This window comes from Sus scrofa, chromosome 8 (genome assembly GCF_000003025.6).
Source record: "Sus scrofa isolate TJ Tabasco breed Duroc chromosome 8, Sscrofa11.1, whole genome shotgun sequence".
Lineage (NCBI taxonomy): Eukaryota > Metazoa > Chordata > Mammalia > Artiodactyla > Suidae > Sus > Sus scrofa.
The window spans coordinates 107,719,145-108,232,485 of NC_010450.4; the positions used below are offsets into that span (position 1 = coordinate 107,719,145).

The 513,341-nt window shown below is 35.0% G+C and overlaps 1 protein-coding gene across 1 annotated transcript; it reads left to right on the forward strand.

Moving 5' to 3' along the window:
- LOC100512003 (bifunctional heparan sulfate N-deacetylase/N-sulfotransferase 4) lies at positions 162,944-410,641 on the forward strand. Its single transcript, XM_021101659.1, is given in 15 exon segments — positions 162,944-163,549; positions 191,589-192,555; positions 192,558-192,805; positions 278,474-278,561; positions 285,471-285,625; positions 309,104-309,289; positions 311,664-311,792; positions 367,565-367,747; positions 380,607-380,703; positions 384,760-384,883; positions 386,806-386,980; positions 393,114-393,284; positions 394,188-394,297; positions 398,085-398,187; positions 400,783-410,641. Coding segments are annotated over 14 exon segments (2,616 nt in total). The 5' UTR covers positions 162,944-163,549; positions 191,589-191,828; the 3' UTR covers positions 400,903-410,641.

Here is a 513,341-nt window from a genome sequence, read left to right on the forward strand (position 1 = left end):
TATTATTCAGTTTAAAAAATATGTTCTGTGTTGTGTCTTGCTCTTTATGACAGTTTTAGGTGATATAAAATGAACTTGGGCATGGGTGGGTCAGTGCACCAACATTCCAATAGCTGCATAACTCAATTACTCATGATAAAATCTGAGGGAGAATGTGAAGTTATTGTAACTTGCCTGAGCACTCCCCTGGTGAAAGTTAAACTTATTTTGGTGGAGAAACTAATCTTTATTTTGCAGAGCTTGTGAGAATATAGTGTCTCATATCAATCATTGCCTTGCATTCAAGTATAAAGCAGCCTTGGGAAAGCTTCAGGCTTCTAGGTATTTTCCAATATTCTTGATAGAAGCAATTCTAGGAAAGCAGAAGGGATGAAAAAAGGAATTCAAGTGAAATTTATGTAGGCAACCCACTCAGATAAAGCTAGAGTATTTTTAAGCAACTGTAGATTGAATGAAATTTGCCATGATCTAAGCTTTAACCAAAGCTTTGTAAAACTTGTAAGCCTTACTTCTTATACTTCCCTCATCATCTAAATGAATAAGAGGAGATACCAGAATGGTAGTGATTGCATAGAAAAGAAAAAAATAAGAGGCTCATTGTGATATTATGTTTTATTATAGCAGTCAGACCCCACAGGTGTACAGAATAATGACATAGGAGATATTTGGTCTCCAGCACAGTACCAGCTCTCACTTAGTGTACTCTAGTTTAAATTAATATATTCATATTACAGTGGAATGTGGGGCAGTGGGCATAGTCAAAAACAATTAGTTGGGAGTGAAACTTGGTGTACTTTCTGGAGAGCAATTTGTTTCCATCTACTAACCTGCAAAATGCAAACAATTTTGACACAGCAATTCTATTGCAATTACTTTATGTGAATATACCCATAAAAGTTTTCCAAGGTGTATTATAATGTAAATTAGCTTGAAATAGCAAAATTAGGATACAATTGAAATATTAATAAATTAACTGAGTGTTAAATAAACTATAGTACATGTACATTAGGCATAACTGTCTTTATTGCTATGGAATATTTTCAAAATAGATATTCTTATACATTTATCTTGCAAATGAATTTTAGAATAATTTAGTCATTAAAATATTGCATTCACAATGTGATTAGAATTGTGCTAAATGCATAGCAGCTTTTGGAGGATGAGTATCCTTCTCTTAAGACATTCAGTCAAATTTTCATTTATGGCCTTGAATTTTTCTGACTTTTAAAATTTGTAAATCATGTATATTTCTTGTTAAATTTAGCCCTTGTTTTAGGTTTTTTGTTCTTTTGATAATAGAATGCTCATTTTTTCTTTTTTCCTTTTTACCAAACTTTTCTTAACATATCAAATAGATATTGATTTTTGTGTATTCCTTTGTCAAATCATCTTAAATTCTAAAAATTCGCAATTTTTTTCAGTCAAATTTCTGTGTCTATTTTAAAGTACAAATAGATGTGGCATATGTGATTTTTCTTTTGTCTAATAACCTACATTTAATTTTTTTAATCATTGACTAAGTAATAAATATAATTTATTTTACATATTTTATTACAATGGATAAGATAACCTTTTCACTTATATTTTAAAACATACTTATTAAACACATCTCCTGGCTAGTAGACACATTCTTGAATTAAGGATATTAACAAGAAGGTAATTTAAATATTAAATGAGGTGGTGAATGTAATGAGATTAGCAGCATGCCTGCCACATAGTAAATGTTTAATAAATAAATGCATACACACACAGAAGAAGAAAAGAAAAGAGTAAATACCACATGGAGAACTATTCTAGAACTACCCCTAAATTAAGGGGTAAAACAACATAAACATATTTATGGAATGGAAACATTACTTTAAAAACAAACCTTTTTGGAGTTCCTATTGCAGCTCAATGGGTTAAGGAGCTGGCCTTGTCTGTGAGGAGTCAGGTTAGATCTCTGGCCTCGCTCAGTGGGTTAAAGATCTGGCATTGCTACAAACTGTAGTGTAGGTCGCAGATGCTGCTCAGATGCACTGTTGCCATGACAGTGGCATGGACCTCAACTGTAGCTCTGATTCAACCCCTAGCCTAGCCTGGAAAGTGTCATATGCCACAGGTATGGCTGTAAAAATAAATAAATAATAAATAAATAAATAAATAAATAAACAAACAAACGTTTTGAGATAATTTAAGATGATTTTTGATTTGTATGAAGTTGTAAGAAATAGTGCAAAAAAGGTTCTGAGTAATCTCTACCCAATTTCCTCTAATAGTGATATGTTGCAAAACTCTGGAACAGTATCACAAAAGGTATATTGACATGGGTACAATGGAGATAACAGAAAATTTCCATCACCACAAGATCTCTCCTGTTATCTTTTTTAGCTATAAACAAATTATTCCCCACATGTCTCTCAATAATTAATTTGTTTTTCATTTCAAACTTTTGTAATTTCAATATAATTGGAATAACAAAGTGTGTGGCCTATATTAAAGCCTGGTTGACTTTTTTCACTAAACATAACTTTCCAGAGATGCATCCAAGTTGTGGCATATGTCAACAGTCTGTTCCTTTTTAATTGCAGAGTAGCATTCCATGGTATGAATGTGGCACAAGTTGTTTATTTACCCATTGGAGAACATCTAGGTTGTTGCCCGTTTTGGAGTACTATGAACAAAGCTTCCATGGATATTCACTTTTTCAGTGAATATATTTTTCATTCTCTAGGATGAGTGTCCAGAAATGCAACTCCTGAGTCACAGTAGTTGCAAGTTGGGCCTTATAAGAAACTGTCACTGTTTTCCAGAGGATTTATACCACTTGTTATTCCTATCACCAAAATATGGTTGACTTATTTTCTCCAACTCCTTTAGAACATTTGATATTGTCAATACTTTTTATTTTGGCCATTCCGATAGCTTTGTAATAATATCTAATTATGTTATCTAATATAGTACTATTCGTATTTCATTAGTGACTGAAGATATAGGACATGCTTTTATGCATTTATTTCCATCTGTGTATCTTCTTCAGGGAATGTCCAAACATTTTCTTCTATGGTTGTTACTAAAAGCTCTATAGTTTCTCATTTTGAGTCCATGATCCATTTTGAGTTAATTTTTTATAAGTTATGAGGATTAAGATTATTTTTTTTCTTCTTTTATTTTATTTCTTGACCTATAGACGTCCAATTGCTGCAGCACCATTTTTGAAAAAAAAAACAAAACCATCCTTTTTCTAATGAATAATTTTCACACATTTGTCAAAAATCTTTTGGAGGTTTTTCTTTCCATTGAACCCCTCTGAAAGTACCATGACAGCACAGCCTACCCTACCAGAGAGGGGTCACTATACTCCACCTGACAGAGGAGGAACTACATTCTCCCTCCATGGGCCATGGACCCAGCCAATTGGGGGAGTTGGTGTACTGCCTGCTTCTACCAGATAGGGGGTCAATAGCCCCCCTAGGGAAGTGTTTAGGGGGTGGTTTCCACTGATACTAGTTTGGAGAAGTATGGGTATTGGCAAAAAGCCTTTCTGTCCTTAGGCCATTGTTATCCCAGTCCTCTGTTTAAGAACAGATTTTTCATGGAGATATTTGTCTGTGCCTGTTGGTAGTACCTGATTGGGGGCCTCTGTAGCATTCTCTCTGGAATATGTGAGAGGCAATAAAGAATCTCAAAGAATCCATCACCAACATCTTCCATCCTCATCCTAGTCATTGGTGTTATTTTGTATTTTCATTGTATATTTTATAAATGTGTCTCAACTTTATTCTTTATGTATCCATTGAACTTTCTATAGTACTAATTCTGTTTATCTGGCTTCTATGCAGATAATTGTGTTTCCTCTTTTTTCCCTCCAATATTTCTTCTTGGGTCCTATTCCTACCAGTTAATTTACTTGTCTCTTTCTTGGTTCAACATATTCTATTGTTTATTCATTATTTCTTTGTTTACTAAAGATCATATCATTAGTCCCACTTGGTAATATGTAACAGATTATATATGTGTTCACATAACTTTTCTTCATTATTAAAGTGTGCTTTTCTTTTTAGCCTTCAATGTAATACTTACTTTTGAATGTCAGTATTATTTATAACACCTGTTTTTGATATTCTTAGAAGCTTAATGTTTGTCATCAGGCATGGTGCACTGCCAGGTCTTATCTATTGCATGGTTTTGGAATCCTCCCATTTGTTCTTTTATTCTGCCATCTCTAGCAGAAGATCATTAATGTAGGTCACTGGAATAAAAGGTTTTCATCAATCCTTACTGCTCTTTTCTTTCACTTTAAACAGGAAAAAAATATATATCTTCCAGTATGTCTGAAAAATCTTCATTTTTTTTTTCTTTGGGAACAGGCAGGAAAATGAAAAACACTTTTTCTTAATTAGAGCTCAGCTCCAGCCTACCCAGAACAAGAACACATTGAGCTCACTGATGGTACCTTTCAAGATACAGTGCCCTAAAATCATTCTCTTCAACTATAACAATCTGATAGCCTTAGAATTGCAATACTTGGATGGATGATAAAAATGTGCATGGCACATGGTAAGGGAAAGAAAAGAGGTGAGAAAGAAGCTTAAAAATATGATACCCTATTGGTTACTCAAAAAGATTCTGATAGAATAGGGACAGTAGGAGTTCCCGTCGTGGAGCAGTAGCTAATGAATCCGACTAGGAACCATGAGGTTGCGGCTTCTGTCCCTGCCCTTGCTCAGTGGGTTAACGATCTGGTGTTGCTGTGAGCTGTGGTGTAGGTTGCAGACACGGCTCAAATCCCACGTTGCTGTGGCTCTGGCGTAGGCTGGTGGCTGCAGCTCCGATTCGACCCCTAGCCAGGGAACCTCCATATGCCGCGGGAGCGGCCCAAGAAATAGCAAAAGAAGACAAAAAAAAAAAAAAAAAATAGGGACAGTATAACATTTTTCATTATTTCATCAAAATCTTCATCTTAATGGAGAGGAAAAATAGGTGGGACCAAAATCTTATTATATGTACTTCCTGTGTAAAAATGCTGATCTTAAACATATTATCTATCTATCTATCTACCTGTCTATCCATCCATCTCCAAATTGGTTTAACATTCAAATCCTTCATCCCTTTAACTGGTGCAGGTTTACTGCATAATCTTACTATTTCTCCATGGTAATGTTGTTTGTAGTTTTGTTGTGCTGAAGGACACTGTGATCTAGGTACAGGAGTAATGAAATCTAGGGCTGCCATTCTGGTGTTATGTTAATCCAGAACTTAATGTACATTTCAAAAGGAATATAGGAAATATGTTAGAATATTCTAAACAAATTCAGATGCAAGATTCATTGTCATTCCTGTCAAATGCAAATAGGAGCCAGATTTTACTCGCCTTAAAAAAGACTCCCTTTATTTAATAGGCCATTATGTTAGATTTGTTTTTTGCTCTGGAAAATGTCATCATTGTAGTGGAGTCAGGCAGATAAGCCAAATTAATTTAAAACCTATCATGTACTGAGAAATCATACCAATATAGGAAAAATTTAGGAGACAAGAGAAATGTAGGTTTTCATGTTGTATTGCCATGGTATCAAAAATTCAACAATAATTTAACAAACTTGGGGACTGAGGTTTAATATTAACAGTAAGGCAGTAAGGTAAAAATGTGAGAGAAGGTACAATATGTGAATGAATTCATGCATAACAGAGAAGGAGTCTGATATGAAACAAAAAATAGGAATGTAAGTGTATGTGAATCCTAGTATATGTTCAGTACAATATAGCCAAGAAACTATGTCCTTACAAGTTGCCCTTTGAGCGAAGTGAGTCAATACCATTATCATTCTATATTAATGAAAAAAATGTAAAGTGATTAGAGAAAATAGAGTTTTGGTACAAATAGTTGCCAAAGGTTTTTACGCTTTAAGCCCAATTCTTCAAATAAAACACTAATATATTGCACATTTTCATTACTGCATTATTACATAGTTTTGGCATTTTCATCTTATTCATGGACTTAGGCAGATATAGGCAGCAAAATTCATGTACTGTAGTAACTTTGAGGAATTCTTTTTCAGATTGTCTTTAGATTAAAAAAATTGAAATTGATTCAGAATGTGCATTTTGGAAAAATATTTGATAAAATATTGACATATCTGTAGGCAGCATGACATTCTTGAGCCAGCTACTGACAGCTGGAGAGTGTCATCAACCCAGTTTGCATTCCACTGTTTCAGATGACATACCTTCTCTGCAAAACTGTATAGATGTATTTATCAATTTCTGCAGACTGTGAAGTATAGATTCTGTTTAAGAATGTGTTAGGCATGCAAACTTAAAGAAATGGGTTCACAGTTGAAAACTACTATTTCTATAGTATCTAGAAAGTTAAGCCTTCCAACTTACCGTTAATTTATTCCGTGTGTCAAAGTTAATAATAACGAGGGACAGCTTTTATGATATATAAAATCTTAAAAAGTCCAATCTTATTTTACCTATTTAAGAGGTTGTAACATCTCATTCTCTATACTTTTTGTTGTCTGGCTAAATCATGAAAGGAGAATATTATGATAACCATTTTCTGTATTTTCCTCTACTAAAATCTGTATTGTGACAAAGATTGCTTAGTTTTCACCAATACCGTTTCTCTACTCTTCCCATTTAAAAAAAAAAAAATGTAGCTGGACATACTACTGATGGGCTAAAGTATCTTTCCCAGACTTCCTTATAGAAATGGTGAATCAATTTTGCTAATTGAATTTACACCAAAGTGATATCTGTTACTTTCTTGTTTGGATGTTATAAAAACAGTATGCTGATTCCTTTCCCCTCCTTGCCAGTGAAACTCAGATATAGAAGTGACCCAGCATCAATCATGCAATAACAATGGTGCCCTAGTACAGAGGTTGGCAAACTGCAGCCTACAAGCCAAATCTCTCCCTCTACTTACTTTTAGAAAACTGGAACATAGCCATGTCATATCCATTCATGACATAGAGTCTACGGTTAGTTTCCCACTACAATGGCTGCATTGAGTAGCTGCATCAGAAATCGTATACCCTGCAACACCTAAAATATTTTACACTGTGTGCCTTTACAGAAAATGTTTGCAGAGCCTGCCCTAGAGAATGGCAGAGCACGAGATGAGCACACTGATTGAGCAGAGGTGCACCACTGCCCTGATAGTCCTCATCATTCTAGGACAGTTAAGGGAGATAGTTTTTTGTTTGTTTGTTTCTTTTAAGCCACTGTATTATTGTGTCTCTTGATTACCAGCAGCTTAGTGTTTCTCTAAATCAAGTCACTCTGAAAAAGATATTAAAATGAACATAGGGGAGTTCCTGTTTGTGGCTACACAAACCCGACTAGCATCCATGAGGATGCAGGTTCAATCCCTGGGTTAAGGACCCAGTAGCTGGGTTAAGCATCCCCATTGCAGTGAGCTGCAGTGTAGGTCACAGATGCAGCTTGGATCTGGCATTGCTGAGACTGTGGTGTAGGCTGGCAGCTGCAGCCCCAATTTGACCTGTAGCCTAGGAACTTCCATATGCCATGGGTGTGGCCCTAAAAAAAAAAGACGAAAAATAAAATAAAATGAAATGAACATCAGTAAGAAAATAATAGAAGCTATCAAAATAAAAGCTAAACATCTCAGGAAAATTGTCCTAACTTTACAACATGACTCTACTTCCTTCTGGAAAAATTTTCTCTTTAATAATAAACATCATAGAGACAAATATACCATTTTACTGTAATTCATTTGCAGTTGTCTAGCTAATCAGTTTCATGGAGTGTATTCATTTTGATAACAAATGTTTAAGTGCTGTATGATAATGAATATTTTATATTTAACATCTAAAAATTTTATATGGTCAGTTTTAACACCGATCTTAAGTATGTAATCAATATCTTTCATTTGTTCAAAGAGAATATCTGACTTACCTGATGTTATCTAAACAAGTTATTATCGTCAAAATTATTCTATTGTTCTCAGATTTGAGAACCATATATCTGGAGAAGGGTCACTGATACTTTTCTAACAAGGTTTTAAAAATGATAATAACAACAGAACAAATTGTATCAATGAGATCCTATATTCTGAAAATAATGCAAAAACATGATTACTGATTATTGGAATAACTTGTATCTCTTTAGCTTTTTTAGCTATAGAATTTTCTATAATGAAAGCATGAATTCTAATTTTATTTATGTACTTTCCAGGTTTTGCTATGGGTTTGTCATTGTACTACTTATAGTAAAATGTCAGCATAATAAGAGTATCAGCAACTTTGGCAGGAGAAACATGCAATGGTACATGGAAGTTAAGATTATCTTCTTCCTAAGGTACCTGAAACAAAGAGAAGTTATACATTTGAATTTGAGCTACAAACTAAACATGAGCATTTTACATTTTAAAATAGTACAAAAATTTCCTTATAAATGGATGTAATTCACTTGATGAGCCAATAATTTGCAATCAATATAGGACTACTCTTCATTGTCCAAATTTAAAAACAATGCTGTAACTACAGACAGTTGCAACTTATTAAAAAGCCCTTTCTAAAAGGTTTCATATTACTTTGAGAAGTTTTAGGAAACTGACCTCAAGACAATCTATAGCTAATGAAATATAAAAAAGATACCTGAAGATTAGATAATGAAGTAAGAGATCTACTCTTAGTTTTGTTTAAATACAAAAGGACATTCTTCTCTTGAAGTGTGGGTGTTCTTAATCTGGAAAAAATAGATACTGAGTTCATCTAAACAATATTCCCTTTTTATGTTATTTTTTTACCTTTAAGTTATAATAATTAAAAAAATCAACTGAAAAGGGCATTTTGCTAGAATTTTTTTAGAGGTTCTACTAATTTTCCAACTATTCACAAAAAATGATGAAAACCTTCTCGACGTCATTTAAAACTAAAATGACAGATAACTAAATTTAAAGTACAGGAGCAATTAGTAGAAAAATAGCACTAGGATAAGAAAAACATACCAGTTTCCAACATAGAGCTGATTTGTTTTATAAAACAAGAATCAGGTAGGGACTCTAGAATCTCCTCAATTTCTCCCATATTTTCAAGATGTAGAACTTACCAAAAACATTACCTTATGAGGCTATAATTAAGAATTCCTCCCAATTTCTAACCACTTCATCTTCTTCTTTGACATTGTTTTCTATAACCAAGTGACTTCTACAACTCAAAAAATAAAAATGAAAAGAGTTGGTGTCAATGGAATATTTTTTAAAATTCTGTGGCTCATTTTACCAAAGATAAGCTTTGAATGCTGGGACTTTTGTGCGGGGAATGGTACTTGCACATACATTGCATTTAGAATATCAGAAAAATAAGAACTAGATACAACAGAAAAACATTACACTGCAAAGGAAGGTATAAAAGATATAATGGTATAAAAGTTTAATGACTCTAGAGGACTTCACCTTGCTTGGCTTCTAAAAATAATAATAATCACAAGTAGGCTTCCTTATTGTTTACTTCATATTCAATATCTCAACAGCACCATTATAATATCATCTCAATAACACTAAAAAAAAATGATACCATGAAAAACAAAATGTGTAATTTAGAAGACCAGAGAAGATTTCACAGATAGACAAAAGACACATCTGTAAAAATAATTTTAAAATATTGATTGAAATTAAATGGAACAAACACAGTGTCATGATATGGGTAATATGTACTCTGTACATGCTAGTATTGTTTGTTTCTTATTTGTGGACAATATAATCTGACTCTGAATGAATTAAGCAGAACATAATGTATTGATATTAATGTTGGCAGTTCACTGAATCTCTAGAAGGAATGGGAAACAGGCTCAGAAACTCAGAAGGAGGGAAAGAAAGCTGACCAGCTATTGGCACATTATGATTCACCAGTCTAGTGAAGAAACCAACTGCCAGCAATCCTACACCATGGATACCATTTGAAACAGACATTGGATGATAGCAATGGCAATCATGTTGCTGTCGCCTGTGAAAACTACATATTACTCTTTCCACTAAGGGCAGCATTTGACTCCAAATGCATTTTTCATGGTTCTGCTTCTTTACATCATTAAATCCTACATACAAGTCAGAGGTAAGAGCCTCTAGGCTAAGCAATTTTTTTGTGTGTGTATCCTGGTTGAAAGGGCAACTAGAGAAGTGAATGTTCAGTCTTCTTTTGTTTTTCTATAAGTAGAGTCAAACTCTATCCCCATGTGTATAGAGACTTCCCCAAAGAAAAGGGGTCATATGTTGTAAAGTTAAAACGAAAAAAAATGTCCTAATTCAAACTTTGACTTCACAATGTCAATATAATCCTTTCTCTCATCTTTTCACTCTCCCCAGCTATGTTCTCACTAATGTAATCCAATTATCCTCAAGCAATACAAAGTACATCTCAAGGCTCATTAATTCCACATTTATCTCCAAACTAAATACATCTGGGTGATGGCCATTCTTTCTTTAGTTCCCTAGACTCAGAAATGAAGCCAAAAAAAATTCACTGCATAGATAAATAGACATAACTTGTATCTATTATACAAGATAAAATATACACCAGAATAATATTTATAAATATTATACCTATGTATATGTGTATTATACCTGTGATATATGTATATACCTTCACCTATATATTTATATATGTGTGTATATTAATTCAAGAGGTTATATATATTATATGTATGATATACATATATATGGGATACAACAGGAAAGAGATGCTGATCTGAGACGCAGTTCTCAGTCCTCATTTCACTTCTCTAACTGGCACTGGGGGATAAATGTCATAAATTTATGGCATAAATGTCATTTATATAAATGATTTCACTCTTCCAGTATTTATTCCTTTTTCTTTATCTTCAACTATTGCTTTAATGCAATAAAAGTTTTCATCCTGAGAAACATAAAACTTTGTCTCATGGGATCTAAGTTATTGGTGACCTCCACATAAAGTTATATTAGTGGTCTTAAACTATACAGACAATATTAAACAGCCCTGCATATAGAGTTAGGATTTACCTAACGTTATGCTAGTGTGCTTGTTAATGAAGGGTGCACTGTATGTTCACATTCCTGCTCCTTTCATCCCTCTTATCCTCCAGCTAACAATACAAGTTCCTGTTTATTTTGAAAACATTACTGATTCCAATAGTCCAATGATCTGTCCCACTTTGGCATATTGGAGACAAGATATATATATTTTGGCATTGGGAAACATCATCTCCTTTATGAATCACTAACCTGAGCATATTTTGAATTCTTACTTAGTGTTGGCATCGGTTATTCATTAAGACTAGGTAGTTTGGGGTGTAGCTTACATATAGTAACACCAGCAAATCTCTTGAATAATTCTTTCATTTGCTCTCAAGTGAAAGAGTTTCTGAATGTGAAGCAGTGTGAGTAGGCTACATGATATAATCAAAGACATTCCATATAATCACAAAAGTCTTCAGTAATTCTGCAGGAAAAAAAGGCACGCATGGAAGGCAAAAATAAATTCAGAATAAGTTCATATTTTCCTGAGAAATATTGCTATGCCATACATGACAGAAAAGGTTCCAGTGTGATCAGCCACTGTAGGGGACAAGCTGATCACATGATGTCTATTGCCACATTGGGCTCATGGCTCATTTCTACTGGAGGGAAATTTGTTCATACAGAAGGAGGAATTTCATATGAGGAGAGATGTGTTAGTAAAGGCCTATAATAATTTCCATCCCTCCATTAAATCCACAAATGTATGAGCTCTGCTCAGAGTCCTTTCCTGACTATTCCTGTCCCGCATTTTAATGCCTATCTACTTACTCTGCACATGGCATTATTTGACATAATATTACATACTTGCTTACTTCATTCACTAGATTTTAAGTCAAGTATTTTGTCTGATTTGTTTACTTCTAGATTCCTTGCACTTAAAATACTCCCTGGCATATTAAAACTTCCCAATAATTCTAATATTGGCTGAAATAGTAAATATGCCCATTGAACAATCATGGTACAAGACAGAAAAAGTGTTGAATTCATCATCTATCAATTGGCATGATTTCCAAGAATCTTTTTCAGCGAATAGGCACTTTAATGATTAAGTCCTTAAACTTAAAGTGCCTTAAATTCCTAGTAACCTGCATTTTTGTGCTACAGACTATTGAAGTACTTCTTCCAAAGAATCTTGATACCAGTCCTTATATACTGCTTATTCAAAGTCCGTAATCATCTAGCAAAAAAGAAAAAAAATGACAGTTCGTAAATAAGTATAGATAATTTTCTCTAGCCTAATCTTCTAGGCAAAGAGAAAACAAAAGATATTCCTTAATCTCTGCCTACTGGAAAGATTTCCTGTGCTAACTGTCCTTCTGGACATTTTTCAGGAGATTTCAACATATTAGAAAGAGGCATCTGTGGGGTACAATAGGAATACTATTGTATTCTTTAAATAGTTTATTTACAAGTACTTTTTTTTTTTATTCTATGGTTGCCTTTGGCTTATCCTATAATAATGTTCCTTAAATTTAGAATTAGAAGACAAATGGAATAATTTTACCTAAAAATATCCTTTCCAACTCTACTACCCAACTTAGGAATTTTGGAAATAAGGCTAGGATTATTACAGGGTCTAATGAAGATTATTTAGAGTCAGACATGTATCAAAACTCCTAACAACTGCCCTGTGTAAGCCATCACAAGCAGTCTTTCAAGATCTAAAGAATTAGTCTTAGCTTCTAATAATTCTGGCAACAACTGGGTATTTCAGTTTTCTTAGTGCAATTGTAGCCTGGAAATTATTTACAGAACCATGATAAAGGCTATAGAGAATATTCACAACATAATGTAATGATGTTATTGCAGGATCCTTCCTTGTACTAAGATTTTTCTCCATTAAAGTTTTCCAAAGTATGTTTACTGGCATCCGCTTTGCTTGTGTTTCTAAGTATCCATTTTGGCCTTTACCATCTGAGTATCCTAAGGACATTTTGACATATGTCACAAAAATATCTCCTGGCTATAGGGAACATCTACAAAGAAACCTTTTCAAATATCTGGAAGTCCTTTTAATTTTTTAGAGTAGTTTTAATTTATAGCAAAATTGATTGAAAAGTAGATAGAGTTCCCATATATCCTCCATTCCTACACATGCATAATCTTCCCCACTACTGACATCTGGAATCACAGTGGTACGTTTGTTACAGGTGATGAACCTACAGTGACCCATCGTTCACCCAAAGTTCATAGTTTATATCATGATTTACTCTTGCTGTGGTACATTCTGTGGGTTTTGACAAATTATAATGATGTATCCATCATTGTAGTATTTTACAGAATAGTTTCACTGCACTAAAAAGCCTCTGTGCTCTAGTTATCCCCACCCCTCCCCAATCACTGACAGCCACTGACCATTTTCCACTTCCAAAATGTCATATAGTTGGAATCATATAGTATGCATCCTTGTCTTATTGGCTTTTTCAATTAGTAAGATGCACTTATGTTTCCTAGATGTGTTTTTGTGGTTTTATAGCTCATTTCTTTTTAACATTGAGTAACATTTCATTGTCTGGATGGACCACAGTTTTATTTATCCATTTATCTACTGGACAACAGTTTATTTATCCATTATCTACTGGAAGAATCTTGACTGCTTCCAAATTTTGGCAATTATTATTATTATTATTATTTTGTCTTCTTGCCTTTTTTTTTTTTTTTTCTAGGGCCGCTCCGGCGGCATATGGAGATTCCCAGGCTAGGGGTCGAATCGGAGCTGTAGCCGCCGGCCTACGCCAGAGCCACAGCAACGCGGGATCCCAGCCGCGTCTGCAAGCTACACCACAGCTCACGGCAACGCCAGATCGTTAACCCACTGAGCAAGGGCAGGGACCGAAGCCGCAACCGCATGGTTAACCGCTGCGCCACGACGGGAACTCCCAAATTTTGGCAATTATGAATAAAGTTGTTATAAACCTCATTGGGAAGGTTTTTGTGTAGACATAAATTTTCAACTTTTTAAGGTAAGTATCAAGGACTGTAATTGCTGGGTCATAGTTAAGAGTATGCATAGTTTTGTAAGAAATCACCAAACTGTTTTCCAAAGAGGTTGTACCATTTGCATTTCCTTCAACAATGAATGAGAGTTCCTGTTGTTCCACATTCTCTTCAGAATTTGTTGTCAGTGTTTTGGATTTTGACCATTCTAATAGGTGTATAGAGGTATATCATTATTTTTAATTTGCAGTTACCTAATAATACGTAATATTGAGAATAACTTTACATGCTTGTCATTTGTAGAGTCTTTTTGGTGAGGTTTATGTTCAGGTGTTTGCCCATTTTTTATTGTGTTATGTTTTTTATTATTGAATTTTAAGATTTTATTGGAGGGTAGTCCTTTGAATAACTTTCTTTTATCAAATATGTGCTTGAAAATATTTTATCCCTCTGTTGTTTGTCTTCTATGCTCTTGACAGAATGTTTTGCAGAGAAGTTTTTGAATATTAATGAAGAACAGATTATCAATTATTTCTTTCATGGATAGTGCCTCTGGTATTGCATCTAGAAAGTAAATGCCATACTCAAGGTCACCTAAGTTTTCTAGGTTATCTTTTAGGAGTTTATAGATTTGCATCTTACGTTTACATTTATGATCCATTTGAGCTAATTTCTGTGCTATATATAAGATGTTTCTAAATTCTTTTTTTTTTTTTTTTTTTTTTTTAGCATGTAGTGGTCTAGTTGTTCCAACAACATGTATGGAATAAATAATCTTTGCTCCATGGCATTGCCTTTCCTCCTTTGCCAAAGATCAGTTGACCGTGTTTATGTGAGTATATTACTGGATTTTCTATTTTTTTTCCCATTGAACTATTTTTTTTTTTGCCAATACTATGCTGTTTTGATTACTATAACTTTATATAGTAATCCTTGAAGTTGGATACTGTCAGTGTTTGACTTTGCTGCTCCATATAAACTTTCGAATCAATTTGTCAATATTATCAAAATAACTTGCTGGAATTTTGCTTAAGAATCGTTGAATTAATAGGTCAACTTTGGGAAAACTTACATGTTCACAGTTTTCCTATTCATGAACATGGACTATCTCTTTATTTATTTTATGCTTCTTTGATTTTGTTCCTCAGAGTTTAATGGTTTTTCTCATACATATCTTCTAAATACTTAGTTAAAATCATATCTAAGTATTTCTATTTTGGGAGTGCTGATGTAAATGGTATTGAGTATTTAGTTTCAGATCCACCTGTTTGTTGCTGATATATAAGAAAATGACCTTGCATCCTCCAGAATTGCTATAATTGCTTTTGATTTACAGGAACTTTTCTGTTGATTTTTTTCAGAGTCTCTACACATATGATCCTATCATCTGTGAACAAAAAGTTTTATTTATTCATTCCCAATGTGTTTATTCATTTATTTTTCTTTTTAGGGCCATACCTGTGGCATATGGAAATTCCCAGGCAAGCGGTTGAATCGAGCTGCAGTTGCCAGCCTACTCCACCATCACTGGGAGTAGGCTGGCAAAATGGGATCCTAGCCATGTCTGGGACCTATACTGTAGCTCAGGGCAATGCCAGAGCCTTAACCCACTGAGTGAGGCCAGGGATTGTACCCTTATCCTCCTGGATACTAGTCGGGTTCGTAACTCCCTGAAACACAACAGGAACTCCTCAGTGTGTTTGTTTTTTTATCCTTGTCTTATTTTCTTGCATTAGTTAATACTTCCTGTATGATATTGAAAAGGAGTAATGAGACATCCTTGCCTTGTTTCTGATCTTAGCAGGAAAGCTTCTAGTTTCTCCCCCTTAAGTAGATATTCGCTATGGTTTTATTTGAAATATTAACCAAAAGAGGAAGTTCCCTTCTATTCCTGGTTTACTGAGAGTTTTTATCATGAATAGGTATTGAATTTTGTCACATGATTTTTCTGTACCTATTGTTATGATCATTTGATTTTCTTCTTTAGCCTGCTGATGTGATTAATTTATTGATTTTCAAATGTTGAATCTGCATACTTGAGATAAATTCTACTTGGTTGTGGTGTACATTCTTTTTATACTTTTCTGCATTGGTTTTGAAAACATTTTGTTGATAATTTTTGCATCTATATTCATGAGATATTGGTTTGTAGTTTTCTTTCCTTGTAATGTTTTTGTCTGATGTGTGTGTGTGTGTGTGTGTGTGTGTGTGTGTGTGTGTTGGGATAATGCCAACCTCGTAGAATGAGTTGGGAAGTCTCTATTTTCTAAAAGAGATTTTACAAAATTTGTATTTTTTCCTTAAATGTCTGGTGGAATTTACCAGTGACTCCATCTGGGCTGGAACTCATTTTTATCAGTATCTGATAAAGATAATTTTGTAGATCTTTTCAAGAAAACTTAAGTTAGTGCTTGAAAAAGATTGTACATATTAAACATACTCCCAACAGCTACATTTCCTTATATCATGTGATTTTTTTTTTTCCTCTGTATTATATAAAGTAATGTCTGGAACTTTAGGTTCATCACCATTCTGTCACTGTTGAATCAAAATTTCAATCAGTAAAGCAAATAACCTCTAGATCATCCCTGTCTACTAGAACTTTCTGTGATGAAAGAAATATTTTATATCTGGGAAGCCTGCAGAGAAGAAGCAAAATAAAGTATCAATGACCTCTAGAAAATCAAATGTATCAGAGACTAAGGTCATAGTATTCAATATGCTCCAGGTGAAATAAAATCATTCAACATTAAAAACAAATAGACAAAAAAAACCCAAAACCCAAAAATCAAAAACAACCTCCTAAACAAACAGGAAAATTTAAGAGTCTGAATGCAGGCCACATCCTATGGGTGATTTTTCAAGCCCAACTGTATTCAATTACAAAGGCGTTACGAGAGGCTTGCTGGGGAAAACTGCCCTCCCTACACCAGGGTGTACACTGGAATCTCTGAAAGGAGTTTCCATCAAAGACTTAGGAGCTAACAGTCCATGGTCTGGCACAAGGCTGTATTCTGAACCTGGGTATTTCCATTTTAAGGCCTGTTCATGAGTCCATTGTAGGTAAGGAATTCCTGAACCAAGACCTTTCCCAATTGTCCTTATCTGGAGGAGGAAAACAGCTTTGAAGATATCTTTATCTCTGACTTAGTACTTTTCCACTCCTATGCTTCTCCTCTCCCTTCCCTCAGGCCCAGAAAAGGGCGTGAGCTTTTGTTTGGGAATATCTCAGCAGGGATAGAATCTCCAGGTCTTAGCTGGTCTACCTGCCCCTTACCAGTGCTATTCTGTCAGGGGAAATGTGGCACTGGAGAAACATTGCTTTTTCTAGTTTGACCTCTTGTTTATACCTTCATAGTTAGTTTTTAAAGGCTTGGCTTAACCTTCATTTTGCTTATTATTTTAATTGATCACCTACATACCTGGCAGCTCATTCTTCCCAGTTCAGCCCCTGACAATTCTCTAAGGAAAATATAACCAACAAATGTCAGTTTTATGATGGCAAGGACTTTAAAGTAATTATTATAATCAAGAAGTGTGAGGTAAATGTAAACATCCTGAAATAAATGAAAAGATCTAAGTTCTCTGCAGAGAAATAGAAACTATAGAAAAGGAACATGATGGAAATTTTTGAACTGAAAATACTATATCCAAAATATTATATCCAAAAATACTATATCCAAAATAAATAAATAAAAGACTATCTAATAGAATGGAGATGATGGAGGAAAGCAATGATTAACTTCAAGGCAGGTGAATATAAAGTATCCAATCTCATGAAAAGAGAGGAGTAAAAGTGAAAAGACAAAAAAGAAGAAAAATAGAACATCAGAATACATTATGGAATAATAATATCAAAAGATCTAATATTTGCATGTCAGAATCCCAGCCAGAGGGAAAAAGGAAATTAATGCAGAAAAAAATTTGGGAAATAATGACTCAAAACTTCCCAAATTTGGGGAGAAAAAAAAAGTGCATTCAAATATTGAAAAATTCCAAACAGAATAAAGTTACACTTAGATACATCATAAACAAACTGCTGAAAATCAAAAATAAAGGGAAAAATGAAGGGAGTCAGAAAAAAAATGATTCAGTTCATATAGAGAGCAAATGTTAGAAGGATTGCAGTTTCCTATTAGAAACTGTGAAGAATGATATCTTTAACTGGTTGAAAAAAAAAAATAAGTGGTGACCAATAATTCTATATCCTTCAGACATGAAGGGTTAGAAAAAGGACATTTTGAAAAGCATAAAACTAGAGGAATTTGTCAGTAGCAGACCTGCTCTGAGAGAAACATAATTTAAGTTCTTTAGGCTAAAAAGAAACAATCAGAGGGAAATTTGGAAGTTCCGGAATGAAAAGCAAAATAAATGGCAAATATCTAGGTAAATACTATACACCATTATCCTGCTCTTAAAAATTAATATATATTACTAGTGAAACAAAATTATATTTTCTATTGATATTTTCAGTGTATGTAGATGTAGTACGTATGTCAACTAAAACATAATGTGGGGTGGGCAATGGGATTATATGGTTGTAAGGTTTGTGTACACACACACACACACATATATATATATATATATATGAATATATATATTTAAGTTTTATTGAAGTATAGTTGATTTACAAAGTTGTGATAATTTCTGGTAAATGACAGTGTGATTCAGTTATACATATAAACATATGCATTATCTTTCAACATAGTTTTGGAAGTCTTAGGCACAGTAATCAGAGAAGAAATAGAATAAAGGAGTCCAAATTGGAAAGGAAGAAGTAAAATTATACTGTTTGCAGATGACATGATACTCTACATAGAAAATCCTAAAGATGCTACCAAATCCTGTTAGAGCTCATCAATGAATTTGGTGAAGTTGCAAAATACAAAATTAATACACAGAAACCTGTTGCATTTCTATATACTAACAACGAAAGAGCAGAAGGAGAAATTAGGGAAACTATCCCATTTGTAATTGCATCAAAAAGAATAAATTACCTGGGAATAAACCTACCTGAAGAGTCAAAAGACATGTATTCTGAAAACTATGATGCTGATGAAAGAAATCAAAGGTTTATATATTTTTTTGAAGTGTTAAATATAAACTCTAGGTAAACAGTTAAGGATTAGATGCAACAATCTACACAATCACACAAAAAAAGAAAAATACAAAGATCTTGAAATCCAAGAGAGAAATTAAAATGGAATACTAAAAAAAATTAAATAGTCCAAACATGACAAGTGGAGCAGAGAGAAAAAAAGGAGGGCAAACAACAAATAACTTATAAAATTAAAGACTTAAATCCAGCCATATCAGTAATTGCATTAACTGGAAAACAGTTCTACTTCTTATTAAGCATATATTTAGAAAATGATGTAGAAATTCCACTCCTAAGTATTTCATTAAGAAAAAAAAAAAGAATGTTTACAAAAATCTGCATGTAACCGTTTTATTCATAACTGTCAAAACCTGGAAACAATTCAAATGTCCTTCAACTAGTGAAGACATTTTTTAAAAATCTGGTAACCCATATAGTGGAATACTGTTCAGAATTAAAAGGAACTCAGTATTGATAAACACAACAACATACTTCATTATGCTACATGAAAAAAAGCAGTCTAAAAAGGTTATACATTGGATTATCACATTTATCTGATGTTCTGAAAAGGCAAAACTATGGAACCATTGGGTAGTTACTGTGGATTAGGAGAGAGGAGATAGGTTGACTACAAAAGGGAATCATGACGGACTTTTATAAGATATTAAAATTGATCTATATCTTGAAGGTCTTGGTATTTATAGTATTTTGTATTTGTCAAAGCTAAATGAACTATATACCAAAATAAGTGAATTTTCCATCATGTAAAATAAAAACAGTAACTTGTTTTAAAAGTGCCATACAGAAATAGTCAATAATGTGTTAGTACATTTGAATATAGAATGGCATGTAAGTCCAACCATATCTCTAAATTTATTTCCACCTAAAATTACATTCTTCTTTCCTTTGTCTATACTTCCAAACTCCATTCCCACATATATTTGTCCAAATGTGATGTACATAAAAGAGAAAGGCCTTGAAATACTTTTGTGAGGCAAGCCTTCTACTTCCACTTTTGGCTTTATAATTTGCTCCTCAGAGAGCTTTTAGATCCTGACTCCAGTTGTGTGTACAGAGGCAATGACAGCCTTGGAAAAGGAAGGTTAGAAAGAGAAATTTGGGGGAGAAGGAATATTGGCTTTCCCTCGTGTGTAATTTGCTTAAGTTATTGCACAAACCTCGAGGAATACAAGAAACCATTCCCGAGTAGTTTGGAATCAGCTATTCAGGTGGAAAACCTTGAACACCTAATTCCTGTTTGGGGTTTTGGGAGATGAATTTACTGAGAGCCCCCTTCCAATTCTTAGTATCCCCTTCTATCTTATCAACTACCATCAATTTCCTTTTTTAAAATCTTATGAGATAATAAATCCACTAAGAATTACAAAGTGGCAAACAACCAATTCAGAATTTGCATATGGATTTTGACAACTCTGTCCCAGTGGCTACATGAATTAAAATAATTCTAGGAAGTCCCTGGGATTCAGTCTGTTTTGAGATTAAATTGTAGATGTTTTAGGTTGTCTTTCATTTCTTCCGGTTATCTATAAATATTAGAGGCATCCAATCTACCCCCAATCCTCCTGTAAAACAGGTGTATTATACTATTATTTTATTGTTTATTAATCAATGTCTTCTTGATTTTTCAAAGCAGTTCGTTAATGTGTCCTTCAATTCCAGATGATCATATATTATTATTTAATTAGTTGCTTTACTGCTGCATGCTATATGCTGCCAAATTCCAATTTTGCAATATCTGCTGGATTTTTAATTGCTCTCAGCTCCAACTGGGGCCAAATAATCAGTATCATATTACCACGTTAAAAAAAAAAAAAAGTCTGTCTGCAGTTAGCAGCTATTCCTGGTACTTAAATCTCTATATCAGTTTTGGTAATGTCAAGAAATTCAAGCTGATTCTGATTTGAAGTAAAAAAATAATTCAGTGAATGTCTAGGAAATCTGGAGAAGCAGGCTGTGTATTTTCTGGAGTTCAGGAGAATTTTGGAAAATATGTACTAAATACATAAGATGTACAGAATACAGACAAAGATAATGGAGAAGAGAACAAATATAAAAAGATATCCATGTGCAAATTTGGTCAAATTTGCACTTTTGATCAAAGTCAAGGAAATATTTTTAGTCCTGATTTTTCTACTACTGACTCTCTAATGATAAAAGGACAGCAATCTACAGTTTTCAGACTTTTTACCTAATAATGCTTTTTAAGCAATTTAATCTGCCTTTATTTATATTTCATTTTATTTAGTCAGATTTTATAAAGGTTTTTTATTTAGAGATACTAATGAGGTAAAAGTATTTCTGGAGAAAATGGGGGGAAGTTCCTCAAGAAGTCTTTCAAATTTTAAATGCTGCTGATACTTGATTTTTATGAAAGAGGTAAATAATAATTGACTGATGTATTTCATATATCCAGTTATTATAATGAAATCCCAATTATAGAAATAGAATTTTAACACTTATAAGCACTTCAGTGAAAGGAAAAGTATTTTTGACTGTAAGGAGTTAGGATCCTACCTAAAAAGGTATTCTTAAACTGGGGCTGGTATTTTGAAATGCAGTGGTAGGTAAGAGTATAGATTCTGGAAGCTTATTGTTTGAGTACAAATATTAGTTCTTCCACTGTTATGAACTGAATGTTTGTGTCCCTCCAAAATTTATGTGGCTATTCTCAGCCCAGGTATTGTAGTATTTGGAGGTGTGGCCTTTGGGGAGTGATTGGTCATGAGAATAGAGCTCTCATTAGCAGGATTAACTTCCTTTTAGAAAAGGCCCCAAAGAGTTCACTTGTCCTTTCTGCCATGTGAGGGCATAAGGAGAAGTTGGCCATCTATGAATAGAATTTGTCTGGTGAAATCTTGAACCCCCCAGCCTCCAAAACTGTGTGAAATAAATGTTGTTTAAGCCACTTAGTCTATGGTAATTTTTTTTTGCAGCAGCATCCCAATCAGACTAAAACTACCACTAACCATCTGAGGTGACCATCAGCTCTTATTTAATTAACTTCACTGTGCCTCAGTGTCCCCATATAGAAAATGAAGGTGGGAGTGATAGCTATTTCATCCGTTTCTTTGTGGGTTAAGTGACTTAACATAAAGCACTGAGAGCAGTGCCTGGCACTGAGTAAGGAGCAAATAGTTATTATGATAAAGTAGAACAAGAACTTGTGTTTTGGCTTGGGGACAATGGAAGAAGGGATACTGTGAAAGCAGGACAGTTTGGAGAATAAGGATCATGGAGTCATTGCTATTTTGCTGTGATGAAGTACGGAGAGGTAGTGATAAACGGACCTGGAAATACAGGGGCTCCAGGGAGGATGTTGAACATCATGAGTAACACCGTACAGGTGTCATGGGAAGCCAGCAAAAGAATTTAGGCCTGGAAATCGCAAAATATTAGCTGGGATTGTTCTAAGGCTTTTAATGTCATTTTAAAAATGTAGTAATTTCAAAATAATTCTTTTCCAGTCACACAGTTTAATATAAACTGATTTTCTTATTTGTGTATACAAAACTATCCAAAACATAGGGTACCTTGCAAATCAAACTACAGAGTAACAAATAGGAGTAAACTGTAAATTTTTATTAGTATTAAAATATCTAGCTGAGAAAGAAGTAATTCAGCTTTCTCACAATACAAAATGCAAATATGGCCAATGTAAATATATATAAAACACCTTAAGGCATATAATGTGTAAAATCCTAAATTTAAAAGATATCAAAAAAATAAATAAAAAATGATAAGATTTCAAGGAACATGAAAGAACTAGCCTTTAGAAAACCTCAAATTTATAGGTGATTATACAAGGAGTTATTCGAGACAAACGTAGACAAACACATTAGAAAATAATAGTTTTTTAACAATAGATTTTCTAAGATTCACTGATTAAACCTAAAAGACTGTTTATTTCTTGAATGTCATTTTAAAATTAATAATTGAATATTTTTCCATATCCTGAAGGAAGCCTAGGTCCACATTAACCATAGTCAATAGGAACATCTATTATTTATTAGGTGTATTGGATGTTCCAATCACTTGGCAGCCTTCAGGCATATTTCTGATGGAAAGAAGGATACTATAGGGTTTCGAAAGAGTCTTAATTTGCAGATTTCAGTACAGAAATGCAAAGGCTAACTTGCCTACAAAGACAACATTTTATTTACATATACATCTACATAAACATCATACTTAAAGTGGAACTTGCAAAAAAATACACTTATTTCTGTGTTAGTCTGTTCATATAGCCACATTTAAAAATAATATGAGCTCAGAAAATTCAGTGACCAATTACATCCTGAATGTCACTCACCTGGGAAAGCTGAAAGTTATAGGCCTGCAGGGTAAATGTCAAGTGAATGTGTTTGGAACATAGCCATATCTTATTAGCAAAGCTGTTTTCAGCATATTCAGTTGCCAGGCATGTGTAATTTTCTCTACGTTCCTGAAACATAATGGGAAAAAATAGGGTATTCTGCAATCTCTGGACAATTAAGGGAGTAGGGTAGGGGATTCAATTTCAATTAATAAGCATTTATTGAATCCCTAAAATTGTAAAATCCTTTTATAAAATATCCTTCATGTTGCTTCCTCTCTCTACTTAAATATTTGAAATTTTTATATATATTGACTATATTTATGATCAGATACTTGACATATTGAGTTAGGTACAAGTTTTATTGATATATGACTTCTTCCTGTGGTCTTCCTAGAGTCTTAACATATTTCCTTTTGCCTGTGCAGTGTAGCATGTAAAGCAGACGCTAAAGTAATTCTTCATTAAATGAATTAATAGAGTAATAGATTTCTTCCTGTTTCTAAGTATGAAACATCATTTGCATAATAGATAACATCAAGAAAAATATCTAGAAATTTTTCTGGACTCAGAAAAGGAGAGTAGGATTTGGATGTATTGAAGGAATGCATATTAATAAGTTTTCAAATGAACCAAGGTGAGGCCCACGAATAAGATTGCTGTTATCCAAAAGTGACATTGTTAATTTGGCTGAGAAAGTTTGATAGGCTTGAATTACGCAGTAAATGATTGATTCTCACTGACAGTGAAAATGAGAATTATTAACTCTAGGAGTCAAGACTCAACTCTTAATATGCTATATTTCAGAATGAGCTTTGATGAAGTATCTTTGGGCACATGTTAGAAATGTAGAGTCTGCTGTCAGTTCATGAAAATACCCTGTGGAGGGCAGTCTAGTTACCTATGCAGGATTAATCTAAACTGAATCACAAATGGTAATCTTATCCCTGATATTAAACTCTCTAATGAATGATGTTCAGTTTTATAACTTCTTAAAAAGATGGTGAATTTGTATTCTGATACTTATGACTCAGGAAAAAATAGAATTATGCACAAAATGTACTTAGTATGACCATAATATGCGTTGATACTGAAACATTTCCATTATTTTTCTGTCACGTAAATCATCCATAAATACATTTTATCAGTTTTTCCATAGAAGGAAAAGAAGGAAGGGAAAGAAGAAGAAATGCAATACAAGTGACATTTCTAATACTTCATTTTTCAATGTCCACTGAAAGATTAGCTCCTGTCCTGAAGTCATAGTTGGGCCAGTCAATACATGCCTATCTTGCAACGTAAAGCATACCCTAGAATGTATAAATCATGCTTTATCTCTATTGTACTTTCCTCATTTCCCCTTTGTTTTAGTGAAAGGCAGTTTAATTTGGGTAGTCTTCTGTTTACCCTAAGTGAAAATATATTTTTGAAATAAAATATATTTAAAATTTTATAGTTTTCTTTAAACAATCCATGCCTTAATCATTTCGAAGTAATGCAGCCCGTCCCTACGACTATCAGTAGTTTCTTTGCGATAGCAGAAGCCACTTGCCAGTTGTAAATGAGGGCAGCTACTCCTAATGTACAGTGGAATACATTTGCTTGGCATATCCATATTATCAATACAATTTCCTAAAATATATACAAAAACTGTCAAATAAGAATGTTCACAGAAGAAATACTAAGCTAAATATAATGAGTATGATCAGTTGATAAGTTAGGAATAATCTAATTCAACCTTAGCAAGCCTATTCATGACTCTTTTCAGGTCTTACAGGTAATAATTGTAAATTTTGCCAAGACAGGAAGAACTATACAGTTTTACTTAGAAATACATATACATAGAAGCATTGACTTTTTTTAAAAAGAAGAATTATTCAAAGGACCAAGAAAAACAAATTAAAACTGAGTAAAAACATTCTATTCATACTTTTAAATAGAGAAAAAAAGGTTTTAAAAAGCAGAAAAGAACCTCATAAATTATCCTATCTTTCTCTTATGAGTAGACCTAGCGTAGTCACAAATAAGTCATTTTAAAAAGATGAAACAGGGCCTAATTTCTTATTAAAAAAAAGAGGAATAAGAAATTCACCAGAAAAATCTCATTATATATTTAATCAAACTTTTTGAAGCTATTTGGATATGATTTCATATATCATGAAATCACCTTCATCATGTACGATTTACAAAATCATATATAATAATATTTATGATATCATTTAAAAACTAAAGAAATGAACATAGCTCTCTCCTTTTTTCTCCACAGAACTAAATGATGTATGCAACATTTCCACCGATTATGCACAACTAACATTTTCTAGAATTCCCTTGAATTTTCTGTGTCCTAGGTGCTGTGTAAAGGGGATTTTCTAGAACAGTGATCTCCTAACTTTAAAACTGGTTAAAAATTAACTTACATATAAATATATATTTATTTATTTATAAATTATATGCCTATAGTATTATATCAACATATGATATACATATTGCATGTGTTTGATAATTGAAAGAATAACAGGATGAGACAAAATAAATGTGATCAAAGTTCTATTTTCTTCTCACACAAATTTTCAAACTCCTCTTGGGTGCACATAGATATTGTGAACTTACAAAAGTACTGAAATTCATTTAAATCACATTATTATCTTTGGTTCTTTTTCTTTAATTGATGATGCCACGCGATGCAGAAATTAAATTTCAAAATGAAGACATCATTATTACCCTCCTTCAAATGTGACCAATTATCTGTAAATCTTAGGTTGCTCAGTCCCAGAACTAACAGTAATATTCTAAATCGCATCTTATCAATGGTCAGAATAGTTTAACAAAATTAAAATGTATCTCGGTCAATTTTAACAATCAACATTTAAAAAATTTTAACATATATACAGACCTGAACTATATGTAACACAAAGTCTTTTTAACAGCTAGATTTCCTTTTTTTACATCTTTATCCATTAACAATCACATTTATAATGGAAATAGTTTTAATGTTCTTTTACATTCACAATGAACTCTATATAGATTTTTATTTTTGGAAACGGGATAAATTTTTTTTAGTGGTTAAATGTTAATGACATCTCTAATTATTAAAAATATATGTATATAAAGGTAAACAAAAGCAGAGTGAAAAGTATTCCCAAATGTATGTTCCCCATCTACTCAGTGTATCTTAAACAGTTTGCTTTATATGGATATTATTTATTTATGTATTATGTTAAGTACATATGTTATGTTTTAAAATCAAAGTACTTTTTTGGCCAGAATTCTAGGCTACTTGGATTGACAATACTTCCCTCGTAAATGACTGTGGTTTTTTTGTTGTTATTGTTTTGTTTTTTGATTTTTTTAAAGTTAAGAATGTAAAGTTCCAAACTTACCCATATTCAGTTTTAAAATATATATAAATGGCATTTCTAGTCTGTGACTCAAAACTGTTAAAGTAGATAATGATTAATTAGCAGAGCCCGAGGACAAATGAAGTATGAGACAAATATTATTAACACATTGTACAGATGAGTAAGCCAGGCCTAAGTGTAACTGTTGATAATCAATATGAATCCTCATTTGTAAGAAATTATGTTTCTGATTTTCAGACCTATAAATTCTAGAGTGAAAAGTGGGAGAAATTAAGATCACTTATTCCAAGTAAACTGACAAGTAAATATTCTAAAATTGACCCAATTACTACTAATCTTCTGCTCAGGATTAAAATAACAATGAAAACCAATTATTTAATGATTAACCTCTGCCCCAATGGCTTTGCCCTCTATAGTTTCCCATTATTGCCTTGCAACAATAAATAAAATACAAAATGTGTATTTAGCCCTTACACATAGCATGCTAGTAAGCAAAGACTGCAGAAGAACTAATGTCAGGATTCAGAAGACACTTGGGATGGAATAATTGTAGAACAAAAGCGGTGCATGGAAGTGGGGAAATGATGCAGCAACAACTGTTCCTTTTAATTACAATCCTGAATTTCTTAAGAAAATGTCTCTTAAAATATTTAAGAATGTGTGTGTGTGGATCAAGTTGTACAAGCAAATAGAAAAGTGAATGACTAAGGCGAGTAAGTGAAAGTCACTGTGTTAGGTCTTTTTATTTCATTACAAATTTTATAAAATGTAAATTTGGGAATTAATTATAAGCTAGGATTTTACCTACATGGGAAGTATTTTCAAAGTGCACTTTTACAATCTTGTTTCTATTGTTTCACTTAACGAAGCCTGTGGACAAATAATTTTAATTTATACTAGCATATCTATTAACAATTTACTCCCCTCAGTCTTTATGAATTCTTGACCCCACCATTACCCCTGCTTGAACTATCCTCTTTTAGCCCCAGTGTTGCCATTAAAAATACTAACATACTTTTGAATCACAGATTCTATAGTATTCGGCCCATGATAATCTCTTCTTCCTTAAAACTTTTACATCTTTTATTTCTATACCAGAAAAATACAGTAAAATGTCTTAAATCCTTATTTTAAGTTTTTAACTAATTTTTGTTAACTTTTTTCTTCAAGTGGAATTGAAGTCCTCTTAAGATAAAACCGCTGTTATGTGTTTAACTCATATATATACCAAAGAGCACCAGAGCTATAATTTGCTAAATTAAATTTTAATTTTATTTTATTGTTTATTAGTTTTTGATAAGTAATTTCACATCTCTGAGCTCCAGTTTTCTCATCTATATTTATTTATTTATTTTGTGTTTTGTTCTTTTTAAGGCCACACCCCCAACATATGGAGGTTCCCAGGTTAGGGGTCTAATCCGAGCTGTTGCTGCCAGCCTATACCACAGCCACAGCAATGCCAGATCTGAGCCACATCTGTGACCTACACCACAGCTCATGGCAACACCAGATCCTTAACCCACTGAGCAAGGCCAGGGATCGAACCCGCAACCTCATGGTTCCTAGTCGGATTTGTTTCCACTTTGCCATGACAGGAACTTCTCTCATCTATATTTAGTGACTTTGTGACTCACTGGTTATTCAGAGGGTTAAGCAACAGGGTAATGAGTTAGGGTAGCACTTTTGGTATTTAGCTGATTTCAATAAATATTGCATAAACCAAAAGCCCCATCCTATAGTATATCTAGAACATGGTAGATAGTTTATATATGTATGGATAATATATAAATAAAAACATTGATAATATATCATTGGTATTTTATAACTGGGATTATATAAGATATTTTATTTAATGTTCAAGCATCCTAAGAAAGATGAGACAACTATTTTTTTCCCATTCTGCATATTACAGCTGAGAATTCTGTGTGTTGAAGTGATTTCCTCACACACTTTAGTAGATTCTGAACTCGATTCCAGGTCTTTTGATTCTTAACTCTGGCATTTTCTTACTTCGATGTTGAATTAAAGAATAAATAGGTTTCATGTAAAAATTTCCCATTTTTTATAAAAGGAAGAGCGGAGCATTGTTCACATTCACCTACTGTGAGTAAACAGCACACCTTACAGCACATTTACTCAGCAGTCCCCGGCCCACATGTGGCTCCAAGTTGGAAATACTTGCATACTGTTAATTGGTTTAAAATGAAAGGGTGAAAGAAGCTATATTCCCTTATTTACATGTATTAACAGAGAAAGAAAAATATTTATTAAAGTAAAAACTTATCTAAATGCCATGTTCTCAATTAAAATATGCTGCTTTGATCACCCCTCTATGAATCATATACATTTAGCCATTTTGCTTGTGATTTAAATATATAAATGAAACTGCCTTTTTGCTTAGTCAAATGGGATAAGAAGCTGGGGTAAGGAACTGTCTTCCCTGTCCTGAATGTGGCATTGGTTTCTTGTGTGTAGCAATTATTATGCTCAAACATTTTTGCTTCTCTCCCTGAGCTGACAGGAACACTATGTAAAAATATGCTTGCTTCTAACCTGCAATGTTCCTCAGTGTTAATATCCAAAATATTCAGTCATAGTTAACATGGAAATGAGTTATGCAAGAAAGTGTAGAGACTAACGTGTTTTTAAAACAGTGTAAAGATTATTTTTCATACATTGAATTATTAATGTGAATAATTATAGGAGTTGATGAGAATAAGATTATGAAGAGATTCATGAGGTGAAATTATGCCTTTTTTATTTAATTTAAAGATGGTATTATGTCTTCAAAAATGTAATGAGATGGTGGTTATTAAATTATACATGGTTAAAAAAACAAAAATATTTCTAATGAGTTAGAACTAGTCAAGTCCATAATAATTATGCTTTAATCACACCTAAGTTGTCAAGAATATAGCTTGGTTTCCATGAATGTGTATGTACACAATTCCAATTTTGCTCTAAGAAAAAGTCAAAGCATTCTTCCAAGTGATGGACCTTCAAATACTGAGGGAACATACTATATCCTCTTTGATACTTTCCTGTTTCATTGTAAGCCTTCATATGTCCTTATATAACTATTTATGTTTTGTCATGTGTTTAGGACACTGCAGCTTTTACTTTCTTCATAGGGGAGAAATCTTATCCCCTAATTAATCAGTGTAAACTTGAAAATGGATTCTCAAGAAATGAATATGGTAATTCAAATGTGTGAACCCAGTCCAGAATACATAGAAATTATCACTGTTTTGGCCGCTGTACTATAGTATCAGACACTGTTCACTGACTATTTAACATTCATTAACCCTTTTAAACTGCTAAAAACCCTAACTTCTACTAATAAGACTCCTCACATATAACTCACAGCTAAGGGATAAATCTTAACGTGTCTCAACCCATTCTGTGGTATGCTGATAAATATTCAGCATCATCTTTATAGATTAAGGAGAGAGAAAGAGAGAGAGAGCCTCACTTGTAGTGTGTATTGATTATTTTGGTGTAAATATTAACATAGAGTATGCTAACGTGATGTCACTGAAGAAGGGTTTAGAAACTGATGGCCACAACCATGAACTGGTTTAAGCCATCCACCAGCTGATCTCATCTCTCATGCTGGAAATGTTTCCATGAGGAAACTTGGTTTTGACTTACCTGTGTTTTCCAGTTCTGGCTAATGAAATGTGTAGTGGGGTTCTCCTTAAGCACCTTGCAATCCTATTCATCTTCTCAGAAATGTCCAGAATGAACTGTTTACTGTTTACTCATCCTGAACATAAAGATAGATAGATAGATAGATAGATAGATAGATAGATAGGTAGATGATACATAAATTTGAATTTGAAACATGCATACTTATAATTGTGCAGGCTTTTATAAATAAGATCTATTCATATTTACTAAGAGTTATTAATATTGTCCTACAAATTTGATTTTTTTATCAACATGTCTTATTATTGAATATCCATCCATAGTTGGCAATCTGATGTTTAAAATGCCTTATATTTTAAAATGTGCTTGACTTCAAACATTTTATTTTTATTTTTATTGCTCATAAATCTTCATTTATCATTCTCCTTCTGCAAAAAAATTAATTATGCATATTTGTTTCTTATTTGCTATAGGGTTCCTGCTTTTTCTTAGAATGTCTCCTGAGTTTGTACTTGCATTTTTTCCATCTTGAGTTGTCCTTCACATCTGACACCTCATATTAGCTGTATAAAGCCATCTGTGACAATTTTTTTTATTCAAGTGTATAGCACCTAGGGGCATTTAAAATTACCCAGAAGAGCCTGGAGACCTTAGAAATCAATTCCACCTTCTTCAGAGTTTTTGCATAAGTTTAATCTTGAATTGTAGTTTTAGATGGACACTCTCCAATAATGATTGTTTTCTCCATGGAAAGGTGATCTTTTTTCTGTCTATTTAAAGACATTATCCTTGCCGTTTCTCCCACTTAGTCAGCACATGCCATTTATTTGTAGTATTAGAGGTTGGGAAAGAGCCTAAAACCCACTCTGCTAACCTCAGGCTGACTTTATGCTTTTACTCCAAATTAAACCACCGCATCTACTTATTGCACAAAAGCATAATCAGCTAAGCCTGCTGCTTCTCCAACAATGTCATGGTTATATGTTCCAAAATAAAATTTCTACCTTTTCTTTGGCTTTCAGCTGTCCCCATTGTTTGAGTTTATTGGTTCTTCTTCAGTTGTTCACACAAAGTGCTGTTTTGGCATAATGCCTACTGATTAAATTGCCATATTAACTCTTCAGTCCCCTCTCTTAGTTTTTCTTCTTGACACATTTACTTGCAAACAAAGACAAGGAAAAGGGAACTTCTGAGAATATCTGCATACTTTTCTATAACTACTCTTGGCTTGAAGTAAAAACATTCAGGATGAAGAATTGCCATAAAAATACAATTAAGTGTATACATTTTTTTTCATGTCAGTAGCTCTTTTGCTGTCTTTTAGAATACTGTACCTTTTTAATGCCCCAGCTTCAGGAAGACTCGAGTCTTTCTTCTTAAAGAATAAATGGATGTGATTTTTTTAAATTACATTAGGGTGCTATATATATATATATATATATATATATATATGCATGTTTTATTGTCTTCAAATAAGTATATTCATTAAAATGGCTATGGCAGATATTTTCTCTTGCATCGGTTCATATCTGTGCTTAAAATAATCTCTAAATGCTAAGTTAAATATCCTTTTGCCCCATCATGTATTTGTTTCTATCTTCATTTAAAATAAAGTTTCCTCCAATAGGCCCTTCAGACTGATTCAGTGAACAACAGTGTTCTAAGCTCTGATGAATTCAATGAACAACAGTGTTCTAAATTCTGATGATATTCAAAAATCAGTCAACACAACATAATACTTTTAGAGCATTTGCTCTTGTTTTTTATTTATTTATTTTTTTTGTCTTTTGTCTACTTAGGACCATACCCACAGCATATGGAGGTTCCCAGGCTAGGGGTCTACTCAGAGCCATTGCTGCCAGCCTACGCCAGAGCCACAGCAATGCCAGATCCAAGCCACGTCTGCGACCTACACCACAGCTCACAGCAATGCTGGATCCTTAACCCACTGAGCAAGGCCAGGGATCGAACCTGCAACCTCGTGGTTCCTAGTCAGATTCATTTCTACTGCGCCATGATGGGAACTCCTAGAGCATTTGCTCTTTTTAGACACACCCCTAGGCACTAGATCACAGGTGTAGATGGACATAGATCACAGACCTACCCTTCACACCACTTGCTGATTTGTGCCTTTTTTCAAAACTTATGCAATCTTAAGGTTTATTTTTTCTCTTTGGGAATATCCAGTTCCCTAAGGAGGCTATGACTGCCCTATGACTATCCTATGACTGCTCATTCTTCTTGGATTTTAGAAAGACACCAAAGAGGTTGGTGTTCCCAAAGCAGAGACAGTATCTATCCTTCTTAATTTCCTAACACCTAGCACAGCGTTTAGTATATAGATAAACATTCAGTAAATGTTAGTAAAAGTGAATTAACATAGGTTTGCTTGTATGCTATAAATGTTCCAACCTTAGCCACATAAAAGAATACCAATTTGTGCAAGTCTTTATAAGACTGTCTTCGGAGATCTTTTAAATAAAGCTTCAGTGGATTTACAACAGGAAAAAATGATCAAACCAGCAAATAGATAGGACAATGGGAAATCGGTGTGCTCTAAAGATAACAGATGAAAGTGAAGTCAATAGCGTGAAAGATCAAACCAAAGAATAAAGAACACAATGTACCAAAATAAATGGGAAAATGTATGTTTTGAGACGACAAGAACTGGAGGCAAAATACCATTCAGACTTATCAGCAGGAGGAGCAGGTCCTAACAGAGACTTAAATTAATGAGAATTATAAGTATCACCCTGTACTCAGTTCTACCTACCTTGATTCTGACACGTCTGTCTCGGACTCTTCCTTCCAAGTACCTATTTACTCAAAATAGATCAAATGGGATAGAGAAAGACAATTTGAAGAGATTTAATTAAAATGTAGTATTTCCATTTAGATTTCTTCCAAAGTTTAAGGAAGTTTTCATGAGGAAATCAGTGTTTATTTCTCCAATTCACTGCTTCATATTACTATACAGAACTAGTCCTAGAAACAAACTTGACATGACATTGTAAATGGAGTGAGAGGTTAACTCAGGGAGAGCTGAAAAAGGTAGGGAAGTGCATACTTGGTGTTACCCATCACCTCCAGCAGAAAGGAGTTGGGCTCTACTTATTTCATTTAATGTTTTCTGCCCTGGCACAGAACACATATTATTAGTTTACCTATAAATGTATTATTCTCTTAATATGAGAACCAAGGTATATAAAAAAGATTTAGAATAATGGTTCTGCTGAGGACCTTACTGATATTTTCTCTCTGCCTCCAGCTCTGAAAAGCAATGAATGTCCTTAAAGCCTCTGCTAGGCTCTGCTGTCAGCTGTGGTATTGATTCTAAAAGAAGGAGGAAAAATAAACCTGCTAGGTTGTGTGCATGTACTATGCTGTCTGGAAGGAGTTATCTATGGAAAATGTTTTTATTAATATTATTTACAAACCTAATGGCAGAGGGAAAATATGTGAATGAGTATATTACACAGCATATAGCATACATGCAGGTAACAATATATGATAAACATAATTTATCCATCATTTCCTATGTTTAATAAAGCTAACTAATCTTCTTATGTATTGAATAGCCTGCTTGCATCTTTCCTTAAAGGAGACAATTGCAAGAGTTATGAGCAAATATTGATAAAACACCTTTTTTAACATTAAAGGTATGTAAACATAAAGAATAAAACTAGAGACTGTCATACTAAACAATCAATTCAGATATATCTAGATATTTTAATTCCAGATTCAAAAACATCAACCAGGTATGATAGATATACAGATGTATAGATATATTGATACATAAATATATAGATATGCAGTTGCCCTAATTTAAATTCTTTTTGTTTTTGTTTTCTTCTTAGGGCCTCACCCATGGCATATGGAAGTTCCCAGGCTAGGGTTCAAAGTGGAACTGTAGCTGCTGGCCTATGCCACAGGCACAGCAATGTGGGATCCAAGCTGCATTTGTGACATACACCACAGCTCACTACAGCAACACCAGATCCCTGATCCCAGGGATCAAACTCCCATCCTCATAGATGCCAATCCGGTTCTTTACTGCTGAGACACAATGGGAACTCCAGCTCTAATTTAAATTCTTGAAAGTCTTACCTAGATGGTATGTTAGGCAAGATATTTAATCAGTCTGGTCCTTGTCTCCATCCACCTATGAAGAAATAGAAGCCTTTGAACCAAACTGTCTCAAAGACTTCTTCCAGCTCCACAGTCCTAGCATTTGAACCCATTCTTCATTTTTTACTACTTTTATGTCAATTTCCCAACATGTCAGGGTGCTGTTATATAGAAGAGGTCATCTCATATAGTAGTTAGGAGAGCAAGATGACCCAGCTCTGTCAACTCTAGAATGGAATAATGGCATTAAAAATAGTTACACAAGACTATTTTTTTATAACAAAATACAAGACATTCTTAAGTGAAGGCAAGAATTTATCAGATATCATACCACTATGACTCCAGTTCTGCAGGGCACAGGGAGAAAGGGGAGAATAAATATCCCCTAAACGATGGTGCATAATAGGTAATTTTTATTTTTCTTCCTTTTGCTTATTTTTTAACATATATTCTTTATTCTTGTAATGTCAAAGTGATTGTTTTAGTGCTGGTTCCTCTGAAAGATTTGAGAAGCTAAGCAAATTAGTCTTTTCTGAAAGGATTGCTTACTTTGGCTAAAGTCTTTTCAGCCAGTGGGAAATAGACACTTAATTTTCACTATAGGTGGGTAGATAGGGAATAGCCAGTTATTAGAAGAATGATTCACATGACTGAAATTATTACTCTTTTACCTCATTTTTTTTGGTTTGTGTTTGCTGTGTTTTTAAAGTGTGATTTTTACCTTTAGAAAAGTCATTTATATTGAGGCTTCCATAAATTATCCAATAATACATTACAATTTGAATTTTTTTCTCAGAATTCCAATAAGCCAAAATTCTGCAACTTGACTGAAGATATCAAAAATCCTGGCACATGCTGAATATTTCTTTCATCCATATTTCAAACACTCAACATCAAAATTCCTGCATTGATATTTCAGATACTAATTTCTTTTAAATCCCCCCCAATAGATCAGTTTTCTGGGTTAGTTTTTAATGCTAAGTGGTTGAACAAACCACTTAGCATTTTATTTAGATATCAAAGACCTTAAGTCAACATATCTGTTTCACCTGTTATAGCTGTTTCAAACCCAGGAAAGCTGTGATGATATTAAATCACTTCTAATTATGACTTCAAATTCTCTGATATATTCATTTAAAAGCAAGGATGGGTGCCTACAAAACTCCTGAAATCACACCTAGAAAAAAATTCCATATAACTAAGAACAGAGTGGATTTTTACACCATGTGCTCTTGTCCTTGCAAAATTTCCTCTCACCCAGATTACGGACAGATGGATAAGTAAAATACAAGTGTCTAAATACACGTTAAGGTTATGGAGAACTCACTCAGTACTGGGAGAGGCAAAGTTCAACAAAAGTTCTGTCTAAAGGCTTAACCATTTTATGTATCACTGAAGTTTTTGAGAGTTCTCATTGTGGCTCAGCAGTAACAAGTACAACTAGTATCCATGAGGATGCATGTTTCATCCCTGGCCTCATTCAGTGGGTTAAGTTGCCCTTAGCTTACTGCGGATTCTGTGTTGCTGTGGTTGTGGTACAGGTGAGCAACGCGCATTCGACCCCTAGCCTGGAAACTTCCATGTGCTGTGAGTACGTCCCTAAAAAAGCAAAATAAACAAATAAATAAATGAGTGTTCTACTAAAATAGGCAGCTTATCTCCACTCTGCTATTGGTAACTGTCTACAAACCCTATTCATTGGTACATTATTTATTCACTGATGTGGCTTGTATTCTGCAGGCTACCACATGTAAGAAAGCAAATTCTTGTTCAGGTTTTAAAATGCAGAGGATTATATGCCACAGACAGACATTCTGATTCAAAGGTCTGAAACAGATGGTCAAAGATTTTTAAAAAACAAGAACAAAACATAAACAAAATTTCAAAGAAAAGTGGTTCATAAAACAGGGGATTTGAAACCACAAAGACTTAAATCGACTTGATAGCAAATACGACTTTGGCCTAGTTAATCTTTTTAAACCTCAGACTTCTTATTTTTACATGGGTATCTATATCACCTGGTAGTTACAAAGATTAACTAAAGGACTGAATGATAATCACTTAAAGAGTGATTATCTACCACATAACAGTATAATTGCTCAAAAGTATATCCTTACTTTATTGTTGTTGTTATTCATAAATGAAGCACTTCTAAACAGTAAAATCCTCTTCATTTACCCTTTAATGTTTTGGCTGTATTTTGATATGCATTATTCTAAATTCAAGGTTAAATTCTGATTCAGATAATGATAAATAAAGATCACATTTATAAGCTAAAGTTCACTTAGAAATGCTAGTTTCTGGAGTTCCCGTCGTGGCGCAGTGGTTAACGAATCCGACTAGGAACCATGAGGTTGCGGGTTCGGTCCCTGCCCTTGCTCAGTGGGTTAAAGATCCGGCGTTGCCGTGAGCTGTGGTGTAGGTCGCAGACGCGGCTCGGATCCCGCGTTGCTGTGGCTCTGGCGTAGGCCGGTGGCTACAGCTCTGATTCAACCCCTAGCCTGGGAACCTCCATGTGCCGCGGGAGCGGCCCAAGAAATAGCAACAACAACAACAACAACAAAAAAGACAAAAGACAAAAAAAAAAAAAAAAAAAAGAAATGCTAGTTTCTAACCCTGTAATAAATTTTATGCTTTTTCCTCATGTGCAGTAAGAAACTTTTGTACAAGGACAGTTCTGCTCCTAATTTTTTTCTATCTAGAAATATGCATTTTAACTTAGTAAAATCAATCAATCAATCAATCTAGGAAAATTTGCCTATTTAAAAGATAATCCTGAGGACAAAAACATTAGGCAAATACTAATGCAAGAGTTATAAGAAAGACAACAAAATCCTTCACTTATAAACAGCAAGCATACACAAGTAACTCTGCATTGAATATAGTAGATATAAACTTTATTGTAAATCAAAGACTAGCATTATAACTTTGCCTAGTAAAGATATGTCTTAAATGCTAGAAGTATGAAATCTATAAAATGAAGGCAGAATCGTAGCAGATCAGAATGGCAAAGAGAAAAATCATCATCCTGAACCATAACTAGTTATGATTTCTCATTATACAAATGTGCCTTGAATTTCCCCATTACCAGAGGGTTATTACACCCAATAACTATTGACCTCTAGGTCACAAATTAAAATCAACCAGATCTACAACTCCATTTAAATTATAATGTACCTCTTATTTCCTGGAAGAATCTCATCATGGAGATCATAATTGCAAATTGGCCAATATACACATTAGAAGTACTTAGTTTTATTTTAAATTAAAAAAGTAGCATCTAGGGTATTCCATCAACATGGTAGAAGGCTGTTTATAACACATTTTAACATTTTAAAAAATAAGTTTGAGCATTTACTTACCTACCATTTAAAGAATATAAGGTGCATATGTAAATTAAAAGATGCCTATCTTTCAATTGAAAGTGTATAGAAAACAGGTATTGTACCAAGTACAATTCACCTTTATTCTCTTTCCATAGACTCTTAAATAAAAAATCATAAATATAATAGACTTACTTTCTGTAAAATCTGTCTTTGACCGAAAGAAAATTAAAAGGTCTAGACAAATTTGATTAAAAATAATCATAATAATAAATGAGGCCTTATCATGCCCCTACTTGCTATTGAAATTGCATGTGAATAACTTTCTTTAATAATAACATGTCATTTTAAATCCAAAATAGTTGCTTTTTATAACAAGCAAATAAAGGGATTAGACTCATAGTAATATTCTAGAAACGTAATTTCCAGATGGGGAATTGAAGTGGCCAAATGACTTCAAGAGAGTAGAAAGAGCCATTTACGCTGGTCACCAGCTTTACAAGAATTCCACAAAACACTTATAATGAGGACAATTATCTGCTGCTATCTGAAGTATCTTCAAAATAGAGACCTTTTATCTATCATAATTTTAATCTGGACCTCATAGTCAGCATGAAGTAGTAATTCCTAACATAAGTCATTTTGTGAGAATGTAAATTTGGGGGGTTTTACCATAATCTTATTGGGAATATAAATTGATGATTTTGTACACTACCCAACCTAACCCAGGCTATTTACATTTCTCAGTTGCCCTTTAGAATAAGACTGGGATATCACCACAGTTCCTAATGTGTCCAAATTTTTAGTGAATTTAATATCAATTAAAGGTGTCAGAGTCACATGGAGAGCTTGATAAATAAAATGTTAGTGTTTGTTTTTATATAAAGATTAAGATAAGGATAAAGATAAATCCAAAACAACTTTTACAGCAAAATTAAATTGTACTTTCAGTAGTATATTACTTTGCTTACATAAAGAACTTAAAATGATTTACAGATCAAAGGAAAAAACACTTAATGCCAAGATTACTATTTAAAATCATGTTAATTGTTCTTAAGTTTTTAAATTCCTCTTTTTGAACACTTTAGAGTCTTATAGAGTCTTTTTTTTGGGGGGGAAATATCATTTCTTTTGTGATTTCTTTGACAAAATAGCAATATTTATTAATGTTATTACTGTTAAGTCTAAGTCATTTCTTATTTGTAAGTTACATAATTAAAAATGAGTGTTGGCATTCCCACTGTGTTATAGTGGGTTAAGAATCTGACTTCAGTAGTTTATGTCATTGAGGAGGTGGATTTGATCCATGGCATGGTGCAGTGGGTTAAAGGATCCAGTGTTGCAGCTGAAGTGTAGGTTACAGCTGGGGCTTGGATTCAATTCCTAGCCTTGGGAACTTTCATATGTCATGGGTAAGGCCATTAAATTAAAAAAAAAAGGACTGTTAACTTTTTTTTTATTATTATTATTATTTTCCCACTGTACAGCAAGGGAGTCAGGTCATCCTTAGATGTATACATTGCAGTTACAGTTTTTTTCCCCCACCCTTTCTTCTGTTGCGACATGAGTATCTAGACATAGTTCTCAATGCTATTCAGCAGGATCTCCTTATAAATCTATTCTAGGTTGTGTCTGATAAGCCCAAGCTCCCGATCCCTCCCACTCCCTCCCCCTCCCATCAGGCAACCACAAGTCTCTTCTCCAAGTCCATGATTTTCTTTTCTGAGGAGATGTTCATTTGTGCTGGATATTAGATTCCAGTTATAAGTGATATCATATGGTATTTGTCTTTGTCTTTCTGGCTCATTTCACTCAATATGAGATTCTCTAGTTCCATCCATGTTGCTGCAAATGGCATTATGTCATCATTTTTTATGGCTGAGTAGTATTCCATTGTGTATATATACCACATCTTCCGAATCCAATCCTCTGTCGATGGACATTTGGATTGTTTCCATATCGTGGCTATTGTGAATAGGGCTGCAATGAACATGCGGGTGCATGTGTCTCTTTTAAGTAGAGCTTTGTCCGGATATATGCCCAAGAGTGGGATTGCAGGGTCATATGGAAGTTCTATGTATAGATTTCTAAGGTATCTCCAAACTGTTCTCCATAGTGGCTGTACCAGTTTACATTCCCACCAGCAGTGCAGGAGGGTTCCCTTTTCTCCACAGCCCCTCCAGCACTTGTTAACGTTTTTAGTTTGCATCACTACAATTCACTCTTTACTATTGGTTCTTTTTATAAGTATTTAAACATACTTTATTTTTTCTCTTTTTAGATTAAATACATATATGAACAAAACCACTTTCTAAGCCCTAACCCACCCTCTGCCCCTGCATCTATGATTCCATGCATTCACTCCTCTACATATTTTTTTCTTACATATTTTAACTTCTTGAAAATGTTGTATATTGGTATATAATCAACTTAAGCCAATCAAGAAAATTAAAAACTATCTTTGAGAAAAAGTAGAACCAAAATCCTGAACTCCATCAGGACTATCTTACTGTTTCTCTTATGCCTTTCTGTTTGCTATGTTCTTTTCCTTTGTTGTCTTGCTCTCTCTATTCAGAGCTGCTTCAAAGATTATGTACTCACAGTTCACAACAGCAGAAAAAAAATATTTTTGTAAATATTTTTTCCAACTCCAGTTAAAGCTTCGATTACCCTCATTTGGGTCACACACCTACTCCTTATATCAATTACTGTAACCAAGAGACTAGAGTACTATTTAATGATTGGTCTAATTTTGGCCAAGTACACATTCTTGGGGTAGAAGAATAAAAGAATAGAAACTGGGAAGACTAAAATAATATTTACTATGAACTATCCTTCAAGTCTTTTTCTTTTCTGCACATTTTTCATGACAGTTTGTTTTAAATATCACTATATTAATGATCTCAAATCTGCATCGCTAGTTCAGATTTCTCTATTGATCTTCAAATCAATATTTAAATGACTCCTATTTATCTTGATCAAGAACCCTCATGTATCTAATATTAGCAGGTCTAAAATCCCTACCCAAACTTTCTTCTTCACCAGCCCTCTCTAGCTCGGGGGATGAAACTGGGAGTTACCTAGTTCACTAACTTGAAACTTAGCCCTGTTCTTTGAAAAGAGCATCTGTCCATCCTCTTCATTGTTAAGTCTTATGGAATCAACCTTCTTCAATATTTTTCAGTACCTCCTTTACTACATTGTCACTGTATAATCCTAGTTCAGACCATCAATCCCTCCAAATGGACTACTATAGTGACCCACATGTTGATCTCACTACTCTTAGGCTTAATCACCCCAATACTTTTTATCATTGGCATTTTGCCAAAGCAAAATGCTTACAATAAATGTAATATTTGCTTTATGCAACTTAGTAAAGTTTAATTCATTCTACATTTTGTCCCACAGAGGACTTCTACTAAATAAGTCCTAGAGTTCATATAAAATCCAGAATTGGACATATATAGGTTAATGTTTATATCTACCCACCAGGATTCTTGAGGAAAGAGGGCATGAAATTAACATCCTTCTGAAACATATCTCTCTATGGAAATACATCTTGAGCCTGTTCTACACTCGAGCTCAAGGCAATGCTGGATCATTTAGCAAAGGCAGGGATTGAACCGGCATCCTCATGGATACTAGTTAGATTCATTTCCACTGCACCACAATAGGAACTCCTAATTTAATATAATTTGTACTCTATTTATTTGACATTTTTATTTAAAATATGTTTAAGTATTTTGTAAACATTCAATGCATTCATTTATCTATCAATAAAAAGATAGCTTTCATTCTTTCCTAATAGTATCTTAGTATCTCTCTCTCTCTCTCTCTCTCTCTATATATATATATATATATATATACACACACATACACATAAATATCACTATCAATTATTAGAAATGATACTGTTGATTATCATGATGATAACAATAATGGTGTATTATTTAGTTGTTGTTTAAAGTTTCTCTTTATACAAAGTATTTCCTTATTAACAGATGCCACAAAACTATACTGCTATCCAAAAAATGATTTCTTTCAGTATTACCTTGACATTGGAAATAGCATTTATAATCAACACAATTCTGTAACACATGACAGATCATTAAGTATAGTTTTAAATCTTGAACCTTGTATGTGATTTGCTCGTATCAAAACTGAACTACAACATAAAAACAATAGTTTCAGGTATGTATCAAGCAAATGAAGAAGAAACTCCCTCCCAGGGAAATGCAGATTAATGAAATAGCTGCATAGATACACTGTATTTGGTTTTGTCATTTTTGTAATTTTATTTAGAGATATATTATTTCTGTAGCAGTAAATTAAATTCAGAGTATGGAGTTCTATTAGAGACATTAAACCCTGAGAGATATAAAATACTAAGTAGCTATATTATCTATTTTTGTCAGGGTTTATCTTTTTTTGAAACTTAGATTTCAAAATTTATTAGGCATCAAATCCTTTTTCTATAGTCTTCAGGACTGTCACCGGTACTCCATCATTTTGATTAAAGTATATATGCTGTTGTTTTGCTATCTAAATGCAGTTTCCCTCTATGCAGATTGGAAGAAGGAATATAATTTTATGTCAAAAGTACATTGTGTTTTACTTCTTCAAATGTAGGCTAAAGAACTGGAAAGGAAATACATTACACACAGGATGCTGAGTTGTATTCTCTGAGTTTTATTTAAAAGCTAATAGATATTTTTGATTGCTGTTCTGCTAGTGCTCTTTGACTAATACATACTTCATTCATCTTTCTTTTAACCACTTATCCTCTTTTATTTTATTCTTATGTGGAAATTTTGTATATTAATGAAAATAAAACAGATAAATTATGTCATGGTAAGAATAACAGTGAATGGATATAACTTATTTTTCAAAAATGCATTATTGGCCATTATTACTCATTAAGTGTTTACTGTGTGCTGGCTACTTTAACAAAGACTTTATGTACACTACCTCATTATCCCTTCTAGCAGAAATATTTTCCACTTCTTAGATGGAACAAAGACTGAGATCAAGAGATGTTATAGGGTGGGTGAGGAAGCTAAGATTTGAATATTAGTTTGATACAAAATCAATAATGTGCCATACAATTTTTCAATATTTTTCCTCATTTTTCACTAACCTTATATTTTACTATTAACACACATGTGCAATTGAAATTTTACACATTGGATACTGAGAAGTGATTGGCCTAGTATTATTTTATACAAGAATAAATTTAAATGAGAAAATCCATATTCTCAAACTTTAAGCACAATAACACAAAATTTGTTTTCACCAGCTTAAAAAAATAAGATCAAGCTTCAACTCCAACTTAATTACCCTTTTGAAAATATATTGCTGAAATATTTTCTGCACATACAGAGAAGGAAGAAGAAGCAGCATATATTACAGGCACACAGTGATTATCCCCAAATCCTAGTGCTGAAAAATGAAGCTTTATACCAGTTAAGCTGTCACTAAGTCAGAGTTATGAGTATAGTCAGGTAAAATTCTTGATAATTGCTTATAATTTTCAGTGTTTGGAAAACAATTTCCTGAGCAGATGTTTTTGCACTGTGCTGAATGTTCTTGTCTCTATCAAGTGTTGGACATTTTCTCTGGTTTATGCTCCAATGTGTTAATCATTCCCAGTCTTTCAGGATGACCACCTGGAAACATTAACATACAAAAGTACAGTGATCACTATGCTATTAGGTATTCCTTACACTCTGCACACTTGAAAAAATTAAATTAGTCTTCGTTACTTGGTGTGGTGCCATGTTCAAAAACTGAATTTATCGTTAAGTCACTGGCCTTGAAATTTTAGGTATTAATTGAGGTTGGACTATTAGAAAATTACCTCAGAAAAACATCATTTAACATGTCATTCCTTTAAATGTGTGTTATTATGAATTAGGTTATTGGGCCAAAAGCTTGTTTATGCCAGTGGAATAAGTTGCTATTTGTTGCTATTTTAAAACAAGTAAACACTTATCAAACCTTCGTTATCAATTTTATTTTAAATTTCAACTGAGTATTAAGTATTTAGAAATTAATTGTCCAGTTTATAGCTTCCCTGAACCTCTATATTTTTCATTCTTTAGTTCTGTTTTTCTGTAGCAATAAAAAAATCTTTAGAAAATGGGAAAAGTAATACACATAGATTTTTTCAGTTTTATTAATTATACCTAGTCCTAAAGAAAAGTTAATCATAGAGATTGATGATGACTTTGAAAAAAATAAGACTAGAAATCTATATATTAAATTTATTCTGGTTATTTATATGCCAGAATAGTGAAGGATAGTGTGGTGACATTTTTGAATTAAAAGGAAGTTAACCCAAGAGTAAATACTAGTCAATTAAGAAAGAATGATCAATTAATTTTAAAATCTTAAAACCATTCTCTATGACACACTTTTCTTATCACTATTACTTTCAAAACATAATCAATATAAAGTGACACAAATGTTAGAAATGTAGAAGGTCCTACGTAAATATTTTTATATATTATACTTTTTCAAAATTACTTAAGAAGCAAATTATCTACATGTTTCCAAAAGAATCTTAGTCCTTCCTTAGAAGCAAAATTAGTCCTGTGGACTCTCTCTTACTTTCTTCACTGCAAAAAAATACGTATTTCAATGATCTAAAATTAAAGTAAATTCTACCTTAAAATTAAGTATCAACACTGGCAATTCTTTAAACTGTTTACAGCTTTGCTAATTGAGTTTTAGTTACACACACACACACACACAAACCAGAACAACAGTTAACTCCATCCTTCCAGTCTCAAGTCAGTCTTTAACTCCTATTTTTCTTTCACACATTGCATCTGCTCCAATATCAAATCTTATTTTACTCTAACTTCAAAGTATATTCAGCTTTCTTTACCATTGCATCTCATGACTTTTCTCTAAACCATTATCATTTGTCATCTAGATGACTGCAGTATTTTAAAAGATAGCTTCCTTTTAACAGTTCCACATGTAAAGAGTTTGGAAATTACCACTCAATACTAACAAGTTGAAACTAAACACACTGAAAAAAACACGAATTCTTCTCAAATCCATAAGAGAGAGGATGCCACAGGGAAATCCATGCCATCAATATTGCTTCTTGGCTTATACATAAAGGAGTTGAAAACTCCAGGTTTACACAAAACCCTGTTTATAGCAGTTTATTGATAGTTTCCAACACTTGGTAACAACCAAGATGTCCTTTGGTGGGTGAATGGACAAATAAACTGCGATTCGTCCAGACAATGGAATATTATTCAGCACTAAAAAGAAATAAAATATCAAGCCATATAAAGAAGAACCTTGTATTCATATTGCTAAGAGAAATAAATAAATCTCAAAGTGCTACACACTGTATGATTTCAACTATAAGACATTCTGAGAAAAGCAAAAAAATGGAGATTGTAAAAAGATCAGTGATTATCAGAGTTTAAGGAGAATGAGGTGAATTGGTGGAGCATAAAGGATTTTTTGGGCAAAGAAACTACTCTGTATGACTCATAACATTTTATGCCATGTTATGTCATATGGCGCAAATATATTTGTGCAAACCCATAGAATATACAACACCCAAAGTGAATTGTAATGTAAACTATGGACTTAAGGCTGTAATGACTGTCAGTGTAGGTTCATCAATTGTAGGTTCATCAGTCCCACCTCTCTGGTGGGGGATGTTAATAATGGAGGAAGATAATCCATTTACATCAGGGGATATGTGGGAAATATCTGTACCTTCCTGTTAACTTTCCTCTGAGGTTAAAACTGCTCTACAAAATTAAAGTCCTTAATTTAAAAAAGGAAAAAAAGTGTTTTTCCCACTTCTGTCCTTATAGGAATCAACGTATTCAAAAACCAGACGGTTCTTTTTAAAACAGAAATTAGATTCTGATAGCTTTTGTGGCCGCAAATAACAATACATTCATTTACTACTAGACTAAAAGCTAAAATCCATAACACATAAGTAGGTCCTCACATTCTGTGTCTCCCCATTCCCTAACTCTCTGACCTTATCTGCTCCAAGACTCCAAGCCCTCAGCTCACGCTGCTGCTACCACATGGGCTTGGTGGCTGTTCCTGGAATCCACCAGACACGCTCCTGCTTAAGGGGCTTGTCATGTGTTTTTGCCTTGTTGGGAAATTTTGTCTTAGATCTCAGATATGAAAAAGTGAACTTTCTCACGTCTTCTAAATTTTAGCTCAGATACCACTTTCTCAAAAACTCTTCTTTTTAAAATTTCTTTTCCACACAACCCATATTCCTTTTGTACCTTTATTTTCTTTTTATTTTCTATTGCAATGCCTTTTAAAATACCATACAAGTCAGTGCAATGTTTGTGCCTGTCTTTCTCCTAATGTAACATAAACTTTGCTTTTTATACTCCTGTATACCCACCTCCTAGAAAAGTACCTGTCCACTAATAGGTACTCAATGGATATTTGTAACATAAAGTGTCACTAATATATTAAAAGTTTTATTAAAAAAACATAAATATATAAAAAGTAAACAGAATGCTTTAGGAAAGGATTTAAGTATATGCATTCATGTTAAACTTCCAAAGAAATTTTGAAGATAATTAGGGATAAAGCAGCACAGTATACGAAGCATGGAAAGGAAAGGACTTCAGTCCTCTCACAAAACATACTGCCTTTGAAATAAATACTAATATTCCTTCAATGTAATGAAGCAAAAGAGGAAGTAATGCAATTATTAAATGAAATTTACCAATTAAAAAAGAAATAGAGGCAAGATACATAAATTTAGATTTATCCTTAATATCCTCAGAAAAGTATCTGCCTAGATAGTATATTTATAGAAGCATAAAATTACAGCCTGCATCTTGGTGGTAAACTGTTTAATACTGCATTAAAATCAGCTTGTTCTCCCAAACACAGAAAGTCAAAAGGAATTAAACTTGGAAGAAAAAAAGAATTCGCTATGCTTACATGGAAGCTCTGAATTTCAAAATCACAAAAATATTATGAATTCTTCATTTATAATGAGTCTGAGCTTTTGAGGCTCCCTCTGTGCTGACAATAAAAAACAAATTTGCCAATGCAAAGTAACTCTGCTAGTTATGGTTTATACGCTTTGAAGAATTATTTATTTCAGGTCTCTTCTCAAGATATGTTGCCTTCTCCTTCTCTTCTCCCTAAGCATGATCTAACTTAAGTGCTGGGTTAAGAATTCAGCTAAGAATGTGACATCTAACCCTGATTAAACTTCCTGAGTCTGTCCATGGACTTCAGGCCACGTTGGCATCACTGAAATGCACATTTCCTCAGACTTTTTGGCATTTGTTCATTCTACCACGGCTGTTGGTCATCAGATCGTTATCTTCCAGATCCTCACACCAAGCCACTGTCTTTTTGGAAGTTGTCCTCCAGAGGACTACAGTTTTAGCACGTGAGTGTCACATTCTCTCACGGAACAAAGGAGCAGTTCCCCGAACACCTGAAAATTGAAGATCTTTTTTTTTTTTTAATCCCTCTTTATTAATTTTATCTTGAGTGTGCATAAGAGGTATTCTGAGTTAGAGGAAGATTTCTTATGAATTATATTACAGCAACTAATAAACATGTTGGTGCTCCTTGGCCCAGGCTTTATTCTGCGGCAACATGAAGGAAACCAAGTCAAATATCCCTGAGTGACTGGGCAGTTGTAGGCAATGATGGAGAAGAGAGGGTGTTCTCTGTTTCTGTAAAGGAGAAAGAACTGCCCCTCATCCTTTGAAAGAATAGGGGACTGTACTTCTCTGAGATGGAGAGAAATGACTGTGCATTCTCAGCCTTATATTTTAGAATGTAAATACATCTTTCCAAATAAACCACAGGTATCTGTGACTTTCTCAACCTAGGGATATTTTTTCTCTTTCAGACATATGGACTTAACCTAGGCACTTAGTCCCTGCTGGAACCATTTGGCCTTCTTGAGTCAGAGCAATTAACTAGACAAAGGGCTACATCTAATTCTCATGGTATTTAAATAGTTTGATGGTCCTGGGGACACGAAAGCAAATATTCCTTATCTTTATGTTGTATGCATTTCCATGGCTCAGGAAACCAGGACTTTTAATCTAAGCATATGAAATATGCAAGGAGTTTTATTTCCCACACTGACTTAGCGAGTTCTGACAGGCTGGTGCCCTGCTCCAGGTGATGCTGCCCTGGGAGGATCCATTGACGGGAAGTGAAGGGCAAGTTCTCTGCTCTCAGATTCCCACTAAACTTCTCCGTGGACCTTCATGGGGTAGGAGGGTCTCTTTCCAGAACCTAGCAAACATCCCAGCTCCAGTTTTACTCTCTTACTCTCTAGTGTTTTAGCTGATGAAAACTGAGTTCCTTTGGGACAGGAATTAGCTTGTACCCACATGTGTGTTCTTCAGATCCTTATTTATTATGTAAACTATTTATTTTTAACATTCTGGTTACGATTTATGCAATGTCAAAATACCTTTTATCTAGAAAGCCAGATCTCAGCAGTTGAAAGCCTTGGTTTTCACTGTTAGAAACTACTATGGGCTTAAAAATATATCAACTAGGAAAAAGGAGAGAGGGAGGTTAATTTAATTATCTAAAAATTTTATCCAACTTCACTTACTGCAAAAACTCTGTTTAATGCAAGCTATAAGAACCCCATATACAATGTGGAATTTAAATTAATACTAAAAGTTAATTTGATGTAACTTAGAATAAAATAAAAAATAATGAAAAATGGAATTAACAATGAATGACACTGTTTATTCATTTGAGAAATATTTAGTAAGCAGCTACTAAATACTATAGTGTTAGTAAATAAAACGCAAAAAATATCACTACCCTCATCAGAATTCATTTTAGCCAAAAAGGACAGAAAATAAATAATATACATAAATAAAAATGTGTAACATGATAGATAATAAGTGGAATGAAGATAGTAAGTGGAATGAAAGGTTTTTTTAGGGATATGGGGGTAATTAGGATGCTTAAGAAAGGCATTACTGAAAAAGACATTTGACCCGAAGGGAGAAAGGAACAGAGTCACACCTAGGTGATATATCTAGGTAAGGACATATTTATTCACATATCTAGATAAAGAGTATTTCTGTCAATTATTAAATTTTAAAATAACGGAAAAGACCTGTGAAAATCTTCCTGCAGTAACAAGAATTTAAATATACATTTTGAACTAATGGTACCTGCCTCCAGTTTTCTATCCAGTCTCAGGGAGAGGAGGGCAAGAGTTCTTTCCTTCTGAGAGAAGGTAGACAAGATAGGCAAGAAAGGGAGATGGGAATGGTGGAGAATCAACAGCAGGATCAAGTAATTTAACCCAGAAAGAAAAAGGGCAACCAATTTCCAAAGTGGGAGCAGGACAGATTGAGCTGGCAAAGCCAGAGCAGATGTCCAGAATGAGCTGCTTAGGTCATTTCATTAAACTCACAGTAACACAACCATGAGGTACTCTTTTTGGATCCACCATACCGTGACATGTTGAGGTTTTACTGGGCTTATATCAAACAATAATTCACCGTTAATTCACAGTTACATGGAAAATTTACTTATACAAAAGAGTGTTTCTCTTTCCCTCATTTTGTAGAAAAGTCAAATCTTGATGAATTTGTTTAGGTTAAGCTGTTATGTGTAAGCATTTATATATACTCATTATATCCTATTTTACACATATATAGTCTATATGTACATAGTTTATGCTCTGCAGTAAAACAGATCTAATCGTGTGATTATTTTGATTATTAGAATTTAGAATGTTGTCTTCTTAAGGAAGATACAGTAATTGAACTAATCATTATAATTTCCCTTAGCTTTAAGAAGAAATTCCATGAGAGATGATCCCTCTTTTCATGTAAGTGGTAGGACCATCTACATAATCTTCAAGATGCAGAGCAAAATGAAAATGTGGGACCCCTTGTTCAAAAATATAAAGACTTCCAGGATGGTGACAGCAGAGCATAAAACTAAATGTGGATCCGTTTGTGTTCAGGATACTCTGTAAAGGCATGGTTTGCATGCCCCTGAAGCTGGCCCTATAAAAACAGTATGGGGAAGGAATCAGAAAGAGGCAGGGTTGGAGTTCCCATCGTGGCGCAGTGGTTAACGAATCCGACTAGGAACCATGAGGTTGCGGGTTCGGTCCCTGCCCTTGCTCAGCGGGTTGACGATCCGGCGTTGCCGTGAGCTGCGGTGTAGGTTGCAGACGCGGCTCGGATCTCGCGTTGCTGTGGCTCTGGCGTAGGCCGGAGACTACAGCTCCGATTGGACCCCTAGCCTGGGAACCTCCATATGCCGCGGGAGCGGCCCAAGAAATAGCAAAAAGACGGAAGAAAAAAAAAAAAAAAAAAGAGGCAAGGTCAATTTGATGGTTGGATGTGCTCAAGAGTTTGAAGAGCAGTTTGAGGAGGAGAGACCAATCAGATCTGGTGATCATACATCTAAGTTTGACCTGTGTTGATCTCTTCTCAGAACCAGTGCAATCAACATCTTCCGGCCTCATCAGTCCTCCTAAAGATTTGGTGAGGACAACAATTGATCTGACTCACCCAGGAGGAACAGTTAGTCTGTATTTGTCTTTGTCCACATCCATCCAGTAGGAAAAGCAACACAGAAAAATCCATTGTATTTAATGTATAGTTTTAAAATTTTATAATTTATGGAAGAAAAATATAATTCAGGCCCAGCATATCATCTGTTGGACAATAAAGTAGGTTTTTATTAATTATGTTAATTTAGGAATTATGTATAAAAATTATTGGGAAAAACAAGCATCAAAAATATAAACAACCTGAAGTAGTCTTCTCTTCAAGACAAAATTTTCTTATACTACTAATATTTTTTTATCATTTTAGGATTTGCTTTATATGAATAGCCCTCTGAGGAAAAAAAAAATCAGTGGATAAGCAAATAAAAGGGGTATTATAATGAAAATAAGAATGGATTGCCGTGTTGTTACCTGTCTTGATACCATATATCCCCTAAGATTTTCCTTACAAATTTCTTTTTGTTACTTTTGAAATCTTTCTTTTTGACCATTTTACATAGGAAAAAATGGTGAGATCTGTTCCAAGAAGACATGCATTATATTAATGCAAATATCAACATACCACTAGAGTTACAAATAAACGGAAAGAAGTTTAGCAGCCAAAGTATACAGTGAGGAAACTTAACTGAAATTTGAAAAGAACTGAAGATAATGTCATGCTCAGAAAAGCTGCATAATAACTATCCTATTTACCTGTCTAAAGAACTTTGTTTCTGCAGGTATAACAATAGGGAGGGTCTAGGACCTTTTAATTATCATTAAAATAACCCAGAAACTAAATCTTGTAAAAAACAGACCTTATGTTTTTGAGATGCAGGGTAGTTTTATCATCTGATAAAGTCATGCTCTCCACCCACTAATTAACATATCCTCATAAACACAAAACCTCTTAAAAATAACTAAAAGCCAGGTCCACAGCCCAGAAAGCCAACTGTCAATTCCCTTTTCAAAAGACCACCAAAATAACCTGTTGCCCAAGTTTAGCTAAATTTATTAGACCTTTTGCTAAGCGAGAATACATCTTAACAGAATCTTTGTTGTTTGGGAGAAGAGAATGGTTAGAAAAATATACAAGGTTTTGGAATCTGGGCTCCAGTGGTTTCGTATTGTGGGGGGAAATCAGGAGAGCGTGGTTATAGAATTTTACAAATTAAACTCAAAGCAGAGAACACTTTGGACTTGTCCAAAGTATGTGACATAATAAAGTAAGTCTTAATATATAAGCAATTGTCTGTTTGCATAGGTTAACAATTTATTGTCCTGATGGGAGAAGTATTTGCCCAAATGACTAAACTGTTTAGATATGTTTTGTCTCCTATTAGCCATTTCTAAGATAACTGTGTAATATGATTAATTTAGTTGTCAAGATGGTTTTAAGTGTTAAAGAATCAATTTCAAATGCCAAAGACATTACTCTCATATATTAGAATGTATATTGGTTATTTTAGTCAACTCATTGATTAATGAACTAGTAAAATGGTGACTTCACAAGCATTTAATGAATCAGAATATATAGTCCATTGTGAAAACCATTTAAAAAGAAGAATACTATAAAAAGATTGCCAGAGTTCCCATCGTGGCGGGACTAGGAACCATGAGGTTGCAGCTTCGGTCCCTGCCCTTGCTCAGTGGGTTAACGATCCGGCGTTGCCATGAGCTGTGGTGTAGGTTGCAGACGTGGCTCGGATCCAGCGTTGCTGTGGCTCTGGTGTAGGCCGGTGGCTGCAGCTCTGATTCAACCCCTAGCCTGGGAACCTCCATATGCCGCGGGAGCGGTCCAAAGAAATAGCAAAAAGACAAAAAAAAGAAAAGAAAAGAAAAAAAAAGATTGCCAAGTTAGATATAAACCTATTTCATAGCCCTTAGAGTTATCTTTTCTACCAGAAAGAAATGTCTAAGGTAAAATGAAACTTTACAGTGACTGGGCTCTAATTAAATAGCAAATAACTAGTAAATTCTGCTAAAGAATTGATGTTTTCAGATGGGCTTTTTAAAACTGCCACAATATATGTTTCATAAAATTTTTATAGTTTTTCTTATCTTTGCATGTGTGTGGGTGTGTGTGCATTTTAGGGCCAACCTTATGGCATATGGAGGTTCCCAGCTGGAGGTCAAATCAGAGCTACGCCACAGGCACAGCAACATGGGATCCAAGCCACGTCTGCAACCCACACTGCAGCTCACTGCAACGCCAGATCCTTAACCACTGAGCTAGGCCAGGGATGGAACCTGCATCCTCATGGAATCTAGTCAAATTTGTTTCCACTGAGCCATGATGGGAACTCCATCATCATTTTTATCATAAATAATCTTAAATGTAACTTGGTTTAACAAGAAAGCTGGTATCATTTTGTTTTGTTCTGAATGTTTACAACTAAAGATACTGTGTAAACCTCATTGAACACAAATTATTGAGTAACTGCTAGGACCAAATAATTAATTGATATCCTTACCTTTTCTTAAAAAATACAGGAGTAGACATTCTAAAAGCCTGTTATTTCACCAGCAATATTTGTTGATTTTGGAAACTTCCAACCCCTTAAGAATCCCAAAGTATACTGAGTTTTTTGACTTGCCAGGAAGTGACTCCAAGGTCCTTTTGGTATAAAACAGGTATCAGGACAAGTTTTCTGATTTTTTTTTTTTTTTTTTGCATATTGCCTTGATATGTAAAACACAATCCCTTTTATTTAATAGAGGGGTTTTCAGTTCTGATTCAATGAGATTTATTCTCAAATATGACACAAGGTATGCCTTGGTAGTACATTGATATTGGTTAACTAAAGGGGCAGGAACCGATTATTTCTGAAGGTATTCAGACACCTACATTGCCATAAAAATTAAGGAAACAATAAAATATTCTTTTCCTGCAATCTGAAATCAAATACCTTGGCAGACTAGGAATGATAGACTCAGTAGTTGCAAGGCGAATATTCCTATACCTATACCTATAATTGTTCTATCAATACTGTTTTTTTCTCTCCTTGTTGGGCCAAATCCCTTTTTGTCAGGAAAAAAAAGTCAAAATGTTAAAGGCCAAATTCAATATGATTGACTCAATTGTACAAGAAAACCAGGAAGTTAACTTAATGATTAACTTCCTATTGCAGTTGAAGTTGAATATTTCTTTGAGCTGCCTGCAGGTATATAGCTTTGTAAAAGATTGGATTTGTAACCAGCTGTGAGTTTTCAAGACAATGTTTTGGGCTAAATGAATTAGCAAATACCTTCAGCCAGACAGGTTAATGTATGTGTCTAGGAAGCCTGCCGCATGTTTAATACATAGTTTTTCTCTACTACATTTTGCTTATTTCATTGTACCTGACTTCTTTTTGGAAGAAAACAAAAATGCACTTCTGAATTAGATGTAACGGCTCAATAGAAGTTTTGATGATACACAGCAAAGAGACACCTTTTAACCCTCACATCTAGACAAGAGATAATCACTGTAATTTTTGTCAAATGTTTATTATCAGGATACTCCAATGCTTTATGTCAAATTAACTACATATGTTTATGTGATTTTTATGTGACCTTATACAAAGGAGATTTAGTAGCATAGCCATTGATTTTCCAAAGTCATGATTACTTGTTTCTCAAGTTAATGGTATTTTATGCCCTCTATGGATTGATAGAATTTTAGAACTAAAACTAGTTAATCAATCATAAAGCTCAAAGCCTTTCTTCTACACATGAAAAAATAACACCCAGGAATTTATGTGACTCACTCAAGTTCCTATAGCTACTATGTAGGAACTTCAACTGTGACTCTGGACATGTAATCCAGTAATCCAGTGTTCTTGCTACTGTATCATTCTGCTATAATGCAAAGCTTAAATTCAAAAAATGTGTTCAGGTACAGTTTACAGAGGATCTTGGCATTGTGTAATTTTAGCTTGATAGCCATTTTGTGAGTTTGATGAAACAATTAAATGAAAGTAGACTTTATTTTTCACACATTTTTCAGCCACAGATAGTCACTGAGCACTTGAAATATGTCTTGCCCAAGCAGAGATGTGCCATAAGAGTAAACTACACCCTGGCAATTTGAATGTTTAGGATAAAGGAATAATGTAAAGAAGTTCATTGATAATTCTATATGGATTATATAATATAAATAATATTTTGGATAAGTGGGTTTAAATAAAATATATTAAATTTAACTTCAGGTATTTCTATTATTAATGTACCTACTAGAACTTTTTAAATTGCACATGAGATTCATATTATTTATCTCTTGGACAGTGATGATCTTAGGTGACATTGAGAGCAAACTGACATTTAATTCTATTGACATCTGAAGATATACTTTTATGCTCAACTAAATTAAAACTTCTATTTAAATAAACTCTTTGGGAGGGATGGTCTATGAGCATCCACTTTATAAGCAGTTTTTGTCTGAAATAAAGGACTTTATATAGTATTAATATTTACTTTGGCATTTAATTCTGTTCACCTTTAATCCCTTATATTTTGTTATATCTACATGCATATACCATGACTTATTGTAGCTATTGTAATTTCTATCCCTTAAGGGGAAAGTCCAAGAATCATTTGATTTGTGGCTCACATTACTCGTAAAAGAGGGCACAGACTGTGGAAATTTAATATTAACACTGTGAGCAACTGCAAACAGAATGCAGAGAAGAAGCTGGTTAAGGATGACATCAAACAAGTGTCAAAACATTTTGACTCAGCCCAGTGGGAGAAACAGATTTTTGCTCAGATTTTAATCTAGATTTTACTCTTTGTAGTTAAATAGAATAGGATGAAATCTCTCTCCTATTGTGGCAACCGGAACAGAGAAAATGGAGATTGATAGAATGTATAGATGTTGAATGCAGATGTAGAAGCATTCATGGATATAGAGGCTACTTGATACAGTTTGCAGGCAATTCCCCATAGGTCTCTCACATCTCTTCATATCTTACAAGCAGAGGCCCTGACTTCCTTTGTTCTGAGCTGTCTTTCAAGATGGTTTTTATCTTGAACAGTTGGATAGAAGAATAACGTCTCCCTCTGGAGCAAAGAGTAGACCTCCCTATTGCCAATTCTATTCAGGTTCCCCAAGATTGAGATTACTTTCCTGTGAGTGCATCTACTATTTTATCCTCTTAGTGTTGCCCTGTGAAAACTGGCATTTGGGGAATCACATAAGGAAATGCCGATGCATTGGCTAAAGTTATTGCTGTGACTAATAAACTCCTTTGTTTCTAACCCAGTAGTCTTTTACCCTCTTCCAGAATCTATGAAACTGTGAGGCAGATTATCTTGTTAGCTTGCAAGTAGAGCAATTCTCAGACCCTTCACAGTTTTTGTCAGGAAGTAGTACACTTACTTTTGCTTTTTTAAGGTAATACTGAAGAAATTAATAAGCCAAACAATACATGTCCTTAAAATAAATTCTGTACTTTAAGAAAGACTCAACAACTTCTTCAAAAATTATCAAGACCTTTTGTAAGAAGACACCATCCCATCCAGCACAGGTTGGACTAGAATATCAATATGACAAAAAGTATCTTCCTCAGAACTGAATAGTGTAACAAGAAAAATTCAGGTGAAAACAGAATAGCGATCTTTTCTTTTACCAACCTTAGTAGAGGGATGTCTCCAAATCCCTCCCCAAAGAAATATTTAAAATTCATATCACATCTTCTACTGTGATACTTTTATTCTGTGGTTGATTGACTAGTAAGTATTTGACATGTATTTACCTACTTAAATATAACCATATAGCAAATTTAAATATATATTAAAATATATAATTAGATACTAAATGCTATAATAAATGTGAGTATATATGTGCATATATATGCATATGTGTAATTTCATGTGATAATATGAATTATATAATTCAAACAACTATTTCTAATATATATATTATTATTTTAAAGTCCTGAGGTGAAGAGGGTTTTTTTCTAATATGCTTAAACAGAGATATGGACCTCAAATGAACATGACGGTTAAGATTCTGATGCATAGAATAAGCAAAACATTTAAGTAACCCTTTTAACAGATGGAAATTTTGTCCTGCTATGGTTTCCAAAATATCTCAGGAGCATGAAATGACAAATAATAAAATATATTTCCGTTTAATCATGCTAAGTGTTATTAATTACTATTTTTAAAAAACATGGCTTCAACATCACAGTGACTTAATCCAGTCAGAGATTATTTCTTACTCACCATAGAATATAAATATAACTGTTTTTGCAGGACTCTACTTCACAGAGATATTCTGAGATCAAGGCCACTCCCTTATGTGGTTTTTTGAAGAGCTTGGAATGATCCACCATATTTTTTGCATCTCACCAGCAAATGAGGAAGGTTAGAGAATTTGGGAGATTATGTGAGAGATATTACATGTCTAAGTATTAAGCCTGGAATTGATATCCGCTGCTTCTACTAATAATGTGCTAACCATAGTTCTGCTGTATGTCTCCAAGTGACAGCAGGAGGTCTGGGAAATGTAGTCTAGCAAAGTGTCAAGGTGGACGAGAATACAGCTTCTTGTCCAACAACTAACCAGACCTCTCCACAGTTTCCTAGAAGGCAGGGAGCAAAAAAGAAGAAAATGGTATGATAACAAATGTAACAGAGAAATTCTAATCTCATTCAAGCTATAATCACTTACTCTCACTTTCTCTGCAACCCAAGGGTTTCAAGTTATTTCCCCTTTACTAACATTCCAATTTTTCCTACCTTGCTTCCCTTTTCTTCCTTTTATAGCTTCCATAGATCATAGGGAAAAACTCTTAGAACTGAAACTACTGATTTGTCGTAGAGTCTGCAGACCTGAAATGCAACTCAAGGCTTCTCTTGTTGTGATGCTATTCTGGCTCACACAGTAGCTCTAGATTAGTAAGTAGATCAGAATTGAAGTTAGAACAAAACAATCAGGGTTAAAGGATGGATAATTTTTTTCAGTCTGTGACTGAGTATGTTTATAAAAGATATATGGAAACCAGAAGGTCATGTATAGTTCCCAAAAAAAACTTTTAAAGTAATTCCACAAAGACTGTTTATTCTTTTGCTTTTTTGTTTAAAAACTATGACTAGTTCTTGTACTAATATTTTGTGAAAGCCAAAGGAATTTCATCTATGTTTATTCATTTGATCTCAAAATGTATTCATATTTGATAACATTTTAGAAAGCAAGTATTCGAAATATTATGGAATGAGAGATACTACAGCAATCCTCAGATATACAAATTGATGTAAAAAAATCAGTAGTCTGTGATCTTATTTTGATTTATCAATGAAGAAAACAAATTATTTTACATTTGAAGTACTAGAGATACAGGGAAATCATTTAAAAATTGCTTCATTTTTATTATTATGATACAAAGTATAAAACCACTTTATGCAAAATAAATTTTAATACAATTTGTGTTTCACATCATTTATTGTATGCAAAGATGTGAAATTTAGAAATAGCAGTATGACAAACAGAAAGATAAAGTGTTTAAGTAAGATGGCATATGTAGGAAACAGTAAATTCATGACTAAGACCAAAACAGTAGGTGGTAATCTATGTAACCCTATATAAATCCTTTGTCAACAGACCTCTAAACAGTGGACAATTAACATGCAAAAGTTAAAAGAGTTCCCATTGTGGCTCAGAGATAATGAACCTGACTTGTATCCATTAGGTTTCAGGTTCCATTTCTGGCACTGCTCAGTGGGTTAAGGATCTGTCATTGCCTATAGTTGCAGCTTAAGTCACAGATGTGGCTCGGATTTTACACCTAGTTTGGGAATTTCCATATGACATGGGTGGGGTCTTAAAAAGAAAAAAAATGCAAAAATTATTTTAAGAATTTTTTCCATGTTTTTTCTCCAATGATAAAATCACATTGCTTTAATAATGATTAAATATACTCATTGCACATCAGAAAAATAAGCTGAAATATTTTATTATTATTTTATTATAACACTAAAATACAGCAATTTAGAAGTTGTGCATGGTTCAGAGAAAGTCATCGTTTTGGGGTTTCTCTTAGGAGAAATTAAACTTATCAGGTCTAGCTTATACACACTTCTGGATAATTGGCTCATTTCAAAATCATAAGATATTGAAAGCAGTTGGTATTAAGATTGATATTGAATTCTTGAGAAGAGTTATGACTTGAGAATTAATATATATTTATGTTAGAATTATAGGAATATGTCTTTGGATATTAACTATGTCCTATATAATAAGTATTTTCTTACCTGTGATTATAACTCTGCCTAAGCAGGAATCGGAGTAAAGGTCAATTCTTATATTCAAGCCATAACTAAGTACAAAGCTAGTTAGGTTGTTTTTTGTTTTATTAGTTTTTGAGAAACATATTACTGGATTAAAAATACAAAGGTACTTCTGTCCATGACTCTTTGTATGAAAACAGCTATTTTGTATTGACCAAGGGGGTCTTAACATCTCGCTCAACTTGAATAAACTTTCACTAGGTTTCTTCCTGACTATCGTCCCCTGAATTCCCTTTGCTTAGAGCATTTACTTTAGAAAACTTGCCTTTGAAAATTCTTCCTCTGTCGCATGAGATATAAATCTTCTACAACCCAAGGATATCTTTCTCAAGGACCTAGATGTCATCCTTTTGAAATATAATCAGCAAGAAGATATGGCCCCTATCTTCCAGTTTTGTGGGAGGGTAGGACCCCAGCATTGCTAAGCCAATTAACAAAAACAGATGGCCTCGGGGAGTTCCTATCATGGCACAGCAGAAACAAATCCTACTAGGAACCATGGGGTTTTGGGTTTGATCCCTGCCCTCACTCAGTGGGTTAAGGATACGGCATGCCATGAGCTGTGGTGTAGGTCGCAGAGGTGGCTTGGATCTGACGTTGCTGTGGCTGTGGCATAGGCTGGGGGCAACAGCTCCCAATAGACCCCTAGCCTGGGAACCTCCATGTGCTGTGGGTGCAGCCCTAAAAAGACAAAAGACAAAAAAAAAAAAAAAAAAAAGTAGATGGCCTAGTAACGTTGACCATTTTTCACTCCTAATATCCTATGGTAGTTTAGCTTATCCTATGTTTTCACAATCCTTTTACCTTTGGTTCCAGTGGAGGTAAATATAATCTCTCTCCCCTTTATAGTGGTTTAACCTCTGTCGCAATAATCTTGAATAAAGTCTTCCTTGCTTGTTTAACTCTGGTGCAGTTTTTCTTTGACAGTTCATATAGTACCTTAAAAATAGTTTAGTATTAATTCATTATTCCCAAATGACCTTCCTGATGTTTTCCTCCCAGAATTAAAATATACCAATCCACAATGTCAATAATTATTATTTTCCAAAAAAAAAAAATTGGGAAAAGATGAAATAGATAACAACATAAAGCAAATTGCTATAGTATATGTTTTCAGTCTACTCTAAAAAACAGTCTTTGAGAAGTTCCCCTCATGGCTCAGTGATAACGAACCCAGCTGGAATCCATGAGGATGCTGGTTCAATCCCTGGCCCCATGCAGTGAGTTAAGGATCCAGCATTGCCATGACGCAGACGCAGCTAGGATCCTGTGTTCCTGTGGCTGTGGTATAGGCCGGCAACTTCAGCTCTAATTTGACCCCTAGCCTGGAAATTTCCATATATCACAGGTGCAGCCCTAAAAAGCAATAAATAAATAAGTAATTCCTTGAGAATAACTTAAGATACCTTGCCTTTGTGTGTGTGTGTGTGTGTGTGTGTGTGTTCTTTTTTTTTTAGGAACTCCTATGGCATACGAAAGTTCCCAGGCTAGGGGTTGAATCGGAGCTACAGCTGTTGGCCTATGCCACAGCCACAGCAAAGTGGGATCCGAGCTGCTTCTGCAGCCTACACCACAGCTCACAGCAACACCGGATCCCCACCCACTGAGCAAGCCAGGGATCAAACCCGCATGCTCCTGGATACCAGTTGGATTTGTTTCCACTGCGCCACAACAGGAACTCCCTGTATATGTTTTTAAGAATACTCTTCTATAAAAATTTTTCATTAAAATCTTACTTTTAACACCACTATTGACAAAATCTCTAGGGAACATTGAAATTACGTATTAAGAGTAGAAAAACTAAAATTCAAAATACACAATATACTTGACCAGTAAAATTTTACTTATGTAATAAAATTTTATTTAAGTAAAGAAGAAAAATACAGCTGTACATACTGTCAGAAACCAAAAACCAATATAAAATAAAAATGACTTGGCTGATTTTTTCAAACAAAGACAAAGCCAACAATGTCTGAAGAACCATCCAGCATCCAACTTGCTGGTCAGAAGCCCAGAACCCCCTGATAGTATTGATGTAATTGAGTAATTCTTTCCCAACTTTACATGAATTTTATTTTAAACAAGTCTAAGCAAGTCTCTCGCCCCCCCCATCCAATAACTTTCTAGGTTTTTAAAAACACAAAAAGGTAATCCAAGTGTGAGATAAAAGTACTAAAAAGCAAAGGTTTTAGGAAATTAGTCATTGACTATGCTCAATTATAAAGGATTCTAAAACGAAAAGAAAAGAAAATAACCATAAATTCAATGGCTACTTAATTTAAAAAAATGCTTGAAGAGTTTTAATTCTTTATACAGAGTCAGTATTTTCTCAGGTTTTCACATGATGAAAGCAGTAATCGTTCATTGTTCTGGGCCACTAAGCATTGATTGCCAAGTGTTAAACTGACTGACTGAGGGAGCTGTTTCAAGGTGGCAGTAAAGAGGCAAAGAATAAGTAGGCTATTAACAAGCATTCTCTGGAGCAAATTCAACCTAAATCAGAAAAATGTGCAACCATGGGGAAACTAGCGGGAAAAACACATATCAAAACACAGTACTCTGACATTATGGAGTGAGGAGAATGAATGTACCACTACTGTAAATTGTGATGTGATGGCTCTCACAAGCAAAATATTGAAACAAACCAGTAGATGGTCTGTGTGTACTGCTTACATTAATGGATTTACTTCCTGAAAATTGGTAAATTTTGATGATGTGTACACTTTTATGTTAACTTTTATGTAAATTCTGATGATGTGTACACTTTTATGTTAACTTTTTGTTTTACTTTTACCTAAAATAGTACATGTTAAATATATAATACTCTTCCCTTTTATTATAATTTTATCATGTAAAGAAATGTCTTTTCAAAAAGTCAAATATGTTTTGAACAAAGAGATCTGAATATACAAATTAATTCAACATGGAATCAATACCTTTGAAAAGAGATATCTAATGATGCAAGTTACATGCTAGTTTATTTTCTTTGGTCAAATCACCTTTGTTTTAGTCAAGAGATGCCAATAAATATTCTAATTTGAAACACCATATGATTAGTGGCACTTGATAAAATCTTTTTCATTTTCTTGTGAAAACATGGAAAAAAACAAAAACCAGAATGCTTCAAAAATTATGACTTGTTTTCTGTTAAGTTACTTATTTGTCTGAAATAATATTTAACTTTACTGTGAGTGTGTGATGATTCACATCACCAAAGAAAAGTATTTTGAAGGACAGAGCCATGAATATTCTAGTTAGCAAAATTGTATAGGGCTACGTTGCAGTTAGAGGCAGAAAATAAAGCACTCTGTAAATATTTTCTAAAGAAAAAATTAGGTTTTTCCATTTATTTGGACCACAGTTCTTTGCATTTCTTTGTTTTTGCTATAGCATAGTAATACACAGTGGGGCCCTGAAAATATCAATAATAAATACCTTTTGAAATTTTATGTAACCAATGGAAGTCCTTCTCTTTCCTCCCATGACTACATGTTTAAACTCTCATGAGCAGTTTGAGAAATTACACTTTCCTCCAATTCAGAATGAAAATGCTAGGAGAGTATATCAGTTGTCAACTGAAAGCAGCAGCATTTCTTTATTCTCAGGTCAGTCAGAGTTCATGAATAATATCTGAAAAATGCAAATCAGTGAAAATGGAGTTAAGAAAAATGTATAAAAAGAGATATTTATCTTTACAATGTGGGCATATCTGTACCAGCCTCAGCACCATATAAACAGAATATCCTGCAGTGGCTTAGAGTGGAAGTTTTGGTGGTAGTTGTAATTGTGTTCAATTCTTAAGTTTCTTTCCAATTGATGAGTTATTTGATTTGTAATCCTCAATTTTATCATATATAAAATAAAAATATTTTAAGTTTCAAATAAGGAATAAATGGGATAATTTATGCAGAGTGTTTAGTTCAATGCACATAGCACACAATAATTATTAGCTACTATTAACTATTAGTAATAACAGAATCATGACAAAGTTCTAATATATAATACTGAATTTATTTATGGTTTTGCAGGAATTTTCAGTTGTAATTTTATAATAATTCTATATCAAATGGTTTTTTCCCCTTTGTTATATTTCACAAACATTGGACTCTATTATAAGAAAAATCTCGTGTTAGCTTAAAAGACTATTTTTATGTGTAGCAAAAAGTATAAAATAAAATTTTCACCAAATTAAAATTTTTAAAGATGAAATTTGAATTGAATATATGCTTTGTTTTTCCTTTCTCTGGAATTTGAGGGTGGAGAGTTGTCATAAATTCTCAAAGGAAGACTGAATCCCCAACATAAATTTGTTCTTCTTGAATCTTCTCCCAGGCATCATAAATTCAGTATCTTCAAGTTTTTTGCACAGAAAACACAGTTTTTCATTTTCCCTAAGACAGTTTATCTCATACTTCTTGAAAAGGAAACATAATATCCCTAGGATCTAGGCAGATGGAAAACCATTCTCCCTATAGGTCAGGATGGGAAAGAAGACAGGAGAGCATGAGCAGTAGACAAGAAGGTAGTTTCAATACCTTGATGCTTGGAGAAAAGTATATAGAATTTCTCTTTTGTTCAAAGGATAGAATGATGCCTTTTATTTCTTTTAAAAGATATCATCTGAAATAAATATCTGATATTTTGATAAACCTAACATTTAGTTAGTACACTAATAGCAGAGGATGTTGCTCACACTATTCCTACCTTTCAGATTACGGCACTCTCTGTTCCAGAAGGTACTCAGCTGTCTTTCATATGAATATCCATGAAATCATTAAAAAATTCTTATCTGAACATCATTATAAATCTGCTTTCAAGAAAACAGCAGGACTTCAGAAAAAAAAAATGTGCTTATTCATTCTTCTTTGTGAACCATCATCCTTCATAAGAAGAATACTATTTATCCTTCATTTAAAAAAAAAAAAACCTATACTGTACATATCACTCAAAAAAATAATAAAAAGAGGAAGTAAGGGAGGGGGAAGAGGAAAGACCTGGCAAAAATAAAAAAAATACATTATTTTGCCTTTAATCAAATATTATTCACTAAATTAAATGACAAAAATAAATAATGTAGCCTATTTTAAGGTGGCAATTAATAAATTTGGAAGGTAGACTTGCATTGTACAGTAAGTCTGGATGGATAAGCATGAGTTGGATCTTTTATTTATTAACCATGATGATGGAAAACTTGTTTAAACTACCTAAGCATCATTTGTTTCATAAGTGAAAGAGAGTTAATACCTACTGCCAAGGGTTTTGGTAAAAATTAAATTATACTTCAAGTGAAAATTATATTGTAGGTGGCCAATAAACAGTAGCTATAATCTGCAGTTTTATAATTACATGTTTTGATCATAGTTTTAATATCTTTTTAAATAAAATGCTTATTGAATTTTGATGCTCTCCTCAAAGATTGATTACCAAAATATTGTACTAATAAAGCTGTATTTGCTACTAAAATGTGAAACTTAGGATTTCTGTTTTCATAACTCCCTTCTTCCATTTAGATACAATAACTCTATAAACAGTTCATAATTATTTATATAACCCAATGATTTAGTATGCATCTAGTTTTTGCTGTATTGCTGATTCAGGCAATGTGATATATCAATATGAGAATTTTGTTTTTTTCTACCTAAGTTATTTCCATATCTCAAGTTAAATAAGTAAAAATAAATATTTACTTGTAAAACTCACTAGACTATTCAATGAATATAGCAATGTACCATTGATTTGTACAATGGTAAATATTTTAGGCAGGGGTCTGAAACAGAGCAAAAGTGAAAATAAGTCTCAAATAGCCCAAAGTCAGTTCTATCTCAGACTGAATAAAATTACCATTCCTTGTACTATGGAAGAGATACTTGAAAATTATTATTATAGAAAACATAAAAATCTTTATCAAGGCCATACTGTGGAAAAGGGGGCAGTGAAATAAAATAAAATAATGACAGAATAATATGATAATACCTAAAGAGGTGAAGATAGGTCAAACCAACATGCAAAGTGAAAACATAAAATGTGTGTGTGTGTGCATGTGTGTGTGTGTGTGTGTGTGTGTGTATGTGTGTTTATAGAATATAAATACATTTTGGGAGTAGAAGAGATATTTAGTATTGTTTTTCTGTCCTATGCTATATTTTTGTTGATTTACTTGTAGTTTGTTTTCTTTCTTTGATGAATTTTAATTTCCCATTTAGAAGGAAAGAGCAAGAGAAGGAGATGGGGCTACAAGTTTAAAGGGTCCATACAGGGGTTCTGATGCTGAGACAAGATCAACTAGATGCATTTCTTTCTATTCCTCTTGGCTTTCTGTACTTATACAGAAAATAAAACTGAATATTGTACATAGAGCAAACATAAGGAACCTTTGCAATTAGTTGAAAGTGTAGATCTCATGCTAAATGGTCTTACCACAATAAAAGAAATTCAAAATTAAAAATGAATTTTAAAAAAGAAAAGGGGAGATTGGGACAGGATGGCTGATTAGAAGGCAGTTAGCTCAACTTCTATCATGAAAACACCAAAATTACAACTAAACGCTGAATAATCATCAATAAAATAGACTAAAAACTACCATAAAAGATATCCTACACCCAAAGACAAAGAAGAAGCCACATCAAGATGGTAGGAGGAGCACTTATGGGATATAAGCAATCCCATTCCAGCTGGGTAGATGACCTATGGGCTGAAAAACAACTGTATCACAGAGACACAGAGACTACTCCACAGGATTGAGAGCTCTGTATCTCAGGTCAGTTTCCTCAGCCTGGGAGCATGATATTGGGAGGAGGAACCCCTGGAACATTTGGACTTTAAGGCCAGAGGGGCCTGTGCAAAGGAGCTCCATAGGACTGGGGAAACAAAGAGTCCAATTTTGTTGGGCACATAGGATTCCATGTTCACAGGGTCCCTGGGCAAAGCTGGGACTCCATTAGAATCTGGGTCAGACATTCCTGCGGGTCTTGGAGCATCTCCTGGGAAAGCAGGGAGCAGCTGTATCTTGCTGTGTGGCCAGGACATTGAAGGCAGAGGACCTGGGAATATTACTCAGCATGAGCTCCCCTGGAGGCTGCCAATTTGGAAAATATGGCCCCACCCACCAGGGCTGTGAAGCCCCAGGCCAAACAACAAACATGGTGGGAACACAGCCCCACCCATCAGCAAACAGACTGCCTAAAGTTTTTCTAGGCACACAGATGCCTCTAATCATACCCAAAGCCCCACCCACCAGAGGAACAAGACTCAGCTTCACCTGCCACAGGGCAAGAACTAGTCCCTCCAATCAGGAAGCCTGTAACTAGCCCCTTTATCAACTTCACCCACAAGGGGGCAGACATCAGAAACAAGAGATGCTCAACCCTCTAGCCTACAAAAAGGAGACCACGCAAAAAGCTATACAAAATGAAAAGGCTGAGAAATATAAGCCAGATGAAGGAACAAGACAAAACCCCAGAAAAACAGCTAAATGAATTGGAAATTAGCAATCTCCATAAAAAATATTTTAGAGTAACGATAATAAAGATGATCCAAGATCTTGAAAAGAAATAAAGAAAGAAATTGGAAGCAAAGATTGATAAATTACAAGAAACACAGAACAAAGAAACAGAAGATTTAAAGACTAACAAGCAGAGAACAGTCTAAGAGAACACTGAGACAATTTTAAATGCACCAGCATTCACATTATAATGGTGCCAGAAGGAGAAGAGAGAGAGAAAGGGCCAGAGAAAATATTTAAAGAGATAATAGCTGAAAATTTCCCTAACATCAGAAAGGAATTACTTGCTCAAACCCAGAAAGCACAATGAACACCATATAAAATAAACCGAAAGAGAAACACCCCAAGAAACATATTAATCAAATTGACCAAAATTAAAGCCAAAGAGAAAATATTGAAAGCAGCTGGGAAAAGCAAGAAATAATACAAAAGGGAACTCCAATACAGTTACTAGATGATTTTTCAGCAGAAACTCTGCAGGCTAGAAGGGAATGGCATTATATATGATATAGTGGTATAAGGAAAAAACCTCTAATAAAGAATACTCTACTGAGCAAAGCTCTCATTGAGATTTGAAGGAGAAATCAAATACTTTACAGACAAGCAAAAGCTAAGAGGATTCAGCACCACTAAACCAGTTTTATAACAAGTACCAAAGGAACTTCTCTAGGTGGAAAAGGCCAAAACCAGAAACAGAAAAATTACAAATGAGAAGTCCCACCATTAAAGATAAAAACATAGTAAGGAAATAATCAACACACAAATATGATACCAAAACTAGCAATCATGCAAAGAGGAGGGTACAAGTGAGAAGAGGAAGGTACAAAATAGAAAACAGCAGAAAACATCAATGAAACCAAAAGCTTGTTCCTTGAAAAGATAAACAAAATTGATAAACCCTTAGCCAGACTCATCAAGAAAAAAAGAGAAAGGACTCAAATCAATGAAATCAGAAATGAAAAAGGAGAAGTTAAAACATATATCACATAAATACAAAGGATCACAAGAGACCACTATGAGTAACTGTATGCCAATAAAATGAAAAACCTAAGAAAAATGGATAAACTCTTAGAAAAGTACAATCTCTAATACTAAACCAGGAAGAAATAGAGATGACCAATCACCAGTACTGAAATTGAGACTGATTTAAAAACTTCCAACAAATAGAAGTCCAGGACTGGATAGATTCACAAGTGAATTCTATTAAACATTTAGATAAAAGTTAACACCTATCCTTCTGAACTATTCAAAAAAAATTGTAGAGGAAGAGTCCCAAACTTATTCAATGAGGCAACCTGTTACCACAATCAAAGATACCACAAAAAATAAAATTATAGGCTAATATCATTGATAAACATAGATGCAAAAGTCTTGAACAAAACATCAGCAAACCAAATCCAGAAATACATTAAAAGGATCATACTCCAGGATCAAGTGGGATTTATGACAGTTATGCAAGGATTTTTCATTATCTGCAAATCAATCAGTGTGATACATCACATTAATAAACTGAAAAATAAAAACTATATGGTTACCTTAATAGATACAGCAAAAGCTTTGGACAAAATCCAACACCCATTTCTGATAAAAACCCTTGAGAAAGTGGACATACAGGGAACTTACCTCAACATAATAAAGGCCATATATAAGAGACACACAGCTAACATCATTCTCAACTTGAAAAGCTGAAAGAATTCCTGCTAAGATCAGGAACAAGACAAGGATGCCCACTCTTGCAGCTGTTATTCAACATAGTTTTGGAAGTCCTAGCCACTCACTCAGAGAAGAAAAAGAAAAAAAAAGGAGTCCAAGTTTCCAAGTTGGAAAGGAGGAAGTAAAATTATCACTGCTTGCAGATGGCATGATATTATACCTAGAAAATCCTAAAGACACTACCAAAATTGTTAGAGCTTATCAATGAATTTGGTAAATTTGCAGGGTGCAAAATTAATAACCAGAAATTGACTGCATTTCTATACATTAACAATGAAAGATCAGAAAGACACTAACAATGAAAGATCAGAAAGAAATTTAAGGAAACAATCCCATTTACCACCACATCAAAAAGAATAAATTACCTAGAAATAAATCTACCTAAAGGGACAAAAGGCATGAATTCTGAAAGCTATAAGATGCTGATGAAATAAATTGAAGATGACACAAACAGGTGGAAAGATATACTATGCTCTTGGATTGGAAGAATCAATGTTGTCAAAATAAGTATACTATCCAAGGCACTCTACACATTCAACACAATCCCTATCAAATTACCAATGGCATTTTACACAGAACAAGATGAAAAAATTTTAAAATTTGTGTGGAAAGACAAAAGAGCCGGAATAGCCATAGAAATCCTGAGAAAGAAAAATGGAGTTTTAGGAATCAGGCTCCCTGAGTTAAGACTATACTGCAAAGCTACAGTTACCAAAAGAGTATGGTACTGGCACAAAAACAGAAATATAAATCAATGGAAAAGGATAGAAAGCCCTGCAATAGACCCATGCACCTATGGTCAACTAATCTATAGCAAAGGAGGCAAGAATATGCAATGATGTAAAGACAGTCACTTCAAAAAGTGGTGCTGGGAAAACTGGACAGCTACATGCAAAAAAGTGAAATTAGAGCATACTCTAATATCATAACAGAAAAATTGGTTAAAGACCTAAATGTAAGACCAGATACTGTAAAAGTCTTAGATGAAAATATAGGCCAAACATTCTTTGACATAAACCACAGCAATATCTTCTCAGACATACCTCCTAGATTCATGACAAGAAAAACAAAAATAAACAAATGGGAGCTAATAAAATTTAAAACTTTTTGCACAGCAAAAGAAACTACGAACAAAATGTAAAGACAACTCACAGAATGGGAGTAAATATTTGCAAATGAAGCCACTGACAAGGCATTAATATCCAAAATATCCAAATACTTCCTGCATATTAATATAAAAACACAATCAAATCAATAAAGGGGCAGAAGATCTAAATAGACATTTCTCCAAAGAAGACATAGAGATGGTCAAAAACCATATGAAAATATGCTCAACATCACTAATTATTAGAGAAATTCAAATGTATGGCTGAATCACTTTGGTGTATAGCAGAAATTCTCACAACCTTGTAAATCAATTATATTTCAATAAAACTTTTAAGAAATTTAAATAAAGAAAAGGAAAGTCTTCTTTCCCTGAAAAGGATAAGAATAATGCCAGATTAGCAAGACCAAATAATTTGGACAATAACCATCCTTCTTTAGCCTTGTATGAATCAGTGACCCCACCTTTACACCCATCAGCAAAGGTCCTTACTCCTTACTGGGGTGATAATAAAAGATAAATCCAGCTGGGGACTTTGGACTTTATTTCCATCAGGCAGGAAAGTGCTGCCCCAGGCAGTGACAGTGGAAACCACATGGAAGCAGGAACAAGGTGCCCTCCTCCACCTCACCCACCACTACAGATGCACCCTTCCCCTGAAATATCAATAGACATACAAAGGTGTCCTCAAATGGAAGATTATGCACAAAGTGTTAAAGTTCACAAGAATGAAGAGAAATCTTCATTGATCAAATCAGAGGTGATCTTGGGAGCTCCCTGGTGGTCTAATGGTTAGGATCTGGTGTATTCATTGCTGTGGCCCAGATTTAGTCCCTGGTCTGGGAACTGAGATCCCACATCCAACCACTGCATGGTGTGGTTAAAAAAAAAAAAAAAGTTATCTTAACAAATGTTGATCAGTTACCACATATAATAGGAAGGGCTGCTCTAAGTGTGTTGCTGGCAGCAAGAAGAGGAGCTAGTATCACAAGGAAGCAAAATCAAATCTCCTGCAGAAAAAAGTCTCATCAGTTTTGGCCTCCACATTTCCCAGAGTTTGTGATCAGTAAAATATGAGCTCAAAATCAATATTCAGCTAATATAAAATCAAGCAAATATCATGAATGAGAATTAAGCCAACAAAGATAGATTTAAACTATTCACTTCTTTGGATATTAAAGTTTTCTGAAAATTCTGAAATTTGCTTGCTTCCCTGTGATACTAGCTCCTCTTCTTGCTGCCAGCAGCACACTTAGAAAACTTTAATATCCAAAGTAGTGAATTCAGAAAATTCACACATTTCTATGAATGAATGTTTAAAGATCAAAATTAGAATGACAAAAGTGAGCAATCAGTAAGAATATTTGGGGGTTCCCATTGTGCTGCAGCAGGAAACAATCCAACTAGTATCCATGAGGATGTGGGTTCAATCCCTTGCCTCTCTTAGTAGGTTAGGGATCTGGTGTTGCCACAAACTGTGGTGTAGGTCACAGACATGGCTAAGGTCCCGTTTTGCCGCATAGGCCAGCAGCTGTAGCTCCGATTTGACCCTAGCCTTGGAACTTCCATATGCCACGGGGGCACCCTAAAAAGAAAAAAAAAAAAAAAAGAATACTAGTTTAAAAAAAAAAGCTTTTTAAATAAAAAGCATAAATGTTGAAAAAACCCAAAATATGAATTTAATAGCACAATACACATAGCTGATAGGGAATAACTCATTTTAAAGAAAATTCTAAAGAATTTACTCAAACTGGACTTAGATAATAAAATGTAAAATATTAAAAAAGTGGTTTAAAGGTATAGAAAATAAGTTGCAAAGAAATATACTAAAAAGGAGAGATTAAAAGAAGAGAAGAATTATTTGAAAAAAATAAAATTATGCAGAACTGAAGAAATTCTTAAATTTACAAGTACAAGAGACGCAATATGTATCAAATATAATGATTAAAAGAAATGCACACAGATGCATTAAAATATACCTGGACATAGGGATGTCTAAAATAATTTCTTAAAGCCTGAAAAAGAAGTCCTTTGAATGAACAGTAATCTTTGTAGGGGAAAAGAAAAAACCTTTCAAGTATGTAAGTAAAATGGAACATTTTCAATCAAGAAAACTGATACTATACTAAAAAGACTTAAATTTAAAAAAAAAAGTTTTTAAAAATGTACTTATGAAGGAAAACAATACCATCAGTGAGAAAAAAAATAGTAAATACAGGTATACCTAACAATACCTTGTCTCTATAAACAATCATAATTAGATTGTCTTTGTGTTTGTTAAAAATAAAAAACTCTTGGCCAAAAATGGAATGAAATGTCAGAAGAAATTAATATAACTTTTTGGAATGGTGTTAAAATATATATGCTACACTTTAGGAAGTATAATTTCCAAATTGATAACCTCTTGAATGAAAGAAATAAAATGTTCAGCTTCCAAAGGAACAGAAAGAAATAGGATAAAAGGTACAGAAATATCTAATATTTTTTCTGAAAAGCTGTTAAGTCTGTGGAAACAGTGAAGATGGAAAATTAGAGAAAAGCAAAAGTAGATTTCAGTAGACAAGTATTCTCAGAAAAATTCTTCATTGAGAAGCAAGAAATTTTCAAATTGGACTTTTCAGAATTAGAGATTTGATGGTCGTAAGTTACCTTCCTAAAATTAAAAAAGAAAATACAGAAAGAAAAAAATAGAATAAATGCCAGGAAAATATTAACCAAAATTAATATTATATAAAATAAACTATTAATATTATATATTATATTATTAGTTATATTAAAATAACTATATAATATTATATATTAATATATAAAATAACATTAAGTTAAAGGCGGCCTTGAGCATTAAGGCCATTATACAGTGGTTAAAGATTTAACTTGTCGACAAGAACTAAAAAGTTTGAAATTTGGAAAATTTTAACAGAATCTTTTCATTAGTGAAAAATCAAAGTGAAAAAATTTAGGGAAGTAGACATATATGAATAATGAAATCAGCAAGTATAATTTCTTGGACATATATAGAACCTTGCACCTAACAATGAAAAAATTCAAATTATTATATAGTGCAAATGGAACATTTCTAAAAACCGACTATAAACTTGGTACTAAAAACAGTCTAAAAATAGTCAAATCATTATCATATAGAACACACTCTGCATGCAATACAATTAAATTAGAAGTCAATAAGGATAATATAAGTAAAAAAACGATATCTGCTTTGAATTTTAAAAACATCTCTAACTATCTCAAGTTTCAAAAAATAATCAAACCAAACCAAACTATTACACATTAAAACTTGTGGGGTGAAGCAAAATATTACTAAGAGCTGAAAATTATAGCTTAAAAGTCCATATTAGGGAACAGAAATACTAAAACAAAATAAGTTAATGAGCCACATTAAGAAATCTGAAAAGAACTATGGAACAAGTCCAAAGCAAGTAGAAGAAAGTAATGATAAAGTAAAGATACTTTCTGTTACAGGAATAATGTCTATCAACAAAAACAAAATAGAAAACAAAGAAAAAATAGAGATTGAAAAGAAAACAGGGAGTTCCCATTGTGGCTCAGTGGGTTTAGCGAATCCGACTAGGAACCATGAGGTTGTGGGTTCAATCCCTGGCCTTGTTCAGTGGGTTAAGGATCCGGTGTTGCCGTGAGCTGTGGTGTAGGTTGCAGACGTGACTTGGATCCCGCATTGCTGTGGCTGCAGTGTAGGCCAGTGGCTACAGCTCTGATTCAACCTCTAGCCTGGGAACCTCCATATGCCACGGGAGCGGCCCCAGAAATGGCAAAAAGACAAAAAAATAAAAATAAAAACAAAGAAAAAAATAGAGATTGAAAAAATGAAAAGGCTTTATGAAGAAAATAATGAAAAGGCCAAATTTATGGTTAATGTTGAACAAAATATGAGCGAAGGAGAAGGAACAAATAAAAATGAAGCTTAACTGTAGACAAAGCAGATATTGTACTTATCAGTTGAGATTGTTATGCTGTATTAATAATACCAAACCTCAGTGGTTTATAATAGCAAATGATTATTACCTATTCTGGCTAAATTCCTCATGGTTAATTGCATTTATTAGTTCCAAATTCTCTTTATTCTGAAGCTTGCTGATTTCATGGTTAAGGAATTTAAAAATGTTGTGATTTCATGCTAGATCTTAAAGCTGTTAGGTGCACATCACACCTTTGTAGGTTCACCTGACCAAAGTAAGTCACACGGCCAACTCTGTTGTCAAATGGGCGAGGAAATATAGTACATATAGAATTAACATTCCTAAACATTAGGAAATCAGTCCTAGAGGGAATGCTTATATAAGGAAGAAACTGGTAGGAAATTGAGGGATTTAAAAAAATTTGTTTTAATGAAGTATAATTGACTTACAATGTTGTGTTAGTTTTATGTGTACAACAAAGTGATTCAGATATATTATATGTATATATATATATTTATATTCTTTTTTGGATTCTTTTCCATTATAGGCTATTACAAGATATTGAATATAGTTCTCTGTAATATACAATAGGAAACTGTATCTGTTAATCCCCAACTCCTCATCTATCCCTCCCTCCTTTCCCCTTTTATTACCATTACTTTGTTTTCTATGTCTGTGAGTCTATTTCTATTTTGTAAATAAATTCATTTCTGTCATTCTTTTTTTTTAGATTCCACATATAAGTGATATCATATGACATTTGTCTTTCTTTGTCTGACACCTCATTTAGTATGATAATCTAGAAGGATAGGGGGGTATTTCTCAGAAAGGTAATATTGAGACAAGTAATAAGGAATGCATTTAGGGAGTTCCCATCGTGGCTCAGTGGTTAATGAACCCGACTAGTAACCATGAAGTTGCAGGTTCAATCCTTGGCCTCACTCAGTGGGTTAAGGATTTGGCATTGCCATGAGCTGTGGTGTAGGTCACAGACATGGCTCGGATCCCGTGTGGCTGTGGCTGTGGCTGTGGTGTAGACCAGCAACTACAGCTCTGATTCCACCCCTAGCCTGGGAACCTCTAATATGTTGCAGATGCGGCCCTAAAAATACAAAAGACAAAAAATAATAATAATAATAAGGAATGCATTCAAAATGAAATATTAAAGTTTTGACCATTGATAATTTTTTAACTTGAATTATTAAGGTAACTGCTCTATGACATATGAAATAATTAGATTCATTAACTGAAATTTAAAAACAAAGAAAAATATTTTCTAATACATGGTTTTCTAAAAATCATGTTGTTTAAGTTCAGTATACTTTTTGCCTCTGCCTGTTAAGTAGGGAAAAAAATCATAGTAACAAACTAGTACTTGTTAAAATTTTAAGATTCATACCATTGTCATTTGGATCTATTTTTATGCATTTGCTAGAAAGGAGTTAAGCTATACTCTAGATGAAATGCATTTCAGACAGAGCAGTGAAAATATTAAGGAACCATGCACTATAAATTTACAGAAATGTTACCATTTATGCAAAGATGAGTACAGAGATCCTAGTCACTAGGTGGTCACAGCCATGCCACCGTAGGTAGCTTGTAGATGAGCCCTATTCCCCCCACACACACCTCTTCTAAGAGTTATTCTTATGGTACTAGAAAGTGGGAAATGAACATGAAGACCATCTTTTTTTCTCTATACCTAGGATTCTTTTGCCTAAGGAAAAGATCAGATGCACCTGAATTTCTGTGGAGTCTTCACATGTCCAAAAAACCCTGTTATTCAGACAGAGAAACCATTTGGTTTTAAAATAATAAATATATGTGCATATGCTCACTCATCTACGTTGCTTACCAGGAATTACCAGATACTCTTTAAATAGGTTAACTGTTCTTGTTAAGCAAAAACATGTACTGAGACTCACAAAGGCACAGAGCTCTTAAAAGAGAAATTATTTTATAGAAGGAGATACTTGGTGAAATAAGATAGAGATTAGTTTTAAGAGAATTAATTTGGGTAATGAGACTATCACAAGACCCAGGATCCTATTGTTAGTAAATGTCTCAAGTCTCCAGCATTGAAGGTCGTGAATGCTGTTTGTTATCTTTCTCACATGTGTTTTGTGAAGGAAGTGCATATCTCACCTTCATTTAGAAATTGTAGCAGATTTAATATTTAGCAGGAGCTGTTGTCTGGCTTTCCGACAACCCCACCCCCACCCCAAAAAAGAGCCCTTATTTGTTTCCCCCTCTTCTTTCCTTTCTGATAAAGAACAAAAACCCGTCACAAATCCACAGCAGTAAAATTTTGGAGCAAACATTTCCTTTTGTCAGCACATATTATTCTGCTGTATGTTCTACTAAGATATGAAACTTGTCTGATGGTAGAGACTGTGCTTTTTCTACTTATTATATTCAGGACCTGAAATAAATACCAAATAGGAATACTGAAGAGTATGGTAATGATGCCTGGAAAGTTCTTAGAATACTCTAATGAAATATGTTATTGGATTACAAAATAGTTAATTGAAGTCATCATCATTACAATAGTTGATTCCTTTGATGTATTGCCTCTGGGCATGATTAAAGATTTAACAATATTGGTCTTATATCCTGAGATGTGAAAAATGCCTAATCATTTGTTCAATAGTATAAGGATTACTAAGAATCAGAAAGCTAGGGAAATGCTGTCTGCTTATAAATTAGCAGACAAATTTATTTTTCCCAATCATAAAAGGATTTCTCATATCTAAGAAATATATTTATGGACTATTTATGTATACATATACACATATATATAAAGAAAAAATGCACATTTTATTTAAAAGTGTGAAATTTAAGAGCTAAAACAAGAGAGTTGTATAGCAAGAAAAACAGACTTAAGTTTCAGAAAACCTGTGTTCTAGTTACAGATCCTCTACTTCCTTGATGGTGATTTTCAGAAGGTTATAATATCAATCTGGGTTTAGATCATTTCTCTTTTAAATAATGACATCTAAGTTTGTTTCCAACTCTAACCTTCTATATTATTAAAGTAATACAACTTAGAATACCATTCCAATATTGAGTTAAATTCATATATCTCAGGGCATATTATAACACTCTCAGGAAAATTAAATGTTGTCAAGCATTGTTCAAAATTTTAGGAATGTTTTGAGATACAAGCATTAAACTAAAGTAGTGACTAAGAAAAAAAGATTAGAACTCTCCAGCATTTGAACATTAAACTATTTTCATTTCTCATAATATTAATAACTAACATTTTAATCATCTACTGTGCACCAGACATTGTTCACATGAAATGTGTGCTATCATTACACCTAGTTTACAGAAGAACAACTGAGATGCACAGAGCTTAAGTAACTTTTCCAAGTTCAAATACCAGTAAGTGAAAGTCAAAAATCAAAATCCAGACAGTCAAGCTACAGAACCCATGCTTTTAACCTCTTAACTACATTATTCTATGTGTCTTCATGTGTTCTCCCCACATGATCAAAACCCAGGTAGAACAAGTACTCATGGTCACTCCTTCCTCTCAGTTAATGAGAAAAAGGAATTTGTTTGAATTGTGCTCAAGGCAGGCTATTGTTTATGCTACCCTCTCAAAGGAGTAGTGCTTACACAAACTGATTGTTAAATACTACTGCTAAAAATTCTATTCAGTACTTAACTTCATAATGAACATATGGTAGACATTATGTAAAATATTGAGATCATTTTCCTTCAAACAAGAATTAACCTTACATAAGTCTTTGATATTTGACCTGTAAAATTTTTCATTTTAAAGATATACATTAGCTATAAAGGAAAAATAAATCTAAAAGAATGTAGCTTCATTTAGAATCAAATTAGTTATTCCCTTATGCCTGAAGCTCAGCAGCCATAAAGATGATAGTATTCTACTATAGACTTCATTAATGGTTAGGAAGTTTGAATCTGTTCAAGAATGCCAGTAGAAAGATTTAAAGGGGCCTACTTAGACTAATTAATATATGTGTATAAGTGGGATTTCTAAAACTTGATCCTGGCATATTTGATTTTAATAGTTCATTACTATTAAGAACGCCAACTTTATTTTCTCTTTTTTTCAAATGAAAATACAAGTTTCTCAAAGGTGTTAGGGCATTTGTAATGTACTTTCCAGGATTCACAACTTTTATTTTTACAATAACTATTTAAGAGATTCCTTATCTTACAGAATCCATCTTTTAATAAAAGTGGGCTTCCTAGTAAAATAGAAAAATTAACTAAAATTATTCGGTTTTTTGTAACCAAATCAAAATTACAAAGTAAAGTGAAAAATCAATTTAGTAAGTTAAAAAATGTATTTAATAATATTATAAATGATTGTTAAACATTGACTATCTAGAAGATAAAAGTCCATTTTTTTCATGTAAGAGATAAGTTTAGATCTAAGTAATAATGAGAATTAAAGTCAAGATATATTGTTGGTCCCCTTCATAAACCAGGGAATAGGATATGGAATGTACAAAAATTAAATGCTATGTTCTGTTATGTTATAATACTTATCAAAGAACAGACATTAGTTAAGAGAAAACAGTCTTACAGGAGTACTAAAAAAAATTTAGCACTAGACTTTTGGAAGAACTTCCTGATAATATGGAAATATTCGGCAAATTACTGGGATTAGTTAACAAGAGGTTAAGTTACCTTAGAATTTTTCCAATTCTCTCACTGCTGACACATATAAATTCAATATAGAGCCATCAAAGGCAAAAATCACTTTTACATGTCTGTTGGCCTTGCAGTTAGTTTTGCACTTGGAATAGATTAGTCTTTTACGGTTTCATATGAAGTCATGTTTTTGAACCAGAAAAATTACAAGGCAAAGTGATATTTGAAGCCTAGTTTAAAAGTTTTTACAGAGTTCCCACAGTGGCATAGTGGATTAAGAATCCAACTACAGTGGACCAGGTCACTGCAGAGGCACATATTCAATCCCCAGCCTGGTGCAGTGGGTTAAGGATTTAGCATGGCTACGCCTGTGGCATAAGTCACAACTGCGTCTCAGATTCAATCCCTGGCCCAGGAACTTCCTTAAGATGTTGGTGTGGCCATAAATTCTTTAAAAAATTTTTTAAAAAGTCTTCTTTGAGTGGTATAGAGTCATCTCACACCTCACCAATATTTTATTTTCTTCAAATCATTAGTTCAAAATTCTCTCTCATTTTTGTAATTTATTCTTTTTTTCTTGCATCTGTTGAAAATTTTTGGCTTTTTCACTATTCAAAGTCAAAATATTTTTTGGATATTTTACATATTTACATATTTAAATGACTCATCAAGTATATAAATAGTAATATCTGTAAAATAAATATATTTTCCCATTATGCATATTAAATAAATCAATTCATAGAGTATGACTATGATTGAAAGTAGTATAATGATTGTTACTAATCATTGAAAAGTACATCTTTTACGTACACATTATAAGATAATTTATGAAATACTTTCCTTCAAAGAACACAGTCTAGAAAAATTTAGAGTCGAACCAAAACTTTTGTTAACATAATTTGACAAATGTTTTGATTAAGCATGTAAAGAGGGAATGAAATACATTAGACAACAGAAAATTATGTAAGATATCAAGTCACAAATAACTGCATTCCTAAATCTAAAAGCAAGTCTTTGAAGCAAAAGCCTAATACATTTGTCAAAAAAGAAATAAATTGTTATAAAAATATTAAAATTTCAAACAAAATGAGGAGAATTTCATTCTAATTTCACCACTTATTATCTGTGAAAGCAAGGCAAATGGTCTAAACTCTCCAAGCCCTAATATGTATCTTCACCTGTTTAAAAAAAATAAATAAAACCTACTACACAGAGAGCCTTTGAGGACTAATACCTGTTATATAATAAACACAGCTAAGTAAATTTCTTGTTACAGAATCACATGAGAAAATTGTCTTCCCACACTTTTCTGATTTTCCATGCTTCTACCCCTCCAAATACAAAAGTGTATCAAAGAAAATCAATGTGTGTATATGTCTATGTTCAGAGAAAATATTTCTAGACTTTGTGATGCTGGCAGGTAGCCTTTTATATTCAATAGTGAATTATTTGAAAGTGTCAGACATTTTAGCAAGTGAGTTGTACAGATATATATCCCAATTACCAGTATATCATGCAGGAACTCAGAACAACTTTTTTCCTATCCAATCAAATTCCCTAAGAACTATGGAAAGCAAATTGATATAAATTGCATTTCTGGCTTTCCAAAATGTAATAAAAGACTCTAATGAATTCATGCCACAGAGATTCACAATATAATAAGAGTGCTTCCAGTAACAACACAGTATAAGAGGTAACTAAAGTCAATTTGTGCATGAGTTTAACAATTCTCTTATGTGTTTAATCCTACTAAATTTAATATCATTACAAATATATTATTCAAACAGTGAAGCATTTAGATTCCCTTATCTAATTCCCCCATGGTTCCTGAACTATATTTGTAAGTACTGGGCCTTTCTCTGTTTTTCTCTAATTCATTTATGATGTAATATAGTTCTTTTAAATTTCAGAGGCTGGGAAGTTTTAAAACTAAAGGCAGCAGGGGTTTGCTGGAACTAGATCAAAGAAAGAAACAAACTTGGTTTAAAATGCATATGGTGATCAATAAATAGGGAGATTTATGCATATACATACATACATGAAAATTAGTTTGTGAAATCGATTGTAGAAGATAAGTTATGTGAAGAGAACCACATGACAAAGTGTGGGTCTCATAATCGAGAGAAGTATTTTTATCCAGCAATTGAACTTGTGGTATCATTGCTGTACCAAAATATGTATCTCGTATGACCATGCAGAATTTAATGTTAGATTTGCTTTCAGAGGGTGGCTTTAGCCTAGGAAACAGAGCCTCAAACAAAGACTTAGATGCAGGTGTTTTTTGTTTCTAAGAAGTTAATCTTAGCAGGAGTTAAAAATTTGGAGAACCGAGGGAAGGAGGAAAAAACAATAAATGTGAAACAAAACTCAAAGCTGTGAACAGAGGCTTAGTTTCAATTGGGATATTCAAAGGAGGGTACAGAATGCCTCCTGAAAATATTCACCTGAGTTTAATGCCTCTGCTTCCATCATGGCATTGGTTAAGCATTGTTTTCAAGGGCACCGACTGCTCTTTGTTTTCAGATTACTATTGGGAGTGTTAGAGTAACTTCATTTATGTCTGCAGCTCTGGAGAACCTTTGAAACAGACAAGATATCCTTGTCATCAGATGTCTCAAAGCCCATCAGAACTGTCCACAAAACCTCAGTTAGAATTACATACAAGACAAAGGAGATGTGGGGTGAGGAAATCTAGGCATCTGATACCATCTACCACTAGCACCATTATGGTCTTTTCCATCATTGAGTTTTCAATTTGGGGGCTAATTTTTTTGTGTGTGATACAACAGACTATATACAATGGTCATTGAAACAAATTATAATTGCTATTGTGTTAGATACATAATTTTCTTCTTCCACAATTCATTCTAGATTTTTCTCACCCTGAATCAGCAATTCAGCTGGACTACGTTGCTTTATAGGGGGTTGAGTCTTCATAAAAGAATCCCATAAAGATCTGCATTCTTTATTGTTTCATCCTTGTTAGGCTGTGCTCACAAGGAAAATAAAAGAGACAGTCTAGTGTATCATCTGAATACTGGACACACCCCTGCCCACATTATATAACCTCCCTAACTAAACAATCTAAAAACTCATATTAATATGGCATTCTTCTGAGTTTTTGCAGAGTTTATTTCCCACAAGCTAACATCCATGGCCTTAGCAGGACATACTAAGTGTATGCCATTTCCTGCTCACTGAGTCCAATTTTCATGATGTAATTAAAATAGTGAGCCAAGGTGATGTTCTGCAGAATGTCAAGATAATCAAAGTAATGCAGATGCCTTTCAAACAGAGCAAAGTAGTGTTGACTTAGCAGTAGGGCAAGATAGTACATTCTTGTGTTCTTTTCATGAAAGGGCAGTTTTCAGTCCTTTCATTAAAGGATAAAAGTGAAAAGAATGTATGTACCATTTTAATAGCAGTGTACAAAGGTGTCTTGATCTATTTAGATAAAAATACCTTTTTCAGGACTACAAATGTGATAGGAGCTAACAACTGGTTAAAATTATGGTAATCCACTATCACTTATTACAATCCATGTGGTTTCTGCAAAACCAACATAGTTTAATTGAAAATAGAAATGACAGCATCTTCAACATCCTTAATGTCTATGAAGGTGAAAAATCTCTTCCTGAAATGTATCGTCTTATTTTACTATTTTTCTCCTAAGAGTATGGCAGTTTTAGTGTCTTGCAGTTGGCTTTTCCTACCACCAAGGCTTTTACTCCAGAGAAATAATGATTTTTGCCAATTCTTATTTCCTGCCAAGTAGTCAGCCACCTGTATCCTGTGTAGTGAGGATAATCTTTAGGTATAGCCCTGTGACTGAGTTTTCTATTTAAATTCTAGTTTCTATAATCTGGAACCTATCTTGTCCACCCAGGTCTGAAAAGCTAGTCAAGGTGGACACAAATGAGGGTAGAAAGGCAGGAGATGCTTCTAAAAGTCAGGACACCCAAGTGCTAGTCCTGGTTCTCCACTACACAAGGCTGTTTATATTCAGGCAAATCACTGAGAATCTGTCATTTTAGGATTTTAGCTACTAAAACAGGAGGTTGGACCAGATCATCATTTGATCGTTTACAGTAACATATTTATTATAGGAATATGATATAGGAGGTTTTATCAGTTAAATATCTATAACATTCAATTCAGATGTCAAAAACATTGCTAAAATAGAAGAGCTGCTGCATATTCAAATTTAACCATTGCCACATAAGGGATTAATATTGACAACTAACCCATATGGAATGTTTTCTGTGTTAAACACATTATTTTCATTAACTACTTTATTATCTCGCCAAAATTTGAGGTTGATGTTATTATGATTTCCTAAACAGATGATGAAATTGACAGAGATGTGATTTGAACCAAGGCAGTCCGTTGCCAAAGTCCAGGCTCTGAACCTCTGGATTATATAACCACTTTACATTATCTGTCTATATAGGAAACAGTCCATTCAGTAAAAATGAAAATGTCCAAATCAGTTTAAGCAGATTTTTTTTATTGGTTCAGTTCTGCCAAAGTGATAAATCTGGTAGCTTTAGTAATGGGGATAAATTTCATAATTTGGCATTTTATTCAGCTTCTGTTCTTTATTGTTATTACTGTACTAAGTAAAAAATATTGAAGGAAATAGTGACATAAAATATTTCTACAGAACTTTCTGGAGCTTTTTGGCAGAGATTTGAACTTTGCTTTCTTTCAGAAGACTGATAGATCCAAAGACAGGGGAAAAAAAGGAAGCAGTTAAAAGGAACATCTTTGCAACCTCTCCAGAATTTCTTGATTACTTCTCATCTGGTCTAATTTTTCCCTGATGAGAAGCTGTGCTTGAGAGTAATAAGTACTGCATGAACTAAATACATCACACTTGACTGTCTGCATAATGGCAATGGTGGAAAGGAATCAAATGGATTTAGGTTTCATCAACCTGCAGCTATTGATTTTTCAGCTTTCCATGAGCAGCAAAATGGAGTTAGCAAAAGCCACTTTTTGCACTCAAAAGAGTGAACAGCAAGGGAATATCAAACCATGCTTGACTAAAACGTGTGTTTTTTACACAGCCTGCATTTTGGCCCTGATGCCTTCAGCAATAAAAGCATACCTGTACGTCACAAATGCACACTACACAAAATAGAGAATTGTTTTGCTAATGCAAGACTACTGATAACTCTGTACAGTTACACTACTGATGTATATTTAAAGTTCATTAAGCATCAGCAGAGCTTGTCTTTATATATATGTGTATATATATGTATATATATATGTTTAAATCTAGAACACAGAAAGGAATGATCTTTTCTAAAACAAGTATAATAAAATTCATTTTGACTCTGAATACTCATTTAAATGTATTTTTTAAAACACCTCACTAATATTAAAAAATGAATAAAAAGCATTAGATATCTAAATAAATCATATTTTTCCCTTATATCACATTCTGAACAAAAATTTTTGCCTATTTTCTGTGATTTCTTTAAAGACACTGTATGTAAACTCATAGCAAAATGGTTGTCTTTTTCATTTTAATCTATTTTTAATGGGTTTTGAAAGGGCAAAATTGCTTTTTGTTTTTTGCAGGCTGAAAAATCATAGGTAAACCTCATTTAAAATATGTTTGGCTTTATGAAATTCACCTTTGTCATTTGTTAAGTATTTTTTTCATGCCATTATACCCCAATTATTTTTGTTCTCAGATTACAAGCAGGGCCATTCATCTATTAGTTTAAAGCTTATCACATGAAATTAAATGCCAGGATGTGCAGTAATTAGAAATCACCTCACCCTGGAAAATGGGATAATGACAGAGTCCTTGAATCAGTGGAGGTTAAAGCTGCATGTTTAGAGCACATTTGTATAAACCTGAGATAGGCTTCTGATTAGCCATATTGTATGAAGGTACTACAATTAAAAGTTATATTTAATCTAACAGAAAGAGTTTATTTTAAGCACTGTTATTGCATCTTGTCAGTAGAATCTTTGGCAAAGAATAACATGTAATGCCCTCTCTTCAACCTTGTCTTGTGTTCAACCACTTTTCAAGGTTACTAATACTAGTAATCACTTAGTATTAGTAACAACATTAACATATAGTGCATATAAATTATAAGGTACAATGCACTAATATACAGGATTGTGACAATTGTGAGTTATTTAAATAGGGGAAAAGATTAAGTCTGACCACCTATCATGTGGCCAGATAAATACAGATACACTAAAGATGCAAAACCTGGAACTACACAAGTAAAATATGTCAGTATTCTTGGATTTGGAATTGAGAAGGCATAATAATACTGTAATATCAAAAGAGAAATAATCAAGAAACTATAATTGGCTCAGCCAACACAAGATAAACACTTTTGGTATAAAAATGTATGTGGAATAATACATAAGAAGAAATTTCATGTGTACCTAGTTGTCCTTTATGGTGCCATTCCTGAAAGAAACTGGAATAAAGTAGAGATATTGAATTCTGACTAAACCTCTGGAGACAGTAAAAACCCAATTTCCTAATCTTTAGTCTAGTTTTCTGATATTAATATAACTCACCTATCTCTCCTTAACATCCTCTCTTTATTCCCCCCTAGCCACCTGAAAGCATTTCTAATTCATATTTAAATTCCTGGGTGGTGGTGGAGGCTAGAGGGGGTTTGCTTCTATTACCTATGCATGATGGCAGTCTCCACACCATACCATGCTGTGGAATCCTGGCCTGGCTACAGAGATCTGCCCATGAAAAGATTCTACACCCTGAAACAAAGGGGGGACTTGAGTTCAATACAAGAGAAGCACGCTAAAATTACTAAACTTTCAGAACTCTGAGAGTATGTCAAAGAAGGGATTATGATGAAAAATGAGATAAGCTGAAATGAAAATGAAGGTGATTACGATGCATGAAAAGATTATGTGGGAGAAAAAATATTGTAAGATAATTAACACTTTCAAAGCAATATTGAAATCAAATCTAGAGATCATAAAAAACTGAATAATATAGAAAATGGTATCAGAAAATTGAAACAAAACTTGAGAACTTCCCACTGAGTATGGAGAGAAATATCATGGCAATCAAAATAATAAGTGAGAGGTTACTAGAAATCTTGAAATTGTTATTCGACTTTCAGAAGTAACCAGAACTAGTGGAGCCAAAACAATAATCAAATTAAAACAATTTTTTAAAAAATAGTGATCTTAAATAGTACTAAAACTTATAAATAGTAATGATGCATGGAGATTTCTCAAATTAAGGAAAAATAAATCTCCATTCTTAAAATAGGTAGGTGGATTTTTTTTGTTCTTAATTTTTAAAATAAAATAATCTAGAGGCATTCAGACAGAAAACTATCCTTTCAACCATAAAGAAAAAATTGTAACTTAAAAGAAGGTCATACTGGCCAAAGACTTCCCAAGAACAAATTACAGTAGTGCATGTCCCATCCTTTTGTCTAATATTGAGAAAACTTTGTGGACCTTCAAGGAAATAAGTTAGAGACTCCAAGAACTTGAAAAGATAGTATGGTCATATTAACTCTATGGATTATATAAAATATAACTCATAATTCATCAGTGAAATATCAAAAGACACAACTAAAAATCATCTCATGAGCATTTAATGTTTTAAGTAATTGTCATATGTAATTTTATAAACTTAATGTAACATTAAATAGGAGAAATCAGTTCTGAAAGATAAGATGGAAACAAAATTCTTAAGAAAAATAAATCTAATGAACCAAAAAATACAAGTGTCAAATTAAGGGGAGGATGGAAATGGGTAATAAGGGAAAAATTTGCCTATATCATGTAAGGTGATGCTAGCTAGCTACTTATAGACAGGGTGTCGTTCCCGTAAAACTTTTGGCTGACTCCTTCTTAATACTCTGACCATAGATCTTTCATGACTAGAGCTTGAGAAGCTGTTTTAAGACCATTAAGGAAAGGCCAAAAGAATATTGGGGAATTGTCCCTCTTTGTATTTTTCTTAACTAATGCCGAACATGATTCCAAATTTGTTTTTTAATAAGAAAAATAAACCTCTATTTCTATAAGTAAATGTATTTTGATTTTCAGTTACTTATAGTCAAATACAATCCCAGATCTTAAGACATAATTAGATCCTTCCTCATTTTTAAAACTCATAAAAGCTATTGAATCAGCATTTCACATTTAGCAATGAGCATAAGCATAAAATGACCCCTAATGAAATTTAAAACATATGTACAGTACCCAATTTTGCTAGAGGTTATAAAGAAGAATATAAAGGTAAATAGTCCATAAAATAAAAACAGAAAAATGAAAGCATCAAGAACAGAAATCACAAAACAGAATAATAAAACAAAAGGCTTATAAAATAATGAAAGCATTAAAGCCTTCTTTAAAAGAGTTTTGGAAGTTCCCTTGTGGCACAGGAGATCAAGCCTACAGCATTGCTACAGTGCAGCCTGAAGCTGAGGCTTGGGTTTGATCCCTGGTCCAGGAACTTGCACATGCCATGGGTATAGCCAAAAAAGTAAATGAGCAAAAAAGAAAATAAAAAGGTTTTAAAAATCTGTTGAAATCAAAGATCAATATATTCATTATTTATAAAATATGTAATATTGACAAATTATAAGTAGCCGATTGAGCAAAATTTCACCAAAGAAGTTCAAACAAAAAAATGCAAGATTAGTTACAGTAATAAACCGTAACAGTGAAGTATATTTCAAGGCAAAAAGTACTAAAGAGGGCAAATAATCCTAACGGAAAAGAGACTTTGCTGAAGTTCGTAACTTTGAATATATACAAATCAGAAATTCTTAGACATACAAATATAAATTAAAGGAAACACAAGTAAGAGACATTAACAAGCCACACATAATCTTTCAAAAAATATGCAAAGTACATATATCCATACTCCCTGGGTAAGTATACAGTTACATACAAAATGACTAGAAAATACAATCTTTGCTTTGCTACACCCATTGACATAAACAAAAAGAGAATTAGGAGAGTTGTATAGCATAGTTAGTAAAGCTAAATATGTAGGATAGCTCTTATTTCTAAAAATTTTTTTCCTAAGCAGATTTAAATATTATGTTAGACCATGAAGAAAATCTCAACAAACTCCAATGAACAGAAGCTGTACCAGTCACACCTTCCTTCAAAACATAATAAAATTATAAATTAACTGATAAAAATTTCACCAAAAATATCCAGGTGAATAAAACAACATTCCTCTAAAAATTCGTCTCAATTACAATACTCTACCTATTTTTCAAAATGGGATTACTTCCAAATGCTTTAGTGGTCACAGCTGTTTTCTGAGATAAAGTCAAACACTTGCATTTTGAAAAATGAACAAAATTAATTAAACATTAACTTAAGTTGAAAAATATGAGAAATTCAAAGAAAGAAAAGTAGAGGAAATAGGCAAGACCCTCAGTGGTTTATGCTGTGGATTTACATCCAGGCTTTGTGAGTTCCCTAATAGCTGCCTTCTTGCTTTCTTAGATTGAAGGGTTCCCATTATCTTCCACCATTGAAATAATTCTCCCATATTTAATCGAGTTAATGTTTCTGGCTGCATGTGAACGGGCCTTGAGTCTTATCAGGACCTCCCAAAGGCCTTGATGAGGTCAGCCAGAAACCCAAATGTTGTGGCCCGCTAAGTCTCACTGTGAAAAAATCTTGAGTCTCTCACACCCCAGTTTTCTCTCCAGAAGAATTAGGACAAACAAGCTTGAAGAGTTCAGAATGTAAAATCAGTGAAGCTTGATCTGAGAAAAGCTACTGGAGACTCCTGGAGAGTAGACAAAAAGAGAGGGAACCAAGGGTCTCTGTGCTACTTTCACCTGGCATCCAGGAGCAGTATCTGGAAACTTTAGCACCTGTTTTAGGGTCCCATCTCATAACAAAACTTTCAAATGACAAAACTAAGAAAGTTTAGTCAAAGCTTCATGTCCTTTACACAAAGGGAAACAATCCACAGATTGCGGGAGCGCGGTGTCTCACAAAAACCAGTGGAGCACCCTTCCCGAGGGATTTTTGGGAAGAGCAAGTTTTAAAGAGCTTTAGAAGAGGCAACTCAGAAATAAGGCATGATTGGCTAGGAGGCCAGGGGGTTGCCAATAAGACTAGCAGGTTCTATCTTCTAGAGTTGGGAAATTGTGATTGGCATATTTTAGGTTTCCTTGACAGTGAGGTGTTTACCACACGTAGAGGCTGAGGTAGGTTTAGATTTTTTAATGTGGGCAGGGTCACTTGGGAGGTCCGCAATTTCTGTGTCAATATACGTATCACCTTTATTAGTTGTCAGGAAGTGATCTGGGAATGAGAAGTCCAAATTTTACACAATCGCCCCATCTGATTTCGTCTTTAATAATTGAAGTTTCCAGGAACTGTGGAAACAATTCCTTTTCATGTCAGTCATGCCTGCTGGAGATAGTATGTTGTAAGTTAGGAACCATGCCTGTCCATTGCTCTGATTTCCTCTCTTGATCTTTTTGATCTCATGGGTTTTTATACATTTTGAATTTCTATTTCCATGAGTTTTCCTAAGGAAAAGAGAAAAATGTTAGTAATCTTTCAACCTTCCATGTCTAACCAGAAGTTTTAGAGTCAAATTAGTGAATCAAAAGGATTTGATTTTCTTAAGAAAGATATTGGTTTTGCAATATTTTGAATATATATTTCAATACAATTGCTACAAGCAAATCAATGGTATTGTATGCATTTTATCTCATATAATCATGGATTTATCTAGTGTGAACTTATTATTGACCCTATATAGGTCAAGCAAACTTTGTTTTGTATGAGGATCTAGAATTTAACCTGGGCTTTATTAAAATGTAGCAGCAAAGTTTGGAAAAGAATGATATCATGAGGTTTAAAATGACTCAATTGTCTTTTTTTCTTTTCACCGTATTTCTGTTAGGAGCTATTTATTTTCTTGTTATTTAGTACTTCATCCTATAAATAAAATAAAGGAAATTATAAATGATTGGTGCTCAGTGTAGCCAACTCCACAGGGAACTATATATCTAATCACTTGTAATGGAACATGATGGACGATAATGTGAGAAAAAGAATGTATCTATCTATCTATATATATATATATAGATAGATAGATAGATAGATAGATAGATATATGTATGATGGGGTCACTTAGCTGTACAACAGAAATTGACAGAACATAGTAAATCAATCATAAAAATTAAAAAATAAACAAAAATTTAAACATACATTATAGCTAAAATCTTAAAAATGAATTTAAACTACATGTTCATGATACAGAAATATTTCTCAATTACACATTTTTAAAATTTACTATTGTCTTAAAAACTATATTTTTTTCCAAGTCACTGAAACCATATTTTTGCTGAGAGCAAATAAGCTTAGACCTCAAAGGATTTACTTCGGAAGTTAAAAGGTCCACTTAGGAAGTGAAAACCCACAATGCCCTAATGGAATTTAAACATAGCAAAACCTCTTCTCCCTCATACTGTCATTAACTGGTATAAGGCTTTTTTTTTTTTTTTTTTTTTTGATGAAGTTTAAAAGGCTTCTTCAATAAATTCTCACAACAAGCAAAAGTAAGAACAAAGTGGTAATCTGAATTTAGAGCTTTGTTTTCTTGTTTAATTTTATGTAATAGTGCTGCATTACTTTTAGCCAGTTTACTTCTATAACTTGATCTTTGAAATAAAAAGAATATACCTGTTTTAAAAATAAAATTTTATTAAATAAAAATTTAAAAAAAAGTGAAATGGACAGGGCAATGTATGAGACCTTTTAAAAGATATTTTGGGAGTTCACTAACAAGTTTTTTTTTTCATTATTACATGCAGGAGTTACTTCCCAATCATAAAAAATTATTTTTGAAATCATTTGATGGAAATACTGTCTGTTGTGAGCTTTAAGGATTTGTTTGTTTGTTTGTTTTTGCTTTTTAGGGCTGCACCTATGACATATGGAAGTTCCCAAGCTAGGATTTTTTGAAAATTTTTGGTAAAATAGATCCAGGTGCCTAAAATAAAATAATGAAGACTACACATAGGTATAAAAAAATCAGTTATGTGTTATATTTTCTTAAAATATTAAGAATCAGTACTAGCTATTTCATTTTTAATTACCTTTCCTTAGGCACTGTATTTTTCACTAGATTACCTCACCACAAAACATTAGTAAAATGCTGGATGTTCATATGGAAACTTTCTTTTTGTCATACACAATTTCCTAATTTTAGAGCTCAAATCTTAGACTTCAGTTTTCCTGGTTGCACAGCAACAAAGCCTTTTAAAATAGATTTTTTTAATGATGTAAAATTTCATTAAGGTATAAATTACAGATAAATAAGTAGGTAACATTCAAACCCAGTACCACTAGAAGGGAATAAATAGCTTAAGCTATATACCATGTCATTAGATTTTCTGGTTTTCACATATAGAAATTCTTTCTCCTTAAGACTCAAGGATAGTTGAAAGATTTAGATTTTCTTCTATCCAGCTTTCTTTACTTCTCCTGGGGTTTGATTCTAGTGTTTAATTCATTCAAGAAGTTCTAAGCCATGCTCTGGTAGCAAAAATTCTAAGTTTTCTTTGGCTTAATCCAATATTTGCCTTTGTGTACACATCACTGTGGGCACAGGACAGCCCCAAGACCATCTGCCCTCCTGCTGATACTCAGCATTCCAGACCATTCTTGAATATATGCATCTTCACTTCAACATATGCTTTCATACTCATTGTAGCAAGGAGTCAGCCAGGAAAAATGATCACTGACTTCCAGAAGAAGTAAGATACCTCACTTCTCCTCACATTGGGTTGGACAGAACAAGTCATGTAGTCATTCTGTAATTCAAGGGGACAAGGAATTGAAGTCTTTCTCTGTGTCCAGAAATAAAGAAGAACCATATTTTGGTCAACAATGGTAATGCTTCCCAAGAGCTTTTTCTTTTTTAACTTGCCCATAAATAATTTCTAAATTATATTTATAACTTAATGTCACTTAGAATCATAATGCTAAAAATACAACAAAATAGATATGCTGGCTTTTGTGTCAAGGAAGAATTACAATGATGTTAACTTCATTATACTCCAGCCACTCCGTACCCCATTATTTATAAAATCTTCATTAGTTTAGTAGACCCACAGCACTTTCTATAAATAAGAAACTCCAAAGAACAACTCCAATTTCTATCAAGAAAGAGTATCTTCCCAGTGAAAGTGAAAAAAGTAAAATTTTATCAAATTATCTTTTTTGGTCTCCTGGTATCCATACTCATGTATTTTACATTGATGTCTGCCTTACATTTTTCCATGTCAAAAAGATTATTACAGAAATATTCCAGCATTGTTTTAGCTATTGTCTACTCTTTCGGAAATATATGATAGAGACTTGGACAAGAAACTAGTGCTATTCCAGCCCATAGCCACATTGTCTGCATTTTAACTGTGCTTCATTTGTATCAGATTTTAGAGGATTAACAGTTCCATATACAGACAAACTTATAAATAATTAATTGCCTTACTCTCCTGCATCATCAAGTTTTCACTCTTCATTGGATCATTCCTATCAGCCTGTAAATATGCTCTACATTCCAGTATCAGAAACCATATCCTTTTGTCCTTGCTTTGTTCACACTAGTGTTTAAAGTCTCTGCTTTTCTTCATAGCCAAACTTCAAGTTATTAACAATCATTACTTACCATTTCATTTACCATATTTTAATGACATTTGTTGTTTTATTTCTTTTTATTTGTTGTGTTTGGGGATTTTTTAAAAGAAAATACAAATAGGAAAGTAATAAGTTATCATATTCCCTCTTTCCAAATCAACCATCAATTTTTTTTTTTTTTTGCATTTGTTCCTTATTGGTATTACTATTACTTTGTGATTTGTTTAAGAATCTCTCGTTTCCACACCACTCCATCATTTTTGTTCTATCTCAAATCAGTTTTCCCTATATGCTTTGGTCTATTTCTCCATGCTGGGTCTTCCTTTTTTTGTTTTTTTTTTTTGTTTGTTTGTTTGTTTTTTTTAAGGTCTTTTTTTCTTTTTAGGACTGCAGCGGCGGCATATGGAGGTTTCCAGGCTAGGGGTCAAATAGGAGATGTAGCTGCTGGCCTATGCCACAGCCACAGCAATGTAGGATCCGAGTCTCATCTGCAACCTACACCAGAACTCATGGCAATGCTGGCTCCTTAACCCACTGAGTGAGACCAGGGATGGAACCCAGTCCTCATGGATGTTAGTTGGGTTCACTAACCGATGAGCCATGATGGGAACTCCTATGCTGGGTCTTTATTTGAGCTCTCTTTTCAGTGTCTTTTGTCTAAGTGTTTTGCCTACGCTGTGTGTTCCCTATGTTAGTTACTGTACTTTTATGGCTGCCTTTTAATATGTGAAAAGATCAGTCTCTATACCTTGTTCTTTTCCTAAAGTGCCTTTGACTGTTTCTGGGTATTTGCTCTATGATACAAATTTTTTTAAATGACATTGTTAAATTAAATGTGAAATTAAGTGAAATAAACCATATTGAGAATTTTACTAAAATTGTACTCTCTCAATTGGTTAAGTTTATATCATAACAATGTTAAGTATCCCAATCCTTGGAATCATTATATTTCTACCATTTCTTCAGATTTTCTTTAAGGTACTATTGTAATAAGTTTAATAATTTGCTCCCTCAAACTTCACACATGGAAAAATGATTTCTTCCTGTTTTCTATTGCTATTATAAATGATCACATTTTACTTTCTCTTACTAAAAAGTGTGTTAACTGATTGCTGCTAGATTTTAGAACTACCTTGATTTTTGTATTTTGAGCCTTGATAAACTCTCTCATTTAATTCTATTAACATATCAGTAGATTTGGGGGAATTTTCTCTGTGGAGAATCATATTTGATATACATAATCAAAATTTGTTTTTCTATTTCATACATTTACTTTATTTTTTAACTTTCTTGCACTGGCAAGGACCTTATAATTATGTTTAATTAGGAGTCATGATGACAGACATCCTTGTATTGCTCCTAATGTTAAAGACAGTGATTTCATTTTTTTCTCAATCAAGTGTGACATTTTAAAATCATTTTTATGTGTACTTTATGAAGTTAAAAAAGACTATTTCTCTTTTGCTAAAAAATTTTAAAGAGAATTAATGATGAATTTAACTGCACATTTTTTGTCAGGATAATAATATGATCTTTACTTTTCATCTGCAAAATGTTATATTAACCACTTGGAGGATTGTATGTTAATCACTTTGGAATTGCATTATCTTCATAGGTTTTCACCCTTAGTCAAAACCACCTTTTGATTATGAAGCATAGGGGAAAATTTTATCTCCATCCATTTCCAAGGCCAAGATTTGAAAGTTTTCCAATCTCTCTCTTTCTGTGCAGCGAGTTTAATTTGCATTAATGTTAAGGTTCTGTTTTATGTGGCGTCACCAATCTACTTCTATACTTTGGCAGAAGGAAGCTTTATCTTCTGTTCCCTTCACCTTATGCAGTCATTAAAGCAGAACCTCAAGGTCCCAGAGTTGGGAATAAACTCTTCCGGAAAAACAGCTTGGTGCTGTTGAAATAAATTTCTGGTCCCAAGATGTCCTCCCTGGGTTACCATGTCAGTGGACAGAAACTTATATAACTTTTGTGTCCCAAAAAACACTCAGCTTGACCACAAAGTCAGCCAATCCCCAATATCAAGCTTACTCTGGCTCTTCTCATCCCAAGCAAAAGTAACTAGATGATCCCGACCAACCATATATTTTCTATTAGGCTCTTTCTTTTTTTTAATTTTTATTCTCTAAAAGCTTCCTGCCTTTTGACCATTTTGCTGTTCTCCAAAAAATACTAGCCCATTTCATAAAGTGTTAAATAAAGTTTATTTGTATAACCCAAGTCGTATTCCTTAATCAGCTCTTGGTGACAAGGAATGGGATCCAAAGCTGACGGTTAATGGCCTAAGAGTGAAAGAGAGGCACAGGCAAGATGCTCACTTGAACAAAGAAAAAAGAGGAACAGTGAAACAAAGTAACCTTTTTATCCACTGTCCCTCTTGTCCTTACCCCTGGCCCTTGGGTAAGTCACTCTCAGATTTGATCACCACCCCCTTGCATGCAGTCCTTGAATCCAAACATACAATGTCTATATAGTTTTAAAACTATATATATGTATGTACATACACACACACACTATATATAAAACTATATATATGAATATATGCACACACACATGGTGGGGGGAGAGTTCCTGGAAAGGTTCTGGCATAGTTATATTGGGAGTCCTCAATGGGTGGCAGCTAGTAGGGGACTCATGAAGCCTTGAGGTAAGTTCACAGCATAAACCACTAGACACCTTGGGGAAATAAAATTAAGAAATATAGACTGCTTTGATTATCAAAATCAAAGTCTAAATAGATACAAGCCAGACTATTGGAAGCTATCAGGATATAAGCCACTACAAAGACATCTTCTTGTGAAAAGAATAATAGATCTATTGCTAATGGGCATCTCAGAAACTAAAGCCACAAAAGTGGTGGTCAGAGGTCGAGCACTTAAAAGCTATTAGAACACCCCCACCTAATTCTAAGACTCTTGTGCTAGGATAAGTTGGCCATGGAACAGGTTAGATTGACACTGGGTCGTCGACAACCTCAATAAAGTTTCCATGCAACAAGGAAAAACACCACAAAATCCCCAACCCAGAGGCACATTCCTACTCAGTATTGATTTGGCTCTGATAGACCCAAAGCTTAGCTAAAGAAATGGGATCCTCAAGTTTTAAAGAATTGAACACACCACCTTCTGGCACACTTGCTTATTTTCTAAGTGCTGTGGTCACAGAAGCTATAAATAATATACAGAAATGGTAAAATCTTGTTAATACACCCTAGAATTACAATGGCCATTGTAGAAAATGTTCCAGTTAGCCAATCATTCATTTTAAAAGTGCACTTTAAAGCAAAATTTCCCAAATCAACAAACAGAATGGGATACTCAATTTAATTGGTATCCATAAGCTTCCAGAAGGCTTTAAGATTCAAAAACAGCTTCATTGAAAGATTCATTGCAAAGGCTCAAGAAAAATTAAAGAAGCAAGAGGTACATAAAACAAAACACTGTAACACTTCCCTGACTCCAACTACTCCCCTCTATACTCATTTACCTAAGTACTCAATCTACTATACCTGTGTATGAATTGCCTTTCCACTCTGAAACGACCGTAAGACCATAAACCAAAGTCCACCAGGTTAGTGTACTTATAACTACAACAGCTCCAAAACCAAAAAGCTAAAATGTCTATGTCTCTTTCATTGCACTTTCTTAGGGCACATCATCAAAACACTGGTCCAGAAATCTGTCTCATTTGCAATCAACTGGGACACTGGAACAGTTTTCCTCAAAGGTTTTGTTGAATTCTTCTGCACCAAGTCAAATGTCCCCATATATCCCCTCAAAAGAGGGCTCCCATATTGGGTCCCTCCTATTTGACAGAATTCTGAGGGATTCTCTGGTACCCATTATTGCTACCAGTTATTCCCTTAAACAACCAAGGAGAAACTAAAATTAAGATTAATAGAAAACCTCGCCAAATTCTGATAGATACCAAGGCTGCACTCACTATTGTAAATCTGCTGACACAAGGGTCTGAAGATGAGATCAAGGTAAAACTGGAAGAAGTCAATGAGGAGTGAGAATTCTTATTAGAGTCAGTTCTCCTAAGACTTATGTAGTGCCTGGTTCAGAGAGGAAGGTAAAATTTCATGTTGCCCCTTCCTTTCCAAATTAAGATTCTTGTGAATTCAGTTTTGGAGTATTCATCTTTGTAAATCTTTTCTCTCCCAGGAGCAGCTATACTTCTTGTTTGTCTCATTTTGTTTCCTGAGAATTTTGCTTGGCTTTTGCCTGTCTGGCATACTCAGATTGTCTCTTCTTATGTATGCAAGCAGTTTAACCATCAAGTTGGGGGTTCAAAAATATGACTGGTCAGAAATGTGGGCTGCTCCCCATTTGCGGCTGGGGCCGACTATCTGTTGCCAGTTTTCAGAGTAGAACTGTCTAAGTAATTTTTATTTTGGCTATCATTGGAAGGCAGCTATGCTCACCACTATACCTCTACCACATGTATTTTGGCTATCTTTGGGAGTGGCTCTGGAACTTGGGATGTAGTAGATTGTGGAGTTGTTCAGTACTGCCAGGAATGCTTACTTTTTGACTTGGCTGAAACTTGACAAGATAGTTGAAAGCTTTTGTTTATTTTGGTTTATTTGTTTGTTTTAAAGTAACTTTATGGGAGTTCCCGTCATGGTTAACGCAGTGGTTAACGAATCTGACTAGGAACCATGAGGTTGCAGGTTTGATCCCTGGCCTTGCCCAGTGGGTTAAGGATCTGGTGTTGCCATGAGCTGTGGTGTAGGTCACAGACGCAGCTCGGATCCCGCGTTGCTGTGGCTGTGGTGTATGCAGGAAGGCATCTGTAGCTCTGATTAGACCCCTAGCCTGGGAACCTCCATATGCTGCAGGTGCGGCCCTAGAAAAGACAAAAAGACAAATAATAATAATAATAATAATAATAATAATAATAATAATAATAGAGAATCTGAATAATTGTATTTTGCTCCAGAGAATATTATGTTTCCTTCTGCTGAATAGCTAGAGCATGGCAGAATATCTTAATTCAATCAACAACTGAACTACTCATAGTATGTTTCTCTTCACTATGTCCTCCAATTTTTTTCATCTCTTCAACATTATAAGATTGTCAAAAATCATGTGATATTTTTGAGTAACTTTCTCTTTAGCTTCTCTGTTTCTTTACCTGTGTAGTTTAAGAATACAATGACTGCCCCAAAGTGGAAAAAAAAAAAAAATCACAGGATTTTGCCATCCTTCTCTATACTTCAATTTTTTGGAGATCTTGGCCTTTCAAGATTTGCCTGCCATTGTAGCTCTAAACTCTACTTTTTCCTCTGCAGACTTATGAAATTTCAGAGAACTCTACTGGTTTTTTGTCCTCTTAGTAACAGCTCTGTGTCTGACCTCATCACCTTTTTGGCTTCCCCCAAGTTGACAAATGCACTGCAGTTAGAGCAGCTTGCAGAACTTGAGCCCACTTCTTGGTTCCCTCAAATCCCAGCAGGCAATTCTAGAAAGATATTTTTCTTTAGCATTTTAGCTTGTCTTATTTTTCTGCAAGATCCTTTCTCATGTCCAGAAGCAGAAGTCTCTTCTTATACCTTTTAAAGTTATTTTTGATTTCTTGTGGAATAGGAAGATGGATGAAAGTAGGAAATTTAAAGCATTAAATAGAAGTGAGGATGCCTATTGTCAATAAAATAAATTAAATTCCAGAAAAATTTATGGTTATTTATACTAATTTTTTACCTTACTTTTTGTTTCTTATCTGTGTTTAGATAGTTGAGGTTAACATATAAGAAAGATGCATATTAAGACAACTTGTATAATTGACGAATAGAGAATATAAAAAAAAGAAAAACTAAGTTTATGTGAAATAAATGGCTTCCAGTATTTTCTTTGTTTTCATTTGATTATGTGAATGATATTTTCAACTTTATATCAACTCTATTTGAAATAATTATCTAAACTTTAATAACATCAAAATTCAATACTAATTTCTACAACTATTTTTCTTTAAAAACTCTGTCTTTTCTTTCTAAACTCTATCTTGGTCACAGCCTCATGTGGTAACATTCTCAAAGTCCCAGAATATGGCACACATATCTAGGTCATCTCTTTTGACTACTTTTCTTTTCTCTTCATTGGCCATCTGTTGAAACACAATTTATTGTTCTAAGTGCAGCTTAAATTTTGCTTCTTTTTATTTAGAACTTTTCCTGTTCTAATGTAAGAAACATAAAGGCATTATGCTTACATACACCTATTGTGTGTCAGGAGTGGAGTGTGTGCATTGTTAAACATGGTCTTATTAATCAGGTTGATCATTTATAGGGTCTTCACAGCATGATCCCCATGGGAATAAGTTTGCAGCACAGAACAGGTGTTTAGTGCACAGCAAACTTGGAATTGCTCTAGTCATATTTTTTCCAGCCACCTTTTTATGCAGTTCTTTGGCTGTACTAGCAAGTTGCACTAAATTTCCTGGTATCTTTCGTAATGTGAGAGTCCATCCACCACAACTTCTAAATTGCATGATAATCTTTGTCATTTTTTTTTAATCACTGACTGATGGGTTTCCTCATCTATTTGACTCCTTTTTAATATCCTGTGTAATAAATCGTTTACTTTTTTGAGGCTGGTTAAGCCCTATCACCTGCTTTTTCTTTTGTTGGGCACATGAGTCAAACTGTTAATCAAAAGTAAAAATAAATGGCAGATAGTGTTTATAGTAGGGTAAACCATACTTCATAATAAGCTCAATTAAGAACAGTAAGTTAGAACAAATATTGGCTGAAAGATATAATAGATATAATAAAGATATATTAGATTACAGATTTCACTATAATAAATTGTTCATTTTAGTATATGCAAAATTATTAGAAACATTTCAGAAGCAAATAGCACTATAATAAACCAGCAGGGTGGTGTAAACGACACCTCGGTATGCAGTATTTGGCATATCCATCAATAGATGCTCCACAAATTTCTGAATGTTATTTCATTCTCCCTTAGGTAGAATGAAATGCTTTCTCAGTTTATACCCATAACACTTAAATATTCTTCTATCTCAGAAACCAGTCTGAAATGTCTGTGGAATTCAGGAGTCACAGCTGGTTTCTTCTCCCCTGCATCCAGAGTGCTGCTCAGTATCTGGCACAGCCTGTGTGTTCCTTAAGTATTTGATGAATAAATGAATCACAATACAGTGTTGCTTCACTAAAATAGGAATTCCCTAAACCTCAAAAGGATTTGATAGTAATAGATATTCAGCTAATACCTGTAGATGCTATGCAGTGGTACCTTGGTGTCTGAAGGGGATTGGTTCCAGGATTCCCATGGATACAAAAATCCTGGATGCTCAGGTCTCTTGCATATAATGCAAGGGTATAGTCAACCCTCCATATCTGGAACCCACAGAGTCAACCAACCTTGGATACAGAGGGTTAGCTGTATTTCAAATAAAGTTTTTTGAGTGTTTATTGTCTGCCATGAACTCTGCTGGGCAAATTAGAATTAATATAAGCAAATAGAAAATGTATGCCCTACTCCCCTCCCATCTGCCAATTCTCGTCTTTCCTAATTCCATCACTTAACACTATTCTATTGTGAAAAATTATCAAGAACAGAAGTTTAGAAAGTCTATGAGACAGTTTAAATGCCTTTTGAAATTCATTTATGTTTAAAGCTATTATTCATTTCTAATGTTAGATATAATCCTCAATTTTATTTTTTTTCAGATTAATCTTCCATTAACAAAGGAAAAGTTCTGAGGGCATAAGAATTTAGAGGGAAACTGGGGAGAAGATTGAATGGCCAAAGTCCAAATGTGCTGTGATAGTGTTTCCCTCCTTGGAAAGACTGTCTATATAGAAACAGTTGCAAATTCTACTTGAAAGAAGATACTTTTCAGTAATTCAAGGTTGTGTGTTTGTCAATAATCTTATGTGAGGATGGCTGTAAGGAATAAGAAATGAGGGAAGTAAACATAAATTAAAAGGTAAGAAAATTACATTTAAAAACCAGTTAGGATTTTAGGAGAGGCACAATTTAAATACTCTAATTTCCTAATAATTTAAAGATAAAGCGCTCATCTTTCACTCACATTCTTTCTTGCATTTGCTAAATAAATATCTGCTGAAGACTTAGCAAGTACTTGATACTTCACTTAAGACTATGGATAACATAGGGAATAAAGTACAGTCCATGTAACACATGATACAGGCTGAGAAAGCCCATAATTTATCAGGGAGTCAAGAAAATTAAAAACCAATTAGAGTATAATTCATAGTTGTTATATATTTTCACTTTGCTATGTAATACCTTACCCAGGACAGAGTGATTCATTATCCTGGTGAGATTGTAGACATCTTCACAGAGGAAGAAATACTCGAAGGGCCCTAAACAGCAAGTAGAAATTCAGCAATTCAAAAAGAAAGGGAAAATCTTTTCAGGCAGAAGGAACAATGCATAGGAGGAGGAAAAACACAGGAAGTACCCAGATTTCTCTGGGAAAATCACACCATCTGATGGGGCTACAGAATGATGTAGGCAGGGGAAGGGATGAAAAGAACATAGAATATTAAGCTAGAAGGAGGCTCAGAAGGGGAGAGCCTTAGATGATGTAGCCTTTAGGGAACCATCAACACATTTTTATGTCTCTAATTGAGCAAGAGATGAGTTTCTCATTACCAAAAAATGCAAGGTCATTACCTAGAAACAGTGACTATACTGAAGAACAGCCTTTAAATCTGTATACACAAAATATATTAACATATATTATTTTTACTGAAAATAAAACATTGGGTAATACTGTAGATTTTCTTTTAATTATATGCTTTTAGTTTTCTATCATATATTCATATTGAAACATGCATTTTTATCATGTTTTTAATTAACAAAATAGATTTCCCTTGTGCTGATATTCAAGGCTCTTCTTTTACACAGGGGAGTATTATAATGAGGTCTACACTTAAAAATAACTACAGTATTTTAGAGGAGAAATTAGATAAATAGAAACTGGGAACCAGAAATGAAGTGGAATTAGAAAGATGTTTCACAAGCTATCTGAGAAAATTAGTGACAGATTAGATGCTAAGGATGGGGGAGAATGAAGAGTAAGTGATAACTGAAGTTTTTAACAATGTGGGAGCCGAGTAGAGCATAGGAATGAGTTTAAACAGCATAGGAAACACAGATTGAGGCAAAACAGAAGATGCCACTTGCCTTGGATTGTCATGCAGTTAAAGTACACCTGAAGAATAATCCCAAGCACCAAAGGGAACAAAATCACATTTTTTTGTAATTATATATCAAACTCAAGATTGTGTACTGCTCTTTTATTGATTTTTAAAATTACATTAAAATCCACAGTATTACCATAAAATGTCATGAATTAATTTATATTTATTGAATTTCTATTTTTCTGTTTAGTATCCCTTTGCAGTGGCACTCTAATTAGACCAAAGTTAACAGTACCAGAGGAGTTGGCGGCCCTGTTCTTCAGGGGCATGAGGCAACCCTTATTTTGTCAAATTCAACATATCCTCTTGACTATTCCTTGACATGTGTGATTAATTGCCACAAGTCACTTTATTCTCAGCATCTTCCTCTCCCATGTTGCTCAGGCTCTGCTCTCCAGCTGCCAAACTGCATCTCTCAGAAGAACTGAAATATGCCTTCGTATTTAAATTTAGTCCTGTGATCAGGCTGAACCTGTCATACACCTGCCATCCTCACCTAATAATAGGTAATTCTGAGTGAATACTAGGACTCCAAGTGTATATTCAATACACTAGCCATTGTGTGAAAATACTGCTGTATTTCCTGGAGCCTGTTTTGATGCGTACACTTGTTTTCCTTATGCCTACTCTCTTTGCTTTGGACTTTATTATTATTATTATTATTATTATTAAACCCAGTGTTTGGTTAGGTTTGCCATATTTTCTTTATTTGTATATTTACTTCAAATGGAAAATCACCTAATTTAAAAACAAACTCCAGCCTTCAAGACTTTTGTACAAAAATTTACATAGAGGAGTCAGGTAGACAGTAGACAGGTAGTCATGGTGAAATCAATACTTACTAATTTTCAGTGCATCAAATTCCCTGATTTTTGAAAAAAAACAAAATTAGTCAGCCTGTCTTAAGACAACTTCAATAAGCATGAAAAATGGAATGTTAGTAGGATGCAATCACCACTTTTAAAAATATTTCTATTAATGTCACCTTAAATGAATGTTAATATAGTATGCTATTACAGTGCTTTGTATTTGTCACAGCTGCACTGATTTAATTCCAAATAGAAATAATATTCCTATTTTCCAAGCTTCCCATTAATTTTTCAAATAAGAAAATGGACTTCCTCCATTTTTACACCTGGAGAAGAAACTTGATATCATCAAACCTAAGCATTTCACCTTATTTTTAAAAATTGAGTTCAAGAGAAAGGTTAAATATAGAAAAGGCACATCAGCTTCCAGGTCTTACATTTGCTTCCTTTTAGTAACTTTTGAAACCAAGTTTCCTACGTCACATTCCTTCCCCTGTGTAAACTTTCTGCCACATGTCCAGGAGCAAGCCATGGAGTCAGTGATGAATGTAAACAGTGATCTAATCTCTATAAGAACCATACTTTCCCTTGAGGGAATCTACTCTGAATTCTCACTACAATTCCCTCGTGTAGCTTCTATTTCTCTGCTCAGCCAGCATGGAGGTCGAATAATAGAAGGTTTTTCTCCCCTACTTTTATAGTAGCACAAATTCAGATTACTCTCAGGAAAAAAGACAGAAGGTTCACAGTATTGAATTAGCTGCATTAAATATTCTGAATATACTCAAATATAGTGTTGAGTCTATTTGAATCTGTACTGCTTCCTACTTCTGTTTCTTACCTTACTTGCAGTTCAGATCATAGAAGGCTCAGATCACATCTTTTTTTAACTTTAATATGAATAAAGTAACCAATGCCTAGCATGTTTATTCAGATATCTTTCACAAATTCCAGGTACATTTTTTCATTTATTCATTAATTTATAGTTTCACTCATTTATTCATGCATTTGATCATTAATATTTTTTTTCCACTAGCACTGATTTTTAACTGAGAATACAAAAATAAAGCAGTCAGTCTTGGGGATTGATAGATACTGACTTAAAAACAAATTATTTGATAATTCCATTTACATGGCAAGAGTCCAATTTTATATAACTAGTTTACATTTAAATTAATTACAAATATTTCTAAAATCCTTCCTAGAAATATGCCTCAACATAAGAAATTTGATTCTATAGACTCAAATTATTTTTTTCTGATAAAACTGATTAACCTGTTAGATATTTGATCTTTTCATTCAAATAACAATTGAAAGATATGTTTGGTGATGCTTTGAACTTGAAGTTATTTATGGAAATTTTTAATTGAACAAGTGGGGATCTTAGAGTATAATAAGAAATCAAATGTGTTTCCCTCCCTTCTCTACTCATTTAAACCTTCTCTATGAGAACAGAACTTTCCTGCTTTAGATGAAAATTTTGACAGATTCTTTAACTCTTTTGGTTACACTCAGTTTTCATCCAAATGAGAAGAAAGATCTCGTTTTAATAATTAACAAGGTGTGAGGTGGTATCTTGTGGTAGTTTTGATTTTCATTTCTCTAATAATCAGTGATGTTGAGCATTTTTTCATGTGCTTGTTGGCCATCTGTATGTGTTGCCTTTGGAGTGGATTAGCAATGAGATCCTGCTGTGTAGCACTGGGAACTATGTCTGGTCACTTATGATGGAGCATGATTATGTGAGAAAAAAGAATGTATACATGTATGTGTAACTGGGTCACCATGCTGTACAGTAGAAAATCGACAGAACACCGTAAACCAGCTATAATGGAAAAAAATAAAAAATCATTATATAAAAACAAACAAAAAAACAAATGAAACAAACAAATAATTAACAAGGGCAGTCCAACATAATTAAAAACTAAGACTTTTTTTTTTCAAAATTAAATCCTGTCCCTTCCAACAGAATGAGTCTTCCAGAGAGAAAGCTTGCAGAAGAAAAGGGCTGAATGCATGTTTTCTATTTCTCATTCATTAGATTATTACCCCCTTCTCTCCCTTGCTAGGCTGCAGTAGGCAGCTCGAAGATTAAAAGGAGTGGGGAATTGGTGAGAAAAGAGGTAAAGGGCAGGAATTTTGTTACTTGACTGTTATTGATATTATTTGGCATTGCATTTCTCTGTGCTTTCCAGGTCTTTAAAGCTAACTTTTTCTTGTAGCACATTCATGACGCGTTTTCACCTGGCTGGTCATTTATAATTTCCCCCATCGGCTCTTGATTTTGTGATTTCAGTTCACTGAGCTGTTCTCTGTTGCAATCCTCTTCTGAATCTTACTCTTGTAAATGTGCTGGGGGACTTTTCCACCATCAAGCTCAAAATATTTTATCAAACTGTGTTTAATATTGTACATATTCTTTCACAAACCAACTACCAACTCCTTAATGTTATAGAACATGAGTGTGCACTGATGTGTTTGCATGCATTTGTTTTGAGGGACAGAAGTTTAGAGAGGAATGATAAAGATGAAGGCATGGAAAAAAATCCTCAAGCAAACTGAGTCAAAATGAGAAGTCAGTCACATAAAGAATTTTTTTTTTTTAAGTGTAGTTGGTTTAGGAGTTCCCCTTGCAGCTCAGCAGTAATGAACCTGACTAGTATCCATGAGGACGTGGGTTTGATCCCTGGCCTCACTCAGTGGGTTAAGTATTCAGTGTTGCCGTGAGCTATGGTATAGGTTGCAGATGGACTCGGATCTGGCATTGTTATGGCTGTGGTGTAGACTGGCAGCTACAGCTCTGATTTGACGCCTAGCCTCTATGAACTTCCATAGGCCATGGGTACAGCCATGAAAAAGACCAAAAAATAAAATAAAGTATAGCTAATTTATAATATTGTATTAGTTTCAGGTATACGGCAAAGTGATTGGATTTTCTATCCCTCTACCTATATTTATAAATCCTTTTTTTTTCTTTTCCAATATGGATTTTATAAGATCGAATATGGTGCCCCATGCCGTACAGTAAATCTTTGTTTTCTGTTTTATATATGGTAGTGTGCTTCTGCTAAATCCATACTCCTAGTTTATCCCTACTACCCTCTCCCATTTGGTAACTGTAAGTTTATTTTCTATTTCTCTGAGTCTGTTTCTGTTTTGCAAATTAGTTCATCACATAAATAATTAAAATAAAGGAGTTCCCATCATGGCTCAGCGGAAACAAATCTGACTAGCATCCATGAGGATGCAGGTTCGATCCCTGGCCTCACTCAGTGGGTTAAGGATCTGGCGTTGCCGTGAGCTGTGGTGTAGGTCACAGATGAGGCTCAGATCTGGTATTTCTGTGGCTGTGGCATAGGCCAGCAGCTACAGCTCCAATTTGACCCCTAGCCTGGGAACCTCCATATGCCACAGTGTGGCCCTAAAAAAAAAAAAAAAAAAAATATGAAAAATAATGACATAAGAAATAAATAACATGCTTGGGAGCACAATAGAAGGTAAAATGAGCAAAACCATCATGGTCCCACTGGAACATGACACTATCCTCTCAAAAACATTTCCATAAATGTTCATAAGATAACTGAATAATTGTTTCTATTGCTTTTGACTTCAGGTAAGAAACACTAAATGCCATACTATAAAGTTTAGCATGTGTCATGTGTTTCATCATTTAATTCTGACAATTCTATGAGACAAATTAATATTATCCTCATGTTATAGGTAAGGCAGTTGAAATGTTTAAGTGAATAACATTTCTGACTCCAGAGTCTTAACTTTTATTTTATGCTGTCTCTTTCAAAACAGGATACTGCTCATCAAGATCAAATGGCAGATTTATTAAAGGTGATTCCTTAGTAATTGGGGCCTCTAATCACCTTCACTTGATGCTTCATACATTTTCTGAAGGAGAACATATGTAATGAAACCCCCCAAGTTTGGTGGGAGTAACCCAAATTTTTTTGAAATCTAGTGATCAAAAAGAACAAGTAAATAACTTTTTATCACTATGATCAAGTTGCTGATTATCAAGGAGTGTCAGACAGAAGCAGAGACTGGATTCCACCAAGTTATGGTAGATAATGGAGATGCAGCAAAAAGCAAGGGGTAGACGAGAGGGAAGTGGGCTGTGTGCTGAGAGACTGGGGGATCGAGAGGGACTAGCAGAGGGATTTATTTTCCTTGCTCCACAGTTTTGCTAGAAATCTTTGGTGAGAGAAGATGATGCCTAAAGATATATTTTCTGTGGTGTATGTTGTGTGTATTTTAAAGATACCTACAAAAAAGAGTTACGAAATCCCTTTGGGCTTTATGAGTTGCCCTTGTAAGTTGGTAATATTTTAATATGACATCTCAGAAATCAGACATTATGCTGAGTAGTTGTATCTAGTTTAAGTCTGGATATCTATTTATGTATTTCCAGAGAAAGTCTGTTTGGAGTACCCAGATATTTTACATGAGAACAACTCTAATATAAAGCATTTTTAAAATGAACCATTTGTGAAATTAATTAAGTACTGAGCTCTAGATAGTAAGAAAAAAGTCTGAAAATATTTTCAATCATGTTATAAGAAAATGGGCCTAAAATTTTTCATCATCTTAAACACCAATGTAATGATGTTTCAGAAAGACATTAGAAACTCAACAGAAAATTATCCTCTAGTTTTATATAAATGGCTATGTGGTTATGAGCACTATGCATCAAGAAGGATATGATGGAACCACAAATGGGCAATGAAAATGAACCCATATGTAAGGGAAGGAAGATTGTATCAGGAAACAGTAAAATGAGGAACTAATTTAAAATGAAGAAGTAAAATGAGGGAGATGGAGAACAGATTGTCAAAATGATGGTGGTGAAGCCATGAAAGTAACCTCAGAATTATTTACCAATTCCCCAAACACTGAAGACGAGGCCCTGCAGTGAATGGCTATTGTTTTGCTGGCCAGATACCCATCTCCCCTTTTTCTAGTAACAAAGCATATTTCTTTCCTCCTTTGAGAGCCATGTCCCCACTACCTAATTTTCAGTTATTGCTATTAATTGGAAGAAGATCAAGGGTTGTCTTAGCTTTGGGTCTTCTCTGAAAACTTCATCCAACCCAATCTGGACCAATGAGAGTCAATGACCATAAATTTCTAGAACTGTTGAGAAAGGAAAATTAACTTTTTCTGGGATGGTTAAACTGGTGGAATATAATTTAGTAATTTCTTAGAAGATAGCCTGCATTAGATTGAGCCCACAAAAGAGAATATCAAGTTGGGTGCCGGGGAGGCAGTGAGCTGCTGAATTCAGCTGATAAGAGCTGTGTCTACCTCAGGGATTTTTAGGTTTATAAGCCCAACAAATTCTCTTTTTATACTTTTTAATAATTTGCTTTTGAAATAAGATGTGTAGCAAATTATGGATTACATCACAAAGTCTAAGAATTTGGCAGTTCTCTAAGGTTATCCAGGCCATTCTCAATCTTATACAATTCAATTAACAAATGAATTTATAGTTTCATACAGTTTTCTGCACAAGGCAATTCTTTTCTATTAAAGGATATTTTAGTTGTAAAACTCTTGCTTGCATTGAGGTGAAATATATACCCTTTCAAATACAAACTATTATTTCTTTTACTCTGTATTCTGAAACATTGAGACTGTTTCAATTAAGCTATTATATTTTCCTTTACATTTCTCTAGTTCACATATGGTCAATCTATTAAAAAATTTTTCATTTGTATATATTAATGGCTTACTATGTGCCAAGTACAGTGCTTGGCAGGAGACATAGGAATAACCTGGGCAAAGAAAATTTATCCTCCTGTAAATCATATTCTCTGTATGAAGAATATATAAACATGTAAAAATAAAATAATGTTTATTGCTATGACCATAATAAACAAGATGATGAGAAGATGCTGCCTTGGGAGGGAAAAATAGATACAGTGAACGATCAAAGTGTTCATCTTTTAGCAGGTAATATTTCAGCTGAAACCTAAATGATAAGAAAAGCCTAGCCTATCATAAGAAAATCTGGAGAAAAAGCATTTCAGACAAAGAAAGGCAAAGTATCTCCAGACACATAATCACTAGAAGCAAACTGCTTGGCTTATTTTATGATTTCTAATGCCCTCTTTTCTGATACAGTCTAGAATTTTTTTCACCCCAAGTGTAAAGTTGCAGAGATACATGTATTTTAAACTAATTTTTAATGAACTCAAGTATAGGAAAATTATTATTTCCTGTGATTTGATGCTCTAGTTCAATTAATTCAGCCTGAGATTACATTAGCCTTTTTAACAGTCAAATCGCATTATTGATTCATATTAATGAAGCACCATTTTCAGTACAATTTTTAAAAATAATTTTACCAGGCAATTAGTTTCATCGACATGGCTCCTTTTCCTTGTACTCTTGGGGATAACTAAAATAAGGAATTGGGACTTTTGCAACAGAATTTTACTAATAGTTATAATTAACACAAAAAAAAAACTTTAATGAGTCTAGAAAATCTTTCTGTTCTCACTCTGCAAACGAATTCTTGATTTTTAGAGGTGTTTGCCTTTAGGCTTACAATAACTGGAAATAGAGAGGTCTTTCTATTTAGAATCTATTAGATTTTTTGTAGTCTTTCTGAGATGACTCATTCATTTCAGTCCCTATGATTGGCCTCCTTCCTTTATTGCTGGGATTCACCGTGTTACCGTTGTATGCAGTTCTGCATTGCTAAAATTCATCATGCAGATACTGAGAAATTCACTAGTTTCACAAAAATGAAAAGAAATGATTTTAGTTTTTAAATTTGGTAATCTTCTGTTTGTTTTTTTTCCAATTCCTACTAGGTGCCTGCAGCTTCATCATTTTACTGTCACAGAGAAGGTTGTTTCTAATCTTCGCTGGTCAAATTTTCTCTCTAATCAATCCACACTTTTTTCCCTTTAGCACTTACCATGCTTCTGTGTTTTCCTGTGGTTTTATTTGATTATTTTTTTGTGAATAATCTACAGTGGGATTGCACAGTAATACTGACATTAATAAGCACTCCACTTGAAATATTTTTGCAGTATCTTCCACTATCTTCATTATCATTGTTTCTCAGGACTCAGTTATACCCCTTGGAATAATGAAATCCCGTATCTTCCTTTCATAGGGTAGAGTGTGGATTATGATAAAGGCTTGTTGGATGATTTTGTCTTTGAAGATAAAAATTAGAATTATGCTGACTAATTAATTCATATCAACGCATATTCTTTATAGGCATAACTCAAGGTAAAGATGTAGGAGAAAAAGAGAAATTTTTCTATGACATTTGCACAAGGTGTGACCTTCAACTTGCTGATACATCTGTAGGAATCATAGCCTAATATATAGGCTTAGCTACTTTGGCTACAGCCATGACCATCTTCTATAGTCCTCAAAAGTTTATTTATAGAAAAATATAAGTTCCTTGGCTGAAACATAAACATTAATAATGATATCAAGAATTGCTATATTCAAATGGTTTTTTAGATACTTGACTAAATCTTCCTAAAATTATAAAGCTTCTCTGAATTAGTTTTCTAAATGTCATAGCTCATTGTTAATATTTAATATTGTGTTATGTAGCAGTAAAAGGATTAGGATAAAGAGTGTCAAGTGTTTCAGGCAAGGCATGAAATGTCTTGAGGTCAGCATAACCAAACTTTGTTCTCAGTTATTAAATAGTAAAACATAATTTTCTTAATTGACTCAGAGGTAATCTGACTTGAGAATGCTGGTTCCCACTAACTAATCTCACAAGAAGCTGATAGACATGTCTCAATATTAATGATTAATTTATATTGAAAAATATATATACTAATATATAGATATTATGAAATTCAAAAATTAGATTGAAATAAATTCTAAGTTAAGCATTACCAGAAGGTAGCTGATATGTTGTCTGTAACTTGCTCAATTTCATTACATTTATCTGAGGCAGATTATTTCTAATCTTCAAATAAATTTTGGAAAACTCATCATTGAAATTACACGCTAAAATGTTTGAAATCCTTCAGATTTATATACAGTTGTGTGGAATTATCTTCATCACATATTCAGGGCATCTTTGTGATATCTTAAAATATTGGACAGTTGGTTCCCAATTGGGCATGTGGAGGATGTAAAGAACAATAATACAATCACTTATTTTTAAAAATATACATGTTCCTCATTCCCAGACAGCAATATGTGAGAATATCATAGTCCCTGGAATGTGAATTTATTTTGGGAAATATACATTGATTTTTCTGATTTTCTGTTTCTTTCCAGTTGAAAACCAGTTACTTGATTGAATTACATATGCTCAAATGCCCATAAGTGACATCATTTGCTCATGTCAGGAAAAAAAAAGAGAGAATCAAAAATAAAGGAAGAAGGGAAGGGAAGGATAGAAGGAGGGAAGTAAGGGAGTAAGAGAGAAAAGAGATGAGGAAAGGGAAGGCAAAGTAGGAGGGCAGAAAGAAGGGGGAAAAGCAAGCAAGCAATGTGTTCTTTCAAATTAAAAATACTTCAGCCAACAATAAAAATAAATTTTGCATTGAATAAGAAAAGAACTAGAAATTATATATACTATAGCTTACCTTTCTTAAGTATTCTGAATTTTTCAGGTAACTACAGGACTGTTCACTCATTTAATGTAAATCTTTTACTTTATAAACATGGCAGCTCTGGGTAAAAAGGAGTAGTGACATTCCAGTTTCCTAGAAATTGACATACACTTATTATGATAGAATTGTTAAATTCATAAAATGCATTATTTCTTTAACAAGCTGAACTGTAAACTACCTGAAACCTGAGTAATAGAAACAATCATAAATCTTCATTTTGCCTATTTAGACTTTCTATAGCTCTATGATATAATGTCTCTAAATAAGATAAAAATTATTTTGTGAACAATATGTTGGCTGGGCAGCTGGAAGTTCCTGTTATATTAATGGATCTGTCAGAACTTCTACTAAAGTATTTGTGACTTTTATAGCATCAAAGCATGTTTGAAAGAACCCTGCACATCTAAATATATATCCAAAAGAGCTCCCAGCTTGAAATTCAGATTCCACATATATTAGTTCAGAATTTACATCATTAATATTTAATTTGGTGATGTGCTGAGCTTTGGGGTATATATTTAGGTGAAGGAGTCAGCAAACCTATCTCATGGCTGTATCTCTTTATTTCAAATAAGCTTATCTCATATCAAATTAATACCTACCTTCTTGTTGTTCTGGGTTTTTTTTTGTTTTTGTTTTTGTTTTTTTTTTTGCTTTTTAGGCTCTCATCTGTGGCAAATGGAAGTTCCCAGGCTAGGGGTCAAATCAGAGCTGCAGCTGCTGGGCTACACCACAGCCACAACAATGCAGGATCCGAGCTGTGTCTGCAACCTACACCACATCTCATGGCAGTGCAGGATCCCCAACTCACTGAGTGAGGCCAGGATTGAATCCACGTCCTCGTGGTTACTAGTTGGTTTCCTTACCACTGAATCACAACAGGAACTCCTAGATAATGTATTTTTTTTAAAAAAAAAATCATTGTGTTTTTCTTTACTTATAAGATTTGTTTAATGTCACTTTTGCAATATTAAAATGGTATTAATGCTCCAACAGTCAGTATTCCAAAAGTAGTTTTACTTAGGCATACACAAAATAAAAATTGTTCATTTATTCTCAAGCCGTAATTTATAATAATGACAATGACCACGAACAGTGTAAAAACAGGAAAGGAGGTATACATTTGTAAATTCACAATTAGCTCAAGCTTGAGTATAAACTTTTGCTTCGTACTAAGTTTTTCTTATTTGGAATCTTAAACATTTATCTGAGGTTTGTCCTGCATACTCAGCTCAGAACATATTTTGCTTACATCATTTTTCTCGTGAATTTTAAGCTAAAACAAAAATATAATAAATACTACAACACCCTTTACTAAAAAGAAAGAATAAATGAAAAGATAATGACCATTTAAACTTAGCAGAGAGTGGACAGTAATACATATCTTGAATGTAAAGGAATAAGAAACATACAGAATCTCATAGTTTTAATAAAAAATTTACTTGAAATTTAGCCCAACATATCATTTTCATATTCTGCAAATGTCAATGCCGTGTTAGTAAAATTTCAGTCTTTAATTCCTACCAAATATACTATTACATAGCCCCACATTTCATATAATGAAGACATATTCAAGTGAAATTATAATTTATTTGCAAAAGTTTGGATGCACCTAGAAAGAGTTTATGTGAAATAGAAGAATACATTGAAACTTGCATGTAATAAATTAAGGAGTGTATTTATAGCCCATCGATGAATTGGCTATGAAAACTATCAGTTGCTATCTATACAATGAAGTGAAAAATTTATTTTTTCTTTCTTTGTTCCTTCTTTGAGTCCAGGGAATTTTACTAGTAAGGGAAGGGGGAGCCTGTAAGAATTTAAGAAATAATGCTCCCTTTAATTTTGATACTGAAGAACAACTTTTATCAATCATTTTAATACATGGCATAGTCATTTCACTGATTTAAATAAATGGCTTGTTTTTACTGAGCTTTAAACATGAGATATATTGATTTTGAACAAGAACTTTCAGGGGGAAAATATATTTTAATAAAAAGTTGACAAGTATAACTTTCAAAATCTTTTATCAAGGGGTGTCATGGTTAGGAGCCTGGACTATGAAACCAGACTGTCTGGGTTCAAATCCCTGAAACATCCTTTGCCAGAGGATGAGTGAAGAACCTCAGTTAACCTCTATGCTTGTTTCTCTGTAAATATTATGTTGAAAATGAAAGCAGTTCATAAGTGAAGAATGGGATATAACATGTATGCAGTGAGTGCTCATTACTAGGAATAACAAGTGTGTGCTGTACTTGTGTGCTGTGTCTGTGTGAGTGTGTCTGTGCATGTCTAGTAAAAATATAGTTTACAGAAGATAAACCAAAGAATCCCTTTTCCATTTTTCCAGTGTATGAGCAAATATTAATTAACTAATCAAGCAAATTGTGGAGGGCTAGTTCTTTTTAGATACTTAAACCCAAGGACTGTAATTTAATGTCTGTACACTAAGTTACATACTCTATACATATAAATGAATGCCCTGCCAGAAAAGTGTTATTTCAAATAATGGAAAAATGCATTGCAGAAGCTTAAAGATCCTATAATTAAATACTTTGTGTATTTTCAAATAGTATTACACAAAAGGAAACAAATTTTGCAAAGCATTTTTTCTTTTGTTGAGATAAATAAGGGCAAAGGAAAATTTTGTTTGTTTTATACCAATTTTTAATTAAAATGGTATGGAGAACACTATTTAAAATTTCAAAGTTGGCAAATGGTATACATTAAGAAAAGTGTTCTTATATTAAAATGTAAAAAGATTAAAGAAAAATTAAACAAGTATTACCTATTTGTTCGAAACAAACTCCCCAGATTTTACCTTTTTTTAGAACAAATACAAACTAATAAGATTTTAATGGTAAGTTTAAAGAGAATTTGATCATCTCTGCATATATACGAATAGCAAGATAGTGTTACACATTGATTTTTTTTTTTTTTTTTTGTCTTTTTGCTATTTCTTGGGCCGCTCCTGCGGCACATGGAGGTTCCCAGGCTAGGGGTCGAATCGGAACTGCAGCCACTGGCCTACGCCAGAGCCACAGCAACGCGGGATCCGAGCCGCTTCTGCAACCTACATCACAGCTCACGGCAACGCTGGATCTTTAACCCACTGAGCAAGGGCAGGGACCGAACCCGCAACCTCATGGTTCCTAGTTGGATTCGTTAACCACTGCGCCATGACGGGAACTCCCACATTGATATTTTTTATTAATTTCCTTGAAAATAATATTGTATTAGGTAACTTCTTTGTCCTCCTAACATTGAGGATCAGCACTTGTTTTAAAATATATCGATTTTTAGGAGAAAAGTTGTTAAGCCATGGGAGATATTTATAAATTTATGGAATCTTATTTACAAAGATATTTAAGTTACAGAGTATATATTTTGAAAAAAATAGTTTTTTTAGCTTTACAATTGCATGTATCTGCAATAATCCCCCAGCTGATAAAACTAAGTCAACAGCTCAGTAGCTTAACTGCAGCAAGTTATTTATACACCAAAAAGCCAAATGACAGTGATTGCAACCACATAATTGATGACTTAAATGAGTTTTATGTTTCCAAAACAATTTTAAAGCTGAGTAACCTAAATTTATTAGCTATATCCAGATGGAATATAAAGTCAATATATTGCTGTTTATGTTTCAAGTGGGAGAAAATTATTAAGGATGATTTCAGCCATGGATGGTTAGGGTGGGAGACCTTGGTTAAATTCTGAGGCTGTAATTCAATGAAATTTTGGTAGCTTCAAAGCTAGTGTAACAAATAAGATAACTGTGCTGTAATAGATTTAGCTGAATTATTTTCTTGACTTAAAAATGTACAACCAAAGTTGAAGTAGCAACTCCATAAAGCATTTCAAAATATGCTGTGGGAAAGAAGTATTTTATTCAGGCTCATTAACAAATAAGAGTTTATATTCATGGGACTTGTAAAAATTGCTTATAAATAGATATTTTAATACAACTAAAATAGAAATGAGCTATTGGCAAGTACTTAAAAATGATACTGTTTTAGCACCATTTTATAATAGGAAATTGGAAAGGTTTTTTTCAGAAATGTTAACATACTAAATGGCTTTAGCTGAAAATAATAGAATGCGTCTTGAGCATTAATAATTATCATATAAATATGAATATAATCATAGAATATCAGAAAATATTAAAGGGATACAAGCAAAGGAAAATTAAAAATACATATTTTCATAGACACTGGGGTTTTTCATTCTAATTTTTAATGATATAGATAGAATACATGGGAACCAGCCCCCAAACCTCATTATTCGTTATACTTTTGGACAAGATACTCAAATCCTTAAAAGAGTACATTCAAATCAAGAAATGTGAAGATTTCAGATTATATCCTATAGTAAGCTAACAAGTTAGCTTGCAAGGATCTCATGAATGCTTGGAGAACCTATGATACTCCTGGGTCAAAAACAAAGGACCATATTACATACAGCACTGCATGCGGCATTAGCATCAGCATTTTTGTGTTGTTCTCCTTGATTCCTCAGTCCTACAAAAACAAAGAAGATGGGCCCAATGGATGTCTATGCCTATAATGGGCTGTGTTGTAGGAAAGGAATCCTGAGCTTAAGCATGTTTAGCCTATACTCTGGAGAGAGCATTCTTTTTATTATACTGGATAATAAGCATGTCTCCTCTTTGCTCTAGAGGAAGACACTCTGTCTTCAGAGGCTGTTCCCTACATAAACAGCCTTGGAAACGTATCCGGAACAAAATGGCAACCAACATCTCACTGTAAGATAGGCAGTAAAGTGAGAGAACTATGAAAACTTGTCTTCTGACAGTAATAAGCATCATTCTTTTATTCAGAATATATTAGAGACTACTCTATCTAGACACTATTCAAGGAATTCAGAACACAGTGATAAATAACCATGTTCCTGCTCTCATGAAGATCCTTTGCTGTTATGCCTTATGCAAGGCAGAGAGTTGTAGGAGGTGTTTAGGTTAATGACACCAAAAGATACTCAATGTCTAAGAAATTGTGGGATCAGATAAGCCTTTTTTGAGATTGCTTTTGATGTGACACCTAAATTATAGGATCCAGGGAAGTAAGAACCATGATGGAAAAGTGAGTGGGAAAAAAAAAGGTGATGTGAGTTGAATAAAAATAAAGATGGTTATGTTAATAAGTTTGAAATTAGTGACAAATTCCTACAAAAATATATTTTACCTTTTCCAAGATGAAACATTAAGTTATTTGGCATTTTTAAATTTTTCTCACAGAGGAAATGTGTTTGACAGGCAAGTTTTAGAAAATATATAGTCAACTTATATATCTGACAATTCTAATATTGCATAAATTTCCCAAAGCAAGAAGGGATAAAAAAAGAAGGAAACATTCCCCAACACAGTGTTTAAGTCTGGTGTAAATTTAATACTTAAATCATAGGAAGAGAGTATAGAAAAGATATTAATGATCAATCTTTACTCAGAAATAGTCAAAAAATGTAAATAAAATATTAGTGAATAAGGAAGGGACTTTCAAAGAGAAAGGTAGCCAACTTGTTTTGCATACTGTTGAAAGCTCATGATTCACGATTAAAATGCGCAGCAATTCATTCCTTGTGACCTTAACCAAAGACTGTTTTCAATGAAAAGGTTGAGAAGAAAGCCCAATTAGTGTGGGTTAAGGAGGAAGCAGGGGTATCAAGTGAAATCATGCATATCAAACCAGGTCTTTTATTTTAAACTGTTAAGATGCAGCTCAAATAAATCCTCTCTGTAAACTTTCCTAACTCTTCAGACTGAATAAAACACCCATACTCTAATTTTAGTGCATATCTTGTTTATGGTTAATTAGGTCACTCTATAAATGGTAAGCATCTCTCTCTTCTCTTCTTTCTTCACTACCCATCAAAACTATGTCTTTGTATGTTAAGAGTGATTAGTAGAGTTTTTTGCTAAGTCAGATTGAAATGAGTTGAATCGAAATATAAGGTATATTAAAATTCATTGAATTTAATAATTATGCATATGTTAAAGAATGGATTCGCATTATTCTTAGTAAGATCTAGATTCATTCATGACCAGTAATACTGTAACAGGATGCCAACTGCTTCATATATTTTGAGGAAAATATAACACCACATTTAGACATGTGTTCAAAGCCAAGTACATTAGTTAAACTCACTATCATGATGTTTTCCTAAAGATCATGTATTACTCGGAGGCTATTTAAGCTGTCAAAGCAAGGCAGCAGAAGACTGTGTTTTCACACAACTTAGGAGTGTTAAAAATACAATGTATGTGGGGGTAGGTGTGTAAAACAACTTTAAATAATAACATTTTATCTGAACTTTATTCAAGCTTGTATTAAAACTTGAAGCAAAACTAAATATAGAATTGAATGTGACTTTCTCTGCCTCAAAAAGCATGCTTTCTCCAAAATCTAAACATTTTTCAATTTGGCTTCTCTAGAATAACCACTGATGAGAGTAGATGTTCTCAATTCCTCATTTGGATGATAAAACTCACATCAATGAAGATGTGTAGTTTTGTTTTATATTTTCTTTTGATTCAGAAAAATACTCTCAGCAAGCCCACGGTACATTTATGAAGTGAAAATGAAGGTAGCTTTTGTTTGACCATCATCTTTGCATGATTGAACAAAGCTCTCTGAAAGTGTAACATTTGATACTTAAGAAAGCTTGGTTAGCCAAAACCAGCCCCTAGATTTAAAAAACCTATATCATAATTTCCATTCTTTATATAAGTTTTACCTGGCTATATGTGTATCAAATATAAAACTTTGAAGATGGTTTGCTTGTAAAAGCAGTTGCAAAGGAATGCAAAATATCTCTTTAGACAATCTAGGGAAATATTTTTATGGATATGTGTATGTCTTGATACAGTATCTTCTACAAAATAACTGAGAGAAATTGAATAGGTGCTACTTGATCTGTGCTTCCATTTCAAAGCTCGATAGGCCCAAGTTACTGGTCTAGTTTAAAATCATATATTCAGGAAAAAATATTGTAAAAATTATGTATACCTGAAAATGTCCCAGATATTAAAATTGGGTCCTTGCTAATAAGGAAGAATACAAATTAATGAAAATTATTGGCTTTCAGATTCTAGTTAAATTTAGATATAAAGATATCTAATGAAAGTTTGGAAATTCTGATTCACTGTAAGGAAATGCTGAGATTCACAGAGATTGAAGTCACTCTATTTTCTGTCCCATACCTCTCCTTCCTTTTTTAGCCAAGTTTCTCAATCTCCTCAGTTTGCTATTTCTAGTATATCTTCTTGAACTCATTTGAATATGATTTTTACTCCACCACTCCCTGAAAGGGTAATTAATTACTTCCACTCTGCCTAATTCAGTGGTGGTTCTCAGTCTTCGCTTGATCAGTTAGCAACATTTTGACACTTTTATCTCTGAGACATTATCTCTGCTTGTTTTCCCAAACATATTTTCCTAGTTTTCTTTCTCTTCTTACCTGGCTGCTCCTTCTCATTCTATTTTAATGGTGCTACCTCATCTCTAATATCATAATGCCTCAGCAATTAGACCTTTAATCTCTTCTCATTTCCATCTTCATTCAAGCCCTTAGTGATATCATCTAATTTTATCATTTTAAATAGCATTTTATGATAATAGTTCCAAGCTTATAGCTCTACAATTCTCTCCTGAACTTTAGATTTATATTCACCTAACTAATTAGTACTTTGGCTTTTATTCTTACAAGCATTTTAAATTTAAAATCGCTAAAGCTGAACCTTCAATCACTAATCATCCTTCTTCATCACCACCATTCAAACTCTCTTCCCATAAACTTGCCATTTCATTGATGGCAACCTCATCCTTTCAGTTACTCAAGCCAAAACCTGGGGTAGCCCTTCATGTCTCTTTCTTTCCACCTTATTTCCAATTTCCCAAAAGCCTGTCAGTGTCTTCTTGAAAATACACACAGAATCCTCCACTTTTTACTGCTTCCACTGCCACTTCTCTCACTCAAGTCACCAATATTTCTTCATGGAGTTATTGTCATTTCCTTGACACTAGTCTTCCTGTCTCTTCCCCAACCACATGTCAAGTTATTCTTCCACGTAGCAGAAGGTAGTCCTGTTAAAACATAATTCTAAAACACACAACAGAGTAGTCCTCTGTTTCACTCAGAGTACATGTCAAAGACCTCAGAGATGTATACAAGCAAATACAAAATTCCCACCAGGACCACCACCAACACCTTTCCAACTTTATTACCTGCTAATAGATATTTCAGCCAAACACATCCCTGCTGTTCTGGGCTCACACAAGTTGTGCTACTGAACAACTCTTGCTCTACCTGGAATTCTCCTGTCCTGCATATCTATGTAGCTTGACACTTACTTCTCCTGGTCTCTGTTCAAATGCTATTTGACTTAGTGAAACTTTTCTTTGATATTCTATTAAAATGTCAATCTGCTCCTGTCCTTGTTTTATTTTTCTTCATAACATTTATCACCATATAAAATACTATTTCTTTTACTTGTATATTTTGTCATTTTCTGTTTACTCTACTAAAATGTGAGCTCATAAAAGACATTTATTTATGTAAAATTGTGATTTTTGAATATTTCAAAAATGTCTTTTTGTTATTCTAATATTTAATTTCAATAAGTAACAAAGTTGACATTATCTCATTATTTGATACTGTTCAGTTTTTATTTCTGTATGATTTCAAACTTCTTGAAATTAAGAAAAATTTGTCTTAATGTGGAAAATGAATATATTCTACTGTAAATTTTTATTATAGTTGATTTACAATGTCGTGCCAATTTCTGATGTACAGCAAAGTGACCCAGTCATACATATATACACATTCTTTTTCTCATATTATCTTTGTCATTGTCTATTCCAAGAGATTGGATATAGTTCCCTGTGCTCGATCATAGGACCTCATTGTTTATCCATTCTTCAGCTATACATTTGAAACTAATGTGCTTCATGATTTCTTAATAAAAATACAGAAAAGATGTTTTGGACATGAAAATTATTTTCTCTGGCAAGTACTTTGGTTATATAGTCTACATTTTTTTCAGAATTTTTTCTTAAAATCCTCCTTGTTGAACTTAGAACTCTTGTAACACCATCTCTTCCGTCACATACTCAATCCTCAGAGAGTATAAATAAAAGAGAATAACTTCTAAGTTAGCCTTGACATATTTTAGAAAAAACCCGTTCCCAGATTTAAATTACTTATTCTAAATCTGCCAGTTCTCTGCTCTTAAACTGTTTTAATTAATGATGTGAGATGTAAGATAATTATGACATAGTAGAAGCAAAAAGCATATAATGGCATAATCATTTTTTGAAAGCACTGTGGGGATAATGTAAGTTAAATGGCCTGCTGGTCTCACTATTCCTTCTGTCCAGTATGTCACTGACATTTCATACTCCTTATTGTGAAAAGTTGAATAGTTTAATTTTGCATTATAAGACACACACTCTGATTTGAGAAGTTGTACCCACTTTTGCACAGATGTAGTGATGAATGGTCCTAAGGTTGCTTGGATTAGTAAGGAAAACAAGAAATCACAGGAACAAAGCTATCAGGTACAAGAATTTAAATAATTTTTAGGGCTTTGGTTATTGAATGGAAAAATAATATAGTATTCAAATGACATGCAAAAGCAGGAAAAGAACATTGATATTGAAATGAGGATAAAAGCTACTGAATGTAAAAGTAGAAGATTTAAGTGAAAATAACCCAAGATCTCTTCTGCTACTTAGCAAGACCCAAACGCTTCAGCAAATTAAATATAAATGAAGAGGGAGTGAGACTTATCCATTGTTGTTTCCCTTTATTCTCTTAAATATTCCTGTAGGTACAGAATATAGTATTTTTGAATATTATAAGAAAGAAATCAGTTATAAGGAAGAGGTATCATTAGTGTTTAGGGACCTAAATAATGGATATTACTTTCTTGGACATTTTTGTTCCACTATAGGAGCTTAGAGGATGACATTAATATTTATTTCTCTGTATTCTGAGTCTAATTAAACATGATCAACTGTGCTTGATTGATTGTCTTTGATTAACAATGCCTCAATTTCCTTAATTATAAATACTTATAATAACCTTCTGCCTTAGAGGAATATTATGTTATCTACTAAGAACCAAAGAAATCCCCCCAAAATTGATTTACTAGGCTAGAAGTCAAAATATTAGGTAGAAATATGCACTGAATAATTTATGAGTGTTGCTGTTTCCCTGCAATCATCATAACTTAATTTTATTCTAGACTGAGGGTTAATTTATAATATTATTGAAACTTCCAATAAAACTTTTATTTCTTTTAGACAACAATTTTGTTTAATGTAAATACAAAGATGTTTCCAAAATCAGAATTTAGAAATAAAATATGTATTTTAATATTTAACACAACTCATCAGCTGAGGAAAAAATTATAGGTGCAGAACTACACCAGTTGTCCTATATACTCATTGTAATTCTGTTTACACATCCCTGACATGGTTATGCTATGTCTAGTGAGAAATACTATACTAACCTTAGTACACAACAACTGAAATAAAAATGATGAATAAGCAGACCAACAATACTAAACATGAAGTTAAATAACATCTACAGGCTAAAGAAATAAACAATTAAAGAAATAAGGATTTATAATCAAAAAGATGTTTCCAGGGAAATGATTTCTATGTGAAATTTCACTTGAAATTTTCAAAATGTAAGTGACAGTAACCAAAGAAAAATATAAGGAGATACAGATAGAGGGATAGATGATAGATAGGCAGGCAGATTTTTTCTTTAGTTACTGGGTTATATATGTAACACACACACACACTCTTAAGAATTTTATTATATGTGCAAATGAAAGTCTCAATATTCTTCCATTGAGAAAAAAGTTTAAGTCATCTCAAAAACTTAGAAAAAGTTAGAAAACTAGTTCTGAGCTTCTGTACTTCTGGCAGTAGTTTGAGTCAGAGTAAAAAAATAACAAATAAGTGACATGATTTGGTTTGTCATCTAAATGTTCTGTTTTTCATTTGTGAGGTAATGCTATAGGTGATATTTTGCTATTTTAATTGGGATTTCAGTGACTTTTAATAAATTGAGCATACTTTTTATTCACTGATTATCAATTTATATTTATAATTTGTGAGTCGCTTATTGAAGTTCTTTGTCCAATTATTACTTATAGTTTTTTCTTCATTGATTTGTAGGAAATTTTTATACATTCTAGATAATAGTCTCATGTGAATTTCAAATGTTGCAACTAATCTATGCACAATGTACCTTCTCTCTGTTAATTTTGTGAATGCTTAGAATTTTATATCAATTTTTATCTTATGGTTCATTCTAGTTGAATACCAGTCAACTCATCATCTCTGTAAGGTCCTATTTTTCTCCTACTTTTATTTATATATATATGTAATACATACAGAATCTGTATGTATATATATGTATATATACAGAATATATAATTATTTTAATTTTTTTCCATTATACCTGGTTTACAGTGTTCTGTCAATTTTCTACTGTACAGCATGGTGACCCAGTTACACATACATGTATACATTCTTTTTTCTCACATTATCATGCTCCATCACAAGCGACTAGACATAGTTCCCAGGGCTACACAGCAGGATCTCATTGCTAATCCATTCCAAAGGCAATAGTCTGCATCTATTAACCCCAAGCTCCCAATCCATCCCACTCCCTGCCCCTCCCCCTTGGCAACCACAAGTCAATTCTCCAAGTCTATGATTTTCTTTTCTGTGGAAAGTTTCATTTGTCTCCTACTTATTATTTTATTATGTTTATCATTATCTCTGTCATATTCTGGTCTTTAGTCTGGCCCAAATCCACTTAATATACAATTTTGTTTTTCTCCCTACATAAGTTTGGTTTCAAAGCACTATTTACTACACAATTCATTCTTTATCTATTAATTGATTTACTATCTTTTTTGATACATAAATTTTACAAATATACAAGTGTCCACCTTTGAGGTCTTTATCTTGTACCATTGGTCTTGACTTTTGCTATAATGTGAACATCAAGTTTTCACGACCGTGGCTGTAGAATATATCTCACTACCTGACAGGGCATGTTCTTCCCCACACTCTCCACTTTGCTCTTCTCTTTCAAGCTGGATGTAACTGCCTGAGGATTTCATTCTCCTACATTTGTCTTAGAATAGGTTTTAGAATAATCAAATAACTTTAGAATTAACTTTAATCTATCCACAGAATTTGATTGGAATTACACCAAGTTTAAGTAATACTTCTGGAAAATTGACATTTAAAAATATCAAACCATCTTATATAGGAGTAGAGAATATCTTTATTTGTGCCTTTTATTTAAAGTTAATGACTTTTCTCAGTTGGAGGTCATATATATTATTTTCAAGGTTATGTTTACTTGACCAACCACTCTATAGTTCCTGGGATTCTTGGAATTATTTTCTCACTTTCCTGTTGAAATTTCCATTTTCAATTTATTATTGTTGATATAAATAAATACTATTAATTTTTGTGATCCTCCTGTTAGAGTCAATTAGCAAAGTATTAAAAAAAAATACTGGGTCCCTAAGACTTAGTGGTAGTGAAGGAGCTGAAATTCTCCACTTTTGGCTAGCAGATTTAGCAAAGAGAGGTACAGCTGATTTGTATTTCAGATAAAAAAACAAATAATGTATTAGAATAATATGCCCCATCCAAAAAATGGGCTATACTAAAAGCTATTCATTGTTTATCTAAAATTCAAATTTAACTGGATGTCCTGCATATTATCTTGCAACTTGTCCCCAAGTGATTCTCTCTGTGCAATACTGGAATGACTTATGTAGCTGATTATATTGCCTGCAACTAATAACAATTTTATTGCTTGCTTTCAAATCATTGCACTTCATTCAGTTTCAAGTAATTAATAAATTTTCTTATGATCCATCAAGTCAGTGGAATGTGTAAGATGCTTATTGGAAATGTATTGGTCTGTTCCGCTTATTCTGGCTTATGCATTATGGATGATTCAGTTAGGTGCCCATTTTTAGCATTATTGTATTCCTTTGTGTATAGCTCATGTGAATTTCTCTTGAGTCATCAACTAACCTGTTGATGATGCTCAGACCTTAGTTTAAATATCTCCTGTGGAAATTTGGGGCCATATTTTGGGACAAGCTCATTGCTAACCTGCCTTTAAATGTTTAGAACTCTGAACATACTAAATTTAAATTGTGAATTAGCAGTAATTAGTCCATATTTTCTTGCTTGCCTTATTTATATTTGTTTTCAATTTTAGAAAAATTACAGATTTAAGTAAAATCTAGCAGAAACTCAGTGGAGAGAGGAAAAACCAAATTGTACTGTAGAAGAAAAAATTTGTTTTTTCATTAAATTAAAATATACTGAAATACCATTCCACTAATTGATGGAAAAAGGCAGCTCTAGTTAAGGAATGCATCACAATCCCAAAAGTGAGATTAGTATTACAGTGCATTTTATTCAGTAAAATGGAGTGGGTATCTCAATCTCCCAGAGGTTTCAAGCTGGGAATGGGACTGGAAATCTGCGACCAATGGAAACACTTTCTAACAAAATTTTGTTCTATAGAATATTAACAAACTATCACTGATTGCATGTATTTTAAAAACTATTGATATTAGTAGAGAACTAAATATCTCTTTTATAAACTGATTGAAATGAGATGGGGAGAGAGAGTGAGACATCATATTTTTGCCTGCCTCAAAGCACAAGTAAATTTTCAAAATCAAACTGCTAGAATTTCAAAAACTATTTTGAAAAAAGGAACATAAAAATGAGATAAAATGGAATGATAAATTTCAAGTATTGTACACATTCAACAGAAAATATTTTTAAAATGTACATAAATTATACCCCCAGAGGTCACTACTGAAAACAGTATACATTTGAATAAGTTGAAAGTTTATAAAGGTAACCATTTCTAAATAACAGAGAAAAAAATAAAAATTAAGCTAAAATTTATCCATGATTGAACTTAATTTTGATGTTATTAGAAAATGACCGGAGTTCCCGTCGTGGCGCAGTGGTTAACGAATCCGACTAGGAACCATGAGGTTGCGGGTTCGGTCCCTGCCCTGCTCAGTGGGTTAACGATCCAGCGTTGCTGTGAGCTGTGGTGTAGGTTGCAGACGCGGCTGGGATCCAGTGTTGCTGTGGCTTTGGCGTAGGCCGGTGGCTACAGCTCCGATTCGACTCCTAGCCTGGGAACCTCCATATGCCGTGGGAGCGGCCCAAAGAAATAGAAAAAGACAAAAAAAAAAAAAAAAAAGAAAATGACCTATATGCCAGCTGATTCCATTTTGACATAGGCCTTATTTTACCATTTCTTAAGGTCTGCGAGGACATATTGTTTATCTAAACAGTAGTACTTCCTGTGTGAAATCAAATATAACTCAGTGTAACTTTTACAAAAGCTAAATAGCCACATACATGTCTGGATATTGTGGACTGACTTCTGACTGTGAATCGTGGCTCCATTTCTAACTATCTAAACCTAGAGTTAGGTGACTATTCATCCCAGATCTTTAGTTTTCTTATAAGTAAAATAAGAATAATAACTCTTACCTCAAGGAGAATTCAATAGATATCCCCTTTCTATCCTGTTCCTATCTCTCATTTCTTTGATCCCCAAAGCTTTCCATCCCACTGAAGTCCTTTATATATTGCTCCTAACATTTCACGTGTCTTGGTTTTGATACAAAACTCCAGGGCATTGTCTTCTTCCTTTCTTACTTCTGTTTTATCTTAAGATACAGTTTTCTAAGTTTTTGCTCTTTATTTTTCAAAGAGCAGAGGAATATATATACAAGCATAGAGACAAAGGTATTATGGGAGTGGAGTGGAGACTCTACTGTATAAGGTTCCTCTCACTACATTTTTCTTTATCTTCCTTTTTTTTTCTTCATTTCATTGTCAACATCACTATGATCTTAATTTATGGAGAATCACACTATTTTTTTTTTCGTATTCAACTGAACTGTCCCAAAGTTGCACAGTCAAGCACAATAATGAATCATCTTGGTTCCTGCCTGTACCTTCTTTCTCCATACTGACTTGAGTTCTGCAGAGAAGCCAGTCAATTTTCGCTATCACTCTATTGCAAACCATGAATGAAGGCCATTATATAGTGATTGCACCCAATACACCCAGCCTGAGTTTGTCAGTGAAAGTGTTGTTAATATCACTAATTCTGGAGTAAAACTGACCTGAGTCTGAACTCATTTTTGCCACAGGCTGTCTCTAACTTTGGATAAGTTACCCGGTTCTATGAGACTGAAAAACATACCTGCAAAGTCAAAATTAAAATGCACCTACTTCATTGGTTTGTGGCAAAATTGGAATTGAATTTGAGAACTTTATATGTGTTATCTGTGACCCACTTAACATCCTGATTTCACAATTTCTTGACCTCTCAGTTTCCATTATAGGTAAAATTTCTTTATTTTTTTTATCTGTAAAGCATTACTATGACAAAGCTCTACGATTTTTCATTACTTGAATATTTACCGTTAATTTTTTTGATTATGATAACTGACCCTATCAGTTTTAAAAAATTCTTGCTTCTAGGGAGCTCCTGTTGTGGCCAGTGATAATGAACCCAACTAGTATCCATGAGGATATGGGTTAGATCCCTAGCTTCACTCAGTGGGTTAAGGATCTGGAGTTGCCATGAGCTGTAGTGTAGGTCACAGACATGTCTCAGATCTGCCATGGCTGTGGTACAGTCTGGCAACTGCAGCTCGGATTTGACCTGCAGCCTGGGAACTTCCATGTGCTGCATGTGTGGCCCTAAATAATAATAATAAGGCAATAAATAAATAAATAAAATTCTTGCTTCTAGTTCTCTTTGATTTCATCAAGACCATCAATTCCATCATCATTCCAGTCCTTTACAAAATACCCATCTTCTTATGATAGTTTCACCCAAATTGGAATACTTAAAAGATCTAATTTCTAAGCTCTTACTCTGGTATGCAAAAGAATATGAAGAAAATGAGCTACCCTTATAAATTTATGCCATACAGGTGCATCCTAACAACACTGCAGAGTTTCATGCTAGTCCTACTTCAGGACTATTATTTGTCCCTTATTCATTTCTTTGTGTAGTCCACAAAAGCCATGTCTTCTCATCTGTAATCTCTCTTCAGATATATCATTCTGTCATTTCTCCCACATTCTTGGTAGGAGAATTTGCCTCTAACTTCCTGGAAATTACTGAGGCAATTCTGTCACTTGGAAACCTCCCCAACTGTTCTTATCCTATCAGTTACATTGTGCTCTCTGAGCTCAATGGAGAAATGTACCCATATCTTGTTTATGGTTATTGTTTTCTTACACTTTGTGCTTCTTACTTATTCATTCCTTCAGGGAAGTTGAGTCATCAATAATCTTATCTTCTTATCTTCAAATCCTTAGTTAATCTTTATTCCCAGAATATAAATTATGATATATTCAAATCATTTTTTTTTTTACAAAGAAAAGCACAGAAATTTTTCACATTACCATCCTCTTTTCTACCAGACTTTTTGAGGAAATACTAAATGTGTGTTCTCTTTAAGTCCTGGCTTTCCATTCACTCCTCCAGATCCAATACATGGCATCACTCTCATTACTGCACTGAAACTGCTCTTGCCAAGTTCAAAACAGCACTGTTTAGTGCCAGACGTAATGGGAACTTTTTTCTTAACCACTATGGGCATTTGGTGCTATTGACCATAAAATCCAATTTAGAACTTTTTCTTTGGCATCTGTCACTTCTGTTTTTTGTTTGGTCGGTTAATTTGGTCTTCTTCTTTTCTTTTCTTTTCTTTTCTTTTCTTTTCTTTCTTTTTTTTACTTCTTTCTTTTACTTCAAAATAGCCACCATTTTGGACTATTCCCTTGTCCTGAAAAACAAAATGACTTAACTACATTCTTCACCTTCAGCTCTCTCTATTTTTTTAAACATTTTCTTTTTTTTTTTTTTTTTTTTTTTTGTCTTTTTGCCATTTCTTGGGTCGCTCCCGCGGCATATGGAGGTTCCCAGGCTAGGGGTCTAATCGGAGCTGTAGCCACCGGCCTACGCCAGAGCCACAGCAACGCGGGATCCGAGCCGCGTCTGCAACCTACACCACAGCTCACGGCAACGCCGGACCGTTAACCCACTGAGCAAGGGCAGGGACCAAACCCGCAACCTCATGGTTCCTAGTTGGATTCGTTAACCACTGCGCCAAGACGGGAACTCCTAAACATTTTCTTTTAGTGAAGTCATCCAGCTTATGGATTTTATAGGAAAAAAATTCATTTATTTAACAAATATTTATTAAGGAACTATTATGTGTCAACCACTCTTTTAAACAATGGAAACCTAAGGGTGAACAAAGTTTAGTATAATTTCTTCATAGAGCTTAGAGTCCAGTGAAGAAGACAGATAAATATGAAAATAGTTTTATCTGCTACAGAAAAAAAAAATGAAGGACGGTGAAAGTGATAGTGGGTGTCAGGGGCAGGAAGAAGGGTTGGTATTTGATAGAGGTCTATAAGGGAAAACATTAAATCATATTTATATCCCAGCAGTCTATTTGTGGTCTCTGGATCCTATATTACCTCCTGTGCCCTAGGCTGTCTTTGTTGCTAACTCAGCCTGACATCTGGTGTGCCAAATGTCCATATAGACAAATCCTTGGTAATCAATGAAACCACACACTATTGAAAAGAAGGGTAAGCAATATGATATGTTAAATTTCTGAGATCGATATCAACTCATAGCCAGAAAGGAAATATTTTTCAAGTTCTTTCACTCTAGCATTACCTCAGTAGCAGCATTGGGGGCAAAACACTTTACCTACAAGAGGTCACAGGTGAGCCTATAGCCCTCTGCTAATATTCTCCAGTGAGGAAGACCTAGATTTATTTGCAGCTGCAAAGTTCCATGCCTTGGGATTAATACAATGAGGAAGGGTTGAGAATATCCTGTTGCCAAAAATGCTAGAGGATGAGTGAAAGGATGAGTTCATGTGAAATGTCTTCTACTAGCCATATTTGTACAATTTAAGCATTTAGAAATAATATTACTTGTTACTTTACTATTTTTAATTTGTTTTAAAAATTAAATATGAGAAAGCTGATAAGTATATCCAAAAGAGTTATTAAATGCAATAAAAAGTAGGCTGTGTGATAATAAAGGCAGGCCTTTAGAGAATGTTATTTATCTTTTTAAAATATAGAATTGAATATAAGTATGTTTTTTTCTAATTTATTAAAGGTTTGTTTATAAAATATAGCTTTATACTTGTTTTGATCTATATAAAAAAAATTGCAACACCTGATTGTATCCTGCCTGCTTCCATATCCTACCTTGGGAAAATCAACATTGCCACCTCAGAATTTTTTCATACACCTTCTTTCATTTGACAAATATTTATCAGGTGAAATTGTTTGAAAGACACTCTAAGGTCCTGGAGAGGTAATAATACCCAAAGCAAGACAAAACCCATGATCTTAGGCAGTTTTCATTCTAATAGAGGAGAAATAAAATAGACAGACTAAAAAGTGAAATCTTTATTATATTAGGTGATGTTATGAAATATTTTTAAAAATTTACATACTTAGAACTCCTTATGCAGTCACAGTGCTCTAAAGGACATTCTATCTGACATTGTTTAGAGGGAATTCAGTTGCTCAGTGGTCACACATACTCTTCAAAGAAAACAATTGTGATCAAATAAATTTGGGAGCTGCTACTTCATAAAGATGTGCTATTAAACTAGAAGTTGTCTAGTCTACAAAATCCATGTCTTCTCATCTCTGATCATTATATATATGTATATTTTGATAGTAACATTGAAACTATTCTACTTAGGCTTCTACAGTGGTTACTTAAGACTTTAGAGCATCATTGTCATCAAACTTTTGAATATTTATGTGTGTATATATACATGTATACACACATACACACACACACACAGTTAGCATTTTACAAAGTGCTGGCACCAGTTTACCAGCCAGTATATATCAAACAAACTTCATGGAAATCACATGTGTGATGTGAATAAATTAGTCTAGAAATAGATGAGAGCTCAAAGAGATTTTTTTAAAGGAACAGAAATCATTCTGGAGACATATCAGTGTTGCCAGTAGGTAATACATTTAAAGCCAACCAGCATTGCCCACCATCTCCAGGAATTCCTTTGACCCATGGGAATTCTCTTTGGTCATTGCTGAGCATGTGTAGCATGGGTTCCTCTCACTGGGATACCCTGTAAATGGAAAAAAAAATGCACAAAACTCTACCCCAGTGAAGTTAAATGACTTCCTAAATCATTAAACCCAAGCAAGGCGGAGAACTAAAAATAGACCCTGGATATCCAGATTCATAACTGCATCACTTAGCCACACTCTCCTTTTGACAAAAGCCTTAGGATGATTAATAAGCTTATGGGTTAAAGTGCACAAGAGAAACTTCCTAAGTAGACCAAAAATAAGGAGATGTGCTCTCATTTTATTTTACTATCTTAGCAAACCACAAATAAATATATCAAAATCACATTATGCTGGATGACAAAGACCTTTCAGAAATAAAGTAAGAGATTTGTTGCTGACTTTTACTTCAACAGGTTTAAACAGAATAATCCTTTAAAGTTCTTGGCTTAAATGTTGATGTTGTTGATAATATTTGATTTCACTTGTTTAGTTTGTTTATCCACTATGTATACTACTTTTCTAGAAAATTTGAAAACTATAATGAGATATCATTGGCATTTCCATCCACAGGAACCCAGTAAAATACACTTTTTTGCACATGACCATAGTAAAAAATAAATTTTACATTGTGGTTCTTCCCTTCAACACATAATTTGGAGATATATTACTGAAATCAATATTTACTTTACTCCTTGCAATATATTTTGCTATTTTCTGTTTTATTCAATAATATTTCCTTTTTTAATGTTGGACAAAACATAGATTTGGGGACCAAGTTCAATTTGTTTTATTATGCGTTAATCTTTGGTAGAATGACTTCAAATGTGTGGAAGATGTGTACATATATTCTTCCCACTTACATTAATATTCGACTATGGATAATAGGGTATTGTAAGAAAGATGATGGCCAACTGCTTTTCAAATTCCTCAACAGAAAATACACAAAACTATGTATCATCTCCTCCTTTACTATTAGAACACAAAAAGTTTTTCTCTGTATCATTTATTCCCACTACCTCTGAACCAACCATGATTTTTCACTCTTGTCTCACCAAGGACACAAAGTATCTTATACCAAACGGTCAAGTGATTCATTTTCAGTCCTGATCTTCTTTATCATCTAAGCAATATTTGATGATGTTGACCATTCTTTCTAAATCTCTTTTCTTCTATTGTCATTACACTACCCTCTTTGAAATTTCACTTTTAATCTCTGTCATAACCAATAATCAGAATTTACTCATGGCTCAGCCTTAAGCCTCTTACATTCTCACCCCACATTTTCTAGACTCCACCTTGAGAACAGCTTAGGTTATCATTTATATGAAAACCTGAAAATAAATGTATATCTCTAGATTGGACATTGCTTTAGAATTTCAAACCAGCACAGTCCAGTCCATATGTGACACCTCCCCTGCTTTTACTCACCCTTATTTAATACTGAAGACCACTTATTTGTTAACAAAGACTCTTCAAATTCAACCTATCCATAATCAAATGTTATCAAACACCCCAATCCAGCAGTTTGTTCTTTTCCAGCATTAGTTGTTTCAGTGACTCTCTCCAATATGCATTCCATTGTATACATTAGAAAATCTGTATTTCTTTTAACCCTCATCTGGCCATGTTTATTTTATCATTTAAATACCCCTTATTATTTTTTTTTAAGTTATACCCACCATGCCACTACACATAGAAACCATTGTCTCTTACCTGCTTTGTTATTACAGTTTCCTAAAATTTCTTCCTGTATCTGCTCGTGCCTTCATCCTAATCATTCTTCACCCTGCAGGTGGAATAGATTATTTTTAAAAAACACATATCTGTCAATATGAATTTCCTGGACAAAATCCTTCATTGTGTCCCATTGCTTTTCAGATTCAGTCCTAAGTTTGCAAGTGGTATAGAAAATCTAAGATGGCTCAGCCTCTCTGTAGCCTTGCAGTTACATGTGCTCACTCTCCAAGCTTTTGTCCTTTGTTCCGTCTTGCTCTTTATGATGACGCCATATGGAATTTTTGCAATTTATCAAAGATTCTTTGTTTCCTCCCCCCTTTATATGTCATTTTAAATACTGATAATAAATTTTAATATAACTTGACTAGTCTAATTTTTACTCAAACATATTTTGTCTTAATTTTCACTAGATCCAATCCTTCAACAAATTTCTATAAGCCCATGCTTCTTTCTTTCAACATTTTGCACAGATGTGATATTTTAATTAATGTTTTCCTGTCCCTCTTCAACTGTAAGCTCTGTGAGGCATGATCTGTGCCTATTTTTCTTTAACATTGGGTCTGTGGCACTTATAAGAGGTGTTCATTATATATTATTGTTTAATATACCAACAAACTATTAAAGACAATTAAGTAAAGGAATAGATTTCAGTTGTTATCAGAAGAAGTATATTGCGTGTTAAGACTATTTTAACAATCGGTAAACATAAAATGATGTAAATTGAGATGTTTGTAAAATTTGTTTCTTTGAGAAATTGTCAACAATTAGATAGGAACTCACATATATTGTGGAATAAAATCTCTTTCAGGAATTTTTCGTTATAAATACTGTAAATGACTACAATTACATAATTTAGCTAAAACTACATAGTTACATTTTACAACTATAGCTAGAGTCCAAAAAATAAAAAGATTTAAACTCATAAAATGTTAAATATTAATAGTAATAACTAGAACCTATTTGAGAATTTTAGTAACTACCAAATAGTTATAACATAACTAATTTGCATACATTCATATTTTGTGCCAGAGATTTACTTGGCATCATATATACAATATAATAGTAATAAGTGTATAACCTGAAAAACTGGAATATATACATTTAATATATCTGTAGCTTTTACACATGTATAAAATGCATACAAAATGACAGAGTGGTTATTGATATATGTTTATTTTTCTTGAAAGTGAATGATGAAAATATGTATTTTAAAAATTTGTATAATACACTGTACACTTCCAAAACATCTCTGGGCACACTAACATAACATTTCACAGTGCTCAGGATATTGGAAAAAAATTAAAATGTTAAGATTGTTGCCTAATTATACCTGATGTCAAGATGGAGATTTTGAATAATAAATATTTAAAGATGATATTGTTAAGATATTTATCAATTCAAACTGATAATAACTGCCCAGCTTACTTGAGTAACATGCTTCAAAATTTAAATACAACTCTTAAGGTATCTACTGACCGATTCAAAATAAGTGAAACTTAAGTTTTCCCAGGCCTCACAATCCAGTGAAATGAAATAAAGTTGCATTTATGTCAATTACCTAACATATATTCTATTACCCTTTGCATATGCAATGCAGACCACTCAATCCCACCTTCTCTTCTAATGATGTCTCCTCATGTCTGTTCTTGGAAAACCCCAAAATATATCTTCTATGAGATCATCAAAGACTCAATTGGTTATTTTAACCAGGAGACAGCTCATGTTCTTCCTTTTACCTTCCACCTTTATACAATAAGTATTGCCTTCCCGTGAAAACCTTGAACTTACCTCATAGATGTCATTGGCTTAATAAAGGCACTATCTTCGGCTGCTCACAGGACCATGACTAAGTGATGCTGGTTTCAATGCAGAAATAAAGAGATGTATCACTTAACTCCATGTCATTCTTTGTCATTTAGCCCTTAAAACAGCACTCTTATCCCCAAACAGTAGCAGGTCCTAATGTCAGCAATAACCTGTCCTAACTGTAACCTGTCATAACGTCATATCTCCTCTTCATATAGAGGCTCCGAACTAGTCAGAGTGTCTGACTGAGTACAGGTGGCACCCTCCACCACCCACTCAACACTCTTTGTTTTCTTCCCTTCTCTTTCTTCTTTGTGGTTCAAAGATAAACTTTTACACACATTAGGTCATCAAAAGGCTTTAGGTAAATCAAAACGTTCCATGGATAGGAAATACCTCAAATAGATACTGGGGCATAGGCTATTATTTAATGCAACTAAGATGAAAGTAAGACATGGGAATACTGTAATTCCCTGGTTGCCTAGTGGTTAGGGACCTGGCATTGTCACTGTTGTGGTTCCAGTTCCATCCTTGGCCTGGGAACTTCCACATGCCATCAGCATTTCCAAAAAACACGAACAAGACACATGGGAATACCCTAAGTATTTTTAGTACATTATTTTAGACTAATGTCAAGCAACTAACTGACATTGTGTGTTAAATATTTTATTTTTTCAGATTTTGTTCATTTTGTCTTAAACCACTACCCAGTTGACATGAGACATTAAAATATCCCCAAGATAACAAAATGTGGGGATGTTCAAGTCCTTTGTATAAAATGATGCAGTACAGCCAACACTCCATATAATCAAAATTTGATCAGCAGTTGTTAGAATCCATGGATGTGAAACCCGCAGACAAAGGAGGTATTGTAGTTCCTATTATTTCCAAGTCTAAAGATTGCAAGTGAAAAATATGTGCAATAACTTTTCCCCAAAATCACTGCAGTAGAGGCATTTGGATGGGGAGGCGGTCTCAAAAATCATCTCTCTTGTACAATGTTCAGCACTGGCTCTAGAGTTAGACTATGTGGCTCTAAGTCCTGTCTCCTCCACCTCCTAGCTCTGTGCCCTAAAATAAAATGCTTCACCACAGGTTGTGCCATCTCTAAAATGGAGAGAGTAATAGTATCTGTCTCTCTGGATGTTTTGAAGAGTGTATGAGTCCATTAATAGGAAATGCATAAAATAGTGCTTGACAAACTATTACTTATTCTTCTATTATCTGAGACCTTCATTATGTAAATGAGGAAAATGAGGCCAGCAAAAATTGTATCATAGAATTATGATTGGTTTGTGATGCTATTCATTCATTTTTATTTTCTTCATATTTCCTTCTTTCTTTCCCTAAATATTCTTTGGATGCCCACTCTGTGTGAGATAGTGCACTAGTGTTGTTCTCGCTTCTAGATACTTTAATGATCTGTTGCTGGGAAATCATTTAGCACGTCCCACTGTAATACTCTGAATGGCAATGTGCTAGAGAAAATGTGTCATGCAGATCCCATGCCCCCGTATCTCAATATCATGCTGTGTTATTTTAAAACTAAAACACTGAAGTATCATTGATGTATTGAACTTTTTTAAAAAGTATATTGCCCTGCAAATTTTAGGACACTCTCATCTGGAATTAAGAAATATATATAGGTGGTATGCCAGACTTCTTTGCTTAGTTTTACTGACTCTGATTTCTTTACTCTTATGCCACCTAATGTAGTAGAATAACATCAACCTGTGAAGTTATATCCGTTCATAGTTAAAAGTTGCCTCTAATATAATTGCTCAGTCTATAATTTTGAACAGAATAGTTGATGACAGTGATTTTATGAATTTCCTTTCAAGTTTTTTTCTTTAAATGTCACTAATGATTTTGCTTTTAATTCCTCTTTGAGTAAAACATTCCATTTCCTCAATAAATGAATCATTAGGAAAGTTTAAATGAATATGCTACCTAAAATTTCCGTTTTGCAATATCAGAGTCTATATTTCACTTACTGATTTAAAATACTTCTTTCTCATTATATTTACTACTTCCAAGGAGATATTGTGCATTTTACAAGTGCCTTATCTCCTGTTTGTGGCTACATGTCCTTTGCATTTTAATATTATTTTCCTTAGAAAATATTATCTGCTCATGAACTTTGTAAGATTCTTAAACCTTATAAATATTTTAGCTCTCTTTTTAAAAGTGCTATTTTAGTTTATTACTTATTTTTTATTAAGAGCAATAGCACTGTAAAAAAAAATGCTTCCCCAGCTGATTATAATTGAAGTGAGAAAACTGATCAGTTAATCAGGTGTTTGGATCAGGAGACTGGTTTTAATTTTGAAGGGTTATACCTTGCCAAGTGTGGCTTCCATGCTGATGCTTTAAAAGTTAAATGGTAGAAGCACTGGTGTTCTGATACAGGTAGAGCTCAATTTAAAACTAACTACCTTTCTGTTGATTCAGAGTTGCTAAGCAGCATTTTAAATGATAAGCAGTCTTCTCATACTGACTAGAAATTTGTAAACTCATAAAACTACACATCATTTCTTGTGCATTCCATAATCTGTGACCACTCTGAGAGAGGAATTGATTCTCAGAATAATTACTATATCGGATTCTAGTTCTACTCTGACAAAAAGAGAGTTCAAGTTAAATGCTACCTTGTGATGTGGTAGCTGAACTGGGCACTCATCCTCATGTAGAAATACACACTATATATTTAACGGTGTGCTCTTCATTTAAAAGCATCCACGGACAAAATTATTAATCTAGTGTAAATAGCTGGATGACCACATTAGATATTACTGTTCTACGATATGTGGAATGCCCATTAAAATAACGATTTGCTTTGCAGTACCAAACTCCTACTATGCACCTGGCATTTCTCTTAATTTGCCTGATTTAGTTGTTATAAAAACATCTCAAGGTCTTTGTAAATGAACAAATTAGAATTCAACAAGGTTAACTATCATATCAGTGTCATACCATGAGTGTCAGATCTGCTATGAATCTAAGACCTAAGCTGCTTCCACAATGCCTGGCAAAAAGTTTTGAGTAAAGAGGCCCTTAGTGGGTGAGTTACTAAACTTTCAGGGAAGAACTTTGGAATATAACATTCTGAAGGAATAGGAAAATATGAGAGCATCCTGTTGTAGTTTTTGCTTCTGCCTCCTAAGTGAACAGATGAAGAAAAATGGCATTTTATATATACATAGGGCTGCCATCTCCCTCTGTCATCACTTACAAATGTAATGAAATTTTTCTTTTCATTTCTCATTGTGTTTATTTTCCTTAAAGATTATTTTGGTTAATGGATTCTGAATCCATCATAAAAGAATTTTGTAGAAATGTAACCTCATACATAGAAATCATCTAATCATATTGAGGGCCCAAAAGAAACGAGGACCAAGTATCCAAGAGTCTCTCATTATCAAGTTTTGATTGAAAGTTAGGGCTAAAGAGCAGAGGTAACTCATCCTTAGTAAGTACGTGCGTGCCCATTTGTGAACATATTTAGAGGCGAATTAGGGATGGTGATGGATGATTTGCTTTGTCCTGGTGTATAAAAGTAAAATGCAACAGATGAGATGAAAGAATCTTAAAACAAAAGTAAAATGACATGTCAAATCCATGTTCTGAGCTTAAAAATATATAATTTCTTCTTTGGTTTTCATTTTTCTCTTGTATTATAAAATATAGACCTGAAATTAAAATTTTCATAGGTGCGAATATTTGCAATGAATACAAATTAAAAATTTTAGATGAAGTATTTTCCCTAGTTCCTATTGTTCTGATATTATTTCTTAACATCATTCTTCAGAAATATTAAAATATATATATATATATTAAGTTCCAGGGAAATAACAGATAATGATTTATTATCTTCTGAATAAAAATATCCCCAAAAATAAAGAGTAAAAAAACATGAAATCCAGAAGCAACTATAAATATGAGCTGAAAAAATAAATATAGCATTTACAAAGCATAAATATTGAGGAAAAAAAATGAAGGACAATTGCGCAAGAGAAACAATGGATCAGACATTCTACATAGCAGGGATAAAGAATATATGCCAAAATGAATGCTACTAGATGAAATTCCTACTAATGTGACTGTGTCAGTATCAGGTGTGTCAATGTATTTTAACTGTGGTAGCAAATGATCAAGTTTCTACTTTTTGGGATTAAGTAGTAACATCTAATCTGATTAAAGGTTAACCAGATCACTGATCTGAAAAGCAAGTGTGGACTAAATATTCCTCTGGCTTCATCAAGGCATGAGTTGGTTTGGGTAGAGGAAATTAAAGTAGAACTCTTCAGAAAGAAAAAAAAAAGGCTCAGAAAGTGAAAAATTGAGTGTGCTGTGTATATACTAATGGGAGACAATAACCAGAAGTCAGTGAGCTTCAAAGGCAAAGGAAGTCTTCTACTCCAGGATTTAAACCTTATGACTAAGACACTGAATCTTTGCCTATATAAAAGAATATAATTTAAAATAAGTTAAAATAGTCACTGACTTTTTTCATAAATATGTCTTTATTTTGAAAAAAGGATGTAAATTATTTTTAATATTAACATCACAACTTTTTGCAAGCAGCAAACTATGAGAAATCATAATTTTCCAGCATGCTACTTTAAATGACAGTTAACCATTGAAAGCAAAATTTCCTGTCCAACTTACATATCTTGAAAAATCTCATTTTTATAGTGTTAGCTAACTGTTTGTAATGCTGGCTAAAACTCAAATTTCTCCCTTGGCCCTCACTTGGTCTAATGAGATATCCATATTCAATCACCAAAAGCATGTCCCTCCAGGCCATTCATCTCAGTAGAACATCAGATCGTGTCTGGAATCCTGTCTGGGATCCTGTGAATACACCTGGCTCTAAAATCCACAGTTTGATTTTGTGATTCTTCCAGGACTCTCTCCTGGGATGTCCTCTCATTTTCTCTCTTGCTTTATTAATGAATGAATGAATTCAGCAAATACTTATAGACTATTTACTAGGAACACACTATTTAGGGACTAGACATAAAAAATGGATTAGATACACACCCTATCTCAACTGCTTCAAACAACATATATAAATATATATATATATATACACACATATATATACACACACACACACACATATATATACACACACACACATACAGAGAGAGAGAAAGTAGGTAGTGTAAGAGGTGATACCAAGTGCCATTTTAAATAAAGTGGTCAGTGAGGGCCACATAAAGAGGTGACCTGAATAAAGTGAGGATGTGTGTCATGTGCAAATCCCAGGTCTGTGGTTTCCAGGATGAAAGAGAGGCCATACAAAACCCTTTTAAAGGTACTGTATCCTAGAGAAAAAGCTTAATTCTCCCTGAATCTATTGTTCCCCAGTCCACACACATACCAACCATGCTCTTCCTCACTGACCCATTTTAATATCTGACAACTGTCTATAATGGCAGAGTGCTGGGAACACCAGATTTCACTTGGCTATTTTAAAGATGAAATAAATGTATATATAAAATTACTTAGCATGGTGATAGAGAGTGAATGTCTGTTACATAAGAGTTGATCTTGCTATTGTTATTATTCAATATTTATTTGAAAACTTTTCATTTTGTTGTTTTATTCGTATTGCTAAAATTTCCAAATGTGTCGTGTCTTGTTTGTATCCTCTCTGTTTAGATATACTTATTAGTGTTTATTATTAGTATCTTAGTGTTTATTGTGTCGTTATTTTTTCTTTGGTATTACCTTTTAAGTATGCTTGCTAAAGTTAGAGATTATGGCCTTTGTGATTATAATTTACACAATATGCACATGAGCACAAACATGCAGATATTTTAGATATCTTTGTTAAGTTTTTAGTCAATTTTGTTATTGTTCAGAACATTGAAAAAAATCTTGTAATTTCTATTTGTAGAAAAAAATTAAAATAAACAATTTAACTTCTATTATTGTTCTGTGGTTTATGATATCAACTGGTAATTGTTCCCTACCGGATATAGAGTTTCATATGTTACATTTCCCTCTTTCTCTCATATTTTCATTGTTTACTTATATATTTAATATTTTTTCTCTATGCCGTATTTCTTTGTATATAAGGGTTAGTGAGTTTAACTTCTCTCATTAAAATATTAACCTATTGATCCCAGTGAATATTATTTCTTTGAATTTATGTTTTTCTGATATTTTATCGTAATAATAGGGATCAATCCTCACTGAATTTCAATCGGTATTTCTAAACTTTCTTGGTTCTTATTTATCTCTTAAAGGTAATTTTTAGATTTACCTTTAACAGAAAACATTTAAACCATAATACATAATAAAACCTCAGATGTGTAATTCCATCCCCTCATTGTAGATTTTCTTCCTTTTCTTGTGCTTGCTAAATACTAACTTTGCTTGTTTGTACTTGTTATAAAGGATATGCCTGTTGCTTTTATACCTGCAGGGCAGGGGCTGTCAATCAAGGGAGATTTTCCCCCTAGGGAATATTTGGCAATGTTTAGAGCTACTTTTGCTTAGCACATCTCAGAGGGATAAAGGAGAGCATTTTGTACTGTCCTCTAGTGGTATGTTCCCAAACGTCTTTTAATGCACAGCCCAAATGTCAATAGTGTTTATACTGAAAACTCTATTGTAGCGTGTGAAAGGTGATTCTATTTATAATTTCACATTGCTCATAACTGAGAAAACCAATAGTCAAAAGATTTATTTCTGTTTATACTGGAAGTCATCTTTTAATTGATCAGTTATATCCTTGAACTTATATTCCTTAAATTACAATAACTTCAAAAATAAGTAGTTTTCTGTGGTGCCTGATCACATTCCTACTGTGTAGATTTTGTTAATTTGTTCTAAATTTTAATATATAATTTTTTATTTTAAAATTGTATTAATTATTAATTATTCTGCTTGAAAATTGCTTATTGTGTCATCATTAATTTATAGATATATCCATAATTCAGTATTAAAAAAGGATATTGAATCTAACAGTTTGAGAACAAAGGACTTGGGCTAATACTGTATGTCTTCTCTGCCTAGGAATCTCATCCTTTGAGAACAAAAAGTGCCCTAAAACAATTTTTAACTTCTTTAAAACCATGTCTGATGTATTAAAAAAAGAGACATCTTTCCTTCTGTAAAATTCATGGGTCCTATGAATATTCACCTCTAACCCCCTCCCAACACACACACACACCACACACACACACACAGAACATTTCCTGAAGTTCTACATATATTTTTTTCTTATCTTTTTTTCATTTTAGGGCTGCACCCACGGCATATGGAGGTTCCCAGGCTAGGGGTTGAGTCAGAGCTATAGCCTCTGGCCTACCTATACCACAACCACAGCAACGCAGGATCCGAGCCATGTCTGCAACTCACGCCACAGCTCACAGCAACGCCAGATCCTCAACCAACTGAGCGAGGCCAGGGATCAAACCCACAAACTCATGGTTCCTAGTCAGACTCGTTTCCTCTGTGCCAGGACTGGGAACTCCAGCTCTACATATTTTAAGATCAAGTGCATTAAGACCCATTTTCCTCTTCCCTTGTTCTGCTTGTTGACTAAGAATTGTAGTTTTGAGTAGATGCAGAAAGAAAAGACAAAGGGGAATTCAGAAGAAAGAAGTAATGATATACCTCAGAAGTGAAAGTGGGGAAGCTTCCAGGTTTCATGTTTGCTGCCCACACTGCTGCTCACATTACTGCATTAATTAGACTTGAACATGCTTCCACTGCAACCCCATCATTGTTGTGGTTAGTAGAAATTCCCCTGACACTGACAAATATTATATTTTTACCCTATTTTCATGGGCTATTTCAAATCTTTGTATTTTCAATAATCCGTATTTATTTTAATAGGACTCTGGGAGAGGAAGCATGCAGGTCCAACATTATTTCTTTATCAAAATATCTCACAGTATTTTTTTCCAAATTTGTCCATGTCTTCTATAAGAAGGGATTCTGGATCATCTCTGTGTATATAGAGTCCTCATTTCTGGATTCTTCTAATTTTTAGATTCGTTTATCTTTATAAGCTTCCAAGATGAACAGAATTCCATTTATGTCCCTGGAAGGAACGAAGAAATCAGTGGGAGTTTTGTCTATTACAGATAGCCTTGATTTTTATGGATATCTTTTGTGTTACCGGCTTGACAATGTAATCTGTAAAAGTAACTTAATTCTGACTCCAGGTTGTTATTCTGGTAGTCTTCAAACACGACAGGCTGCATGATGGACCCACCCATTTTGCACAATCCCAGGTACACCATTCATATTGTATTCTGTGTTGTACAGATGTTTGCTTTAAAGCGTAAAGCTTTGAGGGAGGAAAATAGGTGGATGCAAAGCTTTGATCACCAATTAGTTTTTATATGATATGATACAAATGGAGAGTCATTACACATCCTTTTGCGGAGACTGGCCTGATAAAATTACATTAAATGAAGGTCTTTCTGATACCTGAGTTGGTTGAAACCAGTGTTGGCAAACCTTTAATTGTTGGGAAATGGATCTGGACTATAGTTCATATTTTTAATAAATGCTCTGGGATAAAAAGTAGCCTCATAGCACCAACAGATCTGTTTGGAGATATGAAATAAACTGTATCCACCATATTATCATAGTAAAATTGGACATATTATCTCTGTCTGTGAGATAATCTCTCACGTTCTGCTGAATGAATAAAAATCTTTCAGGAAAGTCCAGTTTTCATTTCACATGCCTGTTCTCTTCTATCTACAGTGACTCTGCATCTGTGACTTAATCTTGGTTACCTTAATCTTGGTCCTAAATCCTGGGAGATGATAAAGGCTAGGATACCTTTCATTTTAAAATAATATAAAATTTTAATGATTGGAGACTTAAATGTATAATTACTTAATAAATAATTCTCTAGTAGAGATATTTTTGAAAAAACTTCATTATTTTTCATCAAACTGTAGTTAATTTACAATATTTCTTCAATTTCTGTTGTACAACAAAGTGACCCAATCATACACAGTTCCCTGTTGCCCATCGATTCCAAATAGAACAGTTCACATCCAGACACCCCAAACTGCCCATCCATCCCACTCCTCCCTCATCCCCCCAGCGACCACAAGTCTGCTCTCCATGTCCATGATCTGTTTCTGTTTTGTAGATAGGATCATCTGTGCCATATTTCAGATTCCACAAATAAGTGATATCATATGGTGGTTTTCTTTTACTTTCTAGCTTACTTCACTTAGTATGAGAATCTCTAGTTCCATCCATGTTGCTGCAAATAGCATTAGTTTATTTTTTTCTATGGCTGAGTAGTATTCCATTGTGTATATGTACCACATCTGCTTAATTCATTCATCTATCAATGGACATTTAGGTTGTTTCCATGTGTTGGCTATTGTGAATAATGCTGCAGTGAACATAGGGGTGCATGTATCTTTTTCAATGAAAGTTTCATCTGGATATATGCCCAGGAGTGGGCTTGCTGGATCATATGTTAGTTCTATATTTAGTTTTCTGAGGTGCCGTTTTTCCATAGTGGTTGCATCAATTCACATCCCCACCCTTTTCTCCACACCCTCTTCAGCATGTTTTCTTTGTTGACTTGTTAATAATGTCCATTCTGACTGGTGTGAGGAGGTACCTCATTGTTTTGATTTGCATTTCTCTAATAATTAGTGATGTTGAGCATTTTTTCATGTGCTGTTGCCCATCCACGTCTTCTTTGGAGAAATGTCTCTTTAGGTTTTCTACCCATTTTCAATTGGATTGTTTGGATATTAGGTCCTTATCCGTTAATCATTTGCAAAAATTTTCTCCCATTCTGTGTTTTTGTTTGTTTGTTTGTTTGTTTTTTTGTTTTTTTTTTTTAATGATTTCCTTTGCTGTGCAAAACTTTTGAGTTTATTTAGGTCACATTGGTTTATTTGTATCTTTATTTTCATTATTCTAGGAAATGGAACAAACAAAATGTTGCCATGATTTGTGTCAAAGACAACAATCTTTGTTCTACATAAATCCTATAGAGATAAATTTTTTTTGTTTTTTTAAGGCCTCACCTGCAGCATATGGAGGATTCCAAGCTATGGGTCGAATCTGAGCTATAGCCACTGGCCGACACCACAGCCACAGCAATGCCAGATCCAAGCCACATCTATGACCTACACAACAGCTCATGGCAACGCTGGATCCTTAACCCACTGAGCAAGGCCAAGAATCAAACCTGTGTCTTCATGGACGCTAGTCAGATTCATTTCCATTGAGCCACGATGGGAACTCCAGAGATAATTTTAAATTGATTGTTTTTTCTAGCCCCTAGGAAAAATGGAAACATGTCCAGAGCAATGCTGCATAGGTTGGCTGGTGAATATAACAATGAAATAATCTGGAAGTTCAAGTGCCTTCTCTAAATAAAAACAATCTCTGTTTAAGAAAAGAATTCAGCTATAGGTTCAAAACATCTATGTACCCTTTGAAATGTTTCAGTGCACAAGAGACCATTTAATACTTATTAAATAAAAGCAGAGCATCCAAAATTTTGACCTTTTAAATCTAATAGGTTTTGCCATGGAAATAACTATATTAGATAACAGAGACAATTCTTTGGCAGGAAATTGATATCTGATTGAAATTCAAGTTATCATATGTTTTCGACAGAGACCTAGTATTTCCCCAAGGACTGCTCTTACACAGTTTGTGAAACTGTGAAAATAGCTTCTTCAAATTTTCTGTCAGTTCTCGTAGAGTAGTGTTTTCAGACTTCACACATAGATCTCTGGGCACCACACAGTTCCTGAAATATAATGCTATGCTTTGTATCTCTTTACTTCTCATTTTAAAGACTCTAGATCAAAGCCATCTCTTAAGAGAACACTGTGTAATTTACATTTGAATATATATACATATTCTACATATATATGAGCAGAAAACTCTACAGTGGTATAAATGTATAAGTTTTTATGCTATGATTATATTATGTTATGATTTTATGCTATGATTAGTTTTATTTATTTTAATTTTTTTTAGTCTTTTCTAGGGCCGCACCAGTGGCACATGGAGGTTCCCAGGCTAGGGGTCTAATCAGAGCAGTAGCCAATGGCCTATGCCACAGCCACAGAAATGCCGGATCCAAGCCACGTCTGTGACCTACACCACAGCTCACTGCAACTCCAGATCCTTAACCCGCTGAGCGAGGCCAGGCATCGAACCTGCAACCTCATGGTTCCCAGTCGGATTCATTAACCGCTGAGGCAAAATGGGAACGCCATGATTATTTTTAAAGTTATGTGTGAGATTCAACAATTTCCCTGATGTTTGAATTTTTAGGGAAAAATTCTGTTTTTAGTTTCATTTTAAAGTTTTCAATGACTATGGCTTAACGTTTTATGTCAATGGATGTCTGTCATTGTTTTCTCTGTTACCTCCTTTCTAAGTCTGCTGTATTAGCAAAAATTAATAAGAGAGAAAGAGAGAAAGAAAGAAAGAGAGAGGGAGGGAGGAAAGAAGAAGGAAGGAAGGAAGGAAGGAAGAAGGAAGAAAGAAAGAAAGAAAGAAAGAAAGAAAGAAAGAAAGAAAGAAAGAAAGAAAGAAAGAAAGAAAGAAAGAAAGAAAGAAAGAAAGAAAAAAGAAATGTAGGAAGGAAGAAATGTAGGAAGGAAGGAAGAGGGGAGGAGGAAGGGAACATAAGAAAGTGCATCCCATACCAATTAGCTAAATCTATAAACCTTGAACTAGAGGCAATTTCTGTAGCTTGTGACCAAGACCTTTTACAAACCATCTCTCCAATTCCAGGTCATTCTTAGAGCCCCTGTCTGTGAGATACTCGGCAACATGTCCCAACTGATATTAATAGCTTTCATCTTAATGATTTCTTAATAACTTCACTTTGGTGCAAGTGATATTATGGTCCTCTTTATAGCGGTTTGTCTCCGTCTGTAAATTCTGGAAAATTTGACAACCATTGATCCTTGCGTCCCAGTTAACAGACAAGAAGGTCAGTCCTCGGTGTAGGTTTTCTGAACTGAACTGAAAGAGGGGATTTGATTGTACTTGTGTATTTAGCTGTAGTTCTGTAATTTACAAATGTCTAGTAATCTTTTTTCCAGGTTTCTTTCAAATACCTTCACATACATTAATGAGAAAGCTTCACAGTGGGGAGTAGATACAATGATGAGGGAAAGGAAGGAAAGAAGGGGAAAAAAGGAGGATGGAGATCACTTTCATAGTGAGATTGAATACACAAGCGTGATTACATCAACAGCAGCATCTAACCAGCTCAGTCAGTCAGTCATGGAAAATTGCAGAGGTTTAAAAGTCAATAATAAACTAAATCCCAAGCTGTTGGCCTTTACACATAGGTATGCCTAAATATAAGACCTTAAAACTGTGCCTCTGGGTGAAAGGAAAAGAAGATTTAATAAAGATCTAAATCCCTGTCTGTACAGTTTTAGATGCTAGCGTGTAAAATAAGAGGAGTAAATGCTTCCAATGCCCATGCAGACAGCAGGGAGAGCCACAGAGATCAGTGTGTTCCAGGTGCATGAGGTCAGTCACGTTTCCAGTGTGCATGGCTTCAGAGCAAGAATCGTCCCTTTAAACTGTGCATACAGTTGTTCCAGGCTGCAGTTGCGTCTGTGAGGTACGTCATTTGGTATGTCACTGTGTGTAATTTCAGACACCCGTATTCCCAGGTCTGGTGCTTTAGACATCATTGCACACAATGAACACAGCTTTGGATTCAAGGGTGTACAATATGGATAGTTTCAGATGCCAGGATCTGTATGTTTTTATGGAGAATATGTACCTGCATTCACTAGTGGATACAATTTCATATACTTGAATAATTACAACCCAAGTTTTTCCACTTGAAGAAATGGAATAAGAAGAGAATTTCATAAACAATGTCCATATAGTTCTATTATCAGTCTTTTTAAAAAAGGTTCTCCTTAAAATTACTGATTCAAAATGTTTTACTACATTCGTACTAAATGCGTAATGGCATAATATCATAAAGTTTAGAATGTTCTTCCATTCTTCATGAAATTCCAAAAGTAAATCAAAACAATTACAATCTAGTAGGCCATGAGAACATTGAGTGCTATGATATTAAAAATGACTGCATTCCTTAAAGTTTTAAATTTTCTTTTTAATTTTGTAGCTTCTGGTCCATCTATAAAAGAAATACTGCTAGTTAACAATGAAGCCACATGGCAAGAGAAAAATGAGTGTAAAATTATAGAGGAACAACTATCATTACTGTCGTGCTGCTATTAGTCTGGGTTTCTGTTAAATCCAGATGTGTCAATGTTAGAGAAGATAATAAGTAGGGTTCCTGTCGGCTTTACCTAAGAGGACAAATTTGACCTTATTATAAACTAAAGATTTGCTATACACATATATAAAAATACACACACACACATATATAAATACAGTATATGTATATATGGATACATACCTGTATGTATATACTTTTCCTACATATACTCTGGGTGGAGCAGGATAAGCCCACCAGTTGTTAGATGTCATTTCTTCCATTGAGGCTCTGGTGAAGGTGAGTATCCTCTTCTGCCAGACTCCACAAATGATGTGAAGAATAAATGCCCAATTCTTACAATTAAGATTAAGATTTGATGTGAAATTACAACTGCAGTGATATATATATATATATATATATATATATATATATAGAGAGAGAGAGAGAGAGAGAGAGAGAGAGAGTCAGTGTTTGGTTGGTCTTTAAAAAAATGCACACTTTTTAATTATTTATCTATCTATATACATAGATAGATAACTCAATATTATAATCTGTACAGAGAGGAATACAATCTTTTTATATTTACCTGATATTTATTTTACACCTAGTAAGTTTTAGATACTACAAGCAGTATGTTTCATGTTGTACTAGTTTCTAGGGCTACTTTAATGAAATACCAAGAACTGTGGTGGCTTAAAACAATAGAACTTATTTTCTCACAGTTCTGAAGGCAAGAAATCCAAGATCAAGGTGTCAGCAGGGCTACACTCCTTCTGAAACCATATAGGAATCCTTTCTTGATTTTCCCCAGCTTCTGGTGGTTTATCAGCAACCTTTGGCCTTCCTTGCCCTGCAGCTGCACAACTCCAGTCTCTGTCTTCCTTGTCACACAGTGCTCTCCCTTGTGTGTCTTGCTTTCTTCACAGAGCTGTGTTTCCGTAAAGATACCAGTCATACTGGATTAGGGGCCCACTCTACTCCAGTATAAGCTCATCTTAACTAATTACACTTGCAGCCATTCTGTTGCCAAATAACATCACATTCTGAGGTTCTGGAGGTTAAGACTTCAACAAATCTTTTTTATAAGGAACCCAATTCAATCCTTACAACATAGGTTCTCTAATTTCATTCCATTTAATCCTGTTATTTTGTCTTAGATGATCAATATTTTATAGATATAAAGCAGCTTAAGTCAAAGATATTTAATGAACTTCCAACTAGTAATTGGAGAAGTTGACATTTGAACTTCATTTTTCTAATCACAAAACCAGTGAGGAAATTCTCATGAAAATTAGCTAGCTAAAATACAAGACATAGTTAAATCAATTCCACTAAGTACAGTAGAAGCCAAAGGAGTAATTAATTACTTCTGACTGGAGAGATCATGAAAGGCTTACTATAGGTTATTAGAGCTAAGTTCCACCTTGGTAGGTAGGATGGAATTTATTAGGGAAAAAAAAATGTGTGAAGACTGGGAGGGCTTTGAATAAAATATGGAAAGATTACAATGTTTAAACCAATTGTCCTTCAGTTGCAAGTAACAAGTCTCAATGCACTCCACTCAATCTCACTAAAACAAAAAGGAAATTTATTGCTTCATGTAATTCAAAGTCCAGAAATAGTGCAGGATTCTGTTAGCTTAATTCAGTGGCTTTGCATCCATGGATTTCACATGCATTTCTCTTAGCTATACTCTCCTCCTGCAGGTTCTCTTCTCAGGTGTTTGCCTTACAGTGAAATAATAGCAACTACCATGTCTCTGTACACCAAGACTTCCAAAGAAAGAGGTTTTCTCCTGGCATTACAAGAAAGAGTCCTGAGATTCCCACTCGTTGCACGTCTACCTCTGCAGTAATGACTGCATGCCATGAACTTAGAGTAGAAATGTAAAGGATTTAGAAGAGTGTATGGAAACCATTGTTATATATGTGTTAGTTGTTATGACTAGATGTCCATTCTTGGTGACCCAGAGAAGTCAAATTATACCTTTATCATCATTCCTTTATCATTATTCCCATCTTGGCTCAGCAGTAATGAACTGGACTAGTGTCACTGAGGAGGCAGTTTCGATCCCTGGCCTTGCTCAGCGAGTTAAGGATTGCCATGAGCTGCGGTGTAGGTCACAGAGGCAGCTCAGATACTGCATTGCTGTGGCTATGGTGTAGGCCAGCAGCTATAGCTCCGATTAGACCCCTAGCCTGGGAACTTCCACATACCAGAGGGAGACACGGCCCTAAGAAGGCAGATAGGAAGGTAGGTAGGTAGGTAAGTAGATAGATAGATAGATAGATAGATAGATAGATAGATAGATAGATAGATAGATAGACAGACAGAAAGACAGACACACAGACAAATACCTTTATCATTATTCCTAACATATGGTATAGAGATCTTATTTTTCCAATGAATGTTTCCTTCTCTGTTCTGAATTTCTTAATAATGGGTTCTCATCACTTACTCATCTTATATCCCTAATGACTATTTTTGTAGAGCATGTGCTTAAATGTTTGTTAAATGAAGGCATACTAGATAAATGTAAAAATTTACTGAAAAGATAAAATAAGACCAGACTGATATTATGATAATTAGGAAAACATAAATTCACCACTATACTCTTTTAAATATATAAATATGTATGTACTCTTATATTTTAGAAAGAATAAGAAAATCATACTTATATACTGCTTTGAATAACCTATTAGCTCCATTAACTCCAGGCAATCTGGTGGTGATGTGAAGTTTAGTTCTTCTTAAAGGGAAAAAATATAAATTAGGAAGTATTGGCAATTCACCATTCAATTCAACAATCATTAGTCTTATATTGTACAACTAAGTTATACAATACAGGGAGAAAAGCATTAAATCAGACATTATCCTAAAAAGTGTTTTAAGTGTTTAGGGTTAGGGTTAGGGTTATGATTTTAGAGTTAGGTTTAGGGTTAGTTGTATGATTTTCCTGGACATTTACCCATTCATGTACAAAGCCAGGTTTTGGGGTGCTTGTCTCTCCCAGGCAGAAACCAAGGGTTCTTCTGCCTGATGTGGAGCTCAAACCCCTCTCTCTCAGGGAAGAGGCTGGTATCTTTGTAATCTATCCCGGTTATGGATGGCTGCTCCTGGGCTGTAGCTTTTTTCCATGGCGAGACTGTTTCTCTGCCTTTCCTACCCATCTAATGCTGGGTGGAGGCTTTGTTGCAGAGACTCTTTTCATCCAACTTTTGGTTCCCCTTCTGAGGGAATTTGGCCATAGGTAGTTGCAGATTTGTTGTGTTATGGGTGGGGTGAGTTTAGGATCTTCCATGCTGCCATTTTGAAACCTCACTCAAGCAAACTTTCAAAAAAAATCTCTTTATAATGATTAAAGATGAGTCAAATAATAATTATTGATACACATTTACACACTTCAGTTTCTTATCCTAACTCTAACATGTGTCATAAATATTTTCTAAAGAATAGTATTTTACTATAGCATTTTATTTTAGTTTGTTTTATAATGTTGCCTGTAAGTCTTCAGAGTTGAATTTTATAATTAATAAGTTCTAATTTTTCACACCTGTAATTAACTCTTCTTTGCAGACCATGTTAGTTTTAATCAAGGAAATAATTTGGGGATGTCAAGCTACCTCTTAAATAGAGGCTCTTCCTTTTTTTCCATTTTTAAAATAGTCTTTTGATCACTTTTAGGACTCCTTTCTTTTAACACACTTTTTCCAAGGCAAACTGTCTCTAGTCATGATTATTTTGACTATTTTAACAAATTTTGATGCTTTAGAATGATAGGTTGCAATTTTATCCCAATTCAATATAGAATTGCAAATACATGCAATAAAATAGAAAAGCCATAAAGTCATTCCTACAAGTCATGATATTGCAAAGTACAATTATATAATTCAAAAATTCAATTTTATACACCCCATGAGCTCACACAATTTGATTTATTCAGCGCAACCCTTGCCTTTATGAGCTAATTTCAGTGCTTTTCTGTTTGCAAATTTTGTAGTTAATAATTATAAGTTGGTAAACCTTGAAAAATGAGGAAATTTTGGTACTCCATTTTTGAATACTTTATTCAAATTTTGTGAATGCATTAGAAAAGGATTCAAACAAAATACAGAGGACCAACACATTTAAAATTTAATACCATCATGGGGCATTTAGGTTGATTAACAAAATAGGTCTTCAAAGGGCTTACGTCTCTAAAATCCAATTGATTATATGCAGCAAACAGAAAAAGTACATGCTGCTATTCTGAGTATATATATATTATATATATGTGATATACACATATATATGATATCTCTCCCTTATAAAAATACTGAAGTTCGGTTACTCTAGCTTCATAGGTATAGATATACGTACACAAATAATTTGGAAGTTATGACAAGTACACCTTCTCTTTACATTTGGAAAATAACAGGTTGTCAGAATCACTCACGAATTATGCATATACCACAACTGATTTCAAATACATTTCAGTTTCATTCTTGCTTTTACTTATTTAGTAAAAAAATTATTTCTACCATGATTCTTTGTTCTACCAAAATTTGCACTTTTTTTTTGTTTTGTTTTGTTTTAAGGGCTGCTCCTGCGGCATATGCAAGTTCCCAGGCTAGGGGTTGAATCAGAGCTATAGCTGCTGGCCTACACCACAGCCACAGCAATGCAGGATCCGAGCTGAGTCTGTGACCTACACCATAGCTCATGGCAATGCAGTATCCTTAACCCACTAAGCGAGGCCAAGGATTGAACCCACGATACCAGTCAGGTTTGTTTCCACTGAGCCACGTTGGGAACTCCCCAAAATCTGCACTTTTGATTATAAAATAAATTACTTTTATCTTCAAAGTTGAGCTTCAATTGAATTTACAATACCACCTATAGTAATATCAAATATCACATTAACTTTTGGTGGCTTTATTTTGATTCCAAGAATTGGAGGAAAATAATTTGAACTATTATTGGATTTAAGTTTTCCAGTTTATATTTTTAATCTCTGAATGTGCTATCTTCAATTGACATCATTTAACTTTTTGTGATATGGCTTTTCTTCTGAAGAACCAATACTAACAGATCAAATTTCTTACAGAAAACTTGTCATTGAAAATAATAACACTTAATTGCTGTGGCTCTGACATAGGCTGGTAGCTACAGCTCTGATTAGACCCCTAGCCTGGGAACCTCCATATGCCGTGGGAGCGCCCTAGAAAAGGCAAAAAGACAAAAAGACAAAAAAAAAAAAAGAAAAGAAAAGAAAGAAAGAAAGAACATGATAACACTTAATTTGGGAGAAGTCATATCATCTCAGTGAAAACTCATACTTCACATAATGATATGTAAATACCTTTCTGGAGCTCTGTATGACAAATCATCATCACAGAGCACATTCTAATTAAACTAACTATAACCTTTTAATTAGATCCTAGAGCTTATTTAGCAGGCTTGCAGTAGTTATCCTAATAGGAAATTATATCACAATAGTCTTAGTAAATGATAAATATTGATTTTTATCAACATTTTCTGAAAAAAATAAAATAATCTTTTTAATTATACCTGGACTTTTCATCTCATTGTGGCAAAAAAGTACTGTTGCAAAATAAAACATTTCAAGTAGTAATATAAATAGTTGCAAATTATGTCATATGATATATTACAAAAGCCCTGTGGTGAGAATATTTGTACTACACTCTATAATCTCTTTAAACTCTATGGAAAAGTTTCTCATAACTTATCATCCACACATATTTCACATTCACCAAGATATAATTTTCACTGGCCAGTGATCTGACTGATTGGCATTTGGATGGCTTCATGCATTTGGCAGGTTTCCATACTCTCCATGGCACCCCAGCAATATAAGTTAGATTCTTGGCTAACTTATTGGCTAATCATCCAAAATCTTCATTTTATCAGCAAATATTCTAAATGCTGAGCTCTAAAGAGAGTTGGGAGGTAAGTTGATATTGGAGTATTCCAAGGAAAGATAGAAAAGAGATATGTTATTACTGACAGTCTTTTCATTTTTGACCATATGTTAAAGTAAGAACTCTGTTTTTCACATGTGTCTCACATGATACAAGAGGAAGATATGGCAGAAACTGGGAGTCGCAAGTGGGAGTCCACCAACCTCATGTAGGTTTATGTAACTATTAACACTTACATTTTTTAAAAAAATGAAAAAATCCAAAAAAAAAAAAAATGCTAAGCCAGGTAGACAGGATACAAAAGAACAAAAAGAATTAACCAGCATTGTCCATGTCAAACCAGATCATATGGGCTATTTTATCTAAAAGTTTCTCATATATTAGGTATCTTGTATGTCTCTGGCTGGCATTCCTTTTAATTGCTATTTATTTATTGAATTTATGGATTATTGTCTGGTAGGACTTTTCCACTGCAGTAATAAAGTCTCCCTCTTTCTCTGCTCTACTGTGTTGCTCATGAATCACTAGCTGAGCTGGGATCAGCTGATGTAACTGTTCCACTCACTTCAAAGAAGCTTGCTCACACCTCTAAAGGTGAGCTAAGGACTTGGCTCTAAACAGATTGCTTGGCTAGGACATCTCAACTGGACAAGCATTGCCCCATGTGACTAGGCATTGTCATCCTACAGTGATAACGAGATTACAAGGGTGAATAGAAACACATAATGCCTCTCAGGCTTCAGGCTGAAACTAGCATAGTAGAACTGTCTCTTCATTCTATTGTCCAAAACATATCATGTAGCAGATGCAAAAGTAAAGGGTTGGGAAAATATAGTAGTCCTTTTATTGGAGGGACCTACAAAGCCATGTGACAAAGAGCTTTAATTCCAGCAGGAATAAACATGTAAGACATGTTTATAATAATAATAATAATAACACATTCCATTCCATTTTCCTTCTTCTTTATTTTGAAGCACTAATTTCTTTCCTTCAAATTATAGCTGTATATTTCACAAAAGAAAAGCATGTTTTTGCTTTGTTTTGCTTTGTTTTTTTCACTTTAGAGTTAGGCTGGAACTATTGGCATTATAAATAGTGCACAACTAAAATGAACTTAGTGGAGCTCTAAAAAAGCAATCTAGCTGTATAAGGTAGCAGTAAGATTTCTATGATGTAATTAAGTATGGACTTCTTGTTTTCCCACAAATAATCATGAAAAAATACTGAATGCTTCCTTCTGTGGCATTATGGCCTCATTTCTCCCTTTCGTTGGAATTTTGGGGTTTGTCTAGAAATTTATAATTGCAAACAAGAAAGTCCTAAAGGGAATTAATTACTTTAATTAATTAGTTACTCTATTACTATCTATACTAAGAGGCCAGTGTTATTATTGTGTAATTGAAAGCTCCATTTGTTTCTGTGTTCATATATTAACTTGTTCTGTGTCTCTTTGGACCTGTATTCTCTAAAGAATGGCTTTATATATTGACAATCACTTTGTGAAATCAAACCAGTGCTTGTTAAGATTGTGAAAACAGCCTCATGGAAAAATTAGGAAAGATTCTAATTATAACATCATAGTAGTGATTTGCTCTTTTTTTATTTTCAGTAGTGTATAGATATATAATGTATCCAGATTTGTTAATTCTTTTCAAAATACAGACTATGGCTCATTATGTGCATTTACACTAACAGATTAAGGTTAGCATTTCACATGTTTATGGAATGGAATGGAAAGAAATGTAATAGAACAAAAAGCAAAGTATCAAATATACTGCACATAGCTATAGTAAGAACTGTTTTTATGAAACTTGTTTCTGTTTGTATGTGTATGTGTGTGTGCACATGCACATGTACATGTGCATGCATATGTGTGCTGTGGGTCACAAAAATTTGACAACCAATAATTTAGACTGTAATATCATAGCCTAGATCTGAGATTTTTCTCTGGTTCATCAGTCTTTCACAAACGAAAAAAAAGGTATAATTTAAATAAAAGTATACGTAAAGTACAATCTCACAAAAACCAAACTACCTGATTTTAAAATGGGCAGAAATCATGAATAGACATTTTTCCGAAAAATATATATACAGATGACCAATAGGTATGTGAAAAGATGCTCAATACTGCTAATCATCAGAGAAATGTAAATGAAAACCAAAATGAAGTATCATCTCACACCTGTCAGAATGGCTATCATCAAAAACATATAAATAACAAATGTTGATGAGGATGTAGAGAGAAGGAAACCCTAATTGGTGGGAATGTAAATTGTTTCAGCCACTCTGTAAAACAGTATGAAAGTTCCTAAAAAACTAAAATTAAAACTACCATATGATTCAGCAATTCCAGTCTTGTATATATATATATCTAAAGAAAATGAAAACAGTAATTCAAAAAGATAACACACCCTCATGTTCATGGCATCATTATTTACGATAGCAAAGATGTGGAAGAAGCCTGTTTCCATCAACAGAGGAGTGAATAAAGAAGATGTCCTATAGATATACAATGGAATATTAGTCAACCATAAAAAATGAAATTCTAATATTTATAATATGGATGAAGACTCTTATGCTTAGTGAAATAAGTCAGATAGAGAAAGACAAATAAGTGTATTATTTGTATGCATGGAACCTAGAATTTACAACAAATCAATCTAACAACAAAACAGAAAAAGACTCACAGATATTGAGATAAAACTAGTGGTACCATGGGAAGAGGGGAGGGGGAAGAGACTAGACAGGATTAGGGACTTAAGAAAAACTACTATGTATAAATAAATAAACTACAGGGATATATCATACTGTAAAGGGAATATAGCTAATATTCTATAATAACTTTAAATGGAGTATAATCCATAAAAATATTGAATCACTATGCTGTACATCTAAAACTAATATTTTAAATCAACTATACTTCAATAAAAGAGAAAAGAAAATCTCATAAATGCCCTTATTTTATCTTCCCCATTAGCATATTTCAATGACTATGAGTCTCAATATGCTTAGCATTTCTAAAGCCTAACTTAAATCCTTCTTGCTATATGGACCTATAAACCAGGTCTGATGCATATAAGTTTTTGTGTATAAGTACTTACGGAATATCTTGAATTTTGAAATTTGAGTGTTGCCAAATTTTGATAACTAGCCGTATAGAAAAATTGAAAGCATGATTCTTCTCCCATCAGGTGTTTTATAGAGTATAGGTTTTACGTGGCCACCTGAAAGGCCACCCAGCTTACAGATTTATATGAAAGAGCTTTCTCTAGACAGATTCATTCAGAGAAACTCTTTGCTATAGTGGAAAGATAACAGGACTAGGAGTCTTGAGTTCTCTTGCAGATGCCAGATTTGCTGCTTGGGTCTCAATGTTCTAATCTGTACAGTGTATACAATATTGCTCTAATCATAGGATCATTGTGAGATTCGAAACAATCTTTGGGAACATCTTTTGTAAACTCTAAAGTATTTTTAAAATGATTTGAGGATAGCATAACTTTGATATAGAATGTATTATGAAAGCAAGCATACTGAAACAAACTTCTGCTGGCAGCAATGATTGAGAACATTAAGTCTAACAAATAACTTTTTTCCCTACATCACCCTAACAGTAGACATGGAAGGGCCAGGCCAAACAGCGGTTCATGCTGGGGAAATAATGCCTTCCAGGGTAATCTGGAAATCCGAGAGAGGAATATAAACTAGATTGTCCCAAATGTAGCTCCTGCTTAATTTCAAATACACACACACACACACACACACACACACACACACACACACACACCCTTAATTAGTTTGGAGATTGGGAAATGTTAATTCTTTAGACTTGAGAAGTTGTGAACTTTTTTTTAAAGATTAGCATAACTTAAACTAAGTTTCTTTTTCTTTGGTTTGACGTCATGTAGAAAGCAATATCCTAAACAAAAAATTAATTTTCTATTTTGAATGAATAAGGGACTGAAAATCTGACTTAGTTTTAGTTTTATTCATTTTAGTTCATTAATGTTAGACTTAAAATATTTCCTATGTGATGTCGTCGTAATAATCTTGGAAAGGGAAACTCAGGAAGTCATTTCTCAGAATTGCATCTGAGGCTGATAGATCATTGGAGCACGTCCCATAATCCAGGTATCCCATATCACCACATATATTGAAATCTATAAATAACTGGATATTAAAAGAATTATCAAGAGTTAATGGTATTATACAATGCACAATATTCCACCCTTACTCTTTCAGCATAATCTCAAATACAAATTAGCAATTACTATAAAGGTCACTTGAGAATAAATGCTTCAAGTTGTAGTTATATTTCGCCTCTCTGAGAGAAAGGGACTTATGGTGAGGCAGCCATTTTTCAAGTTATAAGAGAGATAGGAAAGTAATGAATGCATGCATATTTAGTGATAGAAATAACTTTAAAACTTGTAGCTGACTATAACTTTGCATTTTCCATGTCTTATCCCTGAGCTATGGCTTTATCTTTGATTAATTTCTACTGTCCTTCCCTTACCTCATCTAGGGTCTCACTCATGTGCTACCCTTGTGCTACACAACAGAGATTTTTGTGATTCAGTGATGTTAGATTTGAAATATGGACTTTCATCTTATGAAATATGACTTTCATCTTATTTTGCAGTTTACGCAGTTTTTTTTTTTTTTAGGCCTAGAAGAAGGCACTAACCATTATATTTCCACTAGACTAAATAACTGTGTATCTAGTAGTTATATGATAGAATGCAATCTACTATCTGAGATTCGGTGATTGAGTCCAATTATAGGTGAAACTGGAGACTATTCACTCAAGTAATCTATCAGTAAGTAGGACACCAAATTAATTTTCTTTGCTTTTGATGAGTCTCTGCTCTGTGTTTTGTGTGCATCATTTTATATATTAGTCAGAGTTTGAGGGGGAGTACAGCACCAAATATATGGTAACAGCAGTCTTCTTTAAAGCATATCAACAAAGATGAATTGGCAGATTCTGGGTTCACCATCTTTTATACAATATTGCCCTCTATGGGAACCTAAAATATTAAAGATTTTAGTAGAGTGATAAGTAACATTTTTTATATACTTCTATGCTCATCACATGCTTTATTTCCCCTCTAAATTTAATTACTGCTCTCTTCCTCACCCTCTAACAGTCATAAATAGCTGGGCTGGCGTCCCTTCATAATGTAGTGTGTTTACAGTATCATCTTACTCTTTGTTCTAGAATTCATTTTACTTTTATTTATTTGTCTTATATTGCATTTGATTATTTGTTGTATCTTTTTTCAGTAAAATTTTTCTGTCTTCAGAGTACTGTATTTATTTCCAGTTAATTTACAATCATTTCATGTATGATAATTTCTATTCAGAAAGGGGAAACATCAATTAAAACTCTAACATGAAATGACAGACAAATCATATTTTGATGAAGCATTCAGAAATTACAACGTCATTCCTCTTTTTTTTTTTTTTTGCCACACCCACAGCATGTGGAATTTCCTGGGCCAAAGATCGGTCTGAGCCACAGGTGGAACCTACGCCATAGCTGAGGCAAAACAGTATCCTTAAACCACTGTGCCACACTATGAACTCCCACAATATCATTCCTTTGATATTCTAAATACAAATCAAATATACATATATATAAAACATTTAATGAAGAAATAAATATTCTTACTAAATCATTTAGTAATGATCTTACTAATCATTAGTGAGAATTAAATGACATAGGTTCTAAAAAGGAAAACTAATCTGGTTTTCCTTATCTATGGAGAAAATTGCTTTAAAAACATCTTTGTAACTTCGTTTTGAAATAAATTGTTGCTTCTATTTGTAGAATACAGAACTGGTGCAATCATTGCATTGAAAATATTCTTGTATGTATATAATAGTACATACAAATACATGCATTACTAGTACACCTCTCTACCCATTTCCTAGCTCTAAGTTACCACCATTCATTCATAAGTTTCATTTTTTAAAAAGGTACAAATATCTTCTCTATGCCATGATACTGCTCCAAGTATTGAAGCTATAACTGAAAAATAAGATATTATTTTTGCCCTCAAAAAAGCAAAGACTTCATTGCTTGGATTATGTATGACTAGGGACCCAAAATTAGTGTCTCTAAGACAAGTAATGGTAGCCATATAATGCTGCATACTTAACTACTAGCTGGTTATAGAAGGCACTACTGGGCTTATAGGTGGAATACAGTCTGACACTGGTTATGTATCTCATATGTTTATTTGTATCACCTCTCAAGCATAAAGGAAGCTTTCAACCATTGCTGGCTGGCTTTCAAACATCATATTCTTATACCATTGCTCACAACCCCCCTCTCAGTGCCTGCCCCCAACATATTGACTGCTATGCTGAAACCAAATAGGAGAAAGATTGACAGTATCCAGAGCAATGATAACTTAGAGTGAGGCATTGAAGCTAACGGGACAGAAAGGGATTTAGGAAGACTTGAGGAAACATTAAGATTTCCCATGCTGATCAGAACATTACCAAGAGTAGCTCTGAAAGAGATGCCTTTCCCCGAAGGACCAGAACACATAGAAAACAAATGACATGGGGATACCTAAGACAAAAAACAATGTGCTAACAGATGAAACAAAATACTCTTTGTGACAGAATGAGTTTTTACAAATTTATCACTGTGATGCCAGGATTCCGGTCTTCCAGCAGATGTCTCATTTCGAGCACTTTGGACTTTAAGGATATAAAATGACTTGACTTGTAAGACCTAATTCAAAAGGAAATTAACATTAAACCATAATAAAAATTGGCAAACACAGTACAAAGAAAGAGAAATAAAGAAACAAAGTCAAACTCCCTATTATACCCCATTAATACTGAAGCACCTTGCCATATTTAAAGATTCTCCTCTAAGAGACTCCACATGGAGCCGCGATCTAATTAATGTATTTTATGAACTTTAACCACTTTTATTTAGCCTCAAAAATGAAATTCACTGAAAATTTTCATAGCAAGGATCAGACAATAAAATAATCATAAATTCAATTTCTCCTCCCCTCACCAGGGCTCTCACTTGTGCACTGCCCTTTCACTACACCGCAAAGATTTTTATGATTCAATAATGCTTTGTCCAACATCTGCTGTTTTTTGAAAATCATGTTCCTTTAGGCAGTTGTCAGCCAAACTGGAATTGGACTGGTTAGTCTGTTTGTTCCCTCACTTGGCCTTTCAAGCTTTGCATCTTCAAAGGGTTTATTTGAAGCATTAACATGGTGATTTGTCTCTTGCTAAAACAATGTGCTACAGTGATACTGGAAATAAGATTCATTCTCTCAACCTGTGGTTCCCAATTTTCTCTCTCTCAGTAGCTTGCTAACCAGACCTCCAGATGTGTAATAAGATAACTTTTAAGTCTGTGACTGGAGTGCCTGTTATATATTTCATGCTACATGGCACTAATTTTTCTCACCATGTATATCATTCCAGTGGAACTAAACTGACTTTCTGCCCTTTCTCACATGATTTCTTATCTGAGTAATTACTAGATGAAAGTTATTTTCTAAAAGAAAAAAAAAATTTTTTTTGTATTAGTCACCCACAGCCCAGTTAGAGGATTTTCCCCTCCCGAAGGCTTAAACTTTGAACACACAATTTTCTTCTGTTCATGTTTTTTTTCCTTTAAAAAAGCATTAGAAGAGCTTTTTTGTGTTAGTTGGGACAACTGGAAAGTTACTCATGATTAAAAAAAAATCATTACAAGGAAAGAGGACAGAAAATGGTACCATTGTAATAGAATCCTGAACTTACAAGCTTTAGTAGTTTAAACTGCAAAGGAAATTAGCATTTAAGTGTGTTTATTCAAATTGTCATTTTTGCAAACCCTTTGCAAAGGATTTTTAAAAAATAAAAAATTACAAGATACTTGTAAATATTTCTTTGGCATTTTCTTTGCAAATTTCTATTTATTTTAGATCATGAATTTAAAACAACTTTGGTATTAATGAACAAAAAAGTTAATGAGAAAAATATAATGAATGGACATTTTAGAAATTAAGTTTGCTAAATTTTTCTGAATATTTCTATTATTTCTGAACTCTTCTATTATTTCTATTTTATTTACTTATACTTACTCTCTGACTTTAACTGTAAAAAATGAGTTGACATATAAACCAAACAGGTTTTTTTTAATAAATGCATATGATTTGTTTTTCTGTTTCTTCTATTGAATAAATAGGAACAGATATATTATTTATATGCTTTATATAGTTTTTTAAGTGTTTTACAGAAGACTTAACTTTTATTATTTCACAATTTCAAAACTATTCATGTGATGCATTTTTTGAATGTTCAAGGAAACTCAGTTGAAAAAAGAGATTTTGAAAGAAACTGAATAAAAATATGGGAGCTCTAAAAATTTATTAGTTTAACAAACTCAATTAAATTGAATGCAGATCCATTGAGGACTTAGTGTATATCTAGAACTGAACCTATATCTTAACAGATAAAGAACAAATTATATTACACTTCATGGGATCTCAAAAGAAAGCTAATAGAACTCAACTATGATCAGGAGGGCAAATGCATTGCATAATGTGTATTATTACAAGCTAACTGAATAGATACTACATTAGACTTAAATCCAAGGCCTGTAAATTGTGAAACACAGGTTAAGTGATTAAAAACCACTTTGAGGAGTTCCTGCTGTGACACAGTGGGTTAAGAATCTCACTGCATTGGCTTGCATTGCTGTGGAGGTTCAGGTTTGATTCCTGGCCTGGCATAGTAGGTTAAAGAATCTGGTATTGCCATAGCTGTGGTGTAGGTCATAGCTGTGGCTTGAATTCAATCCCTGGCCCTGGGAACTTCCATATACCTAGGGTGCGGTCATAAAATTAAAACAAAAACAAAAAAAATGAACGCTTGAGAAAGTAATTCTTCCCCATCTTCTCTTGCATTTCACAGTTCTTCTTTGCAACACTCAAGGTCATTTATTTCATTTTCCTAACATGAAAGATTAGAAAATGAGAAAAGTGAAAATTTTAACAAGTTTTTCTAATGATTAGAAAATACGACATACAAAGGAAGTTATAAGAAAACTATTCAAGGGAGTATTATCTGGGGATTATTATATTTTTATTGTTTAGTATGGACATTGTGAATTTCTCCAACTTCCCCAGCAAAAAAAGTACTTTTTGGTTGGTTACCATCATTTGTACATTGTATATCTGGTGGGACCCTCTGTCTCCAAGACTTTATTTCTGAATAAACAATGAGAAAAGGACAGTAAATTGCTTTTTTTTCTACCAGGATATTGAACTCAAAAATATGGAAATTTATTGTTTTAAAGTTAGTATTTATCAGATATTTTAAAGTATTTTGTGTTAATATCTTCCATTATTGTTGTCTATAACACTGGGACATTGTCAACGTGCTTTCACTTAATTATTTGTTTCACTCCATATACTAATGCTATTTCTTTAGCTACAGGCATTTTTGTAGACGAATACTGGATAAAATACTTATCAACTTTCGCTTGTAATCAACTCATGCCACCTGTGACTATCACCAGTGCTAAGGATATAAATCCTGCTCCATGTTTTACTGCCATGACTTTGTATTCAAAATCACTCTGTTGTCACTGAGTTTTAATAAATGAAAATAGCATTCACTATTGAGTTGTGAAATAGAAATATGTCAGTAGGATAAATAATTTGAATAATTTTTAAATGTTTATTTTAATTTTTGTATATGTAAGACAAAAAATGTTGACTAAACCTGAAAAAAAATTAAAAAAAAATTATTAGTGTGAGAAACTCCATAAGATGGAAAACATTCAATCAATTTTTTATTTTTTTTTAATTTTATTTTGTTCTTGGCAGTTAGTGTTTGGAATGATGCCATTCTAATAATAATCATTTTATTAAGCTATCATTGAAATATTTAATACAGTTACTTATCTATCTTAAATTTTGATGTAATCCCTATGGAAATTCTCGATTTAATCTTCAAATGCATCTTTGCCTTCCAAAGATTCTTAAAATGTAGTAAGAACCTTGACTCTTCTTTGAGGATTTTCAAAATACAGTTTTTCCTTTAGCATACTTTTAGCCTGTGTACCTGAAAAAATAACTGGCATATGATCCGTGATCTGTTAGTGATAGTGTTGTTTGATTAGGAAATAACTGGTAGATTTTTTTTTTTCTGTAATTTACTAGATTTCTTTTCTTATCCTCTACTTAGTATGTGCCTACAGCTTGCTGGCCCTCAAAACTCTGTGCAGCATAATAAACACTAGTAAAACTGAGTGCAATAAAATTATTCACCCAAAGACCGGATCATCAATAAGTGCTGTGTTTTGAGAGAAAACTCCTATTCCACACCTGTAACATTTTGAAAGTGCCCTGACATCAACCCAGCAGTTCAAGTAGAACTCTTTCTCACTAAAGACATACACATACCAGAAGGGAATTTTGGGTTTCAGAAAAGTTTGCAGCTCTGTTCTGTAGCCTATCAGGAGTCTTGAGCCAAATTGTTATTAACACATTTTAGTCCATCAAATTAAATGATGGAGACTAAAGAAGGTATCAAAGCAAGAGGAACCCAGGAAATCAGACAGCCTGGAAGAAATAAATACACTTGAAACCTCTATACTTTTATCTTATGTGTATTTGAATGAAGAGGGTCAAAGAACTTTTCTTAAATTAATGCAATTTATATCTTTATGAGTTAATATGATTTATCAGAGAACAAAGAGCAGGTAATCCTCCTCCTATTTCTCCCAGTAGAAAATGAGACATGGAGATAATTTTGTCCATATTGGGTATAGAAGAGAACTTTACCATAATAATCCAGTAATTTACCTCAATTATTAAAGCAATCAATACACTAAACACACACTCACACACATTTGTCTAGTCATTAGTTCTTCTAACATTTATTATGATCTAAAATATTATTATTAATTTCAAGAGTATATAGGTCACTAATATTTCTCAAAGTTTCCTCCTGCTCACCTTGGCTTGTGCTGAGTTCATAACTCATGTGCATGACACGCACACATTTACCCAAGAAAACACTGTCATGAACTTTTCTTTTTTCACCCAGTAGAATTTGGCACAGTGTTATAGCTGCAAAGTGGAATTTTACTCTCGAATTTCATAGGAAAGGGTCCAACTGTACAATGAAAGATTATGCAAATCCTCAAGGAGCATCTAATCAATCACCGTGGTGTGAGAGGAATGCAGCTGATCGCTGAATGAGCTTCTGTTGGAATGTATTCATGTGTAACATCCCACTGACTGGATGACATCACAACAGCTCCAGGTCCTTGAAAGTCTTGAGGATGATTAGCTGAAGGAATTGGCTGTTTCTGCCAATCATAATCCGGCAGAGCTGCCTTTATAGTTCTGGAGATGTGAGAGAAAGAGGGAGGGAGGGAAAGACCGACTACAGCTAAACCAGAAGCACAGCAGCAGTAGCAAGAGCAGAGCAGGAGCAGCTGGTATTCCGGTGATTAAATAGTTCCCATAGCCTTTTTGCTGTACTCGGTCCGCTCCCTGGTGTAATTCTCGTGTCCAAGAAGGAAGCTGCATTTTAACGGTGTGCTGAACAGAGGTTTGAATCATTCCAGCTGGCTGCTTGTTTTGAAAAGGACAATGTGTGTATAAATAAAAAGAGACTCTGCTGGAAGAGTTCAGATACTAGGACTGGAGCTAAAGAGTGCTCTCGGAATATTAAGGCAGATTGTATGAACTGAAAGCTCCTTCTAATTAACCTGCAGGCAAGTGAATCTGAATACTGGATATCCATTTTATAACTCGGGATAGACTCAAGTTAGAAAAAGAAAAAAAAATTGAAATGCTTCTCTAGGTAAGTTATTGCTTAATTTGCTGAAACCGAGGTGTGTGCATTAAATGAATATGTTGCTTAGATGTGTAAACAAGTTGAACACAATAAAGTTTTATTTGTGAAAGATTTATGTAGAAGCAGATAATAGTTTTAAACCAGATGCAGCCTCCCTCTTCAACATATGTGTGCTGACCTGTCATCAGGCTTCGTAGAAGATAGATTTGCACTGTAAATGGCAAATACAGTCCTGCCTAAAAAGATAGAACTTGAAAGATTGTAAACTGTTGCCAGAACATCTTGCATAATAAAGACCTCACTTGATAACAATTTTAGCCTTTTGATATTGAAATGCCAATATCCCAAATTCAATAGCCAAACTGTGGTTTACAAATATTTCCCTGAGACGTGTTACTGACAACATGGCATTCAAATAAAAAAATAAAAATTACTCTAGATGGGAACTCCTCTCTTTGGAACCTGAGATTTATAGCCACGCTATGTCCTACTGGTCTGCTTTAGAGAAACAGCTGTCACAGACATTTGAAATTGTATGATACAGTCATAAACCGCTTTTAAAGAAATAGATGCTTTCCTACTAGGTCCTATTAGGAAAGAAAAATATATCCTTAGAACAATATATGCCATATACAATCAGCAGAGATTCCCAGGAGGATAAAAACTGCTTTTGTTATACCTGTAAATGCCTCCAAATTCCTCATGCACAGAATAAGTTGAAAAATAAGAAATGCTGTTGAAATATGATTTTTATTCATCTCTTCCAATACCTCTGATAGAGAAAATTAAATAAAAGGGAAACTTAAACTTGTATTTTCCTTGTAATTTTTACTGATTAAAAGATGCTGTACTTTTCAGAGTTACTATCAAGAGTATTTTCAAATGATGATATATTTTGTTTGTTATGATAAGTTATATTGTGAGTTCTAATATAACTCTGAAAAAGTTTCAATAGTTTATACTTTATTAGGTCTTTCTCAAACTCATCTTTTCTTGTTTTCATGGTGTCTATCAAATTTTCATCAACTCAGGGTCATAAATGTTTTAAAGTAAATTGCATACAAAGATACTGATGTGTTTTCTTAATGATTTTAGTTACTCACTTTCTCACCAACTTCATGGTTCAAATCCTGTGTTTCTTTACACAAATGGGAATAGATGAAGATTAAAGTTGCTGTAATTGGTTGAGTATCTCCAAAACTAAGAGGTAATCATTTTTCCCCACAAGGATTTAAAAGGTATTTTTAATATCAAAAGAATCATTTTATTTTCTTCTATTAAAATATTCCAGTTACTCTATCCCAATGCCAAATAGGTCGTATGTTGGTCACGGTTTTTTCATGAAGCAAATGTATGTAGAGAATATAAACTCCACTGACTAAAACAGCCTAAGTCTGCAACTGGAATTCATAAAAATGAGTGATCAATAAGCAAAATATATTCATTAGTACATTTATCTGAATGTAAAAATGAGAATTTAATACCATTTAACACCTGCTGTGATTGCTGATATTGCTATAAATAAGGAATACTGTGAATATTTATCTTATGATTTCAATATCACATATCACCTACATTGATAGAAGTCTCAGGATAAGCTAATACAGAAAATTTTTGGAAACTGAACACTAAGCAGAATCATCTTTTTTTTTCACTCTATCTTAATGGCAATTGGTCAGAACTAAGATTATGCTTAGAAAAAATTAGATTGATCCTTTGAAAATATTATAATACATATAACTTATTAACTGTAACATGAAATTCACCCTTCAAAAATATATATGCAAATAAGAAACTCAGGCATCATTTTTAAATAGAAAAGGTAAAACTTCATGAGGATTTTAATATTTATTTTTCTTTCTATAAACTTGCAAAATATGTAAAGTGCTTTTTTGTTTTCTACCAGCTGAAGCTATTATCTAAGAAATGTGTCCATTTAAATGGTTTCCCTTAAATACCAAAAGAAACTAAATGGAAACTGTTTTATATATAAATACATAAAATCATAACTTGGAATTTCTATATTTGATAGTCAAAATAGAAATACATGTTTATATATGTATGCAATGCAAAAAAGGACAGTCTTTTATATTTTATCTGAATATGAAAACTATGCTACCTATTCTTTCCTCTTCTCCCCCAAAATCACTCCTAATGTAGTTTCTTAATTGAATCTAAATGGTAACTTACCTCTTAAAGATACTATATAAGTGCTTCAAACTCAACAAAATATTTGTACCCAATAGTCTAATATTTATACTATCCCCTAGCACATTCTATTTGAGCAGGAAAGGTGCCATTGAGATTAAAGTGCAATGATCAAACTCTGTGCTTCATATAGTAGCAATTGCTCAGGGAGAAAAACAGAGAAGCATTGAGCAAGCTTTGTTCAAACTAGAAGATTCTAGCTGGTACTGACTTCCCAGATTTGGAAAGCAGCTGGGGAAAGTTATAAAACAAAGCTAGAATATCAGCTCTGGCTAGAAGCCAAGACAGAGAAGCTGTGCACCCAGAAGGCTAATTCTTTCTGGGCTGAAATTCATTGATAATGCATTATGTTTAAAGTCTAACCTGAAATGTTACTTTTTTTCCTCTACTCCAAACTGTGGGATATTTAGAGAACAAATATATTTTCTGAGTTCAAAGTTTTCTTCTTTATTAAAGGCTGGCTAATGAAAAATGTGAATAGCCTTGCTGAAACTCATAAAATGTAGTTTATGCTCAGGAGCAGAAAGAGAAATAAAGATAGCTGCATCATCTAACCATTATCTCGGAGACAGCAAAATGGTCAGAAATGCCACATATGGATGGAAACATACCCAGAAGAAGTGTGAAGGTTTTCTGAAAGTAACTGGCCTAGTAAAATTTGTAGTAGAAGTACACATACTAAAACTGTGGTGGTCTATATCTTTTGAAGCTATACAACAAAAGGGAAAGTTAACTCTTATCCGTTATGTATTCCAAATAACTAGGAAAAAGGGAAACCATGTTGTCTGTTGATTTATTTTAAGTTTATGAGGCAAGAGAAATAGGTCAGGTGGCAGACATAATGCTGTTGCCTTCAACCATCAGGGAATAACATTTAGTCAACCTTTTCTTTAACACTTCAGGAAACTTTCAGCTATACTGTTACAGAGAGTGTCAGATGCACTCTTTTTTTAGTTATTTCCAGCAAGCTTCAGAAGTTAGAGGTGTCAATTGCAATGCAGAACTTTTATAAATACAGTCTTTTTTCTAAGCTTTCTTTATCTCAGTTTTCTAAGGAATGCTATCACATTCTAAAGTTGACAAATCTAAACTTTCTTTTAGAGTAATATTGAATTGATAACAGATTTTCCCCACATCCAAAATAGTCTGACAGTGAAATCCAAACATATCAATGGTTTCTCTCATTTCAAGACAAATAGATTTTTTTAATAATGTGAATAGTAATTTATTATCTGTTCATACTGGTAAAAATGTTTGCCAGTGTAAATTGATATATATATGTACTTGGCCTTCTTATAATTTGTCTATATTCATAAATATCCATATAATTCATGATAAAGATTATAACAAAATAGCCCATATATAATAAACTAAATGATAAAGATTATAACAAAATAGCCCATCTATAATAAACTAAACGTTGGCTTTCCAGTGACTCACTGAGGAAATTTGCATATATAGACTACCTTAAACATAGCTTTTCAAGAGATTTACTTCATGTTTTATGAATATTAAATGTGAGTCATGATTAATTCATCAGAATTAAGGAAACTTGAAAAGAAAATGAAGGGTTAAAAAAGACTTTGCTTGAGAACTTAATTTGATGATGTACTCAGGGTATTTGAAAAAACAGAACTGATGACTCTGTTAAGAAATCCTTCTTTAATCTTTTTTTGCATTCCTTTTTTCTTCTTTTCTTTCTTTCCCTTCTTTTTTCCTTTTTTCTCCTCTCTCTTCCCTTCCTTTTCCTTCTTTCTTTTTTCTACCTCTTCTTCCCTCCCTCCCTTATTTCTTTCCTTCTTTCCCTTTCTTCCTTCCTCCCTCCTCTCTCTGTTCCTTCCTTCCTTCTGTCTTATCTTCATTTCCTCATTTCCACCTTTCTTTTCGCTTTATTTTTGTCACTTCAGCTAAAATGCTGTCTTGCAAAGTCCAGGAACACACCACTCCTGTTTAGTATGGCAGCTATTATTTATCTAATGACCAGGTCTCAACATGGGAGTAAATGGAAAAAATGCACAGGAAAAAGGTGATATACTAAAGCATAAAAGAAAATTAAGTTAGGATGGGAAATTTGTGTCAGAGAAGTAGTGATGTCAACCTTAAAATATTGACTGTTCTCCTACCAATGAATTTCCCTTTAATTTACTAAATTCTTCAAGTAGAACCTCTTGCTCCATTTCCATATACTTCCCTTTCATCATCAGTGGAAATGTTTTCATGCAGAAAATGCAGTTTAGTAGCAAAAATAAAATAATAATAAATGTAAATAATTTTATGCTGGTATTTTAAACCCCCATAAATCATTTTTATATTTAGTAGTTTAAACATAGTAGCATTCATATGCAGCCTAAGGCCGACTGCCATACTAATGGAAGAAAAAGAGAGAAGGGAGAGCTATTTTGCACATTAAGATGCTTTGGCTTGACTCCATTCCTGAATCAGAAATTCAATTGTAGACTGCTGATCCACAGAATTTGTCATATTTCATCAGACGTCTCAAAAGAGTTCTTCTTGATGTACTGAATAGTCTTTCACGCCTACATAAAAATAATTTAAACCTCAGAAGTAAATATAGCGACACTAAAGATTAATACAAGGAAAGGAAACAGATGCAGAGACACATATGCTCCTGTGAACGCGTATAAAAGTCCTAATTCTATTCATTACTCTAAAGTGCAAATGGATCATTAGAATCAGAATTAAATTTCATTTGTTTCCCAACCATTCCTTCACTAATAGTTATGTCAATCCACTTGAGATTTCACATATCGTAATATGTGAAATCAAACACAAACAATCATTTTAAAATTACACTTATTAATTCACTTCAAGTATTATGGCTCCTGATATCTTAGGTTGTGAAGCCGCTATCCTTGGAATAGAGCACTTTTTGAATAACACAAAAAAGATTCTCAAATTGGTCAAAGGAAATTGAACTCAATTTATTACTTAGGTTCTATTTTCCCATCTAGACATATTTTTGAGTTTAAACAGAAAAACAGTAGCTTTTCATTTTTGTTCAATAATGTTTGTAGTGATAATAATAAATATTACCTATTATTTTTAATATGTGTCAGACATGCAAGATACTATGGTGAACAAAACAGCTCTCAGGAGACTTGTATTTTGGTGGGAGAAAACAGCCAGTAAACAAATAAAGACTCTGGTAGGGCTGTTAAGTACTATGAAGATGAATAAATCAAGGCAGTAGGTTAAAGGGTGTAAGGGAAAGCCATAAACCTCATCAGGAAATACCTTTCTGATAAACTGACACTCAGAAAATCTATTTAAAAGTTACGTGCCAAACTGAGAACATTACTTCATTCTTGTAGGAAAATGTGATGAGGAGTAGCAATTTCTTGTAATATGCAAGCTGACAAGCTGAATTTTGACTCTTTCTATTGATTGCTATCCTTGGTTCTGTGAAACTGTCTAGTAGGGTTTAGGATATGGCACACTGTTTAGTGTTACTTTCTCTGGAAAATAAAAAGACCAACCAGTCAGTTTTAGAAAACATAATTCTTAACGTTACTTCTACTCTACATTTCCAAGGAATTTTAAAAATAGTGCGTGAGTAAGTTATCTCAAATTATCGTATTTTTCCTATAGTCTGAAGGTTAATGTTGTTATTAAACCTCAGCAGGAACAGAACTGGCCCCCTATCTCATTCTCACAAATTGGTGGGTGTAAGAACCAATATTCCAAATCATCCTTCAGTTGGCTGGAACAATGGATTTAACATAATGAAATTACAGAGGGATAAATGTAATTACTGATTTTTTAAAAAATATCTCACCAATGACAAAAGTTCTTCAGACTCAACAAGAACCAAAAATGTAAAAAGGCTAATACAATGCTAATGCAAACTTAAAATGAGTTAACGGAATAACAGCATCAACAGTAAGGAAACAGTCACCCTCGTGAGCACAAGTCTAACATCATTTGGCATATTTACAATCTCAGGTTCCTGATGCCTCATATTAGGAGTTGTCTTCTCTGACCTTCCATTTCCACCAGGGTGGACCATTGTTCCTGCTTTACCCTCTCAGTTCTATCACAATACCTACTGCCTTCTGGTGTAGTTACTGTATGTGTTTCAGTGCCCCTAATTTAACCAAAAAAAAAAAAAAAAAAAAAATCATGGCAGGAATGCTTAGAGAGTACTTGACCTATAGGCAGATAGCAAAGGTTTGATAAAACCCTTAAACTATGAAATGTAAAGTGTAAATATAAATTGTGAAGCAGCATCTGGGAAGCATATCCTTTAAGCAGCAGTTGAAGAAACAATGATTTTTAAGGAGCAAAAGACTATGGAGAAACGGTATAGTTACCTTTATATATTGCAAGATTATTTTCTTAATGAAAAGGAAATTTGCTTTAGAAGACTATATGAAAGATAGTGGAAGGTTGTTTCTGTGCAATAGCAGAGAAACTATGCATTCTGAAAATCACTGAGTTCCAGTCAATGGAAGCAACCCACACAGGTTGGAGACCCTTCTCCAGAGGACTTCTGTGGAAGGAATGTCTGCTCTGAGCAGGAGATAAATGGTGGCTACCCAGGTGCCTTGCGTTGTTCATCGTCTAACTGTGAGGAGTGTGGATAAAGGCTTTTGTGTGAACACTCTGTCCAACTAAAACTCAGCTCTAGCATTTGGTGAGAAGACTGGTCAAAAACATTCTAGTAAAATAATGATTGAGTACAATCCCAAATGGAATATATTCATTAATCAGAATGTGCCCTGTAGTGTAAAAATGTATTTTTATAAGATCATTTTATAAAGCGTGTAGTCACTTATAAATAAAGTGATAAATTTCTTAAAGTATTGATTTTTTAAAAATTTAAACATATTGGCTTTATTCCTCCTTTCAACTAGTCAAAAAAATATATCTAAAGATTAGATACATGAATAAGAAAGATACTTCTGGCTTCTATGAACTTCTAAATGATAAGAAATAAAGAGATTGTGTGCTTAATTGTAAAGTGTAAGTCTTGCTTGAGAAGAGTTTCCATCATGTTGCCATCAATCAACACGAATTGATTTAAAAATGAGATGGCATCGTGGCATAATAAAAGGTGGGAATTAATGTTAAATTCCACCAAAACTAGAATTAGAATCTTGTAATATAACCTTGAAAAAGCTAATTAACCCTTCTGTGCCTCAGATTCATGATCTGCAAATGGAAGTAATGATAAATACTTAATAGAATTGCGTAAAAGTGTGTATTCTAGGAAAGCCACATGTGACAATAAACATTAAGTTCCTAGTACAATGTTGGAAACATGAGAGATGCTAAATTAATAGAATTAAGTATTTGTTACATGCATCAGTCCTCTGACTTTGGCCTGGACTGTAACACTTTCTACTGATTTTAAGAAACCTCTGTAGTTCTCTTGTGGTGCAGCAGATTAAGGATCCAATGTTGTCACTACAGAGGCTCAGGTCACTGCTGTGGCACAGGTTCATTCCCTGGCCCAGGAAACTCCATATGCTGTGGTTGTGACCAAAAAGAAAAGAAAGAAACATCTAAGTGATGAGTATTGACTGTTTCCAATCCTCTTTACTTGGATATAAGGATCTAAATCACATTTTGCACTGTCTCTACTGTAGTTTTGATCATATGTTTGAAATTAATGCTATTAAATCTAACTTAAAAGATCAAACTTCATTGATCAGCATTTTAATCTGACTAATCACAGTTTTGAGAGTTAATTCACATTCAAATATCTTAAGGAAAACAGATCGTAAACCAGAAGAAAAAACTGTCAGAAAAGGGTGCCAAATAGTTTATCTTAATTTTTTTTTGGCATTCTGGAGTAAGGAAAAACATGGGATTATAAGAAGGCAAGAAGGCAAAGGTTCAAAAACAAACTGGATAAAACTAAAACAAATACAAATGTTATTTCATTTGCACTTTTCTCTAGTAAAACACTAAAAAAGATTTCATGTGGTGGTTATGTTGACATATTTTCTAGAATTATTACAAAATGACTTATGAATGGTTTAAAAGGTTCAGGGCTAGGCACTGAACCAAAATAATTCAATTAGGAAACCTATTTGTTAGAGAACACTGGGAGATTATGAAATGTAAAAGATTTTATTGATCTTAAAAATATATTTGGGAAGGAAAAAAATAGGGAATTTTACCCAGTTGTTTACTTGAAATTTATTGAACAGTTTCCTAACCAACTGCTGGAGCAGGCTTCTAGGTGAGCAGGATGTTCAACATCCACACGCCTTGTTATCTCACAATGAGAAACACAAGAGAGCTTGATAACTGCCATCCTGCTTCTAGTCATGGCAGGAATTCCTTCCACAGAAGGCTATGGGCAATAGATTCAACTACCTTAAATTACTAAGGTTGACCCAGACTGAGAATAAAAAGATACAAGTTGTATTTTAAGGTTTGCCACAAGTGTGTTGATATCTTAAATTGACCTTATGGTTTTTCCATTTCAAACAAGACCACTTTCACTCCTCCTATTCTTTTTTCCCAAAGGTATTTTGGAAATTAACGAAATATTTTACATTTCAAATTCTCCCACTATTTTCTACCAAATGGGTTTGCTGAGTGAATTATTTTGGTACAGGGCATAGCATCCTTTGAAAGCATTCATAAGTGATGTTTATAATAATTCTAGATTCCACTCATCAAATGTTAAAGTAGGAGCATCTCAAGAAATGTTGCCTCTGACAAGGAGCAGAATGCTTAGAAGCATTCCAGGTCTCGTCTCATGAGTTTTTATCATTATTTTTCCAAACTTTGAGAATTGTGTATCCTGGATCAGTTTGGGTGGGAGAATGAAGTTCCTTATAGGATATATTTATATGTAACCAGTCATGTTATTTCTGGTTGATGGCCAACCTGGTGTTTTACTCTACAGTATCTAAAACTTAAAATTACATAAACTATAAAATAATTAAATTTAAAAAATAGGCACAGATCACTGGTGAAAATGAATGGAGTATGTCATTCTTTGGTAGAGGATTTTCCAGCTGTTCTGTGCTGTGTAAAATTAAAAATGCTCTGAAATAAGAGAAGTAAGTTAAAGGTGGAAGTGGTAACTATAAGATGTATAAAATCCACAGTTAGGAAATAAAATATCAAAAAGTCTCAGTATTGCCATTTCACAAAGTTCTTTGTTAGTCTTGTTCATGACAGTGAAAGTCTACTTCTTAATATTTAGGGTATGAATGCAGAACAGTGGTAACGGGAGGGAGATATAGAATCAATCAGAAAATGTGGATTCACGTGAGCTGTGTGGCAGTGGACAGCTCTCTTCACTTTTCTGTACATTAAATTCTCCATTAATTCATTCCTTGGGTTCTTTGAATAATAATTTGGATAGTTGGAATTTATAGTTGTTTGTACACAGGATAAAAAGTGTGTATTTTAAAAGAGTTTATTCTCCATTACAAGCAACTCAAAGTCCGTAGTATATAATGATACACAGATAGCATAATGAAAAAAAAAAAAAACTATGAGGACTTTCTATAAACTAGATAATAGACACTCCAAAACAATCTAAATTTTCTCCAGGCATTTATGTATCTAGAACTTTAGGAGTCTCTAAGTAAAAAAGTCTGTGCTAAAGAAGTGATTGTTGAAATGAAATTTAAGAGATAGTAATCTTTTGTTCTGCTAAAGGCAAATTCTAGAAATATCAATAAAATAATATCTCAATTCAAAAGGAGAATATTTAAAATATTAAAAATAGAGCTTCCAAGAGACTCCAGATTTTAATGTAATTTGTGAGCATAAGTTTAATACTATTGGTAACACATTAAAGACACAAATAAAATGCCGGTTAATATAAAACTTTATAGTTTGATAAATTCCTTTGTGATTTCTTCAAGTTAAACTTCCATGTTAAATATTAGGCAATTTTTTTTCTCCCTTCTATTCATTCATAGGTCAAGACGTACACTTCTATATTACAGCTTCATTCATTCATTTTTATATCTTCTAGTTTCCTTGCCTGTAAGAATATGAGAGCTAAGTGAGCATTTTATGTTTCATGGTTAACTGCTTCCATGATTGTCTGCTGAGACAATTAACGAGGATACAGATCAATACTGAATATAATAACGGTATTTAGAGGATGATTATTTAGCTAACCCAAAGCAATTATTGGTTGATAGCAATAATTTTATTGCTGCTGGCTATAAGTTGATTTAACTAAAATACATGAAGAAAAGCACAGAAAATTAATACTGTATTGGAATTCTAAGGGCATAACTGGTCATGTCATTTTCCTGCCTGGTCTGGATCTTGGTTTTCTCCTCTGTTTCAAGTCTCTGTCCTCTCCCCTCAAAATCCAAATCCTCTCATTCCTCAAGAGTTAGAACATCCCCTCTCTCATAGCACAGCCTTAGAGTTCTCATTTATCAACAAATTTTGTTCCTATTAACTCCATCTCTTTCTTTACTTCTTTCTCTCTTTATCTCTCTCTTTCTTTCTTCCTTCCTCTGTCCTTTTATGGCTGCACCAACGGCATATGGAAGCTCCTAGGCCAGGGATCAAATCCAAACCACACTGTGGCCTATGCCATAGCCATGGCAATGCCAGATCCTTAACCCATTATGCAGGAACTCCTCTGTCACTTTCTTGATCTTTTTATTTGCAGCTGTTCTCAACTTGTTCACCATCTACTTCCTTCTTAACTTAGTTTAATCTTTTACTTGACTTCACTATACCACTGAACATTTTGCTAAGATCACCAAAGTCAAGGTCAATTTTCAGTTGTATTTCTTGACTATTACATAGTATTCACTTCTTGATTAGATACATGTGTGTCCCTTTCCTTGTAGTTTCCATGACTCTCTTCCTCTAACCATAATTCAAGCAATGTCAAAGGTTTTAATGGTATACCTGTATCATTTTACTATACACATGGTTCTTTATCTCTTCCACTTAATATAATGGTTTTTCCTATCCTTTAACTTACCATTCCAGCATAGACCTTAAATTCCATTATGGAGTTCCCTCGTGGCTCAGTGGTTAACAAATCGACTAGGAACCATGAGGTTGTGGGTTCGATCCCTGGCCTCCAACAAACAGTGAAAAACATTTTACCTTTTCTATTTCTCCCCTAAAAAGAAGGATATTTTGCTTTATGAGGGTGAGGATAATTGGTCAATATAATAGAGTCTTAAGGAAAAGAGTTAAGAGGAGAGAGAAAAAAAAAAGATAGTGAATCAGATGGCAGAAAGGAAATGTCGTCTTGTATGGATTTTCAGAGTAGCTTTTGATACAGGGAAATGGTAAGTAGGAAAACCAACATTTTAGAAGTGTTGTTTTGTTTTGGGAATTGGAACTCTGTAATGCTGTATAGAAAATGTGAGTGAAGAACATAATTCCTTTCAGATAAATTATTGTAACTCTCATATTGTACTTAATTCATCTGACTGTGCTACCCACATGAGGCTGCAAATTTACAAAAACTAAAAATTATATATATATAAGTTCTGGAACTGCTTACAATTTTTAACAATAGATTTTGCTTTTTAGAGCAGCAAAAATGATTGGAAAGTATAGAGAGTTCCCATACACTCCCCCCTACCCCACCACACACACACACACACCACTCAGCTTCCTCAACACAACATCCCTTATATATGATGAACCTACAGTGACACAGCATCATCAGAGTGTTTTACTTTTACTTTTTACTTTTTATTTTTTCCTTTTTACAGCCACACTTGCAGCATATGGGAGTTCCCAGCTAGGGGTTGAATCAGAACTGAATTTGGGTTCACTGTTGGTGTTGTTGGTTCAAGGACTAAAGTCTAGGGAAGTCTACATTTGGAGGATAGAGAGATGGGAAGGAACCAGAAACTGTGACTAGGAACTTACAGAAAACCAAAAATGTATGATTTCCTAGAAGCTGGGTAAAGATGGTTTTTGTGTGGATGAGAGAATAATTAGTGATGCAAAATACTGATGACAGGTAACGTGAGGTGAGGAGTATGAAATGACAATTGGATTTCACAACATGAATTTCATTGAATGCATTGAAATGATGAGGATAAGCCTAATTGTAGTAGGTTCCAAAGAAAATTACACACATCATTTCAAAGGGTTTTTTGTATAAAAATAAAAGAATGGATAATAGCTATTGAGGTAAGTGAATATGAACAAATAATAGGATTTTTTATACAGACATGAATATTCTATAGAGGAGGAAAACACTGTGGCTACATGAACAGAGGAGAGTATTATTAAAGCAATGCCTTCCAGGAATAGGTGATAAAGCCTAGAACTAATGCACAGTGGAGAATTGTCCTTAGTTAGAATGGATAATTCATCCAGAAGAAAAATCTAATCGCATAAATGAGTATATGTGGCAGTAGGTACTTATGGAAATTCTTTAATGCTTGTAACTATGTTCTCTGAGAAATAGAAAACCAGATAATCAGCTGAGAGTGAGAGAAAGAAAAGAAATAGGAGTTTGAAAGAGAGGATAAGAGTATAAAACAGCCGTCTAGGAGAGGATGTAGTTAATGGACTAAGAAAATATAGCATGATTGCCAGTAACATTAAGGCCACCTAAAGTTATCTATCATGAAATTAAGAGGATACCAGTCAGTTTGGTGATGTTCAATCCATCTTCAGAGTCGCAGGCATAGATTTGGTGGATTGCAAAATTTAATCATGTTGTTTAGATAAATGTACATGCCAAAGTAAGAGAAGAAGAGACAAATATAATAACTGATTATTGAATCTAAACTGGCTGAGAAGGGGTGGGAGGCCATGAGATAGGGTAAAAAAGTGAAAGTTCACGGTTCACAGTTGAAATATTTTTGAAGTTGGGAGCAATAGGTGAAAAGATAGGAGATTGGGATTGGATAGTGGAATGTATAAAATCAATGTTATGAGTGGGTTACAGTTACACATTTATTTGTTATAATGAAAAGTTCTAGCATGTAACTATGAGACTAGGTGGCAATGGTGTGGAGAAAGGCAGGATTATTCAAGAGGGGAATTAAAAACTGAGCATACAATGTTAGAAAGATCATCTATATGGATGTATTGTAGTTTTTGAAAGAAAGTTATACAGAAACTATTCTTTTCTAGGGTTGAAGGAGTCTCACCCAGGCATTAGTTGATAATTGCTATCAGGAGAAGAAGTGGGTGGTATGGTCTGATAAGATGAAAAATCAGAGATTTTTAGGGAGTCAGAATGGAGAATAGCCTGGAATTGACAAGAAGAACATCTGACCAATCTCCTGACTAAATGGCAGAAAAATCCGAAGCAAAACTTATCACCAAAGGGCTCCAAGGTCCTCAAAGGAGGGCCATGTTTCAGAGTCAGAAGATGAAAACTTTCAGAAAAGAGTGCCACTGTCTAGCCAAAGTATTTTGCTAATAATTTACGGCGTATTCTGATTAACACAGTGAGTGGTTTCAAAAAGATGGAGAGGGTGGGAAATGGGATCACAAAAGGATTTTCTAGAAGGGTAAGCAACGTCCTAGGGGTCCCGAGCGTCTGTGGTGACTGATGCGGTCGGAAAAAAAAACGGTATTAGGAGGGAAGTTGTGAGGCTCCCTTTATGAAAGTTATGTCCAGAGGGCCCTAAATTGACAGCAGTGATCAGGCTGTAAGAGTTGAATGGGGGAGGGGCCAGGATTCTGGTGGACAGGTAATAGTCTCTGTCATAGTTTTGGAAACACTGATTAATTTCCTAATATTAAAACCCACCTTGCACTTCATTGCTGTGAAATTTGTTTGCTAGGGCTACTGTAATAAAGTACCACAAACTGGGTAGCTTAAACATCAGAAGTTTATTGGTTCCATGCTGTGGAGGCTAGAAGTTTGAGTTCAAGGTATCAGCAGAGCCAGTCTTCCTTGGAAGTCACTAGGGAAGGATCTGTTCCAGGCATCTCTCCTGACTTCTGTGGTGAGTGTCTGCTTCTTATAATTTCCCTTTTACCAGTCTTACTGTAAGATGTCTTATGATTTTATGGGGGCCTACCTTACTACAGTAGGACCTCATCTTAACTAATTACACCTATTATAATCTTATTTCCAAATCAGTTCACATTCTTAGGTACTGGGACTTCAACATACACATCTGGGGGGGACGCAAGTCAACCTGTAGGAGTTACGCTCAACTTCGTCACGCTATTTTATTCATTTTTATAGACAGCTGGTTTGGCTTATGAATAGTTTGGTTAGATTTTTTTACACTTTATATTCATGAATTATATTTCCTGTAATTTTCTTTTTTCATTAGCCCTTCATCAATTACTGCTATCAAGGTTATGGAAGCCTAATAAAATAAGGCTGACATTCATTACTCTTTTTTCATTAATCTGCAAAAGATTGCGTAAGATTGGAATTATTTATTCCTTGAAGCTTTGATAAGACCGTATGGTGAAGGAATCAGTGATTAGAGTGTTCTTTGTCAGTATATTTATGACTATTCAGATTCTTGCACTTGCTTTATTCATTTTGAGGCATCTTTTAAATCTATTTTATAAAGCCACATTTTCTCAAAAGTTTATTTACTTAAATTCTTTTAAAATTAAAATATTTTTCTTATATATTCAATGATTTTATCTTGCTAATGTCTAAAGGAAAAAGTGTTATCTTCTTTGTTCATCCCTATATTTTATGCATGATTATCCCTTTTTATCTTAATGTTTGTCATATTCATTAGCCTTTTAAAGAGAAGCGCATTGAGCTTTTTTTAATTGTATTTTTTATTTGATTATTCTCAGCCCATCTTTATTGTGTCTTCCTATTATCTTTGCTATTATTCATTATTTTCTACCTTCTTGAGAAGAATGCTTACCTTATTAACTCATTAATTTTCACACTTTTTTTCAAGTACATGCTTCTAAGGTTCCAAATTTCTCTATTATGACAGCTTAATTCACAAAATTTGGTGTGTGATTTTGAATATAAATTGTAGCATACAATACATATTCAATTCTTTCTTTGCCTCAAGTTATTTAGGATTATGTTTCTTAAATTTCTAACATATGAGAATTTTCTAGTTATTAGTTTTCAGGTTAATTACATCATGTTATAGTACATCTCTATGTGGTTTTCAGTTCTTTGAAATTTAGTAAGACTTTCTTTGGGACTCAGAATGATTAATTTTTGTAAATGTCTCCAAATTAAGTATGCATTTCTATAGCTGTTAAATATACTTTAAGGCCAAATTTTTTAATCATTTTGTTCAGGTATTCTTTAATCTTACTAATCTATCCAACTTTTCAATCAATTCTTGGGAAATGTCATAAATTCGTCCTCTATGATTGGAAATTTGTAAATAATGCCTTATAATTCTGCCTATTTCTGCTCTATATTCTTGAGGCTATGATATCAGATGCATACAAATTTAAATTTTAATGACTTCTTAGTGAATTGAACTTTTTTATTGTTTTACAATGATCTCTGCATCCATAGTAATTCTTTGTGCCTTAAATCTAATTTCCTATTTACATAGCTTTATCAGTTTTCTTTTAATTAAAATATTCTGATGTATCTTTTTCTAGATGTTTTCTTTCACACATTCTTTTATATGTCACTTTTAAACAACATATACTTGGATTTGTAAGTTTTTTAGTCAATCAGCCGATCTTTGTTTATAAAAGATTATTTATATTTAATGCAATTACTAACATAAACAGACCTATTTATTTTGTTTTCTATCGGTCCTACTATTCCTTTTTCTTCCCTTTATTCTTCCTCTAATTGAATATTTTTCATGCATTTCATTCTCCTCTACTAGTTTTGAAGATACACATTCTTTATTGATTTCCTTAGAAATCAAAATATGCATCTTAACTTACTATGTCTGAAGTCAATTAATATCATGACCTTAGTACAGGGTTCTCAGGACACTTACTCCATTTACTCCCTACTGACTTCTATGGCATTGTTCTCATTTATTTAATGAGTCTTTGATTTTATTTTTAGTCATATAAGCATTTATTACTACCATTACATATATTTAAGATCATTTAGAGTAATTAGCATTTTATCAATTATTTTATTCTTACTCTCTTCCACAGTTTGAACATTCTTCCTATGTTTGAGAAATTCATCCTCTAGATGTTTCCACTTCACTTTAGATATCAGTAATTATTTCCCAATTTCTCTCACAACCAAGGCATGGATATGCCAACTAAAAGTGTCTAATCAGATTTACCTCTAACAGACTTTGAATCAGAAGCCAGCGAAGTGAAAAAGCAGGCCCAAAGCAGATTCCCTTTATGGAAGGGTGTCATCACCTTATATGCACATTTCAGAGGCATCAGAAACAGCATCTCTTGAACACTGCCCAGATCTCAGTATTGACAGTATTGATTGTGCAATATTTTTTCTATGGCCACTTCTTCAAAATGGATCTTTATGATTTGGAGAGAGTATGTGTGTGTTGGGGGGGGGGGTGGCCTTAACAGTGACATGTGTGGAATGATGTGACTACATTTAATTAAGAACTATTTGGGGATTGCAATTTTCAATCACCTTGATGTTTGCATTCCAATTATAGTTTGTGAGTTATATTACCATCTGATTCAGTATTCATTTATGATATATTCTGTGATATTGAACATCACCTCAGTCTCTAAAAACACTTTTCTTTGACAAATTTTAATGACTAATTTATGGAAATCACCTTTGGAAAAAAATCAAAACATGAGCAGACTTAAATTATATTGAATGTTTGTACATATTACTCAGGATAATTAATTAGAGTACATTTCATTGCATGTACAACCTCCTAATGATACATTATCTTTCAATTCATCAGCAAAGCAACTACATATGAACAGGTAGTTTAGAGATTCTCAGGTAAATGATAAATTATAATGGAAGCACATAATATTATAATTAAGATATAACTTTGAACAATAGAAGTAGAAATCTTTCTTTGCAAATAATCATAATTGAATCCCCATTTTAAATTGCTTCTAATATAATTCTTACATTTTATATTTCCACATTAGAGCTATGAAATAAATTGAGAAATGACCTAAATTATGGAGTTCACATTTCTAAGTTTTCCTTATTATTCATTTTATGATATTTCTTTACTCTTAGGATTATTAAAAGGAGTTAATCATTTAAGCAGATTCAAATCTTCAAAAATAATGTTTTGGAGGGCAAATAAAATTATTGCAGAAACATGTTAGCATAGCAGATAAATATAAAACTCAATGATAACTCTATTTAACACAAAAATATTGTATTTACTTAAGAAATAAAATTCATATATCTTAAAGAAAATGTTAATTTGGAAACAAGATATGGCAAAGCTAGTTTTATGCATCTTTGAGTTACAGACATACTTCTCTTAAGAAAAAGATTTATATCTTAAAATGTTTGCAAAAATTAGCAAGCTACTAAGAGGTAATATTTCATTTATCTTTTTCTTGCGCACAACAGCAAAAAAATATTTAATTAAAAAACAAATAATTCAGAAACAATCATACAAGCAATATAATATTGGTTGTTTATTTTAAATATGAGGAAAAGACTTGACTAAATGTGTTTGGTGTAGAATTGTAGCATAATTGGTGTGTTAATATTCAGAGTCACTGATGTTTCTCTAATATCCACAAGATCCTTGTCCTGTGAGTAAAGTTACCTGTGAGCTCTATACTCAGCACTTCATAGGAAGTGCTATGGGTCTATTTTTGCAATAAAAGCAAGAACATATCGCCCTCTAGTGTTTAGAAAGCTAGGCGAATCAAGGATTGTTTAGAAATACAGAGAGAATGAATTTTAAAAAGCAAATGCTTTATTTTCTCTTTTCATATAAATGTAATATACCAATATTTAGGTTAACATCTTGAATCCTAGAAACAAATGCCAAACATGATTGATTAGTTTATCTGTATGACCTGTATTATAAAAATGTTAACTAGATTGAGAATAAATTATTTATTTTGAATATTTTACTGCTTGAAAAATTAATTATATTACATTTTATTATAGTTTTAAACATCATTAAAGAGTTAATTATAATACTTTATCACCTACTATTTTAATAGCTTTTCTTGTATTATAAAAATTAGTTGTAAGTATTCTTTTAACTGTTAAAAAAAAGTAATGAACACAATTCTGTACACGTGTCACTCAGTTAGCAGAGGTGACTTAATGGGTCCTTTGCAGCCAAAGTCTGTGCCTAGTGAAAATTCTTTTCCCTTCTCTGAAATGCAAGATCAATGATTATGTGAAACTTACATTAGAAAAAGTCATTAGAAAATATATAAGAAAGAAGTTACTGATTAAAGCATAACTAACAATATATTTATCGTTGTTGTCATAAAATGGAAGACTGAGACAAAGTAAATTCTGGGGGAAAATATACCAATATTAATATAGTCCAAATTTATCCAGACTTCATTGTCTGTGGATACAAAAGGGGTCTGGTTAATAATAAAGCACACAGATCATTGGCTCTTCTCTCTTGTCACATGGTCATTTCAGTGCCCTTTAAGATCTCACTTGTGCTTGTCAAACGGAAGGTCCATCCTTGCTTTCCTGCCACAGATCACTGACTATCTCAGTAACGCCACTGCTGCAGGCACCTGCCTTTAAGACACTAGTGTGCACGAAGAGCAGTGGTTTCCTGTATCCCCAGCAGTCTGTGTGCATGAGGGTCTTGAACAAATTTTGAAGATCAACCCAGGCAAATGCATGCATGTGTATCTGCCACTCCCTGAAGACTCGAGTTGCTCAGAGATACCAGGGCCTGTCTCAGGGGTAGACAAAACTTGAACATTTAGGTATCTGACTACTCTTTTTAATCCAAGTATTTTATATTCTTTCTCTAGAACAGATTAAAACAAATTGGGTATTTTTAGTTAATTTTTTATGCATAATATCTTCTGACAAACTTGGACTCATCGGAAACAATTGATGCATCATGATATCCTAGCTATAAGTAAACTTAGATATAATTTGATGCAACTGATTTTTCCATTTTCAAAAGCTTAGACTTAAAATCTGAGATCATAGTTCCAATAGAACTATTACAAATATAATAAAATGGAATATCTAAATTGAAACTGTGTTAATGAAGATTATTAAGTTTCAACTATGTGTCTAATTTAGTATTGGGTTATGCTCAAAGGGAGGGAAGGTATTTAGTGTGAAAAGAGAAACTTAATAAACAGACAAGGCCATTGATAATGTACCCACAATCATCTTGGGAAGATACATAAATAAGTTAAATAAAATTGTAGGGAAACCACAAAAAAGATATGAACAACATACTCTTTAGCCATGTAGAGGAAGAAGGATTATCGGGGACCAGCATGAATGAAGAAGGCTTATTATTCTGAAGATTAGAAAATTTTAGAGTTTGAAACAAACAACATTATCCAACACATCTCCTTTTAAATTTTCTACTTAACATTTTTTGTGCCTTTAATAAAGATAGTACATGGTTCCTGTAGAAGTTCAAATGATATGGAAAAGTGTTAAGGAAGACAAGATAATCTTTTAAGGAGTATCCTTTCAAATCTCCCCTTTGAATGGATACGTGGAAATAAAAGGTAAACAGTTAAGTTTCCTTAGTTTTCCAATAATGAGACTGAAGCTCAGACTTTTTCTTCCACCGTACAATTTTCTAGAGAAGATAGCATTTGAGCTACTCCTTGGAGTAGAGAAAAAAGGTTAATATATACAAGATGTGAATAAGTTGTTGATTTAACCTGATTGTTTTATGCATGTGACAAAGACTGTTTGCTTGATCAAACTTTAGGCAGGCTTCTGAAGGTGCAATTTCTTGAAAAATCTGTTTTTAGCAAGAATCCTGCAAATCAGTCTAACGAGACCCTCCACCCTCGATTTGTGATCACCCTCAATACCTAATCAGGTTTCTTATCCTCCACCATCCCATAACAAACATTGATGGGAGTCCATTCGACTCCCAGGATGATGTTTATCTAGGGCAACCCTCACCTTCTATTGTTTTATAGCGTAAGTTAGGTGGTGGGGCTATCTGGCTTTAAAAGTTATTGAAATCACAAAAAAATAAAAAATAATAAAAATAAATAAAAAAATCAGGAGCGCCCAGAAAAGGTGAAAAGACAAAAAAATAAAAAAAAATAAAAAATAAATAAAAGTTATTGAAATCAGGAGTTCCCATCGTGGTGCAGCGGAAAGGAATTTGACTAGGAACTATGAGGTTGTGAGTTCGATCCCTGGCCTCGCTCAGTGGGTTAAGGATCTGGAGTTGCCATGAGCTGTAGTGTAGGTCGCAGACATGGCTCAGATCTGGCATTGCTATGGCTCTGGTGTAGGCCGGCAGCAACAGCACCAATTAGACCCTAGCCTGGGAACCTCCATATGCTGCGGGTGTGGCCCTAAAAAGACAAAAAGACCAAAAAAAGAAAAAGTTATTGAAAGCATCACAATGTAACAATTTGGGGGAATAGAAATGGAAAAAAAAAAAAAAACAATGATAGGTATGAGGACTTCTCAATCATGTTTCCTATTTATTATAACAAGTTATTTTGAAATTTAAGTTAAAAGGTAGGATAAAAATTATGTTTGCTGTGTAATCACAACACATAAAACCATATTATAAATTACATATCAAGAAAGGACTAGGAAGAAATGCATGAGAGGTTTTTGTTAAGCACTGTTCATTTCTTTTTTTATTTTTCTGGGTTTTCACATTTTTCATGCTTTGGTAATAAATATTCACATAAACTGTGTAATGAGAGAAAGTAACTGTCCGTTTTCAAAAATATTTTCCTATCACCTTTGTAGATGAGTCAATTTATAGAAAAAGAGCCTACTTTTGAGGGAAATTGTTAAAATTATATCTAAGTAAGGAAGCACCCCATGATCTTGTATTTCCTCAGTTATCTTTTAGCTCTATATAAATTGTTTATGAGGAGAGAAAATAAAATGGAGATAGTAAATGGAAATATTGTTACATAAATTAGCTGATTAATGGCCACACTCTTCCCATTAAATCCATTAGCACAAGCTTTATATCAGTAACTTTAAACCATCCACTGTTTAAAAATAAAAAATAAAAGACTTTCTAGAGATGAAAGGGAAAGATGCAGTAAATAAAAAGAAGTAAGAACAGATGAAAACAAAATGTTTGTTAGGTGTTTTTTATGATGAGAAGCTATACAGCTAAATTTGCAGATGTACTTGGAAAAGAATAGGCTCTTAATAAAGGCTGATGCATGTATGTGTAGAATGAATGTTGGATGAATGCCTTTGCTTCTTACCTAAGGGAGAAAACAGGAGCATATCCAAAATAGAATTGAATTTTAGACAATCTGTCTGGACCTAGTTTGATTCTGAAGCCCGACTGTAAACATTACCTCCAAATCTACAAAAATTAGACTAATGCCACAGATCTATCCCAAAGTTATCCCAAGTTTCAGTGGAAATTATCTGGATTTTAGGAACCCTTAGGAAGGATACAGGCATTTCAAAGCTGTTTAATTAAATTTAATTCTGAACCATACTGAAGTTATTAATATTTCAGTAGTGTTAAGGGCAAAAATCCATAATGAAATTGTGAATATAAAAATAAAACAGAGTTTTATACAATGATTACTAAACCACCCTACTTTGTTGTAAATATCATTTCTGCTACTATATCTAGAAATTTTAGGTGGCAAAGCCAAAAAAAGGTCCATTTAGTATTTTCCATCTTCTCAAAGTTCCCATGTTTTAATAAACGAAATAAATACATAAGTATTTATGGTTTGGTCTTAATAAAAAAGGATTCTTCTTGAAAAATCATATTGTCTCTCTGTTTTAGAAAACAAGACCTAGGGAAATGCTAAATATGCACTATACATGTGTATCTCTAGGGAATGGTGAGAAAAGAAATCACCTGACATTTATTCTTCCATTTACTGAGTTGTCTTCCCAATCTTTTGCAGTGTGAATAAAGCTGATAGCTCAGAGCTATGTACCCAGTGTAATATGGTGTTACAATATAATATGGTGGTATAATGTTATCATTATGTTTGAACTGACTCTTTTAGGAGTTTGCACTTATAAAAATGCACACTTTGGGGACTAAAATAATTGTATGTCACTGAAATCAAGAAAATAGGAAATGTATAAAAGTTAGGTAATAATCAACTGGTTATTTACATGTAGAAAGATCTTTATTGCAGAACGTCATAAACGAAGCATACTCCTTTGATTTTGATTAAATATAACAATTATTCATTACTTTGCACCTATACCTGAAAAAAAGTTGTATATGGAACTATGATTGTTTCTAAAAAATAGTGTCAATATCTTGTGTCCTGGAAGCTGAAAGGAACTTCACTTCACCAAACCATATGATATCAACCAGTACTTAGTCTCAAATTCTTTTAAATCAGTAATGGATATTTTCAGGAACCACATGGAATCACAAGAGATTACATTCATCTTCAGCTGGAACCTCTGTGATATTTATAATTGTCTTAAAACCAGGTTAAATGATTTGAATTATCTGTGCCCTCTTGAGTAGTGTTTCTCAAACACTTTTGACCCTGACTCAGAATCGAAAATAATCATGCATCTGGACCCAGAAACACAAACACACACACACACACACACACACACACACACACACACACACACACACACACACGCAGAAATACCAACACGTTTCCTAAAGCACTATTTAACTTCACTTTTCATGAAGTACACCGATATTTCTGCTCTGGCCTATTTCATTTTTCTTTTATGTGGTGATGGCCTATAACTTGAAAAATAAGAGTATCTCTATTGAAATATGGTTATAAATTTTGGAATTCTCCCCTAAGAGTAAAGGTGTCATTAATATATTTGAATAAATGGTTAAATGTTTACACAGCACAGTTTTTAATTTAAAATACAGCTTTATTGCTATGAATATAAGCTAAATATTTATAATATTCTTATGGACAAAGGATATAAAAAGAAGGTACCTGATAAAATATAGTTCCTCCCACCATGTATATCATGAAAAATCAAAGGTGGTCAAATTATTGCAAATTCTTATGTCATCCAACTTATACCACTGCTTCTTTTGAGTTAATCTAATTCACTTCTAGATGTTTTCTTAATTTTTGTTAGATATTTTTAGCTTTGAATATTTGAATTTTTAAAGTTGAAATAAAATTTGCTGCTCTCTGATTTAAAGTAATTAAGTAAGTGTGAGGGTTTTGGTTTCATCTAACTTAATTCTTGGCTTTTCTCATCAGTGCAATGGTGAGAAAATAGAATTCCAGCACCATAAATCCCTGGTGGTGTAATCTCAGTCTTTTTCTTGTATCCTCTAAATCTCAAATTCTTCATCGTAAAAATAAATTAATAATGGCTAGACAGGATGATGAATGCAAAGAACGTAGCATAACGACTGAGTATTAGCTATGCATTAAATGCTGGCAAATATTTTCTTTTTTTTTTTCAATGTCAGCCGATCTTTAAGAGCCTTGTTGGTCATCTGTGTAATACATCTGATCACCTTCAAGAAAGAAATAATAATGTATAAAATCATTGTGAGTCCTCTCCCCTGGCTTATTTCTGAATTTCCTTCTTGCCAAAAAAAAAAAAAAAAAAAAAAGCAATAACTACAGTAGTCCCTGCAATCATTTGTTTACTAGTTTCTCTGCTGCTACCAGAGATTACCTCCCCATCCCTACATGAAGCACTGCTTTGTGATACCAGAAATTGAATTTGACATGAACCAGAGATAGCACAAACCCCACAGGTTAGGGGCTCAGTCCCACAAGACTGCTCCTCTCTTCAGATCCAATCATATGTACTAAGTTCCCAGCTCTGTCCAAATCGGAGGTCCCCATGGTGTCCCCACCTTGGATTGGATTATTTGCTAGAGCAGCTTACAGAACTCAGGGAAATGGTGATATCAGTTAATTATATGATAAAGGATACAGATGAAAAGCTAGGTGAAGAGTTACATAGGGTGGGGGTGGGGTAGGGACCTGAGAGCAGGAGCTTCTGTCCTCACACAGTTGGGGATATCCACATGAGTGGATGTCTTCAAAAACCTGGGAGCTCTCCGAACCCAATACTTTGGGAGTTTCATAGAGGCTTCGTTGCACAGGCATGAGCAATCATTTCTAGCCCTTCTCCCCTTTCCAGAGGATAGGGCTGGGCTTAGAGTTCCAAGCTTTTAATAATTGTCTGGTCTTTGTGGAGTCCGGCTCCCATCCAGGAACCCACTAAGTGCTGCCTCATTAGGGCAAAAGACAATCATATCACCCAGGAAAATTACAAGTGATTTAAGAGCTCTGTGCCACAAACTGGGGGCAGAGACGAACATATATTGTTGGAGCTCAGGGCAGGCCACCCCAAAATATGCCCAAGTGGCATTTTGATTATTTTGAATTAAAGTAACTTAAACAGCCAGTACAAAAACACTCTACCTCTCCTTTGTTTCCAGGAATGAGGAAATAAATCTGCCATGTGAAATGTACCCTCCCTGCACCAGGAGGAGGGAGGCATCCTTACCAGCAGAGATAGGGAATTCAGGGTGGAAAGGCTGTGTAAACAAACGCTCCTAAAATTCTTCACTAACTAGTAGTACCCAAGCCCAAATTCCTTTGTCTTGTCAATTCTCAAATGCGTTCTTTCTTTGAGTAAAAGGTATAAAATCTGCCTGCTTTTGTCACTTTTTAGGTCCTATATCTATGAGGCCTCTATACTATGAAATTAAATTTGATTTTCTCCTGCTAATGTCTTTTTTCTTTTTTTTTTTTCCATTTTAATTATTAGACTAACCAAAAGAACCAAGTGGGTTGGGGGAGAATTTTTCCTCTCCCCAAACATATGTATTACATCTCTTTGGCATCCCAAGCAATGCCAAACCAACTCTTATCTCAGACATAAAACATAAGTAAACCTCTCTGTTACTTCATCTTTTATTGTCCAGGCTTTCTCACCTCCAGTGGCCAACTTTTGCCAGGGAAAAATAAGTGGGAGGATTGAATGGAAAGTATAACTCTTTCGATAATCACACATACACACAGAGTCAAACATACATCTAGAGTGGTGGTAATATGCATCTATCATTCTTCTAACTCTGAACATATTAATGTTAAATAAATGTCACATTTAAATGTTATTTATTCTTTTGGTTGGCAGATTCGAGTCCCATATGCTTTGTATTTCTTTTTCACTATTGCATATTAGGATGAGCTGTTCTAATATGCAAAACTGACATCTCATCCTTTGTACATTCAAAAATAAAAATCACATTTTTGATGTCAGAACAGATAAGGATTTAATAAATATTAACTTCTCATGCATTTAGTTTCTTTTCAAATTCCTGATTGAATGTAGTCTGAACCACCAAAATATGTGAATTTGATTTCTACTTTTGGAGTTCCTATTGTGGCTCAGCAGGTTAAGAACCCGACTGGTATCCAAGAGTATGCTGTGGGTTCGATCCCTGGCTTCACTCAGTGGGTTAAGGATCTGGCACTGTCACAAGCTGTGGTGTAGGTGGAAGATTGGATCAGATCTTGCATTGCCAGGGCTGTGGCATAGGCCAGCAGCTGAAGCTCCAATTTGAACCCTAGCCTGGGAACTTCCATGTCACAGGAGTAGCCCTAAAAAGAAAAAAAAATAAAAGGTTTCTATTTTTGTGGGGTGATGGAAGGTGGGGGTAGGAGTGGGACTAATTCTTATTTACTTAAATGGGTTTTTTAATCAAATACATGAAATTGAAGAAGTCTGGGAATGAATACAATGCCAAACTGGATAATTTTCCTTGGCAAATTCCAAATATTTTTCAACATTTATTATATAAATTTGATTTTTATTTTTAAAATTTATAGAACATTTTCAGACATATGTAAAAGTGGAGGGTAGACCGTGATTGGTTTATATATTTTATACTAAACCTAAGCCTATCACTGTATTTTTTTTTTAGTAAAATATAATTGAATTTGTTTAAAGTGAATAGAACTTTAAAACAATTGAAAGGTTTTGGAGGAGCAAATGATCATCCTAAAAAATTATATTGGATAACAAGGTATTAGTAGGTCCCTAGCATGTGGAGTTAATTTACCTTTAAAGTGAATGTAAAATTACTGTGAAGATTTTTAAACAGGTTTACTCTTTCAAAGGGAAAAATTCAGGTATATTTATATATTTGGAATCTGAAGAATTAAAATGTTTGGTAGAAATTTTGAAAATTTTAAATTGACTTTTTTGAGATTGCTTTAAATTTTTTTTTCCAAAAACTAAAACAAAAAGAAATGTTAGTTCAACTACTTACTGATTTTTTAATTTTAATTTACTAAGTAGAAAAATGTATTTCAGAACATAGAAATATAAAATGGAGGTATTGATATATTTAATCATTTAATCTTATAATCTTTTAATCACTAATATCAGTAATTATTCAGAATCCTCAAATTGAAAAAAAATTTAAAAACCAAAATATGTGATGGAATATACATCTTCCATGTTACAAAACATACTAATTTGATTTTCTATGGTATAGTATGTCAATAATACACACCTTAAAGTATATGTATCACAGACTGAAAACATGAACTATTTGGTTACTTTCCTGGGACATTATTTTGGCAAATTGGCAAATAGCAAAACCCATAAGGAGTAGAACACGGGTTTTAGGGGAGTGAAAAAAATTTGCATAGAAAGGAATTCACTAAGAATCAGTCATCCATACAAGTAAAAACACACAAAAAAAAGTAATGTAAAACTTATGTCCATTTGTGATGAAGCAATTTGGGAATTTTTTTAAAAATGCTTTCTATAATTTTTTCTTTGAATGATAGTGATCAGAAAAATAGAGTTTGCTTGTTGGATAAAAATTACTAAAGGAAAACAATTTTAATTCTGATTATGGAAATCAGCCAAATTTAGGAATATGCTCTGAGAAAAACATGTCAAGGTTTTTCTTCTCATCTAGGCTGCTGACCTCTACTTCAGTAGAAAGATCTGAAATCACTCGTTCCATTTTTTTCTTTCTCCCATAGATTTTCTCCCACTTTGCTTCTAAGAATGGAGAAAGAGAAATACTGTCTATTTTGGCTGTTATACTGCAGAAGGCCAGTGTCTCCCTGTGACTTCAGCAAAGAATGTGTGACTAAAGGGAAAAATCTTAAATACTATATATTTAAGACAAAATTGTTCCCTCGGCTTGGCACTCCAGTTACTTAAGTAGATATTTAAGAGCATGTCCCACTGCTCCAAACCCCACATGGATACCTGATTTTTTCCTAATTCTATATGTATTTAATGTTTACTAGCCTTGAAGAGGCCAGTTTTATGGTATTACCATTTTACACTGAAGTTTTCTTTTATCTTATCCCCTTTTTTTGAGATGTTTGAAAAATGATCTCACTCTGTGTTTCTATGTATATGGATATTTTGGCAAAATCAAATAGCGTTTTATATTCTTGAGGACATGAAAAAATCTACTATGCTCTAAATAGTAAAATCTAGACTGTAAACATCAGGCTACTAATACTTCAGCGTATTGTGAGTTCCTGTTGTGCCTCAGGGGTAACGAACCCAACTAGGATCCATGAGGATGCAGGTCGATCCCTGGCCTTGCTCAGTGAGTTAAGGATCTGGCGTTGCCATGCATGAGCTGTGGTGTAGGTTGCAGACGTGTCTTGGATCCAGTGTTGTGGCTGTGGCGTGAGCCGGTAGCTTTAGTTCCAATTCAATCCCTAGCCTAGGAACTTTCATATGCTGCAGGTATGGCCCTTAAAAAAAAAAAAAAAAAAAAAAAAAATTAGGATATTAATACAGTAAAATTATCTTTGATTTGCATGTTTCTTATATATCAGCATAGGTATACACATAAATACTTATTATGTTCCTTTTAGTCATTACATTTTTCCTCTTTTTCAGATAATGTTTAAAGGACTCTACAGCAATCTTTGGTTTTGGACATACTCAAAATCTCTTCAGCTTTCACTCTCCTGGTCCATTGTCCCCCAGCTTTAACTTGCAATCCCATCAAACATTTTACATGGTTTGCAATGGTTACATGAATTTTTGGGAAGTGGCATTGTACCATCTCATACTTTATTCACAATGGCACTTTAGGAAGATAACTCGGAAAAGACTTCCAAAGCAGTATTTTAAAAAATGAATCTTATTGTGAAGCTTCGGAGAAGTTTTCGAACCTTGATTGTTCTCTTAGCTACCTTTTGCTTGGTGAGCATTGTCATTTCTGCCTATTTTCTCTACTCTGGCTATAAACAGGAAATGACACTTATTGAAACCACTGCAGAAGCAGAATGCACTGATGTTAAAATCCTACCCTATCGGTCAATGGAGCTGAAGACAGTTAAACCTATTGACACATCCAAAACTGATCCTGTTGTCCTCCTGTTTGTGGAGAGCCAGTACTCTCAACTCGGTCAAGATATCATCGCTATCTTGGAGTCCAGCCGATTCCAGTATCACATGGTCATTGCCCCTGGCAAAGGAGACATACCTCCTCTTACAGATAATGGCCAAGGGAAATATATTTTAGTGATTTATGAAAATATTCTGAAGTACGTCAGCATGGACTCATGGAATCGAGAGCTTTTAGAAAAATACTGTGTGGAATACAGTGTTAGTATAATTGGTTTTCATAAAGCCAATGAAAACAGCTCACCAAGTACACAATTAAAAGGTTTTCCATTAAATCTTTTCAATAATCTAGCTCTAAAGGACTGTTTTGTCAACCCTCATTCTCCTTTGCTGCATATTACCAAAGCGCCCAAGGTTGAGAAAGGCCCTCTTCCTGGGGAAGACTGGACAATTTTCCAATATAATCATTCAACCTACCAGCCTGTGCTTTTAACTGAATTACAGACAGAAAAATCCCTTCATCCTTGTCTAGCAAACCACTCTATGCGACAGTGATTCAGGACCTGGGGCTCCATGATGGAATTCAGCGAGTTCTTTTCGGCAACAACTTAAACTTTTGGCTGCACAGGCTCATCTTCATAGATGCCATCTCCTTCCTGTCAGGGAAGAGGCTGATGTTGTCTTTGGACAGGTACATCCTTGTGGACATTGATGATATCTTTGTTGGCAAAGAAGGAACAAGGATGAATGTCAAAGATGTAAAGGTAAGAACATTTATAAATTATATCATTATTTTTATTTTACTAACTTGTGTTGTTGGTAAAATATAATTTTGAATATTTTAGATTCTGAATTACTCAAAAATTTAAGACTCAGTGGGTTTGAAATAAAATAAGCATTAAAAAAAACAAAAAACAAAAAAACCTTGAACTAAGCCTTAGCCATTCCTCACCACTTCCAGAGATGCTTCAGAGAGGCATAGACCTAAACTATCTCAAAAGGTATTTAAACTTAATCTCCATGCCTCTTCATAGGCTTTGCCTATCCCAACTACCATCCCATAGAACAGCCACCCTCACTCCACATATTGCAATTTGTAGCTGTTAAACTAATCCAGTCATGAAAATCTATTGCTGGATACATCCTCCTGCCCTACTTGGGTCTGACAATGGTGATTGAAATACAAAATAGAGAAGCAGCCCAAGACATTTCTATAACCCCAATTAAGCATAGTGCTTGCCTATATGAAATGTTCATACACTTATAAATATAGATATGAACAAAACTAGTTTTATAGGGAATGTGGCTTTGTACTTGCCCTCAGGAGGCTTTTATTTTGGGTAACACCACAATATTACTGGTAGCACTTCTCAGTTATGATCAAATTGCAATAAACAAATTCACTCCATGATCGCTATTAAAGGAAAAGACAAATATGTTTACCTAGGTTAGACAGCAAATTCTGAGAACAATTCCCCTTTTTCTCATCTTGATTTAACATTCTCACTTGGGCCTATCTTGGTTTATATGTAATTAAATTTATTCTGTGAACAAATAATTTTAGCAAACCTATAAACAAAAATAATAGGACACAGCTTAGAATAATAAAGTAACTAAAGATTGCTAAGATCACGTCAATTTTTTGTGTGTGTTTTTATTATTAGGCTTTTTATCCTCCAGAGATAAAACTTTGATACTACTTCAGAATAATAGCTTTCTTCCCATCCTAACACCTTATGACCATTATAATAAAGTATGATTAAAATCAGTTAAATAAATTCACTTTTAAAAAATGTCAAAGTACATATGGCCAGTGAACTCTGTTTTTAATAAGCCACTGAATGAAGCATCATTTGACTGAGATACAAATATTACATTTTGGGCATTGTTGTAAAGGAATTAAAATGACCCTTTTTGAGTTCTGTCTAGATTTTTCTGTTTTTTCTTCCATTTATTATTATATATAGTTCTTTAAATTAATATAAATTCTAGTTTTATTTTAATTAAAAATCATAAACTTAAGACAAGGCCATGTGCTTCAAATGCTTCTCTGAGTGATTCATATCCTGAAACCCAGAAAGGAAAGGTTTCCTAATTTCAGTCTAACCACTTGTATGACTTGGAAAAGTTCTTTACAACTCTAACAAATTTTGCCAGCTCAAATGTGACTATCTCACTCTCAACAGAAAAACAAATAGCTTTCCACTACTACTCATGTAATGTTTAAGGGTTACTGATGACTTCCTAAGTGATATAACTCCAAACAAAATAACAGATTACCAAAATTTAACATGTGCTTATGTAAACTAATTATATATTCTACATACACACATGCACACACACATACATGTCAAACTCAAGTGCTAAGTTAACCGTCACTTTGAAGAAAATATTCTTCTCTGCCCCTTTGTGTGTTGTATCCAGTTTTCTCTCAGAACTATTAATCAAAGAATATTAGAAACTTGATTGGAACTGAGGTCTATTACATATGACTTTGCAGGAAAAAAATCTTCAACTGTGTGTAGAAAATTTCTGCAACTCCCAGTTATCCTCATGCTCCTTTCCCAATGGTGTAATATTTCATTGCACACTGACAGATAAGGAGAAAGCTATCATCCCTCAAAATCTCCCTGAATGTTCCAGAACAAGGGTATTGGATAGCTGGTGACATTTTTCTATATTATTCCAAAATGGAGAGTAGAGATAATTCTGTTCCTTAAAAAAAAAAAACATTGAGGAAAGCTGGAAAGTCATGGTTGAAAATTCTTGGCTGTGTGCACAACTGGACCCTCCCTGGGCCACTTCCACATTTAGGCTGGGAGCCTAAAGCTGGGAGTAACTAATAACAAATTCAAACGTCTTGTCTACAGCACCATCTCACTCTATGGACAAAAATATAATAGCGTATTATTATTGAGCCAGTTTTCTCACTTTGAGACAGAGATTCTGAACATTTTTCATGTGCTTTTTGGCCGACTGTCTGTCTTTGGAGAAATGTCTGTTTAGATTTCTGACCATTTTTTAACTGGGTTATTTTGGTTTTTTTGGTATAAAATGTATGAGATGTTTGTATATTTGGTATAAAACTGTATGAAATGTTTGTATATTTTGGGAGAGCGAGATTCTGTATCATGCTTATAAAGAATTAGGATCTTTAAGGGACAGAACTTGATCCAATGAGGAAAAAAAAGCTTTTTACCTGAACTTGAAAATTCATATCTTTCCCACTACATGGTTCGGCCCAATCTAAACTATAATATATCCAGCTTTTTTAAAGATGTGTGTGCTTTATCTTATTTTATCATGCCCTTATCTGATCAAAGCCACTGACATAGAAATTAATATGTCCATTTCTAAGGCAAGCAAAATTAAGATCAGGAGTTTCAGGAGTGTCATCTGATTGTAACTGAATTTTATGCAGAAATTCAAGGTATGAGAGAAATTTAACTACAGAAACTAATTGTATTTTTAAACTAATTGTACTTGAATGATTGTGAAATATTAGCTATGGATGAAGTCAGAAAATACAGTCATGTTTTGACTTGTTAATATTTCTACGTAGTCCTCAAGGCAGTCACAAAATACTTCATATCTATCTAAAACTCTATTAGCAAGATGACCTTAGGCTATTTAGGGTCATGTCTTACACACTTCAATTTATTCTTTTTGGTTTTGGGAGCAACTCTTGTTTTCATCATGCCTTGATTACATGTAGGTAATGTTCACTCCAAAAGTGATATCAATTGAATGATAATGCATTTTTTTAGAGAAAGTTAAAATAATAAGAGGCCATCCTGATTATTAACAATTTAATTTAAAAAGTTTTCTTACAGCCCATTAACCTGATTTCTATGAATAATATTCCACAGTTGGTTGCAACACTTGGTATAGTAATGGAAATTTGATAATATTGAGAAAATATGTTCTTTTTTTTCATAGTTTCCCTAAGATAAAATAAATTCTTCTTCTCTATAAGGTTTTTGAAAATAGTGAACATGGTGAATGTAAGCCTCCACACTGGCAATGAAATCAAATTTATTATTGATGCTACCAGTAATTCTGGTGCCTTAATCAGTTCTGTTGACCTGTCATTATTCTCTCTGTTGGCAAGAAAACATCATTATTAGCATTTTTATATGTCTTTATAATTCTTAAGGAAATGCATTCATTTATTCATTGGACATCTACTGTATATATAAGACTGTATTTAAGACATTATCTGCCTGAGAAATCCAAATTTAAGGTCCTATGTGATCCAGTTCAATTTACCTTTCAACATCTATGCTTACTACCACTCAATGCACCCTGCTTCTGTTAGGCCAGCCCACTGTCCATTCCTCTGCGATGGCTTGCTCATGTTTACTTTCACCTCTTTTTTTCAGCTTCTAAACCTTGACTAAAATACTTTCCTTGAATTTACCCATATTTCATAATATATCTCAAGTCCAGCTTCTTATGAGAAGGTGACACAGACCCTAATGACCCCAAGTGATGGTGATTTCATTTTAAACACTGAATGTGTGAAAAATCACCGACCTTAACTGTCACTGAGCATCTTCATGTAGACCCCCCTCCTAACAAATGACTCTGTCATAAATATTCCTGAAATTTGTACTGATATATAGGGGTTCAGTATTAAGTGAACAAGGAAAGCTACATCTTCACTTCAAATTATTGTGCTTAGAAATTAGATTCTACTAAGAGCATTTTATTTGTTTTTTCTATATTTATATTCTTTTTTTTTTTTTTTTTTTTCTCCTAGGGCCAAACCTGAGGCATATAGAAGTTCCCAGGCTAGGGTCAAATTGGAGCTGCAGCTGCTGGCCTACACCACAGCCACAGCCACAATAATATAGGATTCAAGCTGCGTCTATGACCACACCACAGCTCACAGCCAAGCCGATTCTTAATCCACTGAGGTAGGCCAGGGATTGAACCCACGTCCTCATGGATACCAGTCAGATTCGTTTCTGCTGCACCACAATGGGAAATCCTGTATTTATATTCTTGACGATATTGTTTATTGTGAACACGTCTATTTTTTTTAGAAACAAGGATTTTAGAGTCCTACTTTCATTTAAACTTGTTTTCTCCCTATCAATCAATTATTATTAGTTATTTAAAAAGCATGTTTTAAAATAAGACCTGTTACCAAGTAAGGATTTTCTCTTCAGGAAAGATTTTAAGGCTTTTTGCTTAGAAATTAGATTTTAATTTAAGACTAGACATTCTCTGAACTTATTGCACACAAAAAGGGCTAAATTGTAATGGATCTAACACTAACTTGAGCATTCGCTTTGTTAGTTCACAGTGTAAGAAAATTACTGAGCAGAGAGCAATTTCTTGAGACAACAGGGAAGAACCCAATTAAAGCCCATAGAACTCCATCTTGCTGCTCACAATGTAGTTATTGTCTCCATGGGAAAGAGAAGATGTTAGATCATATTTTGGTAAGAGCAACCAAATGGGCCATGTCCCAGCAAGATAGAAAACAACCCCTATTATATCCCTTAAATCTCATGGTTAATGCCATAAAAGCCTCCAGGATATCCATAGGGGATATTTTCTGATAACTTTATATTTTGTCATTCTCTGTGATCATATATAACTAGTCAATTATTAGCTCAAATTTTAATAAGTCTCTTCAGCTAAGGCCAGAGTGTTGTTGTCAGTAATTATTATCAAAATGTACTGATGGTTTCATATCCAAAGAATATGAATGATTTCATATCTAAAGAATGACTAAAGAGAAAAACAAAACAAATGAAAACTTTCCTCCTTTTATACTCCCTGTAGAAATACTCAGTGTGTTCTAAAATAAATTATTACGGACAAAAGCACCTGGTTATAGAATCTTGTAGCAGGTAGGCTATATCATAATTATCATTCAGATAACAGATTGAACTGTTAAACTGTCACAGGTATCATGTTTTCTTTTCATTCAACCCGCCATTTTTTTATGTCTGCTCTGAGTTTTACCCTCTCGCTCTTTGCTGAGATTGACCAGCAAAGAGCTTTTTCCTTCTTTAAAAAAAAAATGAAATATAGTTGACATACAATATGATGTTAGTTTCAGGTGAACTACATAGTGATTTGATATTTGCATACTTTATGAAATGATCACCACTCTAACCATCACCTGTCCTCAAACAGTAATTATAATATTACTGACCATATTTCCTATGCTGTATATTATATCCCAGTGGCTTATTTATTTTATAACTGGAGGTTTGGACCTCTTTATTTATTTCACCTATATCACCCAACCACCCGCTCCACTCCCCTCTGACAATTTTATCAGTTTTTTCTCTGTATCTATGAGTCTGTTTTCATTGTTTCTTTGTTTTGTTTTTTAAGATTCCACATATAAGGAAGAACATACAGTATTTGTCTTTCTCTGGCTGACCTATCTCCCTTAGCATACTACCCTCTACATCCATTCATGTCATTATAGATGGCAAAATTTCATTTTTGTGCCCAAGTTATATTTTATTGTGCATATATATCACATCTTCTTTATCTGTTCATCAATCAGTGGACATTTAGGTTGTATCTATATCTTGGCTATAAATAATGCTATTACAAATACCAAAATGCATTATCTTTTGGAATTAGTGTTTTTGTTTTCTTCAGGTAAATACCCAGAAATGAAATTACTGGATCATTCGATAGTTCTATTTTTAATTTTTTAAGAAAACTCTGTACTGTTTTTTTTTTTTTTGGGGGGGAGGGTTTGTTTATTGGGGGGTTTTTTAGGGCCACACCTGGGGCACATGGAAGTTCCCAAGCTAGGAGTCAGATCGGAGCTGTAGCTGATGGCCTACACCACAGCCACACAATGTGGGTCCAAGCCATTACTGCAAACTACACCACAGCTCATGGAAATGCCGGATCCTTAACCCACTGAGTGAGGCCAGGGATGAACCCACATCCTCAGTGATACTGGTCAGTTCTTTACCCCTGAGAAACAATGGGAATCCCCTCTACACCATTTTCCATAGTGGATGCACCAATTTATGATCTCTCCATAGGTGCACAAGGATTCTTTTCTCCAAATCCTCATGAACACTTGTTATTTGTTATTTTGATGACAGCCATTATGACAGACATGAGGTGGTATCTCATTGTGTATTTGATTTACACTTACCTGATGGTTAGTTATGTTGAGCATCTTTCCATGTGTCTGTTGGCCATCTGTATGTCTTCTTTGGAAAAATGTTTATTCATATCTTCTGCCCATTTTTAATTGGATTATTTGTTTTCTAATGTTGAGTTGTGAGAGTTCTTTGTGTATTTTGGATATTAACCCTTATTGGATATATCATTTGCAAATATTTTCTCACATTCAGTAGGCTACCTTTTCATTTTGTTGATGGCCTCCTTCTCTGCACAGAAACATTTTGTTTTGATGTTGTCTTGTCTGTTTATTTTCTCTTTATTTCCCCTGCCTAAGGAGATAGACCCAAAAATATATTGCCAAAACTGATGTTAAAAAGGATACCGACTGTGTTTTCTTCTAGGAGTTTTATGGTATCTAGTTTTGCATTTAGGTCTTTAATCCATTTTGGGTTTATTTTTGTATGTAGTGTGAGAAAATGTTCTAATTTCATTCTTTTGCATGTAGTTGTCCATTTTTCTCAACACCACGTATTGAAGAGGTTATCTTTCCCCCATTGTATAGTCTTGTATTCTTTGTTGTAGATTAATTCACCCTAGAAATTAGTTTATTTCTGGGCTCTCTATTCTGTTCCACTGATCCATGTATCTATTTTTGTGCCAGTACCATGCTGGTTTGATTACTGTAGCTTTGTACTACTGTTGGAAATCCGAGAGCCTGATACCTCCAGCCTTGTGTGATTATCCTCCCCTTTGTGGGATGTAGGCCCAGGGGTATGGTCCCAACTATTCTTCATCTTTGACCTCCTACCCATTTCAATGTGGCTCTTTCTATATATCTTTAGTTGTTGAAAATTTTTTTCTATTAGTCTTCGAATCATTCTCATAGATAGTTGCTCTGTAAATAGTTGTAATTTTGGTCTCTCCATGGTAGGAGAGGAGTTCAGAGTATTCCTACTCTGCAATTTTGGCCACTTCTCTTTTTTTCCTGATAATTCCTCTGATGTATCTCTTAATTACTGTAATTTTGAAACATTTTATAAATTCTAAAGCATGTACATATAGGCCATCTACAATTTAAAGCATGATAATAAAAACAGCCTTGTACACACCATCTGGCTTAGGTTATTGGATGTTACCACCACCTTTCCAATCACGTACTACTTTATTCACTGGAGAAGTAACTGGTAATCTGAATTTTACTACTATACATATTCTCTGAAATTTCTTTCCTTACTTTTATACATGACATTCACCCACATTGATGCTAATAACTCTAGTTGACCAACCTTAATTTCTTTCCAGTGTTTGTTGTCTACAATGTTGGTATTTTCAGACTTTCAAATTTTTTGACCATTTGATGGACTTAAAATTATATATTAGTTATTATTAGCATTTTCCTGATTATTTATGATGTTGAGTAGTTTTTCTTGTATTTAATGACCATTACATTGTTGCAAGCTTTAAAAATTTTTTTTGTCTTTTTGGGGCTGCACCCATGGCACATGGAAGTTCCCAGGCTAGGGGTTGAATCGGAGCCACAGCCACTGGCCTGTGCCACGGCCACAGCAATGTGGGATGCGAGCTGAAACCGTTGGGATTCGAGCTGCAACAGTAACTCTTAAAAAATTTTAAATGCCCTGAAAGTACATTACGAAACATCACATTTTATCTCTAAGTACCTCAGCATTGATTACTTTTCCAACATTAACCTCACTTCACATATAAGTAGGAATAATCATCACTTTTGGACTATTTAACATATCCTTAGTAATAGAGCAATATTCCAAAACATTTCAATTTACTCAGTTATAAATCACCTAAACACACTAATTTAAATGATAAAATTTGCTTATTTTATTTATGTATTATTGTTTGCCTAATTTGTTTAATTATTTTAAGGAATTCCCACTCATAAATGCTGCATTTGACATACAATAAAAGAAAAAATAACATTTCTGTGTCTGTGGAAAAATGTTCATTTGAAATATTGCTGCTAGGAAAAAAAGTATCATTACTTATTTTATAAACTCCTGAATATTCCAGCCCCCAAAACAATATTTGATAATGTATAAGATGTACCCTCATAATCTGCTCCCTGTTTACTCCTCACATTCAGGGAAGAATAATCAAGCTCTTGGTCCTTGGCCTAATAACTTCAATTTTGAGAGAGAGAGAGAGAGGAGAGGAGAGAGAGGAGGTGTGTGTGTGTGTGTGGTGTGTGTGTGTGTGTGTGTCTATGCAACTTGACAGAATTTTGCATAGTACCAGCTATTCATCTGTTCTAACTCTCTGAAACCATTTTCTTAAATAAAAAAGTACAGTTAATTTTTGCTACCTGTTAAGTTTATGTAATTTAATTCTAAGCCTTCCTTATTACTCTACTTAAGAAAAAAAGTTCGGCGTTCCTATGGAGTACAATTTCACTTTGTACCATTACTACTGAAAAAAAGGGAATTCAAAAAGATCTTGAAATTGAAACTGTTTGAGAATACGCTACATTCAAACATTGCTGCATTTACCTCAAGCAGGAGAAATCACTTCAAAGCTTTGTGTTCTGCTATAGAAAAGCACATGTGATTTCAATGTATTAATATGCTAAAAAAAAAAAAAAGGAAAGGAAATGAAAGAAACATAGGTGTGGATGTTGGGGGAGATAAAGTTAAACTATGTTTTAAAATCACAAAAGAAAGTAATAAAATTTAAAGGGAAAACAAAAAGAATTGTTTCCTATTTGGAAAACAGAAAACAGAAAGGACAAATATACTACTAAGGTAACTAGATCATCCAAACTTAAAATGCAACTTTATAATGATTAGCTTAAAAACCCTTGCTGCAGTAAAAAACCCATCACACAAAAAAAATTTCAAAACATTGTTTTTCCATTTGCAATGATATTATTGAAGTTGCCTTGCTATTCAAATGTAAGTAAAGAATTAAGCACTTGGGGCAATAATACAGTTTAAGATCATTAACATTATTCAAGAAGTTTAAAAAAAAAGTCCTTTTCCTCAGTGATAGTGGGTAGATCAATAGCTATGAAAAGATAAAAGTATCATTTCCTAGGCACGGTAAGGAGGGGGAAGAAAAGGTGGGAAGGGGCCCTGTATTTATACTTATTTATATACAAATGCATACATGTGTATATACATATGTATATATATAGAAAACGTGTATATAGTGAAAATGAAGACACACACACATATATCTATTTTGTATGGATTCCTATAAAAGACATGAATCAGCTAAATGAAAAGAATCTATATCTGAACTCTGTGCTACTGATATGTGTGTGTCCATGCATTCAAGTGTGTGTATATATGTGTGTAGCTAGGCAGAAAATTTCTAGTCACAAAGAAGCTGTATCTGTATATCCAAAGCATTTATTGAAGCACTGCAGCTGAATTGATATGTTTATTAAGTCAGCCTAAATAACAGCCTTGCGGACTAAATTAAAATATTTAAAGAGTTTATGCTAAATGTAAACTGCATACCTGTGTGGAACTGTTTTCAGAAACAAACAGGACTGGATTTTAATTTTTGAAATTTTTGCCAAATGTCTTATAATTTAAAGCATAGCTTTAGTTATTTACTGTGATTGGCTCACTTAACTGAAAGAGGGATGAAATAATAGGGATGTCATAGTAGTGAATGAAATTAAAGTGTTAGAATGGACGTTTTGACAACCAAGCAATAAATTAAAAAGCAACAATAATAAAAAAAATTTACTACTGACACTATGCAAAGCATTGTTCTTAGAGTTCTATAGGTTTTAATTAAATCCATAAAACAAAGTCATGGGTGTGTCTAGTACTCCATTTTACAGAAGAAGCAACAGAGATGCTTTGAGTTTACAAAACTTGTTCAAAGTTACATAACCAGAAGGTAGCAAAGTCGTTTGAATTCTGGAAATCTTAACTCCTACTAAATTCACTACAGTGCTTCTTAATATTGACTTTTTATCTTTTTTCGCATTGATCATTATATTTGCAGAATGTTTTTTTCTCTATATATTTTTATTTGAACAAATCTTTTGTAATTTCACTGTCCTCATTAGAAAATGTAACCCTAGTAAGTGGAAATTTAAAATAGGAATCATAATTCAAAATTTGTTCTTTTGCCAAACTCATCTAATACCTTTTTTTGTTTTTTAACATGAAACAGTGAAGCATAAATTAAATCATAGATATTATTTAATCTGTTAAATTCCTCCATTATGAGAATTCATTTTTGATAAACTATCCAAATACATATATTATATATGCATATGTGTTTGTATATTTAATCACAATCATTAAAGTGATTTTTTTTTGGCAAATATCTGAAAATTTATCTCCTTATAGTGTGTTCACTACTTACCATGTAATACTGGAAGGCAGAAAAACTTTTTAGAAGGTTTTAGAAATGTATTTTATTTATCTCAACCCTATTTTCTAATCCTACATAGGTATTATTATTATTAATGGTCTGCTTGTTGTTGGCTATATTTTTACTGTAGTGATCAAACAATAAATTAATAAAAGTGCTTTGTTTTAAGTACCAAACATACAGAGAGAATCTTATAAGACTCTTGAAAACACATTTTAATGAAATATGTTAGATGAAGTTGTAAGAGTTATTTAACTCTTCTAAAGTAATTTTGCAGTATTTTAAATCTTCATTCACTCTGTTACTCCAAATTTAGTGGGAGAAGCATCAGCCTCTGGGGTTTTGTACTGCTGATTTACTTACATCTGTAAGTCATCTTGGATTGAAGTAACTACAGTGTAGTATACTAATATTTTTCCCATTTGGCAATATATTAATACACAATATCAGCTTTTACAACGACAATCTCATTTGGCAATATATCTTCCCATACATTGAATATACTGATGCCCTTCTTATTAGGCAACAAATCATCTACTATAATATGTGTGGTGCTTTTCAATCTTGTGTTTTTCTCAGGCTTAGATGACCAATAAGCTAGATGAATAGTTCCCCAAACCACTGACATGACAATGTAAATTGGCCTGGTCTTTATTAATAACTGCAGCTTCAAGAATGGCAGCCTACCATGTTTGAGTTCAGATGTTAAGTCTAAACTAATACTTGATGTGGTCATATTTATGAATATTTTGTTTCAAGTGTTTTTGAAGACTCTTCTTTATAAACAAGTGGTGTAGAAGAGGAAAGAAAAAAGACTAAGTGCAAAAAGTAAACCAGGGGTATTAAACTAAAACCATTTGAAGCATTTGTGACAACATCTATACTAATATGGACATGTAAGGCATTTCTATTTTTATTTATGCTAAAGTCCTTATGGAAATAAATGCTGCCTGAAATATGTGATGTTTGAGTAGCAACAATTCCAGTTAAATTGACATTTTAACTTCTAAAGGTAATTTTACAATAAATAAGTGTGTGTGTAAAAGTAAGAAAAATAATATTTTTTTTAAAAAAGCAGGGGAAAAACCCCAAATGGTGCTGCTTTTTCTCCCCAGAATTTTTTGTTGCTATTTATAACTGTTATTAATACTTACTACAGCTTAGCTTTCAAAATTGAAATCTCTGATTAAAAGCATCCAGAGATGTGAGACATTTCTTTTGCTATAATTTAAATGTCTTAAAAGAAGAGCAATTAGTCTTTGGAAATAAAGAAATCATGTTAGTGTTAAGATTGACGGTCTTGAAAGTCTATAAACCATGCTTAAATCATAGTATAAATATTTATTCACTGAGCATGACCAGAAATATAGTGAAGGGTTTGGTTTTATGGTGATACAGCAATTTCTAATAAAAGTTGTATGGCTCATTGTGAAAGTGGCATTCTATCATAGACTGGGTAGAGGGAATCTGATTCTAAGTTTATTTCCTATGGCCAATGAAATGGCCTTTCAGACTGCTTTATGAAACTACAAATCATTTGAGCTGCTCCCTGGTTGAAAAACTTAAATTAAATTGGAAAGAACCTCCAAGAGAAATCTAGAGTCTTTTGAAAATACGTTAACTCTATCAGCATGACCATTACCCTTACAAGATTACAACTAATTTAGGAGCCATAGAGGTTGTTTTACTGTTTTAAAAGTATAAGCTAATACTCTAATTTTAATGCAGTTTACTGTTAATTGCATCTTACCCATATCCCTATCAGTGTTTTTCAAATTTGAATGTTTTACAGATCCTTTTTAAAGAAAAACTGTTATAAACAACAGATAATTTAAATCATTTTATAACAAATATTTGTTAACATTAAACTATATGTAAATGTGTAGTTTGCATTCAATTATAACCCCACAAAATTCATAATTTATATAAAAACAAAGTTAACTAAAGGTCAGTACTAAAATTATCAACATTAATTTAATGTGATGGAAGATGTTACTGCTTAAATTAAATATCTTTCACAATGAGAGTAACCCGAGCAGTGTGAATACAGTACCATCTGTTGTGCAGAGATTCATTGAAGTTCAGCTTGCTCAAACTTTCTCTTGGCATCAGTGCCTCTCATTTGTACATCCTGTTGGCCTTTGCTTGATTTTATCATACCTTTATAATTAATTATCCCTGTGTCCATTCTCATTAACTTACAGAACAAAATGAATACAAATTTGCCCAAATCACATTAAAATAGAGAGACACATTAGGCAATAACATGGCCTGCACTAGGCCCTAAGTTGGAGAGTTTAGTAAGACCACAAAATCTGTTTAGACTCCATAACTGACATGAATGACAACTTAAATTCAGATTAAGCTTGTTCTCATTTTGGTTTATATCCAAAAGGAAAACAACAACAACAACAACAAATAGTAAAAGGACAAGTCCGTAACATAGATGTAAATACAGCTATTTGTTCATAGGAGAAAGTGGACTTTACAATGGGCAATGTAACTGCAATGGAATAAGCAGCCCTCTAAGTCAAAGGTGAATTGAGTATTCAGTTTTCTGACTTTTATAAAATATTCGGCCAAGGGGTAGGACCACAGCCAAATCAAGGACTAAAATTTCCAAATAACAGTAATATATAAAGAAACTCCTTATATGTAATTGTCAGATCTACACCATAAGGCTCATAGCAGGTCGTTGACCACCCTTGGTGTTCTGGATCAGCGCTTTATAAAGGAGGCTTCATGCACCCCATTGGAATGCTGAGAGAAATTAGAGTTTCAGCTCTTTCGGTTTTACCTTGCCTTTATGATAATTATATTTTGTAGTATATATGTTTAAATTTTCATAAAACAAATAGGTTAGTGATAATATTTATATTTGATCTGAAATATAATATCTTTAAAGATTATCATTAAAATAAATATGAAATCATGTGCTATATACATGACTTGTATGCTCACTAGAATAAATCAAGGACATCAGTTTGAAAAATACTGTGCTAGATAAATATACAAAATCACAAAGAAAATTATTCAATTCAGTGACTTTATGTCTGATATTCCTTTTTTATTAGTATAACTCAAATGCAAGTATGCAACTCCAGTGACTTCTTGCTTCACAATAAATAGAAGAGGTTCTAATTCTTTGTCTAGTTTTCTGATTATTCTTATAGTGAAAATAAATGCACTATGCCTTATCTTTTTATGCCATTTCCTGTTTAGATTATGTTTTAAATATTGTAAATATTTATTATTACATATTATAAAATTTTAAACTTCAATAATTTATTTTATTTTCATACAGAGACCAAATTTTTTCATTTTATTTAGTTATTTTTAATTTTATTGGGATATAGCTGATTTACAATCTTGTATTAGTTTTAGACTTATAGTAAAGTGAATCAGTTACACGTATACATATATCTATTCTTTTTTCCCATATAGGTTACTACAGAACATTGAGTAGACCTCCCTGTGCTATAGAGTAGGTTCTTGTTAGTTATCTACCCTTTACGTAGTAGTGTGCATGTGCCAACCCCATCCTCCCAATTTATTCCTACCACAGTTTCCCTGCTAGTAACCCTAAGTTTGACTACAAAATCTTTGAGTCTGTTTCTGTCTTCCAAACAAGTTTTTTTGTATCATTTTTATTAGATTATACATATAAATAATATCATATGGCATTTGTCTTTGGTTTACTTCACTTAATATGATAATTTCTAGGTCCATCCATGTTGCTGCAAATAGCATTATTTGGTTATTTTTTATGGCTGAGTAATATTCCATCGCATATATGTACCACATCTTCTTTATCCAATCCTCTCTCAGTGATCCTTTTAAAAAATACATAGTGACTTATTAGCATTTAGAGAAATTCAGTGGTAACACACATAGAGATGCAGTAATATGAAATTCTTTACTGATAGCCAATATGATTAGGCTCCATTATGCTTCTATAGCTAAGATAACTAAACAAAGAAAATTTAGATAATAAAGAAAGGGCAGTATCATTGTCGTGACTGAGCGGTTATGGAAATCTATCGAACCAGCATGGTGTTGATGAGAAGTTCAGAGATAGTTTTGTGGGGAATTATATTATCTAGATTCATAATCCCTCACTCTTTCATTAGTCTACTCTACCTTTTCCAACAGTGAAGTTCCAGGCAGTACTAATTATTAGAACAGCTTTGATAAGTAGTACACCTGATTTTTTTTCCCAGGAAAATGTTCATGTCCTTGAGTACAATTTTGGGTATCTCTGTGTTTATTACTCAAATGTCAGAGCTATCCAAGCATATAATAAAGTATTATGTGGGTACAGAGGACTGACACTTTAATAGTGAGGAAAAATTGCCCAAAGAAGGGTATGGCATGGAGAAGGAGACAGAATTAGGTCCCAGAGAATAATAAAATGAAGAGTACTGAGGCAATTATCTCATAAGTTATTCTAGCTTTATTGAAATATACTTGGCATACAACATTGTGTAAGTTTAAGGCATACTGAGGGTGATTTGATACACTTACTTATTGCAAAATGATCACTACAATTCTCATCATTTTTATAGAATAGGTCTATGCATTGAGCATGTTTTCCTGAAATTCCACTATTAATTCTTTACTAGTGAGTAGAATTTTTTTTTTTTTTTTTTTGTCTTTTCAAGGGCCACACCCATGGCATATGGATGGAGGTCCCCAGGCTAGGGGTCTAATCAGAGCTGTAGCACTGGCCTACACCAGAGCCACAGCAACACAGGATCCAAGCCATGGCTTCAACCTACACCACAGCTCACAGCAACGCCAGATCCTTAACCCACTGAGCAAGGCCAAGGATTGAACCTGCAACCTCATGGTTCCTAGTCAGATTCGTTAGCCCCTGAGCCATGACAGGAATTCCTGATTAGAATATATTCAGTGGTTACTATCCATATCTTTATAAACCAGGCAATGAGATTTTACTTACACTGCCTAAATCATCTATGTCTGCTGCTTATTGGCACTGAGAGTAATGTATTTCTCATTCAGTTTTATTTTCAGTCAATATATTAATCCTCCATAACATAGGATGGAGCGTCTGTTTATTGATGGTTCAGCATAGGCTGGTCACCCTGATTTTTCCTCTGGGCTCTAGTGAGGAATAAATGTCCTACTTCTTTATAAATAAGTGTCTTAGATAATACAGTGACATTTGGACATAAAATATTTTTGGTTTGTTTTTTAACTTCGTTTACATCTATCTATTACATATATATTGTCTTTTTAGGGCCACACCCATGGAATATTGAAGTTCACAGGCTACGGGTCAAATCGGAGCTGTAGCTGCTGGCCTACACTAGAGCCACAGCAACACTCCGAGCCACATCTGCAACCTACACCACAGCTCATGGCAACTCCGGATCCTTAACCCACTGAATGAGGCCAGGGATCAAACCCGCAAACTGATGGTTCCTAGTCAGACTCATTAACCACTGAGCCACAACGGGAACTTCAAATTTTTAATTTTTATTTTATTTTATTTTTTTATTTTTTATTTTAGGGCTGCACCTGTGGCATATGGAGGTTCCCAGGCTAAGGGTCGAATCAGAGCTGCAGCTGCCAGCCTACACCACAGCCACAGCAACACCAGATCCTTAATCCACTGAGCGAGGCCAGGGAATGAACCCTCAGCCTCATGGTTCCTAGTCAGATTTGTTTCCACTACGTTACAATGGGAGTCCCACACCTTATTTAACAGCAGTATTTATTATGTGGCTTTTCTACATTAGAGAATCATGAAAAAGTTCAAAGTGATTATCATCCTTTCTTAAATATTTTTTCTGGGGAGGTTCTTAATAATTATGCTGAGTGAATTAGAATGAAGCTGCTAATGCTGTGCAATGTTTATAGGATCCACTGGACATTTGTTGGAATGGATGAAAGGTAAATGAAGTACTGTATCCTGGCAAAACACTAGGATGAAAATTTATCTCTATACATTTTCTCTATGTGTTTTCTGAAGAGTTGTGTAAAACCTTTGTAGGGGAGAAATTGCTCTTTCAATCTGATTGCCTATTGACAGTGCTGGCTTGTGAAACAAGCAGACAATTCTGATTTTAATACAAAGACTGGAGATGGAAAAGTGTTTAGGTTTAGATTCATGTAAATTTTAAGGCAATGCTTCACTGTTTGGTAAACTAGAGACCAGCTTTCACATAAAATTTATAGGAATGTATGGGTTATCTGAACTTAGTTAAACAGTATGTAGAGGCTCTGAATTTTGAACTACAGTTGGGGATACATTTAAAATGAAGCAGAATTATAAAAGCAAGTAAGAATTTAATAAAACTAGACATTATAAGTAATAATTTACAGTCTTGGGGGGAAGAGTAAATCTAGGAAGCCAGGGAACAACTCCTAGTTCAGTAAAATCTTGCAATTTTAAAAAGAATTTTATCTGTAAAAATTGTTTAGCCTTATGTTATAAAAGCATATTCTTATTTAGGTAAGTTCAGAGCTACTCAGAACAATTTTACTAAAATGCATACAATATAAATAAAATGTAGTATGTCACTCTAAGAAACCATTTTCTACTGATTAATCTGGGGATTTGCTTCTGGGATAGGATTTTCTGCATTACAAACCCATAATGTTTTCCTGCTTGAAGGAGACTTTATATTATCCAGGCATGTATAACCTACTTATTTCTACAGTCACAAGAATTTAATGTAGTGTAACATCTGACATCTCACATTTTCGAATTGTGACTAATAACAGTCCTTTTGGAGGGAAACATGCAAACACAGACTGAATCCTTTATAACTCTCACAAACTGTGCATGTCTCCTTAAAGTAGTACCTGCTAAGATTCATGGACACAATAACCAAGCATGATTAGGACATTACAAACTGTAAATCTATTCAATTTACTACTGAAGACAAAAACAAAGTTTCCCATAAAATGACAGCATTATTTCTTTGAAAACTAGAGGCACTCATCCAAAGCATGGCCATGACCATAAGGACCATAAATATTTCCTAGCAGTCTCTGAACTATTTCATTCCACTAAAAGCCAACAGACGTGTAATCAACAGTGGCATGTGTATGTGTGTCTGTGTGTGTGTGTTGTTTCATTTTCAAAGCAAGATATGCCAAGTAAGCAAGTATAACTTATGATTGATTAAGTACTTTTAACTGTTTTATGCTTCTGGAAGATTACTTTGCAATATTTGTAACTGATGCCTTCAGAAAAGTTTTAATTGTGGCAAAATATATTTACATGTCTGAGGATTACAGTTTCCCAGGGCACTGACCCACTACAGACACAAAATATTATCATTAGGATCTTTCCTGCACATGGAAGAGTAAAACTAAGAAATCACTTCATTTGTATTCTCAAAGGAGGAAAAATGTGAACCCTATGGATGTAACATGAAAACAAGATATTGAAAAAAATTCACTGTGGGAAAGATGGAAAAAAAGCAATGAACCTGATAATCAAAAAAGTCAGTTTTGGTCCCAGCTCTGATAGAATTTTAGGCAAAACTCTCTCACTTAAAATCATTGGGTCTCATTGTCTATACCTATAAAATAAGAATAGTAACCAGTGGTGCTGCATGAAGCCTTCTGCATGTTACACAATTGATTATTTTATGTGGTTGCAACAAAATGCAGAGAGCATGTTTTACATAATCTCAATTGTAAATTTCCCTCTCTCATGCCATCGCCTCATATTTTTCTCTACTATCCAAATTCCAACAATATTTTTACCTCTCTGCCCCTCCTCGCACACATGTTCTCATTTCCCAATTAATTCACTACAACTATAATTCCCTTGTCTATACCTGCAACCTCTGGCCATAACTCACAGGGCAAAACTCCACCCTATTTAAAAATAACTGTCCATTTACTCCACATGTGATTCCACCTGTTAAAGTTCATTGGAGAAAAACACAATCACACTGTTACTTCATTTTTTCTTGATTACCTCTTACCTTTAAAAGGTGCTTAGTGCTACCTGGTCATCTACACAATTGGGTCTACCGAACAGCTAAGTTATGTGTAATCCAAGATGTACACTAGGACATTTCTAGCAGGAGTGGTATTAAGCTTATCAATTACAACATCCTCAACTTTTCTATGCCTTCCTTCCTACACTTGATCTATGCAAGAAGCACCCAAGGTCCTGGCATCTCACCGGTCTCCTTTTCCAGTCCCCCTTGCGTAATCATCTTTTCCCGGTTTGTGAAAAGAAAGCTGTTATTTCTCGTCAATCTAAATTTTACAAATTTTACAAATTGTATTGTTGAGTTACAAAACATTGGTGCTGATAGAACACACTGACTAAAGATGAGTCAACAAATCCTATTTAACGCCAAGTGGTTCCAATTTTTGGTTTCAGCAAAAGTAATTGAACATCCTCATTATTTGGGGGAACGAGAAGGACCATGCAGTATCGTAAACAAAGCTCTTCTTTCACATTCAAATTAAAAGGTTGATTATTCATTTATTATTGTTTTTCTTCTATAATTCTGATTCCACTCAATTTACCACACACACAAAAATATTATCCTAATGTATTTTATGTATGGAAATACTTTGTTGTTCATAATCTTATAACTTTAGCAAAATGTAGTAACTTGAAATTGTATAATGTGTTCTATTTCCCTTTTTCTGTAAAATTCTAAATCTTAAAAATTCTTTTGAATTGAGTTGGCATTATCATTAGTAGGATTTTCTTCAAAATGCAATTGTCTTTTAAACTTTGAAAAGGAATTAGTAAGCATAAAATATTTTATTTGAAATGATGTCTTAAAGATGTTGGATAAGGCCTTTTATTTAAATGAGTTATGTTTCCATGAATTAATTTGATTTATTTTTAAAAAGCAATTAGTTCAAGATTGGTTCTCTTCCTCTATTTTGTTTTTATAACTGTAAATGCTAAAAGCCTTGTTGATAAAACAAAGTAATTGGAGTTCCCGTCGTGGCTCAGTGGTTAACGAATTCAGCTAGGAACCATGAGGTTGCAGGTTTGATCCCTGGCCTTGCTCAGTGGGTTAAGGATCTGGTGTTGTTATGAGCTGTGGTGTAGGTCGCAGATGTGTCTCGGATCCAGCATTGCTGTGGCTGTGGTGTAAGCTGACAGCTACACCTCTGATTAGACCCTAGCCTGGGAACCTCCATATGCTGCAGGAGCAGCCCTAGAAAAGGCAAAAAGACAAAAAAAAAAAAAAGAAAAAGAAAAAGGAAGTATATAACTAAGTAATTGGGAATGGAAATTGTCTTTAGTAATATGATTCAATTCTTTTAAGTGCTTCCAAATGAGATGCTAAAAAAACCCAAGTAATCTCTCATTAAAAAAAAAAATCTCTTTTAAGGTCTATCAGCTAAAAAGTTGATCAAATTATATACACTTCCAATTTTTTCAGGTAAAAATTATACACCTCCTGCTCTACAAGAAAACGAATACCCAGACATTAGAGTGCACCCCTTAGTAAGTTTCTGGAAAGAGCACAAAAACACTTTTCCATATTTATCAAATAACTTTTTCGCATACTCATACTATAATTTCACACAGTGGCACTTTGACCTTGTACACCCAGAAAGTACTGGAAGGATCAAAATATCTTTAATTTTATTGCAACTTTAATACTTAATTTTCATGAATTTTTTTTTATTGGCAATTAGAGAGAGGTACATAAGTATATAGTCACCACAACTATGGAGCTATAAATTTGACTCAATTGATTTCTTCGATATATCTACCATTAAAACTATTTAACATGGGCAGTCTAACCTACCAGCCGAATCATATTTCTTTACTCTCAGAAAAAGTCTATCCTCATTATTAAATTTAAAAATATTTTACTAATAAGGGAGTTCCTATTGTGACTCAGTGGGTTAAGAACCCAACTAGTATCCATGAGGATGTGGATCACTGGATCCCTGGCCTCACTCGGTGGGTTAAGGATCCATCATTGCCACAGCTGTGGTATAGGTCATAGATGTGGCTCAGATCCTGCTTGCCGTGGCTATGGCATAGGCCGACAACTGCAGCTCTGATTCGATCCCTAGCCTAAGAACTTCCATGTGCCATAGGTGTGACCCTAAAAAAGAAAAAAAAAATTAGTAATAATATTAAAAACTACTGTGAAATAAATTAAAGATGTATCTTGTGAAATACATTGTTACAGAGCAAACAGAATTAAAATTAAATGATCTAATTTCATTATCTATAAGAAAATCATAAATATATGTGCTATTTTCATGATTAGTTTATAATAATGCTAATCATATGTAACTAGAATATTATTTATGGAGCAAGACAAAGACTATGCTAAAAGCATAGCTTTCCTTTGATAAATATGTGTCTCTCTGGTGTTAGGTTTGGGGATTTATTTAATAATAATGATATAAAAATTCAGAAATAAGAGTCCCATCGTGGTTCAGCAGAAATAAATCTGACTAGCATCCATGAGGATACAGGTTTGATTCCAAGGCTCACTCAGTAGGTTAAGGATCGGTATTGCCATGAGCTGAGGTGTAGGTTGCAGACACAGCTCAGATCCCGTATTGCTGTGGGTATGGCGTGGGCCAGCAGCTACAGCTCTGATTCAACCCCTAGCCTGAGAACTTCTGTATGCTGTGGATGTGGCCCTAAGAAGACAAAAAACAAAATTCAGAAATAACTCTATTAATTTGTATGTTATATAATAGTAAATGTGTATACTGTTAAAATGTATGTAGATACTTACATAATTTTATTTTAACAGATTTTAAAAATATCAAATATTTAAAATGAAAACAAATAATAATTGCCTCTGGGTAATTTTGTGCTATAACTGATAAAATAGTTTTAAATTATACTATATCTGAAATAAAATCATAAATTTTTGCAGAAAATATCTATTGTAGCTTGAAAAATTAAGAGGTCTGGGAAAATATTCCCACTCCATTTTAAAGAATAAACACCACTAAATGCATAAGATTTTAGAATGTAATTTGTAATCTGATTAAAGGTACAGACTTGGGATTAATTTTGACACTATGTAAATGTATTTATTTAAATATGTGAAAATGAAGTCATTTTTAGGAGTTAATGCTTCTTGCCAGTTTTCTCTTTGATTTGCTCTCAGTGGACTTTCCATCCAGTTCAGTGAATTCTTTGACAATAATTCAGAGATGGAAGATATATTAATAGATAGTTGTCATTACTCCTACCACCTCATTTTTCAAAATTCTGAATAAGGAATGTTCCAATATAGGCTACAATACAGACTTAGCAGAAATTACTCTTAAATACCAAATCTATCTCTCTATCTATCTGACGCATTAACACATACCAAACAGAAAACAATAAAAAAAAATCTGATGTGTTTAAGGTTTCGATTGATGATAAAAGGAGGCTATCCTACAATCAGAATTATGAATTATCCCTTTGTTCGCCCTCACATACACCAAGAAATTTCACCTTGGAAAAATACATCACTATGGGACACAGTTGTGGTAAGGGTGTTATTTGTTTTGTTTCTTTTACTGAGTGGCAGAAGGACAACTATGAATGTAGGCAAGTACTAAACGTATTTTCAGTAAAAAGAAAATAGGAAAATAAGGATCTGGACAGTGATTCCCTGGACGTTATCTTAGTTTGGGTTCGGCAGAAACAGAACCTAAGAAGCAGTTCTTGTTTGAGAGGTTTCTTGAGGAAGGGCTTAGGAGGAGGACAGCTGGGAGGCAGGCTGGGGCAGTGTAAGATAGGGAAGAAAGGGATCTCTGTGACAAATTAGCTTCAGTCTTTCCCCAGGGGAGAGTCTGGCACAAGCTCCTTCACAGGCATTGTCCTGGGATGGGTAAGGTGTGAAGGTAGCTCTTCATAAACAAATGGGGGAACAAGGCTCCTGTTTTATAGTTTATTCTCCTGAGAAAGAAATAGCTGTGGGCCATTAACAGACAGCACTTCAACCATTAGTTTACCTTCTGATAAAGCTTTTTGGAAAAATACCAGCAGATCCACTACAGCTATCCATAACACCCAATCCCCTGATATTTCAAGAATTGTAGCCCAATATGGAGTTCATTGCTCATGGACTTTGCTCTAGAAATTCTCCCTTCTCTATCTCACCTTAGTTTTTCCCTTTACTAGGTAAGACTCATCACACGCTCACTTTTTTTTTTTTTTTTCGTCTTTTTAGGACCTCACCTGAGACATATGGAGTTCCCAGACGAGGGGTCAAATCGGATCTGTAGCTGCCAGCCTATGCCACAGCCACAGTAACACCATGTCTGTGACCTACACCACAGCTCACAGCAGCACCGGATCCTTAACCCACTGAGCAAAGCCAGGGATCGAACCCACATCCTCATGATTGCTAGTCGGGCTCCTTACTGCTGAGCCAAGATGGCAACTTCTTGAATTACTTTTATATTGTTTTTAAAATATACCTCATCCTGAAACTTGGGTACTGTAGCTAATATTAAAGCTTTCCTATAATACTTCTGCCAACGGTATCACTAGAAGACCATGACTAAAAACCAGTGCTTTAAAGTACACATTTAAAAATAAATTTTGGAGTTCCCATTGTGGTGCAGTGGTTAACAAATCCGACTAAGAACCATGAGGTTGCGGGTTCGATCCCTGGCCTTGATCAGTGGGTTAAGGATCTGGCGTTGCTGTGAGCTGTGGTGTAGGTCGCAGATGTGGCTCGGATCCCGCGTTGCTGTGGCTCTGGTGTAGGCCAGTGGCTACAGCTCCAATTTGACCCCTAGCCTGGGAACCTCCATATGCCACGGGAGCAGCCCTAGAAAAGGCAAAAAGACAAAATAAATAAATTTTAAATTAATACTTTATCTCTAGTTTCCTGTCAGAGTCCAGCCTACGAGTAGGTACAGGTTTTTGTTGTTGTTGTTTGTTTTGCTGTTGTTTTAATGTGGAAGCAGCACGTGTACTGGTTAAACAAGTAGATCTGCATTTCCCAAACTTTGCACCTGAAGCACTGGGTCACACAGGAAACTCCCAGGAGTGCCACAAGATCTTTAAATATTTAAAGAAACACAGGGACATCTGTCAGGTGCTATATATACTCTCATTATTAACTGTGGGAAACCAAATATATAATAATGGAACTCTAAGATATTTCTTTTGGTCTAGGAATACTATAAAATAAATTACTTAGACACTAAAAGTGCTGTGAACAGAGAAAGTTTGGGAACCTCTGACACAGAATCTGAAGTCAATCTCTCTGTGTTTAAATGACAGATCTGCCAGTTGTAAAAATGCTCAACATACAATGAGTGCTATAAACTATTTGTTAAATTTAATAAGTAAACCATTATATTTCTAGCACTAACCTTAAGAGTTGGCACATAATAGACACTTGATCAATATTTGATGACAATGAATAAATGAATAACTAAGCCCTTTCATCAAAAGCCATTACTTTGTAAGGAAAATATTACCACCTCTTTTTTTTTTTTTTTTTTTAATTTCTCAAGTTCCTATCACAATATCTTTACTCGGTATATGTTGAGAAAACTCAAACCTATAGGCAGGGACTCAGACATCTCACAAATGCATAATGTGATTTGTCAGAAAAAAATAAATGAAAAACACCAAATTCTGCTGATAATGATCAGAAACATCCTTGGAGTGAAAAGGAAATAATATCAAAGCTCGGTGCTTAATTTAACTTCAAAACAAGACATTTAATCTTTTTCCTTTATATTCATATTTCAGTGATACAATTTTATTCAGAGGTAATCTTTCTCAGAAAATGCCGAGAGCCAGCCTGTCAGCACAGAGCTAACCAGAAAGCACCTTGAACTGATTTGCATCATACTTCTATTTAATACTGAGGGTTTTTTAAAACCTGTTTTAATTTTCCTTCAATGAACTGGGAGAATTCTTCTGGAAGGCTGGGGCTCTTGATAAATAATTACATGTTTTTAAAAAGTTATATTAAGTAAATAATAATACGAGATCCAAGAAAAAGCAAAGTCATTTTTATTAATGTTTTTTCTAAAAGTTATCTTTAACATACTCTGTGTTTTCTATAAATTGAGAATTGGATCTAGAAACTAGATGAGATTCCGGCTCAATATTTAAATAAAACTCCTTCAAAAAGGAGGTTGTCTTCTATTATCAGGAGACATACTGTCTGGCTGTCTCTGTTTGGTTTTAGCAGCCATTAATTAATGATCAATGCCTAGCTCCATTAATTCATTAGGACTTGTAAAATGGTGATATTGTAATTCCTTCTTTATTCATTAGCCAGAGTACCTCTATAAAGAGAATAAACACTTGGGTTTTTTTACACACTAGTTTTCAAAAGAGAGTGTTGGTTAATGGCATTCTCCAACGGTGAACAATTATTTGCCTTTTGTTTTCAGTATCCTTATGAGCTATATCAGCTATATAATTATATATGCATGTATATATTTAAAACCATCAAAGAGGTTCTTAGCTATTATTGATGCTCAAATCATTCCAATTTGATTAGTGGGAAACCATTCAATTTACTACATAGTATGACAAAATGTTCCAGCTTCATCTTGTTTGTTTTCTGGTCTAGAACTGGATTCAATTATTTTGCCAAAAAGCTCTGGCTTTTGGCAGGGCTGGTTAGACATATTTCATGACCACAAACCATACGCTAAGGATGTTCCTTGTTTTCATATACAATATATTATCTGTCCAAGTGTCATACTCATACTCCGAACTCAAATTAGACCACAGGGTTTTGTTTTTGTCTCAGGTGTTATCTCCTTTCTCAAATGGTGAGAGGTATTCAATGACACCGAGACTACTTCAAGAGGACAACTTACTTATTTGCCCTGTCTCGCCATACCATCCAAACATTCTTAATAATACCACTGTGATTATTGATAACACAAACTTTTTTGTAATTCCTTTAGTCCTTCAGGTATATTCTTGTAGGAAAGCATCACCGAATAATACCCTACTATGTGGTTATACCTCTAGTTGGATGTACATTTATCTTCACTTCTTTCATTTTATTTTTAATATTGATTGTTTTTTAAAAAGTGATTTAAAAAATCATGTAAAATTGTTACATGTTTCCAAAGAAAAATTCACCAAACAAGGCATACTCAAAGAAGTAGAGCTTTTATGCCTGTCTTTCATTCTGTTCGAAAAGTCTCATGTGGGTTACCTTTTCAAAAACTAGTTTTGCAGATGTAAGTAGATACATATGTACTACTCACACACTCTCTTTTCTTAGATAAATGCTATTATACTCTATAAATGCTTCTCTGCATTGATTTTTTTCTCTGAACAAAAGAACTTGAAGATCAATTCATAGAAGCATAGAGAGATATAGAGCATAATGTTGAATTTAGGCTTGTTAGGCAATGTGAATGCATTTTCTTTTAGTAGATGAGTTAAGTCATTTATATTTATTGATTAATCAATATGGCTAGCTTTGTTCTGTTACATTATGCACATGTGTGTGCACACACACATTTCATATCAATACATTTGCCTTGCTTTCATTCCTTGCTTAATTTGGGTTTTACTACTAACAGTGTTTTCCTTTTCCTCATTATAAAATTTGTCCACACTGGAAGCTTCTGTCGGTTAGTTCTGAAGTTCATATGCCGAGATTTCTAATTACTGCAATTGCACAGTGTTTCCCTTTGATTGGTCTGTGAAAGGAGCCATGTCTGCTGTCAGGTGTTTCACATACCTTCTTGTTCCCTTTGCTTCCCCCTCTCAGATGCTGTGACTACATTAATCTTTTACCTTAGGTAGTTTGATCCTACACACCCTTTTTATGAGTTTTATTGGAATGCCTGTTCACCTACTTTTTTTTAGATGTAGACCGTGGTTTCTAGTTCCCTATATTTTTATGTTTGTGGGAAATTCAGACAGAGATGCAGCTACTACCATATTCCCAGGACATTTATCACAGTTTAATTTTTAAAGGGGGAAATTCACATATTAAAAAACTTACATGCTCAATAATATATTCTTTAATGCTTTGAAAATAAATGATCATAAATCTTTACATGAAGACAGAATATTGACATTAGAGATGGGTTGTCTCAGGTTTTTTCAGTCGTTCAATATTAAATTTAATGAATGGGTGTTAAGTCACTGGACCCTTTTTTCAGGCCTAGGTTTGCTTCCTGGCTTTCTTGGGTTTTTGTTGTTGTTGTTGTTCTGTTTTGTTTTTGGGTTTTTTGGGTTTTTTGCAAAAGACAGATATCTATGGCTTCTTCGATGGCATTCATCTCACATTCTCTTACATAGGGCTCCTTTTACCATTGTCTTATCCTTTCACTAGCTTTCTCCTTCCTGTTGCCTCTGAAGTTAAGAACAAATCAAACTGTAATACTTTTCATAGCCAATAACCACATAAAAAAGACTAAGGATAGCAAACAACAACAAAAAAGGAAAGTTAGAAAGGTTATTGGACTTTCTAAAATTTACTGCAGTTATCTCTGTTTATAGTTTCTCACTCTTTTATGAAATGGTAAAGAAAAACCCTCTTGAGTCCACTCACCCACTAAACAAATATTAATTGAACAGGTATAAAGTGTAGGACACTGTGCTTGGATATTTTATACACAATACATAATCTATTCTACCTAGATGAGGTTTTAACTTCTGTTTTTGCTCTTACTTTCTGATTTTAGCTTCAGAGTTACAAAGTTAAAACATGTATTTATCATAGAAATCACTTATGAACCTACCTCAGGTTCCCATCTTTGATGGCCTATTTATTCACCATGTCATTGGGTCATTCTCCCATCCTCTAATTGCTCCCTTCAGATATAGCCTCATAAATTTATTTCTTCTAACTTAAGTGTAGGGTATTGAAGCTGGCGTAATATTGATGCTTATGTTGTTGATTACTTGAATGCCTGAATCAATAATGATGACTCAGAACTGACTGACTAGACTTACTAGGTTTCTAAATTTGGTCTTCAGCATTAGCTATTTATTGGGAGATATTCAAACCAATTATTTATCCCTTAAATTGAAAAATATTTGTTGAACACAGGTGATGTTCCAGACACTAAATCTATGCCCTGGTGACATTAAAAAAAAAAATCCCTAATCACAGAGGACATCCTGGAGAGAAAAGCATACACATCATATACACATACACACACACACACACACACACACACCACACACACAGCAATGGCAAGAACAACCAAAAATTCTGCTACTGGGGATCTGCATGATGTATAGACAGATATTTTAAACGATAAATTTATATGTTTCTCAGTTTGCTATGGAGTTATAGACTCAACTCTTGATCCATAAATTAGCAATTAAATGTTCAATTCCAAATTCAAAAGTCACCCGCACCTCCTCTGCTCCTTGGTGGTACATGTAGCTTATTTACCTTGACTTGTCTTGCTTTGACTCTATTTCCACGGGTCACTGGTCTCTAGCAGCGTTCACTGTGTTACAGATTACTGTCTTCTCTCCATCTTTTTTTCTTTTTGGAAGGCACAGTAATAGCCACCATTCTTATAAAGGAGAAAGAGCCTTCAGATCACAGCCTTATTGATCTTAATTAAATCATTTTATTTCTCTGTTCATGAAAGCTCTTATAGCATACACATTCTTTCTCTGTCCTCCCCCCACCTTTTTCTCTCTCCTAAAATGCAACATAATTCACCAAGTGAGATAACATGTATATATCTTATATATATATTTTAAAAATTTGTATATTTTAAAAATTTTATTCTTATATTTTAGTTAACTTCCATTTGCTGATAAAATATTATAAGTATGAAAATAAACAACTATGAAGGATATTATATAATTGTGTTCCTTATTTAATATTGAAATAATGTTTGAAATTTTTGTGGAATTTTAGGGAATAATGATTTCATTTTAATATCTTTATAGTATAGGATCATCCTTAGAATCAACTACTTGGGAGGTAGATTAGTCACCTATCATTAAAGTACACCTTTCTGTTGATTCTCTCTATATGGAAAAGATGTACAAACTTGCAATAAAAGTCCTAGGGAAGAATTTAGGTTTTGACATCTGTCTGTTATATAATCTTGGCAATTTTATTAACCTCTTATTGCAGAATCTCCACTTACAAAGGAAGAATACATAAAGGTTTTTATTTTCATCTTTCTTTTGAAATGACTAGATGAAATAATTTATCTCATCACTTTATAAATTATACATATTTACAATTATTAGTTTCTCTTGTTATAAAATTTAGACTTTAATTATACCAATACATTCACACACATGATCACTGTATTTAAAATTATAGAAATATATAGTTTGTATTAAATCTATTTTAAAAACTAATAGTTTATAGCTGTTATATAGAAATGTTTTATATTACAACAATAAGTAAACATTGTTTATCTTAAAGCAGTAAACAGAAAGATCAGAGTTTCTTGTAAACTTGTGTTGCAAATATTTGTTCCAGGAAAAGTTCTAATAAGAAATATTATATAGTAGTCAACTTAAGAAAATTTTCTAACCAGATGAAAACATTTTTCTCTTTTGAGAAATAAGATTTTTGAAATAAGAAACACAATTAACATTTATATTTTCATTAATTCTGTATTCCCCTACTACCTGTTAAAACTGCTGTGTCTTAACAAACAATCAAAGAAAGCAGTCTAACTAATCATTTACTTGAATCTTTGTTTCCAAAGATAACTACTCAAAAGCTTAGAGTCCCAATTATCTTGGCCTGCATACAGTAGGATAAGATAAATCCAACTTATGCTCTCATTATCTTTCTGTATCCTTACTGGTAATGACATTTTTCATTGTGAGTAGAATTCTTTAATTGACTTTCATAGAATGAATTAGACTTTTTGCTACATCTTTAGTTTGCAGCTGACAAAGGAGGCACTGAGCAGACAGTTGGGAATCAACATGGTAGTTCAGTTCCCACATGTGACTAACATACTCACGGTGTTCAAGCACGCACAATGCACATACATGCATGACAGATGTTCTTACTCCTTAACTGGTAATTCAAATAGGTACACACAAAGAATAAAGGTTAAATGATTAAGCATTTCGTTAGGTTCTCTTAAAACCAAAAACATGCCATTGTATTTTAAATAACACAGCATGTATTTTAATCTTCAAATTTAATAGTGACTACAAATTTTATTTCCAGAATTAGTTATTCATCACTCTTCAGACATGTGGCGCCTGCCTTTTGTGTAGCTCTTCTATAGTTTGTGTGTCCTTCGTCCATGCACATCCTGCCGTTCTCTTTCCTTGTAATACCTTACATTGAAGAACCAGCTCCAATCCTATTACCATGTAGATTACTCATTTCAACTATGACCCTTGGTTCTTCACAATTCATTACTTTTGTTTTTTGTTTTTCTGTATCATATAATGAAATACTACCTAGTGAAATTTATTTTATGCTATTTTGCACACCCCTATTGTTTAAGTTAGACACAGTATTGTTTTTTACAAATTTACAAGCTCCTTAATGGTATGGACTCTCTGATTTAGTGGGATAATATTAAATTTATGGTAAACAAGTGGGAAGCAAATTAAATATCAAAATAATGGGGTAATATTTGACTGTGTTCTGCAATAGTTTGGAAAAAATAAGAGAAAAAATTAAAACCATCTATAATTCAATCCCTTAAAGATTACTATATTAGTTTGAGTATTTGAAGGAACAGAGGCCAAGTTGAGATTAGACATGCAAGTGATTCACTGGAGGGAATGAAATGGAGAAAGTGAGAAATATTTTCAAAGTGTGATGCTGATCTGCTTCTAATGAAAAAAGAGCGAAGGAAGGAGGATACATATGAATGTCAGACTGCAAACTAGTACTAAAAAGTTAGACTGGACGGATGAGCAATCCTGGATTCAAAGACAGTCTTTAAATGAGGCATGTATCTCACAGGAATGGTCCATACTTAGCTCCCCTCCCAAGCTTGGCAATCCCGTGGGAGTAAGATAGCATGAAATGAAGCACTTGGTGTGAAAGATGATAGTGGATCCAGGGGCTACAAAGGGGGCATCAATCGGAGTTGCTCCCTTATGACATTACAACAGCACATTCTTATGGCTTTCACAATTATCAACATGATATTTCAATTATTTTCTCCCAGTCATTTTAAGGTATATATTTTTAGAGAAAAGTAATATAAATTTGAATCTTGCATATTTGTATTTACTATTATGGCATGAGCACTTCCACTGTGATTTAAATTGTAAAGATTTCTTAATTGTTGCATGATATTATTATAGTTTCAGTCACCTCCTCTTCACCTTATTGGTGAGGGAGGGATTCCCACCATAGGTGTGGGGGTGACTGAGCCCATAACACTTGAGACTGGGCAGATGAGATTAATAGCAGTTTATTGGTCATACATACTCACAGCTTAAAAAAAGCAGACACCCACATCCATCCTGCAGGGCCACAGGGAACAGATTGAATAAGCAGGGGGTGTAGGAGGCAGGCTTTGTAGCAACAAGAGGACAGGCTACCTCTAGTTTTTACTGGTGGATATAATTGAATTTGAATAATTCTGCAGGCTAACAGGTAACTGAAATTGTTATTCAGAAACAAAGAGGAACTCTGTCTGGTCCCTTGATAAAAAGGATTTGGTGCTAGGGGACCTTATCTCCTGGAGCAAGGTGAGGAGGGGAACTTGTGGTTAGGCCATTTGAGGCCCTCCTTTGTGCTGTCAAAGCAGCACGTAATTAGGAAGAGTATTAATGTGCCTTACACCACAATGATTAGAGTCAAAATATAATTAACATGTTAGTATCAAAATACAATTAACTTCTTTCAAAATTGAGACTTCAGGTTTTTTACAACTAGTCAAAATTGTTAGTTCTGCAACCAGCATGTTAAGAATAATCTTTGTAATTTAGATTAATTCTAAAATATCTTTTTAGAAGTTTGTTTCTCATTATTTTTTAAATGCTTGATAAACATTGTTCAAATGCGACCCAAAAGACTGAACAAAAAACCTGCTACTAGGTTTACATAGAGCAGCTTTTTCAGACCGTCGCTAAAGAGAATTATCACTTAGTAAGTCATAAAAATGTAAATCCTAATTGATAGGTAAATTCTGCACTATTAAATATATAGAATTGCTTTGTGGGAAAAATCAAATGGGAGCTCCCACTCCAAATAATGTATCAAAGTAACTTATAGTTAGATCAAAAAGTGGAGTCTTTGTGTTTCCAGTTTACATTTGTTTATTGTACCATTTGTTTTGAACATCAAACACTGCACCCAAATGTGAGCCATTTATCTGAAGACAGTTGTCTTTGCCATAACTAAAAGCACTGACCTGATGTTTACAATTAATTTTTGACAACTTAAAACTTATTAGTGATGTTGCTGTCTAATAATCAAAATACTTCATCATTGTCAAATTAACAAAGTTTTCCCCTTCCTTTCTTACCTTCAAAACAAACCCCCAAATGTAGTTTTCACTTGAAAAGAAACTTATTCTAAACAAAAAGTCTCTTTTTAACAGTTTTATTAATCTAGCATGCTCTAAAACGGGGAAAAACAAGGCTTCCAGATTAAATACATGGATACTGGAAAAGATGATAACATTCCCTGGAAAAGTCTCTTTTCATCAACTTACAAAAAGAGGAAGAGTTTATTTCTACCTTTTTTTTTTTTTTAAGTCTTGTCAGCACCTTCAAGAACCACTCCAGAAGGGCCATGTGCAGTCTTACAGGCAGAGTACTTCCCAGTAATTTCCTAGCTACTGGTCCTCAGCTCTTCTTCCTAGATTACTAGCAGCTTTCATTTTATATCACACTGGTGAGACTTTATTTTTTCCAACTGAAAACTATGCAGATGTTTTTAAGCACAGCAAACAAGTGCTCTCACACGGGGGCTAACCTGGCATGCTCTGGGCCCACATAGGCACTTCCCAGGCCTGCAGACATGCAGATGTCCACCACACCCTGCAAGCTTCAGCATGTGGACATTGAGGCAAACATGAAAGATTAAATGGGAAATAAAGGGGCCATGGCCGTTTTGCCAGTGAAGCCCGGGAGAGAATGGCTTAGAAGAGCCCAATCTGTCTGCAATCTCCCTGTGAAATCACCCATCGCCAAAATCAGAGCAGAGCTGATGGTTCTTCATTAACTTGCCGTCATAAGGGTCTGTGTACTAACACATTCGAGGGCATCTCTCATAGAAAGAACAAATGTCACTTGTACAAATGACAATGGATTTTCAGCACAAACAATGCTTTCATAACACAACAGTAATAGTAATCATCATTCAGCAAGAGGGACTCCTTTAAATAAGAAAACGACTCATGTTAATTAGCACATATACCTGATGAATCAATTGCAAAGATGACAGGTCTGTGCTTTGGATACTGAGACAAAGGGATCAGCTATGCTTAACATGGGGCTGAGAGACCCTGGCTGACCCTATAGGAAGGCTTTTGTGTCCAAAGAGATGTTATCAAGAAAAAAAAAAAAAAAACCTGTTCAATCAAAAACTCTTTAAAGGACAACATAAAAAGGATTACAGAAAATGTATATTAAGATTTTTCCATAATGCCCATATACAAAGAGCCCACTAGGCTCAGGTTAAGCATATAAAACTCACATTCTTTAAACCAGAGGTGATCAAGAGGACACACTGATGGCATCTAGGAAATAGAGTAAATGCAGAACTGCTCTTCTAGGTATTACATTCATTAAATGGGCAGAAGTTCATGTAAACATAACCTAGTTTACCTTACCTACTGCATTTAAATAAACTTACTAAGAGATTGGTCCTTAAACTATTTCAGGTGGGAAGGTTTGCACTGGGGTTCTTCCTCCTCTGGGAACATGGGCCTCCAGCTTCTGCTACTACAAATTGCATTCAAAGGACCGTACCATTGTCTCTGCATTTAATAGCATCTAAAAACAGCTGAACTAAGTCAGAAACTTCAACTCTCCAATCTAAAAAATAACAACCCCATTTCTCCATCTCTAGATTAGCAATATTTGGGTGATTATTTTGATTGGAAAGCGTCCCTCCCCCAACACAAGTTCAGCAGAAAGCAAAGGTGCAAACACAACCCTGAGTGGGCTACCTGTGTCTGCAGCTCCTACCCTTTGCGCTGGAACTCGGCTCACTGCTTTTTCACCAGCGCATGATAATGTTTGATAATTTTTGGTACCCTGAAAGCCTCCTCTCTAACAGTTCTCTTGGTTTTATTACTGAGTTGATTGTCAACACCCAGCCTGATCTCTATGTTCTCCCAGCTCTGAAGGGGTCTACAAGACATAATGCCTCCTGGTGCTGTCTGCTCCACTCTAATATCAGCTCATTATGTGTCACTGATAAATGACTGGATAAAGAAGATGAAGTTTATAAATATACACACAGGAATATTAGCCATAAAAAAGAATGAAATCTTGTCATTTGTGACAATGTGGATGAAACTAGACGGTATCATGCTAAGTGAAATAAGTCAGACAAAGGAAACAAATACAGTATGATTTCATGTGTCTGTGGAATCTAACAAACAAATAAATAAATGAACAAACACAATAAAACAGAAACATTCTAATTGATACAAAGAACAAACTGGTGGTTGCCAAAGGGGAAGCGAGTGAGAGACGGAACAAAATAAAGGGGATTAAGAGGCATGAACTTTCAATTATAAAATAAATAAGTCCCAGGGATAGAATGTGAGCAAAGGGAATATACTTAATAATATAATAAATTGTAAGGTGACAGATGGCTACTAGACGATAATAGAGGGCTACTACATGGTAATGGTAGACAATTTATAACCTATATAAATGTCTAACCACTATTTTGCATACCTTCAACTGATATAGTATTGTATGTGAATTATACTTTAATTTTTCAAAGTTGAATGTTTTTAAAAGTATGTAGAAGAAACATTGATTAAATTGATGGAGAAATATTTTTTTAATTGAAGATACATTTAACTACTGAAAAATGGATAACATCCTTACATTAAAAATAAATTTAATCAACTCATCAGCAAGATTAAGCCCATTAAAATCCCAGCAAGTAAATGAAAAGATGATATTGAGATAAAAATAAAAGATAAGCAATAGATGATAAACAGACATTTGTAAATGGTAGGTGATAGTTTACTAGTAATGAAAAATGTAAAATCAGAAAGGAAACAATGCTTGCTTACAAAATTAGCAGTATATATACTAATAGGGACAAGAGTCATGAAAATTGTTAGGGAACACATATCCTTTAGGAAACTCAAATGACATGATTCACCTGGTAACTAATGAATTTGACTGTTTTTGGCCAATTCAGATTTCTGTAACAACAATTCAAATACTTATATACCACATATTGCAATGAAATAATCTTTAGTCAGAAGACTTAAGAATAAGTGGGATATGAAAATATATAATGCCTGAGATAATTCCATAAATATGACAACCAAAATCAATACATCATTTTACCATTTAATTATAGATATATGTAAATTTAAATTTCGAGACAGTGCGAAATATTAAATCTGGGACCAGCATTATTATCTCTCCTTTTTTTTTAAATTGAAGTATAGTTGATTTACAATATTATGTGTTTTCAGTGATTACATATTTTATAGATTATACTTTATTTAAGGTTATTACAAAATAATGTCTATATTTCCCTGTGCCGTATAATATGTCCTTGTTATTTATTTTATACATGGTAGTTTGTATTTCTTAATTACCTACCCCTATCTGAAAACTCCTCATGTATTATCTCTTCTTATGTGGTTTTTGAGTGAATGCTGGTATGGCTTTTACCCTGAAATTTCTCAAATAATTCCAACGATATAAAATACCTCTTTAATATAATTTATATAAATAGCCTATCAAAGTGTTCTAAAAAACATTCAGGGATGAAGATTAGTTCCTGAATGAAAAATTAACAGTGATTCAACTGAAAAACAGTACAAAAGCAAAATAACAAAACTAGAAATATAGTCAGTGCTATTTCTGGCTAGTATCTTTTTTTACATTGTGCCCAGCCATGCTTACAGAGTGGATGACACAGGCTAGACTCATCTCATGTAAGTTCCACCCAAGGGGTGATCTCAGCAATTGATCCCTCCAGTCAAATAAGACCTTAGCCTTTCCCACTCATCTATCCCCTGGGCCATGGAGGAGCCAGAAGCAGCCTATTTGAGGGAGGAGGTATGAAAGAATCAGGTAAAAGAATAACCCTGCATTGAGAACTTTGTCTAGATACTCATGTTGCAACAGAACAAGGGTGGGGAAAAATGTAATTGTAATGTATACATGTAAGGATAACTTGATCCCCTTGCTGTACAGTAGGAAAATAAAAAAAAAAAAAAAGAATAACAAAGGAGCAGACCACACCACACTTCTGTCACTGACATTTTAAATCTGAGCCGGGGAGTAAAAAGATATTAAATCAGATAAGGGATCAAAATTTTTATTTAATGGTACTGGATTTTTGTAATCTCTGAAAATTAAACTCACACTGAAGTGGACAAGAAATTATGAGATACACCTGAGGTATCATGGGGTATGGAACAGAGAAGCAAGACCCAACACAGAGGGGGCGATGACATTGTGGGAAAAAAGAATAAATTCAACTAGTTACATTGGCTACAGTTGCTTAACCATTCTTTAAAGAGTACAGTATCAAGGTTTCTAAACATCCTTGTAACTTTTTTCTGAATTATCTAACTTATCCATCATTTCTCCATTAGAGCATGAGATCCGCTACTTGTCTTAATGTAATACAGTCCTCAAAGGAACATGACACAATTTTGTACCCATCCCTGGCAACATGCTCTTCACTTTTTCTTATACACATCTTCTGAATTTTGAGATCTTTGGAGAACCCTCTATCCCACTAAATTTATTTTTCTTACCTTGCTCTAAAATTTTCATTATAATTATTTGCAACTGTTTTATCAGAATTACATTTTTAGCATCAGCCATTCATCTTCTTTGAGTTTTTTTTTTGGTTAGTGTCTCTGACCATGAGATAACAATAAACTATTCCTTTTCTGCTATTTTTCTCAAAAGTCTGACTCACCTTTCAGAATTCCTTTCTTTCTCTATTAAATAGTGTAGGATGACATGATTGCTGTGACTTAAGGTTTCTATCAAGATGACATTACAAATAAGCAATTTTTTGTGGAGGGCAGAATTAAGCTCAAACTATCAGTTTCTCATATTACCTCTTCCAAATAAGATATTGTCTACAAATTCCATTAAAAGTTTGTTAGTTGTTCAGCATTAACAGAATAAAAACTAAGAAATGCATTCATATAATGTTGCTTATGATCAGACCATGTTTTGTACATTTTCTTTCCTTTTTTTCCTTTTTTTTTTTTTTTTTTTTTTTTTTTTTTGTCTTTCTAAGGCCACACCCCTGGCATATGGAGATTCCCAGGCTTAAGGTCCAATCGTTTCTGTCTTCTGTTGTAAAATTACAACAGCCCCCCCCCCATTTGTTTACTGATTCTACTGTGGTTCCTTTTAAGTTAATCTTCCACAAAATTATAAGAAGAATCTATTTAAAACATGACTCAATCAAGGCCTACATAATCTCCTACATAAAACCCTTCAGTGACTCCTTTTTCTATACACTTCTGTGTCTTAGAGTGCCCTTCCCAAAGCTGTGCCTGCCCATCTCTCCAGGGGCACAGAGATATTTGAGATGATAATCTGAATCAAGGCAAAAAAAAAAAAAAAAAAGTGATGATTAAGGAATGACAGATCTATCTGGACTTTAATGGGGCTGATGTAGAGTACAGCATAAGAGTCAACCAGAGAGATGGTAAGACAGTATTACATGAAAACCAAATTCTGTATGTGTGTGTATAAAATCTTTCTTTTTTCTTCAATAATGAAACTGTAATTCTTATAGCTGTGTGTGTCTGAGTATAAGTGATGCATGTAAGTGAGTATACATGTGTATGTGAGTTTGGGTATATATGTAAGTGTTTTGGAGAGCAAACATGAAGAAACTATAGTTCATATATAGTTTACTGAGAAGTTAACCTACACCATATTTTCTAGTAGAGACAGTAATGATTATGATTCTTTCTTATAACACATCTTTCTTTGAGAGCTCTAAACAGACCTAAACCAGTGTGTTTCAATAAACACAATAAACTTTATCCCAAGTTACTTAATGACCACATTGCTGATAATGCAGGATCCAGGAGAAATGGTCAGTGAGAACAAGCATTTGGCTGGTCAAATGAATATTTAGACAAAAAAAGAAAATAAAAAGGAAATGGTTTTAAAAGGAGAGCTACAAACAAGGCATGGAAGAAGTGTTCTCATAGAAATTATTATAACTTTAAAAATTAGCAGTTACATTCTCACAGAGAAAATATGTTTTGCAATACAGGAATTGATATACCTTTTGGAATAAAAAATGAATATCAAAGATCAAAGTTTTCACTTTCTGGTACTTTATTTCTTTATTATATTGCTCAGTATATTTTTACAGAGCATGAACAGTAAAACTAATCATAATTTTATAAGTGCTTTGTTCTCTTAGCTCCACAATTTATTTTATATTCTGAATTTTGAAATCTTAAAAAAGAAAATAACATGTCTGCCACATATACCACTTAATTTTGACTGCTAGTATTTATAAAACTCTTCCCAGGGTGTTAACTGATAATGGAAATTTTATAGTCCATCTTGCAATCACTGACAAATATTTTATTAGAATAGAGTAATATGGAAACACACTTTAATAATTTTGAGTTCTTTCATTTTCATTCATTTGTAAAAAAAAATAATTTAAAGTCAAAATAATGTAGCTGAGATTGCTTGCAAAGAAGAATTTTAAAACATGTAGCTAAAAACTCATCAACCCCCATATTATTTATATTGAAAAAGAGACTTCATAAGCAAAATTTAAATTAACATATTCCATATTTTACTGAGGACTTTAACTCTGTCTTCTATGAGGAAATCTGCCACACATCATACTAGTTAACATGGCAAAATTTCTGCTGCACATGCACAAATGAAAAAAATTGCAATTTGGGTTAAAGATACTTGGAAATCAGTACATTGGGAATGGTGTTGGTCATTTCTCTCAGTGGCTATCATTTTCCTTTGAAAGATAATAATTATTAGTTTAATTTAATTTATACTTATCAATTTTAAATATTTTGGGTACAGTAGTGTTCAGTGACAAATTAGGCATGCTTCAACAGCGTTATAGCTTATAAAAAAATAAAAACCAGATCTTGAGGAAAATATATATTGTTGCTCAACACATATATCCAACCCCTTTCTACTGACCCATAGTATCATATGTTTATTAATATAGTAGCTACATATTAATTTTCCTTCTACAATTGTTTGTGGGAAAATGTCCTGTAATTGTTATAACTAAACACATATATACTACTCTCCACTCCCCTCTCTGTCTAAAAAATTAGGAATGGGCTATGAGGTTGGACACTGGAGGCCTTTGGTTTCCTTCTGGATGGTCTCTAGTTCAAAAAAGCACTGTTCTAGACAATACGCTTTTAAACTACTGCTTTCTTATTCTTAAGTGATCAAGACATTCCATGATATAGCTGTCATTTTTACACTGGATTTATCTTTAGTCATCTGAATATTTTACTACATATTCCTTGAGAAAATAAATGGCTCCCTTTCAAGGAAGTGAATTTGGAGTCAAGGGAAAATCAAATCCATACTCGTTGTTGTCCAAACTAACCTTCAGAGTGTGTAAGGATTCACAGCCTGAATAAAGTAAGATGATACTGGGAATGTGTGTTTAGGGAGAGAAGGCATGACTAAGGAAGGAATGTTCTGGAGAAAAGAGTTGTATGCAGCCATGTTTCATGAAGAAAGAATATCTATTATGCAGCTATTTATTTGGATGATGTGTTTGGTGGATAAAACAAAGAAGAAAACTAAACGTGTTGAATAAAGATGGCCACAAAGTGTAACTGAATTCATAGAATTCAAAAGTGACATTAAGCAAAAGAAAATGCTTAGTCCTATATCCTTGCTTTTTCTGTAATAGCATGCTAAAGTTTTAAAAAGCCATTTGCTTTATTAAATAGTATGTTTTCCCTTAACAATCAATAATATTTGACAACTTTTAAGTGTTTGTTCTGTTTGAGTGAGTTAATTTTAATTGAAACCATTTTACAGTTAAACATCAAATGACTAATTGAGCAATAAAATTATTTGAAAAGCATGATGAATTTCCAGGTTCTGTCAGAGAAAAAGTATTTATTAATTTTAAGGTATCTCAGTTTTTTCAAAATTGCTCTGAAGTCTGATTCTGATAGTCAACAATACTTTATTGTATATTGGAAAATTACTGAGGGAGTAGACCTTAAAAGTTCTTAATACAAGCAAGAAAACTTGTAACTGTGAGGTGATGGATGTTTACTAAATTTAATGTGGTAAGCATTTTGCAATATATACATATATTAAATCATTGTGTTGTATACCTTAAACTAATACAATGTTATACATCAATTTTATCTCAATAAACCTGGAGAAAAGTAATATATGAATGTGTTATTTAGGATTCTCCAGAGAAACAGATCAATAAGATATAGAGATAGAGATAAAAGGAGATTGATTTATTATAAGAAATTTGGTCCATAAATTAGAGGCTGAGAAGTCCCATTATCTGAAGACCCTGGAGGCTAATGGTGTAAGATCCAGTCTGAAAGCTGGCAGGCTCAAGATCCAGAAAGCTTTCTCATTTTATGGTATATAAGGAAAAAAAGACTGATGTCCTAGCTCAAATAGGCAAGAGTTATCTCTAACTCAGCCTTTTTTTCCTATTCAAGTCTTCAGTTGATTAAATGAGGCCAACCCATATTATGGAAGACAATCTACTTTATTCTGTGTACCAATTCAAATATTAATCTCATCCAGGAACACCCTCACAGCACACCTAGGATAATGTCTGAACAAATGTGAGTACCCTGTGGTTCAATCAAGTTGAAACATAAAATTAACACAAGGAATTTTCAGTAAATTGAGTTATTTATTCAACAAGTATTTGAGACCCCACACTAAGTGTGGTAAGGTGATAGCAGATACATGTATTATAGGCTATTTTTAAGTCCAGTTGAAATATAATGCATCAATAATACACATATGGCAGAATGACATTAAGTGTTGTAAATAATATACTCAAGGCAGATTGCCTTTAAGCTCAGTCCACATGACAGTACAATTAGATCATGCGGGTAGGTTAAGGGAGATAGGAGTGGCATCACTTAAGCTTACAGGAGGAAACAATATTTGCTCTAGGCCTTAAACTATAGATTCAACTCGAATATGTGAAAATGAAGGATAAGTAGAATGTCATTTTTCAAGGAGAGTGGAATACAGATGATATACATAGAAAAAATTCCTCACTTGCACTTTACTTAATATTGTTTGAACTTGGGCTGCATAAAGAAAACTTTGGGAGGTAGGCTGGGAAAATAATGTGAGAGACACATTTTAGAAGATTTTGCATCCCAGACTATAGCATTTGTATAAGCTTTGGTTAATAATATGTATCCACTGAATATTTTTGAGTAGCTAACACTGACAATAAACTAATATTGGGTTGATAAGGGTCTCAAGTAGTTAGAGGCAATGAAAAGATTTCTTCCTTTTTTTTCTTTTTTCTTCTTTTTTTTTTTTTTTTTTTTTTTTTTTTTGGGCCAGACCCTCAGCATATGGAAGTTCCCAAGCTAGGGGTTGAATTGGAGCTGCAGCCACCAGCCTGCACCGCAGCCACAGCAATGCCAGATCCAAGCTTCATCTGCGATCTACACCACAGCTCACGGCAGTGCCAGATCCTTAACCCACTGAGCAAGGCAAGGGATTGAACCTGCATCCTCATGGATACTAGTCAGATTTTTAACCTGCTGAGCCACAAGGGGAACTCCTATAAAGCTTTTTAGAATGGATCATGAGAGGAAAACCCTAAAGACACAGTAGGTAAGATGTTGAGAGACTAGAGCATGACCTTGATTTTTTCAGCCTTGGGTAAATCATTAGAAATGATTGTAGCATTAGAAAAAAAAATCACAAAACCCAGGTTAAAGGAAATATTGAAAGGGCTTCTCTAAACCAAAAAGAAAGGAAGGAAAGGGGAGAAAAAAGAAAAGAAAAAAAATCAGAAAACTGAACGGGATATCATTTTTAAATGAAGATGAATTAAATTTTAGATACATTAAACTTGAGGTGATGGAAGGCATTAGACTTGAAAGGTTCCTCAGGCAACTGACAAATGAACCGTGACTCAGGAAAGAGTTCCAGGCCAGATGTGTATTAGTGGATGTAATATTGTGGTGATAGTTTAATTTATTTTTAAAGTATTTAAATTTTACAAAAGTTAAAGTATTGAGTATGAGGCTTGGGGATTATTCTACATTGAAAGATTAAGAGAGCCACTGCGATAGAAAAAATAGGAATAATAGAAGAAACCAACCCTATTTGTTACCATACCAAGATGGAGAGAGAATTTTTAAAAAGTGATCAAAGAAAATGAAGATGATAAAAACATCTGTTCCGCAACTAGATTTTATTAATATCAATTGTGTTGAATTTCAGATAATGCTAATTTTAGCTAAATGATTGGAAGGAATGGCATAAATGTAGCTTATTGTTAAGAGAAGTTTGCTAATAGACAGCTGGAATAATATTGAAGGAGTGAGAAAGTTTTGGTGTCTTTTTTTCAGGGTAGAAAGGTTCTTTGTATTCTTTACACATTTAGGAATAGTTTTCAAGTGACAAAATAAAGCACAAGTTAAAGGTAGAAAATTTCACTAACTGAGTTACTCATGGAATGCTCAATAATTTTACAAAACTGATATAGTTATCAAAATTAATTATGGTACTTAAAATATATTTGAATCAACTTTTATATTATAGGAATCATATTACCTTTTATTTTTATATTATATACTTTACATTTAGAATCATAGGGCAAACATTTACTCCAATATAAAATGCTTATTTTACTTAATTTGGGTGGAGAAGTTCCAATAAGAAAACAGAGCAAGTGAGGTCATTTAAACTCTGGTATTGGGATGATGGTTGTATTTTGTTACCATCAGGTAATAACACCATTGATTTAGAGTGACATTGAGCCATAGCATCGGTAGTGAAAATTTAAGATGCTTGTTCAATTTCCCATCAGATAACCCAGCCATTTATAAGTGAGGCTCCCATATATCAGTGATAAACATAAAAATAAGATGTTTTGCTAGTTGTAAAAAATGGTCTCAGGAATACCTGGCTTTAATAGGCATAATATCTAGATTGTAAAACTGATAAATTATCATTTGTTTTATGATGATAGCATTGACAGAATCAATTGTTGCTTGCTTTTTGTTTGTATTTTTTTAATGTTATTTTCTGAAGTGATGGATTAGCTCTGACTCTAACACTCATTCTAGGTGGTCATTAAATCTCCCTTCCACTTTATCCATTCAGTCTCTGCTGTGTATAACTGCACACACACATACACTTTTCTCTCTCTTTCCTGTTGCTATTTATGTACCTATTTGTAAAGTCTTTTATTAATTTTTATGATTCTTATATTACAATTGACAAACTGTTTTTGATTGTAGACATGAAAAATTAGCACTGGTTAACATGTCTGTAATACCATTCAGGTAGGATCATGCAACTGTTATAAGCTAAAAATGTTCTTATTTCTATTCTTGGCATGTGGATTCCATGTGAACTAGAGCTCTTTTGCCTTAGGAAAATATATTGGTATATAAAATAAAGTAAGTCCTGCAGTTCTTCAGAGAGAGAAAATATTTTAATAGATACTATAATACTTACAATTTGAGGATGCACAGACCTTAAAGAAGTAGAGTTTTGTTTTTTATTATTACTTGACATTGTTATTTCTCTAACACATTAAATACTTCACTTAAGAAAGGGGTGTCGGGGTTCCTGTTGTGGCACAGTGGAAACGAAACCGATTAGGAACCATGAAGTTGAGGGTTCGATCCCTGGCCTCGCTCAGTGGGTTAAGGATCTGGCGTTGCCATGAGCTGTTTTTGGTGTGAGTCGCAGACACGGCTCAGATCTGGTGTGGCTGTGACTGTGGCTGTGACGTAGGCCAGTGGCTTTAGCTCCGATTACACCCCCAGCCTGGGAACCTCCATTCACCATGGGTGCCACCTTCAAAAAGATTAAGAAAAAAAAAAAAAAAAAAAGAAAGAAAGAAAGAGGTGTCTAAGTTGGCAGCAGTGAGCCTTGCAAGAAATGTCAGTTTATAAAGCCATCATTCATTTTAGAAAAGCCAGTACACATGAAGATTGCAGCAGGAAAAAAAAAAAAATGTGATGCCTTAATGTTGGTTTGAAACTGATATAAAAGTAGAAATTTTGATGGTTCATGAAAGTATAATGAAAGGTTAAGAAACAGACTTGAATGGAGTATCTGAAGAGATAGTGATAAGACTTTTCTCAGAATGTAGAAATATAGATAACTACCAGAATGGCATGACAGCTGTGAAATGAGGTTAAGGTAATTGTTTGGTGTACAGTAGACATGTAACACAGAGATGAATAGAAACTATTCAACAGGCAAGTAAGTCGTATAGTGGGATAAGATAAGCACATTATGTCTGACTACTGAACTTCTGAAGGCGAAATGAGTATAAAAATTATGGATGATTTTATCATGTTCCTTTCTTTTTCATTGTCAGTGGCCAGTTGCCTCTTATTGTGGTGATTGTGAGAAAGGAAAGGCATTGCAATTAAATTGCATAAGAAAAGTAAACTATCACCAATGAGGAAAAATCCCTGCACCATAGACTTCTTTGATTACCACCATTTACATTATTCAATTCTGAGTTAGTGATAAACTTTAGAGCAATTTATTTAGTCAAATGGTTATAGAATTGTTACTAAGTTTTCTTAGGCAAGGATTCATTTCTTGTTTTAATTAAGCAGCATGCCTAGCAACTTCACTTTTAGCAATAGTTTAGAAGAAATTTGGATTATGTTTGAAATAATGAGAGTTTATACAGTAACTGTCTTTCATATTTCCTGAAATACCAAGTCTATATTCAGTCAACCATTTAAGATATCAAAGTCACAATGCTTTGACAGAATGCAATTATGAATATTGAGATCTATCATACATTAATTGGAATGACAAAGGAAAAGAGTGTGAATGAGGAAAACAAAATACTTTAAAGGATATAATGGCTGAGAATATTTCAAAATTGCTGAAGGATACTAGTTTCATATTCAAGAAATCGGGCAAAAAATAAGAAATAAATACCAAAAGAAGCACATGCATAGAGGAGCTAGAGGAGCAAATATTCAAATCATGGCTTACTAATCAGAAACAAGAGGCTTGAAGACAGCTTCAAGATATCTTTAAAATGCTTAAAGAAAAAAAAAAAAGTTGTGTATTAGTCTACCTGAGCTGCGTAACAAATTACCATAAATAAGGTGGCTGAATCAACAGTTATTTATTTCTCCTAGTTATAAAACCTAGAAAGTTCAAGATCAAGGTGAAGGCTAATCAGTTCTTGGTGAGACCTTTCTTTCTGGCTTGCAGACAGTTGCCTTCTTGCTTTGTCTTCACAGGGCCTTTCCTAGATGCACATGTGCTGAGAATGATCTCTCTCTTCCTCTTATAAAGCCACTAATCCCAAATGAGAGCCTCACCTTCATGATCTAATCTAATCTTTATTACTTTCCAAAGGCCACATCTCCAAATGCCATCACATTGGGGGTAAAGGCATCATCATATGAATTTTGAGGGACACAAACATTCAGTCCATTTTTCCCCAGCTTCTTAAAATTCATGTCCTTCCCACGTGAAAAATATCTTAATTCTATACCAACAGCCTACAAAATCTTAATTCATTTCAGCATCAACTCTAAAGTCAGAAGTCAAATTTTCATATAAATATCATCTAAATCATACCTGGTGGGACTTGAGATGCAGTTCATCCTAAGGCAAAATTCCTCTCCAGCTATGAACCTGTAAAACTAGATAAATGCTGGGACAGGAAAAGAATAGACATTCCCATTTCAGAAGGGGAGAAATAGATAAGAACAAAAAAGTGACTGGTCCCAAGGAAGTCTAACACCTAGCAACGCAAATCCCATCAGATCTTGAGAATAAACCTCTTTAAAATTGTTTCAATATATAGTCTTGGGAAAACCGAATATCCATAGGCAAAAGACTTCACCAGAACTACCTTTTTTTTTGCCACACCCATGGCATGTGGAAGTTCCTAGGCCAGGGATGGAACCCACACTGCAGCAGTGACCTGAGCCACAGTAGTGACCACACTGGATTCTTAACTGCTAGGTCACCAGGGGACTCCTAGAATCACTGTTAATATCCATGTTAGCATGTACCTCAAAAATCTTCCAGCTTCTAACCATTACCAATTCCAAAGCTGCTTATATATTTAGGTATTCACCCTGCATCTTAATAACAAAATCTGTATTAGTTTGCTCAGGCTGCTGTAGCAAAATACCATACATAGTAAGTTAAGCATCAGATCTCTCACAGTTTTGGGAACCCCAAGATCAAATTGCTGGCTGATCTGATTTCTGGCTTGCAAAGAGCCAACTTCTCACTATGTCCTCACATACCTTTTCCTTAATGTAGAAACACAGGTGTTCCCCCACCCCTCTCTCCACTATTTCCATCATGAAGGGCCCCACCATCATTACATAATCTAAACCTAATCACTTTCTAAATGCCATATCTCCAAACACCATCACATTGAGACTTGGGGCTTCAACAAATGCATTTTTTTATGGGGGACACAAATATTTAATCCATAAAAACCTGAGGCTTAAAGTTCTGTACCCTATAATTGCATTCTTCAAAAATTAATGTGAAATTACATTTGAAACAAAATAATAACTGAAATGTATAACTTATGAGAAAGGCTGAAAAGATGTTCTTGAATCTGAAGTGAAATGATACTGTATAAAAGCCAGGATCTGCAGGAAACAAGATCACCAAAAAGAGGTAAATATATGGATTAATATAATTGATATATTTATCTTTATTTTCCATACACATTTAATTTAAATTTTCAAAAAGTCTATTAACTGTTTAAAGTGACATATACAACAATATATTTGAGAGTTTATAGCATATGTATAAGTAAAATATATTCCAAGAAGAGCACAAAGGAAAGAATTACAGAATTAAAGTTTTGTAAGGCTCTCACATTGTCAGTGAAGTAGTATATTATTTGATATAGACTGTACTGCCTTAAAGATACATATTGCAATATTTAAATCAGTCACTTAAAATGCCTATATCTAAAAAGTTAATAGAGGGGAACAAATAGAATATAAAATGTTCAGTTTACCCAAAAAAATGCATAAAAGAAGGAATAAGAGCATGGAAAGCATATGAAACCTATTGAAAATAAACACTGAGATGGTTTATGTAAAACATAACCATTATCAGTAATTATTTAAATATAAGTGACTCAGACTCCAATTAAAAGGCAGATTATAACATTGAACAAATGCAAGCTCCAATTCTATGCCATTATAGAAAATATTTTAAATGTGAAGGGTAGAAAAAATAGAAGCACAGAAGTATGAAGCAAAGAAAGTTGCTCTGTCTAGATTAATACCAGTCATTAAACTTCAGGATAAACAGTGTTGCCGGATATCAACAGTGATATTCATAATGATAAGAGGACCAGTTCCTCAAGAAAAGTATATACTAGTCCTAAACATGTGTGCAACTAAAAATAGAGTTGCAAAATACATGATGGCCATATTATGAGAAATAATAGTAAAACATACAAATCCATAATCATGGATGGAGGTTTTAACTCTCTTCTCTCAGGGCTTGGCAGAAGTAGCATATAATATAAAAGTTTAGTGAGTATGCAAAAGAATTAAACAATGCTAACAAGAAAACTGACCTAATTGATATCTATAGAATACTATAATAAAAGACTTTATGATGTCTGATCTTCTTAAGTACAAACACATCATTCACACTATATATTGAACCATAAAATATTTTTGTACAAATGTCAGAGAATCAAAACATAAAGTGGACTGTTTTTCTGAAAACAAGGAATCAAAGAGATCAACAACAATAATGTATATGGAAAATTCTTAAATATTTGAAAGTAAAATATCCTACTTCTACATAACCCAAACAACAATAATGTATATGGAAAATTCTTAAATATTTGAAAGTAAAATATCCTACATAACCCAGTCAAAGAAGAAATCGCAGAAGAAATATTTAAAACTTAATGGTCACAAAAACACTATGTATCAAAATATGTGGGTTACAGCTAAAGCAGTGGGTAGAGGGAAATCAACAGCTTTGACATTTATATTAGGAATTTTAAAAGGTACAAATGAGTAATCTAAATTTCCAGTGAATTAAACAAGGTCTCAAGAGATAAGACATGGGATATATTATCAGTGTACCAAAATCAGTTGCATTTTTATGTACTAGCAACAAAAAATTGTAAAATGAATTTAAAAGGATACCAGTTAAAACATCAAAAAACAAAAAAATACGCAAAACATTTTACACTGAAAACCATCAAATATTGCTCAAAAAAGTTAAAGACCTAAAAAATGTAGGGATATACAAGAGTTTGGATTGGAAGAATTTACAACATTACACTATCTATTCTGCAATTTTATTTCATATGAACACAATTGAAATGAACCCAAATGTCCATCATCAGGAGAATTATGATATATCTATACATTGAAATACTAGTATATAAAAGTAATGAAACTACATGTTACCATTGATACACTGAAACAGACAAAGCTATCCTGTAGCAACAAAAAACAAATCAATGGTTACTGGGATAGTGTAGTGGTTGATTTAAAAGGGCATTGGGGAGTTCCCTTATGGTGCAACAGGTTAAGGATCTGGCATTGTCACTGAAGCAGCCCAAGTCCCTGGTGTGGCAGTTTCAATTCTTGGCCGGGGAACTTCCACATGCCATGGGCATGGCCAAAAAAGGAGGGGGACATGACGGAACAATTTATGATGATGAAAATAAACTCATAGTTCAAACTACAGTCATTGACCTAAACATTTGAAATAGTTGTTTTTTACTGTGTATTATACCCTAGTACAAAACTTACTATAGGGTGATAGAAATACCTAGATCCTTATCAAAAGGCAGGAACTGATTAAAAGGGGGCACAAGGGAACTCAGGTGGAATAAATGTTTGGTACCTTGTGTTTACACAGGTGTCTTCAATTAACAAAACGCACCAGACTGAGCATTTAAGATCCACACATTTCATTTCATTTCAATTATTTTTTTGGTAGAAGCCTAACCTTGAAAAAAAGGAATTTCAGGAAATCTCTTACTTATTTTTTTATATTGGTTTTCAGAGCAAGAACTGAAGATCATGGCATGAAAAGTTTTAAACATCATCAATATATTTTAAAGTGCACTAGACTTCAAATATACACTATAGCTCTTTGTATTCTAATTCCCTCATATCTTTACCTTGTACCGCTTTAGTAAATCATGTTCTTATTTTGTTTTTATGGAGTGTATTAATTTTAAAAGGTATTCTCCCTTGATATATATGTACATTTGTAGACAAATTCTTTTTTTTAAATGTTATTTCCCCAGTACAATTTTTTTTTCTACTGTACAGCATGGTGACCCAGTTACACATGTATTTACACATTCTCTTTTCTCACATTATAATGCTCCATCATAAGTGACTAGACATAGTTCCCAGTGCTACACAGCAGGATCTCATTGCTAATCCATTCCAAAGGCAATAGTCTGCATCTATTAACCCCAAGCTCCCCAACCACCTCACTCCGTGCCCCTCCCCCTTGGCAACCACAAGTCTATTCTCCAAGTCCATGATTTTCTTTTCTGTGGAAAGGTTCATTTGTGCCATATATTAGATTCCAGTTATAAGTGACATCATATGGTATTTGTCTTTCTCTTTCTGACTGACTTCACTCAGGATGAGAGTCTCTAGTTCCATCCATGTTGCTGCAAATGGCATTATTTCATTTTTTTTATAGCTGAGTAGTATTCCACTGTGTAAATGTATCATGTCTTCCTAATCCAATCATCTGTCAATGGACATTTGGGTTGTTTCCATGTGTTGGCTATTGTGAGTAGTGCTGCCATGAACATGCGGGTACATGTGTCTTTTTTAAGGAAAGTTTTGTCTGGATATATGCCCAAGAGTGGGATTGCTAGGTCATATGGTATTTCTATGTATAGTTTTCTAAGTTACTCCATACTGTTCTCCATAGTGGTTGTACCAGTTTATATTCCCAACAACACTGCAGGAGGTTTCCCTTTTCTCCCCACCCCTCCAGCATTTGTTATTTGTGGACTTATTAATGATGGCCATTCTGACTGGTGTGAGGTGGTATCTCTTGGTAGTTTTGATTTACATTTCTCTAATAATCAGGGATGTTGAGCATTTTTTCATGTGCTTGTTGGCCATCTGTATATCTTCCTTGGAGAACAGTCTATTCAGGTCTTTTGCCCATTTTTCCATTGGGTTGTTGGCTTTTTTGCTGTTGAGTTATATAAGTTGCTTGTATATGCTAGAGATTAAGCCCTTGTCAGTTGCATCATTTGAAACTATTTTCTCCTATTCTGTAAGTTGTCTTTTTGTTTTCTTTTTGGTTTCCTTTCATTGCTTATTTACATTATAAGAATAAGGAAGCTAGGAGTTCATATCTTACATTCACTTTAAAAGTGAAAAAAAAATCCCCTATACCCTTAAGGAGTCAATTCATTAAATTAAAAAGGTAACCAAATAATATTACTTTAGGTAAGAAGCATAACGTCCCCTAGTATAGTGACACTAAAATATAAGTTGTCATCTGACAGGGTGAAGGGAAGAAGATAGAAGGAGGAAACAGTAGAATTCTATCTTGAAGAGTTAATAACTACTTTGGTCTGCATACAAATATTTTAATGAGTGACTTCAGAGATGACAGTTCAGCTGCAAGTCTTGCCTAGTTTAATTCTCTCTTGTTTAATTATCTGTTTACAGTGAAATAGTTCTCAAGATTTTGGAGAGCACCAGCCTATCAGCTCTGTCCTATAGATCAGTGACTCATTTGTCCAGAGTAGATTTATTTTTTCTTCTTTTTAGGGCAGCACCTGTGGCATATGGAAGTTCCCAGGCTAGGGGATGATTCGGAGCTGCAGCTGCTGGCCTACTCCACAGCCACAGCAACACCAGATCTGAGCCACGTCTGTGACCTATACCACAGCTCACCACAATGCTGGACCCTTAACCCAATGAGTGAGGCCAGGGATCAAACCCACATCTTCATGGATACTAGTCAGGTTCGTTACCACTGAGCACAATAGGAACTCCCCAGAGTAGACATTTTAGAAACAAGTGAGTGGTTAATTCAGTGAGTTTTGTGAGGAGTTTTTCCTCTAGGAATCCTTACTGGAAGGTTACTATAGTAAATTATTTAGTAAAGCACTGAAAGATCAAGAAAATTTCTGTGACCTCATCTCAAAACATTTGAAGCTGTGCAGTTTATGGGCAAGCTAACAAGCAAATTGCATCAGCCTCAGAAAAGACAGTACACCATCTGACACACCCATGTGTGTGTGCGCAAGCGTATGTGATTGCTTAAGGCAGGAATAATGGCAATCCACTATATTAACTAAATTATGTGTGTGATACTTTTTGGTCTAATATTATACAGTAAGCTATTTATAAATGTATAAAACTATGTTTATGTCTTTCAAATATGTAACTGTCACTTACTATTGCCAAATATAGAAATAACATTAAGTAGAGGCAAATGCAACAACCTCTAGTCAAAATTATCATCTAATATTTTAATTGAAATCTGGGAGAAATCTTGAGTAAGAGATGAATCTAGGTAAAGGGAAAATCTAAAATTTTAAACTTATGGTGCTAGACTTAGTCAACGAATTTACTCATCGAAGAACCACAAAATCATCTTATATTCTTAACGATATGAGTCACTGGCAATATGGTAATAAAGAAACGACAAATGGTATATTTATGACATGATGGCTTTATTATGCCCTCTTGTAATATATTACATTTGATGTGTGTATGATGAAAATTCTGTCATTAAGATGTCCCCATCTTGTCCATCCAGAAAGACCTGTCAGAGCTTATCATATCTCTTAGGCTATTCTTAAGGCCAACGCAGAGATTCTCTTCTAGGTCAGAAATTTTAGAAAAACCTACTAAGCTCTAGGCCATTTCCTAGGTTAAACACATACTCAACAAATACTTACTTTAAAGTAATAGAAAGATAATAGAATGATAAATGAATTATTCTTCTTTTTAGACTGTAGAACACCAAGCACATAATAGATATTCAATGAATGTTCATAGAGTTAGTGATACGTTAAAGCTTTAAACTATTAAGTTTTAACAATTAAAGATAAATTTTAAATTAAACTATCAAGTCTTTGTTAAAATTAGAGAGGTAATTCCCACATTATGGTAAGATTGAAAAATACCCAACCTTGTAAATTCAACTATATTTCAGTTTGGCCACCGGAAAATTAAATTGGTTACAGCTTAATTTTCCGGTGAAAGAGGTTAAACTGTTTTTCACTTTTTCTCCTATCACCAATATAGAGACAATCCTAGAAACTTTTTGCCCAATTAGCCCTGAAAAGGATGAAATATTAAGTACTGAGGAAATACCATACATGTCAAGAACAACTCACCAAACTAATACATCTGTTATAGCAGAATAACTTTCTATTATATGTTCAAATGGTGCTGTGATTTGGGGCTGACTGAGAAGGGACAGTTAGTGTGGTGAACAGTAAGACGAAAGTATATTTATACCAATTCCATGCTCAAGGTCAGCTTAATTTACAGAATGACAAATAGAGATGCAGTTTTCCTGCCACAGCTCAGAAAGCCTCCCATTGTAGTCACTGCACATAGGAAACCAAAGCTTAGGGGTTGCGAAATAAAGTATTACCAAGTGCCAGCTGCAAAAGCAGTCAGCTAAATCCCTTTACCTCCCAAAGCAATGAAATCTGTCTTGTACTATTTGGAAGACTACAGTTTTTCTAGCTCTCCACTAAAGATGAATATGAATATTGAAGGGTGATCATGATAAAACACTATAATTATTTTTGTTTTAATGAGTTATGACGTTGTGTTAATACAAATGATCAATTTTCAATTGTTTATATGCTTCAACTTAATTATTTTATTTTTAGCTAATTTAAAAAAATAAAATTTAGGAAATTAGTTCCATGGAGATAGGCAAAAGGCAGGACATATATTTAATTTTGAAAAGTAAAGATGGCCATGGGTCAATAAGCAAGGAGAGAGCAGATCCTTGCTGTAACAGGCTGCCCAGGAGTCTGGGGCACACAGAGCAAGTCTTCTCTGCACTCAGGCACTTACTGACCAAGTGAACAGGCAAAACCCATTGAAACATTTCGTGCTTCATTTTCTTTATTTACAAAAGAATTATAAAATAATTAACACTTATTAAATCCTAGTACCAATTTTATAATACTCCCTTTCCATCATTCTATAGTAGCCTCACAATTTAAGGTCGAAGTTATCTAATTCTTTAACAGAAGAGGAAATAACCTACAGAGATAGTGTATAACACACCCCAGCAGACAAGAGCTCCTAAGTGGTGGAGAAGGTTCAAACCTCTCCCTGCCTATACCCTTTGCTATGGGCATTGCTGCCTCTGGGTGTAATGAAAATATCTGTCTTGGAACATGCACAAAGTGGACAAAAAAAGAGTTGATTTTTTGAAGTAAATTGAAACCTAGAAACCATTATCGAAAACAGGGCATATTTTAATAATCATTATTAAGCACTGCCCAGTGCTATGTTGAGGGATTCTGTAAAAATAAAGTATACTACATGATTTTAACCCAGAAGGAATTTACAACGTTATTGATACACAAGACTAATACATTAGTGAAAAAAAAAAAAAAAAAAGCTAGTGAAACCTCTTATAAATGTGTAACTAAATTCTAACGTGGGACTCCAGTAGAAGTTACATAATATACAGAGTTTTTCTTTGACAATATAACAGGATCAGGCTCTGTTACCTTAAGCAAAGTCAAATGATTGGAAGGTATATGGTAGTTCACATACATGTATTAAAAAGCTGAAGGGGGGAAGAAACAGTTTTCAAAATGGGGATCCAGAGGGCCCTGATAGTCTAAGTGATGGAATTAATGGTCATTCTCTCTACAGCTTCACTTTTTTTTTTTTTTTATTTCCCCAATACATTTTTTTCCCTACAGTTATAGCATGGTGACCCAGTTACACATACATGTATACATTCTTTTTACTCACATTATCATGCGCCATCATAAGTGACTAGACATATTCCCAGTGCTACACAGCAGGATCTCATTGCTAATCCGTTTCAAAGGCAATAGTCTGCATCTATTAACCCCAAGCCCCCAATCCACCCCACTCCATGCCCCTCCCCCTTGGTAATCATAAGTCTATTCTCCAAGTCCATGATTTTCTTTTCTGTGGAAAGGTTCATTTGTGCCATATATTAGATTCAGATATAAGTGACATCATATGGTATTTGTCTTTCTCTTCCTGACTGACCTCACTCAGGATGAGAGTCTCTAGTTCCATCCATGTTGCTGCAAATGGCATTATTTCATTCTTTTTTATGGCTAAGTAGTATTCCACTGTGTATATGTATCATGTCTTCCTAATCCAATCATCTGTCGATGAACATTTGGGTTGTTTCCATATCTTGGCTATTATGAATACTGTTGCAAGGAACATGCAATTGCATGTGTCCTTTTTAAGGAAAGTTTTGTCTGGATATATGCCCAAGAGTCATATATTTGCTGCGTCATATGGTAATTCTATGTATACTTTTCTAAGGTACCTCCATACTGTTCTCCATAGTGGTTGTACCAGCTTATATTCCCAACAACACTGCAGGAGGTTTCCCTTTTCTCCACACCCCCTCTAGCATTTGTTATTTGTGGACTTACTAGTGATGGCCATTATGACTGGTGTGAGGTAGTATCTCACTGTAGTTTTGATTTACATTTCTCTAATAATCAATCAGACATACAGACCAATGGAACAGAATAGAGAACCCCAGGAATAAACCCAGACATCTATGGTCAATTAATCTTTGACAAGGGAGGCAAGAACATAAAATGGGAAAAAAGAAAGTCTATTCAGCAAGTATTGCTGGGAAACCTGGACAGCTTCATTCAAAGCAATGAAACTAGAACACACCCTTACACCATGCACAAAAATAAACTCAAAATGGCTGAAAGACTTAAATATAAGACAAGACACCATCAAACTCCTGGAAGAGAACTAGGCAAAACATTCTATGACATTAACCTTACAAATATTTTATCATGTGTCTCCCAAAGCAATAGAAATAAAATCAAAAATAAACCAATGGGACCTAATCAAATTGACAAGCTTTTGCACAGCAAAGGAAACCCAAAAGAAAACAAAAAGACAACTTGCAGAATGGGAGAAAATAGTTTCAAATGATGCAAGCGACAAGGGCTTTATCTCTAAAATATACAAACAACTTCTACAACTCAACAGCAAAAAAGCCAACAACCCAATTAAAAAATGAGTAAAAGACCTGAATAGACATTTCTCTAAGGAAGATATGCAGATGGCCAACAAGCACATGAAAAAAATGCTCAACGTCTACAACTTCACTTTTATAAGTCAATCAGCTCTAACCAGTATATCTTTGGATCATTCCACTGAGTAATTAAGTTCCTGGAAGAGCTAGTCTGGTCAGCCTAGTTTGAGTATGTGCTCACCTCTTAGATAAAGCAGGGCAGGCATTAGTCGTCCCACTAATGGAGTTCCCGTTGTGGCGCAGTGGTTAATGAATCCGACTGGGAACCATGAGTTTGCGGGTTCAATCCCTGACCTTGCTCAGTGGGTTAAGGATCCGGTGTTGCCGTGAGCTGTGGTGTAGGTTGCAGACATGGCTCGGATCCCACTTTGCCCTGGCTCTGGTGAAGGCCGGCAGCTACAGCTCCGATTAGACCCCTAGCCTGGGAAACTCCATGTGCCGCGGGTGCAGCCCTAGAAAAGGCAAAAAGACAAAAAGACAAAAAAATAAATAAAAAGTAGTCCCACTAAGACCTCATGCAATGGAAAAAAAAAAAAAAAATGACCGATCTTACAGTACAAGGAAATCTCTAATTGGCAAGAAAAATAAAAATGACCACTCTAAGGAAAAAATCAAAGACTATGAGGGGGGGAGGATTTCAACAAAGGCTCAGGAAAAGATGTAGAAATTTAAAGATAAATAGGATTGGAACAGTTGGATGCAGAAAACTCTTGGAGAAGGGAAATAATTTTTGAATAAAAATTAGTATCATACCAAGACTTGGGATGATGAAGGAGAGTTTTTAAGTTTCTGCTTTAAGGGATTTGGGACTTGTTTTGTTTTAGTTTACTTTCTTTCTTAAATGACTAGTCATCCACTTGGAACTATGTTTAGACAAAATTCTCACTGCATACATGTAAAGAAACTAAAACATCTTAAAATTCCTTGTATCTTTGTTATTTATCGTTGCAATATCTGATTTCTTAGCAAACTTCTACCAAGTACATATTCACATGCAGCAATATATAAGAGAAATGAAAGTTTGCATTCCTGGGAAATCTGGTAAAATGTTAAAATGAAAATACATGATTTTTCCACATTGTCTGTAATTCATGTTCATTAACTTTACCCTCATTTTATCATTCTTTAGACTTGGCATAATAATCTAATCAATTCCCATTTAGTGTCAGATGATCTAGCTGCTATGATATTTTAGTGAATTGGATTAATAAACTATAGCTTTTAGACAATTATAAAATTTAATATTTTAAAACAATTTTATATTTCACGTTGCTGCATCACAACACAGATTGACAGTTGTTCATAACTGATGGAAAAAAGTCAGAAGTGTATACTTAATACAGATTTTGAATATATTCTAGAAAGATGTAAATGGTGCCACTTAAACTAAGACTGGCAAATGAGGATTGATAAAACTAGGTCTTTTAATTGATCGCCTCCACCAAAGGCCTTCCACAAATGTCAATTACAGGCTTATTAAATATCTCATCAGGAGGTGTTATAAACTTATTAACTGTCCTTACCAATTTTTTTCCCTACTGCAGCCCATACCTCAGAAAAATCTTTCTGGCAAACCTCTCTGATTACCTGTTTCATAAAATATAATTTCCAACCTATATTGTGTGATGTATAACTGAATCACTTTGTTGTGCAGCAGAAATTATCACAACCTTGTGAATCAACTGTACTTCAATAAAACTTTTAAAAAATAAACACATCCTTGTTAAAAAAAAAAAAAAACTGAATATGCCCCCCCCAAAAAAAGAACTTCCAGCTTCTTAGCAGGACAAGCAAAGATAGGGCACTCAGAATGTTTTACCATGCTGTGAACATCTGTGACCTTTAAAAACTGTCTTTTTGTATACAGTTTTTATGCTTTAAATCTTCTCCATTTGGCAAAAGTCAGGTAACCAGTAAGTTTAGTTAACTGAATGCACATTCAGATAACAATTATGATACATGTTTTGATTTATCGTGATCATATTAACCACTTCTTATTGGGCACTTTGTGTTGGCCAGGAAACAATTGTAAGCACTTTCTATGTAACATATCAATCACAAGAAACTATTAGGTAGTAGATACAAATATTAGTCCCATTTTACATATGATGGAATTAAGAGATGAGTGAATATCCAAATGGTCACACTACTGGTACTTAGCAAACCAGGTTTCAAAATCCATAGATCCTGCAAGAACTCTGAAGATCATCTATTATTAAATCCAGGCTTCACCTCATACCACCTGTTTCACTTAAGCAATATACTTAACCTCTCTGAGCCACAGTTTCATCATCTGTAAAGTGAATTAATGGGGGACATGTACCCAACTTGTACAGATTACATGAGTTAATATGAATATACTGCTTAAAATAGTGCTTAATAAATGCTTAATAGAGGTTAGTTTTTTATTACCTATCAATTTCTGTGGAAGAACAACCTAAAAGTACATTCACAAAAATGAGCAGGTGATTAAATATCCGGATGAAATATAAAATGGACATTGATGTGTTTTTCTATGCATTCATTTGCACACATGCATTTAAAGTACATATGACCCAGCAATCCCACTCGTGGGCACATATCCAGACAAAACTTTCCTTAAAAAAGACACATGTACCCGCATGTTCATGGCAGCACTACTCACAATAGCCAAGACATGGAAACAACCCAAATGTCCATTGACAGATGATTGGATTAGGAAGACATGATACATATACACAGTGGAATACTACTCAGCCATAAAAAAAAGAAATAATGCCATTTGCAGCAACATGGATGGAACTAGAGACTCTCATCCTGAGTGAAGTCAGTCAGAAAGAGAAAGACAAATACCATATGATGTCACTTATAACTGGAATCTAATATATGGCACAAATGAACCTTTCCACAGAAAAGAAAATCATGGACTTGGAGAATAGACTTGTGGTTGCCAAGGGGGAGGGGCACGGAGTGAGGTGGTTGGGGAGCTTGGGGTTAATAGATGCAGACTATTGCCTTTGAAACGGATTAGCAATGAGATCCTGCTGTGTAGCACTGGAACTAGACATAGTTGAGAAAAAAGAATGTATACATGTATGTGTAACTAGGTCACCATGTGTACAGTAGAAAATTGGCAGAACACTGTAAACCAACTATAATGGGAAAAAATAAAAATCATTACAAATAAAAATCATTACAAATAAAAATAAAGTACTTAGTACAAATCAGGAGTTCCCATCATGGCTCAGCAGTTAGCAAACCCGACTAGCATCCATGAGGATGCAGGTTTGATCCCTGGCCTTGCTCAGTGGGTTAAGGATCTGGCATTGCCATGAACTGAGGTATAGGTCGCAGATGCGGCTCAGATCCAGTGTTGCTATGGCTGCGTCTGTGGCGTAGGCTGGTGGCTACAGCTCCAGTTCCCTAGCCTTGGAACCTCCATGTACCTCAGGTACGGTTCTAAAAAGACAAAAAGACCAAATAATAATAATAAATAAAGTACTTAGTACAAATCAGAAACCGTTTGCCACTGATGATATAGCAATAAATAAAACAGACATTGGCTGCTTTCATGAAGCTCATTCTCTCAGTTTTTTGTGAGTGTCATAGGAGATAAGCAACAGGTATTCTCAACTCGATTCAAAGTTTAGACCAAGAATGGAGGGGATAGCAAATCATGCTTTGTTATGAGTCTTGGTGGTTAAGTTGACTTATCTGGGAAAGGCAAGCCAAATTTAAATCCAAGGCTTAAAAGAGTTCTTTCTTTGCCACTAAGACACCCTCAACCAAAAGGCAAAGTATATTCCATGAGGCAGTAGCCTTGACAAACAGAGGCAAGACCACAAAACACTCTATTGATTAAGTCTGGGGTTAAGTTAAAAAGAAAAGTCTGATTGCAAAACTATAGTCAGACCACAAAATTTCCTCTATCAGCAATGTCACATTGATGATATAGCTGAGAGCAATGAGGCTTAAAAGCCTGAATTCTAGCACTTATGTTATGCCACTGCTTTTAATTCTTGCCCAGAGTCTGCTTTCTTTTAGAAACAATGCTTCCCTAAGGCCTTCATCAAGGGAGGGAGGTATGTGCTACTCCTGAGTATCCACTACCCAGGAATAGTTAATGGAGTTGCACAATATGAGCCTTGACCTTCAGGTCTCTGTACTTTGGAGAATCCTTTTTCAACTTGGATTCTAAGCTGGAAGTGATTCTTCCCCTTAAAACAGGTTTTAAAAAGCCTCTCTCATACCCACAGTATGCCAGAAAAAAGCCAATCTCCAGAAAAGGCTGTAGATACAAGATGTTCACTTAGAGGACAGACAGAGAAAGTTACAGTGTAAAACAGCCACTCTTCCATTTAGCAAAGCAATCACTAAGTTTTGTGGACAGTTGCAAGAATTCTGAGACCAGAGGACATGACAGGAAAGCAGGCAAGGGATAAGAGCCTCTGGTAGAAGTGACTAATCCCCAGGCCCTCTAAGTACAGAAATCCAGTCCAAAGCAGAATGATTCCATTAGCCACACTGCTTAAGTTATCATCAGCAGAGGAAAACCAGAGATGACTATCACAACGTATTGTAGATGCTTATGTATCATAGACTACATATAATTTCCAATATAGAGTGTCATTTCCAACAAATCCTTTAATCCTCTTCAAAAGGATGCAAGTTTAAAATCCCTAGAACCAGAGAAATATCACTCCTCTATTAAAATCAGGATTTTGATGGTTGGAGTGGGCAAAAAAACATCACTTATATAATTCTACCATAAGGAGTCATATTTCTCTCTGGGTATATTAAGAAATCAAATGGTGTGTTCAGTTCGATTCAATCTGATACCTACTAGGTCTGTACTATGGACAGAGGGCCATGCATGTTTGTTTATATAAGAAATATGAAGATGAATAAGATTAAATTCCTTCTTTCTGATCCCTGTTATATAGGAAGTTAAGAATAGACCCATAATAACTACAAGCTGAATCACTGACACAGCTTTCCTTGGATGTAATATTATGCCTATATATTCAGATTACTTGCAAATGGATGTGGACATTATTTTCCACCTTACTGGAAAAATCTGTCACCAAACAATTACAATGTTGACGTATTTCACACCTTGAAGAACTGATTTTATGAATTTTTATAGTATCATTGCCTATTTTATAGATATGTATTTCCTTTACAAACTTGGAGAGCTTATCTCCATTTTTGCTTTATTCTATCCCCTTCACCTTGATGACTAAATAAGCTAGGAGAAGTAGAATGAAAATAAGGTGGAAAAGGAAAATTTCTTTTCTCCTAATGAAGAATAGAGGAAATCATCATGGAAATTTTAGATTTATATGTAGATTTGGAGGAAGAGTAATTTTTATAATAGAGCTGCAGCAGAAGTGAAAAATACCCCAAAAGCTCAGAAGCTGGAAAAAAAAAACATTTGCTAAGCAACAAGTAATAACATCAGCCTGGATAATAGAGAAATGTGACCCCTCCAGCATCCCTACATTCAACTAAATAACTACAGCATGGCCAGATCAGGTAGTTGCCGTATGGAAACTTGAAGTGCTGGTTCAATACAACACCTTGCAGCATCATTGATTTTTAAGGAGGCCTGAAGTAAAAACAAGCAGTTATTTCTTCTAAATATGACTTTTTTTTTTTTTTCATTTTGGTCTATTAGGCCACCTATGGACACATGAAAGGAAATCTCCAGAGCCATTTTCTAATATAGCCAGAATGAAGAGCCTCACACTGGCAAGTAATTTGAGTTCTCAATTTAAGCCAGTGGAAGGCTGCATACTGAATGAAAATTTGATTTTTAATATTGGCCTTGTTTAAATAACTTAAGGAGTTTGTCGTAATAAAAATGAGGGATGTTTATTTGATTCTGGGCTGATCCCCTTTCTGGCAGGTACAGGGAGCGGGACTAGGCTTACTGCAGAGACCAATCACCTCCAGGTCTGAGCTGGAACTTTGGAAAGAGGAGTTAAGAGATGAAGAGTAACTCTTATTGCCATTATTTAAATGTGTCCTTATGGTGAAAAGGTGTTCTCCGAAAAAAAATTTGAAGTTAAACCTGAATAACAGGTCCCAATCACTACTCTAAGAGGAATTTGCTGTAGGAATTAAAGAAATCTTATGATCGTAGTTTTCTGCTTCTTCACACATAAAAAGTACATGCACAAGGCAGATTTTCATGATTTATATAATTTATACCTCACATTAATTCCTCACGGTAGGTCTTTTTATTTCTATTTTAAGGATAGGCAAAGCCAAGTTTTGGCAACTCTGTCAGTGGACAACCCAAGTTTCTACTTTAAATCTTCACTGAATTATAATTTTAGTGCATCAAAAGACCAATAGAAGTTTTTTCACAGTAACAATAGAGATTTTAAAAGGGGCTATCATTATAGAGAATTATAAAAGGTATTTGTAGAAATCAAATGTACAGAAGAGGAAACAAACAAAAACCAAGGCATTCTAACTAAAATGAATAATTGGAAAGACAATTTTAGAGAATTCAAACAAAATTTGCACAGAAATGTCAGGATCATTTAACATTATTTAGTCTCTGATCATATGCAGTGGCCTAGTAGAAATACACTGGACCACATAAAGTAACTATACATGTATCTAGCGTGGATACTTATTCAAAGTAATATTGTATTTTAATAAAGAATTTTAACAGTGTAATGACAATGTTATATAGAAGAGATGTTAAAATACTTTCATCATTCATTACTGATAAATGAAAATAGCAGAAGTATCAGTTTATTGAAAATGAATCAGTAGTATAAATTATTATGAATCTAATCTCTTAATTCAAATTGAAATCTTTGTCAACATATCATTGTAAATGTTTCATGTACGGATTCCAGGTTCACAACTCCCCTAACAGTGATGAGGTAGTTCTGGCTTCATCTGATTATATCATTAAACAATACATAACTGTATAACTTCCTACTCATTTTAGGTGAAATTAGAAAAGAGAAACAACAGTTAAACTGCTTCTTTGAGATTCTGGGAGAGGAATTGTGTGAGTTAGAGCATACAGTTTAGCACACATTTCAGTCTCTAAATTTATACCTCTAGTACCACTTCAATGATCTGTAGTAGTTACAAATCAGAGAGAATTTCAGCGACTTTCTGAAGTGACCTATTCCAAGAGAAGCAGATGACTTATTCAGAGATTTTTATGTTACTGCTCAAAAAGTCTATCGGGATTTTTATGGTTTCCTCCATTTGCCATGGCATTTTCTGGTTAATCATGCTAACTAGTTAGTTCTGGCTTGCTGATCAATTAACAGGAAAAATGAAAGCCATTTGTTTGGGTTTTTGTTTTTTGTTTTTTGTTTTTTTTAATTTGAGGGGTTTATTTCTCACAAGGTCAAAGTGTTCTTCAAGTCACAATCTTAAAATCTTATAGTATCATCTGATTATCTAACCCAATGGGCTCAAATACCTGTCAGTAAAATGTCTCAGTAACTAAGGAAAAATGGCTCAGTAACTAAGGAAAACATGGTGGACCTCTGAACATGATTCTCTATTTATCTCGGCCAAGTGATAGTAATTGCAGCTCCACTGGAAACAGCTTCGCCCTGGGTCTGTGAATTTGAGCACCTACCTCCAAGTAATTGATTTCCATCAGTTCCAAACACTGCCATCATTCATTCCATGCATATTTATTAGCACTCTATGTCCCAGGTACTAATTTAGCCTCTGAGAATATGTAAGGATATAAAGAAAGAAAGGTTCCCCACTCTTATTTGAAAGTGTGTGTGTGGGGGGGATGGGGTTAACATATATAATAAGTAAATTATGTAAAATATTGACAGAATTAAGTCTATGGAAAATAAAGAAAATGTAGAACAGGATAAGGAGTACTGGCTGAGGGTTGGTGGAGCCAGCATTATTAAATAGCTTGGTTAAGTTTGGCTTTAGGGGAAATTAGATGGAAATTTTGAAAGAGGTCCCAGAATTGATTATCAGTACTACTTTAACAAACCAAGGATCCTGTTTTCTGTGTGAAACCAAGAAAATCATTGTTAGCCAAGGAAGACCTATTCAAAATAAATAATTACATGAAATGATGAAACATAACTCCCATTACATTTGAAATGCAAATTATACCGAATTTCTTACTGAGAGTTCCATTCCAATAAAAAGAGTCTAGGTCACAGTTGTTGTTTCATTTTTAGATAACTTAGATTATTTTTAGAAAATTATATTCTATCACATATTGAAAATTAATGTTCTAAAAGAGAGGAAGGAATCTACTAATATATTCCAGAAGGAAACAAAGCTACAGCTGACACAGGAGCCCCCACGCATTGGAAGATATCACAGTGAAGACTGACAAAGAGAAAGGTTTGAAATAATGCCAGAAAAACTCTAACATATGTGCACATTTGATTTTGTGGCACTAATACAACTTCACACATTCTGGAAACTGTATGACCTTGGATGGATTCTTTAATGTCACATAAAAACAATTCATATTAACTGAAGGCTTATTATGTTCCACAAATTATTCATATATAGGAGCCTTTTATGTTACCTCAGTTATTCCTCCCCAAAAGTCTACAAAGTATGTAACATCCTCGCTTTACAGATGGGGTAGCTATGAAACAGAAGACATAAGTAAAGTAAGTGGTAGAGCTAATTCTGAACCCACGCGTACTGACTCCTGAGCTCTTAACCACAATGTGACCTTAACTCCTGTTAAGAAGTTCTGATAATCATTGTACAACTATAAATGTAATAAATTCATTGAGTAATAAAAAAACACTATAGGGGAGTTCCCTTCGTGGCGCAGTGGTTAACGAATCCGACTAGGAACCATGAGGTTGCGGGTTCGGTCCCTGCCCTTGCTCAGTGGGTTGACGATCCGGCGTTGCCGTGAGCTGTGGTGTAGATCGCAGACACGGCTTGGATCCCATGTTGCTGTGGCTCTGGCGTAGGCCGGTGGGTACAGCTCCGATTGGACCCCTAGCCTGGGAACCTCCATATGCCGCGGGAGCGGCCCAAGAAATAGCAAAAAAAAAAAAAAAAAAAAAACCACTATAAAATAAATAAATAAATAACATTTCTTATAGAAGAAAAAAAAATTCTGACGCGCTCTGCTTCAATGTGTGTTGAATATAAGGCAATCCATTGGCATTTGGGAAAAAGGTATGAGGACACTGGTTGACACTGATCTAAAAGTAAGAAAGATACTGACCTAAAATATTATTTTGTAGAGATGAGCGCTGATGCCCCACTAAGCTGAATCTCAGGCAGCCTCGTATCTCAGACCATATGCACAGCATCCTTGGAGGGAAAGGGGAGTGATGCAGTGAACAGCTTTGAAAGTAGCAACCTTTCTGCTTTCTTCCGTTCCACTCTGTTGCTACATATTGCAGCTTATGAAACCGTATAAAAGCATTTACAGATTTTTATGCTCTAGTTTGACTAAATTAATCCCCTCCCCAGATGAAACAAGTACTTTCAAAAATATTCCTAGGAAGAGACCTCCAATTAATCATAATACCAATAACCCAAGCACAAATGAACAGCCAGAGAATAGCACAGCTCACAGTATTCCCACTTTCTTAGTGCACATTTTGTCAGTCAAGTTACATTACAGTTTTCAAACAAGGATCTCTAATCAGATCTAACTTATTAGGTCACATTCATTCCAGTTAAGACATTATAATTTTTGTTAGCAACAAAAAAGGTGTTATGATATTAATAGAATAAAATATTTAAAATAGTGTTCATTTCATTTACTCATTTTCATTTTGCAAGTTTTATAAAGTACACAAATGATTATAGGAGCACAAGTATATAATTTATAAAAATAAATATTACTGTATTAGGGATGCAGTCTCAAAATACTTGCTGATAGTTGTGAGACCACAAATCTAGATCATCAAAGCAATTACCATTACAAATGGGAATGAATTGTTATTATAAATTAACATTAATCTACTCCTGTATTAACATACAAATTAATAGGAATTAAGTGTCCATACTTACAACTTTTGAATACTGACCATAAAAGTCTGAATGAATCTTACTATTTCAAGCTTAGTTATCATTCTTTTTTTTTTTTCCCCTGTACTTTTATCAATGTTTTTGGGAGGGGCTTACACATGCATTTATGCAAGAACATCATAATTCATTTTGAATGTTTAATTCATTTTCAGGTCATTTTGACTCAGTTAAGGTATTTAATATTAACACTTAATTGATGTCAATATCCACACCAGTTATTTCCTTTAATTTCAGTATCTTTCTATGAGTGAGTGTCTTCTTAGACACTCAGGCTTAAAGGCTTTCTCTACTTCCTCTCTATTTCTTGGTGTATAAGAAAACTGGCAAGTCCTACATTTTCTTCCTCTGCCAGACACATTTGTCTCTTCTTTTCCACTGATGATTACCACCACCAAAGCTCTTAAAGCCCAGGTAAATATTACTTTAATAACCTCTTTTTTTTTGCTGGTCTCCTCTGTCATGTCCAAATCCCATCTAATAGCCGTGACTGATCTTTCTACATTTGCCAGATTATTCTAGTTTTAAAGATGAAAGTTTTTGAAGAGGACTTATTTCCAACTCTCTTCAAAAAACCATACTGAAGTACTTTAATTTCTCCCACTTGGCTCAACAAAACTCTCCACCTCACCTGTCTTATCTTGCACTCTTTGGCCTGCGTTTTCTGTATTTTGCCTGTTGTCTGGTACAAGACAACAATGTTAAGCCTCTTTTGAAATTTCATAGCACTTTGATGATAAAATACTTATGAAACTTTTTCTATTTTTATTGTAATTACTCAGGTACATGTTCTCCTTCATACCGATTGCCTTTGAGGATAGAGACCATGATTTACACATTAAAAAAAAAATCCTTACCATCTTCTAGCATATTTTCATGCTCATCAGTACTCAAAACTAATATTTACTCTAAAATAATGCAGGATTTCCCTGGTTATTTAAAATGGACTTCAACATATTTCAGTACCGTCCAGTGCCTAATAGTCTCTACTTGTCATTGCTCAGTATATTTGAGAAAATATTAGCTAATAGAAAGTCACTATATATGTAGAAGCTTCTTAGACACATGTGTAAAGAGGTGCAGGAAATTTGACAGTATGTCACTTTATGGGAAATGTGGAATCAAAATGTATTCTCACAGCCAGATATTCAAACTATGGGATGTCATTAAAAATAACCCCGTTCTTTCCAAAATCAGACCAGGGAGAGATGAGAACTACAATTTACAAAAGAATATGATAGTAAATAATTCACCTTTGCACTATCTCTGTCAACTTTCCCAAATTTTATTTACACTAAGTCAAATATTATAGTTTCCTCAAAGATGTTTAAAAATGCACTTAATGAAACTTCCTCTGAGCAACATTATACTACAATACTCTTTTCTTTAATTTGGATTCATGAAGCATTTATATCTAGTTGGTTCTATTATATCATTCCTTTCATGCTGCCTTTATAAAGCTTTATTTTATTTTGTTTTTTCAACAGAAAATTACTACTTTTAGATAAGGAGACAATTATTTTTATTCATTTTGGTTCCTGATAATATTATGCAATAGTTTCAAGTATATACTAAGTACTCCATCTGTACAAGTTTTATTGAATAAGAATATGATTTTTAACAGGTGGAACATTACATCAAAAAAGTCAGCACATGTTTTTTGAAACTTACAGAAATGTATCTTAACGGTTTGGCATCAGTCTCTGAACCAAATAGCAAGGTCAAATATGGCTTTCAAAAATGAAACAGATGCAGAATCGTACTTTTAACCATTTCCTTAAGATTTGCCAATAAAAAGTGTCCCTAGAAAAGAAGATACAGAATATAGTTGACCATTTATGAGTCACGAATAAAAACACAATTACTAATCTGATTTTACATTCTGAATTGAGGTGACACACTAAAATCAGAGGAGCAATATCTTTATAGAATTTCACTTTAAGGACAAGGATATAACTTTAAATAACTAGAGTACTCCTTAGCAGAAGACAGATTTTATGAGTGCGTAGATTCCCAGGATTCATAAAAATCTATACAGACAGTTGCTTTCATCACTTGGTTTTTAAAACAGAAGCTCAAATATAATATAAAAATTATTTTAAATTTGTTACTCAGTCAAAAAAGGCTGAAAAGAACACACAGGTTATCCAACAAAAACAGATCTAAGAATCAGCAGAATAGGTTTCCATTGGAAGGCATCAACCAACATGAAATTAATGCTGAGACAGCTACTTTCTATGCCTTCTTCTTTTCCTCACCCACCACCATATCGAAAATGAGTCTTTTTAAAACATAAACAGTAATTTAAGGTTAGAGGGCAAAGAAAACCCAAATAAGTCCACAGCCTATCTTACTCTTATCAGATAAGGGATAAATATGAAAAAATACATTACTACTTCAGGTTATTTTCAAAATAAATGAAATATTCCAATTTAGTAGTGCACACCCAGATGAAATTCTTATATTTAAAATACTTCTAGGTTCCTAGCATGTAAATATTAGTAAGGAGCAAAGAGGATTTAAAACAATCTCAACTAATTTTTTGAAAATATGGATGCTTTGCAATTTGAGTCTCATTGCTTTATTTGAAATTCCAAGCACTTACTATCTGTAGCTCAGTATGAAACTAAATTATAATTATATAAAATTATTGAAATACGATTTCATTGATGTGAGTTTTAACTCCTTCCTTTGAAACATTAAATTCTAAAACTGAAAGGGCTACTCTAAGTAAAATATACATAGTTCAGCTAAACTGTTCCCAGTTCAGTCCATCAGTGAGTAGGATGCCACACAACAGAGTAGCCAGTCTTCCCACAGGAACCATAAAGAGCAAGAGCTTTGGAATCATAAGGTTCAGATTTCATAGCCTGGTTGAGCCATACCAGTTTCTCGATGACTTGTTAACCTCACCTGTGCAAGAAAGATAACTAGATTTTTTTTTAACATTAAGTGAAATACTATATGACAAATTTTGAAAGCTTTAAAACACTCAACAGACATTCATAGTATAGTAGTATGGTATAATGTTTTCTCAATATAAAAAGAAAACTTCTGAAATGTCTTCATTTAAAAAAAATTCTCTTCTTTTCCAAATCTTATTTTCACCCTCTGCATATTTGGAAAAAGCAAAGCAAAGAGATTGTCAATGGGAAAATGCAAAGCCAATTTTACTGACTTTCAAAACTGTATTTTGGGCTTTGAAGCCAATTATTTTTCATTTCATGGAATTTTATTTATTTTTTATTAATGATTTTTATTTTACCATTATAGTTGATTTACAGTGTTCTGTCAGTTTTGTACTGTACAGCAAAGTGACCCAGTCACACAGATACATATTCTTTTTCTCACATTATCCTCCATCATGTTCCATCACAAGTGACTAGATATAGTTCCTTGTGCTATACAGCAGGATCATTGCTTTATATCCAGACAAAACTTTCCTTCAAGCTAATTTATATTAATATTCATTGGATAAATTTCAAGTGAACATAACTGACCACCTTTGATTTCATTCACAATTAGACAAAGCCATAAAATGTCATTTAAAGAAATATATAAATAAATTTCTTGATAATCAACAATAATTGTATTTAAGCTCCTTGAAAACAAGGAATGTTTCCTGTATTGTCTCCCACCTCATTTTACTCTGGTCCACATCATGGTGCTATATACATAAAAGATACTCAATAAAAACTGATTTGCCTCTTTGTATTGAGTCAGTCAATTTGCCAAATAAATTTTATTCTAAGGATTATCCAATGAAAGGAAAAAAATGATAAGAATTTTCATTAAAATTCAAAACTTCTGCTCTGTCAAAGACATTATTAAGACAATGTAAAGACAAGCAAGAGAAAATATTTGTCAAATAATATGTGACAAAGGACTTGCATCCAGATTTATAAAGAAGTCTACGAACTCAACAAAAAGAAAACAGACAACCCAAATGAAAAGTGGGCAAAAGAACTAAACAGATACCTCACCAAAGAAGATAAATACATGGCAAATAGTGTATGAAAAGATGCTCAACAGCAAATGTCATTAGGGAATTGCAAATTAAAATGAGCTATCACGACCACACCTAGTAGAATAGCCAAAGCCAAAGCCCTGACATCACCAGATACAGGAGAAGACAACAGGAACCTTCAGTCATTACATGTAGGAATATCAACTGGTGTAGTCACTTTAGAAGACAGTTTGGCAGTTCCTTACAAGACTAAACATATTTTACCATACCATCCAGCAACTGCAGTCCTTGGTATTTACTCACATGTGTGTGAAGACACACAAAAACCAGCACATGAATGTTTATAAAAACTTTATTCGTAATCATCAAAACTTGGAAGTAACCAAGATGTCCTTCAAAAAGTCAATGGATAAACAAACGATAGTACATCCAGACATGAAATATTATTCAGCAAAGCTGCAAGAAGACATGGAGGAATCTTAAATGCATATTTCTAAGTGAGGGAAGCCAATCTGAAAGAGCTACATACTGTTTAATTCCAATTAAATGATACCCTAGAAAGGACAAAACTATGGAGAAAGCAAAAAAAGATCAGTGGTTGCCAGGAGGACAGAGAAGAGATGAATAAGTGGAGTATAGGGGATTTTTAAGTAAGTGAGACTGTTCTTCGTGAAATTGTAATGGTGGATACATGACATTCTATATTGTCAAAACCTATAGAAATTACAATACTAGGAAGGAGCTTTAGAGTAAACTATTACTTATATATCAATATTAATTAATCAGTTGTAACAAATGGATAATCCATGAGGGGATTCAGGGAAGAGGGTATATGGGAACTCTGTATTTTTGCTTATTTTTTCTATAAACCTAAAACTGCTCTTAGAAAAAGGTATGAATCTCATAGCCAAGAGGAACCTAAAGGGACATATCCTTAAATGTAATGTGGTATCCTGAAGCAAAGAAAGTGTCTTAAGGGGAAATTTAGAAAAATATGAATAAAGTATGGTCTTTAGTTAATAATAACGTATAATATTAGTTCATTAATTGTGACATACATACCATGCTAATATAAGATGCAGTGGGTGTCGGCAGATGGGAACTCTGTACAATCTTTGCAATTTTTCTATACAGCTAAAAAATCCTAAAATAAAAAGTTTTTTGAATAAAAATATTTATACATCATAGACTCTCAGCCAGGAACAATTACAGAAATATAAAAAAGTATATAGTAGATTCATATATAACTATGAAGTTATTAAAAGTTTATGTTTAAATTAAAATATACTATTTTTAAAAATTTAGATATTAATTAGAAAGCAATGTACAAGATTAAAATTATCCATGTGTGGAATGTGTATGTTCTCCCAGCAAAACACACTCTTTTGAGTTTTAATCTAACCACACCGTTAAGGGCAAAGGCTCCATCTAATTGTTATGCTTTAATCTCTTAGTTTCATTCATATTAAAATTAACAGAAGGAGCAAGTTGTTCATACTATCTGTTATGACACGACTATACATTATTTAAATTCACCTTCCCCGCTGGTTAAAGGTATGCATCGCCTGCAAATGCAAATAACAACTGACATTCCCAGGAATTTCACAGTTTATCGGCTTAATTTCCTCTGAATATACATATTCTTATATTTCATGCTAGGTCCACATATCCTTTACATTATTTAAAATAGTTCCCCCAAAATATCGATTTGCTTTTGCTTTACATTCTGTGATAAAATATTTGAGATTCGTTTTTCTTGGCTCCATTAATATGGCATGTTTTCTCTCAATCCCATAACTCATTCTTCATGCAAAAGACAAATCTTGCTCCTGAAGCCCTATTGATCCAGGTGGCCCTTTTGGTTAGGAGTAAAGCCTCTTTAATTACTTTGGCTGACTTTCATTTTTCACAAAGTCTTAGGCACATTAGCTATCGTGCTGTAGTGTTCTCATTTGTCTTAAATTTAGATGCACCTTGGTCTCTAGAGATTGATTGACTGTCTGTATTCTTGAGAAACCACTGACTGCCCCAGTCTATGCTAACTCTCCTTTTAGCTTTGAAATCTGAAAGAGCTATCTCTCAGCTTCTCCTAGGGTTTGATAACCTCTTCCCTTTCCTTCACCAGAGGTGTTTTGACCTTTAATTAAAAGGAAAATTTGTTGTCTTCCTTTCAGAAGACAGCAAATAATGAACTCATTAAAATGAGGTTAGTGTTCAGGCCTTAGAGCAATAAGAGTTGAAGTCTCATTAGCAGCTAACAATGCAGAACACAGCACATAAATAAACCTAATATGGCACAGCAAAATGCCTCAGCGCATTAAATTTGAGCAGAATCAAATGTTTACCGTCAGTGATGTCTAGGGCATGAAGTTTTAATGCACTTAATAAAGGAAAGCAAATTGCTTCCTATTAGCCATGAAATGTTACCACAGAAATTGCCCCAAAAAGTGTATTATGTAAATGTGGGATATGTTAGTAATTAACAAGGATATTGTAGAAAAATATCTGTCTTGCTTAATAGATGCAGCAATTAGGAAGAATAAAGATGGCTCAAAATCTCTAAAGGTAATTCTAGAGATTAATGGAAAATAATGCAGAATGTGAGAGTAAGATTCTTTAAGTGGCTTTATCTCATTTATGGCCCAAGGTGAGAGATATTTGCAATGTCAAACCAAAGAGTTGGTTAATAAAATGAAATGTCCCTGTAGTTGATTAAATATACTCTGGGAAAGAGATTCTTAAGAACTTATTTAAAAGAATTAACTACACTTCAGTTATAAAAGTACAAAGATTTTAGTTTCAACAAATTCTAATATTTTGTTAAATTTTTATAATGCTAAATGAGCCATAATTATTAAAATAATAACTTTCATAGTTTTATTTCAACAGTTCAGAGAATAGAATGAAAGCATAAACCCTATTTAACATCTAATATCTATACCACAACATTTCCATAAAATGAGTGATAATGATATGGTTTTCATTCTACATTCATTCAGATTTCTTAAATGAGGTTAACTATGTTTCAATGTATTTCCTCTTTATTTAACCTGTATCTAATATTCTTCTCAAATAAATCATTACAGCACTATTTTTACTTGATAATGCATCCCAATTTTTTTTCCAAAATATTTGAAAAAACTTCCTCAGTCCACATTTTTTGAGCTCTCATGAAACCACAGAAAGAAAAAAAAAATGTTGTTTTGCCAAAAAATTTAATAGATTAGGAACACCTGCTTTTTGTAGCCAACGCCATCTAACTAAATGATACTCTGGGGATTTTGAAGAGCTACTTCAATACCCGAGAATAAAAGTGGCTGGTAATTTCCAAACAACGTTCATGTGACACACAAAATATGGGAACAAATGCAGGCATCATCATGCATCACATCCAATTCCCTCACCACCTGCATTCAAGTTATCATTTGATATTTAGAATCCTAAGTATCTTCGAACTATATCCCAAACTATATCCCCACTTTCTTCCTACATTACCACTAACTCCAAGACACTCATTTCTCAATTAGGCTAGTTCTTCCCTCTAAATGTTTCCCTCTTCCATGCATGTCCTCCTTGATTCAGTCAATTCTTCATATGATGACCAAATTTTAAGGTGTGATGAACACTATATCTCTGCTAATCAAAGCTGTCCAGTGGATTTTTAGTACTGTCATTTTAAACTGTACCATGACTTTATTGTCTGTCTCACCCACTGGAATATGAACTCCTAAAGAAAGAACTTAGTTTTGTTCAAAGCCGAATCCCCGATATGTTGAACAGCTAGAATATATTAGCTGGTCAAATAGTTCCTGAATAAGTGAATACAGTAATACATTTCACTTATTTGAGAGCCCCTCTTAAAATTAAATTACAGCCAAATTCCTTTATAAAAAATATAAGGTGAAAAGTGGACAATGTCACTCATAGATCTCTAACGGATACCATTTACATAGATAACATTTGGAATGTTGTCTTCTTTTGTTGGGAAATGAGAGCTGTATGAAAACTATTACATTAATATATTTTTGTTGTTGTTTTGTTGTTTTGTTATTCTCCTTTATGAATATCTCTCTAGTTTCTCTTCATTTACTGGGAAGCGGAGTTGGTAGACCACTAGGTGTTTATCAGACGATGTCAAGACTGTTTTGTTAAGAATGTGAATTGTAATTAGGCTTTAAATAGAATTGAGCTTGAGGAGGTGACAACAAGATCTCACAGGAGATTTTTATTTTCAAAACTCTTAAGTTTTGTCAGAAGGAAGGAGAGACTTGCTGGGAGATGATCTGTCTACTATGCATAGGAAAAATTTACCTTAAATTTTATATAATTTAAGATAGATAATTAAGGTAGATAATCTATACCATAAATTGCAATATACATTGGTCATGATTTATATAGGTAATGATATGTATTTCATATTTATTATAAAAAAACTACAAATATATCCACTTTTTCCATGCCAGCAGTATAATGAGAAGATTCTACTACATATGGGCTTAAGCAATAAATAAGATTTAATGCTTCACATGTATATAAATTGACTCACAATTTGATATTCAGCCTTTGGAAATGATTTTTGTGATCTACATTTTAAAATATATGCATCTGAATGTGCATTTGCAAAATATTAAACTATGTAGCATATGAAAAAAATGCATAGAATCGATCATGGACATTTTAACTAATCCAGATTCATTCAGATATGGTAGAAAAAAAAAACATGAAAATAAAACAGAACTCTTTCAGAGACTATTAGTTTGGAGACTATTTACTTATTTACATCATTTTTAAAGAGCCACAGTATATTAGCAAGACCTAGGAGGCCACTTGGATAATAGAAATGGTTTGATAAATGCTTGCTGAAATACAGTTCCTTATGGAAATAAAGTTTTGGTATTCACTTAAAGACAATTTGTTGCTACAGGTAGATGTGTTTATTTACAAATAACTTTTCCTCATTTCACTTTTTAAGTAAACTAAATATTGAATTTATGCTTTTACAATTATTAAATGAAAAACTCTAATGACCCTTTTCGTTTAAATACTATTATCAGTACTAATCCTTTTTTTTTGTTTGTTTTCTAAGCCATCAAGAGAATGTTTTTGAATTTTAAATTTGACACTCATATTTTATCCAAATATGTCAATATTCAGAAATAATGATCCTTTTTAAAAGTCTAGGCAATTAAGTTATCATTTACCACCTTAATAAAGTAGACCTTTAATGATAAATAGTATATTTCCTAATAGATATAGTTTGTTAAGCTATTAGCCCAATTATGTATTTAAAAATAGATATCCTTCTTATTCAGAGAGAAGACAAATATATTCACTGTGGAACATAAAACACACACACACACATATATGTTATATATAAAATACATGTAGGATAGGTGGTATATATAGCAGCGTACCACCTGTACTACATGTGTGCAGTTTTTCAATCCCCAGTAAAGTCAGTGATTTACCTTTGTTCAAATCACTTGTAGCATACCAATCAGTTGAATCATTACTGTACACAACTGTTTTTACCATTATCAACTTGCTCTGCTCCAGTGGTAACTTCAGTTTTATAAGATTCACTCTATTAATGTAGCAAATAAAATAAGGCAAAACTTTGGTCTTTAAATTAATAACAGAAAGGCAGTAACAAAATTATAATGCATGATTTGTAATTTTCAAGTGTTGTCTAAGTGAAATAGCTTTAGTAAAAGGAAAAGTTTGGTCATTGCAAAGATCATATGGATTTTAACCTGAAATTCATTTGTATTTTGTGTAGAGAAAGATTGTGAGTAAAATCACAGAGAAGCTGGGAAGTGGCTATACGTTACTAAGTAAAAGTGGATAAAAACCTACAGCCATCCCTTGACACTTCTAATAATATATCCCTTACTCCTGTGAAACAGAAATTAGGGAAATGGACAAAAATTTTTTTTCTTTATATTCTTGAATGACATGACTGTAAAAATAACATTGAAATTAAAATGTTGAATACCTACCATCTATAGAATTCCCCTTCTGTGGTCCCAGGACATTTTTAGGAGAATAATTACAGGACCAGTGTGGCTATCGAAGCCAGGACAGGACTGTCTGAAGCCTGTCTCTAAGACCCTAAAAATCGCACAGAGTTTCGATGTTTCCAAGATGCAGCCACGAAAGAATGGGGAGATGTATAAAACTGGGAATAGAAAGTATTACTTCTGTGCTGAAGAAACATTTTGCAATTGTTACAACATAATATTTAATGAAAGAATGGTATAATATAGCTAATAAGTGAATACATCGACATTGAAGAGATTTCTGACTGTATATGAGCAGGAAGTATTTCTAGAGATAAATTAAGGAAATCGATTACAACATGAACCAACAGTTACCAATTATCTGTGTTGCATCAAGAATTGTTATAAAACCCCTAGATTTGTACTGAATGATAAGAGAATGGAGAAGGAGAAATGTGAGCAAAGGCAGAGTAGGATTCCTAAGGAAGAATGCCAATATCTAACCTTGATTAAGGACATAGCTGTTTTAGAGGTGTACATTTTTAAGGCCTAAAAACTAAAATGATAAAAAAAATGGGGGGGGGGATCTTGAAGTGAAAAGTAATTTTGGTAATGAACACAACTTAATAGTTGTTTGCAATAATTTTTCAACAAGAATAAGATGCATCAAGTGGTAGGTAACACCGTATTCATCAAAAGTCTAATTGTTATTTCTAAGTATTCTTCCACAGTTTCATAATATTAAGAAATTGATTTTGACCTGAAGGTTTTTGGGATAATAAATCCTGGGATAATGGAAAAGTACTCTTTCTACAGATCACGTGCAGAGAGCTAATGTGATTGTAAAATTGAATACATATGCAGAACCACATTCCAGATAACATCACAGCTATTATATTTTGCAACTTCCATTGGATACTAAATAGGAACCTGTATTTGATCAAAGATATAGCGACCCAGGAAACACCTCTAGCTCCCAGGTGTTAGCCATCCACTTGATGTTTTTGCCTAAGACTTTATCTTAACATTAGGCAGGTAGGAGTGTGTGTTGCTGGCAAATAGTTTAGGGAAAAAGCTAAGATAAACCAAGTACAAAATCTTTCCTACTGAAGACTTCCGTATGTTAAAGTGAATTGAGAACCTCCCAAGAGGGTTATAATATAGAGTGTTTCCCAAACATTTTGAACATGGTTTTATTTTTTCATGCAATTGTAAAATTTTACAGACCTTAAGACTCATAGATCACCACTTAGAAATTTGTAATCAGGAACTTGTTTCACTGCTATCTGCCCTTATACAATAGAGTCGTCCATGATGACTCATTGTTGAAGGAAGCCCAAGCTTTCCCACTCCCAGGGTTCAAGCCAGCTCTGAAGGTGGTGATTCTATTTCTGCTTTGGTGCTTCCAGAGCAGACAAGATATTTCTATCAAGATATTTCTTCTTCCAGGGAAGAAGTCAGGATTTTGCAGGGCGATTCAGATTATAAAGTTTCACCCTAACACAGAATCTGGGCCTAGTTTAGTGCAGATCCTTACTGAAAATCTCTAGAAATATTTTGAGTTATAAATGACTTTTCTCCCATCTTCACCTAGTTAAGATTTGACATTGTTATTTTGTTGTGCATGTGTATGTTTCTCTCAGCTCTCGGATTCCTAATGATTCCTGAAGCCTTCTTTCAGTCATCAGGTTAACAATGAATAAATTTCATTCCACATACCCCAAAAAGTCTAATATAAGATAGTTCTATCTCCCTCTTACTTTATCATTTACTTAAGCATTTGGGCCTAGGAAAAATGGTACAGTTGTTTTTGTCATTACTTGATAAAATCCTAAGGAAATGATCATGCTACATGAACCATGAACTCCATTAAGTTACATTATATTTATCTTTTGCATCTCAGAAAATCTTGTAGGCCATGCTGGAGACTTGGAAGCAAAGTCTATAGAAAAAGTAAATGAAATAATATAATTGAAGACGAGACTTAGAGGAACTAACTTATAATGAAAAAGGCCAGCGGTTCAAGTATATACTATCTGAAGGGTCATACAAGTTTGTATTTAATTCAAATTTATTTATTTGATTTAAAATTCTAATTGATTAGGTGGAAATGAGACATACAGAAAAAGAAATAAAGAGAGCAGACCACACCCACAATTTGAGATGTCCTGTGTGGGCTGCACCTGAGATAGAGTTGAAGAGAAACTGGGGCTTTTAAGACCTGGGCAGTATTTTACCACGTTTACAGAATTTTTCTGATCCCAAGATGAGAATCAGAGTGCTAATCAGAAAGCAGAAACAGAAGCTCATCTCACATACTTTCAGAATGGACTGACGTCAGTGGCATAGAATTCTATGGACACAGAAATGCCAATGACATTCCCCCATAACCAAGTTTAGGGCACAGGACAAATCCATCCACAGCCACTGGGAAGGGAGTCAAAGACGACACATGGAGTGCTTTGCTGATACAGTCAAATAAAATTTATAACACTGTAAATGCACTTCGAGTTTAATGATTTATATAACCTTCATTGTGTTCTTTGATAATCAAGCAGAAAATGCAAACTCTTCACATACGTGACACGAATTAATATTATTTTACAAGGTCAAACCAATTTTCATTGTTTCTCTTCGCCTCTATCTTCAGTATCAATGTTTAACCTTTCTATATCCAAAAAGTATTCAGGTACTATGAGACCACTCCCCTTACTAATATATACACTCCTTGTGCAGTTACCTCCAACCATGGGTACCAACATTCAAAAACAATGATGCTGTGTGACTTTAAACTCTGTTTTTCCTCTTAGGGGTGATATAGAGGTTTCAACATCACAACCATCCTGTTGTGGGGAAGAAATGCTTAGTGTGGCCGTGGAAGTATTGATTTTCCCCTCAGAACGTTCTCAGCTCTTCCCTCGCCACATTGCATGTCAGAAATCTGAATCACGAATAAAATCATTCCACTTCACTTCCCACATCCATCCATCAGTACTTACACTATTTACTTCTTTCCAGTCTCAGTACCACCAGTAGAAGCCATGCCTTTATTTTCTCTTAATGAACTACTGAGATTTCCCTAAATGATGTCCCTGTTTTCACTCTAGTTTTCCTACAATTCCTTCTTAGCAAGAAGGCAGAGGAATCAATTTAAAATGTAAATTGGAGTTCCCATCGTGGCGCACCAGAAACGAATCTGACTAGGAACCATGAGGTTGTGGGTTCGATCCCTGGCCTTACTCAGTGGGTTAAGGATCCAGCGTTGCTGTGAGCTGTGGTGTAGGTCACAGATGCAGCTCAGATCTAGCGTTGCTGTGGCTCTGGCATAGGCCGGCAGCAACAGCTCTGAGTTGACCCCTGGCCTGGTAACCTCCATATGCTGCAGGTGCAGACCTAAAAAAGGACAAAAAAGACAAAAATAAAATAAAATAAAATAAAATAAAATAAAATAAAATAAAATAAAATAAAATAAAATGTAAATCATATCCTACATGAGGTGAAGTAGAGTGTGGTGTATTTAGAAGACACCAGGGTCCTTCCTGACATAAAGCTTTGTTCTCACTGGCCTCTTTGCCTGGAACACAACATCCAGAGCCCCTGTTTGGGGCATAGACGGCCTCTTATTTCTTCTCAACTAAGTGGACACTTTTTTAGAGAGACCATCATAATCCTCATTGCCTATCCTGGTGAAATGTTGGTGCCCTGTTTGTGTAAGTTTCAATAATAGCATGTACTGTAATTATTTCTGCATCATTAATAATAATTTCAATTAAATAACTATTTGGTGACCCCATTGTGGATCAGAGGTAATGAACCTGACTAGTGTCTATGAAGATGTGGGTTTGATCCTTGGCCCTGATCAGTGGGTTAAGGATCTGGTGTTGCTGTGAGATGTGGTATAGGTCACAGACATGGCTTGGATCTAGCATTGCTATGGCTATGGCATAGGCCTGCAGATACAGTTCCAATTAGACCCCTAACCTGGGAATTTTCATATGGCATAGGTATGGCCCTAAAAAAAAGACAAGAAAAGTAATTTAAACTAGAGCTATCACATGAGTATATATATATGTGTGTGTGTGTGTGTATGTGCGTGTGTGGTGTGTGTGTATGACATATTTGGTTAATGTTTTGAATCTGGAATTAAAATATCTAGATATATTTGAAAAAGACAAAAAAAAAACTTATTTGATTGATGTGCTCTGTGTACCTAATGAGTATCTAAAAAGAATGTAAGCTCCACGAGAACAACAAACTTAGCAGTTTTGTCTGTCAGACACTTTCTGTCTCCAAAACCTTATGTAGCTTATTTAGGCTCTCTGCAACTTGCTTTCCCCAGTTGTAAATTAAGAGTTAATAAAGCAATCATGAAGAGATTTAAAGATATAATTCAAGTAGACTGCTTCTCATAGTACCTAACAATACCTAAATACATCGCAAAAGCTCAATTATATCAAATGTTACATTCTCCACTGTGTCATTAGTACCTAGAAGAGTGCCTAAAAAGAAGCCAAGGGTCAATCAATATTGTATGAATGGATACATGAGCGAGTAATGGTACAAGAAGGAAGAGAGCCCAGAGAGTTCCAGTTTCCTTGTTTCCTGGAGACTTAGGCGAGAGGAGATAGACAGCTGTGGACACTTAGATGATCGGCAAGAAGATGAAAAGATAATTTCTCTGAAACACTATGATGTTTTTTCTACCTGGCAAGTTGTTCTTCAGATTAAATGTGATTTCCACAGAAGGAGTCCCAAACCCCAAGCCTTTCTCTCCTCAAAGATCCCCACATTCCTCAGTATTATCAGAATCATACATTCATTCTTCCTTAACTTACCTATTCCACAATCATAGCTAAACTATTCAACATGAATTTTTTTTAGAAAACTAAGTGTGTTGCTATAATAAGTTTTTGTGAGTTTATAAATTAAATCAGATTATTTCCTTTTTAATAGCACTAAGAGGTCATCAAAAAAAAATAGGAAGAGAGTAGATTTCTGAATAAATGGAGATTTTTTTCTGAGGAGAAAGAGATGAACGAGAAGGGAGGCAGAAACTATCATATCAAAGGCAAACTTCAAAAGCTTCTTACTTGCACCCTGGGTCAGTCCTATTCATCTTCATTTGTACCTTGACAAATAGTCTCTGCACAAAAGTTCATGAAATCCCAAGTCTGTTTCATCTTGGGTGGCCATACAAACTTACTGTAGCAAGACATGAGGTTAAGGTTGGACCAAATATTAAGACAAACATGCTCAATCCCTCTCCTTGTGTTATCTGGGTGGGCTGTTTAAACTTTCCATGAAGCAATTTTTTTTCCATCTGGAAAATAAGTATAGATGTAACCTCTTCTGATTCCATATCAGATATTGTAAGAGTAAATAACATGCCATTTTTATTGAGTTAGTAAATATAATAAAAACTCTCCAAGGCAGACAGTCAAACAAAAACTATCACCCTTTGGTGTTTGATTTGAAATTCTGAAAGTGTAAGCCTATACCAATGTATATAGTCATGACTTATTAATCATGTACATATAGGGAAAGGGCTAGCCTGATGATAAACAATCTGAATATCAGAATGGCTTAAGACATATACAATATACCATGAAATAAATATGAATAGTGAACCTTCAATATTTCCTGAAGTTCTGTGATGTTTACAATCTCTAGTTGGAAGCTATAAGATTCCCTGTTTAAAAACACAGATTCCTATGCTCCATCCTATACTCCAATTCAGAATATGCAGAAAATGAGCCTGGGAAAAACATCCCAGTGATTCATCTCATTTCTTATGGGTAAACTGGAAACAACTGCTTCATTGTTCTTAAGAACCAACTGGGGTCTATAATGAAATATCCATATTTGGGCCCTATCACAGATAGACTAAATCAATACTTCTACAAGTGGGTGCCCAGAACTGACAATTTTAGTAATAGCCTCTAGAAAATTTTATGCCCAGTTTGAAAATGATTTTTCTCTTTAATATGTTGTATAGGGCCAAGTTTGACTTGCTTTATTAAATACTGAGGAACTAATTATAAGAATAATAAGTGAATGTAAGTATTACTTGTTAAAACAATGAATTTCTGCTTTTGTTTAAACAAGGTATATAGTTATTCTTCTTAATATCCAATCAAATTACTTAGTGAACTCTTCATGAATAATGCAAGGGCAAACGTCAACGCCATATACATGTATACATATATCTTTATTTATATTTATGACTTGTAAACTATAAAAGAAAATAACTGAGGTTTATTAGCCAAACACTAAATAATTTTATTTTCCATATACTTTCAAAAGTTAGTCAAATTTTCACACAAAATATTCATATAAAAATAGCGTACATATAACTGTGTACTATTTCCTATATTTAACTATTTGATTTGTATCTCAAATTGAGACATACCATTTCTTGTCCATTAACAAGTTTTCCTAAAATAAGGTGTTTTTGCTTTTATTATATTTTATTTATTCATAATTCTAAACTTGTATTTTTCATATCTGTTATTTCCTCTGAGATTTTATATTTTTCCTGTATTTCAGCGGTTTTTTCTACATTGCTTTTTATGGTTTAATACTTTTTTCTTTTACACTTATTTTTGATTTTTTATAATTTATATATTTTTTACATATGAATTTGTGTCTCTGTCATTGAACAACATGGAACCTTTCCTTCCTTGAATTTTGAGCCTCAAAGAACATTTAGTTACAATGAAGTAGGAAAGCTTAAATATTTTAGAATTTGCTTCTTTTTATCAATTGTTTTTGTTTTTACTTAAAGAAATTGTCATTTTTACTCCCACATTAATCTAGATTACTTGTTGGGAGGCAGTAATTAGACAACTGTATTTCTTTTAACAATGGAAAAGTCTATAAAATTCTTCATATAGCTAATTAGCACCAGTAGAAGGAAATCCATATACCCTTGCCTCTGTGAGCTTACCTTGCTGGGTGATTTACAATATAAGATTATAAAACATCCAGGAGTTCCTGTCATGGTGCAGCAAAAACGAATCGGACTAGGAACCATGAGGTTGCAGGTTTGATCCCTGGCCTTGCTCAGTGGGTTAAGGATCCGGTGTTGCCATGAGCTGTGGTATAGGTCACAGACTCAGCTCGGATCTTGCATTGCTGTGGCTCTGGTGTAGGTCAGCAGCAACAACTCCAATTAGACCCCTAACCTGGGAACCTCCACATGCCACGGGTGTGGCTCTAAAATAAATAAATAAAAATAAAAAAAATTATAAGACATCCATATTATAAATGTGCTAGTGAAATGCAGAAACCTATCTGTATCATTTAATGGTATAGCCCATGAGCCATTTTTATCATTTTATCATCCCCCAAAAATGTTAGTAATAAAAATAAATGAGACTAATTCAATTGGTTGTTGTGCATTAATGTACATTTTTATCACATTTTGGATGGCTTCCATATATGCGAAAAATATATATAACAACATGGCATATGTAGAAATGAGCAAAGTTTGATCAACTTTCAGGTATTAATAGGAGAACTAAGATACAAAGTGATATTGTAAAATGGAAAATGATTCAAGTCTTAAAAATAATTTAGGAACTTATTTTGGGAGATGAGAGAAGGAAAATCTTTAACACATCAGGAAAGGCTTCATACAAAAAGGTGGCATTTGGGGAGAGCTTGAAAGATAGATGGGGCTAGAAAATGGGATTGGAAACAGCTAGAGTCTTTTCAGGCCAGACAAAAACAAAACAGAGAAATGTAGGAGGTAGGGAACAGTGCAGAGGAGAGAAAGGGTACCTGTGGGGAAATAACAATGCCTGTAGCTTAACTGGAATATGGAGGCACCCCTGCCACCTAAATGGTGGGAAGAGAATGACACTAAGTGGTCATTAACAGCATTTATTTAGTTCTTACTTACCAGGCTACTTAGCTAAGCACTATATATGCCTTATACAGTGTAATCCTCACAACAGCAGCGCAAAACAAGTGTTAAGTATGATCCCATTTCACAGATAAAGGAAAAGATGTGAGAAGTGAAATGGCCAACAAAGCTGAGTCATTAATTGGATGGCTTCCCCGGGCTCAGCGTTGATGTGCATTTACTGCCTTTGGGATGTGTGGGTAACTGCAGAGTGTAAGAGCAGAGGAAGGCGGGGAATATGTTAATAGTCCCTAGTGCTTTTTAAGTCCAAGAACAAGACAATGAAGCCCTTCCTAAGGTGGTATCAAGCTGATTTCAAAAAAAACATAGGCTGTTTGATCTTTTTTAGATAGCTCCTAAGAAAGCATTAAGTGTGGACTCATTCCCCAGTCTAAATTAAATCTCTTACTGCATCTGTCACAACATGTTCTAGATTTCTTTTGTAGCATGACTTGTCATTACACATTTGTGTGACCCTCTCTTTAATATCTCTCTTCCTCTCAGAAAAGTCCAAGGTTACAGAGGCTATATTTGCCAAACCCAACACTGTATCCATCTACAATAAATATTTACTAAATTTAAGAGTGGATGGTGAGTAAATAAATGTGGAAGAAAGAATAACTCAAGAGTTCAAAGGCAGAAAGTTGAGGGGTTGGAGTTTGAGTGGTGAGGAGAACAGAGGGAGGAAGAACTTTTTAGAAAAACTATTTCAAGACATGGAAGCTCAGGGGATGTACATTGAATAAAACAAGAAAGCCAGAAAAAGGAACTCCCTAAGAAAAAAAGGTGTACAATATTTTCTTTTTAAATTTTAAAGCTATACTCCACAGGGTTTCTTTGGTTGTTGTTTTTTTTTTTTTTTTTTCTTTTTTTTTTTTTTTACTAATAAGCTCAACTAGTTCAATAAATTTATTTTTAACTCTACCTTCTTTTTAGTATCTAGTTCTCTCTTTGGAGAACTTTTTTGAATGTTTCATATAACTAAGTCAAACTAATAGGTCTATTTTTCCCATTTTCTATTTAATAGATAATATTCAAATGAGATTAGCCAGTACAATCATAATCTTGGATAACTGGGGGGGGGTACTATATAGCTTATGAACTTTTTAATTATTTGGTCATTTCTTTTTCTTTTTTTCTTTACAAGTTTGCAGGAAAGCCCTCTGGGGGAATAAAAGGTTAGATTCACAAATTTTTGTAGCAAATGCTTAGACACCATAACTAATGCTCAAAGGAAACTGTCTAACCTTCTGTCTCTTTATTCATTTTAAAAGATGAATAGCAGTAATCAAAAATCAGTCTTAGTAATATCTCTAGTTTGAACTGAGTTCCTCATTCCCATCAGGACAAAATAAGCCCCCTCTTAAAAAATCCATTAAAAAACAGAAAAAAAAATTCCAAATCAATAAACAAACTAAAAAGCCAAAGGATATGAGAGTTCTGAACTGCGTTATGTACATCGATACAGGAAAAATAGTGGTGGAAGAATTGGCAGAAAATTGAGAGGACTAAGTCTGAACCGAAGTTTATTATCAGCATGTTCTCATCTTGTCTACAAACAAGAAATTAACCAAGAAAAATTCCAAATTGAGAAACTAGGAAAAATGTTGCCATCTTTAGAGGAAATTTGTTTTTGGAATTACCAATTTCCTACCTTTCTTTCCTCGTTCATATCTCAAGATTTGTAATTAAAACCCTATAAAATGTAAGCTGTTCTTTAGCTTACAAAATAAAAATCCAAGCTTTCAACTCAAAGTTTCTGTCTTAAAAGTTGTTAGGAGGGAGTTCCTGTAGTGGCGCAGTGGTTAACGAATCCGACTAGGAACCATGAGGTTACAGGTTCGGTCCCTGGCCTTGCTCAGTGGGTTAACGATCTGGCGTTGCCGTTAGCTGTGGTGTAGGATGCAGACGTGGCTCGGATCCCGCGTTGCTGTGGCTTTGGCGTAGGCTGGTGGCTACAGCTCCGATTGGACCCCTAGCCTGGGAACCTCCATATGCCACAGGAAGTGGCCCTAGAAAAGGCAAAAAGACCAAAAAAAAAAAAAAAAAAAAGTTGTTAGGAGAGGTAGCACAATTAAACAAAATATTCAACTGCAACTCAAATGAAAGTTATCTTCCTATCCCTTACCCGACAAATACTGGACCTGTCTACATCCAAAAATTCTGAAAAATTTTACCCAAGATAAAGAAGTATACTAACGTGAATTTCAAGAAATGTTTCACACAGAAATGAAAACTGATTTCAGTGCTGTGTGGTTATAGAATTGCCTCTCAATGATATGCTTAGGACTTAACTGCTTAGGACTTAACTGCTTCATAATTTGTTCAATAAAATAGTAGCAACAATGATTATAACACCTGAAATATGAATAACACATAACAGTAGCTGTCAAAAACCCAAAAAGCAACAAAGCTCACATTATTTTGTTTCACTCATGCATACACATTTGAAAAAGAGGCATCCCAAATCTTCATATTTATTTTTCTAAAATCATGTTAATTTCTTATTTATTTCAGGCATTACTAGAGACTCAAAATTTACTGCGCACTCAGGTTGCAAATTTTACCTTCAACCTTGGATTTTCAGGGAAGTTTTACCACACAGGTAAGAAGGAGCTTTGTGTTCTCAGGCAGCTACATATAAATAGGAGAGAAGGATTTTTGATGTTTCATTAAGTAGGAGAAATAGCATATCCAGACTGATTATGGGAAAGGCTTGGGTGCCTTATGAGTGGCCCAATCCAAAAGCAATGAGTTTGTTTACTTTGGGGAACACCATTCAAATCAAGGGCAAAAGAGGACGACAACTGACTTTGTTAACTCAGTAAAAGAAACTATAACCATTGTTGTAGTGTGTAAGTGCATCTCGTGTCAGCACAGTCTAAGTAGGAAGCATGGTGACAATGATGATGCTGGCAATGACGGACTAAGGATAATCATAATGGACAGTGTTTTAAATTGTAGGACAGTCTCAGTGGCAGTCATTTTTGTATAATCTCCCTTTAGAAAACAACTGGTGATGAGAGAGGCATTTTATAGCCTCAAAGAAATTTAATAGATATTAAGAGTCATATAGCTTAATTTACCTTCCCTTGCAGGATGTTCCTTAAAAATATTAACAATGTTTTGTCCCAACATACATTAAAACCATACAATCAGGCTTGTATTTCTTTTCTTATCTATCCAGTCACATCTTGAATTTTGTTCAAATCCTTAAAATGTGATTGGTGCTCACACACTATTTTACGTTCTGATATTTCTCACCTCTTTACCCATCATCACCTCCAGATTTGACTCTCATTTTCTGAATAGGAGCATTATAACATCAGGCACTAGTACAGAGAAAACTACTTTCATAAAAGTGATTGTCTTATAGTAATAACGAAAATGGGACAAAATGGTGTCTTAGAGCCTGTATTAGGGCAGCACCTACCATCTGCTCCTATTTCTGCATCTCTGATGAAAGCTAAATGCTTTGTTTAGGACTTTGCATTGTTGTTACTTCACAGTACCTTAGTGAAACTATTTCATGGTATTCTGTATGTATGCATGCAGTTTATTGACTTGTTAAAAATTCCCATGCAAATGTAGTCTTTAATTATCATAAATGCAGTTTGTTTACCCAGAAAGGCTTTTAATGTTTACACAAAGAGGCTCAGCATGGTTTATTAGAATACTGAAGCAGCAATATCTTACTGGTTTTTCTTTAATGCTTTTTTCATCCTGCTTTGAAACATGTAAATCTGTTTAAAGTAATAGAAGGAAATTTTGTATTTAGATCAGCTGATAAATAAAATCATTGCATATTTTAAAAGGACAGTTTGCAGAAAAAAGATTTGGGTCATCGTATCTGCACAGGCAAAGCAATTCCAGCCACAATTTTGAAAATAGACATGGTTTTGTAAATCTTCTTCAAAAGCCCCCTCAAGAAATGAGTTCAGACCTAAGAAGCACTGACTATGAAGTTATAAAGCAGATAACTCTAAAGGCTGGGGAAAAAAAATATGGGATTATTTGGCATTCACACACAAACAATACTATTTTGTCTTAAATAGCTGTATAGGGTAAGGAAAGCCATTCTTTTGGTCGAAATATATATAGATAACTGCCTCAGCTTTTATTTACTTTTCATATTCAGACCTATTAAACCTGCCAGACACTTGCAGCGTTAATGTTGATAGCAGGTTATTACACTTCCCATTTCTTTTTTATAATCCTGAACATGTACACACTACACATCCACTAGGAAATGAATGCACTAGTTTAGTGACACTAGTTAGTGTCACAGGTATGGTTGGTGCAGGAAGATACCAAACAATAGCAAAAAAGATGTTTTAATTATATCTCTTAAATAGACTCTTTTTGTTGGTACTGACCTAATAAAAACAATGGAAGAAATACTATATTCTCTTATGCTGTGATCATAGTGCACTTGAGAGATTAAGCAATGTATATAAGTTCTAGAAGTTTAATACATTCTTAGTGCACTTGAGACACCAAGCAATGTACATATGTATAAGTCCTAGAAGTTTAATAATATTCACAAATGAGAAATTCTCTTTTGATTGGCGACTTTATGTGTAAAATCACTGAAATGCGTCAACATTTTTCGAGGGTGCAATTGTACTATATTAACCACTTATTTATTCACTCAGGATATCACGGTTTCTTCCAGAGTGCAGTTAAACAATGATGATACACATTATCCGGAGGGCACACCTCTTCCCTATCTAGTCACATCCCCATATGGAGGTTTAACTATCAGGAGGTTAACAAATCAGAAAAGTGCTTTCCTTACCTATGCACTTGATTGTGATGTGCAACCATGAGAAGATGGCCCTATCATAGTGACTGTCTCACATCTCTCCCAGGATGATCTGATTTCCCAATGCATGAAGATTCTGATTGATGAACCTCATTGTTCTTAAGACATTTAATCACATATGCCCAGTGTAATAATGATAGATTCTGCATTCTTAGACTGCTTCACTTATTTGTATTTCCCATGTATTCTTTCCTGTTCAGCTTCTCTGTCCTTCACATGCTAAAAGCAATCTCACCCGAAAAGGACATATCACTAAGCCTTGCCTAAAAGTCAATCATTCACAACTGCCAAATCAAAATGGGAAGGACATACTGTTGATTAAAAGTTAAAAAAAAAAAAAGAAAAAAAGAAAGAAAGAAAATAAAAGCAGCATGGCGTTTAGAGTCAAATATTTTAATCTGGAAATATTTAAAGCTTGATTAGAATTGCACAATGAAAGCTCAGTTGAAAAATGGAGACATTACAGGATTAAGATGCCTTGGGATGAAGGGCTACAAATTTCGTTCGTAGGACATGATTTCTGGTGACTTTCATTCATTGTAATTGATAATAAATTGAACATGACTCAAACAATTACCTCATGTATAATGTTTGCAAATTGAATAAACATTGGTCTTTTCCATGAGAATTTATTTTATAAGAAAATAGACCTTTAAAAAAATCTTTTAAATAAAGTGAAAAACAGTGTTACATTCTTTCTCTTTTGTTTGTTTTTTTTTGTCTGTTTTTGTTTTTCAGTATAAGATATTGGTTCAAAGACTAGATATTGGAAACAGCCTTCTTTTGTTTAAATCCAAGATCTGACATTTCACTAGCTATGTGAACATAAACAGATTATTTTTCTGTACAATTTACGCATCTCCAGAATGGGAATTATAATGGTATCTCTTGCCTAGAGCAGTGCATAGCAGTCATGCTATGTCAATGTTTATTATTATTATTACTTCTAAATGTTTCTATAAGTATCAAATACTAGCCAAAAAACAGTCAATAATTCACATGGCTCTATTTTCCATTTTTGGAACTATTAAAAGCTTTAATCAATTTGCATTGTCAAACAATTTTTTTATTTAAAATTTAGTTTATTCTATACCCACCTATATGGAACTGTGCCAGGTTCAGTGTACAAAGAAAATATGAAACCTCTTCTTGACATTTAGAAATTATTTCAAATATAATAGCGAAAGAAAGACAAACATTTGTACAAAATTGATAATTCAGACACTGGAATTTTATACTTCTGATTTTATTTTATTTTATTTATTTATTTATTTATTTATTTTTAATACCGCACCTGCGGCATATGAAGGTTCCCAGGCTAGGGGTCCAATCAGAGCTGTAGCCGCTGGCCTACGCCAGAGCCACAGCAACACTGGATCCGAGCCACGTCTGCAACCTACACCACAGCACCCGGCAACGCCAGATCCTTAACCCCACTGAGTGAGTCCAGGGATCGAACCCGCAACCTTATGGTTCATGGTTCCTAGTCAGATTCGTTTCCACTGCGCCATGACAGGAACTCCTGATTTTAGTATCACAAATGTGCCTTATGGAAACTAACCTATAGCCCAGATCTTGCTAAAATTATTCTTACTTTGACAGACTTAAAACACATATCTTCTAAAAGTGGAAACAAAAAAATAAGTGTTTAAATATTTTGCTTCTGAATTCAAACTTCTCTTCATTTGGACTTCTAGGAATTAGGAAAGTCAAATGACATAACTTTTAAATGAGAAAAAAATACCATGTTTTTAATTAATAATGATGTGGATTTGAATCTAGATCAGGTTAGAAGTGAAAGGCACAGTTTGAACAGACACCTTAATGGACTAGAACTTGTGTTTACTGTAGTCATGTGTGAACTATAAATTATATTCTCACATGTAATTTAATCATAAATTAGATTTATAAAATACATGGATACAAGTCAAAATTTTAATATTTTCATTTAGTTGAATTCGAAAACATTTAAAATTCTGCTTTTGTCCCTTAGCATGATTTGATATCATATTATTCATTAAGCAACCTCTAGTGTCATGAGCTTCCCTTACATGGCTTTGAAGTATATGACTATATAAAATAAGAGAAAGGCTGATGAGAAATTAATCCATGGAATGAAAAAAAAAAGAAGCTTCAAATATCATCCCTATCCTTATGGGAGTGATTATAAATTAACACAGTCTCTGGTATAAAAATTACCAAGATTTGATGCCCAGTCATGCATCTGTTTATATCAGTAGTCTGCAAAATTTTCTTTAAATTGGTAATTGACTTCATTCCTTGTTAAGTATGCATTACGTACTTCCTGCCACTTTCAAACAATCTGTGAAGTTTAAAGTGAATGGAAGCATTTCTCAAACATTCTATATATTCAACAGAACCTTGGGACATCAGTTCATTCACCGCATGTGACATAAAGTAGTTTTTTGTAATCTACGACTTAGTCTGCTAAATTATGACCATAAAAAACACTTGGTCTACAGCATAAACACTTCAAACTTAAAATTCGTCTGAGGAAGTGACAAACTTCTCTTCATTTGGATTTCAATATTTGAAATTCTTAACATATTAACAAAAGTCAATGAATTATAAGTCTATGTATTATGACAATTTTGGCTCAAGTTATTGGCTCATCTTAGAGAACTGTATCACTTTCAAAACTTCTGTTTCTTTACCCTTTACATATTAGCAACCTTTGTAACAGTAATGGTGCCAAAACACTAAACTTGACACCCCTTACACCTTTTGAGAATTATGGATTGTGGAGCATATACCAAGAATAATGCATACATATAAATATACATAAAAGTTGACATCCCTTTAAGCAAACATATAAAGGCTCCAAAGTTCACTGACTATATATTAATACTGACTGAATTAAATAGTCCCTTATTTATTCTCCTGGGAAAGGGGCATGATTCAATGCAAGTTAAAGGCATCCAGTTTCTGACTTTAAGAATTTAATAATCTAGGCAGGCAATATTTTTAAGAATGTGTGAGAGTACATGTAGAACACAACAGGTATAAAGCAGTGATACTGTTTTTAAGAAGTGAAGCAGGAGTTCCCATCGTAGCTCCGCAGTTAAAGAAACTGACTAGTGTCCATGAGGACCCAGGTTCCATCCCTGGCCTTGCTCGGTGGGTTAGGGATCTGGCATTGCCATGAGTTGTGGTGTAGGTCGCAGACGTGGCTGGGATCCTGAGTTGCTATGTCTGTGGTGTAGGCTGGCGGCTACAACTCCAATTTCACCCCTAGTCTTGAACCTCCATATGCCGCAGGAGCGGCCCAAAAAAGACCAAAAAATAAAAGCAAATATTTACGAATTGCTTACTATCTGCAAGTCACAATGTCAAGTGCTTTAATAAATTCATCTCACTGACTATTTACAAGAACCTTTGATATAGATATTTACATCCTCATTTGAAACCAGGAAACCAAGACACAGAGAACTTGTACAAGGTCACATAGCCAAGCCTATGCTTTAACAAATATATACTTTAACCACTTCATGGCACTACTACGTAATCCATGCAGTCTTTACTATATGACACACAAGTGGAATATTTTAAAAAGATCTTTAGAAAATACCTTTAATATTTATTTGTTAAATTTAAGTAAATAATGTGAAATTGCCCATTAAAACTTATTCCAATTTGAAAAAATAATACAAATAAATTTACCTCTCCCTGTAAGCCAGAATTTGTACTTTACTTATTTAATTAAGCATCTCAAGGACCACATATGAATCAGTTCTTATATTATTGATTCAGAATATCTGAAAATTAGACTGAATATTGTAGAATTATGCAAAAACTATATGATTTCATGCAGTGAAAGTGTTCTTAGATAGCTGTGGCATAGTGAATTCCCTTAAAAGTAAGTTACTGATGTTGTTTTTCTTTCCTTAAATTAAGTTTTCTATTATGTTAATAAATTTATTGTTTACATTTTATGAAATATCTTTATCAAAATGGGAGATGTTTATGTTTATAATGGTAAGTTTAAAATGTAAGGGCACAAATGTATTTGTATAGTTAAGAATTCAACTTCTTAAAAAAAGCAAAAAATATTGAATGAAAGATAGCAAAATATTTCTGATACCAAAAAACAAAATGATACCAAAAATAGTCCTGGAAGATTGCTTTGGTTTTGTCTAGATTTTGTTTTGTTTTGTATCACTTGTCTATCTTTTCCATATTCTTCAATAAGCAAAGATTATTTTTATAATCAGAAAAAAATTAACAAACTTCATCAGTTAAATTTAAAACTGTTCAGACCAATTTGAGACTTATGCATAAATTTTTAAAAGTAAAAAAATTATCATCTTTGATCAGGTTTCCCTGATGAATGCAATAAAGGAGAAAATTAACAGTTGATAAATTTAAAACAAAAATAATCAACTAAAACTCGATCTGTTTTTTACTACCACCATATTCTAGCAATTCTAAACAACATCAGTGATAAAATACCACTAAGTTCTAAATTTAAACCCCTATCTGCACCTGTGGCCACAACTCTTACCCCCATCCCATCCCAACCCCCTCTGATGTAACTTAGGTTATGCTCATTTCCTTTAGTAAAATAACACAAAATTGGATTTATGTATCAGTAGCAAGAAGAACAAAAATCTGAAAAATCTTTAAGCTAATGCAAAACTTGCACTGAAACCATTTTTATACGCTTTATAGGGACTGAAGAGGAGGATGAAGGAGATGACCTTTTGCTTCGGTCTGTGGATGAGTTCTGGTGGTTTCCTCACATGTGGAGCCACATGCAGCCCCACCTCTTTCACAATGAGTCATCTTTAGTTGAGCAGATGATTCTCAACAAGGAATTTGCACTGGTGAGCATACCTTATTGCCGTATTTCAAACTATGAGTTGCGATGTATTAGTGGGTTGTAAAGCCAATTTATTGGGTTTAATCTAATAGAAATAGAATGGAGCCAAACATAACAGTGCATTACAAGTTTTAAGGATATATGTTGCTTTATATTATTTTGTTTCAGGCATGTGTGTATATATGTATTGGATCATGATGTGCTCTAAAATGTACTTCCAAAAAAAAAGTTATCATCAGAAAACTACCATCTCCTGCCTTATAATAGGATTATTCTACAAAAAGGAAAAATAGTACTTTCTCCATTGTATTCCTAGCGTATATAATTGCCATCTCAAATAGTATTTATTGTGAGGGTGAATAAATAAATGGATAAATTGGACAATTAGAACAATGACTCTAGACCAGTGGATCTCAAACTTTAGCGTGTATCCTTTTTACCTAGATGACTTTTTAAAACTCAGATGCTGGGCCCAATGCTAGAGTTTCTGATACAGTGGATTGTCAGATAGGCCTGAGAATTTGCATTTCCAACGAATTCTCAGAGGATGCCCATGCTGCTGGGACTAAACTTTGAGGACTACCACTCTAGACTAGGAGTTGGCAAACTCTGTCCCAATGGGCCAAATCTGGCCTGCTGCTTGCTTTTTACTGTTTTTGACCTAAAATTGCTTTGTTTGGGGGGAATTTTTAATACATTTTTAAATGATTGAAAACCAATCAAAAACACATATTCTGTGACATAAAAATTATATAAAATTCAAATTCAACACCAATAAAAGAAGTGTTATATGAACAGTACCACACTCTTCTCTTTATCCATTGTCTGCAGCTGCTTTTTCACTGTAACAGCAGAGTTGGGTAGTTACAAACGAGATTATATGTCCCACAAAGCCTAAAATATTTACTATCTGGACCTTTATTGAAAAAGTTTCCCTACTTTTATGCTAGATATCAAGTAAATCATGTATCCCTTGAACAATCCAATGAAAAAAGTTTTTTCTCTAGAAAAATATTCAGATGCACAGTTTCATATCTTTATACAGTGGGATGGGTGGTCAGAAGGGGTAGGTAAATCCCCCAAAAACCCTGAGCCCCAGTTAAAACCTCTGTCTTCAAGTGTTCATTTAAAATAAGCAGTTTATTTGCACTGTATTATTGCTGATATATTTAATTTTTTAAGCCTAGTTAGGAGGTATGGACTTATGGCCATATGAATACTATACTTTATAACATTATGCCTGGTTATGATGTTAATGGTTCACCCCTCTTTCTATCTATAAATCCCCAGGCCTGTGTCCGATCTGCACATAGCATCCTTACTACTAAGTGGGGTCATCATCAAAAGCAGTTAAGATTATGAATTTAAGCACTAGAATGCCTGTATTTGAGTCTTGATCATCAGTGGTTGCTTGATCTTAAACAAAAATTATTTAGTCTCTGTGTCTCAGTTTCCCCAATTGTAAAAATGCAAATAATTGTGACAACTACTAATAGGATTGTTTTTAGGCTACATACAACATGCTTAGAGTATTGCTGGCATACAATAAGAATTCAGTAGGTGTTAATTACTCAATAATGATCTTTGTAAATGCAGCCAATTATGCAGTTATGTCTTTCTTTTAAAAAAGCCAAATATTTTTCAAAATATGAATATACAAGAAGCCAGTCTTCACCTAACAAATTTTGTACTGTTTCATAACATTGTAAAATTAGGTAAATATTCCCTTTTCAAACAATAAACTTAGCTTGAGTAAGGGTGTTTGAATCTCAGTGCAGTTACCTGAAAATAAACTGTTTATCACTTGGCTTAAACTTCCCCCACCTCACTCCCACTCTGAAGGCTTACTTTTTAGGTGTGTAGATTATATTTCATAATGGTTGATTTCACCTGTTTGTGTAATTTCTTTTTTAAAAGCCATGCCAAGAACACTGGGAAAGACTCAGATATAATTGCTTTGTAATGAAATGTTGAAAGCTATTTAGAGTCCATTCAGAACAATTACATTTGTTTAGTCAGTGTGGCTAGAAGCTAGACTGAAGCCTATAAATATATTTTGTAGGAAAAAAAATCTTATTATATGTTGCATAATCAAAATAGTACAACTAAAGTGAAGCCCATTACACACACATACGAAAATGACATTGTTTTTTGTCTTCTGAAGTTCAATAAAACTTCTCAGGACTTTTCAAGTAGTGACATTCAGGATTCCACCTTTAATTGTAAATGTAGGATGACAGTATGTGTATTGCCCGGAGAGCCAGTAAATTTCTTTCTTATTAAATTTCCATATCTAGATGACACTTCAAAACCTTCAATGGTATCAAAATAGGGTAGGATAGTGGAAAGCACTACTTCAGTAGGTTAAATTTTATCCGTGACTGCTAGTTCTAATACAGTGGGCAGCTCATTTAATGTCTTCATGCTTCGGGTTTCCTCCCCTGAAATGGTAATGATTCCTTTTTCATTCTCTAAACTGTTGAGTTTTTAGATAATTAATTTACATCAGCTCATCTGCCAGCCAAAAGCACTGGACCAGATAATCCACTGATCAATTCCAATCTAAAATTTTGTGATCATTGACAGCACCAGGCCACAAATTTGGAATGAACATCTTGAAATACTCACCTACCTGCAACTGAAGCAATTATGGAAAGAGATTTTCAAACTAAATGACCAATTTATACTGAAAAAAAAATGTTAAATCTCTTTTTTGTTCCATCCTGACTTTCCTCCCTATTCCTTGGTATGACCTTGGCTGGCACAGGGACTATCAGTGAAAAGCACAGATGTTCTCACAACGTTTATAAAAATGATTCAAATAACATATTAATAGCTTTTGTATTGATATTTCAAAAACAGGTAAACATCAATCAAAATGGTATCTTCAGAGAGTTTCTCCAAATTCTCTCTGGATAGAATTTATTTTCTGTTGAAAATAGGTCTAAAAATCATGAGAAAACATATTTCAAGACTGTTTCTTTACTATTTCATTATGTCAGAAGAACCATTATTACTGTAAAGCATCTTCCTTTCTTAATCCAGGCAGATTTATGTATACAATGCGAATGTGGGTATGTATGGGCAGTTATGTGTCATCTCCATACTTAATCCATGAGCGCATGTGTATGCAGTGTGTGTTTGGTGTGCATATATCTGTATGCGTGTTTAATTCATGAAAAATATATGTGAGTGTGTGCACACATGTGTGTGTTTGTATAGATTAGCACAGGCAACCAAGGTAGGGTCATTACAAGATACTACACCTGTACGAGGGAGAAATACTTTTTGATTCTTTTTTTTTTAACTAAATCATACCTTTTGCTATCACTAAATAGAAGCAACACTTCAAAGATGACAACAGACACACTAAGGCTAAAGAAAACAAGAATAATTGTCTAATCCTAAAATGCTTGATGCAAAAGTTACCAAAAATCATTCGGGACTTAACTAACATCTCCTTTTCAAACACAGAGAGAATGCCTGTAGCATAAACTTGAATTATTTATTTTTATTCTAAAAATAGATTTGTGGGAGAAAAGTAAGAAATGGTATTTTGTTGTTTCAAGTTTTCCATATAGATTCGTTGAATTTCCAAATGAACGGAGCCTTTCAGTTCCAGTAGCAGACCAAAAAACATCCTGAGGGGGAAAAGAGCCCTTTTTGTCTTCAATGCTATCTTTACAAAAATGCTGTGAGGGTTTGTTTCTGTTTCTGTTTTGTTTTGCTTTTTTGACATTTTATCAGTCAGAAACCTTATTAATGAGTAAATAAGTAAAGGATTCTTGAAATTAAGGCACAGGTTTTTAAATTCTGCTTTTAAAGTGCTAACATATTTATGAATGCTATACCTTTTTTCCATAATAAGACACAATATTCCTGATATGAAAAATTCTAACATTTAAATTATTTTCATAAAAACCCAAATTCATCAAAGAGCAACTATGGACAGTCTTTAAGTGTCATAATGGCCTACACACTAAATCAGCTATGTAGAGATTTCAATTAAAAAAATAAAAGGAGTAGGATAGTGGATGTGGCAACTGGGGAAGCAGTCATTTCAAGGCTCAACCAGTGGGTAGACCAGCTCAGAAACTCACTCATATGGTTGTTAACAAGATTCAGTTCTTCATGGATAGTTAGAATGTGGACTTGAGTTTGTCCTCAGTCCTGGCCTGGGTCCACCCTCATTTCCTCACCATGTGTGGGCCACTCTTGAGGGCAACTCACAACATGCAGCTTGTTTTGGCTATTTGGGTTTCTTTGAATTTCCATATGAATCTAGGGATCAGCTTATCAATATCTGCATAATGGCCAGCTGGGATTTTGACAGGGACAGCACTGAACCCATTGATCAATTTGGGAAATATCTTAACAATGATAACTTTTCTGATACATAAGCATGGGCTGTTTTTCCATTTATTTAGGTGGTCTTTAATTTCTTTCAACAGTATTTTTATAACTTTCAGGGTCTATGTTTTGTACTTATTTTATTAACCTGTTTCTAAATATTTTATTATTTTTGATGCTATTGTAAATGGAATTTTTATTAATTTCATTTTCACATCGTTCATGTTTATGTGTAGAAGTATGATTGATTTTTGTATATAGATCTTGTAACCTTCAAATTTGCTGCACTCATTTATTAGTTTAAAGGTTTTATAATGGATTTCTCAGGATAATCTATAGGCAAGATCATGGCATATGTAAATAGAGATAGTTTTACTTCTTCTCCACTCTGGATACACTTTATTTCATTTTATTGTCTATTTCCCTGACTAGAACCTGTAATATAATGTTGAATAGAAATGGTAGGAGCAAATATCCTTGCTTTACTCCTGATCTTAGGAGGCAAGTGTCCAATCTTTTGCCATGAAGCACAATGTTAGTTGTGGACTTTTCATAGATACCCACTATCAAGTTAAAGTTTCTGTCTGTCCCTGCTCAGTTGAGTATTTTTATCATAAAATAGTGTTGGATTTGTTACATGCTTTTTATGGTATCCATTCAGTTATGGGTTTTTTCCTCCTTTTTTATAGTTATAGTATAATACATTAACTGATTTTTAGATGTCAACCCAATCCTATATTCTTGTGATAAATCCCACTTGGACATGGTGTATAATATAATGCTTTTTATATTTGCTGAATTTAACTGTTCACCTATACTCATAAGGATATTCATCTGTAGTTTTCTTCCATTATGATATCTTTGTCTGGTTTGGCGTTAGAGTAATACCCAAATATGCTGATGCACTTAACGCTGTCCACAAATCTCTGAGATTCTGTTTCAATTTTCTTAATTTTTTTCCTCTCTGTTCTTCGGTTTGCATAATCTCTATCAATTTATCTTTAAGTTTATGAGACCTCACTTCTACCAGCTCATTGTACTGTTGTACCTCTCTAATAAATTTTTCATTTTAGTAATTGTACTTTTCAATTCCAGGATTTCTACTTGATCATTTTTTATAATTTCTTTTTATTAATATGCTCTATTTGATGAGTCATTGTCATCATATATTCTTTTATGTCTATAAGTATGGTTTATTTCAGTTCTTAGAATATATTGGAAATATTTGTCTTCCAAATCTGGTGTCTGGGCCTTTTAAAGGCTTACTTTATTTTCCTGTCTATAGGTCACACTTTCCTGTTTCTTTGCATATCTTTTAATTTTCTGTTTAAAACTGAATACTTTAAATAATGTTTGTACCACTGTTTTTTTATTATTATTACTCAGTGAATTTATTACATTTATAGTTGTACAATTTGATATTGATCCCCTCCCCCCAACCTCCAGGGTTTTGTTGTTGTTATTTACTTATTAATTTGTTTAGTATATGAATGGGCAATTTAAGGCAAATTCTTTCCCCACAATATGCAGCCTCAGTACTACTCCTCAGAGGGAGCACAATCACTCTGGAATAACAATTGTTTTAGCAAAGTTGTTTTGCATCTTTCCCTGATGGCTCTGTTAACTGGCTATCTCTGGTATAAAAATTAGCCAGATATGGTAATAGCCAATATTGGTACTAATTACCAAGGGTATGCTTCATTATTTGGACAATGCCCAAGGGTGAAAATTGTGCCAGAGTCTGAACCAGTAAAATGCGGTCCTTTTCACAGTAGTATTTGAGATCAGTATCTAAGGCTTTTTATTACTCTAAGAGTAATCTTAGATGTTTCCTTCTTTGTTACTCTCTAGTAAACGTTGGCTTAGTCTATTATTAGCTTGCTGTTAATTAAAATAAAAGCAAGGTCTTCTTAATTGCTTATCATCAAAATCATCATTTGTTTTTAAGAGTGAACTTAGGCTTGAATGTCTTAAACCTCTCAGATAAAGTCAGTTCCCTTGGAGAGAATGTAGGAACTCTCTCTTCTTATGACCTGTCTCCACCTCCAACCCCAGGCAAAATCTCTGTACCAATGCTCCAGCACTGAGTGTGGAGACCATGGCCCACTTCTTTCAATGTGAAACCCAGATTTATGACCAGGTTGATGGGTTGAGATGGTACCCGGTGGTCCTCTCAGCTTGGTTCTAATTGTAGGCTTAGAACCACTACCCTACAATTGAGTTTGAGCCAGGACAAATCATGGTTCCAGTATTCTTGATCTGCATCTAGGGTGGAGCTTCTTCTCTCTGAGTGTGATTACCTTGAGGTGGAGAGTTTCATATCTTTCAGCTGCTTTTGCCTAAAACAGAGCTTCAGCATTCAGAGCTGGAGGGGTAGGAAATGATGATGGTCTGCCACCCCCAGGAAGAACCGTAGCTTTAGACTGGAAGTGAGGGAGAAAGGAACTCCCTGTGTTCTTGGCTACATCCAACTCAGGTAGGGATTTTGTCACTCTAAACTGAAGAAAGCAGGGATGGGGGTAAGGCCATGGCTCAAATGCCACATATTTTCACTGTTCTTACCAATCTTAGATTTTCTTGAATAACTATTTCCTCATTTGCTATACGTTCTTGGTTTATTTTCCAGAGATTTTAAAAGCTTGGGATTTTTGTTTTGTTTTGTTTTTTATAATTTCTACCAGTTATGAAATGTTTTGCTAGGAAAGGCTCGACAGAGCTCCTTATAGTACCATTCCAATGCTGAATTTTATCGTCATTTTTTTTCTTTTTGGGGCAGCACCCGAAGCATATGGAGGTTGCCAGGCTAGGGGTCAAATCGGAGCTGCAGCTGCTGTCCTATGCCACGGCCACAGCCACAGCAATGCCAGATTCGAGCTGTGTCTGAGACCTACACCACAGCTCATGGCAATGCCAGATCCTTAACCCACTGAGTGAGGTCAGCAATCAAACCTGCATCTTCATGGATGCTAGTCTCATTCTCATTGATGCAATTCTCATTCTCATGGATGCAATTCTCATTTTCACTGAGCCACGATGGGAACTCCTATCATCATTTCTTGACTAATTTGTGTCAATAGCCTCTTCATTGGTCTCCAGTTTTACTTTTGGCCCTGTTGAGTTTATTCTTATCAAAGGAACAGAAATGATCTTCTTAACATGTAATTCCCATTCTATCACATTTTGTCTCAAAGCCTTCCGAACTACTTTAAAATAGCCCACAAGTCAGAATTCCCATCATGGCTCAGCAGTTAACAAACCCGACTAGTATCCATGAGTATATGGGTTCATCTCCGGCCTTGTGGGTTAAGGATCCGGCATTGCTGTGACCTGTAGTATAGGTCGCAGATCCTACTGTGTGTGGCTCAGATCCTGCTGTGGCTGTGGTGTCAGCTGGCAGTTACAGCTCTGATTCGACCCCTAGCCTGGGAGTCTCCATATGCTGTTGGCATGGCCCTAAAAACCACAAAAAAAAAAAAAATAGCCCACAAGTTCCTAGCATCTGCTCCTGTGTATCATATATGTCTCCCATCTGATTTTTTTTTAATTTTATTGAAACATGGTTGATTTATAGTGTGTTAATTTCTGCTGTATAGCAGAGTTACTCAGTTGTACATACATATTCTTTTTCATATTTTCCATTATGGTTTATCACAGGATATTGAATATAGATAGTTGCCTTGTTGTTTATCCAACCATCCGATTTTTTAATGATTGATACTTGAAAGTCTCCAGTGTGGCTCCTTTCACCAGTCCTTGATGACAACTTTGATCTTCACTGTTGTCATACTTGTGTTGCGCTCATCCTCCCAGATTGGTGACTCTGGCTTTGATCCCAAGGATCTTCCTACAAGTCTCTCCTGACCTAACTCCATCTAGGCTCCAATGTTCTTGAATTTAAAGGAGCATTTCTTTACCTCCCATTCTCCCCCCCATATATACATGCTTAACAACAAATTAGAAAGGCATGGGTTAAGGAATATTTTAGTGACATCATCTTGTGTTAATTCAAAAGTTATTCTTGCTAGTACCAAAAATACATAGAATGGTGAGAAGAAAATATTGCCTTTATTCCTTCTACCTAAAAATAAATTACCTATGTTCTGGTCGTTATCTTCCATTTCCCCTTTTCCTTGCTCCCTAAGGATGGGACCAATTTTATTTTACCTTGTTTTTTATATACTTCGATCTATGTCATCCACTACCCTAATTCTCCATATCAAAGTTGCCATACTATTTTTAGATTTCAACCCTGTGATAGAAATGCAGCTGTAATTTCTGGTAATTTAACTGATAAACTAGAATTTCTAGACTGGGTTTTCAAATTGAAATCCACTGTGTTTTAAAAATAATTTGTTTGTTAAATCTGTTGTGTCTTTTTTTGTATCCATATCTTAAATCCTAAAGCAGAGTAGGAAAAACATATTTTTAAGTTTGAAAAAGCATTAAACAATGAAATCGAATATTAAGTGGCATTTCCCTGGAAGACAGAGCAGTGAAAATTTGCTAAATGTTTAATAAATGGAATATTTGTATGATCTTGAATATATTTAATTCTACTTATTGGAAACCTATGATGAGTAAAATGGTCTTAGGAAGGAAGAAATAATAAAATCACAGTGGGAAGATTATAGGACACCAGGCGGCAAACTTGAAGCTCATTTATTTGAGCACTTAAATGATTTCGTTACTGAGTATAGTACGTTTATTTATAGATGGCATTTTCCAATAGTTTAAAAGTATTTCCATATATCTGCATGGATAGTGGAGATGCTTCTTCATCATTATTTCTGTAAATTATTTTTCCTTTTTACATCTTGCAGGTAGTTGTCCTATATTGTTCAAAAGTATTGTTCACAGACACAATTCATCCATTGCCTCATTCCTTTTCTGTGACAGTACTGCCTACCACAATGCTTTTATACTTTCCTGTTAATACTTCAGTGTTTTATTCTGGACAGTCAAAATTGTACACCTATAGATTCAACCTTTAATATATGCAATGTCAAGATGGAATATTGTATTACAATGAGTGAGCTATCCATTTGTCACTGAAAATCTTCAGGATTTGAGCGCTTTATTGTTTTAACAGTTTCAGAGATTAACTTTTTAAAATCCATAACTTAAGGCTTTTAAATTGATAAATAGGTACTAAGCAATACATATTAATGCCAATGATTTTAATGTACTGCATCTTGCTGTGCTCTTAGAGTTAGCTGGGATTATGTGGATTATTTGCTCCTGAACTATATTCCTAGAATTTTTTATTTTTTTGCATCTACTTTTCTAGTTTTCCAGTCTATGGTGTGTAATATCGGTAGCTTTCTCTTCTAACTATTGTCTTGTCATCTGAGTCTGGCAGCCAGATTCCCGTTTCAGTAGAATGAAGTGGTCAAACTAGATGACAACTGAGGTCCCTGATATCTCTAAAATTATAGGAATCTCAGTGGCCCTGAGCTTGGAAATCAGATAAAGCAGGCTTCTTAGGCTTGTTTCTAAAGCGATAATGAAAGCGTGCAATTTCACAAGTGAAAAAACTGAGCTCATACATAACTTATACTTAGTCACACAGAAAACCCACACTCTGCCTTCTGGTTCCTAACCCAATGCTCTCAATTCCACCGTGCAGCACCCCAAACAAGAGCTGGTGATCTGTGGGAGAACCAAAGAATATCTCCCCAAGGTAAAATAAACTGGCTTGTGTGTTCTCTTTTCCTAATGGCCTTTTGTTAACCATAGTCCAGGTAATTAAGGTAATTAATATATGTGACCTCTGCAAAGCTGAATAATTGTGGAAGAACACAGACCTTTCTTTCTGTACTGAGAGAGGTAGATGTTCTTGTATAAAACCTCAAAGATTAATGGAAAGATTATGAAAACTTAATTGTACACATGGTATGATGATCATATACTGCAGAACAAGTAAAAATATTTTGATTTCTCTCTCAGCTACCCATTGATAGCAGAAAGATTTGAATTCGCAAGCAGGATGACATTGTTTAGTAAAGTTCTTAGCTAGTTTATTCAAGTAGTTGTTAAAGTTCTCAGTTCCTGTTTTCACCAAACCTACAACATGAAGCGTAGCATAAACTTTTTGCCTGGAAACTGGAAATGGTTTTTCATCAGTTATTAATATTCATACAGCTTAGTAATGGATTTAGAGAAAAAAAAAGGGTTGTTCTTGTCATATGTTATATCATGGAAAGTCTTTGACTTGTCAGTCTTATATTGACAGGGAGATGAAAGAATTTCCCTTAGACAGAAAATCTTTAAAATACATATTTATCTATTTGATTTCCTAGAAGAGGGCACCATCAGCCACCTTCATCTCGCAAATTCCTATTTTAGCTGCAGCATCTTTTTTTTTTTTTGTCAAATAACCATTTTTTTCCTTAATATGTTCAGCATCAAAGGAATAAATACCACCTACAAAATGCACTTTAATATTGGGCAGGAAATGAACTATTTATATTACTCGGATACATTAATAAGATCTATCAAAGCTTGAATCTGTCTGTTCTGGGTAGTTTGTTATCATTATTTTCGGTAAGTGTAAAGTCTTGAACATCATTCTTTCTGCTTCGTGGTTTTGTATGCATTTAAATAATTTTTTAAGATTAACTAGAGAAGCTCCAATTCTTTCAAAGTGCTGGTACATATAACATTAACAACAAAGATTTCCCCCCGGATATAAGCTGATAACTGCTTAAAGTACTTGTTAATATTTAATTTACTTGCTTCAAGGTAAATAAATATTTCCTCTAAATATTAAGTTTTATTTATATGATACAGAGCAATAAGCTGCACAAGATAAAAAGAAAAAGTTATGTTCCTCTGAGAAAAACAAAACCTTAGCTATTTTTATACATAAAAATATTTTATGGCATGGGTTTACACTGTATATGCCATTACCTAACTACTCAGAGTATTAATTAAGCTCATACGTTTACCTTCAGACCTATCCTGGTTCAAACTGCATCTTTGCCAATTTCTTTTTTTTTTTTTTTTTTGCACATTTTTAATTGAGTTGTCTGTTTTCTTGTTTTCTTTTTATTATTATTATTATTTAATAGTTATTTCCCCAATACAATTTTTTTTCTACTGTACAGCATGGTGACCCAGTTACACATACATGTACACATTCTATTTTCTCACATAATCTGTTTCAAAGGCAATAGTCTGCATCTATTAACCCCAAGCTTCCCAACCACCCCACTCCCTGCCCCTTCCCCTTGGCAACCACAAGTCTATTCTCCAAGTCCATGATTTTCTTTTATGTGGAAAGGTTCATTTGTGCCATATATTAGATTCCAGACATAAGTGATATCATGTCATATTTGTCTTTCTCTTTCTGACTGACTTCACTCAGGATGAGAGTCTCTAGTTCCATCCATGTTGCTGCAAATGGCATTATGTCATTCTTTTTTATGGCTGAGTAGTATTCCATTGTGCATATATACCACGTCTTCCTAATCCAATCATCTGCCGATGGACATTTGGGTTGTTTCTATGTCTTGGCTATTGCGAATAGTGTTGCAATGAACATACGGTTGCATGTGTCTTTTGAAAGGAAAGTTTTGTCTGGATATATGCTCAAGAGTGGGATTGCTGGGTCATATGGTAGTTCTATGTATAGATTTCTAGATGGGTGCCCTCAGTAAATGACTTAAAATTCCTGTGCTTTGGGAGTTCCCATCAAGTCTCAGCAGAAACGAATTTGACTAGTATCCATAAGGACGCAGGTTCGATCCTTGGCCTCGTTCAGTGGGTTAAGAATAAGGCTTTGCCGTGAGCTGTGGTGTAGGTCACAGACGAGGCTCGGATCTGGCATTGCTGTGGGTGTAGCGTAGGCCAGAGGTTACAGCTCCAACTTGACCCTAACCTCCATATGCCATGGGTGTGACCCTAAAAAGACAACAACAAAAAAAATCCTGTGCTTTAATTTTCAATATGTAAAATGGGGATGATAGAAGTTTCTACCACATAGGTTTTTAATGAGGATTAGATGATGTGTGTACATGTTTATACATGTATAATGCTTAGCTACGTGCTTGACACATAAATATTTCAGAAAGTATTTGTCTTCCTCCTCCTTCTCCTCCTCCTCATCATCACTACGGCTACTATCATTTTTTACCATATTTCTTCAGGAAGTATGTGATCATTCCTTTTGAAATAAGAGGTTGATGATGATGGTAAAACCACCAAGTGACTCTTTCAAGGTAATGTAAAATGCAGATTGGGAACAGATATGAGGCATTCTCATTTGCTTGGCAATCCTCCATCCACCCATCATCCAGTACTAAATGTAGTCACTAAGTTTCGGTGATGAAAAGAGACTAAGACCTTACCAAACATTCCAAGAAAAAAAAGAGTCTTGATGATAAAAGCTGTGTTTTTAAAGAAGTGAAATATTTTTTTAAAAGAGTTGATCTATACATAATGTGAACCCTTGAATCTTTGAAACTATTGCTTTCCAATTATGTCCAAAATTTTTCAGATATTTCCTCCAGTATGGAAAGTAACTCCCTCTTTCATTTGTTCAGTTGTCTGTCACTTCTTTCTTCCTTCTATCCTCCCTCTTTACCTTCTTTCCTCTCTTCAACATACAATTAAAGAATATGTATTATCTATCAAGCCCTTTATGTGACAAAGATGCAAAAATGAATGAGATGCTGCTTATTCTTAGGGATGTAACCTAAATTTAACAGAGTGGCATTTCAGGGTTTTGAGAAAGACATATAGAACCCAGCGTAGCCACAAAGGAGACAAAGGTTAGTTATAAAAGGAAGAAAAAGAATAACCAGGAGAGACAATTGAGATAACAACACTTGTGAAAAATGGGTAGGTGTACTTGAGACAAAGGCAGGAGAGGAGCATCCAAAAGAGGGAAGCAGGTGAGAAGGAGCACAAGACAGAGGCCAAAACATGTCCCATGCTTCCAGCAAAACATATATCACTTTGGCAACAACCTTTCTGTGGGTTGGGAAACTAGTGCCTATGGGATTTGGTCTGCAGCCTGTTTTCATATGGCTGGTGTACTAAGAGTGAGTTTGACATTTTTAAATGGTTGTAAAAACCAAGCAAACAAACAAAAAAAAATATGTGACAGAGACATTACGTTGTTGGTGAAGCCCAAAATAGGTACTACATGGCACTTTAGAGAAACAGTCTTCCAAATTTGGTCTGCACACAAAATGAGGCAGAGTAAAATATATCAAGTTAGAATCACAATGAGAGGCAGTACTTCATGATCCCTAATTAATGTACATCTTTCCATAGTGATTATTGGTAACCTACTGTGTCCTTGCGTATATGATATTTGTGGAACAGAAAATACATTTCTGATAATCCTTGCCCTTGTGAATCTCCAAAAGGAACATAAAATATTGAGGAAAGGAAGAAGAAATTGACTTGGTGTCAGAAGAAGCTTTGAGTTCAGAACTAGGAGAAAATGAGACTTTGTAGCTCAGGTGGGAGAATAGGCAGGAAATCCAATGCCCAACCCTGGTTTTAGAGTCTCAGGGACCCTAAATCTAACTGTACTGATCATTTTTGCTTAGAACTCTACCTTCTGGAATTCCAATTCTCCAGATTCTCATATCACCTCTCCTAATTAATGTATTCAAATCTCCTGCTTTCCTAGAACCTCCTAGATCAATACTCTTGTGTGTCTTTTATGGGTAAGATTAGGAAGTAGACTGCTTAGCAACAGGGAATGAGAATTCTGATTTCTACATTCTCATTTCAGGGTATAGATGTCTTTAATACTTGGGCACCACTTCTAAATGCATACTCAGTATCCATTTTCACATTCTTCCTAGTGAATAAAGCCAAAGTTTGCTTGTGGAGCCAAAATCTCTAACTAAAGACTTTTATTTCAGGTAGGAGCATTTAACATAGTTCTGGCCAGTGACATGCATGGGTAAGTCGTGGTGTGGAACTTTTAGGAAAGGAGATTAGAAATGGTTGATGTTGCCCTTCCCCACTTTGCCTTTATTCCTTTCTCTTGCCTCATATATGGTCCTATTGGCTGGAATGAAGATACTCATCTTAAAACCAGGAAGGAACGGCCAAGACAATCAGAGACATCACTCATTTCTGGCATTCTTGAACTTCCAAACCAACCACTTATCTCCAGATTTCCAATTATTCAAGAAAAATAAGCTCGCTCGCTCTCTTTTTTTTTAAATGCATTGTTTCTTTGTTTTCATTTTTATTTTTCTTGTAAACAGTTTGACCATTCCCTACACAATGCTTTTCTATTGCATTTTTTTCTCTTAAGCTGCTTTGAATTTGCCCAATGAAACTTGCCCCACTGTCTAAAATGTGTAGACCCTTCAAAGGAATATAGAATATCCTGAACATGGCCTAACACTTTTTAAGAAATGTCCATAGTGAAAATGTTATGCCCAATTATCTATCAGTTATTAGATAGCAAGTTTGTGAGTGAATTCTAAGAATGCTCAAGAATAGCGTAACTTTCACTGACAGATTTTAATCTTATTGCTTCAATGACCAAACTTGTTTTTAATTATTAAATGATTGTGAGCTAATCAAGAACCAAAGCATACAAGATTTCTTAAAAACTTAACTGTTGCTCTACTGAGTAAACCCTATTCAAGTTAGATAATCCATCCAAAGCATTAGTTATAACGTTGTTCTTTTTCTTTTCTTTTCTGTTTTTTACATTTGGAAAATTTCTTTCAGCTCGACAGTTTCTTTTATGCTTTATCTATATTGGCTGAACATTTTCAGCATTCCGTAATCACCTATTGAGCATGGACACTTCAGTTCCCTGCAGTCATTTCTGCAGTAACCTGAGCAATATGAGACTATGAGAAATTGTTTTCAAACATCTTGACAGCGGAGAGAGTTAAAAGTGGCTAATAATATGGGAAAAATGGAGTGCCTGAAGTGGAGTCGTTTTGAGATGAAAACTGTATTGATAATTTGATTTCCAAATATGATACCACTTTAACATGAAGATTACAAAATGGAAATATAATATTTGGTAAGACAACATGTCTACAGAATAATACAGTAATTCAATCATGTTTATAGGCAGTTATTTAAGTGTTCATAATTTAAGTTTTTGTTTACATTTTAGATACAATTTATTAACATAAACTTTTCTGATAAAATTTGACAGAGTTAGTAAAGTTTCCACAAAATTGGAAACAATCACAGATGGGGATTAATTTAACTCTTAGAGAAGGCATAGGATGTCATAAAAGGATAAAATGTAATAACACCTTGTATTCTGGAGGTGGAGGGGGAAATTTACAACCAGAGGGATGGCTCATTTCTACACCGAATGTTTAAAGCATTTTTTTCCATAAACGCATTAAGCTGACATTAATGGGGAAAATGACTCCTAAGGGAAATCTCAGCTTGAGTCAAAAATAATATTAGAAATATATTCCATTGCTCAGAGTAAGTAATAGTTTATGCAAATCTATTTCTGCAAAGTGGTGTGTTTAAATCAATGATTCCAAGCCATCAGCTATATAATTGTAGAAGCATTCAAAAAGTTTGGAAATGAGTGCAAAATTAGAAAATGAAGGAGAGTCTAGCCAGCTTCAAAAAGGACAAGTATCCCTCCTCAATTTGTCTAACCACACACACACACACACACACACACACACACACACACAGCCATTTCACCTAAACCAGTGTTTCAGTCTATGAATGTAGGCAATCAGGTAGAAGATTAAAAAAAAAAAAAAAAAAAAAAAAAAAAACATTTAATATGTACTATGTATAGATATTTCAGGTACTAAGAATATAGATACATGGCAAGGTAAATTAGTTGTATTATTTGTGATAAAATTACAAATGAACATATTGTGAAAATGCTGTGACTTGTATTAAGCAAAACTATTTTGAGGACCTTCTTTTTGCATGTTTCTGCCTCTAGTAACCATAGAAATGATACCATAATGGCATAGATAATTCTACTTTTGTTTCCATCTGACTCTTAACATACTTAAGAATCTTGGATGTTATTTCTTACAGGTTAAAGGCATTGTTAGAAACTCTAAATATTTAATATCTGGTATCATTTCTCTTGTTACTAAGTAAAAATGCAGAACTATATCTTTCCATGAAGCAGAGGCAAAATGAAGAGAAAGGTACTGAAAAGCAGTTCAAGCTTTTTCCTGAGATAGCCTGATATCACCTCTTTGCTGCCCCTCACTCTTCCTCTTGCTTTCCTTTTTATTCAGCGTTTCTCAACAGCCAGTCATCATCGCATCCCCTTGAACCCTCCCTGAACTCCTTTGACCTTCTTACTACTTCATACTCCGTTACCCAGGCCTCAATTCCATTTCAATCCAAATCTCTACTTAGTCCACACATGTACCCCTAAAAATGAATGTGGCTGGGATCAACACTTAACTGTTCTCACCTTAAAGCCATGGCCACAGACCTTAATTTTACTCACCGAGACCACTGTTTCATATTTTATCTTTCTGCAAACTAGTATACATCTTGCCCCATCCTCACTCTCAGCTGAGGTTATTTCACTGAAAACAGTATCAATCGAATGAAAGAGAACTTCCACATGGTCCTTGTTACTACAACTACGGCTTCAATGTGATGATAACACAATGGAAATATAATAATAGGTTTGATTTTAATTCGAAACTTGCAAACATATCTAAACAGAAAAACCGCAAAAATTATAATAATCTTCATAATGAGTTACTAGTTATAACTAGTCAAGTGGTCCTAATTATTTAGTACAATCTTTTTTAATGTATAGGTACCACTCATAAACTTAACAGAAACCTAAATAGGTATAAGGGACTGGCATCCTGTGAGGGGAACACACAACCTAGGCTTCTGTCTTGACGCTATGAATAAAAGAACTGGAAATTCAAAGACCAAATTCTACCCTTTGGACTCAATTCGGTCCCTTCCCAACTTTTGAAGAATAGCACTCCAGGCCCCCACCCAGAAGACCCTGCAGGGGGCGGCCCTGCGTGTCCCAAGTGGACTGGGTGTGTGGTCCCGCCCACAGCACGAGCGACCCAGCGGCGACCCGTCTTCCAGGCTGGCAGGAACTGCAGGCCCTCATGGTGAGCGGCGCCTGTGGCCTACAAAGCCCCGGATATGCACCTACAGATCCTGGCAAACCTTGGACGGAGAGCTTGGAGTCCCCTACCTGCACGTGCTGGCAGAGAGGTCGAGCCCTGAAGGCGAGCTTGGTCCTTGCAGCAGCGAAAGTGCGGGAGGCCCCCAACTGGGAGCCCTGGTTCTGTGAGTGCAGTGGCCGCCACCAGCGGCTCTAGGACTGGCCGCAGCCGCAGCCTCGCAGAGTGGCTTCCTTGAAACGCCCGTGGGAAGAGGCGGCGCCCACCCTACCGGACAGTCACTTTGATTGGATCCTATGCGAGCCGTACCTCTGCTCTGAGGGGACCGGCACACTCATTAGTTCAGACGCCTTATGGACCATTCCTGCTTCGGTCTGCTGAAGCCTCCGGGCGTCCTCACCTACTGCAACTTCATCCCTCGGGGGAGCTAAGGGAGTCCGAGACTGGGACATCACCACTGTGTTCCGGAGGGTGCCAGCGCTGCTGGAGCAGAGCTTCAGGCCGAACAGCATCTGAACACAGGTCCTGCAGCGGGTCCCGCCAGCCGTCAGCCGCTATTACTCCTTCTGGCAAATGAATGCCCTTGGTCATCAGGCATCGAGGCCACCGGGCCCAGGGTGGCCTCGACTACTCCCCTACTCTGTGCCTTCATGGGCGAGAGTGCAGGCTCTGGCCTCTCTTCCCAGGTCTAGACCCACACCAGCTGCATGATGTCAGCAAGCCCCCCTAACCTTCTCTGTGAGGGGATTACCACTGCCTTCTGGCCGGGGTCATGAGGATGAAATAAACGCTAACAATGGGCTTGGCCAATCTATCTATATGTAGATATTGATATAGATATATATCTATGACATATATTATGTATCTATATTTATCTATCTATTTCTGCAATTTTCCTTCTCTTCTAAAATCATTTCTCTGACATCCAGTGTTAAACCCAGTGGGCAGGCAAGTCAGTTCTCATAGTCAATTCCTGGCATTCTTTCCATCTCAACTGCAATACTTTCTCAGTATATTTCCTGGATTTTTTTCTCTTCTGTCCCAAAACTTATCCTTGGACTTCTTTTCTTTGTTTACACATTCATTCTGTTGGTGATATTAATGAGTTTTATGAAAAATAAAATTGATATGTTGGTTACTCACCAAATTTAGGTTTCCAATTGAACTGTCTCCTCTAAATGTTAAGCTTATTTGACTTCCTACCTAACATACCCAGTTGGGTGTCTAATCTCAAACATATATCCTATCTTTTTCCCCCAAATATGTTTAATTCTTAAACTTCCCAGTCTCACTTGATGGAAATTCTATCCTTCTCATTGAGCACTTTCTCTCATATTTCATAATCAATCTCTCATCAAATTCCATGGCTCCACTTTCACAATATATCCAGAATAAAATCACTTCTAACCAGTTACATTGTCCCAGCCCGATCTAGGCTATCATTATCTCTCACCTAGATTGTTAGAAAACCCAACTGACTCCTACTTTCCTCCTGACGACGTCCTTCCAGTCACTTCCAGTCAGTTTTCGTCATTGCAGCCGGAAGAATTTTTTTTTAAATGATAGTCTAGATCATCTATCTGCTTGAAACTTTCCAGTACCTCCTCGTCTCACTCAAATCCTTATTGTGGCATGTACGACTAAACAGTCTGCACTCATTCCTTCTTGCCAGATATACTGCATTGAACAACCTCTGTAAAAGGATAGTCACTGTGAACAGTGCCCCCTGGAGTTGTTCAGTAAATAACTGACAAGGCTTCTGGCAACAAGGCTGTCCCTTGACATCATCTCTTGCTATTCTCCCCCTTTGCTAAATCTGCTCCGAAAATAATTGAATTCTTATTCTTCCTCAAAAATACCTGAAATGCTTTCAGCTTCAAAAAAGGTGTGTACTGTCCCCTCTGCCTGGAATAATCTTCCCTAAATTATCTGTGTGGCTTCATCCCTCACAACTTTAGACCTTGACTCAAAATATCATCCTCTCCATGAGGCCCTCACTGAATAATCTGTTTTATATTGTAGCCCTTACCCCTTCATTCTTCTCCTTTTCTCAGCTTTATTTTTTCTCCATAGCTCTTAGCACCTTCTAATATCATATACAGCTTATACACTTGTTTCGTGTATTCTTGGTTTCACCCCACGGAAATCTAAGCTTCCTGGTGGTAGGGATTTCTATCTTTTTTTCACTACTGTATCCTCTGCACCTAGAATGGTTCCTGGTACATTCTAGTAAATAATAAATATGTGCTGAATGATTGTCAATAAAGTGGGAATTTTGACCACAGAAAGCTGGCAATGAAATTGCCTAATCAACCACATTTTATAGAGTAAGTAAGAAGACTTACTTAGCTTTTCTGTTAGTTCCCTAGGTAGACCTTCAGCAGGGTCAAGAATATTAAAGGGATGTGTCTCAATTGCCCAAAATAGCTCCACTTAGAATTGGAAAGTTCACACTACTATAGAAGCAGTACCATTGCTGTGCTATTTCTTTTTCAAAAGAAAAATCCATTTGAAACACAGAGCTCTCCAGAGATATGTCACCATTTACTAGACTTCACTCCAAAAAGTGTCAGGACTGACCCAGCCAATTTCCAGGGTAACACAGTCATTGCTTTTATCACTTATGAAAACAGAAGACAACAGGATCCAGGAGCTGCCAGACTTTAAGGTCTGCCCACCTATTGCCTTCTGACATCTGTCTTAAGCATTTCTAATTGGCTGAAGCTTGTTTTCATCAAAAATGATAGCTGCAGAGTTTGGAAAATGTATAATTTTGCTTTATAACCTCTCCAAGTAAAAATAGAGTGGTAGGAGTTCCAATTCAGAAATATATATTAAAATCAATTATTTTTTGTCAGTAAAGTGCTTCTATTCATTAACTGGGAGTGGGGAGAGAAGGTCACAGTAGCAGTAACTTAGTAGCAAAACTAAAGTGATGTAATTAGAGGAGTTGGGTGTAATTCAAGCTCTTACATTTGTGATCATGAACAAGTCACTTGCCTTCTCTGAGCCTCAGTTTCCGCTTTTGATCATAACATCACTATGTAACAAGGTGATTACAAGAATAATGTTAGACATAAATTTAAAAACACTTCGTAAATATCAGGTACTAAGCAACTGCAAGCAAAAATGATCAGTAGGGATAATTAAAGAAAAATTAAATGAGGTCATGTCCGTTACTGTTCGAGGTTTGGTGTTAAATATCCTTTATTTTACTTTAGTTTTTGAAAAATGATGACCCTATTTTTATATAGTCTGTCTGTAAATTACCACATTATCTCATTTTCCAGTCAACTGGAAATTTAATGTAACTGGGAAGTTAGAACAAGTTAAGCTCCCCCGTAAATATCTGTGGTGTCATGTCATATTATGATATCATAGAACTCCTAGATCCTGTAAGAGACATTGTTTTAATAAATAATAAAAGCCACATTTGAATTTAGTTTGCTGTGTCATTTATATGTCTAATGTTATAGTCTCAAATGTTTCCTATCTTCACATTAGAAAGTCTTTCAAATTTTGTCATTCTCTTATCTTGTGTGAATATATATTTAGTTCACTTTTTAGTTGACCAAGTCACTGTGAAGTATGTTTTAAGCTCTGGACATTAAAGAATGAAGGTTTCTACAGCAAAACCCTTGGTAGCAGAAAAAGCATTACTGAGGAATTGCTTTTCATTTTGTATTATCATTTATATTGGAAAAATATAAACTCATAATTATCTGGTATGATTTACTATTTTGATTGAACTCCAGTTGTCAGTGAGATAAGATGACCCTATGAGCAGTATAACATTAAGATCCCAGAAATCAATAAATATAATAAAATCCTTTTACTGTCCCTTCCTTCCTACTCACCAAATCAATTGCTTTTTACCTTCCAGTTTTTTTCATGAAAGTTCTACAATTCTTTTTACTACCTGTCAAAAGTATTTTTTTCCTAAAGAGATACAGTTGTTTAATATTTCAATTCTCTCATGATTTTATTTCTTGTCTCTTTGCTTTTAAAAGATTCATATACTTATCTAGTGTTCTAGGCCCAAAATTTGGAGTAAAATATTACACAGTGATAAAAAATGAGGACTAGCAAAGTGATTAGTGAAGACTATTAGGATTCACGCACTGTTGATTTTGTCATTCTTCTAATCACGGGACAAGACTTACAAAACTTCAACATGAATCAGTGAAAGACTAATAAGAGTATAACAAACTGTCTTCTCCTTTTTCGTAAACCAGAACTACTTCTAAAGGAACAGTCACACAAATTCTATTTTCCAGACAGACAGGTTTGAACACTCTTGACCTTAGATTCTCTCACAAGTAAGGTCATCTGCATCTCATATCCACAACTCAGCTACTCCATGATACTCATTCTCAGAATGTTTTATGACAATTTTCTAGGCCACATGGAACTAAACAGAGAGATCTAAGGTTTTTCCCAGTACATATTTTCCAGTGATTGTCGTGGTAACAGTGGCTGCCTACTCCCTCTGGTAGTTTCCAAGTAGTTTTGTTACTGGACTTTTCCAACTTTGATTTATATTGAAAGTACAAGCTTCTGGAAGAAGTATTTTTCCTCTGCACAAACACAAAAAAATGAATTTTCCCCAGTGCCTAGCCCAAGACTTCAGCTCATTTTACAGCATTGATTTCATAATTCGGTCTTTCTACAAAGTCATTTATAGTAATAGATGTTAGAAAACACATACTCCTAGTAAAAGAGAGGTGAATTTGGCTATACGATGAGGGTCATTCTATGAAAGAAAGAATGAAGGAGACTTGCAAAGGATTTAGGACCCACCTTCTGAACTGAATGTGGCATATGACTTAGGTATTGTAGATATGTGATCTGTTCACTGCTTGCTTATTATGCCAGACTGAATTTTTTTCTTGTACTATGTATCATGTAATAGAAAATATAAATGGCAATTGTCAAGTCAACAGTTTTGTGTTCTGTTTATTGATTCAATCAGCCTTCGTGTATTACTGTATATTGTCATTTATAACCCTACGAGGCAGATTCAACCCTACAAGGCATCTTTATAAAGCAGATAAGCATTTAAAGGGAGAAATATAAAGAAGCAGAAATTAGAAGGCTGCAGATCATGTAGTTCACAAAATAGTACCATCCTTTGACAGTTTTTTTCATATTCTTGTTTTAAATTTATTCCTGTTTTCCTTTAGAGTTGATTGCTTTCCAAGGCAAGCATTTCATAATAAACAGAAAGTTTTATAAAAATAAATTGATCTGCTAAGGCCCGATACCAGTCTTTACTTTTTCTTTACCCTCTGTATCCAGAACATCGCTGAATATTTTATGGCATTTATCCGCTGGCTTTTAATCCAGCCACCAATAATCTAGTATAGGTACTCAGGTTTCCCCTAATCTGCACCATTGCAATAACTTCCTAATGCAAAAATCAAGCTTCATAGCCTTGATTTATTTCTTCTCCATGTCTAATTCATCTTAACATGTTGCCACTATATCCTTCTTCCTAAGACATAGAGTAGATCATGGCCCTCCATGCTCATAAAGCTTCCTATCTACACTATTCAAAAATAATAATTCCCAGTGCCTCAGTTTAGCAGTAAAAGCTCATCACTTTATGGTTCATACTTACCTTTCTTGTTGTCTTCAACATCATAGACACACACACACACACACACACACACACACATACATACAAACACTACGTTGGGCCCATATTTGGGCACTTAATCAAGTGACACTTTTTTTATCTATATCTGTCTGAGGAAGGGCTACATTCTCTCTCTTTCTTTCCCCCAAACTTCCTGTATTCAAAATTCAGAATGAATCTTATCCACACACCATATCCCCAAAGTATTTACTATGTCTTTCATACCATGAGAGCCCATAAGACTATGAGCTACTGAAGGACAATAACTCTATGCTATTAATTTTTATATTTCTCATCCTTAGCATAGAATTTAATGGATCCGACATAGATTTCATGGAAACAATTTTAATTGAATTCAATTGATCACACTTCATATGATGTTTCTCTGCCTTTCTTATAGGAACATGGAATACCTATCAACATGGGCTATGCTGTGGCGCCACATCACTCAGGGGTCTATCCAGTTCATATTCAGCTGTATGCAGCTTGGAAGAAGGTCTGGGGTATACAGGTCACCAGCACTGAAGAGTATCCACATTTGAAACCTGCACGATACCGAAAGGGCTTCATTCACAATAGCATTATGGTGAGCACATACTGCTATGTGTATTGAGGGCTCTTAGTAGCTACATGTGGAATGAAACTCCAAAACTCTTTTACATGGATATAATAAATTCCTTGATTGTCACATATTAATACATTGTTTGGCTATAGACTTGCTTCTTTTTTATTGACATATAGCTGATTTGCTATGTTGTGTTAATTTCTGCTGTACAGAAAAGTGATTACATATGTATGTATATATATATATATAATATATGTATGTGTGTGTGTGTATATATATGTATACTTTTCCATTATGATTTATTTCAGGATTATTGAATATAGTTCCTTGTGCTATATAGTAGAATTTGTTGTTTATCCCTTCCATATATAATATAGACTTGCTTCTTAAGCTGTGGGGCAGTTTTGGCAAATTCAAGACAAGATCAAAATATTGAAAAGGGTTTTCATATAGATGATCCACTGCAGTTTCCGGATTAAAGTTTTGTCTAGGGACTCTATACTCCTGGAGATTTTATCCATGTCTATTTGTTTGGGTGGTTTTATTTAGAGTTTTCCAGGCAAAATGTGGGCTTATAAATCAAGAAATCACCTCTCAAGTCACTGCGTTATCAACAGACATAATCTAATGGTATCTGAGAGTTAAATTTATCCACTCAGTTTATTTTGGCTTTCACACACTAAAGAGTATCTTACGATACCATCTTTTTTTCATTGTTCTTTTCCTTGGATACTATAAAAATGAAGATGTATATTTGCTTTTCATATGTATAGGTTTAAAAAATAATAATCTGATATAAGTATGATATACATGATTCCATAAATTAGAATAAAAACAAATGAATTTTATTTCATTTTTTAAATTTTTCTTAATTTATTATTTTATTTTGTCTTTTTAGGGCTGCACCTGTAGCAAATGGAAGTTCCCAGGCTAGGGGTCAAATCGGAACTGCAGCTGCCAGCCTACACCACAGAAACAGCAACATCAGATCCAAGTCTGCAAACTACACCACAGCTCACTGCAACACCAAATCCTTAACCCACTCTGTGATGCCAGGCATAGAACCCATGTCCTCATAGATACTAGTCAGGTTTGTTTCTGCTGAGCCACAACAGGAAGTCCCAAAACAAATGAATTTTAGATAGGAATTTACAATTATTCATTGGAAAGAAAAATTTGATATTCTTTAGAGATAAAATAGCCCCTCTTAAGATGTCCATATGTATGTCCAATGTTGTAGATTATGTTCACATGGTCAGTTGCCAAGATCATATTAAACATTTACATTTCTCTACACTTTAAATAGGTACATGTTTTTAATCTATTATTCAGATTGCTCTTAGAATTATCTACTTGTCTATGTATCTGTCAGAATTAAAACCCAAGAAAAAGCAATAGCACACATCCTTAACCAGAGCTAATAGCTAGTTTTCGTTAATCATAAAACTAATTTTTTTATTGTAAATTGATACTAGAATACCTAAAGAAATTTCAGGTTTAAATGGAGCTATTGATAATGCAAATAATGGTATTGATGTCCATAGAATTCCAGGAGGTATGAAGAGTATTACTCGCTATAATTTCAAATCATAGTGAAAGTAGCCAGTTTACCCCTTCTTGAATCACATGACATTTGGTATATTATTAAATAAAAACATTCCTTTAAACCAGTATGACATGCATTCATTTACCTTGACTTTAATCTGAACTATTATAAAAATTAAGCAAAGAATAAATAAAATTATAGTTATTTTGTGCAGTTGGATGCATTTTTCCATCAGATTATAAGTAGTTTATTATTCAAAATACATTTGGGGAATAAAATTACTTATTTGCTTTCTCTGTTGAACATTCAGATTTACCACAGAATTAAACACAGAATATGCCAGAAGCAATCATTAGATGATTTATCCACTACTGTGATTAAACTTTTAATTCAGAGTAGTAAAAACAAAACAAAGTAAAGGTGGTGAGGACAATGAAATTGGATTGTTTAAACCCTGGAACCTGAGAACCATGTAAGACATATACTTCAGAGTGAAGGAGAGTAATGAATGAATACCATGAAAAATGTGACCTTGGAGAATCCCCATGTTTGAGTAAATTAAACCTAAGAAGAATTTTTTTTAACCATGTTTTTTAAACAACACAGATGGTGAGTGAGATTTGTAGGAATGAGTGAAAATACTTTAACCAGCATGTCCCATAGCTTTGATTTGGCAACTGCCTTAACATTTACACTATTACAACAACATCAGCTCTTGATTACAACAAGATTTTGGGTATAAGAGCTAAGGAACTCCAGTAGAAATTATAATTTGCAGACTCTGAAATCATGACGTTGATGAAATGTTTAAGTCCTGACCATGTACTGCTTTTTCTTCTTTTTCCTAAGGTCCTCCCTCGACAAACCTGCGGGTTGTTCACACACACTATTTTCTACAAAGAGTATCCAGGGGGCCCCCAGGAATTGGATAAAAGTATCAGAGGAGGTGAACTTTTCCTCACAATTCTTCTAAACCCAGTACGTATTCTACTTTTGCTTTTTACAATAACATCAGAGCTTTCAAATGTATGTTTCATTTTGTTGCTATTGCCAATTCTTTCACAAGAATAGTTGGCAAATACTAGGCATACTAGAGAGAAATGAGACTACATCTCCAAATTTCTGAATTCCCTTAGAGTCGTCAATCAAGAAAAACACAGATTTAAGATTCACGTGTTGAATATCACCAATAAATGTAAGATAACATCTCAGTGTCAGCTTCTATTCTTGAATTATAGTAAACACGTATCAGTGTTCAGTTCTCTAGCTAAAAATTAACATTTGCAATATGATGGTGCATATTTTGTCTGTAAGCTGAGTTTGCTTCTAGCTCAAGATATCAGTAGACATACATATTTCAGTCTCTAAAAATGATCACAATGCAAAACTGCATAGAAAATACATAGCTATGCATTATCTTTGTACGCTATGGTCATCTGAGACCTATTTTTAAACTCTCCATGAATTTTATTTGGAATCAAAGATAGAGAATTTGTCTCTTTTCTCCTTCAATTGTGCCCTTTTTATCTTTCACAGTTTTTCAGTTTTATTTCAGTCATATGTGGAAAAGTATAGCAGTCTGGGAATGTATTGTCATTTGATAATGTTGGGATTATTTTAGCTTTCTCAATTTTATCTCATAAAATTGGCATGTCCTTTTTTACATCCCAGTGCACACAAAAAATATGAAATAAGGAGGTGTATGCTATGTCCACCTTGTTTAGTGTAAGAAATTTTCATACTCAGAGAAAATGATTCATGCTTTAAACAAAACTATAGCTTAGTTGTCTGTGGCAAAGTTCCAGATATGTTTAAAATGAGTTATTTAGGTAATTTATATATTTTTAGTTCCTGAAGAAATTATGTAAAAACCTACACTGTGTAAAGTTGAAAACTTGTAAATTAGACAGGAGAGGTAAGGAAGTGGGGGCAAAAATGCTTTATTTGAGTATGAGTAAACAACTTCTCAAACTATGCAGTTACTAAAAACAAAACAAAGCGAAACAGTTTGTTGCATTGGGGAGCCACTAACTGAGGAATATCTGGAAACAGCAAGACACTCTATTTCGTACAACTCACTTGCTCTCCTATAAATCAAGTTGGTTGAAGTAGATAATCTTCAGTGTTCCTCAAAAATATTCTTTACAAATATTCTATAATTTTGGTATAATTCAAACTCTTTGAGACTTAGAAGATGCCAAAACCATTATAAGAAAAAATTTTGGAAATGTGAGTGTGCATACATACTGTAATGAAAACAAATGTGAGAAATCTTTCTCCTTATCCCTTCCTTCACTTATTGAGAATTTGATCACCACGGAGGCAAGGGTCACATCTTCATACCATTTTCACTCTGGGGCTACACTCCTGACCCCTAATCTGCTCTGGTCACCTCCTTAGGGGAAGTAGATAAACATCAGCACAGTGGAGATTCCTGCCCTCAACCTCTTGCCCCCAGGTCTGATTGCTGCTCATATTTACTTCCTAGGTACCCATCTGACTACTTGTCATTAATGAGATGGATTTATAACAATGATTTTAAAATTTTTGAATTCAATATGCCTAATAAAGCATCATTTGGAAACTAATAGTAGGTCCTTTAAATAAGATGGAAGACTATTTGGCATTGCTATCTTTAGCTTTTGTTGTGAACTAACAAAACAACTTTGACCTCACTTAAAAAACTTCTCATTGCCACATAGTCTTATTTTAATTGCAGGAGGAATAATAGATGGTGAAAGAGGGGAGTTTTCAAGAGACTTCTATCCAGTCACAAACTGCACTTACTTTATCATTGTGAATTGATGGTGATCTCAAAATAGGACCCATGAGTAAAGGAGAGACACCCAGATAGACAGCAGAAAGAGCAATGCTAAGGATGGTCAATAATGTGGATAGTACAGGGCATTCTATGAGTAGTGGTATGAAGCCTGGATCAGGCAAATAATGATCCACAAAGATATGGGAGTAAGGAACAGTGTTGCTCGAAACATGAATAGTGTTGCCGTAGGCCATCCAGGTAGATGCTACTCAGCTCTCTGGGTAGACATTCAGCAGGTGGCATCAGACAGAACCAGATCAAAGTGGAGCTTAGTTCTAGAGCCACATAAGCAGAAGTTACAAGATGTACTAGTCAGGGTTCTCCAGAGAAACAGAACCAAGAGGATGGTTTGTGGGGGGAGAAATGATTATAAGGAATTTGCTCATGTGATTATGGAGATTGACAAGTCTGAAGTTGTACAGTCCACAGGCTGGAGTCCCAGGAGAGCAGATGGTATAATTCCAGTCCAAAAGCTAGCAGGATTGAGACCCAGGAAGAGTTGATGTTTCAGGTCAAATTCAAAGACAGGAAGAAAGAAAGAAACAGAAAGGAAGAAAAGAAAGGAAGAAAGGAAAAAGGAAGGAAGGAAGAAAGAAAAGAAGGAAGGAAGGAAGGAAGGAAGGAAGGAAGGAAGGAAGGAAGAAAGAAAGAAAGAAAGAAAGAAAGAAAGAAAGAAAGAAAGAAAGAAAGAAAGAGAAAGAAAGAAAAAGAAAGAAGGAAGGAAAGAGGGAGGAAGGAAGGAAGAAAAGAGGAAAGTTCCAATTCAAAGACAATCCAGCAGAAGGAGTTCCTTTTTACTCACAGGAGGGTAAGACTTTTGCTCTATTCAGGCCCATCCACATTAGGGAAGGCAATCTGCTTTACTCAGTTGACCAGTTAGGTTGTTAGTCTCATTGAAAACATCCTCACAGACACACTCAGCATAATATTTGAGCAAATATCTAAGTAACTCGTGGTCCAGTCGAATTGACATATGAAATTAACCATCACACCAAATGAAGAACTTAAGGTGGGAAGCAGACTGGTGGTGAGTGAGGGAAAATGCAAACACAGAAAAAGAGGAGGAAATGATGAATGAAGTTAAGATAATGTAAGCTTGGAGATTTTTTGTAAATGTGTCCTATTCTGAATAGAGAGGCACCGTAGTTGATGGGCTATGATCAATGGTCATTTCAATGATTTGCAGAAAAAAAGAATTGAACCTACTTGATTAATTACTATTTTAAGTTCAATGTCTGGCAAAGAAGGAGCCTACAGGAATGGAATGAGAAAAGAAAAAATAAAACAGAAAAAAATAATACTGACACCCAACCTTCTCCTCTGATCTATTCTTTTTCTCCAATCATCACTTAATTCTTTGTCCCCGTAAAGAGTGTCTCCTTATTCTTTCACCAAAATCTAAAGAAGAATCTATAAATTCATTGATGTGAAGATATGTTATCAACATGATTTAATTAATATGCTAACTCTAAGGAATATTCATATTCTAACAGAGCCAGTTCCCAAAGGAGAGGTCTATGATTGCATTATTTTAGGTATCAATGTCCCTTGGGGAAATATGACTTTCGTAGAAAGCAGTCAACATCCATGAGATCATCCAGAAAGATGACCACCTCTTCTGCTGTTCCAACTGATTCTAAATGTGGAAAACTGCTGTTTTTGAGGGCTTATAAGTAGGATAAGTGATAACAAATGTTAGCATAAACTCTAATGATTTAAGTCCAATCTAACTTTATTTCATTTTTTCATTAATGATCTGTACTTTCACATTAGGGAAATACAATAAAAATCATATATTATGACATCTCTTGCATGGTGATATTCTCTGCAGATTTATAAAATGATCTAGATTTTTGTCCTTTGTATTGGGTTTTAGTATATTAATGAATAGTTGAATAAGGATATAGGCAGCGAGACACAAAGCTGGCAGAGAAGGTAACTATACCAAATGATAATATTAATACCAGATTTTATTTAGCACAATGGAATTATAGACCAAATCTAGCAAGATGAAACTTAACAGAAAATAATGAACCCCCCCAAATTACTTTCAAAGAAAACAGTGGTATAATTCCCACATTATATAAAAGTAAATATTATATAAAGATAGATTCAATCTGCCAGAAAATCGTATGGGCCGCATCATGGCATATTCAGTTCCTTGAAGTTGTCTAAACGGAAATCTTGTAGGAATACAGAATTACTTTTAATATCTCATTTGCCAGATGCTAAGACTATATGATTCTACTCTTACCCAGTTAGACATGGGGGTATTTTTCTCATTGTACCACATTAGAAATATGAGGTAGGTTTAATTTTACATATTATAAAACCAGCATTATATATTTAGTTATAATCTATGATCTCAAGGTTTGAGCAAAAGGGGAATGGTTACTTATCAACATGTATAAGAACTGTTAAAATGAGATAAAATAGGAAGATATTCAGTGACAGATGTATTGAGGCAAGTAGGAGAAAACAAATTTTTATCATCAGTATACTGAAAGAAGTATTATTGACAAATTTAACAGTCCATTTTGAACTGATTGGTAGTTTCTGGATTCATTTGTATGTAAGCATCCTATGAGGCTAATAAAAGCAGGAAATGGTATATGAGAGAATGTTCTGGAACCTCCCTCTCTAGAGTACTTTAAAACAGAATCAATAATGATATAGTGCTTTCTTACCACCTTGGGAGTTCATTTGTCTAAAGGAAGGGAACTCGACTAAATAACCTTGAAAAGGTCCATATATGTATTGTTTTGTTTTTCTTTTCCTGGTTTATAACTTCCACAACACTGCCCTGTAGTCAAAAAGGCAAGAGGCACACCCAGACCAGCATAGCGTCTTTCCATGTTCAGCTTCCAATGTAGGAATTCACATTACTTTGTGTTGTCTCCCTCTAGAAGAGACCTGTATCCTTTCTGTGCTCAAAAGTCTCTGATGTTTTTTTCTTTATGCATTTTAACAGTTTTTTAAAATTTAATTTGACTCTAGCTGCTATTCTGTTCTCACAGTTTTACACATTTTAAAATATGTCATTTTCTAACATACCATAAAACAGAAAATGCAAATTGGAATATATTTTCACATCTTGACTCACGTATGAACTCCTGTTGCTGTTGCATATTAGATCTTTTGATTCAGCAAACTGCAAGAAATTCGGGTTACTTGATTTCCTTAGATACCAACTTATTTTGCCCAAATAAATCTAACAATTGAAAATTAAATGTTATAAGGACCGTTTGAATGACATTTCCAAAGAAGAGCTAAGCATCTGTCCACTTAACATTCAGATAACTTCCTCTTATTTTTCTTAGATTCTATCATGACCTCATCACATATTGATATTTTCCTGCACTGTTCCACACTTGTCAGATACTAACATGTATTTCCCTGGTGCCAAATCCTTCCTGTATTTTCAATGTAATCTCTGTACAGACAGGAAGAAATATAATTTAATCATGTATGAGGTGAAACAGCTTATACCAGGTAACCCACCATCATTCAAGTCGAGACACTACCCTATAAAATATGCAGCAACTGACAATAATAAAGGAAGTCTGGAGTCTTATCAGATGGTGTCACTGGTAACTATAAAAGCTTGAAATTAATATACCTTACTGGATTTAATTTTTTTCTTACTCATTTTAATTTTGTGCTATACAAAGAACAATATAAAAATGGAATTGTCTAAGTTTTCTTGACAAATATATCTAATGATCCTCCAATTCTAGAGTGCTTTGAAATGGCAGTGCTGGAGATAGGAAACTGACTACATTGTCCAAAGTTCAGAGCAGTGCCTAGACTCAGTAACCTTTGTCTGTTCTTTTGCCCAGTTGCAAATTCAGGTGAACAAAAAATATGTGCCTGAAGGAGCAGTGTACTTGAAATTGACAGTAGAGTATAATGGAAATGCAATGATATACTTCCTCATGTGCTGTCTCCTGAACCTTCATACACCTAGGCTGGTTAATGAGCTTTCCTTCTTCATGTATATCAATCTCTAAATTCATGGAATCTAATAGCAGGTGCAGTTCATTATGGATTAGTGCTGGCTCTTCAGACGGATTAGAGAAAAGGCAGCTGCAAGGCATAAAAAAACATCAGCATGAAATAACCTGAACTGAACTTCAAGTTCTTTTTAATGCTGAAATAATATGGAAGTAAATATGGAAGATAACTTACAGAAACATATTTTATGTGCGATGCAACAAAATAAAATGCAAGAAATATCTCTTGTCTTTTTTTAGAGCAGATTATAAAGAATTAGAGATTACTGATATTCAAGACATCCACGTATTCTTTAATGATTTTGATGTCCTATAAATGTCATGCTTTATAGAAAATTATAACAATCACATAATATTTCAAGTAGAACAAAGCAAATATATATTCCATTAAAATATGTCTTTATAAAGTAATATATTAATATTTCTAACTTAAGGTCATGGGAAATATTGACACATGTTCTAGCAGTGTTTATTTAAAAAAAAATAATAAATTAACCTAAAAGCTCTACTACAGTAAAATGTGCCTCTTATCTGGGCAGGGACTTTGAAGCAAGTAATTTTATTGGGAGCTCAGAGGCTTAGAGCCTGGAAGAACAGCCACCAACTGTGAGAAGAATGGACCCCTGTAGAGTATATAGATTGTGGAAAATTCTATTTCCACTCACTGAAAGACCTACAGTCACCTCCTTTTTTTCCTTTATCTGATTTTTGAGTGTTTTTTTTTTTAACTTTTCTTAGAGATTTGCAAGACTAACCTTTACAGAAGGACATGAATCACCACTTCTGCAGAGATTCTCACTCACAGCAGGGATGTTGTAGAATCTGGAGTCAGCTAAGATCCATGGCCTCACTACAGATGATATTATTTTTTCTGTCCGCACCGAAAATCAGGAACAGAGTTAGTGTAAGATTTTTGAGAATGTGGAAAAAATGTTGCTTTTTCCTGATTTGGGGGTAGTGCAGGCTTTGTTCAATTTTCCACAGTCAGATTTACTTAGCAATTAGTAGTTCAGACTATAAAGTATGCCACCACAAAAGAATAAAATATTTTTGTCTCCTAAACCTGAACTCTGTCTTCTTGTCAAATATGAGAAAGATTGCTATTATTGTGTAGACGTGCATCTTTCTAATGCAGTGATTGCTACAGGTCCTGATGGAACACAATTTACATTCCTATATATTTCTAGATCATGAACAAATCCATTAAATTGCATTTTTTTTCAATTTTGTTTCCTTAGAAAAATAAATGAAAGCAGCAATATTTTATTGGGCAAGTCTGTTTCATCTTGTGTCACTGGATAATTTAGTTCTCCCAAAGCATGTTATGAAAGGTAGTGGAATAGCTCTTTAGCATAAATAAATTTTCAATAGCAAAAAATACAGCCTCCTATTTATATAGATGTTAGACGACAGATAAAACATTTTTCTCTCTATTTTGAGGCTTGCTATATAAATATTAGGTGTATAATGCTCTTGACATTCAGAGATAGTTTGGAAGCAAAATCAGTGAATTCATGTTTTTTTGTTTTTTTAAAAAAAAAAACCCTCTACCTTGGTATTTATTTGACTCAGTGAGTTAGTGAGATAGTAGGAAAGTAGTTGGGTTATATGGGAGCCCATAAAATTAGCACTGAAACGTGTAGGGTTTTTTTGGTTTGTGAGTATTTACCCCATGATAGCATTCAAAATTACTGATTGTATTTATCTTCTACAAATTATATAACATGTAGGTATTTCAATCTGTCTTGTTTATTTTCAAAATATATTTATCTATTTATTTTTAATTTTAGAAAGACCATTTTGAATCACTTCACTTATTTTCATTTCTTTTACTCCTGCTTTGTCATCCTCTGGCTATTCCTCAGTCAGATATTGTGAAATACAAATATTAGTTGTTTTCTAAAACATGTTGATATTTTCATATTTTTGTATTTTGGGAAACCGAATTATTTTGTTTCAGTTTTTTTCCATTAGCAGCTTACATACTAATATGATAAGGATTACTTATATAAATACTAAATTTGCTGGTATCCATTGAGGAATTAAAAAGAAAATGTCTTATAATTTCCACCCATACAGTCTAATTAGCAGATATCCAGAAGGGGCTGTTACTAAAGTTAGCTCAAATTGATATTTATCTGTTAAAATTTTTCTTTCAGATTGAATAAAAATCTCAAATGTAAAAATTGTGGATAAAAGTAATTGGGAATCCAGTGCTTAATTTATAATGAATTATTAGAATGCCATCGGTTGCTTAGATTACAAATTACTGTTTGTTTCTCAATCATTTTATTTCTTTGTTCATTAGATTTTTTTCCATGGAGACCTTGATGTGTTTGCTGTAAGATCATTCTATTGTGTAGATGTTCGTGTGTGTGCATAACTCAGTCAAGGAAGGCATGGAAATCCTGTCCAGAGGAGTTGATATTTGAACTGAGCATTGTAGAGACTCATCAGACAAAGGAGGCAACATGGAGGATATGGGGAGTGGGAGAGGGAGGAGGCGTAGAATGTTAAGGAGGGTAAAATGGTCATGGCAAATTTGGGAACTATAAATGTTTGCCTTTTGCAGGAGTACAAAATGGAAAGTCTGAAGTCAGGGAGCCTGATTCCTCCAGCACCATTTTTCTTTCTCAGTATTGCTTTCGCTATTTGGGGCTTTTTGTGTTTCCATACAAATTTAAATTTTTGTTGTTCCAGTTATGTAAAAAATGCCATTGGTAATTTGATAGGGATTGCACTGAAACTGTAGTTTGCCTTAAGTAGTATAGTCATTTGGACAATGTTGATTCTTCCAATCCAAGGGTATGTCATATCTTTCCATTTGTTGATGCCATCTTTGCTTTCTTTCAGCAGTGTCTTACGGTTTTTAGATGCAAGTCTTTTGCGTCTTTAGGTAGATGTGCTCCTAGATATTTTATTCTTTTGTGATGTGATGGTGAATAGGATCATTTTTAAATTTCTCTTTCTGATCTTTCATTATTAGCATATAGAAATACAAGAGAATTCTGTGTATTTATTTTGTATCCTGCACTTTTACCAAAGTCATTGATGAGCTCTAGTAGTTTTCTGATAGCATTTTAGGATTTTTTATGTACAGTATCATGTCATCTGCAAACATTTTTACTTCTCTTCCAATTTGGATTCCTTTTATGTATTTTTCTTCTCTGATTACCATGGCTAGGACTTCCAAAACCATGTTGAATAAAAGTGGCAGAAGTACACATCGTTGCCTTTTTCCTGATCTTGACAGAAATTCTTTTAGTTTTTAGCATTGAGAATGATATTAGCTATGGGTTTATCATCTATGGGGCCTTTTATTATATTAAGGTAGATTCCCTAGTGCCCACTTTCTGGAGGGTTTTTATCATAAAGGGGTGTTAGATTGTTGTCAAAAGCTTTTTCTGCATCTACTGATACAATCATATGGCTTTTATTCTTCAATTTGTTAACATAATATATCACACTGATTGATTTGCAGATATTGAAAAATCCTGCATCCCTGGGGTAAATCCCACTTGATCATGGTGTATGATCCTTATAATGTATTATTGGATTCGGTTAGCTAGTATTGTGTTAAAAATTTTTGTGTCTGTGTTCATCAGTGATATTGGCTTATAATTTTTTTTTGTGAAGCTAGTTATGAAAGATGAACATCATATGATATCACTTATATGTGGAATCCAAAAAAAGGATTCAAGTGAAATTATGTACAGAAGAGAAAAAGACTCACAGACTTTGCAAAAAAACTTATGGTTACCAAAGGGATGAGGGGGGAGGGATGAACTGGGGGTTTGGGATTGGCATATACACGTTGTGGTATATGAAACGACTGGCCAACAGGAACCTGCCGTATAGCACAGGGAAACTTATCCAATATTCTGTGATAATCTAGATGGGGAAAGAATCTGAAAAAGAATGGATGTATGTACATGCATACCTGAATCACTGTTGTACAGCAGAACTTATCACAACGTTGTAAATCAACTATACTTCAATAAAACTTTAAAAAATGAAAAGTTGTAAGAATGTGTAAGTAAAATTATGAAAGTTTTTGTATGGCATGTTGACAGTTTGCATACTATTATTCTGTTGTGAAGAGAGACAAAATTTAAGCAAGGGAGTGATAGAACCAAATGATCCACAGTTCTATCAGATGAGTCAGGGCCTTCATACACTCTCCTTCTTACACCTGCACTTCTTTTCTATTCCCACTACTCTTGACTTAACCTCACTACTTTCCCTCAGGTTTTACCTCCAATTTCTCTCTCTCACCTGGTCCCTCTCACAGGTCTAGGTCCACTTTCACTGCTAAATATACAAATGTGTATACTGCTCACGGTGGTATCTTTATGTTTATTGACTATTGCCTCCCTCGCCTATGCTGGTGTGCATCCCCAGGAACATAGTACTGAATCAATAGGTACTTGTTAAATAAGACAATAAATAAAAATTATAGCATCAGAACTGCATGTATCTACCACTTGCCATTTCACATGAGTTGTTAAAATTGTATCAGAAGAAAAGGCAAAAGAAAAGAGAATGAAGGAAGGAAAGGGGGAGGGGATAAGAAGTGTAGAGGGGAAATATGGAAGGAAAAAGAAGGAATGGAAGAGAAGGAGAGGAGAGGAGTCAAGGATGGAAAGAATGAAGAAAGCAAATGGGAAGCCATTTCTTCTCGTTTATAAAATCAGATAAGCAGGAGGGCTGTAACTGTATTATTTAGTAACCAAACCCAGAACATCTTGTTTGGCTTGATTTTTCCTTTCTGACTAAACACTGAAGAAAAAGTCATATAATTTCTCTGTGCTTCAGAATTTCTGTCTGTAAAATGGGGAAAATAATATTGGTTCCCTTACTGTTTTACACACATAGTATGAGATATGGCAAAAAAGCAAGTACTTTGATTTTTTTAGAGAAAATGTAAATAATGTGGACATAATTCTTTTGAAAAAGTAGAAGTATATATCACTTTTATCATCAAGTAATATTTGAGGTGTGTTAGTAATCCATAAACTCTGGGTTTATTTACAGTTTGAATTTTGCTTGTTTCTCCCTGCTAGAATTTGTAAATCATGTGATAAAGGCATTCTCTTTTACAAAGGTGTTTATTTCATTATAAGTTTCACTTCTGAAAATGTTCTTGTTGTGTCACTTTATTGGGCTTTCTGAGCTATTTTTAAGTGATAAAATTTCTATCATTATTTTTATTCCAGTGAAACAAATTGAGTCATCAAAATGTAGTGCTTGCTTGGTAGTCAAGATGGTTTTTTAAATTTGATTTTGTTGTCTACCAAAGTACCTCAGATGGTTTTGCCAATGATTTTTGTTTTTGTTGTTATTGTTGCTGATTCTACGGTGTTTCATTATTTTTTTATTAATAAAGTTTTGCTGGGAACGCTACTTCCATACTTCATAATGTTTTATGGTCAACTCTGACTCTTGGGCTCAAATGAGGAAGTAGGATTACAGCAATCTCTGTGTTTAGTACATAAAATTAATGATATGAAAAATGGAGAACCTTCCCAAATGCAATACAATTACAGGTAATTTAAACTAATGAGTCAAATTTCATAGAAATAAGAACACACAACTCTACAAACCAAGAAAACACTAGGCTGGATTTCATTACAATTCACAAGGGGAAAGATACTTTTCATGTCTACCGGCATCGATCCTATAGATCTGTCTCCACTGGACTTCACACCTAACAGAACAGTCAGTGTTCAATTACCTCTCTGTGATAACATTAAAACTAGAGAAGGAGCCAAGAGATTTTAAAGTAGATAAAAGGTCCTGTTTTTGTGAACAGAGTTCATGGTGACTGCCAGCCTCCTTCAGCATTATATGAAAATTACTAGCTTTAAACAATGTAAAAGATAAGATTTCATGAAGTGTTCCCTTGATTTAGAGTTGTCACTTTCAACACGGCTTAAGGTATCCAATAGTACCATTCAAAGTATGAAGCGTAAGTAGCAGAATTTCGCTCCTTCTTGAAGCTGTTATTATATCCACTTAAACTCTCTTTCACACACAGGTACACATTCAAATCAGATGTGAATAAAAGATGTGCCTTGAAAATTGCCATTCTCCTGCAATTTCTTTTCAGAAGTCCATTCTGTAGTTCACTTAAACAACTTGCTTGAGCAAGCAAATCTATTTAGGCAGAGCTTTCTGCGTGGACTGAGATGTTATGCTCATAAACGCAAAGATTTTAGGACTTATGAGCTATTTATAGAAATAAAAAAAGAAACTTGAAACATATTGCATTGCCCCAAATTGGAATCACATCTTATCCCATCTTTTGCTGAATGTATCTTAAAAATAAATATGCTATAGCTTATAGTGATTCTTGAATATTTAATAATTTAAATTTTGGAAAAGAAGCTCATCCATAGGAAGCGCAGTGATAGTGACTTACAGTGTAAGGACTCATTACAATTATTATGTTTTTAGAAATGATTTTCTAAAGAACAGGCAAACTCCCAGTAGTAACATCAGGAGCCTTTACTTGTTTATGCTCTTAGTAGGTCCTATTTTATATCTATTTAATGAATAAATCTGTAAGTAAGTACCAGCAACTCTCTTTAGAAGTATGTTCCAATTAGTGCTTTTCTCTCCCCAGTGAACCTATTAGACAATGGCTCCATTATCTCTCCTTCAGAAAACTGCTACTATTCTGGCCACATAGAATCTCTTATCCCCAACAGCAGTCAAAATGATATTGTTAAATGCAAAATAGAGCATGTAATGGCCATTCTTAAAGCCCTCCAAAACCTTCTCATTTAATCTCAGAATAAAATTCACTCTGGTCCATGACCTGGCCCTCTTCTGGCATCTTTTCATTGACCAAGTTCCATTCCAACCATGCCATGCTTATTTCCATACAATCCTTCAAACCAAGATTCTTTGTCCCTCAGGGCTTCTGTGCTACTATCACAGCGTGGAATGAGCTTCTTCCAGGAATTTGTAAGCCTTGATTTCATCTGCCCTTTCTGTCACAGGGCAAAAGTCATCGCCTCAGAGAGTGGTTCCCCGACCTTTTCCCAGCCATTCTTGATCACTTATCTGTCTTTTTTTTTTTTTTTTTTTTTAAGGGCCACACCTGTAGCATGTGGAAGTTCCCAGGCTAGAGGTCAAATTGGAGCTGCAGCTGCCAGCCTACATCAAAGCCACCACAACGCTGGATCTGAGCTTGTGTCTTCGACCTATACCGCAGCTCACGGCAACCGGATCCTTGACCCATAGGGATTGAACCTGAATCCTCATGGATACTAGTTGGGTTCTTAACCCGCTGAGCTATGGTGAGAACGCCAGTATTGTTTTTGTGTGTTGTATGTACTTTTCTTTTTTTACTACTCTCTTGTCATGCAGATATTCCCTGGCCAGGGATCACACCTGCCCCATAGCAGTCACCTGAGCCACAGCAGTGACCATGCCAGATCCTTAACTACTAGGCCACCAATGAACTTATCATTTATCTGTCGTATTATTTCATAGTGTTTACAACTGTCTAGAACTCTCCTATTGACTTCTGTGTTCCTCATCTGTCTCCCTTGCCCATTTCATTCCCCACCCTCACACCACCAGTGATCCATTCCACATTAGCTCCATGAGTCCGTCAACATTTATGTTGGGGTGGAGGGTACAGGGAGGTTATGAGTGCCATAGAAATTGCTAAGCATTTGATTGTTAATCACTGTATTCCTGTGTGGGTATCTTTATGAGCTTTGGAACTGATTTTTAGCTAAAGGTTAAAATGTTAACGTGAAAATGAAAGCAATTATGTATTTTTGATCATTGTTTGCTTATTCGTTTTTATGCACACAGATGATTTTACATTTTATGAGAAACAATCCATATACCTGAAGTGTTTTATAATATTTATGCAAATTTGACTTAAAGTGATATTTTATTTTACCTTATCAAACTGGCTAGATTAATATTTGCCTAAAATTAGAAAAAGATACCTAGTAATCACATCTTAAGATGCGTAAATCTAAATCTAGAATAAGAGGAAAAATCTGCAAAATTACTGTTTTATCCAAATTATCTTCAATATTCACTCAAATATTGACACCCATTACTTATAGTGTACTAAAGCTCTTTGTTCTATTTATAGTACGTCATATTTGTTCAATGTTAACTGTATTTAAAATTCTAAATGCTTTTCCTGTTTTAGCTCATTTAATCCTCCCAACAACTGTAAAATGAGGATGCTGTTATGATCTCCATTTTCTGGATGAGGAAACGATCCAGAAAAGTTAGCTAATTAATCCAGTATGCAGATATAGAGAAAGAAAGCTACAATTTAAACTCAGGAGGTCAGGTTCCAAAACCCTCATTCTTTCAGCAGTCAATTTACATTGTCTCTCCAAGCCAGACTACTGTTCAAAATAGTAATATAACTTGGGAAAAATCTCTTCAAGGGAGAGGGATATTAACAGTAGTAACTACTCCAACATACATTTATCTAATTGTGGATATAGATACCTTTCAGAATTCCATGCTTACCTCAAAACTGTAGGCTCCTTGGTTCATTCAGTAAACACCCATTAAGTATGATTAGTGTATCAGGGGTAAAAGAAAACAAGAGTGCCGTCTTCACAGCCTGGTGGGAGATATAAACATACAACGGGAAATTTGGATACTGTTTGGTGAGTGCTGTCATAAAGGCATGAAAACCCAGAAAAAGGGAGATTGTCACTGAGTGAAAGGGTTTGTCTACAAGGGTGATGTGACAGTTGAGCTGAACAGAATGTATAGAGTTTTGACTGTCATTGAAAGAGAAGGGTGTTTTACACTGAGGAAGGGAATGAGCTAATGGGTTGGGACATATAAAGAAAAGAGTATGGAAAAAACAAATAATAAGAAGAGAGAGGGATAAGAGTGACCGCAGAGAAGGAGAGGGCAGAGGGTTTGGGGCTGCATTGTGCAGGATTTCATGGATCTTTCATAGGGGCACCGAGGGATATGATACTCAGGTTTTGAGACAAAGCTAATACGAATATTTCTTAATATTCACACTGTTTCATCAAAATGATGACCTTCCCTAAGAAAGGATAGCTTTTTTTTTTTTTTTAACAGACCATGAGTTTGCCAGAACATTTTAAAAAGCTGTCCTCATCTCAAGAAACACAAGAATAAATCTTGTTAGTCCTTTGCTCACAAAGACAGTGGTGTAAGAGACCAACAGTATGTACTATCCTTTCTTCCTAGGCTGTCTGTCTTTGCAAAATGAACAACCTCTGGACTTTTGAAAATTAGTCTTTTTAAACTGATTTTAAAACTGTGTAACAAATGGAAATATTGAATTTTGGATCCATGGTCTCTGTGATTTTTTTCCCCCTTTTTTCTTTCTTTTCTTTCCTAATCTCTTTCCTTTCTCCTTCTTTCCCTTCTCCTCCCTTCCCCCTCTGCTCTCTCCTCCCCCATTCCTTTTTCTCTTTCTTCTCTTTCTGTTCTCTTTAATTAACAGCTTCTGTTCATTACTTCTAGAATCATTCTATTATTAGACCACAAAAAAATAGTAATTTTACACCACCCACTGATATTTAATGTCACTTATAAAGATAAAAATAATAAGTTAACAACCAATTAATTACACTTTAAAATGAACTTATATTTAGAAAAAGACACAGCCTTTATACTGCTTCACCTAGAATCTTTAATGAAATATTTTCTGTGTTTAAATAAAAACAGAGAGAAATCTATTCTTAAGACTGTCACTACCCAAGAAAAATAAGTTTTAACTTATAATTTTGATGGTAAAAGGAGGGCATAAATTTTTTGTGCATTTTGACTGTTAAACAGATTATTATAAAAGATGGATAAATTTAATATCATGTATTTCTAATTAGACTTTTTAACCTCATTGCACACTATCTGGTTTCATTGATGGGTTGAGGGGGGCAATAGCGAACCATTAAAAATGAAATCAAGTTCAAGTACAACTGGTGTTCCGGCTCCGTTATGGTTTCAACCAGTCCTTTGAGGTTCCCTCTTGGGGATCTGACAACTCTGTAGTTTTGTTCTTAGAAGACCGAGCAGAGGCCACCTATTTTTGATTGTTGGAGAAGAATCCCTGAGAAGAGATGGGGATTAGGGAGAATGATTGTCTTCAAGGGTCATCTTATCAATTAACTGGAGGAACTTGCTTTTAGGGTTCATATCTAACAATTTTGCTAAGCAATATGTTATATTCAATTTTTCTTCATCTAAAAAAATTCTTAAGGATAGTGCCAGTTTAATATTTTAAGAAATAATAAAGATCAGATCAACATCCATAGTAAAGGAGAAATTACAGGAGCAGACATAAAAAAAATGCCCCTATCTCCACTTGCCACCCTCTAGGTCCAGGTTACCTGTTCTCTGCCTGGTGATGCTAGGAGTGAAAAAGAACCTAATGAAACATAAAGGGAAACAAATAGTTGCTCTTGCCTTTCAAAAGATAATGATTAAAAGTGTGAATTGGAAATTCGAGGCATCCCCATCCCAAGTTCCTGCTGTCTCAAGACGGTACTAATTCTGAATGGACAATTGTTACCTTATTTTAAAAAATTAAATACAGGTGAATGAAAGCACATTTTCTAAGATGGGGAATATTGGAAGAGGAGCCAGTTTGGGGACATTTATTGATAAGTTTATTTCGAGATAATCTTTTGGCATCCATAACGTGATGTGTTTGTTATTTGCTACATGAGTCTGCAGCTCAGGAGTTCTGTAACCAAAAGATATATTAGCATCAGGATGGCATATAAAGTCATGGGACTGAATGATCCATCAACAGAGCAGAAGAATAGATTCAATACTATGCAAAATTTCTTTCTCATTTTTAGGAATATTATCCAGACTGCTATGTCTTATTAGTAATTGCAAGGAAAATCTCATTTTCTCTAGGACAAAGAGCCAGCCAGTATACATACACACAAAACCCACTCCTATGATGACTGTAAAAATATCGAAACATGATGACGTTTTAGGGCTTCTTTTTCTTCTAATAGAAATGCTCATTTCCTCAAATGGCAATTTTGAGAAATTAAAATCATGGATGATTGAGATAAGCTTTCCATTTTTGCTCACATTTTACAGTTTATGCCTCATTGGATACCTTTAATTTTCCTCCTTTCCTTCACCAAGCTTTTGAGTAAGTCTGAAGAGAAAGTGCTCTGACATATTTAAGGCATCCTGGACAGAATCTGTGCCCATGATCATATCTCTTTAGTGTCTACAAGGTCTCATAGTATCTTTTTTTCCAGCTCATCTTTCTTGCTCTCTTGCCATTTTGGACGATAAAGAACCAGCTCATAAATGTTTAACAGACAAGATAAGCTAATAAATACAGCTCTAAATACCATCCTCTTACAATAGTCCAAGAATTATCTGTCCTGGAATAATTCTTTATGCGAACCAAGAAGAGCTCCTTATAAAGCCAAACCGTTTAAGTCAAAATTCAAAATAAAATCTACATTTCAAATGAGATATTAGCAACTCTTCTGGCATTTTAATGATACATCTTACTACTCATCTCAATAACCTTTTAATTTCATACTAATGCATAAGATTATTTTTACTAATGAGTAAGACTTTGCCCAAGGAAATTGGTGATATCTTAATTTATAAATTCTTGAATGGGCATTGAATTAAATTTCAAATAAGTCTTAGCAGTTGAGATTTTTTAAGCCACTAACCCTGATGCCATGTCAACCTATATGTAATGAATTACCTAACAACTTTACCATCTTCAGTATGCTTTATTTATAGTCATGCAAATGATTAAGGGACGACTTTTTTTTTTTTTGCTTTTTAGGGCCTCACCACAGCATATGTAAGTTCCCAGGCTGGGGGGAAATCAGAGCTACAGCTGCTGGCCTACACCACAGCCACAGCAACGCAGGATCCCCAACCCACTGAGTGAGCCCAGGGATCGAACATGAGTCTTCATGGATACTAGTCGGGTTGGTTACCACTGAGCCATGATGGGAACTTCCTAAATTTTTTATTATCATGGCTGTTGTTTACTTTTCCTTGAAGGATATTCCTAAATAGGAGGGGATCAATTTTTGATAAGTGAGTTTTGAAAACAATAATAAATATATAAATATTCTTTAAAGTTTGGGTCAAATCAAAATACTATTTTGGTTAGTACACTGGCAGAGGAATAATATTGAGGTAACAGGAAAATAATTGGTCCATTCTAAGCATTATATTTTGCAACATTTTATTGGTAAAAATATCCTTTATTTTTTAAACCTAATAATATCAGAACACATTTCATATTAGTTAAACAATTTTTAAAATATTCTACTTCAATCTATGGTTTACTTTCTTTACCATAATTGCAAAAAGAAAAAAAAAATCCTAGGTTAAATCAAATTTGCTTTTGAATAGTAAAAGTACAGGCGTACATGCATTAATTTATCATTCTAAGGAAAAAGATTTGCAAGATTACTGTTCATGTATATGTTAACATGTTCCTTGATTTTGCTCTTTATCCAGTATAGTTAGAGTGAAATATCTAACCCTGGATAACAAAAAAAAAAAAAATCTAAATCCAAATGGAATTCATAACTGAAACTGCACAAGTGTCCTGCATCTGCCATCTCATAAAATGGCTTTGCATATGACATTGAATGGAAGGGCCAAGCATTTTATATTTAACAAACTGTACATAATTAAAAAGTAGGTCAGCATAGGTTTTTACTGTCCCAGAAAGGGAAAAGCTCACCAGAATTTAATTTAAACAGCTTTGATTTTAACTGTTTAAAATTATGTATTTTTCTGATAACAAAGGCAATACATGCATGCTCACTGAGGACAATGTGAAAAATAAAGGGAAATAAAACAAGAAAAAATTCATCTATATCCTGCCATTTTTAACATTTTAAGGTACTGTAAAGGACTTTTAAAATAGGAATTGCCAGAATTCCCATTGTAGCTCAGTGGGTTAAGAAACCAACTAGTATCCATAAAGACTTGCGTCAATCCCTGGCATCACTCAGTGGGTTAAGGATCTGACATTGCTGTGAATTGTGGTGTAGGTAGCAGATGTGGCTCGGGATCTGGCATTGCTGTGGCTGTGGTGTAGGCTGGCAACTACAACTCTGATTTGACCCCTAGCCTGGGAACTTCCATATGCCACAGATGTGGCCTTAAAAAGAAAAGAAAATCAATGAATAGGCATTGCCATAGAATATATAGTTTCTATCCTGTCTTTTTAACTTAGTATTATTGCATGAGGATTTTCTTCAGGCATCAGAATCATTTAAAGTTATCCTATGGAAATTTATATTATAGACTATATTATGACTTTAGCCTTATTCAGTTGATCATTTTCCTATTGCTATATATTTCCTACCAGTGTTTCACCTTTATTTCACCTTCTACACACCCAGCAGAGTTATATCTTGTGTTAAACAAAAATCTTTTCAAGTCACTCTTCTCAAAATAATTTAATGATTCTGCTTTAAGTCCAAACCTCTTGGCACAGATGCAAATCTCTTCTCCATCTGAATCTAGTCCACACTGGTCTCTCAGCATTCATTGCATGGACAATAATATCCAGCAGTGTTGATGTTGGCTGCTTTTTTTTTTCATTCCTATGAAATAGAGCCTGTGTTCTTCCCATGCCCTCATTTACCTTCTCCTTTTATCTATTCCCAATCAGTTTAAGTATAATGGCCTCTTGGAAACTTCCTGACCACTTCACCCTGGGTTGAGTTAGGAGCTTCTCCTCTAAGCTCCCATAATAGCTTATATTAACTTTCAAGTGCCTATTATCCCATAGTAAAACTCCCTTTTCTCCTGTCTGTTTAGATGATAAGCAGCTTCAGAGCTGAATTTGTGTATGAAATTCATTTTCTCTTCACTAGTGCAACTTAGTGCTTATAAATAGATTTGTTAAATAAAACAAATTAAAACTTTTTTGAGAGCTTTCCTATGTACCAAACATTTTCACCCTTTGTTAGTGGGCTGTGGAGTTTAAAATTTTTACCTGCTTTGAAAGCTACTTTACACACATCATCAAACCGGGATAAAAATGGAAAACAAATGGACAAACAAAATAGATTACAATAATTTGTTTAAAGTCAGTTTCTTTATTTATTCTGGTCCTTTGCATGGATTAAATTAGTTTCATCTTCAAAACAGCCTTCAAGAGAGGTGCTATTATGTAGCTTTTTATTTATTTATTTATTTAATTTTTTTTTTTTTTTTTTTTTTTTTTTTTGTCTTTTTGCTATTTCTTTGGGCCGCTCCCGCGGCACATGGAGGTTCCCAGGCTAGGGGTCTAATCGGAGCTGTAGCCACCGGCCTACGCCAGAGCCACAGCAACGCAGGATCCGAGCCGCGTCTGCAACCTACACCACAGGTCACAGCAACGCTACACCACAGGTCACAGCAACGCCGGATCGTCAACCCACTGAGCAAGGACAGGGACCGAACCCACAACCTCATGGTTCCTAGTCGGATTCGTTAACCACTGTGCCACGACGGGAACTCCGTTATGTAGCTTTTTAAATTTAATAGTTAAAGAAACTGAGGCGTAATGAGGTTATGTAATGTGCTTGAAGTTAGACATTTATTACATGTCAGAAACAGGTAATCAGGGAAGATCTCATGAAAAAGACCCTCGGCTCTCTGAGTCACATGTGTCTTCTCAGAGACTACAGTAAATCCAAGGACAAGCCTGAGATACGACTTTAGAGCAAAGCAACCAACTAAAACAGCAAAGACCTCTACAATATTTCCCAGAGTTTCAGAAAATTAGAGGTAAGCAGGGGTAATTTGCCAGCGTTTCTTAGAGGCATATCAGAGAACAATTAGTTCTTCTTTACCTCATACCAAAGTACTTTCCCAGTAGATTAAGCTGATTTAACCCTTATTTTCTGTAAAATTAAAACATGGTTGCAAAGAAAATGGAAACATGAATCATTAGAAAAAGATATTTATTATTTTTATTTATTGAAAGCAAAATTTTCATAAAACATGCAAAGATGCCAGTCTTGAAAAACAAGCTTAATTGTGAAAAATAAATGCACCATAGTCTCTTCAGAAGAGCCAGAATCCTAGATATATTCAAATGCAATTTAACTGGAAGTCTAGACAAAGACCTGTTTTATACATATAATATGTATCCTCCAGATTTAAAGTCAGAAGGTCTGTAGCAAGACAGATAAAGAAAATCATTTTACTCTGCTTCAATAAATATGGGGGAAACTTAATAATTAGGTAATTTACATATCTTGTATTTGTGATGGCATGTAAAACTAACTGAGTTAGGGAACAGAAAGGGTTAACCAATCCATTTGCTTACAGTATGGAAGTTTAAACATTTATAGCGAAAGGTATGTTACTAAAGAATACTTATCTATAGAATAATCTCCCTCAGATATCTCCTTTCATAACAAGAAATGCTGCTAGGGGTGATAACATGATAGAAAAATTACAGTACAAACATAAAAGTCAAAGGGACTTTTATCATCCAACTCCAGATATATGATTAAATCTGTTTTTTCCTAACTCAAGCTTTTCTGCACAATTTTTCTTCCTAAATATGATTGTGTAAGTCTATCTTTCTTTTCAATCCTCCTCCTTCATTTTCCTTCTTAATACAGAGTTCCTAAATGAAGTAAAATATCAGGGTGTACTGAGAGTAATACTTTTCAGCCTCATATTTTATAGTTAATTATGTTATGACTCATAGAAAAATTGATCCCGAGGTTTGTAATTTTTCTTTTTCTAATTTCTTCTGTTTGAAAGCTGCCTTTCCACCATTTCCTCATTAATGTAAACCAATAGTGGCCCTTGTTTGAAAACACTTCATCAGAATTAGCCTCAAGTGAGTCAGCTGATGGAAGAAATAGTAATAAATGAACATGTGTCAACGAGAGGGCTGTTGAGCAAAAAATTCAGTTACCTTCCAGCATAGACTACAGGATAATTTATTAAAGTGTCAGAAGTAAACCTTTAAGGTAAAAAATAGCTGATACACAATTCTCTGATTACCCAAAATGAATCTTTAATGTAAGTAAATGGGAAAGAACAGAACTTGTAACCGTGCTGTTCGCCATTCAGAATTAATTGGAAACTGGTTGATTTGAAAATATAATATTCGCTAACAAACTGACCACAGTAGTGAATAAAATTAATTCAAAGGACTGTTTACAAATAAGAGAGTTCCAAAATGAGTGGTAATTATCATTTGCAAGTTCTTTAAATCATAAAAGTTATTTTTAAAAACTGCATGAAATCAGCTAGACAATGGAAAACAAAGAGAAAGTCATGAAAATAACTTCTCTTTTGTATCTCAATTTCACTAGTTCTTTTCGATGTTTTATAGCTTAAATTTTGAAAAGCATTCTTAATCTAAGGCAAAGTCAAATAAAGCCCTTTATCTACACTTATAAGGACATTCTGATTAAAAAAATCAGATTGTCTTCTCTGTATGTAGCTGATAAGTTGATAAGAAATCCCTATCAACACATTACAGAGAGATTCAATTTGTGTGTGCTACACAATGGCTTTAAGAAGCAGCTAAATATTATCTGTATAATTCTGCCCAGGAAGAATAGCCCACTTAGCAAGCTTTGTTCTCATAAATTAGCAATGAAGTAGTCCAAGGGTACATAATGTAGGAGTTTTATAGGATGGTATATTAATTAGTTTGAGACTATGCACGTACCACAGACTCGTTTTCAAGAGGGAAAAAAAAATAACTTCCACTATGCCTCTATATTTTGGGCAGGGCAGATGAAGAAAGAAAGAAACTGACTTTAAACAAATCACTATAGTCCCTTTTTTTTTTTTCCATTTGTTTTCCATTTTCAGCATGGTTTGATGATGTAGATAACATAGTTTTAAGAATATGAGGAAATTTTAAACTATACAACCCATTACCAACATGTGAAAATGTTCCTTCTGGGTTCTACTCCAGTCTTTAATTAATTGTTAATTATGTGGATGGGCAAGAATAACAAAGTCTCAAAATTGTTTAATTATATAAAAATTTCTATTATACACATGTGGCCTACAGTAGTGAGTGGAGGAAATATTAGACATAATATCTACGGGTCTACTTGGAATTGTATATATTTAATAGTATTGCTATTGATATTTTATATCTTGTTCTTTATCTAAAACAATCTTTACATCTTACCAAAATGGTATATTCTTTTTGTCCAATATCTCAGTACTGATATAGTTATTCTAAAAATATATTTTAACATTCAGCTATTTCTAGCATCCAGGTAACAAAGTAGTTGGATAAATATTGTCAAAAGTAAGTTTCATATATACATATACATTTCTTTTTTATATGTATTTTATCATCCTTAAACAATCTAGTATCATATGCATATAAAGTGAATACGTATCATTGACACCAAAATTTTCTTGTTAGATGATAATTTCATTAATTATGAAAATGATAGCAATAATTATTTTTAATAATAACTTAATTCTAGAATAAATAAACAAGAAAAAATCTGTGAAATTTTCTGTTCCTGCCTTAGCCATCATCCTACTGTTTCGGATTCCTCTATATTGTATATATTTATTAATATGTTAGTTGATGAGAGAAAAATACATGAGAAATATGTGGTATACATTATAGCAAAAACATACTTGAGCGAGAAATAAGAACTGTTAAAAGTACTGTTACTCAGATATAATTCATTTGGAAAGTATAACAGTTTGTGAATTAGAAGATCTCTCTCATACTTCTAAATATGCATTAATCAAAGAGAAAATATTTTCATATTTAAATCACTAATATTATGAAAGATATGTGGTATCAAGACTAACATTTTTTTAAAAAAATGAACATAAAAATTATAATGCCAATCCCAAAGGAACCCTAAACTAAAAGTTGCAGAATCTTATTTCATTCCATTAGCTTCTGCATTTTGCATCTGTAACTTAAAAATTCCTGTAGGTGTCTATAATCTAGAGATTTCTAGGTACTGGAGAGTTAAGACAGGAAACCAAAGTTTAGATCACAGGTGTTTCAAGTTTAAAGATTGTGCATGTGTTGCTTTTTCTTTATTTCTTTTTGTTTTTCTTTACTGTGAATCAATCCAGACTTTAGTTTTCTGCTCTGGCATGTAAAGAATTTGGAAGTTCCCACTCCATCTTAACAATAAATAAAAAAAACTAAACAAACTGAAAAATCAACAACTCTTCTTAGGGCAGAGAAGTGAGGCCACAGGACAAACTGCTACCCCCTAAAACTGAAAATACAGAGTGGTGAGTAGAGGGAATCACAATTCATGGAGCAGAAACCTCCATACAAACCAGTGGCCAGGTGGAAAAACCTGAACTGTAGCTGATAAGTACCTGAAGGCTCAGGGGAGACAAGTCGGAGGATCCAACAGGGGGACCCACACTTTTTTGAGTTTTCATTCAGAAGTTCAACCAGGAAACTTCCACTTATAAAAAAAGCCACAAGGATGTAATATATAACCTAAGGAATATGGTCAATCATACTGTAATAACTTTGTATGAGTACAAATGGTTACTAGACTTATCTTGGTGATCATTTCACAATGTATGCAAATATTAAATCACCACATAATACACCTAAAGCTAACATAAAATTGTACATCAACTACATTTCAATAACAATTTTTTTTTTAAGAGTGAATATATGAGAAAACCCCACTATGCTTCCAGCAGGGGGAAGGAACAAGAAAGCATTTTGAAACACCTCATAGCACTCTGGTTTTTTTTGTTTTTTAAGAATGTCTTTCCTCGGGAGAAATTTTTAACTAAGCTACAGGGATTTTATAAGAACCTAATTAACCTGGGAGAAAAAATACAAAAAAACCCATAAGAAATACTATGAACAATTATATGCCAACAAATTTGACAACATGGAGAAATGGACAACTTTCTAGAGACATACAGCCCACCAAAATTGAATCAAGAAGAAATAGATCAACTGAAGACAGCAATTAACTAGAAATGAAATTGAATATGTAATAAAAACACTCCCTACACACAAAAGTGAGGACCAGATGGTTTCATAGGTTGATTCTACCAAACATACAAAGATGGATTTATATCCATCCTTCTTAAAATTTCCTAAAGGTTGAAGAAGAAAGAATAATCCCAAAAACATTCTATGAAGCCATCATCACCCTAATACCAAAACCAGACAAAGATTCTATCAAAAAGTAAATTATAGACCAGTATCTTTGATGAATATAGATGCAAAAATTCTCAACAAAATTTTAACCAACCAAATCCAATAATACATAAAACAGATCATATAGGCGTTCCCTTTGTGGCTCAGTGGTAACGAAGCTGACTAGTATCCATGAGGATGCAGGTTAGATCTCTGGCCTTGCTCATTGGGTTAAGGATCTGGCATGGCTGTGAGCTGTGATTTAGGTGAGAGATGTGGCTTGGATCCCACGGTGCTATGGCTGTGGAGTAGGATGGCAGCTGCAGTTCCAATTCATCCCCTAGTCTGGGAACTCCCATATGCTACAGGTGTGGCCCTAAATAAAAAGCAAAATCAAAACTTGTTAGTTTGATTAGGTCCCACTGGTTTATTTTTGCTTTTATTTCTGTTGCTTTGGGAGACTGACATGAGAAAATATCATAAGTTTGATGTCAGAGAATGTTTTGCCTATGTTCTCTTCCAGGAGTTTGATGGTGTCTTGTCTTATATTTAAGTCTTTCAGCCATTTTGAGTTTATTTTTGTGCATAGTGTAAGGGTGTGTTCTAGTTTCATTGCTTTGAATGAAGCTGTCCAGGTTTTCCAGCAATACGTGCTGAAAAGAGTGTCTTTTTTTCCCATTTTATGTTCTTGCCTCATTTGTCAAAGATTAATTGACCATAGGTGTCTGGGTTTATTCCTGGGGTTCTCTATTCTGTTCCATTGGTCTGTATGTCTGTTTTGACACCAGTACCACAATGTCTGGATATCTGTGACTTTGTAATATTGCCTGAAGTCTGGCAGAGTTATGCCTCCTGCTTGTTTTTTTGTTCCTCAGGATTGCTTTGGCACTTCTGGGTCTTGTGTGGTTCCATATAAATTTTTGGATTATTTGTTCTAGCTCTATGAATAATGTCATGGGTAATTTGATAGGGATTGTATTGAATCTGTAGATTGCTTTGGGTAGTAGGCCATTTTTCCAATATTAATTTTTCCAAACCAGGAACATGGAATATCTTTCCATTTCTTCATATCTTCTTTATTGCCTTGATTAATGTTTTATAGTTCTTGGCATATAAATCCTTTACCTCCTTGGTCAGGTGTATTCCCAGGCATTTGATTTTTTTGGGTGCAATTATAAAAGGTATTGTATTTTTGTATTCCTTTTCTAATATTTCATTGTTAATATAGAGAAATGTGACTGATTTTTGGATGTTAATCTTATATCCTGCTACTTTGCTGAATTTGTTGATCAGTTCAAGTAGTTTTTGGGTTGAATCCTTAAGGTTTTCTATATATAATATCATGTCATCTGCATACAGTGACAGTTTTACCTCTTCTCTTCCTATTTGGATGCCTTTAATTTCTTTTGTTTTTCTGATTGCTGTGGCTAGGACTTCCAATAATATGTTGAAGAGCAGTGGTGAGAGTGGGCATCCCTGTCTTGTTCCAGATTTTACTGGGAAGGTTTTCAGCTTTTCTACATTGAGTATTATATTTGCTGTGCATTTTTCATGAATGGCTTTGATTATGTTAAGGTATGTTCCTTCTATGCCCACTTTGGTGAGAGTTTTTATCATGAATGTATGTTGGACTTTGTCAAATGCTTTTTCGCATCTATTGAAATGATCATGTGCTTTTTGACTTTTTTTTAGTTAATGTGGTGTAGAATATACAAGCAACTTATACAACTCAACAGCAAAAAAGGCAACAACTCAATGGAAAAATGGGCAAAAGACCTGAATATACATTTTTCTAAGGAAGATGTATAGATGGCCAACAAGCACATGAAAAAATGCTCAGCATCACTGATTATTAGAGAAATGCAAATCAAAACTACCATGAGATACTACCTCACACCAGTCAGAATGGCCATCATTAATAAGTCCACAAATAACAAATGCTGGAGGGGGTGGGGAGAAAAGGGAACCCTCCTACTATTGGTGGGAATATAAGCTGGTGCAGCCACTATGAAGAACAGTATGGAGGTACCTTAGAAAACTATACATAGAATGACCTTATGACCCAGCAATCCCACTCTTGGCATCTATCCAGACAAAACTTTCCTTAAAAAAGACACATGCACCCACAGGTTCATGGCAGCACTATTCACAATAGCCAAGACATGGAAACAGCCCAAATGTCCATCAACAGATGATTGGACTAGGAAGATGTGGTATATATGTACAATGGAATACTACTCAGCCACAAAAAAGAATGAAATAATGCCATTTGCAGCAACATGGATGGAACTAGAGACTCTCATCCTAAGTGAAGTCAGTTAGAAAGAGAAAGACAAATACCATATGATGTCACTTATATCTGGAATCTAATATATGGCACAAATGAACCTTTCCACAGAAAAGAAAATCATGGACTTAGAGAATAGACTTGTGGTTGCCAAGGGGGTGGGGCACGGAGTGAGGTGGTTGGGGAGCTTGGGGTTAATAGATGCAGACTATTGCCTTTGGAATGGATTAGCAATGAGATCCTGCTGTGTAGCACTAGGAACTATGTCTAGTCACTTATGGAGCATGATAATGTGAGAAAAAAAGAATGTGTGCATGTATGTGTAACTGGGTCACCATGCTGTACAGTAGAAAAAAAATTGTATTGGGGAAATAATTTAAAAAATAAAAAAGTAAAAAAAGTACTATAAACTTAAAAAAAAGCAAAAGCAAAAAAAAAAATACACTCTGACAAGTAGGATACATCCCATGTTCACAAAGATGTTTCAACATATGCAAATCAATGTCATACACCACAATAACAAAAGCCAAAATCCACATGATCATCTAATAGATACAGAAAAAGTATTTGACAAAATCCGACATCCATTCATGATAAAAACTCTTACCATAGTGGGTATAAAGGGAATATATCTTAACATAATAAAAGCCATTTATGACAAATCCACAGCCAATATAATACTCAATGGAGAAGTGCTGAAAGCCTTCCCACTAAATTCTGGAACAAGACGAGGATGCCCACTCTCATCACTCTTATTCAACATAGTATTGAAAGTCTTAGCCACAGCAGTCAGACAAACGAAATAAATAAAATGTGTCCAAATTGGTAGAGAAGAGGTAAATTTGTCATTATAAGCAGATGACATGATACTATGTGTATAATATCCTATGGACTCCACACAAAAACTGCTCAAACTGATTAACAAATTCAGCAAAGTAGCAGGATACAAGGTTAACATTTGGAAATTTGTTGCATCTGTATACTAAGAATGAAAAATTAGAAAAAGAGATAAAAATACAATACCTTTTAAAATCACATCCCAAAAAATAAATACCTAAGAATGAAACTGAACAAGGAGGTGAAGGACTTATGTGCCAAGAACTATAAAACATTAATCAAGGAAATTAAAGAGGATTCAAAGAAATGGAAAGATCTATTCCATGTTCCTGGATTGTAAGAATTAATATAATTAAAATGGCCATACCACTCGAAGCAGTCTATAGATTCAGTGCAATCCCTATCAAATTACCCATGACATTATTTACAAAACTAGAACAAACAATCCAAAAACTTATATGGGACCATAAAAGACATAGAATTGCCAAAGCAAACCTGAAGGACAATAACCAAGCAGGAGGCATAACTCTCCCAGACTTTAGGCAATATTCAAAGCTATAGTAATCAAGACAGTGTGGTACGTGTACAAAACAGACATGCAGACCAATGGAACAGAATAGGGAATCCAGAAATAACCCAGACACCTGTGGTCTTACTCTTCAACAAAGGAGACAAGAATATAAAAGGGGGAAAAGACAAGAGGTGCTGGGAAAACTGGACAGCTCTATGTAAGTCTAGTGAAACTAGAACACACCCTCACACCATGCACAAAAATAAACTTAAGATGGCTTAAAGACTTAAACATAAGGCAAGACGTCATAAAACTTCTAGAAGAGAGTATAAGCATTACATTTTCTGACATCAACCATACAAATGTTTTCTTTGGTCAGTCTCCAAGGCCGTAGAAATAAAAACAAAAACAATCCAGTGTACCTAATCAAACTTAAAAGGTTTTGAACAGCAAAGGAAACCATTAAAAAAAAATCAAAGACAACCTACAGAATGGGAGAAAATAGTTTCTAATGATGAAACCAACAAGGGCTTAATCTCCAAAATATACAAACAACTCATCAACTCAACAGCAAAGAAACACACAACCCAGCATTGAAAAATGGGCAGAAGATCTAAAGAGACATTTCTCTAAAGAAGACATAAAGATGGCCAACAAGCACATGAAAAAAATGCTCAACATCATTAATTATTAGAGAAATGCAAATCAAAACTACAAGGAGGTACCATCTCACACCAGTCAGAATGGCTATCATTAATAAGTCTGCAAATAACAAATGCTGGAGAAGGTGTGGAGAAAAGAGACCCCTCTGTAAATTGGTACAACCACTATGGAAAACACTGTGGAGATACCTCAGAAAACTCAATATAGAACTACCATATGATCCAGCAATCCCACTCCTGGGCATCTATCTGGACAAAACTTACATTCAGAAAGATACATGCACCCCTATGTTCATTTCAGCACTATTCACAATAGCCAAGACATGGATGGAAATAACATAAATGTTCATCAACAGGATTAATGGATTAAGAAGATGTAATACATATACACAATGGAATACTACTCAGCCATAAAAAAGAACAAAATAATGCTATTTGCAGCAACATGGATGCAAGTAGAGATTCTCATACTAAATAAAGTAAGTCAGAAAGAGAAAGACAAATACTATATGATATCACTTATATGTGGAATTTAAAATATGGCACACACCTATCTACAGAACAGACACAAACCCATGGACATAGAGAACAGACTTGTTGTTGCCAAGGAGGGGGGTAAGGACTGGAATGGACTGGGAGTTTGGTGTTTGTAGATACAATCTATCGCATTTGAAATGAATAAGCACTGCTGTGTAGCACAGGGAACTATATCCAATCACTTGTGATGGAATGTGATGGAGGATAATGTGAGAAAAAGAAGTGTGTGTGTGTGTGTGTGTGTGTGTGTGTGTATAACTGGGTCACTTTGCTATACAGCAGAAATTGATAGAACATTATAAATCAACTATAATAAAATTTTTAAATTAAAAAAATCATTAAATCAATAAAGCAAATCAATGAAACCAAAAGATTTTTTCCCAGAAGGTCAATAAAATCAATAAGACCCTAGCCAGGCAAGAAAAAAAGAGAAGACACAAATCACTAATATTAGAAATGTAAGAGGGTTTATTACCACAGATTATGGACATTAAAAAGATAATCAAGGAATACTGTGAACAACTCTACTCCAACAAATTTGATAAACTAGATGAAATGGATCAATTCCTTGAAAGATAATATTTGCCAAAACTCATACAAGAAGTAATAGACAGTAGGAGAAGACAAACCACAGGCTTGGAGAATTTATCTGCGAAAGATACATCTGATAAAGAACTATCATCCAAAATACACAAAGAAGTCTTAAAACTCAACAGTAAGAAAACAAACCACCCAATTAAAAAATGAGCCAAAGACCTTAACAGACACTGCTCTAAGAGAGCTTCTAATTTAACAAAGGAAAATGTTAGGTAACACTACCTAACCTAAAATTCCCTGTACTCAATATTTTCTGGCCTGCAAAATGGCAATTTCATATGGTTCACTTATTATAACAATAGCAACAACAACAACAAAACTCACACAGTATGTGTGGTACAGGCAGTAAGAGAAGGATGAAGTACTCCAATCCTTCAGGAGGTGAGCTTGTAGAAGGACTAGAATTTCCAAGGTAAAACTGGAAATGTGACCACATTGACAAGAGTATATGTAAAGGTACGGGGAAATAAACGTTATGTTTGAGAAATGGCAGTAGCATGCTGTTATAGCAGAGTCAAGATCTGAGACTATAGGTTGATACAGATCATAGTGGGTCTCAAAGAGTGTTGAAGCAGCTTCAACTTTAGTCAGTAGGTGGTGAAAGCAGTCAACATTTCTGAGGAAGAAAGACAAAGATATGCTTTACGGTAAATAATGTGGTGGTTGATAAAGAATAAATTATGAGGGCAAAGGTGGAAGTTGATACCAAAGAGGAGATTCTTGCAATAAAGCTAAGGTGGAAAAGACTCTTGATTAGAATGATGGAAATGCAAATGGAACAGAAAAAAAAAAAAACTGCGCAAGAGATGTGCCAGATTAGACTTAATCGTCAAATGGACATAAAGATTTTAAACTGATAGAAATGGTGGAGAGGGGACGTTAGCTTGGAGAGACAAAACAAGGAGTTGAGAAGAACAGAAGTGCATATTCAGACTGTAAATGTGGCACTAAATTTTTTCAGCCTTGAAGATATTTCTGATTCCTTTAAGACAATTATCAGAGACAAGACCTTATATGATATTAGAAGACGATATTGAGTAGAAAGAGAAAAGGAAAAGACTGTATGCAGAACTCAGAGGACTTTTCAAGAGGAGAGGAAGAATCAATAGAAAAGAACAAGAAACTGTGACCTGTGTTTGTTAGCACAGTGAAAGATGAGCACTGCAGAGACAGGAAAAGTCAACATTGTCAAGAGGGTTGATACCTCAAGCAGGATGAAGAAACCTCTAGATTTGACGAAGGCCTCTAGATTTGGCAGTTAGAAAGTTATTAGTGACTTTCAAAAGAGAGTTGCTGATATGGAGGTCAAAACCAAAGCCAAATATAAAGCTACTAATGAGTGAGTGCCTAGGGGCAAAAATGAAAAAAATTCAAGAATTCAGTCAGGGGGAGGTAGGAGAAAGTTTGCATAGCAGCTCCAGGGTATAAGTAAATTGAAGGCTATTTTAGAATAAAGAGACTAGATGATTGTAGGCAAAGTGATAGTGGCAAGAGAGTAGGTAGAATAATTTTGCAAGAGTGTGTCTTAGAATAGAAGAGAGTAGGTAATTAATAGGAAAAATGCCCTGAGGACAGAGGAGAGTAACAGGAAGAGCACACAGGATTAAATTTGGGTGGGCCAGCCTCAGCCTCGTCTGTGCTATTCTGAAGAAGCAGGAGGTGTGAAAAAGAGAATAAGTTAAAGTTGTTTGGAGATACTGGGGAAGAAGTTGCAGGAATCCTTAACTATCTCTATGCCCTGCTTCTTGTACTGAGATAGGAATAACAGCTGTTATTTCGGTTAGTGAAAAGCTTATGCATTGCAGTCGACATCCATATAAAATTATGAAAATATTGGTGGTGATGACTCGAGGAAACCATGTGGTGGGGCATCTCCCAGGTCATTTCCCATAATTGAGTCCTCATCTCATAACTTGTACGTTTATGGTTCTATAGGCAAGGCTTTGTGTGTTAATGAAGTTTTATCAGAATGATCCCACCTTCTTGCTATTATTTATTTAAAGTTGCTCTAACATTTTGTTTATAGTCTGACCTAAAGACTTCCCAATAAACTGTATTAGGTTTGTAAATATTCTTACCCCAAAACTATAATTTGGAAAATGGTACAAATGCAGACTCTACAAAAAAGATGCCAAGAGATTTTAGAAAAAAAGAACTTTCTGTTTTTAACTATTCAAAATGTGTATATGTGCTTTACAATGGCTCTAAAAGAACTATCAATGGATAAAACAGCAAGCAATTTGGAGTGTGATAAGGCACTGGGATTTCCAAAAAAACAGCTTGAGAAAGTGCCAAGATCTCTTAAGATCCATCATTGTCATTGTTGTATTTTCATTGAACATTCAGAAACAGTTTTGTGTTCACTATGAACCAAGTACGTTTCTTCCCACAGAAGCCTTATGATGTGAGTATCATCATCCCAGTTTGCAGATAAATCACTGTGGTTCTGAGATAATAAACAGGTTCCCCATGGCCAGCAGTAGAAAATGATGAAGTCAGAATTTGCACATGAGTGCATCTGATATCAAGTTCTCTACTTTTCTTCTCATCCAAGTCTACCTTCCTGGAAGTTGCAGCTAGCTCTTCCATTTAGAGACAGCACATAACATTTTTTAAAGGAGTTTATAATGGATGTTTGCTTTGACATTTTCTAAAGGTCTTTTTAAACCTCTGTGAGGATTATCAATTTTGCTGCACCTCTCTTGAGTTTTGTGCTTTGTTCCAAGTATGGCTTAACTTCAAACACTTTATTACCTAATGTGAACACAGGTTTTATTATCTCTGCCAGATATCGCATTCTGCGTAGGCTTATTATTTGACTTAGTACATTCGTCAAGGTCATCAACAGTCTACTCCCTTCTTTGACCTCTCCTTAATATTTGATAAGCAATAACCTGTTATATAATCTGTATATTCATCACAGATACATACTTTACTATCTAAAGTAAATGGAACCAAAACCTATTCAGTGTAAGATGTACTAAAAGGAGCCACTTATAAGTATCTTGTGAAGGCAATCTGAAAGCATAGCCCCATTTTTTAAAAAAGGGGCTACAAATTGAAATATTCAAGTGGCAAAAGGGGTAGCTGTTCTTTTGCTCAAGCATATGCATTTTTTGAGATGTAAAAATCTATGAAAATGGGTTTGAAAATGTAGATGTGCATATTTTATGCCATGAAGTTATTTAAGAAAGAATGATAATATCCAGCCTGCCTAAATATGTGAGGAAGGGTCAGCTCAGCAGAGGTGTACGGTTGAGAACCTGGAGGTGGAAATGACATTTAAAAAAAGAAAAGAGAAATAAAGGAAAATAAAATTAGAATAGACATAAATTAGTGGTTCTGATTTCCAAAATACCAAAATATAGAATGAAAAAAAAACCCACATTGAATATGGGATATAAGATCTGGGTAGCTAAACTGTCATGATCTCTACAGACAAAATAGTGACTGATTGTTTTTCTTAGGGCCAAAGTCAAGGGCTACTCATATGTAACGTAATTAACACGGCCAGCAAAATTAAAGATGTTAAGGGGGAAGTTTTTATCAAATGCAAAAAAAAAAATCGTGGATTAATAAGAAAATGGTATAGTGCACACAGACTAGTGTTTAGAAAAGTTTAAGAATCATAACCTCCCTATGTTTTAAGCTCAGTCTGTGTTATTGTGCATAGGTTAGGTAATCTCTCTGAGCTTAGCTGCTGCATTAGTTAAATGAGCATTATAAGACAGTTGGAAAGCAAGAATATAGGTGCTGCTCTGTGAGTACTTTTTATTTATTTAGACCTTTTGATTTATTTTTTAAGTTCTATGAATTACAGTTGATTTACAATGTAATAATTTCTGCTGTACAACAAAGTTATTCAGTTGTACATATACACATATCTTTTTTTTTTTTCTTTCAGATTCTCTTCCTACATAGGTTATCACAGAATTTTGGGTAGAGTTCTCTGTACTATATTATAGAGCAGATCCCCATTAACCATCATTTCCATACACCACAGTGTGCATATGACTAGACATTAAACTTCAGACGTCCTCTGAATCAGTGACTAGGCAAATAAATGCTTTTAAGCTTGAGCCTTAATGAACAAGCAGCTTGAAACTGAACTAATTATACTTCTCAGATGTATTATTTCTCCCGGGAATTTATCACTTGGAATAGAGCATAGTCACGTTCTGAAAGGAGTGCTAGCTACAATGTTAGGGGGAAGAGTAGCAGTATTAATATGCAAACTCCACTAGAAGGTTAATTAGGACCCAGACATTCAATTATATGAGAAGAGTCTACCTCCCTTTTTTTAACCATAATGAAGGCAATAAAGGAAATCTGAGCTTACCTAGTAACAGCAAGTGGGAATTCCCTGGATAAAGCATCAGTATTCCTGCTCACAGGTAGTCCAAAAGGTGAAAAAGTTAAATTGCATGGGGAAAATAAACTAATTACGTTAGTGAATTGAATGTGCTCCAAGTGAGCAAAGATAATTATCTAACATTTCAGGGATTTTATTTTATTTATTTGTTTATTTATTTATTTTTGCCTTTTAGGGCTACATCTGCAGCCTATGTAAGTTCCTGGGCTAGGGGTCAAATTGGAGCTGCAGCTACCGGCCTACACCACAGCTGGATCTGAGCCATGTCTGTGACCTACACCACAGCTCATGGCAACACCAGACCCTTAACCCACTGAGAAAGGCCAGGGATCGAACCCACATCCTCATAGATGCTAGTCAGGTTCTTAAACCGCTGAGCCACAATGAGAACTCCTTCAGGGATTTTAAATGTTAAATTACTTTTAGCTAGATAGTTTGGGATTTCATAAAATAATTAGTAAGCCTATCTATACATGAATATGTATTTGTTTTTATGCCAACAAGCACACAGGCGGTGCTTGTAAGTTTTAATCACAGAGCCTCTTTTGTGTAGCTGCTGCTGAATGTCAGCATATGATTAACCTAAAATTTAACCCCAGATCTTATAGATGTGTGTGTAGGCAGACATTTCCTTAAAGAGTTCCCACTGAAGCATTGAACTTTCTTGACATCTTCTCCTGCATGATTCTTAAAACAATCCAGATTCCATTGCTACAATATTTACTAATTTCAATTTATCTGGTTTCTTTCTTTACGTTAAAAAATCCTATTTAATTTTTGAAGTCAATTAGTATTTATAACAAAGAGTTTGCTGCCGCTCCTCAGAGTGTACCAGGTTAGACTCAGATATTCTTAAAAGTCTGTTTATAAATAACCTGGTTTCTCCTAAGGAAACTGTTTGGAATTCCGATTTTTTCAGAACAAAAAAAAAAAAAAAAAAAAACACTTTAGCACATTTAGGAATACTTGGTTTCATATTCGTTTCTTGTCACCGCATTGTTGTTGTCTGAGTGTAGTTCACGAGGGACTCATTGCTATTATGCATCTCTTAAAAAGCAGCGACATAGGCCTATCTCACAGATACCACATACTCACTAAAACCCATCACTGTTTCTTATCTTTTCCAGTTTTCTCAGTCCTCCTGTGAGTTCCTTTGTTTGTAAGAGGTTCATAAATCTAAGCCCTGTGTACTCACATAAAAATATTCAAAACTTCTGTTTGCTATTTGCCGACAAGCAGGCAGGAGATAAGGAGATGTGGAAAATCCAGAGCCACGTAAGCTGATGGATTTCTTTCTTCCATCATTCATCATGTGTTTCTTTCTCATTGAATGAAGCAGCAAACGGTATCTGAGTAAGAGAAATCAGCTTTTTTCTCATCAAAAATGATTAGTTCTATCTATCTCTCTATCTATATGGTAATGAGCAAAATTGTAAACTATAAAGATAAAAATTTAAGAGGTGTGCGTACAAATGAGACGATACCTGATAGGGTACAACCTGCTACATTGTTTAGGTTCAGAGGCTCATTGCTTATGTCACAAATATGTATTTCTCTTCACCAAGAATTGGCAATGTGAAATCCTCACACACACAGTGGAAAACAACTGGCAGGGAAATAGTAAATAGTTACAAGAAGGTATTTTCTGCATCCATCTAGAGGGTTCCTCAGTGAATCCAGGGACTTGACTCTGTTTGGAAGAATTTGATGGACATTTAGTTCCTTGTCCGATTCTAGGCATGAAGTAAGAGCTACACGAACCATTGCTTCTCTACTATGTAAGACAGTGAAACAAGCTCCCAGTGTAATATGCCTCCATGCCTTCACTTTTCACCCCATTAATGTCTTTCTCAACAGTGATTGACTTAGTGGTCTTCCCTGTCTGTCCTTTTCCTAAGCTTCATCCCACTGTGTATCCACATAAATCTACTGCTGAGATGGAGTGCTCACTGTATTAGTTTGCTGGGGATCCCATAACAAAATACCGCAGACTGGGTGACTTAAAAAGAAGTTACTTTCTCACAGTTCTGGAGACTGGAAGTCCATGATCCTGAGACCTCAGGTCTCCTTGGCTTGCAGATGGCCACTTTCTTGCTGTCTCCTTACATGGTCTTTTCTCTTTGCTCATGCATCCTTTGTATCACTTTATTCTTCTTAGAATGACCCACCCTAATGGAGGGGCCACATTTTAATGTAATCATTTCTTTAAAGGCTCTATCTCCAAATAGAGTCACATTCTGGCATACTGGGAATAAGGGCTTAACCTTATGAATTTTAGGGGGACACAGTCAGCTCATAAAATTTGCTATTCCCCAGTGTGCCTCATGTGTCTCATGTTCATGCTTTCCTTCCTATCCAGGGTTAAATAATACTAAGAACTTTCTTCTCTAGGTAGTCAAAATTTACTTATATTACTTATTATCTAGTTGGAAGTTCCTCCTATTTTGTGAATTCTGCCTGGACCGTGCCAACATACTGAACGCCTCCTCTCTATTTTCAAAGCAAATGCTATCCGTTGTGTTCATCTAACTGCCATGCAACATGTTGCATTGCTTGTTTTCATAATTTTTACCTTAATTTCTCTGTTGACATTTTCATTGGATTATTTTTGTTTCTGCATAATAGTTGTCAATGGTCTCGAATAAGTATAACTCTAAAAAAACTGGGACAAATGCTGGATCTGTTCAAAACTCTCTTTTTTATATCTGCTATTTCCCTATTAAATGGTGAGCTCATGAAAATATGTGTCATATATTAATAATAATTTTATTAAGAGCACATATTTTTCAAAGTGCAGGAGTACTTGCAGAATTTGAAAGGTTTCTTTTAATTTAAATATTTTAAGTAGCCATATATGGATCAAGCATTGTTCACTTCTCTCTTCTGATTTCCTAAATTTCAGTATGGTGGTTAAAGCAAAAAATATTGGGGGTTCATATTTTAGAAAGATCAATAGCAATTTCATTATTTGTAACAGTCTGACAAAATTTCTTCATGTGCTGCATGGAGCCCATTACTGAAATTTAAAAATTCATGAAGAGATAAACAAAAGCTTGTTTGATCAATGTATGTGGCTTAAAATATTTAAATTAAAAGAAAAGAAACTTTTAAAACTTGCAAGTACTCATTCAGTTCTATGCTCTTGATGTATAAATTTGTACAGCCAAAAAAGAGAGAATTGTACTGCATTTTATTTTTAGTGCTTTTATAATTCTAAAGTCATTATCAATAGAATTATTATTAGTTTTGGAGTTCCCCATGGCACAGAGGAAAGAATCCAGCTAGGAACCATGAGGTTTCAGGTTCCATCCCTGGCCTCGATCAGTGGGTCAAGGATCCTGCGTTGCTGTGAGCTGTGGTGTAGGTCACAAACATGGCTCAGAGTGGGCATTGCTGTAGTTGGGGTGTAGGCCGGCGGCTGCAGCTCCGATTAGACCCCTAGCTGGGAACCTCCATATGTCACCGGTGTGGCACTAAAAAACAAAAAGACAAAAAAAAAAAAAGAATTGTTATTAGTTTTATTCATTTAGATGTATATCTTAATAAATGATAAATTTAAGACACAAACAGCTAGTTAATGAAACCATGTTTCAAAATAAGTGGGCTAAAAAAATATATAGTTTTTGATGTCCTACTTTAGCCATTTATATATTTGTAAAGTACCTTCTTTGGAGTTTAAAAAAAAAATGTCAACCCGTGACCTAAATTCAATTCAATGATATATTTTGTTTTGGGGAATATTGTTCACCATTTATTTTAAAAAGTAAACATGTTAGTAAAATTTATGTGAAATCTTGTAAAATGACATGGCCATCTATTGGGGGGTTGAGAGCAAAGCATGAGCTTGCCAGTCAATATCACCACTCCCTATTGTTTTGAAAGTGAATTTTGCTATCATGCACATCTTGGGCCTTTTTTTTTTAATTTATAAACTTAAACTGGTTTTTTTTTTATATAATTTAGTTGCTAAACCCTACATTCGTCTGAGTGTGTGTTTTCTGTTCTGTCTTACTGCAGGAACTATGCAGAGTCTAAGATGAAGAAAAGTATAAAATTTACCTATTCCAGATATGCTCACAATTTTGTGGAGGAAACAATTAATTAATTAAAATATAGTAAAAAAAATAGCATAAAGTCATATTCAAAGTGCTATGGGACTGCGGAAGAGAAAAAATTCCATTCGCATGGTGCCTCATTGACTTTCATTGAAGAAATATTACTAAGAAAACATTTAACTCTTATGTCAGATATGCTGAAATAAAAACACACAATCTCTATAGGAGTACCAAATTAAAGCACCAGAACAATTTTCGGCCACATAAATTACTTTGTTTCAGGTGCAGAAGGGTAATTAATATGGGAAGTGCTGAATTCAGAGACAATTTGCCATTATTAAAATTAGTGCTCTGTCAATCCAAAATCTCTGTTTCAGCAATCCTTTTGTGTTACTGCAGCTGTTTTTTGAGCTACCAGATCCAAGTGTTCCAGGAGATCCAACAGCAGTGAATGGGCTATACTTTTTAATCTATAATAGCAGACTGTAATCTGTAATGGTAGACTGTCAGGAGATGACACATGTTAAACACTCAAATCTCAAAGAACGGCTGTGACAGATAACCAAGGATGGAGCTGTTTTGGTACCGAGAAATGGACACTTGACAGGGATGTTTTTGTTCACAATGCTATTCATGTATTTAAAAATATAGCCTGCTGGCATGCAGATCAAATTTTGACAGCTTGGAAATTATACAACGTTTTTCTAGTTCAATACAAAAGACTGAGGTCTGCAAAGCCCATACTTATACTGGCATATAACAGAGAGTAGAAAATAGGAAGAAGACAGAAGTAGTAAAAAAAAAAAAAAAACACGGTGAAATGGAGAGATCCAGTTTTTATCTTCTTATATAACCATTGCAAACCACCAAGGTCGCAAGTCACTGAGATGACCATCACACAAGAGGGTCAGTCCCCAAACCAAAAATCATTTTAGCCACCTGACTCACTTTAATCAAAATTTTAGTACCCCTATTTTTAAATATTACAGTATGTGTTTTGATATTATTTGTCTATCATGATGTTTCAATAGAGGATTTATTCTAATACACCTAGTTTAGCATAAGCTGGAGAACCATTCATATCCTTTATACAACTTCTTTACTAAAAGGTGACAAAGGCAAAAAACAAACAAAAAAACAGATACTTTTAAATGAGGATCCAGTACCTCTTAAAAGTTAATTCAAATCGATATTGTAAGTGGATATTGACTTAACCCATGTTTAAAAAAGTTTTAACATAGGTATAAGCATTACCTCTATTAAAGTGTTTAGATAAAATAATTTTTAAAGGTACCATATCACTGTTAACTATTAAAGAAACACTATTGGAAAACATATGATTATATAATGTTTATTGAAAACTCTCACCTGTGTGACATTGAACTTGCTTCCTGCAAGGTAGGGAATTCCATAAGAATATCTTAGCCAAAATCCATAACTCTAGCCACTTTTAGTTATAAGAACATTATAAATATTTTAAGTTGAAGTTGTGATTTTAAATCCAAAGGGTTTTTTTTTGTTTTTTGTTTTTTGTTTTCTTATCTAAATGCTGGGTCTTCTTGTCTTCCCAGTAGCTTGGAGTTGGTTGGGTGTGCACACAAGTCTATGTGTGAATGTGCAAGTAAATGTGTGTGAGTGCATATGTGCATGAATGTACCTGCACATGTGTGTGAGAGAGAGTACATGCCTGAGTGTGCAAAATCTGGTGTCTGTTCTTGGCAGTGTATGTACTCTTTATCCATGAAATCCTTCTTGTTCTTGAACCAGCTTTCTAAAATAAATATAGGTACTCCAGCTTTATTTCATGTCAGCATGACAAATCTTTCTCCATCCTTTTACTTTTAATCCAGCTGAGTCATATTTAAAGTGGGTTTCTTGTAGACAATATATAATTGGATCTTTTTTTAAATCCATTCTTATAATCTCTATCTTTTGATTGGTGGATATAGTACATTTACAACTAATGTGGCAGTTGGATTCCTATCTACAATGTTATAACTGTTTACTATTTGTTTCATTTGCTCTTGCCCCTCTTTTTTGTCTTCTCTGGTTTTAACTGGACATTTTAAATGACTCCATTTTATTTTCTCTTTTAGCATATAATTTATACTTCTTTTAGAAGTCTTTTTGGGGCGTTCCTGTCGTGGCTCAGTGGTTAACAAATCCGACTAGGAACCATGAGGTTGCGGATTGGATCCCTGGCCTTGCTCAGTGGGTTAAGGATCTGGCGTTGCCATGAGCTGTGGTGTAGGTTGCAGATACACTCAGATCTGGCATTGCTGTGCTCTGGCATAGGCTGGTGGCTATGGCTCCAATTCAACCCCTAGCTGGGAACCTCCATATGCTGTGGGAATGGCCCTAGAAAAGGCAAAAAGACAAAAAATAATAATAATTAATTAAAAAAATAAAAGTCTTTTAATGGTGGCCCTGAGTTTACAATATGCATTTTTAACTAACCTGAGACAACTTTCAAATACCACTATATTGCTTTATATGCAGTGCGGGTACCTTATAACAGAATATTCACAATTCCTCCCTCCCATTCCTTATGACATTCTGTAACTGTAAAATGAGTAGTTTAAAGCATAAAAATATACTTTAAAAGATTGAAAAGGTGGTTAATTTACAGAAAGCACATTGGGATAATTTCAACCTTTGTCTGCCAGCGTTGCTAAGAAATTCCTTGTCCACTTTTGTTCCATTCCATTAATTTGGCAAATCCCTATTTCTGGAAGAATTCAACTGTTTGCTTCCTTCAGATCTATAGCTGCCTTCTAATTGACAAAATGCTCGAGAATATCATACGAATTGGAGTCTCTATAAATTTATGAAGACTCACTAGGGCCCTCAGAGGAGAGATAGCAAGAGCTTGTGCTTCCTTTTTTAACTTTCTATCTGATTCTCTATAGTCACTCTTTTAAAGTTTTTATTTCTCTTAATTTTTTCTTCTATCATTCTTCCATTTTTCCCTGTTGTGTAAATTATTCCAATATACATCCATTTATCTAAGCCAGAAACTGAGTGTCATCTTTGATCACTTCTTTGTTTCACCTTTCATGTATAATCAAACAAATCATAAGAGATTCATTATCTTTCTTCCATCTTTATTGACATAAATTGACATATAGCTTTGTGTAAGTTTAAGACATACAACAAGGCGGATATTTATATATCATGTGATATGTATATCACAAAATGATTACAACAGTAAGGTTAGTTAACTCAAATACCTCACATAATTATTGTGTGTGTGTGTGTGTGTGTGTGTGTGTGTGTGTGTGTGTGTAGAACAATTAGATTTACTCTCTTGGCAATTTTCAAGAATACAGTATCATTAACCATAATCACTGTCATGCGTTAGTTCCTTAGAACTATTCCTCTCACAACCTGAAGTTTGTATTGTTTGACAAATAACTCCCCTTTTCTCCTGCCCTAGAATCCCTCATAACCACCATTTGACTCTCTGTTACTATGAGTTTGGCTTTTTGAGATTACACATATAAGTAAAATCACATGGCATTTGTCTTTTTCAGTTTGCCTTATTTCATTTAACAGAATCCCCTCAAAGTCTATCCATATTATCTCAAATGGCAAGATATCCTTCTTTCTCATGGTTGAATAATATTCCATGATCTCCATGTCTTAGGGGTCAGTTATTGGAAGATTATTGTGATCCTTTGGTATTTCCTTGATTTTTCATGTTCCTTTAAATCTTGCATCTCTATCCTCACATTTGAAGTAGCAATAACCTCCTCCAGTCTTTAGAAACTGACTTCGGGAAAGATACCTTCCCACAGCCCTTTAGGGATCTGAGGTTTTCTCAGTTCTTCTATAAATACACTTGCTCCACACTTTTTCTTCTCTCTTTTGAGAGAATTCTTAAACTTGTATGTTTCTCTTCATCCTGCAATACACCCCAGGCTGGATTCTGACAGTCTTCCTTTTGTTTTCCCAGAGGTGGAGCTGAAGTTCAAATATGTGGCTTCTTGACAGCCTTCAGAATCTGCCTGGTTTTCTATGCATGCTCACTGTCTACCAAGGCTCTTCCTGCCCTCAGGCACATGCACTGAGAGCTGGCCACAGGGTTGTGTAGGGGTGAGGCACGCAGAGTGCTGGGGGTTTCCTGTTGGCCATTTGGGGGAATCTGCTGACAAGCATGACCAGAGGCTTCTGGATGGGTTTCTTGAAGGAATCTGAGCAGTGGTTAGAATCCACAACCCTTGAATCCCCTGGAGAGTCTTATCTGCCACTCTCCCAGTCTCTTCCCACCTCCTAGTCACAGAGCTCCTGACTCAGGACCCTGGATGAGGTGAGAGACAAATGGGCTTCCTTGGCAGTATCCTGCACAGCTGGGGTCCCTGGGTGCATCCTCACAAGCTCTCACTTTCTTCCTCAGAAGAAATATAGGTTGAGAAAAATCTCTCTTGGCCCTGAACTGTGCTGTCTTAGGGGAGAGGTGGTGTGGGAGACACTCAATCTCTTTCTCTTACCTTCTCCATTGCATCCAATTTTTTTTTTTTTTTTTTTTGCTTTATGAGTAGTGTGCTGGAACTTCTCCACCAGAACCTAAACTTCCAAAAGGGCTCTCCCATCAATGGGTGATTGTCTACGACAATGTTCTCCAGGGACTCCTAGACCAAATCAAAGAGGGGCTGGACTCTGTGAACAGGCCATTGCAGGGACCACACTGTGTGCCTATTACCCAACCCACAGGTGGGATAGACTCCTTCCAGGTCCCTTGGCATACGATGATCCATCTCACAGCTCTCTCAAAGACACTCGTGTCCATGGATGTATGTCAGTTTGTTGTTTGAAGGAGAGACATGAGTCAGGGACATCTTATTCAGCTACATTGCTGGCATCACTCCTCAAGATTGATTAACATTATCTGAGTTTGTTTCATTTCTCTCCTTTCCCAAGGCCACTGGCCAGGTCATCATTTTCTCTCCATTATATGGCTATGAAAATCTCCTATATTACTCCTGACCTCCAATCTTCACTTTTCCTCTTAAGATAATCATGGTTTATTTCCTAAAATGCATATCTGACTATGTCTCATCACTACTCAGAGTCTGTCAATGTTTCCCATTCTTCTTAGGATTAAAATTCAAACCGATCACTATGAACTGGTCTTTTCTTTTCTCTTGCTTCCCTATACCTTTGCATGGACAACCTTGCACTTTTAGTTTCTAGAAGTAAATTTGCACCAACTGCCTTGCACACATACAGTTCCTTCATCTAATGCATGACTTCAGCCTCATGTTACCCACTCCTACTGCAACCCATTCTCTTACCTAAAGTGACCCTAGATCACTATTTTTCACATCTTAGCTCCAAACTTCTTTTTTTCAAGATTTGCACAAGTCTTGGATCAATGCCCAACCCGATGAGTCTGTGTAATGTCATAGAGCAGGGAATTTCCACATCACATTGTATCAGATATGCTATGTGTTTACATCACACTTAACCTTAATAGAAACTATTCATAATTTATTCACAATTATATCTCCAGTTCCTAATTGACTGGCACTTAGTAAGCATTTAATAAATGTTATCAGTTGGTTGATTGAATAAATAAAAATTACATTTTTTTTCTTGAATATTGTTGAACTCTGAGGCCGTTAGTATAGCTTATGCCAATTACTAATAGACATATTTTTTCCACCCAGGGACTGAACTACCTGTGATTATTCCTGGCATTATAAATTTGCACTTTGATGATTTTTAAGTGTCATTATTGCAACATGTTGGAAAGGAGATTTGATCTCTTGAAAGAAGTAATGCTAAGTAGCTTTGGTTGTTTGTCTCTGCTTGTATAAAAATGGTAGATCTTTGTTCAAAATCAGGGCATTCTCAAAGGCAATTACTGCAACATCTAAAAACTTGACTATTAAAGCAAAACAAAACACAAATATATGCAATAACGATATGGTCGTGAGCATGTGTTGCCTTTTAATGACTTAGGCCTCTATTAATGTACAAGAAAAATGGAGAGTAAAGCTCCTGCTCACTGATGTAGAGCAGGAGCCTTCTGTTCTTTGTTAGAACAGTTGCCCTATTTATGGCTGCTTTGACGAAGTCACTGCCCAACTTCTGTATTCAGGAAGATCACTGTTTACACCCTAGTTGGTCTTGAATCAAAACAGTTCGGATTTGTTAATAATTCACTAACCAAATATTATGACTGAAAAACTGGGACACTGGTAAATAATCAGATGCAGAATGGAACTTCTGTTGCATTCAGTCTGATAATGGAAATGGAAAACACAAATAAAAATGCAATTTAGCAATTCATCGTATCCTGTTAAATGCCAGCTATTTTCAGGAATTTAGGATGGAGTGTTTTGTTCCCCCCACACACATACACATCTTTAGAATAAGGGGAATCATTAGAAAGCAATAAAGTTATTTCACATTTTCTACTAGCAAACCAGTGTATGGTACCATGGATTCAGTTGCCTATTCAATAAATATTTGTTGTGCATCTAGTATCGCAAGACATCTTACAAACCCTGAAGATATAGCAGCAGTAGAGTGTCTGGACTCAAGGTGCTTACCTTCTCACATGGGAATGAGGGAATAGACAGTTAATAACTAAACAAATATACAATATGTCAGGCAGTGAGTGCCTTGAAGGGCAAGGGAGAACACTAGGGGTGTTCTTTGATTTAGGGTGCATAGGAGTAGTGCAAAGCAGATGTCAGCTCATCAAGCTATTAACTCCTGAGTACTGCCTATTTCTAAAATCTCCTTGTTGCACTTTTTGAAATGAAACAAAGGATTCGGGTTAACAATCTCCTCCTATATTGATTTTTTAACTGCAACTCTCAAAGGTAATTCTGGGGGATAAAATTTGCCTTTATTAAGAAAGTAGATGAAGACTACAAAGGAGCTTCATGTACTAGGTATCAAACTTAGTGATTTTTACTCTGGTATACATGTATCCAACATTTTCTGATACCAGAAATCACAGCAATTAACAGAAGCATGGTACATGCAGTTATTTCAGTGAAACAAAGAGACATCTACTTTGCTTACAAAAGATATTATCTCTGAGATAATCAACTAATTAAAAATTATATTTGGGTATGTTAACTATGCCATAGTTACCTTAATTAAATATGTATAATGATGATAAATTTTATACAATGTTTTTCATTTTGCAGAATGTTTAAAAGATCCCAACTCATTTGAGTATCACACACAACTGTAAACTAAGTTATTGTTTCCATTTATAGCAGAGAAATTAATTGATATCATAAGGCAGAGAAAGTCCTCTGTGTCAGAAATCTAGGCATTCTGGTTCCAAATTTCATGTAGAACTGCCCCACTGTTTGCCAGCCAAACTCATGTGAATTATAAAGCAACCCAAAGCCCTTTCTCTATGTTTTCTGACTTAAGCAATAAGGACCCCCAGGGTAACATTTTGATTACTATCTCTTTTGTTTTTTTTTTTTAAACTGTTTGATTAGATTATTTTTTTCATTGAACCGTTCCAAATTCAAAACAAAGGATTAGTCTTTTTATACATTCAAGGAAAGTCTTCCTTTTAATAGTCAAGGCTATGGGATGTTAAAACATTAAGAATAGTTATTAATTATAAATGCCTATGGTGGAGTTCCTGTGGTGGTGCAAATCAGACTAGTATCCATGAAAATGTGTGGTCAATCCCTGGCCTCACCCAATGGGTCAGGGATCTGGCATTGCTATGGCTGTGGTGTAGACCAGCAGCAACAGCTCAGATTCGACCCCCTAGCCTTGGAACTTCCATATGCACTAGGTGTGGCCCTAAAAAGCAAAAAAAATTTGAACTAAAAATAAAAAATAAATGCCTGTGGTGATGTACATCTTACATGAACCTACATTGAAAATCACATGGAGCAAAAGAGCTCCCTCTGCTTAGGGAGGTATCCTGAATATTTGAATCAATAGCTGGAGTTTATCAGTAGAGGTTTAAAGACTTGAACTAAAATCATTCTACTTTTTTTCCTGTCCATCTGCCTTACAGCTGGTGAGATGTGTTCTATTTTGGAGCTTTCTTTGCTTCTCTTTCTTCCTTTTATTCTCTTCCTTCCTGCCTACCTGCCTTCTTCCCTTCCTCCTTCCTTTCCTTCTTTCCTTCTCTGTTCCTTTCTTCTTTTTCTTCTCATCTTTTTCTTTCTCCTTCTAAAGTAGTTCTTAGAGGAGTACATCTCAAAAGGTCTATTGAAATCAAACATATTTCTTTAAGATTGGAAGGTTGGATTTACTTCAATTTCTATAATACATATCTATTAAGAAATATGCTAATCTTCACAAATAAAATAACCACTACTCTCTCTTCAGCGTGTTTTGTCTTGAAATATTCAGAGTCAATAATCAGTTCAAATGTATGTGTGTAGAGATATAAACATTGAAATATTGACTTTTATTTCTTGCAGTTCTAAAAAAATGTTTAATGTGTAAATGAAATTTTATGTTGGATCAATTCTAGGAAGAGCACATAAAGAAATGTTAGCTTTAACCAAGAATTGTTACAAATTAAATCTACCAGGTAATTAAAATGATAAAAAAGAAAAAGCAGAAAATAATATTTAGATGAACTGGTAGCCAAATTTTCGGAGAGAACCTCGGGTGTGCAAGAGCAGTGACTGTCAGTTCACATGTACATGTTTGAACACTTATTTGCTGGGATTCCCTCTGTAGTCTCAGAAAGCTCACCTGAACCCTTTGTCTTCATTTCCTTTTCTCTAAAATACAGTGAGTTCCTAGAACTTCATCAAGCAAAACAACAAAAATGAGCGTAAAACCCCATGGCAAAGTCATACAAATAAATCAATGATATGATTCAACAGCATCATGTATTAAAAAAATGATCAATCATTAACTAATCATTCAATACTTAATACATGTTTTTAATTAAAGTATAATTTACAATCTTGTGCCAAATTCTGCTGTACAGCAGTGACCCAGTCATACATATATACATTTTTTTCTCATACTATCTTCCATCATGTTCTCTCATAAGAAACTGGATATAGTTCCCTGTGCTGTAGAGTAGCACTCATTATGTATCTACTTTAAATGTAATAGTTTGCATCTACCAACGTCAACTTTATTTTTTTAAATAGAGAGGTATTTCTCAATAATGAATTCCAAGCTAATGCAGGTTTTTAGATCAAGTGGAAGAATAATATAATTGTATTAGGTTTAGGCAAATATCCCTTACTTTTGGTGTCTGAGACCATAGCTATATGCATACACCAAGTTATTAGTTGCCCAGGACCAAAAAGGCAGTTCTTGGGGGGTGCCTCTGATTATTGCACAACAATTGTGTCATAAGTATTTAAATCTAGAAGTATACTGGCATTCAAATTGGTAATTAGTCTTACATGCTTAGCATCACCTATGTGGTTCCAGCCTATATTCAGAATAAAGGCATACGATTGCCTTTTATAGGAAAAATACAACTGCAACACCAGAGCCCATCCGATGAGCCATCAGAGATGCCTTCCCCTATGTTCCATCTATCTTCACATTTTTTAAGAACTAAAAGCCTAATCAATAATTTAACAAGCTAATGGACATATTTTTAAACACAATGGACTCACTCGAAAAGCAGCATACTAGCAGGACCACAGGGGCAAAAATGGAAATGAACTGCTAACATTAATGTTTATCTTGAAAAGTTTGTGCTACGTCATGAACATAGGGCACGCTGCTTTAAAACAGGATACATCTCTTCCTTGCTTGGCAAAGCTATTGTTTCTTTCTGTGTTTGTTACAATAATGTGTTTTTCCTATGAACCAGGTGTCTGACTACTCTGTAAATTATTTCATTTTAGAGGCAGTAGAAGGCCTAAAACTGATATCCAAGTATCTAATGTGTACTTTAAATAAGAATATATATTCTAAAAATGATTTTTTTTTCTTTTTACAGCCACACCTATAGCATATACAAATTCCCGGGCTAAGGGTCGAATCAGAGATGCAGCTGCCGGCCTACACTATGGCCAAGGCAATGCAGGATCAGAGCTGCATCTGCAACCTACGCCACAGCTTGCAGCAATGATGGATACTTAACCCACTGAGGGAGGCCAGGGATCAAACCCACATCCTCATGGGGACTATGTGGGTTCTTAACTTCCTGAGCCACAATAGGAACTCCTAAAAGTGATTTTAAATACCAATTTAAGACACTATACTCGATATTCTGGTTATGGATCTAACATCCATATAATTTACAATGACACTGTGTTTGTCATAAATGTAGGAAAAGCCAGGAAAATATTCTGGTATTGGCAGTCTCAAGTAATGTAACTCAATTTAGAGAGAGTTGATGCTTCATTTTCTGGTTGAAAGGAAAACTTTATTTTGTATTTTCCCCCTTTTCCTTTATCCTTTCTAGTTAGTAAGAGAGGCAAAGTAAAATGTTATACAAAACAAATGTGTGACTTGCAACTCAAGATTTGGAAGAACAGCTCCTTGCCCACATTTGTGTAATACTATTCTGTTTGTGGCTACAATGGGCAGTGCTTTTACCCACATTTAAGGCTTATCCTCTAGGGTTCTTTCATTTTTATTCAATTCCCTGTTATCAAGATTTATTCATCACTGTATTTAAAACTTCTTTTTCTCTGGACTATAGATACATCATTAAATGGATTTGTTCCACAGGTAATGATCTTCCTAAATTTAGACATGCATATTGCATCTGGCATCAAGAAACACTGTTGTATATTTCTAATGAATAATTATGAGAGTGCCTTCAAGCTTGGTTTTTAATTTTACAACAGACAAAGAATTTAGATTTGTTTCATTTTCAGTTATAGTGGAGTTGAGAGTACTGATTGTTGAGGAAGGGTCAATGCAAGATCAAGACAGCCCAGAGGCCAGGTTGGTGACAGACTCCAGGACTTTGGTGACTCATCCGGAAGGCCTTCTGCAGGTGGCCTACTCACATTATTGGCATTTGATATCTTATTCTTAAACTCATCCATTGAACATGATGTCCTTGCCTGTCTTTATCATGTGAGAGGTAAAGCACTGCTTATCTGAATCCATGAAGATCTCTGAGCTGCAATATTTGGAGGTACAGTGGGTTTGCATCTATAGAGCATTTGTACCTTTTCTAGGTGATGCTCTGGGGAGTATTGAGCAAGAATAGTCCTACTATATATATAAGGAAATAACAATTAAAATAAATAAATAATATCCCAGGATAAGTGGAAGAACCACACAGTCCTGCAAAAAATAGCAATATGTTATGTCTGCAAAAAATTATTTGCTGCTACTTCATACTGCATTTCTTTCGTCTTCCCTTATTTATACTTCAAACCACATCCACTCTTAATTCGTCTTGTTTTTCCTAACTCTCCAAATAGGTTTTGTTTTTTTATGAACAAGTCATTTGGCCATAAATACTAAAACTAAAATGTTCTGCCTGCGCCATAGGTGCTTTTAGCAAGTTAAATGTGTACTTTTAAGCTGCGCTTGCAGAATTTTTCTTCTTAAAGTACAGTCAATTGACCATGTACCAGCACTAATTTATTTCTAACCAGTAAGGCATGTACACATGCTGCCCTGTACACAGTGATTGCAACCCTCCTGGCCAGAGTGTCATTTTTTTCTCAGCAAAGGAGCATTTAAATGCAGATGTGTGCCTCAGCTTAGAACCACGTAGCATCTCCAGACTTTGCTTCCTTCCAAAGTGGATTTTTCCATTTGCCCTGCATCACTGTAATACTTCCTTCAGAAAGCAAAGCTTGTTCTCCTCAGGAAATTCTGGATAAATGACTTAGAACTAGTGGCCACAAAATCTTTTAAAAGCATTATGGTAATACGTAATACCCTAACAAAATAGTATACATCTGCCCATGATATAAAAATAATCTTTACAATATTCTCCAAGTAGTATTTTTATTTACATTTTTGTCAGATTTTAGACACTTACAGATGCCTTAAAGTTCTGTCTTAAAATAACAGCCATCTCTAGACAAGAGGTCAGGTGGTAATTTCTAAGACATTGTAATATTTCTTCAGGCATTCGGCCTGCTGCCTGGTTTTTCATAATTTCAGTCCTGAGAAACTGTAATTATCCTGGAGAATACTACTTACACTGTCTTATTTCTTAATTACAGTAATGACATGAGATAAATGCATACTTATTGGGATCAAATGCATATTATTTTGTGGTGATTTACAAAGACGTTCTCATGACAACAATTGCAATTATAAGGTCATCAACCACTGATACTTGTTATGTCTAGAAACTCTATAATTAAATCCTGCCAAGAGGGTACTTCCTATTTGGAAAAGGAAAAAAGAAAAAAAGAGCTTAAGAGTGAGAGTTTGGCCAATGTAAAAATCAGTGACATAGTTACCCTGAACCTATTCAAATGATTCCACATGAACCTCAAGATCATTCTATCAACTAACATTTGAAGGGTTTAATTTAAATTTCTATCTACATAAGCTATATAAAGAATATTCTTTAAAATAGTTTTTATCTTATTTGACCTTTGGGATAAAAAGCTTTGAATACACCTGGGGGGAAGGGGGTGGGAAATGGACTGGAAATATGATAGGAGTGATACTGCCTTCAAAGACAAATTTGCAGTCTCTCAGTAAAATTTTGTCAAATACTATAATTGGTTGTCTTAGAAGTTTTCATGTAAAAGTCCAAAAATAATTTATGTTGTCATTCCAATTTTTAAAAAAGAAAAAAAAACTTTAAGTTGCCAAATAATACTTACATAGATTTTCCAATTTCTCCTATTGGTAGATGTTCTTTATCTTTTATTTTTCAAAAAGGAAAAAATCTTGAATGTAAAACTCTATACATAAAACTGTTTGGGTGAAGGTTTCAGGTATATCATCTGTCAGATTTGAGAATCAAATTGCCTAGGGGTATTTTGTTGTTGTTTTGTTTTTTGGTTTGTGTGTTTGTTTTTAATTTATGGCTGCATATGTAAATTTCTGGGCCCGAGATTGAATCCGAGCTGCAGCTGTCACCTATGCCACATACACACTGCACAGGATCAGGGATCGAATCCTCACCTCTGCCAGGATCTGAGCCACTGCAGTTGGATTCTTAACCCACCGCGCCACGGCAGGAACTTCCAAACTGCCTAGGTTTTAAATTCTGCTCTGCCATTGATTGGATGTGGAACTTGAACAAATTATTTAACTGTGCCTCATCTGCAGAAAGGGGCAATAACTGTACCTACCTTATAAAATTGTTGTTAAGGACTTATTTCATAAATGTAAAGGACTTAGATTCATGCTTTGCATGTAGTGAGCACTATATACTTTTTAGATGATATTTTATGTAGTTTAGGATATTAAGGACAGTGGGCCAAGCTCTCCGACGTTTCTCCCACCTTTAGCCATGATGAGGAGTATTTCTAATCATTTTAATGTGTTTTCCTTAGAGAATCCTTTTTAGCATTCTAGTAAAGGGCATTCCATAAACCTGATACTTTTAACTTATACTACCTTACCAGAGTATTGATTTCTTTTAATTCTTGTGCAAGCCAGTGCTCTATTTTTTTTAATTTAGTTTTATTGAGATATAATTGACATATAGGACTGTATAAGTTTAAGGTGTACAGAACAATGATTTGACTTAAAATACATTATGAAATGATTGCCACGATAAGTTTAGTGAATACCCATTGTCTTATATAGATACAAAATTAATTAGAAAATAAATATTTTTACTCATGATGAGAACTCTCAGGATTTACTCTCTTCACAATATTCATATATAAAATAGAGCAGTATGAATTATATTTATCACGTTATACATTGCATCCTTCCTAGTTATTTATTTTATAACAAAGTTTGTACCTGTTGACTGCCTTCATTCAAGTCTTCCTCCCCTTACTTCTGGTAGCCACAAGTCTGATCTCTTTTTCTATGAGTTTGTATTTGCTTGTATGTTTTAGAGATTTAATTGGCCACCACAGTATGTTAGGTCCTGGTCCATGTCATAGTGATTTGTTATTTCTATACATTTCAAGGTGATCACCATGATAAGTCTACTTACATCTGTCACCATACAAATATATTACCTATTTATTGACTATATTCTCCGCACTGTACACTTCATAACCATAAGTCATTTATTTTGCACCTGGAAGTTTGTACCTCTTAATCTCCCTCACTTATTTCTCCCCTCCCTTCAGCCCCTTCTTCTCTGGCAACTGTATTACGACTTTGTTTTGGTTTTGTTATATCTATTCATTTGTTTTGTTCTTTAGATTCCACATATAAGTGAAATCATGTGGTGTTTGTCTTTCTCTGTCTGACTTATCTCCTTAGCATAGTACCTTCTAGGTCCATCCATGTTGTCACAAGTGGCAAGATTTCATCCTTTATGACTAAGTAATATCCCATTGTGCGTATATGTATATATGTATGTGTGTGTATGTACCACATTATCCATTCTCTATTGATGGGCATCTAGATTGCTTCCATATCTTAGCTATTATAAATAATGCTGCAATAAACATATGGGTACATATATCTTTTTTAACTAGATATGTTCTTAGAATAAATACTCAAGACTAGAAATTCTGGATTATATGGTAGTTCTATTTTTAATTTTTTGAGGAATCTCCATACTATTTTCCATGGTGGCTGCAGCAGTTTATATTCCCAGCAACAGTACATGAGAGTTCCCTTTCCTCACACCTTCTTCAACACATATTATACTTAAGTCTTTTTTTATAATAGTCATTCAGACATGTCTGAGATGATATCTTATTGTGGTTTTGATTTGTGTTTCCCTGATAATGATGTTGAGCATCTTTTCATGTTACTGTTGGCCATCTGTATGTCTTCTTTGGAAAAATGTCTATTCAGATCCTCTGCCCATTTTTCAGTTGATTTTTGGGGGTTTTTTGATAATGAGTTGTATGAGTTCTTTGTATATTTTTGGTATTAACCCAATATGCTCTATTATTTTTAAGAAAAATAAGGTGTCCTCTTGGGGCATTCATAGTTTCTTAAGACATATTAGATCTTCGGAACAAGAATTCTACAATATAAAATTTTTTGCATGGCTAACAATTCTAACCAGGTTGTAGTGACGTGATATTAAAATGGCTTAGTGAAAACCCATTTTTATTTCCAAAATAGTCCTAACAGCCTAAATCAGCCTACCAAAAAACATAAACCCTTAGGAAAAATTCAGTGAGCAACTGTACAAAAATTAGAGCCATGTGGCACTTGATTTTCCATATATATATATATATATATATATACATATATAAATATATATATACACACACATATATATATATACACACACACATATACATAAATATACTGACCTGTGGGTATTATTTTTCTGATTAATTTAATGTATTTCTTTTAATGTTATTCTTAACATTGAAAATTGTTCTGAAATATTTACATATCTAAATAATAAGTAATAAAATATATTTTTAAGATACATATATGTGTTGTGAAGTTGAGAAGCATGTACAAATATGGTAGAGAATGAAGAACTCCCTTCTTATGAGTTGCATTAGTAATTTCTGCAATTTAGATCAAGATTATGCAGGTTCTCCTTTTTTAGTTTTTTTTTTTTTCATTCTAACACTCCTTGATGGACTGTATATTAGATTATAATCTGTAATTATATTTAAAATTTTTGTTACTCTTTCAAGAGCGATCAGTCTAGATTTTACTTTTTCCTAGTCTCTGATCCACAAAAGTACAATATACAAATGTTACGATATTTTTAGAGTTAATAAGGAGGTATGAAAAATCTTAAAAGAATTAATGAGTACGGAAGAGTTTTTAGCTAAATACAATCAGTTTCTGTGCAAATATTAGTGATTTCTTTATTGCAGCAAAAATTCTTCATTGAACCACAAAAAGACAACTTTTCTTGAGTCTGATTTCATTTCAATCTTTATACATATTTATATCAAAAAAGCTCTGGAACAATCATTTAATTTTAGAATTGGTCTTATACTGGTTCTTTACTAGGCTGGGATTTATTACACTGTTGGATTTGATGGTGTTGATTCCACAATGGGGAAAAAAGCTGATATGTAAAGTAGTACGATACTTTTGACAAACAATGAAAGGATGTCAATCTTTTTTTTTTTTTGCCTTTTCTAGGGCCCATCCTGCGGCATATGGAGGTTCCCAGGCTAGGGATCGAATCAGACCTGTAGCCGTCGGCCTACGCCAGAGCCACAGCAACGCAGGATCCAAGCTGCATCTGCGACCTACACCACAGCTCACGGCAACACCTGATCCTTAACCCACTGAGCGAGGCCAGGGATCGAACCCGCAACCTCATGGTTCCTAGTCGGATTCATTAACCACTGTGCCAACACAGGAACTCCTCCCAATTTCTATTTTAAGAGTGGGTTTAAGTTGACTTTGAAATAGAAATCCAATGTGTGGCTTTCTACCTGTATTAGTCTTTGCAAGCTGTAGGAACAAGACCCCACAGATTGGGTGGTTTAAAAAACAGAAATTTATTTTCTCACAGTTCTGGAGCCTGGCAGTGCATGATCGAGATGTCAGAAAATTCAATCTCTTCCTGACTAGACGATATCCACCCTCTGACTGTTTTCTGCATTGGCCTCTTCTCTGTGCACTAGCTGGAGGGAAAGAGAAAGAGATAGAGGGAGAAGTGGGGCCGGAGGGGAGAAGATGCACTGTGGTATCTCTCTCTTTTCCTATAAGGGCCCCAGAACTAACCTTTAATTACCTCGGTAAAGGATCTGTTTGGGGGGTTACATTAACACTGGGGGTTACAATTTCAACACAAATCTGTGGAGGAAAATAATTCAGATGGTAACATCACCTAAAGTAATAATTGTACCTCTCATGAAATTCCATGTTTAGGTGTGGTACTGTGCCTAGAACATCTATGCCGCTTCTTAGCATGTGCATATGATATTATGGTCATTGTTGTATATTTTTCAGATCAGCATTTTCATGACTCACTTGTCAAACTATGGGAATGACCGCCTAGGGTTGTATACCTTTGTGAATCTGGCCAACTTTGTGCAGAGCTGGACCAACCTGAAATTGCAAACTCTGCCTCCAGTGCAACTAGCCCATAAGTACTTTGAGCTCTTTCCTGAGCAAAAGGACCCTCTCTGGCAGGTAAGTGAACATTCTTTCCTGCAGTAAAAGAAAAGGAATGAGCAATTGTTAGCGCTGAATTTGCGTTAGGAACTCTGTGGGAGATACTGAAACTGCCATTTAATGCAAATTTCTTTGGTATCCAGTAGTTTCATTCTCTTCAGTAACATTTTTTATTTGTTTTTTGGATTAAGTGTTTGTATTTTTGGTTTGTTTTTCTGGAGTTTTGTTAGTTGGTTGGACAGTTTGGAAGTTTTACATCGAGGATGTTGTTTATGTTGGTGTTTTCTCAAAATCAATCACCTTGACTTGCATTTAGTGTGAGCATTAACTAGCAGTGACATGGGTAGGTATCAGATATCTAGGAAGATCAAAGCCAAGAGCCACCATATTCTAAGGCCCTGTAACTACAGTTGTGATGTAGAACCTGTTATGTATGTGTACAATGCAGAGTATAATAAAAAAGGGAAAAGCAATTTTTACTTCAATATTAACTTGCTCATACAGATTCTGTTTTTAATATGTCTTCATGGTTTCTTAACCTGATCTTTCACTAGAATCAGTCTATTGATAAAGAAGGAATTGTCAGTTTTAGGATTGCCTTTGCAAATAATTTTATGTGAGAACCACTGAGCCTCAGCGTACGAAAATGTAAACTATCTGCTTCTTAGTGGTTATCTAGGAAAATGCTGCCCCCCACTTTCTTGGTTCTTTCTGCATCAGATTACATTGACCCACACAGTCAATAAGCTGACTGCAGAGAGCAATCAGATAGTCCCCTGCTAAGTAGTCAGTAGAGGAGAAGCATCATCACTAATGAGAAATCACGGTCAAACAGGCTTTTTGCCATCCTCTCTCTCTCCCCTGTGTTTTTCTTTATTCCATAACCCATGTTCCATGCCCCTGTGTGTCTATATGGCCAAGAAATCATCCGCTGTATGTTTATTAAGCATCTACTATGTATAAGGCAAGGCTAGTTGTCCTAGAGAATGCAAGGAGTAATTGCAATATTTTCTCTCAAAGTCAGTGAAACATTTCCTTGTTATGCTTTTCACTGTTATTTATTTCAAAATGTGTTTTAAAAATGCCACCGTAAGTCATAATTTGCTTTGATGATTTATTCAGTAGCTCAACCAGCCTTATGTTTGGTGTATAAGTTAAATAGGTAAATAGATAAAGGCTTAGTTCCTATAATGTATATAATCACACCAAGTACATGTTGAATTTCATAAAGGCAAAGCGTCATGTCCCATAAGCAGTAGTTACTGAAAAGTGCTCACATACTTATAAAATTGATAAATCATCGGTAGTAAATCAATTATTTTCTCACACATTTACTTATAAGATATCTATAATTTGTGGTACAGTAAAAATAAAAAGTAGCCAATTTAACAAAGGTAGCAGGCAGTTGATATAAAAAATGAGTTGATGACCCCAAGCTCAACTCTTTCTTTTCCTATAGAGAAAATGATATTTTAAATAAAGAGTTTGTATATCATAATATGATTTGAGTTTTCTTTAATAAAGAATTTTATTTATTGGAGTGCCCATTGTGGCTCAGTAGTAACGAATCCAACTAGAATCCACGCTGATGCATGTTAAGGAGCTGGTATTGCTGTGGCTGTGGTATAGGCCAGTAGCTGCAGCTCCAAATCAACCCCTAGCCTGGAAACTTCCATATGCTGTGGGCGTGGTCCTCCCCCCATAATATAAAGAATGTATTTATTGGTATTGTTTCCACACCAGCAACACTTCATTTTGTTAATCAAAGGCATGCCAGCTCCAATATGATTTGGTCAACATGATGATTCTAAATATTGATGGAGGAGTTCCCTGGTGGCTCAGCAGGTTAACAATCCAGCACTTCTCAATGCTGTGGCACAGGTTCAGTCCTTGGCCTGGGAACTTCTGCATGCCAGGGATGCGTCCAAAAGAAATAAACAAATAAATAAATAAATATTGGTTGAATATTAAATATGTTCAGTTGATTGGGGGTATGAAAGAAAATTAGAAACAGAAAATAGAAGTATTCTTTGGAGAACTATGTCACTTTGGAGGACATAAGAACATGTGTATTCACAATAAAACTTTTGAAAATGTGTATTATTTTAATTTTGAACAGCATCAAAAAGGTAAATTCCTATGGAGTTCTTAATAAATAACATGATTAGTCAGAAAAGGCTTAAGAGCATTCGCAAAATTTTGTTTTCATTATTGTCACTTATATGTCTAGAAATTTTCATAAATATTAACAAAATATAGTTTATTATAAGAGTTTTTAAATAACACTCCAGAGTAATGTTTACTGAAAGATTCCCACTTATCATGGGAATTATATTACTTACACAGTTTCCTTTGACTGGAAAATAAAATTGTAAACATTTCCCATTAAGTAAAGTGCCATATATTCTTAAATATATTTAAGAAAGAAAACAAGGAGTAGAAAGCAGAATAGCAGTTAAGTTCAAGAGGGAATTATTTGGTACATGAAATTTTGAGAATAGTTGACTTATTAAGCAAATCTGATAAACTTTGCCAGTCATAAAGAGTATGAGAAAGCTGCAAATGGTCAAGTAAAGGTAAAGTCCATAATACTTTCTGAGTTCCTTTTCCTGGTGGTTTTCTCTTCCTTTCATAGTCCTGTTTATAATAGCAAACGAAACAGCTATAAGCATTATTCTTTATCAGCATGTCCTTTATACAATATGAATTTAATTTTATGGAAAACATATAAGCATAACCAACACTAATTAAATGGTTTATAGCCCATTCATCACAACACGCTAAGTCAGGATCGATTAATATTATGTGTCTCTGCCATTGCTATACATTCTCAAATAAATGTTGCAGGTACTTTATTGTACTTATAAGTATGCCTTCTTATTTAGTGTATTTCCCTTTTAAAAAGTAAGTCAATTGTTATTTTTCCTTCGGTTTTCAATTCACACTTTTTTATTGCCACAAGTAAAAAGAAAATGTGCAAAATAATCATCTTCACATCTATTTAATTTTCTTTGGTTCCTTATGTAAATTTTCATTAGCACCACCTACCATGTATGTGAAAACTGCTTTTCACCTAATTAAAAAGTGCAATTTGGATATCTCTCAAGACCTGGACAGCATGCATGCATGCATGGTAAGCACAATGAAGAATGTGTGTGCGCCCTTCATTGGAAGTGGATTCTTTCAAAGCTGTTGAATATGAGAGTTGTGCTGAGAACACACATGGAACTCTGTCCTTAGAGTGTATCCTCCTCATTGCAGTCCCTGGTGTGTAAGATTCTTAAAATTACACTCATGAGCTCCTATTTATTCATATCCCTTTTTAGTTGGGTAGAATAATCACTACAAAGCATGAAATAATAAGGTTTCATCTTTTTTTTCTTAAACTCTCATTATAGAAACCAAAACCACAACATGGAGGCAGTTGAAAGGTCAGATTCTTGCACATTCACTAATCGATGCTTTTAAGCTCTCAAGCTGTCAGGTTAGCTCAGTCTCAATCTTCAGTCAGTCACTCCAGAGTCTCACTATCAATAAACATGCCAAGCATGATGTGGATTCCTGCCTGCCCGTGTGACCAAGGGAATGCTCAACGAGCTGCAGTTTCTCTCTTTCCAGGCCAGTGTCTCCATGATTAAAAAAGTAGGAAAGCAAAGCCCTAGTGTGCTAACCCTAGGGAGTTAGTGCCTTAGTTGAGTCTAGCTGTGAAATCATCCAACTCCAGCTTAGAAACAATGAAATCTGAATATCCGTGACATAAACCAATCACGAGATCTAAGGCCATACACACCATAGATTCTATTAGGATGTGTCTGTGGGAAGAATGCTGACACAGAGTTATAGACTGTGAGAACAGGGACATCTAGCCCCACTATTCATTTTAGACACGGAAGGTGGTGAAATGCCCTTGTTCTAAGTCATTTAGCTGATTAGGGACAAGTCAGGACTGAAGTTCAAGTTCCCTATTCCTACTCCGGTGTAGTTACAACTGCACAAAGATGGTAGTTTTACATTAAAATAAAAAATGAATCTACTTCTATCATGGATTGTGTAGAATGAAGTATCAGGAATACTCATTACTTCAGAAGAATCTGATGGTATATTTGGTGTGAATTTATGGAACCTTTGCTTTGGAAGTACCTCCATAATAAAAAGAAAGGTCTTTGGCTTCATAGAATTTACCAACTATAATAGCTCCTGGTTATATGAACAAAATGACATTATAAATTTGTCTTTGTGTTTTTTCTTCTTTTTACCACACGATTCTTATTTACAACTCCCTTATTGCATTTACCACATAGCATTGCAAACTCTTGTGCTTGTCATACACCAGCTCACTCAAAACTTAAGGGGTGAGACTAGGTTCATTCATTCATAGAACCACAGCTGCTGTCATTAAGGTCTCACAAATGGATAAGCAGAAGCAGAGATATGTGCATGTACGCAAAGATTAATAAGGACGGCACACTTGTTTCTTAGTGAGGACTAGGGATGTAGTGGAAAGTAACCTTGAGGAGCATGTACAAGTTGGTCAGGAAAGCTTTGAAAGCTACAGCAATAATTGGGTTTGATAGGCAACAAGGAGCAGCTCTATGTGGGTTCTGAAGATGAGAGTAAATAAGTTTTTAAGTGTTGGCCAATAAAGATGATACCAAAATTTGTTATCTCTGACAGGTAAGAACAGGGAGGAGCTGAAGTTAGGATAATAATCTAGCTGTGTGAGAGAGAAACCTTGAATAGCTTCATGGTTATTGGGAAAAAAGGAGGGGAACACCTTCAAAGAAAAAGTGGTAGAAATTGTTTGTGAGGGAGATGCTGAGATTAAAGGAACACTGATGTGTGAGTAATTACCCCACAGCTGGGGAAATAAGAGTTCTATAATTTCACACTTTTAACTTCCATTTATTCATTTTTTAGCCTTTCCAGTGAAATAGCCATAACTTTTTTTTTTTTCAATCACCTCACAGACGGCAGAGCAGAGGCACAGACTTTATCATCATCTGACATATTTTTCCTAATCACAATTTGGATTTATGTCTTACTGTGTTATGTTTCTCTTCCTAACTCAGAATAGCATTTAAATCTCTCAGAAATGATTTCCAAATAGATCGGTAATTCCTCACAATTTTAATTCTTTAATTTAAAATGAAGCACTTCACTTCTTGATTACACAAGGCTGTCAGACATTCTGACATCCAGAAATGGTGACACAAGTCATGGATTTTTCTTTTCCCATCAATCAGTTGCACATACGTTCTTGTCAGGTGCCAAATTCTCTACACAAGTAACTTACTGAGGTTTTGTCACGGAAGAACTACTTGCAGATAGTTCATAAAATAATAAAATAAAATAAAATGTTATAATACTTTCATACTTTCTGAATCAAAATCATCATAAAATAATTAATTTGAGCCCCTAATTCAAGTGTAACAATAAAAAAAGCAATTTTTTGTATCTCCCCTATGGAAATGTCTGATAATATTAATGTCATACTGTGAGTGAATACATTATATGAGACCAACCTATTAATCAGAGTTTAAAAACACAATTTCTTTTATTGACTTGGTTTTCCAGATTCCCTGACAGGATATTCATAAAACCATAATTAATAATTTGAGGTACTCTATGCAAGAATGTGTAGTCATCTGAAGATACTCAGAACTAGAGGCCACACTTAAATTCTCCTGGAGTCAATTTTACTTTTGAGACTATTTCATTGGAAAATACAAATAATATAAATTTATTGAATTAAAGATGGCATATGGTAAAAAAAAAATGCATAGATGTTAAGGATAAATTAGAGGTACTTTGTGCTTAAAGCAACACTGGTGGTGCTTCACCCCAGACCCACACATGAACCACAGGCCCCTCTTACCCACTCCCACCCCCAGAGGCTGGCATTTAGGCTCCTCTGTAAGTCAGATGACTTTGGTAGAAAAATTTGGGTAAGAATCAGACTATTAAGTGCTCCAGGAGTTCTGAGGAGAGAGCATTCATTATGGATCAGTGCATACAGAAAGGAAAGGCTTTTCCAAGGAGCTGGTGGGCCTCCATGGTGTGCAGGTAGAGGTGGGGGGGGGCCTTTGGAAAGATGGTGTGTGTCTCACAGTTTCTCCATAAGGATTTGCTGATTGAAGCCCTGAGAATCAACATCTCTAACCTATTAAAAATTTCTCATCAGTGTACTTGGATTGTATTAGGCTTAAATGACATTGAGAAACAAAAAATTGAAATTCAGCAGCCTGTGTCATACAGATTTGGAAGAGGATTTTGTTTAATGACATATGCACAGCAAAACTTAATAAGCAGAAGAAAAGTTAAAGCAACACAACCAGATAGGGAAGAAGCAGAAATTTAAAAGGAAAAACAAAAACACCTTTCATGGCATTCGCCTTCAAACAGTGAGGACAGAACAGAAAAGCAGAGGGGAATGGAGAGGAAACCAGCAACCTGGAAATGTTTTTAATTAACAAAATAATCCTTTTACCTTGAGTACTGGGCCTTTTTCATGTTTTGGCTATGAGGGTCTAGAGATCTCCTAGTTATCTGGAAAAGGCACCTGACTTGAGAGGGGATAATAAATCGAATTGATAATTCCGTGGTGTCCTTGTCAGGGAAGGATGTGGAGAGGCAGTGAGCAGAGCAGATTGTGGTGGAGGAAAGGCAGTGTAGGTTGGAATAACCAGATCTAATGAGAACACGAGTTATTTTCATGTATTCTATAACAAGTGAACTTCAGGATAAGGTTAATAGTGTGATTTTTTAATGTAGGTGTTTTTTAGCTTGATTGTGAATTTGAAGTTTTTACTTAGAGAAAAGCTGGGTGCTCAGGCCGTTCTAAGTAACAGGATTTCATCAGCATCTACTGCCTTTTCTAAGTCTGGTTCCTCTAACCTCAGGGAATCTTCTGTCCACTTTGCTCCTTAAAAGTAAATCTGCCTCACATCATCATATATCCCATGTGCAAAAGCCACCTGCATCCCCCTCACCTGTATGAAAGCTAGTTACATGCATTTTTACTATACTGGCACTATAAGCATGAACTGCCTAAAGCAATTTTAACTGAATATTTTTCAAAGTTTCATATATATATGTACAGTGCTAGATACTGAAAACGGAAATTACTATGTGTAACATTTTCAGATAACAGTCAGATAGGGATATAATTATAATTTCTGACTCTTAAAATTAAAACAAGAGCAATGGAACAAAATATGAAGTGCACAGAAATGCTTCCTTTTTCTTCATAACTATGGCAGTGTTTTCTCATGTGCACACATGCGCACATCCGCAAACACACACACACACACACACACACACACACACACACACACACACACTTTAACTGCAGAGACAACCCCAGCTTTGGATTTCAACTCTGAAACTGATGTGCTGTGTCACCTTCAGCAAGACCGAAATAAAACACCTTGCATCTAGTTCCTTAGCTATAAAAAAGGGATAATAATATCTGTCTTGCCAGGTTGCTTTGAGGATTAGAAATAATCTATGTCAAGCAAGTGCCTGGAATATAAGAAGTGATCAATAAAAGTTAGATACTGTGTTAGCTGTTATTCAGACAGAGTAGGAAAAGTCTAAACAAACATTTTCAGAATATAAATAGGAAATGCAAACATCCTGTTATTAAAGTTGTGATTAACAGAAACAAGGGGAAACATGCCAGGAAAAGAGATGAAACAAGAAATATGGGCATCCGGATAGCGCTAAAATAGCATAACGTAGAAGGAATGCAGTTACAAAGACAATCTGCCTAGATTGAGGTATAAAATGCCCCCAACCATAAAGATACCTACAGGAAAAACAGAAGTAATATGTAGAATAAAAACGTTTGAAACAGTTAGTATTGTAACATCTTAGCATGCAGGTAATTTTATTTGATAGTTTACTCCTATCAATATAACTTCTTTGGAAAGTACAACTAGAAATAACTAGTGTTTCTGTCTCTCAAAACAAGTGTTTATCCATGTTCTATGTGCTAGAGTCAAAGGAAACTCCAAGTCTTACATTGAATCTGCCTATTTCGGTGAAAGTTTTATTTCACCAGATTTGCCTGCAGAAATTTGAATGGCAAAGACATGTGCACTGCAATAACGAAAAAAAAAAAAAAAGTGGTCTATTTGGACATACAGAACCAAGAGAGTTCTCACAAAAGCCTTTGACTTTCAGTAGTGGCTCTGAATAAGCCCTCAGTTTGCTCATCCAAACCACATAAAGAAACCATTTGAGCAAATGAACTGAACACGTACTCTGAGGTTTGTTCTCTGTTGAATCACATATGGGGAAACAGTAAGAATAGGTAATGGAAGCTGCCTTCCTATTGCTTAATCTAAAATACAATTGAAAAAGAAATTTCTTTACAAATGAATCTGTTAAATGATAATAGGAAAACCGAATTTAAGTTCTAAAGTAATGGTGTGAGTAAACGGCAAGAACTAGATTCTGGGGCCACCATGAAAGACATCATTGGAGACTGTGAATGGGTTTTTTGAGGGCGTTTGAGAAGCAAAATGTCTACACAGTTCACAATATGTTAGTTTTCGAACGTATATCAAATTCTTCCTATGCCTGTTACTAACTGTTTACGGTGCCTATCCTAAGGCAGTTAATCTGTCATTCAGTCAGTAATTGTAACCCACCTCTTCTGTGTTTGATTGTAGCAATCAAGAAGACAGGCAGAGGTCTTCGCTTCAGAGAACTTAGATTCTAGTTGAATAGAATTATCACAAATATATACTATTAATATACACATTATATAATACTGCTAGAAACACATACTTGAATAAAATAATTTCAGGTACTGCATTGAAGTGAAAAAAAATGTGACAGGAAGTGGTTAAAGAGAGACAGAAAGGGAGATGGGAGGAAGTGCCCTGGCTCCAGTCATCAGGGAAGGCCTCCTGCATGGGGTCATCTCTGAGTTCAGCCCTAAGTGATGCCATGTGCTAAAAGAATTAAACAAATGAGTCTAGTATCAAAACAGCAAGAATATCCAGAAATAACTTGAATTAGGATTATATGGGGGTCTTTGGGTCATCTAGTAAGGTAGCCTATAGCCTCAAGTTTGCCTGAAACAACTCCAGGCTATTTCCCTACCAGGTAACTCATTCATCCCAGAAGTCTAACCACTTGGCTGTGAGGAGGGAAAACCTCTTTAGGTGCTGGTGCTTCTAACCATGGACGAGGAAAGCAGTTCTCATGATAGATATCTGCAATAAACCAGTCCATCAGCAAGCATGACCTCTTTCTCCCATATGCCACCAGTGCGGCCCTAAAAAAAATGTGGGGGGTGGTTCCCATTGTGGCTCAGCAGTAATGAACCTGACTAGTATCCATGAGGATGCTGGTTTAATTCCCTGGCCTCGCTCAGCAGGTTGAGGGTCTGGCGTTGCCGTGAGCTGTGGTGTAGGTCGTAGACTTGGCTTGGATACCGCATTGCTGTGGCTGTGGTGTCAGCCAGCAGCTGCAACTCTGATTCGACCCTTAGCCTGGCAACTTCCATATGTGGCAGGTTTGGCCCTAAAAAAGAAAAGAATAACCCCTTTCTGTTGCTCCAATTGCTTAACTAACCTGGACACAGGAGAAAAATAAATAAATAAAGGTTATGGTGGGATTACAGAATAAGCCCTTTTATAGAGCACAATTTAATCGTTTTAAATATATTAATTCATTTAATGCTCTCAATAACCACGTGAGGTAGGTATTGTCAATCATTATTTTCTGAATAAAGAATCTGAAGTCCAGAGAATTTCGGAAAATTGCTTAAGACGTAGGCAATCTCCCTCCTGAGCTCACCCTCTTAATAACTGGGCTATGCTGCCCCTCTTCAATAGACAGGAAAGATTTATAGTAGAGATTAATTTCAGCAAGAAGAAGTGGCAAGATTTTGACTCTGAGTTGTGGAAAAGAATAAGAGCATTGCACAGAAAGATAAATTATTTAAAGATTCAGGTGCAGGTATGAGCATGTCTATAGCAGTGAAAACAGTCTAACTGAAGCTTTGGGTTGATGTTGGCAATTATTAGTTCAGAACAGTGCTACTCAAAGTGTGACCCACGAACAGGCTTGAATTATTGTTGCTGATTTGCCAGGAGACAAGAAGTTTGTGCCAGCATATAAACAAACTATATCCCTAAGCAGCTGGCTGCTTCATCCAGAATTTTGTTTTTTCTGGTAGCAGGATGTTCTTGTTGAAGCATGCAGTGCAGTAATTCACATTCTGACACAAGTGTTTTACCTTCTCACAGACAAGTGCTTTGAAACACATTAAGTTAGGGTAGAGGCAATGTTGCTAGAATGATGACATTCCAAAAATATAGTGGCTAAGTAAAGTAGAAATGTACTTCCCACTCATACAACTGTCTAAAAATGGGCAGACGGTCTAGGAGAGTTAGATAGCTCTGGTCCACATGGCTTTCCAGGTTCCCAGATTGGCAGGTGTTCAACATATGCATATATGGTTTCCAGCTCTGAGTCCATGGCTCATGCTGCCTTTGGAGCCATTTTATAGCTGACAATGGGTATACCAGAAAGGGGAAATCTAGGGAGAGTGACTTTAGCCCAAAAGAAGATACTTTAATCATATTGGCTCATGTAAACTAAAATGATTCACGAAGAAAGCTCAATTCAAGAGAGATCGTGAAATATAGTATCTAGCTGGCAACCCAGAGACCAAACAGAGGGGATATTCTGGTACCGAAGGAAGAAAGGGAGACTGGATAGTTTAGCCTTCTCTTCTATGGTGCAATTTATGTTTAGGATTAAACTGAAGCTAGGCTATGGAGGATTCGAGATTAAATACTGAATAAAAAGATTCCGGAAAATAGAGAGACCAGTAAAAATAAAACAAAACTTCAGTTATATAAAATAGATAAGGACTATTAAGTTTATTACTTGAAATTAACTCCTTTTATCACAATTTCTATCAATGAATTCATCAAGAAATCTAAGAGTATAGCAGAACCTATTCCAAGGCAAATTCTCTCATAGTGCAGTTGTCTTTATACATAACTGGTCTTTTTATATTGCACTATACTCTTGTTCCTGAGGAAGCTGGAGATGGAAAATGCAGTGGGATCAAGTCTGATATAGGGATCTGGTTTAATGGCTTATTGAGAAAATGCTTTCAGAAGAAGCTTATAAGAGCAAGAGTGGGACAAGAAAGAGAAGAGGAAAGAGCAGAGCGTTGATGTGGTCTTAGGAAAGTCTGGCCTTGACCAGGTCTGCAGGGAGAGAGTTATCTCATCTTGAAGTTCCTGTTGTGGCTCAGGAGGCTAAGGACTTGACATTGTCTCTGTGAGGATGTGGGCTCTGCACTGGCTTTTCTCAGTGGGTCAGGGATCCAGTGTTGCTGTGAGCTGTGGTGTAGGTCTCAGACAGGACTCTGATGTGGCATTGCTGTGGCTGTGGTGTAGGCCAGCAACAACAGCTCAGATTTGACCCCTAGCCCAGGAATTTCCATAAGCCACAGATGTGGCCATAAAAAGAAAAAAATAAATTAAAATAAAGGCTACTATAAAGAGGCAAGCAGGCCAATCTTTTACATCCTGTATAGGTCAGTCCTTGGACATAACCCACCTCCAGAGAGTGGGGAGGGGAGCCATGACTTTCTGTCAGGGGGCTCCTGTTGGCCAAGGGCAATACTCGGTCTCCCCAGCTGGGGGCGGAAGTGGGGTAGGAATGAGGATAGGGTGCTGCCCTGGCCAGAAAGAGGGTATTTCCTTCAGTGGAGGAAAGAGCACTCAGCACTCCCCCACCTCTCACTATACTCGGTTCCCATATCACACTTGTTCATCCAGGCAAAATTTTCCCAGGATTGTGGACATAATTCCTGGGGAAACCTATAGGAGAGGATCCTTAGAAGACACTGGAAACCCATCACGTTGCTGCAGGTGGTGCCAAAGCAGCTGCTGTATTGCTGCAATTGCGTTGCTGCACCTCTATCCTCAATTCTGGATTTTCTGGATTTCCCCCACCTATGGTTAGCACTTCTGCTGGTCTAGATGGCTGGCCTGGTGAGTCAGGTACAGTCTCAGGACCAACTGCAGTAGCAGCAGCTGTAGGTTGTCTCACTAGCTCTTCTTATAAATTTCCCTAGGAATGATGACAGAGGAAGGCTGTGCCTGGATAAGATAACTTAATTTGTGAAGCAAGGAATACACTGTGGTAAACTCTGTTCTGGTGCCCAGCCCAGCCTTCGTCTGTGGAAGCTCTGCTTCCTCAATTACAGTTAAAATCAGGCACAGAAGTATCAATAGGTAACCTAATGGATTATTTAAGTGCCAAAGATATTTCTCACTGAATAGTGGCTGTTCCACCTTTGGATCAGGGTCGATTACACCTATCAGGATGGTAACTCATTTCCACACCTCCTGGTTTACTGGCACAAGGAGTCCAAAGTGAATGGGCAACAGCTACAACTTTTCATGTGGTGATCTTCTTCCTGTGCCTCCTGGTGGAAGCATCCCTCTCTGGGAACCAGAACTCCTAGGAACGATTAGGGCAGAGCACAGATACCTGAGAAACTATGTTCAAGTTAGGTAGAAACACATCTCAGGTATATAGAATTAAAACATCAATTCAGAAGGTAGAGTTTCAGCAATTAGAATCCAGCCAAGTCTCAGATAAATATGGCAAGACAGCGCAGGAGCAGCTTGATGCCAAGTTCTAGCCTTGAAAGAAAGGAAGGGGCCACTTTATGAGGAAACAAGTTGGAAGGCAGAGAACCAGAACCAGAACAGAATCTCTAACTCCTAGTTCTAAGGTACAAGGCAAGAATTTGGACCTGTCCTTTGAACAGTTTTTATGAAACAGAGCTAGGCATTCATTACACAGTAAGATTCATTCTTCTTCCTTCTTACAGAATCCATGTGATGATAAAAGACACAAAGACATCTGGTCCAGAGAGAAAACTTGTGACCACTTACCAAAATTCCTTGTAATCGGGCCACAAAAGACAGGTAAGAACAACTAACTGTGCTGCTTACATTCTTTCTTTCTTTTTTTGGAAATAGATCATCATATGGCTTTGTTTGATCAAGTTTTGCTTTGTGAAATATTTAGACACCCATACAAGTTCATTATATGAATTACTCTTCATCCCTATGGACCATCTTTATGCCATGATCCTAAAGTACCCAAAAGTATCTCGTTTAGACTTATGGGGACTAAATTTTTAAGTATCAATTTTAAAACTTCAGGAGACCAAATTTTTGACAACTTTGAGCTTATGTGTCACAGTTGTATTATCTGATTTTTAATTTCTACTTTTTGTGGCTTTGCCTAATTAACTGCTGAACTAAGTTATAAAAAAGGAGGGGAAGTGCTTTGGCTTGACTGAAACCATTTTACACTGCAAAGCAGCCTTGAATTAATCTTTTGGTTCAAAACCACTGCCATTTTTACCTTCAAATATTCTACATGTGTCTTTTTTTAATGATTATTATGTATAAATATGTTTTGGACTTAATTTTCTGATACACCTAAGGTTTATCAGGCACTCCCTTGATATTTCTCATGTGCTAAAGAACAAGTGTATAAGAATGTAGTAAAAGAGAATGAAAGTATTTCACCAATGAGATGACACTTTCAATTAGAATATTTTATACTTTTCTCAGTATGTGACAGTTTTATATACTTTGCTCATGTCCTGATTAATTAAAGTTTTTATTGAGTTGTTGCATTTTGAATTCACTACTTTGACTAGAAGCATTTTCATCAGTGAGTGCACAAACCATAACACAAAACAAACAGTCAGAGTAAATAAGCTTGGCTTAGATGAAGATAGTTGTAATACAAGCAAGTAGATCATTTTAAAGGTTGTGGGCAAAATTTCTGGACTATTAGATATTGGTCGTTGAAATCTTTTCTTCCTCAGAGAATGTAAATTGTATTACAACAGTAAGTTACACATGCGAAGGGAGGGCGAAAAAAAGCAACATATATTTTCAGATATATCACTTTTGTGGTCGTCATTGTTTAAACTGTGCATTAATTTTCTACCAACTCCCTCACAGCAGTTCTAACACTGCAATGACTACTAACGAAACAGAACATTCCTGTGTTATTAATTATGTTAAAAATTTAATTTAAGACATACATTCTATAAGTTGTTATTGAATATTAGTTCTTAGTTCTGCTAGAAACCTACAGGTAAATGTAAATAATTATCTCCCTTACAGTTTGTATCTATAGAGACAATAACTTATACCTTTAGATTTTAGTACTTGACCTATCAATATGGAAATGATTTAGTGGTTTTGATTTTCCCAAGACAAACAAGTTAAAGTAAAGAAATTGAATGGTAATATTTTATGTGCTTTTCAAATACTATTTTAATGTGAAAATGATTGTGATAATTTGTAAAATCGCTTTAATCATGGAAGTCTGAAGTCTTCGTTTGTTCTCCTTATTGCTCCAATTGGCAAAACTCCCACTGCTGTTAAAGGCTGTAAGTTTCCTGGGGGATGGGAAGATAAATGCTAAGAATCTGGCCTTTAATGCAGAGTTATCTTTAAACAACTTCAAGATGGCCTATGCGTATTTGGCAATAAACATGAGACACAAAAGTGGTCCTCAAACCCCTATCCTCTCAGATGATGTGAGGTGAGAATGGAAGGATGAAATACCCACTTCTCCATTGTTGAATCCGGAAAAAAATTTCCATCTGCTGAAAGTTGGGGAGTAAATGTGGATAGACAGAGAGCTGGCTAGGCCTGGGCTTAAGGAAAAGTTTAAGTTGTAGTCCTGATAGAATCTTCTGTACACATAGGCATTCCTCATGATTCTGGGTCAGATTTTGATATTACCAGGTTAGGAGAGGATTTCCAGAGGGTTAAATTTAGCACAATAATTCTAAAAGCATAATTCATTGGCCTTCAATTTAATCTTCTAGAAGATCAGAGTTTCCATTGTTAGCACTGATTTCTCACAATCTCTCTGCTTCACCCTAATAAACTTACTCTGGTAAAACTAAAAAGTCTATTGTATATGAAACAGAGTATCTGACTAGCATCCATGAGGACACAGGTTCGATCCCTGGCCTTGCTTAGTGGGTTAAGGATCCAGTGTTGCCATGACCTGTGGTGTATGTCGCAGACATGGCTAGGATCTGGCATTGCTGTCTGTGATGTAGGCCTGCGGCTACAGCTGCAATTCAACCCCTAGCTTGGGAACCTCTGTATGTCACAGGTACAGCCCTAAAAAAGAGAAAAAACAAAAAACAGAATAACGTTTCTCTTCAAGCATTACAGCAGTAAGAAACTTCCTCTACAAAATATTCATATCAAAGGTAATGGATAAAAATGAATGTCAAGGATAGATGAAAACACAGGTGATAATTAATTGAAAACATACACTTTGTGAGGCCTTGGACCCAGATTTTATGGCTGATTATAAGACTGTTGAGTCCTGTGTCTCCTGTCCTTTCTTGAAAGTGCTTTCTCCTTTCTTCCTCTCAGATGCCTCCTGACATCACCCCTGCTCATGGCAGCAGGAAGGTGTGTGGCTCAGAAGATAAAGGCTTTGACTTTCTGTAGCCCAGGGGAGCTCTGAGTGCAATTCTGTGACCATCAGAGTGACTAAACACGTGCACATGATACTGAATGAGGTTATCGGGTATTTATTTTAAAATATCCAGCAATAATTCAAAAATATTCCTTTATGTGTGCCCTGGACCCATCCCCTCTCAACATCTCAGGGATATTAAATGATCAATATTTTCAGCTCTTTTGTGTCTCAAAAATCTCTCTCTCTCTCTCTCTGTCTCTCGTCCTTTCTCTATCTCTGTCTCTCACACACACAAGCATCCTTCTCATCATTAAGTAAATGCTTTTATATAGATCCCATCCTAAAAAAAATATTTAAAAATAGAAAAGTTCTGGATTCCTGTTCCCTTTCAGCTGCAATTCTATACCACTTCATCTCTAATTTATTTCTTCTCCCTGCAAGATTTTTTCCTCCTCTCACATTTTCTCCTTTTTGAACTCCTGTTATTTTCAGGAGAAAATCAAGTCAGTTCTTTAAGACAGCTATTGCCCCCTAACTTTCATGTCTACATTTTTCAATGTGTTTGAGATTCTGTCCTTTGGGCCTCTAATTCAGTTTGTAACCAGGTCTGATTCCTTTAATTATTTATTACATCATTACATTTATATAGTTTGATTCTGTATTTGTTAATTTTTAAACATCTTTTTCAATTAGTAGTGAAATCTCTTTAATGGAATTTATTTCTTTTTGCCCTCCCATTTCACTAGGAGCCTCCCAGTCTGGATCTCTTTGGTCCCCTCAGACCCGTTGTTACTTTCCATTAATGACGCAGTACGCTGGTGATCTCTGCTTCCAGATCCCCAGCTACAGTCACTGTTGTTCAGCCAGCACACTATTTGATTTATTACAATTGATCTGAATATAATATTGAGGTTCAAGTATTGTGCTGCAAGTCTTGATACTGTAGTCACTCGTCTGACTCCGGGAGGGGAAATTGAACCATCCAGTATCTGAACTTCTCTCCTAGCATACTGTCAATTTGCTTTACTTTGGCTATGTACTCATATATTTTTCTTTCTTTTTTTTATTGAAGTATGGTTGATTTACAATATCATGTTATTTCAGGTATACAACACAGTGATTCAGATGGGCGAGTGTGTACTTTTTCACATTCCTTTCCCTTCTAGGTTATTACAAAATATTGCATATAGTTCTCTGTGCTATCAGTAGGTCCTCGTTGGTTATCTATTTTATATATAATAGTGTGTATATGTTAATCCCAACCTCCTAATTTATCCCTCCCTGTACTCATATTAAATAGGGTCTTGAGGTCAATAGAATCATGAAGAGTAATAGAAGAACATAAATCATTGCCACATGAAATGCACTTAATTGATTTTTAGGAAATCACTTTGACACCGGAATGAACTGGTTTTTTGAATATTACCTTTTGAGCAAAAATTTTGTTAAAATAATATTTGCCTTGTCTTTAACTGCCATGTAACTTTTTGCCTCCATTTTCATCATAGGAACAACAGCACTTTATTTATTTCTTCTTATGCACCCTTCCATCATCAGCAATCTCCCCAGCCCCAAAACATTTGAAGAAGTTCAGTTCTTCAATGGCAACAACTACCACAAGGGAATTGACTGGTAAGAAAAATAACAACAAATAAGGCCCATTATTAATACATGCTCACTCACAGCTAAGCAATTATAGATGTATGCATGGCATCTACATAATGACAGAATAAATTTGTTATGTTCAATTCTACTATAGTGAATTAGAAATTAATTTATAATGATGCTATGTTTAATCAGTGTTGCCTATAATTTGATTTGGACAGTGCAATAATGATAATATTTTTCTGGTAAATTAATATGATTGAATAAAGAGGATTATGGAATATTTTTCATCAGAATTATTCATAAGGATATTTAAAATTCTCCTTAAACATATTATTATTTTACTGTGCTTAGAATTTTTTAACTAAATACATAATTTGTCTTGACAATGATGTTTGAGGAAACAAATAACCCAGTAGTTGTTTTATTTTATACTCTGTGACATGTATCTTCATTAACCACATAGACTATTATGTTATAATGCATTATAATAATGTTGTATTATAACATAAGCTGATATTTGTTATGCAAATAGCAGCGTGTTTCCAAAATCATATTAATGCTAGTCACACATGTGCTTAAGAGGAAAATTGCTTTGTATTTCATAAGTTATGAAAATTTAAAAATCACAATATTTTCCCTAAACTGAAATCGAATAAACCTGATACTGGAACTGATCTTCACTCTGGGGCTTTTTTCTAGCTCTATCCCAATTTTCTAAGGAAAATATCACCTGATTTCCAAATCCCAAGTATTTAAGGTAAATTTCCCCCAAGGCAAATTCCCCTCAGTGCATAACTCTGTAGCACACACTGTTACGTCAACATCACCCATGAATCTGTCCTCAATGAAAACATCATTCTTTTAAGATGCAGCTAGGATTGGAGTGGGGCAGGGGGCAATGCCACTGAGAAGATCTGACTTCTCTTCATGAGTAGAGACATATCCACTCTGCACCCAGGCTATCACTATCCTACCTTACTTTAAAAAGACTAAGTGGATTTTGAAATTGCATGCAAGTTACTCAAAGCAGAGTAGTAATTTGCTCTTATCTGTAAGCTCAAATGGCAATTGTTAAGCAGGAATATGGATGAGACTTTTCACCACTTCACATTTGGGAAACATAATAACAAATGTCAAAGAGGAAAATAAGTGTCTTATATGAATTCTTAATTGCTCTCATTATTTATTTCTAGAACATTTGAGGGTTAGAGAAGTGATGAGCTGTAAGGAGGGTTACACACATAATTAACGCCTCGCACTGAATTAACCTCTGAACATATTGATTCCATAATCTACACACAGAGGAATGTTCCAACAGCATATGGAGGAGTGAACCTACCGAGGCACCACAGGATCAACTGGCAGGAAATATCCCCTTAATTACTCTAGATAGACTATAATGTGTTCACATTGCTACACATACTACAAATTATGCAGAAGTTAAAAAGGAGGAAAGCAACTATGCCCTAATCTGTTTAGTATTTTATAGCTATTCTGACTTACACATATTCCTCTTTTGTACACTTTAATCTCAATTTAAGAATTCTGCATTCAAGTTTGCAAACATAAATTTACTATTTTAAAATATTTACTAGGCAATATGGTGTAATTTGCTTTTTGCCAAGGGTAAACTTAAATTTTCTGAATTTGGCTGCCAACAGTATAGAACATTTACTCAAATCAAAAGGATTTTTTCTCTGCTCCTTAATAACTGACCTGTTTCAATTCACTCTTTCCCATGCCCTAAATAGTCCATTAGAACAATAATACCTGTGGTTGTGTTCACATTCAGATTGCATAGAATAGTGTCTATTTTGACTATTGTAATACCAATAATTAGAAATTGATATAAATGAATCTAAAAATATTTAAATTATTTCATATGCATAGTACAGAAGGGAAAAAATTAGACCTCAAATTAACTAATTATCTATCTCTGCCTTCAGGTATATGGACTTTTTCCCTACTCCATCCAACATTACAAGTGACTTCCTATTTGAAAAGAGTGCTAATTACTTCCATTCAGAAGAAGCACCCAAACGAGCTGCATCTCTGGTTCCCAAAGCCAAGATCATCACCATCCTCATTGACCCCTCAGACAGGGCATACTCTTGGTACCAGGTATGAAGCAGTAAAAAATACTGATAAGAGCATTTGGTCATAGTTTGAATGTAAGCAATGGTGAATTAACAAACTAAAGTCTAGATGCACTGAACAGTCAAATAATAAAAGAGCTAATGATGATGAGAAATAAGAGCTGATAACCTAATTCATGTTAAGTTAGTCAAGGAATTTCAAGCATAATGCCGTAAAAAAACTCCCAGTCAAATAATTAATAGATTGAACCATATAAACATGCAAAATGTTGGTCTGTCACAATTTTCAAAATTAAAAGTAAATATCTAAATAGAGCATCTTTAACAATACATGGTAAATGGCTAAGTTCCCTTAATTTGAAAAAAAAAGTTTCTGCAAATTGATGACAATAAATAAATAAATATAATATTTTAACAGAAAAATGAGCAAATAAGCAAAAGCATAGCTAAACAATTTGCACACATGCACAAAAATGCAACTGCACAGCAATTTACGTGAAAAAATGATCAACCCAATTAGAGATCAACAAATGATACTTTAAATCAAATGATAAATTAAATGATACTTTGAAAAAAAAATCATCTTGGCAAAACTTGTCATGTTTATTCTCTCTGCTGACAAGGGCATGATGATAACAATGCTCAACATTCCCATAGACAGATATATACGGAGACAGTTTCTGAAAACTAATTTGACAACAGTTATCAAAAGATTTGTAACGGTAGTTTTGTGCTATGAATCCTCTTTTGTAATCCATTAAGAAAACTGCAAAGGGATAAAATTTTGTATCCCTTTTTTTATTCATCGCAGTACTAATCATCATAATAATAACAAACAAAAGGAAAAGTTAACAGCCAGCAATAAGAAGTGTGTCACACTGAAATGGAGTATTCTTCATCATTTAACTACAGTTTTACTCCATAGAATGACCATTAAAACATTGTGCTCATTCTCATGTGTGGATGGATATTAATCAGTAATATCTATCATATCATAAAATATCAAATTAGAAATTTTGAATGTTCCGTGAAGACGTGCGGAAGATGCTATGAGAGCATTTTCTAAAGAAATAACTCTAGGAGTTCCCGTCGTGGCACAGTAGAAACGAATCCGACTAGGAACCATGAGGTTGCAGGTTTGATCCCTCGCCTCGCTGCTCTGTGGGTTAAGGATCTGGCATTGCTGTGAGCTGTGGTGTAGGATGCAGACGCAGATCAGATCTGATGTTGCTGTGGCTGTGACTGTGGCTGTAGCTCCAATTCAATCTCTAACTGGGAACTTCTATATGCTGCCAGCACGGCTCTAAAAAGCAAAAAAAAAAAAAAAAAAAAAAAAAAAAAAAAAAAAAAAAAAAAAAAAAAAAAGAGTCGGTGAGGAGAAAGTATGTGTGGTCCACTGGGTGCAAAAAACACAGCACAGTTAAAGAACTAAAGACACGTCCATGCGGTTAGAGAGCAAAACTTGAGGTGAAATCCTGTGGGAGATGAGCCTGAGGACACACAGGGGCTGGCAGCCAAGTGGGAGAATCTTATGGTGCCATTCCTTGAGCAATTGAAAGCCTTTGGAAAATGTTAAGCCGGTGTGTAACTACCAGAATTCCTTTAGAGAACATGACACTATCTGCTATTTGAAGAATGGATTGGAGGGGAAGAAAGGAGAAATCAAATAGATGCTTTTGCAAGAGTCTTCCTGAGAAATGGAGGTAGCATGGACGAAGATAGGAAGTAGAAACTAGATGAAGTGTAAAGTATCAAGAGATGCATAGGGATTAAAATCAACTGAACCTGGTAAGAACACCATGTCAAGGATAAACCAGATTTCCAATCTGGGCAACTGGATGATGTCCATTTATTCCCATGAAAAAGAAGCCCTGAAGAAGAATACAAGTGTGGGGGCAATGAAGGAAGCTAAAGGTGTGACATAGATGGAGATTCTGAGGTTCTGGAATCACTGTCTGTTGTACTGAAAGCAACAGTAGAGATGGCTGGCCCTCTGGGGACAGGTCTGAGCGGGAGACAGAAATATGTGAATCAGAGGCAGAAAGCCATAAAAATGGTGAAATTGCCCAAGAAGAAGGTTCAGAGAAGAAGAAAATAGAACAGAATAAGGCTGCCAGAGGGACAAGAGAAAATCGCCAGAGGAGTAGAAGAAAAAAATCCAGCAGTGTACTGACACCAAATACAGTAAAGGAGTACTGCCAAATAGACGAGGTGACGACAGTGTCAAACAGCGGCTAAGAAATTAGACAATTAGGCAAAATAAGGCCAGAATTATCTTTACAGAGTTGAAAGTCCGGGAGGGAGGGAAGTGGAAACTTTAGCAAACCGGACACAAGAGGGTCAGAGAAGATGTGTTCTATAGTAATGGTGCTTAATGGTGATTGGAATTATAATGAGAAGTTTTCAAAGGAAGAGGGATGTTAAAGCCCCTCCCCACCCCCACCCCTACCCCCACCCCCACCCCCAAGGGAAAAAGGGGAATCAATCCTGTGAGGATTGTAAATGCCAGAAAGGACAGCTACAGGAAATAGCTTACATGGGAGGGAAGCACTCCACTTCCAGAGTTCTTTCTTGTGCTGGGAACCTTCTGGCGGTCTGGTGGAGCCTATGGGCTTAATTTCAGAAATATATTATACTGGAGTTGCCACTGTGACGCCACAGGTTAAGAACCTGACATCGTGTCTGTGAGGATGCAGGTGTGGCCTCACTCAGTGGGTTAAGGATCTGGGGTTGCTGCAAGCTGTGGCGTAGAATCCCGCGTTGCTGTGGCTGTGGCTCCCAATCAATCCCTACCCCTAGCCCAGGAACTTCCTTATGCCACAAGTATAGCCTTAAAAAGATCTATAAAAAAGCATTATATTACATAGTATTGCACAAGAAACAACTATATAGAAATATCAAAATACTTTAAAAGTCAGTAACAGATATTTATTGATTCAGTAAAAGTCAAGATCTAGTGATGAGGCTAATACTACTGTAACGGTGAAGTAGTGATGAGCATAAGAGTTTGATATATCTGGAAGACCTGTAATGTGATATAAAAGAACTGATCTTGGAGTTCCCATCGTGGCATAGTGGAAACAAATCCGACTAGGAACCATGAGGTTGCGGGTTCGATCCCAGGCCTCACTCAGTGGGTTAAGGATCTGGTGTTGCCATGAGCTGTGGTGTAGGTTGCAGATGCATCTCAGATCTGCTATTGCTGTGGCTCTGGCGTAGGCTGGCAGCAACAGCTCCTATTAGACCCCTAGCCTGGGAAGCTCCACATGCTGCAAATGCATCCCTAAAAATACAAAAAAAAAAAAAGAACTGATCTTTATTGGTGGTAAAATCACAGCTACAATAATACTAAATTTTAATTTAGAAGTTACTAAAAATAAAGAGGCTTTTTTTTGCAGATAAAAGTTTATAGATCTCTGAATTCTATCAATGGATGTGTGGTTAAGAAAACCTGCATTGAAATTTAAGGGACAGAGAAGGATATACATGTACACACTGATAAATCTGAAGGTCTAGGATAGAGAAATTAAAGTGATTGTGGTGGACTCTTTTTCCTTTAAAAAGTTGAGGAGTTAATCTAATGAACAAGAGGGGGGTAATTTGGAAGGCAGTGGTTTGAGGAGAGAAAAAAAGGTGGTATGAAATCTTGATACAGGGGTGAGATCAAGTTGACCAGAGAAATGTAAAATTGCCTACAGCAATGAAGATCTAATTAAAGCTGATAATCTTTAATTTATGGTGGTAACAAACTATACATACTAAAATCCCAGTATTATGAGAGCATACAGAAATTGATTCCAAAATAAAGAAGACTAAAAGTTTTAATAACATAGTAAGATAACTAGTAATTTTTTTCTTTTTTCTTGACTTTTCAAAATTTCTTCAATAAACATATTGCTGAGAACAAATGAAGATGTACAGAGAAATAGAATGCTGCAAATTGGGTTGCAAGAGAAGTGGTTGGGGATCCAAGTGGAACACTTGTTTTGGAAGCAAAATCCAGAAATTATTGTTAGAATCCATGACTCACTGACTCCCTCGAGATACAAAAATGTGTCTTTCTTACTTTATCAAGATTTATATCACCAAAGCAAGATAAACATTTTTTTAAAATTGTACCCAAAATATTGAGATGTTACATCTTAATGAAATATTTTGAATGTGAATACTTGGGGCAAAATGTTGCATATTTTCCCAGCAGAAAGCATGGTCACTATTTAGGGTAAATTTATATGAAATCTTCCTTTTTCCACATGGAGTAAACCATTTAAATAAGAGAGAATTTATGCCTGCTTCTTCAAGAAAATTCTTTGAACATACACATTTGAAAGGAATAATTTTTTCTGATAGTACATTTTATTGCTATATTGCTCAGAGTAGGGTCCCAGCCTGTTCCACATTTCAAAATAATGCAACCTATTACTTAGCCAGTCCTGTCTATTCAGTAAGTACCATAAATCTGAAGCTCAGCAGGTGTACTTCAGATACTCCTACAAATGTCACCTGCCACTGTAATTTCTACCCCACATTTTTTATAATGGGCCTCACAGAGGAGCTGTAGTTCTATTTTTTTTCCAGTTCCTTTGTGACTTCTGGTCACATTTTATATTAATCTTTTTAGTTGCATAAATATAAAAAAGTAGGTGCTTAACTGGTATAAGTCAATATAGAGCAGAAAAGTACAATTCCATATTATCACTGTGCAAAGTAGAAATGTTAGCATTACTTTACTAATATGCCCATGGTATGCTTAAATATCTTTATTCAACTTATGTCATTTCTACACCTTATATTAATTATATATAGTCTCTATACATGTAGCATAATGCCTGTACAAATAAGAAGGTTAATAGTTACATAATTATGACAGGGCTTCAAAAGTTTTATTTCTAGCAATCTACCGCTCAGTAGTTACTCTTTAATGCTTCACCACTTAGTCATCCTTACTTTCTTAGTAAGTTTTATTTCTAACTTATATATAAGGCCTGTTCTTACATAATTCTATCGGGCCCTAATATACTTCCATCCTTATCCTGTAGTATATTTTCTTTAAGTTCACTTTTAGATATCTTGCAAAATCAATGTATCCATTCCCACATACCTCATTCACCTTCATTCAAATTTACTTTAAAGTTCTCTGAGTTGCCATGTTTATTTTTTTCTGCTTATCAAAATCTTTGTCACTATATTTAGCTCAAAATCTTCAACCATTCAAAAAGGTACCTTCATCTTTCATCCAGAACTAATCGCTTATTGGCTATCTTGGCAAGTAACTTATACTTCTAGTCAAATATATGACTTTATTACAATCTGTTCATCTATTGTCTTCCATACAAGATTTTGATTTCTTTAAAGATCTCAGTGTCGTTTTGCCTATGTCTTTTTATCTCTAGAATCTTTTGCAGTCCTTTGTTCTGGCAAGGATCTTCATAAATGCTTATGAAACTGCAGTGACTTGTGTTGGGCTCTTGAGCTTGACCAACAATGGTTTGATGTGAAGGACTAAGAGGATTTGGTACTGAAACGTAGTGTGAATTGGTATTTAGGAATTAGCACAGTTAGGTTAAAACCCTTGGGAGGGCAAAAGCAAAATGCCTTGGGCAATATCAACATAAATATGACACCTAAACAAGCATTATGAATAGATATCTGCCTTCTCCATATCCATAGCATCTGCCACATAGGGATATTGGAGAATTGTCAGAACGTGCAGAAGTGGCCGTAATGAAACAATGAGCCCAGTAATATGTAAGCCTATTCTTGCCAATAGAAATCTCTTTACATTAGGCTTGATTTGTCTGATCCCTGACATCTTTTCACTTCTGATCAGACCCATGGAGAAAATCCTTGTATTCTGTCTCTTGCCTTGCACCTAAATGTTTTAGACATGAAGACAACTACAGGCTTATCTGAATGCTACTTGATATATATGGAAGGCTTGTACTTTAAATAAGCAATATGCTAATGCCTAGGTTTCAATATAGTATGCACTTTTCACCTTATTTTTCATTCTAAAATCAATTAGTCATTTTTCATTGATTTGGAATTTGGAATGAAAGACACACGCACACGTATACACACACATCAGACACACACATGCGCATATACCTATGCAGACATAAAGAAAATTAATTTTACAATTGACTTTCTTATTGAAGCACCAACGATCACATGAAGATCCAGCTGCCCTGAGGTTTAATTTCTATGAAGTTATCACAACAGGACATTGGGCCCCATCTGACCTCAAAACTTTACAGAGGAGATGCCTAGTGCCTGGATGGTATGCAGTCCACATAGAAAGATGGCTAACTTACTTTGCTACTTCTCAGGTAATGTCCTGAAATGAATTTCCTGTTTATTATATCATGATTGTGTTGCACTGACAAACAGAAAATATAAATTAACATTGCCACAGACAGCAGTTTATTATCAGAGATGATTCTACCTAAGGAATAAATGTGTATTTGTACATATTTCCTGTCAGTAACAGTATTACAATGTCAAGTGTCTGTGAAACACATTCTTGGGATCTTTTTTTGGATGGTAGCTGGTCTCAAAGTGGGAAGTTCTCACACAGGAGGCATTGATTTGTAGGCAATAACTCGCAAATAATAGCAGATCAGCCAGTTAGACAAAACTTTTATGGAACACCTTGTGCAGGTACCCATGTCACCTGTCCTTTGGGACTCTTCTAGGGAAAGAAGGAGGTCATGGATTAGATGGTCAAAGTGGGAAATGATATAACAACTCCAGGCACTTGGGGTAGAACAGGAAATACGGATTTGAAGACAGCGTCCAAATCCTTTACCTTCTTCATCCTAGATCAGGTCACAACTAAAACCTGAATTCTCTGTCCTGGTTTGTAAGGAGAATCTATGGGCAATTTTCATCCTCATGCCTGCTGTTTCTAAGCCCTGGGCTCCAAGGTTAACTCACTGGATTTCATAGGTGAGATAATGATCTGATTACAGAACAGACAGAAAACGATGTTTCTCTTGAACACTAAATCAAGAGAGTGTCAATGTTTATTTACTATAATTAAGGCCTTTGGCAAACTTGGTTGTTTGGAAGGACACAGGAATAGTAAACATTAAAATATATGCTAAGTAGTGTACATTTTCTTCCTATTCATACTGATATAATTGATTAACATCACATCGGGTCAAGGGAGGCAGCTCAGTCTACTTAATTTAGTTTTGTTCTTCATAAAGTGATTATTTTTGACTCTACAGTTGCTAATTATTGATGGACAGCAGCTGAGATCTGACCCAGCTACTGTGATGGATGAAGTCCAGAAGTTTCTGGGAGTTACACCTCATTATAATTACTCTGAAGCACTAACGTGAGTCTATTTTCATGCTTGATTTCATTTCCATTATTTGCCATCATAAATTATCACTGGTAGGTGTGTAGATAGCATCATTAATACTAGCTATGAATTTATACATCATTATGCTACTCAAAAGCAGTCAAAGGAATATCTTCATTACTCATGTAGTATCTCCCCTTTGAATACCAGGAACACTTTACCTTAAAGGCACTTTATATGTCACAAATTCCCCTTTGTGAGCTTTTTTCCAATATAAATTTCGGTAGACTTTTTAACATTCCTACTCTGTGCAGAAAGGGTTCTGGGAATTGAGATTACAAAGGTGAAAATATATAATCTTTTTGCCAAGGAATTTACTGGTTAGAAATAAAATGCTGATCAGAGTTCCCATCATAGCTCAGTGGTTAACGAATCCGACTAGGAACCATGAGGTCGCAAGTTCGATCCCTGGCCTTGCTCAATGGGTTAAGGATCTGGCATTGCCATCAGCTGTGGTGTAGGTTGCAGAGGCAGCTGGATAGCACATTGCTGTGGCTCTAGCATAGGCCGGCAGCTACAGCTCCGATTGGACCCCGAGCCTGGGAACCTCCATATGCCGTGGGAGCAGCCCAAGAAATGGCAAAAAGACAAAAAAAAAAAAAAAAAAAAAAAAAAAAGAAAAAAAAAAGAAAGAAAACGTTGATGGCCACTGTTAGCCCTGTGAAAGGAGTGGTATTGGGGCAGAACTGGGAAGAGGACACATTCATGTTTTTCTCTGTATATATTAAATTGTGTATAACCAAATATAATCTCATATAACATTGTAGTTGTCTGTTACTACACAATAGACCTTCCCAAACCTACTGGCATGCAACCATAGCCATTTTATCATACTCGCAGATCCTGGGGACTGGGAATTTAGACAGGACACAGCCAGGACAAGTTGTCTCTGCTCAGAACACTTGGGGCTGTATCTGAGAAGATATGAATATCTGGGCATAGCTTGAATGGCTAGAATCTTCTGGAGACATCTTCACTTGTCCACTCATGTCTTTGGCTCTTGGACTGGGATGGCTCAAAGCCGAGCTCAGCAGGACAAGATCTCTTTGTGTGGGTTTCTGGCAGTGTCATGGCTGTGTGTTCTGAGAGGGAATTATATGTCAAGGGAACGTGGTTCAAGGCCTTCCCTGACCTAGCCTGGCAAGTCACACAGCATCACTGATGCCATATTCTATTAATTGGAACCAGATTAATAAAGCCGTCCAATTGCAAGGGGAGGGAAGGGAGCCTCCATTCTTGGTGGGGAGGAGCAAAGGCATTCTGTCAACGAGGGGGTGGGGGGGACATAGCTGCAGACATCTTGGGAAAATAAAAGCATGTGCTTGAGTGAGAATGGAAGGGAAAAGGTATAAAAAAGCAAAATAACAAACAAAAACCAAAGCTCCAAGCAGCCAAATATATATTTAAAAAGGCATGTTCTTGACTCCCTCACAAGGCCTGATCTTAAAGCACATTAAATTTTAGATAAAGTTCTAACAAGCTTGATGATATAATTTCCCAGTTCACAGCAGATTAGAATCAGCAATTAGACAATTAGAGAGGGTAACGGAGGGACAGGAAAAGCAGTAACAAGATTGAGTTGTTCCTTATCCACTAAAACAAGTCTAATGAAGTTTTTACCTACACATGGTAATAACAACACAAGGCATGGCCCCTGCTGATTAAGTAGACAAAGCTTCTCATAATACATTTACAGTAATAGTTATTGATGTTGGCATGTCTCCCTGCCTCCCTGCTGTAGTTTAGGGAATGGTTCTCTTCTGTTTACTACAGATATTTGCCTATGGTTCAATAAACCTATAAAATAATACTTGTTTAAAAAAGAGATTTTTAAATAAGTACAGAATATATGGTTTTTAATGTCTCACACATCACAAAAATTAATAGCTGTAGTGATGTTCAGGGTAATAAAAGAACTCATAGGGCAACCAATCCCTGTCCTCCAAGTTGTCTAACAGTTATTTGAGAAAACCTTTGCATCTTAATTTCGCAATTTCATCCCTACTAAAACCAAACCATAAAGCAATGATATAATTTAGTAAGAATAAGCGCCCTTTGTTAGACTTAGGGTATATCATATTGTCAATACAAAAATGAAACCAGGACAGCAAAATCATGCGAATTCAAGGTTATGGCAACCCTATTTAAAAGAATGGCTCTTAATTGTCTGGATGGCTTTCCTTCCTCAGGATGTCTTAAGCTCTGCCTCCCAACAGCTGCTGCGGAGAGCAAGGAAAGGTGGCAGCCCATCCTGAAACCTCTGCACACTGGATAGCAAAGGAGATGCTCTCTGTGTGTATAAATAGCTTGGCTTGGTTGCCAGAGTGTATTTTAACTTAATACGGTTAAATATTCTCATCCTGAGGCAGAAAATGCTGTTTAGGGGCACCGTTATGCCGACTTCCCCATCTCATTTTGCACAGCATGCTGAATTGTTTTTCCTCTTGGGAAATTAATGAAAACTACAGAAAGGACTGTGCTATGCAAGGAGCAGATTGAAACGTCCAGGTTGAAAATGACTTTGTCTTCCTTTTATCCATTTAACCAGTGATGTATTTAATTTTAATTGATAACATGTACTAGGACAACCTGGACTGCAAGGATCAGGTCTCTAATAATAGATCAGGCAGGGAACTGTGGAGAAAATTTCCCTCTCCCCCAAAATGAGCTCACATATGTGCAGAAGCAAATTGCAGGTGCACTGGTATTATAGGAATGGGCCCAGGGCAACAAAATATTCTGCAACTAATTAACTTTACATCCTAGTCAATTATGCTTCATCCTTCTAAAACATCTGCTGAGCAACAAAAATGCAAACCTTTTTGATGTTTTATGCATGCAGCAAGTCCCATAGCAATAAATTTAAAATTTCCCTTCTTATTTGGTTCATTCTTTCATTTTTCCTATCTTGTTATTCCTAAACAAAAATTCTTGTATATCTGAGTTTAAATGAAACAATAGGCCACACATTCTTACTTTTGTAACTTTGTACAGCCATGGGAGCAAAACAACATTAGAATCGTCTTTTAAGAGTATAGGGATATGAATTATCCAATAGGATTATCTGGCTTCAACCAAAGAAATGAAAAGTTGTCTAATCTTCCACTCACCAGTTATATAACCTATAATCCATGTTGTCTGGAAAAATATAATGAATTATATCTCTACCCTTTGCATTTCCTCCTTGAAAAGTAGAAACATTTTCAGATGTTAAAAAATATGTTAAATTTTTAAAAAATATTAAATAAGGTATTTTTCTTAGAAGCTTTAATTCATGTCGATATTCACAGAAGTATATTTACATTATATTCAGTCACCTTAATATATACCGTTGAATGATTTCAAAGAAATTTGTTAATATATTTTGGCAGGGAAATCATGTTAAGAAGTAAATGAATATTCTAAAGATCCTTTATATATGGGTTGTAGTTTTGTTGATTCATCCTTGATCTACTATGGATGAATAGGTAAAATATAAAACAATAATTTTATCATAAGAAAAAGCAAAAGATCTATATGTCCTTTTGCACTGGAGTGGAAATATTCAAAAATATATAATAACACAGAGTTTATTTAATCCCACATTCTCTTAAATCAATTCAATGAATATTTGTAGAATCGAATTAAATCAAATCAAAGCAACAGGAATACAAAAGTGAATTTCCTTTATACAGTTGGTGAGGCTCTCTCACTCAGAATTCTGTATTCAATTTATAATCATCATATTTTTATTATCATTTGTATATTTGGTCTTTTGTAGTTTTGATCCCCAAAAGGGCTTCTGGTGTCAACTGCTGGAAGGAGGAAAGACCAAATGCCTTGGGAAAAGTAAAGGTCGAAAATATCCACCCATGGATCCAGAGGTAATAGTTTCCTAATCTTCGAAATGCTCTGGTAGAACCCTGTGCATACAACTATTTCAAAACTAGTAGGCAATGAATTTGATTCCTTTTTCTGCTCTGTCTTTGCTATCAATAGTTTGGTATATTTAGAAGATAGATAGATCAACACAAGTGACTGATATCTGTAGAAATCTTGTGCTGTGGGATGCAATTCAAACATAAATACTTACTGAACAACTCCTTTCCAATTGTGTAAAGTACTTAAATAAACTATTTGCTAAACAAGTGATTTTGAATAAAATATATAAGTATTATTATCATATATGAAAGATATATCCAGTGCCTTACTATGCATGGTACTGAGCTAAGCAAAGGAGAGTAAACTGTTCTGATCACCAATTATGACATATAATGAGGAGGTTTTTCCACACCACCAAGCCATGCTCAGACACCAGCTGTGTGTCTCGCAATTTAACACAGTTCTGACCAGAGATAGTATCAGATCCCACAGGTTAAGGGCCCAGTCCTACAAGACGGTCCCTCCCTATGCAGACACCAGTTGCAAGTCCATGTTATCACCTGCACCCTTGACCAACTGGTTATAAATTGGAGACTTCCACCCCCTTTTTGGTTTTGATTAATTTGCTAGAGCAGCGCCCAGAACTCAGAGAAATAGTTTTCTTATTAGATCCTTTCACTGCAAAGGGATATAACTCAGAAACAGCCAGATGTAAGAGAGGCATAGGGCAAGGTAGGAGGTAAGGGCATTCCAGGCCCTCTCTGTATGCCCTACTCTCCCCAAGTCTCTACATGTTCACCAACCCAGAAACTCTCCAAACCTCATCTTTTGGGGTTTTTATGGAAGTTTCATTACATAGACGTGATTGCTCAAATCATTGACTAATGGCAATTGATTCAACCTCCAGCTCCTTCCCTTTCCCCAAAGTCAAGGGGGTAGGATTTAAAGTTCCAACCTCCTAATCACAAGATTGGTTTTCTAGGCAGCCATCCCCCATCCTTATTTGAGATCCAAAATCACCTCATTAACATAATAAAAGATACCTTTATCAGTCTCTCACTTAGGAAATTCTAAGAGTTTTTGGAGCTTTTGAGCCAGAAACAGGGTCAGTGACCAAATATGCATTTCTTTTTTATAAATCACAATATCACAAATAGGATACAGAATAAAACAGTTATGAGCCCAGATTTATTATAAGAGGGTAAATTAAATGTGACCACTGATTTATAATAAGGTTTATAAAACAATGTCAGACTACAAAAAGGCAGGGGGAAAAAATCTCTCAGTAAAAGTTACGGTATGAGGAGCTAAACCAAGATTGGAAAACCAGTTAGCAATCAGCTGAGCAGATATAATGAGTATCTCTCCTATGGCAAGATGGGCAAAAGGAGGATAGAAGTGATTAGGTGTTGCTATGGAAATAGAAGAACCAGAAGGTGCTCAAACTTTACCTTTGAACTCAATAATTTCAAAACGGCTTCAAAATCACTTTAATCTGCCAAGAAATCAATGCAATGTTCCCACTACTTCCATAAGCATCTTATCCAGAATTTGAAGTGTTTACAATCTGGTTTAAGGGAAGAAATGTAATGAAATACCTGGTGCATGGTACAAGACAAAATGTAGTTGTCTTAAGTCCATTTCCACAGTATACACAAAAGTTGCTAAGGGAGTTGTATGAAGAAAGAGACTAATTTGTGCTCAAATACTGAGAAGGGCTTAAGAGAGATAGTGTAACTTTGACCAGATGGAAACCGGTACACTGATACACCAATACGTGGGCCATTACTGTGTATATTTTCACAGGAAAAATATTCATCTCTACTATTTTATCAAAGAGACACAGAACTATGTTCATTGGGTTATGATATGAGGTAAGTGACATCTAGAGATAAAACCCAATTATAAGTTTTCTGTTTTCCAGACATAAAATTAAAAAAACTAAAACCACAGATGTATCTGATAATCATTTTTTAAAAATACTTCATCTAAAAATGGTCAGTCACTCCAGCTTGGCTAGGAATATAAGAATCACAAGAAGATAATTATAATGAGACTATATTTTTATAGTAGAACCTGTTGATTTTTAAAAATCTGTTTTGATTCTGAATAAATATAGAAAATATTTTATAACATTACAAGTTATTTCCTTAATCAGGAAATCCAGCTTTTATATTTATGTTCACTCTTTGTTTTTATGCTATGGTCCAATTTTACAGAAAGTGATCAATATCAAAAAAAAAGTAGGTGTTTTTTTCTGTAGATTTGCTACCGCATTTCCTATCTACCTCATCCTTCTTCAGCATTATATACCTCTCATCAACCTTTCTCCCTACATAGACTTTTTCAATCCCCCAATAAATAAGTGCTTTAATGGTGTATAAGCCACATAAGTCATATATGTACCCTTTTTAATTTTATAGCTACACTACTGCCAAATCTTTCAAAAGGTAAAAATGAGTGATATCTATAGGAAAATACAAAGAAATACATATTTTATAGGCACTCTTGTTGTAATAGAATTTAAGAAATGTGCACAATTTCATCTAAGAGACTAATACCTTCCTTCAAGTCTTCTTTTTCTTTTTGCTTTCCAGTCTAGAACCTTCCTCTCTAATTACTACCGAGATCATAATGTGGAACTGTCCAAACTGCTGCATAGACTGGGGCAGCCTCTACCATCATGGCTGAGACAGGAGCTGCAAAAAGTGAGATAGCACTGGAGAGGAGAACCAAGGCTCTCAAGATACTGACTTTTACTATGGAACAGAGAAAGAAACCCCACATCTTTTATCCCCTTAATGCACTTGTGATTGTCAACAGAAAACCATATGAATAAACCTCCTTCTATCTTTTTCATAAAATGAAAACTGTTATATACGCACGCATTGGCATTTACTAGCATCAATCCCAGTGTGAGCTTTTGGGAAATAATGTGGGATTTTGTGGCATCGCCCAGCTTCCAGTGTGGAGATTCTAATACAACCCGGTTCCTCTGTTAATTGTAAGGTTTTGGAAACTCCATGTTTGACTGAGAACCCTGACCATAAGCAAATGACAAATTAGAATTTTGAGGAAAAGCTAAGCACTAAGATGTCTACAAAGGATATTAGTCATACCCAGTATTTGAATTAAGGGCTTATAAGCATTTTCCCTCACTAACTTGAAAACAGTTTTGCTTTTGTTATGAAAAGAAATTATAATTCCATACTCTTATTTTGAGCATTTATTATTTATTATATTTAGCCCATACATGTTTTCCTCTGTTCCTTCTCTTTATGAATTTCCCTGACTTGCTAAAGGAGTTGTGAACATGTAACCTCCCACGTTTTTTATCTGTTTTCCTCTTGTAGGAGAAGACTATATGAAAGTTTCCACATTCACTGATAATAGTATTTTATCTGGCAGGGCTTGCCATTCTAGGTGAATTTTACATCATGGTTCCAACAACATCTATCAGAGACTTTGATAGAGAAAGTCTAAATTTCTTTTATCAGAGAAAATAAATGAGAAAGTGTATACTTTGCATAGTATTAACTTCAATGTATAAGACCATCTTTATATGTGTAAAAAAATCTCACCATACTATTAATCTAGGTATTTCCACCTTGACAATGATGTAGCATTTATATATTTTTTCACTATATACAGAAGAAAAAAAAAACTATTGAGAATACATGGAATGACAATAGCAACATGTGTTTACAGATAGATTGAGGCACTTGTGCCTTTTATGTAGTATATTCCAATAGTTCAAAGCATGAACTTTTATATATGCCAATACATACCCTAATGCAAAAGATTGTTTTTAATGCCTACTTAACAGGATAAATGTAATCTAAAATTTACCTCTTTAGATACCACTGATTCTCCAAATTAAACCCTATTTCTCAGCCATACCATCCAAAAAAATAATTTCCAGAGAAGAAGTGATGCTCTTTCTGTGTTGGAGTTATAGATTGCTCTCCTCTTTGGAAGTTATTGTCATGCTGGTTGGATTTTTGTCTCATTTGTCAATGAAGATATACTAAAGCTTTGTTAATCTTTTCAGTTATACATGAAGGTAAAATTTCAGCAGAACAGTAAATCAAACCGGCTTTGGTAGCATTACCATCAATCCTTCCTTCCTCCAGAGTAAATTTTTATAGGCTGTAAATAATATTATCTTCTCCTATAATTTGAGAAATAATGCTTCACATAATTCAATGTCGTCAAAGGAACCTGAAGATCATTTTTTTGTTGATTTGTTGTTTATTCTTTTATGTAAAGAATTCAAGTATAATCTTTACATAGTTTATTTCAGGATTCAACTTTGGATTTATACTTTATAAGATTTCTGTTTGTTTGTTTTTCTGTGTTCTCCCACTGCAGCAAAGGTTCTTAATTTTTTTCAGAATATATAAGATTTTTCTTGGGCATGAGTTGATACAAATCACAAACTGGTACTTTCGTTGTTTTGTTGTTAAGTGTGAGACTCAATTTCTTAACCTTATTGTTACTAAGAAGAGCATGTGCTTGATAGAATTCCGTCAGGCACACTAAAATCATAATTGTGTACTTAGCACTCTAACTTCTAATGTATCTGTTTTCTAGTTTCTCCAGTTTACATTCTAATTTTTTCCTTTATGTAGTGAAGATTAACTTTTTTTTTCCCAAGTGGGACAACAGAGATATTTATAGAAAAGAGAAGTTTTTCATATTAAGTAAAACTCATGTAATCAAAGTCTAGCTCATCACCAGATTTTTTTCAAAGTATAACTAATTTTCTTGTTTTGTTTTGTTTTTCTGGATAATGTATACAGTATCATTCTCTTGCCTACAGATATCTGGGAGCAATATTCCCCCAAATTCAACCAGTCTCTCTCCCCTAGCTCATTTCAATCAGTGTGTACATTTTTCTTACTAGCATTGATAATGAAGACAAAACAAATTTTAATTAAGTAATTCATCTTCAATTCTTACAGTAAATTACATAGACTCTGGGCTATGAGAAGATTATAAAAAATCTGAAAAGAAAATTAGTTTTAAGAATATCTTGGTTTTCCCAATTTTTACACACTGGCTACTTCAGAACTATTGACTCAAGACTTAACATATGTAATTCTTTAACATTTAAATAGATCCTGTTTCATGGTCTTAAATGACATATTTTTAAAAATTTTAAAGAAGTTACTACTAAAACCTTTAAACAAGCCAGTGTCTTCTCTTTCCTTGTGTTTCTTTATTACAGTTGCCTAACTTATAAATATAGCCACCAATTACTTTACACTGACAAAGATAAGGAACAATATTTGATTATGAGCCTACATAAAGAAATAACATGCTTGTCAAATACCAGTCTCTAAAAATTACATTACAAATCTCATAGGAAAACAAACTTTGTCTTTAAAAAGGCCTCAAAACAATGAAGCAACAAGGAAGAATGCTGGTAAGAAAAATGCATATGACTTCTAATACTGTATTTTTTTTCTGGAAAAAATTAGCTCTTCGTTTAATAAGAGATTTAATTTGCCTGAATTCAACAAACCTGTTCCCATGTACCATATATAGTTTTCATTCTTCTGTCTCACTATCTTAATATGATATAAAGTGATTTGTTTATAATGAGTGTACATTTTTAATTATGCAAATACTTTATTGTTGAATAATATCTTACAAGCTTGTTTTGGGTGGCTCAGTAGCATATTAACCATATGTTTGATGGAGGCACCTCAAAAACAATGTTGGCCAATTATTTCCAAAATAAAGCCATCTAATAGTCTTGCATACAGGATTTTACCTCGACTACAAGAACACAGCTTGGCCGTGGGTACATCTATACATCAATATGTCTATATATGTGCAAATGAATAGTTTCTTGTGTGAGCCAGTGAGGTGAGTAGAAAAAGCAGAAAGAGAACTCTGCCTTTACTGAAATTGTTAAATAACTGATGTAGAACATGCATAACACATCTTTGGTCCTCACTTCTTCGGAATAAATACTACTGCTGGTATGGCCATTAGAGTAACGTTGTTTCTCCTCTAAAATCCAAAGTTTTATTCAGTAGGTTAAACTTTTTCCTTCCCCTTTGCTTTGTTCACTGTATATGTACCCCCTGAATTACAAACATACAACAAGTGTGACCAGAAGGTTATGAGAGTGTACTTTGGATCTAGTTTCTCATCCTAGGCCTGCCCTGAGCAAGCTGTGTGGACTCAGACAATTTGTGGAACTTCCCTGAGTCACAGTTTCCTTTTCTGTAAAATAGAGACAATAAAGTATCACTCGTTGGGTCACTGTAAACATTAAATGAGAATATATGAATCAATTTAGCACAATGCTTAATGTAGTTAGGCTGGAACATATTCGTTTCCAAAAACTAATGTGTAATATTCAAATCACTGTCTCTTCTTTCATCAAACAAGAATGTTTTTCTACTCCCTTTAATAATAAAACATATATATGTTTAAGATATATACATATGAATTGTATATATACAATATTGTATCATTAATTGTATATATGTTTAAGATATATACATATGTTTAAGATATATATATATATATATCTTAAACATATCATTAATTGTATTTGGCTAAAATGAGACACTGTCTTCACCACCAGTTTCCAAAAATAAATTTTGTTCTGCTCCTCACTATTGTTCTAATTAACATTCAGAGAAAAATTGTTCCATCTCATTCCTTTCTACTGAAGTCTCTTCATCTATTTCCTACTACTTCTTCAGTTTATCTACCAGATTATCTCCCTTGTACCATCTCTTTATATCTCTCTATCCAAATATTTTGCAACCCAACAGGTAATCTATTAGAATATCAGATCTAGAGGTACAGCTTCCTCTAGATAAATCATAAAGTTTAATGAAGGGATACATATAATAACAAATCATGCATAAAGAACCTAGAGTTAAAAATCATAAGAAAATTTATCTGAATTCTCTACAAGTCTTTTATCTCCAACTTCACCTTCTTATAATAAGTTCTCCTTTCCACAAGTGGCACATTCTATTATACTTTAATATACTGTTTTCTATTATATTTATTAATACAAAATAATATTATTTGGGGCATTTTTATTGCAAATATATGGTGTTTCAAGCCCAGATAAGACACATATAAATAGTTAATTTCCATTAAAAAATGTTACTGTCTCTCATATGTCTGAATTTTATATACTACCAAAACCTGGCACATAGTAGATATTCAATAAAAATTCATTGAAATGTGTTGAAATGTGCTGAGCAGTACCAATCTACTTAATTATTTGTCCAACCCTTACTATATGTCATTAATCTCTTTCCTACTTTTCTGTGCTCTAGTAAATTTTTTTCATGGCTTTCAAGCCAGAACTAATGATTCTATATCACCAGCCCCAAATGTGGTCATGAGTTCCATAGCTGTTACCCACCTTGCTCTGTTCAAAACCATCTAAATATCTGCTTGACAGCTAAATTGAGCACATCCATAATTGACCTCTTCCCTTTTCAGGTCAATTTTCTGTTTCCCCTCTATCTCTTTTGCTTTCTTGAAAACTGCACCAAGTTAAATCAAGCTTTTTGTCTGTCTAAGAATATTTCTCTTCTGTGAGCTCAAGTTACTCTGATTTTTTTTCCTGAATATCTTTCCCTAAACCATAGCTGCTCAGTAGAAATGTAATGTGAATCACAAATGTAAACCACAGATGTAATTCCAAGTTTTCTAGTAACCGCTTGAGAAAACTATAAAAAGGTGAAATTAAGTTTAGTATTTTATTTAATACATCCAATATACTATTTCAACATGAAGTCAATAAAAACCTACTAATGAGATCTTTATATGCTGCGTTCATACTGAGTCTTCAAAATCCAATTTGTCTTTCACCCATTCAGTACATAACAATTTTGGACTTGCCACATTTCAAGGGATAGATAGCCACCTGGGGCTAGAGGCACAGTTCTAATCGCTACTCTTCTCATCTACTCATTTTTGATCACCTCCTAGTCTCTCCATCGTTGAAAGAGGAATTCTTGCCCTAAGGGTTTCAGGGGAAGCCAAACACACTCCTCCCAACACTAGAGGAATGGGCTTGTGGTTTATTTGTTACATATCCTCAAGGCCCAGAAGCACTCCAAAGGGGCTGCACTGGGGAAGAATGAAAAACCAGGGCCTGTGCCAGCTTTGTAGCAATAAGAGGGTGAGGTGACCCCTGATTCCCCCAGGAATATGTGATTGGCTTGTTTGAATAATTCTGCAGGCTGGCAGGGAACAAAAACCCACTCCTCAGGAATAAACAGAAAATGCACCCCTTGCTAAGGACAAGTTTTGGCTAGGGGACCTTGCCCACAGGAGCAGAATGGGAAAGAGACTTTGTGGAAAAGCCATTCAAGATCATTCTAGTTTCATCAGATGTCAAGGAAGCATATAATATTGAGACTTAATTTTAGACCTCACACCATACTTCTGTTTTACTAGAGGATCTCCTCATAGCTCTTAGAATTTTGCCACAAACTCTGACCTGGAGCTTTCATTTCTCTCTAAATCATACACCACGCTAATGTTGGAACAGTGGGGTTTTTTTTGTTTTTTTTGGTTTTTTTTTTTTTATCTTTTGCCATTTCTTGGGCCACTCTCGCAACCTCATGGTTCCTAGTCAGATTCGTTAACCACTGCACCACGAGGGAAACTCCAGAACAGTCTTTGTAATTTGAAATAGGATCAAACTATTCCTTAATTTAGAAAAACTTCAAATGTTTCCCACACCTAAAGGAGATACACAAATTCCAGTAGAGATTCCATGAAGTTCCTTTATGATCTGAGGTTTTGTCTACCTGACTGTTCTTTTTTTTCACAATCTTTTAAAAAGTACATTCCAAATTCTAGTAACAAGCACCTATTTGCAATTCTCCAATTACCGCATGGTTTTTACATGCTGCAGCTGCCTAGAACCCTTGAAATGGCAATGCTAATTCATTGAAACAGTAACACTGTGAATTTCAAGTAACCTGCCTGTGGAAGTCTGGTTCTCTTTTGTTTCCCAATTCCTTCATATCTCAATCACAGAAATAGCAAGTCCCTCAACTTTGCGTCTCAGGCTTTAAAGTTGTACCAGAAATCTTTCTTTTCCTTGGCATCAAGCCATGAATATCTGGGTAATAACAATCATGTAGAGAGAACTGTAATCCCAGCTGGTTAGATAGTCTAGATTACACTATTATTATTGTACCTACATTGTACCATAATTTTTCACGTTTGCATACACACTAAACTGTACATTAGTAAAATGAGAGATGTCTTTTCATTTTTGTATCTCTTGCACACAACAGAGCACTTGGCACAAAATAAGTAATTGTTAAATGAATATGTACATTGCTTTACATCTTTACACCTGTAGGAAATGAATTTCAATTTGTAAGCATAAAACTTATAAAGTCATTCTCTCATTCAGAGCCACCAAGATGTAAATTTTCAAGGTTTAGGACCTTAGAAGTATTGCTTGTTCTCTGAAAGAGTCATTATGTTTATATATCTAAGTTGCCTGTTCTTATTTAATAAGACCAGCCAAACAGACCAAATTAAACATCCCTAGACACAGCAGGAATTGAACTATACCAACAGTTGTTCTTTTATATTGGTTTAAATCTCATAGTAGTGCTTCCCACAAATATGTTTTTTGATAATCAAAACAAAGCTAAGAGCCGCCTGTCTACAATGCACTTTGTGTGGTGAAAGTGCATGCTTATAATTAAAACGAATTCAACACACTGAAGGGGTTAAGAGATCATTGACTTCATATTTAACCATTGAGGCCCTTGAGTCTTAGAGATTTAATTTTCCTACTGACAAAGAGAGTAATGCTAATTATTTAATGACACATTTAAAATGTCTGCAGAAACACTGCCAAGAAAAAGCATAGGTGGAATTGCTATGTCAAAAGCATTCATACTTTCTTGTTTAAACCAAGTGCAACAAAAATATCTCCATATAATCAGATTTGTCCATGTAAACACAATTATTTCTAGGATATTCTTAATTAAGGCTTCATTCTCATTTCCTTAAATCTTACATGTCTTTTCAGAAATCCAAATGGTACCCCAGGAATAAGACACCAGCAGTAGGATAAGACTATGCCACCAAAAAGAGAAACCAGCAACTAACTTGCAAGTATCTAAAAGAATCACGACTGCAGTCTTGCGGCCACCACTGACCATTTCTAGATCACATAGATCTAGTGTAAGAGAGAAAAATTACTGTAGATTATATAACTGTCAACAATGATCTCAAAAAAACAAAAACAAAAACAAAAACAGAACAGAAACATCAACTGCTTCTGACCTGGAGAAAGAGGTGGCATCTTGGTACATGGACCAAATGTACAAATGAGTGGGTATCAGGAGAGGAAATTTTACATCAAGTATATTTTCGCCTATTTTCTTTGCTGATGAAGATGGATCATAAGTCAAGGATGGGATAATATGTGGTGCGGAGTGTTGGAGGTGATGGGCTTATTATAATACATGTCATTTGAGGTTCAACACCAATAGACTGTGGTTTGCCTACATTATCTAAAATAAGCTCTCTTCACTCTATACAGAGTGGAGCTATAGAAATGTTTTTCTCTCTGCAATTCCAGGTAATAAAGTCTGCATACTAAACTCTCACAGGTCCAAATCAATTGTAATTCTCTCCTACATGTTCCCAGGATGTTGCCTACAAATCACACAGAGTCTTATCCAGAAGCCTTTAACATCTTAATAAAATTAAGCATATGTAATCTTATAGCTATGTATAGAAGAAATAAATAATGTTCCCAAAGACATGGCCCTGAGGATGCTTGGCTCCCATTTCAGTACCACAGTGAAGCCAAAAAGAAATATGACAATAGACTTACTTAATAAGAAGTCATGCCTTTGTCATAGGTAACACACAGTGTATACAGAATCCAACCACTTCCTTCTTCAGCTAACTTCAATCAACATAAATTATCAAGCAAGCCTTTAGCAGGGTGTGTGCTATTCTCAGAAATGAGCCAGTGTTTATGAATCCCTTGTGATTTCCATAACAAAGCCCATCAAACTATTTTAAATAATGTCATCCTGAATAAGTACAGTACATAATGTGGTGCATGCTTATCTGAAGCCAGAGTCACAGTTCAAATCTTGGCAATACCACTTACCCACTGTGACGTTCCTTACCCAATTCACTTCACTACAACTTCCTCATCTTCACAGTGCAGATAATAATAACGGCTACCCTTGAGGGTATTGTGAGAATTGTATGAATTAAAATAAATGCAAGCACCTAGAACAGTAGCTGGCCACCATCAGTGGGGAGCGAGAATGGTGAAGGGAGGAAATTTTGCTCCGTGTTGCCATGGTGCCATTCCAGGGTTTGACATCCTGAAACACAAGCATGGTTTCCATCATCACTATGGACTTTGGACATCTCACCTAAGACAGGGAAAGTGAGATTAGAATCACTTAGGAATATTTTATGGTCCTTAGAATAATACATAACACTCCAGGACATAGTGCAATGGCCAGATTTTGGTCACAGGACTACACACCACTGCAGGAAGGCTGGGAAATGCAGTCCCACTCTATGCTCAGAGGAAAGGGAAAGAGATCTGGTAAATATCTAGACTTCTCTGCTGAAGTCCACCCTGCCCATCACGAATATCCATCACATTCTTCCTCCTACACATGGAACACATTCACCTTCTCCCCAAGGAAGATGACACCAAATCCACCTGGTCACTTCAGCTCAATGTGGAGAAATCTCTGAAGCCTGTTGGGTTCTTCATCAGGTCCAGAGATGGCTTCCATGATCTGAAATCCATGTAAAGTTACCTTCTTTCATCATAGGCAAATATACAACCATGAACCCAGGCTTGATAACCACAATAAACATTCCCATTAGAAAATGAAAGGACCAGAAGTGCATGGCTGTCAATGGATGGTGATGATTTTGCATTTCTACTGAGAAGGCAGGGGTTGACTCGCAGTTGGAAATTTTTTCTTAAAACCTAATTTTTCCCAGAAAAAAAAGGAACTCAATTTTTTTTCCCCTTCTGCAGGCTCCTATCTCTAAGCAGGTGTCATGATTTCTTTGCTGATATACTGCCCTCAAAAATTTAGTGGGTATCTCATCTAATTGTTTCCACTCAGCTCTATGTGCCAGTGATTATCACAAACTCTTTCCTAGACCTCGTTCTCAGATCTGCTTTATTCCATCATTTTCTTGCTCTGGTGATTCTTCCACTCTCCTCCACTCATCTCTCTGTCTCACTCCCTCTTTCTTCCTCCATCCCCTCCCTCCCTCCTTCATGTAATGGCAGCTACCATGGAGACATCAGGCTTTAGTGGAAAGATAGCATTCGGAGTTCCTGTTGTGGTGCAGTGGAAATGAATCCAACTAGGAACCATGAGGTTGCAGGTACAATCCCTGGCCTCAATCAGTGAGTTAAGGATCTGGCATTGCCTGACTGTGGTATAGGTCACAGATGCCAGCTCAGACCTGGTGTTGCTGTGGCTGTGGTCTAGGTGGGCAGCTATGGCTCTGATTGTACCCCTAGTCTTGGAACCTCCATATGCCATGGGTGTGACCCTAAAAAGACAAAAACAACAAAAAAGAAAAGAAAAAGAAGAAGAAAAAGGTAGCATTTGACCTCATTTTTGTGAAAGGGCTGACTCTCAATGGACTTTGTAACTGAAGTTTTCTTTCAATCTTATATCATAGGTGGAGGTATAGGAGAATCCACATTTTTCAAACTTTTGAGGCCTCAAATATCTGAAGTCCGTATTCCATTTTACATTTGCCTACAAACCAACTAACACCTGACTGAGTCCATCTCTTCCAACATCTTCTATTACAAATCAAAAACATTCTATCACAAAATTTCTCTACATAACAATATAGTCTTGGAGGCATTTGATCTGTCTTTCAGGTTATCATGTATGACAGTTCTATCAAATGTTTTGCAACTCTTATCCGGACTCTTAAAAGAGTTTTCTCCTTAGCATCTACCTACACTCCTGGACAGTATGACAAATGTTAATTTACCTTTACCATAAGTGTAACTTTTTAAGCTACCAATATTCAAATTAGTTAATATACTACTAGCTACTGTAACAAATTAATGACAAATTTTTAGGAGTATCATAAAGTAGAAGTTCTCCAAATAGTGGGGAAAAAATTGTTCTCCTTCACACTACTTATGAGAAAGTTGTCTTTTTGACCATGTAAATCCCAAGATTGCCTTTGGTCAATATGCTGGAAGCAGCAGGGGTAGGAGAAAGTGGATGTTTTCTGAGCAAGAAATTCTTTGAAAGCGAAGCTTGGAAGGTGTGCTCATCACTGCTGCCCATGTTTCATTGGTCAGAACTCAGTCATACGACCATTCTTCATCACAATGAAGGCTGGGGATTGTAATTGAGCTGTCTATACAAAAGAATGGGATACAGGAGTTCCCGTCATGGCTCAGTGGTTAACTAACACGACTAGTATCCATGAGGACATGGGTTCAATCCGTGGCCTCACTCAGTGGGTTAAGGATCTGGCGTTGCCATGAGCTGTGGTGTAGGTCATAGATGTGGCTCTGATCCCGTGTTGCTGTGACTGTAGTGTAGGCCAGAGGCTATAGCTCTGATCCGACCCCTAGCCTGGGAATCTCCATATGATGCGGGTGCAGTCCTAAAAAGACAAAAAAGAGTGGGATTCATAACTAGCCTCTACTATGCAGATTTGAGTTGAAAGGAACAATAGGATTTAATTTAATGGCAAACACGATGTAAAAAATGGTGAACATTCACAAATACTGATGCAATATTAGTGCAATTGAAAACAGTAAACAGATGATTAGAGTTGATTGCTTTGCTTTATTTTGTGCTAAAAACAATCATACCCAGGGCATGGAATTTCTAAAGTGAACTTCATACTATGGGAGGGTGATGTGTGAAGAGATTATAGCCCAATGGACAATTTTCCTTCCTAGGAAAAATAGGTTACCCATTGACAGGAAGGGCAGGTTCATTTGTTAGTCTAAAAACTGCAGAGTCAACTATGCCCCTCCCCCCCGCCTTTTTTTTTCTCTTACGTTCTTCATCTGTCAACAAATTCTGTCAGTATTATTTTCTTAACTATTCAGATTCCAAGAATACCCTCTCACATCCAAACCTGGCACCCTAATTCAAGCCCCCACTATCTTCTCAAAGGGTACAAATAGCATTTCTTACTTACAAATGTGAGCACCTGTAGCCTATTTTCCATACATGCAACAGAGCAATTCTTTGATCAACTTTCTAGCACTTCTCTTTTCACCCACCATCTTCCATTCACACTCGCTCCTTACTTTCCTCTGAACATGCCAGATCGGAGGCCAGAGGCTTCACACTCTCTGTTCACTCTACATAAATACAACTTCCCCAGATATCTGCACCCCTCATCCCCCATTCCTTCAAATATTTGCTTAAATATCACCTTATCAGACAAGTCTTTCCAGACCTCCACCCATCATTTTTGCATCTATATCCCTGCTCCATTCTTCTCCCTACCACTTATCACCAACTGATATGTGAATTATTTTTTTGTTCATTACATTATAAGGTTCACGAGAGAAGGGGTTTTCTTTTTTTCACTGTCGTATAACCTGTGCCTGGACCCCTCTAGAACGTTGTATTAGGCTGTCAGTAAACATTAGCAAAAGGGAGGGAAAAAAAAGGAATTAAAAGGAAACCAAGATAGTAAAGAACATAAAACCATAGCATGTAAAGAGCAAAAGTAGAAACTGGGAAAGTCTTAATAGACATTTGGGTATAAACAAGGAAGATGAAATTAGCAAGAATAAGAATAGGTTTCAAAACCCTATTTGTCTCAAGAACATGTCACAAAAGGAGACAGAAATTATACAAAGGTAAATGTCCTTTTGTTTTTTTAAAAATTACTGTTCAGTAAATAGGACAATTGGAATGAGCTCCTTGGAGGAGTGGTAACTTTCACTTATTTTTAAGTGTTTAAGAATAGAATAAATTGGAACTTTAAAGGCAAATCATAAATTAAAACTAAAACTTCAGCCTTATATTCTTTCTTTTCTAATTCTGAAGAGTATGAAATTAGTAGTAAAAAAGAGAGAGGATATAACATTTGATGGAGAATTATAACTAATTTTGATTGGTTAATTAATTGTGTAGAAATATTTCTATTTGTTCATTTATTTAATTTGTTCTACTATTTAATAATGCAGCTACACAATCTTATCTATCGACCAGGGAAAAGACTGCAGGCAAGGGCTTATCTCTATCCCAAACTTCTATAAATGAGGGACAACTATCCACATTTTTCAAATTAAGTCATCTGCTCTAGTCAGAAAATATTAGCAAAAGGGAGGGAAAAAAAAGGAATTAAGAGGAAAACCAAGATAGTAATGAACATAAAACCATAGCATGTAAATTATATTATCTATATCATATTATATCTATCACATAATATGTGCATATCTAAGTATGTATACATATAGAAAATATATACACAAAATATATACACATATATGCATACATATGTTTTACGTGTGGGTGCGTATAGTAATACAGATTAGTAATTGTGCAACTAATAGAAAAGCACGAAACTATGCCACACCACAGTAGTTTGCCAAATTGAAATTTATCTTTACAGGGAATGCAGTATTGTTATCTTTTTCAAGCTGTTTCACTTCTAAAAGCACCAAATAAATACTTTTATTTTGTCTGTAGCATTTTATTCTTCATATTATGACACTTACACCTCTTATCACCAAATCCTTTCTTTCTGGTTGACTTTACGATTCAACCTCTCCAATAAAAGTTTTATTACAGGAGTCTAATGAATTGGACCCTACAGAAAGAAAAGTAAATTGGCCTGTTTCAAAGCTCAAAGTTACAGCAATAAGTTCTATGGATTTATTGCAGACTTCTCCACCGATCTGGAGAGGGTGCTGAATGCATTTTTTCCTAGCCTCCTTTACAACTTTTTTTAAAGGCAGAAACAGCAAAGATCTATTCCACAGGAGTCACAGAGAAGCCTAACAAGAAAAGCCATATTGGATTCAATAACATGAGCACAAGAAAAAAAGTCTGGTTGAGTGGGACCTGCTAAAAGACTGCATGCAGCACTGGTCCTAGAAAGACTGCATCATGAGGAACCCGAGGAAAACAAGACAAGCCACAGAAATCAGCCCAACACTTTGGGATAGCATCAGCGAATTCCCTGCGGTAGGGCTGGCCAGGCCAGGGCAGAGGGTCCTTGCAATCCAGAAAGCCTCGAAGAGAGGGGGCACCCAGGAGGTCAGGAGATATGACTTTTGCATCTCAAAAAATCTACAGCAGGAGCCTTAGATGAGGATTATAACATAGAATGAATTTAACTCTACCAATTGTTAAATTCTATAAGGGGGATGGCTTTTGTTGTTTCTGCCATTTGCCTTGCTAGGAGGAAACCAGAGAGAGTTGGAAAAATGATCTGTGCTTCCTATCAGACACACCGGCACCAATGAATTTTCCCAAAGGCTGCAATTCTGTTACATATGCCTTGGTGTCAGATTTAGATTAAAAAGGAGAAAGAACTTAAACCATTGAATTCATGGTTGAAATAAGTTGTAAAATAAAAAATTAAGTGTAGCATTTACATGATTAGGCAAATGACATTCATTTTATTTGGTATCAGTGATAGTTATTTCCCATCCATAATTTATCAAGTCATAACTTAGCAACCAATAATTTCATTTAAAAGGATTTTACATGTAAATAAAACAAGAGAAAAGTACAAATGAAAAGTTGTTCAATAGTCACTATTTTCCTTCTTAATATGCTTAAATCATTTTTTAATTTAATTTTTTGGCCACTCCAACAACATGCGGAAATTTCCAGGCCAGAGATAGGACCTGCACCACCGCGGCAGCCACACCAGATCCTTAGCCTGCTGTGCCACAAGGGAACTTCCTTAAATCACTTTTTAAAACAAGAAAGAAAATAAAGTTAATTTGGGCAATTGGTATAGTATTTTTGATCCAAATAACAATTGTGGGGCTCCACAGATGAACAAGAAATTCGGGGACAGCAAATAACAGGCAAACTTTAACATATTATATTGACAATATGATATGAAGTATCACTTTTCCTGGTATTTATGAAGATGAAATATACAACAAAAAGTGTTGTTTGTCCATGATTCCCACACACATAACAAGAAAGATTTTTTTTTGGTCCATGTGTTATATATTACTGGCTGGTCCACATTTTTTAAGTTAGGAGACATTAGTGCATATTTGACACTATTCTGCAACTGTACAGTTACCAATTTCATTAAACAAATTAGTTTCTATTCATTTTAATAAAATTGTTGGAAGTATATTATGTATTTACTACTTATATGTATTAGAGATGTTTCTTTCAGAAAAAAGCCCCAGCAAATATCAACAGGTTTTCTACTACAGGTTTCTGCTTGATGAATAAGGGTGTTTCATTATCCCACAAGAAACTATTGCCCACCTGTCAAGTAGCAAGACTTGTCCAAATTTCCCTCCTTCATCCCCCTACAGGCTTATAGTGCCATTTTTATCAAATTTTTTAAGTAGGTTATCCATATCCTTCTATTGAAATATTGCCATTACTCACATAATTGGAATTATTCTTGATTTTTGGAAGTTTTAAATCTCTTCTTGTTTATTCTCCAATACACTTATAATGCTTGACAAAAGAGAATAGACATGATAATCCTATTAAGATTTTGAATAGAATTGTACTATATACAAAATATAATTTAAAATATCATTAAATTATTCAGACTTCTATCAAAAATATTGTGTAAAGTCTTTTTTGCATAAAATTATATATGTAAAATAAGATTTTAGAAATATTTATTGATACCTAATTAATGTTAATTAGTTTCCTCCACGTATTTTATCATTTAGCTCATATTATGCATGGGGAAATATTTTCCCCAGTGTACTTCTAAAGTGTTAGTTTTCAGTATTGAACAACTTTTTTTCCCATGGGGGAGCTTGAAAATCTTTTAATTATTTTGGTTTGGTACTATATGTATGATGATTTTCAAAATTTTTGTTTTATAGTTGAATTTCTTGAGTTTCTTGGATGGAAATTTTGAAATAGTAAAATAACGATAATTGTATTTCTTCCCCTTATATAGCCATATATCATTTTTATTATATCATTAAGAACTTCAAAAATGTTGACACAGTTTTTGAAATCAACAACACATGTTCAATTTGGATATTTTAGGTTCTATGTATTTGTTTCTTCATATTCAGCAGGGCATAGATGAGCGTATCATGTACTTTCAGTGGTAGGCTTATTTAATCATTTTAAATATTAAAGTTTAGTTCAGATTTGTGAAAATCTCATTGTATTATATATAGCAAACTTTATCCAGGTTTAGACACTAGGGATAAACCCTAGGATCTTCAAAACATAAGTATGAATAAAAAAAGAACCATGTCTAGAAGCTTTATAGAGTGTGAGCAAATCGTAAGACGGTTTCTGAAGGAGAACGTTAGAGCTGTCACCTGCCTTCAAAGCCTCGAGAGATAGTTTCACATGCTACAAAGGTTAGAGCCATCCTATATGGTTTCACTACAAATACTAGTGATGTATCTGTAAATTAATAGATTTATTTTAATTATAGAAATAAAAATATTGCCAGACTATTCTAGACAAATCTCCCAGTTATCGGAAGAGAGTTTAGAGATGCTTATGTATAGTTAAGCCTAGACTGAAAGCTACTCAGAAAAGAACAGTGTCCAAACACATTTTTAATGAAAATTATTAACTTGAATATTAAAAATTGGCTAAGCTCTATTTAAATCACATTTGATTGGATTGAATTTAAAGGGATATGCAAGCGGCATTTCCAAATGTGCTTTCTAGAACAACTTTCTCTCTAACAAGGAGACGCTATTATTCATAAGATTAAATATTATCTAAGAAAAGATAGTTGTATCTGACCAGAAGAGTTAAAGTACTAGTTAACTTCGTATATCATGTCCTTAAATAATGAGATAACAGACAATAAAATGTATATGGCCATAGCGCTTTATTATTGAACTATATCTAATTACTTTATGACCACTACCATATTAGCCTAATAATTTGTTTTATAAATGTACTCTTTTATTGATTTTCCAACCAGAATATAAAAATTAGCACAATAAAATTAATTGATCTGCCCCTGAGATATATCATTTAGCTTTGACGAATCAAGTAAAATAAAAGTAAATGATAAAACAACACTGTACTTAAGAACTTCTTTCAAAAAACTCCTTGAACTTGGACCAAAATCATAGGAATTAAAATTCTTGTAATATTGACCTACCATTGCCCAGGCCTATACACATCCATCTGATAGTTTTCAGATCACTAATTTAATTATGTAAGATGATGCCAACTATTCTAAAATACCCATTCTTTTCCATCAGTTGAAATATTTCTTGGAAGTTCCAACAGTGGCACAGGAGAAACGAATCCGCCTAGTATCCATGAGGATGCTAGTTTCATCACTGGCCTTGCTCAGTGGGTTGGGGATCCGGCATTGCCGCAAGCTGTGGTGAAGGTCACAGTCATGGCTCAGATCCTGCATTGCTGTGACTGTGGTGTAGGCCAGCAGCTACAGCTCTGATTCGACCCCTAGCCTGGGCACTTCCATATGCTGCGAGTGAAGCCCCCCCGCCCCCGCACAAAAAAAAAAAAAAAAAAGAAAGAAATATTTCTTGCATATCAGGCCCTCCTAGATTTTAAATCCAGAAGTGCTTGAAATTGACCATTTTCAGATGGATTGACAATTCAGCTGTAAGATCGCATACACTAGAGTCAAACATTCACCAAATGGATATTTACAGATCCCTTAAAATAGTTCAGGATTACTAGATATTATTGACAGAGATACAGCTTTTTCCTTCCAGCTGTTTAGAGTTAAGCATGGGGGAAGACAAGTGACCAGTCAATTTCAATGCAGAATGCTAATATTCTGATAAAACTACACAGGGATTTATATGGGAGAAATAAGAAGGGACTTGATATGAATATAATGTACAGCATGGCTACTATAGCTAATAATACTGTCTTGTATATTTGACAGTTGCTAAGATAGTAAATCTTAAAAGTTCTCATCACAAGAAAAAAATTGTTAATTGTTTAAGGTTTAGATGTCAACTAGACTTATTGTGTTGATCATTTCACAATATACATAAAACTATGGAATCAATACACGGTACACCTGAAACTAATATGTTGTATGCCGGTTATATTGCAATTTAAAAATTTAAAAAGCAAAAACAACACAAAAATAAAAATCAAAAATGCCTTATAAATGCACACACACACACACACACACACACACACACAAACACACACATACACATGGGACTTGATCCATGCAGTAGGGTTTGGAAACACTTCCCATAGGAAGATATATCTGAATTAAATTCTGAATTGTGAATATGAGCAAAATAAGTATGTGATGGGGGAAAGCCAGGAATTAGAGAAGAAAGGAGTGAAGAAAATTCAGAAAGTTCAATTTAGTATAACAGACGGTTCTTGGAGTTCCCATCATGGCTCAGTGGTTAACAAATCTGACTGGGAACCAGGAGGTTGCAGGTTCGATCCCCGGCCTTGCTCAGTGGGTTAAGGATCTGGCGTTGCCATGAGCTGTGGTGTAGGTCGCAGACGCGGCTCAGATGCGGCATTGCTGTGGCTCCGGTGTAGGCCGGCAGCTACAGCTCAGATTCAACCCCTAACCTGGGAACCTCCACATGCCACGGGTGTGGCCCTAAAAAATAAAAAAAACAAATGACAAAAATAAAATAAAATAAAATAGATGGTTCTTATACAATTCAGTTGATTTTCCAACCTGAATATGTGTGTCTATACATGCAGCCCAAAGGAGGAGATTTGATGGTCTATCAGTATCATTTTGGGACAAAAAATTCCTCTAACCAGATATAGCAGGTGATCAATCCAAAAGCAAGTGTTTTTTTCAGACTAGAGTGATACAGAAAACATTTTTAAGCATTATAGTACCTTTTAAAAATTTTAGTGCATCTGCAGCTATTGGTACCACTTGTGAATTCTGGTCTACACGCCCCCATCATTCTGATGTCTGACATACAAAAACATGGTCCAACTTACAGTGGACCAAATTAAAAAATAAGATTTTGAACAATTTCAGTTAGGAAACTGAGAATTCTATGTAGCTAGGAAAAATATCACATGACAGAAAATACAGTATTTAATAATTTTAAGCAATCATGCAAACTTAACTAGATATAGCATTAATTTAATGATATGCTAGTATATAAAAAAGCACTTGGAAGTTTGTTATAAGATGGAAAATAGTGTACCCTGATTTTGTATTTTTAAGAAATATCAAATTATTAAAATGAATATTTCATTCCAAATTTTCTCAAAATGCAGTGTTCATTAAATTTGCATGTAAAAATGTCCTCTAACCAAAATGTCTAAGCTTTAATTTTTGCCATCAATACAGCAACTGTAACAATAGTTTTTATAAGTTCACTCTAAGTAAGTCACCCCAGGAATAAAGTGAGGTGATTATTATTATAACTCATTATAAACACAAATACAGAAATTAAGATACTGGTAGCATAAAAATGATGTGAAACCGTAAAGGGGTCTTTGTATGATCCAATGCACTGTATCTGCTTGTTACATGAAAAATCAAAAATTTTTAAAAAGTAACTATAAACAAGTAAGTTACCTTGAAGAGACGTCAAGGAGCATGAGCACAATGTCATAAACAGTATTTGGAAAAATGCCCTCCTTAATGGTCATCTACGGCTCATTGAGTGTGGTTTTTCTCTGAAGTTAAGGGCACTTTTAAAATTTAGTTTCTCAATTGATTCACTTAAGTAACAGTAAGTGCATTTTAGATTGATAAATTTGTAATAAGGCTAGACAATAAAAATCTACTGCAATTTTACAAATTGAGCTGCCTTCCAGATGCTTGTGTGCTCAGGAATGACATTATATTTTTAAGACTTCTTCATGTTGTCTAAAGAATAAAACATGTCTCCAAAAGGGAGATTAAAAAGTGCTCATATTTACTGAGTTCCAGGTGTATACTTTAAAGAAATATACTAAAATGACTGAAACTTGGGACTCGAGATAAAAAATGTTACATTTTTTTATCTACATATTGTACTACATATTGTAGAATATCCATAAACTAAGCATGCATCATTTTAAGTGTTTCAATCACTAAAAATATATTACAGGCCTGTCAACATTTATTGAGAATTCAATTACTGAGTCAAAACACTGATTTTGGTAAATTTCAATAGCAATATGTTCTCGATTTAGCTGATTTGATAAAAAGAATAAAACCATGGTGTAGAATATTAAATTCTGCCTTTTGAAAACTCAAAATGTTTTTGAACCTTTAAAAATTTCCTAAAAATAAAGTCCCTCTTTTATTTTAAAATATTAGATTTAAGTAAATATCACAAATATATATGACACTTGGCAAGGGGGTTAAGACTTAAATTCTCAACCCTTTCTTTTCCCCAAAAATTATACATATTTTTTCTAGATTTCACATATTATTTTTGCATACTTATTTTGCAGTAATTTAGCAGAGAATTGGCAAAACTTAGAGTGGTGTATATACAAAATAACAAAAGTTATATTATTATTTGAAGTACCTAATGTCTTATATATCTTAATATTAATGCATTAGACCAGGGAAGTGAAACAGGTTCCCTCACATTAGTATTCAGGCTGAGCAGAATGACAAAATGTAAACAGCAAGGACAATGAATGACAAAATGTAATGTCACTTTATAATGCTTTTTTTTGTAATAGCGTATCCAAGAAAGTCATTAAATTAAAATAAAATGTATTCTGTAATTGCCTTCATTGAACAGACAATTGAAACAGATGTGTGTAATGCAGATTCATTGTGTTAATTTCTTATTTTAAGGAAATTGACAAGACCTCAAAATTACTCATTACGTGGCACACTCACTTAAATGACTATCTATAGAAATAATATAGTATATAATATAATAAAATGACATGATTTCAAATAGTGTGTTCAGGGCTTATTTCTAGGCTTTTTCTCTCCTTTTAAGCAGCTACAAAAGTCTCCTACCATATTACTAGGAAACATGAACTTTCTTCCCTTATCTTTTTAAAAATAGTAATAATAATTATATGTAGGTGAATAAATGTACATATGTATATATAAGAAAGACACAGATATGTAGGTAAAGATATAGATCTAGAGGTTGAGATGTATCCTTCACAATAGAAATAAGAACCCAACATATTCTATTATTTCAGTGTATCTCTTCCCCTCCTTATCAGTACCAGCCCAGCCTAAACCCTCATTCAGGCCACACTAGTCACCTAGAAAAGGAGAAAAGCAAGCATGCAAATAATTTCACAAAATAATTTAATTTGGAACTTAGAGAGTGAATTAATTGCCCAATTGAAAAACTGATTTAAAAAAATCACCAAAACAACAACCAAAAAAAACCATGAAGAGGCATAGCACAAAAGAGAAAATGGAATGGCTAATAAAGCTGTGACGAGATGCTCAAAATCATGCATTATCTGACCCAATGTTCAAATTTACGGTATTAGCGTTGTTTTATCCTTTCAATGGAAGGGAAATCCAAGGCTCAGTGAGAGTGAGAATACTAATTATCAAGGTCATATAGGTAATAAATTACAGAATTGAGATTAAAATCCAGGGCTACACTGGAGAAAGACTGATTTGGTAACATAATGAAGTAAAAAAACTTTGAGTATATAGAAATTTCTCTTTATTAAAGAAGTACAGAAGGCCAGGAACATATGCAAAAGTGAGTAGGATCCAAAGAAAGGCAAGGTCTATCCAAGGGTGATTTCCATTCTGGGCCTTGGTAAGACGCATGTGTACATTTCAGAGGAAAATGTTTCTGGGTAGTGATGTTCCATGGCTCTATTTTTTTTCTTTACATGAAAACAATAACCCCTGTCTAAACACTAAATTGCAAACTCTAAGAAAGCAAAAAAGGTTTTAGTCTCCTTTACAAATGGATTCCCACCCATCACAGAGTTATTGACCTATGTGAGAGTTTCTATAGAGTTGTGGATGAAGGCATGTATTAAAGAAGAACAGGGCAGACAATATTTAATGTAATGAATTTGCCAGTAACATTCCACCTATAAGTCTATTTGTCATTGAGATGATAGCTCATACACTCCAGAGTATTCCTTCTTTCTATTCTTTTAAAGGGAACTTCCCCCATTTTCTTTCCCCTCATCAATTACAAAAGGAACTCTTTTGCTAACTATAGCAGCCTTACCATTTTTTTCTTCCCCATCCAAAAATTACTGACCAGTTCTTATTATTTTCAAGGGGTCTATATTTGTCAGCAGAAGTATAGGATGTTTTCTTCCCTTTTCTGTATCATCTCCTTCTCTTACTGATCATTGTTTATTGTTTCAATGTTAACTGAGATGCCAAGATTTTCAAGATATAAAGGCCAAGGCAAATAATGCAAATGAGGATAAAAGAAACTATCAAATATCAAGTTCTTCCCCCAATAATAAAAGTATTCTGCTTCTAACTAGGCTCTTTCTTCTCCTGGTTTCTACCCTGAAATAGCTAGGAATTTGGGGTGCTGATTTATTCTCAAGATACAGTGTCTAAGCTGTTCTAAAGCTTAGTATGGCCTGCAATTATAGGATTTGGGGTAAATACATTTCTTTGGCAACTATATCAAGATGGATATCTCTAGAAATACTAGCTGAAAGGAAAAAAATGCAGGTAATTCCTGTGTAATATCCCTGGAAGTTATCACAGAGCGTAAAGGTCTCAACTTGCTTGCAAGTTACACTGAGGATGCCACGGACAACACTGTGTTGGTTCCTCTTGATTCTGATAATTTTGCATGATTGCCATAAGGTACATGTGATACATTTCTATCACGTGAGAAACTGAATTGATCTGTCCTTCACTGGTGTTCACCTAGTATTTATGGAGGGTCTGCTGTGTGCCAGGCTTGGAGGTCGTCCTGCATGCCTACCCTCTAGGTGAAGCAGAGGTACAAAAATACAAGACAAATTATGTTCTGTCCTGTTTCTCAGTGTTCTTTCCCAACTGTCACTTATTTTTGTCCAGGCCACACTTCTTTGCATATCATTAGCAACCTTTGCTATTTTCTTTCATCTCCATGTCTTCCCTCTCTCAAAATGAAGGCGATCTAAGGTCAATAAGAAAGAGAAAACAAGAGAGAACCAAAGGGTATAGAAATGTGAAGAACCACAAACTTCAAAGTATCAGGACCCTAATTTACCTGAAAGTAGTTTTCATTTGTGGAATGAATGCATATGCAAAAAATAGTCAATTAACAAGAGAGAGATTAAATAAACATTTTGTCATCAATTGAATATTTTTTTAACTTGAAGTGATTCAGAGAAAAGTCTAGCTAAAAAAATACCATTCTAGAATGTATTTTGTGTGATAAATATAATAGTTGTATCATGTTTGCTTTTTTCAAAATAATCTTGCACTTGGGAGCCCAATCTCAGCTGAAATCCAGTACACATTTGCACTTTGTTCAGAACAGTGAATCTGCTCCTTTCCCTGGGACGTGCTTTGAGTTACACAGGATCCCTTTATCCACATTTCCTAGGGTTGTTACCTACCTAGGGCCTTGCTCCTCTGTCATTTTCCGTGGAGAAATAGCTTTCCAGTTTATCTCAGAAAGTACATTTGCAACCCTGTCCTAAGCTCAACAATCTACTGTGACAGACAGCAAATCCCTCTCTTTGTATCTCGGTTTTGCAGTATGTCAGCTGCTTTGCAAGTTCAGCTTGTAATAGATAAAATGGCCATTCATTGGAATATTTCACAGATCCAAAAAAATTGACATTCCGTTCCTATACTCCCTTTAAACGAACCAATTTTGTTAGGAAACCCTTAGCTCGCTTGGTATTTGGGAAAGAGCAACTTTGAGATGGACACTGTTGACATACATGCCAGATACCCTTTCAGTCCACTATTAGGAGGTCAAGACCTCCAACCTCAGATGCTCTTTTGTTCTTTTTATGGTCACACCTGCAGCATATGGAAGCTCCTAGCTAGGGGTCAAATCAAAGCTGTAGCTGCCTGCCTATGCCACAGCCACAGCAAGTGGGATCCAAGCCACGTCTGTGACCTACTCCACAGCTTGCAGCAAGCCAGATCCTTCACCCACTGAGCAAGGCCAGGGATTGAGCCTGCAACCTCATGGATACAAGTCGGATTCTTTATCCTCTGAGCCTCACCAGGAACTCCTGGCTTTGGCTGCTGAGCACCACATGCTGTGGGGCCTCAGTGATAGACACAGCTGCAGAGAACCACCTCCCAGATAGTCAAGCCTCTTTCTTTCAAGGCTCATACTCAGTGTCTGGCTGATGTGGAAGCATGAAGGCCTGGCCTTCTCAGCTCAATTTAAATAACGCTGAGAAGCTGTCCTATTCGTGGCTCCCTGTGGGATAGTCTGAGCCCATCCTGGGGCGAGGGTCTCTGCTGGACTTTCGCCTGCCCACACCTCCCTCGTCGTCTCCCTCCCACAATCTTAGGAACACTAATAATTATCTTACACACTAAACTTCGCCTCAGAATCTCCTCTTTGGAAATTCAAGGACACATTCCTCCTTCAAACCATTCTTGCTCATTCATAGGGGCTGCAATTTAATGAGCAATATTGTCCCAGAATCAAACATAATGACTTATCGACTCCACTCACACAATTTACTCCTACCAAGACTATTCAAACACCCTGACCCTCAGTTTTCTCGTCAGTAAAATGGGAGTAATCCTATCAATACACAGCTTTTTCTATGGGGGTTAAATGAAGTCACCTATATGAGAGGAATAGCACATGCCAGTAAAAAAAAATTAGCAGTTTTTAAATATTTATTACGTTTCCCAACCTTTTCCTCCACTATTTACTACTTGATTTATATTCTGTATGTGTACTGATAATAATGCCATTAGGTGTTTTTTCTTTTTGCAAAGCTTTGCACTTAGTGTTATAAAAAAATGGGTTAGGGAAAAAAAACTTCAGTCCAGATATAGTTCCAGGTTATTCATTAATTGCAACACCACTCAGCTTTTTCAGGTAATATGTTATGTGGCTGTGACCCAGTTTACAATAATGCTTAGTAGTAGTACTTCCTTGTTTCTATATTGGAAATTAGATGCCATGTTTTATTAGTCACATAACTGTTAATGAAGTTCCAGTTGCCTGTGGAAAAATAGAGAAAGTAAGGAAGGCTGTTCCTTTCCTCATTAAGATTTAGGGGTAATATGACAACACTTTCTATGTATTGGATATTAGAGCCTTATTGTTAAGATTGAGATCATCAAAACATTAGAACACAGTTTACTCTTATGAAGTCTCATTAAGGGTAATGCCAACAAAAACACATTAATAAGCTGCCTTCCTAAAGCAAAAGTAAATATGTGATAATAAACCAAACCCCAGCTATTGACTTCAAAAGTTTAGAAGACACCAAAATAATATTAATTCCTAGTTGTTTCTTAAAGCTAAATGTATATCAAACACTATCAGAAGTCTACTAATAAAGAAATGATTATACATATTTCATTTGGTCTATTCATAGTTTCTAATGTTATTTTTCTGGAAGAGATCTTATTGAAAGTTTAAAATTTGGTCATTGTTACCAAATTTATTTTGAAGATATCTCTCAGACTCAAATGTGCATTTAGAAATGGAAATTCTATTATAAACTGTTTAAATACAGTGTAACGGTGAGTTACTTTTTAAAGCGACACTCATTTTCCACTGTAGAGTCATCCTTCATTCGACACTATTAACATTAACCATTTCATAGTTTAAATAACAAACCTGCTCTTGAGAGTAGAGACCCTAAATAGACCCTAAACTTTCCCCTTTCCAGCTCAGGAGTGATGTCAGATGAATTCCCACTACTCCCTCTTTACCACCACATGGCCTGGGCATAGTTTAAGTCGCTTACTTCTTAGAGCCTCAATTTTCCCATTTATATAATCTACGTAAAAATCCAATTTTAAAAGCTAGGTAAGACATCTGAATAGATTTGTGTCTCAAAAAATGTAGGTACTCCCACTTTCTTCCCTGGGTTCTTTGTGTAAATATCTGCAGAAAAAACACAGGTAAATGTTTGGAGAGGCTTAAGAGTAGGTCCCAGTAGGCCCCAGTGTTTGGACTGGAACAGGAATATTAAAAAGGAGGAACTGTATTTTGCATCCGCAATAAAACGCATGCATGAGGAATATACACACTGCCTCGTTTCCTTGGGCTTAGATATATTTGTAATATTATATTTTGTTAAAACATCTAAACCACTAGAAAATAGTCGTATTTTTAATCTTGATGGTTATGATTTTCTACAGGTTTGTGATACATCAGAAGTGGAGAATTGAAATGCTTTGCATAATTATCTTAAATGTTCTATGCACAGTAAGCCGGGAAAAGTCTTGACATATTATAGTGCCATCTGGAAAATTTCTTCTCTTTAATATGCATGTAGATTTTGGATCTGAGAAAGCCATGTGAGTTTTTGGTGTTTATATTTCTGTGAATGTCTTTACAAGATTTAACAATGAAACAAAAACCTAGGGGAAAAAATGTGGAGAACTTAAAGGAGCCTACATCTAGTCGCTTATGATGGAACATGATGGAGGATAATGTGAGAAAAAGAACATATATACATATATATGTATGTGTGATTGGGTCACTTTGCTGTACAGTAGAAAACGACAGAACACTGTAAACTAACTACAATGGAAAAAATAAAAATCATTTAAATAAATAAATAAATAAAAATAAAGGAGCCAGGACTCAAAATGATTAGGGTCATTCCTCCCTGTTCTGGTGTATTCCCTCCACCCTGTGGTGTCATTTTGCCAGAATAATACTAACTCACTGAAACTAGAGTATGGCTGGTTTTTTTTTTTTTTTTTTTTTTTGGCTTTTTTCCATTGCTTGGGCCGCTCCCGCAGCATATGGAGGTTCCCAGGCTAGGTGTCTAATTGGAGCTGTAGCCACCAGCCTACACCAGAGCCACAGAAACATGGGATCCAAGCTGCATCTGTGACCTACACCACAACTCATGGCAACGCCAGATCCTTAACCCACTGAGCAAGGCCAGGGATCGAACCCCAACCTCATGGTTCCTAGTCAGATTCGTTAACAACTGAGCCACGACGGGAACTCCTAGACTATAGCTTATTTTAATCATGAATTTCCTGGTAAAAGGAAGAGGTCGGGGGTCCTAATTCTAGGGTGAGAAAAATCCTGGTAAAATGAGGTTTTTCCAAAAGGGATTGGATACTCACAAACAATGAATAAGTGTCTTATTCTGAGAAGTGTGGATATAGATTCAGGACAACAAGACTGGGAACAAGAATATATGCATTAAGGGAATTTTCTTTTTTTTTTTTTTCCCCTCTTTAACCACGTTCTTTTAATTAATTTATTTACTTTTGTGTTTTTGATATTTCTTTGGGCCGCTCCCGCGGCATATGGAGGTTCCCAGGCTAGGGGTCGAATCGGAGCTGTAGCCGCCGGCCTACGCCAGAGCCACAGCAATGCGGTATCCGAGCCGGGTCTGCACCTACACCACAGCTCACGGCAACGCCGGATCATTAACCCACTGAGCAAGGGCAGGGACCGAACCCACAACCTCATGGTTCCTAGTCGGATTCGTTAACCACTGCGCCACGAAGGGAACTCTGGGAATTTTCTTTTGTCTTTTTAGGGCCTCACCTGTGGCATATGGAAGTTCCCAGGCTAGGGGTCGAATCAGAGCTACAGCTGCCAGCCTACACCATGGCTCACATCAGTGTCCGATCCTTAACCCACTGAGCAAGGCCAGGGTTTGAACGTGCATCCATATGGATACTAGTCAGATTCCTTATCGCTGAGCCATGATGGGAATTCTGAGAATTTTCTAAAGGATTTATATTTATCTTCTCTGGTCTGGAAATGGACATATTTAACATATAACTCAATTATTCCCTGCAATGTATTCATTTCTTATTATTCTCAGGTCTTCCAAGTCAGAGATGCATAACCGCTGTGGTTACAAGGATTATGAGAAGTAGTATGGTGCTGAGTCCTAGATCTGTCTATGGGTTTGGATCCAGCTTGGGCTGGGAGAGAGTTAAGTCCTGGGGTTAGTTCCGTGGCTCCAGGGAAAACAAAGAATATCTGATGATTGACTGAAAATAGCAGACAGAAGTCAGGGGGGAGAGAGAGAATGAATTCTAACAGAGGCTGACTCAGTGCAGAAGGGAGAGAGCCCCTCCCCTTCCACAGAGAACTACTAGGAGATGAAGCTTAAGGGTAAAGACAGAACCTCCAATTTCACATCTATTTCTACCATTTTTCAAAGTGTTTGTTTGGCATCCTAAGGAGGTGCCTCCATGTCTCGGGGTAAATGGTTAAGAGAATGGCTGAGAAGGTTGAGCTGCAAATCCAATAATCCTCTTCACGTAAGCTTTGTATATGGACTTCCATCTAAGAATTAATTTGTTAAAAGAGCGCCGTGGTGCAGAAAAGAAGTGACTAACAAATCTATTTGTATTAAATAAGAAAAAATTTATAATAGAGATAGAAATAAATAATGTTTTTCCACAATGCCTGTAAATAGTCAAGGTATGTGTCATGGCAGACTGACATTTTAAAGATTTCTGTAATACTGTGGAATAGGTTACATTTTTTACTTTAAATTTTCCATCTTTGTAGGATTAAGATAATCAATTTCTTAATGCTTATAAGCAGAGGTTTTAGAAGAATGAAAGGAAGAAAGTAGTTTTGTGTTGTACAGAATTTAAATGTACAGAAATTAATCCCACACTGGAATATTTAATAGGGTAGAGGTCCTCTCTGTCCTTTTGAACACCTGCTAAACTAGCAATTAATAATACATTAGTTGGTCCAAAAAAGAAGTAGGAGAACTAAGCCCTGGAATTGCCTCCATCCCTCTCAGTGAGTGCTAATCTTTCTAGTCCATCATTCCAAATGTAATGTGTTTGTCCTGCCTTCTTAACTCCCAGACCCCAGACTCCCTTTGGAAAGACTTTCATGTGTTGTAACTGAATCCTCTGACTAACTACAAATAAATGACTATTTATGTCCACTGTAATCCATTTCATATTTGAAACAGGCCAGAGAAAGAAGCAGGGTGATGTCTCTGTGAATGAGTCTGAAAAAAAGTTGACCCAAAGAGAAAAATGTGAAGATTTTTATCAGTCTTCCCCTTTATAATTCTTAACCACAGGTCCATATAGGTTTGATGCTAAAACTGACCCTACTTCTATAACCCCAAAGTTCCAAGAAAAAATTAATCCCAATTGGCCTTAGTTATGATGGCCTAATGTACCTGTGAGATGCTCAAGCTAACCTCTGAAAGACGACACTTGAAATGCACCACCAAAGGCTAGAGTCTGATTGATGCTGGTAAGAGTGTGTGGCCCCTGACTTCATGGAGGTTAGATCTAGGGCACCCTAGTACACTCTTAGACATCTGCCAGCAATGTATGAAAGAGGACAGACAAATTTAACATTTTTACATATAGTGTGTTAACTTTTAGCTTTAACATGAAGATGTTTTTATATTAGAAAATCAATTGATGAATTTCACCATGTTCACAGACTGAAGGAAAATAAACATACGATTGTATTAATAGAGGCAAAAACAAAAACACTTGATGACAAAGAATTTATGACAAAACTTCTTGTCTTAGACATAGGGTAATAAGTCTTCAACCTGATAACACATCTGCATTAAACATGTACTCTTTTAAGTGTATCTATGAAATATTCATGACAAAAAATGTTTAAATAGAATCATCCTATGTGATTGTAATTCATAGTCACATAATCAATATTCCAAATAGCTTATTGTTTTAGAAGTAAATGTGAACATATTGAACAAAAATAATCTACAAATTTATTTTCTGTGTAACCTCTACGATTTGAAAAAGGGCATATATAAAATCATCACATCTCTGTCCATTGAAGCTAATCTTAGATTGTAATACCAGTAATGCATACAGGTGAAAGTTTTTGCTGTCTTCATTTGAGGTTTTTTTTCTTTTTCCTTTTTGTCTTTAAGTAACAGCTTTATGAGATCATTCAAATCCCATAAAATTCACCTTTTGAAAGTGTATGATTTAGTGTTTTTATTATATTCATGGAGATGTATAGCCATCATCACTATCAAATTTTAGAATAATCCCATAACCCCTAAAATAAGTTCCGTGCCAAGTAGTATTCAGTCCCTATTTCCCCTTCTTCCCAGCCCCTGCAAACTACCAATCTACTTTCTTTCCTCTGCCTATTCTAGATGTATGATATAAAACTAATTATTCAATGTGACCTTTGTGTCTGGAGTCCCTCATTCATCAAAACGTTTTTAAGAGCCATCTGTATTGTAACAGTGTCAGTGCTTCATTTTTTTTTTATGACTGAATAATATTCGGTTATATAGATATACCACATTTTGCTTATTCATTCATCAGTTGATGGGCATTTGGACGGTATCCACTTTTTGGCTACTATAAATAATGTTTGCATGAATGCTAGTGAACACATTTTTATGTAGACATACGTTTTCAAAGTATAGACCAGGGAGTGGAATTTCTGGTCTTATGGTAACCACATGTTTACCATTTTGAGGAATTGCCAAACTGTTTTCCTAATTGGCTTCAGTGCAGTACCTTCCTATCAGCTTTATATGTGGGTCCAATTTTTCCACATCCTCACCAACACTAGTCATTCTCCGTCTTTTTTTCCCAAGCGTCTTTGTGAGTATGAAGTAGCATTTCATCATGCTTTTGAATTGCATTTCTCTAACGACTAATGATACTGAGTACCTTTTCATTTGATACAGAATCGTTGTGTATGTCCTTTAGAGAAATGTCTATTCAAATATGTTGTCCATTTTTAATTAGATCATTTATGTTTTATTGTTGAATTTTTAGAGTAAATAATATATTCTGGATACAAGTCCCTTATCAGATATGTGATTTGCAATATTTTCTCTCATTATGTGAGCTGTCTTTTCACTTTTTTGATGGTGTCATTGGAAGCACAAAATTTTTAATTTTCAACAAGTCCAATTTATGTCTCTTTTTTTGGATCACTTGTGCTTTGGGTGTTACATTTAAGAAACAATGAAGATTTACTCATCTTTTTTCCTAGGACTCTTATATTTTCAGCCCTTAGGCACAGGCCTATCGTTCGTTTTGTGTTAATTCTATATATAATATAAGGTGGGTAACACAATTTCATTTCTTGAGTTTGGATTTCCAGCTATCCCAGTACCATTCATTAAAGTCTTCCTCAAGTTTTAATAAATGAGAATATGTAAATGAAATCTGAGTGGGACTGACCAAATCTCTCACAAACTTCCCCTTCAGATGTTAACTAGAGCTTGAAGATAATGTGGGAATTTTAAGGGAGCCTGTAGTTCTGAAAAGCTGGTACTCATCTATTCTAGCCCAGGCGAAGAGTCTTGGCAGCCAATTGAATCATGTCCTATGTAAATCTCCCACAGACTACACAATTTTCCACTGTCCGGTAAACTTGCTAACATTTTTAGGATTAAAAAAAACAAAAAACAAAAAAACAACAACAACAACAACAACAAAAAACCTTCTTTTGACCACACCTGAGGCATGTGGAAGTTCTGGGGCCAGGGATCGAACCAACACCACAGCAGTGACCCAAGCCATTGCAGTGACAAAACCAGATCCTTAAACTGCTGCACCACATGGGAGTTTCCAAGATTTTAATATACTAGTTAAATGTGACATTTACCTCCCAACATAAGAAACAGGTCTCAATTCAATCACTAAACCTATCTTATAAGCTGAGTATCAAGTAACAACCTGTGTTAAAGATTTTTCAGTGAGGAAGGCAGGCACAGCTGTGTCCTGAAGGATTGAGCCGGCATCCCTCACAGAACAATATGCTGTGGGTTTTTTCCCTCTAAAATTATTCTCTATTTCATTTCTTTTCATACATTATTTATTCATTATAACTAATCGCTTACTATATGTCAGGCACAAGCTAGGGAAGAATAATACAACAGTATTTAAAAACAGATATTGTTCTGGTCTCATAGGACTTTAAACCTAGTGACAAAACCCATATTAATCAAGTGAACTGGACCAAAAAAAAAAAAAAGAAAAAGAAAAGAAAAAAAAAAAAAACAACAGAAGAGCTGAAACAAAAGAAAGATTTATAATGTGGTGAAATTCTCTAAAGAAGGGATGGATTTGACCTTGTCAGAAATCAGGGAAACTATTCTCAACATAATACCACTTGAAGATCTGGAGGTAGAATGGGATTGAAGAATTTGGAATGCCCTGAAGAGAAAGGGATCCCGATTTTCCCAAAGAACAAAGAATTATCCAGAGCTAAGTGTATTTGTTTGCTTTTAAGGCAATGCCGGATGCTTAGAAGCTTCTGCTTGAATTAAGAGAGCAATGCTCAATGTCTTTTGTTTTCATTGTCTTCTTTGCTGTCACCCTTCATGTACTTCTGGCTATTAGTTTCACCTGTGCAACTTTATGTTCCTTTTCTAGCAACCTGCCATTTATAGCTAAACTCCTAGATAGTACCAAGACATCGTAGTGAGGGCTTCCCAACCCATTTCAATTTATACTCCTTCCCAAGCCTGTCAAAACCTTCGGAGGTCTGCTCTGTGACAATCACTTACACAAAGCCAGGATTTCTACCTTCTTGTCTCAACTCTGACACAAACAAGTTGTAAGACCTGGAGCACTTTTCTCTTTTTACCTTACTTAACTCCAGTTTCTCAAGAGGATAGGTTTTTTTTTTTTTTTTTTTTAATGCCTCTCCTAGCAATAAAATTAGAAGATTCTACTTTCACCTACCTTCTACACTTCCTCTGCCTTTGAATCTAGGCACCCTTCTTACTATCACCAAATGTACTTCGGTTTAACCGTGTCTTTTTCCCATAAAGTAGCCCACGCAGAGGTGTTCCTTGCATTAGGACACTGTGCTATCATTTGGAGCATGGTTCCAAGTCCACCTCTTTCAGGAATTTCTGACATGCCAAAAACATAGTTGGCTTGAGAAGGGAGGAAGAGGAATACTCAAATGAATCACGAGAGTTGACTGTCCTCACTCAGTGTAAATTCCTATTCACCTCCTGTGAGTGGGCAAATGACTATTTACAAAGCTATTACAGGTCTCATTAATTGTCATTATTATTCACAGATATCCCTGCAATTACCAGAGTGCCTCCGTGCACTTTACATTGGAGTTCACTTTTTAATTAGTCATATTGAATGTAACTAGCTGACCTCCTTGCATAATGGATAAGGCAAAGGAAGTACACAGCAAGGTGATTAAAAACAGGATCTTTGTTGTAAGGAGGGGAAAGGAGGGCATCTATGAGGATCAATCATTGGCACTTCATCACCACACACTGACTGCAACTTTACCTGCACAGAGACCAAGAGAAACGACATCGTTACACATGCAGAATAATGACATTTTAATGAACTTCCCCTCCTCCAGGGAGGAGAAACTCTGTCTTCCAGAGCCTGGAAATCAGGAATTAAATTGTCAGCAAGACTCCTCTCATCCTGTTATTTAAACATTTAACCCAATGCCCTGGTGAAGCATGATTAATAAGAAACCTGTCCTTAGTATCAATTTATGTTGATGGAACTCATTGTCAAGTGACACAAAGCACATTGCAGACTTATAATTTATTATTTAGGCTCATTTCTCCTTCTGGTTCACTTGTATGTGAAGACTGGTATGTTTATCTATGTCTAACAATTTCTAATCCAGAAAGTAATAACTTTTATTAACATAATGCAGTTGTTTCATCAGCCCTTTTGCAAATAATATTAGGAATAAGCCATTTCAATGAAGGATCGTATTTGCTATTTATACAATGCCTGCCACTTATACCAGTCAATCAAAATTATTGTTGAGTGTGGTAGTTGCTAAAGTGAATGTGTAATGAGAAAAGAATATATATATGTATGACTAGGTCACTTTGATGTACAACAGAAATTGGAACATTGTAAATCAACTATACTTTAATAAAAAATAATTTAAAATAAAGTGAAAGAATAATAATAACAACAGAAAAAGTGTAATTAATTGTTACAGTAAATATTGCAGCAGGCTATTTGCCATAACTTTTAAGGAAAGAAGAGATAACACTGAACAGTGTTATTGTAGAATTTTGCAGAGGACATAAGTGTAGAGCTGGACCTAATAATATATCTTGACAGGTGTATATAAAAGAGAATGACAACCCAGACAAAAGGAAACACCAAACAAAAATACACAGATGGGAAGACTTTTAATATATTTTAGGTCTGAGAAAACCTTCCACTCAAAGGTTCATTTTGAGAAACATCAAAGAATTGTGGAATTGAAAATAGAAAAAAAAAATGTATAGAGTTTCAAAAGGTGTAGATGTATGACTGGGTTCTATTCTGTTAGTACCCTAAACTCAGTCATACCTCTGTAATAGCACTTATCAAGTCCTATTGGACTTACTGTTGTACTTGGATTTCTCCTTGACTCCTAGGCTGTAAATCTAGTAACAGCATCTATTCATTGGCAAATAGCAATGAATAACTAATCACTGGAGGAGAAGAGAAAGAGATAAAGGTGGTTGCAGATACAGATAGCTTTCTCATTATTCTCTCCACCCCTCCCCAGCTCAAATTAATGTTATTTACCCATTAAGTCTTTGATTTCCTATGAAGAGAGGGCAGACAAGAGAATTCTGAGGAAATGTAGAGCATGGTTGATAAAGTTATCATATAGAACTGAAAAGGGAACCGACAAGAAAAACGTGGTGGTTTTGTTAAGTGTCATTGAAAGACCACTGAAGTTGCAGCAATACATTTATCTCAAGAAGATAGGCACCTGCGTGAAATTTTGTGAATCTGGAGTTCCCTGGTGGCTTAGTAGGTTACAGATTAGTGTTGTCACTGCTGTGGCTCTAGTGGCTACTGTGGTACAGGTTCCATTTCCTGGCCCAGGAACTTCCACATGCTGCAGGTAAGGCCAAAAAAAAAAAAATATATATATATATATAATCTGCTGGCATGATGTATGTTGACTCGTAATATATTTCAGTAAAGAGAAACAGAAAGAGAAATGGAAATATTGTGGAAGTATTCTTGACCATCTGATCCAGTCTTGTCACAAAGGTAAGGAGCCACTGGCAACTTCAAAATACTAGAAAATCCTTGGAGTTTATTTAGTTAATAAACCTAGAGCCACTGGCAACTTCAAAATACTGGGAAATCCTTGGAGTGTATTTAGTTAATAAACCTAGTGCCTAACAAATTCTCACCTTATGAAAGATTCATCTTGGAAAGAAAGAAAACCACTACTCTAGACCAATAAGGATGAATTTATGTTGAAGTGAAATTAGCAGAAATCACGAAGGATGAAACCACAGAGAATTTGAAAATAGAGAAAATGAGATTTTTGGAGAGTTAAACTATTAACACATAAGAGCTTAAAATAGAAATAAGCAAATTTGCCTTAGGGAGTGGGGGCAGCAAGGAAATTTTTTATGTTTCTGCACACTCAAGGTTTTCTGAGCAAACCTTACTGAAACTTGGACTTGGATTAAAAATAATCTTTTGCAGGTAATTTATGACTGATTGGTTAGTGAAAGATAGAAGAGCTTTAGTTTTTAATAGGGATATAAATGGCTTATAGACAAGACTGTTACCCAATTCAATGAGTTAAGATATCTAATAAAAGCTTGAGTGTACACAGAAGTGGAGGAAAAGAATTAGGAGAAATTACACTCTCAAATGTTAGTGTTTTGGGTATTATCTGGGCCATGGTCCTAATCAATCCACTATAGCAGAATTTCTCAAAATTGAGTAGCTATGGAGCTTCTTATAAGGGAAAATATACTGAGAAAATATACTGTAAGGGAAATATGCATTTTGAAAAGACTGTCTTCAAACCTCTAAGAGTCTATTCACATCAATTTCAGAACACTTACATGATAATTAAAAATTCTTTTCAACTGTGAATAATTCCTTAAAAAATAGTCTTGTCTTTACAATTCATTTTTATAAACCTATAAATGAAAAGCAGAAGTAAAACATAATTATGGAACTAAGAAATCCCCCAAATTGAAAGTCTTTTGAAATTCCTGAACAGCACTGTGAAAAAATATTTCGTATTTAGATATTTCCCTCTTAGGGTGATGCATCAGGCTATCACAGAATGATGTCCTAATGATTAAAATCATTGAACTCACTTTAATTTATATGTGTTCATGATTTTAGATTATAATTTGACTTTTCGTGTACTTTTGACTACAGAGAAAGAATTAGCTCATCATTTAATGCAAGTATCTCTATGTCCTAGTTGATATATATCTGTGTAAATTCGTAAATTGTCCTGTATTGTTAAATTTCATTTTGTGGTGCTCTCAGCTATTTTTGCAGCTAGGCTAGTGACTCTGCATACATTAACAATTATATTTCAAGGCAGCAAATCTGGGAACAAAATCTTGAAATGTGATCATCAGTCACTTCTTTTGAAGGATGACTAGCTCTCCTTGGGTGGCACTATTCCTTCTCATTGCAAAAATGAAACAAGGACAAGGAAACCATGTCATTTTAAAGTTGATAATAACTGAAAGATGAAGACATGTATCCTTGAAGGCAGAAATCCAAATATTTAGGAAAGAGATAGTATTGATCCCATGATATGAGATTCTGTCATAGAAAGTGCTTAAGGGCTCTCAGAAATATAATATTTATTTTTTCAGTCATAAATGATTCCATTGAGAAAGATAGAAGAAGATACCTAAAGAATGCCAGGAAAAATACACACAGTGGGCTCTGATGAGCGAGCACTTTAAAATCCACATAAAAAAGTGGGGAAAATATATTTAAAGATAAATAAGAAGGTGACACATACTAATGCAATCAATATCTTTCCATTCAAAGCTTCTAATGGATTTGTTTTTTTTTTTAAATTGCTCTTAAGAATTTTTTTTTTAATTCAAATCAAAAATGATGAAATACAAAGTCTTGTTTTCAGAACGCTGTGATGCACTATTGATGGGACAACACGAGGCACATTTTCTCTGTTATGGTGTTTCTGTCTTTCCTCTCAAGGAGAATGATTTTCAGCATGGTAAGAAGGAAATAAAATCTAATATGAACAGGAGATTGTAAGAGACTACCCAGGCTGTTGTAAATGAATTAAGTTCTCATAGTGGGAGGATAATTATATATCAAGATATAGGGAAATGTGTAAATGAGATCAGTGAACTACTGTTAGAAACCTTTGAAGAGTTGGGAGAGTATAAATGATGCCAAAGTCCTGTGGAGAAATAAATACCACTGCTAATTTAAAAAGAAGAAATAGACTCTTTTACCTATTTATTATTTATACATTTATTTTCATCCTATTAATTTCATATGGACTTTGAGGGGATTTATGTAAAAGCATGTAGAAATAATAGCAATAATTGAAATATCACAGAAAAAAAAATAATTACATGGGGTGGAAAGGGGAAAAGCCTGGCTGCTGGTATGAAAAGTGCACTTAAGAGACTTATCCTGTCTTCTCCAAGCCAGACTCTTTTCCACTGGCCACATCTAACTGACTGATCCAAGGTTTGGCAGGTAATCAACTCTTTTTTGTCTGCTTGTTTTTTGTTTTTTTTTTTTGGCGGGGGGCGGGTGTCACACCCAAGGCATGTGGAGATTCCCAAGCTAGGGATCGAATCAGAGCCATAGCTGCCAGCCTACATCACAGCCACAGCAACGCAAGATCCGAGCTGCCTCAGCAACCTACACCACAGCTCACAGCAACGCTGGATCCTTAACCCACTGAAAAAAGCCAAAACCAGGGATGGAACATGTGTCCTTATGGATGCTAGTCAGATTCGTTTCTGCTGAGCCATGATTGGAATTCCCCTCTGGACCATTCAGATTTTTATTTCCAGCAAACAGAAGTTCAGGATGAGGTACTATGGAGGCTGGTGCCTGTGGGACCTCAATTACATACAGAGCCCTGAGGTGTAAATTAGTAAAAGCCCTGCCAGAATTCTCACAGCTGGCCTGGATCCTATCTTCTGAATCTTGATTGTTCAACTTGTCCTTTGATACTTTCTTCTCCAGGTTAACTGCTGTAAAGAAGCAGCACCCAATTTCAGTGGTTTTACCACAGCTTACATGGTAAGAGTGTATCTGCTGTTCACAATGGAGTGGTTTCGGTGAGATGGCTCTCCTAGGGGAAGTCTTTCTTTTGTCAATTTATAGGCTTCAGCAGCTGCTTCCATCTTATGATTCTGCCTTCCTCTAAGTCCTCAGGGCTGAGCAAGTGAATAAAGAATGTTTGTGGTTCAGATCTGCAGGAGTAAGAACCCCTCTATACCTTTCATTGGCTGGAACTCAGTGGCCACACACTACCCACACATCATCTTGCTATGTCCCTGAGAGAGCGGAAAACAGTTTGGTGACCAGCTAGTCAGTCTGCATAGACAACCCTGTGGCCACCAAATGTCTCTTACTCCTTCTCCCACACAGAGAACACACTAACCCCACCCTCCAGAGACACCATTCAAACATCCCATGGTCATTACATCCAGTCCCAGGAAAGGGCAAAAGCTTGGAGCCAAGTCTCTTTCACACCCCAAATCCTTTGTCTAAGCTGGTAAGAATAGATTCCTGATGCCTGCACCCAAAAATGTTACCTAATAAGCAACAATTGAAAACAGACTTTGAATTCAGTTTTGTTTTTGGGTTTTTTTGGTTTTATTTTTGTTGTTGTTGTTTTTTTGATTTTTTTTTTTTTTTTTTTTTTTTTGTCTTTTTAGGGCCATACCTTAGCTAGGGGTCCAATCAGAGCTATAGTTGCCAGCCTACACCACAGTCACAGCAATGCCAGATCTGAGAAACCACTGAGCAAGGCCAGGGATTGAACCCACATCCTCACGGATCTCATTGGGTTTGCTAACTGTTGAGCCGCGATGGGAACTCCAGTCAGTATTTTTTTTTAATATGAGCTGGATCTTAGAATTACTTAGAGGGTTTTTTTTAAATAAATTTTACTCTCAAAGATTCTGATTTAATTTAATTGGTTTGGGGCCCCGCCATTGGTATTTTTTAAACACTCCCACAGATGAGTATGATGTTCAAGTAAGACTGAGACCCATTTCTCTAAGAGACAACAGCTGCACATGTAGGTAACCACCTCAATAAAATAAACAGAACCAATAGGTCACGAAGAAAATTGTGTCCATAGGAGAAATCTATTAATTTTCTACCCCTTGTCAATAATCATCTGAGTAACAAGCTTTATTTATTTCCAACATATATGTATTAATCCTTTATTGCAAGGGTTACATATCAGAAGAAATATTTTTAAAATATTATCTGAAATAATTTGTGTTCCAAGTTAAATAAAAATTATCCCAGAGCTGGAAGATTAGAATTACCTGAGGTAGAGAGAAGAAAAGCTGGCTCATGAATGCTGTTCAGTGTTGTATCTGTGTCTCACAGGGTATGTAACCTCAAGATGCCACTGTGGTTTTCCCTCCTTTTAAAAATTCTTCTTTTTGACTTTTAAAAAATAGCAGTTTCAGATGAGAGAAATATGTAGGTGAAAATTCACCAAAGAAGTTGCTGGCTATTCATAGGTATTGGATTTCCTGTCCCCTCCCTACATAGGAATCCTTTTTGTAGCCAGATTTGCTCCCTCCTCCTGCCTCCCCACATCCAGTCCTGTGAAGGTGGCACTGAAATCTTACCTGCCATGACAGCTTTGGGAGGAGATTGGCCAGAAAATCCCCATCAGCCACTTGGGTTTAGGACTTAATGCTGAATTGGAGAATTCAGACTAATAAGCCTTCTGCCCTGAAGTTGTTTCCTATATGTTGCTATAAGATATAAATAGGCATCTGTTTAAAACCACCTGAAGATTTATGTGAACTTTCAGAGATTATTGAATCAAGACTTTCAGAAATGAAAATGATGGAAGTGGATAAGCAGGAAAAATACATTCTCTTAAGCAATGACTCAGACATGGAAGAGTTTGACAAAAGTAAAGTTACAGTGATGCAGGAAACTCAAAAAGGGTAAGTGTTATGATCTGTGGATAGACTAATTTTATTCAAAACTGACTGCCTGATATACGGCTATATGTTTATATGTGGACATAAGAGTAAATGAAGACTCAGAAATTCTATCTATAGACATATGAAGGTATGAGCTACATGACAATAAAATATTTTATTTAAGCACTGGAATATGAGATAGTGGGGTGTTTTATTATCATATGTAGTTGCTAAGTGATTCTAATAATTTTGAAGAGAATATTTATTAAACGTGTGGTTATTTCTCAGATTACCTGTCTCTAAACAGAAAGGTATCAACATTAAAAAAAACTTGTTTCTTATGCCTTGCCTACTCAGATTTAATCTATGGCTACTCTAAATCTGTTCATTTAGAGCCAAGCATAACAAAAAAATAAAAAATAAAAACCATGTGGTTTTTGTCCAATATGGATTAGCTGTAAATAAGGTCATTTCGGAATGTTTGTCACCAGGAGTCTTCTTTTATTTTTCCGAATCATAGGTGTATAGAAGGGCTAAAATTGAACCACTTTGGGTTCACAGAGATTTGACATTTATAAGCGCTTGGGTTTAGAGCTTGTATCAGACTAATTGGCCAAATATGATAAGACAATGTTTCAAGCTAATTTATATATTTCCATTTTACAATCATTTTATTTTTAATTTTCTGCCCGTCACTTTCTTTCAAACTTATCACTTAGTCTTTAAAAGAAAACTGATTACAATCCTTCGGGAAAATAGCTCCAAATTGCAAACAATAATGACAGACAGTTTCAGAGATTTCAGCTCGTCTATGAAAAAAGGCTAATTCTACACAAGGGAAAGACATTTAGATTAAAAAACTGCAGACAGCAATGAAAGTGAGACACAGATTGGTGTAGAATATAATACCAGCCTAAATTCTTAGCTTTGCTTTTAGTAATTTTCTGTAATGTGAAGGCTGCAAATGCTTCACACGTGTTTTTATGGAAAATAGTTATAGGTGCTTTTAGTAAATTACCTCACTCCACCATATGACGACATTAACTTTCAATGTCTATTTGCATTAAGCCTCTGTTATCAAAAGAGGCTGCAGGTAAATACAATCCCAAGTGTAATCCTAGTGATTTTTCAGGATGTGCTTGGGTCATTAACTCTCCATGAATCTTGCTGATAAAAAAAAAAAAAAAAAAAAAAAACTATGAAATTTACATAATGTTATAAACTAATGTTATTTCAATACAATACACTTTTAGAAACACTTTATTTTATTTGGAAATAATAATATGCTTTGCATATCCTAATTAAGATAAATTTGCAAAGTCGAATGTCATCATGACATATAAATATCAAAACAGACCTATTAAATGTTAGAATAATCAAAAATTTTTAGACATTACAATTAATCTGGGGTGAAGACTGCAGAAAAAATAGTCTGTACAGTGTGAAAAGTAGAGACAAGTATTTTGAATTTAGCTTAGGAGATGTATTGAAAGGTTAAAAGAAGTATTTTCATGTTTTGTGTCCCAGTTGAGAAAGGGTACTTTTCACATGATATAAAGTGACACTTTCTTGTAAAAAGAATAAAACTGAAACCACTAAATTCAGTGTCTCTAAATCACACAGAACTCTTACAATTGAAAATGTCATTTAGTAATCCCCCTTCTCCTGGTAACATACCACAAATCCCTCTTCTTAAGCATAGAAAATGGAGGAAGAATACACAGGTGAAAAAAAATTTTAGACCTATAAAGCACTACACTATTTGCCCAATGACTCCATTAAGGAGAATAAAAATAAGAACAAGAAACAATTTAAATCAGGAGTTCCCGTCGTGGCGCAGTGGTTAACGAATCTGACTAGGAACCATGAGGTTGCGGGTTCGTCCCTGCCCTTGCTCAGTGGGTTAACGATCCGGCGTTGCTGTGAGCTATGGTGTAGGTTGCAGACGCGGCTCGGATCCCGCGTTGCTGTGGCTCTGGCGTAGGCTGGTGGCTACAGCTCCGATTCGACCCCTAGCCTGGGAACCTCCATATGCCACGGGAGCGGCCCAAGAAATAGCAACAACAAAAAGACAAAAGACAAAAAAAAAAAAAAAAAAAAAAAAAGAAAAAAGAAACAATTTAAATCAGATATTCTACCTCCTGAACAAAAATGGTCTCTTTTAATTAAAAGTGTAGACATTTTTTAAAAGGAATTGCTCATATTACTGACATCTTACGTCCTTTTTGCTTAAAGTTAACACATTCTTTCCTTAAACGAACATCTTAACTGGAAAAAAAAAATCAGGAGCACACTCATTTTTGTGGAAAGAAAATCTATAAATGTATAGATTTTAGGTCGAAGTTTTTGCCCATTCAGTTGTGACGAGTAGTGTGGTGTATGTTATCAAGAACAGGGAAAAAAATACCTGTCCTGGGTTTTGTTTGGGTTTCCCCAGCTTCATTTCATCTAGTTTTGTTTTGTATGATGCTGTTTCTGATCATTCATCAATGCCGTAAATGCCCTGACTACTAGAAAAGTTGGTATTTGGCAAGCTTAAAGCTGAATGTTCTCAGATTCCAGAGCAGATAATCACAAAACAGGTTCTTTGTGAAACTTAAAGCCCCTTTTTCTGTGCTGTCTTTCTATTTTCCCTGCCCCCAAGAAAACCTGGGGAGATAACAGTCCCCTCAACAAGGGCAAATAAAATGCACCCCAAGTGCTGAAAGAGAGGGGAAAAGGGAGGGAAGTAGGGAAGGAAGGAGAAAGGGAAAGAAGAAAGGGGGGAGCAGAGAATATCGTGACCAAGATTCTCTCCAGATTCTTCCCAGGCTTTCTATGTGACAATATTACAGATTTTTCCAAAATTTAGAAGCTGTACCGAACCGATATACGTTGGAAAGAGCTAGACCAAGTCTTCCTAGAAAATCCTACATGTTTCCTTTAATCTTCTTTTATTCTAAAGTTCATATATAGGGTCTGACTAAAATCAGGAGTCACCATTTATTGAGTATGATGTATGAAGCATTATTGAATATATTAATTAAGTCTTGGCAACAAAATTATAGGGTGGATTCTCTTAGTTTGCAGATGAGAAAACAGGCTCAAGAAATGTTGTTTACCCTGTTTTTAAGTTTTAAAATTATGAAATTAACCACCCATCTTTCTCTTTATAAAGGTATTGGAACATTTGTGCATTTCACTGGCTGCTGATTGAGAGTTTAAGTGCTTACATTAGATTTGATGACTTTAACAAATGTTAAACACCTGACTTGGCCCCTCCCAGTTGTGGCCCTAGGTCAGTCATTCCAACTGTCCTTCCTCTGCTCTCTGAGTGTCTCCTTAATAATTTGTGGGATGATCATGGGCCCCTCTAGATTGCAGGCTGTCGGAGAGCCTTGTATTCTGTAACTTTTAACTTCCCCAGACTGACATAGTGCTAGGCATGTAGTTGGGGCTCGGGAAATGCTTTCTGAAATCATGGGTTATAAATTATTATAACTTACTGTGATTTCAACGGCTTGGGGGAAAGGTTAAATTCAGTGCAAATGGTAACCTTCTAACAGCAGCCAGTTAAATGATTAATAGTGTCTCATGGTCAAGCATTTGCCTCTCTGGTTGGAAACAAGCTAAGCAGTGGATTGTGTGGCAATCTCACTTGCTAATACTTGACTCAAATTCCATTGCCAAGCAAAGTCCTTTCTATCCACTGAAGGTGCTGAACAGAGTTTTCTCTCTGTGTATATAAGAGCATAACTTCATTCAGAGGAAGTGATTTCACTAAAGTTGCAGGAATAAGTCTATATATGTTATTTAAAATAGGGGGTTGGAGAAAAATGGTTCCTTTTATCATTTCTGCCTGGTAGTGAATAAAATGTATTCTTTTCCAAATGCAAAAAACAAAAAACAAAAAAGACAATCACTTCGGGCAAAGTGTGCCAAATAAATCCTTCATTTACATCCATTATCCCCCATGGCTAAATACTCAGGTCACTTGCTTGTTCTGGACCAATAATTTGCCTTCTGAGAAATTGAATTGTATAGCAAAAAAAAGTGTTGAATCTTATAGTGTGCCTAGTTGAAACAAAACATAGCAAAATTACAATTAAAGTGAATTAAACAATTTTGCTAGGATGGATAGAGGCAATTGATACCCACAGACATATATATTTAGACAAAGATAAGAAGCAAATTGAGCATGTCATTATTTCAAATTGGAAATTAAAAAAATAATAGATTACTCATAAAACCATCCAGGAACACAGAAAAATTGGTCTTGGTGGAAATTTTAACTGTGAAAGTGATGCAATTAAATATAATTGGACATGACTCTGAACAGCAAGATGATACTCAGGGCAATCACGAATAGATTCAGAATCAGAGAGAAAAAAATTGAAGAAGGCTCCATCAACAGTCATATTTTTAAAAATGTAGTCAGACAATGTGCCTTATGGCTTTAAAGTAAAATTACTAACAATTTCATTTGGCTCATAAACGAAATGTTTTTTTCACCAAATCTCCATTGTACCTCAGGACTTCCAAAAGTCATTTGTGCTCCTTAGAACAAAGGGCTATTAAACTCAGGTTTCAAAAGCTCACAATGGATTTATAAAATACACCTACTTTTCATTTATTCACTAGCTCAACAATCTCTAGTACATTTCTCCTATGAGTCAGACAGTAGGAAATATAAAGATGTATGATCCTTGCCCCCACGGGATGGTTGCTCAAAGTCACATGTTGTGAGAGTCTTATAGAAAGTGCTAGATAATCCCAGAAAGAGGGCTACTAATTCCCTGAATTATTAAGGAATCCAGTTTGATCTAAGTCTTGTTGAAGGAGAAGTTTGCTATGTAGAGAAGGGATAAAGCAATCCAGATCTGTACAATCAAGTAAAGGGGAAAATGTCTTTAGCTATTTGTGTTAAAGCATTCAGCAAGAAATATTACACCCAAGGAATCACTTATTTCAGGTGAAATACTGCTTAATTAAATACATACATGGCAGCTTTGAAGCATCCACAATATATGCTCTTGGATAAGGATGGGAAAGCCATGTTTCCCCACAAAAATCCAGGCTGCATAGAATCTCTCTATGCTGATTAAGAAGTTGTTGTATGCTGCTATTTTGCATTTCTAAAAGTCCTTCACTCTCCACATGGAGTGAAAAAGGTGGAGATGAAGTCAATCCACAAAGAAGTGATTTACCTTTCTTCAAACCCAACATAGAGTTTGAGAGTAAAACATATTTGTTAAAAGCTGAGACTCTGGAGTCAGACTACTTGGATTGAATCCTGGCTCTGACATATACCAGCTTTGGGAAGGTAAGCAAATTTGTTTAATCTTTCCAAGCTTTAGTGTCCTCATCAGTCAAATGGAAATGATAATACTACTACCTTTCAAGTTTAATGTGAAAAATAAATATGGTCATGCTTATGAGTGCTTTGCTTGGTTCAGGCCACTAAGCATTTAGTAAGTTAGTTATGATTGTTATAACTGTAGTCAAAGCATAATCCAGAGTAACACTCATACACACAATGTGCATGCAGAAGATGAAGGCAATTTTATCTAATCTTGGGGAAAAAAATTAGCCAGAACTGGTTAACACGACCAGGTTCTCTACCTTCACCTTGCCCATCCTTTATCATATCTTATGAATTTTGATTGAAACTAACCAAAGTGACATAGGACAGGGTGCTTTCCAATCTTGAGAGGGCAGCTTCACTTGTCATCACTAAGACTGCTTGCTGTGTGAATAGCTGCAAGAAATAATATGACTGTCCCTCCAATATGATATTCTATCTAGTCACATGGTTTTTAAAAAATTATTTTCTTTTTTTTCTCTCTAGCTGTAACTACTGCCACCACTTTCCCTCTACAATATTCCACTCTCTTTCTTCTTTACTATATATGTTTCCATCATTTATTCCTTAACACAGGGTACCTGAAGTCTTACCTACAACTATAGCTCTCACTCCTCAAACAGCCAATTGGCAAGTCTCTCTGGTTTCTCCTTTTCAAAACTGTCTCGCCCTTCCCTTTTCACTGCTACCAACTAACCAGTCCTTCACATGTGACCTATTGTAATTGCCACATGTCTGTAATACCACCAACTCATCCTACAGTTCATGGCCAGAACTCTCCTCTGCTCAGTAACCTTCAAAGATACCATTAGCTGGAAGATAAAGATGAAGTTACTTATTAAAGTGTTCAAATGGAAAAATGCAAAGAAGAAAGAAAACCTCACTGAGACGTTTTTTCTAAATAGGCACGAGGTTAAAAGATAGTCACATGGAAGGAAAGAAGGGAGAGAAGGAGAGGGAGGAGTTCTTTGGCTTTATAGGTCAAGGTCAAGTTTATATTTAATGTGATAATATAGCAGTAGCCCTGCATTTCTTGCCATGTATAAGAGGAGTAAAGCTGCACTTCATGGACTGATGACAACTCTAAGATCCCCTTTCAGATATAACTTAAAATACTGAGGTGTTTCTTCCCCCCTAAAAATGTCATTAGTAACCAAATGTATCGAAACAAAAGGACTACATTATTTCAAAGGCAAACAATTTCATTTTAGATAAGATATTCAATGTATTGCACTGTGCAATTTTTCCTGTTGCATTCTACATACTTATCGTAGTTTCATTGATCGCTATAGAGAAATACGGCTTTCTTCCTTCTAACTGTGAGAATACAATATAATACCCTAATTCGACAACTTACTGTTATGTTTTGGCAAGAAACTCCTCTTAAGAAGTTATAAAACTAAGAAGTTTTCATCCTATGATCAACCCCAAAGGCTCTGGCATGCTTTTTTTCTGCTGCTGCTACTAATTTCCCAGATTTTTTTTAAGTTTCTTTGTCCTAAAAATTCATCAAGATTTGAGCATACTTAAAAAGGGAATGTCAGGTAAATGAATGAATGTTTGTCTTTCAATCACATTTCCAGTTTTAAGTTAGATAGGTCCCAGGTGAAAATCTAGGCATAGGTAGCTCAGTTGATTTGTTTTTCTTTCAAAGGTTAGAAGGTTTTACAGTTCTTTTCTCTATCGGAAAAATAGGTAAGCTTTCTACAATTTTCAACAGTGGCTCAGAAACCACTGCCTCTCTTCCTCTCATTCAAAGTCTGTCTGAATATATTTTATTTGAGATCTGTTGAATCATGGAGATTTCTACCACATATATGTATATATATATTACATGGATATGCATATGTGTGTGTATAAAAAAAATGAAATACAATTTTTTGAATATATTCACACCGTCTCCAAATGTTCCATGCACGATCAAAAGCCACCCATTCCCAGAGACCAAAACAAACTGTATAGATCCCCTGATAATATTTAAAATGGCACACACATGCCAAAAGTAAAATAAAACTGAAGCTTGTCACTGCTATGTGGGTATTTTGGCAAAATGTCTTTAGGAAGCTAAAGTATATTTTTTCTTATCATAAAACTACCTTAGGCTTGCATGCTTCTTCCACTGATAAACAATCCCACTTGCCTTCACTATTATGGAGATATTTTCCTAGAAAAATTCCTTTGTACTTCTTGAAGCTGTGTTTGCTCTTGAAAATAAAAAAAAATATTTAATAACTACTTTGAAATAGCAAAAATATGATTATACACATGTGCATAGCAACTGTGGAATGTCTCAGACATTTCAGTTTTAGATGTTTTGGCAAAATGGTAGCAGATTTGTCACTTTTGAATTGGTGAAAAATTTGTGGTCAAACAAAACTCCAGCAAGAGAGTCACTTTTTTATTTACTCTGGTTTCTAATATGATTATACATATTAGAAAAACAAGACAAAAAAGCATAAAAACTTTGAGCCAGAGACACTGATGGAAATACGAATACTCAGACAACACGCAATGATGACTCTAAAGTTTTACCTGACAACTTTAGAATCCAAAGAGTCCACAGCAGCTGGCTTGTAACTCCTCCTCAAAGGTTATAATTAAATTACCTGCCACCACCCCAAAATTCATCCCCCCCCACAACCAGCTGTCATAAAACTTAGCTGCCCACCAAAGCTTTTCAAGCTTTCATTTGCCTTTAGAGTAAAATTTAAATTTCCTTGCAAAGCCTTGGTGGTGAGACTCTGCTTACTTGGCTTTCCTCCCCAGTATCCCCTCTGTGTGTTCCCCATGAATGCAGAAAGTAAAAGTTAGAGTTGTACCAAGCACAGCATGGATTTTATAAAGCTCCTCCTACTTTCTCCTTCCTCTCTTCCATGTTTGCTACCACTTCTCATTTAGCAATCAGCCCAAATATCGATTCTTTTTTTTTTTTTTTTTTTTTGGTCTTTTTGCCATTTTTTGGGCCTCTCCCGCTGCATATGGAGGTTCCCAGGTTAGGGGTTTAATCGGACCTGTAGCCTCCGGCCTACACCAGAGCCACAGCAACACAGGATCCGAGCCGCATCTGCAACCTACACCACAGCTCATGGCAACGCCGGATCCTTAACCCGCTAAGCAAGGCCAGGGATCGAACCCTCAACCTCATGGTTCCTAGTTGGATTCGTTAACCACTGAGCCATGACGGGAACTCCAAATATTGACTCTTTTTAAGAGTTGACCATTCACCTTTTCCTGCCCCCATGGAACCCCAGGAAAAGTGTTCCTCATGTTCAGTTGTACTCGTTTATGTTTATCCTCTTCTTAGAAGACTGGAATCCTGTCTTTCTCATGACTGTGTCCTGCTTCCTGCTTATCATGATAAGAATCAGGTATATTCAGCATTCATATACAGTATGTGGAACAATCAGGAAGAACTCGCTCTAAGTGCAATAAAAAGCACAAAGAACTTTCTTTAATTCAAAAACATTAAAATGGAGTGTTGACTTCTAACCTACTTGGATGTGTATATTCTTTAGATACAGAATCTCCAGAAAAGATCCTCTAAAACAAAGAAGAAAACTATAAGGCTTTCATGTCTAAAAAATAATGTTACAGATAGTTACCTAGTACCAGTCTCTAAGTTCATGAATGCCAGATGACAGATCTGATGTGTATAAGTGACAATTCATTTCTGTTTTCTTCATCTGCCATAATACTGTCTCACACTCAGCAAAGTCTATTGCTGTCAACTTAAGCATTTCAAGGTTTTGGATGGTCCTCTCCTTAATAAAGAGTAAACCAAAAGAAAATAATCTGCTATCTATCTATATCTAATCTATATCTATAACACATTTATATCCAAAGAACAATGTTGGTAATAAGAAAAGTTATCAAAAAACAACTGAAGCAATTGCTGAATACTAACAATTTGCCAGGTATTGTCTGAAATGCCTTGCAAGGTTTGATCCCCAAAACATCCTGTACCCATTTAGGAAAATACTATTACTGTCACTTTACAGATGAAGAACCCAAGGCTTAGGGAGGCAAAATCCTTGACCAAGGTCCTGCATCTGGCAAAAATCAGAAACCTGGGATCCGAACTCAGAGAATTAGATGGTAGTACCTGTGTAACTAACCACAGAATGAGAGCCTACATTCTGATTCCAATACTATGCCATTACTACCTACACCACCTGTACTTAATAATAATGATAATAATAAGTTATATGTCAACCTCTTTCATTCCCTTAAATTATATGAGAAATAATACACAACAATATCATCTTTAATGCTAGAATTTAACATTTACTTTTGATCAAGGTAGGTAGTTTAGAATGCATGTGAATGTGCAATAAACATTACTGAATTTTGAATGGCTGTGATGCCTTTAATAGTTTCAGGAAGACATGCAGCTTGCAACATGCACTTTCTTCAACCACTGCTGGTTAGTCCTCCAGTTATACAGCCTTTCCTCACAATGCAAGCTGTTATAAAAAACATTACATTGTGAAGCCTGAAATACCGGCCAGCTGAAAGGAGAATATCCAGCAGGGCTCTTTTTATATATGTTTGAGAATTTAATCATGTGCTGCTGGGTAGATGTTTGGCCTGTGAAGGTTACACAGTGGTCTCTGAAAGTATACTATAAAAGTGCTTGTACAGGGGAAAGATCTGACGGGCTGATGAAGCTTCCAACCTGGACGAATATTTCAGCAAATCTCCATACTGGGGACTTTTTAAAACCACATGACCCTTTTCATATCCCTCTGTCTATTAATTGGAAACAATGTCACTTAGGAAAAATAACTCCTTCAATTTTCTTCCTCCTCTGATGGTAGCTGAAGAGAAAGTTGTTATAAGCTTCTGGCCCTTCAAGGGACCTAAAATTCTACCAGCTTTCTGGATTTCTTATACACACGCAAAAAATATTTGCGTGTGTGACGTTGAGGAGGAATAAAATTTTATTGTATTCAGCTGCCCTGAAACTATCTGTTTTTCTCTCTCATTTTTGGAACTTGCCAAATATTCCGTATCCAGAAAATTCTTTTGATCTCCTGGCTTGGCATGCGCATCATAACATTGATTTCTCCCTGCCAGATGTCCCCCTTGAGAGTGCTGGTGAGTTACATGACCCTGGTGTACCACTGAAGCACTGAGTAATACCCCTGAAAAACCAACGCTGTCAAGATGGGCAGCTGGGTATTAAAGATCATTTTAAGATTATCATCATGGCCATTTGTGGTCTGCCTGTGACTAAGCAGAAATTCAAGAAGGATCCTGAGAATGAAGTCGGCTTTGTGGCATTTGTCAACAAACCTATATCAGTGTTTTGATCTAGATGACTCTCCGGATAAAAGAGAGATGCCTGTAAATCATACAATGGATGTAATTTAGGAAGTGGTGAGCAAAAATGGCCCTGAGCAGCAAAGAGTACTATGATTCTTTTTTTTTTTTTTTTTTTTTTTTTTCCGGTTCCTGGGATTATTAGTGTCACATCCTTCACAATTCTCCCCCATTAATTCTATCAGCTGGGAAAACATCTCCAGTTTGGAGAAGGAAAAAGAAAATCACACTTAGCAGCACCGGGGTCCTGCTGAGAAGGAGAGTGGTGATCATTGCAGCAGTTTCTCTCTGGGAGACCTCATACAATCCTCCAGTCCAATTTACAAGACAAAATTACTAGGGCCTATTTGGTAAGGAAAAAAAAAAAAAGGATTTACAATGAGAATTTTCACCTTAAAAAAATTCAGGCCATTTCTGCGTTTAATGAGAAAGAAAAGGGTTTTACTACTATGCTAGTTTTACCAGTCTTCGTTTTCCTTTATGTTGTATATTTATGACTTTTTGTTTGCTGTTTGTTTGTTTGTTAACCTCAGCACTGCTCTGGGAATCTGTTCTATTAGTCTGTCCTTCCTGCAATAGGAATTTAAGTTGACATCAACAAGGAATGTGTCCTGAAAGGCGTTGGCAGATTAGATTCAAAAGTCAGCCTTTGTCTATTGGAGTCCTGTTACTTTTAGAAGGAGCATGAAGAGATACCTCGGGATAGACATTGCTATCTGATTACTTCTGTCCTCGTTAATTAATTTGGAGACTGGATTTTTGGCTTGCAAATGTCCTGCTTATTACACATATTCAGTTTTTCCAAAAGCAAAGAAAATAATCCCAAATATACATATATGAACCTCTGACAATTTTTCAAATTTTGTGCAGTTTTTTTCCAGGTAAAATATTGTCTCACATTGTAGCCTTTGACTGTAAGGCTAGATAATGCTGATGAAGGAACTGGTGGATCTTTTTGTTATTTAATCTGCTCTCTGTTGATACAAGCTTTACTGACAATATATGAAATTTTATTTGTGAAAGAGCACACCTTGCATTTTTTTAAATTTCTAACAAAAAAAGAAGTTTTATGGACATTTATTATTTTATTCAAATGTTTTTCTTTAGTATAAAGACAAAATCTGTCAATGATGAAACCGTATTATATAAATAATATTTGTTCATAGAGATAAGCATAATATGGTAAAAAATAATTTTGCTTTGGATTCAAGCAACCTTAAGCTCACATCAGTTACATGACCTGGAGAAGTTACTTTTTTCCTTTGAGATTCATCATCCCCATGTTCTGATGAGGAAATTAACTCATATCTGCTTTTTAAGATGGTTAAAAAAAATTCAAAATACTGATTGGAAAAATCTCTACTGTCTGGTTTAGTAAACTCAAAGAAAAAGCAGGATTACTCTTTTTAACAATATTAAAATCAGTTACTCAGTTACTTTTTAAACTTTAATGAATATTTTTTTTCTCAGTGGTTTAACGGCACTTTTATTTTTCCTTTTCCCTGGTTAGATCATTAATAAATCTTGTAATATCTCCCTCTGAAAGTTTTTATATACATCTTCCTGACCGTTGCCACTTATTAATTCAGAAATGTATAACTATTCCATTTTCTCTCTTTCTCCAAGTCTTACCATATTCCTTAGTGACTTCATTGTGAAAAATAAATTCATTCTTTCTTCCTCGCTTTCATTTTGCCTTTAAACACATATCAATCATGAACACTATGCTGGGCAATTGAGATATTACTGTGAACCAAACAGACACTTTGTATATTTATGACTTTTTGTTTGTTGTTTGTTTTTCTGCCTTCAAGCACCTCACACTCAATTGTGGAGCCAGCCCTTAATCTAACAATACTAATATACCAAAAAGTAATAATAATAAAGTATTATAACTGTTAAATACCACATAGGAAAGAAAAATGGTCTTTGCAACCATAGAGAGGGTCAGTAAGAAGGCTCTATTGAATGAAAATTAAGTTGACATGAGATTTGAAATATGAGAAAGAGTTATGGAGGTGAAAAGTATTGTCGGGGGGTGAGAACAGAAGTGAGCAAAGCAAAAGAAACAGCAGGAGCCAAGGCCCTGTGGTGGGAAGGAGGAAGGTGTGCTCAGGTGTCTGAGAGGGCCAGAGTGGCTGAAAGAGGCCCAGTTAGGAAAGGCAATTGGTGGGGAGGTAGGGACGGGTGAAACAAAGCCAAACAGTGTCTTCTCAAATATATCAATGATTTGATTTTAGTTTTTAGCAAGGGCAGCCACTGAAATGTTTTTAAGAAAAGAGTAGGTGACATGATTATATGTGCATTTTGAAAAATCTCTCTGAATGCTGTATAGAGCATTAAGGGCCTGAGAGCTTTTCCGATTCTACATGCCTACAAATCACCTACAGATGTTAAATGCAGATTCTGATTCAGTGTGTCTGGGGGTGTGCCAGAGTCCAGCCCCAGCAGCCAGGGATGTTCCCGAAGAGGAGGGGGCGGCAGGCGCAGGAATAATGGAGACGCACACTCTCGAGTAGTGTTCACGCAGTCTCAACTTTATCAGTGGATAGCAGTGACTTAAATAGGAGAGGAGACTATAACTTGCAGAAGCAATAAGAGTTAAAGATTAAGAAGCACGTTATCCAGGCAGGGTATGCTCTAAACCCATTAAAAGATAACCTGGTAGGACTAATAGATCACACTGGCCACAAATGTCAGAGGTGTAAGACTTCTCGTGACCTTTGTGATTACCCCAAATGCGTTGTGTTTTTAGGGCAGGTGCTTGGTTAGTAACTCAACAACCACAACCTGTAACACTAACTGATATTTAACAATCAGCAATAGGTCTTTACGCCTATTTTCTCTTTATAGATTAATAAATCAGCCAAAGAAAAACAATTTATCGAACTAATTAACAACTCTAAATGCTTCAAACTATATCTATAAAACTTAATTTCTTCTAAAACTACAAGTAGTAAATACCATTGTTATCTATGATTCTCTTAGAAGGAAAAGGAATCTTTCTAAAAACTCACGGAATTTAGGTGTAGATAACGAAGAGTTAATTTCCCAAACATTTAGCAAGCAAGAATGACTTGCAAGATTTAGATAACAAGTTAATAAGTTTTTTCTTTAAGGCAAGGACTGAGGAGTTAAGGCACGGTAAACAGAGCACAGAGTAATTGTTAAAAACAGGAAGGACAGAGATTTAGAAACATGTTTTCCTAGGCATTACAGCCTCATGCTTTCTGTGTGCTGGCGGACGTGCTGCTCTGCGGCCTTTCTTCAGAATCCCCTGGACTTTGTCATCAGGCAGATTCTCTTCTTGAAAATTCTCTTCTTGAAACTCGGCTCCCAGCAGGGTGGGGCCTGGGAACCTGCATTTCCAACAAATTCCTAGATGACTCAGCTACTCTGGGTCCAGCAACTGTGCTCTGAGTAGCCAGGGTTCAGAGAAAGGAATACACATAGAGAAAGATGGGAGGCCAAGGAAATCAGTTAGAAAGCTATTCTTTGATTCATTTAATCAATATGTGTTTCGTATTTACTAAGCGCCAGCCCCAGCAAATCTTCTAGGGAATAGAATGGTTAACAAGACAATAGTTAACAGGCAGTGTCTCAGTTTCCAAGTAGCTTACATGCTGGTGGATACTGCAGTGTATAGATAAGAAATGACAGAAGCTTTGGATGGAAAGACAAAGCACAAATAAGAGATTTTGGAGGTATGTGCATGGCAAAATCAGGTAAGAGAGACCCTGGCTTTGGAAGGATGAGAGAGAAGATTTGACAAGGCAGAGTTCTAGGTTTCAAGCTATCTGTGAGCTAACCACTTAGAGTACATATTGAAATCTATGGATTTAGAGCTAAAAAGAGCAGTCAAGGCTGTCAGGGTGATCGTGAGTTAGATTTTCTATAGGGTGAGCATGTGATGCCTTCAATACATTCAATTGAGTGCAGGTGTCGGGGGCAACTACCCTCCTCCAGCTACTTGCACTATTTCCCAGCCGCATCCCCCTTGCCTCCTCCTTTTCTGAGAAAAATAGGGTCATCCAAGGTTTTCTGTTTCCACACTCATATTTAGCTATAGTTGAACCCACCATCACTTCTTTTCTTTAGTGTTGAAGAGTGATGGCTCCTCTTTAAAATTAATCTTAGTCCCATTCCTAAAATTAATCATTTATGTTCAAATGTGTTCCTTTTTCACCTGGCATTCCTGCTCTACTTATTGCAATATTATTTCTGCCCTGGCAACTCGGTCAAAAATTCAATCTGCAGTAGTCAAGTCCTCAACTTGTTTTGACTTCTCTGCCACAAAATTGCATTTTTCTGTCTTCTGGAAACTCTGATTCCTTGGCTTCTGCTACATATATCACATATGTTTTCCTTTGCTCTCTCCAAGTTTTTCTTCTAATCACTTCTCCTGACTGTTGGCCTTCCATGAATGTGTTTAATGTTGACATAACCTAAAACTTTGCACACTCCTTCCTCTCATTGCACAACATGTACAACATATCATTGCACAATAATATTTCTCATTAAACACTTAACCCAGTGATTCAGCTGCTATTGATATGCTTGAAAACAGAATCAGTAATTAGTTCTTTTCTAAGTTCAGACCTATACAGCCTAGTGCCTATGGAACATGGCCACTTGGGTGACCCCAGACACCCTAAAGTCAACATGTCTAAAACTGAGCTCAGCTAAATGTACTGAAATGTCTCCCACCCTGTTTTCCTGTCCTTGGTAAATGTTCTTGCAGAAACCTGAGATCCAGTCAAGACGAATTTATCCTCCTTCCTACCCCAAAGCAGAAGGTGGCCAAAATCTATTAATGCTATTTCTCTCCAGCGTTATCTCCACTAGTGCTTACCTTCAGGACCTCTTCATTCCTTCCAGGGATCATTGATCCAGTCTCAAAAAAGTCTCTCTGTCTTTGCTCTTTTTTCCTTCCACTTCTTCTTCAAACCTTTGCGAGTGTGATTTTCCATTCTGGGGCTTAGAAAAATCTTCACTGGTTCCCTACTCTCTATGAGAAACTGGCAGAACACATTAGCATCCTGTTACAGTTCTTCATGATCTAGGACATATAGCTTTACAACTTTTATTTCTCATGATATCCTTTCTTTTAGTCCAGTAGCACTGAGTTCCTGGCATTTCAGATTTGCCAGGCTATTTCCTGACAATGTCTTCCATTGTGGAACATCATGGAGTCCTCCTCCCTACGGGGCCCTTCCCTAGTCCATTTGGAAGAAATACATTCATCCTCCCAGACTCAATTCCAGCATATCTTCGTTTGAGAAACTTTTCTGGTTCCCCGCCCCCATCTCTCTTTTGAGTCTATTCTGTATACAGGCAACATGTTTCTTTCATGACAGAGCAATTTATTTGTGTAGTCATTAATACGCCTAATTTACTAAACTGTAAATCACTTGAGGACAAGATTTTATCTTCATAACTTTGAATTTCCCAGACCAACTCATTGTGTAATAATACAAACTCAACACAAAAATCGAATACCTGCAGAAAGCCTCATCTTACCTCATGCCACTATGAAATACATTGTCCTAGTCAGCTCTTAAGCTTGTATAGGATTATTTTCACCTATATCTTTTCCCTTACACACTTAGGCAGTATCCCAAAAGAATCTTGCATCACAACAACTTACAGTGGGAAACCCACTCCTCTGGCTTTTCCATAGCAAGGTTGGTTTAGCATATGGCTTAGATTTCTCCTTATTCACCATAGACCCTGGCTTGCCATCCTTTCCTGAGAAACACATCCCTGCCCCCTTCCCTGCATCTACCTTATATACACTAGTTGTATGGTTAGACCATTTGGGGGAGTGTTAACACTCCTATGCCTGGGGTAAGAATAACACAAATCATCTCAGCCTTTTCTGGGAACACCCTCGTTTATTAATTTTCATCTTAAAATGACTAATTTTTCATGTGTGACCTACACACCATACTATACAACAGAACTTCTATTTGTGAAACTGTCATCTATTGACCTTTTATAAAGTTTTGGGAACTTCCACATGCTGGGTGTGCAGCCAAAAAGAAAAAAAAAAAAAAAAAGAAGAAAAGGAAAACTAAACTTCCCTATGAGATTCTATTTCTCTTTGGGAAATAATGTTGCTACTTAACAGGGATAGAAAATTATGAATCAAAACATACTCACAACTAGGTGACTCTTTAATGTAATTGATGTATTACTCTCTTAGCCAGTGCTTCCCAGTCCCTCTCTGGCTTTCTTCCAATTCTCAAAAGTCTTTCCCTCTTATGCTACCTATTTCCACCTTTTTCATTTTCCTACCTCGCTTGTGCCAGGAGCCCAGAGTAGCAAGGGCAGGATAAAAGTGTCACTCATGGTTGGGTGAACATCAGTATAATTGTGGGGAGCACGTCATTTCTTCGGTTTCATCTGTTCCTCCAGCTGGTACAGGTACCTCACCATCTCTCTTGGCATAGATGGGTTCTGAGACTGGCTTTCACTGTGCAGCCATGACAATGACCTTCCTGTGCCCATCTGGGCCCTCTCGCAGTTTCCTCACTTGGATACTTCTCTAGAGGCAGGGCTAAAACTTCCCTTTGTCCATCCCCAGTGTGTGACCTATCCCACCTCCCCTGCTGGTGTGGTCACCAGGCACGCTGGGCTCATAGATAGGTTTTATTCCCTTCCAGCCTGCTGGAAACAATTTTAAAAAAGGATCTAAAAATAAATATGTTTTTTCTCACAGCTTCATGTAATGTGCCAATTTGATCAGCCTGCTTTATTAATTGAAATAAAGTTATTAATTGAAAATGTCGAGTATTACTGTGAAGAGAAAAGAGCTCTGAGACTTCATGTTAGGTATCTTTCCCTGCTAGCAGCTCATTAGATTTTCAACCTTTGCATCCAATTAATCAACTTTTCACAATTTTACCTAATTATGCCATAAGTCACCCCTCGTTCTCATCCACAAAAAATGCTATTAAAAGCTATTCTCAATATCTTGCAGAAAAACAAGTTCTGCATGTATAGAAAATTCTCTGGTAAACTTAATAAGCAAGGAAGGCAGGAAAGAAGATTAAAAACAAAGAAACAAAAGGAGGATGGAGCGGGAAAAGGGAGGGAGGAGGGAAATGTGGAGGGAGGAAATGAATAAGAACCAAAAACAAAAGAAAAATGAATCAGAAGAAAGAAAGAAAGTCCCATTATTGAGCTTCACTCAGTTCACCATAAGCAGCGGTGCTCACTGCAATTCTTTCCAAGTGTTCACAGATCAAGGGTTTATTAGTCCATTGTACAATGTGATTTTCATGATTTAAAAAAATTCATAGAGTTCTTCATCCCAACCAAAGTCTTATCTGAAAAAAGCAAAGTATTGATGTTTGGGTTTAGGGTCTCAGGGCTGGACCTCTCTTCCTCACCTCCAGCCCTTCCTCTTGGGCTCCTATCCTTGTGATTTCAGCTAGGAGCCCAGGAACAGGAAGAACCATTGGCATCGACAACCAACATTTGTAAAACTGCAGTTCCGTAGATTTCTTTCTGGAACTGCTTCAGGCTCACCAATCTGCAGTACAGATAATCTATTCTGTCTTCTATTTATTGGAAACCAGGATGTTATTTTCTGCCTCCAATTTTCTAGCGACCTTCCATTTCCCACAAGGCCTCAAAACGTTATTAGCAGCAGACTAGGGCATCCTTCCCCAAGTTCCCTTGGAACCGAGGATACAATTTGTCTGGATCATGTGGAACACCAGGTCCACTCTATAAATTATCTCACCTCTCTTGCAGCTCAATTCCCAGCTGACACTATGTGCTCTACCCTCTCGGCGGAAGGATCATTTCCTCTGACAAAGTAGCTAAAACTTTGTGAGGTGAAGGAGTTCTGTTTTTCCCCTGTCGTCTGTTAACATTATACCATCTGTCCCAAGCAGCAGGCTTACTTTTGTCTTCTCCTTGCTTTTAACACGCCTGAAAAAGCCCTTTGGTACTGTTGACATTTTTCTGAAGCCGCATTTTGTTCAGGGTTAGCGGTTTCCTGATGTAATTTGTATACGTTTACAACACTTTTAATATGAGTTCTTGGACATGTAAACCAATTTCCATGTTTTGTGCATGACGAATTCCACTTTAAATCAACAGAACCTAAGCGTTAGTTGATGTTCTATATTATAGACTTGAGCTCTTCAAAATGCTCTTTCTGGAAAAAGCAATGCCACAATACTTTTTACTCTTTCTCAACTTTTACTCATTCCTGTTGGAATCCCTCATTTGGGGGAATTTTTAGTTTGTGAGCTCTCAATCCCTGCCAAACTACTTTCCCTTTTAAAGTCCCAGGATGAGGTCCCATAAGTATCTTTACTTTTACCTCGTATAATCTACATTCCTGCACTTTCCACTGCTTATGTGACATTATCTGCTTGGCATCTCCTGTTCTAGTTACAATCGTGTATTCAGCCACCATTATTTGATGGTCATCACTAAGTACAGAGTACCCGTTCCAATTATTACTTGTCCTGTGTTGTGAAAAATGAAAATATAATTCAAGATCTCTGGTATGGGTTGAATTGTGTCCTCACAAAAATTCAAAACTTGAAATCCTAAACTCCAGTACCTCAGATTGGGACCTAACTGGGAAATAATGTCATTGCAGATGTAATTAATTGTCTTAACGAGAGTAGGGTAAGTCCCTCATTCAATAGGACTGGTGTCCTTATTTTAAAAAGGGAAAATTTGGACCCCGACACACACCAGGAGAACCCAGTGTGAACATGAAGGCCGAGATCAGAGTGATTCATCTACAAAGCAAAAATGCCAAAGATTTCCAACAAATCTAGGAGGCAGGCATGAAACAGATTTTCCTTCACCACACTCAAAAGGAAACAACCCCGCCTCCAGCACTGGGGGACACTAAGTGCCTCTTGTTTAAGCCACCCAGTTTGCAGTGTTTTGTTATCTCACCCTAGGAAACTAATACAACCAGTTATAAAGTCATCAAATTGTATGCTTTTAAAAGAATTTGTCTTCCAGATGAATCCTCATAATAAGAAACTCCCATTACTCTAGGAACTTGTATATTTCCTTTATCAGTTTTTTTCTTTCAATTTTTCCTAAATTTTATCATCCATTTTCTCCATCTGGCTGGCAAGTCTTACCTCTATGTAAATTTTACCTTTGTTTTGTTTATTTCTTGGTCATCCTAAAGAGAGGACACTCAAAGTTTTCTTTACTAAGTTGCTTGGCACTTTCTCATGGTTGCCCATAGAGAATAATATTCACATCTATGAGCTCAGGAGTTGGATTGCGGATTTTATATCTTTACTAACAAATGACCTTAACCAAGTCTTTTTAAATTTCTTCAGGTCCCATTTTCCACATCTACATCTGATGATTTAACTAAAAAGTGCGAAAAAAAACTTAGCCAGTAAGTTAGTGGAGATGATTAAACAAGCTAATGGGTGGAAGAAGTTTAGAATTATAATATATATTAAATACTCAATAAAATTTAGTTATAATAATCTATGGACTCTAGTTCTTTTTTTGTTTTTAATTTAACCAAAGATTTTTTTTTTTCCTCTCTCCCTTCCCCCTCTCTACTTTTAGATTAAAAACCTACTGATTATATTGGCAATATCTGGGTCACCGTTCTTTTTTCCCTACCAAGTAATTCAATCCAAATCAAAGACATATTTTCATAGATTAAAACATGTCAAGGAAAATAAATCCTGTTTTTCTACACAGCTACCATTTTTTCACTCCCAATTTTCTTTCTTCTCTAAACTTATAATCTTCCATTGTAAGAAGAGGTCAAGTCAAATATATCTTCGAGCCCTTTTGTTTTCTACCTGAATGTGTATAGTTCCTTAGAGATTCCTTGCCAATTGATCTGGCAGTGGCATTTGCTACAATATAGGCCAACGGGAAGAAGGTCATTTCAAAATTTCATCAGACCCTCTGCCATGGAAACGGTAATTCATGTGGGAAGGCAATCCACTTCCCTCCTCATAATAGCCTGTCCACAAAAACTGGCCCTTACACTTCCGTCACCAGCCGTTAACAGCCTTGGGGGTATTTTTCTTGGGGGCCACCAACAGATTTCCTCGAATCTGTTATTGACTAAAAATCCTCTTTATTGTTGTGAGAAACAGAGGCTGCATTTCCTCTTTAGATTTATCAATTCTGCTCATGTGAAACGGAATTAACCTGTCATACAGCACTGTTGGTTCAAAGCTTCCCTTCTTTGTTATCAGTTTTTTTAGTCACGAGCCAAGTTTTGCTGATTTGGATTGCCTTCCACTTCCTCCCACTATCCCCCATCCCTCCCCCTTCTTAAAATACGGGTTATGTCTTATGTGCAATAGAGGAATATTTCAACCCCAGTAATCTTCATCAAACACAAGTTCTTTCCATTCTTTCACCTTCTCTTTTGCTTTAAAATTCAGTAGTTCAGGAGTTCCCATCGTGGCTCATTGGCTAACGAATCCGACTAGGAACCATGAGGTTGCCGGTTCGATCCCTGGCCTTGCTCAGAGGGTTAAGGATCCAGCGTTGCCGTGAGCTGTGGTGTAGGTTGAAGACGTGGCTCGGATCCTGTGTTGCTGTGGCTCTGGCATAGGCCGGCAGCTACACCTCCAATTAGACCCCTAGCCTGAGAACCTCCATATGCTGCAAGTGCAGCCCTAGAAAAGACTAAATAAATAAATAAATAAAAATAAAATTCAGAAGTTCATAATAATTGGCCAGGTGATTAGCACTAGTCCTCTAGCTGTTTTTCCATCACAAGATCCAAACACAGATGTAATCAGCCATATCACAGACAGCACTGCTAAAAACTTTTGAACAAATTTCTGCTTTATTAAACTTTTTTTAAAAATCATGCTTCTCTTCCCTCTTTGGCAGACCTTTAACCATTTCCAGATTAAAAAAAAAAAAAATTGCAGTGCTGAGAACAATGAATGAAACTGAGAAGAATCTTCCCTAAATTTGTTATGCAGTATTGTCAATCAAAAACAGTCCTGACCTGAAATCCCTATTTCCCACTTTTCTCTCCTTGAAGACTGCCAAATATGTGATGATTTAATAATCCCGTTTCTGGCATGGGGACATGTACAAAAGGACACTTGGATGAGATAACAAACTCATTATTCACATCGACCTAAAATGCGATTCCTTGAATTCTAGTGGTGAAAGGTTAATGATATAATTCACTGGACTCCTTTAAATTTTAATTAAAATTATAAAAAAGATTTTGAATGTCAATGTGAACTGGAGCTTTCTATATTGACCATCGGATATGTCATCAAAGCTAAATCTCCTATACACAGTAAATGAAGAACTTTAAAAGTATTTCTCATTTTTATTGATGAATTTCATTCAATGAACACATCTGGCAATGCATTTCAAATTTTCTTCATACTTCTTTAGTGGGCAATGCTACCTACTCGTCATCAATGAACTGTATACCTCACATTCCAAGAGGTATTGATAGGTATTTTGATAGGTATTTTCAAAGTACATAGGTGGATCAAAGCGTATTTTTTTTAAGTCATAGAATATGCTTTATATATGTCTATGCGTTGCATATTTCCTTTTTATTGTGCTGTGCTTAATTTCTTTAGACTCTTAAAGGAGTGACACCAACATCATCTACTGTAAAGCCTTTAGGAAATTCACTCTTTTCTCTTTTGTGTTTAAATGTCAGAGATACTTATCTCTTTGGGAATCACATTACAGAGAACTGTGCTAATAATGCTGATAATAGCAAATATGTTGGTAATAGCACACAGCTTACACTGTGCCAGGCACCATTCTAAGTGTCTTAATTAATTGCAGGTACTAGTATTATCCCCTTGGTCCATGTGATGAACCTACAGAACAAGTTTCAATTGCAGGGAGGTTCTGTCTTTCAGTACATATATTAGGGGTTGCATTCCCCAGTATGTCATCTGTATTGAAGCCAAATGCCATGTAAGACCCTTCCATGGTTAGATTTTTCAGATATTTCAGTATTAAGTGTTACTGTATGCATCACTGTGTATTCACAGTCTTAGTTTATAAGAGTTTATAAAGGAACAATATTTATACATGATACATATTAATTTATACAAATTAGTTTATACAGGATACATTTCAATTCACCTTGATTATTTTCCCCTCAAAGACAGTAATAAAAAATGGTTCTTTTTACAAGACATTTCTTGTAACCAATTTTGCTAGAAAATATTGATTCCATTTGGTTAGGAAGGCTTCTATTTATAATTATAAACTCAATTCTCAAGATAGTTCTGAATTTTCAAGCCTCATTACACTGTTTATACTAAAGATTTAACTTCTTTATATAATAGGTACATTATTTAAAGCATACATTCCATATACTCTAATGAAAACTCATCATGTTCTGAAAAATATTTCAAAAGTGATCTCACCGTCTGTATTTTTCTTTTAACAGCATCTTTTAACTCTGCCAGGGGGCAGACAGATGTAGAAACAATGAACAGCAGAAAAGAACAGACAGAATCTGAATTGAGGGATTTAAACCAGCAGGTAAGGACAGATTCATGGTTTACCAAGCCTAGATCCGTAGTTTGAAACAGCAGGTAGGGAGAAGACATGAATCAAGAGAAGGGGTTCTTTTTATGTTAAAGAGGTGGTCAATTAAACAGCACTATGTTGAATTAATGATGGACACATACTACATTGACTTATTTAGGAGAATCGGCTGGCCTGTTTTTAGTTTCTGTTCTGCTTCTTTCCCCCCTTCTTAGAAGCGTGAAAATCCAATTCTTTTTTACCCTGCTGATTTTTTGACATTTTCCATTTGGCAAAAAGGAGTTTCTCTCCCTCTATGGTGTTTCTAATGGACCTGAAACCCGTGTGATTAACATGGCTTCCTTCCTCACGCTAGGCTTGGCATCAATAACGCTTTCAGAAGTCATGTGTATATCTCCTTAGATCAAGTGCTAATTTCCGCAACTCTAGCTAAAAAGCTGTTATACATGGCCTCCCTTATTCGACATGAGAGCTAAGAAAATGTTTTTGTTGCCTTTCAATTATTAAGAAAGAATTTAAATTTCATTAATGGAATATCAAGATCAACTTAATGATATTCTTCCTTTTGGGGTGGCATTACTCTCCTGACTTAGCAAAAATAGGCAATGTTTCAGGGTTCCTAACCTTGCTGCACAGCAGCAGCATCCAGGGAACTTTTAAATTAAAAATATTAGTTCCTGGAGTTCCCGTCATCGTGGCGCAGTGGTTAACGAATCCAACTAGGAACCATGAGGTTGTGGGTTCAATCCCTGGCCTTGCTCAGTGGGTTAAGGATCTGGCGTTGCCGTGAGCTGTGGTGTAGGTCACAGATGCCGCTCGGATCCTGAGTTGCTGTGGCTGTGGCGTAGGCCAGCGTCCGCAGCTCTGATTAGACCCCTAGCCTGGGAACCTCCATATGCTGTGGGAGTGGCCCTAGAAAAGACCAAAAGAAATATATATATATATATTCCCAGATACCAGCTTCAGAAAGTCTCAGTCAGTTGTTCCAGAGTGGCACGTGGCATCTAAAAGTTTTTTAAAGTTCTCTAGGTAATACTAATCTAAAACCAGGATTTAAACCATAGGCTTACTCCACATAACCTCATATAAGTGAAATATATTTTTAAGTCATTTGTGAAATCAACGGCTTGGAATTAAGTCACATGAAATATTTTCATTTAAATAAAAATCATTTACCAGGGTAAGGCAGTCATGATGGTTCAATACTTCATGTTTAACAAAATTTAACTTTATGCAAAATTTAACCTTCATGCTTAAAGTTAGTTCTTATAATCTTTCTTCCTGTTAAATATTTGTTGAATGAATAAATGACTGAATAAATACAAACAGCAATCCTGTAGGATCGTGCTTTCTAATTGTAATTGGTCATGTCTCTAAAATATGGTAATATCTTGTTTTTGTAGAGCTGTTGTTATATTTATAATTAGTTTTACATGTTCAATACACTATTCTGAGTGCTTCAACATTCCTCTCTAGACCCTCATACTTTTTAATGTAGGAAAACAGATGTAAAAAATAATCTATTTCAATAATGGTTTATGGGAATGCTTAAGAAGACATTCCCAATAACCATCTCCTATCCCTAAAATTAATGTCATTGCATCTTTGAAGACACAACTTTCCACTTTATCTTCAAGTTATCTTTTAAAATGAACTGACTCCACTACATATCAAGCAACTTACTTGTCTTCCCCTTACTCTGAATCAGGATATTGGCATCAGAATCCTTTTTCAGGGCTTTAAATAATTTCTAAATTGGTAATTTCTCCTTAAAGTGGCCCAATAATATACCTATCTCCATTCAAAACAATATGAAAAAGTTAATCAACTTTAAATCCTAATAAGTGCTGTCTTTCTCCTTCCCAGTAATAAGTGTGACCCTTTTGTTTTTGACCAGTTTTTCTCATTTGTCACTTTATTGATTCAACAAATACTTTATAGTGCCAGGCACCATTCTAGGAACTTGGAGTTAACAGTGACTAAATCAGGCAACAATCCTTCCTTTGGAGCTTAGTTATTGTATTTTAATATAGTAATAACCCAACAACTGGTTTCATCCGAGTGTCAAAAATTTCTCTTCTATGCAAATCTTGATTCAGTGCATTGTTAAAGATGTGTGGATATAGTTTAAAGAATGTCAAATGCAAATACCATACTCCTGCTAATGAACATACTCTGACTGGGGTTCTATGCCCTGAGAACTACCAAGCTTGTCAGCATTGGAGACACCAGACATGGACACACGTCTCAACTGCATCACTTTCTGCCTATGTGACCTTGGAAACATCGATTCTGTACCTCTCACAGTTTCTGCATCTACCAGATACAAATACTTCACAGAGTCATTAATAAATCCAGTAAAGCCTCTACAACACTCTTCGCCAATAACAAGTATTCACTTAATCCCGTTGATTTTTTGATTTTTAGGTTGTACATAGCAAAGGAAAAAAAAAAGAACTTTATACTCTCTATCTATAATAGCAGCAAATTGAAAAAACTAAATATTGATCATAAAGTCCCAGTAAAAACACTTTACTAGCAAAGAAAGCTCCCTATCTCTGATGCAACTAACTGGTCTTCTTCTTAGGGTTGAAATCATATATTCTCTACTCTAGAGAGAATTTATGACCAAACCAAATTAGGGTAAATTCCCTTACTCTGTTCCCTTATCACCTAGCCTTTTCTCTTCCCCACACTTGTCACACTCATAATTGCATGACTCACATCTGACTCCACACTCCACTGCCAGCGGCAGGAGAGCAGGAGATGGGCTTTAGCATTCCATAGCAGAGTCTGTTTCCTACTGAACGCCCAATACATGGCAGAAGGCCTGAGGCACAATAGGCAAGCGAGATTTCTTTTAAATTGTAATGTAACTAGTGAGAAATTTACAGTTTGCCTCAAAGAAGATCTGTCTAATTTTTTTTTAGTATAGCTTAAGTCATCTTTAGGGAATTTAGGTTCCAATATCCTGAAAAACAAAGCTGACCAGTTCTAACAGCTTTTATTTGTACCCATAAATTTGCTCCCTTGTGATTTTTATTGCTTTGCTTACTTTCGTTTTATCTTCCAGAGATTTGCCTCCATAGAAACTAGTATTTCCAAAAATACTGAAGAGCAGTCTGTGTCAGCTGAGAAAAATGAAACTGGCATCCCTAAAGAGAAACGCCAGGTACTGTCATGCGGGAACCGGGACTAACCTGAGAGATGAGATGCAGCTCCCAGCTGCCTATGGGTCCTTCCTCACGCCGTGAGGGTCTAGGCCAAGTCTTCCCATGAAATACGTGTTGAACCCTCACACAAGCCCTTCTATTACTGCCTCCATTTTGTCAGTGAGTCAGTGTGTCTTAGGAGAAGTTTAGCATTTTCAGGGGTGCCTGCTGGCAGGAAGGTGAGATGGGTTCCCAGCCCAGGACCCCCTGACCCCATGTCATGACTGTCCTGAATGCCTCATGAGTGTCCTTTTGTGATCTTGATCCTGGGTTCAAATTAAACAAGTTTATCCATATTGCAAATAAAAGTAAGACTCATGAGATCATCAAAATCCAAATAATGGATATATTTTCTCTAATTTGCCTAGTTTCATAATTACAGCTTCATTTCAGAGTCATTTCTTCCTCCATAGTAGTAATGTTGGGAAGCTGTCATCTTTACAGTTAGAAGGAAAAAAAATATACCCTGCAATATTAGAAAGTAATATTCGGTAGTGAGCTTGCTTAGGACGTCTTGAGACATGGAAGACAATAAAATGGCATAGCAAAAATGACTATTAGCTGTAAACATCTGGGAAATGTTTCCATATTGTTTGCAATGTCCTTCTATCAAGTATTTGATCGATATATCAAGGTAAATTGATATATATATATATATATATATATATATATATATATAAACTAAAATAAGTAAATTCATATATTCAGTGTTGTGACTGGCACACTAATAAAAATGCTAGATTAAGTTGAAAGCAGTGAAAAGCTTTCTAGTTAATTTACTGGGTCGTGTGAAAAACGTTAGAAAAAGTTGACTATGTAAGTGTATAAAGTCTTCTCTAGTTTTAAGGACCACACCACAATTTGTAAATTATAATTTCAGAAGTTAGCAGTCCTTCGGACTAGAGGAGAGGGATGTTACATTAGATTAACTCCCATTCTCTTGGGGAATAAACTGAAATATAAGCAGATGACTTATCCAAAGTGACTCTTAATGCCAGCAGAGCCAGAAATAGGAAAGAGGCTCTCTTTTGCAAAATATTCCCCACATTCCTCCCCGTCACACGCACATAACAAAAACTGTTTCTCACCGCTACACTATGTACAGAGTTACTTACTCTTGCAAATATGGTTAAATGGTATTATCAAAAGAGATCGCTTAAAATTTTGGTCAAAGAGCTGAGACGACAGACATCAAATGCATGAAAGAAATCTAGGGAAAATGGTGAAAGAATGTAGATTTGAGAAGAGAGATTATCCTTTCAAAAATAGTGCTGCTGTCACTCTCCAGAGTAACAGGTTTCATTTCCTTAAAGCCTTTGGACTGCCCTACAATTTCTTTAGATGCCATACTTTCAATATGAGAAATACGAATCTCTATCATGTTGCTCTGAGTAAATGCTAAAAATTAATTTCTTGTAGACGTAGTAGCAAGCATAATAAAAGCAAAGAATTCTTCAGCTATGCTTTTTGCTCAGCTTTTATACAGTACTACTGATCTTCCTTCCTTATAGTCACATCGTTTTGTAAATAAATTGAGCATATTCAGGAGTTGTGTGTGTGTGTGTGTTTTCCAGAGCAATCCTATTCTAACCTTAGCTGCCCTAATGTGCTTTCATTTGGATGTACTTTGGATTAAAACAATTGCAAAGCACAAACGTGGATTGTCAGCAAAGGTGACCTCTCTTTACTATTAGATTACAATCTCCTTCTATAAAAATGGAACGTTACCTTTGAGCACTGATGTATAAACCTTGGCTAGAAACCCAGTGCTTCCCTAGCTTATTCCTGGTCAAGATTTAACATTTAATTAAGCATTTACAAGGATGGATTCAAGAGTCTGTCCGTTGGTGTAAAATATCTTAATGGAGTTTCCGTTGAAGAAAACAGGTACCAACAAAATAACCCGTCATAGGTATTCATGGGGAAGAAGGTCATTCTACACAGACACGAAATGTTCGGCTTTGCCAGTACCTGTGGTCTGGCTGACTATTTTTAGAATCAGGTAGAATCAACCCTTGATTTCTCAGAGAACTCTAAGCAGGGTCGATGCCTGGTTTGAATTGCTGACAGCAGCTCCAGCCAGGTTACTGCTTCAGAGTCTCCGGGGCCAGCTGCATAGCCGTCTTGCTGCCAGCCCCACATTCACCGCTGCTGCCTCCTGGTGCTCCCAGCTGCCCAAAGACAGCTCCTGCCAGTCACATGCTGGGGCCTCTGCCAGCTCCACAGCAGTTCCTACCTGCCACATGGCAGCCCCTGCACCCCTGTGTCAGCCCTGCTGTCACGTGCAGAAAGATCATGCAGTGGGTTGCCTAAAATAAACTTTCCCACCGTGCCTCTTTCCCTGAGCTCATTGTTTGAGTGAGGTGTGGTTTAATTTCCTTCTTTTGGACAGTTTGCATATTTCATGCAAAGGGATGCTTTTGTTGGTACGCTGGCTGAGATGCTCTCAAAAACATGTCTGCTTCTCACATTTTGAGAACTTTCTTGAACTGAATAAGATCATTGATCAAAAGCAATGAAATTTTAAGTCTGGACTCTAGATTCTGACAAGACAGGAACTTTAATGATCTCCTAACATTATACAAAAAGGCATAAATTAGCAAGGGAAACTTCAGAATTCATAGCTTTAATACTTTTCAAACCCCAGAATATATTAGTTTGGGCAAAGTTCTCGAAGCCTTGAACAAACGCTACCCAAAACTCCCCAGAAATTTTCAGAAGTAGTAGTCAAATACCTACTGTGCTCTAAGATATTAGAATAGATGGAAGACACAAGAACGCTTAAGACAAGTGCTCTTTTCATAAGTAGTTTCAACTTACTTTGGGATCGCAATAACATCTCACAGAGCATTACAACAGCAAAAATCAGCTCTCATGTAATTACACCTTGTACACCACAGTCTGTGTGTAAATGCAGCACCAGGTGTTTAGAAGAAGGTAACTGGTTTCAACAGGGAGCTCTGAAGGCTTCTAAAGGAAATGGATCTTGAGTTGGGCTGATTTGCTTGGATTAGGGAATTTGTGGTAGAAAACGCTGTGCCCAGATTGTGAATCCTCTTGAATATCCAGGCTATAGAGTGTGAATTTTACATTGTGAGCAATGAGAAGTAATTCCAAGTGTCTTGGGTAGAAGAGTAACATAAAAAAACCTTGAAATAGGTTGAACCACATGCATTTGCTCTTTTTTGTAAGTCAAAATCATTCAGTATCAGTACTTTCTTAAGGTTCAACCTAACATAAAAGATGAAATAAAGAAAAAAGAACAGAGAAGTTTTCTTTTCTCAAGAACCTTTTGCTCTTAAGTAATTTGCCAAATTACCCCCTTTACCAGTGTCTATTTTCTTAGACAAAGAGACGAAAAGAATAAGAAAAGGGAAAAGATGGAAGAAAAGGAGAAAGAAACAAAAAGGCAGGAAATCAGGAAGAATCATGAAGCATCTTAAAAATTCTTTAACAAAGAAAAGTAACTATATACTCAGAAAGCTGTCAAATGAATCTACACCAACGCTTTAGTTAGATCATAAGGAACATAGATAGCAATTCTGAAAAATTTACCCATGTGCCTAAACATAACGTGATCATTTTTTTCCCTCTCCTCCCCAATTAGCTATTATTTACATTTACTTTTTTTTAATATTTTTTTTTATTTCCCCATTGTACAGCAAGGGGGTCAGGTTATCCTTACATGTATACATTACAATTACATTTTTCCCCCACCCTTTCTTCTGTTGTACATTTTCAAAAAAAAAAAAAAAGAATTAATTCACATTTTTGGGCTCAAAAGAAATCCTGGCAACTGGCAACTTGTTTCTCAATCTACTACTTGAAATTACAATGTAGAGATATCAAAGGATATCCACTTACTTGTATTATATTTGATGGAAGAATTGCATTTTCTGCTAAACTTCAGTTGATGCAATTGAAATGCCAAACATTTGGCTCTGAAAAGTATAAGCACAAAGTCCTGCTGCTCTGTAATCTTCACAGCTGGGATCATTTAACCCTCAGCCCACATTCTGGGACCTCTCAGCCTCCACAGAAGAGATACTAAGGAGCCCAGCTCCGGCATGGAATCAGAAAAATATTACTCTTACTGTTGATCATGTGCAACCCCACACAGAGCCTCCTGCCATGATGGACCCCCCGACGCTGACTTCTAACATCCCGTTCCTTTGACCTGCATCTTTCTGCTTCCTTCTCCACCAGCTGGACAATTTCTCTAGGTTCATTGCAGAAAGGAATGCTATTTTCCTGTGCCTTCTCTACTCTTCTCTCTCTGAAATAACCAGAAGGAAATATAGAGGAGACTATATGATAGACAAGGGTAACATTACAAAGAAAATACTGGTCATGAGAACTGTAATATTAATTCATGTTTTATTCAAGTAAAACTGGGTTAGACATGTTCTTGACTAATTTCTATCGTGTTGTTTCACTTTCACTTCTCCTATTTCCACAAATTTGGAGTCCAGTAAAATCTCTCTCTTTCCTTCCTTGTAAACACCTGAGTTTCCTTTGTTCTTAAATAGGAAGCTCCAATCTTGGTCTCTGTTATGCTGAGACAAAAAATAAATCTGATGAGAGTTCAACGTTTAAAAATTCATTTACATGAGTCAAGGCCTTTGCCAATGGACTAAATTTTAATCTTTGAACTCCCATTGATTGTATGCACCAATCTTTGCTTAAAAAGACACACTTCATCTTACATTCATTTTCCAAGCGTCAACACTCAAGTTCCCAGAGAGTCCAGAAAAGTAACATAAATAAGTGACAAGGATCCAAGAGTGAGAAAAACAAGGAGTATAAAAGACCTTGATGATCTGGAGGGCTTGTGCCCCATCTTAAAGGGGCCACACAAATAAGTCACTGATTGCATTATAAAAATCTAGTCCAGGGAGTTCCCTATGGTACAGCAAATTAAGGATCCAGCTTTGTCACAGCAGTGGCTCAAGTGGCTGCTATGCTGTAGGTTTGATCCCTGACCTGGGAACTTCTACATGCTGAGGGCATGGCGGGGTGGAAAAAAAAAAAAAAAGCTAGGGCAGTGTTTCCAGACCTTTTTACATTTTTTTCAAATAATTTTAATTAGAGAAGCTAATTCAAAATAATTTTAAACATTATTCAATTAAATGACAAATCTTTACAAATGTACCTTAAAAAATTTATTTTAATGATAAGTAACTTTATGCATGCAATCCAGTAGGTCATATATAGAAAGGGTTGGAAAACCCATCAATAAATGGCTAAATAGTAAATATTTTCTACTTTGCAATTAATACAGCCACTAAGCTCTGCCACTCTAGTGAGAAAACAGCCATATGTACAAAAATGACCCATGGTTATCTTCCAATAAAACTTTATTGACCAAAAAAAGGTAGAGAGCCAGATCTGACCCATAATCCTAGTCTGCCAACCCCAATCTATATATACCTCCATAAAATTACCCACTGAGCAATTTACTGAGTATTTATCTAATAAATTCCTCATATCTCAACTTAAACAATACTTGTTTCCCTAGGCTCTGAGTCTAGGGAAACAAGTGTTTCTATTGCTTGGTGTTTCTATTGCTCTTGTGCCTGCTCTAATACAAGGTTTACCAAAATATCACATTGTTTTGCACCTTTTAATTGGCCTTTGTTGTTTTTGTTTGTTTGTTTGTTTGTTTGGGGCCACACCTGAGGCATACGGTGGAAGTTCCCAGGCGAACAATTGAGTCGTAGCTGCAGCTAAGGCTTATGCTACAGCCGAAGCAATGCCAGATCCAAGCTGCATCTGTGACCTACACTGCACCTTGCAGTAATGCCCACTGAGTGAAGCCAGGGATCAAACCTGCATCCTCATGGATACTAGTTGATACTAGTTGGGTTCTTAACATGCTGAGCCACAACAAGAACTCTGACTTTGTTTTTTGAGACTATAATTTTTGGGAGAACAATGACTTTGCAGCTGCTGTGCCTGGTACATAGTAATCACATGACACATATTTTCAGTGTATTTTCTCATCTTCTTCCCTACTTAATATAAACTGGAAATGTTTTACTTTCAAAGGAGAAGGCATGAGGCCATAAGATCTGAAATGTTTGCTAGTGCCTTCATCTAAACTAGAATGTACTCTCATCAAAGTTATTCCTATGAAATGGCACGTTTAATTTTTGCAGTCTTAGTGTTAGGAAATTATGGAACTGATTGGAATGGTTCTTCTCACATAACATACAGATTAAGAGCCAGATTTCTGTAACCAGACTCCTTGGGTTGCAAATCCTGGCTTCACTACTTACTGTGTGTTCTTCAAGTTACTTAGCTTTTCTGTTAGCTCAGTCTTCTTGCCTATAAATTGTGACTAATACTTGTACCTTCCTCACAGAAATGTAATGGATAGAAAGACCTTGGAGAAATATCTAGATATCCTAAGCACTCCACAAATATAAGCCAATCATTTCATGTTGTTCTTGAAATCATTCCTTAGCTTCTTCCAGGACTTTGCTGAATCTGATTCCTCTTAGCAAGTCTATGTCTCGGCCACCCAACTGGAAATGCCCTTGTCACACTCAGCCGTGACCATCATGTTGCCACATCCAGTGACCATGCCAGGGACCTTATCTTACCAGATCCCTAAGCAGTACTTTGATACAAGTGGTTTCTCCCTACTTCTTGAAAAATGTCCTTCACTCTGCCACAGGATGTGATTTTCTCATGTTTCTTATGCCTACTTCACTGCCCACTTCTCAATCACACTCCTGCTGTGTCCTCATTTTATTACTTTCTTAATCTTCGAATGCTCCCTAAGCTCAGAGCCTAAATCTGCCATCGTCACTCACTTCAAGGTGATATCATCTATATACTGAGATTTAAATGTTGTTTTGAAGCTAGTGACTTCAAAATACACACTCCAGCACTGACCTTTTATGTGAGCTCTTTCTACTCAAACTCTTGACTTGGCTGTCTAATTAGAATTCTAAACTCAGCATGTCCGAAACCAGACTCTGGATCACACCTATGCACAGACACGCACACACACACACACACACACCCCTGCTTCTTCTTCTGTAGTCCTTTCCATCTTAATAAATGACAACTTGATTTTTACCATTGTTCAAGCCCAAATACTTAGAATCAATCTTAATCTTTACTCTTAATGCCCACAGCCCATACATCTGCACATCTACAAATCTCGTGAACTCTACCTTTAAAACACCTCCAAGATTCGAATTCTTCTCCCCATATTTATCATTTCCACCTAGTCCAAGCCCTCACCTCTCTCACATGATATATTCCGATAGCTTCAGGACTGGTGTCCTGGTCTCCACGTGTGTCTTCCTTGTGGCTTATACTCCACACAGAAACTGGCGTAAATCTTTAAAATGGAAATCAGACCATGTTACTCTTTGGCTGTGCACTCTCAATGGCTTTGCATCTCACACAGTAAGGTCCAAAATCCTCAACATGGTCTAATGAATCTCCTCATCTGCCTCTGCCAACCTCTCCCATCCTATTTCTTTAAACTCTCCTTATTATTCATTGAGTTCTAACCCCACTTAGCATTCTTTGGAAACTCCAAGGACACTCAACCTGGGGCCTTTGCAGGTGGAGTTTTCTTTATCTGGAATTCTCTTCCCTCATCTATCCTCAGCCCTTTATTTCCTTCTTGACTCTGCACAAATAACACCTTATCGGATGTTACATATAATGACACATACCATCCATTGTCTGTTTTCTATGCATACGATGGAATATAAGCAGCATGAGAGTAGTAAAGTTATTGCTCTTTGATTGCTAGCAAAAGCATTTTCACGAATGCTGAGTGCATTGTAGATGATCAATAAATGTTTTTGAATGAATGTCATATTTATCCAGACTTTATGTGTATTTCCAAACATTTCTGACAAGTTTATTTTTGTGATATTCTGCATCTCTCAGTAACATTGCCTTCCTAGAAATGCCAGCCTCCTGTCCAAGTAGATTCTAAGTGGATTCTGGAGCAATTGAACACATCAAGAGCAATTCATGATGTGTTCATGAGTATATAATTCATGAGACTACTCTAGATAAAGATGTGAGGACAAAGTTGTAAAATGACAGGAACCAAAATCCTGGACTTGAGTCTAGAAAAGGAGTCAAGGACTAGGACTTGGAAAAGCAAGGGAAAAAAAAAGGTATAAACTCTGAGTCTATTTAACTCTGGCAGCACAGACTGGGTCTTTCTTTGGTGAAGCTGTTCTTAATTGCTGGGCGAATGTAATGATACATCGTATTTAAAGCCACCACATCTTTCCGGAAGGAACTCTGCTTTACAAACTTTTGCAATCTCAGTACCTAGCCAAGTATTCTACCCACAGTAAGCACGTAATAAGCATGCAATAAAGTTGAAGATAATAATTTTAAAAATAGGAGACTTACATCTCCAACTTATTAAATATATGTGAGATTCTCAGCAGGTGAATACTCTCAGAAATGTGTTCCTTTAGCAGATAGAGCACTTTGCTTGCATTTCGTTTCCCTGTCGTAGTGCAGACTACTGATTGCCAACTAAGCAAACAGGAGAAACAATCTCTGTGTCACCTTTCTTGGAAAAGGTGTGAAAGGCATATGAAATAGATGTCAAAGAGAAAAGAGGGTGCTTCTTTGGGATCTCCCCAATAGTGATAACAACCTTTCAACACTGTGTTTATTTTGTATTTTCATACCTGTCATTTTATTTCTTCCAGAGAACATGCAATATCACCTTTTACTTGACAGGCGTCTTCTTTATGCAAATAGTAATGAAAATTCTGAAATTTTTCTGTTGTTTCAATAGCTCACAAAAGCTTATTGGCAGCTAGTCATACTGTAACTTAACATATGAGCTACTTTGTCCTTACCATATTTGGAAAATGATCCAAACTACTCTTCTCCCTCATCAAAATTAAATTTCAGTGAATATGTATCTGACTGTTGCCAGTTTAATGGGTTTTGTTTACATATGTCACACACATCATGAAACCTAGCAAAGGTAAATTTAGCTTTATCCAAAAGATAATGACTGATTTGGGTTGGGGTTATTTTATGTTAAATAATATATTATTCAATGTTTATATGTCATTGATATAATATTTGATGCTTGGCCTTGGATTTTCTGCAACCCAAGTCCTTGCTTCTCACTTAGGATAAAATAATTAAAATAACTCCGTGGGCAGAAGGGACTTCACCAGGGGATAGCCTTGTTTATCCCTCTATTCTCAGCATAATTATTAATAATGCCTTTTTCACTGTAAAAGTTATTGGATAGTTAATTACACAGTCATCCTAAACCTACTTTATGATGCTGATATTCCTCCAAACACTTTTCAACTCATCCTTGAACATATTTTCAAAGTCAATGACCTGAACATTGTTTTATAATCAAATGACCAGAATAGTATCAAAAATTTAATCACTCCTTTTAAAAGAATTGAATCAACATATTTTTCAGTTGTTTTTAATAATCAAGCACGCTCTCAGGAAAAGATATCACTGAGAATTTCAAAAAGTGTCTTAACTAAAGGCAAAAACAACTGCAATAGTAGGAATGGTAATGGTGGTAATAGCAGCAGTAGCAGTAATGGAATAATAACTACTATTTATTGGGCATTTGCTCTTTTCCAGTCATTGTGCTAAGCACTTTATAAAAGTAAGTGCCTCTAATCTTCATGTCAGCTATGAGAAGTAGATGCTATTATCTCTATTTCACAGATGATCTACTGGGGCTTGGGTTTAGTAAATTTAGGTAACTTGATCAAGCCTAATTTGCGGAGAGCAAATTGCAGAGCAGAGACTCTGTTTAAGTGGACTCTGAAATCCATGGCCCTCAGCACTGATCTAAACTGCCCCTCCAATCTCTCGTTCTAAGAAGGGTGAGGCATGCTGAGTGTGCGGTGCCCTGGGAAGAGTGGTGAGGCAGTGGGGCTGGAACATGAGGTGATGGTAGGGGGTGGTCCAAGAAGGGTGATGTGAAGACCTCATAAAGTAAGCCAAGGTAGAAATCTTAACTGTCACGCATATAATAAGGGCTGAATCGGGTTTTTCAATCAGAATAGTGAAAAGGTGAAATTCATTTCAGAAACACAAGTTTGAGGGAAGGGAAGAAGTAAAATTAGAAAGGAGAGACACCAGACATAGCAAGTCCAGTTAGAAGGCTGGTTCTAGAAAAGAAGTGAACAGAATAGAAGTCATAGAAGGTTCTAGAAAAGAAGTGAAGATCCTGAATAAAATCTCCGAGAGTGATAAAGGAGAATTGATGCGAGATATATAGAAAATAGAGAAGGCACTGGGGCTGACTGGCTGAGGGAAAGGAAGACGAATAAGAAGGGAGGAGGACTCAGGTATGACTTGAGTTCCTGAGCGAAAGGTACTCTATACTAGAACAACGTGGATAAGTTATATGTCAAGGTCTTTGTGGGGTGGGGGAGAGGGCACCAGGTGGAAATAAACACGTAGTTTAATAATTGTCAAATTTTTGGTTCCTGGTGTCATAATGACAAGGGACAGACTGGAGAAGGGGAAGACTAGCACTTCTGTGATAGAAAAGATCATGGGTTAAATACTTTGAAAACTTGAGTACAAATAATTAAGGCATAAAAGAGAATGTGACATTCAGGCTATGGAATTTTCACACCAAAATTTCCCTGTCTGGATTCCTATGTTGAATCAAAGAATTCAGAATAATTCTTTGCTAGTCCTCTTACAAGAAGAAAAATGGTCTAATTCTTTTCCACTTTACCTGGTAGAAAGTATAGAGGATATTAGTTAATCTAGATTATGGGTGCTGTGACTTCTTTAAGTCAGAAATAGTATGCCTTTGCATTAGTATGCAAATACTTCTTTAAAGTAAATTTCTTTAGGCCAGTAAATGGTATGCCTGTGATTTCTGTCCTATCATTTTTAAAGCCACTTTTTTTAACATTTCAAAAATAATAACAACTTGTATGTGTCTCCACCATTGCATCTTTTTTCCCCTAAAATAGTGAATCACAGCATAGCTTGCCCAGAACAACAAGATTTGGGTTGCAACAAACATAGAACAACTGAGGGTGATCCCCTCTTTGCAACTGTCTGGTAATCTTTTGAAAGAAAGATGGAGAGAGAGATGAAGACTCCTTATTCATTAGCGGCAGATGGCTTTAACCAAGTATTATTCTTTTTCATCCCCGTGATGCTTGCATTCCCTACATACTCAATCACGGACAATAGGCAATAGTAGATGCTGAGAAACTGTCATTCTAGATGCATTTTTATTGTTTTATTGTAATAAGCCTATGACTCAGCTAATCTTTCTCTTTAAGCTTATTTTTGCTTAAAATGGGGACATTTCAAACTATCAGGTGAAATTCAATAGTTATATCTTGGAAGAAGTAATCTAGGTCTGAAGGATACAGGCAGCTTGGTGTAAACAGAGTCAGGTCTCCATTAGCTTGTTCCCCCCCGCAAATGCATGGAGATCTGGAGCTGTCACTTAGAGGTAATCCAGAAGAGAGCATTTCATAAGAGTTTTATACTTTAGTGAGAAAGTATTACAGGAAAAGATGAGAACGGTAAGGAACCCTGAGTGTTAAGCTCATGACGTTTTTTTCCATCTCGTTTGCCTTTTGGTGATCAATTCTTATCATATTATTCAAAACATAAACAGAGTTGATCTGATGATAACATTTTATCTGAGGTATTTTTTATCTTTTTTTTTTTTTTTTTTTTTTTTTTTGCTTTTTAGGGCTGCACCCACAGCCTATGGAGAATCCAGGCTAGGGGTCTAATCAGAGCTGCAGCTGCTGACTTATGCTCCAGCCACAGCAATATCATATCCAAGCCACGTCTGCGACCTACACCACAGCTCACGGCAATGCTGGATCCTTAACCCGCTGGGCAAGGCCAGGGATCGAACCTGCAACCTCATGGTTCCTAGTCAGATTTGTTTCCGCTATGCCATGATGCTGCCAAAGCAAGCCTAATATTTGCTAAACAATAGTAAAAATCTACCACAGTGGGTCACTCCTTCTCTGATTAAATGTTCTATTCAGAGATCTCTGAAATTCTCTGTCTCAAGTTGATTTTGCCATAATGTCATGGATATTTTCATAACCCTTTAAAAATGATCATTTCAATACTCTAGCCTCTTAGTTTTCTACAGTCTTCTCCTCCATTGAACTTGGTGCATGCTCAACTTCGAGGACTTCCCGTTACCAAATAACAACGTCAAGCTTTCCACACTTCAGTGACCTCTTTCATTGTAATATGTTGTCTCCTCCCTATGTTTCCTGCTCACTACTTTTAATACTTTGTGATAGTCAGAATAATGGCCCTCAAAGAAGTCAGTGCCCTAATACCTGCTATCTGATCTTGCAAGGGGGGATTAAGGTTATAGATGGAATTAAGGCTACCAAAGAGCTAATCTTTCTTTTTCCCCAGGGTCACACCAATGGCACATGGAGGTTCCCAGGCTAGGGGTCTAATCAGAGCTGCAGCTGCTGGCCTACACCACAGCCACAGCAATGCCAGATCCAAGCTGCCTCTGTGACCTACACCACAGCTCACAGCAACTCTGGATCCTTAACCCACTGAGCATGGCCAGGGATCAAACCTGCATCCTCATAGATACTAGTCAGATTCATTTCTGTTGTGCCACAACAGGAACTCCCCTAAAGAGCTAATCTTAAAATATGGAGATTATTCAGGATTATCTAGGTGAGCCCAAGATAATCACAGGCATTTAAATGTGAAGAGGGAGGCAAAAAATTCAGAGTAAAAGACATCTTGAGAAAGACACAAAGAGACATTGCTAGCTTTGGAGATGAACAGGGGCATGAGTCAAGGAGCAAGCAGCCTCTAAAAGCTAAAAAAGAAAAAAAAAAGTATTGTCTCCTACAGTTCCAGAAGGAAGCTCAACCTTGCCATCACCCTGATTTTTAGCCCAATGAGACATGTTTTAGACCTGTCACATCCAAGATTAACATAATAAATCTGTACTGTTTTAAACTGCTAAGTCCGTGGTGACTTGCTACAGCAGTGGTAGGAAACTAATATGTACTCCAGCTCCAACAATCCTTTAACCCCAGAAAAAAGCAATAATGCTTTGATTGTATTAGGTTTTCACTGCCTCCCACTTTCCTCTCACTTCACTCTATTCAGTCAATTCACAAGCTTAAAATCCCTCGCCAATTATTATAATCACCCCCCTTGCTTGCTTTGTGAGATTCACTTAGCAAAACCCAAGCACTAGCTCTCAATTTACTCTAAGCCTGCACTTAGAGGATAGATGTGGTGATGACAACACATGAAGATCACAACCACTTTAAATTCCCTGTGTCTCCCATCAAGTGGCTCCCTGATACTGTCCCCACTAAAATACTGTATTTCTCTAGTCCATTTACTAAGCCACTCTCCTAATAACAAGTCTATACCGATTTCTCTCCTCAAAACCTTCACATCACTTCCCCCATTACTTTCAGTCAATGACCTTATTTCATTCAACGAAAGGAAACAATCTGAAGATTACATCTGCATGCTTGCACCGCTGTCTCTACCCACCTTCCCACATCTGTGCCCTATAACTTTAACTTCTTTTACTCTGGATGATTCGCCTCGGCTTTTAGCTCAAGTCACATCTTTCACTTGTGTACTAAGTCTAGTCTCCTCTCATCTACTCAAGGATATCAGTCCAGAAACGCTCCTGTGCATCTCAAGCTTCAAAGCTTCAGTCTTTCCTGTCTCCTGGACTATTTCCCTCTGCATATGAACATGCTGTTATTTCTCCTACCTTAAAAATTGAATGTATTCTCTTGGTTCTCCCAACTCTGTCCACAACTGTCCCATTTTTTTTTCTTTTAAATAAACCTCTCAAAAGAGTTGCCTACACTCATTATCTTTCATTCCTTATCTCTACACCCCCATGCCCTCTTGAACCTACTCCAGGCAAGTTTTTCCTCACTTTCCTCAAACCCAAAATAACAGACTTTTTAAGATTGCCAATGACCCCATATTCTAAAACCCAAAGACAAATATCAGCTATCATTTTGCTGGACCTATCACTAGCATCCCATCCTGCAGATCACACTCTTTCTCAAAAGACTTTTTTCATTTGCTTTCCAGGTCACCACCCTTCCCTGATTTTCCTCTTATCTCAGTGATGTCTCCTTCTTCATCTTTTTTTGTTTGCTTGTTTTCATATCCTATTTCCAATCTTTGAAAAGCAAAGTATCCCAGAGCACACTCATTGGACATTTCTCTATCTTCCCTCACTTACTGAGTGATCTCATTTAACTTCATGGCTGAGATACAATGCTGAGAATTCCCAAATTGATATCTCTACCCATGAACTCACCTCTGAAACTCAGCCTATTGTATTCCAGACATTCTATACTGAACCAACATTTGTATGTTCAATAGTCATCTGAAACAAAATATATCTAACTCCTCCTCTTACACACACACACACACCACACACACACACACACTCACACACCCTGCTTCTTCGAACTCTTTATATCTCAATTTTCAAAAGTAAACTCACTGGCATATATTTTCTCAGGTCAAAAACTTTAGATGATAATCTGAAGCTTTCCTTTCTCTAATATCCATATTCTATTGGTTCTACATTCAAAATATTTCCAGAATCTGACCGTGTCTCCCTTATACCTACTGCAATATCCCTGGTCAGAGCTAATTTAACTATTGCAGTAACCTCCCAACTCTTCAGCTAGGCCACCACCAACTGGCTGCTCATCCTAGTTGATGAAAGTCACAGCCAAATCTACCCATTTGAGCATTTGTACAAAATATTATAAACCATCCAGGATAGTCAACATAATATTGAAGAAGAAGAGCAAATTTGGATCTACATAGATATGGATAAAGATATAGATACAGATATACATAGATATAGATATAATTGAATCACTGTGCTGTATGCTTGAAAATAACATGATCCTATAAATTAGCTATAGCTCAATTAAAAAAATACTAAACTTAGACTTGCCATATGATCTAGCAATTACACTCCTTGGTATATATACGAAGGAGCTGAAAACTTATGTCTATACAAAATCTGCACAAGGATATTTATAGTAGCTTTATTCATAATTACCAAACTTGGAAGCAACCAAGATGTCCTTCAGAACATAAATGGATAAACTGTAGTACATTCAGATGATGGATTATTATTCACTGCTAAAAAGAAATGAACTATCAAGCCATGAAGAGACAAGGAGGAACTTTAAGTTCATATACAACATAAAATAAATTAATCTGAAAAGGCTATATACAGTATGAATCCAAGTATATGACATCCTGGAAAAGGCAAAACTATGGAGTCAGTAGGGTGATCAGTGGTTGCCAGGAGTTTGGGGGAGGGATGAATAGGTGAACAGAGGTTTCTTTAGGGCAGTGAGACTACTCTGTAGGATACTAGAATAGTGGACATGGGTTATTGTATAGTTTTCCAAACCCATAGAATGTACGACACCAAAATTCAACCCTAATACCAACTCTGGACTTTTGGTAATAGTGATATGCCAATGTGGGTTCATATTTGGTTTTTAAGTATCATTCTGGTGAGTGATGTTGCTAATGGAAGAGGCCATACATGTATCGGATGGGGATATATGGGAAATTCTGGTACCTTCCTCTCCATTTTTTTTTGTAAACCTAACACTGCTCTTAAAAAATGTGTCTTTGAAATATAGTTCTTCCACTTCCTCTAGTAAATAGAGCCCCACACAACAAGGCACTTGGCATAATAAAATCTTTTCCTGCCTATTCTAGTTATAATTCTGACGCCTTCTCCTTCTTCCACTTCACCAGAACTCCCTTCCTTTCTTCCTGGCTTCTTTTTTCTCCACTGAACATTATATATCTCACTTGTTTATTTTGGTTATTGTTGTTAAGTTTCTCTTTCTCTGCTCCAGAATGCAAGATCCATGGGGATAGATAGGTTTCTATCTTCTTTACTCTTGGAGCCCTAGTGCCTCTAAAAGTGCTTGATATAAAATAGGTGCTCTCGTTATTGCTTGAATTAATTATATTTTTGAAAAAGAAAACCTAACTTACCTGAAACATAACGAATGTGGTCACTCAGAAAGAATGTTTACGATGAGAAAACATGGAGCAGAGGAGACAAGGAAGGACCCTAAGAAGGAATGGTTGAAACATCTGATTTGATTCTAGCTCCCCAAACTCACAATACATCAGTTGCTTCCTGCATAATTCATACTGATGATTCTTGAAGTTGTCAAATTATTTCTGAGTATCATACAAGGACACTGTGACAGGGAGAGGGACAGAAAGAAAGAGAGATGGGGATTTAGGAGAGGGAAGGAATGACGACCAAATTTAGCCTTACCTTCAAAGATCAGAACTCTTTGGAATTTAATGTCTAACTTGGAAAACCTCAGGCTAAGGTATATTTAAAAACCAATGCTCAGTTTTATTTTTATTTATCTTCTCTCTGATTTTGTGAGTCTCTCACTAAGCACAAAACCACAGGTGGTGGAAATGTTTGTCAACAGCTCAGAAATCAGAGCAACCAGCACTCACACTTGATGAGCAAAAATAACCCTTTGCCTTATCATTTTCTAATAGAAGATGTAAATTTTAAACTGCCCTGACTTTACTAAAATGTTATTCCTGTGCTGAATATATATATCAGCATATACCAATATCTCTTCCTGATGCTGAATTCTTTCAATTGAATTGTAATTCAGCCAAGTACACAGAAAATATTACTAACTTTATAAAAAGTAACTTCTTTGCTTTCCATGCTCCTCTGTTTTTCATCTCACAGGAGGTTTCCTTTCTATTTGAATGTGTTCGCAAACTGAGTATGTCCACGACACTGGAACTTCAGGAGATGAAAGGCAAAATCATCCAGCTGCACCATTAGATGCATAATTTATCAGACCAGTTTCTTTCGATGGAAATAGTCGTGATTCTCTGTTCTATAACGTCAGTTCTCAGGTTTGTAATATTGTTTACTGTCAAATTACTTGATAAATTCTAAAAGCATGACTCTCGATCCTGTGGCAATGGATTCCAACTGCAAAAATACCAATTGCCATGAACAGCATATGATCTGGCTGTTGGCTCAGGTTAACAGACTGTTCTAGCCAGGTCTTTTCCTTGCTCTTTCCACTTGCCTAACATGTGTTCTGTTCTACTAGCCAACTTTATGAAATTAATTGCTTAAGATGGTGAAATGATGTTTAGACTATATAGAGAGCAAAAGTGTTTTTCCATTTAAAATTGCTTTTTGGATAAACATACAGTAAAAGACCTTTTGGGGACAAATGGCAAAGTGTGAGAGCGGGGCGAGCATTGGATGGTATTAAGGAATTTTTATTTTCAAATGTAGTGATGCTATTGTAGGTGCATGTGTGCTCGTATTTTTGTAAAGATGCACATTGGAAGTAGTTAGAGATGAAATGTAATGATGCAGGCAATCCAGTTCACAATAATTCAGCAAATTAAAAAATGGAGTCATAAATGAAAAATAAAGCTATCAATTCCCAACACATAGCTGATGGTTTTCATTTGCTCCTATGTTAGCCTACATTCTTCCTGTGATAAAAGAAGTATTACTACACAATCGTTATAGAGTGCTCATTTTGTGTGCAGTACTCTAATAAGTATTTCATATGCATCATCTCATTTAATTGTCCCACAAACTTGCTTGTTAGGTAATAATGTTTCTATTTTTAAAATGGTAGCAGTATCTGAGAGAGATTAAATAGTTTTCCTAGATTACATGGTTTGGTTAGTTATCCTCCAATGTATATAGGCTCACACAGACAAGCATACACACGCGCACACACACACACTATATTGTAACAAGAACATACATACCTCAGAAGGTTTTCAGTCACATATGATCTTTGTTTCTATAACATATCCCGCAGTACTTCCTAAATTTCTTAGACGCAGACTAACATACCTTCACCTGAGCAGACCTCTAAGGATATTTGGGCTTGCAAGCCCAGATTTAGAGAAATGGTTTGTTCATTGCAGAGTTGTGGGTTCCAAGGACATCAGGGGGCCCATCTCAACTGAAGGAAACTCCCTTGGGGTAGACTCCTCTTTCAATCCATTTTACTTCTTAGGCCGCACATGCAATCTCATTAGATTAAAAAGTATTCTGCGACTAAAAATATTTGAAAATACACATTTCAATACATAAATGGATGATATTATCTTTACACAGTCCTTTGTGACTATTATTCAGCGTAACCAAGCTTTTGAAAGCCATTGAAAGACAGGTGAAAGCTATTTTCCTAGAAAGGACCCTGAGTACAGGCACTTTCACTGTGGGGGTTCAGTGCAGGGCTGTCTGCTTCAATAGGCAGATGGAAGGGAGCAGGCTGACATTCTCTTGTACAAATTTTAAAAGGGCATGTACCTGACTAGAGGGGCTGATCACCTCTGCTCCAGCTGATCCAGGTCATACCCATGGGTAAGAGGAAGACAAGAGTGGGTGTGATCTTATACAGCAACAACTGGGCAGGCAAGCCTTCACGATTTAAAGCCATAGTGCGTGCCTGAATAATTTTAGCTTAGAACATGTTTAAAGGGGTCTACGCATTGCTCCGATAATGTGAAAATGTCCGCTAAATCATACAGAGCACAAAATGAGATTCTACATATTAACACGCAATAAGTTGTAAATAAGCGAAATGTGGTACCTATATTAGCTTTCGCTTTAGAATATTTTATGTGTAGCTCTTTTTCCTGCCAGGAAATAGATCGTTGGAGCTAGTTTCTGTTAAGACTTGGTAATAACACTAATTCATTTTCATACAAGAGAATGCTTATCATTCAATTGTCTGTAGCAGGGGACCATTCATCTAGAGATATAAAATATTTATGAAGTAAGTTAAAATGGGGGAGAGTGACCAGACCACATCGCTATTTCCTCCCTCTCGAAGGCATTATCTGATGCATCAATAACCCATTCCTACCGAATTGGAGTCTCTCAGTAATATTACCATGTAAATCTTTATGCGTTATAACTAGCTGATGTTAATCAGTGCAGTGTAATCCTTAGTAATTTCTGTCCATAAATTTAAAGACTGAGGTTGAATCACTGTGTTGTACACCGGAAACTAACCCGACGAAAATCAGCTAAACTTCCCGTAAAAATAAAAAAATAAAAAAGACTGCGATTACTTCAGAGAACGCCAGTTTCAGATTACCATGGAAATTTCTGGCAATAAAGTGTAACAGTGGTTAGTCCTGGAACATCAGTGCCTAAATACAGCTTACACTTCCTACTGCATGTTGGCCTGAGATGTTTGTCCTTGTATTAAGCAAAAACAAAAACAAAAATACATTTGATATTGAAATCTTGATGGTCTCACACTTGGGGTGAAATAAAGAGCTGCCTTTTAAAAAAAATAGGATGGACCACATTTAGAGTTATACCAAATAGGAAAATAGTGTCAAAACAATACAACTATGAAAAAGCTTTATACAGTCAGAAAAGAAACAACTTTCCCAACCCCCCTATACTCTATACACAATACATTTCAGCTCAGTTATCATATATGGTCCAATTGCAGAGTAGCTAAGAACTTGGTAATTGGTACTGGTATGTTATACTGAGAAAATTAAATCATTCTTGTGGGAATTTGTATGCGAGCTTCAACAGCTTACTTACCAAGTTCATGCATGGATGATAGGTCTGTCTATCTACCCATCCTCCCTCCTGCATATATCCACCTCGTTGGGTTCCCCCCACAGAATTACTTGTGATTAAATTATAAAGTAAACATACACATTGCTACATTTAATCATATTCTGAATGACTGCTTCCAATTTTCATCTTTCTCATTATCTCACTAATCTGGTTAGAAATTTTTCCACTGCCTAGTCTTTTCCCACTGCCAAGAGTGGATACTAAACCAGGAATTTCTAGTTTCCTGGGACATCGTACTGATTAAATAAGTGTAGGTTATTTATCCTCTGTGGTGGGGAAAGGAGAAGCTCTCCCTCAAGTGTCAAGAGTTTTCAGTGGTCTTTAAGCAGCAGCAAATCTCAAATACAATCTGCAAGGACATTGTCTTAGCACTTTATCTGTTCTATCCTGTCTTGCTCAATACAAATTTGCATACAGAGAGATCCAATCTTATGGGAAAAATGTGCTAATTAAAATTATGCTTGGAGATCAGTGGGTTAATTATGCTTGGAGGATGTGGGTTTGATCCCTGACCTCTCTCAAGTGGGTTAAAGATCTGGCATTGTCACAAGCTGCGGCGTAGGTCACAGATGTGGCTGGGACCTGGTGTTGCTGTGGCTGTGGCATAGGCTGGCAGCTGCAGCTCCAATCTGACCCCTAGCCCAGGAATTTCCTTATGCCACAGATGTGGCCATAAAAAGAAAAAAGAGAAAAATGCTTAAAATCACCCATTATCAACTATACCTCAATAAAAAAGAAAAGGAAAAAAAGTTTAAAAAAAAAAAAAACCCACCACTTTCATCTGTTCCTATCTCAAATAACCGAATGTTGATATCTTTGTTTTCAAAATAATTGGAAACGTGGCACTTGCAAAGTTTGACTCTTGCAAAGTGCCTAGTACACAGCAGGCATTCAATAAGTACATGAGGAATTGATTCAATGAATAAATAAATGAAAAAATGCTGTTAATCTGATTTTCTACATCATGTCTATCATGGCTCCCTTTTCAAAGGTTTTTTTCAACGTGGCTCTTAAACTCTCAGTCCAGATGATTAAACCCAATCTGAGGTGTTAATAAGAATCCATTCATTCCTCTTGGGCCACATACAACTTGCTTTCTGCTGACAGGAAAACTCTAGGCTTAAGGTTCACTCTGATTTCAGTTGACTTCTGTTGATATCAGCAGGCATATTAGAAAGATTCGTTTACACAGGCTATGATTTAGTGTACCAGCACTAACAGCTTGGGCTTGTTCGTATTTTTAAATTGTTAAAGCACATCTAATTATGTAAATTAGAAAATCAACCAAACATTGACTCAGCCCAACTATACCCAGTTGTAGGGGAAAAAATTCACAACAACTAGTTCTTTTTAGGACGAAAAACCTATCTTTTATAGATTTATTTTAACTTCTTGAATGTAATTCTATGTAAGAAAATGACACATATTGACTTAGTGAAGACAGTCTGATGACCCAAGAAACAATTATTTGTCTGCAGCAAGTTTCCAGTGATCAACCGCAACAAAAAGAATTACAACAGAAAATTTTTGACTTATTTGTGCAACAATCATGTTGATAATTATTTTAAAGGGATGATATAGAGATATGAGTTAAAATTTAAGGAACTCTTCAAGGTGCACAATTTCTTAGAAACAATCAGCAACTCTTCTACCTCTTCAAAGAATATGGACAAGGTTGGGTTTTTCTATCCATTGGATATCGTATTGTATTAATAAAATATCACTGGCACATTTACCCTGCTGAAAAAATAATTAATACTTGATGGAGAAACTCAAAAATCAAACAGTCTCAAGTAATTTTATCTGCAACCCAACTAATGGTCTCACTGTTTTTACCTGGTGTATCACCTCTGTGATGCTTTTGTTTTAGCAGCTACAGAATCCTGTGGGTTTGAAAAGGAATGCCTTTGAAAAACGACTTGAAAATGTCACCACCACTTTGAATAACCTTCAAAATCGCTTAGAGGAGGTCAGTGCTCTGTCGAGGTTGGTACACAAGTGAGGGTGATTAATTTTTTAAAAGGCTAATAATTCAATTTTAAAAGATACACAGTTACTCACCTTGAGTGCAATAGCCTATTTGTTCATCTTGGAGGTGGCTGGCAGGAAGCTACACAATGATTTCTGAACTGCAAATGGAGGTATATAGCATATCATAATATATTTATTAAGGACTAATGCAAACCACATTGAGTTCTAGGAAGGAAAATGTATTCCCCAGTGCTCAAAATTTACTGAACATGAAGAACTCAAATGAGATTGTTTAGTGAGAAGGAGGAGGAATTTCCATACCTACCTCCCCAAACAAATAAATCACTCCTTATATCTTGGGAAGGTTTCCAAATAGACTATGTTTAATGATACGAGTAGTATTAATAACTGAGTTTATATTCACATGTCTTTTCTGCTTTACTTTTCAAATGTGTACTTCAGACTAAGACTGCAGATATTTTATGTTTAAGGTGTAATACTTAGATATCAAGTCAGTTCTCCTTGAATTGTTCTTTTGTGTTGAAGACAGCAGCAGAGTTGCTTCACTGAATGGCTAGCTTGTCTTCATCCATAAACAGCACAGAATAATTCTATGCAATAGCATAAGAGCATCTTTGAAGTCATCCCTATTCTGGTCCAGAAGAAAAAAAAAGGGGGTGGTCAGGGGGTTAAATAGAAAAAAAAAGAGGCTTTCTTTCCCAGATTTGTCATCTGCTCATGCCATTTTGTTGAAACTTTCTCTTTGTTTCTGAGTCAGTATCTTGTTGCTAATTGGTCAAATGTTAAGTGATTCATAAATAGGCAGTCACAGAGCTTTTCTTGGAAAAAAAAATGCTGCATCAAAGAGCGAAGCTGGATTTTCAGAAGTCTTCACATGATACATCTGAGATCAACCATATTTAGAAGACATTTGAACAAAAACTGTAATGAACAAAGGAACAAAATGTAAAAGACAGACACCCTGACTTGATGTCAAAAAAATCCAAATGTCAATTAGCTTATCAGCAGACATCATAGTAAAAATTATAACCATTCATTCAATGAATATTCATCAAGGTCAGTGATGAGCAAAGCAAGTAACAGGATGAAACCTGAGCAAGAAGAAAATAGACCCCTTAAACAAGACACGGGCATTGGTGCTGATAAACACTTGCATGTGAGAAAGAAAGCATGACCAAATCAGAATAAAGAAAGCATATAGTAATGAGTGCTGGAATAATTGTTTATCAACTGGGGAGAAAATCATTTCAGGCAAATATCTCACATGAAACTCTAAAACAAATTTATACTGATTAAAAATTAAAGTATTTCAAAATGAAACAATATATAGTTAAAAGACTGAAAAGAATACTCTAAAATAAGGTCATTCTCATTTGGAAAGTTACGTACAATTTTTTTTTTTTGTCATTGTTTTTCCAACATTTGTTAGCACTAGGTAACTCAGCCTCTCACAGCTTCCATTTCTTTCTCTCTCTCTCTCTCTTTTTTTTTTTTTTTTTGGATATGTAATGTACCTTTAATGTTACATCAGTTTCAAGTATACAACCTAATGATTTAATATTTGTTTATATTATAAAATGATCCCCAGGATAAATCTGATGAATATCCATCACCATACATATCACAGATTTTTTTCTTATGATGAAACTTTTAAGATTTACTTTCTTGGCAGCTTTAAAATATGCAATACCATATTATTAACTATTAACCATGTTGTATACTACATCCTCATGACGATTTATTTTATAACTAGAACTCTATGACCCCCCTTCACCCACTTGCCCCCACCCCTGAACCTGGCAACTGCTAGTTAGCAATCTGTTCTTGTATCTATAAGTCTGTTGGTTGTTGTTGTTTTTAGATCCCACATATAAGTGAGAACATACAATATTTGTCTTCCTTTCTATGACTTATTTCACTTAGCATAATGTCCTCAAGGTCCATCTATGTTGTTACAAATGGCAAGATTTCATTCTTTTTTATGGCTGAATAATATTTCATTGTGTATGTGAACCACATCCTCTTCATTCATTCCTTTATTCATTCATTCATTCATTCATCTATCCATCAATAGACATTTAGGTTATTTCCATATTTGGGGAATTGTAAATAGTGCTGCAATGAACATGAGGATGGCATATGTCTTTTCTAAATAACGCTTATCCATTTCCATTTCTTTGCATGTAAAATCATGTTGTGGTAATCACATAACTTGGGCAGGGCTGGGTGCAAATTAGGGTCTCCTTCCTATAGCCAAAGATGCCAGCTGCAGCCTTAAAATCTGTAGATTTTTGCAAGAAGACAAAAAAAATTTGTCCTCTTTTCTGAAAAGCATGAGAGCCTAAGAATTATATATGACACCAAATCAAAGGAAAATTAAATATTACAAAAATTGGGAATTAGAAGATGCAAACTATTTTTTTAATTACAAAATATACTCCAAAGCAAAGGTAAGGGCTTTGGTTTCTTCAACTCTGATGTTCAGGACAGACAGACAGCATCAACAATGCCTTCTTACAAGTCCATGAAAGTCCCGATGCACCAGCTCTAGACATTTTCTCCCACTTACCAAAATGTCAGAAAAAACATGAGTGAGAATAGTTTTATTACAGAGTGATTTTGAGTTTGCTCTATTTTTTAAAAAGTAGGCCATTACTTGTGACACACCTTGTAACTGATCACACCCCCTGATGTCTTTCAATTCTGTATTTGAGTAAAGCTCTCAAGTTTAGTTCCAGCAAGAAGACAGACTAAAACTGCCTAAAATTTTTGTTTTAGAGGCATCTAGAAATAGTGTATAAAACACCTTTTAATATGCATCCTAAAGTTTCTGACAAAATTAGGGTCTCGTTATTATACTCATTATTATAAAGTTTCATAGGAAGCTGCAGCGCTCCGTTTAGTTTGATGCCAATTTCCTCATCAAGACCCATCTAGACTGGCTGGCTGCTCTGTAAAGGCTTGGATCTGCTGTTCTCGACTGTCTCCCTAAACACAGCGCCCTTGGCATGTAGCAGGCATTCAGTAAATATTTTTAAATGATTTAATAAAAGTAATAACTGTTCCGTGAGTTCCCCGAAGGTCTAGTGGTTAGACTTGGAGCTCTCACCAGTGTAGCTGGGGTTTGATCGCAGGTCTGGGAACCGAAATCCCACATCAAGCTGCTGCACACCATGGAAGAAAGAAAGGAAGGAAGGAAGGAAGGAAAGAAGGAAGAAGAAATTTTTTCTAAAAAAAAATAAATAATAACTGTTCCTAAAATTTTGACCACATATTTCAAATATTTTCTTGTTCATTTAGAGTATGATTAATGCAGTGGAGCTTATCTAGTGTAAAGAAAATGCATGTTTCCCCTGAGAAACTGTAGTAGTTTACATTATTATATACTCTCATTATTTCCCTGTCAGTTCACAGGGCTAAATCAACATAGCAAAGTGTAGACTAAACATTTAATTTAATCAATATAGTCACATTAATGTAGGTAAATGAGGCTATGAAAAATTGAGTTTGGATTTAAATGCCTAACGTAATTAAATTAGCTGGATAATTAACAAAATTCCAATTCCACTTGTAATATGTAGACACAACCTTCAGAAGACTAACTGAAAAATGTTTCCTACTCTTTGGTAGAATTTTGTTCCAAAGAGTGAATAAAGCATATGCATAGCCATATAAAAATCAGATAAGATTGTGATTCAGAGGGAGCTTAGAGTTTAACCCAATATGCTTATTCTAAGAAAAAAACAGATTGAAGCTTAGAGATATTAACTAATTTGCCCTGATTTTTTATTAATAGACATACATCTGAATATAGGCTCTATCTCCAGCACTGTATTTTGGCCACTGACACATTCTGACTCAAGCTCTAAGTGAGTTCATTTGTTAAAAATATAGATGATTTTTTTGTCCTAAAGCCAAGTAGAAATCAAAGGCTCCATTGTATGGCAAATTATTTTGTTTAAATAATATATAAATTGGAAACCTGGATCAATAAACCTACTGCCACCAATTATAAAGACATCTATACACCATCATCCTAAAAATATAATGGTAATAAAATATAATGAATAGTGGCGGATCATGGAAAGCACAAGATATATACACAGGTGCCATCTGAATTCTCTTGAAAACCTACATTTCTGGAATTTGCTTGATAAGAGTAAGAAAATGTGGTACTTCTCAGAATTTAAATCTTTATATGTCAACATAATTATAAAAAAGTACATTTATAGTATAAACTGGTGAATAAATTGTTTTAAATTTTATTCTCTGCATCAGTTCCTCACAATAAAATGTAAAAATCGTTAGTAAAAGTTTTTTTTCTTTTATGCATTCCCCTTTGTTACTGATAAGTTTTAAGCTATTTTTTCTTAAGAAGAGAAGTTTACTAAATTTTTCCATTTTTTCCCAATCTCCAATTTATCTCAGCAATTACATTCAACACTGGCATCTTAAAAGTTTAAAAAAAGAAAAAAAAAAAAGTGACTAGGTAAATCTACATTTCACCACTAGATGTCACCAAAGGTTTATTTATCATAACATTAACTATCAAGCATCAGCCATTGGATTTCTGGTTCCTTTCAGAAAAGTATTCTATTTCTCAGCACAACTAGGAACCTAATTTTAGTATAGTATTCTTAATGCTTAAATAATGTGTTTCTACATGCAACACAAAATAATTCTAGTGCATATTAATAGAGAGGTCACTGTTTATCACTTCAGAGTCCCTAGTAGACCCAGCTGACAGGTGTTGCCAACTTGAGAGTTATTTTATAGTGAATACATATATATTAATATATTCATAATAAAAATTATGAATATACATATTTATGTGTATTTTCTCTCCAGGTTTTTTTTTTTTTTTTAGAAAATAAGCATAGGTTGGCTTCTTTCACCCATGAGAGGCCTCACTGATGTGGGGAATTACAAGACTGTTTGCAATTGAAACTGTTCATATCATTATGAACCTTATTATGAGCCCAGGATGGAAATCTGGTAATTAATTTTACATGCTTAAATGTATTAAATAATTTTAATATGTACTTTTAATTCACTGGATTTATTTCCATGAGAAATAATGATAGAAGTACTTGCTTCATAAGGTTTTATAGTGGAATTCCTCCAAAGAGCAAACTTCCATGCCACATGTAGAATTTTATTTGAAAAATCCAGCCTAATCATCTCATTTCTTTGTTTAGGGTAAGGCAAGGTTCACCTGATGGACAGACTTTTAAAACTAAAGAGATGAAGAAAGAAAAATTGATAATAACAATTTAAATAATGAATGTTATCTTAAATATAGGCTTTTTTCTTCATAACATAACTGTAATAAACCACCTTTGGGTATTAAATGTTTTCCCTAGGTGTGCTCTGTAGCATTTCTTTTTTTTTTTTTTTTTTGACATAATGTAATATAATTTAAACTATTTTGATTGAGTAATTTTTATCTTCCTTTAAACATTCACTGAGTATAATTTGCTTTCTAGGACTTGGATGACATTTTTTGCAACTTTTCAACTTAAGGACAATCTCTATGCTATGGAGAATATGTCGAATATTACCAGGATGGAATATTTAAATGTGTATATATCACCAACTCAATCAGTCCAAGAAAAACAAAAGAAATTTTATACTACAGAACTGCCATATGTAATGTCTAGTGAAAGCCATGATACATCTGGTATGTTGATCATTAGTTATAATGATAATGTGCTTCAGCATGAAATTCAGAAAAGTGTGGGCATAGAATGTGTTTAGTAACTTATTGCTGATCTTCAAGCATATTTCCTGGCACATATTAGGTTAAAGACATGAATAAATGCATGGATGACACATAACAATAATCCTGAGAAGAGAGACTTTGGATTTTTCCGTACCATCCCTGCTTCTGTAAATAATCCAAATGTCACATGTAATACTTGTGACAATAATGTACTGGCAAGGCATTTTACATGGGAAGTATTTTACTTGTGCAACTTACACTTGCAAGTAGGTAGAGATTATTAGCAACAATTCATGAATGAAGAGAATTAGGGGATTGTCCAACTTGTCACAGCAGCCTGCAATAAATTAACTGAGAAATCAAGTACCTATATTTAGCAGATTTTCCTCTGAAACTTTAGTATGGATATTCCATATTCTTTGGAACCCAATACTTTTGATTTTCAAGCCCGTGCTGACCAGCGGTAGTTTGGAGGGTGGTGTTATGCTCTAAGGAATGTATTGTTCACTTACTTGTAAAGGAAGGATATATATAAGATTTAGCGCTGCCAACAGAAATGATACATGGATTTTCCTTAGTTGTTCCCACATTTGATGAGAAATATCCCTTCTTGAAACTTCACTTATTCAAAAATATTTATTTAGCGAGTATCAGGTACCAGGCATATCTCTGCTCATTAAGGACTCAACATTGAAGAAGATCCCTGCTTCTGTGGAGACTGATTTTCTTTTTTTTTTTTTTTTTTTTGCTATTTCTTGGGCCGCTCCGCGGCATATGGAGATTCCCAGGCTGGGGGTCTAATCGGAGCCGTAGCCACCAGCCTATGCCAGAGCCACAGCAACGCGGGATCCGAGCCGCGTCTGCAACCTACACCACAGCTCATGGCAACGCCAGATTGTTAACCCACTGAGCAAGGGCAGGGACCAAACCCACAACCTCATGGTTCCTAGTCGGATTCATTAACCACTGCGCCATGACAGGAACTCCAAGACTGCATGGGAAAATAAACATAAACGAGAGAGAAATGCATGAATAAAATGATTTTAGATAGTGATAAGTGTTATGAAGAAATTAAGAAAGAGTCTTTATATAAGAAACCACCAGAGAAGAGTGGTTTGCATTGAACAATCAGGAAAGGTCTCTCTGGGCTGTTGGCACGTGGACAGAGGCCTATGTGAGAAGAAAGGGCATCAGTGAAGTTGTGAAAGAGCAGCACGGCAGGGAGGGGACAGCAGTGCAAAGACCTGAGGGGAGAAATGAGCTGAGCCTGTTTGAGAAACACATACAGTCCAGTAAGGCTGAAGCTCAGTGAGGAAGTGGAAAGTGCAGTATAGCTGGTTGAAAGCGTGGATGACCGTGAGAACCACAGACCAGGTGGACCACAGTAAGATGCTTGGGAAGCCAGAGGGTTTCAGCAGAGGAGTGACATGGCAGGATGTATGACTTTTAAAGAGGACTCTGGTTGGGAGTTCCCATCGTGGCTCAGTAGTTAACAAACCCGACTAGGAACCATGAGGACGCAGGTTCCATCCCTGGCCTTGCTCAGTGGGTTAAGGATCCGGCATTGCCGTGAGCTGTGGTGTAGCTCGCAGATCCCGTGTTGCTGTGGCTGTGGTGTAGGCTGGCAGCTGTAGCTCTGATTTGACCCCTAGCCTGGGTGCAGCCCTAAAACAAAAAAAAAAAAAAAAAAAAGAAAAGAAAAAGAGGAGTCTGGTTGTTGAGTCTAAACCATACATTAGAAAGCCAAGAATAGGTGGTGAGAGACCTTTAGGAGCTTTGTGAAACATGGAGATGGAGGCCGTCATGGCTGAGGCAGAGAGAAATGAAAGCTTTCAGGAAAACTCCAAACCAACAGGGCCTAATTGTTGGATTGGTAAAAAAGAAAAATACAGCAATCAAAATGTTTAAGTAACTGGGCCAGTTTTAGAACTAGAGACAAAATGGGAAAATCATGGAGGAACCTGAAAATTCTGATTTTGGCACTTTACATTTGAAGTGTCATTAGACTTAAAGGGAAGATGCCAAGTAGACAGTCAAGTTGGGAACTGTAGAGCCAGGTAAGAGCTGAAGGTATAAATGTGGGACATCAACATATGCATAATAATCAAGGCATGGTTTCTGTGAGATCATACATGGAGACAGTTACCATAGAGAAAAGGACCCAGGACTCCAATGTTTAGAGATCTGATAGCAGAGAGAGCTAGAAATCAAATTTAGACGAGATCATTGATATAGGAGGGGATAGACCAGGATGGAAGATAATATAAGAAAGTGAATGTATATATATGTAGGACTGGGTCCCTTTGCTGTACAGCAGAATTGGGAAAACACTGTAAATTAACTAGACTCTAATAAAATTTTTTTACAAGAAATATAGGGGAAACAGGACAGTACATCTTAGGAAACATTAATAGCTTTCATTTATTGCATCTATTAAGAAATATTATATACCAGGCACTATTCTAAGTTCTGTTCCCGTATTAACTCATCAACCCTCATAACAACCATCTGACACAAGTTAAACATAGGTCCTATGTTCTCCTTTGTAAAAGAGGAGATGGAGGCAGAAAATTAAGGAAAGAAAGTATTTCAAGACACAGGAAATAACGTCAATATTCTGAGAGATTGCGTTTGCATAAGATAAAGATGAAGAGGGATACCTGACTTTGACAAAATGGAAGTTATGGGAAGTCAAAAAAAAAATCAGTTTAATAGAATGAGGAGGAGGAAGTCCAGCAAAAGTGGATGTAAAGAATGGGAGGGGGAACATTTTTGAGAAGTTTTCCAGTTAAAGGGAAAGAGAAAACATGAGTTAACTGGAGGAAACACCATGTAAAGAATTTTTTTTTTTTTAAGATGGGAGATATCAAGGAACATTTTTATTCTGCTGGAGATGTAGATGGAGAGAAAATAATACACAGGAAAGATGGTGAGTAACTGCTGTAATAAAATCTTGAAAAATCAGAATGGGATCCAAACTGCAAGTAGAGAGGAACTGCCTTTTGATAGGAACTGAGACATTATGCATTTTCACAATTATTAGGGCAAAAAGAATGCAGATAGAGAGCAGGGAAGATTGGTAGATTTGATGCAGAGTGCTTGCAGGAGAAAGTTCATGACTATTTCTAGTTCTTGAAAAAAAAAAGTGATGTCTGAATATGAGGGAGCACAGAGAATGTAGAAAGATTAGCAAAAAGAGAACATAAAAATAGCAACTCTACTAAGAAAGGGTAGCGGGGGAATTCCCTGATGGCCCAGTGGGTTAAGGATCTGACATTGTCACTGCTGTGGCTTGGGTCCCTGCTGCAGTGTGGGTTTGATCCCTGGCCTGGGAAGTTCCGCATGCTGCAGGATGTGGCCAGAAAAAAAAAAAGAAGAAGAAAAAAGAAAGGATAGAGGGAAGCGTGGGCTGCATCGACAGCCCATTTAAGGCTGTGACAATGCGTATAACGAGAGGCTTCTCTAGCAAGCTTCAGCTGTGCTGGGGTAGGTGAAGAGCAGGGAAATGAATTTTCCCAGGTGAGTGAGTAGAAAGAGGACTGGTTTTTTCAGGAGAGTTTAATGAAGATCCACACCGGAAGTTGGGGCAGTGGTTACCCTAAAGTATGATACCCAAAAATGTGCCTTTGGGACTGAAATGAGGATGTCTGCTGTCTTCATTACCTGCTTCTCTCTCTGAGGCAAACTTCTACTTCGTAGGTAAAATGCCTTTAGAGCTATCACTCTCACAAAATGCAGAGTGAGGTAGTGTTGGATTTTTTTTAACTCATGTAATAAACATTTATGTGGGTTCAACTATATTCATTCACGAAATGGATCGCAGCACTTTGTCCTTTGCTATTCTCTAGAACCACCCCCCCCAAACTCCTGGGGAGTTTCCATTCTTCCAGCACAGAATAGAGTCTTTGAAATCATGCTATCTGATGTTTCATATTTAGTCAAAATTCCTCTTACAGTTCTCCAGTGGTAGCTGTTGCTTGATTTGTTTGAGCTATTTGGAGTTATTCTTTTCATGCTTGTCATTGTCCCCATGGCGTCAAGCTACATTTGAGAACACTAATTCTGCTAAAATTCTCAACCTGGGTACTTCCTACATCACGCTTTGGAAAACGTCTCGCTGTCAAACGTATTGTTAGACAGTAGAGTCTTTGTGCAGAAGACAATGTCTTATTCAACCTGGTATCCACATACATGGTCCTGTGCCTCGCACAGAGTGGGCGCTCAATAAATGTGTCTTTGAAAAAACAAAGAAGTGAATTATCCTGTGGAGAAGTCTGAATAACACACACAGACAAGCACTAAGCCAAGAGGGGAGAAGGAAGTGAAACATTAACCTGTGAGAATATGTAGGCTTTCTATTGTGCTGATGACTGAAAAGAGCTTGGAATTACACCTTCTGTTCCACATCACTTGGTGAGATGATTATGGAGTCAGAGGCATAATTTAGACCCAGAGCTTGTTTGCCTAGATATTCCACACCAAGTATGGGCCTACTCATTTTCACATCTCTTATACCAACAGATTCATTGAATGTTTGGCTTTCTTTAAAAAAGCTGTTCCAGAACCAATATCACAAGATCCTAAGGATGGCGTAGATTCTGAAAGATGGGAAGAGAAACCCAAGATAATCGTTTCATTCAGAAAGAGTCTTGCAGGTAAGTCTTACAGTTTGATGTGCAGCTGAGTGCCCAGGCATAATATCTGGAGGAGATTTAACAAGTCATGAGCAGTTTGCCTCCAAACCACTGGCCTTATTTTTAGTAATATCTACCCTGTAAATATTAAATGTCAATTTTAATGATGTGTGCATACACTTTTTCTTTTGCCAAAACATTCAATATATTTAAATATATTTAATTCTAAAATAACTCTAGGCCTAGGGATAATGGAAAAGTATAATTTCTTCATTTTGTCCTGCAATGCTACTATACACAGTTTGTTCTATAACATGAAAGCAAAATTATATGAACTTAAATATTAGCATCCAAGTTTTAGAAGCATAAAATGAAGCCACACCAAGACTATGAGTGACACTTGTCTAATTATAAAACTTTGAATGAATTCTGTATTATCTGCATATTTCATGAGTAACCTGTTAATATTAATTCATGAAAAAAACAAAGCCTTCCAACATGGGGGAAATGGTGATTAAAGAACTTAAGAAAACAACTCTAGGTTGCCTGCCTTTGACATGGCTAAAAATTGTTTTTATTTTATTCTAAGCTTTCCACTTAGGTTAAACTAATATATTTGCATGTGTTTCTTTTTTTTTTTTTTTTTTTTTGTCTTTTTGCCTTTTCTAGGGCCACTCCCGCGGCATATGGAGGTTCCCAGGCTAGGGATCGAATCAGACCTGTAGCCGTCAGCCTACGCCAGAGCCATAGCAACGCCAGATCTGAGCCATGTCTCGACCTCCACCACAGCTCACAGCAATGCCGGATCCTTAACCCACTGAGCAAGGCCAGGGATTGAACCACAACCTCATGGTTCCTAGTCAGATTCGTTAATCACTGAGCAACAACGGGAACTCCTGTATTTTTTTTAAACAGCGTCTTTTTTGAGATATAATTCATACACCATATATTATAGCACAATTATATATACATATATAGTGTTTAAAATCATGATAAACACATTATACTGAATTCATGTTTTTCACCAAACATGGAAAGCCCGTGTGTTTATGCCTTAATTTGTAAGATCTATAAGTTAATCAGGGTAACAAGGAAGAAAGGCAACTTCTACACAAACCGTTGAATAAGGTTATCTTGAGGTTAGTAGATGTCATCTATTGCATTGGATAAGCAATGAGATCCTACTATGTGGCACAGGGAACTATATCTAGTCACTTGTGATGGAACATGATGGAGGATATTGTGAGAAAAAGAATGTGTATATATATGACTGGGTCACTTTGCTGTACAGTGGAAATTGACAGAAGAAGGTAAATCAACTACCACAGAAAAAATAAAACCTAAAAAATAAATAAATACGGTTATCTTGGCTTTCTTTTGTGGTGCAGCAGGTTAAGGATCCAGCATTGTCACTGAAGTGGCTTGGGTCACTGCTGTGGTGCAGGTTTGATCCCTGGCCCCGGGGAACTTCCACATGCTGCCAAGGCAGCCAAATAAATAAATAAATAAATAAGGTTATCTTTAGAGGATCGAGAATAGTAAGGACTCAAGAAAGAAACAGAGTCTCTCTCACTCTTCCCCTAGACTTGCCCCTGAAGGGAATGAATTAGTTAATTCCACAACCTCTGCTGGGAACCTGTCCTGTGCCAGACACTGACTCCACACAGTGAACAAGACAGATGTGGTTCCTGCAATGGAGGGACCCAAAGCTCCCTAGGGGAGAAAGGAAAATAAATATGTGCTTAGTGCTGGGAGTAAGCTAGAAAGGAGGTCTTACTTGACAGAGTGATCAAAAGGTAACAGTTAAATATATTACATTACCTCATACCTAAGTTTAGCCCTATTCCCACCCCAAATTCTCATCCCAGCTCCTAACATATCTTGATATGAATTCAGTAAGACAAAAAAGAATTATAATGCTCTTTCATTCATTCAACAAACACTTTATGTGTGTTTCCGGGTCTCAGGTCTGTGCTAAGTGCTGGAAAAACAGATATAAAAGCCTCTAATACAGTGTCTGCGGTGGAAAAGCTGGTATGTGAAAATTACGATGAGCAGCCATGAATACAGAAAACCAGAAGAAAAACTGGGGCAGGGCGCATATCTCTGATTGAGAAGTCTTGATCTAGGAGGTCATATCTGTGCTGAGATTTGAAGAGGAAAGGGCTGGCCAAGGACAGGGTGTGAACAGAATTGTGAAGAGGTGAAAAAATGCTAAAGCTTGTATTGACTAGAGAGAGTATAATTCATATGAGGAATTATAAGTAGTTTCATTCGGCTGGTGTGATGGTATAGTGTGTGGCAAGAAACAAGTTTGGGATGGTGTCAAGCACCCAATAATGAAAGGTCTGACATGCCAGTTTAGATTTTATAATAGGGAGTGATTTAAAGGCTTTGAGTAATAAGAAGTAACATGATTGAGTGTTCAAGTTTAGACAGACCATTCTTTAAGTAGAAGGAAGAGGGGTTATGAGGAAGCAAATCTGGAAGCAGGAGGAACAATGAGAGAGGTGTGGCAATAAGTCAGGTAAGAGATAACCCTCTGAACGGTGGGAGGTGGAATTAGATGGGGAATTCGAGTCAGACTTGAATGGAGGTGGTGAGTAAGGAAGGGGCTTAAGATGATCCAGAGTTCATGCGTGATTTATGAGTGCGAATGTCTGTAATTGAGAGGCAATGAGGAAGAGATTGGGGGAACAGGGACGAGCAATAGCTGACATTGGGTGCATTCTATGTCCAACTTATTTTTCTTCTGCCACAACTTAATTCCATCTTTTTTTTTTTTTTGGTCACACCTATGGCATGCAGAAGTTCAAACCCATGCCACAGCAGTGACAAGGCCAGATCCCTAACCCACTTAGTCACCAGGGAACTCAAATTCAATCTTTATTTGTCGTTGAATCCTAAATATGTCTCTCCAGCCAGGATTTCTTTCCTGAGTTCCAGATCTGTATGTTTAAATGCCTCCTAGATATGTCATTTGCATATTTCGATGGCATGACAAATTGAAGCATTCCCAAGTAGAGTCTAGATAAAGAAATTAAATGCAGACACTAAGAGGGAATGCGTGTGAATTTTCTTACCATTTGTTTTGTTATATTGTTATTTTTTTCACTGAAACTATAGGAAGGAAGACAAAGGTAGGCATAGATACAATGAGTTAGGTAAGTGGCAGGAGGAGAGGGAACACTTGCTTATCAACATCATTTGTTTCAGTAACATAAAAGCAAGATCATCAGCTGGAACCAGAGGGGGTATCTCAAGTTGAAAGACCTGAGGGGAAAATGATGGAGGCCTGATATAGCTTTGGAGGATCAAAGAGCTGAGATGAAACGAATAAAATGATATCATTAGCAGTGCAACTAAAACAAAGAACTTAATTTTTTAGTGGCATCAACCTATGTGGCTATTTGACTTCTGCCAGTGTTGCTTACCATCCAGGTATAGGAACAGAGAACACAGGTGGTTGGGTTGACTCAGCACTAGACTTGGCTACATGGATACAGCAGGAAAGTAAAAGACCAAAAATTTGTCTGTATGGACAATAGCCATTTATGTTAGGGATCAAAGGCCCAGACTTGTTACCAAAGGAATTATTTCCAGAAAGAAGCTTTTATTTATTTGTTTACTTATTTTTTTATTTATTGGCCACCCTTCGGCATATGGGATTCCTGGGCCAGGGTTCAGATGAGAACCACGGTGTGACCCACGCCATAGCTGTGGCAGCACTGAATCCCTAACCCACTGTGCCAGGCCAGGGATCAAACTTGCATCCCACTGCTCCAGAGAGTCCACCAATCCCATTGCGCCACAGCGAGAACTCTCTGAAAGATGCTTTTAGATGGAGAGAAAGAAATGGAACAGTTACGGAACAGGACACCAATAAAGTGTAGTAGAAGAGGGTACTGCCGTTAACAAGAAACTAAGTCAGCGAGTGAGAGACTAGAGAAGGATATTTCAGAAATGGGCAGCCTCTGTGACAAAAAGATTTTTGGCTAGAGGTGAGGATTAAAGAGGAAGGGAAGAAAAAGTATGGCTTTGACAACTCCAAGCACATATGATACTAATTTGTCAGAAGGTCCACCCAGGGATACTTGAAAAAAACTTAAAGGCCACTAACCCAATCTCCTTAAACAGAAACTTATTTTAAGGCATAACCTTTAGTAAATCATGGCCAAGTAGCTGTCATCCTAAGCATATGGTCATGACTCCCAAATAGAAGAGCCTCTAGGAAGGATTTCACTCACGTTCTCTCAATAGAGTATAAAATAAAACCCATGATAATTTTGTTTAAGAGGAATGCTCGTTCGCTTACAGTAGTTTGTCATTTTTACTTAATTTTCAGAAGAAATGGTTGATAAATTTGAAGAGAAGGAAGGAACTTTTGATTCCCTCTTAGTCAAAAGCACTTGAACAAGACTTCTATGGGAGAAGCAGTCAAGGATGTAACCAAGGCTCGCTCAGCGTTGATATTTAAATTACTTTTCATTGCACAGGCACGAAGCCAATCTCAGTTTTCCCAGCCCAACCACTGTTGTTCAGCCAGCTCTATTATGTTAAATGCTCAGGTTTGGCAGCATATCAGACAGCTAGATCCTATTGTTTTTCAACTTTATATAATAATTTTTGTTTTCATTATAACTAGTTTACAGTGTTCTGTCAATTTTCTACTGTACAGCATGGTGACCCAGTTACACATACATGTATACATTCTTTTTTCTCACATTATCATGCTCCATCATAAGTGACCAGACATAGTTCCCAGTGCTACACAGCAGGATCTCATTGCTAATTCATTCCAAAGGCAATAGGCTGCATCTGTTAACCCCAAGCTCGCAATCCATCCCACTCCCTCCCCCTCCCTCTTGGCAACCACAAGTCTATGCTCCAAGTCCATGATTTTCTTTTCTGTGGAAAGGTTCATTTGTGCTGTATTTTTAACCATCATAGAAATGCACCCCAGGACTTAATATGGAACCCAACATATTCAAAACATCAATATTTAGACTGAATTTTGAATCGATTAGAAGATTCTACCATTATCAGCTTCTATCCAAAGGCTACTTGCCTCCCCAGTCTCTTTTTCTCACTTTTGCTCCAAAAATGTGTCCAGATCAAGGGAAAAAAGTTGTCTTTTCCTTCCCTCCCGAAAAAGAGGAGTGTTACTGCCAGCAGCAAAGATAGAACATGCCCACAGAACTAGACAAGATACCCAAACCCTAGTTAAAAGTCTCAGGGAGTTCGGGCTATGATGCGTGGATTAAGAATCTGACTGCAGTGGCTCAGGTCACTGCAGAGGTGTGGGTTCAATCCCAGGCTCTGTGGCATCACAGTTGTGGCTTGGACTCAATCCCTGGCCTAGGAACTTCCATGGACACTGGAATAAATAAAATAAATGAATAAATAAAATTATAAGATCCATGGAGATGCTTCCTAAAACTTTCCTGAAACTTGTCTTAACTTTATAGCCTATCTTTGCCCATTGGCAGAGAAAAGTTATTGAATCTGAGAAGAGAGCTATTGAATTAACAGGCAGATGCCATGATTGCTTCATTTACCACACATGGTTTCTGCAAAACCGACCTGAAGTTGGGTTTGCCCAGCCCTTCCTTCCACACTTTGGGGAAGCTGCAGAAGCCAGACCTACTTCTGGCACCTAGGTTTGGTGTTTGGCATACAAGTTTTTGTGAAATAGAGATCAATAAAAACAATAATAACTGTTAAAACAAAGCCCAAAACTTGGGACAAACAAGTACTAATCAGATAATATACAGAGCTAGATTTAGATTTAAAATCTCTAAAAATCGTAATATGTGGCATTGGGCTATTACATATTTCTTGTATATTACTGTTGCTGTAGTGGATCCTCTTTTTCTCTCATGGACAAGATTACATTGTCATCTCCATTCTCACATTGGACACACGACTGCCTAGATAATGATAAAACTTACTGTCTCACTGTCATTCTCAAACACTGTCAGCCAATAATCTTAGGCATTTAGTTTTCCTTACCAATGTTAAGTAAAACACAATTTATAAATTGCTGCTTTTGCTGAATCCTTTCATTACTAGCACATATTCTTTATATGTTAAAATGAAAAAACATCTCATTTCTCTTCCTTCAAACTAGCTAAGAAACATTGGACACAGGACAACTAGTTTTGCAGCTTTCCTACACCAAGCACAGGTAAACTTAAAGTGTGTTAGTTTAGACTCTTTCTACACTTTAGCGATCAAAGGGCCTTTGCATGATGTCTAATTATCTGAATACAAGAAGCTTGACACCAACAGAGGTGAGAGCTGTGCCACAGACCTAGGCTTTTGGGGGAAATTACTTCCTAGCTAATGCTGTGCAGATTGTGCTTGACAGCGATTAACTGAAGATCCAAAGAAAGACTGTTATCAGAAAACATTTTCCCTTAGGATGGTGGCCATCCCTTCTTCACCACATCCTCTCTTTTCAGAACAAACTACTTTGCTGTTTCTGCTTTTTTTGTTTTGTTTTGTTTTTGCACTTTTTAGGCATGGCATATGGAGGTTCCCAGGCTAGGGGTCCAGTCGGAGGTACAGCTGCTGGCCTACGCCACAGCCACAGCAACGCAGGGTCCAAGCCACGCCTGCAACCTACACCTCAGCTCATGGCAATGCCGGATCTTAACCCACTGAGTGAGGCCAGGGATCAAACCTGCAACCTCATGGTTCCTAGTCAGATTCGTTTCCGCTGTGCCACAATGGGAACTCCCCCTATTTTGCTGTTTCCCAATGTGCCACAGTCCTCCATGACTCAGTACCTTCCCCATGCCTTCCAGAAAGGGCCTCTACCCACTTCTCTGCCTGATAAACTTCTATTCATCCTTTATAATTCAACCACAGCTCCAGGTGGTACATTCCCTCATTCATCTCTACACCTCAATGGCTCACTGTCTATACCTACATTTCAATACTTAATCACTGCTTACTGATCGCTGCTTACTTATGGATTTTGTCTTCTTCAAGTCAGGGACTGTGGCTTCTTCATCCTGGTATTCCTAGGGTCACATACAGTGCCTGGCACTTTAGAAACACAGAAAACAATGTTTGGTTGTGTTTTAATAAAGGCAGCACTCAGAGCAGTGAGATGGAGAGGATAATAAGAATACTGACAAAAGAATATTATTTAGTGGTGCTATAAATGAAGAAACCTTTGATCATGTGCTAATTAAAACAAATGTTACAGATGACATCTGGCTTAGCATAGGCAATGTCAGCACATTCAGAACTGATAGCAAAAAGAGTAGGCTACTTTTGATGTAACATTAAGAAATGTTAGAAAAATACAAGTTAGAAAGGGACTATAAGCAAATAAGTCAAGGACATGGATAAAAGGATCATTACAATTTGGTCAGATGAATGTTTTTAGTAATAGTTTTAGTAGAGAATAAACATCCAATAGATACATCAAAACCTGTAGTGTACATGAAGAATACAGTCCATTAAAATGCCTATACTAATTAATGAATAAGGCAAATAGAAAACAATAAAAACAGAGTTTATGGTTTAACTATAAAACCACCCAGGGGGAGTTCCCATCATGGCTCAGCAATTAGCGAACAGGACTGGCAGCCATGAGGATGTGGGTTCTATCCCTGGCCTCGCTCAGTGGGTTGAGGAGCCAGTGTAGCCATGAGCTGTGGTGTAGGTCTCATTCATGGCTCAGATCCTGAGTTTCTGTGGCTGTGGTATAGGCCAGCGGCTGCAGGTCCAATTGGACCCCTAGCCTGGGAACCTTCATATGCCACGGGTGCAGCCCTAAAAGGACAGAAGGACCAAAAATAAAAATAAAAAATAAAAACACCCATGAGAACGCAGATAACAGAAGGATAAGTATTAAAGTAAACGATCCAGTAATTCAGAGTAGAATGAAGTGGTACACTGGTATTCAAATAAAGGTAAGGGACAACTGACTTGTTAAAGAGATGTACTGCAAAAACCCGAGTGGGGTGTAAAATGACCTGACTGTGTCCAAGGAACAGAAACACCAACCCAAGGAGGCAAAGACATGACCTGACTCTACCTGCCACTCCAAGTTCTACAGCTATGTTCTTAGGGAACACATCTGTTTATGTTGAAAGCTACATCAGTAAAACATTTACATTATAGGACCCACATGGCTACAGATGCCTGGATACTGCCAAAGTCTTGCATTTGCCAAATCCCATTGACTTCCCTGGGTCCTCCTATATTCTGAAGGGTGGTAGATTTTTCAGTTGAAATATATGAAGGGTTTCATATCCATAGATCTTCAGATCTTCTTCTACGGTGCTGACAATGATGCCAGTGGATATTTGACTGACAATGAAATAGCGAGTCTACTAGAAGAGACACCAGAACAAGAGCAACGGGAGTTATTTGATGCTGATAACAAGGTGTTCTTCTACCCTGAACTAATAAGAGCATCTGGATTGACTGGTGAGGGGCTTCAGGGGCTGGGACATGGGTGAAGGCCTGTGTAGCCTTGAACAATATTCTGGATTACAGCCCCAAACTAAGCAACACGTAGCTTCTAATTTTTAGTTTACAATTGAATCCAAAAGCAAAGATTATTTAAAAAAAAAACCTTGAAAGTAACAAATAGACCTGGCATCCCATGCTGAACACAGTGATAAATAAAATAACAAATGATTCAGTTTAATTGCTTAAATGTAAGGTTTATATCTTCCGCAGGTGAAGGAAAGGCATAGTAATTAGTCTTCTGTATTTGTTGAAAGGATTTTAGGATGACACGCTTAAGACTAGAAATTTAATGCTTGGGTAGTAAAAGCCACGAGGTAAAAACAAAACTCCAAGGTTACCATTCATTTGATAGAATAAAAAGTTAAAGAAATAGAAGTAACATGAAATGGCCACAGAATCTAAAACACCTTCTAAAAATGTACTATGTCCCTCATCTACGTTTCTTCTATTTAGTTTTCATAGGCTCCATTGTGTAAGGAATTTGAAAATATTTATAGGAAATATCCAGAGGTAGTTTCTTAACCAGTGACGTAGGAAACCGCAGAAGGAAATATGGACAGCTATGGAAAGGAAGTGTTTGATCAATTAAATGAGAAAATCCTGATGTGAAAAAAGGAAACTTTTTAAGGTCTTAAAGCTTTTTACAATGTATTAGAGCTGACATCTGAAGCTGGGAGGGAGATTTAATAGAACACACTTGGCCATAAAACAAAATTCCTTGGATTCAAATGCTAAATTTAAACTATTTACTTTTAAAATTGGAGAATAACAAATTATTAAATGGCTGTCCTTTCCCTCTTGAGAAAATAAATAGCCAGCAGACAGATGTTTTGCAGCTTTCTATCTGAGCACAAACACATGACCTGACTCTACCTGCCACTCCAAGTTCTACAACTATGTTCTTAGGGAACACATCTGCTTATGTTGAAAGCTACATCAGTAAAACATTTACATTATAGGACCCACATGGCTATAGATGCCTGGATACTGCCAAAATCTTGCATTTGCCAAATCCCATTGACTTCCCTGGGTCCTCCTATATTCAAGACTTTCTAAACGTCCTTGCTGGATTTTGTCCCTTTCCAACCTTCATTTTGGTGAAGAAAAAAAAAGTGTATAGCACAGAGAACCATATCCATTGCCTTGGGATAGACCATAATGGAAGGTAATATTAGAAAAAAATGTGTGTACATATATATATGACTGGGTCACTATGCTGTACAGCAGAAATTGACTCAACACCATGAACCCACTATACCTGATAAAAAATAAATAAATACATTTTTTAAAAGGGCTACCAAAAAAAGGAGTTCCCATTGTGGCTCAGTGGGTTAAGAACCTGACTAGTTCTTAACCCACTGAGGGTTGCAGGATCCATGAGGGTGCAGGTTTGATCCCTGTCCTCCTCAGGGGGTTAAAGGATCCAGCATTGCCATGAGCTGTGATATAGGTTGCAGGCGCGTCTTGGATCCTGCATTCCTGTGGCTGTGGTGTAGGCCAGCAGATGCAGTTCCTTTTTTACCGCTAGCCCGGGAACTTCACATGCCATGGGTGCGCCCTCCCTCCTCCCGCCCCCCCACAAAAAAAGGGCCATCATTCCAGAATACAAATTCCATGGTTGGAGAAACCTTCATTCAATTCAGATAAAGCCTCTCTGAAATATTACTGAAATATACCAAGTGGAATAAAAATACACTGTGAAAAGCATGAAGGGCATTCTGAGGTAGTTTTTGATCTAAAACTGCTGCCTCCTTCCTAGGTTGTCTTTGCTATCATCCCCCACCTTTCTGTTTACTGCTGTGGGAAGATGAGAGCATTGCCATCCTAGGTGGAGATATGTTTGTGAAGGCCTGCCACCCGCCAGGTCTGGGCCTTTCTCTGGTTCTACCTGACAGCTGGCTATATATAGTTCCAGCATCTTCTTTAATATCAGGGACACAAGTGATGCTAAATAATGAAAGAGAATCAGAGAAAAAATGCATCTTAGTGCAGAAGATCCTTTGAGGAGCAACAATAAGGAATATGAGGCAGAATCCCACTGGAGAAAGGTCTTTGTACTAAGCAGTTGTATACAAATTTGGATTGACCAAGTGGAAGGGAAGAAGGGGTATCCATAGCTGGACAATTTAAAGTTCACTAAGCAACACCTGAACTCAGTTCACAGGGTCCCCCAGCCGGAGGGCCACACAGTGCCCTACCCAGTGCAGAATTTCTCCCAACCTACAAGGAAGCACCATCTGTACATTCATTATTTTTGGTGGACCTGACATCCTAAATGACATTCAGCTAGTGTGGACAAAAGATTTTTTTTAAAATGCAGTTAAAGATCTCCTCAAATTGGCCTTCTGTAATTTGAAATCTTGAACTTCTAATTAAGTTCCATACTCTGTTAAAAACAAAAAGCATACTTTTACATGTAAGCACAATCTGTGCACATAGACTTGGAAATGGCAGGGCAACTTAGAAAACACTGAAAAGGAGAAAACCCAGGAGAGGAAACCAAAAGCTTGGGAGCAAGAAGATGAAAAGCAGGGAAGGAAAGAGGCAGGTTGTGCAACATGTAATATGAAATCTGGAACCAGAAGCTGACACGTTCAACTCAAAAGTTAATTGTGTTTCACAGATGGAGAAACTGACTTATCCATTCTCTTGGATCCATGACATGTATTCAGAGGCACATGAATACAATTCTTCATTGTTCTCATTTCCTTGAGACCCTAAATGAGAAACTGTCTGTGCCAGTTGAATTTGTCATAAGAGAAAATATTATTCATAACTAAGATCTAGTTTTAAACTTCTAAATCTCAAAATATGTTTTATTCTAGAATAAATAAGAAGATGGAAGCTCCAAGAGGAAGAATATATTCAGAGCAGTAGCTTGATTTTATTCTATAACAATTTTATCCTGTTTTCACAATACTTTATCAAGGAGCGTTACATATATCTGACTTAGATGCTAAAACTCACTAGTTCTTTTGAACATTATTCAAAGAAGATTTTGTCTCTTGAAATAGGCTTTAAATCTGCCAGTATTTTTAATACTGCCAATCAAACAAAAAGAGGTAAGAGTTTTTGGTTTAATTTTTTAGACTCTAATTCTAATCTAATTCTAAAGAATTGCTTAGCATAACTTAAATGCTAACTACACACATGCACACACAGAGTAAGTAGTAACACTATACATTTTTCATATATGTATGTAATATATATACATAAGCATTTATTTTTGCTTTTTTTTTTCCCTATTGGCCAAGGCTTTAACTAGTTGTTCACAGCAGCATATTTAAGCCCTTTGAACCACCTTCTTATTCATAAATTGAGCTTATTATATCCAGACAGTAGAATCAGGATTGGAAACAGAATTGATGATTTTTATACCATAGCCTTGGGATTTTCTAGATACCTGGTCTCTAACTACCACTTCCTTTGATCTGTGAAAAAAATGCATAGACATCACCCAGAAAGAGAACATCACACATCAACTTGAACTTTAATGCTACATGCTATTTATCTAAAAGTTTATACTCAAGTTACCATTTTCTACTAAAAGTAGGGAATACTCATGGACTTCAGCCACAGTTCCATGAGGCTAACTAAAGTAGAATTAGCATAAAAATAGAAAATTCTTCCTTTCTAAACATTATAGTTATTTGACATTCTAATAACTGTGTTAAGAGTAATAGGTCCTTCAACAGCAGAATTACTTGTTTGTTTCTAGGATCTCAATACAAAATGATTTTTGGTTGCACTGTCTTTTACTTATTTCTAACCTAGGTGGAAAATTGATCTTAACATTGGGACTAAGGATCCATGGGTTAATAGAAATTACCTTTTTAAAGTTTGACCATTATATTGAATTCAAGCTAATTCTGCCTTTGTAACAGAAATGACTACTTACTGCACAAAATAGGGTTACTGAAAGAATAAAAACAAATTGTAGATCGAAACTAACAGCAATAAAATATTTTTAGTTGTATCAAATTCAGTGAGGACTTTGGGTTTTATTGTTTAATAAAATGCTTTGTAAGTCTTGAGATAGTTAATGTTGGAGTTAGACTTCTTTGAGTAGATTTACACTATAATTATTTGAGTAATTTTACATGTAGTTGTGATTTTTCAGTTTGAGCTTGGATTATATATTGCTTGCTGAAAAAAACCTGCTGGTTTTATCACACTAACTAGGCATATTGTCAGTTATCTTGTGAATTATATGAATTTTTTTCTTTTTTGATTGCCTTCTTTTTTTTTTTTTTAAGGGCCACACCCTAGGCATATGGAGGTTCCCAGGCTAGGGTCAACTCAGAGCTATAGCTGCCGGCCTACCCACAGCCACAGCAACTTGGGATCCAAGCCACATCTGTGACCTATACCACAGCTCACCACAATGCCAGATCCTTAACCCACTGAGCGAGGCCAAGGATGGAGCCCACATCCTCATGGATACTAGTCGGGTTCGTTAACCACTGAGCCACGACAGGAACTCCAATTTTTTCTTAAATTGTTTAACCAAAAGCAAAGAGCGCAAATTACATAATTATTGCGTGCCTTTTGGTTTCTGTATTTTGAAAACAATGAGCACTCATGCCATTTTCTCAGGCCCCAAGTCAGAAACCCAAATACCCAAGTGATTGGGAACTTGTAACATTTTAAAGAATTTGTAGAAAAGCGACAATGTGAATATCTTAATTGTATGGATTTTTAAGGTACTGCTAGCTAAAATTTGTTAGAAAAAACAAATTTTTTTTCTGTCCGCCAAAAATTTTACTAGCATTTTTGCATGAAAATGTCTTTAAAAGCTGGCTAAATTTTTTACTGTCCCAGAAGTAAGGAGGAGAATAAGTACTTTAAGGCATATTTTGGAGAATTTCACTAATTAGCTTCATATAATTCTTAAACTTGGTCATGTAAGATTTAAAAAATTTCAATTTCAAATTGTTTTTGATGATATCAATTACAAATAAGCATTTTCATTTTCTATTTACAAACTAGCTAAATTATGTAGAAACAAGAATGAAAAATAATTACACTTCCAACAAAAACAGATCATTGTACTATCCCTTGAAGTTGTTCTGTCACCTTATTTTGATTCCCCCATTTTTAAACCTTTTCAAGTGGAGTCATTCCATTTTAGTACCATTTTGGGATTTGGTGAATAGCTGAGCTATGATAGCCTAGTGCACCACTGACACCTAAACTATCACCAGGTGATATTAATAAATGGTTGGTGAATTAACGAATAAAACATATTTTCTTAAATAACAACTTTCACAAACCAAAAGCATAATAATAGGAAATAAGTCTATGCAGTATATCCAGGACTAATACCACTGATTTGAGGGCCCATTCTGTTAAATGCTTCAAAACATACACACACATTTAGTATAGTGACCACACAGAGTATCTGTGTGTGTGGTATATTCATGATAAGCCAATTGTCATACAAAGTTAAAGGTTAGTAAATTTGTGGGTAAGCCTTTCAAGGCAGGACCCTCAGACAACCAAAGCTTGAGTTCAATACATGATGCAAAAAAAAAAAAAAAAAAAAAAAAATTCATGAGGACGTTCCTGACGAAGCAGTCAATGTCATGGGCATTGTGTTACAAGCCAAGCCAGTAACGAGTATGAATTCTCTGATGCACACAAAGGCTTCACTGACATGTATTCTGGCCTCCAGTGTTCCCACAGTACCCTGCACATACATCTACTCTCAGACCCAGCACTTTACTATAATTACTTAGGTATCCATACCTCCCACTAGATCACAAGATCCTTGAAGGAGAGACTGCCCTTGTCACCTTTCAGTTCCCATGGTATCTAGCATATTGTCTGGAATGTGATAGGCATCCACTGAATGACAAATGAATTCCCACGCTACCCTTCCCTGGAAATTCCTTAAGTTCTTTCGGATAAATGAATATTCCTTCTTCGATTCACTAGGTTGTGTATTTTAGAGAAGATGCTTACCATTTACAAATAGCAACAGTCCACAAAATGTTTCACAAGAACAAACATTCTTCATGTTAATTGTGAGTTTTATGCCCCTCCTCAAGAGTCTAATATGCCTAATTACGATGCAAAACTAAAAGCAGGGCACTGAGGCAGACCA